Source organism: Meles meles, chromosome 7 (genome assembly GCF_922984935.1).
Source record: "Meles meles chromosome 7, mMelMel3.1 paternal haplotype, whole genome shotgun sequence".
In the NCBI taxonomy this organism is placed as follows: domain Eukaryota; kingdom Metazoa; phylum Chordata; class Mammalia; order Carnivora; family Mustelidae; genus Meles; species Meles meles.
Window position 1 is genome coordinate 101959198 of NC_060072.1, and position 537799 is coordinate 102496996.

General features: G+C 43.7%; 1 protein-coding gene and 2 pseudogenes across 1 annotated transcript; 1 reads left to right on the forward strand and 2 right to left on the reverse strand.

Moving 5' to 3' along the window:
• Positions 1-19106: 19106 nt before the first annotated feature.
• PPM1H (protein phosphatase, Mg2+/Mn2+ dependent 1H) lies at positions 19107-277254 on the reverse strand. Its single transcript, XM_046011468.1, has 10 exons — positions 276527-277254; positions 180858-181023; positions 153888-154232; positions 144210-144322; positions 103364-103448; positions 86406-86524; positions 63580-63643; positions 60083-60190; positions 39756-39907; positions 19107-19492 (listed from the first exon to the last, which is right to left on the reverse strand). Exons 1-10 carry the CDS (start codon positions 276769-276771, stop codon positions 19345-19347), a joined length of 1545 nt encoding a protein of 514 aa, XP_045867424.1. The 5' UTR covers positions 276772-277254; the 3' UTR covers positions 19107-19344.
• An 83199-nt stretch (positions 277255-360453) lies between these two features.
• LOC123946459 lies at positions 360454-361952 on the reverse strand (annotated as a pseudogene).
• Positions 361953-397177: 35225 nt separating this feature from the next.
• LOC123945859 lies at positions 397178-401203 on the forward strand (annotated as a pseudogene).
• Positions 401204-537799: the final 136596 nt, after the last annotated feature.

Below are 537799 nucleotides of genomic sequence, written 5' to 3' on the forward strand. Positions count from 1 at the left end.
CCGGGCCAGGCAGCCGGAGGGGGCGGCGGGGGAGCAGAGCGCGGAGCCCGCGGGGACAAAGGCGCCCGGGAAGGCCGGCGCCTGGGCGAGCGAGAGCCTGGGCGTTCTGACCACCCTGCGAGAGCCCCGTGTCCCTGTGGCTGGACCTCCCCTCGCCGTGTTAGCCCCCTGGCCCTCCGCGCTCTTGGTAAACGTCCAGCAGGAGAAAACAAGAGCGATGCGCTTCGACCTCCATCTGCAACCCTGGGTGAAGATTCCATCTCCTGTCCACCCGCAGCCGAAGCCTCCCCTGCCTTCTCCGCCGGGTGTAGTTCCCACTCCCACCCCATCGGCGGGGGTGGACGCCGGAGGGGGCAAATTGCCAGCTGTTCTTTCCATTGGCAGCACCTAAACCCCAAGCAGACCTGCGTGTGTGCGTGTGAGCGTCTATGTCCTGAAAACACTCCAGCAGCCTCTGCACATCTGGGGCTCCCGCCATGCATATTCATGCCTAGGGCAGTGAGACCCAGCTTGGCGGCCTGGACACAGTCAACTGTGTTCCTGAAGGCTGACCAAGCTCGAGAACTCCTGTAAAATGAAGACTGGGCATCTGGGAGTCCTGTAAAGAGGACTTGAGGGCATTGCAGGGAGGTTGTCCTCCCCCCAACCCCCAAAGGGACAAAAGAAAGGAGGACATTTTGCTGGAGGACAGTTTGCCTAGCCCTTCCCTTTGCTTTGTAGATTGTGATTTGTTGGCCCTGCTATCCAGCCCCCCCTCCCCACCCCCGGCCTTTCCTACTGTCCTCTGCTGCTGAAGGAGTGGATTATCACCTTCCTCCTTTTTTCTGCCTATGGTCCCTCTTGGTTTAACATGCTCTCCCTTCTTCCCCTATCCTCCCATCTGATGACATCACTCTTCCCTCCTCTCTCCCTTTCTTCCCAGAAAAGAGTGGGTTCCTCTTCTGCCCTCCTGACCCTCATTTTTATCACTTTCCACAGAAATGCCCCTTTTCTCTTTCCTGGTGCTCAGGACACAGTCACTCTTTTGGGCTAGGGTAGCACTGGGGAGAGCGAAGGCATCAGAGCAGTAATAATAATTAACCCACCGCACTCCCCCACAGCCCAGCAGCACTGCAGTCCAGCTAGGGATATTATGGGGCTGAATTGTGACTTCCAAAATTTGTTGAAGACCTAATCTATAGTACTTCAGAATGTGACTATGTTTGGAAACAGACCCTTTGAAGAGGTAATGAAGGTTAAAATGAGGTCCTATGGGTGGGGTCCAATCCAGAATGACTGGTGTCCTTATAAGAGGAAATTTGGAAACACCAGGGATGTGAGAACACAGACAAAAGACTGTGAGGACACAGCGAGAAGGCCAAACCAAGCAAACCAAGGAGAAAGGCCCCAGGAGAAACCAAATCTGCCAATACCTTGATCTTGGATTTGTGGCCTCCAGAACTTTGAGAAAGTAAAATTCTGCTGCTGATGTCACCCAGTCTGAGGTGGTTTCTTACGGCAGCCCTCGCAAACCAATCTAGGCACAAAGGAAGCCTGGCTGGAACATTCCTGTGGCCCTCTCTCCTTCTCCACCACTTGGAAACTCTCCCTGCAGATGGCTTTGACCAGGCACAACTTTTCTTTCTGTTATGTTCTAGGAGATCTTGGCTTTTTGAGATAAGAACCTACCAGGTGGCGAACTTGCTGCTAGAAGAGATTTTTGCCCCGTCTAATTTTCAGTTGTGTTCTATGTCGGGTGTCCAGACACAGGCCACCATCTAAATTTGAATTTCAGATAAACAGCAAATAAGGAGATCAGTATAAACGAATTCAGTGCTCAAGGCCACTGCATTGTTGGATTTCGGCTCCCTTAACGCTTCAATTCTCTGGGTTTTGTTCTGTGAGAAAATGTCATTTTATCACTCTTCTTGTTGCTAAGCCCAGAGGCAAAGGTCAAGAAGATCATCGAAAAGTGCCCCGTTAGTATGTGAAACGGTCTTCTTATTTCAGGTCAGCCGAGCCCATAAAGAGAGATGTCAAGAGCTGTAATATTGACACCACTTCGGCAAATGCCTCTCCATCCCGACACCGAAGGTTTTGTAATAAATAGTGCAGCTGGGCCCCCTGGTAAAAGGTTTATCTTTTACCATTACTTTCATTATAGGTCAGTGCTCAAGAGTGTAGGATCTGTTTTAAGCACACTTCCACTCAAGAGGAATTTGAACATAATTTTGTCCTGTTGCTCCAGACGCTGGGGGTCTGTTCTTCTTCAACGGGCAGGTATGGAGAACTTCATGGAAATTTAGGTACCGTGGCTAATAGCGGCGGGGTAGCACGCCCTTCTTTCTGCTCGGGTAAGGGCCTTCTGTTTGAGCCTGGTACTCTCTTTCATCCCGAAAAGAACACTTGCCAAGAGAAACCTTTACAGTGAGTGTGCAGGAGACGCTGGCACAGAGTGCCAGCTGAGTAAGCGTCACAGCCAGAGTGAGAGGGAAATGAAATGCCTGTGACAGAAACACATTCTGTAGAAAATGATGTTGGTGGGTCCGCAGACAACATGGCCTGATGGTTCGGTGCAGAGGTCAGGAATGGAGATTTGATGTAAAAGGGCCTTGTTAAAAATGCCATCTAAATGGGTACATGATGGAGGTTTTGCCACTACTGCTTATCTAATGAGAAGTTCTAGAAACTGTTACAGCGAGAGGTAATGGAGTATAGAATATAAATTTGGGGCACCTGGGTGGCTCAGTGGGTTAAAGCCTCTGCCTTTGACTCAGGTCATGATCTCAGGGTCCTGGGATCGAGCCCTGCATCGGGCTCCCCGCTCAGTGGGGAGCCTGCTTCCTCCTCCTTCTCTCTCTGCCTACTTGTGATCTCTGTCTGTCAAATAAATAAATAAAATCTTAAAAAAAATATATATATAAATTTTGGATTTGAAATCCTGGCTTTGGCGCTCCTTGGCTTTTGTGTCCTTGGACAACTACTTAACCTACCTGAACTTTTCTTTCTTCACCTGCAGAGATGCTTCTGGAATAGGAGGATAAGGACTTTTGAAATTCCACTCTGCCACACAACCACAAGGTACTAAAGAGAACACTGGTAAAAAAAAATGTTAAAAATCATCTTTTTCAAAACTTTGGAAACTAGCTAGAGGATGGCAACAATCCAGGGAGTGTCTTTTCAAGAAAAACAGCTGAATGGCAGGAAGAAGCAGGAGCTTTGTGGCATTTTAAACTTAACCAGTTTCCTTACCAGATACGTGGCAACCCCGACACCAACAACCTCACAACCAAAGCAGCTATGAGACCCAAAAGACTACAAGCCAATGAAGGGGGCAAATGGGTTTGTAGCTCCCCAAAAAGCCGCAGCCCCAGAGCATTGCCACAACGTGACCTGTCTGGCGGTTCCCTAGAAAAACCCCATTCTCAGGGCTTGTCTTAACTTGACCAGTTCTCTGTGAATGGTTCTGTCCCCAGTGCATTAGTTAAAAACAATCAGCAACAGTTGTTTAATACCTTAGCTGTGTAAGGCAGCCATACCAGTGGGGGCTAACAAAAGACTGACCCAAAATTTTAACTAAAAAAGTTAAAACTAGTGAATGAGCTGTCCACAGAGGACACTGAAAAGCTCCAGCTTGTTATCGGAGACCTTAAGTCCTTGCACATATGCAGGTCAGTGCACACGCCCAGGAGATCTCACTAGGCCAGCTCTCTACCTCTGGCTGACCGGAAGGCCCTGCAAAAGCCAGAAGTAAGGGCTAAGGTAGACTTGTCCGTTACTTTCAAGAGCACTGAATGTGTGCTCCAAGTTTGATGAAAAACACCAACCTACATATCCAAGAAGTTCAATGAACTCTAAGTGAGATAAACTCGAAGAGATCACAGGTAGACAACACAGTCAGCTTCTTGAAAGCAGCAAGAGAAAGGTGACTTATCACAAGGGATCGTCAGCAAGTATAATGTCCCAACAGAAACCATGCAGTTCAGGTGGTAGGATGACATGTTTAAAGGGCCAAAAGAAAACAAAGAAAAACAGACAACCCCCCCAAAACCCCATTAGCCAAGAACTTGATAGCCAGCAAAACTGTTCTTCAGAAAATAAAAGAGAAATTAAGGCATTTCCAGATAAACAGAAAATTTGTCACAAACACACCTGCTTTATATGAACTACTAAAGAGAATCCTTTAGATGGAAATAAAAGGATACTAGACAGTAACTTGAATTCACATAAATAAAAAACAAAAATAAAAATAAATATATGTGGGGTGCCTGGGCGGCTCAGTTGGTGAAGCGTCTGCCTTCGGCTCAGGTGATGATCCCTGGGTCTGGGGATCGAGCCCTGCAGTGGGCTCCCTGCTCAGCGGGAAGCCTGCTGCTCCCTCTCCCACTCCCCCTGCTTGTGCTCCCTCTCTCCCTGTGTGTCTCTGTCAAATAAGTAAATAAAATCTTTAAATAAATAAATAAATGAGAATTATAAAAGACAGTATAAATGTCTTTTTATTACACCTCATATATATATATGTATATATATATATGAGGGGTATATATATATACACACATATATATATGCAATGTTTTTGTACACTATTGCAATTAATCTGGTATTAATCTAAACTAAATTGCTTTAAGATGTTAATGGTAGGGCGCCTGGGTGGCTCAGTGGGTTAAGCCGCTGCCTTCGGCTCAGGTCATGATCTCAGGGTCCTGGGATTGAGTCCCACATCGGGCTCTCTGCTTGACAGGGAGCCTGCTTCCCTCTCACTCTCTCTCTCTCTGCCTGCCTCTCTGCCTACCTGTGATCTCTCTCTCTCGCTGTCAAATAAATAAATAAATAAAATCTTAAAAAATAAAAAAAAGATGTTAATGGTAACCTTTAGGAAAACCATTAAGAAAACAACTTTTAAAATATAGTTGAGGGCACACGGGTGGCTCAGTGGGTTAAAGCCTCTGCCTTCGGCTCACGTCATGATCTCAGGGTCCTGGGATCAAGTCCCGCATCGGGCTCTCTACTCAGCAGGGAGCCTGTTTCTCTGTCTCTCTCTGCCTGCCTCTCTGCCTACTGTGATCTCCATCTGTCATATAAATAAATAAAATCTTAAAATATATATATATATATATATATATAGTTGAGAAATAACAAAGGAATTAAAATGGTGTACTCGAAATTACTTAATGCAAAAGAAGGCAATAATGAAAGTAAAGGAATAAAAAAGGGCGTAAGACACATAGAAAACCAATAATGAAATGGTAGACATAAATCCTACCTTATCAGCAATTACATTAAATGTATATGGATTAAACATTCCAATCAAAAGGTAGAGTGTACCACAATGAATTTATAAACATGGTGTAACTGGGACACCTTGGTTGCTCAGTAGGTTAAGCGTCTGCCTTCGGTTCAGGTCATGATCTCGGGGTCCAAGACTGAGCCTTGCACTGGGCTCCCTGCTCAGTGGGAGCCTGCCTGTCCCTCTCCCTTTCTTTCTGCCCCCTCCCTGTTCATGCTCCCTCTGTCCCTCTCTCAAAATAAAACCTCTTTAAAAAATTAAAAAAAAAACAAACATGGTATAAGTACATTTTCTCTGTAAAAGACATTCTTTAAATTCAAAGATACTAAAAGGCTCATAGGGATAGAAAAAGATGTACTATGCAAGAAGTAACCAGATAAGAGAAGAGCTATGCAAATATCAAACAGAATATACTTTAAAATTGTTACCAGAGGGGCGCCTGGGTGGCTCAGTCGGTTAAGCATCTGACTATTGATTTTGGCTCAGGTCATGATCTCAGGGTTGTAAGTTTGAGCCCTACCTGGGTGGGGCTCTGTGCTCAGTGGGGAGTCTGCTGAAGATTCTCTCTCTCCCTTTATCTCTTTCCTCTGCTCATTCACTCTCTCTCAAATAAATAAATACATCTTAAAAAAAAAAAAAAAAAAAACGGTTACCAGAGACAAAGGAGGACATTTTACAATGATAAAAGGGTCAATCCAACAGAAAAAGATAATTATATATGTACCTAACAACAGAACCCCAGAATACACATAGCGAAAACTAATAAAATTAAAGAGGGAAGCAGACAGTTCAACAGTAATAGTTGGAGACTTTAATAGCCCACTTTTAATAATGGCTAGAACAACTAGGCAGAAGATCAACAATGAAACAGAAAACCTGAACAACGGATAGACTAACGAGATTTAGCAGACAGCTAAAGAACACACCCAACAGCAGCCGGACATACATTCTTCTCATGTGTGCCTGGAACATTCTCCAGGAAAGACTACAGGGATCCCCTGCTTTTCCAAAGTTTGTTTTAAGCCATTCCATTTTTATGAAGGACCTCCATTGTGAAAGGCCGCCTATTTTTTGCTAACTGAATGGCATCCAGAGAGGATTTTCCCTTTTACAAAGAAAAGGTGAAAACAGCGTTCAGTACTAGCATTGCAGCAAGAGGGGAAGTGCACGTTCTGAGCTACGAGAGCAGCCCTGCCGAGCTCCTTCTCCTGGAACTACACTCAGCATCTCAGCATCAAGCTGCCAAAGCTTTGAACTGTGCCTGTGAGCATCTGTTCTTCAGCTTGATTTATTTTGTGCATCCATTAGTGAGATGTGTCATAAAGTATCAGAAAAGCCTGAAAGAGGTCTGGGAATGCTCAAATTTTTTTTTGGTATAAATTAATGGTAATTGCTTCTTCACTTTATGCCATTTCAGCTCACAAAAGGTTTCACAGGAACACTCCCATTTTTGGATGGAGGGGATACCAGTTTATATTAGGTCATAAAACCTCAGTAAATTTTAAAGGATTAAAATCACATAGAGTATATTCTCCACCACAAATGGGATGAAATTATTTCCTTGTCTGTAAAATGTGATACTATTTACCTGAGAGGGGCATAAAAGAAATCAGATCTCAAGTACCTAGCATAGGGTCTAATAAATAGTAAGAATATAATACATAGATGTTTTGTTTTTATCTCATGCTAAAGTATGGTACATCATAGGTTAGTTTCCTCCTTTAAAAAAAAAAAAGTCTAACTGCCTTGACTTGGTGGCAGATTTTGTAACTGGTGTCTTAGTACTGAAGAAACACAGTATCACAACCCTGATGCTTCCCACCATCGTGGCTAAAAGCTGAATATAAAACTGTCTTAGCAGTGAACAGCTGGAGCGTTTCTAAATTATCCTGTTTGTAACTAAATAAGATAAATGATTATTGATCTACCTGGTTTTCTTAATGATTGCCCATTAGTGTTCATTCATTTGGGTAACTTTTTCATTCATTTCACACCAGAGAAGATCAGACCGCATTTTCATGAGTTAATTCTTCTGATCAAGACATAAACTTTGAATTTTTACCACTCTAGCCCAGAACCTAGTTGCGTCTGTGGCTACTTTCATACAACAAAGCAGAGTTGAGTAGTTACGACAGAGTCCAAATGGCCCATAAAGTCTAAAATATTTATTATCTGGCCTCTAGAGAAAAAGTTTGGTGAACCCTAACCTAAAAACTAAATAATTCTTGGGTGGGCCTGGTAGATGACATTCTAGGAAAGACCCTGGAAAGGCATGCAATCATCCTTTTATTTCCACGTTTGCATAACTTTCTTCAACATGGGCAATCTTATCTCGTTCTGAGTGCCCATCAACTCCCCCTACTCAATGTCTGAAGCAATTCCCAGATATAACATCATCTATAAATAACTGAGTCTATCTGAATTGTATTTTTTTTTTAAGATTTATTTATTTGACAGACAGAGATCACAAGCAGGCAGAGAGGCAGGCAGAGAAAGAGGAGGAAGCAGGCTCCCTGCTGAGCAGAGAGCCCGATGCGGGGCTCGATCCCAGGACCCTGGGATCATGACCTGAGCTGAAGGCAGAGGCTTTAACCCACTGAGCCACCCAGGCGCCCCTATCTGAATTGTATCTTAAGACACATGACACTAATAATGATAGCAGTTATCTTTTCGAAAGAATGAGCTCAACCACACTGTTCATTTTCAAATTCTACGGTGCATTTAATAGACTGGCCAGATGTCCCTGATTTATATTAGGGCTTCCAGGAGTTGGAACTTTCATTTTTTTACCTAGGACAATGAGAACAGAGATTTCATAGTTCTCCAAAATCTCACCCACAACTTTTGGTCTCACTGACCCAACTCAGTAAGGAAGTAATCTCAAATTCACAATTGCTGAGACTACTCTTTTCAGGTTCCACAATTCCTTTGTTTAAATCAGAGATACCTGGTTACTGACATAAATTAGTAGTGCTTTTTTTTTTTTTTTAAAGATTTATGTGAGAGAGAGTACAAGCAGTGGGAGCAGCAGAGGGAGAGGGAGAAACAGGCTCCTTGTTGAACAAGGAGCCTGATGTGGGACTCCATCCCAGGACCCTGGGATCATGACCTGAGCCAAAGGCAAACACTTAGCTAACTGAGCCACCCAGATGCCCTGCTAGTAGTGCTAAAGGGTGTGAAATGGCTTGGTTTGGGGCATTCTGCTACCATGAATTCACCTTTCTCTCATCCTCATGTCAGACATTCCCCCACCCCACTCCCACCTCACAACAGTGCCTTCTGAATGAGCTCATCTACATTTACCTTTTTGGTGACTATATTTGTAAATTAAAATTTTTTAAAATGGTAAAAGATAAAGTGTAGATTTATATTCCCTTTTTAGAGAAGTGCTACCCTTCAGGGCTGCATTCAGACCTTCCAAAGCTCTGTCCCTGTCCCCTTGGACCAGCAAATGATCCGATCTGGTGCCTGGAAAGCAATCAAAGAGCACCCTGCCCCCACCTCGTGCTCATTCACACCCTGAGTCTCTTGCAGGCAGCTTAAGTGGAATCAATAAAGCAAAAGAGGTTAGCTGGCTGGAAAAAATCTCTTCAGAAGTGAAAGACAAGACACTAAAAATGTAGAGATGTACTGAGAGCAGCAGTCTTTTCAGGGCTCTAATGATAGAAAAAGCAATTAAAAAGGCAGACTAGGCAAGGATATATAACACACTCTTCGGCCTGACATTTAATTGAAGGGAAAAACTGGGATGGCAACAACTTTGAAGTATTTTGTACATGGGGCTTTTTAAATGATGAGAATTTATTATTTTTTTAATTTATTTGACAGACGGAGATCACAAGTAGTCAGAGAGAGAGGGGAGGAGGCAGGCTCCTGGCTGAGCAGAGAGCCCGATGCGGGGCTCGATCCCAGGACCCTGGGATCATGACCTGAGCTGAAGGCAGAGGCTTTAACCCGCTGAGCCACTCAGGCACCCCTAAATGATGAGAATTTTTAAAAAAATACACATGCATATAAAATTTAAAACTGTCTTGTGTTTTCCCTCTGTTATAATTTATCACTCTCAAGCAACAGTCTGGGGAGCAAAAGAAGCACCTGACTCTTCCAAAGGTCATGAATGGTGTGTCATGGGATGGACCTATCATTGAGTGAGGGGGTAAGACCTTCCTTTCCCCCTTGTAGGGGGAAGCCATCCTCATTTTCCTGGCTTAGTAATGATCATTGTAAGCTGCATGAAGAAGCAGAAACATAGATGTGGAGAAGAACTCTTGCTGAGATCCCAGGACAGCCATCAGAGTCTCCACATTATTGCTGGAAGTTGGTTTCCCTCATTTCAGTCACTCTACCAGGTTCCATGTATAGGATTATTCCCTAAGTTATGAATTTATTTTTCTCAATGCCCTTTTCCTCTCTGTTTAATTTACCCCGAAATCCTCACACCCAGGTTCTCTACACTTTGTTTCAGTTATCTGCTGCTGTGTATTAAGTATCCAAATCTTAAGTGGCTTAAAATAAAACCATTTTATTTGCTCATGTTTCTGTGGGCCAGGAATTCAGGCAGGGCTCAGTGTGGATGGCTTCTCTCTGCTCTGTGATGTCTGTAGCCTCAACTGGAATGACCTGAGCAGCTGAGAGCTGCCTGGGCCTCTCTCTTCTTATGGCATCACCTGGAAGGACTCAAGAGGGATTTGGGGATGAAAGATGGCCTCACTTACAATGTCTGGGCATTTTGGTTATCTCCCTGGTGGCCTCTCATCACTCAGTAATGTAGTCTGACATTTGCAGTGTGGCTGGCTTCCAAGAGTGAAAGCAGGTGCTATAAGGCCTCTAGAGACCTAAATTTGGAATTCTCAGAATGTCACTTCTGCATTCTATTAATCAAAGCAAGTCACCAGCCAGACCACATTCAAGGGGTAGGGAAACAAATGCCACCTCATGATGGGAAAAGGAGCACTTGTGAACAGATGTAGGAGGCAATGTTGGCAGCCATCTTTGGAGACAACCTACCCCAGCTTTCAAGAACTAATCTGATTAAGCTAAACACTGCTCTTGAGAGAATGCTAGAAGACTCTTCCATCTTCCACAGAGAAGAAATGTCCTAACCTTCAGGAATCTAAGCTTGGGACTCTTAATGACTTTCTACTATTAAGTGAGGAGGAGGAGGCATAATATGCATTAGGGTGCAAGGCGGAGGAGGTTTTATAACACTGTTATTTTCTAGATTACTTTTTAACTTCCTGGACTCTAGAACTAAGCAGAATTAGCATTCTTCACTGTCTTGTCCCATCTGTTAACTTCTCTCTATAAGATGGAACATTTTACTAACACTTTGTAAGTACTTAAAAATGCTTAAGTGACTAAGGAGAGTCTTGGCTTTTACAGTCTTTAGCAAGTATATAATCACTAGCCCTCTTAAAAACACCTCTTGGGATGAAAAGATCAGTCAAAAAGAGGATGTAACACTTGTAAATATCTATACATTCAACATAGGACCACCTAAATAAAGCAAATACTGAGAGACTGAACAGGAGAAATAGACAGCAATATAATAATACTAAAGGACTTTAATACTCCACTTAACACCAATGGGTAGATCATCCAGAAGGAAAACCAATGAGGAAACATTAGCCTTAAGTGACAGGTTAGATCAGATGGACTTGAAGAGATATTTATATAGAACATTCCAATCAAAAGCAACAGAATATACAGTTCAAGAGCACATGGAACATTCTCCAGGATACATCATATGTTAGGCCACAAAACAAGTCTTAAATTTAAGACTGAAATCATGTCAACCATATTTTCTGACTCCAATGGTATGAAACTAGAAATTGGTTATAAAAAGAAAACTGGAAAATTCACAAATATTTAGAGATTAAACAATATGCTACTGAACAATCTATGGGTCAGTGAAGAAACCAAAGAGAAAATTTAAAAAAAACAAACAAACCTTAAGACAAAAGAAAATGGAAATACAACATACCAAAACCTATCAGATACAGCAAAAGCAGTTTAAGAGGGAGGTTCTTAGCAATAAATGCGTACTTCAAGAAACAAGAAAAATCTCAACATAATTATACAACTCAAGGAATGAGAAACTGAACAAAGTTCAAAGTTAGTAGAAGGAAGGAAATAACAAAGATTAAAGAGAAATAAGTAAAATAGGGGCCAAAAAGACAATATGAAAGATCAATGAAACCAAGAGCTAGTTCTTTGAAAAGATAAACAAAATTGACAAACCAGTAGTAGATTCACCAAGAAATAATGACCAGGACTCATAAAAATACAACTAGAAACAAGAGACATTACAACTGATACTACAGAAATGCAAAGGGTCATAAGAGACTACTACAAACAATTATATACCAAAAAACTGGACAACCTAGAAGAAATGGATGAGTTTTAGAAACATACATCCTTCTGAGACTGAATCATGAAGAAATAGGGAATCTGAATAGACTGATTACTAGTAAGGAGATTGAATCAATAATCAAAAATCTCCCAACAAAAGTTCAGGGCCAGATGGCTTCATGGGTGAATTCTGCCCAAGATTCAAATAAGAATTAATATCAAGCCTTCTCAAACTCTTCCACAAACAGAAGAGGACAGAATGCTTCCAAACCTATTTTATGAGGCTAGCATTACCTGATACCAAAACCAGATAAAGATATGACAGGAAAAGAAAATTACAAGCCAATATCCTTGATAAACATAGATGTAAAAAATCCTCAAAAAAATTAGTGAACCTAATTCAACAATACATTAAAAGGATCTTCATGTAGGATTTATTCCAGGGGTACAAGGATGGTTTAATTTCTGCAGTCAAACAATGTGATACATCATTTAAACAAAATAAAGGATAAACATATGGTCATCTCCGCAGATGCAGAAAAAGCATTTGGCAAAATTCAACATCCATTTATGATTAAAAACTCTCAACAAAGAGGTTATAAAGGGAGTGTACCTTAACACAATAAAGGCCATATATGACAAGCCCACAGATAATATCACACTGAGTGGTAAAAAGCTGGAATCTTTCCTTCTGAGAGCAGGAATAAGAAAATGATGCATACTCTTGTCATTTTTATTCAGCATAATATTGGAAGACCTAGCCAGAGCAATTAGGCAGTAAAAGAAGTCAAAGACATTCAAATCATAAAGGAAAAGGTGAAACGGTTATTATTTGCAGATAACATGATAAGATAATATAGAAAATCCCCCCCAAAACTGCTACAGCTAATAAATGAATTCCATAACATCGCAGGATACAAATATATAGAAATCTCTTGCATTTCTACACACTAATAACAAACTATCAGAAAGAGAAATTAAGAAAACTATCCCATTTATAATAAGATAAAAAAAAAATAAGATTCCTAGCAATAAATTTAACCAGGGAGGTAAAAGACTATACACTGAAAATTATAAGACACTGATGAAAGAAAGTGAGTATGACACAAAGAAATGGAAAGGTATACTATATTCATGGATTGGAAGAACCAGTATTGTTAAAATATCCACACTATCTAAAGCACTTGACAGATCCAGTGCAATTCCTATCAAAATTCTAATGGCATTTTTCATAGAAATAGAACAAATAATCGTAAAATTCATATGGAACTACAAAAGACCCCAAACATCCAAAGTGATGTTGACAAAGAAGAACAAAGCTGGAGGCATCATGCGCCCTGATTTCAAACTACATTACAAAGCTACAGTAATCAAAACAATATGGTATTTATATACAGATAGAAACGTAGATTAATGGGACAGAATATAGAGCCGAGAAACAAACCCATACATATATGGCCAATTAATTCATGACAGAGGAGCAAAGACATACAGTGGGGAAAGAACAATCTCTTCAATCAATGGTATTGGGAAAACTGGACAGCATATGCAAAAGAACGAAACTGAACATCTATTTACACCATACATAAATATTAACTCGAAATGGATTAAAGACTTGAATGTAATCTGAAACCATAAATCCCCTAAAAGAAAACATTGGCAGTAAGATCCTTGACATGGGTCTTGGCAGTGATTTTTTTTTTTTTTTTTGACACCAAAAGCAAAAGCATCAACAGGCAGCAAAAATAAACAAGTGTGATTACATCAAACTAAAAAGCTTCTGTACAGCAAAGGAAACCATCAACAAAATGAAAAAGCAACCTACTGAATGGGAGAAAATATTTCAAATCATGTATCTGGAAAAGAGGTTAATATCCAAAATATATAAAGAACTCATACAATTCAATAATTTAAAAAAAAAAAACAACCCAAAGCAACCCAATTTAAAAAATGGGCAGAAGATCTGAATAGTCATTTTTCCAAAGACGACTTACAAATGGCAAACAGGACTCATGAAAAGGTATCCAACATCACTAATCACCAGGGAAATGTAAATCAAAACCATAAGGTATCACTTCGCACTTGTTAGAATGGTTCTTATAAAATAGGGAAGAAATGACAAGTCTTGGCAAGGATGTGGTGAAAAGGAGACCCTGTGCACTGCTGGTGGGACTGTAAATTGTCAAAGCCACTATGGAAAACACTACGGAGATTCATCAAAAAGTTAAAAATAGAACTACCATATGAATCAGCCATCCCACTTCTGGGTATTTATCCAAAGAAAACGAAAACACTAACTCGAAAAGACATATGCACCCCCATGATGACTGCAACATTATTTACCATATCCAAGATATGGAAAAACCCAAGTTTCCATAAATGAATGAATGGAAAAGGAAAATACACACAGAGAGAATATTATTCAGTCATCAAAAATAATGAAATCTTGCCATTTGTGACCATGTGGATGGACCTTAAGGACATTATGATAAGTGAAATAAGATAAATACCATACAATCTCACTTATATGTGGAATCTGAAAAATAAAAACAAAAAACATTCATAGGCACAGAGAACAGACTGGTGGTTAGGAGAGGCAGGAGTGAGGGGTGGGAGAAATGGGTGCCTGAGGGTCAAAAGATACAAACTTGCAGTTATAAAATGAGTCATGTGGATGTAATATACAGTATAGTGACTATAACTAATAATACTGTATTGCATATTTGAAAGTTTCTAAGTGAGTGTTACTACAAGAAAAAAATACTTTTGTTAATAGGAAGGTGATGGATATTAACCAGAATTTCTGTGATGATCATTCTGCAGCACAGTCACATGATCAAATCACTACATTGTACACTGGAAGCTTAGGTAATATTGTGTATCAATTATACCTCAATAAAAAGAGAAAAAAGAATACCTTTTGGGAGCAATGCTTGATAGTAATATCCAAGATGTTTCTTCTAGATGCACTGCTGAAACAGATAGCCTTTACTGCTACTCTTGTGAAGGTTTATAGAGTCGGCATCCCTTCCCCTTTGATTGTCTTTCGAATCTGTTCACAGTTTGTAATTCCCCGTGAGGCCATGACACTCCCGTCATTCCATTACCTGATATGAAGAAACTTCAGAGCGAATTAAAAGAAACAACACAAACGTTTTTCTAAAGATGTCCTATATACATATATATAATATTTTATTTTAAAATGTCACTGAGCATATACATTTCTTTAGCTTTTTCCAGGGAACATCGCACCTAAATTTCGAAACACACAAAATAGATCCCCTTTACTAAACAGTTTTCATTTTGGGGGGTTACAAAAGTCAAGGTTTCACAATCACAAAGCATAAAGGTACATGGTCCTGATAACCATTTTCAGGCAGATTCCTGTCATTCCCTGTATATCTGGTACTTTTGGAAACCCAGACCGTGATGCACTCCTTACGAATGATCTCCACTGTGGGCCTCCCTGGGTCTCCAGAAGAAACAGAGAAATGGAAGTGAACAGAAACAAGAGAATAACCTCAGGACTCCCCAACACAAAATACTATGGACGATTGGGGGGAGGGGGCACAAGGTTCTCCTTCAAGTACGTCGCGGTAGAAAACACCATGTTTATAGCCTCATTTGGTCACTGTCTACCTGGTTGCTAGTGAACAAGACTTCATCTAAGACACGGAGGAAAGATGAAAGCTATTTACATGTAACATCATGGACTGGAAGAGCAGTCATGCCCAGACCCATGACCAGATCGGGCAAGGATCTGGCAAGGATCGGACAAGGATCTTAGGCGCCCACGGTGGGTGCCTAAGAGGCCAGGAGGCTGCTCGCTGGTGTCCTCTGAAGAATCCCGGTGTACTCATTGGCCGCGTCAGCCGCACCCACCCAGAGCCAGCTCCGCATGGTGGACCGTGCACGGTGTGCAGACTCATGCTTCTCTGCAAATAGTCCTCACGACTCCAAGTTTCTCATGGTAGATCCTGTCCTGGGGCCAGATACTATTTTCCTCTTTTCTTAGATCTGGTAAATTTTAGGGTCAGCCTGATTGTTCTCTGCATAGACAATGACTCTTCACTGCTTTCTCCAAGTGTCCCAGAAGCGGTAATTTGCTGAAAATAGAATCTCATAAAAGTTTAACACATTCCCTCTGAGAACAAGTGGTGCTGCTGGGCCACTTAAGGAAAGGTCAGAGCCGAAAACTGTGGTGGAAAACCACTCTTGGCCATGTTGGAAAAAAAAAAAAAAAGGACTGGCAGACGAGGAAGGAGGTGCAGTCTAGAGGAGAAGCAGAATTCTAAAGATGTGGGACTCTTTTTCCACATTTCCATGCTCATGCTCTCGGTAAACCAAAAATCCTGCCCGAATGGCCAAGATCTGAGGCCCGATCTGGGTCCCAAGACTCTCTGCTCTGCCCGCCAATATCCACCTACAGCTGTAGCTGTTCTCAAGAAGTCAGTGAATACTTGGGAGTAAGAAAAAGGTGAGAACAGCTGACTCTGCACAGCCCCACAGAGGTAAGCTGCTAGGAATGAAAAGATCAAGCACCCTAAATTCCCCCAAGTTGCAGAAAGGGACTAAAGTTGCCACTTTTTTGTGGTTTTATCCTAGTCCATAGCCAAGTACGTGGCCTAGCCTGATTTTCACTTCTCCCTTCCCATGCCAAGAATGGCAGTTAGGGAAGCAGAACCACCACAGAACAGACCCTCCATCCCTGCCGGCTGGCGCGTTCTCACTGCAGGTGTCATGAAACAAAGGTTTGGTTGTCACCTGGCGAAGTGCTGCAGGGTGTGGACAGAGCGTGCCTTTGCCCTCTTTAAGGAAAAGACGGTCCCAGGTATTGCGAAGAGCAGGGTCCAGCCCAACAAAGAGATTTAGAACTGAAAGAACCTTTCATTAGAGGAAGTGGCCACACACACGCCCCAAGACAACCATAAAGACTGGACTAGGAAATCGAAAGCTTTTTATTAAACAAGACTTCCTCTGAGGCCATTAGGACAGAGATTTGGCTCTAAGTCAGACACACAAGATTTCCGAACCACATATAAATATGTTCTTCAGAATTTTGAGTGTGTTGTCTTGCCTCTTGACCTCTCCAGGAATGCTCCTAGGGCCAACCCCATTAAGTAGACACAGTTACTGCTCTGGGATGGGAAGGCACGGGGCCTGGGTGAAAAATAAAGCCAAACAGAGTGAGCTCAATTCACAGAGCAATATCAGTGTTGGGTAGATCTGCTATGGGCATTAACAAATAAATCACTTTTTCCACATATGATTTATCCATCTCATTTGTAATTTTCCTCTCATCCCCCCAATAGAAATAGGGCTTCAGGTTTTTACTAAGATCTTTCCAGCAAGGAGGCTTATGAAAAGAATTCCTGGATACCTTTCTAACTAAAACCAGCAGAACAAAATGCTCAAGACTTTAGGATAAACTGGAAAAGGGGGTTCCAGAATTTTTCCTGAGACATTTCTTGGCAGTACATGAATTGGTGAATTGAGTAGAAGACTCTCATGACATCTACGCCCAAAGTCAGACTCCAGCAGCTCAAATAAAAGTAGAAAAGCTCAAGGCAGGACCAACACGGAAGCCTGGGAGAGAAAACAGAAAGGCAATGGGAACATGGGAAAGAGGTGACTGCTGATGAGGACAGCTTCCCAAAGAAGGGAGGTCAGAGTCCTCCACAAAAAACTTCCTTGGTTTCCATTTGCATGTGACTTTGAGCCAGGGCAGGAACAGAAGGGGGACCACACTGCTGGGAGATGCCTGCGTGTTGTCCCAGAGCATCTTATTCTGCCAGAGAAGCAAATGGTTTACCATGGACTTGTCCCCGCAGAGCCTTCTGGGGTTGCTCAGATCTCCTGGAGGAGGAGGGAAGCTGTCAGATGAAGATGACCCCTGACGAGGCGGTAGTCCAATTCTTCCCAGGCAACATTTTGGCTAACAGCTGCTCAGTAAATTCCCATAGTACTTTACCTACCAGACAGGGCATCATTTCCACACTGTGGAATGAATTCATTCCTGAGTAGAGAGGCTCCAGGCAGACCTTTCCTAATAAAATATCTACAACTCCAGGAAGGTGAAGAACTATCCTGGAGGAAAGGTTCCTTTCCTCTCCTCTGGGGAAGGGACTCAACAAACATGGGAGCTGGGATTGGCTCTCCAGCAGTTTTGGGAATCACATCAATGACATTTTTCTTCATTGGGTGGGAAGAACATTTAAATTACACAAAACTGTCAAGATGGCGATGAAGCCGCAGGAGGTGTTCAGGAAGCAGCTTCAGTAACTGGACATCACTCTACAGATACCTCCAGTGCAGAACAGTAGTTGGCTTCAGAGAAGTAATTTCTAAAACATCTATTTTGTGATTCCTCGTGGGAGAGAAGCAGCAGGTAGACTTGGTGTCCACTGCTTCTGCAGCTCTTGTGAGGAACACTCGGAAGTGGAGCAGCGTTGGGAAGTGCGGCTTCAGCTGTTGGGTGGCTGGGACGGGAGTCCAAGGAGAAGGAACGGGGCTCACAGCATCAGAATGACCAGTCAACCCAATTCAGATTCACTTTTCTCAAACGGCTATTCAGAGTGGGCCTTGCCCGAAGACGAGGGGGAAAGCAGGACTGCTGCTCCTTGACAGAACATGGATACTTACTGACGTGGAGTGGCCTTGGGCACAGTCACAGCCCATGGAACCTGGATCCAAAATGGAGGAATGGTCTTCACATGAGGTATGGTGACCTGACTGATATATGGAGCTTCCTGTTCTGATCTCTTAAACACTGCTTTACATATGTCCCCATGGCACAGCAGGTGGGGAGGGCCAACTGTTCCAGAAATGATAACCTAGATTCTCAGAGAAATCTCAAGCCACAAAAAGGGAGACCCTTCAAAACAACAGAGGAACTGTTGGTCCAAAAAAACACCCATATTTTCAAGAAAACACACTGATTTGGTGAGAAAAATGCAATTCAGGAACAAACTGTTACACAACAAAGACAGGACTCTGTCGGCCTGGGCACTGCTCCAGAAGGCTGCCTGGGTGATGTAGGATACCGGGTTTGGGGACAGCCTGGGCTGGACTTTGACACACAAATTCCTCGGTAGGGAGCTGGAAAGTCCCAGGCCTGTTTTATGGAAGGGAAACAATTAACATTCAAGGAATATCGAAAAGAAAAGAAATCCCTGCTTCACCCCACCATAGCCATGAAAGAAGGAAGAGAGAGAGACACACACACATACACATACACACACACAGATGGTGTTCCCTGAAATCAGTGTCAGGCTTACTAGAAGGTGGGTGCTTACACTTTCTGAGGCATGATCCCCAGCTCTCCAATGCCGTACTTCTAACCCGTAGAGAAGCTGGCAGCTTGACCAGTCTTCTGCCAGTTACACCTGAAAATGGCTGCCCAGCTACTCCAAATAAATACAACATGTGTACCCCGAATAGGCAAGGGCCGCCTAGGAGGCCTATTAAAGGAACCAAAAGAAACACAACACTCAGTAGCAGCCTTTATATTTTGCTCTGTTGAGTATCCAGACCTGTTACTGAAGAGGAAACTGAAAGCTAAGGGTCCCCCAGAAGTACAGCCAGAGGACTTTTGGCAGCAAACCCCCGACCTGGGATGGGAAGAGGTTGTATCTCCTGGAGCTCTGCTGGGGCACTTCCCAGTCCCACCCTGCTAAGAGGTATCCCAGCTTTCTCCCCTGCTGTCCTCCCAATGCCCTGAGCCGTTCTCAGGAAAGTTTGTTCCCATGTATTAAAGGAATGACATATACAGAAATGTCGTCTCCTGAGCCCAGTCGGTCATTAGATATCCGCCATCCTCTGTCCTTCAGGACACCGCGGGCACGCATCACCAGGTCCTGAGCTGCCAGTGTGTACCTGTGTAGGGAGAAGCAGGAATGAGACCAGCAGTAAGGTATCAGGTGGAATCTAGAGTCAGGGGAGGCTGAGAAGGAGGCATCACTACAGCTTTGTAAACAGTTTTCAAATACCCCTGAAGTCTCAAAAAGTCTAGGCTGGGGCGCCTGTGTGGCTCAGATGGTTAAGCATCTGCCTTCAGCTCAGGTCATAATCTCTGGGTCCTGGGGTCAAGCCCCATTTCGGGCTCCCAGCTCAGTGGGGAGTCTGCTTATCCCTCTCCCTCTGCCCCTCTCTCACTGCTAATGCTCTCTCTCTCTCTCTCTCTGTATATCTGTCTCAAATGAATAAATAAAATCTTTAAAAAAAAAAAAAAGTCTAGGTCATCTTTTCCCAAACTGTGGGATGCCTAACGTGAGATTATTCTTTTAGACGGTAGATGGACAAGGCACCACATGCATTAAATAACCTCCTAAATTAGTCTGCTGTTGAGTCTGTTGAGGTTTTTGGTGATGTCAAGGAGAAAGTCTTTGTTTAGTGTGATTCTGCCTTTAATATGGATCTGCTCAGGCTCACAGCTTTGCTGGGCAAACCATGCCTAGCTGAAAAAGTACTTGGGAAACATAAGAGCTTTTGTTTTCAGTGCTTATTTTTGGGGCCACATTCCTTTTTAAGGACAAAGGATAGTCATTTTTCCATGTATGGTCAATCTTTTAAAATAAAATCATTTTTATTTTTTTATTTTTTAAAGATTTTATTCATTTATTTGAAAGAGAGACAGAGCAGGAGAAGGGGAAGGGTCAGAGGGAGAAGCAGACTCCCCGCTGAGCAGGGAGCCCGATGCGCGACTCGATCCCAGGACTCCAGGATCACAACTCGAGCCAAAGGCAGTTGCTCACCCAACTGAGCCACCCAAGTGCCCAATAAAATTATTTTTAAAAAGTGAGTTGATTTAAATAAAAACATTAATAGTACATGTAGCATAGGAATACAGTAAAATTGTAAAGGTGTTTGGGAACGGACCTTGGTGTGGATGGGCTATCTACCCACTCCTATCAATGCCACACTCCCTTCTTGCTCAACGTAGGTTTAGTGGGGGTGGTCCTCCAAGAATTTGAAAAAAAGATTGCTCACAGAGGTTTAAACTTAAGGAAAAAGAAGGACTACATCATTAGCCAGAGGGAAATATTAATAACTATTTAAAAACCAGTTTGAGAGGGGATTGTGGTGGGTGTGGGCCTGGTTTGGCCTTGAGGCATAAAAAAATGAGACAAAACACTGGCAGGTGTCTATCCAAATACTAATCAGAGAGAGTCTTCGCTGACAGACCTCAAAGAGATTTAGTTCTGCTGGTAGGACCATATTTAGTGTGGATGAATGACTCTCTCATCCTATGCCATTAAACGTGATTCACCGTTAATTCTGATTTCACGTTCACCAAATAACCCGATTCTGATCGGGCTCCTTGTGTAGGCCTGCCTACAGGGAAGGAATGAGCCAGTCATTGTACTCCAAGAGTATCAGTCACTTATATTCTCCATATAAATGTCAACTGGCATCTCGGTTTCCAGATCAATTTTGTAAGCTTGGTTAGGGTGAGCCCAGCTCTGACAATGAATCTGTTCTTTGTATGTTGATTAAACCCGTTTCTGAACCCGAAAAGCTAAAAGCTAGACTCGGATAAATCACCAAGATAATAAATGTCACCCTGTAAAGAAGGCTTCTTGGAAGGCTTTCACGACAGACCTTTAACAACAGACCACCCTGACGTTACCAGTGGCTTTTCCCTACTTGGGAATGTCTCTGCCTTGCCCTCAGAACTGTGATTTTTATGGAATTCAGAACACCAGAAGGCTCTTCTATTTCTTCTGTTAAGACCCTTTATGGATTTACTGAGTCTCCTATTAAAAGAGACTGGCAAAAATAAAATAAAAATAAAAATAAAATAATAAATAAATAAAAATAAGCAACTGGCATCCAGCCCATCGTTACAATATTTAAGACTAAAGTCTGCGGCAGATGATCTCAGGATTAAGATTCCAGGACATAAAGTCCTTGAGATGCAAGTCTTCTTGCAGCCCAGGCAGAAGGGAGGAGTGCAGGACACACTACAGGTGGCAGAGGAGAGGCTGTTTAATACCAAATAAATGCTCTTCCTCCCGGAGGGTAGCTGGTGGGTGGGGAGGAGAGACACCTTCTTTTTCTATCTGAATGGAGAGAATTACCAGCTTTGCGGCGGAAATGTCTTCAGTTGCACTTGAGAGAAGATGCAGCCGGTTAGCCCTTTTGGAGGGTTCCCCTGCTGAGATCAGGAAATAAACAGAAAGGAGTCCAGAGAGGTGTCTGGCTAAAGAGCCAAATAGATGCCCCCAAATCCACACACTGCAGCTTATACTATATTCAGAGTCTCTCAAATGCTCACCCCAGAGGACTCTTGGGTTTATATTAAATTGTGTCTGTGAGATAGAACCACGTCGGGAAAGGCTGCTGACGATCTCAGTGGTTGATTATCCTGGTGATTGACTGCAGTGGTCCAGACTTTAGCCTTTCAAGTGAAGAAACCTGGCTGAGTCAACACCAAGTAGATTCATCTGTCTGGGCTGAACACTCCCTCCCTCACCCAGCTCAAGAGCATGCCGGACAGAGAAAATGATGGCAAGTTACGGTAAAAGATGGCTGACAGTAAAAGAAAGATGCTCCAAGATGTCAAAAAAAACAGAGTAAAGACTCAGGCCAGCTCTCTGTGGCTAGCCTAGGAGAGGCCCTAGGAGGGCCTCTACGGGTCTGCCGCTGTGGGGCAGCGACGGAGAGAGATCAAAACAAGGTGAGACGAAGAAGTCACAAAGGAGGGTCACCCTTAGTTCAAGGCAAGAGACCACCCCGATATTGCCACTGCTGGTGATGCGGAGTATTTAAAAAATGGTCAAAATTAGCAGTGGTATTTTAAAAAGCAGCATTAGGTCACCTAGAAAAGATGGTTACCCAGGAAACTCATTTCCCCGAGGGCTCTAGATAATTAAGATTTTATTCTTAAAAGTGGTTATTGGCTATTCCAAGGTAACTTCCCTTGAGCCTGAATTTTTCTTTACCATCCATTCTGTCTTCCCTTAGGTGCTGAACTTCTTGAGACAGAAATCCATTTTTGCTTCTTCAATTTCTTCCCTTTTCCTCCTTAATCTCTTACCAGTGGGGCCACTACATCTCACTCATCTGGCCTCTTACACCTTGACCTAAAAGCTTCTTCTCTGTATTTGTTCAGCTCAACCTTGCTCCAGCAGATAACACTGACCATCTTCTTTGCCTCTGATGTCTCCTGTCTTTCTGATTCTTTTCAGGGCGGGGTGGGAGAGGGAGTCGGGGATAAACAGCTTCCACTCTGTTCCACACACTCTAGTTCTCCTGCACCTGAGCTTTCATGACACATGACACAAGCTCTTCTCTCTGATGCCTCTTAAGTTCCTTGGGAGGCCCCAGTTAAGACTTAAGAAGTCGTCAATAAACACTTATTTTCACTTCTAAAGTGGGACTTGCCCCTCTATCATCCTAAGTTTATGCGATCTTGGGCAAGAAAAGATGGTCATTTTTTGATGATAAAAATCCACAAGACTGAGTAGGACTTCTAAACTTTGTATTTTAAAGTGTATTTCATTAGTGGTACATGGCTAATTAAAATAAAATCTAATCTCATAGTTATTAAGATGTAAGCTATATTTATTATAAAAACTGATATATCTAAACTTATTTCTGCCATCACTAATACATATAAATATACATAGCTTCCTGTGTGTTTTCCAATTATGTTTTTCTTCATTCTTGCTTTCTGTCAGGTTGATTGCTTTAATACCTTGCCCTCCCTCTACTGGTTTAGAGGTGATAGTTAATTTCTATCATTCTAGCACTTATGCTTAAGTTTTTAATACGTAGGTTAATCAGTATTATGTCCTCCAGAAAATAAAGGGATCTTAGAATGCCTTCTATCATCATCCATGTTACTGCCAGATAGTGGAATTTCATGCTTTTTAAGCCTCTATTAGTCATTATTATCATTTACAACCCATAACTATGCAAATAATTAACATACTAACTTCTGTGCTTTTTGAAATCCATTCCTTCCTTCTGGATTTGTTTTTTTTTTTTTTTTCTGTTGGAGTCCATTTTTAGAAATTCTTTCAACAATGGTCTGAGAAGGATTAAACTCACCCCAGTCTTTGGACCACAAAAATCTTTTGGTTTTGTTTTTAATCTTGCATGATAGCTTTATTGGGTATAGAATTCTGTATTGACCATTATTTTCCCTCAGCATTTTAGAGATAATATTTCATTTATTGTGATTTCTCTTACTGAAAAGACATTTCTTTATAAGGAAATATCTTGGGGTGCCTGGGTGCCGCAGTTGTTAAGCATCTGCCTTCAACTCAGGTCGTCATCCTAGAGTCCTGGGGTGGAGCCCCATGTCGGGCTCCCGCTCAGTGGTAAGCCTGCTTCTCCCTCTCCCACTCTCCCTGCATGTGTTCCCTCTCTTCTGTCTCTGTCATGTTTTAGGAAAAAAAAAAAAAAAGGAAGAAAGAAAATATCTTCTCATTGGTAACTTTTAAAGTTTTTACTGTTGTTATCGATTGTATGAAGTTACAGCAAGACATAACAATGAGGATTCCTTTTTATCTAGGTTGAAAATCTGTTTTACTCCTTCAAATAAGAGGATATTTCTTTGGTTATGGAAAGTTTTTCAATTGTGAACTTTTTGAATATTGCTTGCACTCTATTTTTTTTTTTTAATATTTTCTCCTATTAGACCTTCCCCATTTTGCCTTCCAGATTTTCACTTCTTTTGTGTCTTCTTTTTTCTCTTTTGATTTCTATAAATTCACTAATTCCTGTTTTAGCAGTTTACTCTTCAATCCATTCAGTAAACTCTTCAACAGCATGGAGGTTAAGGGACACCAATCACCAATCACAGTCAAAAATCCAAGTATAACTTCTGGGTCTCCAAAAACTTAACTCCTAATAGCCTTTGTTGCTCAGACACTTTACTCATGACATAAACAGTCAGTTAATATATATTTGGTATGTTATACTTATTACACATACTATATTCTTACAATAAAGTAAGCTGTAGAAAACATTATTGAAACACATTTAAAGTACTGTGTCCAAAAAAATCCATATATAAGTGGACTAATGCAGTTGAAGCCCATGTTATTCAAGGGTGAACTATGGTAACTTTATTTTAGTGATATACTTTGCCCCATTGTGAATTTCCATTTGGTTGTTTTCCAAACTCTGCTCTTCGTGCCTTGTGGTTCTATCTGTACATGTTTAAAGTTTCAACCTGTTCTACTGGGTTTTCTTTGGAGAGGTAGAGAGAAGGCTCCATTGTATCTAGTTATTCTTTCTCACAGTGGGTTTGAAGATGTTTCTCTTTGGTAGGATTGCTTACTCTGTGCTCTAGATTACAGAGAGATTTTTAAATTTGCTTTTACTAGGAAACACTATAGGTTTTCCAACTGTAGAACATGTAATTTCTTGGTTTAGGATTTTCATAACACAGGAGTGCTGTGAGGTTTAACTTCCCACTTCCTGTGTGGTGAGTCTACCCAACCATATCCCCTTCTCAAAGAACTTCAGTTTCATCAGGTTCTTGCCGGCATCCATGTATCTATGTGCCTCAGGGAAGGAGGGCCCCGACCTGAGTGGGAGGCTTAGGGATAATGCCTAGGATCACTTCTTCCAACACTGTTGCCAGGAGCTCAGATTCCTCCATGTGATTTCTCTTTGCCAGACTTCTCTGATGAGTGTGGTAACCCCTCTGTAAAAGCAGCCTGTGTGGATAACTGAAGGGAACTGAGTAGATGCTGTATTCAGTGACTTAACAGTACAGCTGAACTCTTTAAGACCAATTCCCTGACATTTCCTTCAAGCTATAGGAGATCCAGTCCTGAAATGAAGTCGGAAACAACATTCAGGTAAAATGAGGGCACTTGTAGGAGCTTTCCTCATAAATGATCCAACTCCACGGAACCCCAGAAGCCAGTTCTTGGGAGACGGTATATGTCTCAACTCCAGTATTCAGCCAGGCTGGTGGTCATTTCAAAACCCACTGGCATCCATATTCAAGAGCCAACTTGCCCCAGGCATGAAACCATTTGTAAGGTTGCTTTATATCAAAACTGGTACAAGAGGAAATAACTTTCTCTGGACAAAAAGAACTCAGTATCCCCACTTCCATTTGGTTTTCTTCCAATTTCTACCTGACAAAGTCTGCCTGGTTTGGTGACTATGAAAGAAATTGCTAAATGTGGCAGTAAAACGGGAGAGCTCTACAGATTTTGGTACTGAGACTCAGCACAAGGGCAGACATGTGCCACAGACGGAGTTAAAACTTGAAATGTGAGTACAAAAATATACAGGAGAGGAGCAAAGAAGAATATGGCACAGCTGAAGACAGTGACAGGGAAGCGGATTCCATTGCACTCGGGCTGAGGGTGTGAGGCGGCGGAAGAGCCCGGCCCTTCTGGAAGCTGGATGTGGAGCAGACGCAGGAAGGGCCATTCCTGGATGCTTTATTCAGAATGCTTGGTCAGAATGCATGAGAGAACTGCTGGAGCAGTTTGAAGGACTCGCTCTCTTCTAAGAAAGACTCTCCCTGGGAGACAAGTTTTGTATTTTGAGAACATTTCTCTTCTCTGGCCGCAACTTTCAATATTGATCAGCAAAGCTCTGCTGAAAGAAATGGCTGCCAGGGAGGGAGCTAACTTGGCACAAGGCACAGGGCTTGGCTCAGAGGCTTCCTCGGGCTCTGAGCGGGAGGGAGCAGAGAAAGGACAGCAGGGGAGGGAGGAAAACAAAGAGAGGAAGAGGGCTGAAGGACTATGGGAAGGCCAGAAGCTCTTTCACAGCGGCACTAACAGAGTGGAAGGAGACCCATAAATCCTCAATTGTCTCTGTTGTCCCCGCCGTTTCTGTGGCAGTTCTTACTTCTTTCGCCTCCTCAGCAGAGCACACAAAGGGGCTCAGGGTGTGGGTGTGGGTTGCCTAGGGTCCAATTGTGGTTTTACCACGGCCCACTTGGGCACTCTGGAAAAATTCCAGAGCCTCTTGGAGCCCTTCTTTTCTTACTTATAAATCTGGAATGATGACAGGGCAGACCTCAAAGGCTCCTCCAAAGAATGAACGAGATCCTTCCACAGAGCACCCAGCACTGTCTTGGCGCTTGGTGGGAGGTCAGTACATGTCAGCTATCATTTTCCTCATTAATCGTAAAATGTCTTTTTCTTCCCCAAGGGATTTGCCTTCAGTCATCCACCTCTTAGAGAGCATGTTTCTCACAGAGACCGCATCTGAATCAGCACTGGTGTCAAAGCTACATCCATTTCAGGCCTCGGGCTATCACCATGCCTTAAAGGCTTTAATAGTTCCAGTTGGGTGGGAACTGCTATTTGCCATTTAGATGGTACAGATCAGGGTCTCACAAGCGGGAGGTAGGTGGCAGGAACGGGGGAATTAATGGGTTCCAAATATTTGCATATAAAAGGCTGCCTCCATCTGCTGATGCCCAGCAGTAATAGAGTGTGATGGGAACAGGAGGAGGAATCTTCTTTGCATTCTGAGTAGGCCTCTGAAATTTAAGAGGTAGAAAAGCTCTCCCAAGCTTTGGAACGCAGGCAGGGCTCTACGGTGACCAGGTGGGTCGGGGCTGAGGGGCGGTTTGGAGAGGGCTTTCTTACTGTATTTGGACTCGGGCAACTCATCCCAGGAGGAGGCATCTCTCAGGCTCACTGCTGGGAGCTCAACCACACTAGTCCCTTGTCTGCCTCTAAACTCACTGAAGCCACTCGTGACAGCTTCTGTCCCCGGCCCGGGGTGCAGGGATTCCACTCAGGTGGGAGTTCCTGAGACACTAGAATAATGACAGCTCTGTGACACGGCCACTGTGTACACGAGGGGTTAATGTGCCAGCAGGTACAAGGCCACAGACCCGGGAGAGCTGCCCATGCTCACAGGAGAGAGCGAGAACACCTGCCGGGCCTCCTCCAGTCCTCTGCCTCTGGCACCAGCCCCCCCGCCCCCTGCCCCCACCCCAGTTACTTACTTGGTGTGTGTTTATTTTCATTTGTTCCCCAAATAGCAAAATTTCAATGTGAGAGGCAGCAAAAGCACATTTCCTTCACAATCTCCCCTGGCAAGCCCTTTAAAGTGCCCTGATATTCCAACTAAGCGCCACACAGCTCCACTCCGCCGGCCACAGAAACAGCCGTGAGGAAGGGCAGAGGGGCCTGGTGGCATGCTTTTCAGAGGGCATTAAGGGCAGGTCACAGACTGACTTCTCAGTTCCCATGGTTCTAAATATGCTAAACACTGCAAAAAAAAAAAAAAAAAAAACCCAAATGCAGATTTTATCTGGTCTTCAAATAGCAGATCAAGCACTCACAAATTTGTTCTTCAAACATGTAATTGATATTGGGGGGGGGGCAGGGGAACACCCTTCCTTTTTGCATTTGAGGCATAGTTTTTCAAAACCATGCAGTGGTGGTAGAAATTAGTTCAGCTAATTCACGGAAAGATTTCATAAAAAGAACTTTTGTCTTATGCCAAAATAAATTTCACATTATCAAGGAAATATCAACTACCACTTAATAGCTGCCCGCGTGGGCTGCTGTCCGTGTCAATGGCGGTTTTGCGAGTTGACTTCCCACGGAGGAATCTCTTCGTCATCGATGCACACAGCTCTGAGTCTCAGAGAGCATGGATGTGAAGAACACCATCTGAAGTGTGACCACCAACGAGGGTTCTCTCTCTCTTTTTTGAAGATTTATTTGGCAGAGAGAAAGTGCGTGTGTGCTCTCTCCACAAACAGGGGGAGCAGCAGAGGGAGAGGGAGAAGCAGACTCCCTGCTGAGGGGGAGCCCAATTGAGGCTCGGGGCTCAATCCCAGGACTTGGGATCATGAGCTGAGCCAAAGGCAGATGCTTAACCGACTGAGCCACTTGGGCGCCCCAAGACGACTTCTCTTGTTAGGGAAACGCTCTGTGGAATTTATGGTATATTTGTACCTACAGATTTTATAGCTCATAAAAAGCCCCTTGCGTGTCATGGCAGGGGGACTGAGGGTCAGTAGGTCCATGGTACAAAGAGGAGGTTTCCACAGACAGGTTTCGGCCAAAATTTTTGGGCAAAATTGCCACGGCATTTGGAAAGTGACTGCACACTGTGCTCTCATGTTTGGTGAACTGTTCTTCAGCCCTAGTTCCCTCCGGTTTTGCCCCTGCCCTTCCCCCTCAGTCATATCAACAATTTATTACTTTCTGAGAATATTAAGCATCCTCTTTGAATGTTTACACACTTGCCTCTATTTTAAATATTCACCACAGGAGATCTACCACTGAATTTTCTACCACTAAATTTGACAGAGGGGATAAGTCAATCCCTCGCTGGCCTCAGAAAACCCCTTCCAGCCCTTTCCCCAGAAGCCTTTCCAAATTGTGCAGGATGTTTAGGCCTCAGAAGAGAATCTTCCTGGTATTACAGAGAACTACAAGTTGTATAGCCCAAACTCCACGAGTTCCAACCACCCAACTCAAGTGCTAGCTTGGTATACTTCCTATGAACAGTTCCATGCATGACCCCACCATGGACGCACAGAAGTACCAGCTCTGCTCTACTTCCGGGAATACTCCAAGCAAAAGAAAAGAAAAAAAGAAAGAAAGGAGGAAGGAAAGAAAGGAAATGAGGAAAGAAAGAAAGAGGAAGGAAGAAAGGGAGGAAGAGAAAGAGAAAGAAAAGCAAGCAAGCAAGCCAGCCAACCAGCCAGGCCCCACCTTCCAACATGATTAAATAGATAAACCTTTGGTCCTGGGCCACACGTGGGTAGAAGTGAACCTTCTGGCCAAGGAAGAGCCCACAGAGCCTCTGTGATTATAAAGTGGGTCCTTCCTCCTCACGGACATTACAACTTTGACTAGAATTCATTAGGATGACTTTCCCTCGTATTTCAATAGCACAGGAAGATCGAAACAGCTCCCAGTTGGAACAACCCCCTACCACGGCATTCGGGCCCAAGCTCTCCATGGGCCACACAAAGAGACACACTCCTCCAGGGCACAAGTGTGGGGCTCGCCTCCCAAATCACACATAGAATATGTACAAATACGTCGCCCGTGAAAGAGAAAAGTTTATATCACTTCTAAGCCATAAGTGTGCAATAAATTCAGTTTTTCTGATTTCCTAGCATAGTTTAATTACAAAGGAGCAAATGGGGTAGAGAAATAACCCACATTTCGTGCTTTCACCATCAGATTGCACAGGCGATTTGCTGATTATAGATTATGGAATAAATGAATTACATACACTTCCTGTCATTATTACAGACTTCCTTTCCTAAACTAATTTCCGTACTCATTAATCTGGTGAGTTCCTGGGGCACCTGGGTGGCTCAGTTGGTTAAGCGTCTGCCTTCGGCTGAGATCATGATCCCAGGGTCCTGGGGACTGACCCCACATTGGGCTCCCTGCTCAGTGGGAGGCCTGCTTCTCCTTCCTCCTCTGCCCCTTTCCCTGTTTGTGATCTCTTGCTCGCTCTCTGCCAAAGAAATAAATTCTTAAAAAAAAAAAAATTCTTGTGAGTTCCTAGGGCCGGCCACACATAGCCCATTTGCCTCTCACACCTCGTGGGTGGCTAGCACCCTACGCTCAGCCCAGTCAGCCACCCTGACCACCTGCTTCCTCGACTGCACCCTGTCCTCCCTCCCCAGCCGCACCTTGCCCTTCCACTGCCCAGCTCTCCCTCCTCCTCATTTGCTCTCCAGGTCTAAGGTTAGACATCCCTTCCTGTGGGAGGCTTTCTTGGCTATCGCTTGCTCTGGGTTCAGCTGCCTTTAATCACTTCTATTGTAACTTCCTTAAGTGCCTCTAGACTCTAAACTCCCAGAGGGCAGGAGCCAGGTCTGTTTGCTTCCCAGGTTTCTTCTCCAATTCCCAGCAGACCATGGCTCATAAAACATGTCCTGAGTAATATTTCCCAAATGAATGAATCTGAATGGGAGTTATGTGGCAAAGGAGAAACCTCTGCCTATAAGGTCTTACTTGCTTAAGGTCTCAAGAGCCAACCAGAATTTTTTCTGATCTCCAGCCCAGTGTTCTCCTTCTTACCAATAAAATGGTGCTTATCTTGCAATCTTCCCTTTCACTCATTCATCTACTAGATACAGAAGTCTTTCTTAGGCTTTGGTTTGCCATCTTCCCTGAAAGGCAGACACAAAACCTTTTTCTTTACTGCCCTGTTCATTCCGCGGAAAGCCCTCTAAGGCCCGCCTCTGAAGGCAGCAGTTCTGTGGAACCCTGGAGCCCGCTTTCACCGGGTGTGCACCTGCCCAGCGACAACACTGCCCGTAGGTTATACCACTCCCTGGAGGGCAGATTTGTTGCCATGGAGAGAGATGGGCTGGTAAGCAAAACCAAGCCAGCCTGGAGAGATTAAAAAAAAAAAAAAAAAGTGTTTGGTGCCTTCGCACTTGTACCTGTCAGCTGGCTTTGCAAAGCTTTATAAAAATAATCACAGTAGAGAAAACCAGCCAGAATGTTGCTAACAAGCAGGATATAAAACACAGATTAAAACTAAAAGCTCAACAGGAGAAAGATTAATTTAAGTTCAAATAAAAGAATCCAGGGGAGCCTCGGTGGCTCAGTCGTTAAGCCTCTGCTTTCGACTCAGGTCATGATCCCAGGGTCCTGGGATCGAGTTCCTCATTGAGCTCCTTGCTTGGGAGTGGGAAGCCTGCTTCTCCCTCTCCCATTTCCCCAGCTTGTGTTCCCCCTTTCACTGTGTCTCTGTCAAATAAATAAATAAAATCTTCTTTAAAAAAAGGAGAGAATGCAAACAATTGGATACCAAACAAGTCAAGGAAGAGAGAGACTGCCTCACTTCACTTTTTTCCTGAAGGAGTATTTTTTGTTGGGAAATATATGAAACATAGAAAAACAGCATCAAACACAGAATAGCAACAATAAATACCCATTACTGCTTAGTGATTAGTAGGCACTTCACTTTATGGAGATGTATAAAGTCAGTACTGTTGGAACCCCCATTTCACAGAGGAGGAAGCTGAGGCACTGCTCTGCGGTTAAGAAACACAAGTCGAGAAAGGGGCAGAACCAGGATTTGAATGCAGGCAGCCTGACTCAGTTCCATGCTAGTAAGCACCGGGACTATGCTGCCTCTCATAGTTCCTATGCCTCTCTGCACAGGAACAAATGCAAAACAAATATGTAGTTTCAAAACAGTGTGCATAATCACGCACCTGCCATCTAGCTAAAGGAATAAGCACCAGGAAGTACCTTAGAAGCTCACTGTGGCCTTTTCTCAAGCACATACATACCCTTCCCTTCCCTGTCACCCCTTCTACCAACATAACTATTATCCTCAATTTTGACTTAACTGTCATGCTTTTTGTTACAGTTTTAGTATTTATATACCTAAATGATACATTGTTAGTTTTCTACTTCATGTAAATAGAATCATAATACGTGCATTTTTTTAAAAAAGGTTTTACTTATTTATTTGAGAGAGTGCGAGAGAGGGGAGAATTTTGGAGTCACAGGATATGCAAAGGCCCAACTTCTACAGATTCGCAAAGCCATCTGGGCTACTCCGTTTTCTTAATTTGTGCCTCTCTGCTTACAGCAGTTGAGTGTTTTTAAAATACATTTACTGGCTATTAATGTTCTTGTGTGTCATGAGTGTTTGGTTTTTGCTCATTTTTCTACTGGGTTGTTTGTGTTTCCTTTATCGACCTGTGAGAGTTCACTATATTTTCTGGCTATGAATCCCTCTTCACTAACACAAGTTGCAAAAATCTTTCCCCAGCTCATGCTTGTCATTTTACTCTCTTTATGTTGTCTTTTCAAGAATGAAAGTTGCTAGTTTTAATGCAGTTAAGGTTATCAATCTTTTATTGTCTGTGCTTTCTGGGTCTTCTTTAAGAAATCCTTCTCTAGGGGCACCTGAGTGGCTCAGTGGGTTAAAGCCTCTGCCTTTGGCTCAGGTCATGATCCCAGGGTCCTGGGATGGAGCCCTGCATTGGGTTCTCTGCTCAGCAGGGAGCCTGCTTCCTCCTCTCTATCTGCCTGCCTCTCTGCCTACTTGTGATCTCTGTCAATAAATAAATAAAATCTTAAAAAAAAAAAAGAAATCCTTCTCTAAGATCATAAAGACAGTCTCTCCCAAAGTATTTTCTATAAGTTTTTTTTTTTAATGTGAACCTTTTACTTTGACAAAACAAACTTTTACAAATTACACACTCTATAAACTACCAAAGTTTCACTCATTTAAAAAACAAGAGACGAGGCATCCTGGACTCCCAAGATTTCAGTCATGAATAAAATAAAATAGATTTTCAAGTTATATAAACTAGCCGCATTTTACACACCATGAAAGTGAAGAGAATTGTGACTAAACATTCACTAGTTTCAACTGTACCTATAAAAAACACATGGACATACTTGGGTTGTCTATATCACATAGTTTCATATCAAAAAACATCAAGTAATTGACATACATATTTCCATTAATGGCAGACAATTCCATAAAATCATAAAATTATTTTGCCTTTCACATTTAAATCTAAATTTTCATGGACTTGATTTTAGTCTATGGTGTGAGGAAAGGATTCAATTTTTAATTTTTTCTAGGCTGTTTTAATTGTTCTGATTTTGTCTTACTGTCTAGAAGGGTAGGACCCATACGGAAATGCCACAAACGTTCGTGGCATTTTGTTCTTCCACATACATCTGAGAATAAGGTTATAAAGTGGTATGAAAACCTCACTGGAATTCTGGTTTTAACTGTACTGCCTCTAAAGATCAGTAAGAGCGAATTAATATCTTTACAATGTACCTATGAAAGAATACATGTAGCTTCACAATATCCTCACATTCACTTTGTGAATCTACGAATCTGACTACTCGAAGTACCTCATATAAATTGAATCATATGTCCATCAACAGATGAATGGATAAAGAAGATGTGGTATATATACACAATGGAATACTATGCAGCCATCAAAAGAAATGAAATCTTGCCATTTGCGACGACGTGGATGGAACTAGAGCGTATCATGCTTAGTGAAATAAGTCAATCGGAGAAAGACTACTATCATATGATCTCCCTGATATGAGGACATGGAGAAGCAACATGGGGGCTTAGGGGGATAGGAGAAGAATAAATGAAACAAGATGGGATTGGGAGGGAGACAAACCATAAATGACTCTTAATCTCACAAAACAAACTGGGGGTTGCTGGGGAGAGGTGGGATTGGGAGAGGGGGAGGGGGCTATGGACATTGGGGAGGGGAGGCGAACCATAAGAGACTATGGACTCTGAAAAACAACCTGAGGGTTTTGAAGGGTCAGGGGTGGGAGGTTGGGGGAACAGGTGGTGGGTAATAGGGAGGGCACGTTTTGCATGGAGCACTGGGTGTTGTGCAAAAACAATGAATACTGTTATGCTGAAAAAAATAAATAAAATGGGAAAAAAAATAAATTGAATCATATACAGTATTTGTTTTGTGACTGGGTATTTCACTTGGTATAATGTCAATACCCACCACCCATTTTGTAGCGTCTGTGAGAATTTTGTTCTTTTATAAGGCTGATTAATATTCTATTCCATTGTATTATATGCCACATTTCCCTTACCCATTCATTCACTGGTGGACATATGACTTTTTTTTGGACATAATGAGTTTGTTGCCTGTATTTATGAGTCTGTTTCTGTTTGACCCTTTGTTTTGTTTTTTAGATTCCACATTAAAGTGAATTTATATGGTATCTGTCTTTCTTGGATTTAGTTCACTTAGCGTAATACCCTCTAGGTATGTTGTTAAGAACGGCAAGATGCCCCCCCTTTTTTATGGCCGAGTAATATCTCATTGTGTATATACACCACATGTTCTTTGTCCATTCATCAGTGGACACCGAGGCAGCTTCCATAACTTGGCTGCAGCAGTAAAACCAATCAACAGAGGGATGAGTATATCTTTTTGATTGAGTGTTTCCATTTTCTTCGGGTAAATGCCAAAAGTGGATTACTGGGTCATACAGTGTTTGTTTTTAATTTTTTGAGGAACCATGCATACTGTTTTCCATAGTGGTTCTACCGATTCACAGTCCTACAATTAGTACAGGCAGGTTTCCTATTCTCCACATCCTTGCCAAACTTGTTATTTATCTTTTTGATAAATAATGATAAATAATAAGTAATTCTGTTGTTAGGTGCTGTCTCATGCTGGTTTTGATTTGCATGTCCCTGATGGTTAGTGATATTGAGCATCTTTTCATGTGTCTTTTGGCCATCTGTAAGTCTTCTTTGGAAAAATGTCTAGTCAGGTCCTCTGCCCATTTTTATTTTTTTATTCCCCTGGAGTGTTGAGTTACAGGAGTTCTTTAGATATTTTGGGTATTAACCCTTTAGTAGATATATCAACAACTATAAAAATCTTCTCCCACTCAATAGGTTGCCTTCTCGTTTTGTTGATGGTTTCCTTTGCAGTGCAACAGATTTTTAGTTTGATGCTGTCCCAATTGTTTATTTTTGCTTTCGTTTCCCTTGCCTGGGAAACAAATCCAGAAAAACATTGCTAAGGCCAAGAGTTTATGGCCTATGTTTTCTTTTAGGAATTTTATGGTTTTAGATCTTTAATCTATTTTGAATTTATAAGATATGAATAAGTATAAATATGGTATAGGAAAGTGGCCCAGTTTCATTCTTTCACATGTAGCTGTCCAGTTTTCCCAACACCGTATGTTGAAAAGACAGTCTTCCCCACTGTACATTCTTGCCTCTGTAGATTGAGTATTAAAATGTGGACTTATCATCAGGGAAATACAAATCAAAACCACAATGAGATATCACCTCACACCTGTCAGAATGGCTAAAATTAACAAGTCAGGAAATGACAGATGCTGGCGAGGATGCAGAGAAAGGGGAACCCTCCTACACTGTTGGTGGGAATGCAAGCTGGTACAGTCACTCTGGAAAATAGCATGGAGGCTCCTCAAAATGTTGAAAATAGAAATATCCTATGACCCAGCATTTGCACTACTGGGTATTTACCCTAAAGATACAAACGTAGTGATCTGAAGGGGCATGTGCACCCAAATGTTTATAGAAGCAATGTCTGCAATAGCCAAACTATGGAAAGAACCTAGATGTCCATCAACAGATGAATGGATAAAGAAGATGTGGTATATATACACAATGGAATACTATGCAGCCATCAAAAGAAATGAAATCTTGCCATTTGTGACGACGTGGATGGAACTAGAGGGTATCATGCTTAGTGAAATAAGTCAACTGGAGAAAGACAACTATCATATGATCTCCCTGATATGAGGACATGGAGATGCAACATGGGGGGCTAGGGGGATAGGAGAAGAATAAATGAAACAAGATGGGATTGGGAGGGAGACAAACCATAAGTGACTCTTAATCTCACAAAACAAACTGAGGGTTGCTTGGGGGGGGGTTGGGAGAGGGGTAGTGGGGTTATGGACATTGGGGAGGGTATGTGCTATGGTGAGTGCTGTGAAGTGTGTAAACCTGGCAATTCACAGACCTGTACCCCTGGGGATAAAAATACATTATATGTTTATAAAAAAAAATAAATAAAAATTTTTTTAAAAATGTGGCCTTATTTCTGGACTCTCTATTCTGTTCCCTATGTATTTATTTTTGTGTCAGTACCATACTGTTTTAATGACTACAGCTTCATAGTATATCTTGAAATTTGGGATTGTGATATCTCCAGATTTGTTCTTTCTTCTCAACATTGCTTTGACAATTCTTCTGTGGTTCCATACAAATTTTAGGATTATATGTTCTAGTTCTGTGAAAAATACTTTTGGTATTTTGATAGAGATTGCACTGAATCTGTAGATTGCTTTGAGTGGTACAGACATTTTAATAATATTTGTTCTTCTAATCCATGAGCATGGAATGCTTTTCCATTTCTTTTTGTCTTCTTCCATTTCTTTCATCCATGTCTTACAGTTTTCAGAGTATAGGTCTTTACCTCCTTGGTTAAATTTATTCCTAGGTATTTTATTCTTTTGATGCAACTGTAAATGGAACTGTTTTCTTACATTCTCTTTCTGCTAGTTTGTTATTAGTGTAGAGAAACTCAACAGATTCCAGAATACTGATTTTGTATTCTGCAACTTTACTAAATTCATTTATCATTTATTTTTATTGAATATTTGTTCTCTATTTTATTATCTATAATGTTTTCCATTACTTTTGTGTTTATTCTATTTCAGTTCTTAAATTAGATGCTATTATAAAAAATAAGGGAAGCAGACCTAATATTTAAAATTAGGACAGGTGTTTACTAATAGCCTGCACTCAGAAACAAAACACATGGTCCACAAGTAGATAGCTCCACTCCTTTGACTCCTGGAATCTAGAAGTTATAAGAAGCCTTAGGTACATGTTTATATGGTAGTATAGGCAGAACTAGCCCCATAACACAATTCAGTCCCTGAGGTCCGAGTCTGAGAAAATCTTTCTCTATGCTAAGGAGTCTAGAGCTTGTGGCCAGGGTCTTCTTGGGATATAGTGGGGAGTTCCAGAAAGAGTTATCTTATAACATGGAGGGGAATATAGGTATTTCTGGCAGGTCAGGGGTGAGTGGAGTCTTTATCTATGCATAGCTCATTCAGTTACACCAAAAATTAAAAATAAAAGGCTTGAAGTTCAGCCTTTTAAGTTCTGATATGTAGTATCTTCCCATTATTCAAACCCAAGTAATCTTTTATTTCTTTAAGATTTATTTCTTTGAGAGAGAGACAGAGTGCGCATGAGAACAAGCATGCGCATGAGAGAGAGAGAGAGAGAGAGAACCTCAAGCCGACTCCGTGCTGAGTGCAGAGCCTGACATGGGGCCCCATCGCGTGACCCTGAGATCATAACCTGAGCCAACCAAGTGTTGGACACCCAACCGACTTTACCACCCAGGTAGCCCCAAACCCAAGTAATTTCAAATTTTTTGATTTACAAATTATGTAGCAGTTTGGTTTCTGATTCCATGTAGGTTTCACCTCCCTTGCTTAGTTGAAAGTTACATATTGTTTGTTTTCTATAGTTTTCTTAGCTACTTAAAGACATTTAGAGTCTAAAGTTAAACTTTTTTTTTTTTTTAAAGATTTTATTTATTTATTTGACAGAGATCACAAGTAGGCAGAGAGGCATGGATGGCCAGTAGGCTGGCCAGGATGGGGGTGGGTGGGAAGAAGGCTCCCCACTGAGAAGAGAGCCTGACGCGGGGCTTGATCCCAGGACCCTGGGATCATGACCTGAGCTGAAGGCAGAGGCCCCAACCCACTGAGCCACCCAGGTGCCCCTAAACTCTTTTAAGAGAACCTCTTTTCCAACAGAATCACAGCACACTATAAACTGATTTGCCAATCTCCCTTGCCAATTTATTGTGTTTTTATTTAGTATTTTAATTCTACCATTTTTAGTACCACACATTAGACATTGTTTCTGTTTTGTATCGCCAATGTATCTATAAATTTTATACTAAGATTCTAGCTTAATAATCCATTTTACTTCTCAGATCTTCCATCTGGGACCATTTCTTTTTTTTAATTGGAGTGCATCCTTTAGAATTTTCTTCAGAGCACTTTGGTTGGTATTAAAATTCCTCAGGTTGTATTTTGCCTGAAAATGTCTTTAATTTATCCTCTTTAATAATATTTTTACTACATATGAAAAATTCTTCCATATTATGTTAAAAAAAACTTTCATGTTAATAAAATATTCTTAGACAACTGAAGATATAACTCCACTGTCTTTTGGATCCTATTGTTGTTTCTAAAAAGTCAGCTTTTGGTCTAGTTATTTATATAGATCTGTTTTGCCTTTCTTTCTCGCTGCTTTCATTATTTTGTTTGTTTAAAGTTCTTCAGTTTCATTATGAAATATCTACGTATAATTTCCATTTCTTTTACTTGAAATCTTTTGGCCTTTCTGGATCTTCAGTTTACTATGTTTACTACCCCTAGACTCATAATCTCATTTTTACATTTTTCCCTCCTCTTTGTCTCTCTGAGCTATATTCTGGACTATTCAGATCAATTTTCTAGCTCCCCAGTGTTTTCTTCAGCTATCTCTCATCTGTTTAATGCACTGAATTTTTAATTCTCACTTTTATATCTGTCATCTCCCGAAATTCCATTTCCTTATTTTTAAAATCTGTGCAATTTATAATCTCTTGTCTTTGTTCCTATTTTCAACACTTTTTTTTAAAAAGATTTTATTTATTTATTTGACAGAGAGAGACAGAGAGATTAAGAGAGGGAACACAAGCAGGGGGGAGGGAGAAACAGGGTTCCCGCAGAGCAGGGAGCCTGATACGGTGCTCAATCCCAGGACCCTGGGATCATGACCTGAACCGAAGACAGATGCTTAATGACTGAACCACCCAGGTGCCCTCTATTTTCAACACTTTTTTTTTTTTATGTAAGTATTTTATTTATTTATTTGACAGAGAGAGAGGTCACAAGTAGGCAGAGAGGCAGGTGGAGAGAAAGGGAGAAACAGGCTCCCCACTGAGCGGAGAGCCCGATGCGGGGCTCAATCCCAGGACCCTGAGATCAACACTTTTAAAAACATTTCTGAAAACAAAACAACCATTTCTGAAAAGTTAAAATATTTCCATTTTTGGCTGACAAATTCAAGAATGAAGTACTTCTAGGTTACACTCCACTGTCTGCTGCTATTACTGGCTTTTACTCATGGTGACTTGTTTCCTTGTGTTCTAAGTGAATGCTGCTTTTCTCCAGAGGGGACTTTTGTTTATTTCTGAGACTCACCTAGAGTTGTGTGGGATACTTACACTGCCATTATGCTACAAATGAAAACCTCCTCTAATTTTTCTCTCCTTTCCCTACATTTCTCAAAAGAAATCATTTCCCAATGGATAAAAAATCAATGCCGGCAGCATTTGGTATTACTCTCCTCAAAAGGATCACAAATTGGATTATTCTCACTTTGGAATTATGAAGAAAGAATGTGAGAAACAGGCTGCTGAAGTATCCTACAAATCACATTCTCTACCGCTTGCATCTAGGTTCAACTTAAGGAGGATTTTTATTTGGCTGTGAAAGTACGTCTGGTAAGAAACGTACCTTTTGCAGTTCCTAATCCATCCATATCCGCTCCCAGCATTATTATTTCAGTCCCATGGTGAGAACTAGCTCGAGGATCAACCTTACCATCATCGAAGTGCACAAACCTGTGAGGGTCATCTGGGTCACAGTTAGGAAGAAACTGAGTGACGGCTTCTGCCACTTCTTCATTTGATAAAACATCCCAGAGTCCATCAGTGGCCAAGATCAGCACATCATCTGCTCCATGCTCATATCTGGAGAGATCGTAGACTCTTACCTGAAAAGAATGGGAACATTCTTACTTCAGAGGTAGGGACTGCATTATTTCGCACCACAAATGAGCTTCTGAATTCCCTTCTCGTTTCCCCTCTAGCCTAGGGGTTTTTAGGGATGCACTCTAAGGCGCTTGGTTGTGCAGGCAGCTCTGGGGCCAGGGGTAGCTTCCTTCGGAGACTTACTGTAGAGACATATGGGGCTCACCAGATGGGCTTCATAGTTGACAAGGAAGAATGGATTGGAAATGCAATGCCGGAGACAAAGCTAGAACAATACCTATGATAAATACTGTGCTAGCCAGAAGAGCACTTGGAGGCTTGCCCCCTTCTTTCCTTTGCACATCCATTCCACAAATACTTAACTAAGGGCCCGCTCTGGGCCAGATGCTCTAAGTATAAGGACAGATAGCAGAGTTCCTTGCTTCTAGGCTCTGTCTGCAGGGGAGAGAAGGCCAGCCTTGGATCTTCAGTACTTCCTCTGCGTGTATTTGTCTAGGACTGAGGAGACGCACTTATTTAATTGGCTCACAGGAATCACTTTTTGGTTGACTTGTTTGAGGCCCTGGGGGCAGGACTCCTCTCATGTAAGGATGGGGCTCGGAACTTTACTGAGATTTGAGGGGCCTCAGTCTAGCCTCAGTTAGAAAGAACGCATGCTAAGTCCGAGGCTCCAAACCGTATCTTGGCAAACGTGATGTCTTTCCTCATCCCTAGTACCTGGAATGACCCGGATATTTCAATATCCACCCATTCTTTGAGGAGAATGGTATAACCTTGACAAAACTAGAAAGAATAAAAATGAAGCAGTATTTGGGTTAGGTCACAACTCTATTTTCACCCAACTCTGGCAGCAAAAGAGCTTGGGGTTTCATTGCTATTTCCTCCTAATTTGGCAGAACCAGCCCTGTGTACACCACCCCATGAGCTAAGGACAAACGCAGGTCAGTGTCATCAATCTTCTAGTTCCTTCATCCCCTCCATTTCTTTCTCCTATCTTCTAAAAGCAAGTCCGAGTGAAAGCTGTAGGCCAGAGGAGGGGCAGGGAGAAGAAGGAGGTTTGGAGTTTAAGCAGCCGTGTGCCCTGTAACACACAGTCGGTGTTAGGTCATCGCAAACTTACAGAGAATTCAATTCTAAGAGGCTTACCGACTGCTCAAACCTACATATTTGAAAGCCAAGCCTCCTATAGTTTAGAAAGGTTTGCTCAGGCCTGTTGACACCCCAACATAGGGCGGTCCTGTGGACTAACAGCCTACACGCAACAGCTGAAAACAACAAATACTACACACCTACCCACAGAGCCCTTGGAAAATGAGCTCAGATGAAAAGCAGCCTCCAGGTACCACACCTCTGTGGCCTGCTAACCGGGTGATAACAATTAGCTAATGGCCCAGTGCGTGGCCCACACTCAGGGGAAGAGAACTCGCGGGTATCCTGGACTGGCTTTTAACATTGCCTCAAAAGGGATGTCCACTTAAAGGGTAAGTTTGCCTCCTAGAGAAGGCACTGTGCCTTATGAAGCCAAATTGAAGAAAACAACAAGGGGAATCTTTAGTTTACAGCAGACTGGAAAATCCTGAATGCCAGAATTCTATCTTCGGGCCACTGAACTCATGTGGTCCAGTTTTCACTCCATGGAAGCCACCAAATCCCCTTTGGTGTATTTTCTTGTGATTCCTGGGTGTCACAAATGTTACAGCAGTGCTTCTCAAATGCTAACGGGCCTAGGAGTCCGGTGGGGATCCTGCTAAAATGGGGACTTGAGTTCAGCTCTGGGTATGGCTAGAAAGGCTGCATTTCTAGCTTACTCCCGTGTGATGTCGATGCCTCGGGTCCCGGGACCACACTCTGGTGAGGCTGAAGGGGATTCCTACCGGCCCAGGCTTGCAAGCAAGGGAATCCGGGGCTTGGTGGCCTCCGTGATGCCTCCAGCCTGTCCTCTGAGGCAGGCTTTAGAGAGGACAGCAAATGTTGGCTCCGGGCTCCCCAGTCCTGGCTCACTGTTATTTCCAGGATGGAATGATTCTGCTAGCTTCCCACTGGGGTATATCGACAATACATTTCTGTGATAATCTGAACTCCGTGAGTAACAAAGGTTATGGGAGGTAGGGTGCTGAGGTCAGCCATCCCAGTTCCAGTCTCATGCCTGTTGCTAAGTAGGGTATTCTACCTGTCTTCTAGCTCCTTCTAAAAGAAAGATTTCTAGGTCTGAAGATAACATCCATTTAATTTCAGGACAACCCTGAGTTTAGGATGCCAGAATCCCTTCAGGTGCTTTCCTGCTGGCCAAAAATATGTAGAGATTCGAGTTGTGTAATCTTAAGTCATCCTGCCCACTACTCAAATGGAAGTCTAGCCAGCAGAATGGGTGTGGATTGGTGCACAGAAACACATTAGAAAATGCTCTCTTCAATACCATCAATAAATTGAATCCTTCCCCAATTCCACTGTTCACATTTCCACACGCAGCTCTGTAATGCAGTTTCATTAGCCAACATGAAAATCCTTTCAAAACCATTCTCAAGTATTTTTAATGTAAATAATAAAAAGCTGGTCTCAACCCTGTTCCCCAAGGCACTCCCCAATTAACATCCTTTTAGGTTTTTATTGCTACCCTTTATTTCCTGCCCTTTAGCCAATTTCCAAAGGACTCTGCCAACTTTCCACTTACAACTCGTGTCTTATACATCAACCCGTGATGCAGAACATTTTGTGAAAAAGCTCTCAGAAAAACTGGGCTGCAGCGCAGGACAGCCTGCTGCACGCCTATCCTCCCGGCGGCAAGGGCTCCAGAGGATTCTGCCAGGCTCTGGACTCCTGACCTCCTCTCCCTGAAGTTGCCGTTGGCCTTCCTCTATCAGACTACACTCACCTCTCAAAGTTCCCTCTTCCATTCTGTAAATAGCTTCTTGATATTCCAGGAAGCCGCACATTTCACTAATGGCTCTGAGGCTCCCCAGGACCCAGACACAGGAAGAGCGTCTCTGCAGGGCCCAGGAGGGGAGACGTGTACTATGCAAATGCCTCTGTCTGAAGGAGAGCTGGGGAACAAGGTCAGGGCTTCTTGTGGCTCGTTCCAATGTTCCTGGCTGCCAAGAAGGGAGAGAAAGGCCACAGGAATCGTTGAGATTCTTGCAGTCTTTGAGAGCAATGTAATTCGAGCAGCTGAGAGACGGAGCCAGTGTGGATCCGTCTGCCCACCTAGAAGCACAGTTATGTGTTTACTGAGCACTTACTATGAGCCAACTACTTTTCTAGGCCCTGCAGATACAGCTGTGAAGTCTCTCACAGCTTCTTTGGAGGGTGGGAAGGGGAGAGGAAGAGGGAGAGAAACAATCTTTAGCAGGCTCTACACCCTGGGAGCTGGATGTGGGGATCGATCTCATGACCTTAAGATCGTGTCCCAAGCCAAAATCAAGAGTCAGAGGCTTAACCGACTGAGCCATGCAGGCGCCCGCACAATTTCTACACTAGTAGATTAGACAGACATACAAACTCCAACATCAGAAGAGGATAGGTGCTCTCAGGGAAAGTCGGAGTAAGAAGAACGACAAGATGGGGTCACTGAGTGACAGACATTCAGGAAGGCACGTGATATAATGAGCACTGGGTGTTACATAAGACTGAGGAGTGACTGAACTCTACCTTTGAAAACAATAATACCTTGTATGTTCATTAATTGAATTTAAATTAAAAAAAATAAGAAAAATGATAAGAGAGTCCTTTTAGAAGACCTGGCTATAGCAGGCCTCTCTGGGAAGGTACTGTTTGAACAAAGATCTCAATAAGGGAGGTGACTTCCCACAGGTCCCTTCCTGTGCCTCCCGTTCCTTCCTCTGGACACGGTGTTAGACTGGGGGTGCAGTGCCCCCCTTTGCTACCATCCTGAAGGAAACCAACAAGCAGGGTCCATTCCTCTTCCCCAGTCTTTGTAGTCACAAGCCCGCACACCCCCCCGTCACAGCTCTTCCCTAGCTGTACCTGTTTGGGTCCCCTTGTTCGTCTCTGCCACAAGATCATGCTCAAACTCCCCTAACCCTAAGAATCACCTGGGGTTGGGGCGCCTGGGTGGCTCAGTCGGTTAAGCACCTGCCTTCGGTTTAGGTCATGATCCCAGGGTCCTGGGATCAAGCCCCACATCGGGCTCTCTGCTCAGCGAGAGGCCTGCTTCTCCCTCTCCCTCTGCCATTCCCTCTGCTTGTATACTTTCTCTGTCAAATAAATAAATAAAATCTTAAAAAGAAGAAGAAGAAGAAGAAGAAGAATCACCAGGGGTGCTCACCCAACAACTTGAGACTCAAGGGCCCACCTTTAGCATTCTGATTGTGTCGATCTGGACCCAGGCATCAGCTTTAGACAAAGGACAGGTAACTCCAATGCAAGTGGGTGGGGGAGCCTTGCCTTGGAAACATGGTCAGAGGCAGTAGGCTCCTCAAGGGGCAAGGTCTGAGCTGCCCTCTCTGTTTCTATCCCCAGAACACAGAACACGGAGTTAGCATTTGGGAAGCGTTCAATAAGCAGCCAAGAGAAGCACCTGCCTCACTGCACATTGACCCTGATCTGCTCACCGCGAACAGGCAGTGACCTGGGCCTCTTCTCTCCCCTCCCCAAACTCACCCTCTGGCCAGAGATCCCACTTTGCATTTCTTCTCGCGCTCCCAGTATTTTTCATAGTAAGTAACAATAGATCTTCGGGACATACTTGCTGAGACAAAGAAGAAATGCGAGGAAGGGAGGAAGAAAAATAATTCCGCGTCAGAGATCTATTCAGAGTCTGCTCTAATCTGGTGACCGGGCGGATTTGGCTTGTTACCTCTGCCACGCAGTCACCCAAATGCAGTGTGCTGAAACTTAATGGAAGTTGCAGACTCTCTCCTTTTCCTTCCCTGTCCTCACTGGATCTGCTGACAAAAAACTCAGTGTACAGGAGGGAGCAGGAGGGAGTCTGGGGGCACAGAAGAGCCTTGGCTAATGTGCCCCTGAATGAGCCGAGTGCTGACTGCTGTCCCCAGGCCCCTGGTGGCAGAGCACTTACAGATATCCTCAGTGTCATCACTGGGCACCTGCGGACACAGGCGCTTGCGACAAACAAGCTTCATCCAGCCCCACCACTCAGGGCTTGGCCACAGGCTGCTGCTTCAGCGTTTGTGGAAAACGTGTGTTCGTCTCTTTGCTCTATTGCAGAGGAACCTTCGGTGGCATGTTAAGATAGTTCACACGGGTGTAAGCTGATGCAGGCTTCTCGAAGCCACTTCTAAAAAAGAGCCCATCAGGGCACCTGGGTGGCTCAGTGGATTAAGCCGCTGCCTTCGGCTCAGGTCATGATCTCAGGGTCCTGGGGTCGAGCCCCGCATTGGGCTCTCTGTTCCGCAGGGAGCCTGCTTCCTCCTCTCTCTCTGCCTACTTGTGATCTCTGCCTGTTAAATAAATAAAATCTTAAAAAAAAATTAAAAAAAAAAAAAAGAGCCCATCAATTCTTCCATTTGTCAGATCTGGGCTGCTTCTCTAGGATGCCCTTGTGGCTTTTACAGCTTATCAACTCAGCAAATTCGCCAACCTTTTTTCCCTCTGAAGCACTCAGCGGAGGCCCATGAGCTTGCACAGCTCAGGCCTGGCTTTTTGGGAGGAACAAGAGCCCTGCCTTTGAGATCAAAAGCCCCGACTTCAGGTCTCTGCTTCTAACCACCTTTGGGACTTGAGAAAAGCCATTTATCTTCTTTTTCAAGATTTTATTTATTTATTTGACAGAGAGAGATCGCAAGTAGGCAGAGGGGAGGAAGAAGCAGGCTCCCTGCTGAGCAGAGCCCGATGCTGGGCTTGATCCCAGGACCTTGAGATCATGACCTGAGTTGAAGGCAGACGCTTAACCCATTGAGCCACCCAGGCGCCCCACCATTTATTTTCTTTTGTTCTCAATCTTCTCATCTCTGAAACAATTGTTTAAAAATAAAAAAAAAATATATATGATAGCATCTGCTTCACTTCTCTCACAAAGCTCTTAGAAAGATCAAATGAGCTGACATGGAAGGAAACCAAAAATTCTAACGTACCACATGTTATTATCTTAGGACACTGATCTCTGGGCAGTCCACCTGAAAGTGAGCTAGTTTGTGGAAGGAGAGGGTTCAGAGTGGGCTAAAGGGCCTTGGAGTTCAAGTACAAGTCTCTTTTAAAATAACAGTGATTGGGACTCTCACTAGTGTTCTTGGCAGGAAAGCCAGATGGTTCCCAAGACAAGGATGCTGACAGGTGGTAGAAAATAAGGAGAGGACAAAGTCTTATCCTCTATACCCCATGTAGCCAACTCAAAAGCTCAACCTAGAGAACTTTGAATATGGCATGTGTACCAAAAAACCCCTAAAACTCCACCATATTTCCTGTGGTCCAGTCCTATGAACCAAGCAGATTATTTCAATGCTGGCATTCTGGCAAGCCACCAAGACAGCAAGCAGAGTCTCTCTTTTTCTTTTTTTTTAATTTATTTATTTTTTTTGTTTATTTACAGCATAACAGTGTTCATTGTTTTGGCATCACACCCAGTGCGCCATGTAGTACGTGCCCTCCCTATTACCCACCACCTGGTTCCTCAACCTCCCACCCCCCCCGCCCCTTCAAAACCCTCTGGTTGTTTTTCAGAGTCCATAGTCTCTCATGGTTCATCTCCCCTTCCAGTTTCCCTCAACTCCCTCTCCTCTCCATCTCCCCATGTCCTCCATGTTATTTGTTATGCTCCACAAATAAGTGAGACCATATGATACTTGACTCTCTCTGCTTGACTTATTTTGCTCAGCATAATCTCTTCCAGTCCCGTCCAGGTTGCTACAAAAGTTGGGTATTCATCCTTACTGATGGAGGCATAATACTCCATTGTGTATATGGACCACATCTTCCTTATCCATTCATCCGTTGAAGGGCATCTTGGTTCTTTCCACAGTTTGGCGACCGTAGCCATTGCTGCAATAAACATTGGGGTACAGATGGCCCTTCTTTTCACTACATCTGTATCTTTGGGGTAAATACCCAGCAGTGCCATTGCAGGGTCATAGGGAAGCTCTATTCTTAATTTCTTCAGGAATCTCCACACTGTTCTCCAAAGTGGCTGCACTAACTTGCATTCCCACCAACAGTGGAAGAGGGTTCCCCTTTCTCCACATCCTCTCCAACACATGTTTCCTGTCTTGCTAATTTTGGCCATTCTAACTGGTGTCAGGTGGTATCTCAATGTTGTTTTAATTTGAATCTCCCTGATGGGTAGTGATGATGAACATTTTTTCATGTGTCTGATAGCCATTTGTATGTCTTCGTTGGAGAAGTGTCTGTTCATATCTTCTGCCCATTTTTTGATATGATTATCTGTTTTGTGTGTGTTGAGTTTGAGAAGTTCTTTATAGATTCTGGATATCAACCTTTTGTCTGTACTGTCATTTGCAAATATCTTCTCCCATTCCGTGGGTTGCCTCTTTGTTTTGTTGACTGTTTCCTTTGCTGTGCAGAAGCTTTTGATCTTGATGAAGTCCCAAAAGTTCATTTGTGCTTTTGTTTCCTTTGCCTTTGGAGACATATCTTGAAAGAAGTTGCTGTGGCTGATATTGAAGAGGTTACTGCCTATGTTCTCCTCTAGGATTCTGATAGATTCCTGTCTCACTTTGAGGTCTTTTATCCATTTCGAGTTTATCTATGTGTACAGTGTAAGAGAATGGTTGAGTTTCATTCTTCTACATATCGCTGTCCAGTTTTCCCAGCACCATTTATTGAAGAGACTGTCTTTTTTCCATTGAATATTTTTTCCCGGAGTCTCTTGTGACACTATCTACACAGTGTCATGAAACACACATTGAATTTGGTGGCAAAAGACTTGGGTTTGAAACCCACTTCTGCTCCTTAAAATTTAGGCAAAACCACTTGGTCGTTCACATTTTCAAAGTCTACTGACAACCTGCAGGGAATGTGGAAGGCAGCAGTGACTCATCACATGGCACGTGAGGAGGAAGGAGCTGGATCACATGTCTGACACACAGCGGGAGCTGCAGGGGCCAAAGCCTGGGGAGGGGAGAGAGAGCTGGTGTGCTTGGGCGGCTTTATACCATCTTGTTTGGCCACAGCACTGGATTTTCACTGAGGAATGGTGAGGGAGAAGATACGACTTTTCAAAACTTCAGTGTCTCTGTAGTGAAATGAAGGGTTGGGATGCGGTGGTCGCTGGGGATGCTTACGGCGTTAATGTTCTCTGACTCATCACAGGAGGACTTGGGGCTGCATTCGACGGGCCCCATGACCTCGGAGCCTCTGACTTTAAACGCATCAAGGGACATTTAAATATTACAAATACGCTGGCTACCCACACTCCCCAAAAGGAGCCGGCTGTTTGGGCTGTGGGCATAATTTTATATTTGAAATATACCGCAGATATTCTTGTGGGTTTGCTTTTTCTTTTGCAGTCTGCAAAGTAAACATGTGACTTTTGAGGGTGGATACAACTTAATAGCTGAAATGTCTCTATACCAGTGGAAGTATTAAGTAAGGAGCCTGAAGCTGAACCCAGTGCTACCGGCTGGCCACTCTAGCGGGAGGATTCTGTTTTCTCCTCATGAGACCAGTGCTTTGCAGCTCAGTGAGATAATAAGCTATAGGAAGGAATTTCCTTTACATGCTGGGCTACTCCCATGATCCACTCCTTTCTTTGGGCTTCCACTGGCTTGTGCACGACGAAGTAAAGGCTTATTGAATGAATCAGTGAATGAATGGCTTGAATCTAGCTTATCGATCATCTGAGGAATAAGTCTGTATTCATTAAAATGCCCATTTACAAGCGAAAGGTCAGAAGAAACCTCAGCCTGTGAGTGAAGGCATGTGGGTGCAGTGTACGTGGACTGAGTCGTGTCAACTCCAGTGAGGACACACACAGAGTGACCTGTGTCCCAGTGTGCATGAGAAAGTTTTGGTTTGTGCTGTTTTCCCAGCAAAATTATTTTTTTTTAAATATTTTATTTATTTATTTGACAGAGAGGGGGTCACAAGTAGGCAGAGAGAGAGGGAGAAACAGGCTCCCTACTGAGCATAGAGCCCGATGTGGGGCTCGATCCCAGGACCCCGAGATCATGACCTGAGCCGAAGGCAGAGGCCTAAACCGCTGAGCCACCCAGGCGCCCCCCCCCCAGCAAAATTATTAAAGATGTCCTCACTGACTCTCAAAAATGTCCTGGTTGAGAGGGTAAGTCATATCACCACCGGGCGAAGAAATTATGAAAGGACTGCTACTTCCGGTCATTGGGACCTAACAAAACCACATAACCAGACTGTGTTATTGCTGCACAGGACTTTTTGCACGTGGCAGGATTTCAGAGATCTCCAGTGAGCAGGAGAGCAAGTTACTATGTATCTCACCTCAGGAGAGAAGACACAATGTGTCTGACCACACATGGTCCAAGAACACTCAAATAATAAAACAAACAAATATAAACAGATGTTAAAGACTGGTCTTCACGGGCGCCTGGGCAGCTCAGTCATTTAAGCGTCCCACTCTTGATTTCAGGCCAGGGCATGATCTCAGGGTTGTGAGACTGAGCCCCACATTGAGCTCTATGCTTGGTGTGGAGCCTGCTTAAGATTCTCTCTCCCTCTCCTCTGCCCCCCTCCCACTTCTCTCTTCCACTCTCACCAAAAAAAAAAAAAAAAATGTCTTCAAACATCACAGCCAATGATGCCATGCTTGCCTATGATCTGCTGAATGGTCTGGTGGCCACTGAGGTATGGATGTCATTTTATGTCAGTGAGATCACAGGCATGCATCTTCTTTATACATGATTAAATCTGTTTTTCTTTTTTATTCTTTTTTTTACATTAAACCATATACCAACATGGAGCTTGAACTCGGGACCCCAAGATCAAGAGTCTCATGCTCTACCGACTGAGCCAGCCAGGCACCCTGGGATTTGCATTTTTAAACAAACTTCTCAAACTACTCTTCTGTGTGTAATGCAATAAATAAATGCACACACACACACACAAAAAGATACTACATGTTTAACCGAAACATTCAAGTGAAATTGTTATTTTTTAGAAGGGGATCAGAGCGAAATAATCTCCAATGAGAAAAAACATTTGACACAATAGAGAGGTTGGCTCCCTTGTGTGACCATAAATTTTATGAGTTGCCAAGCCACAATTTTTGGTGTCAAAGTAAATGTCAAATTCTGGTTTTATTCAAATAGCTAGTTACTTCCCAAGTCATTTCCCAATGGAAACAAGCCAGGAAAATGTCACATGCACACATACGAGTGATTTTTACAGCTAGACCAGAGAGTTAGAGATGCAGATGGAGGACAAGTGAAGTCACAGAATCTTTCCTAGATGTAGGGTCTAACGTCATCTTAGTCAAATAAAACCAGCTTCTCTATACTCTTAACGTGATTCCCCGCCCCATCCCCCATCCCACACACATTTTCAAAGTGGGGGTGATGGTGGTGGTGGAAGGGGAGCAGACAGCCTCCAAGAGTACAGCACCCCAACTGAAAAGATGCATGAGATGTCGGCTGAAGGGCACAGACCTCCAGTTATAAGACTAGGGATCCCAAGTCCAGCCTGGGAACTGTAGTTACACATAACCTATAGATGCTGTGTAATATATATATACATATATGGATATACATTTTATGTATATATGTATATGCATAAAATATACACATCTATATATATTACTATATTATATACTTAAAGGTGCTAAGAGAGTAAAGCTTTAATATTCTCAGCACAAGAGAAGCAGTAATGATCTGATGTGACAGAGCTATAGTGCTAATTATTTTGTAATATACATACACAAGTGCATCAAATCAACACACTGTATACTTCTTTTTTTAAATATTTTATGTATTTGACAGAGAGAAATCACAACTAGGCAGAGAAGCAGGCAGAGAGAGAGGAGGAAGCAGGCTCCCTGCGGAGCAGAGAGCCTGATGTGGGGCTCGATCCCAGGACGCTGGGATCATGACCTGAACCGAAGGCAGAGGTTTTAACCCACTGAGCCACCCAGGTGCCCCAACACATTGTATACTTTAAGCTTATACAATGTTACACATCAATTGTATCTCAATAAAACTAGAAAAAGAAAACTGCCAAACACAATTGTTCTAGACTAGCAAAGCATCCCTAGATAGAACTCACCATTTTTCTTTTGTAGGAGTAGCCATGGTTTGTGAGGCCTGAAATTTATACAATTTTAGCAGCTCTCTTCACAAAAAGGGATACAGAAGCAATTATGAATAAAAACACAGGTATTAATGCGTTTATTTAAAGTGAGAACAGCACCTGAAGGGCTCAGTGGGTTGAGTGTCCAGCTCTTGGTTTCAGCTCAGGTCATGATCTCAGGGTGGCAGGACTGAGCCCCATATCAGGCTCTGCACTCAGTGGGGAGTCTGCTTGGGATTCTCTCTCTCTCTCCCCGCCCCCCCGCCCTTCCCTCCTGCATGCACACATGCACTCTCTAAAAAAAAATAAATCTTTTAAAAAATAAATAAATAAAATAAAAATAATAAGAGAAGAAGGGGCACCTGGGTGGCTCAGTCATTTAAGTGCCGGTCTCTTGGTTTTAGCTTCTGTTATGATCTCATGGGTCATGCAATCGAGCCCAGGTCAGGGGCATGCTCAGCAGGGAGTCTGCTTGTAAGTTCTTTCCCTTTGTCCCTCACCCCACTCTTCTCTCTCAAGTAGATAAAACTTCTTTTTTTAAATATTTTATTTATTTGACAGAGAGAAATCACAACTAGGCAGAGAGGCAGGCAGGGAGAGAGGAGGAAGCAGGCTCCCTGCGGAGCAGAGAACCCGATGCGGGGCTCGATCCCAGGACCCTGAGATCATGACCCGAGCCGAAGGCAGAGGCTTTAACCCACTGAGCCACCCAGGCGCCCCAACTTTTTTTTTTTTTCTTAATGAAGGAAGAAACTGTAACAAGTTCCTAAACTGTGGAAAATGAGGTCCCTTTCTTTTGAGAAATGTTTACAAAGAAATGATTCCTGACTGTAACCTTGCCTCTCCTCTCCACCTAGAACATTCTACATTTCCTAGCAATAACCAGAACTCAGTAAGGGCTGGTCCAAGTGAAGAACCCTGATAACTCATGTTTAATTAGCTTCTTTGTAAATCTGCCTCCATACTGATAACTAGATTACCTCCGTTAACTAGCTAAACAGCTAACTCATCAATTTATATTAGTTTGCACTGGAAAGATAGATGATTATTACTCTAATCTTCAAGATTTCACAGCAGGAAAGACACTTCTACAGAGCTTCCAAGACGGCCTCTATCAATTCCTGCCCTCCCTGTACATGCACGCTGTTTCACCCATGAAACGATGGATTCCAACTTCCCTCTCCCCAAATATGGACCAGCCTTAGTGATATCCCTGACTACTAGTATGTGGCAGAGATGATGGTTCTAGGCCTTCTGAGGCTAGGGTTTTTGGTTTGTTCGTTTGTTTTTTAAGATTTATTAATTTATTTTATGGATGGAAGGGCAGGGAAGGGGACAGAAGGAGAGGGAGAGAATCTCAAGAGGACTCACCACTGAACACAGAGCCTGACGTGGGGCTCAATCTCTTCACCCTGAGATCCTGTCCTGAGCTGAAATCAAGAGTCAGGTGCTTAACTGACTGAGCCACCCAGATGCCACTGAAGTTAGGTGTTGTGTGTGTGTGTTTTTTTTTAAGATTTTATTTATTTGACAGAGAGACACACAGTGAGAGAGGAACACAAGTAGGGGCAGTGGGAGAGGGAGAAGCAGGCTTCCCACCGAGCAGGGGGCCTGATGCGGGACATGATCCCAAAACCCTGGTATCATGACCTGAGCCAAGGCAGACACTTAATGACTAAGCCACCCAGGCGTCCCGGGGCTAGGTCTTAAAAAGCCTTATAACTTCTGCTTGGCAGTCTTGAACCACTCACTCTTGAGCTGTTTTTTCTCAGAATCCAACTGCCATGCTATGAAAAGCCGAGAGCCCATGAAGAGGCCATGTGTAGCTGCCTCAGCCGAACTTCCAGCTGATAGCCAATGTCCACTGCCAGCTACGTGAGTGAGCCATTTTGGACTTCCAGCCCATCTAGTCTTCAGATGACTCTAGCCCCAGCTGGTATCCAACTGTGACACGAGACTCCCAGACAGAACCACCTAGCTGAGCCCAGCCAACCCACAGATATATGAAAGGTAAGAACATATAAATACAGATAATACACTGTTCTGTCAAGACTCAAGGTTCTGGGGGGTTCAGCAGTCCATAGAGGCACAAGGTACTGTAGTGAGAGAGATCACTTCTAGGCCCTCTCCCCCTATGGGGCTGGGGAGATGGGATGGGACACTGGGCTCCCATGGACTTTTCTCCTTGGTTTCTAGCTGTCTATAAGCATCACTTGTTCCCTTTGCTCCTGTCCTCCAACAGGCAAGTATTAGGAACAACACTTTCTGTGGGGTGAGGAGAAGAGAGCCACAGCTATCGAGTGGGTAAATTTAATCTGGGTAGAGTAGAAGAACAAGAACAACATTTTGGTCTGAAATCCTGAAATCCAAATTATAGTTTCTAGTCTAACTTTATACTGGTTATAAAGTTATTTTCATCCCAGGCACTGGTGGCTATGTTTTTAATTGTTCAGAAAACTCAAAGAGAAAAAGTATAAAATTAGGTTTCTTCTTCAGTCCCCAATAAGCAACACCTTTCCCTTTCCCAGGCTAGAAAGCAGTGAATTTTTAATTTTTAGAAAATTTCACTCTGCCTCATCCTCTAAAACGGCCATGTTTTTGTTACATTTTTCTGTTGCAACGTCTCTCAGATGACCCTTGTTTTCATTTTCACAGTCCCTGTCCTAGCTTCCGTCCTCCTGCCAAAGTTTCAGTCTCCTGTCTGCCTCTCCTCACCCCTCCACCACCCCGTGCCCCCATCTATAGGCTGTGAGAGGCTTCCACCCAACATTTATTATGCTACCCCCTTGCTTAAAGACCTTACCTACTGCCTTGGGTCCAGCTCAAGGCCCTCCACAATAATTAGTTTATTATATAGCTCATAGCCCATTGAGCTAATCTTCCATCTTCAGACCTCATAAGGCAAATTTTACTTCACACCAGACTCACTCCTGCCTCTTTTCTTGTTCTACTTATCTTGTCCTTCTTTACAGTATATGAGTCCCTCTCCCTTTTTGGAATTCCCCTAGTCTCTTAGGAAGCAGAAATCGCAGGGTTTATATTGATGATTCCTTCACTGGTCTCACATTCCAACTTGCCCCCAAATTCTAATTCTTTTGAGGACACGTTCCCTAGTTTTTGGCTCAGTAAACGTGATTGGACTCATGATCTCTATGTAAAGAGCCAGTGAAATCTTGTGATCTTGATGGAATCAGAGAAAGACCAAGGAACTAATACTTATCGTGCCTGGTTCTGGCTAAGTACTTTATATATGTCGTTAATTCGTTCCATTAAGTTTCTGGGTATAAGAGTGCTACTGTCCTCTTTTTATTGAAGAGGAAGCTGAGATTTAGGTAAAGTAACTTTCTCAAGGTCACCCAGCTAGTAAGTGAAGAGACAGAGCTTGAAGTCAAGACACTGACCAGTCTGAGCTTCTAAGTACTATATGAAACCACCTCCTAACGTATTTTTGAGGGGGCTAGGGAATTTTTTAAACAAGTTTTTTCTCCTCTACTACCCAAAGATATTTACCGATATCATTTTATTAAATTTTCTTCATGTGCATATTTGTGTACACACGCACATACCTTTTTACTAACTTAACGATCACGCTCTTTGTATATACAACCATATTCTGTTTCACTTAACACAGTACAGCTTTTCCCCATGCCATTATGCATCAATATTGTTTTTTACAGACTTGCAGAAATTATACAATACAATAAAACTTGCCCCTTCCCAAAGTGCGACTTTGGCTTGGGATATGAAAAGCTATCAAGAGGACTTTAAACGTTAAGATGGTAACAATGAGATCTGAAATAATGTTCACGTTTTCATGGAAGACAACAGGAGAAGCCCAAAGAAAAGGGTCGTTCTCTCTTACTATGGATGACTGGGAATCCCTAAGTAGAAAGCCTTCCAGAACCTGATGGGGAAGGAAGACTAGCATTTCCTGACCATCTCCGGCCAGATAGTTCCACAGATGTTTTTCCTTGCTTTTTCTAGCACCTTGTGAATACAGGCATTTTCACCTCACCTGAGGGAAGGGAAAGGCAGGCTAACAGAGAGCAGGCCACATGGGCATTGAGATACTGGAGTCTAAGGTCTTCCTTCTCTTAGAGAGGGCGGTTTCAGATGAAAGAAAAAACAGATGAAGAACAGCAAGAATGAGCTGAACGAGTTAGCTGACGTTACAAAAAAACAGCTAACAGGAATTTTGAACACCAAGGAAAGGAACAATGAAGCCAAGAGAAAACGGGGCTCCGTGCTCGCTTCGGCAGCACATATACTAAAATTAGAAAACGGGGCTCCTTGTGGTTCAGTCTGGCAGCGGCGGGAGGAGGGGATGCAGAGTTGAGGGAGGGGTTGGTTGGCTTTGCAAAGTAGTCCCCACAAAGAAAAAGACCCCATTCTTCCAAGAGCCCGAAAGGGGGCTAACGGCAGGTTTGGAGTGCAGGTCGGAAAGCAAGTAACACGAAGAGGAATCCTAGCTCTAGCGAGGGCCCGTTACAGCTCAAAGAGGGGCGCGGAGCAGAGAACATCTGGAGGTTTAGGCTGCAGACCTGTGCCAAGGTGCCTGAGTAACACAGCAGGAATTGTGCTGGATTGCGGCGGGGAGAAGAAATGCTGGAAGAGAAGAGGTGGAGAATCTGGGCTCAGGGCCTGACTCTCCTGATCCTTTCTTTCTCCTCTTGAACTCTTTCGGGACAGTTGAAGAAAGGGGACTGCTGAGGAGCTTCACTGCGAAAGGATGTGGGAGACCTGGGTGAGGCTTTCTCTTCGGTGGGGAGAGGCTGCTCTTCCACCGTGACACGGGGAACCACGGTGCTGTGGACCAGACGAGAGTCAGAACGCCTCCACATTTGATGGTCAGGCCAACGCTAGGTTGGCGGGGGCCCCTTGTGGAATTCATTTCTTGGCCGGAAATCCCTGCCTCAGACCTTGGAAGACAGGAGGGAGGCTCAGCAAGCCTGGCGGCTGCTCTTTGGGTTTGGCAAACTCGAGATTTTTCCAGCGCCTTGTGTTCAGCGAAACCGAAAATGTGTTTGGCTAGAAACCCTTCTCTAATTTTTAAACCCCTGAGCATTTTTTACATAAATTTGATACACATGTTTTTGTCTTATTTTTATTTAGCTCATCAAATCGAATTAGGAGCTACAATGATGAAGGGAACAATGCTGATTTCCAAGAAGATTTTGGAGCCTTTTTTTCCTTAGAACTAAATCACATTTTCTCCTCAACTGTTAAAATTACCAGACTGAGCTGGATTTGAAATTTAGAACCCAAATGTGAAATGAAGATCCATGCTTGGCAAAGATGAAGCATAGCAGGGGAATGTTTTTAGGAAGTCACAGTTAGAAAGCCAGGGTAGGCGTGGGGTGCGGGGTGAGGGGACGCAGGCAGGAAAGGAGGCCGTTCTTCATTAGACGGTTTAGCTCAATTTACCTGGCTTTCCAAGCTCCCCCAAAGAGGCCCATTCGCCATGTCTCCAGTGTTGGACTTTATCACTAGCACCCAAGGAAGAGGAGTTGGACAGGGGATGAGGGGTCTCTGGTACCCCTCCAGAGTAGCCAATGCCAGCTGCTCCTCCTCTTCTAACCTCCCTCCCTCTTTCCCTGTTCTGGCTAAGCCCTCTCCATCTGGAAGCACTTAGCATGTACAACAATTTTAATCTTGTGCAAAGGAATCTTTGGGTCTACACTACATACCCATTAAGCTAAATTATACGTGCACAATCTTATTTTGCACAATTCTGTCTGGCTGAGATTGGCACACACCAAAGGCTATTACTGTCTCTCCCAATTACTTTTTCTAGTACGCCATCATTTTCTACAACCTTAGTCTGAGGCCAGCAGTATTTCTCTGAGAAACCTGAGCCACTGAGGTCCCAGGACAAAGATTCTCTTCAGAGCCCCTCGAACCTATACTCAGAGGGTCCCTTAGACATTGTCCAGAGACATTTCTTTGAACTCAGCTTCCCTCCCCTACAGACCCTCATCAAATTAGACAGACCTGGGTACAAGTACCATCTTGTTATTTCATGACTGTACAACTGTGGGACTCATAACTAGGGGAGTTATTTCACTTCTTTACAGCTCAGTTTCCCCATCTGCAAAATGGGTATAATAGGCATATGGATGTCCTAGGGTGGTTGTGAGGATCAAATGAGATACTGTGTACAGAAAACACATTAAGTTGTCTGAGCCAGACTAAGTGGTCAACCTGTTATGTTACTTGTTATTACAAAGACTACATCTTATTGAACTCTACACCTTTTCTAAGGGCACTTAGATTTTTCCAGAGGTGGGAAGTTTCCTTTTAAACACCGTGCCCACCTGTCCAGTCCCTCACCAAGGCTCAACCAACCAACCGAGGTCCCTGCAAATCAGCATCACTCTAGACAGGTGATCAACCGACTGGGCTTTCTCCTCAGTCCCCAGGGAGTCTCCCATGCACTCCCAAGTTTTAAACCCAAAGTCTCTTCTTTGGAGCCATGGCAATAGAATGATCAGAGGTTCTATAATCTAACTGGGCAGAAATCATTCTCCTTCAAACCAAACCACACCTCTTCTCACTTTATATAGAAAGCATAGGTGTGTGTGGAAGGAGATGAGAAGGTTTTCACTCTGCTTTAAGAAGCATAATGGTTAATTAATGCTTTCTGAGGACTCCCCCCCTGCCCTCGCCACCAAGAACATGAGTCACACTTCATCTGTCCCTTTTGCAAAGTAGAAAGATGATGGCACCATTTAATAGATCTGATAAATGCCTCTCTCTCGGGGGGGGGGGGGGGGGACATACATAGAGTCCATGAGTCTAGTATTTATTGCTTTCCTGCAGCCAAGAGTAGTTTTAGCAATAATTTGTGGATCCTGAGGTTGGCCTCAGGTTGTGGATCAGGGATCCACAAGCTTCTGGGGGCATGCTGGACGTTTTATGTTGTATTGTCCTCATTATGCAGAATTGCTGCGAGGCCTAAAACAGAGACATCTATGGGCTCTGATGAATGGTAGTTATTATTCCCACCAGGCTGATCTCATTTGAAATCCTGGGTGATATCAGGAAAGGTGTGTCTTCCAGGCCTTCTACCTACTGGAGACTGTCCCCTCTGTGACTTCCAGAACTCTTCTGGCTACAAGTATTTTAAATGCCAGCAACAAATGTCAGCAACAAAGACTCCAAAAGAACCACACCCCCTGCTCACAGCCCTGCCAAAGGGGTGGGCCTACATGGCTGTTTGTGCCCACCGAAGGCTCTGGGGTAGACAAGCTGGAGGGGCAATTCATGGGCTGGGCAGTCACTTGTGGCCTGGTATAAAAAGGGAGTTGGGCCAGTGAGATTCCTCTCTGGCAATCAGGAATCGGGAGAGTGAGGGACTGGGTTGACTGGCAGCAGAGACAAATGGAACATGACTGGCCATAGTAAGGGCACAACACCCCCATGAAGGTATAGACTCCCACTGCTGAGGCTCTCTGGGGGTGCCTTGATTCTAGAATCCCCCTCCCATAAAGCCTGGCTGGTAAGGTTCTTCCTGTGTTCACCATAAACATCTCTTCTACTATAATTATAATAAACACCTCCTCTTCTGAGTTAGCGTGAGTGGATTTTGGTTTCCTCCAACAAAAAGAGCCTTCAATAAAACAGCATCTATGCTTGGGAAGAACATGCAGATGGAGCTATGTTTAAACATTCTGGGCAATTCCGGGGCAAGGCATTGCTTTAAAAGGTAATTAGACAGAACGCGAACACCATTGGTTCCTGACTCACCTCTCCCTGGCTCCCCTCCACTGTAAAACGGAAAAGCTGGAGCTCTCTCCCTCAACCTTCCTTGCAGCCCGGGGAGGTCATGTGACACAGTTCTGGCCAATGAGATGCAAGTGCACAAGGGAGTCTCTGCTGGGACAGACGGGCTGCCTGTCTCCTCCTTCCTGCCTTGCATGGAAATGCTACGCTTGGAGCAGCTGCCACCATCTTGCAACCCTGAAGTGAAAGGCAGCGAAGCCGGGATGCCAGTCCAGGCACACTGGTGGGTATGCACCCACAGTAGCTGCCACCAATTCCAGCCTGTCTGCTATGGGAAAGAAAAATGGACCCTTAACCTACTACTACTTAGATTTCTCTACAACTTAGAACCAAAACGTTTTCTAAAGATACACCCTGAAACAGAACTTGACATTGTTTCCTCTATCATACGAAACATAAGTTGTTGGCTTTTTCTAACATTAGTTTTAGGTGAGGAAAAAACTTTTTTTATTAACCAAAAAGATGAAAACTTCTTTTCCAATTAACTTCTGTAAACATCAGCTCGGTGATACAAATTCTACAGGCAACTAAAATCGAAGAAGGGATAAGGTATATACATGAACAACGATGCAATCAGGCAGAAAGTGTAAGATGGTGATGGCAAAAGGCAGCTGCTTTACACAGACCTGCGGGACATTACCTCTGGTCAGGGAAGGGAGAAATCAGGGAAGTCTCCACAGGAGGCTTTGGATGTTTGGAGATGGGGAGGAAAGGCATTCTAGTCAGAACAGTCTAAGAAACTCTGGGAAACTGAAAATCGTGCACAGGAAGGACACAGCAAGTTCTTTCTGGCTCATTTGGGGAACAAAGATCAAATTTTTGGTCCAGAAAGTCAGACCAAATTATAACATGCCTCAAATGCCAACCGAAGGAGTCTGGGCTCTATTCTAATAGGCACGGGGTGAATTGAAGGTTTCTGAACAAACAGGAGTCAGAGTAACCTATTTGGGAACACCTGCCTGATGATAAAATGTGGGTTGGACTGAAGAGGCAGGAATGCCACAAGGGGGCTGTGCAATGCTCCGGGCAGGGAATGAGGAGGGTGGGAACCAGGACAGTCAAAGTGCGAATGGAGCGAGGGTAAAAGGAACACAGCACAAGTCTCTGTGACATAAGCCGGCTACTGTCTGCAGGTAGGGCGCGAGTCACGGCAGGAATCACGCAGACCATTGTTTATTGCACAAAACAGAAACAGAAACTTCACACCATACCTCTGGAGCTGAAGACAGGAATGGTTTTATGTAGATGTTGGAGTCATGCACCTTCAGGTCATGGTCCCCAAGTCCCCTGGTCACTCCAATAGTTGCCATTACTCGGGCCTAGGGGTATAAGCAGAGGGTCATCAGAAACACTCCCACAGACAGAGAAAGCATTCCCGTCACAATGTAGCTGCCACAGGTGAAGAGAAGCCATCATTTTCCAATTCCTTCTGTCCCTCTCCATGCCCCCTGATACTAACTTCTGTGGGTAGCTGTTTCCAAGGAAGGGCTCACCAAGATCACTCATGAACTTAAGGAGTGGTTGTCCTACCAATTATCCTAAGTTTAATGGGTTGCTGCTGTCTCTTTTCAGCTTTCTTTTGTAGAGACTGGAAGGAAGGGTATCCGGGAAACTAAATCCAACATGTGTATTGTCTACAGCTACTGAAATCAGTTCCAATCCAATCCAACGTGATCTGTCCATCCATCCGTCAGTCGATAATATACCCACCCTACAAGAACTCACTGAACACACCAGCCATGTCTCCATTTCCTGCTAGGCACTACTGAGAGATGTAAAAAAGTGAGTGGCCGCTCCCACCCTCCCAAAGCTCACATAGTGTACTTCATGGCTAGAGAAAAGAAACTCTTTGCAACTCCCCAACTTGGCCTGCTAACATCCCCAGGAATTCCCTCTGGGTGGAAAGGAGCACAATGTCACTTTGTTATAACTACAGAGGGAGCTCAGGGTTGAGACCTGATCATCTGTGCTTTCTCTAAACAGTTTCTGTTTCCCAAAGCTTTAAGGAAATAATACTATTATACGAATGCCTACACAGTCAGCCTAAATATCTCCCGGGATGCCATAGTTTTGACTTAGCCAAACATTTACTGAGCACTACTATGTGCAGAAGTCATGCTGTGGGGACAAATATCTAAGGACTTGTCTCTAATAAAAAGGAAATTGTGAAGGGAGATAAAATATGTAAAATATGGCCCAGTGCTGAAAGGCACAGCACCATGGGTTTTAGGAGTTTAGAGGAGGCAAACATTCTGCTAACAAAGTTTCCTGGAGGTGGTGGCATGACAATTTTGTGCAGAGGATGGGTAGCATTGAGCCAGGGAAGCAGAGAGGGATGGAGTGAAAGTCATTCTTGACAGAATGGAGCCCAGTGGCCTAACACTGGGACCATCAATAATAAACCCAGGGTAGGGTCATGGTGCCAAGACCTGGGCTTGAATCCTCACTCTACTCTTTGGGTAGTAAGAATAACTTATAAAGGCTAAGAAACAGTACAATCTAAAACATTACCAGCATTTTTATCCTGTTTTCCTGAAAAGGCTACGGATTTTGGAGCTGGTTTCAGATGAGAAGATGGGCAGGTATGCATTAAAGTGGAAATGAAACCATGATATATTTTTTTAAAGACAAGAATCAAAGGGAATAAAATGCAGGCATGTGATACAAAGCCTGGGGACCTCCCGTCAGGCAGGCTGCAGAAACTCTCTGGTCCGCTGGGGAGCTGGACCAGGTCCCTACTGGCTAAGAAGTGTTCAACTCTAAGCGTGAAAATCCGAATCCCCCACGCCCTTCTGCCCTCCCCTCTGCAATGGCAGCTCCTCTGGCTGGAAAAGCACAGGTGGGCGTTTTTGTCTAAAGAAATCTGATGTTTCTGCTAGTTACTGAACTTGTTTACAAAGTATGTAGGTGTTACCCACACAAATCCTTAAAAGCATTGGCAGGAATAAAACGAGAAGTTGTGGTTGTGGCGATCTTCTGAAACTTCTGGGTAGGTGTGTGCAGACAGGGAAGAGAAACCCCCGCAGAGGATCTCGACAGAGCTGACGTGATGCAGCTGTCGAGATTTCGCAAGAAATCATGGATCCCCTGACAGGGGTCTCATGCTGCTTCACGACAGAGCAAGCCCGGAACAGACGGGAGCCACACCGGCTTTTAAATAGGCCATCAGGTACAAGGACAGAACTTGCCAGCTGCCTATCACAGAACTGTCAAGCCCTAATTAACTGAAATGCTTGGGGAACATGATGTCCAGGTGAAATGAACATTTGCTGAACTGGGAAAGCCCCTGGCTCCTTTACTTCTTCTTCGGACCATCTTCAAAGAACACACGCGTCCATCTTCCTCTGGTATGGGGGAAAGGATACCGTACATAATGGAAAAGTGCATTGAATCCTGTCGCCTTTATGGAAGGCCAGCCCTGTGTCGGGTACCAGGCTGGGCAGGTGCTAGGGATACAAAGGGAACAGGAGGTGGTCCTGAGCTCACCGGAACTCACTGGGTACGGGAGGGTCATACTGAGACTCTCAGCCCCACAAAGCACCGCCGCTAGAGGCACAGGTCACAGGGCTGAGAGACGTGCAGCAATGGTACCCATCCTCCTGACGGGCACATGAAACACTGTCCGGAACAGAGTCCCTTCCCATCGTGATTCTCAATCAGGGATGGCTCATTTCCATGAATGGGGAAAGTTCATTCAAAAAACGATCCCTCTGTGAATCAGATGTTTGTGTTTCATGTCCCTCCACGGAATGCCTCCTTGCACTGAAATCACGGCTACACTGAGCCCAAACGTGAACCTGTGTGCTCTCTCACACACACACGCTCAAGTTCTGGCCATAAAGGCACCCTTCAGTTTTATTGAGTCACTTTCTCCTCCAAAAAACTAAAACTAAAATTCAGCTGAAGATTCTTCTTAATGTGAACACATTTTTCACTTCTAACAGGAGCTCTCAGCACAGAGTGTGAAGTGCATTCGTGTTCGGAGGAAGAATGCAATGACTCAGAGCTGTTTGTTCTTACTGGGAAACTGTTTCAAAGCTTCCCCTCATCTCTGGTCCAGGGTGGCCACCTCCTCCAGTCTCAGCTCCCAGACTGAGACAGACAGACAGCCTTCCTGGGCTTCACCACGTGCCTGCCAATCAGGGTGTGGTTCCGATCGGGGCCCTGGGAGCTCATGACCAAGGAGCTTTGCTAGCTCGGCCAGGGCTCCAGTCCATGGGATCCTAGGGCTTCATCACGGTGGAGCATGAGCGTTCTAGAAGCCGGGAAGTGGCCATGGCTCCACATATCCTACCATCCCTGCTAGGCTGGCTGTGGGACTCTGCGGGAGCCGATTTCTCCTCAGAGTCTCAGCGGCTTGTCTGCCAAATGGACCTAACATTGCGGGCTCGGCCTGCCTCATGGCTTGTCAGAAACACAGGGAGATGAACTACGTGCATGCGGTCGTGGTTAAACACTGAGAAATGGAATGTTATTTTCATAAACTGGACTTTTGTCCCTTGTGCTCACCACTCACCTCCCCCCTCCCTAACCCCTACCACTCCTCAGACCCTCATGACGGGAGGCCTGAAGGAGGATGGAAGGCGGTATTCTTTCAAGCTGTCAGGGCTATAAAATGCCAGGCTGCTGAGTAGGGCGCGGGGACCGCCACGGGCAGTGCGGGGACGGAGCCTGGCTCTCTCGGTCCGGGGGGAGTGCACATGCCTACCTTCTTGCCTTCTCCATATATAAGGGGAAACTTCAAGTCATCATCCTCAATGGTTTTGTATGCCCTGTAGGGGGATAAACAACATTTAAAAAAAGAGGTTTGCACTCAATTAGTGACCCGCTGCCCCGACATAGGCGGCTGGGTAGTTCATTTTCCCGGACGCGCCACCACTCACCACGCTGCCAATCTCCCTGCGCACGGAGTTATTTTTCCTCCAGAACTGTGTATGGGGACACATAATTAACCAACCAGAAGCTATCGACTCTGTGTTCGCTTGCAGAGGGAGAAAATAAGGCAGCACTCAGACTTAGCAACAAGAAGGCGGGGGTGAGGTGGGTTTTGTCCTCAGCATCTGTGCCTGCACTCTATGAAACGGCCCGGCAGCAGGGACAAGGGTCCTGTCGTGAGTGCAAAGCTGAGAAACAGCAGAGCTCAGAGACGGATGCAGAGCGGGACTGCCCCCACAAGCTGGTTCTGACCTTCGGGGGTTGTTTACACCAAAGCAGCCCCGTACTGGGATGGCTGGAGAAGGAATATTTAGAGCCGGTTTGACCTCGGTGTGACATTCAAGGTTGGCAGAAAATTCTGTTTCACTATAGCTATTAAATGGCTATTCGACACACGGAAAGAAAATGCAGTTTATGCTTCAGTGGTTTATTCTAGACGTGGCTGTCCAATTGCCGCCGCATATACTGCGAGGCCTGGCCAGGCTACCGGGAGAGGGAAAATGAAGTCTACGTCTTGCCATTTTGCTCATCAGGAGAGAAAAAAACAACAAACTGCAAAGAAAACAGGGCATCTAATTACTAACTAACTGTACCACCTGGGCAAGGAGCTCCACCTTTTCTGGTCTCAGTTTCCTTAGCTGTAAAATGAGGATAATCACATAGGCTGTAACGAGCTTAGCGCAGAGCCTAGAAAGCACTCATTCAGTGTAGCTATTACTACTATTCAACAGATAACGAATACTTGGCCCACCAGCTCCCCTCTCTACAAAATGGGGACAGCCCTGCCTATTCACCACCTTTCAAAGAAGTATCAGGGTCACTAGGTAAAACTTGGGGTGGCTTCTACAAGGTGGGGCGCTAGACACAAGATGCTTCTCTAAAATAAGGTCTGCTGAGGGCAAGAAGAAAACGAATTTGTGATTTGGGCTCCCAGTCTTGGATATATATAGGCAACTTGGGAGTGAAACTGAAATCAAATTTATGAAAGCTCTTGATACACAAAAGAACACAACCCAATTCAAGGAAAGTTCAACCCCAAAGCTAACACAGGGACACCCTTAATTTTTGGGAAATTATTTAGGTAAGTGGTTCCTTCCCAAGGGGTCAATGAAGGTCGGGCACGAGATGTGCTGGGGCTCCCGGTTCAGCCCTGGGCGAGCGGGTGAGCCTCCCCAGGGCTCAGGATCCTCATTAGTCGGAGAGAGGAAAACCAAGACTTACTCTTGGGACTGAGGATTAAGAAGGCCTAAAGAACATGCAGAGCGTTGGAAGTCTTTAGCCCGGTGCCCGGCACAGGCTGAGAGCTTCATAAATGGCAGTTGCTCGTACTGCCATCAAGCGGGCCCAGAGGTACTCTCGGAATTCAATTTAAAAAAAAAAAAAAAAAGAACTGTACTATTTCCTTTCCCCCCATCTACCAAATTAACACGAGGTGGAAATAGCTACTTTGATGTTTTTACAGTCACATGAACTATTTAAAACGCTGTGGTACACAAGTCATTTGGGGAACAAACAGTTATTATTAGAATACACTCGGCTGGGGAAATGAATGAATTTTTAGACCAGAGGATCTCAATCCCGGCTGCACAGGGAATCACCTGGGAGAGCCTTTAAAAATCCAGACACCCAGGTCACAGCTCAGAACAATTAAATCTGAACCTCTGGGGATGACAGCCAGGCACTAGGATTTTTTTAAGCTACCAGGGGATTCCAGTGTGCAGTCAAAATCGAGAACCCCCACTAGAGATGAAGGGTCATTTGCTAATATTGAAAATCAGTTGATCAACCAGCTTGACCCTAAAGATGACAGACCATGTGGCTCAAGGGGCAGGAGGGACATGGCCTGAGAAAAGCTCTGGGGTGGGCATGAGCAGGGCTTGGGGACGGTGGACAGGGATGTGTGGAGAGGAGAGGCCAGACTCAGAGAAGAGGACACAGAGGGGACGGGACCAGGAGGGGGACTGGGGCCTAAAGACTGGCGCACAGGATTCGGGGATTAAATGGGAAGCAGAAGGCAGCAACTCTAGCGCCAGTGACTGGAAATTACTTAGAGCTCAGGAGAAATGGGCTAAGAGCACTCTCAACAGGCTTGAAAGGCAGCCAGAGAGCTGTTCTCAGATCCTCTGAAAGCCCAGGCCATCAAATTCTCTCAGGGCAGAGACCCTCGGGAACATGAAGTCTGTGTGACCGCAGCTCTGAAAGACAAACACTCCCTTTGGGGTTGTCACCTACAGGTTCCAGGGCAAATTCTAATATTTTAGTTGCTATTTTTTCCATCTTCCCAAACAACAAAAATATTAAAAACGAAAGGACAACTCTGGAAAAGGTTTATTCTGTTCCTGCCATCGTTGCTTTCCAATCATGTAAGAGCCCTCTCCCCTGCTGTCACCAACAAATGACAAGGGTGAGTAACTATAAATAAAGAGGCTCGACATGCTCTCCCTCTCAGTCCTTCTGCGTCCTAAGCACAGGTACCAGATAAAGCAGGTGGACTTGCTTTCCCAGTTAAAATCCGGACTAATAAAGAACAAAACACTCTAGAGTAATGTGATTAAGCTGGTAACGTGATTAAAGTCTACATACATGAGCTAAAACCACGACAGCAGCTCTGACTCACTGAACACCCACATGCCACACCATGGGCTTGGGGCTGGCTTACTGTGTCTCAAAAGGTCTCCTAAGTTCTGCAGTGTCCTACCGGACACATGAGGAGACTAAAGCTCCGAGAGGTTAAGTAACTTTCCCAGGACCACACAGCATCTCAGTGGCCTGAAGCTAGATTCAAACCTTCCCAGAAAACACATCGAAGAAAGGGGATATCAGGGCTCAGCTCTCATGATCTCTCATTCTAGCTGAAAACTCTGCAATGAGACCACTGTTGCCTGCCTACCAGTGGGAGAAAGGCAGGCACTGGACGATGAAAAGGTGTCTTTGGCCAAAGAGGAAAGGGAATTTTCTGTGTGAGCAGAAGAACAAAAAGTGACCATGTGGGGACAAGCCAGAGGCTGTGTCACTACACAGTCCACGGGGAAGACGGCAGGAAGTCAGGGAAGCACCCACATGTGTCCACCAGACATTTCACCACGGCCACAGAGCCTGCCAGAGCCCTCTCCCCACAGACAGCGGGCCTCCTGCAAACATGTGTCTGCAGGTTAGGGGGCTACCCCTGTCCATACCCATCTGAAAGCCCTTCTGCTGTTCAAATTGCATTCTAGTCCATGCCCAGGCTGTAGGCTTGACTCTCTCTCCCCTTCCAGCTCAGCCTTGGCTGCCACCTCCTCTGCTAGGGGACACAAGAGAAGGACAACGGTTTGCAGCTGGAGCTCCACGAGAGGGAGTTACTTGATTCATAGAAAATATCTCTGCTGGGGCACCTGGGTGGCTCAGTGGATTAAGCCGCTGCCTTCGGCTCAGGTCATGATCTCGGGGTCCTGGGATCGAGCCCCGCATCGGGCTCTCTGCTCCGCAGGGAGCCTGCTTCCCTTCCTCTCTGCCTACTTGTGATCTCTGTCAAATGAATAAATAAAATCTTTAAAAAAAAAAAAAAAACTCTCTTCCTTCGTATCAGATCCCATGATTTCACAAATCCTGATTCAATTTAAAAACTCCAAGAATCAATTACTCACTAGATTTTACAATAATATAACTGACCAGAGATCATATTTAAATAATTACTTGTTACAAGAAAGCAAAACTGAAAGGCTTAGGAAAGATTTTCAGAATAACTCTTATTTGGGGTCAATCCTTAATGAATATTTATGAGGCCAACTGACAGAAGAATGAGAAGAAAAATCAAGGCTTAAAAAGGACTCAGTTAAAGGGCTTTCCCTAAGTGGAGGCAAATTTCATTAAGCAAAGAAGTTTCCATTAAACATTTTTTAAAAAATGATGGCTTCCCTTACAATGTGAATTTTGCAAAGCTGGAAAGCCAAGAAGGCACCACTGGTCCAGACCTATGGGAAGGAAAAGCTCAGCACTGAGAGAGACTGAGAGGCCACTAAGTCAGCTGTGTCCCAAGCACGGGAGTCCCTCCAATACCAACACGCCTCCTATGAGTCCCTGGCCTCTGTCACGGAATGGACTGCTCTGGAAGTCATTGTCCTGGGAGCTCGGCGGCACACAGTAGCACCTGATTTCGCTGGAGAATAGCCCTGGGAAATTCTTTCTTAAACCCCTCAGTCAGCCACCGGTGTATCTCCAAGTCCTCTAATTCCTGAGGCACGAGGGAGGCCCTGACTGCTCCCATTTCACTCCTCCCTCTAGAATGAAGCTTGCTGCCACCGAGTCAGTCCTTCCACCTGCTCACAAAGGTCCGGATGCTCTCCCATCCTCCCTGATGACTTCGGCCAAGGTTCACAGGTGGCTCCCACTCTTTCCTGTACTGTTATACTCAGTAATTTTAGATGTGTGGATGATGCTTCTGGAATCCCGACTTTCTAACTCCCAACCTACTTACTTCCTGATAACCTTCTTTAGGGCTCCCCAGCACCCTGGTCACGTGGGCTGCACCAAGGGCATCCTCTCCTTGGAGCTTCCTGCTGTGAGCCGTCCCTCCTCTCCCACGGGCTTGCTCCCAGGCCACTTCCGCTCCTCTGTCCCAGCACTCTACCTCCCTCCTGGCCATACATGTTCATCCGCCAGCCTCCATCATTCACGACCGTGCTTTTGCATCCTTCTTGTGCTGGCAGCCTAAACTTCCTCATCCACTTTATCTTCTAGTAAGAGGGAAACACAAAGGGAACTCAGGGTTTTGTCTGCCGCCGTCCTACCGAACACGGTCAGCTCTACCTTCCCAACAGGTCCAGGACCTTTGCCGCCGCCACCGTCTCTGGCCCACACCATGGCGATCGCCTCACTGGGCCTGCCTGCAATTACTGGGGTAAGAGCAGACCGTGCCAGGACCTGCAGTCAAATGCTCTACCACTGAGCTATACTCCCACGCTCGTGCCAGGACCTGGATGAAGCGGTGAAGGTGCTGGAAACTGCTCGGTTTTGTCCTTTATCTCTATTCTCAGAGCAACCAGAGTAATTATTTCAAAATGTCAGAGCGCGTCATTACCCTGTTCAAACCCCCCAATGATTTCCCCATCATACTCTAAATAAAAGCCAAATAATGAAATGACCTTCTTTAACATTGCTCCCCTCCCCCAACTTTCCCCTTCCCCTTTTTGGTTTTATTTTTGTCCTTGTCATCTACCCGCACCTCACACTTAAAGTGTTTTACTTCCATGTGTTTATTTTCTCTATTGCTCCCCTGCAACCCTGGCCCCACAGAAGTTCTGTGAGGACAGAGACTCATTTTGCCCCCTGTGGTATCCCCGGTATTTAAAAGAGGGCCCAGTGTGTAGCAGGTGCCCAAGAAATATCTGACTGTGTGAGCAAATCAGTGAATGCCCATGACCCCAGGCAGTGTCTTTATTCTGCCCTTCTGTATTTTCTCGTCCTACACATATCCACAAAACAAATGCAGAGCGCCTTCCGAGCCTCTCTGCCTGCTCTCTGGGCCTCAGAGGTGCTGCGTGTGAGTGACGCCCACCCATGGGCATGTCCCTTGGCCACCTCCAGTCTTGGCTAGCTCTACGCTGCTCTCTGCAATCTTTTAGACACATTCTCTGGACATCTGAGCTCGAGAGGTCCCTGTACGGCCACATGGATGTCCTTTCCCTCTCTCGATGCGCAGCTATTATAAGACTCTTCCAGGATGAACACATCTCGTCCACCGTCAGTTCCATAATTGTTTTCAGAGAAAGGTTTGCCTGTATTTTTGGTCTGGCCGAGCAGCCTGCTAGCCAATCTCCCACAACCCTTTCTCTCTTTTAATTCACAAGCCTCCCTCTTCAGCTTATAATTCCCCACTGGACAACAAGGCCCTCTGGGATCTGATCTTCACGTGCTGCTCTGACCTCCTTTACCTCCACTGGGCTCTTCCAGGGCCGGCTTGCTCCCTCCACCGTGCCCCAGGGCCGCGTTGTTCCCTCTGCCCGGGCCCTTCTTCCTCTGGGTCCCCCAAACAGCCTCCCACACATCCCTCAGCCTTCTCTGAACCGCTCCCGGCTATTATGCCGAGGCTCTTCCCCGTGTTTCCACAGCGCAATCTCAAGCTATCTGTTTTTTATCTAATCTTGTTTACTTCTTTCTAGCCCCCCAGCCCCAGGACATTCACTCTGTCTTATTCGCTGCTCTGGCCTCCTGTCTACACAGTGGAAGCACACTGCGGATGTGAAGCTGATCTGAGCTACCGCGATGAACAACTGAATGAAGGCGAGCAGTCCTCCTCCACACGCAGGCCCCCTCTAAGGACATCACAGAGTCCCGGCTTCCCCACTCATCTTGCCTTCATGGTAGGCCTTTTTATGGCGGAAATTCAGGGCCAAGTCCAATCAGGGATACCTTGGACTGGTGTATATCTCTTTACATTAGAATTTTAGGTTCACCTTTATTACCAATATATAGCAGCACATAAAGTTATGGAAAAAATAGCACTTATGATCCTCTTGCCTATTATTTCTCCCGATGATTCCTAAGTTCCACCTCCAGAACGACAGGAGTTTTTTGGTCACGTGGTCCCCCAGGGTCTACAGTGTTACCCAGACACATTTCTTCCATACTAGCTTGCTAAAGCAAATTTCCCACTAAGAAAATTCTTCTATGCCTCTGCCAGATTTCTCCATTCCCAGCCAGAGTCCCGACTTGGACATCTGACCCACAGGCCAGGAACCTGAAGTTCATTCACACTTTGGCACAGTCCACATACATCACTTCCCATGATCTTCTTTCTCACCCAGATCAGAACTTTTAATTAGAAAGAGGGACAGAAATACCACTCATTTCCCCAAGTCATGGTTCCCTTAGCAATACTTCAAAATCATTTAAGAAGAACGTGACCCCTCTGGGACTGCCTAATCCTGACAATCCACTTGTATGACTCCAAAGACACACGCCAGTGAGTCACATTCTTCCACTAGCTGACCTCTCATCACGCCCGGGATGCCTGTCCTCCCCTGGGAAGCTGAGTTCCTAGATCCTCCCTTCCTCCTGCTGGGGTCTGGTGGAGAACCAGTCAGGCCTGGAGTCAGGGGTTTTGAAGTCGCAGCTCGGTCTTCAAGTGACCTTGGCAAAAACCCTCAACCTCACTGAACATGCTCCTTCAGCTGGATTCTGCAGGAGAAGCTGCAAGGATTGATGCAAAGATGCCCGAGAAGTCCTCTGTGAAGAAGGTCCTGTTTCATTCAACTGTGGCCCTAGGACCCTTGTTCTTTCTTCACTGCTTATGTATCTCACAGATAACTGGGGAGCATGGCCGGAAGACAGTACATCCCCACGGGAAAACTGCTTCTTGCCGAACACCCAAGACGCCCCAATTCATACTTTTCCTACTGGTGCTAATGATAACAAAGCTCAAAAGACAGCGCCTGCGCAACTTTATTCAGAGAGGTCCACTGTTCTGCTTGAAAGTGATGAATCAGAGATTCAGACACCTCAGAGCTAATGATCTGCAGGGGATGCTTTGGGCTTGGTCTCCAATAGGCATAAAGGGAGCATTTCGCTCCCCCTCAGCGAGAAGCTGAGTGCCCCTTCAGGGAGGAAGGTAAAAGCCACAGGAAGTCTCATTTTGCTCCCAGCAAAAACCAAGTCTTAGACAGGGGCACACCACATAGGGGCTGAGCAGGTCTGGGTGGAGGATGGTGGGCAGAAGCGTCTAGGTCTTTGGTCCCCACTTCTGCTTCCTACAACCAATCTCAACAAGAACTTGAATCCCAGGAGGGTGGGGAGAAAACACCACCTGGGCCTGGCTGGCCAGGGGCAGACACATGCCTGGAGCCCAGATGCCACTCATGGCTTTTAAGAGCTTGGCACAACCCCAATTCAGCAATTCACAGAATCCGCAGAGGCTCTCCCCTGCCTCGCCTTTCTCCACGCCCACCCTGCCCAGACCTTCTTGGAAAAAGCAACACAGAGCTGGCCGTCACCTCATGCTTCCTTTTTCCTGCCAGCCATCTGTATTTCCAAAGGAATCGAACCCAAAGCCACAGAGCAGTAAATGGAGGCTGCTTCCTGCTCCTTGAGGAGGCCCTGCACAGGGCAACCCACTCTCCCTCTTCACCGTAAGAGTATCCATGTGTTTCCTGTAAAGCTACACAAGAATATTTTGTCTTTTATTAGAGCTTACTCTTATTTTTTTAGTATCTTTTTTCAAGAGGCCTTTTGGTCCTGGTTTCAAAGACTTACGGGTAAGAAATCTCCCAGAAATTTCTTAAATTTATCTCTGGGTCAAATCTTAATACGCTGGGAAAATGTCACTAAACTGTCAGGGAGGAGGATCTGAGCCAAGCTTAATGAATTCGGGCTCAAGTCAGAGATCTGGAACAAGGATGCGAGGCAGCCGTTGTGGCCCCCGGGTGAGCTGGAAAAGGCTGAGAAGTATCCCGTATCTACCAGGTGGCTTGAGGGTTCAGAATTCTCCTTTAAGATATTTCTGGACAGAGCCAACATCTCTGCCACAGAAGTGCCATTGCACAGCAGGCCCCAGTTACTTGTAAATCTACATTTGGGGGGACGGCGTCCTATTGTGATGCTTTGAGTTCCTGGATTCTCTGCTAGCAGTTGTCGCCAATTGATATCTTGATTACGTGAGAAAGTTCCTCGTGGGGCTGAGGCTCTACAAACAAATGCTACCTTGTGTTCTCCTTTTATTCCTTGGAGCCTTGTTTAAGTTATTTGAGGCCTGGAGGCCCTGAGCTACATACAAGTTGATGTTCTTGTGCTAATACAGTACAATAGTCTGAATTCAACCTCAAATAATAAACTTGAATTGTAAAAGCGTGATTAATATTTGGTGATCTAATTTGGAGGTATAATGCTGTCTAGCTTGCATATATCTGGCTGTCTCTAACAAGACAAACAAATGAAAGGGAGAATCTTCTGGCTATCTCCCCGGAAAACCTTTTTTCCTTAATGGGGCTCAAGCTCTGTTCCCTGGCATTGTAGTTATCCTTGAGGAAATCCCCCAACTAACAGACCCAGAATCCCTGGGGAAATGCCTATCTCTCTCTCTCTCTCTCTCTCTCTCTACTCCCCATCACCGGCATGTCCGAACCAGATCCTGCCTGGAATTCTGGAAGCAGTAACCATTCTTCTAATTTGGCCTAAAGACTCCTCTTCCTCACACTGGGTCTGTGCAGGATAGCACAAGGCATCAGAGCTTGCTCTCGCTGCACGAGGCCCACGCTCCTGGGGAAAGTCCGCTGGCTTAGAGCAGGTCTTGTTAACGCATTTCAGGAAGCAACATTTACCCTTCCTGTGTTATACACACGGAGACTTCCTTTTCCCCTTACACTACTTAATTTGTTCAAAATGCTTACCTCCATACACTAAACTGCTTTCACAATCCACTAATGGGCCCCTACCCACAGCTGAAAATTTGGGTCAAGGAAAAGGACCCGCTCCTAGTAGCTCCAAATCAGGAGTTCATCTCTGGACGAGATGAGAGGAATGGGCTCTACTAGAATCCTTCATGAATGTTTACTGAGCACCTACCAAGGGCCAGGCACTGGCACAGATGCTGGGAATGTGGAGTTAAAGAATATAAACGAAGTAAAGGTTAACTCAGAGGCCCAAGGTTAGGAATGGAAAAGAGCTCACACAGAAGAAGATGCTTTGAGTCAGTCTTTCAGAAATGTAACTGGTCATGTGTGTTTGCAAAACAGAACAAGTAATATTTCAGGATAAGTCATTCTGGATGACTCTGAGGGAAATTTCAGATTTAGAAATGATTTCTGACTCAGTATCCACTTGGTGTGCATTAGCACTTGGCTAGGAGAGCTTTGTACTCTAATCAATAACATTTAGATTTCCCATAGGTATGACTCACAGATCCTTATTTTATGAGCACACGACATGGAATGATTTCTGCTTTCTCAGGGACCATCTATTCTGAAACGAACATGAATTTTATTGACACTGGCCTTTATATTGCATGAAACCAAGTCAATACATACAAATCAAGAAGTAACCAAAATGAACCCCATCTCCATGAATGGTGGTGAGAAAATAGCAGATAGAGTGTTCCCTGCAAAGAGGGTTTTACTGCAGTCGAGTTTCTCTGGCTCACAAAGCTTCTGTATCTTTGGACATACGGGTATTTGTACATGGGAGCACCAAGTCCTGCAGTGTCCCCATGGGGAAACCACACACACACACACACCAGGACTCTACCCTACACTACATCATTTCAGCACTTCCGTTCGAATGTCTCTGAACTGGCCACATCACCTGGGGCAGAGCTCAGGTATCTCAAAGTAGGCATTAGTTAGTGCTTTTCCAAGTCTTCTCTTTTAGCCCAAAAAACCATGAGAATTTTGCATAATAATCATATATATAACATTTATTTCAACACAGAAAAATATCCTCTCCTACCCCCAAAATCTTCAGTTGAAATCCTCAATCTTCTGGAATCTTCTGTTGACCTTCACAAGACTCGAGCCTCAGGGTAAGAAGCACAGGCCTGGGTAATGGCTGCCGATCTTTACCACTGGAACGAACACCACGCTCTTGGCTCCAACATCAAGTTGGCCCACTGTTTCAGACGATGGGTGGGGAAAGGCAACACCTGACTTAACCACTGTTAAACCTTCTGCTGCCACCTCGGCCTTATTCACATAAGTTCTAACACACCCATCACTTGTTGCATGATCTTCTTTCTTCTGGAGAAATATATACTTTATATCTTCTATCTTTTCAATTTATGTAATTATTTTTTTTTAAGATTTTATTTATTTGAGTGAGAGAATGCACAAGTGTACAAGCAGGGGGAGTTGGCAGAGGGAGAGGGAGAAGCAGGCTCCCCACCGAGCAAGAAGCCTGATGCAGGATGCGATCCCAGCACCCTGGGATCATGACCAGAGTCGAAGGCAGAAGCTTAAACCATCTGAGCCACCCGGGCACCCCAAAACTTATGCAATTCCAAACAAGCTTGTAAGACAGATATTAACATTAACCCAAAGAAGAAAATGGAGGTCACACACGTTGGAAATAGAGGTCAAGTTCACTTCCAGGTCTGCCCCAAAGTGCACTGGGTTCTTTGCCATCCTTGAAGAGCAATGAATATGTGGCAAATGCCATAAAATGTAATGATATCCAACAAAATTGCTTAATTACTAATCCTCATTATCAGGGTAAATCATACAAATTTTTAAAAAGTCAACCCCCCAACCTCCCAGGTTTTTAAAGTGGTAGGTCACACAGAAGGTTACACATACCACACCTCCTTAAGCTTTTTCTTCTCTTGCCAATATGGCAGATGTTCAAGATCACTGTAGAATTAAGTCTAACCTGAGGCTGAGCTTTCAAATTGTTCTGTTGACAGTAAATTGCAGATTTTAGATCTGCACACTTCGGTGCCCAGTTTTTCATAGGGTGATTCAAGGCCATGTAAAAGGATTAGGTAAATCTGGGGAAGGAGTGTCACTTATTCAGGATGAACCGGAGTAAGAAACCAGCAAGTCAGATGCCCTGGGAGCATGGTTTCCTAACTATTCCATGTATTTATAGGCTGCCTGGGGCCTGGACTATATCCAGGTTATGGGCATAAGCATCAAGAAGGAAGAGAGACACTCAACACTGACCCACTGTAGGCACCAACCATCTCCCATCTTCCACTGTCAGTCCAGTCCATGACCCCTCTTGCACAGAGTCCTTGGTCCACACAAGTGGACAAGCAAGTTCCCATGCAACAGTAGGAGGAAAACCAGGGGCCAGAAGTCACAAATCTAATAAAAAGCCCAGACTGGGGGGAAAAACAAAAAACAAAAAAACAAAATGCCCAAGCTGGCCTCATGTTCTTTAACCCACCATTTCTGCTAGCAGTTACTCAGCGCCATGGTAAAATCTCTAAGGCTGCCCAAAGCCAATGTTCAAGGATGTACAAGAATCACCTGAGAACTTTTTTTTTTTTTAAATACAGATTCCAGGACCTCAGGGATTCTAGAATGCTTGTCATAATCACTCCAGTAGAAAGCTTCACTGTGTGTAAATATTCCTCTGCCCCTTTCGGTATGGGCTTGTCCTATACCGCACTGTAAGCACCGTGAGGGTGCGGATTGTGTTCATCTTCCTGTCTCCAGCGCCCAACACAACACCCATGTTACTGAAGGAGAAATGGTTAAAACATCCACTTTACGTGACAAAGATGAAGCCCTGTGCTTTGCCTCTAAGTTCTGAGCACAATGTACTGTATTAGATTGAACCTGGGTGATGGACAAAGCCGGCGCAATCCTAGTGGAATCTGAAGCCAGACTTGGTAGTGTACTACTGCTTTTACCAGCACAACAAGGTGAGGGACAGAAAAAGGAATGTATTGCCATGACTTCCAGTTCTTACAGAAAGAAGCGTGTTCTTCAGCAAGGCACAGACTTAAACCCGACCCTTGCTCTGACTAATTCCTGTCTGAAGCTCAGCGGAACATGGCAGCAGGATGAACTCATTCAGGGTTCAGAGTGGTGCTGGTTTTCCCACTCTGCCATGCGTATTCCTGGGGTAAGTCCAGAACTCAGAGGCTTCCAACTAGCACCTCAGCTGAATCTGACGACGACGTCTCCCAGCCGTGGTGGTTTAGCACCGCATGGGCTTGTCAGCTTGAAACCAGGGACTTTCTGCTCGGAAGCCTTGTGGGGAGGGAAGAGGTGGCAGAGAGAAGAAAAACACTTTATTAACCTCTGACGAGAGTGAAATTTTAGAACTGGAGGAACGCAGGCTGGACACAGGAAAATGTTTCCTTGGCAGGGTGGTTAAGTACCTGGGAATTTGGTGGAGTGTTGTAGATTCACTTCTCTGGAATTTCCTTAAAAATAGGATCTTATAAATAGGCTGAGGATTGGACCATATGTCCTTCTAAATATACTGTAGCTCCATATTTCGGCCGTGCTGTGTGTCATTTTCATACTTTACAGAGGTGCAGAGCTCTTAAGGGTGGGAAAATCAGACATTAGGTCATGCCATCCTAGCACTGCATTCAAAGTTCCCCCTGCGTTGACTTAAATCTACTTCCCTAGATCACTGGGTCCCTTCACTACCCACCCCCGCCCACACCCTCTGGCCTGCGTCTACATGTCACTTACATCTGATGATCACTTGCAATGTTGTCTAGCTGATACACAGCAATACAGGACATTCCTAAGTTTAACACCCTGAAACCCTTCTGTCCTGCTTGGCAAATAATGACTGTCCCAAGCCCCCACCCCCGCCCCCTTGCCCTTTTCTGGTGCTCTGGACCCTCCCCTGGAATCCCTCTAGTGTGGTAAATAAAAGGTTAATGCCTGGCACAGCAGGGGACTTCTGGGACAAAGAGGGGCCCTACTCCTCCACAGGGACTACCTAAACTCTTTCAGGTATTACCTCGGGCTTCCACATCCCCAACTCACATTTTATTTTCATCCCTCTGGGTTTTCACTTGCGCTGTGCCCTCTCTTCCGACTGTCCTTCCCATTGTCCTTCAACCCTCTTAAACCTCTCTTATTTCAGACTCCTGGTTCAAACACAGCTTTCCCCATGAAGTCTTCCCCCAGCCCAATTCCAATCTTAAAAACCACCACCCCCACTGAACGTCCCCATAAGGCCGTTTGTAAATAAGCTCTATATTCTGTCTTTAGTTATTTATGCACAAATTCCAACAGATCTACCTCCCTCGCTCTTGAAAATTTAAGAACAGATTTACAGGTAAGTGGTATTGCTCAGTACTTTTCCAGACAGCTGTTCCCTGGGCCAGCTGGTCATCCCTATGAAGCAAACACAGTCCTATCTGACAAGACCCCTCCTATGCGAGGGCGCGCTTCTGCTTCTGAGCAGCCTGGTATCCCAGCACCCTGGGTATGGCTCAGGAGGGCTATAGGGAACCTTAAGAAGTTCAACACCCAGGACTCAAAAACAGATGTAGAGACGACGTATAGACCAGAAAACCCCGTAAAAACTAACAAAAGGACCTTCAAATAAAACAGAAAACACCCTGCCCATCAGTACCCAGCAGGAGAGAGGTTTCCAGATTGTGCTGAGCATGTCTCTTCCCCCAGACAACAGCCCCACCTTCTCTGTGCTCACCTGCCACAGCGCCCGTGGGACAGGCCTGCCAGGTAAAAGCAGGCAGTACACCTTGACCTTCCATCAGTCTCTTGCTTCTCTAAACTTTTACTTTTTGGTTTCTGGCCTCCCTTTACTTTGAGAAACAAGCAACTCAACCGCTCTTCGGTTGTGGACCTCCTGCGGCAAGGATCAAACCTTGCCGACCACCTCACACCCCAGAGTATCCAATGATTAGATTACTGGGCACCTAGAGCACTTCTGACATGGCAGACTGTGTTGAACACACACGACCATACCAACTCATGACATCCCATTATTAGATACTGTCATGAATCCCACCGACACGTGGGAAAACCAGAGTGACATGATTCGTCCAAGCCACACGTGCGGACTGACCCAGCCAGGAAGTCTAGCTCCACACCCCTGTTCTTAACTACAGCTCAATGTCTAACAGGCAGCAGGCAGAAAATAAAGGTTTGCCACATATACAGACAAGTGCCTGTCCTGGGGGTCCTTGGTTAAAAGGACACTAGCTATTTTCACAGGGATTTATGCAAGCCCTTCCCCAGATGACAGAGAGTGAAGTCACCACCACGCAGGTCCCAAACAAGGGTCATTGGGGAAGGGGGCAGGGAGAAGGGAGTCATATACCCCTCTGCTTAGGGGTATATGAACGGGTACCGACAAATGCTGTGACTGTTCAAAGGGTCTCGGGGGAAAGAAAGGCTTGGCAGTGGTGTGGCCAATTTAGCCTAGTGTTAGAGCAGAGAGAGGTGTGTGCGAGTGGACGGTCCATAGGGAATGAGCCTGGGCATCTCTCTTCTTCCTCCTTCCCACGGGCTGACAATGCCTGTCTATCTTGCCTTCTATCCATTTGTAAATACTTCAGAGCTTCCTCTGGCCTCATGGGCAGAGTGGCAGGGAGGGGGGCAGGGAGAAGGGAGTCATTTATCACTGTCGGGAGATGGGCTGCACCCAGCAGGGCAGACTCTTCCCTGCTGCTCCTGCGGCGAGAGCCACAAAGCCTGAGAAGCTGCAGAACATGCACCTCTCGAATGATCATTCATCATCTTGGCTCTGGAAGCCCGGACAACGGCCCCTCCCCATGTGAGGCTGACCTATTCGGACGTCAGCCCCGGGTTCCACTGGAACTTGGGACATGAGGACTTTCCAGGAGCCTGCTCCCTGTCCCACCCAATGCCCATCCTGGATAATCCACAGGGTTAAAATTCTCTGCAACGACGTCCAGGCCCTTCCCTTCTCTGCAAAGTCAGATTTCCAGATTGCTTTGGGCAATCAGAGTGTGGCCGAGGTGGCCCATAATCATTAAGTTATGAAAATACAAGTTGCTGGGAGGAAATTAATACCAGGTTTAACTAGGGAAAGGCCTGCTTTCTTGTGAAGTAATTATAAAATTAAAATGTGGTATTTCTCCGGTGGGTTTAAAAAGCCTCCCCGTGAGGTCTGTGGCACAACAGTAATGTCAGGATTTGCACCAAGATGGGACCGAGGAATCCTTTGGTGCTCTAACGATGCTTGCTAGTCAAGAGACACATGCAGGTAGGTTTCCAAAGATTGGGTTAAAAGTAATTAAAAACAAAGAGAGGGAAAAGGAGAAGGTTTGAGATTTCCAATTACTCTTTAAAACTCAAGAGTCAAGCCGTTATAGAAAATGCAGGCTTTCCAAGTAAGATTAATAATGCTAAGCTAATTAGACCCACAGGCATGGCCAACATATAAATTCAGGCCCAAAAGAGGGACACTGTCCCTTTAAAAAGTGCCTGGGGATCAGTGGAAAAGCTAATGAGGAGTGTCAGTTGGGGCTGCTTTAATAGGTGGTCCTCCAGAGGATAAAGCCTGGGGTTTCTGTAACAGGGCTTCTGTGCTTGATTCGATAAATCAATTTATATTATATGCGGGTGCAGCTCTGGAGTTGGCTTCATAAAGCATTCTGTGGCATTTCTCAATCTGCTTATCCACTACCATGTCAGCCTGACTGAATGTGTTGTCAGAGGGCACTGAAAAGAGCAGTAAAGAAGAAGATAGAAGCCCCATCTACAATATTTGTAAAACTCGACCCAGCAGCTCTCCAGACCATGCTTGGGGCTGCCTCCAGTGAGTTTCTTTCCAGAAAATGCTTGGATTTTTGGTAAGAAGCCCAGTGCCATGGGGCTGTGGCGCTCATTACCGAGCTGGGTTCCAGGCTGCAGATGGAGAACAGAGTTCACCCCAAACAGAGTGGGAACAGTTGGAAGTGAAGTTGCTTTTTCAATCAGACCCTCAGGGTCTGAAACACTTCCCCCAAAAAGCAGAAGGAAAAGCGAGAGGCACTGAAGTGCCCACGGCCAGGACCAGTCCAGCAGGCAGCTGGCAGAGGATGGCTGAGGGAGGCAGACTCCTGACCGGGCAAGGGAAACGGGTCTTCCTCAGGCTTCAGGCTCGCCAGCAAGCTTGCCCAGGAGTGACCTTGGGAGATGAGCTGTCCCTACACACAGCAGCTAAGGCCTCTGAAGATCTGAAAAGTGGGGTGAAGCCCATTCGCCAGTCACCTCTGAGGCGAGCAGCAGTGGGGCCAGAAGCCACATGTGGCCACGCCGTTCCACTCACGTGCCCTATCTGTACTCAGCTGTCATTTTCTTTTTTAAATCCCTTGCCACTGGGATGTTAACAGACAGCTTCTTGCATGTCCTCCCCACCCCCCAGCGAGACCCATACCCTTACATTATCTAGGTAGCAGGGGCCATCAGCAGGACTGTCTGGGATGATGGCAATGCTCGTTACCTGCACTCCCCCATTCACCAGCCACCAGCCACATCTGGCTACAGAGCGATTGAGATGTGGCTAGTGTGACTTGGGAAAATTTTTTAAATTTTATTTAATTTTCAGTAATATAAATTTAAATGGCCACAGGTGGCTAGCGGCTGCCGTGCTGGAGAGCACTCAGAATAGAAAAAGTATTTCCTTTGCCTTAGTAAAAGTAGTGAGTACTTAGGAGAAAATGGTGGTTGACCCCCGCTCTGCTCCCAGTAGGAAAATCTCTGATTTGCTCACAATTTTAAAGGAAATACATGAGGGGAAAATGACCCTGATGTGTCATCAAGTTAGAATCATAAAGAGTTAAGGCTGCAAGAGATTAGAATGAAAGGTTACCATCACTGGAATCTTTCGAATGGAATTTGTCTTTTCGAGAAGCTCTGAAAAGCAGAGCAAAGCCCATCCCCCACCAGACACAGAGGGTGGCAGCAAGGGGCCAAGGAAGCATTTTACAAATGAGAGACTAGGTGCCCAGGGTTTGCCTAAGGCTCGGAAATCTTGGCAGAGCAAGGGCCAGCACCCATGGAGCCCATCTCCCGAAGCCCTCAACTCTGTACTAACTAAGACAGGCCATCTCTGGGTACGGGTCCAGGCTGTCCTCTGAAATAAGACCATCATAAATGTTAGAAAGGCTTTGCTTATGGAAAGAATTCTGGTGTACTTTACTCATAAGCAGAACCATCTGGAAGCAATCTTGCATTCACACGATGGACTTCTCTTCCTCTTTGGCCCTCGCTCTCTCTACAAATCCCATCAGGCGAGGAACAGCTGCTGGAGAACCTGGCTGGACGCCATGGGTGTAGCCAGAGCCACCCCCCCCCCCCCCGAATGTCCTTCTGGGCCCCGGGCTCACCCGCCACCCTCCCTCCATGGGCCTGGACACAGCACACGACAAACACTGAACCCACATGAGAAAGCTAAATCACCAGCAGGCCCCAGAGCCGGGACCTGGTGCCACAAAGGCAGCTGTGAGAAACTGCTGTTTCAACTCAGTGACAGAGATGCTTGCCAGCAAATTACAGCCCAAGATGGCTCAGAGGGCTGCAGGTCGGGACAGAGCTCACACTGCCAGCTAGCGAGCAGCACGCAACAGCAGCTTGACACAAAGGGCCGGGGAGGAGGGGCGCCGGCTCGCCATGAGGCAAGGCTGGGATTCCAGCACCAGGACGGAGGACACCAGGCACACACCAGGCATGGAAGGTGAGGACTGGGCCACGTCAGGGACTGACCCGGTGCCGGGGGTACTGTGAAGAAAACACCTCTGTAAATCAATCTATTGGGGAATGATCTGAGGTGGGCGAAGGGGAGGTGGGAGAGCCACGGAAGACACCGGTTTCATTATGAAGGTGCCGGTGACAATAGCCTTTTGTCGTCTCCACATTCTGGCCTGCCAAGTTGCTCCACGGTCTCTGAGAAAGCATGAGGGTGGGAGAGAAAAGCTCCCCGTCAGGAGGAAACACACTCATCCTTGATGATGAGACAAGGCCCCCCCACCCTGAGCTGACAGCCTCTCCCTCACCTTCCTTTCTGCTGCAGATGTGCCACAGACAGCTACCACGACGCCCAGAAGGAGAGCAGGCCATTGTCCTCAGCACCAGGGAGACCTGGTTCTCGGGGGCTCTTGCCCAACAAGACCACCCCCAAATCACACACAGACTCTTAGGGACAAGCATGAAGCCTCAAGGTTTAATGTGTCCGGCAATACAGGAGGTCAGACCAGGAACCCGAAAAGTTAGTGCCTCAGCAGCTCCTGAAATGCTTCATTCATCCCCCCCTTCTTTAAAGGACTTTCGGGGAGACACTAATCCTGGTGGATAGGGGTCCCCCTGCTTAACTTCAGGTCACCCCTCCAAACGGAGTAATTAGGTCTAATCTTACCCTGAAGAAAAACGGACTGTTGCCTTGTATCAGAAAGAGCTCTAGGAGTCACGGACCTGGGATCTAGTCCTTGCTCGGACACTTTTGCACTGGTAGAAGCTGAGCAAACCACCTAATCCCTCAGAGTCTCCACCTGCTCAGCTGCAAAATGGGAACAGCCATGGGCAGTCCGGCGCAAGACACGGTGTGCTCCCCCAAGTAACACTGCTGGGGTTCACATCCCAGCTCCTCCCATCCTCCTAGTGACGCAGCCCTGAAACTTAGCCCCTCAGCCTCAGTTTCCGCATCTGTGAAACGTATCTGGTTCACTGTTAACGGATGAGGGATCACCTAAAGCTCCCGTTGCGGTGTCTGGCCCTTAGCCCCTCCCATAACTGTCAGGTAGGCTCACTTCTATCTTGATTCGTGGGGGGCTCATGGGGGAGACAAACATGACCACCACAACTAGGAATTTACTACCAGGATTAAAGGGCTTTGAATTACGTGAACCCTTAATTTGTAGAAGGGCTTCAGAAAAACAAGTTCACGGGCCAAGGCTAATTCTGAAGCCCAAAAACATAGAGGGACATGGCAAGGACCTGTGTCCTCCAGCGTGACACACACCAAACACTCACCTGACCACCTTCAACCAATACCAACCACTTGGTAGTAATTTAAGGCGTTTGTGGGGAAAGAGCCACAGACCTTCATCTCCCTTTCTATAGAATTCAGTTGCCAGCTTTCTTTTTCTATAGACAACTCAGAAATGCAGCGAAATGTGAGCCCATTTTTTTTTCTAAAGTCTACAAGATAACTGCTCGATCTGAGGTTTCTCATGAGAGGTTCAAACAATTAAAAAAGGAATTCATTAAGGTGGAGGGAGGGAGTTTACAAGGGCAATGGTCTAACTTGGTTCTAAACTTCCCCACTTATTTCAAGCTCTCCTTTTTCTTAAGTGTCCATATCAGGTCAAAAGAACAGGTAGGAAATGCACAAAGATATACATCAATCTCCGCTCAGAGCCGGAGCTGGCACCCACAGCCGCGTGGGGAACCATGCTTCAACAAGCCGGCGAACCATGTCGACTGAAGCCATTCTCAGGCTTGGCTCTTCAGTTACTTGGTACCTTCTGTGGAGTTCCATACATTAAATACAGCTTATTTATGGACTGCTTATTTTCCTTAGGATCATGCTAACACAGTGTGTGGGTGTGAGAGAGAGAGAGAGAGACAAAGGGTGTAAGAGACTGAGTGTGCATGTATAAAGTTGGATGTAATCTAGTCCCTGAATTTATCTACATTTTAAGAATTATAAAATAGGGGTAATCTTTAGCCATTTGTCTACCAAGTGTGTTGTGACTGCATAAATCTAATTGGCCTCTGGCATAGAAAGAACTCACAGACAGCCTTGCCTCAAGCTTAACCCATCCCAGATGAAAGTCAGCTCCTTATTCCCACCCTTCCCAGCGGCCATCCACAACAGCCTCACCCCCTCAACTGCCGTCAATCACACCCTTTCCTTCCTTTCCTCCAATTAATAATCCCTGGCCATTCACTGGGTGTCGGGCACCAGGGGAGGCTACCCACTCCTCCTGGGGCCTTACAGGCTAGTTCAAGAGACCTATTTGAACAGGTAATTGGAATTAATGACTTACTGCTAAAATTATCTCTGGACTAAATCATCTAGGTTCTTGTTTGTTTCCCTCTTTCTCCGTTTTCTGCTTCCATCCCTCTCTTCCGCCCCAGAGACTGCAGTCTTTCCCTCTTTCCTTCCTTTTTCTCTCTTGATTTATCTAATTAGGGGCACCTGGGTTGCTGAGTAGGTTAAGCCCCTGCCTTGGGTTCAGGTCATGATCTCATGAGAGTGTGAGCACGCCTGAGTGGGGGGAGGGGCAGAGGAAGAGAAGCAGAATCCCAGCTGAGCAGGGAGCCTCATGTGAGGCTCCATCCCAGGACCCTGAGATCACGATCAGAGCTGAAATCAAGAGTCAGATGCTTAACTGACTGAGCCACCCAGGTGCCCCTTCACGTACATATTTCTATGCTGGTTTTCTTCTGGCTACCTAAGTCTGCTTTCATCATTCTCCTCCAAACTCCTTAGGACTGCCTAACTAGAACATTGCTTTCATCATTCATTCTCCTCAGAAACACACCAGCACAACCCGCAGCCTCCCACAGTAAATGTATTTCTCTGAATGGCTTCCCTTATCCTCGGCGATGTTCCCTTGATACCGACTCAGTCTGATTTCCCACAGATGCTCTCTTTTTGGCCATCTTTCTCACTGTCTTGCAGATCCACTTTTTTTGTTTATGTGTTTGCAATCATGGGGATTCCTAAACTAGGACATCTTTCCTTCCATCATTCTAAACTCCGCAAACCCTAGACCAAACCCCACCATACTTTTCCAACTAGAGTACCCCTCACCTTAAATTTTTCTGTGACAAGTGCTGATTTTGCTGATTCAAAACAAATGAACTTACAAAGACAACCCAGCCGGGTAAGGATAATGATTCTGGGACACCAAAACTCCAGACCCTCAGAGCTGCAAATAGGATGAACCCTTTCTGCAACATCCATTCATGTTTTAGAACGGGGGTAAAGATTTTATGCTTTGTAGGTCATACAGTCTCTGTTCCAACTACTCAACCACCTTGTTGTAGAGTGAGGGCAGCCAAAGATCAAATGTATACAAATGAATATGGTGGGACTAAAAACAATTACGTACAGAAAGGGGCCGTGGATGGAATTTGGCTTTGGGGCCATAGTTTGCTGACCCTGCACTAGAAGAAGACTGGATAGTGGTGAAAATCTTCTTTTAGATGGGAAAGGACAACTGGAAGTGCCTCAGATCAGCCCCTTATCTTCCCTAGGTGTGCACTCCCAGCCTAGGAGTACATTCCCAGCCCAGAAGTCTCCACCACCAGAATTTGGGCTGTGACCATCTGTTAGGACTATTTTGGTCAATGAAGAAGAGGAAATGGAAACTACTTTTGTGCCGAGGCTGGAGATATGCCAAGGGAAGAGTCCACTGTCTCAACCTCTTGCTCTCCTCCAGACCGGAAGGAGGATCAGGGCTCACTACCTTGGGGCTAACAGCAAACCTTCACCCACACTTCCACATCCCAGGCCCTGCACACTCTCATTTAGTCCTTCCAGCAGCCATATGATGCAGATGTACTTTACACCATATCTATTTTTCATACGGAAGAAGCAGAGGCGGTCTGAGTCCGTGTTAGCCACTGACCCACTCCAGAGATGGACATGGTGTTTCCATAGGTGTGCTGTGGCAGGAAGACAACCCTCGGCCAAGACTCTTATCTCGCTGTGAATGTGAAGAAATAATGCAGATGGGTCATTACCTCCGGTCCTGACAACAACCCCTTAAGAGCAAATACTTTCCACTTTATTCTTGGAAAATTAGGCTCCCAGGGGTTAAGCAGTTTATCCAACGTTGCCTATTTAGAAAGATCAGAGTTAGGATTCACATCCATGCTAGTCTGGCTCAATAGGCTCTTAGCCCATTTCTTGGAGCCGCTGACCTAAAAACCAACTTAAATGAGTTTTAAAAGCCTCAAAAATGCTTGCTCATCTGAAGCGAGGAATTATGTCAGCTTCGTGGGGTCTTGTGTCCCCAGGGAGGGCCTCGGAGCAGCACTGAGGCAAACCAGCCCCGTGATCTGAGGACTGGCGTCCAGGCACCAACAGCAGAAGTGGACACAGCCCCTATTCCTTCACCACCAGCCAGGTCTCTGGCTGCACTACCTGCTCCAAACTGTGTAAATGGCTTTTGACAGTGGTGATGCATCCCTCACACATACCGTGGCGGTGCCGAGGCAGAGGGAGGCGTGTTCTTACCAGCCTGTCATATTAAAGTCCCTGTAGAGCATCTTCTTTCCAAGCTCCTTTCTCTGTACTCTCCTTGGAAACTCCAAATGTGTGAACTCATTTCCCAGCAAGTGAGGCTGCATGAATGCCTAATAGCGAAAGAAAGGGGAAAAAAAACCACACACACACATATTTAGAAGAAAAAACAAGATTCGAAAATGATTTTACAAATCAAGACAGTCCATATTTCAAAAACAAAAAAACTGTTCTCTTGTTTTAAAGGAAAGAATTAGATTTACAAAGCTACAGTTATCAGCAAATAAAAATCAACAAATGTAGTTATAAAGGGATGTAACTATTTCACTACATGTGACAAATTAATTGTAATCAGGGACATGGATCACTAAAGTCAAAAGGAAAAGAAACTGAGTTTCTCCAAAAGTTCACTTTTTAATTCAAATCCAAGATTGTTTCACTTTCCTGAGTTTCATGTTGACGCAGCAAGAAAGCTCACCCTGACTCTCCTCCTTGGCTCTCTCTGCTCTCCTACTCACACTCTTGGCGATCATGGCCTTGCCTTTGAAACCTGCAAGTGAATCTCCACGTAACACAATAGCCCAAGAGAGCAGGTTGGGGCTGGATACACCAGACGGGAACTTTCTGTTGGACTCCTTCCATTTTGCTCTGCAGTAATTTGATCATGTAATTGGAAGACTATTGCAGAGCAGATGGCTTCTTCCCCTCCCCCAAATCTCTGTTCACACTACAAAAGTCTTCAGCAAACAGCCACTTAGGGAATTGCTTTGAAACAACAAACAGTCTCATTGTCACGTTCGACATTCAAATCCAGCTCTCCGAGAGATGAAATGCTCAAGTATTAACTTTCCAGCTAGAAGGCCACACACCATAAGCAAACTTGCATTGAAGCTTCCCCACACCACGCTATACGCTTGCTTATTAGCAGTGTAGTGGGATGGATCCTTTCTCTCCCTCCCTCTCTTCTCTCTCTCTCTCTCTCTCTCACACACACACACACACAGGCAAGAGTGGGCAGAGCAAATCATGACCTATGGCACTGTAGGCAAGCAAGGGATCCCTGCCACAGGACAGATGGCCATGTCCTCAGTCTACTGACAACAGGCATCTCCCACAGCCTCTTTCGCAAGACCTGACACAGGCAGCTCCTGCTGATTCTCGTTGGCAGTCTGGAGGTTCAGCTGGATGTTGGTCATCCCAGGCTAAGCCTATCAGGAAGCAAAGGCAACAAGCTGAATTGTCACTGGGTTGGCTAGACTGGGCCAGATAATGGAATTCTGAGCAGGCTTGAAGACATGGCAGGACAGTACTGACAAGAGGAAGGGTCTTTACTGTCTGCTGTGGCCCCCAAAGTTCCGGGGTCTGGCAGGAATTCCACACCATCTCTGAGGGGCTCTACCTCAACCTCTGCTGGGGATGACGGTTGGGCTGCTGATGAATATCAAGAACACTTAAACACTGAGTTTGACAGAGAGGTTCCTTGGGAAGGAAGGGAGGGAGGGAGGGAGGGAGGGGGAAACTAATACTTCACAGGGCGTCAGTGGTGTGGGCTTTGGGGGACACAGACTTGGGTCTGAATCCAAGTTCTGCATTTAATAGTTATTATTATTAGTTGGTGATTAAGCTTCTGGAGCCTCAGTTTCTTACTCTCTCCTAAATTAACTCTGTATTTATCTCACATGTTTAATAATTAAATGAATGCACTTACCACAGTCATCTCTGCTCATAAAAAAAGATGACTATGTCCTTCTTATGGTGCCTGAGCCCTATTACATCCTAACTATGACACGTGCTTTGTGAGCGCTCAGGTCACACTGCCAACAGCCTTTCAGGGGGCACTGGCTACAGAACCTGCGGAGCCCAATGTGAAATGAAAATATGGAGCTTCTGTTCAAGATTAAAGATTTCTAGACAGTGAGGGCAGACCACTAAATCGTGTGCAAGGCCCTGTGCAGACGCACGAGTCACACACCCAGGAAGCCAGCTGTCCGGACCAAAGGAACAGAGGCATAAACCATCAACGAACAGCAGCATCTACTATGCACACTTTGTCGTCCCCTAGAACGGCCGGACCCCGTCAGCACGACACTCTTCTTCCCACCCCACCCCCCCAAGTTGTTCGAACACTGACTTAGGGGCTACCAAATACCAGCCACTCGGTACGCCTGTTACTACATCAACAACCCTACAAATCACGTGCCACAGACTCAAGTTACAGATGGGGAATGAAGACCCAGAGAACTTGAGACACATCGCCCAAGGTGACCAGCCAGGGCTGGGTGGTTTTTAACACCACGTCTATAACACGCATTCCAACCCTTCGACCTGCCCACGCATTTACAAAAAACAAAAAGTGGGGAAAAGCCTGTGGCCCTGTTGCTCCTGGACCACGCAAAGTCTGACTCGTCAGTGGACACCTGTGAGGATCCAGTTAACAAAAAATTACAGATTGCACACAGCTTGGCTGTAAGGACACTCCTGAAGTAGCCAGAAGAAATCCTTTAATAATACGAGCGATGAAATAAATGAGAAAAATCCATACAAAGGAATTCTATGGTATCATTTATTTTGACAATACAGAGAATACAGAACGACATGGGAAGAGTAGACGTATTTGCAAAAAGCAGGTTATCAAACAGTGTATGTCAGTGAGAGTGGGTGTGCGTACCCGAGCTTATGTAAGTGGAATCATATGTACACAGATCCATATAAGACACAGACGTACATACAAATGAATGCGTGTATAGCAATACAGGTAAATGCCACACATGTATATTATTAACAAGCAGGTTAGGATCCAAAGGCCTTTTCTAAATACATTTTTTCACAGACTCAAGTGACCAAAAGGGGTCAGTGTGCAGCATTCCAGGTACTTGGCCCCCTTACCAGGAGGCTGAGTGGCCGTTTGCTGGTGCTGGAACCGGGTACTCTCACACCCTTTCTGCTGGTACACGTTGGCCTGGGCAGTGGTAAGGGAAGACCTGCTGAGGCAGACGCCTGCAAAGCAGCTGGAAGTCCTGAGCAGCCCACTCTCTGCATGGGCCACCTCACCTCTCCCTTTTAGGATGAGCCGGCTCAGAGGGGCCTTAAATCTCGGGTTCCTGTGACATCTGGCACTCCTTCACATGCAGAGGCTTTCAGGGTTTCAAACTGCTTGCTGCCTCCCATTCTAACAACAGGCTACTCTGTTTATCCAATTCTAAGATGCCCTTTATTAGAGGGGCTATTACTTTCTTACCCCTAAGAAAGGGAGAGAAACCGCCAATTACACTACATACAGTACTTCCTTGCCACTTCGAATTTTTATTTTATTCTTTTTGAAAAGGCTCCTTTGGATTTAGATAAATTTTTATTTATCACCCTGGGGAATATTTAAGAAGAATATATTGGTGAAGTACATCGGCTAAGGTTTTCCAAAAACGTTTTCACATTTAGGATCCAACTACTCATCAGTTTTCTTTTCTTTTTTTTTTTAAGATTTTTATTTATTTGACAGACAGAGAGAGATCACAAGTAGGTAGAGAGGCAGGCAGAGGGAGAGAGGGGAAGCAGGCTTCCTGCTGAGCAGGGAGCCCGATGTGGGGCTCGATCCCAGGACCCTGGGATCATGACCTGAGCTAAAGGCAGAGGCTTTAACCCACTGAGCCACCCAGGCACCCCCTCATCAGTTTTCAACGCTGAGTCACTAACGTTCATGATTTTCCACACACCACTGGCCTGTGTTTCCTCGGAGCACTGGCGAAGCAACATTTCTTAAATAATCCACCAAAGAACCAAAAGCCTCAGAACCAGGGGTGCAAAGTTCTTAAGTCGGCTCGGCAATTATCTTGAGCCAGCTTACTTCTAACTCCCACGTCGGGAATGTGGCTTGACAAGTTAGATTCACACCTCCAAGCCCCTCTGCACAACCAGGTGAATCCAAGGAGGCTCACGAGGGCTTCCTTTCTGTCTGCAGGGTTTTCTTCTAAGCTGCTGGACACCCACACTGCAAGTCTGGGGCTGCGCTCTGTTGTCTGCACGCGCCGGGAAGAGGACATCCTCGCAGCGCCTGCCACTTGGCGGATGACACCCATCGGTTGTAAAATATCCCAATTTCAGAGAGGTCAAAAGGCAAAAAAAAAAAAAAAAGTGCCTTGGCTCTGAAATAATACTGTAATATTCCTCCTTCACCAATCCTGAGATTTCTCTACCTTCTTCTCTAATGGCCACAGGACATTTCGCGTAATGCAGGACGTATTTTCTGTCACAGTTACGCCCACCATAGAATTCACCTGTATTCCGTGTGTACCTAGGACATGTATTTACTATTTTTAAAATTCACCATCCATATCCTAATCGTGGGCTCCCTTCTTACCAGCAATTTCAGTACTCACTATGGTTGGTATTTGTCAGACCCGACGGGAGTTACAGGTGTTAAGGAAAAAAACAACTCAAGAAGTAAGTACAGTAGAGCAAATAGGTGGTTGATTCATGAGAAATGAGATGCTATAGTACAATGGGGCACATACCTGTAGGTTTTCAGAGGAAAACATACATCTGCGCCTTTGGATGTATCTTTTTCTGCGGTGCTCATGGGAGTTTTTGTACTTCGTCTTAGGTGGGCTGTTATGTCGAAATACCACAAACTGGGTGTTTGAACACTCTGTCTCCCAGCTCTGGAGGCTGGGAAGTCTAAGATCAAGGTACCAGCAGATTCGCTGCGAGGCTGGCAGACCCACCTCACTGTGCCTCCTGCCAGCTTTCCTCTGTCTCTCTCGGGAGAGACACCGAGATCCCTAGAGTCTCTTCTCAGGACTTTTATCCTATCTGATGAAGGTCCTACTCTTGCAATCTCATTTCATCTCAATTCCGTCTGTAAAGGTCCTATCTCCAAATTTAGCACTCCGGGGGATACGGCTTCAACATAAATTTTTGGGGGACAGCAGCTTAAACAGTCCTTCACATGGTCCTCTATGAACACATCTGGTAAGTACATAATTTCAATCATCTAAATGTAAAATGTTATCTGACAGCTTTCTTTTTAACTTACCTGTATTAAACATGATTATTAAAGAAAACCCTAAAAATCATTATTTTTTATTTTCACTTATTTTTAATAAAGTTTTTGTTTTAATCCCAGTATTGTTAACTTACAGTGTTAATTAGTTTCAGGTGCACGATACAATGATCCAAAAGTTCCACACATTACCAAGGACTCATGATAAGTGCACTTTTTTTTTAAGATTTTATTTATTTGACAGAGATCACAGGTAGGCAGGGAGGCAGGCAGAGAGAGAGGAAGGGAAGCAGGTTCCCCGCTGAGCAGAGAGCCCAATGTGGGGCTTGATCCCAGGACCCTGAGATCATGACCTGAGCCGAAGGCAGAGGCTTTAACCCACTGAGCCACCCAGGTGCCCTGAGAAGTGCACTTCTTAACCCTCTACCCACTTCCCCTCTGGTAACAATCAGTTTATTCTCTCTAGTGAGGTGTCTGTTTCTTAGTTTGTTTCTCTTTTTCCTTTGCTCATTTGTTTAAATTCTTAGCATAATACTTTCTAAGTATTCATCCATGTCACTGAAAATGGCAAGATTTCATTCTTTTTTTATGGCTCAATAATATTCATTTGTGTATGTGTATCACATTTTCTTTATCCATTTATCTATTGATGGACACTTGGGCTGCTTCCATAACTTGGCTGTTATAAATAATGCTGCTACAAATAGAGGCACATGTATTCCTCTAAATTAGTGTTCTTGGGGGCGCCTGGGTGGCTCAGTGGATTAAAGCCTCTGCTTTCAGCTCAGGTCATGATCCCAGGGTTCTGGGATCGAGCCCTGCATCGGGCTCTCTGCTCTGCGGACAGCCTGCTTCCTCCTCTCTCTCTCTGTCTGCCTCTCTGCCTACTTGTGATCTCTGTCTGTCAAATAAATGGATAAAATCTTAAAAATAAATAAATAAATAAATAAATTAGTGTTCTTGTATCCTTTGGATAAATACCCAGTAGTGAAATTACTGAATCATAGGGTATTTCTCTTTTTAACTATTTGAGGAACCTCCATATTATTTTCCATAGTAGCTACCCAGTACTATTTTCCATAGTAGCTTCCACCAACAGTGGAAGAGGGTTGTTTTTACTCTACATCCTCACCAACACTTGTTGTTCCTTGTGTTGTTGATTTTAGCCATTCTGACAGGTGTAGGATGACATCTCATTGTAGTTTTGACTTGCACTTCCCTGATGATGAGTGATATTGAGCATCTTTTCATTTGTCTGTTGGTGATCTGTACGTCTTCTTTGGAGAAAATGTATATTTACGTCTTCTGCCTACTTTAAAATTAGATTATTTGTTTTTTGGGTGCTGAGTTGTGGAAGTTCTTTATATAGTTTGAATACTAATCCTTTATTGGATATGCCATTTGCAAATATCTTCTCCCTTTCTGTACTGTGCCTTTTTATTGACTGTTTCCTTCACTGTGCAGCTTTTTATTTTGATGTAATCCCAATACGAGAACCCAGTTTTTAAAGTAAGTTTTAGAAAATCATTGAGAGGAGCTTCACTGCCCCTTGTTATTCCAATAATTTGAGGGAAAGTTAACGTCACTGGGAATGACCTACCAGGCTCAAATTCAGGGGACGCCAAAGCCCACCGCTTCCCAACAGCCCAGCACAGAGACATTCTATTCTCAGAAGCAGAGTGGACCACAACTAGGGAACTCAAACAACTTCTCAGAGGCTACGCAGCATTCAAGCAACACGACTCGTTAGTGTTACTTGGCTAGAGCTGGCCTGTCCCACCAGAAGCATCATTCATGTCAGCGTTCTGGAATCTTGAGCCTCAAAAGTGATTTTACTTTGAATTCAATATAAGCAACATACCCAAAGTCTAAAGACTGTAAAATGTGGGTGTAAGAACTTTTAGGTTCCTCTCAGCAATAGAGTCCAATGGTATCTTGACTCCAAACTTGTAAGACTTTTGGATGATTTTGGAATGTTTTGCTCGACTGCTCATATCCGGGCAGTTCATAAACAGGTATATAAGACTACTGTCCTTTCCCAAGGTTCATAGGGATGCTGGCCTATGAAAAATGTAGGCCTTAATGGGATAAAAATCCAAGACCGGGGAGCACGAACACATTAAGATCCCTACAAAATAAAAATTCTGGACACTCTCCTAAATGGTCCTTATTTTTCTCACATGCTGGATGTATTTTAGCTCGTTCTCGATAATGACAATATTTGGGCATATGTATGTTAGAACATCTGCACTGTGATGAAAATAATACCAGCTACACTTAAGTATGCTCATTATTTTTAAATCTTAGCTACAGGCCAGGGCCTAGCATAGCCCCTAACACAGTAAAGACTCCAAGTAAGCATTTGCTGGAAGAACAAACACTTTACACAATTACACTTGGTAATTAAACTTTGTAAAATAATACAGTATAGCTTTCAATTTTTTGAAAAATTAAAACTCAGGTCCATGGCACATAAAAACAATCCTGGACACATATTACCGTATTCTGGACTTAGCTAACTTTTTACAATTTGATAGATACCTTCCTACAAAAGCACGTGTGTGTGGGTGCAGTTATACCATTTAAAACCTCATGGTATTTCACATTCCTAAGAATATCCAAACAATGTCATATCTCTTCTCTACTTAATAAGCTTGCTGACTAGATACCCAGAGACGTATTTTATACTAAAATCCAGTTTAATGTGTGCTGGCCTGTTTCATGTTTAAAAAAAAAAAAAAAGGATCACCTTTTGTACCTCCATTTTTATCCTAAACTTTGAGACTCTCCCACAAGGAAGCATAACAGAATGTTCCTAACTGAGGGGTGGGAGTGGAGGTACACTGAAGGTCGTGTGTTGCCACAAATGACCCCTGGAAAGAAAGCTTGGTAACCACTGCCCCTACCAAACCAAAGACAGGCTGCCAGGAGACCTTTAGGGAGTCTGGAGAGTGCAGGTTTGCTAGAAAGAGGGTAGGACCTATCCTTGCCACTTAGTGTCTATACAGCTGATGATAATAAACTTCCAGACATGGTTATGTTTGTCCAGGGACAAGACGGTCAGCTCATCTAGGGAAACGATGCTAGAGTAACCTGCTGTGCCGAGAGGCAGCAGGACACCAGAGATGAGGAAGGAGGATCAGAAGCCTCCTGGCTGCTTTGCTCTCTTGTCCTGGGCAGAAACTAGCTACAAGGGGACGGAAGTAGCACTTACTGTGAACAAATGCAAGCACCGCATCCCAGTGAGAATCTGAGTCACAGAGGGATTCAGGAGGGGACAAGCCTGAAAAAGAGATGCCTTTCCAGAACCTTCTAGGAAGCCTCTCATTAGAGCAAAGTGGATGAGAAACCTGAACCCAGGTCTGTCCCACTCTGGAACACATGGATCTGAGCTCCACCTTCCCAGACTGCTGGAGAGCTTTGCACACCTTGGCAAGGCAGGGTGAACATAGGGAGGAGAAGCGGGACCCAGAACTAGAGAGTGATATGTATGGAATGGTGACAGGAGGAGACAGAGCACCAGGCTTCCTGCAGACACTTCCTGCAGACCCACTGAGGTAGGTCCTGAGGCTACTCAAAATTGCGTGCTGCAAAACACAAAAGGCTTACTCCTTTTAATAAAAGTTCCTTCTGCTGTTTTGTGGTCATCTTGCCAATGAGAAGTGCCAGCTAGCGAGAGGATTACCCCAGGTTTGGTGGTAGCCGGCCGAAGGAATGCATGCGACTGACACATGAACTCCCCCATGTCCCAGGTATCGGGGGTAGGGATTCAAAGAATAAAAAAAAAGAGGTCCCTTTATTCAGAGCTCTCACATGAGTTGGGGAGACTGAAGAAGGCTTATGGGTGGAATGGAGATACCCCCAGGGGCTAAGGGATAAAGAGTGGGGCACTCACTGGATGGGTTAGAAAGAATCTGAAAAGCATCTGAAAAGCTGGTCACCGAAGGTGTCTGGGGCCAGAGTAGCAAGAGGAGAGGTGAGGAAGTGCGAAGCAGCATGGTGAGTGGAGGGGCTTTTGAAACTGCTTTTAGGAAAGAACAGAGACGAGACAGAAGGGTGCCTTTCTTGGGGACCCATCTAGCTGCTTCTCCATGGGCTCCTGCAGATCCCTGAAGAAGGCCCCTCCCACAAAGAGTAATAACCAGTTCAATAAAGTGGAAGTATTTTTTGTAAAAAAAACTTTTCGAGCAGGAATAATATATACACAGTAAAGTTACTATATCGTATGTGTATGGGCCCACGTATTTTCACAAATTGGCCATGGTCATGTAATTGGCATCTAGATCAAGAAACAACATGTTAGCAGCACCTGGGGTCAGGACCCCATCCAACCACTGCTCTCCCGAGCACCATCTCAACCTGTGGGTTGGTTCTGCTTCTTTGTTCACTTACTATGGAATCCTATAAGCTGCCCCCAGTGCTGGGTGTTAAGTCTGTGTGATTCATCCACACTGTTGCATGTAATTAAAACGTGTTCATTCTCAGTACTGCATGGCATTCTAGGCCATGACTCTGGCTGACAAGTGTCTTATGCCATTCTGCTTTCCAGGGACATGTGGATAGTTTCCAGTCTGTTCTACTACACCCCATGCTGCTGTGCACATTCTAGTTTGGTGAACATTTGTGTACCCTCTGGTTAGGTGCCTACCTGGGAGTAGAACGGCTGAGCCAAACCGTTTTTCAAAGTAGTTGTTCCAATTTCCACTCGCATTGGCAAGATACGGAAGGTAAAAACACTCATGTGTTCAATGAGAGGGCAGATTCCATAGCAGGAAATAGTTGGCGAAGTCCTCTTACTAGAAAACTTTTATAGGAGCTAATTTGTTAAACATTCGGACCGCTCAGTATTTGAAAGGATGTTGCCAAAATGAGGATTTTCAGTGTTTAACACAAATCTTAAGACAAAAAAAATCCCCCAAAAAACAAAAAAAACAAAAAACCAGAAGAAACAAAACCAACCCGAGTAATCTCTCCTCTTTCTTGCCCATAGAAAGGGAAAAACCTTGTCAGATTTTATGACGGGAAGACTGGAAGCCTTACATTTCAGGGTGATTTACCATGATGAAAAGTCTAAGGTCACAAATGCAATGAAATTAATAACCATCAGCCAAGCCACTGATGGTCACACTACTGGTCAAATGAGAGGGCTATCCCAGAACCAAGGCTGGCTGCCTGATTTACAGTGCAGAGATAGAATATTTTGGTTTGGGTTAAACAAAAATGAAGGGAAAATGTTAATGGCTGAAATCTAAATATGTATGCGTTGGAGTCTTTCATAAAGAAATCTCTGTCTTAATTTATCCTTAAAAATCCCAAAGTAACAAGAACCCAGCTTATGTATATATGCCATTATGAAACTGAATATTGATAAAATTCTGTCTGGCTACATGGATGTCAAGAAAGATTCACATTTAAATTTCTACATGGGACTGTACTGATCAACCAGAGAAAAGCGTGCCCCTAAAATAACTCTAAAATTGTAAAATTTATAGCTTACGCTAAAGGAGCCACATGGAAACTGGTATGCAAATGGATATATTAAACAAAATTGCCTAGATTTGTCAACTCTGCAACAGTTTAATGTATAGAATAAGGGGTAAAAAGTATTCATTTACATAAAACATATAAAGTTTCCATATTCATATGCTTAATGCTTTTTTCCTCCCAAGTAAAAATCTGGGAAAAGAATTCATTGGAAGACAGAACAACTCATGTCAGCAAAAAGAATGTGCCTGCATATCTTCAATCCCTCTGCATATGCAAATGGAATTTATAAATTTTATAAAAGGCCACAGAAGTAGTCTCGAAGGCAGGACGGCCATACAAAAGTTCTTCATATACAGTTAGACGTGAAACGAAGAGATTTTATTTTGTCTCTGATCTAGGCACTGTTGTAAACACACTATAAATATTAACTCATTAGTCATCATCCCGTCTTGGGAGGAGTCCATAATTACCAGATTTCCCAGATGAAGCAACTGGAGAAGAGAAAACTCTGTATACACAGCTAACGTTTGTCCTGGTAAACCTCCGTGAATGCTGTCTACCTCTTTCAGAGTGTATTTAACTTTAACATTTTTAAAGGATGCACTACATGACCTTGCTTCTTTACACTCAGATCAATGTTTAAGGGACCTATGAACAGATGGCTCTGGTTTTATGTGCCCCACTTTTTCTTCACAATGGTGCAAGGGACAGGGGTTTCAGAGAGTCTAAAGATTCTATGAGTGTAGCAACTGTGGAGAAAGACTGAGCTTTTTTAAAGAATAAAAGTAAGTTAGGGATACATTCTCGTGGTTACTTTGTTTAGCTGTGCGGAATTCATTTTCTTAGGTCTGGTCAGGGTGTTTAGAATACCTCAACACCAAGCCTCTGACTCCTCCTGACCTGGAATAAACAAAACATCCATTTATATTCATCTTCAAAATCAAGGCTCTGGGGGTGCCTGGGTGGCTCAGTCGGTTGGGCATCTGCCTTCGGCTCAGGTCATGATCCTGGGGTCCTGGGACTGAGCCCCGCATCGGGCTCCCTGCTCAGCAGTGAGTCTGCTTCCTTCTGCCCCTTCCCCTGCTTCTGTTCTCTCTCTCTCTCTCTCTCGAATAAATAAATAAAATCTTAAGCAAACAAACAAACAAACAAAGCCAAGTCTCTGGAAGTGGTGAGGTTCACTTACAGGGACTAATGTCTTTCAGAGTCTTCCATGAAGCCAAGCAGCACTCCCAGGCCGCCAGAAAGAAGCTCTGTCTTGAAAACTCGGGGCGGTGCCATTTCTGCGCTCTAAAACTCTCCTGGCTTCTCTGTGCACCTGTGTGATCAGTCAAACCTATAGTACATATGAAAAATGGGGTGTGGGGTGCCTGGGTGGCTCAGTGGGTTAAGCCGCTGCCTTCGGCTCAGGTCATGATCTCGGGGTCCTGGGATCGAGCCCCGCATCGGGCTCTCTGCTCAGCGGGGAGCCTGCTTCCTTCTCTCTCTGCCTGCCTCTCTGCCTACTTGTGATCTCTCTCTCTCTCTCTCTGTCAAATAAATAAACAAAATCTTAAAAAAAAAAGAAAGAAAAAGGCCAGCCGTTTTTTAACTGCTGTATTTCAATTAGAAATTCTGAAACTCACAGGCAGTTTTGCGAGAAAGGTTTAAAGGGGGGAAAAAAGAGACAGGATTGGAGCAGATTTTTCCATGACTCAGTCATCAAGCGAAGCACAGTGAGAAGTTGCCGCCCTATGACTAACGGCCTCCCGGGCTCAACGTGCTCTCGAGACTAAATGGTATGGTGGGGGCTCAGTCACTTTTATACACTAGCACACTTGACCCTCCCCCACATTACAGTATCCTGTTTTAAAAAGCAGGTTAAAGAATATACTTTTGGGAGATCACTCTTGAGCATGAAAAATCCCAAAAGGCCAAGAGGAGCAACACTGTCCACCTTGAAAGCTTTCCAAATCCAACACCAGGGAAACGGCACGCAGACAGAATCGGACTCGGCGGAGAAAGCTGGGGGTAGTTCCAAGGACACCGCAAGAAATCACCTCGGATAATGTTGCACTTGTACGTATCAAATGTGTATTTGAAACCCACTTTCATCTCTTCTGTACATTACCCTTGATGAAAAACAGCTGCAGACTTGATTATCTACAAGGACAGAAGTGCATTATTTGAAGGTTTGATGATACCAGCACATCTTCATGTAATCAAATCAGAGTTTATAAATATGTCTAGGCAGAATGGAGGGGAAGCCATCACTCTCACACCTTGGGGCTCCAGAGGTCCCCCTGAGAGATCCATCTCTGGCTGTCACCTGAAGCAGAGGTGGGGGTGGTTTTCTGCAGGCCGCAACATCAAAGCAGTAAATTCTGCCGAGACACAACCATGACCAGATTGCCTTTCCTCCCGTCTGTGCCCTGACTCCATCCAAACATTCCATTTAGCTTGGTGGACTTCCTTAAATATTTTACTTCAATCATCCTAGAATCATTAAAAAAAAAAAAAAAAAAAAAGGCACCGTGACGGAAGAGCAAGGCTTACTCATGACTGTAGAACAGCAGCTTTCCCTGGCCGCTGGGGCAGAAGTTCACAGCCCCTGCCCCTTCGTCACACACCTGCCACATTCCATGTGAACACGTCAAACCCTCCAGCCTGCCTGATTAATCACCCTGCCCAAGAATCTATGGAACAAAGTTCACATTACGGGAGAGCGGCACGAAGGGTCCTCCCGAGGTCAGGACGAAAGACCAAACAAAACTAACATGCCTACCACATCCATCATCTTGTAATCTGCTTCCAGTTCTGGAATCCCCAAACGTCCAGACTGTGCATACCAAGAACATTCCTCTTCGATGTGGATCAAAATGGCTCACGTACAATGAGCTCTGAATCTTCGCTGCCTCCAAGAAAACCATTAACCTTTTCTACACATCGAACTGCAGACACATGCTCAAGTCAAGTCTCTAGGGACCCAGAAGCTTTAATGATTTTATCATAAATATTTCCTCACACATCATAAAAGGAAAATTTAATTTGACCTAAGAATAGAGTACATTGTTAACTTCCCAGGGATGTACTAACTCGTTTAGATCACGTAAAGGATACTACAATCCCCATTACACTAAAGTGTTTCATAATTAGTTCAAAGGAACTGATCTTCCAAGAAAAAAAATGAACTGGTAGGATTAGATGCACTTAAAATGATTACGATATATACCGTGCTGTATATTACCATGGGATTACTTTTCATTTTGATTTCAGAACCTACAGTGACTATTTCAAGGGAGGTGTCCTTCAGAGACATCGTGTGATCTCATAGCCGTGCCTGGGCTGGGCTGAGAGAAGTTATCACACTACTGTTTTCCTCTCATAACTGATCCTATTTTTATTTTTTTTAAAGATTTTATTTATTTATTTGACAGAGAGAGACAGGGGAGAGGGAACACAAGCTGGGGAGTGGGAGAGGGAGAAGCAGGCTTCACATAGAACAGGGAGCCTGACGCAGGGCTTGACCCCAGGACCCTGGGATTATGACCCGTGCCGAAGAATGAGCCACCCAGGTACCCCTTGATATTATTTTTAACACTTTATACTATAAACCCCCCTAATTCTCTCAAAACTTCACTCAAAAACAAAAACAAAAGATTTGCATCACAGATCATGTGACTGCAGTTACTGGGTTTGTTCAATTTGAAGCATACATTTCTAGACTCCTGACAGAATGGGAAGTTGGACAACCAGGATATTTTATGTTCTGGTCAATCACCGTTCTGTTGTTTGGGGAGAATAGTTATAAACCAAAGAAACGTGTATGATTTAGAAGTAAGGATGAAAAAGAACGGGGATGGCTTTCTTACCTTTTAGAAATTCAGCAATTAGGCTCAGTTCTGTGGGCTAAGAGTGTACACACTGATTGTCTGAGTAACACAAAAATACACATTCATCTTTAGGAACATAAGAAGTGATTCTTAAACTAAAAAATAAGGGAAAGAATCATTGTGGTTTGCAGGCCAGTAGGATTTGAAGTGGCAAGACTGATTCATCAAATGATAATCAAATGAGGACTCTGTGCACAAAAGAATTCTACATGTAGTTTTCACTTAATCTTTAAACCTGTCTTCTAAAGCTTTCTACGTCCGTTACTGGTGATGAAGCTGTGGATCAGGGAAGGGCCTTGTTGAAAGCAGACACAGTCACATGACAAAGCTGAGATCGGAAGAAACACACATCTCATTGTAACCATCAAAAAATGTACCACCAATATTAGGAATCTGATAAATGTCAGCATTCCCATCCCTCCTTAAAAGTTAACATTTTGAACTCTCTGTACCATTCTTGTAACAAGAAGACGTGAAATCATTGCAAAACAAAAAAAAGTCAACCTGCTGTTTCCCATTGGCTTCATCAGGAAAACAGGACAGTTTTCACAAAAGGGCAAGGAGGTGATGAAGACAGTGTAGTTGAGGCATGGCCAGGCAAAGGGCTGTGACAGGTTTCAGGGGAAGGAGGAGGGGAGAGTACTGTGTGGTAATGATCCAGAAGTCAATACAGATATTGGTTCTCTCTTCCCTTTAGTCAACGAATCCCAGTTCAGTATCTCTTCCGTGCGGGGTACAACATGAAGTGACAAAGGCAAGGAGCCTGCCCTCCAGGACTCAGTCGGGAAGGGGAAAGAGGGATGGCAACCAGCAATATAATAGCATGGGGCTTCTGTGGGGTACTTCCAGGATACAAGCACAGGAGACTGACACCCACCCCTAGGAGAGGGAGGGGAAGCTTCCTAGAGGACGTGACATTTATGCTGGGGTCTCAAAGCATGAAGAGCAGTTTCCCTGGTAGTGGACAGGGGAAGGCTATCCAGGAAGGGCATTATGTCCAAAGGCATGCAAGTTGGGGAGATCAAGGTGTGGCCAAGAAATGGAAGGTGGTTCTGAGACACGTGGTGGCGTTGGTAGGGGCAGCAGAGAAATGATGGAGGAGAGGTGGATGGAGACCATGATTCTGGGTCTACCGAGTGTGGCCCACATTCTGTACACTACGAGGAGCCAAAAGGATTTTAGGCAGGGGAGTGACACAGTTCATGATCAGCTCACTGGGGTGGCTTTGTGGAAAATGGACTGGGGAAAGCCAGACAGGTGACAAGGAGGGCAGCTGTTATGAATTCTACTTGGAAGGATCTTGCAGCCTGAAGATCCCTGGTGACCCCCTAGTCTAGCTTCCCACTGTGTAAGTGACAAACCCAGGTCTGGAAAGGTTCAGAGACTTGCACAAAGTTACCCAGCTCGCAAGTCAGCGAGTTGGCACAGGAAGGAGGATATTTTGCGGCTGCCGCAGGGTCCCTTCCCCCACCCAGACTGCCAAAGAGAATGAGCGTTCTGAAGCCTCGGCTTCCCTGGAGTGACTACAAGTTTATTCGTTTCAAAAAAAACAACAGAAAGGTTAGAGAACAGTAGTTGGTAAAAGAGTGAAACAAATGTTTTTATATTGGGTTTGGATTCCCGCTGTCATTATGTACCAGACCAACACAGCTTAGATATTGAGTAAAACAAACTAGACAAGGGAGCTAAGGGAACATGCATGGCCCTTTCTAAACTGGCCAAAGTGATCAAACCCGGACTGTTCACACACGCCGAAATGCAAAGACATGAGCAAAGTCCTTCTTGAGTAGCTGGAATCAATTCTTTCCTAAGAGCAGAGGATCACTACCTTAGCCGTGCTGTCTAAAAAGAAAGCCAGTTGGCAAGAAAAATGATGTAATCCATAGGACTAATCACGCTGTCAGTCTCCAAAGATCGTAACCTCACACGATTGCCACCGTCACTGAACTGAGATTCAAAGCCAAATGCCCTGACCCTGGAATCTGAGGACAGGGGCCTTCTCTTTTCCAGAAAACTCCAATCTTGAGGTGAAGCAAAAACTCTCAAGATCTGAAAAACCAAATAGCCCTCCTATAGCCTACTTGTAATTTCACTTCAAAGAGGGTGGGGTACATGGAGAACTTATTTTCAGGATAGAAACAGGTTTTCTGACACCTGTCTTTCCCAAAGGGCCCCCAGGACTTCATATCTGTGTGTAAAGTGGTGGGGTGTCAGTGGGATCTTGGGGCTGCCCTCCTCCTCAGGACTGAGCCCCCATCTTAAGTGCAAGGGAGGGGAGAAGAACGGTAACTGTGTTATCCAACACCCCATCTCATATCGTACATACCAAACCATTAAAAGAAACAGAGCACATCGCGTCTTCGACTGGTTACAGATGGGAGAAAAATAGCCACAATAATAAATTCACGGAGGTGGAGTGTGTCGTCACACACGGAGCTAGGATGTGTGATCCAGAAGGTGTGTGTGGGGGAGTTAAGACCATATGTCGTTTGACTGCTGTGGGCCTGCTCCCATGTCAATAGCGACACGTTCCTCCGAAACAGCTCCGACACCAACCCCAACGCCGCAGCGCTCCACCAATCCGACACGACTCTTACCAGGTACTGAAGTCGCTGGCGCTCAGTCTCGGGGGTAAATTCTGAAGACATGGGGATGATTTCTCCATTTCTGATGATTATGGCCCTGAAAAGGTAAAAAAAAAAAAAATGTACTGTCAGTAGCCGACCTCCTAAGGACCTCAATTCTGTGCTAAGTGCACAGCTTGGTTCAGAGCACACATGAGCGGCGCCTGTGGGGCTCAGTCAGTTCAGGGTCTGACTCTTGATCTCGGCTCAGGTTGTAACACCGAGCCCCACGTCAGGCTCTGTGGGAGTCAGCTCGAGATTCTCCCGTTCCCCCAACTCACACGCATTTGCACACTCTCTCAACCTCTCAATAAATAAATAAAATCTTTAAAAAAAAGAATACAAGGGGCGCCTGGGTGGCTCAGTGGGTTAAGCCTCTGCCTTTGGCTCAGGTCATGATCTCAGGGTCCTGGGGTCAAGCCCCATGTCGGACTCTCTGCTCAGCAGGGCGCCTGCTGCCCTCTCTTTCTCTCTCTCTGCCCGCCTCTCTGCCTACTTGTGTTCTCTGTCAAATAAATAAAGAAAATCTTAAAAAAAAAAAAAACAACAAAAAAACACACACATGAAATGCCCTAGTGATGCCTTTTCCTCTAACCTGCTTGGCAACATTCAGTGTTACCAACTATGGATCCCTCACCATATTATAGGTATCTTCACTTTAAGAAGATTTACATTTGGGGTGGCTGCCGTTCACTTTTTCTGTTAGCTGGAACCATCTCTTAATGGCCAGGACCAACCATCCTCCTTGGTACATAATAGATGTTCAGTGAACAAATGGATGAAAAAGTAAATGAGGGAAACTGAGGCTTACTGTAAACTAATGTTCTCCAACAGAACTTTCTGTGATAATGGAAATATATTAATCTGTGTAATCTAATATGGCAGCCAACAGCCACATGTGGGTAATGAGCATCTAAATTATGGTTAGTGCAGCTGAGAGAGTGAATTTTTTATATTTACTTAATTTTAATTCATTTATCTTTAAGTTTAAGCAGTCACAATGGCTAGCGCTTAATGTAGTAGACAGTACAGCTTCAGATCCTCATTATTCCACGTGTCCATGGGCCAGGAGCACTGGCTTCACCTGGGATCATATCAGAAATGCAGACTCTCAGGTTCTACCCCAGACTTACTGTATTGGAATCTTCACTATTATATGATCCCCAGGTGATCCAATCTGAGAATGCCTGACTGAAGCTCCTGAGTTCAGGGGTAGTATTCTGGGTCTGGGAAAAAACATTTTCATCTCATCCCGAAGCTTAGGGAAAATCACACACTTCCACAAATATGCCCCAAAGCTACTGCTGACTCAAGCATTTGCGAGAACAGAGCTCCCCAGAGGAGCTACCTAAGGGATAGGCCACAGCATTGCTGACGCTGGAGGAACGTTTCCTAGGCCTCGTCCAGATGGAGCCTCCTGTTCCTGGATCTTCTTGTTCTGAAGTGGTTCCTAGCAGCCATCTTCCCCCTACCAGTCAGTCAAGTGGCTTGCGAACTGCATTCTATAGGAACCCAACAGCTCCCAGGTACCAGGAAGCAGGAATCCCACAAACTTCTCTGCGAAGAGCCCCAAGGAGGGGAAATGCCTGCAACACTGACTCTAGGGTCAGCTGCATTCTTTGTGCCAAGAGTCCCCAGCCACCCCTTCCTCCCTCAACAGAGGTGGTCCCCAACTCAGAAGCAATCCCTATAAATGACTGCAGCTGTCCCAACCTCTCCCCTGCCCTCCCCCCACCCCGCCCACACCACCTATGCCCAGTTGCTGCTGTCATAGAAACTGGGAGGAGGGCAGGTAAGGGAGGGACTGATACCAAACAACACACAGGGCTTTAGAGAATTAGTGGGTCTACAAGAAAACCAGTGGAAGCTATAAGAAAATGGAAAGTTTTAGGGGAACTGACTGGGAAGAAGATGTAATATTCATATGGCTTCTTTTATAATGATGCCAAAAATAGGACAAATCCAATTTCCTTCTTATAAATCCAGAGTCACTTGTAAAATGCAGTCCCCCCACCCAGGCAAGAAAGGTGATATGCACCATTCACAAATCAGTGTGTTCACTCAAATGGATTCTATCCTAATTCATCAGCGAAGGCTAACTCTTGAATAAGGGAGTAGGGGTTTTGACAGAGGATGGAGAGATCTGGAGAGCCTGAAGGAAGGTCTAGGTTAGAGCCTTATCTCAAAGTAGCATGAAGGGCCGTGAGAACCAGGGGGATGAGATCAAAAGTCATTAGGCAATAAATTCCAAGGGCAACCTTCTATTTCAAAGTTTTGCTTACAACTAGTTTTCACTTTTCTTCCCCTTTTCTACATGGTCCCTGAATTTCAGATTCCAGGCTCCAACTAGGACAGGTGGCTATCTGGGAAGGAAGGAAAAGATAATGAGTCGATGGATAAAGGCAGAGAAGACGGAAGACACTGTCAGAGACTGCGGAGAAGGGTGGGGGGGGGAAGGAGCCAACCCTGCGCCATCAGGCCACAGAAGCTCCTCTTGTAGGACCTACAGGTGAGCTCAGCGGCCTTGTTTGCTCTTAGATTCCAAATGCTCGCCCGTCACACAGCAGGAGCCCTGTAACTATTTGTTTGAATATGAGAGCAAATGAGAGAACTCAGGAGACGTGTTTCCCTTGAATTTGAGGCAGGAAGACAGAGGCAGCAGACGCTCCCATGCACAAGTAGAACTGACTTCCAGGCCAAGTGGGGTCTTCACCTAGAAATGCACCTGCTCTGCTATCCTGTCCTCTTCTCTTCCTGACCAGGGTGTGTCCATCCATTACTTCCCATGTAGGCCTTCCCTACATGAGTTATTCCCTCTCTGTACCTACGGCTCTCTGCCCATAGGCCCATAGTTCAAACCTGTGCTCAAAACACTTTTAGCTTACAATCAAACAAAATGTAACAAAAACTGATACTCTCCTAATCCACAACCCACCTTTCAGGGCCTGTTGTCTTTTCTCTCCGACTAAGATACTAACCTACATTTAGGGGTTGTACTTCCCCACCTTCCACTGATCCCTTAGTAAATACATTCTTGGTAACAGAGGTAAATTCATTCTTGGCCCTCTCTCTATCCAACTGCTCTCAAAAGCATCCAACGGCCTCTTTTATTGCTCTATCCACTCGACATGACCTCATTCCTAATTTGCTTGGTAGCACTGGACAGTCTCTTCTCATCTGGCTTCTGGGACACCCCTTCTCCTGGATTCCCTATGTCCCTGAAGGCTCCCTTCTCAGACTTCTCTATACCTCCTCTGATGTTATGGGCTACCATTTTGTCTCTCTCCTCCGCTTCCTGGGTAATCTCATTTCCTAACTCTCTCACCCCCAAGGTTAGGTTTAATCACCTCTCCCACGTGGTCCCTGAGCCTGCTACTTCTAATACAGAGCACATCACGTTTCGTTATTGATGACTTAACATGCAGGCCTGTGAGCACCTAAGGCAAGAACCATGGATGTCTTACTCAACACCGTAGGCTCACTACTGTAACAGGGCCAAGCCACAATAAGCAGGACTGGGTAGCTAATAGCCAGGGTCCAGTGCAAGATAAAAATGCAGGGCCTCTTGATTAAAAATTAATGAGTATTTTAAGATGGTGACAACAGTGAACCAAACCCAATGTGGGCCCCCCCCTAGAGTGAGGCCTGTGTGACCCACAGTCGCACATCCATGAAGCTGGCCTGACTTACTCCCTTAAAATTTACTGAACGAGTAAAAGGCTTCGACAACCACATACTCCAAGGACTCCCAACTATCCTTTCCAGCACCTCCGGCCTGGAAGAGCCAACCGCCAACAGATATCTCGACTTGAATACTCAGCATCATCTCAGATTCAGCATGTTTCAGACTTAATTAATGATCCTACTCCATCCCGACGCAGCTCTCCCAGCATTTCCATCTTAGGGAAAAACAGGCCTTCCCAGCTAGTCGCCTCCCCAACACCAGGGAGCCCTCTCAGACCGTTCCCGTCCCTCATCCTACCATCCCAACAGGTACTGAATCCGGCAAATTTCACTTCCCCAACAGCATGTGAATCTGTTCCTTTCCTTGACTCCCACCATTAGCACCTTGGTTCCAGGCCCTATCAGAGCTAGTCCACGTGACTCAGGAGCTCTCTGCTGCTCCCACTTCTGCCCTCTTCTGACCCCGTGCGTGGTCATCATGGTGATTTTAAAGCATGATGCTCGCCAACTCATATTCCCGCCTGAACTCCCTCAGGCCCCCCCAGCATTTCCAAAATCCATCATTATCTGCATTTTTGCCTCTGTTTCTGGCTTTAAGCCTACTCTCATTATTCTTACACATCTACCTCGCCCTTCTTCTGGACAAGCTATTGCTCTCGAGAGTCCGCCCAGGAGAATGCCTTCTCTTGCCCTCCTGCTTTACCTCCGAGGCTCCTTCTCTGTGGTACCATATGGTGTGTATGTCACAGCCGTCACCAATCCTCACCACGGCGGCTGCTCCCATGGCTTCTCTACCTACCTGTGCACATTTTCTGGCCGGCGCCTGTGGCCTTGTCTCTGATCTCAGCACACAATGCCTGGCCTATGACAGACACACAGTGACCAACGATGGATAGATGATTATGTGGATAAAGAGTGAGTGAGCTACACTTGGGAGGATCCACAGATGTATCCAGAGCGACGGCCTCGAATAAAACTTTTCCCAGTAACAACATTATTGTCTCTAATTGACTGTGTACAGTCCGGACCTTTAAATATCCATGCCAACGAAAATATGCCTTTTCATTGGTTTTACAAAAGACAATGAAGGTAAAAGGATGTCATTCTGGTTAGACTACCACTAAAAAGGGGACTCGAGAGACGAAGGCAAATGAGGCAGAACCCTTGACCTTCAGCCACCACTCTGGTCTGTTTTTTAAATCTCAAATTCACACACAGAGAGGTATCAGCCTTCAATTCCAATATTCGCCGCTGGGCTAACCCTAGCTAATTACTTTCTTAAATGATCTTTATATCAAATCCATCTATGTACAGAACGTTCTTCAGTTCTGTTTGAATTACCAAGTTCTTACTTTACGAGTTGCCCATGGATTAAAGATGACAGCATGTTTGGCAGTCAGACTTTCCAGTCCCTAAATCATGATGCCTCTTCCTCTGTGCTTCCTGGCTTCCTTTTGATCTTTCGCTCTTTCATCCCTCTGATCTCGGGATCAATGTGTCAGAGTGCTGGTCTCCAATCTGGAGCAGGGCAGTGAGAGGGAATGGGTTTCAAAGGGAAGAGTGCGTGTGAAGGCTGACAAATCTTGCACTAAACAACCAATAAACCAGAGAAATGCTTTAAAGCTACATTCTGTCATCATGGGATCCTCGGATACTTTGTATCTTCCACTTCCTTATTTTATGGGCTGTTTTTCCTAAGGAAATCTATCTAAAACAAAACCAAAAAAAGCTGTGGCCGTACTAAGAATCAAGGAAAATTAGGCAGATGCCCTGGCCTTTCTTCTTAGCCACCAGATCTGGACCTAGAGATAGGACTACGGTTAGATTTTGGGTGACATTCCATTTCCTCACTCAGAGACTGGCCGAAGATTAAGTGAGGGGCATCCTAGGGTTGAGGTGATTTAATCCACGGGCAACCACTTCCTACCTGGCATCTCTTACCACAGAGTGTGGTTCCTAAGCATAATCCCCAAAGTTAAGTCTAGCCTTTCATTCACAGAGACTGAAACTGATATTCACATGCTTTCATTTCCCGTCCAGCAAGATAGATGGAGCCTCATTTGTAATGTGGTGAAGGGTAAGTTCTAACGTGTTCTTTGGAGTCAATGGCAAGGATGGGAGAAGAGAATGTAAGGCAAAGACGGTTTTTAAAATGTTCTCTCACCCTCTTCAAACATTAGCCACATGGATAAAAGCAATTTATTGCTGATTGATGGGAATTTTGAGTTCAGAGAACAATTTCTTGAAAACCTGGCTATTTCTATCCTCTAAGGTCACAAGTTGGAGTCAAAAAGACTGGCATTTTGTTCCCCAAGTTAGTCAAATCATTAACTGGTCAAAAGAAAAATAAGGGGTTAAATGAAATGCTTGTTTCAAATATTCACTCGATTTTACAACTTCTGTTAAGGGGATCACACCAACTCCTATGAAATCCCACCTCAGAGTAGCAATGATACTCTTCAAGAGGCATCTGACAAACAAGCAAAGGGGAAAAAAAAAACGGGTAAAAGATATGATTAGGCAACTGACAGAAGGGAAAATGCAAATGTTCAATAAACACTAGAAAAGATGCTCAATCTCACTAGTCCAGGAAAATGCAAATTAAAGTAAAAATAACATATAACTTTTGCTCATCAGATTGGCAAACATTTGTTGAAAAAATTAACGACGGGTAGTAGTTCTTATAGGGTGAGAGGAAAAAGCCATTCTCATAATTACTGAGAATGTAAACGGTAAGACGTTTTTAATCTATTATAATGATGCAGTCGATGGTTCAGTCATCCTACTTTAGGGACTATATCCTAAAAAAACCCAGACAACTCAGTACATAGGATATACAGACAAGAATTCATACCTGACGTTATTTGTTGCGGCAAAGACTGGAAATGGTCTCAATGTCTATCAAAAGGGGAAATACTGAATGGATTGGTTTGTAATCTGTAAGATATTATATGGCCATTAAGAAAGCAAAATAAACCAAAAAACTCCAAAAACAACAACAACAACAACAAAAAGAAGAGTTAAGTATGTTGAAGTAAGAGGTATCCATAATGTACGGTTATGTGAGAAAAGCAAGTTTCAGAGTAATACATGGCATAATCCCATTTTTGTAAAAACAGAAACTAAACACAGATACTCCATATATGGCCTGATGCCAGGCCAAAACCTGGTGTGCTCCTTCAGGAGCCACCCTCCACAGGTACAAAGGTGGTACCAGGCAGCCTCCCCTCCCCCGGAAGCTGCCCTCCCCCACCAGATGAGGGCCCAGCCAGTGCACTTCAGTCTCGGGAGGGAGACACCGCAGCCTCCCCCACCAGCCACATTTATGCACCAATCTGCCTTCCCAGCCCTGGGAACTCCATGGGAATTCTGGCTCCGGCACTTTTCTCCATTCTCACTCAGTACTTTTCCACTTCGAATCCTTCTCCTTCTTACCCCCTCCCCCCACCGTCCCCAGGTTTTAAATGCAGGGGCAGAAGCAAAGGCTCCTTAGCAGCGAGAAGATTCCCTGGGTCTGTGCCGCATGCCAACGGAGCCTCGCCTGCCCCGGAATGGATCACTGGGGAGCTGGCACATCTCTGTTTCTTTGCCTCTTGCCCTCAGGATAACAGGAAGTGAATAAAGGTTGACTGCTACCTTCAGTTTGGGGCAGTGTCCTCATTGGACCACCACACCACCTGGCAGCTTGACAGGATTAAAAAAATAAAAATTTGACTGAGCAGGGCAAAGGTATGGAAGTGTGAGAGTTAATTTTGCCTCATGTATCTTTTTGTTATTTGACTGCTACCAGGAATGTATGTTCCTTTTGTTTGCCCAGATTGGGCCAGATGCTCATAGAAGACCTCAAGTCCTGCTAAGTGCAGACTCATCTTTGTTCCATTACCAACCTTTGCAAACCCTGTATGCCCCAAGCACAGGTCCACAGAACTCTACCCAGCGCCCAATCACATGTCTCAGAGGTCATTGGTCAGGGGTCATCAGTCAGGGCCTAGGCAAGACGACAGAGGATCCCCCAGCTGTGTCAGGAGCCGCTGAGAAACAGTGGCTGGATTTTGTTATAAAAATACAAACTGGTTAAGTCCCAAAATGTCTTTGTTGTAAGATATTTTTAAATGTCATTTAAAAATGACATTTTAAAAAAGATTATTTATTTATTTATTTGACAGACAGAGATCACAAGTAGGCAGAGAGAGAGAGAGAGGAAGCAGGCTCCCCGCAGAGCAGAGAGCCCGATGTGGGGCTCGATCCCAGGACCCTGGGATCACGACCTGAGCCGAAGGCAGAGGCTTTAACCCACTGAGCCACCCAGGTGCCCCCAAAATGACATTGTTTTAAGAAGATGACGACATTTGGAGAATCACAGGGCAAATGCTAGAAAACTTTTGTCAGTGCTCCCTTCCTGTGACCCTCAGCAGGCCCAGAAGTGCATGTTCCGCCAGGCACAGGCCTGGACAGATGGCCTCTCAGCCCTTCTGCCTCCACAAAGTAAACCCTTTGGGCTCAAAACCAAACAAAATCTCCAAGTTCACAGTTACGTGACTTTGCAAATAGAGGCCATATAGGCACGGTAAGGGGACAACTAAAAAATATATTATTGTCAGCCTCAATAGAACGCTTTCTCCAAGTGGCACAAAGAGTGGGGAGAAATGGGTATACCATACAGATTTAGATTTATAAATACAGACTTTATATTTATGTACCCACATGTACGTACACATACATGTACACACACACATACACACACACACCCCTCCAAGTTTAACGCTGGTACCCTCTCTGCAGAGCAGAAATGGAAAAGAAATGCCAGGCTGCTGCACTTAAAAAGCAGGTAATGGTCCAGCAGTCCAGTTTCCACGGAATAAGAGGTACGAAAAGTCTTCCAAGCAAAACAAAAGTGAGGGATCAAGCTCACTCCTGAAGCCAGAACTGAAAGTAAGTTGCTTTCTCTTGCCATCCCTTGATTTCTTCTTCTCTCTGAGGCATGGGAACAGCCAGCCAGCAAAGAAAGTGCTTTGAGGTTCACCTTTGAAAGAGTCCCAACAGCACAGAACTTCATTCCAATCTCTCACTGTTTAGAGGTCAGCCAGCCCGGCGGCATGGAACCCACCACGTGTGTCATTAAGCAGATGTACATGGATGACATGCAAATGTGCAGGAGGAAGGTTCTGCACTATTTCCATCCTCTCTGGGTGGTGGTAAGTTCAGACACTTTACCCAGGAGGTGATGCTGTGAAAGCCAAAGCACTAACTGACAAGTCCTGAGGGGCGATGGCTCATTGCTGAACCCTCTCCCAGCTCCGAAAGCCCGCGGCATGGGAGGGAGGGAGGCACGCATGTGTGCATTACCCGCGGTACTGAGGCCACACAGGATGGCAGAGATGGACCTGGCCTGGGAATCAGAATCTGTGGGTGCCAGCCCTACCTCATGCCCGTCTTTGGCTTTGGACCTTGACGTCCTTGCCTAGAAAAAGGATAGATAGGACCAGATCATTTCTCAGGCATCTTTCAAGCCTAAATTTATTTTATTTTTTTTTTTAAGCCTAAATTTAAACGATTCAGAAAATAAGCCTCAGGTATGTGGGGTAGAGAAACAGGGGTGAACTGGTACAGTGACTGCTTTTCTTCTTAGGTGGCAATCGCCACAATTTAGATTCGTTCGATAATACGTACAAACCAATACTGAAGCGTGAGGATGGGAGAAGTCACCCTTGGTGCATCTCTTAAATCAAGGAGTCCATTATGAAGCAAGCCCCCCAGTGTAATTTCACTGTTGTCATCAGTCCCCTTGGAACGCACAGCTGCAAACAAAAGGCATCTTCCACACTGTTAAGAGTATTCATGGGATGCCCTGATTCCATTACATACTTTTTCAGTTGAAAGTGATTCGAAACGCAACATTAAACCTTACATTTCCAGAATGGAGGAGAAAATCTGATACAAGGTGACAAAGAGAAACCATTCAGAAAACCCTTTTTGACAGTGTATATCAATTCCAAAGTACTGGGAGGAGGCATCCATTTTGTCAAAAAGCATCAGACCTTGTGAGTCCTGTTCAGATGCAGCAGAAGCATCTGTCTCCTTCAGAGGTATTAAAATGTGTCGACAGAAAAGAAAGCAGGGCAGCTGATGGAACAAGCAGGGGTTACCACCGTCAGAGGACAGCCAGGCTGTCGAGGCTAATTAGAGATGCCAGAAAATAGCTGAAGGGAAAAAATAATCCCACGAGCCTGGAATTAGTTTGGGTGTGTGTCTAGTCATTCCATTTTCAGAATGGATACTAAAGAAAAAGTTTGCAAATACGATGATTCATTTAACAGAACCTTAAGCACCAGTTAAAGTTTCCCAGCAAAAATATTCACCAAAGAACGGTCAGAAGAAAAAAATTACCAGTCTTTGAACAGTAGCACAAGTAAGTAACCATTTGTAGAGCCATAACTGAATCAGATATTCTTGTTTTTCTCACAACCAGCCCAGGCTGTATTCATAGCCCCCCAAATAATATCTCGATGTCATACTTCTGCCACTTTCTACAAGCATCTTGCTTTACCAGCAACATTCATGAAACCAAATGCACCAGCACGACATTTCCCAAAGTAATAAAAGCTTCAGTCATTAAAGAAAACTTTCTGAGGTGATTATTACTTAAAATAATAATAATAATAATAACAAGGGATCCATCTACAAATGAACAGTGGGGCTATGTGTTCTACCTTAAAAAAAAAAAAAACCTATAAACCACATTTCATAAAGTTCATCTAATTAAAAGTGTGCAATTCAGTATTTTTGAGTAAATTCACGAGGTTGTCACTACTATATAATTCCAGAACATTTTCATCCCATCAGAAAGAACCACTCACCCTACCGGTACCCATCAGCAGTCACTTCCCGTTCCCCCACCCTCCCTCAGCCCCTGGCAACCACGGATCTACTTTGTGTCTATGGATTTGCCTATTCTGGATATATTGTATAAATGAGATCATATCATATACAGCCTTCCGTGCCTAGTGTCTTTCATTTAACATAACGTTTACAAGGTTGATCCTTGTCGTAGCATGCATCACTACTTTTTTCCTTTTTACAGCTAAATGAATATTCCACTATGTAGATATTATATATAGATACACCATATTTTATGCATCCACTCATCACTTGATGGACATTTGGTTTGCCCCCATTCTGGCGACTGTGACTAACACTGCTATGAACGTTCATTTACAAGTTTTGGTGTGATTATGCTTTTAATTCTATTGGCTATATGCCTAGGAGTGGGACTGCTGAGTCACATGGTAACTGTTTAATTTTTTGAGGAACTGCCAATTGGTTTTCCAAAGTGGCTGCACCATTTTCCACTGCCAACGGCGGGTTTTAAAATTTTCTCTTCAAGTACCACAGAGTTCAAACTAAATTTATTTCAGAAAATCCCACAGTCATTTCTCATTTTACACAGTTTTAAAAGAACTTTGCTGGAAAGTTCTGCCTGTGTGTTTAGATTTTAGTACACACACTGACCACTTAAAGGTTCATTTTCCATTTGCTTCAGCCAGTATATATCTGGTTCTTCTCAAGTGCAGGGTCAATACCTATATTCCACAGCAAGACACTGCTCCCCCAGCACAAATGGACACACACTTCTCAAGCCCCCAAGTGAGCACATTTTTCTCCCCATAGCAAGTAGCTAGACTGGGTGAGGCCACCAAAGAATGCGTAATGTATTAGAAGGTCTTGCAACCTACACTGTGAAAGTAAACAGGGCATCCTTATTGCCATAGCCCCTGTTCAACAGCTGAAGGACTTCACCTTTTTTTTTAAATTTTTTTTCTCTACTGTAGTCATTTGGGAGTAGGATGGATCTCCCTTCCTTTCTAAAAATACACGATGACTACAATAGCTCAGTGTTCGTGTGCCAAGGCAGGTAGGACACGCAGTATCTGGGAAGCAATCTCTTCTTTACTAACGCTCTGCATCAGGCACATGCAGGTTAGAGCTGGGTCCAGTTGTGACGTCCTCACTTTAAAAAGGTAATGCGATGGAACAAATGAACAGAATCTCAAGAAGAGAAATAATAATAATAACAAAAAAACTCAAGGGGGTAGAAAATAGATGCTCTGAAGGAAATTAAAACAACTGTGGTATTTCAGCCTGAAGGAAAGAATGAGGAATGACTTGATCACACTCTCCTTCATGCAATTTGAAATGGTTTTACTCAAAGAATAGCGGGTGACCAGTTCTTCATGCTCAGAACAAAACAAACAAGAGGAAATTCTATTTAAATCAAATCAGTAAGATTCTATGGTTGGAAACAGGAAAAGAGTTTTCAGATCTTCACATTATGCATTGATCGAAAACCATGAGTCCCCACCCCTGGAATTCAAAAGGACATGGGGGAGCTTTGTCTATATTCGCCTGCCAAGTCTTGAGGCGTCCTTCACTGTTTCTCTTTATGGTGCTATAAATCAAGAACTACATCTGCTCTGTAATGGCAAAGTCAGATCCATGAACAATTCATTCTAGAATGTGTAATGTATTAGAAGGTCTTGCAACCTACACTGTGAAAGTAAACAGGGCATCCTTGTTGCCATAGCCCCTGTTCAAAACTAAGCTGCAGGACTTCACCTCGCAGGGCAGGTGGGCTCGCTTGTGGCCTGTGGTTAGGACAGAGGCTAGATGCCTTCTCTGTAAGCCCTCTTTGGTTCTACCTGCTCATAGTTACCCCGCCAATTCCTTATACAATCCCATGCCAGTTCCTTACACGACAAAGGCTTGGGAAGCCCATCTCTCATTCACTGAACATAACCATCAGTTAGTTTTTGTGGCCAGTGGAAGTGGAGTGGAAAGTAACTAGGGCCTGGAGTTCAAAGCCTAGGTCAAGCTATGAACTAGCTATGCTGGGAATAGCTCTGTGACTAGCCACTCTGTGACTTGATTTTCCCCATTTGAAAAACAGGGCAATACTAGTTTCTTCAGATTAGATGAGTTTATGCGCAAGAGACTTCACATATAGCTTGGGGTTTTGTCTTTTTTTTTTTTTTGTAGTTTTTTTTTTCCCACTAGTTTATTAACGATGCTGACTGAATCATTAAAGGAAATTCACATATCCCAAGTCAAACTAAAACAGTTACTTGGAATGGTGTTGTTTTGTACAGTAACTGTCCATAGTTGTTGTGACCCTAAGGAACTGCATAAATGAAAAAATAAATTGTACTTAGGTGGCCTCCCATAGGTTTTAATGATAAAATGGTATGCTGATTTCCCATGGTCATTTCCGGACATGTGTTCAGATCCCTCCAGAATTCCACAGAAAACAAGGCAGATTGATAGAGTAGTACTGGAACATTCCTGCTTCTCTTGATCACCAGCTTTAAAACCCTACCCTATTCATTAATATTAATGTCACAATTGCCTTAACATTTTTCTAAGCATATCTGTAATTTAAGATTTTATCTTGACAAAGATTTATAAAAGGGTCTCATGCCAAATTCCCTTTACTTACAAGAATCCTGCTTACCCCACAATTTACCTAAGGCTATTGCAATTGTCCAAATGAAAAATGAGAGTCTGGACTATGTCTATGGGAATAGATAGAAGTCTCAGAGATAAAATACATTAAAATTTTTTTTATTCTATCTGTATTTATCATATGCACATAATTTTTAAATATATCCTCCCGGGTAAAGGAAACGAAATGTCTGGGAATCCAGTGAGGTTCCCAACTTTGTCCCTGGAGGGCGATGATATCACTAACGACAGGGAGACCCAAAAGAAGCCAATCTGGTGAAGAGGATACTGCCTCTTGCCTTTGCATGCTGAATTCAGGGCATGTGAATGACGCTCAGGCAGAGGGACTAGTAAGTACTCAGCTGGAAATGCCGGTGTGATGCTCAAGAATGAGGTCAGCGTTAGAAAAAGAGACTTGGGAATAGTTATATTTACACGGTAGTCAAAAGTACGTAATTGAAACAAATGCTTCAGGGAATGTAGATAGAAAAGGAGTGTGTAAATATTAAGTGAGAACATAGAAAGATGGGTCCATTCCCTCATTTACCTGGTGAACTCTTCACCAAGTAAGTCAATGAACTGAAGTTGGACTCCATGGAACACTCTTATGAGTGATAAATAGTAGGAAGCCACCAAAAAAAAAAAATTCATGCTCAGAGAGTCTGGGAAATACCTTTTTTTGTCACACGAATTTCCTGATCTTTTACATAATAATATGGGTTGTTGTTCCCCAAGAGTAGATAATTGCACAATAATTCTCAAATGGGACTAGGGAAGGAAAAGCTCTTAACATCTCCTCACTTTTCTACTAAGGGTGGGTTAGATTCAGGGATAAGAGGCACCTGACTGAGCCTGAGGACACAACAGGCTTCACTCTTGGTAGTCTCCTGCCCTGCTCCCAAAAACCTTGTCAAGGTAAAATTTGGGGCTGCTCTCTCTTGGCAAAAAGCCACACCAAGCATCTCTCTCTGACTCCATTCTCTTTTCGAAATGCTCTCATTCACAACGCTGCTGCAGTAAATGGGGTAGACACTGCAGTGGAAGCTGCCTCGAAGAAAGCTAATCTCCTTTTCCCTCCCCACTCTTTGCCTATCTCCATTCTGGCTCTCCTCTACATAGTTGCTGGGTAAGAGTACGCAGGGTGTGTTCCTGCTACTCTGACTTCAACTGGTTCTGACTGGACACTTGAAGGTTATCTTGTTCTGGCTCTCATTTGATTTCTGTGCTGCCTCTCCAGAATGACTTTCCCTCATCACCAGGATTAGGGGGAAAGAGAAAGATAGACTGTACTGGTCCTAAGCCCTGCACCCAACTCCAGCTTCAACAAAAGACCATGACATGTGTCAGCATGGCTCATGAAGGCCATGCGGTCGAGGCCAACAACTGTTCTTTTTGTGTTCCCCTGTCTTATTCTCTGTCCGTAGATTTCTCTTTTTACCTTTTTGGGATTGGTAGGCAGGGTCCAGAACAGGACTTGCAAAATAAGTTTCCAGGTCTTGGCCAGGCAGCTTCTTATTCCTTCCTGGACATCCCCCAAATCAGGCAGAGTTTTAACTCACCTCTGCAGAATGCTGTTGTCCCTCTGTAGCTTCCCTAATGGCTCTCGTTGCACAAACAGGAAATCTCTCTGACATTTACGGGTGAAGAAACCTATTTTGGACTTTATGTTTTTGCCATTTTGCAAATACTCAGACCAACAGTATGGAGTTAAGATCCCATTACTTCTGATGGGAAGGCTAAGGGTGGACAGTACCATCAACCTATCAAAAGTGTTCACATAGCTGAAGCCCAAAATAGATTTATGCTCACAGAACATGGTGAAGACAATGGAACTGGCCTGCCTTAGTTATATTTGAAAAATGGAGGCAACGGAGGAAGAGACCAATTGGCTGTTTGACAGCAAAGGTGTGATGCTGACAGACGACAAGGCAGAAGTACTATGTTATTGCTATTTTTTTTAAAAGATTTTATTTTATTTATTTGACAGAGAGAGATCACAAGTAGATAGAGAGGCAGGCAGAGAGAGAGAGAGAGGGAGGCGGGCTCCCTGCTGAGCAGAGAGCCCGATGCGGGACTCGATCCCAGGACCCCGAGATCATGACCTGAGCAGAAGGCAGCGGCATAACCCACTGAGCTACCCAGGCGACCCCTATGTTATTGCTATTTTACCTGTCAGATTGAGGAGGGGAAAACAGCCTTGAGAAAAACAACAACAACAACAAAAAAACAAAAAGCCCAAGATAGATGAAATCATTTCAGAAGAGAGCTCTGCCACAATAAATGGGGTCAAGTCCTCTGGCTTCAACAGATTACATCCTGGGGCCCTACAGTCCTTAAAAACGAGGCAGCCATAGTTCTGTCAGGGATCTGGGAGCAAGTACAGTGAAGAAATGTGCCCAAAGATTGGAAATGGGCAAATCAGGTCCGATTTTCAATGGACGATGGGCTCAGTCAACAGAGGAGTGTTGCTCGGTATCAATCTGGAGTAAGATTCTAGAGCGTGCCCATAAAGAATGGCTTGTGAGGGCTAATCAAGGAAAGCCCAGATCACTGGTCATCTACCTGGATCCTCTAAGCGAGGACATCATGTCATCCACAACCTGCCCCCATCCCTCTTTTGGTCCAAGTGAAAGAAACACTGCAGGCAGAATACCGATTTGGACTTCAGAAACCAACACAATCTTTTCATGATCTTTTGGTGGACAATGAAGAAGAGAAACTAGTGTCAGTTAAAATACACGGATTAAAAATGGTTGGAATGTCCACAAAATTTAAAGAGTTTCAGTCCATTAGACAATTCCTGTGGTACAGCTCTGTGGGAGAAGGTCAGAGTGGGCGTAAGGATGCTCTCTTCATAGGGGAAAAGCCAACACCTATGGAGTGCCCGGGTCAGCTCCGTTCTGAGTGGTGCCATGTGTGAATAGGGAAATACCACACAAACCGGGCCAGGGCTGGAGACCCGGGTGATGAGGGGCTCAAACCAGCTCTCTGGAGATTGTGTGCAGGAGACCAGGGATGTTTATTCTGAACAAGATTTGTGGAGGATTACAACAGGTGCCTTTTAATACCTGAAGGAGCAACAAGTGGAAGTCCAAGTGATCCCACCTGGGTGGTAGGAATATGCCTTTCTTTCCCTAGTCTTTTAAAAACTACACAAGTAACCGACACTGCTTATGTGATAGTAGAAAGTTTTGTTTTGGTTTTTGTTTTTAGAAAAGTTTCATGAGGTAAACATGCATGGACATATACAAAATAAATGCCTAAAGGAGAAGGCTATCAGGACAAAGGGGAAGTGCAGGCCAGGGAGTGCAGACATACTGTTGAGAGCGCCACACTGAAGAGTATTTCCTGAGAAACAGAAGGAAAAAGTAGGGGGAGATGAGAGGAGGGTGGGCAATTGAATTTCACAGAAGCTGACTGACAGAGCTAGGGAAGAGATGATGGCACTTGGAAGGCTAAAAACCTGGGAACAGTCTCTTTCAGGAACAGCAGCAGCGAGAGGGAGAGACAAACCAGGACTTCTAACCATGAGCCAGTTGGATCTACCTAAGTTAACTGATGAGGTGCCTGGGATATCAGAAAAGATTTAACCAAAACCAAAGAGTATCTTCAAGGGGTCAAAGAAGAAAAATCTCCTCTTCAAGGAACACTGGACACTGTGATTGGTCTAGTTGGAAAATAAAGTCAGGGAGATCAGAAAAAGAAACCCCAGTAGGAGGGCTCAGGAAAAAGACCCATGGCCAAATGGAGGCTGACAGACACTGTTGGGTTCTTTCATGTATGCTGGCAACTGAGTCATTCCAACCATGTGAGGTGTCTCAGCCACAAGGGCTGAGACTTCAGTTGTCAGTCTGAATTCTCTGAGTTTGGATGGGAGGGTAAAGGAAAAGAGGAAGAACATCACAAACAAAATAAGGAGCATGATTTCCAATAGATAAGCCACTTCTGCTTTCCTTGGGATCAGTAGTGTCCAAAGTAGAAGCTTAGCTAGCTACTTAGCTTCCAAGAAAGAGTGGGAACATCATTCCCATTTTTGACACAAGAATGTACAGGGAAGGGGCGCCCGGGTGGCTCAGTTAGTTAAGTTGTTCCCTTCTGCTCAGGTCATGATCCCAGGGTCCTGAGATCCAGCCCAGCATTGGACTTCCTGCTTAGCAGGAAGCCTGCTTCTCCCTCTCCCACTCTCCTGCTTGTGTTCCCTCTCTCGCTATGTCTATCAAATAAATAAATATACAAAATCTTTAAAAAAAAAAAAAAGAATATACAGGAAAGGGGACGCCTGGGTGGCTCAGTTGGTTAAGTGTCTGCCTTCAGCTCAGGTCGTGATCCCAGGGTCCTGGGATCGAGCCTCGCATCGGGCTCCCAGCTCAGCAGGAAACCTGCTTCTCCCCCTCCTTCTGCCTGCTGCTCCCCCTGCTTGTGCTCACTGTCAAATAAATAAAATCTAAAAAAAAAAAAAAAAAAAGAATGTACAGGAAATATTTATACTATGGGCTAGTATGTATGAAAGAATAAGAAATCTTCAGGTGAACAAAAAAATTTTTAGTTTATACAAACCAGTTAGAGTTTAACGTTCCTCCTCAAACTCTAAGAGAAAAATATACCAGTTTAGCCTCCTATATCTCACGGAAATGAAGAAGGAAAAAAAAACAAAACAAAACAAAGAAAGAGGTAAATTCTCTGGAAGAAAAACCCACTGGAGTAAATCCACCAGAAATGTGTCATCATGGATACACTGTTTTCAAATGTTCTTTTAGGGGCAAGGTTGAAGCTGTAAGCTTGTTCTTATAATAACCCTGTTGGAGAGGCATTTCCTACCACAGCACCGCTCTACAAAAACACTCAGGAGAAACACAATCCATCAAATCCCATGTTTCCGTGTCCCAATTTCTATGGACCTATTCAGATTTGCATTTTGAATGTTTGGCGTCGGTCAGCAAGTCCCACATGCCACAGAACAAGAGGCTCTCAGAGCACAATCACCCCGGTCCCACTGGCTGCTCCCATTCACAACTCCCTCTCAAAGGAGAAACCCAGATGGAAGCTTTCCACAAGCAAACCTTTATAGCCTCAGCTTGGTGCAATTTAAGAGTGAGGTTCAGAAGCAATTAGAGAGAGCATTAATAGAGCCATTTGTTATAATTCGAAACATGAGCTTGCTGTTCAAAAGGCTAACTGCAGGGCTTGAAGCTAAGTGCTTAAAACTGCCCCGGAATCCTCAAGTAATAAATCCTAATTCCAATCACATTCCTTCAATCACAGATGAAAAAGTTCACACTTTCTCATGTTTGGCTGGGATCACTTAGAGCCATTCGTTGTAGCTGTGAGATCCCTTTCATGAGAATCAACATCTTCATTTGGTTTCCACATGAACAACTGTTGGAGGCTATAAAGTCTTTGAAGAGCATCTATTTTTGCCTTGAGGTCTGGTGGCGTCAGAGTTCACATGAACCCCACAGATGAAAACTATCTGAGTGTGATTTCATCGGTGCCCACAGCCCTCTCGCCAAGGGGAGGTCCCTGCATGTGCAGGGCTTCTCGATCTCCACGGCTTACGTGTTTGTCCTTAAACCTGTTTTCACTGGTTTCCGAGGAGGACGGAATTTAAAGATGATCCACGAGGCACGTTCACCAGAGAACGTGGGACAACTCCCTTGGACAGTTAACCCCAAAACATAGCTCCCTGGTTGCATCCACGTGTGTTCTCCTTCAGCGGTGGGACATAAACTTCGCCAAAGCTCCACACGTCTTCTCTTTCTGCGTACACAACTGCGATCTTTGTTCCCTCGCTGGCCACACTTTCTCGATACCTTTACACGGCGGAGAAGAGAAAGGGGTATCTGACGCAAGAAAGAAAGAGGGTTTCTCTTTCCCTCGAAAGGTTGTGCAGCCAGACCACTTCCCAGAGTGACTCAAAAAATTGTCTTATAAAAAGGGGATAACATGGCCGAATGACCTGGGGTGGTTCTGAGGGGGACCCACCGAGTCTCAGGTTGAAGATGATGCTCTGACACGGCGGTCGGACGTGGCTATCCAGAAGCCTTAAGCACGGCCACATGGTGTACTCGGCCACGGATACATGAGCACCTGCCAGGACCAGAGCGCTGAATCCACGCGGAGGGAGTGCTCCCGCGGGGACCACGCTTCAGACCACCTGCCGAGCGGTGGCTGCTCTTCAGCTGTGAGCCTAGTTGTTCAGTACTTGACAGAGCAGGCGGAAGTACGACAGAAACTGCTACAACCTCTTGTGGGTCCCCAGCTAGCTGCTTCCTTGGTGGCTCTCTTGGGGGATAATGAGAGCACACTTGTCAAATACAGAAAGTTGAAATCACTGATGTGATGCTAAAACTTATCGTAGATTATTAAACATTTACTAGAGGTGTGTAAGGCAGAGAGGTGGGAAATGACATTTCTTCACAGAAATTTTTGAGCTTAGAAATCCTATCAGTTTGGTTGTTTCATTTTAGGGATGAAGAGACCAAGATCTGGGGAGATTAGGGGTTTGCCAAGACTGAAACCCATCTTCCCTGTCACCTCCGTGTTCCTTCCTCCATATGCTACGCTTCCCCCTTCCTCCTAGTGGACCATTACTTCCCACTTAAACTCCTGGTTGTTTTTGAACATTTAGGGACACTCACCAATGCGTTCTGCTACCCTCTAAGAAAGGCCAGGATTCTTCCCAGTCCTGACTTCCTGCCTTCATCCAGCAACCACTTTTTTGTTTGTTTGTTTGTTTTTTGCCACCTGTACTGGGTTTCTGCCCCATGCCAGTGATGACCACCCTCCCTCTTCTCTCCTTTGTCACATCCAGTAATATAAAAAATGTTGAACTCTGGTGAATTTCCCTCCAGAAAATTACCAGGGACAAAAATAGTGAAATGAGAACAAGTGGGAGTGACCCAGAAGAGGAGAGAGAGTGTGCACCCAGAGAGATCACTTACTCTGGAGCTAGGATGTGGAGAGGTACCGTCTGGGGAGAGCCGAGTCCCCCGGCTTATGTCCTACATTGCAGAGAGGGGAAACCATGTGCTGAAAATCTAGGTATGCCCTCGATTAGTAAGAGGAGACCACGGCTGCAAATGACTCGACAGAGCTGAGCCACCAATCTGAGGCAAATCTGTCACAACTTTGGGTGATAGCTGTGCTGAACAAAAACCTCCCAAACACAGGGAGGAGGGCTCAGCCTCTAAAGAAGCTGGAATTTTTCAGCCATAAACCATCAACTGAAATTAAACCCATGTGACCTCGAGCATAATGGGAGCCCCAGTAAAACCATACTTTTACTGATCAAATTAGAACTTCTAAGACCTTGCTTCCTCTCCCTTGTTTTCTTTCCCCGAGTACTTCCCCTGTGCCAGGCACAGACAGCAGGGTACCTGAGAGAACCGTCTGCCGCACGGAGCTTACAGCCTTGGGAGGGGCTGCGGTCTGTGCAGGAAGGTGGCGGGGCATGCCAGAGTAGGAAGCGAGGAGCGGGCACTGAGGCCGGAAGGACTTGCCGTGGGGAGCCACGTGCAAAGCCGGGGGTAGGCAGTGGGAGGACAGTGCAGGCAGAAATGACTGTGTGCGCCAAGCCTCCGGGGTGGGAGTGCACTGGGCACGGGTGATGAGTGGGACCAAGGGGCATGAAGAAGACCAGATGGGGTTGGGGGTGCTGGAGAAGTGGGCAGGGCCAGTCGGAAGGCCTGGCAGGGCATCAGATGAGTTCATGTAAGATCAGAGACGCGCCCTGAGGGGGTTGGAGCAGAGGACGGATCTTCTACAAAGCAGACCACGCTTGTTGTGTGCAGAAAGTGGACCTCTGCAGGGCAGAGCTGAACGAGGGAAATAGCAACCTATCGCGGGGGTTCAAGTGAGAGATGTGCCAGTCCTCACTGAGGACTAAGCAACAGAGGTCACAAGAACGGATGCATTCACAATGTAATCCAGAATCAGGCTGGATGGGAAGCCAGGGCGATGGGGCTGAAGCCATGTTTATGCGGTGCCTCCATGTGCCAGGGGCAGTTTCCCCAAAAGTAACCATCTCCTTTGTATTCCCGGTCCCTGTGCACCCACCAATGTAGTGTCGTCCCAGACCAGGTGCACCTACTCACATAGGCTCCTTTAAAGAATATTATCAAGCCCACCATGATTTCAATGCTATCATGGTCTTTTCCAGCAACAATGTTATTTATAAGCAATTTTTGGGAGAGCCTAAGCAGACTCGAGCCTTCATCTGGAAGAGCTTTGAGGGGATACAAAGCTACGATTTGATTCCTGCCACAAATGAGCTCTGGCTTGTTAGGAGAGGGAGGGAGAAACACTCAATTATGTTGCAGTATGAAAAGTGAAGCAATGGCACAGAGAAGGGCACCAGGAAATGGCTCTGCCTGCGAAAGGACAGGAAACATAGGAAAGACATCAAGGAAGCAGTGATCCTGACGTTGAATCTTCTAGAAGACATGCCAGGGTTGCTGGACAGACAAGGAAGGAGGAAAATTTAGTTCTGGGGGACCTAAGGACACGGCCTGGTATTGCCAGGGCTGTGGTATGAGGAAAGAGAGTGACAGGAGGCAAAGGTAAAGGCAGGCTGACAAAGAAGACTAGAGTCTGGCCTTGATCCTGCGGATGAGAAGTTGCTGAAGGGCTTTCTACAGGGAAGCAGCACCGCCTCCAGAGTTTCAGCCGTCTAGGGGCCATCCAGAGCCCTTGTGAGGCTCTACCACAGCCGCTGCTGGCCACCGAGAGGAGCTGCTAACACACAGGGAGGGAAAAGAGAAAGACTTTGCACCATATCCAAGTGTTCCAGGTTAAGTAATGGGTGCTTCAGTGGTGCCTCAAAACAAAACTGGAAACACAGAGAAAGACATCGTTTGGGAAAATTCCTTTAATTTTGGCCATTTTAAGTGTGAACACGTTTGCAGGGCATCTTATTTATTTAGACCTTACTTTGTTCCAGAAAGGATTTAAAGAGAGATTACACAAATAGACACCAGGTAAAACAGAAAATAAATCTTTGTGGAAAATAAAACTAGGGAAGATCAGAGGAGGCTAGGAACTAAGTTAATACAAAAAACACCTGCTGTAAGGTTCTTAACACTCCTAGAAGCAGTCACAAATGCTTCCTAACAGCAGAACCAAAAAAACCAGCATCAGTTTACTCATCTCAGGGTCCAAAACACAAAAACCGTCCCACTCCTCGTAACCCCCAGCCTTTCTCTAAAATGCACAGAATAGAAAAGGTCTCCATGGTACTGAGGAGAGAGGAATCTGGGAAACAAACAGGTTCTTCAGCTGCATCCCTTCAGTAAATACAAACAAATCCATTTCCTAGAGCTGTTTCTCGAAACCTTCTCCAACGAGGGCTCCTGGCATCAAGACAGCAGTTCAGACAGAAAACCACTGAAAGGAGTTACAAGTGTGGGGGTCCACCCTCATCCAGCGACAGACCTGGGAATTTCTAGAGGGATGTCAGAACTAGAAATCCTCCAGGTACTGTTTCTCACAACAGAATCTCAAAACAGGGACGGCAACACATTCCTGGTTACGCTGTCCAATACGTACCCAGAGAGCATCACTCCATGTGCCAGGCCTCAGGCCTGGAAAACAGGTTAGACTCGGGGATATGAGGGAAGAGGAACCATGGAGTCTGAGGAAAGTCAGAAGGCAGACCCTGCCACGTGACCACAGAGAGGTGGGAAGCTGAGGTGACCAGAGGGAGGCAGTCCTGAGATGTGGGAGAGCTGTCTGGCCTGGGCAGCGTCAGGATGGAAGGGGTCGATGAAGGTACACATGGCGGCTGGCTGAGGGTGGGATGTGGGGAGGCTTGCTGAAGAGGAACCCCTCAGTGGGCTGCATGTTAGGGGCAGGAGAGAGAGGGGAACGGAGAGAGTGAAATCCTGGAAGGCACCAAAGAGATGGTTTCCAGAAGGCGAAGAGCCAGTGTGTTCATGTGCTCATGGCAGCTGCTTTCAGTCCCTTCTGTAAGGTGTTTTAGCTAAGGTATTCCCAGCGGCTGTAACAGATAAACCCTACAAATCCCAGGGGCTCAGCGCAATACAGGTTTACGTCACATATGAACCATAAAGTCACTCAGCAAATCCAGAGGTTGGGGGAGGGCGTCCTCGGGAATGAGGTGGCCAAGCATTCCGCCTGCTTCAGCACACATTTCCCAGGCCAACCTTGCAGGTCAACCTCTCACTGGCAGAAAAGGCAGAAAGGGAGGACGGCATGCATAGCAGTTTCCTAGGGCTGGCATAAATTACCACAGAGTTAGTGGCCTAAAATAACAGACGTCTACCCTCTTACCATTTTAGAGGCTGAAAGCCTGAAATCAAGTGCCAGCGGGGTCCTGCTCCCTCTGGAGGTTCTAGGGGAGGCTCTAGGGGAGAATCCTTCATTGCCTCTTCTAGCTTCTGGTGAGTCCTGGCAGTCCCTGGCAGTCCCTGACTTGGGTCACTTAATCCACTCTTGGCCTCTACCTTCATGGGTCATCTCCCCAGTTGTCTCTGCCTTCACATGGCCTTCTAAGAAAACCAGTCGTTGGACTTAGGACCTGCCCCAATCCACTATGACCTCATCCTAACTTCCATCTTAATCCTACCTACAAAGACCCTATTTTCAAATAAGGTCACATTCACAGATTTGAGGGTTAGGACGTGGACCTACCTTTTTGGGGGACACGATCAAATCATTACAACATACAGAGGTTTTTATGGGTCAGGTCTGAGAAGTGGCACACATCACTTCTGCTCACAACTCCCTCTCCCCACCCCCACTAACACTTCACCATGCAGCCACACCTAACGGCACAGAAGGCTGGCAAGGTAGTGCCCCATGCCGGGGGGTGGGGGGGATGGGGGGAGAGGACAGGTGTTTAGGGAGCAGTTAGCCAGTTCCAGAAGTAGGGTGAGTGAGGTGGGGGAGTAAACTGTATTCCAAGGAAGGGGCAAGGACAGAGTCAAGGCCGTGGGGAGGGGAGAAGTTGAGCCTTGGGTCTGGCCGGGAGAGATGGGACCAAGAACACCAGTGGGAGCTACCAGTATATTCCTGAAGCTGGACGCCACAGGCAAACTTCTATGAAATGGCAAATGCTGAAAGAAAAGAGAGCTGGGGTTTGTCTGGCTCTCTAAGCCCACTGTCTGGTTTCTTTGAGGCCTGTCCTGGGACATACTTACTTGGCACAGCTCATCACATGTTCTCATGTGCCCACACTGCGTATGTTATGCAGATACGTTGGGAAATTCATGAGTGCTCCCTCTCCTTCAAGCAGCACTGGACATTCCCAGCATCATAGTCCTGAGAGTTCTTACAGAAATGCTGGGTGGGGGGCACCTGGGTGGCTCAGTTGGTTAAGCAACTGCCTTCGGCTCAGGTCATGATCCTGGAGTCATGGGATCGAGTCCCACATGAGGCTCCCTGCTCAGAGGGAAGTCTGCTTCTCCCTCTGACCTCTCCCCTCTCATGCTGTCTCTCTCAAGTAAATAAAGAAAATCTTAAAAAAAAAAGAAAGAAATGCTGGGTCGGGACCCCTGGGTGGTACAGTGGGGTAAGCCTCTGACACTTGGTTTTGGCTCAGGTCAGGAGATCGAGTCCCACGTCAGGTTCTGAGCTCAGCATGGAGTCTGCTTGAGACACTCTCTCCCTGCCATGCACCCCTGCCCCACTCTCCCGCGAGTGCACTCTCTAATAAATATATTTAAAAAAAAGAGAAAGACAGACATGTTGGGGCAACCAGACGACTGCCTGATGGCAACGCAGTGAAACAGTGATTAATGCCTCGGCATGCCGTAATTAAGTATTTGCTACAGAAAGCACAGCGGCCTGCAATAGGATAGTGTCAAGCTCGTTCTGATGTGGCCTCATCACCCCCAAAAAGTTCTGACCTTCAAACCTATACTGTTTGGGAACAAGGAGGTTTTCTACAAGAGCCCGAGGTCAGGAAAAGCTAAATGCATGTGCGTGGCTGTTCTTACGTGCGAATACCACTGGAGCCTTTGGAGCGGCTGAACTGCAGCGGCCGCAGCGGGCAGACACGGCCCCACACTGATCCGGGTGAGCCAGCACTCATTCCTCACGCAGAGGGCAAAGGGTACAGCTGTGCGGTCACCACAAAACCAGTCGCAGGGCCTGGACAGACTTATTTGAGAGACTGCTCATCATTGGAATCACTAAGCACCCCTCTAGAACATGACACGAAGACTGGCTTGCTAGGCCCTGTTCTCATTTATTCAATGCCTTCTGTAGGCACAAGCACGATGTGAGAATACAGCGCGGAAAGCCCAGCACCATACAGTGGTTTTTAAGAAGCTCATAGAACACCTTAAGGGACTGAGATGGAGGTTAACTACCATTATTATCATTACAGTGATAAAAACATTGATTGAACAATTACTACAGGCCAGGAACTGCATTAGCATTTTGCATGCTTGTAATCCTTCCACCAACCTTATTACAGATAAGATTCTCACTCTCCCCATTTCACTGATAAAGGAATAAAGGCACAGAGGGGCTGCACACTTTTTAAGGTCACACAGCATTCTAGGCGGTGCAGCCAGGACCAGAGAACCCAGTGAAGTTTTCTCCAGAATCTGGGTTATTCACAACTCTGTAACCTGCCCTACCACAAGTATTCTCATCTGTTTTCTATATTGAGACTTGGCTATATAATTTCACTTAAATGAAGGGTCTAAAAAGTGAACACAGTCTAGCTATTTTTTAAAAGACCAATTAACATTAAGAACTGGGCGGCCTGTTTGGAATAGCGACCCTCTGTCCTCGGAATACTGGTGCTATTACGGTTATAACCTGACAGCTCAGATTTACAAAGAGCATGACCAAGGGTGTGTGTGGGGGAAATTATACATAAACTTTGACACAAAAAAGAACCAAGTTGTGGTGGGGTGGGGGTAGGTAGAGGGGGTGGGAGTGGTGGTAAGTAGAGAGAAGTCAGTGTGAAAATCAAGTGCATGAATCCAGTTTTGGCAGGCAGGTCTGATGGCACATGGCAGGGAACAAGTCCCCACTCTGCAGCTGGGAAAGGCTATACCGCCTGGCCTGCCACTGGAAGAGAAAAGCAGGGACCCAAAAGCTGGGTGGTCAAGCACAGCCCAACGCAAAGGGTCAGGCGGGCTCTGGGCCCAGCAGCATGACTGAGGGCTTCGTGCGCTGCTTAGCTCCCTGGGAAGCATGACCTTGACTTCACAGCTAAGTCTTGCAAGGGAAAAAAAAAATGACTTGTTTGTTTGCTGAATGCCTAAGAGCCTGGAGGCTTTTTAAAGGGCTTTGCTGAAAAAAAGAACTTTTCTATGTTACTTGGAGACAACCACTGCTTGCCAAAAACACTAGGTTAAAAAAGAATCACAAAGCTTGAGAGCTGGAAAGACGATGAGAGGCTGCCTAGTGTGCCTCCAATGCACCGAAAGTATGATTGTAAACAATATGGAGACACCCTCCCACCCCCGCAGATGTCTTAGAGAGTGTGCTGACTTGAATTCGGCATGTAGCTCAGATCCAGTCTGGTAAGAATATGGTTTTAGAGTCCAGAGCTAACATCTGGCAGCAGTACTGGGTCAGAGGAGTTGGACTCCACACTACAGTCCCCAAACAGCTCAGGAATGTGATCTAAAAAGTTCATAGCACATGCTTTTACTTCAGTCCCAGAAATAATGTACCCTTTCATACACAAGTTATCTGTACCGTAATGCAAAATTTATTTTACCTGGCATCCTATTTTTAAAAAAAGATTTTTTTTATTTATTTATTTGAGAAAGAGAGAGACAGTGAGAGAGAGCATGAGAGAGGAGAAGGTTAGAGAGAGAAGCAGACTCCCCGCGGAGCTGGGAGCCCCATGCGGGCCTGGATCCCGGTACTCGGAATCAAGACCCAAGCTGAAGGCAGTTGCTAAACCAAATGAGCTACCCAGGCACCCCTTTGCATCATATTTCTATGATAATCTAAGACATACTGAAGTGACAAACTCTATTTACAGTGTTAGTAGTAATAGCAGTAATCATATTAATTGATAATATTAATAACATTTATTAAATGCTTTCCATATGGCAGAAAGAATTTGAATTCTTCAAATGCATTCAACCAGCAGGTAAGAATGGTTTTGCATGCAATCTATGTGTTACTTCTTGATTCTCCTGACGGCCAGTTTCCCCGCACTGAAATGCAAACTCCAAGAGGACAGGGTTGGTTTTTTTTTTTCCATTATTAACTAAGTGTCTAGTTCTCACAACAGTGGCTGGCACATAGCAGATATTTGCTGAATTGCATTAACTCATTTAACCTTCACAGTGACTCTATGATACAGGGACTGTTAAGGTTCCCACTTTACAGATGAAGGAAGCAGATATAGAACCGGGGACTAGCTTGTTCAAGGTCACACGGTCAATGAGGAGCTGGAATTCAAACCCAGACCTCCTGGCTTGAAACTCTGCACTTTTAACAACTAATACTGAGCACTTCCGACTCTAAATTTTAACACAGATTAATAGCTAACATGTACTCAATGCTTTCTATTTGCCAGCCATGGAAGATAAATGCCTAATGTGTGTGTATGCTCTCATTTAATACCCACCTGGGGGATTTTTTTTTTTAAATTAAAATCTGGGGCGCCTGGGTGGCTCAGTGGGTTAAAGCCTCTGCCTTCAGCTCGGGTCATGATCCCAGAGTCCTGGGACTGAGCCCCGCATCGGGCTCTCAGCTCAGCAGGGAGCCTGCTTCCCTCTCTCTATCTCTGCCTGCCTCTCTATCTACTTGTGATCTCTCGCTGTCAAATAAATAAATAAAATCTTAAAAAAATAATAAATAAAAATAAAAAATTAAAAAATTAAAAACTGTCGGGCTTCTCTTAAGCTTACTAAATCAGCATTGTTGGAAGTGGGGGTGGAAGTCTCCACTCTGAAAGCACTCCGGGTGATTCTCATGAAACCACTCTGGGAACCACTGAAGAGCCCATATTCCCTTTTTTACTGATAGGGAAATTGAAGCCCAGAGTAATTGGCTTTCCCGGGGTAGAGCCAAAACTAGAACCCAGGATCCCTTCCTTTTCTTCCCTTTCCAAGATTCTGCCGGGCACACACTCAGTAGCACCAGCTGTCTCGAGCACGGAGTAATCTTTCCTCCCTACTATCCCCGACCACCACTAACAGTTTGCTGAGCCACCTCCTGCCGTAGGGCATTATGAAGACTATTTCATCTTCTCCTTGGTTGAAATTTTTGTAACATTACTGAGAGACAAGAGCCTAAGTACAGAATCCGGAAGCACTGAAGAAACAAAGGTTCCGGAGTGCACATATAGGACGTTGCCCTTGGCCGGCTCAAGGAGGCAGCAGCAGAAGGCACACTGGGCTGGGGGCCTAGAGACCCGGAGGTAAACTCCAAACCTGTCCCGAACTGTGAGAGGGTCCAAAATTCACATCCCCCATGGAGCCTCAGTTCCCTGCTTTGCAAACAAGCAGAGTTAAAAGGATCTTATTAATGCATCTCAGAGACATCGTCCACAGCTCTGAAATTCGGTGACCACTCCATAACACCCAGCCAGAGGCTGATCTGGCCTGCTCAGCTCCCTGCACTCCTGAGACCCTGCTCCATTTTCCTTATTGGCTTAGTTGCCAAGAGACGGACAAGATGCCTCGAGAAGCTTTTCAGCTGCCACCTCTATCAGCTCTGGGGAGGCTCAGCCCCCTGACAACCTGTACCACATGGGTTACCCCAGATCTGAGCCTCCTGGGAAGCCGTGAACTAGGCTCTTCCCAACTGTCCAGTGCTAGCCTTCCTGCCCTTAGAGGCCCGGATTTACTGACTCCAGCATTATGTCTACCACTGAATGTTAAGGCTGAGCACATCTCAAAGCTTAACTCCTTTCTTATTCTGAACTAGCAGCTCCCAGGTTAGCAGCCGCCTGGGCACTGGGCACCACCTTTCCCTTAGTATTACATACTGCTCTCCAGCTGAGGAGTGGGCTCTCTTTTATCTTCTTGTCTGAAATACCGTCCCCTGCCTCGATGTCCACTAATGTGACTATAATCACTACCATTGTGGGTAGGACACCTGCCGCGGTCATTGCTGCCACCACCCGCACACCACCCGCACGCTGGCCACTGCCTGCCTCCAGGCTGTTGGAGCCGGTGAAACTGCCTGGGGCAGGTTTCATGTGTCTATCCTCCACCCTCTCCACACCTCCAGGTTCCCTTGGACTCATCCCTCTGGTACCTTCCCAAGGAAGAGCGGTTTCCCAGACCCCTTCACAGAGGGTTCCAGTGCATCAGAGAGCTACAAGAGCAGCTGGCCTCACTTCCTCCTGGGGGAGGAGAAGAGTTTCTTCTTAGGTCATGACTTGATATGGTTTTGATTCATGTCAGCTTCATCCCTCAGGTGGGGGGCCCTGATGTTGGACTCAGCATTCATGTGTCTTAACAACCAAAGACTTATTAAGATTATTTAAAAAAAAAAAAAAAAAAAAAAAAAAAAAAAAGAACGTGAAATAAAAAATTAGGGGGTGCCCGGGTGGCTCAGTGGGTTAAAGCCTCTGCCTTCCGCTCAGGTCATGATCCCAGGGTCCTGGGATTGAGCCCCTCATCGGGTTCTCTGCTCAGCAGGGAGCCTGCTTCCTCCTCTCTCTCTCTGCCTGCCTCTCTGCCTACTTGAAATCTCTGTCTGTCAAATAAATAAATAAAATCTTAAAAAAAATAATTAGATATAAATCTCAGATAACATTTTCAGACAGTGGCTAAGGGAGACCTACAGCTGACGTGCAGGTGCAGCTACCCAAGGGGAGGATAATTCGGGACTCAGGACGGCGTAGTGGTTAAGCGCATGTGCTTGGGACGCACGGGCCAGAGTTTGAGTCTAGCTGCACAGTACACAGCACGACTCTGGGCAAGGTACAGGAGCTCTCTAAGACGTGGTTTGCTCATCTACATGAGAGTTAATGAGTAATGGCCTCCTTGGTGGAACTGCTGACCTGAATCGATATGCCATTTAAAAATCTCTCCAATGTAACTATGAGAATTTAAAACTCATCTCAAAAGAACATGTTTGACTAAAACATCAGGACAGTCATACCCCACCCTGGTTAGTGTCACCTTTCTTCCTTAGCATGAAATGAGTATCTCTTTCTGTGATGAACTTTCTAAAGACAAATATATTCAGTATGCTATTTATTTGCAGGCTTATTCATTATTCAAATACGTTCTCAAAGATGAAAGTGGATCACAGTGAGACAGCTAGTTCTTTGCTATCTGACAATTTAAGCTGAACTTACTGCATCTCTTCTAAAACTAACAGTGACAAAATTAAAGTAACAAAAGGGATCACTGTTGTTTGTGCTTTAAAGATAATGACATCTAAGTTGTAGCTTCCTCAGCTCAATGGGGGAAATGTATCAAAAACAAAGACACCATCACTAATTGCATTTAACATGAATTCCCTTCTCAATGCCCAGTGCTGGCTGAAATTGCCAAACGTTCATCAAAGTAGATTCCCTTGATTCTGGGGAAACAACTTAGACTACATGTCCCAGAAGCCTTTTTTCTTGGATGGCCATACACCTGACTTGTAGCAGCCAGTAGAAACCATGCAAATATGACAGATGCCTCTTCTGAGCCAGGGCCATAAAAATTCCCTTCCACTCTCTTGACCCTTTCCAGCTGACTGGATGTTGATGCACCCTCAGAGACGAAGTGTTAAAGATGACAGAACCTCCTTCGTCCCAGGTCCCTGGATGCCTGCAAGAGACAAAGTCACTGCTTCTCTAGACTAGTGAATTTGTGGGTCTACTGCTTCCACACTTAGCCTACCCAAAGGACAGCAAGAAACCTCTGTACCTTTCCTCATACAAATCATGAAATCATTAATCTCTTATAAGAAGGAAAATTGAGGGGCACCTGGGTGGCTCAGTTGGTTAGGCATTGGACTCTTGATTTTGGCTCAGATCATGATCTCAGGGTTGTGAGATCAAGCTCTGCATCGCGGTCTGCACTGGGTCCAGTGGAGCCTGCTTAAGATTCTCTCTCTCGGGCGCCTGAGCCTGGGTGGCTCAGTTGCTGAGCTTCTGCCTTTGGCTCAGGTCATGATCCCAGGGTCCTGGGTTTGAGCCCTGCTTCGGGCTCCCTGCGCAGTGGGAAGCCTGCTTCTCCCTCTCCCACTCCCCCTGCTTGCGTTCCCTCTGTCACTGTGTCTCTCTCTGCCAAATAAAAATAAAAATAAAAAATAAATAAAAGAAAGATTCTCTCCGTTTTCCTCTACCCCTCTCTCTTTCTCTAAAACAGAAAAAAGGAAAATGGAAACCTCACAATATTATAAAGATTCCCCTAAAGCCATTGAAACATAATGGGGACCCTGAAAAAACCAAATTACTAGTACCACCTTCTTACTAGGTGATTACACAGTTGATGCACAAATATTTTCCTTAAGAGCAAACCCAGTCTTCCCCACGGCAGCCCCCCACATCGGTATAAGCTCTCCCTGAGTCTGAGTCTGCACCCAGTACAATGGCGATAAAGCAGCTGACCACTGCTGGGCAGTTACGTGGACCTGACTCCACGCTGAGAGCCCGTGCACATCTGCTCATCTAATCCTCCCTGGAAAGGGAAAGCCACCCTCCTCTCCATTCATAGGCAGCAAAACCGAGGCACCGGAAGCCTGAGATCGGCCCAAGGTCACATACAAGTAAAAGTGGCAGAGCCAAGATTCAACTCAGCCAGTCCGAGCCCCTGTTCCTAACCACGGCCCTATCCTCCTGTGGTTGTCGCCTCTGTCCCCAGTTCACGGAGAACAACCCTTACCAGTCTCCCCCATATCTCACAAACACCCAAAGATCTCTTGCACCAACACAAATGATCTTTCCATGTAACGAAAAAACTCTGGTTTGTCTCAGTTTTTCTCCTCCTTTCAAACATGGCTTAGAAGCCCTTCACCATTCTGGCCTCTCGGTGGCATGTTCCTGTTCATTCAGGCACATGTTGAATTGTGTCACCTAGAGAGGGACTTCAGGTGTAAAATAAGATAAACAATAGTTCTTTCCCCAAAGAGCTGGTGTGAGGATTACTCAATTATTCATGTAAAGCCCTAGAAACTAGAAAGAGTGCTTGAGACAAAATAAGCCAACAAAAACCACTAGGCATTTTTTGCCTTATACCCCAATGCTTCACCCAAAGATTATATCAGGTTCTGGTGTCTACATCACACCGCTGACCAGACTGAATTTACTGTTCACTTAAATCCATTTTTTAAAAATATGAGTCACTGATAAGTTTCTGCTAGTTTTTTTCCTCTTTCAATAAGTATGATACTCTACCTTCACTATTGTTAAACTTTACCTTATTAGGATTAGCCCACTTTCCCAGGTACTAAAGGTCTTTTTGTACCTTGCTAGCTTATCTTACCTGATTTCACATGATCAGCAAATTAGATGACTGGACCCTAAAAACCTTGGTGATGGCTTAAGTGGTCCAAAGATAGAGCCTTGGGATTCTCACTTAGAAGCTCCCTCATGACCCCGACCCACTGTTTCACCTTCAGCAGCCGGGGATGAAGTTACTACTTTGACCACAACCATTTCATGCCACTGTTTCTAAGAGCAAATATTCCTTTACTACAAATACCACGAGACTTCCCAGCCCAGCCCCTTCTTGGGCTGGGAGTACAGGAAAGTTGCTCAAAGCAGGACTTGAGTGGGATGATGGAATCACAGCCAGAAGGACACTTTTCCGGGCACCCAACCATGAGAGACCAGAAGTCCACACAGGGGCAGGCGTGACCCGTCTCAGAGATGGGAATCCTAGTCTGGTACAGGATGGGACGGGGGCTTCACAACTACCCAACAGCAGTGGGAGATTCTGAGATAAGGAACTGGATCATGCAAGAAATCCTTCCGCTAACTGGCACTTCTCCAGGAAAAGGACCTATACTCCAGAGTGGCAGGCTGGCACAGGACCTGGCAGCCAGCTGACAGAGGAGCAGCATCAGGGACAACAGGGGCAACATCACCATAGACAAGCCCCTGTGCGTGGTATCTGGCTGCAGCGGGGATGGTAGGTGGGATGCCAGGGGCCTTTGCAGTTTGGCACTTTAGCCTTAGGCCAGGAAGAGCTGGAAGGGTTAAACCCTGGGAACACAGAGGCTCCTTCCCGGCTCTCTCACATGCCCAGGGGTAGACTTCAGAGCAGGGATTCTGAAATATTGCAGAATCACCTGGAGGGCTCGCTAAAACAGTTTGCTGGGCCCATCCAGTGGGGCCCGGATTTAGTACGCCTGGGGCAGAACCCTAGGATTTACTTTTCTGATAAGTGGGCACCGACTCTGCTGGTTTTGTCACACTTTGAGAACCACTGAGTTAGGGCAAGGGGTGTCAGAGACAGGTTCAAAAATATCCAAGGGGAGGGGCACCTGGGTGGCTCAGTGGGTTAAAGCCTCTGCTTTCGGCTCAGGTCATGATCCCAGGGTCCTGGGATCGGACTCTGCTCAGCAGAGAGTCTGCTTCCCCCCAACCCCCTGCCTCTCTGCCTACTTGTGATCCCTCTGTCAAATAAATAAATAAAATCTTTAAAAAAAAAAAAAATCCAAGGGGAGGAGACACGAAGGAAATCCAGAGAGAGAAGGGTCTCATAGGTGCCCTCTGTGCAGGCAGTGAGTGGCTTGATAGGAAAAGTAAAGACTGTTTGAGTCATCAGAGTCTCTGTACTTGTAAATACTTCATAGTAGTATTTTCTTTCTGCTATTCCCTACTACAGGTTATGGGTAGAGCTAAGGGATTATGTAAATATATGCACAAAGATGGGGACGATGCAGGAAAAAGACAGATGCGGCAATTCACCTTTCATAGTACAGAAGGGTGGTTTGTGTTCATTTCTCTCTATACTGTTTCTCAGATACCTGTGAACGGTGAGAGGCGTGGGGAAGTTGCTAATGGAAATGTTGTTAATGGAAGAAGATCAAATCTATTTCTGAACGCAGAGGAACGCCACTGTCAAAGTAGCAGCCCAGTAGTAGGTATGGACAGATGAACCACTTATTAATAAGCAGTTTCAGGAAGGTTCCGTACTGGGCATTCATGTCCATGAAGATAAAAAGGAGTGAATAGTTCTTTACCCTCCCTTGGAATGGAGGAAGTTACATCATGTTTCACTGTCTTACCACCAGTAAAGGGTAGAAGGCTGAGAAACGAAGCACCACAGAGGTTATGACTGGTTTTAAATTTAGAAATATAAGTCTGGTTTAATAGCCAACTCCCATCCCCAAGAAAATTCAGACTTGCCAGAAGAATTAACCTCTGAATGGATATGAAAGCTGTAAGTTCCATGGCGGGTAATTCTGGACATTGGAAAATGAGGGAAAGAGAAAGGAAAGAAAACCACCCTGGCTGGACTTAACTGGCTTCATTTTAAGGACAGTTGATGGAATGCTTACTTAATTCTGCAGACAAAGCTACACCATGAACACATGTGACCTTCCTGATCTTTTCCTAGGAGGACCTTCAACATGAGAAATGAGGGTCTGAATTCATGGCAGTTGTCTCTTATAAGGTAGAGTCGGCCAGGCAATCCAGAAAATGCTTATTTTCAATAGAGGATCATCAAAATGAAAACCCAAAATTTACAGCAATCTCATAGAACTTTAGGGCCCTTGGAAGCGGGTAGCAGCCCACTTTTTGAGAAAATATTCCTTGTATCATGAATAAACGAATTGGACCACCCAAAGCTTATCTGCCTCACTACGGCAATGCATGTAAAACAGCTTTTAAGTAACAATGAATACTGTTACGCTGAAAATAAATTAAAAAAATAAATTAATTAAGAAAAAAACAGCTTTTAAGTACAGTCATCCCCACAATGACACCCCATAAATCATTTTAGGTGAAATCAAAGATGCCGCGGATTATAAGGTATGTCATCATTTCACATATGAACAGCAAAGAGAAAATATTAATTAGAAACTCGATTTTAGAGATGTTAAAATGTAACGGTGACAAAAAACCTTGTGGGTCTTAGCATGGATGGGAAACCCCAGGGCAGAGGACATTAATGAGAATGTGGTGCTCTGACTTCCAGGCTTGGGCTGGATGGCAGCCGGGCTCCTTGGGAGCTGTGGGACTGTGGGCAGATCACCTCACCTCGCTGTGCTTCCGTATCCTTATCTGATATTGACAGGCCTACTTCTCTCTAAATAGATGAGAGAAATAGGGCTGTCTGTGACGTTACAGTATTCGACTTATTAGGTGTCTGATTGCTTCTGTTACTACAAATCGGGCAGGTCGAGTCATCAAGTTAACAAATCTTTTTTTTTTTTTTTTTAAAGATTTTATTTATTTATTTATTTATTTGACAGCGAGAGAGAGATCACAGGTAGGCAGAGAGGCAGGCAGAGAGAGAGAGAGAGGGAAGCAGGCTCCCTGCCGAGCAGAGAGCCCGATGTGGGACTCGATCCCAGGACCCTGAGATCATGACCTGAGCCGATGGCAGCGGCTTAACCCACTGAGCCACCCAGGCGCCCCCAAGTTAACAAATCTTAAATGATTTTCTTTAATCTGAATGAGTTCACCTAGTCTCAGCAGCCAAACTTTCAGACCCTGTTTGAAATAAGTGGAAATGGCTTTGCTCTCTTAGTGCCTTAGCTCTCTAGAAATACAATGAAATCATCCTCTAAAATGGAGTCAAAGTGTCTTCTCCAACCGAAGAATCACTCAGAGCACCCTAAGGAGTCAATGACTCAAAGACAATGGGTGACAGTTTGCATATTGCTTTGCATGACATTTGCATGCTACCAGTTCTTTCTTTGCTTGAGGTGAAAACCCGCCCACCATCTGCTTCTTTCCTAGTCCCTTACGATCCCCTACGCGTTCAGTTGGCCACCTTTGCCTAAGAAAAATAAAGCAACTGTCATGCATCAGGTAGTTCCTGTGTGTTCTTCTCTGGCTGGTTAGCTCAGCAGAGGAGCGAAGGGCAAGTCTGTCCCAGACAGTGCCCTGGTCACCTGACATCCCTGTGGAGCGCCCCACACCGAGGGCGATCACTGACTCAGAAACCACTAAGCCACCAACAACATGAGGCAGCCCTTCCTGAATACAACCCCACCCCACATGTGCCCGACGGTGAATCAGAGCATTCACAGATCCCTCCAGAGCTCAGCAAATAGTTCCTGACCACCAGCAGCTTCTGAATCAAACCAGAGAGAACCTTCTCTTGAGTGTGAATAATTATGGGGTAGTGAACCTACGATGAAGATTTGCTTTCACTCTCAAAGCTGTCAAGATTTAAAGTAAACATACAGCAGCCAATATCTGGCAATAAAGAAGAAAAAAACAGCACCTAATTAATCAGGGACCTGTTGCTAGAAACTTCTGTCAGATTTCTGCAACGAAGACATCCAGATGGCCAACAGACACATGAAAAAGTGCTCCACATCACTCAGCATCAGGGAAATACAAATCAAAACCACAGTTAGATACCACCTCATACCAGTCAGAATGGCTAAAATTAACAAGTCAGGAAATGACAGACGTAGGCGAGGATGTGGAGAAAGGGGAACCCTCCTACACTGTGGGTGGGAATGCAAACTGGTGCAGCCACTCTGGAAAACAGCATGGAGGTTCCTCAAAATGTTGAAAATAGAGCTAACCTACGATCCAGCAATTGCATTCCTGGGTATTTACCCCAAGATACAAAAGTACTGATCTGAAGGGGCACATGTACCTGAATGTTTATAGCAGCAATGCCTACAATAGCCAAACCATGGAAAGAACCTAGATGTCCATCAACAGATGAATGGATAAAGAAGAGATGGTATATAGGTATACACACACACACACACACACACACACACACAGTGGAATACTATGCAGACATCAAAAGACATGAAATCTTGCCATTTGTGACAACGTGGATGGAACTAGAGGGTATTATGCTGAGTGAAATAAGTCAATCAGAGAAAGACAATTATCCATATGCTCTCTCTGATATGAGGAGTTTGAGAGGCAAGGCAGGGGGCTTGGGGGGTAGGGAGGGAAAAAATGAAACAAGATAGGATTGGGAGAGACATAAGCCAAGAGACTTTTTTTTTTTTAAGATTTTTTTTAAATTTATTTGACAGATAGAGGTCACAAGTAAGCAGAGAGACAGGCAGAGAGAGAAAGGGAAGCAGGCTCCCCACTGAGCAGAGAGCCCGATGCGGGGCTCGATCCCAGGACCCTGGGATCATGACCTGAGTGGAAGGCAGAGGCTTTAAACCCACTGAGCCACCCAGGCGCCCCAAGCCAAGAGACTCTTAATCTCACAAATGAACTGAGGGTTGTGGGGGGTGGGGGGAAGGGAGACGGTGGCTGGATGATGGACATTGGGGAGGGTATGTGCTATGGTGAGTGCTGTGAAATGTGTAAGCCTGATGATACACAGATCCGTACCCCTAGGGCAAATAATACATTATGTTAATAAAAATAATTAAAAAAAGAAAGAAACTTCTGTCAGCTCTAATCATCTGTTTAAATTCAGCCCTCAGATTCGTGACTACTTTCCCATAAGGGAAAATGGGCTTATATTTAGGTAAGTCTCACCAGAGTTCACTTAGTTGCTGTTTCTTGGGAATAACTGAATATTTTTATAAACTCGAATACTTAAAATATTAGTACATAAACTAGGCAGTGATCCTGCTTAAGATGAAACTGAGTATCTGTGGCTTACACAAGAGTTGGAGACAGCACCCTAATGAGTAAGTGTCCTGTAAGTCATCCTGTAGACTGTGCATGCAAATAACAACTCCAACTGCTCTTAGGTTTCTATATGACATAAGACCCACACACGATCACCCATAAAACCCCAACTTCATATCTGGATACTGGAGCTGGAACACTACACATGTAATTAACTTATTGGGTTTTTAAAGATACTATTTTATCATAGGATAATTTGTGTGTGTGTGTGTGCACTTTATAGCTTTAATAAGGATAAAAGTACCTATTAGGCATTTCAAATTATTGTGAACTTGTAAAATACCCTACTTTTATAAACATTTAGGAACACGGGAACCTGTGTTATACTAATAGTTCAAAAACAACTCTAAGAAGGATAAAAATTATCCCCCTAAATCCACAAGTATAGCATGACTTTACTTTCTCAAAATATCACTCCTCATGGGATAACCTATAGGATGCCAGAAACTTTAGGAATTATCTCGTCTACCACCACTATTTTTATAGATGAGGAGGGTTCAAGATCCGGTCTGGAAACTGGCACTTCAAAAACAAAAGTGGGGGGGAGGGACGGGGGGAGAAGAGGGGCCCAGAAGATGGGTCCTTGAAACTGGCAGGTCCTGGACAGGGCACTGGAACTTTTGGGAAGTGGGACTGAGGCTGCGGCTAGGAAGTGGCTCTGTTAAGAGCTTAGAGCTTGGAGCTTGGAAGAAAACTATGTTCAAAATGAAGGTAATCCAACATGGAGATACTCTGGGCCCAGAAGCTGGGTTACTGTCTGAGTTGGAGACCATCTGGTGAGAGAGGCTTCCCTGGAATGAGACGTGGGCCTGTCCACGGGGAGCAAGGCATTCGATCACCTCCCTCCTCACTGGGAGGACTAGAAAGGCAGTCATTTCCAAGGGCGTGGAGCTAAGCGTGAAGACAAAGGACTATGAGCATCACCGGCTCAGTCACTGATTCAGTCCCCTCCACACAGAAGGGCGGCCCCTCCTGATCTACTCATCCATCCAAACGAACACAAGATCTGGAACACAACAGGCTCAGAGGCCAGCTCCTCAGTGCCTGTCTTAAGAGTCCCCGGAAGACTGAGGCTTGCTATTTTTTTTTTTTTTAAGATTTTATTTATTTATTTGACAGAGAGATCACAAGTAGGCAGAGAGGCAGACTGAGAGAGAGAGGGAGAAGCAGGCTCCCCGCGGAGCAGAGAGCCCGATGCAGGGCTCGATCCCAGGACCCTGGGATCATGACCTGAGCCGAAGGCAGAGGCTTTAACCCACTGAGCCACGCAGGCGCCCTGAGGCTTGCTATTTTTGAGAAGCTCAAACCCTAGGATGGAGAAGGAAAGGAGAAGCAGCAGCCGTGCTGACCACCCTCCACTTGCCCCTACCCCAGAGAGGCCGTCTTGGTCAGTGTGCATGCCCTGCTGGGCTGACCTTGAGGCCCACTTCTCTCTGGCCTACTTGTCACCTGGCTCCCAGCTGGGCTCGCCTATTGGAAAGCCCTGGAAAGAGATGGGGGTTGGTAATGGAAAGAGAAAGAAGTCCAAGTGTTTCTTCCATTTTCCCCTGTAGCTCCTGCCCAGGGAACTCTCTCTCCTCCCCCACTCTCCTGGGTTCTGCTGTAGTAAATCCTCCCTGGGCCCGGCAGGCCTCAGGTGGTAAATGTCTTCCGAGTGGGTTTCCTTTCACTCCTTCACTCAGCTGACCCACCTGAGCAGGAGTCTGTCTTCTGCCAGGGATGTGTCATGACACCAAGGAGTAGAAGCCATGGGATACACCTGGTATCCTACCAACACTTCCATTTACCCAGCACAACATTATGTTGAAATGGAGACACAGAGTTTAATGGAAATCACAGTAAAAATAAACAGACCTTCAAAACCCATCAATTATCAAACCCCAAATACTGCTGCCTTAGAAGTTCGCTCTCCCTGACTCTCTTCAGTGGGACGAGCAAGAAAGGATGTTTAAGTAGAGGGAATAAAAACTCCCACAGGCTTTGTAAATGGGAGTAAAAGCAAGGTAAATTCCTCTGCGGTCTGAGGGAGTCCCTCTTCAGCCATGACCTGATGCGAACAGGGAAGCGAGGGGAGAGGGGTCGGACCTGGGGCAGGCCCAGGGCAAGCAGGGATGCTGGAAGAGGCATGTGTCCTGAAGGGAGGGGATGGAGGAAGGAGGGCATCCTAGGACCACAGACTGTGCAGGGACATCACTGGTCCCCTAAGGACATCCTGCAGAGTCCAGTACTCCGATTGCTTTCCAAAGAGTCGGTCTTTAGCAAGAAGCCAACATATGCTGTGACTAAAGGGGCAGAGAAGTATGTCATACATATCACAACACTTTTCACAAAGTCTATGATTTTAAAATTCCCTGCACCTAAAGTGAGGACACATCAGTTATTTAAAATAAAAGCCAAGTTTATCTTATTCCTGGTAATGCTGGATTGAGCAGGGGTTAACCATAAACTCGTTGCCAAAATTCCTTTCAGTTGAGCCCGGAAAAGAAGAATACAGCCTCTTAGGGCTTGTGCATAAAAGGAGAAACTCGTGGGCTTCTGGAAGGGGACAGAGCAAAGTCACTGAGCAGAAGCAGAACCAGCTGTGGAGTTCCCCCGGGTCCCTTCCAAACACCCCCTTCCTTCAAATCCCTCTCCTCACTCCTCTCACTCTCATGTTTTATGCTTCTGCTAAGCTTTTATTGCAAATCAGGTTCTGAAGTCAAAAGTCATTTGGATACAACCAGTTTAAACTGGCCACAGGTATACATGCAAACCGCCCTGGTGGGCAAGCAGAAGACAGCCTTCACCTTCTCAGACCTGCGCGAAGACTCATCTTAAAGGCGCTTTATTCAGATGCAGAGGATCCTCTTTCTCAATATCTAATTGCCCATCATTTAATTCTTTTAAAAAAGGATAGAAATTATCGAAGGCACTGGAAATCAGTAAGAGCCAGACAGAGAAGCTGCTTACCTGCTGTCGCCAGCATTTGCCACATACAGCTTCCCCAAAAGGCAAACCACGATGAGCGCCGTGCAGCCCCCAGATATATTATATGAACTCCTCTCTCGTTCTATCTGAAGGTCCTGGAGAAAGAAAACAAAATCAGTGTTAGAATGGACAGGCACTCGTATCAAAGGCTTTCCGAACCGCACTCCCGCGACCCAGCTCTTTGAGTCTGAATGCGCTTCAAAGATGGGACAAGAAAATCGTTCGCACTCTTCTACTGCTGAAGAGCATTTCTCACTGAGGACACCGACGTGAAACCATGGTCTACGAGACCGTCTGCAGACCAGAGACAGGAAACAAGGGATGGCAAACAGATCTAATCTGAACAAAAGCGAGAAAAAGAAAACCAACCGTATTCAATAAATGTAACTTGTGGAAAATGTAGTCTTTGTATGGACTGCCTGAGCTGCCACGTGAGAAATATTGATAAGGTCAAGTACTTGAACCCGAGCAATGTTTTTAACCCCGAAGTCTCCAATAGTTGCTTTTACAGCTAGGTAAGAGAAGTGACTTGAAGGACGGTGTCCTCTACTCAAAGGAGGCAGGAGTCAACCCCCTGTCTTATTAATCAAAGACAGAAGCTCCCAACTCTGATCTGACTTCACCCTCCCCCAGCCGCTGGTTCACAGCAGGGACACACATTCACAGCAACAGCCAGTATTTCCCGAGCCCAGCTTCTGTTGTCAGGCCAGGTGCGAAGCCCCGTACATAGAGAATCTCGGCGGACCCTCACAACTGTATTATTTTTTTAAAAGATTTTATTTATTTATTTGACAGACAGAGATCACAAGTAGTCAGAGAGACAGGCAGAGAGAGAGAGGGGGAAGCAGACCCCCCACTGAGCAGAGAACCCAGGACCTTGAGATCATGACCTGAGCTGAAAGCAGAGGCTTAACCCACTGGGCCATCCAGGTGCCCCTTCAAAACCGTATTATTAACCTCAATGTTCGGATGCAGAAGGGGGGTAACCTGCCCATATTTACCTGGTGGGAGTTTGGACTTCAATCCTGTTCTTCTCCTCCAAAGCTTATTATTACCTGCCACCTAACGAGGACTCCCCAAGACAATGAAAAATTGACAAAGACTTCCATGGACAGAGAGACATCTTCCAGGACAGAGGTGTCTGAGAAATCCTGCCTCACTGATAGAAGCACAGATCCGTGACCTGAGAAAAATGTGAGCTGAGCTAGGAAAACAAAATGAATGTTGGCTAAAATAATGCCAGACATTCCCATGGTAGTTGAAGGTTGGGGCAGAGGGAGGGAGGAGGAAACAGATAAGGAAGTCGTGCTCTGGCTGATTCTAGGATGTCCCTGGTAGACAAAGGGCCAGGGCACTTCTCTGGTTCTTCGAAACCCACAGAGTTGCAACTCTGCTGCTTTGACCAGCGTCCTCATAGAGAAGGGAGGAGACAATCCAGTAAGCCAACGTTGATCAGCAAATGCTTGGCGCCGGGGGCCAGCGGTGGTAATACACGGTCAGATAAATTACCCGTGGGAAATTGGAAACAGGAGAAGAGCCAGAGCCAAGGAGACAGATGAAGACCAGCACACCGTTAAAAAAGAGATAAAAAGTACAAAAACAGGATCTGGGAGAAACTAACTTACTGGGGATCAGCTGGGTAAAGGGGGGGGGAGGCTGAGGAACTGTGGGGGTGGGGGGTGAGAATGTGTGTATGTGGGATGTAGTAGTTTAGAAGTGAAGAAAAACTCCAGTATGGGAGTGAGCAGACAACATTGAAAGCTGTAGAGTCAAGCATGAGGACCACTCTTGAAGACTGTGCCAGATGTAAAAAATGTACTCAAACTCTGTATCCATTAGTTTCTTAGAGGAGGACTACTGGATTAAATTGGATGCTATGTGTGATGGGCTGAGCTGGCCATTTAGATCCTTCCCGGGGCCAGAAGCTTCATGACTGAGAGCAGAGACCTCTATTGCTTGCTGCTAGACCCTTAACACCTATATCAGGACAGGTAAAAAAAAAAAAAAAAAAGGTAATTCTTAATCTGTTAAATGGACAAATGAAGAAATACTTTTGGACATGCCCAGGTTTCTAAATTATGTCCTCATCACCTGACCCCTGTTCGTAATTCACAAAGGAAAAGCTTACAGTGCAAGCAAATGCTCACTGAGATGATGATTAAGTTGGAACCCACGCCTCACTTCAGATGCAGCCCACTGACGAGAATGAATGGTTACCAGGTCCTGCACGGGGATGGCAGGTGCCTGGAGAGCGAGGAGAAGGAGGGGCAAGGACAGCAGCCAAGAAGACCATCAACCAGGAAGTGAAAGGGAAAGAAAATGTCAAGGTGTCCGCAGTTCTGTCTAGCCTCCAAACAATGCATAAGAACAGAACCAACAACCCAGTTCACAAAGCAGTTGTGGGCGTATATATTCCCTTTCTTTTGCATTTAAATAAGTACTATAAAGTTGATGGTCTGATAGACACATATTTCATCCAATTAATATATAAACTTGTATATCAAGTTCATACTTAATACTAGTACTCCATAACTGTTCTTAATACACTGGAAGGAATTGCTGAAGGTAACAGAAAGTGTCCTGTCATATCCAGAATCAATGTCTGTTTGAATACCTAATGCCTGAATGAAAGACTATTTTCATTAAAAAAAACAAAACAAAACAAAACAAAACCACAACAAACCCCCTGAGCACCCAACTGCTTGCATGCTCTACGTGGGCTGGAGTGTGAACAAGCCTCAAAAGACCGACACCCCTGGTGCAATCCGAAAGAAAATGCTATGGTACACAGAGTCCGAGTAAATCGCCGTCCATGGCAAAAATCTCCACTGGGACACAGACAAGTTCATTCTGCATCACACATGCATTATTTATCATGGTTAACATTACATGAAAACCTGATTATAGTATTATTTAATCCTTAAGAAAAAAAATCAAGGCAAGAATGTACATACGACACTGTGATTTTCTGCTACAGCGGAGTTCCTATCTGCCTTCAATCTGGGGGGAAATGCTCCAGTTAGCTTGCCCAATTACTCCCTTGCTATTACATTAATAGTGTGATTCAATATATTTTTCTAATTGATTCCATCATTTCTTTCATCTTTTCCTATATTTCAACTACATTCCCTCTGTAGTTTCTCCAGCATAAGGAGCGCTAAATTTGGCAGCACCATCCCTTAAACAGTGCATTAATGTCTAGCTACTTTGTATCCAGGAAACTTTGCTAATATGTTCATGCTTTCATCACCCCCACCATTTGAGTGGTGAAACGCGTGTGTGTGAAGATGCACATGTGTGCGCACAGGCTTTAATTACATGTCTGCTCTCTGGGATTTGAAAGATTCCGGACTTGGTGACTAGGATTTGAAAGATGTGTTTCCATAGACTTTATCCCCCTGAAGGATTCACTGACATTAAAATACACTCTTCTGTTTCTTCTAAAACTGGGTGTAACTAGAACATATTCTAAAAATAATTGCTTCCCCTCCCCTCCCTAGAAGCCAAAATAGCACATTTATTTTTTCCTACACCACCTACTCCTCTTTAAAAGATGTTTCACAAAATCTTAGTACTGAAAGGAACATTAAAGGACCATCTGCATGGTTCTTTTACTACCAGATCAAACACGATAAATGAAGTCAATAAAGATATTTACTGCTAAATTAGCTACCCATTTTCTTTAAACCCTCAACTTTTCCAAATAGCTTAAGCTACTCACACTTCACATAAAAAATACACACACACACACATATATATAAATGCATAGTTATTATTATATTTTATAATGCCTCAGGTTTGGGTATATTTTCCAAAAAAATCAATGAAATCATGGGAAAAACTGTGCACTGCTTTGTGCTAAACATGGACCAATTTGGAATATTTCCCCATTTTAGCTGTAAACAAACCCGAAGACATAAGTCTAGCATAACTTACCAGCAAAACACACGCATGTACTATCTTTCCTTTTTAAGTATGATCTAAAAGCACCAACTTACACACTCATAATATTCAATTAACAAGATTGTTTTATCTGCTCAGTCAAGAGTCCTACAGACCTCTCAGAGCCACCTCCTATTTAAGCAGGACTGATTTATCCTGTGTTGCATCTGTCTAAATACTACATTTAAGCCAGGACTATCTCTAAATCTTAAGAAAGGTTCCAATTTCTAAAGACTTGGGATTTTATTTTGCTCCCTTTTGTTTCAAAGAAGGCAATGAAAGAAAATAAGATGTGTGAAATGAGACTAATTCTGCAGGAAAGAACTGCAAGAGAGAAAATATATTGCTCGGGATGGTTGTAATTTGGTTTGAAAGTCCCAGAGATGACGCAACTCCAGGATCATTCTTTGTTTCCTACCAATTTCAGGTTCCAAAAGGACAGCAATATCAAACAACGGAAGGGAATGAGTGCTGGGTAGTTTCAACAGGACTTGGCAGCTCCCCACAGATGGGTTAAAACATGGTTCTGAGCACATTGCTAATAGTGTCAGTCACAAATAATAAGATTCTGCATGGTTTCAGTATCTGAGTCTGATTTTGGTTTATTCTGAGAACAAGCCAATCTGTCAGCCAGGCAACGAACGGGAAGGAAAAAAAAAAAAAAACAAACAACCCAGCATTGCCTCATGTTGCCACCTGCTGGCTGTTGGTAGAATCACATGCTCATTCCTTCTTGGAGGAATTTCCTGTTCTACCAAAAAACAAAGACAAAACAAAACTAGCTTAATTAAACACAGACAGACATGCAGGTCCATAACTTACCATGAGTATGGTAATTCTGGAAAACACTAGGATTTATAAACTATAAATAAGCTTTGCATTTATCCTCTCTTTTACCGCAGTGTCACCATATGGTTTTTTTTGTTTTTGTTTTTGGACCAATAAATCCAAGCTCAGTGCTATTTCCAGTCATTAGCTCAGTAACAGGAAGATGTGTGGTAGTTTTACAAGGGAACATACTGCCATTTTCTTCCTTTGTAACAACCAAACTTCTAAAATATTCTTCACTCTGGTGATGAACCCATACCCACACTGAAAAAGGAAATAGGACGGAATTGTGAAATTCCTCCTGCCTGTGTCCAGAACTCAAATCCCATGGGTGGCAGGCTACAAGGCTCATCTGTGCTGACTGTGCTGTGATTCCTAGGAAAGCCGGGATCTCCTGCAAAGGCCCATAGTGGAAGCGACCTCCCTCATGAGTGTGAAATGCTGATGCTGAGACCATGTTTGGGGAGGGTGGGGGCAAGCAAGGAAAAGACTGACATCAGGATGGAGAAGACAGTTATCATCCGGGGCCCAGCAATAGCCTAACACCACGGGTGACAAAACGCAGCCGCCGAAGGAGGCACCATGACCAAGTATGACAAAGCAAAACAGAGGTCAGTTCAGAAGTTCCTGAGATTCTGGTCCTGTGGGAAGCTGTGGTTCGATTTCCACAGTGGACACAGGAAGAACGGACGACGCAGCCTTCTCAGTATGAAGGAAGATCCAAGATGAGATGTAATAAAGGGGGCCCAAGGGCAACCGTGCCTCCTCCGGAAAGCACAGGAAGGATGAGAGGCCAGGGGTCAGAGGTCACATTCACCACAAGCCACACGCTGTGGGCAGGCAACTGGAGGATCAAAGAGGAAAGGAAAAGCAGTGACCTCAAAGCAGCTCACAGTATTTGATGAGACTGCTCTCATTTCCACTGGTTCAAAGCGTTTTCTCCACTGCTGGTAGTCTATATTTTGCGACAAGTACCTACTTTTTCCTGGAAATCAATGTTCCTTATTCTGGCGTGGTGTTTCTAAGTCTTTTTAACCAGTCCTTCCTTTCAGATAGGTATATGCATTTCGCCACCTCACTTCACGTCACTTAGAATATCAAAATAAATGAGATATCGTATCTCTATATGCATAAAATGTGTGACTCCAAATGCCCCCGGACATAAAATCTAACCTTTTATTTCCAGACCCCATGGTATCTAGGAGAATGCTAGCTATAAAACAGAGCCTCAATAAATACTAGTGATTGAGGACACTGCAGAGAGACAGACCAAAGACCTTTGACTCTACATTGCTAAGCTGCTGTTCATAAAGCAATAACCCAAGTGAAGGGCAAGCTTTGCCTTTAAAGAGACTGTAAGTGACTTCTGAATCTCAGAAAGGGTAGCTGCGAAGATGTCATCAGTGAGGCACACTGGAGGCTTAGGAGCTGGGCTTGGGGAATTTTCAGGGATGAAAAGTGCAAGAGAAAGTAAGAAAGCCACAAAACCGAAAATAATGGCATCTTATTTAATACTGAGTTTCTTCTACTACAGAGGATCAGAACAGCACAGAACCTGCAATATGTAAAGAACACCTAGAAAGAGGAAAGCTAGAAAGTGGCTGGCTCCTGTGAGGAAAAAATTTAGAAATGCCCAAGAAATTCCAAACGTGCCCCACTCTGAAAGGGCCAAGGAGAAACCAGCAAGACCAGGCCAGCAAGGTAAGGAAATCAACTGCATGTTGGGCATTTCAAAAAACCAAAGTTTGCCTTCAAACACTGACTCTCAAAAATGTCATCCTGCAAAGGGGAGTAAAGAAAGAGTATCTTCTATGAGCCGGCAATGGCCTTTCAGGCCATTAAAATGAAGGTACGCTGTGTAATTTCTGCGTTATGGGTTGTAACACTCACCGCCAGTAACTTAATGTTTAAGTCAGGTACATTTCTGTGACACTGAGTAGATATTTCCTGAAGTCCCCCATGAAGCAAAGGAAAAACAAGAGCCTCTCTCTGTAATAAGACATCATCCAAACAGGGACACTTTTGAGAATAAAAGGGGACAGTATATTAATAATTGTTCTGGGCCAAAAGGCACTGACCGGCTCAGTCCCTAGGAGGACAGACAGTAGGGCTACCCTAGCAAGCACCATGCAAACCAATGACAAATATTTTCATTTAATAAGGCCAAGCACATGGCACAATACCCAGATAGGCCTCTGGCACGCTGGTGGCTAGAGGGACAATCTGGGAAAAACGTGAGTGTGAAGAAGCAGCTGCAGGCTGGGATGAACTGGACATGAGCTATGGCTTAAAGCCAAAAAGTCATAATACAGCACACCAGGTCCTTCCAGACTACCTCTCCAACTCACCTTCCATCCATCATTCCTACCTTTGACATCGGCTTGTTGCCCTAGGCCCATCTGGGTTCTCTGATGTGGTTGTCCATGTAAATGGCCTCCTGTGTTTTGTCTGCTTCCTTTTTAACTCAATTTTTATTTTTAGTACCTCATTTTTACCTGGATTAAATACTTAGCATTCTGAACGTCAGTGTCAAGAAACACTTATTCCCATTAGAGCTTCTATGACCGCTGGGGAATGAGATTTTATACAAAGCCTGAGTAGTAGTCAATTTTACTACCTTGATGCTTTTTTTCCTAAATAATCTCCCCCACCCTCCACGCAGCATCACTTTCCCAAGGGAACCCTTCCCTTCATGTCTTTACTGGACTCCTACTTCACCCTGCATTTCTTCACTCAACATCCCTTCCACTTATATTTTGCTTGTTAATACTCGTTTTTGCCTGGTTTGTTCAATGCTCTTTTTCCAGTTAGGTCTGGCACAGTTAATTCTGATCAAATATTTATTGGCTGAATGAATTACATGGGCAAGTGAAATGATCTTTCTGCTGGCTAAGTCTCTAAGGTAAAAATTCCAGGTCATGAACCGACTGGTTAAAAGCCAGGAAAATTTTAAAAAGACAAGAATAAGGCCCTTTACTAAGTATTTTTTCTGAATAAGCCTCTCATTTCAAGTATAGTGGTTGCTAGTAACCCTTAGCCATTAATGGGCAGAAACAGCCAGAGACCACTGTAGACGCCTGCCTCAAGGTGACATTGGCCTCTAGTGGATAGATCTGAGAATACAGCAGGTTCAAGTAAAAATGTCTCAGGGCATAAGCAATTACAGAAGGAAATGAGAAACCCAAAGTTTCTTTTGTTTTTCACTTCTGTCACGTCAGCTGATTTTTTTTCTCCCATTAAGAGAACAGCCTACTGTCACATTTTTACCTCAATTAAATATTTAGCATTCTGAACATCAGTGTCAAGGAACACTTATTCCCATCAGAGCTTCTGTGACAGCTGGGGAATGAGATTTTATATGAAGCCTGAGTAGGAATCAACTTTACTACCTCGATTCCTTTTCTCCTAAAGAATCTTCTCCAGCTTTCTGGTGATCTTCTTGGGATTGAAGGCTACCAGACACACCTGAGAGATAGGTGCATTTTAAGTCACCTGATAATCAAAGGGTAAATATTTATATGACAAGGAAACACGGTGACCCAAGAGGGGATGCATAAAAGTGAGGATAGGATGCAAATACAAGGTGTGAACCTGTGAACTATTTTGCCTTAGAAACAAATCAGATGGCGAGGTGCTGTGCAACATTATTTTTTTCTCCTTAGCACACAGCCTAATCCTGGAATGTGTTCTCTGTGTACACTCCATTCTGGGGAGGTGCTCCTAGCTGTTCGTGCTTCATTTAACAACAGTTTGTCATCACTTCTGAATGCCCAGGGTTTTGTTGTTGTTCCTGTTAAGATTTTATTTATTTACTTGAGAGAGAGAGAAAGATCACAAGCAGCAGTGGGAGGGGTAGAGGAAGAAGCAGACTCCCTGTTGATCAGGGAGTCAGAATGAGGCTCGGTCCCAGGACCCTGGGATCAGGACCCCAGCAAAGGCAGACACTTCACTGACTGAGCCCCCCAAGTACCGAGTCTCAAGGTTTTAAGAACAATACAGCACACTCACTTTTCTCCTATCATTATGACATCTTTAAATATTTCTTCTCTATCACCTGCATACAGGCTGTTGCTCAGGAAAGAAATATCTCTGGAACCAAAATAACGGCATCAGTAGAAAGTGAGCTCAGAGAGGGAAGGAGGGGTTCCATTGGGTGGTCCCTCTCCAGGCGGAGGGGCAGGGGACACCATGAGAGCAGCTGCACTCTCTCCCTTTGTGTGTTCTCAGGACTGAGCCTGAGAGGGAAGGAGGCTGAATTCTGATAAGACACATCCACATTTAAACACACAAATAAATCCATGTTCCCCAGTAAAGCTGGTGATCTCGGTTATTAGCCCCTTGATTCTCCTCCAGCAGGTACGTTTTTGTTGGTTTTGTTGTTGTTGTTGTTGTTGTTGTTGTTTTTTAAGCACTGAGAAGCACATGGCCAATCATGGTTACAATAGCTGTTCTCGGATCAGTTTTGTATGGGAAAGGTACTTCTGAGCACTTAACTAAAGCACTGTTTCCCCCAAACACCTGGAATTCATACACGTGTCAGACAGATGGCAAGGACGCTCGCGTTTCAGTTAAGTGGAATTGTACCAGCTGGCATCAATGAGTCTGCAGAAAGAGAGGCAATGATGCTTACCTTTAAAAAAAAGCCTGTTACGTCATACACCATCCCTCCCTTTCATCTTCTTAATTTTTGCCAGCATGCCATGCCAGGAACTCTTTCTGCCACCCTCTCCTGAGAGTGGAGGCCTGTTATCACAGGGAGACCCATGCGGAGCCACACATCTAGAGGACAAGTCAGAGACGCGCCCTTCCAGGGAACCTTCTAGAAGAAGCAGGGATTTGGCTTAACCGAGGGCCTCCACCCAGACCCCTGGGCCCTTCCGCGACACCTACCATTTCCTTGAACGCACTTTCCAGAGCCCCGATGACCAGGCACTCGTGCGGGATCTTCTTCTCGGTGAAGAAGCGCGTGGGCGGGGTGCTGGGGGAGCCGGGCGCCCCCACGCCTCCGCGGAGCGAGGCCGCGCGGGTCAGAGTCCGGCTGTGCGCGGGCGTGTTCTCCGGCTCCTCGCCCAGGCAGGTGGGCGGCAGGACGGCAGAGTTCTTGAGAATCTCCACGATGTCCTGCAGCTGCTCCGTGACATGGTGCTGCAGCAGGCGGGAGGCCACCACGGCGGCCCCGGACCCTGCGTGACCGTCAAACAGCGACCAGTAGTGGCAGGAAACGCCTTCTGATTCCTGGGGGAGGGAGGCGACAGGGAGTGAGAACCTCGGTGGTCAGGGCCCCAGGGTCACACTGACGCAGCGAGGCGGGGCGCTCAGCGCATCCACTTCTGATCTGTCTTTGGTTGGCAAAAAGGCTCAGGGATTTGTCACTGCTGTGATCACCACCCAGGGGATGGAGCGGGCCTTGCGTCTCTCCCTGCGGACGAGCCCAAATTACCAAGCAAGCGTAGCAACTACTTTGTGGCAAGATCCACCTTGATTTGATGTACGGATGTTTGATGTTGAACTCCATGCCAGCAGGCAAGTCTTTAGGAGTCCAGCTTTAACCCCTAAGTCCTCACTGCCCTCTGCAACCCCAGAGCAGGCTTGGCCTGGAGTCTTTGGAGGAAGTCAAGCTCTTTTTTGCAGATTCTTAAGAGGAAATCAGTAGACCCATTTTTTTCCCCCTTTAGAGCCTTTTCACTCTCAGATACCTGCCCCTTCCTCTTTCATCTACATCCTGTATTTTTAGAACATGTTCTCCCCTTAGACACCCAGTCTAAGATGCGGCCAATTCTAATCTCCTTCTCCTATTTCCTGCCTCCCTCAGTTTCCCAGCTGGTACCCAACATCTTTGTTTCTTCCTCTTCCTACCCTAAAGCTACACATTCCCACGTTTCCTCACTTACCATGGATTTCGTCTCGGAGTTATTTCTAGACTATTTCAAATGAATGTTTTTAAAAACCATGTCTGAATTACACATGCCTAAGATCTTAGCTATAGGGGAAAAAAGCTTAAATTAAATGCATTAATTACTTTATTGAATAGGTAAGATGCATTGGTAATTAAACAGGTAGGGTGTATATAACATCTACTTCTAACTACTAGCGTATATACCCCCACAGCAATAAATATTGAATCCTTTTCTAGCTAAAGCCATTAAATAAAGTTCTTTTGGTCTGTCTTAGAATGACGCCGGAAGATACCATGTAGTTATGGTGACATATGCCACTGCGCCATTTGTGCCCTTTAAATTTCACTTTTAATTCTGTGCCATGTGCTGAGAAAAAAATGGATTTTTAGTCAACAAATACTGTGCACTCCCTACGTGACAGGTGCAAAGTGGACAGGGGATAAAAAACTGGCTGGAAGCCATATCAGATATGGTTTGATCTTAATAATCCAGTGGGGAAGACACATACTGATCAACGAATCACACAAACATAAGATCACAATTCTAGTGAGGGCTACAAGGAGAGGTTCTTGGTTCCTCCCGGAGACCAGCTTGCAGAGGGGGAATTGGAGGAGATTTTCAGGGAACATGCAGGCTAGCCTAGGAGCTGTTTAAAAGTTCACATGACAATGATGGGGAAGGAGAGACTACCAGGCAGTAGAAACAGCAGGTGCCAAGGCCTTGTGGTAGGAAGGTGCATGAGTGAAAGGAGATGGAACCATACAGTGTGACTGAATAGAGGAGTGAAACAGGAAGGGCATGGGGGGAGAAATGAGGCTGTAGAGGGACGTGGCAGCCAGACCACTCAGTCCTCCCAGGACACATGCAGGATCTTGGCTTTAGACTAAGAGTAATAAAAAGCCATTGGCTGAGGTGGGTGGGAGGGTAACAAACTTAATTCATGTTTTTAAACAATCACTCAGGCTACTCTGTGAGGATTAGGAAAGGGTGAAAGTGAGGATGCCAGCTAGGAGGTGAATAACACCCTAAAAAGACATTCAAATTCAGGCAGGAACAAACACTTATGAGTGAGTAAAAGCACTCAAACTCAGAGGACAGTAGAAAGAGCAAGGACTTCAGAATTAGAAGATGTGAGCTCTAATGGCATCGTCAATACCAATCAGTGGGCGTGGCAGGCAGACCAAGGTGAGGAAGGCAGTACAGGCGTCCGACCCTGGCTGGGTCACTCCAGCGCCCGACATCCCTGGTGCTCAACTGGACCATGTCTGCCTAGTAGGTAAGCAGCAGGCGTTAGCTCGCTCACAGGGAGTGGGTATTTAGCAAGGGTGAATGGTGATTTATGCCTGCAGAGTAGCTAAGTAGTCTCTCTCCCTTGTGTGTGACTGCTGTCACTACCACTGCAGTACGATTTCGCCTCAGTCACTTTCTGACCTTTAGTTCTTCACCAATGTGAGAAGCTACCGTAGAAGAGTCCCATGCCTCTGCTAAACTCTGAAAGTTCAATAATCAAGAAGTATCCATCCGTGTCACGGGGGGAGGTGGGGGGAAGCTGGGCCCTGAAGACGAGATAAGAAGAACTGGGACAGAGTGAGAGCTGATAGAGCAGCGGGTTGAGGAAAATACCAGGAGGCTTGGGCTGTGTGGCTGACTGTGGTACTTGCTTACCTAGTATCTACTCTTTTGGGTGGAACTTCCAGGAAAGCTGTTCTTTTCCTGATAAAAGGGACAGCTCAAGTGCCCTGGCCTTTGCCCTTTACCGGTCTCTGCTTCCTTCTTGCCTGGGTCACAGAAGCAACACCTGGAGGTAGACGAACCCTCTTGCAAAACCGGCTGAAACCTGTTGTTCGAAGTAGTGGGACAGGAAATCCGAAGGAGCCAGGGCCCTTGGTGTCTTGCTTGGGATGCCACATGGGCCTTCAACAGCCTGCCTTCTGGGCTCCCTGTCTGCGGGCTTCATGACATTTTGATAAGCCGCTGTTGCCAGCTTCTGTAACCAGAGCTGGGGACAAGGAGATGAAAGGAGGTCATGTTTATCTAGTACTCTGGGACTTGGGGCATGCATGGCAGGAAGGAGGAGTGAGAGATAAGGAATGTAAGAGCATACAAAATAAGAATGAAAAGTAGGTAGAAGTGGCTATCAACCAGGAATAAAACTGAAGCCCCTGGAAAAAGTTCTTAATGTAGGGCATCTGTGGATAGAATTCAGTGAAACTATATTTTCACCAACCTCTGAAATTTAGCATTTCCTCTTATTATGAATGCGAGGCAATGAAGCATCATGGGATTAGCAATTCCTATGACCTGGTCACCAAGAGAAACAACGACTGTCATTCTACACAGCCCGAATTATTGTTTATGCTCAGTATTACTTTGCAGTGGTTGGAGTTATTACACTCAGCACGAGCCCTTGTTACTTGCTGCATTAGTAAAGTACATATTGCCATATTACACCCTCACAATTAGGGAAAAGCGGCAAAAGAAAGGGATTTTTTGCTTGTCACATCTAATTCCCCAAAAGTCCCAAGTGCGTTGGTGGTATAGTGGTGAGCATAGCTGCCTTCCCAAAAGTCCCAAGGCTGCCTGAGTAAAAACTGCCCACACAGTCCTTCTGTACCCAATTTGAATGAAAACCCAGTAAACACTGTTAAGGAAGCTGTGGGCAGGGCCAGTGAGGGACGAGATAGGACCAGCTATGTCCATGACTCAGATTCTGTTACACCTAAAGTATCATGTTTCTAGAATCATGATTTGATTCAAAGAAGATCAGACCCCATGAAATAAGGAGGCACACGGCAATGCAATGCTACTATATTTTTTAAAAAGCAATTCTGACATTTTTCTGATGAGGATTCCAACCATTTCCTTCAACAGGCAAAGCATTCTGAAGGCACTGCAGCAACAACCCGCTGTCGAACTTTTTTAAGCAGTCAAGAGAAAAACCCAACTGGGGGACTTCTGAAGCAGGGCTGAGAAGGGCAACACCCTGCTTCGGAGAATACCTTAGCACAGCAGGGCTACAAACGCTGGCATAGCTAACCTTTAAAATGCAATTAATCATTTTCACAGCAAAAACTTGTAAGACATGGTTTTTCGACAAAGAAAGTTTGTTTCTGACTAGAGACTGGATAAATCCAGCACTGTTGGAGGCACGGTTCACTCTCAGCCCAATTCAGTCAGTTTCTCTGAAGGCGGGGCCCTACCACTGATGGTTTATTTAAGCTCCCCAGGGGATTCGAAAGTGCTCCTCAAATTGAGAACCCCCGCACTAACAGAAGGGGGTTCAAGCAGTTCCGGAACCAAGGTGGAGACCCTCATCCAGGTCTCAAACCTGCCATTCTCTGTGTGACCTTGGAGGAGTCATTCACATCGCCCTGAACTGACCAGAACAGCGGGGTCCAAACTGTGTTTCATGTTTCCAAACTGTACCACTTAGGAAAGAGGAAATGGGCGTTTAAAGGATAAATCCCAATGACGGTTATTTCAACCGGAGCAACACAGATGCATTGGTTACAAACATCAGGGGTTTGTAGAAGACTTTGGACAAAAGGAATCAACTGCCGAGGACAATTTTTGAAAGCTTTTGGACTAGGTAAAACCAAATTCATCAAGAGACTTCAAAACCTTCAGTGTCCTTCTGCGGCACAGAACTTCAAGTGAGAGATCTATAATAGGGAAACTACAGCCACCAAGTGGGCCCTCCCCCACATGCTCTAGCTGCCAACTTAGCTCTTAATGCCTAAGAGACCATCAGGTCACAGAAACAGCGAGTTATGGGGCCACAGCACCCTTCCTGTCATGTAATAAACCTTACACAGCAGGCAGTGTTCTAAATGCTTTATCAACATTAGCACATTCAGTCCTACCACAATCCATCCTGGGAGTAACCACCCTCTGATGTGTGGTAATTATTCCCATTTGATGGAGGAGGAAAAGGAGAGACCGAGAGTCTGACTGTTCAAGATGACCACCTAGTAAGGGATGCAGCTGGGAGCAGGCTCCACGCTCTGAGCCATCAGCCCCTTGCCTAGCTGAACACCCTCACACACACTCCGCCTGCTCCCGGAGGGAATGCTTGCTCTCCTGTACATGTGCCACTTGGATCTGCTTCTCCTCTCTGCATCCTGAGTTGTAACTAGAGTGATTTTTTTCCTAAAACCCCAAATCTGACCATATTTCTTTGGCCAGCCTAACCTCCTTCATAGGCTGGTTCCAGTCTTTGAGCCAGTTTGCAGTCTCTGATGGTCTCCCCACATTCTGTCACTTCAAATCTCACCCACCAAATATGGCACTTGTATCTCATCACAAACCCACCCCCATCCTTTGCCTGAGTGTCCCCCCCTCGCCCTCACCTGTCTCTTAGTACACATCTTAAATTTCACCTCCTCCTGGAAGCTCCCACTGCATCCTGAGCCCACCCTTATAGCAAGCACTCATCAAATTGTGCATGTCTGTCTGGTCACCTGCTTGGGCGATGATCAACTGAAAGACTATTCTGGAAAAAGGGAGCAACTAAAGGGTAGTGCAGGTGTAAAGGGAACTTTAAATGGCCTATGTGGACAGTGGCCTCATTAAGACCAGCCTTGAGGGCTAAGGCTGGAGGGAGATTCTGGGGTCAAGGCAGACCTAGGAGCTTCAATGTGAAATGCCTCTATGTGGAAGAACAAGGTGACAGCAGGCTTAAGGGGTGCCAATCCCATGGCATTCTGCGATGCGCTGCAAGAAGGAAGCACTAGAATTTAGGAGGCTCACAGAGAACTGTCCTGAGGCAAAGACAGCCTAGGCTGGGATCGATGGGCCTAGAGAGGAGACTAAAGAATTCACAAAACACTTCAAAGAGCAGTATAAGACTGGAATGGGCTGCATGGTGTTTGAAATGGAACCAGTATTGTAACAAAGAATACAAATCTACTTTTGAAAGTGGCATGATCAAACAGGATGTGCCATACATCTTATTTTGAAAAAGATACAAGGACCCCCTTCTCCCGCACCCCCTTCTCTATTCAAAACAATGCCATCAAATGTCATCAGGTAGGAACGTATGGTTTGATGTATAAAGTCTGATCTGAGAACCTTGAGGAAAGAACAATTCCTAAACGTCACACCAGCATCAAGGGCCCTGATCAATGTCAGGGGTGAATCTACAAGAGAGGTCTGAAAGATCATAAGTAGTATGGACATGATGCTTTCAAGTGTCTCAAATGTTCAACTTAATTACAAACACACATCTATGTCATCATTGTACAGACTAGAACCTTCAGTGACTCCCTACTGCCCTGGGTCTCCTACATGCTCGCATGGCTTATGGGTCCTGCATGATCTAGTTGCTACTCCTTCCCCAGGGCCCTCTCTTCCTCTTTGTCAGTGGTCCTGATCAAGGCAGCCTAGATGTAGGGCCCCGGGAATCTCATAGGTGCTCCAACGAAACCATAGGGACAAGACGCTGCCTTCTCTTCCTGTACCTGACTTGCTGAGTCTTATGGGCCTATAGGACCAGTTTAAAACATACACACTATTCCCTTCTAAGCTATGGACACTTTTCCCCGCCCCCCCAAGGAAGATTACAAAAAAAGCAAAACATGCACCATATCCATCTCTCTGGAATATACGCTGAAAACCACACCCTTTCTTTAGCTCCCATACACTGCTGAAATGCATGTACAATCCAGCACTGCTATATCCTTTGAACCACTGGCTAAAAGGCTAGGCATGCACGTGGGAACAGGGAGAGCTGTGTTCACCACCTGCTTGGCTCAAGCAAAGGCACCAAAGAGGGAAGTGAAGGCTAGGGCTCCTTTCAACATCCTCTGCGCACCCACCACACACACCCACCTCCCACCCGTCATACGGTTAGTCTCTTTAGAAGGCTTACCTCCTCAGTTTGGTATTAGCTCAGGGAACACCGTTCTGGGTTTATATGGTAAATACACAGGGTTTCATGTTTTACATATTCTAACAGTACAAGGCTAACTTCATCACCAGTGACAATATACCAACACACCAGTGATTTTAAAAGTTGGGTCATTTACATAATGCACTTTCAGATGAGTTAATACAAATCCTATCTGTTGTGATATGTCTTAGCGCAGAAAGAGCACAGGCTTTAAACCAAGACCACCCTGGGTTTGGGAATTTACTGTGATCTTGGGCACATTTCTTAACTCCTCTCACCTATTTCCTTATTTAAAGAACAAGATGAAACTAGGACACAGACAGTATGGATTCATCCATTTAATGTGTGTCTCAGAGTCTCTTATGCGCCAGGCTTATGCTGGGCACTGGGGAGGTAGGAGAGAGGAAGGAAAAAACCATGTTCCCAAACTCCTGAGGCTAACAGTCTAAAACGTGAATAGGTAACTACAAGTGTGCTAGACAGGGGAAGTGTGGGGTGCCAGAGGAGTGGATAATACGTATTAAATGTTCACACAATTGTGGGTTACGGAAGGGGGAAAGAGTAGGACCATAAAGAGAGAACACGAGGAAGTGATTTACAGTGATGGGAATGTTGTATCCTGATTGATGATGATTATATGAGTCTACATATATGTTGAGAACATAAAACTGCACACCAGAAGGTTAATTGTACATATTTTTTAAAGATTTTATTTATTTATTTGACAGAGAGAGATCACAAGCAGGCAGAGAGGCAGGCAGAGAGCGAGAGGAAGGGAAGCAGGCTCCCTGCTAAGCAGAGAGCCCGACGCAGGGCTCGATCCCAGAACCCCGGGACCACGACCCGAGCTGAAGGCAGAAGTGTCCAGCGTCTGAAAGAAGAACAACAACAACAAAAACAAAACCCTACAACAGTAATTACTTATACTCACTATTAAATGGCCTGGGGAACAATGAGCAGGCAGGGCGCAGTAAGAGCTCCTGTAACCAGGGAGACCAAGCCACACTTTAACTCCTTACTTTCGACTCTGCCAGCTGGATGCTCATGTCTCTCCACCATACAGCCTTTTTTTTTTTTTTTTAAGGATTTTATTTATTTATTTATTTCACACACACAGACAGAGAGAGAGAGAGAGAGAGAGAGACAGTGAGAGAGGGAATACAAGCAGGGGGAGTGGGAGAGGGAGAAGCAGGCCTCCCGCTGAGTGGGACACTTAATGACTGAGCCACCCAGATGCCCCTGTACAGCTTCTGTTATTTCTTTTCTTAAATTACTTCCCCTCTGAGAAGTCTGAATTCTAAGGATGCCTGATGATTACCTACCGTGTTTAATCCCCCCCCCCACGCCACCATAAAATGGGCATCATTATCCCACTTCACCAGGGATTTAACCAGGGCACCGTTAAGTGACTCCTGTGATGGGGTGATGCCAGGATTTGAACCCAGTCCTTCAGATTCCAAGTTAGGGAGGGGATCTTTCCAATTTCCCCAGTACATACAACTTTGTGTCATTATCTCCCTGGCTTCTGTCCCTCTGTAGCCTTTAGCACCTCGGCACCATTTTCCCTTGCAGCTAATTAGAAATTGCATACACATCCTGGACCATCAGCTGAATACCAAAACTTCGGACAGTGGCCCTGCATTCATCTCTGGTAGTATCAGAAAACGTCGCTAGAGCACCAGCCCCGGATGCAAAGTTCTACGCCTGAAAAGTCAACCCTCTCAAATTTAGAGTAACATGCTCTTGACATAATGAATTTCAAAATTAGTATTATGTTTTAACAAGTGTTTACCTTGTTCATGCTCCCAATGAACAGGAGTTAAACAGGTACTCCACTTCAAGAAAAGCAGTATCAGACCTTTTCCTGACTGACCACACACTTACATATTGCAGCCATCGCTTAATGTCTTACAAAAGAGCGACTCTGCAGCGGTTTTCTTATTGCATTCTGATTCACTGCTCCCTCCCCCCCAAAAAAAGTCTTGTATGTAACTGAGAACACACACTCCCACCCCTTTTCAGGAATACAGCTGCAGCCAGATGAAGGAAGATTTCAGAAGGTTGACAAGCTGGGAGCTTCAAGTACACTGTCTCTCTTTCAGGATTTCTCCGAAGCAGGCCTGACCTTACATCCTTCTTTTTCAGAAGTTGCAGAAACTGACCTTTAAAAATATTTGCTTATTCCCTTGTCCCCATTTTCACGATCATCTATAATGCCAGAACTTAGATTAATGAGTTTGGGCTGGGAAGGGGCCCTTGGACCTTTCAACAAACTAAGCCTGCGCCCAACAGAAACGCACCCAGCCACCCGGCTACTGACAAAATTTCAGACGCAAGGGGCTCGCACCCATTCAGCTTCTGGGACACTGACAGCACAGCGAATCCAGGGGGTCAGAAATCAGTAGCCTAAACTGCAGCTCTGTCAAAAAAGGAGCCACAGGATGTGCACCTCAGCTCTGGGAAACCCACAGGCTCAAGAGCCTTGGTGAGCCCACCTGGGGGCAGCGAGGAAGCCCCTCCTGTGGTGTGCGGACAAAAAAAGGAGAGATGCTAGACAAAACCTCAGACATTTCCTGTGGAGCCTGACAGAAGTGCTGAGAGGTGAGGCAGGAAACACAAAGAAAACCGAGGAATGAGGCTTGACACATTTGTTCCGGGGTCAGGAGGCCAGGGCGCCCGGTTGCCTCGCTCTGGAGCTCTCCCCGCGTGCGAGCCCCCCTCCAGCGCCCCGCCCGCCGCCAGAGAGCACGCAAAGCTGAGGGGGACCTAAAAGCGACCCGCCAGTGTCTCGGCAAGATAATCAAGTCTTTCATGTTTTTTCTCCTCAAGCCGGAGAAGAAATGAAGCTTTGCTGTTTTCCTCACAGAAACTGACAGCGGCGCCCTCCCGTGGTGTGAAGTCAGCAGGCTCTGCCGCGGGCCTGCCGCGGGCCTTCTGATGCACCCCCGGCTTGGGCACATCGCGCCTCACTGCCCCGTCCGTGTGTCCCCAGCCCCGCTGAGCGGGCCTGTGCGACCTGTTACTAAGTTTTTAACTAAATCGTCCCTCCCAACGTGGGCAACAGGTTTTTTTAAAAATCCCTGCACAGAAACTGCTAGGAGAAAACACGAGCAAATGAGAACATCTTACTCCAAGTACTGACAATCTAGTCATATCTGACTCTAATCCAAAGTCTCTGAAATGCTCAAAGAGACCGCTGAAATATAGAATTATACTTGTTATTGTTAATGATGAATTCTGCCTTGAGATATTAGCTAATGGGAACATGAAGTCTTTGCTCTTAGTAAGACAGACCAGTTACTGTGGGAAAAATACTTAGAACAATGCCTGGCAGATGATAAAAATCATATAACTGTTAGCGGTTATTTTAAAACATTGACTTTTCATCTTTACTGTCTTTATTTTTTAAATATTAATATATTTTTATAATTACTCCATGTACATTACATGATATGTACCAATATAGTTATATAGCATTAAATGAGCAAATATGTTGGGGGTACATACTCATACACATGGTATGGAGACTGCTACTCTAGAAATAGTTTTCTATGGAAATAAGTGGTTCTCCTCTTAGCTATCTACCCTGAAGATACAACTAACTCAGCTCATTTGACACTCATCTTCCCTTCCCTACATTGTATGGCTCTGGAATTTATAAATCGAAAAAGAGGCCATATCAATAACATGAAAATAACATGAATAACATGAAAATCAGTAACATGAAAAGAGTACTACAAAGAGTTCCACTCGAAGTGGAAATCCCACTTTGAGTTAAATCCCATGGTTGTTTTTACAGGATTCATATGTTGCCTGCCTCCTTTCTCACTGCCAAAGGAAAAGAATTACTATTTCCCATTGGGCAATCAGAAAGTTGTCCTTCTAATTGCCCACTCTCAGCTACTATATGGCTTGACTGCATAGTTTCTGGCCAGTTTTCAAGGCATCACAATGAAGATGTCAAAATCTAGAGGATCTGTTTTAGGCATTTTATCCACAGCGCTTCCTTGAACTCTCCAGTTCTGATCCTCAGGGTGACACAGCAAAGGGAGAAAAGTAAGCCAATGACCAAGCAGATGCAAGAAATTTGAGTAACTTCATGCAAACCATCCCTAGGGCCCACCCTCTCTTGCTGTGCACTTGGCATCATGCCCTTGTAGCATACTCTGTTTTTTACCATACCTCTTTTTGGCTGAATTATTAAGATGTTTTGTTCCCCAGTAGGAAAGAATGCTTAATTTCAGAGTCCAGAGTGCTAACCATCACACCATGGAACCTGTTCCTGAATGCTTAATTTCGTAGACTTAAAAATGAGGACTGCTTCCTCAGGATCTGACGATATGAAATGCAGATTTCTTTGTTTCAATCCTTCCACTTTATGAAACAGTAAGGTGCAGGACACATCTAGTAGTTTGGTTTTTGTTATTAAATGGCAATTTAGTCCCTTTGTTAAATTTGTATTTTTAAAAAGTTTTTAAAGAATTTATTCATGTATAATTAACATACAGTGTATTCATTTCAGGTGCACAATATGGTGATTCAACGATTTTCTACATCACTTGGTGCTCATCACGACAAGGGTACTCTTGATCCCCTTTGTCTCTTTTACCCATCCCCCCACTCTCCTCCCTTCTGGCAACCACCTGTTTGCTCTCTGTACTTAAGAGTCTTTTCATCTTTTTTGTTTGTTCATTTGTTTGGGTTCTTAAATTACATATGAGTGAAATAATAGAATAGTTGTCTTGCTCTAACTTATTTCACTTAACATTATACCCTCCAGATTCATCTATGTTGTTGTAAATGGCAAGATCTCATTCTTTTTTATGGCTGAGTAATATTCACTTGTGTATATACACACATACATACTACATTAAAGGATTTTATTTATTTATTTGACAGGGAGAGAGATCACAAGTAGGCAGAGAGGCAGGCAGAGGGCGGGGGTTGGGGGGGAGGGGGGGAGGGGGAGTAGGGATCCTGATGCAGGGCTTGATCCCAGGACTCGAGATCATGACCTGAGCCGGAGGCAGGGGCTTAACCCACTGAGCCACCCAGGTGCCCCCTTTATCCATTCATCTTATCGATGCTTCCATATCTTGGCTATTGTAAATAACACTGCAATAAACATAAGGATGCATACATCTTTTCAAATTCAGGATTTCATTTTCTTTGAGTAAATACCCAGGAGAATTATTGGATATGGTAATTCTATTTTTAAATTTTTTGAGGAACCTGTACTGTTTTCCACAGTGACTGCACCAATTTTCATTCCCACCGACAATGCACAAGGTTCTTTTTTTTTCCACATCCTCACCAACAATTGCTTTTTCTTTTTAAATTTTAGTCATTATGTCCCATCTTATTTTTTTTCATTCTGTCCCACTATAAAAACATTATTAAATAAATATTAATTTCTGAGAGATAGGAATATAATGTTTGTGACAGTTTTGGCTAAGTTGTGTTGTGGTTTATTTTAGCTCAAAAATTACCTCAAATGTTCCCAAACTATTATTTTACACATCAAAAACTCCCCCTAAACCAGGTTAGAGTAAGGGGTGCCAGGGTAGCTTAGTCGGTTGAGCATCTGACTCTTAATTTCAGCTCAGGTCATGGTCTCAGGGTCGTGACGTCGGGCTCTGCACTGGTAAGAGATTCTATCTCTCTCCCTCTGACCCTTCCCCCCTCAAAAAAAAGACAGGTTATGGTGAAAACATAAGTAATGTGAAGTAATACTGAAATGCAGCTACAAACTCTGCTATTAGAACAACAACAGATAACATTAATTAAACATATACTATAGGTGAGGTAGTATTCTAAGCACTTTTCATATTTTTAACTCATTTAGTTCAAACAACCCTATGAGGTAGGAGCTATTATCCAGAACGTAACAGATGAGGAAACTGAGGCACTGGGAGGGCAACTCATTTGCACAAGGTAACTAACATCTAGTAATTGGCAGCACAAGGATTCAAACTTAGACACACATTATTATCCAATCAGAAGACTTCTTCTTCTTGCCACGGTTTCATGCAAACAACAGTTTTTCTATAAGTTATCAAGGAAAAAATGGACTATAAGGACAATAAGGGGATAAGCAATTTCATTTCCGTTCTGTTCTTAACCTGAGTCAGTAAGAGTTGTTACCCAGTTTCTGAACTGAAAGGAGAAATTGCTCAATAAGTCCTAAATCAGGGGCACCTGGGTGGGTCAGCTGTTAAGAGTCTGCCTTCGACTGAGATCATGATCCCACAGTCCTCAGATCAAGCCCCACACAGGGTTCCCTGCTCAATGGGGAGGCCTGCTTCTCCCTTTCCCACTGCCCCTCCTCCCCACCTCTCTCTCAAATAAATAAAATCTTTAAAAAACAATTAACTCCTAAATCAAAAGAGAAATCATAATAGAAATGAGAAAATATTTAGCATCAAACTATACTGAAATTACACACATCATTAGGAGTTATTCCTTTATTGCAGCCTTTTCCAAGAAGATTCTCTGCCACATTTCCCAGCAGTTAATGGATAAGGAGGCAGCATGTCACCAGAAACCAGACTGCCCCAGGTGACTCCAAGCTGCACACATTACAGCTCTGTTGTGTCTACTTCCTCATCAGTAAAATAAAGATAATGATAGTGCATACTTCTGAACATATTATCAGGCTAAATGAACCAATATTGGGGAAAGGACTGAGATCAGTATCGTGTCTGGCACAGGAATGTGGAGTATTACATTAAAGGAAAAGGAAGAAGAAAAATTCTCAAGAGGTTATCACTCTTGCCAATGTTCTTCCCATCTAAAGCTGTGGGGAAATCAAATTATAGTGAAACGAGGAAAAGTTTCCATCTTAGCATCATCTATTTTCCTTTAGCCTTAAGGTGTGCTGTAGTGGGAAAAAGTCTACTGTGGAATCAAATTCAAGTCCAACTACTATGGACATCTTGGTCAAATCCGGTCTTCAGAGAAAACCAACACCCACTGAGGAGGGAACTCTGACATCAGCCTGGTTCTAAAGTCACCCTTCTTCATCACTGGCAAGAGTTTGAGTCCCTAGAACCAGGAGAGAAAAGTTTTGAGAGAAACTACTGTCCTGCTTCAGAAAATCCAAGGGGATAAATAAAAAGGTTGTGTTTTCTTGACTTGCACAAAACAAAGTCCTTAACTAGAAGGAAAACTCAGAGTAATACATACAATGAGAAAGAGAAAAGGCTCCTCCCGTTGTTTTTTATAGCTGACATCATTGCAGGAAACAGACTGCCAAATGAGGGCCAAATATTTCCAGAAGGGCTGGAACCATCAGCAACCTTCATTAATGCTCTTGGGGGTGGGGGCGGTGAATGAGTCCTTCTTATAGAAAACAAAGGAAAAAAATGGCAAATCTTCTATTTAAAGAGTTGAAATAGCCCCTTCTCATTTCCCTTTTACCTCTCCCCACCCCAGTTTGATCCTACTTGCCTTGAATTCCCATAGTACTGTCCTATCCTCCACGGAGAAAGATAATCAGCTTTCCTCTCCCCTGCTGATGATCTTGGCCACAATGTGGACACAGCCATCTCCTGTTATTGTAATTAGAGACTGAACTAACAGATACTGAAACCCCATACTCTGATGTGTTTTGACTAGATTAAAAAACATAAGGGTGCTCCTAAGGAAAGAGCCTTGGAATGCATGAATCCACTGTCCGGTCTTAAGCCAGAAACAATCTGTTCCAAATAGGCAGTCAGGTGGGGGGGATGGGGAGGAAGTCCTGGTTATTGCCACAATGTCCTATCTCCCACCTACACAACTTAGAGTACAAGAGTTTCTTTTCTTAATACTAAGGCTCTACGATGCCCTTAGGAGTGAACTTCTTCTCCCTCCTCAGAGAAATCAGCTAGTATTTCCGTCTTTTTACCTCATTGCTAAAATGACCAGATACTTGAGAAATGAAAAAGCAAAAGCATTTAGGAAAGTTATGTTTTCCCTCGCATTGGGTCCCTCAGTTTGGCAGATAAAGACTGCTTCAAATCTCCCAACGCAGAGAAAACATAGTCGTGATTAGTTCCTACAAATCTTGATCTGGTTAGTTAAAATGCCTTCAGTGGGAAGCAGGTAGGAGGTTACTGGTTAAGGTGTTGCCCTCAACAAGCTTACAGCATCTTTCCTAAGAGAAAATTCTGAGAGTCCTTCAGAAATGCTAGCATTTTTATATTCCCTCTTTCCTAGCCACCCACCCCATGTCCCCAAATCATCAGAGGCACAGGAATGTGAGCAGTCTTGCACACTGCCACAGAGTACCTATTTCCTGCCAGCCTGCCTGAGGGATTATGGCTCCTTGAACATAAACCACCCAAAGGGATGCAGGCACAGGAAAATTCCACCCTGAACTTGTCATAGAAAATACCCTTCTCTACTTTACAGCCTCTTCATCAGAGACCTCAAGATTTCTCTTCCTTATGCCTCAAAAAAGAAATATTTTCTTCATTTCACTATTTCGCTAATTCTAAAATTTTTAAAAAAACTATTAATATTTTTGTAAGGGAGAACACAGTAATTCAACTATATCCCTTGCATTCTCTATGCTAAAATACTACAGTGCAGAACACATTGAACTTTCTATTTGTATCTCTTTTAAGCTTTAGGGCTTCTTTCGAACATTGCTTCTTTAGCTCCCAATGTATTGTTTTTATATGTAGAGGGAAACTGAAATTAACTTGTGATTTCTTGGAAGGTGCTGCTGTCAAGAACTCATCAAGTACTGTAGGAAACAATACTCCTTCAGTGAATGCCTCATGGAAGGGAGGCAGAACATAGTTCATACTATTTCCTCCACCAATTTTAAGATTTATTTTAACAAGAGGATTAACTATTGACTCCTTTGACTAAAAAGATTACTTGTCCTAATAGGATAAAATAATTCTCTGAGTTGGCATGAGGGATGAATTAAAGTAGTCTTAAAATCTTTGTACCAATTAATAATTATCCATAGGAAGAAAAAAAAAATCACCTTATTGCTACCCAGCTGCCCAACTGCCACTCAATTTAAGAAATGTCATCATATATAAAATTCCAGACATTTTAGGTCTTCTTTCTAAGATGAAGGTGATATTATACATGAAAGACACCTTCTGGAAATATTTGACCTTACTAAGTTGACTGGCGATGAGACGTCAAGAAAGGAGGGAGAAATTTTTTTTAAAGCATTTATTTGGTGGCTCAGTGGGTTAAGCCTCTGCCTTCAGCTCAGGTCATGATCTCAGGGTCCTGGGATTGAGCCCCGCATTGGGGAGCCTGCTTCCCTCTCTCTCTCTGCCTGCCTCTCTGCCTACTTGTGGTCTCTCGCTCTCTCTGTCAAATAAATAAAATGTTTTAAAAAAATATTTGAAAAATTATTTATTTGAGAGAAAGAGGAAGTGTGCGCATGACCAAGGGAAGGAGCTGAGGAAGAGGGACAAGCAGACTCCGTGCTGAATAAGGAGTCCAATGTGGGACTGAACTCATGATCCTGAGAGCAACACCTGAGCTGAGATCCAGAGTCGGATGCCTAACCAACAGAGTCACCCAGGGGCCCTCCCCTCCCAATTCACTTTTTTTAAATGACAGCTCAGATGTCACTTTCTCCAGGAGCCATTCTCTAATCTGATCCATTCCCTTTCCTCTGTTGTTCCCCAAACCATCAGTAACCCATCTGAGTTAGGTTACCCAGGAACCTGGATTTTTTAAATTTAAAACTTTAAATTTTAAAATTTAAATTTAAAAATGTTTAAAATCTTTCTCCTGAAACTCACTCCACTGTAGTGCCGCTGACTTGTTGACTCTCACGCCCTCCTCAATTCAGCGCTAGGAGGACGACTGGAACTGTATTGAGCTCATCTTGCCCCCAAGACAGCCTCAATGCTCAACACCTGTTTGGTAGGTGAAGGAACAGACACACAGAGGGGGAAGGGGCAGAGCCACCTTACTTGTCCCCTGCAGAGGATTTGTGCTGTGCCTTATACTGTCACTACCCTTTCTAAGCACCACTGTATTTGAGGTAAGGGACGTCTTCTAAATGGGAAAAGTCACTAGCTTCTTTTAAGCAGTATATCCAGCATGCCCTGCTAGCAAATTGTTCATTCAGAGTAGAAGCCCAAGTCCTGACAACAGCTGTCCAGGTCCTGCCAGATGGCCTCACCCCACTCTCATTGCCTTTCTGACAACATCTCCTGCAATCCTGACTTCACTCTCTCTGCTCCAGCCATGTGCACCTCCTTGCTGATCCCGGAGAACACCAGACCTGTTCCTGCCTCAGGGTCCTTGCAGTTGTCTAAAACGTCAGAAAGCTCTCCATCCAAACAGCTGCACTTTCCAGCCTGTGCTCAAACAGCCTTCTTAGTGGCACCTTCTTTAACCACCCATACCTCCACTTCCTGTACACGTGGGTGTCTGCTTTGTTCTTCTCCATAGACTTAGTATCTGCTGTGGGATACATTTTAATTGTTTGTTTCCCTCAAGGGATGTAAGTTCCCTGTAGGTAAGGACTGTTGTCAGTTTTATTCCCTGCTGAATTCTCAGCATCTAGCTTCTGATACACAGCAAGTGCTCAGGGGTTTACCTGGCACAGCAAACCACAGTTTTCGAGCTTTTAAAAAGTAGTGCAAACAACATGATGGATCACCTAACTTAGAAATGGGCAAAGGAGGAGCCCTTTCAGACCCCGTGTTGAGGAGGCAAGTCTTTGTGCAGCACCGGAACCAGCCTCCTGGGTGGAGAAGAGCACAGGAAACTTGCTCAAGGTTCCTTATTTAGTGAAGGAGCAGAGCTAAGATTTGAACTCAGTCCAACTCCAGAACTGATGTGATCATTTTGTCTCATTACCTCCCAGTCCCCAACCCCTTACTCCCCATTCCCACAGGAACCCCCTTCCCACCTTTCCTTGTTCAGAAACACAGGATTTGTATCTTACAGAAAGTTTCCACGTGGGTCTCTTCTGATTTGGTTAAAGCACATTTTCCTGGGGTCATTGCCACCCTTTTAGTATTTTATTTGTTGATTCATATGTTCTTATCTGGACAAAATGACAAGGCGGAAAAACTCACCACAAAAAAAAAAAGAAAAAGAAAAAGAAAAAAAAAGAACAAGAGGCAGTACCAAAGGCTAGGGACCTAAACAATACAAACTTTGGCAATATGTCAGATCTAGAGTTCAGAATGATGATTCTCAAGGTTCTAGCCGGGCTCGAAAAAGGCATGGAAGATGTCAAAGAAACCCTCTCTGGAGAAATAAGAGCTCTTTCTGGAGAAATAAAAGAACAAAAATCTAACCAAGTTGAAATTAAAAAAGCTATTAATGAGGTTCAATAAAAAATGGAGGCTCTCACTGCTAGGAGAAATGAGGCAGAAGAAAGAATTAGTGATTTAGAAGATCAAATGACAGAGAATAAAGAAGCTGAGCAAAAGAGAGGCAAACAAATACTGGACCACGAGGGGAGAATTCGAGAGATAAGTGACACCATAAGACAAAACAACATTAGAATAATTGGGATTCCAGAAGAAGAAGAAAGAGAGAGGGGAGCAGAAGATATATTGGAGAGAATTATTGGAGAGAATTTCCCTAATATGGCAAAGGGAACAAGCATCAAAATCCAGGAGGTGCAGAGAACCCCCCTCAAAATCAATAAGAATAGGTCAACACCCCCTCACCTAATAGTAAAATTTGCAAGTCTTAGTGACAAAGAGAAAATCCTGAAAGCAGCCCAGGAAAAGAAGTTTGTAACATACAATGGTAAAAGTATTAGATTGGCAGCAGACTTATCCACAGACACCTGGCAGGCCAGAAAGAGCTGGCATGATATATTCAGAGCACTAAACGAGAAAAACATGCAGCCAAGAATACTATATCCAGCTAGGCTATCACTGAAAATAGAAGGAGAGATAAAAAGTTTTCAGGACAAACAAAAACTGAAAGAATTTGCAAACACCAAACCAGCTCTACAGGAAATATTGAAAGGGGTCCTCTAAGAAAAGAGAGACTTTAAAAGTAGTAGATCAGAAAGGAACAGAGACAATACAGTAACAGTCACCTTACAGGCAATACAATGGCACTAAATTCATATCTCTCAATAGTTACCCTGAATGTAAGTGGGCTCAATGCCCCAATCAAAAGATACAGGGTACCAGATTGGATAAAAAAACAAAACCCATCTATATGTTGCCTACAAGAAACTCATTTTAGACCCGAAGACACCTCCAGATTTAAAGTGAGGGGGTGGAAAACAATTTACCATGCTAATGGGCATCAGAAGAAAGCTGGGGTGGCAATCCTTACATCAGATCAATTAGATTTTAAGCCAAAGACTGTAATAAGAGATGAGGAAGGACACTATATCCTACTCAAAGGGTCTGTCCAACAAGAAGATCTCACAATTTTAAATATCTATGCCCCTAACATGGGAGCAGCCAACTATATAAACCAATTAATAACAAAATCAAAGAAACACATTGACGATAATACAATAATAGTAGGGGACTTTATCACTCCCCTCACTGAAATGGACAGATCATCCAAGCAAAAGATCAACAAGGAAATAAAGATCTTAAATGACACACTGGACCAGATGGACATCACACATATATTCAGAACATTCCATCCCAAAGCAACAGAATACACATTATTCTCTAGTGCACATGGAACATTCTCCAGAATAGATCACATCCTGGGTCCTAAATCAGGTCTCAACCGGTATCAAAAGATTATGATCATTCCCTGCATATTTTCAGACCACAATGCTCCGAAGCTAGAACTCAATCACAAGAGGAAAGCTGGAAAGAACCCAAATACATGGAGACTAAACAGCATCCTTCTAAAGAAGGAATGGGTCAACCAGGAAATTAAAGAAGAATTGAAAAAATGAATGGAAACAAATGATAATGAAAACATAACGGTTCAAAATCTGTGGGACGCAACAAAGGCAGTCCTGAGAGGAAAATATATAGCAGTACAAGCCTTTCTCAAGAAACAAGAAAGGTCTCAAGTACACAACCTAACCCTACACCTAAAGGAGCTGGAGAAAGAACAAGAAAAAAACCCTAAACCCAGCAGGAGAAGAGAAATCATAAAGATCAAAGCAGAAATAAATGAAACAGAAACCCAAAAAACAGAGAACAAATCAACGAAACTAGGAGCTGGTTCTTGAAATAATTAATAAGATTGATAAACCCCTGGCCAGACTTATCAAAAAGAAAAGAAAAAGGTCCCAAATAAATAAAATCATGAATGAAAGAGAGAGATCACAACTAACACCAAAGAAATACAGACAATTATAAGAACATACTATGAGCAACTCTACGCCAACAAATTTGACAATATGGAAGAAATGGATGCATTCCTAGAGACATATAAACCACCACAACTGAACCAGGAAGAAATAGAAAACCTGAACAGACCCATAACTAGTAAGGAGATTGAAACAGTCATCAAAAATCTCCAAAGAAACAAAAGCCCAGGGCCAGACGGCTTCCCAGGGGAATTCTACCAAACATTTAAAGAAGAACTAATTCCTATTCTCCTGAAACTGTTCCAAAAAAATAGAAATGGAAGGAAAACTTCCAAACTCATTTTATGAGGCCAGCATCACCTTGATCCCAAAACCAGACAAGGATCCCACCAAAAAAGAGAACTACAACCAATATCCTTGATGAACACAGATGCAAAAATTCTCACCAAAATACTAGCCAATAGGATTCAACAGTACATTAAAAGGATTATTCACCACAACCAAGTGGGATTTATTCCAGGGCTACAAGGTTGGTTAAACATGTGCAAATCAATCAATGTGACACAATACATTACTAAAAGAAAGAACAAGAACCATATGATATTCTCAATAGATGCTGAAAAAGCATTTGACAAAGTACAGCATCCCTTCCTGATCAAAACCCTTCAAAGTGTAGGGATAGAGGGCACATACCTCAATATTATCAAAGCCATCTATGAAAAACCCACCACAAATATCATTCTCAACGGAGAAAAACTGAAAGCTTTTCTGCTAAGGTCAGGAACACAGCAGGGATGTCCATTATCACCACTGCTATTCAACATAGTACTAGAAATCCTAGCCTCAGCAATCAGAAAACAAAAAGAAATTAAAGGCATCCAAATCAGCAAAGAAGAAGTCAAACTACCACTCTTTGCAGATGATATGATACTATATGTGGAAAACCCAAAAGACTCCACTCCAAAACTGCTAGAACATGTACATGAATTCATTAAAGTGTCAGGATACAAAATCAATGCACAGAAATCAGTTGCATTTCTTTACACCAACAACAAGACAGAAAAAAGAGAAATTAGGGAGTCAATCCCATTTACAATTGCACCCAAAACCATAAGATACCTAGGAATAAACCTAACCAAAGAGGCAAAGGATCTATACTCAGAAAACTATAAAGTACTCATGAAAGAAATTGAGGAAGACACAAAGAAATGGAAAAACATTCCATGCTCCTGGATTGGAAGAAAAAATATTGTGAAAATGTCTATGCTACCTAAAGCAATCTACACATTTAATGCAATCCCTATCAAAATCCCATCCATTATTTTCAGAGAAATGGAACAAATAATCCTAAAATTTATATGGAACCAGAAAAGACCTCGAATAGCCAGAGGAATACTGAAAAAGAAAGCCAAAGTTGGTGGCATCACAATTCCAGACTTCAAGCTCTATCACAAAGCTGTCATCATCAAGACAGTATGGTCCTGGCACAAAAACAGACACATAGATCAATGGAACCAAATAGAGAGTCCAGAAATAGACCCTCAACTCCATGGTCAACCAATTTTCAACAAAGCAGGAAAGAATGCCAAGTGGGAAAGAGACAGCTTCTTCAACAAATGGTGTTGGGAAAATCGGACAGCCACATGCAGAAAAATGAAACTGGACCATTTCCTTACACCACACACGAAAATAGACTCAAAATGAAGGACCTCAATGTGAGAAAGGAATCCATCAAAATCCTTGAGGAGAACACAGGCAGCAACCTCTTCGACCTCAGCCACAGCAACGTCTTCCTAGGAACATTGGCAAAGGCAAGGGAAGCAAGGGAAAAAATGAACTATTGGGACTTCATCAAGATCAAAAGCTTTTGCACAGCAAAGGAAACAGTTAACAAACCCAGACAATGGACAGAATGGGAGAAGATATTTGCAAAAGACATATCAGATAAGGGCTAGTTTCCAAAATGTATAAAAAGCTTAGCAAACTCAACACCCAAAAACGAATAATCCAATGAAGAAATGGGCAGAGGACATGAACAGACATTTCAGCAAAGAAGACAGCCAGATGGCCAACAGACACATGAAAAAATGTTCCACATCACTCGGCATCAGGGAAATACAAATCAAAACCACAATGAGATACCACCTCACACCAGTCAGAATGGCTAAAATTAACAAGTCAGGAAATGACATGCTGGCGAGGATGCAGAGAAAGGGGAACCCTCCTACCCCTGTTGGTAGGAATGCAAGCTGGTGCAACCACTCTGGAAAACAGCATGGAGGTTCCTCAAAAAGTTGAAAATAGAGCTACCCTATGACCCAGCAATTGCACTACCGTGTATTTACTCTGAAGATACAAACGTAGTGATCCAAAGGGGCACATGCACCAGAATGTTTATAGCAGCAATGTCCACAATAGCCAAACTATGGAAAGAACCTAGATGTCCATCAACAGATGAATGGATAAAGAAGAGGTGGTATACATATACAATGCAATACTATGCAGCCATCAAAAGAAATGAAATCTTGCCATTTGCAACAACGTGGATGGAACTAGAGGGTATCATGCTTAGTGAAATAAGTCAATCGGAGAAAGACAACTATCATATGATCTCCCTGATATGAGGAAGTAGAGATGCAACGTGGGGGGGTTGGGGGGTAGGAAAAGAATAAATGAAACAAGATGGGATTGGGCGGGAGACAACCATAAGAGGCTCTTAAAATCACAAGAAACTGAGGGTTGCTGCAGGGAGGGGGACTGGGAGAGGGTGGTAGGGTTATGGACATTGGGGAGGATATGTGCTATGGTGAGTGCTGTGAAGTGTGTAAACCTGGCGATTCACAGACCTGTAGCCCTGGGGCTAATATACATTATATGTTTATAAAAAAATTAAAAATTTTATTATTTTTTTTTTGGTTAAAGATTTTATTTATTTGACAGAGATCACAAGTAGAAGAGAGGCAGACAGAGAGAGAGGAGGAAGAAGGCTTCCTGCTGAGCAGAGAGCCCAATGCGGGGCTCGATCCCAGGACCCTGAGATCATGACCTGAGCTGAAAGCAGAGGCTTTAACCCACTGAGCCAACCAGGTGCCAAAAAAAATTTTTTTTTAAAAGATTTTATTTACTTATTTGACAGAGAGAAATCACAAGAGAGGCAGGCAGAGAGAGAGGAAGGGAAGCAGGCTCTCCACTGAGCAGAGAGCCCGATGTGGACTCGATCCCAGGACCCTGAGATCATGACCTGAGCTGAAGGCAGCGGCTTAACCCACTGAGCCACCCAGGCGCCCCAAAAATTTAAAAATAAAAAAAAAAAATGGGCAAAGGATTCAAAGATAGAAAGATAAATACTGAAAAAGAACACTTGATGTTTCATTTAAGAAGCTATATCTGGGGGCACCTGGGTGCCTCAGTGGGTTAAAGCCTCTGCCTTCTGCTCAGGTCATGATCCTGGATACCTGGGATCAAGCCCCACATGGGGCTCTTTGCTTGGCAGAGAGCCTGGTTTCCTCCTCTCTCTCTGCCTGCCTCTCTGCCTACTTGTAATCTCTGTCTGTTAAATAAATAAATAAATAAAATCTTAAAGAAAAAAAGAAGAAGCCCTATCTGGCCAATAAACACATAAAAAATGCTCAACATCACTAACCATTAGGGAAATACAAAACTAGGAGATACCACTTCACACCCATTAGGATGGGTACTTAAAAACAAAACAAAACAAAAAAAAAACACCAGAAATCAACAAGTGTTGGCAAGAATGGGGAGAAATTGGATTCCTGTGCATTGCTGGTTGTAATGGAAAATGATGCAGCTACTGGAGAAAACAGTATGGCAGCTCCTCAAAAACTTAGAATTACTCTATCATCCAGCAATTCCACTCTGGCCATAAACCCAAAAGAACTGAAAGCAGGGACTGATAGATATCTGTAGACCTATATTTATAGCAATATTATTCACGATAGCCAGAAGATAGAAGCAAGTGTCCCCTGATGGACAAATTGATAAAATGGTATGTATACATAACAATGGAGTATTATTCAGTCTTAACAAAGAATGAAACTTTGACACATTCTACAACACAGATGAATTCTGAATACATTGTAAATGAAATAAACCAGACACAAAATGACAAATATTGTATAATTCCACTTATATGAGGTACCTAGAGTAGTCAAATTTGTAGAGAAAAAAGTAAAATAGTTAACTGCCAGGGGCTGAGGACAGGGAAGAACAGGGGTTAGAGTTTAATGGGTAGAGTTTCAATTTCAGAAGAAGTTCTGGAGATGGAGGTCAGTAATGGGAATAAAGTCTTTGATGCCACTATACTGTACACCTAAAAATTGGCTAAGATGATAAATTTTAGGTTATGTATAATTTCCCATAATTAAAAAACAGCAGCACGGCTCTTGCCTTAAACTCTTAATAAAAAGCCTAATATATAAGGCAGATAGAAGTGAGGTGCCTACAGCTGATGCAGGAAATGGAGGGGCGGAAAGTGTCTACTCTGCTTGGCATCTCCTCGCTGCCTCCTGGAACAAGGACCCCACAGAGCTAAAGAATGATTACAAGCGAGGTTCATAGCTCCATCCTAAAGAACTAAGACACTGGTTTCACTGCTCTTTTTGTTTGTTTGTTTCAAAACAAAACCCACAACATTTATTTATTTATTGACAAGAGGCGGGTAGGCGATGGGACAGAAGGCAAGGGAGAATTTTTTTTTAAGATTTAAAATTTTTATTTATTTAAAGATTTTATTTATTTATTTGATAGAGAGACACAACTAGAGAGGGAACACAAGCAGGAGGAATGGGAGAGAGAGAAGCAGGCTTCCCACTGAGCAGGCAGCCCAATGAGGGACTTGATCCCAGGACCCTGGGATCATGACCTGACCTGAAGACAGATGCTTAATGACTGAGCCACTGAGGCACCCCCAAGATTTTTTTTAAATGTATTTATTTGAGAGAGAACAAGAGAAAGAGAGTGGGGGGTGAGGGGCCGAGGGAGAAGCAGACTCTGCACTGAGCAGGGAGCCCCACACAGGGCTCAATCCCAGGACCCTGGAATCATGACCTGAGTAGACAGAAGACGCTTAACTAACTAAGCCACCCAGGTGCCCTGGAGAGGGAAAGAATCTTAAGCAGGCTCTATGCTCAGTGGAGAGCCCCACTAGGGGTGGGGGGTTCTCGATCTAAGGACCCTGAGATCATGACCTGAGCCGAAACCAAGATTCAGACACTTAAGTGACTGAGACACCCAGGTGTTCCTGGTTTCACTGTTCTTAAGAACCAGGAGTTAAAAAGTTACTCCTGGCTCTATTTCTAGGAGGAACTTAGCAACAAGGAAAAATGACATCATCAACTAGCCTCGGGCCAAATGTCAGTGCTGACTAATTTTTACAGAAATCACCTCATATCCTGGTGGCAGGGGAGAACGATCAGGGGAAAGAGCAACATGAAGTCACTGGCACCCATATCAATTATCATCAATACCTCACAGGCTCTGAGCCCTTTTCCATAATAACTCAATCCTTGAAACAATCCTGTCAAATAGGCATGAAGGAAAATTGTGTGATCGCTCACTACCAAATAGATAAACAGACATAATTCAGTGGACATTATCCACAGAGAATCCCTCAAGTGGAACTGACTTTAGGATAGTAACTGCTCACATTTATCAAGGATTTATTAATTAAGACACTGGCTCAACATTTCCACAGACAACGGATTTCATACTTCCAACCAGTCTTTTCCCACCATACTCGGTAATAGTAACTATTATTACTCCTTTTTCTAGGAAACTAAGGCTCAAAGAAAAAATAACTATGCTAAAATTAAATGGTTTGATAAATGACGGACTATGATGAATTATCCTGAAACCTACTATTCCAGAGCCTGTGCCCTTAACCACTTTCTTCTGTACTGCCCATCTGAGTCCTTGACTCTGGCCCTTTGGGAAAATCCCAGTCAATGCTTCCTTTAGCCTTGAACACAAGTACAATTGATGAGTCTCTATAGGTCACTGAGTTTCTAAGTTGAACTAGTATGAACCAAATAAATCAGGAGTCTCATTCCCTGCATATAAACCCAATGAGATACTATTTCTTACACGGAGAAAAGATTCCTGGGCCCTTTACAATCCTCTAAAAATGAATATACAAAAATATCTGCAAGATTACTAGAATAAAAAGTCACATTCGGATCATCTCAAAGTTTCTTTTCTGTAAGCTAAATAATCCACGGGTAGACAGAGTACCGATTATTCCCTATACTTTACTGAGTGCTTCTTCAGAACTTTCTGAAGATGTCTGCTTTCTTCTCCGGAAACCGAAGAGAGGAGAAACGTTACGGTTTGTCAACAGGGCATTCAGTCTGCAGGGCTGCCCCCCGGGATACAAGGGCTTTGGGCCAACTGAGACAAGGACTAACTGGGAAGAGCATCAGCCAGAGGCTCCCGCTGGACAACTCTGACAGACAGGCCAGCGCAAGAAGGGGGCAGAGCCGGGGCAGGGCTGTAAGCCAATGGCTAGAGTTCCTTCCATCCCTCAGGAGAGGCTTCCGGAGACCACTTCTTTCACGAAAATCTTTTAAGTGGCTCTTTTACAACCACCAAACAATATACATATTGTATCTCAACAAAACCTATCTACGATGTGGGTGTTTTTACTCTAAGTGTTAAGAACTGAATAAGCACCAGCTCTTCACACACGTGTCACCTCCAGCTGGGACTGTATGCTGGGGACACTGCCTTTCTCTCTCCCACTGCAGATGGGATTCAGCTCTAGCTCCTCACAGCGGGGCCGGGTGCCCATGTGCCTCTCACCTGAGAACTGGGGGTGAAGAGGATCTTACCGAGTTCTCCTTCAGTTGCAGCCCCTCCCCATTGGGAAGGGAGGACCGTCTCTTAGCCGAGTTCCTGTTCGGGGTTGAGGTAATGGCCCCTGCTTTCTTCTTCACAGTGAGGACCTCACAGCTGGCTTGGTCTTCATTATGTGTGCTCTTCCCGGCATTGATAACCCTGCAGAAGAAACCAGAAGAGTGGTCAGACGGTGATTTCAGGAAAGTTCAGAGCCCAGTCTCAAGGGTCAGCCTTGGCAGGCTCCAAAACTAAAGCCCTACCTAGAGCACAGGACCCTGTGATCTTGTTACTTTATGTTCCCAAGTAAACTAATTTTGCTAAAATGGAATTATATTAGCACACATTAAAACATTTCCTAAAGCACTATTTCCAGCCCAGCTCACCTTCCCAGGTGTCTGACAGCTGTGAGCAATCCCACCAATCCATTTTGGTCAAAACACAGGAGATACTCTTTTGACAATTACCATAGAGATGGATGGGCAGGCTGGGGGGAATTCTGTTGCATTTCTCCAAGTGATAAAGAGCAAAACCCACCATTAATCTTATCAAAGAACAAGACAGTGCAGTAATTTACAGCACACTGTAAAATCCAGGAGAACAGAGAACCACATTTCACTACCGCTGTGCCCACTTTTACTTTATTCACAGAGAAGAGAGGTCATCAAAGGTGTATTTTAAAAATTATCTTTAATCCTTCATTTTTTTCTCCTATAGAATAATATTCATCACATTGTACCATTACATTAGGCTATAGGGGACTCTGATTTGGACATGTGACCATATGATATTATAGCATGTTGATAATGCTTTGGCCTAATTAGTAAGAGTTTTAAGCATAGGAATGTTTTAGAAGAACATGCTACATCATTCATCTACCTTTCCGTATCAGGTGACTGCAGGTGAACTTTTGGGTTTCAGCATCATTTTCTTATTAAGTAATTAATTAGCAGCCAAAATAGATTTCCCAAAAGAGAGAGCTCTCTTTGCCATTGGCTGTGTTTTCTTTTCAAAACTTCAACAGTGTCACAGTAGGTGACCGAATGAATGTGGAGGGGTGGGGAACAGAACTCAGTAGCAAGGAAAAGAAAAGATGCTTTTTTTATTTTTTAAGGTGAGATAGTAGGAAATCTAGAAATCCATTCTGTAAGTGTGATGTGTACACCACTCTATCAAGCTGGTTGTATTCCCTCGTAAGTAGAAGATAATCCTTTTCAAATAACTTTTTAAAATTTTGAATCCTGAAATAATTATAGACTCAGAGTAAATTGCTAAAACAATGCAGTTTCAGGCACCTTTCCCCCACCTGTATTATCTGACACCCCTACAGTAGAATAGCACAATAGGCAGCTAACACTGATGAAATACTGTTAATCAGACTGCAGACCTTACCCAAATTTATCCATTTTTTTAATATCAAATGGTTCTCAGTATTAAAAACTGTGTAGGGGCGCCTGAGTGGCTCAGTGGGTTAAAGCCTCTGCCTTCAGCTCAGGTCATGAACCCAGGGTCCTGGGATCGAGGCCCGCATTGGGCTCTCTGCTCGGCAGGCAGCCTGCTTCCCTCTCTCTCTGCCTGCCTCTCTGCCTACTTGTGATCTCTGTCTGTCAAATAAATAAATAAAATCTTAAATGAAAAATAAAAAAATAAAAACTGCGTAGATTTCCATAATCCAATGCACACTCACCACAACCAAACAGGAAACAGAGAGGAAATGGGGATCTGAGTGCCCCAAGATCTAAGAGTGTGTTTCAAGCATCCTTCTACCAAATGTTGGGAGTGTATGGACATGTTTCAGATGTTTTAACATTTACTTCATTTAAAAAAAAATTATTTATTCATTTGAGACAGAGGAGGGGCAATGCCAATCCCAGGACCTGGAGACCATGAACTGAGCCTCAGCCAAAGGCAGAAAGACACTTAACCAACCCAGCCACCCAGGTGCCCCTTAATATTTACTTTAAATTTATTTTTTAAATGTACAGCATTTTGGGAAAAAATGCAGTAATTTAGAAGTTCATTCCCATCTGTTATACGTGAACATAGAAATGTCCATGGTCTACATATTCAGGCAGCTTTGGCATAATATGCCTATCTTTTCTCTTTAATTGACTTACCACTTGACTGGGAGGAGAAATTAAAAAAAATATATCACTTGCAATTGCTTATCTATATGTTATATGAAAAAGACCACACCTGTCATCTATTATTGCCCTTATCTCAAATTTTTGGGTTAATCAAAACTGTTCCATAATCCTTACGGGGTTTATTATAAATTTCAATGTAAGCATATGTTTATACACAAAAGCCTACTTTTACTCACTTTATGTATTACACTTCTGTGTAAGATTTTTAAAAAGTACATCGCTGCTTACAGAGTCTGAAACTCACTGTCTAGGGGCCTGTGCAGGGAGGTGGGGATCCTTGTGACCTCTGAGGTCAAATCTGTCTCTTGTGTTTATGACACACCCTTGCTGATGGAGGGATGGGGCTGGGAGAGATCAAGGCCTAGTTTTCTGCCCCATCTTCACTCTCCCTCCTTCAGGAGGAGAGACTTTCATATGGTTTAAGTTAAAATGTAATTTCCTGGGACGCCTGAGTGGCTCAGTTAGTTAAGCGGCTGCCTTCGGCTCAGGTCATGATCCCAGCGTCCTGGGATCAAGTCCCATATCGGGCTCCTTGCTCGGCAGGGAGCCTACCTCTCCCTCTGCCTCTGTCTACCTCTCTGCCTACTTGTGATCTTTCTCTCCCTGACAAATAAATAAATAAAATCTTTTAAAAAAAATGTAATTTCCTATGGTTTAAGTCACCGTGTGCTTGAAGACTATTAATACTACCACACTCACCACCTCAGCTAAATCAATTAGTCCAGGTAGGTTTTGCAGCCAGGAAGTGGTGTCGCTAGGATGCAGAACGAACCCCCCCCAACCCCATCTCTTCCTATTACACATGGGGGCTTGCACGGTCTGTGGTAGGCCAGGCTGAACCGTGTGGGGAGGCACAGGAGCAGCAGATTAGAATCAGGGAGCTCACTATCAGGCGTGACAGAAATGGGAATAAGCTGCCTCTTCTGTAACTAGTGGAGAACGGACCCAGAGGGAGGATGAGGGATACCTCATCTCTTCCTGTCTTGAGATGAGTCCACGTTTGGTCCCGCAGTTTGCAGCTGGCAGAGCACATGCGTTTGTCCGGAGTCTCCTTCTCGCATCTACCTTTGGAGAACCAAACCGGGCAGAGGAAGGCGGTTTGAAATACCACCTGCCTCTTCTCAGTCATGGCTAGCGACTTGTCAACCAACCCGTGAGGGGTGGGCTGCTGGCTGGCTGGCTGGGGACGATACCCTCCCCATTCCTCTCCCACGAACGGCTTCCCCACGGAAAGCGGAAGTGGAGGTTTGGCTGGGAAAACCAATTCGTGACAACTGTCCCCTCCATATCATCCTCTGTACAACATCCCGGCTGCTATTTCTGGAACTTGGTATCACCCCTACCACTGGCATCTAAACTTGGGCTGCAGTCAAGTCTTTCTGTAAGAAAAAAAGCATCACTGGTCTCCAATAGCGACAGGCCAGGCTGACTCATCCGCCACTGCTGTTTTCCACCAGTCAACAAAGCTACTATAATTACATACATCCTGAACCGTGGGCACCTGAAAGGGCTTTACCTCCTCTTGCTCTCAGTGGATATTAAACTCCAAAGTTGACCTAACTTGAGCAAGAAACCTTAGAAACTTTCTTTTGTGCACGAGCAGCCTGGGGCTCTGGAGGGCTCCGCTGTGTACAAAGTCATGCAGCTAAATACGGCAGAGCCATGAACATACTTGTGAGCTCCCAGCAATTTCTGCTTCGGCTCTCAGTTGTTTTATTTTCCTATTGTGTATCTATTCTTACCCGCACTTGGTTCAGAATGCTGTACTGCAATGACTCATCAAAGCCAGAGAACTGTGATAGACCACTAGTGGCCTTACTTTGCCATTTCAGGTTGAATACAGCTTGTGAATGACACTAATGAAATATCAAACAGTCAGAAATGTTGCCCTGATGGGAAGACAGCAGCCCCAACCTGGGAAGCCTGTTTGGTCAGATATCCGGTGATTATTCAGATATTAAAGTCAGATTAATTTAAAACCATTGCCTTCAACAACAATAACAACAACAAAAAAAACCCCACAATTCTTGTCCCATATTTCATATCATTTCAAATCCCTTACTCCATCTTTGCTAGAAAAACATGGTTCTTCTTCTTCTTCTTCTTTTTTTTTAGGATTTTACTTATTTATTTGACAGAGAGAGACGGAACACAAGCAGAGGGAGTGAGAGTGGGAGAAGCAGGCTTCCCGCTGAGCAGGGAGCCGGATTGAGGGCTTGATCATGACCTGAGCTGAAGGCGGACTTAATGACTGAGCCACCCAGGTCCACCATGACCTGGTTCTCCTTAAAGCACTCTGGTTTTAAAAAGCCTGGCCTCTATCAATTTAAATATTTTATTTTGTTCTCTGTTTATAAAACGTACATGAAATCTTCAATTCCTCTAAAAGTAAACTGAGAAACACTTTGTTTCCCCAAGCAAAGGAACATCACGCTATTAATAGATTCAATAATTTTATTTAATCTAAGCAGCTGTACCCATAGCTACACTCCCTACTTATCTTCTGCTCCGGCATAAAGTCAGCACTATCTTGAGATCGAGAGGAATGACTTTAGAATGACTTTAAGATGTGCATTTTTTATCTTAGCCTGATGCTTAGTTTAAAGACTTAAAAGCAAAATGCTGGTGGACCAGGAACTGTCCTATCTTTAGGGACATTATTTTCCAATTGCCTACAAAGAGGGAAGCTATCTTCCTTGGAATTGAACTGGAGGCAATGAGCATAGCAATGAAGAACGCGGGCTCTCTCCCCAGAACAAGCACACAGCAGGTGCTCAACAAATGTTTGCTAAATGAGTGAACGAAAACCAGGAATCAACTCTGCTACTTGCGAGATGTGGAGGAATAACACTCTCTCACATTTGTTGAGAATGAACTATGTGCCAGGCACTGTCATTAGCTTTACAGCTAATGAGCTTAACTCACTTAAGCCTCCTGTCAGATCTGTGAGTTAGCCACCACTATTGTTCTTGTTAAAGGTTAAATCACCGCCAAGTGGACGGGCAAAGTGTTCAGCCAACCTACTTAACTTCTGTAAACTTCAGTTCTTGAGCAGTGCTTTGTGGATTAAATTCTAGGAGTGGCTAAGTTACCTGTGTGCTGACGAGGGGGGATTTCTGGTCATCAGTCAAGAACTGGAAAAATCTGAAGTTAGGATTAAAACGCGGGGGGGAGGGAGAACTGTTGGAGGATGAACAGGAAGAATGCCTCTGTCTCCTCAACATGAAGAGCTTACATTCAGTTCTTCCATCTCTGAGAAGACCACGGCACATCTGCCCTGGTAGAGAGATGTGTGATAAAGTTAAATCTGTTTTAGGGCTTTGTCTACCTTCAACTGTACCCAAACACCTAGATTCTCCGCCTTGTAAGAACAGGCACACACAGAGTTTGAAAGACTTGGAAGTCAGAAGTCCTATGTGTGTATTAGACACAACGTGAAGCTATGATCTGAGTACCAGCATGAAGGTGACCTTGAGGCCAAAGCGGTAGCAAAACCTATTTCAAAGGAGCGAACGATTGATTCCGTGTCACTGTCATATATATCTGTGTAAGAAACTTCTTTTCCTTCTGTTTGTGAAATACTCTAGTCACAAATTTTTAAAAACTCAACAATCTCAGCAGTAAATTCCTGGTTTTAATTGTGGTTGTTAAATTATCAAGTTATCTGCCTTATCATCTGCTCAAAATCTTGGCTACAAGGACACTTCCCTGATACTATGACACAGACAACAGGTAGCTATTACTAAATTCAGACAAGTAAGTACCCTCAAGTATACTCAAGCCATGAGCCCTGTCACAAAAGACACAGGCCCAGAGAATAGGCAATGGAACCATTCTCAAAAGGGTTTACAAAGACAATCAAGATAGGAGAGTCCCAGCTGACATTTTCTTTGAAGGATTCCAAGCATCACTTACTGTGCTAGTACGTGACGGCTGTCCCCTCCTTCCTCACCAACCTCCACCCCGACCATATGCACCTGAGACATCACAACAGGAACAATGGTTGGAGAGACCTAGTCCAGACCTGGTCTCCGCTAAATACTAGTCTAGCTGTGTGTTCCTGGGCAAGTTACTTTCTCTCTTTAAAATGGGGATAGTAGTCCTCTTCAATCACACAAAGCATGAGAATTAAATGCCCCAGCATGGGAAGTATTTAAGAGTGTCTGGTACCCAGTGAGCACTCAGGATATATTATTTATTAATATTATATCCAATACAAAGCTAGCTCTTCCTTCTGTTGGGTCCAAGGGACTTTATGCAGTTGTGAAAATCTCCCCTCTGTCTGCCTCCAGGACACATGGCCACCTTCATGAACCCAGAGCCTTCAAGCAGCATCACATGACACTTGCCAGAACAGGGACTGTTCTTGAGCAAGGACATCTGCTCCTCTGAGTCCTCTACTCAAAATTATTACAACAATGAAGCCGCATGCGACAGCGTTCAGTACGTAGGAAAGCACTCACAGGGTCATGACTGCGTTGTTTCTAGATGTCCATCCAGACCTGCCCACAGATGCCATTTCTGGACCCCTAGGCTCCTGGATTCAAAAGCTCAGGTCTCAGATCCGACAGAAGATGACCAAATACAGAATCTGGCTTGGTTGTTTTGGTCGTTATTATTATATTGCTTTCTTTTTTTTGTTTTGTTTTTGTTTTTTATTTATCTATCTGACAGAGAGACCACAAGCAGGCAGAGAGGCAGGCAGAGAGAGAAGGGGGAAGCAGGCTCCCCACTGAGCAGAGAGCCCGATGCGGGGCTTGATCCCAAGACCCCAGGACCCGGGCAGAGGCCCAACCCACTGAGCCACCGAGGCGCCCCTATATTGCTTTGTTTTCAAAAGAAATAAAGGCCTGAACAGTTCAGGCTATAAAGTTTACACTAGTGTTACTACTGCTAAGCAGGCAGTAATTACACTGGCTAAGAAGGAGAAAGTAATTGACAAAGGCTATCAGGTGAAGTGAGAGATTGCTGATTCATATATAATTGAGAAGCAGACAGCAAAAGGCTGTAGGGGGAGGGAATGGAAATGAATCATTTATGGAAGACCAAATAGAACTACTGATTATTAAAATTGTCTTTTCTGTTTTTTTTAATATTTATTTATTTTTTCAGCGTAACAGTATTCATTGTTTTTACACAACACCCAGTGCTCCATGCAATACATGCCCTCCCTATTACCCACCACCTGGTTCCCCCAACCTCCAACCCCCGCCCCTTCAAAACCCTCAGGTTGTCTTTCAGAGTCCATGGTCTCTTATAGTTCTCCTCCCCTTCCAATTTCCCTCAACTTCCTTCTCCTCTCCATCTCCCAATATCCTCCATGTCATTAGAAAATTGTCTTTTCTAAGTAACCTCCTAGGTAATGTTTCATGTGACTCTCTGAAGGGGCTACTGACCACCCAAATAAGCTGGAATATATGGACAACTTAATCCCTACCTCCAAGGGAGTTAGTAACCTCTCATTCTTGGTATACTAGAAAACCATGCCTCTGCCAGGAAGCTAAGCCTTTGATAACAGCCATCAGCAAAAACAACCAGAACATTCAGGGAGAATAAGAGCTTCTCCCTGACAGTTTTGGCCACCTCAGGGGAGGTCATCCCAGCCCATGAGTTAACGGTCAGTCAGGTGTGACAAGGTAGGGGGGAAAAAGGATGTCAGGAACTGGAATTTTCTGGGGTGTGAGGCTCTCCCCCTTTTGGCAGGTAGCTACGTCCCAACACGTGCAGGAGGCAGGTGGTCGGGAAGGAAGGTAAACCATGGGTGGAAAAAGAACACATACAGGCACGTCTTCTCCAGCTGGCAACCTCACACCTCTGGTTCCCAGGCCCTGTCATGAAGGGATGTGACCAATCAAGGGACTAACTGGGATCTCAAGAGCCATATTCAGCCCCCAGAGAGGTTACTATTTTAAAGTTTTTGCCCACAAAATGTTTTTTTAAAAAGTGAACTAGCAGGGAACGCCTGGGTGGCTCAGTCCATCAAGCGTCTGCTTTCTGCTCAGGTCCTGATCCCGGAGTGCTGGGACAGGACTGAGCCCCGAGTTGGGCTCCCTGGTCAGCAGGAAGCCCGCTTCTCCCTCTCCGTCTGCCCCTCCCCCTGCTCATGCTAGCTCTCTCTTTCTTGCTCTCTCTCTCTCTCAAATAAATTCTTAATTGGGGAAAAAAAAGGGAACTAGTTGCCAATGTTGAAAAAATTGGGATATTTACATTAAAGTCTTCATTTTCCCATTTCTCTTGAAAAACAGTACATCAGGTTACTCAAGTGTCTCAGTCTCCTGTGACGGCAATCAGAGGTAGGACATATCTTCCCTAGCTCACCCCAGACCTCACTCTGGCAGCTTATACCACCGAGGTAACCAGCCTGGACCCAAGGCGTTTGGTTCTACAACCCTGCATCCTGATCTGTGGGACTTCATAAGTAAACCAAAGGCACTTATCAGATACATAATATACTGACTGAAAAGTTTATTTTAAATATATTTACTGTGGAACCACATGGGGATGCACCAAGAAGACTAGGATGTGGTTTCCACTCCCAAGAAGCCCACAGTCATCTGTTGTTGGGAGACCTCCTGACAATAAGTACAGTTTGCCCAGACTGATGCCATGCTCCAGTTGTGTGTCACAAGGGATCGGGGCACACAGAAGAGGAGACAACTCTGCAACCAGAGAGTCAGGTAAAGTATCATAGAGGAGTGGCATCCAAGTTCAGCCTGACGGAATGAAGGAGAAAATCAACAATCAGAGAAAAGACAAGGAAAGGCTCTCCAGGCAGAGGAACGGCCCGTGAAAGCAGAGAGTGACATAAACTTCATAAAGAGGGTTTAGGTGTGGTCTGAGTATAGGTTTGCTGAGGGAGCTACCTCAGAACGAGACCCTGAAAGTCTATGGAACTTTATCCTACAGAGCTTATGACACACAAAGGATTCATACGACCAAAACTGTTTAGGAAAATAACATGGCTGAATGGAGGATGGTTTATAGAGGATAAATGACAAAGGTGAAGTGATCAGCCAGGGTCTCTTACTATAGTCTAGGTGACCAAGGGGTCATGACTCAAGCACCGGCACTGGGTAGAAGTGAGGGTTTCAGAGGAGGTGAAAGAACTGAGAATTCCCAGGAAGACCGGTTGGACATGGGTCACAGGGGAGAAAGGAACAAGACTTGGGGGTGGGGAGTGCTGGAGGAGGAGATAATGAAATTGCTCTAAGGTCAGTGAACAGAAAATTCTTGGTACCAGAAATTATAAAGGCAGTGGCAGCCCACGTTGACTTCACCAGGGGTCCACAAACTATGGCTCGTGGCCTAAATCTGGGCCACTGCTTGTTTTGTATGGACCCCAAAAATAGTTTTTGCATTTTTATGTATGTGGGGGGGGGGGGATAAAGAATATTTTGCAACCTGTGAAAGTTATATGAAGTCTAAATTTCAGCGTCAGTAATTTTACTGTTTTAGTGGGATACATCCATGTTTACTCACTTACATATTTTTAGTTGTGGCTTTCCAGGTACAACGGCCGTTCATAGTTTTGAACTTTGCACACACTGCCTGCAAAGCCTTTATATATTATTTACTGTCTATACCTTCACAGAAAATGCGTGCTGACTCCTGAACTTAATTAACTATTCCACCGAATGGTCTAAAATTGTTGTAGGTCAAAAACAGTCGAATACTGACAACTTTGTATTATTACATGTAATACAGAAGTGAAGCAGAGAAAAGAGCTACCAATTTGGACAGAATTTAATGTGCACCTTGGTGTTATTAGTAACTTTAGCTTTGGATATACTTTGCTGCTAGCATTTGGGGGGGTCATCATCAGCTTCTCACCAATATAATTAAATAACTGAAGATTAAAGAACAAATACCCAAGGTCAAAAGAAGCTATGATATTGTCATATCAATCTCCCCACATAAAAAACAATGTTTTCTTCTTCATATTGGCTGTTTTGAAATGAGCTTTCAACAAAGCAAAGGTAAAAACCAGAAAGCTGTTGCTGGGCATTTCCTTTCAATTATTCACCAGATCTTTTTGGCAAAACCATTAATATCACCAAAGTCCAGCTTCCACATTTAAATAAGGAAGTCTGTGCCCTGTCAGATGCTGGAGTCATTCCCATTCAAAGCCACAGCGCTGCTCTGTTGGGGGCAAGCAGAAAGAAAATAAAACCTACCCAAAACGGATGTCAGGTTTGGAGATTTTGCATTAAATAAAGCAACTTTAGAACAATATTACTTGCAGAAGTTTTTGTTGGCAATTAAAGAAAAAAAAAAGCAATGTGCTCAAAGCTACTATTTCTAAAGATAAGGTTTCCTTTCTTAATTTACCGGATATATCAGAACTATCACCAATGTCAGAGAAATGCATTTTTTTCCAAAACAAAATGAAACTCCATCTCAAATTTAAAACTGTGAATTTCAAAAAGGCTGAAACTGACAAAATGAAACCAAAAGATAAAAATACTCTAATCTCAACAGACATCAAAAAAAAAAATACACAACTTTTTAATCAGCAGTTTCCTCAAAAAGTCATACAATCTTGACTTCTCCCTTTCTCTGGGATGAACAAGGTTCTGGACAATCCAGACCTCCCCTACATTCCTTTTGAACATCAAGGCAACACAAGAACAATAATTTTATACAGAAGAGGGTTGTTTGGTGGTAAAAAGGACGAAACTCTAACTTGAGAATTCTGAGTCCTGGTTTTAGGAAAGACCTTTAAAACATGAGTTCTTTTATGGGAGGGGAAGGCCACTCGTCCACCTGAAATGCACGGACTTAGCTGCCTCCACACACAACAGAGCAGGAAACGCCCAGAGGGGCAGGCAACATGTACCTATCTGCTAGAAATGTGGGAGGCAGTTAAGAACAGAGAGGCTCTGGAACCAGACTCCCCAGGTCTGAATGCCTCATCAGCCAGCACATGTGTGACTTTCACTTTATCTTCCTGGGCCTCCACTTCTTATCAGTAAGATGGGGGCAATGACCACTACTTTCCGCTCAGGGTGATTGTGTGAGTGTCAGAAACGAGCTTTACATTTAACAACTTAGTTAATACTCCTAACCCTACACACAAGAAAGGTGGTCTCATTGTCCTCATTATTGGCTCCATCAATAATACCCTATGCAAAATGATTCATTTAAACATCCTAGACAAGCTGTTCTGGCATTTTCTCCTAGCAACTGAGGTTTTAAATGATGTACTGTGTTCACACAAACAAAGCTCTTGTAATTAGTTGCACAACAGCCTATAAATAGAACACAGGTACCGCAAGAAGGAATTGTGACACGTGCCATGGCTTCAGCACGCCAACATATCTTTGGCAAGCACAGAATTCCTGCAAATGTACATTAACAGCAATAATAAATTTCCCACTCATTACTTAAGTCATTGTTTAAAAAAAGACATACGGGCACCTGGGTGGCTCAGTGGGTTAAAAGCCTCTGCCTTCCGCTCAGGTGTGGATCCCAGGTCCTGCTCAGCAGGGAGCCTGCTTCCTCCTTTCTATGGGTCTGCCTCTCTGTCTACTTGTGATCTCTGTCTGTCAAATAAATAAATAAAATCTTAAAAAAAAAAAAGACACAAAACACTTTATTTTCATTGAAAATAATCTGCTTTGAAAAATCTTCAGTCTCATTTGTAGAGAAAGTCTGTTGTCGTCCCCCCACCCCCCACCCCCCAGGTTAAAGCCTGAATAAAGAGTAGCCCTTTGAAAGCTGGTTGTTGTCTGGTCAAACATTTTTATCTTTGTGCCTAGGCCCAGGGCAAGTCCATTAACATTTCAATCCTCCCTAATTCACAAGGGAAAAAAAAACATTGAAAGCTCCAGGCCCCAGAAGGGCCAAACAGGGGTTTCATTTTAGGTAAAATGATCTCTACACCCTCAAAAAGCTCTCTATAAAGTACCATGAGACTTTGTTATGGCCTTGAAGGAGATAAATGCACTGACAAGGATATAAACTATTAAACTGGATGCCCAGTATCATCCTTAAATAAAAAGGACAAGGTGGGCCACCAACATAGTTCAACTAGTCCAAGAGAGAGGTAAGCTCGGCAATGCCCTGTGTTGATTTTAGTTGTTTTCCCCCATCTCAAGTCACACAGCAGGGAGTGGGCTCTCACTAGCTGTTAGCTGAATGAATGAACACATGAACTTATTTTCTCCATAACATCCCATCCACTAGAATAATAAGTGAATTCTAAGCCTATTTGTTTCATAAAGCTTAAAATAGTTTTATGGGGGCTTCCCATCAACTGGCTTCAAGGAAAATAACTCTGTTTCAAATGAAAAAATTTATTTAATTATAAGTTCTAATGAACTCGGGAGCAGGACACATAGAGGGAGCCCCAAACAGCTGCCACCAAGTGGCTGATAGAAAAGAACCTCACGCATGTCCAGTGGAATCTTAACCCCAGTGCTGGTCTCTGGTCTTTAACCAAGTACCTGCCAAGAGCAATGCTCTGTACCAGTGCGGCCTGGTGCACTGGTCCAAGCAGGCCGGGCCGGCACTCTCTCAACACTGAGACTGCTGTGCAGGAGGGAGACTCCAGGGGTCAAAGAAGAACTTGGAAGTAGCACAAAAACAATTCAGAAGTCATCAGTGCAAAGCTGCACAGCAACACGGTGAGTTATGGCAGAAAGCAGAAATCCCCTTCACTGGAAATGTCCAAAAGCTGGCTGACCACCATTCTGGGGGCACTCTGAGATGTCTGCACTGAAAGAGAACATTTTGTTGTTGTTGTTGTTGTTGTTGTTGTTGTTTTAGAAATTTATTTATCTGACAGAGAGACACAGCAAGAGAGGGAACACAAGCAAGAGGAGTGGGAGAGGGAGAAGCAGGCTTCCCGCCTAGCAAGGAGCCTGATGCGGGGACTCCATCCCAGGACCCTGGGATCATGACCTGAGCCAAAGGCAGACGCTTAACAACTAAGCCACCCAGGTGCCCCAAAAGAGAACGTTCCAAGGCTTCTTTTCCATCTGTTGAGTCTCTATCTGTCCCCACCCCCAACTCCAGTTAATGTAAAATCTCACCTGCTTTCAGAGCTAAAATTAATTATGGAACACAGCTTTAGAGTGGTCCTTGTCTAAGACAATCCTGTGATACCTGGTAAGCCGTATTTGGCATACGGCTACTCTTTAGCCACATGGCCAGCAGAAATTTGATTAACTCAAACTTCCTATTCCCAACTAGTCTGTTAACGTGGGAGTGCGCAAATGAGCCTCAATGTTGCCATTCCCTGGGGCTCCCGTTTGGCTTGTTTTTCTTCCTACCGGACCTTCCCTGGGAGAGCAGTTCTATTCCCAAGGCTTCATTTAAGACCCAAACACTAAGCACTGCCGTACTCATATCTACCACACAGAGCTCTGGCGGGTCTGACCTGTATTTCTGGATGCGTTTTGGGATCTCTGCATTTACATACCGCACACATGCAGGCTACCCCAAACCTTCACTCGTTTCGCCTTCCTTCTGCTGTCCACCACCGTCTCAAAGGCGATCCTCCTCCTGTTGTTCCTGCCTTAGTAAACCAAGAATTCCAAGGAACAGCCTTGTCCTCCTAACTTCTGAGTATACTCTCACCCACATCTAGTCCCTCACTCAGCCTGAATGTCGCAACTAGTACTTAGTTTAGGCCAAGTTCAATTACAAAAACCTCCTAACTGGTTGTCCCCCCCACCCCACACCAGTAAATCCTGCACAACATGGCCACACTGGCCTTTCTCAGCCACAAATACGGCCATGTCTCCCCATGTTCCAATTCCTTCAAATGGACTCTTAAGATTTTAGGGGGAAATGTAAACTCCACAGCTTGCCACATGTGGGCCTTCATGATTTGGCCCTTATCCTCATCCTCCTCTCTCATCGGCTCTCCCCTCACACCTCCTTATTCTCTGCCATAAAACAACAACAAACCTGCCACTGGTTTACAGAAAGCAGTGCTACTGCACACAATTCCCAGACATATGCCTCCCCCGCCTAAAATGATCTTAACCTCCTCTTGTCTGACAAATGCCACCTTCAACACTCATTGTAACCACATCATTCGAAGGGTACTTGACAAGCACTTCTTTACTACAGTTCTTAAACACTACAATGTCACCACTAAGTAGTACAGTTGGTACACTCATGGAAATTATCAGAAATCTGGACTGCTTTCCTGGCTCTGCCATTTACTAGCTGTGCAACTTGGGTAAGTTAATTGACCTTTCTAAAACTCAGTTTCTTTAGCTATAACACTGGGCTGCTGAGTGAATTAAGAATACGAATGAATGTAAAATGCTTCACACAGACCTGGCAGAGACTGACCCTCTTTCCTCTGGACATTGTCTTTCCCTCCTACCCTCCTCTAATCCACTCACACAGTTGTTCTTGCCCACAATTGATTGGTCCAGGGCTAACCACGTGAGGCTAGTTGAGTCAATAAGGAATCTTCCATGGAAAATGAAAGAGGAAAAGGTGGGGGAGAGAGCAATAAGAGAGACGAAAGAGAAATGAAATCGATCATGTAAGCATACAGATTACAGGGCACCTGGATGGCTCAGTCAGTTGAGCATCCCTCTGTTTCCACTCCGGACATGGTTCTGGGATTCAGGGCCACCACCACCCGCCTCAGGCTGTGTGCTCAGCAGAGAGTCTGCTTGAGATTCCCTCCCTCCTCTGGGCTCTTAGGTTCTCTCTCATGCTCATTCTCTCTCTCTCTCTCTAATAAATAAATAATCTAAGAATACAGATTATATAGAGAGAATCTCAGTGGAGTTTGAGTCCCTAGTTCCAGCTGTTCCTGAGACCCCAATTATCCTTAGAATATCTCAGTAGCCCCAATATGCTACAATACATTCCCATTAGGTGGCTGTCAATTAAAAGTTAAGTCTAACAAAACCCAAGTCTCATACAAACTCTCCAGTACTATTACTGTAGTAATGGGTACCATGAAGGTAGAAGTAGAATCTTACCTGATTTTGTGTTCTCGGAGACTAGCACAGTGTCTGATATAAAGCAGGCAAATATCTACTGAATGAAAGAAAGGTCAGTTGACTTCAGGAGAGAAATAGTAGCTTGAGATTAAAAGTCTAATCACAGCTCAAGAATCTCCAGGTACCTGTCCTAAGAAGTAAAAGACAAACTGTTTTTAAGGTCATTGTAAGGGCCTACTTAGCCAGAGTGAGCCATTTTGTTGTTTATGCAGTAAACTTAGATTGACTCTGTCCCCCACCAGAGGAACTTACTTAGAAAGTCTGGGAAACCAGTAAAATATGGCCCACCAGCCCCTGATAACAGAGCCCATATACCAGGACGTGTCAGGTCAAGGGGAGGTAACAGAGCCCAGAATACAAGGATGAGTCAAGCCAGGTGGAGACATCCCTGAATCAGGAAAGCACCTCCCTAACCACCCAAGAATGTGGGCCCTGCCTTCTGGGTGCCAATTCTGACCAGAGTGACAGGCTAGTTCAAATAGCTACCATAGGGTGAACTGCAATTCAACTGGCCACCTGTGTGTGGCCAGGCTCAACCACATGGCCTTTACTCTATAAAAGTTAGTCTGTGAGGCTGGGAGGGGTCACCTCTGTAAGAGGCAGCCCTGGCCAGTCGATTTGGTTCTCGATGCTTGGCGCGAAATAAAGCTTTGCTTGACCTTCGCTTTGTATCAGTCTCGTTCCTTTGACCATGGACCCAACAGTCATAATATTTTGACAGTTTTGACCAAAAATAGGCACTGAGATATACACTTTGAGAGCCATTGGTTATTCAGTACCTGAATATTCTAAACTTGTTATGAATTGAGTCAATCCAAATTGTTGGGAAGATTTTTAAAAATTTTTAAAAAGATTTTATTTATTTATTTGGGAGACAGAGATCACAAATAGGCAGTGAGGCAGGCGGGGGGGGGGGGGGTAGTGTGGAGGAAGCAGGCTCCCTGCTAAGCAAAGAGCCCAATGCGGAGCTCAATCCCAGAACCCCGGGATCATGACCTGAGCCGAAGGCAGAGGCTTTAATCCATTGAGCCACCCAGGCGCCCCAAGATTTTTTTTTTAAACTGTATACTATGAATAAATGCTAAACTAATGTAGAGAACTATTCTGAAGCTTATCATCAGGAGACAGTGGAATATTCCATTATTAGAAATTTAGCAACTGAAAGCTAATCACTACACCCAACCATGAGCCTGAAATACAGAGGGACTTATTTAAGTCTCAAATTGTTGGAAATTCCACAGATTCAAAATGAGGTTAACTGATGACCTTCTCTACTGCATTTCAGTCTAGAGATTAAAATAGATCTCATTGTTCCAGAATCCTGGCTATAGCAAGAAATAGGCTCTAAATGGCTAGAATGAATTTTAATAGCAAAATCAGGAGCAAGGAAATCAGGAGGAAGAATTTTTCTTCATAAAAATGTCCATAAGGGTAATTTCCATTTCATTGTGTTTCGAAATTACCTATGTTTGTAAGCTGGTTGTAACATATCCTTTTTGCTCTGACACAAAGCATGAATTAATCAGTAAATTAAAGTAGTAAAGAAAAATTCTTACATCCTACATTTTCAAAACACTTTATAACTTACTAATGCATTCCTAAAGGGTTGTAGTACAAAAGTCTGTGAATAAGATGACTCATCAACTTAACCCACATTTTGACCAAAACATGAGATCCATTCATAGGCTTACCTGGAAATTTTACTAAACTATAACCTAGTAAATCACAAGACTGAATGACTACAAATGTAATTTATGACCCTTTTTCTATGGAAAAGTGCATTTAGAATTCCAACTTCTGTTATTAATAATGGTTCTCATACTTTTGTGTGCATATGGGTCACCTGGAGACCATGGATTTCTGAGTCCCACTCCCAGAGATTCTGACTTCGTAGAAGGAAGGTAAAACCTAAGAAAAGCTCCCAAGTGGTAGTGACACTTTGGTTTACTGATGACACTAAGTAGCACTGGCCTAGACAAATCACGGTCACTTAGACTCACCCAGGACTAGAATTCCCTTGGATGAGGGAACGAGGCACCCTCATGCCAGTGAGCTCAAGAAGAGTATGGGATATCCCTAGTTGACAAACCACTGGGTAGTCCTGCTAGAGTCAGAAGTTCAAGAGGCTTCTAGAAATGGAAAGGAGAATCCCAGTGAAGCATGGAGACATGGATGCAGGAACATGACTTGAGGGGGCTTGTGGTCAGTCTCTGTGAGTGGCAGGAGCTTGACTGGGACAGGGGGCGGAGTTGAGAATGAGAATCCTGGCAGGTCTCTATGGGGGAATTCAGTTCACCAGCTGAGGGGAAGGAAGTTTGAGGAATGGTGGTTGTGTCTACCACACCTGAAACTCATGTTAGGGGTGATGGGCAATAAAAGAGAATGGGTTACAAGGAGGTTGGGGTGGGAAAGGCAGTCCACAGGAGGCATGTTCCCAGTGGTGAGAGTGGCTGCAGTACAAAGTGGAGAAGAGAATTCTGACTGTTAAACACATCGAAGGTACGTTATCATCTGGAGCAACTATTCTCACGTCAAAAGTGATTGTACATTATTTATATTCCAAATTATTAACTACAAGATACTTTTTATTAAGAAAAAGACTAAGGTAACACTAACTAGTACTTTATAATTTAATTGTATTATTTCATTTGAACCTCCCAGTGATAAGGTAGATAGGAGAGGTATCATGTGTCCCATTTGATAAAAATTGAATCCTGAGGGCTGACTAGCCCAGGTTCAAACACAGTTCCCAAGTGGTAAAGCCACACTCAGATCTCCATCCAATTCCAAGGTCTAACTCCACCATACCCACACAGTAGAGAAAGGCAGCCAAAAGGCTGGCAGATTCCGAAGGGAAACATGGGCTCTGCTAGTATCAGCGAAGCCAAGGAAGTGAGGATTTAAGAACGAAAAGTGTCGCGGGGCGCCTGGGTGGCTCAGTGGGTTAAAGCCTCTGCCTTCGGCTCAGGTCATGATCCCAGGGTCCTGGGATCGAGCCCCGCATCGGGCTCTCTGCTTAGAGGGGAGCCTGCTTCTCCTTCTCTCTCTCTGCCTACTTGTGATCTCTGTCTGTCAAATAAACAAATAAAATCTTTAAAAAAAAAAAAAAAGAAGGAAAAGTGTCAGAAGCCAGGAATCGTTCAAGTGTCTGCTCAATATGGTAATTAAGAGGTTATGAGTGGCCACTGGTAAGGATCCAAAGTCCTAAAATACTTTTCCCTTCCAGAGAAACTTTTAAGATGATAAAATGCACGGAGATTGAATGTACTAGTTTCCAGAGAAGTATTCCACTTGTCTGCTTGTTTTTATGAATAATCAAGGAAAAAAACCTTATGATAGCACCCACCTCTCCATAAACAGACTTTCGCTCTAATCCAAAGGTGATGCTGGTAAGCAGTTGCTCTAAAGCCCCCACAAATTCCTATAAAATCATGTAGCAATGTAGAGGGTCACTGAACCATAACTGGCACTGTTCTAATCAGCTCCAAACTCTAGAGGTGTAGACACTGCAAAAATCTAATGTGCTTTTGTAGTCAATGGTTTACTGATAATTTAGTTTTAAACCTTTATAGTATTCTTTTAAAACTCAGAAAATTTCCGGTAAGCAGAGATTTTAATCAACATTTCACAAACAGAAGTTTTTGCTCTTTTAAAAAATATCTGTATCATTACTGTGATCTCCAGGGTATAGTGAATGGAAGAAAGCAATATTACACCACCTTTTTTGTAAGAGAAAACAAGAACACACACACAAATAAAAACACTGGAAGAATAAACTAATAAGAACCGATACCTATAGGGGTTATGTGTGGGAGGAAGGGGTGAAGAAAGGAATGGAACTGAGACTTTTCTAAATGTGTGCACATACCTTTTTAAAAGAAAAACACTTTAGACTTTTGAAAATTAAATCAAAAATGAAAAAATCTACACCCTATAGTTGAAAACAAACTCTGACAGTTTATTAAATTGGTCTTGTAATCACACAGGTTCTTTCAAGTGACTTATGAACAATTGTGGGATATAATGTAAGAAGAAATATACTCCAGAAAAATCTTAAAATTTGCTCGGAAATATTGTATTAAAATTTTGAAACTATGTTACACGTGTTATTAGGATATGGAAGCATCAATGTTATTAAGTCCTCAGATTTGTAATATAAGGCTATAAATATAAGGAAAACCTTATAATATTAAATTGAAATTGGAATTGTCAATAGGAATTCAGTTGTTGAAACACATGCATTTTGAGATTTTTTAAAAATTTACTTATTTGTCAGAGAGAGAGAGAGAGCACAAGCAGGCAGAGTGGCAGGCTGAGGCAGTGGGAGAAGCAGGGTCCCTGCTGAGCAAGGAGCCTGATGTGGGACTCGATCCCAGTACTCTGGGATCATGACCCGAGCTGAAGGCAGATGCTTAACTGACTGAGCCACCCAGGCATCCTGAAACACATGTATTTTATGACTCTGTCCACTGAAAGGGCCCAGAAGCAACAGCACCACGGAGGTGTGGGTACTCAGAGCACCATTCCCCAGTAAAAGATTCCCCAGTGAAAGATAAAAGATTGGGAAAGTGGCTGGCTCCCAATAAGACACATTGAAAGTACTAGGTTGAATCAGAAAGCAGAGAAGCATGAAAAGATAATAGGCATTTCAGGAGGACACACGAGCATATTTGAAGGGGCTATCCCTGGCTAAATCTGAGGCAGTTGGAGCATCACAAATAAACAGATTTTTACAGTAGAGGAAAACAAATCCCTAAATCCATAGTGATAGCTAAAGGAATAAAAACACTCACTCACTACCACTGGGAGTGACTGTCATGCTAGCTACTTATTCTAAAAACTGATAATTAAAGGGAATAAATTAAATGATGAGTTTGTATGTTTGTGTGTGCGTGTGTGTGTGTACACATGGAGGAACACTAGTTCACCTCCAGCTATTAAAAAAAAAAGTCCTGTCTACAGACAAAAGCTATATGGTACATAGAAGAAGTGCTAATTAGAAAATAGCCATTTGACAATCCCCAGTGATATATTTGGTTTGGGCAAAGATCATAAACACTTTGGGGAAAGATAATTAGCAAAAGGATATTCACATGGTGCCCAAGTATCATTTCACATACATGATACTCTTGTATCATCCAGAGGTGAAGATTACTAGTACAGCAGGGAAACTACAGCTGGTTCAGATGGAAATCTCTATTCCCTATTCTCTTCTCCTTCCTAGGGGGAAGGCTCACTGGTTAAGGGAACACCTTTACCTTCTCTCCCACAATAACTGCAGGGGAAAGGGAGGCTATTCCTTCTACTGTCTGTCCATCTCTAACCTAAAGAGGTGTTCCAAAATCAAGTGCACTGAGAACACTAGTTGGTGACGTAGAAGGTAGGTAGGAAGAATAAGAACAAAGTTCACAGAGTATTTATAGACATGGACAGGCCACATGCTATTCAAATTAAGTTTGGTAATGATCATTTGGCCTTAGAAGACTTTTAATAAGCTGAGCAGCAAGCAAAAAAAATGAATTAGCCAACAAAAAAATTTAATTTGCTTGTTGCTCATATATAGAGGTGAAACTGATTTTTTTTTTTTAGTTTGAAGTAGAGTTTAATGATTCATCAGTTGCATATAACACCCATTGCTCATTCCATCATGTGCCCTCCTTAATGCCCATCCGCAGTTATCCCATCCCCCCACCCACCCCCTCCAGCAACCCTCAGATTTTTCCCTAGAGTTAAGAGTCTCTTATGGTTTGTCTTCATCTCTGATTTCATCTTATTTTCCCCTCCCTTCCTCTGTGTTCATCTGTTTTGTTTCTTAAATTCTTTAAGAGTGAAATCATATAATTGTCTCTGATTGACTTATTTCGCTTGGCATAATACCCTCTAGTTCCATCCATGTCATTGCAAATGGCAAGATTTCATTTTTTGATGGCTGAGTAATATTCCTGTGTGTGTGTGTGTGTATCACCTCTTCTTTCATCTGGTGATGAATGTAGTCTTTGTAGCCTTTTTGGGCTCTGTGTCTATTACTCAATTGAAAGGAAAAGTGAAATGCTGTTAATCTGAATCTTCTAAGGTCTTAAACAAAAAAGGGGATAAAGGTATAAACATTACACTTCAATGCTGTGGACAGTTTTATCACCTAGCAATAACACCTCTATAATTTAAGTGCTTTTTAAGTCAAAGCTTTGAGAAGAGCTTTAAATATCCCTTGCCCTCTGCCAGATAGAGAAGATGAGCAGGAAGGGAATACCAAAAAAATTTTTAAAATAGCACTTTGAGGAGAATATAACCTAAAAGCCAGCTTAAAGATGTCATGTCTTCATTACCTCTATTCTTCACACAGAGTATCATTTGTTATTTATCCTCAAATTACATACAAACACAAATTATTTAAAATTATATAAAACCCAAAGCTAAGTTTGTAGCAACACATTGATAATTTTCATAGTGGGAAATATAACCCTGGAAAAGATACTAGAGGTTTCTCTTAAGGAAGTGACTGAAGTAGGAAACAAGCCTCCCCAAAGCATGTGACCTTCCATTCCAGTTCCTCATTAAGGATCATCTAGAAAACACGGAGGGGGGGGGGCGTGGTATACAAAAAGCAAGGTCAGATCTCCAAACATATATAGGTCACAGTATAACTATGAAATCAGTCATTTGTTCAAATTTCTGTCCTCCTCCCTTCTCCAGAGGTAGACCAAGACACTCACACTTCTCTGTAAAATGAACCCCGCAGTGACTTGCATTTTAAACAGCGTGGTACATTATCTTTAATAACAGCACTGGCCGCATTTTGGAGGAAGTTAACTGTCTCCTTGAGTGACAGAAAATGATTCTTTCACAACTGTAGCCAGCAATCAGAACACTGAATAGCTGCTCATTCACATCAGTTAGCCAAGTAATGGCCTCATTCCTCTTCCAGATTCCTACTGCTCATTGTCTCGTGGAACAATCCCAGATGAAAAGCCTTCAACAGCTTGCATTCAAAAATCTGAAGTTTGGAAGTGGATCACCTGAAGGAAGGCAAACAAAGCTATCGCCCAACACACAGGCTGGGCACCAGGCCCTTCAAATCCCAAAAAACTCTGTTGTTACTGCGGGGGGGGGAGGGGGGGCTCTAACTGCGAGATTTCCTCTGTAAGGTTCTCTTTCACTTCCCAAATGACATTAAAAAAAAATCAGAAGCATGGGGTGCCCGGGGGGCTCAGTCCAGTTAAAATATCTGCCTTCCTTCTGCTGAAGGGGAGCCTGCTTCTCCCTCTCCATGCCGCTTGTGGGCTCTCTTTCTCTCAAATAAAATCTTTAAAAAATTAATTAAAAATATCAGAAGCACAGATTTTTAAAGGAATAAAGCATGTGAGATCTTTATCAACACAAAGAGGCTGGAGGAGAAAACATGTAAGTATGTGTTGGTCCTCTGGGGATGTGGGGCAGGAGCGTTAGAAGGAACCAACAATTGAAACCTTTGAAAGTATTCCTTACAAGGCTAAAATCCTGGATCAATATTCATTATTTAAAAAAAAAAAGTAACAAGAAACAAAACAGGCATATAGTTCAATGTCACTTAAATTGATGATTGTGGGAAATCAGAGCTGGGACTTTGGAAATGATTTGGATGAACACTTTCAACTTCCTGATGAAGAAACTGAAGCACAAAAAATTGTCCTCGCGGTTCAAGGTCACATGGCAATGACCCTGATTATGAAGTCCTGCATCCTTATCTAATGCTGTTCCTCCAGCTCACCACAGACCCACAGGCCTCTCGCTCCTCCTTCTAAATGTCCAGGTTATATATAACCAAGCGACAACCTCTGCCTTCCAGAGGGCCAGGTTCCGCTATCCCTGTGCCTGACCCACAGCAGTATGAACTGTGGCTATTAGCTCTCCGCTGTGACGCCGGCAGGTGGGGACACGGGGTCGGGAGAATGGGGCTACACGGCCTCCTCCTGCTTAGTGTTCCGTCCTTTACCAGCATGTCCACATCTGTCATCTCATGCACACGCCCAGCAAACCTGTGAGGTGGGAGAAGCTACGCCTCCATCCCTCCCGACAGGAGAACTGCCTCTCGGACCTGCCTCACATAACAATGTACACTATGAATAAAGTGATGCTAGAAACTTACCAATAAGTTTGCAGCAACAGCGTCAATTCAAAAATCAAACCACACTGGGTTACAGTCCCACCTTGTCCCCTTACTAGCAAAATGAAGCTAGGAGCCTCTGTTCTCTCCTCTGTGCATGGGGGCTCCACTAACCACCTTCCTTGCAACCGTCAAAGAGGATGGGGAGGGAGAGAGACTTTTGCACAGTGCCTGGGACAGTAACAGTCTCTCACTCAAGAGCCACAATCATCATGAAGCACTGAAATAAAACACTCCAACAAATTACAAGTTCCAAGTCATGGAAACTCTAACTAGACAGTCTCACTCGCCTTTTAAATGACAAAACCTTCAGACAGGGACTTGACAACAGCTGATTAGCTACCACTGACCTTTTGTTGCTTCCCCTTCTCTATTTGTTAAATTGTTTCTTGCTGTATTGACTAATGACTACTTTTTTCTGCAAGTTATTTTCTCCTGCTCCGCAGCACAAACAGTATACACTTTGTGCATTCAAACACCTATCTTCTTACTCTCCATTTCACTCCCAGTAGTAGATTCTTTAATTCCAGAAGACAAACCGTATGCAGATGAGGAAGTGAACCTCAGTGCTAAGACTTCCTGGAAGGAAGGTCTTAGTGTCCATAGAAGCAGGGCCTGGACCCAAATGCTTCCTGGGCAACAATGTTACATCTGGGGTACTGGTGCCTACAGCAAAGGGAAGAGGATAAGCCCTTCTAAAGGTTTTGACATTTATTTGACAGACAGAGATCACAGGTAGGCAGAGAGGCAGGTGGGGGGTGTGGGGGAGCAGAGACCCTGCTGGGCAGAGAGCCTGATGCGGGGCTCGATCCCAGGACTCTGAGACCATGACCTGAGCCAAAGGCAGAGGCCTTAACCCACTGAGCCATCCAGGCACCCCAGGATAAGCCCTTTTAAAGGGGCACCAAATGAACCCAGCTCCAGCTGATTATGGGAGCTTTGTACTGTACTGTCAAGTCTCCTGGCATTTTAATAGAAGCCAAGAATCTGTATTATGGAAAATTTCTACATTTGAAAACACTGTGTGGGCCAAATAAAATTCACTGCTGCGAAAGTCTGGTTCATGGGTCACCTATGTTTTCAACCATTGCTTTAAAGCTTTCTGCCTAAAAGCTATGTCATATTAAACTCTGCTCTGGAGTTTTCTACCTGGTAAGGCAGTCGGAACAGAGATCATGAAAGGCCTAGCAAGGGTGCTACTAGCTATGAAGGATGAAATCTTAGTCTACTGGAAATCAGGCAGATCAAGAGCTCAGGCGTTAGAAGATGCCTGCAGTCAAACACAGTGCTCCCAGGAGAGTCTGGGACTCCTGTGCTGAGAAGACAGTAAGATCTTCCAGAGACGGTGCTGTGCAGAAGCACGGATATACGGGCTTCTAACTACATATTAATGCTCTCATCTACATAGGCCTGAATGTCTGACAGTGGCAAATCGATGTGAATACTTCTGAACCCTCTAAAGAAGACTTCGAGGCTTTCAGACACATGAATGATGTATGATGTTCAGGGCTCTTTCAAAGACTGCTTTTGATGCAACAGCTCGTGCCTTTTAAAACATCATTTCTATACGGGCAAAAGTGAAAAGAACTTACAATAAAAAGAAACATAAAAAACCTTAGCAAGCTTGACGTACAGACAGCTAGCTACCTTCTCTGATGAAATCAGCCTAGCGGTAGTAAAGAAAGTCAGCCGCTTCAGTATTTTCTTTAGAAACATATGACTCATGGAAGTCAACTTCAAAAAGTCTGCAAAGAAAATCCATTAGTCAGGGATTTCAATTTCTCCTATATAAAAGGCAGAAATACAGTAAAGCACCAATTCACCCCTTTTATTGTTTAACACACATTTCAATCTTTTCAACGTGTTCTAGTGACAATTCAATCGTTTTCTTAATGAAGAGAATTTGTTCTCCCTGGCACAAGAGTATCATAAAACCCTAAGCATTACTCAAAGGCTTCAATCCACTGGAATTCCATTATATGAAATGGATTCTACCTACAGAGCTGTCTAAATGAAAATACTTACAACTCCACCCACCCTGGTACTCACATACGCGGACTTCGGAACCCAAATATTCCTCTTCAGATACTCATCTAAAGTGGGTGGTTGGCAGGGGCGGGGGATGGGGGGATGTTCTGGCTCTATGGCTAAGTTGCTGATTCTATTCATTCCTTTTCTCAGAGATGAAGTCTCAATGGACTCACTTTCATACTTAAGGAAAGGCGTCTGCTATGTTGACAGTCTCCAGAAGAAAACAAACATGTGGAAATGCTACTGCCATTTTCTATAAGCCTATTCGGAAATTTGGGGATTTGCTAAGTAAAAAATATGGTGCTAGAGGATCACCGCTGCTACTACTGTTGCTTTAAGCGACAGTTTTCATCACAGTGAATGAAAAGGAAGAGCTGATTTTGACCTTGAACTAACTTTACGGTTTTCCAAGGGGCGCCCAAGGGGCTCCCAGGACATCTCAGACTTGTTCTCTCTTAGGCTTACCTGGTACCTTAAATTTAATGGGAAGCACTATCAAATAACTGATGCTAAATAGTCTTAGATTATATTTGTGTGGCTCTATCTTATTAATATAAGCATTCCTGATCTTGTATGAAATGCCTAGAAATTTGTTATGTCCTGGTATAATGTTCTCATCATAATTCTAGTTATCTTAAAATGTACGTCACAGAAATAAACAGATTTCCTTGTCAATTGCATTTTTTAAAAAAAAGGAAGAGCTGAGAACTGAGATATGGGGAAAGAAAAAGGATTAATTTTAAAGCTGGAAAAAGGTTTAGGGATACTCTCTCATTTGACAGAGACAGGAAACAGAGTCCCAGAAGACGACGCAAGTCATTGCCAAATTAGCAGAATTCAGGTATCCTAAACTCATTTCCAAAGTTTTCTCTCTTATTGAGGCACCTAATAAAAATGGACAGAACAGGGGCACCTGGCTGGGTCAGTCAGTAGAGCACGGGACTCTTGATCCTGGGGTATAGAGATTACTTAAATAAATAAAACCTTTTTTTAATTGACAAAACAATACACCTGATTTTGGAACACAATGATCTTTTCTCGCTCCATGTTGTACGCATCAGTGTTCTAATCATATTTTCCTCTCTGCTTCCATTCCCCTGCCAGCACTTAGTTTGGAGCAGTTCTATTGTAGGAGACCTGTGGCCATGCCTAGAGACATTCTGGTTATAGCAATCAAACGAGGGAGATTCTCCTAACATCTAAAGGGTAAAGGTCTGGGATGCTACTGAACATCCTACAGTGCACAGGGCAGCTCTCTAGAAAACAAAGAATTATCCCACCCAAAATGCTCATAGTGCCCAGGCTGAGAAGCTGGCCCAGAGGCAATAAAAGAAGGCAGGTATTTCTTCTACAGCCCAAGTTTGCATCAAGAAAGTTGGATATGGCATTATTGTTCAAACATGGTACCTGATTTGTAAGATATGCATCAACGTCGGTAAGAAAGTTAAAATCCATGTACACACATACACATACATAAATAAAACAGATTGTATACTTGAAGAAATAAGAAAATGCAAACCCGGAGTGACCGCCTGCTTAACTAACATTCTCACACACACAGCTAGGATTTGCCGTAGACATGGCTGGTTTTGTCTGGTTGTACAGGCGACTCGGGACTTGTTCAATGACATTTAGAATTCTTCTTGTCAGTTTAGACTAGCCAACTTATTATTTGGCAATAACAAGATAGACTTCAAATTATACGAAAAAAATTCTCACGGAAATTTAGGTAGGGAAGTTAAATTTGTAAATTTAAACCTCTCTCTAAGCCCTGAGCTCTCTTCCTATCCTACTGAGAAAAAAAAAATTTTTTTTGAGAAAAAAATTTCTTATAGTAACCTTTCTTAAGACCAGAATTACCATATAACAGTGGGATAGATTTACTTACACTCCTGCAACATGGGTAAAATAATTCTGTGTTGTACTACAAAGCATGCTTTGAATGTGCAACTCAAGGAAGTTAACACTACAAGAAAAGGCAAATTGGAGTAGACTGCCCTCCTCACATGACCTTTAAAAATAATTTCTAGGGGTGCCTGGGTGGCTCAGTGGGTTAAAGCCTCTGCCTTCGGCTCAGGTCATGATCCCAGGGTCCTGGGATCGAGCCCCGCATCGGGCTCTCTGCTCCGCGGGGAGCCTGCTTCCCTTCCTCTCTCTCTGCCTGCCTCTCTGCCTACTTCTGATCTCTGTCTGTCAAATAAATAAATAAAATCTTTTAAAAAATAATAATAATAATTTCTAAATCTAAAAAGCCTCAAAAGAATATTTTAGGTTTATTTTAAAGGCTACCCATTAAGATGATAATTTGAATACCCATAATGGGAAATGATAAGCTACCGGTAATATCCAAAGCATCTGGCAATGGGGAGTTCCTGTTTCAGAAAAAGGACGAGTCATCATCAGTGTCCAATAAGCAGTCTTTTTCAGCAGAGGGGAAGAATGCCCAGCTGATAGGCCAAATCTTGTGGATGACTACTTTTCCTTTTGTTCCTTTTCTCTAGTTAGGATGACCTGTCACTAGGCGGGTGTGTAAAGAAGCCCCTCCTCAGATGCTCGGTCCATCTTCTCAGTTTATTTAGAAGGCTGACAAGTGTCTATTCCAAGCTCTTCCAAAGGACTCCATCCAGTCTAATTGGCTTCCCTGAATGACTGCTCTGCCAAGCCGGTGGGTCTCCAACCATCCCACAAGTGCCAACCTGAGACAGGTTAATTCACAAAGCTCCTCTCCCTTCCCCAACCCATCTCCCGTGCCCTCCCCTCCTCTGCTGCTCCAGTCAGATCTGCACACCCTTTAGGTTTTAGCTTCAAGTTTTGATCTCTCTGCTCCTGTGGCTTCCCTCATGGATCTCACCATCTTTTGAATTCTTACTGCATCCCTCTGGATGACTTATTTGGGGCCTTTTCTTACTTGTTCCCTCTCTTCCCGAGTATTAAAGGCCTCACTTCTAATAGACTTCTGTCTCTAGTTAGAGATAAATATCAAAAAGTATCTTTGCAGACCCCCTATAAGTCCATCAGAACACTCAAATTGTTCTTGACCAGGAGTGACTGTTTCACATGAGGAACAGAACGGGATTTGGGATTCGGTAGAGGAGTTACTGCAGTGACTGTTGGGCCCCAGCTTATTTTACGAATCTCCTAAACCTTTACTTCTGCACAAGTGCTTATTTCAGCGTGCGCTTGTATAAGCCAAATCCATGGTGAATTCCGAGGTCCCCTTCCAAAGAGTGAGATGGGAGAAAGGGTGTCACAGGAATACGGAACTGCTTCGCAGAAAAGTCACAAGAGACTCGTGTAACACTTTCTCTCTACTTTCTTCTTCCTGTGTCTCTTGATCTCAGCAAGGCTCCCTGCCCCTGTCCAGCTCCTTGCCCCTGTCTGTCTGGTCCTCCTACCCCACTGGGATGTTAATGGCCTGCCTCCTCCCTCCAGCATGCTAGTCTGCAGATGTATTCTGGTGCTTCCTGACGTCCACACTCAACACCTCTGAGGATTTTTAAATTTGTTCACGAATCCCGCAACACCCTTACCTCCAAAAAGTGGAGACTAATTCCTCCCTTCTGAGTGTGGGCAAGACTTAATGACTTTCTTCTAACATATAGAACGTGGTAGAAATAATGGTCTATGAAAAAGTAATAAAAAACATTAAGGCTGGGGCGCCTGGCTGGCTCAGTCGGTAGGACATGCAACTCTTGATGTCAGGGTCATGAGTTCAAGCCCCTTAGTGGGCACAGAGCTTACTTTAAAAAGACACAAAAGCCTCCTCCTTCTTTCTTTTGGACCATTTGGTCTGGAGAAGGCAGCTGCTGTGTGTTGAGGACATGCGGCAAAGAATGGAGGTTTCCTTCTAATGACTAGCACAAATTTGCCAACGGTATGAATGAGCTATCTTCAATATTTTTTTTTAAAGATTTTATTTATTTATTTGACAGAGATCACAAGTAGGCAGAGAGGCAGGCAGAGAGAGAGAGAGAGAAGCAGGCTCCCTGCTGAGCAGAGAGCCCGATGCGGGACTCGATCCCAGGATCCCGAGATCATGACCTGAGCCGAAGGCAGCGGCCTAACCCACTGAGCCACCCAGGCGCCCCTGAATGAGCTATCTTCAAAATGGATCCTCCAGTCCCAGTCAAACCTCCAGATAACTTTGATCACAGCTAATATCAACAAGGCAAACTCATGAGACTCAGCCAGAACCCCCCAGATCAGCTGCCCCCGATTCCTGACCTAGAGAAAACATGTTCGATTATAGATAATAGATGTTTGCTCTAAGCCACTAAGATCAGTGATCTTTTGCATAGCAATAAACATGGCACTTTTTTTCCCTGTACCATGCCCTAGAATTGAGTCCAGGGCACTCATCCCTATGGAACAAGCTCCCCTGAGCCCAGTCTTAGGCAGGATTACTCTGCTCTGCTCCCCCCATCCCACCCACCCCACCCCTGCCCCCGCCTTGGGGTTGCACAGACCATGGGCATTCCACAAATGCTTATTCGAGAAATACCTCCTATTCCAGCCTTGCCTGTGGCTCATTCACAGCCCAGAAAAATGCACCAAAAAAAAGCCGAGTTGATCCTCAACTGTTGACAGAATCTAACACAGGGCATGGTCATTTGTACTCTGCCACCTGATTATGAAGGGCTGATTATTAATACAGGCTCTGAATGCTTTGGAGCATTCAGTTTGGCTTACACTCTTAATCTGTCTGTGCTCATTTAATGCAGAGTCCTAACTCTGATGCCTTTATCGCCACGGTGCTCACATCAGATTATCAGTCACTTACTACACATTAGCAGTGGTGAAAATTCTATTTTACACCAGATCAAGGACCCTTCAAACTTTTTATCCTCAACTTTCCCCTCAGATTGTTTGGCTCTCTTCTCTGTCTTGCTCCTGAATTTACCTTCCTGCCTCCACCCACAGACATTATAGCACTAAATATAACTCGGGGAAACAAAACATTCTATGACATCATCATAGCTGATACAATTACTTTAAACCAGCTTCCCCTTCCAGAAAGGTCTTATGAGGAAAATTCACCCAGTAACGGAAGCAAACATTCTCCTGGGATTTGGTTACGCAGTCCAAAGGGCAGTGTTAGACAGAAAACTTATGATTTCTCCCAGGGCTCCAACGTGCTCCTATAATTTGCCCATACCACCTTCCAGAGTCATTCCAAAGGCTTGGTTCTGTTTCTATTTTGCCACTATGGTTTTGGTTTCTCACTGCTTCTATGGAGTGAAAGAACTAAATAACCGAATAACCACTCCTACCCTCCCCTCCCCACCCCTCGCCAAAAAAAAAAAAAAAAAAAAAAATCAAAAAGCAAATCCATTGAATGGATAAGGAAGATGTGGTCCATATACACGATGGAGTATTATGCCTCCATCAGAAAGGATGAATACCCAACTTTTGTAGCAACATGGATGGGACTGGAAGAAATTATGCTGAGCGAAATAAGTCAAGCAGAGAGAGTCAAGTATCATATGGTCTCACTTATTTGTGGAGCATAACAAATAACATGGAGGACATGGGGAGATGGAGAGGAGAGGGAGTTGAGGGAAACTGGAAGGGGAGATGAACCATGAGAGACTATGGACTCTGAAAAACAACCAGAGGGTTTTGAAGGGGCGGGGTGGGGTGGGAGGTTGAGGAACCAGGTGGTGGGTAATAGGGAGGGCACATACTGCATGGAGCACTGGGTGTGATGCCAAAACAATGAACACTGTTATGCTATAAATAAACAACAAAGAAAAGCAAATCCATGGCTGAATTTTAAAAACTGGGCTGACATCCACCAGACTGTCTTATTAATTTTTTTTAAAGATTTTATTTATTTGACAGACAGAGATCACAAGTAGGCAGGGGGGTGGGGAAGCAGGCTCCCCGCTGAGCAGAGAACCCTGGGATCATGACCTGAGCGGAAGATAGAGGCTTTAACCCACTGAGCCACCCAGGCGCCCCCACCCGACTGTCTTGTTAACCACTTGTCAAACATTTACTGTTTCTGTAGTAACCAATCTCATCAGATGAGCTTAAATTTTTAACTTTTAAACACTATTCACACTTCCACTAGAGACCTTATCATACACGGTGCATGTATTACCAGAAGATGTACACTAGGGGCTGTGAAAATGGGGAAAATGGGGAAATTACAAATGGGGGAAAAATCACTCCAGAAATGATGAAAAGTAACAGCAGCAGCCATGTCCATACACATGAGTGCCCACACGGGGCAACACTGGGCTAAGAGCTCTGTGTGCATTTTCACAGAATGCCCTCCTGTCCAATGAGTTCCTGGCGACACCCCATTTCTCACCTACACAGCTAAAGCAGGACCAATTCTGGATGTCCTGAATGCCAGATCATTAGATTACAATGTAGTAAGCACAACAGCTGACAGGAAAAGGTATCATAAAAAAAGTAGAGGTGTTCTGGAAAGACTTTCCAAAGGAGGTGACTAAAAGGGTTTTACGATCTCATCATGTCCAAAAACTTACACTTCTGCTCAACTGCTACATCCTCTTTATGCTTGATCTTGGAGTAAGTTCACGTAATTACCATTGTCCCTTTCTCCCACTACTTTCCCCCAAATTTCTATTAATGTATAATTTACATACAGTAACCCTCTCCCTTTGAATGTTTTTGCAATTGTTAACAAACACATATAATCATCATGCAACCACAGTCAAGCCACAAAACAGTTCTGTCACCCCCCAAAACCATCCCATGCCCCTTTCCAGTAAGCCCTCTCCCTCAACCAGCACAGGGCCTGGCTCATCATGGGTGCTCAGGGAACAAGCAATGCCTGGGTGGCTCAGTCAGTGAAGCGTCCACCTTTAGCTCAGGTCATGATCCCAGGGTTCTGGGATGGAACCCTACTAGTGGCCTCCCTGCTCTGCAGGGAGCCTGGCTCTGCCTCTGCCTGCTGCTCCCCTTGCTTGTGCTCATTCTCTCTCTGACAGATAAATAAATAAAGTCTTTGAAAAAAATTGTGTTGAACAAGTATTTCAAGGTTACTTTACCCCAGAAACTATAAAAGTATTGAGAGGGTTGCTGGAGTAGAAGGGGGTGGGAGGGAGGGTTGGCTGGGTGATGGACAATGGGGAGGGCATGAGCTATGGTGAGCACTGTAAGGCTGATCAATGACGAATCACAGACTGTAGCCCTGAAACAAGTAATACAGTCTATGCTAATAAATAAATAAATAACTTAGATAAAAAAGGAAATAAAAATTTTGACTCATCTCATTAATAAATAAATAAATAAAAGCATCAAGAGAGAGGGAAAAGCAAACAAAGCAAATCCCCAGAACAAGAACCCACAATGATTACATGACGCTGTGAAATAAATGTTATGACAGAAATACAGGCAAGGTCTTATGGAGGGAGGTGGAAGGGAAACAAAACCAAGACTGGAGATACCTTGAGTCACAGAGGGCATTCAAAGACAAAATCAGCCTTAAAGTATACTGAATAAATTCTGGACAGTGAAAGGGAAGGAGCCAAGGCCTCCCAGGTAACCTTCACGAGTCCAGCCATTGGCCTATAGGACTTAGGGAAGCCTGGAAGAATTTTCAGTGATCAGATCTGTCACAGGCTGTAGCTAAGGAGACCAGTGGGGAGGTCATTTCAGTTTTGGGTTGGGAGGCTGAGGCAAGATGCTAACAGCCTCTGTGGAGGAAAGGAAGAGTCTACAGAGCGGACTAACAGATGACACACGCCGAATGGGTGAGAAGAGCAGATTTCCAAGTTCCTGGCTTCGGCAGCCGGACGGTGTGGTTCTGTGACAGGAAGGAATATGGGAGGCTGACAGGTTGCTTCTCAGGCCAAGGAACACTTGGGTCCTTAATGTCCATGGTAGGGTCTTAACATGGCGTGGGGGGAGGCGGGGAGTACATACGGGAAAAGGATTTGAACAGACCTTCCTCTAAAGTGCACAAATGGCCAATAAGCACACGAAAAGGTACCCAACATTTAGTCATTAGGGAAATGCAAATCAAACCCACAATGAGACAGCACTTCACACTCACTAAGACAGTTATTACCAAAAAAATAACAAGTGTTGGCAAGAATGTGGAAAAACACACATTGGTGGGGGGAATGTAAAAATGGTTCAGTCACGCTGGAAAACAGTTTGGCAGTTCCCAAAAAAGTTTAAAATAGAGTTACCATAAGATTCAGCAGGTCTCCTCCTGAGTATATAATCAAGAAAACCAAAAACAGACGTTCATGCCAAAACTTATATACAGATGTTCATAACGGCATTATTCATAATAGCCAAAAAGTAGAAACAACCCAAATATGCACCAACTGATGAACCAAAAAAACATGGCATATGCATACCACAGAACATCACTTGGCCAGTGATGCCTGGGTAGTCCAGTCAGTTAAGTGTCTGACTCCTGGTTTCACCTCAGGTCATGATCTCGAGGTCATAGGATCGAGCCCCCGACCAGGCTCCACACCACTTAGCACAGAGTCAGCTTGAGATTCCCTCTCCCTCTGCTCCTCCCACTCGTGCTCTAAAATAAATCAATCTTTAAAAAAAAAAAAAAGAAAGAAAGAAAAGAGAAAGAATACTACTTGGCCATAAAAAGAAAGGAAGTTCTGATACATACCACAACATGGGCAAAACTTGAAAACCTTATGCTGAGGGAAAGAAGGGGATACAAAAGACCATAATATTGTAAGATTCCATTTACAGCAAATGACCAGAACAGACAAATCCAGAGAGACAGCAAGTAGATCAGTGATTGCCAGGGACTGGGGGATCTAGGATAGAGAGTCACTGTTAATAGCATAAGGTTTCTTTTGGGGGCGATAAGAAGTTACCAAAATTAAACAATAGTGATATTTGTTCAACCTCACAAATATACTGAAAACCACTGAATTGTACATTTTAAATGATGAATTTATGGTTCGTGAATTATATCTCAATTTTTTTTTAAAGATTTTATTTATTTATTTGACAGATAGAGATCACAAGTAGAGAGAGAGGCAGGCAGAGAGAGAGAGAGAGGAGGAAGCAGGCTCCCTGCCGAGCAGAGAGCCCGATGCGGGGCTCGATCCCAGGACCCTGGGATCATGACCCGAGCGAAAGGCAGAGGCTTTAACCCACTGAGCCACCCAGGCGCCCCTATATCTCAATTTAAAAAGCAAGAAGACTGGGGCGCCTGGGTGGCTCAGTGGGTTAAGCCTCTGCCTTCAGCTCAGGTCATGATCTCAGGGTCCTGGGATCAAGCCCTGCATCAGGGTCTCTGCTCAGCAGGGAGTCTGCTTTGTCCTCTCTCTCTCTCTCTCTCTGCCTACTCGTGATCTCTCTCTGTCAAATAAATAAATAAAATCTTAAAAAAAATAAAATAAATAAAATAAAATAAAAAGCAAGAAGACTTACGGTTCACAAAGGCAAACCTGTGACATCTATAACTTTCACTGTGGGGCACAGAACTTAATAACTTCCAAATTTGCAAAATCATACTAGAAGCTCTTAGGAAGGTTTTAAAACTTAGATCTATGGAAATAAATGCAGCATTTAGCTTCCTGCCAAATGTTTCTTCATAAACTGACGTGCAGCTTTTGCAATCTCATGAGAATTTCTGAGATGAAGTATAAACATGTTAATTGGAAGAACACAACCTCAGCGCTTTCCTGCTCTAGCCTAAGAACTCGCACATCTAAGGAAGCCATTTCAATTCCTAACAAGAGACAGAAGGATGACAATGTCAACAGCAGTTAAGGCATGGTACCGTCAACACAGGTGTGCTAAGAGAAGTGCCCATGGTTCCAGATGCTGCATAAGAGCCTGCTCCTACCTCCCAAGTCACTAAGATACAACATCAGCCAGAGGGGCACAAGATGAGGCAGCTTCTTGATTCTAAGATCTGATTTTAGTATTTTAATTATTCTGAAATCAAGAAGTTTACAAATGACTTAAGATTAAGTATGATGGTATCTTTTCACTGAAATGCTGCCACTAAATTTCTAGTACAATTTAAAATTATTTGCTATCAACGGGTAGACTACTCGAATGGTATTAGCTGCAGGCACATTTCCCAGCTTAGTCTCTCGAACAGGTATTTTAGGCCCCACATACATGATTATATTTGCATACATTTTAGTGGTCACCATGCAAAAATAGTTGAGAGGTGCTCTCTCGCTAGCAAATGCTGATCAAAATATACTACCCTTAGACCAAATCAGAAGAGATGGAAATTCTTTTCCCAAAGGGGTCTACAAATCCACATAATAGTTACTGCATTCATAAGCACTCTAACTACGAGTGAAATTATTCACCTAAAACATATTACCAAGAAATTTACGTATAAAGTATGGGAAAGGAAGCACTTTAGGCAGTTATTAAATTATTTCACAATTTTGAATTTAAACACTACTTTCTGCCTGTCATACCCAATACGTTTCCAAAGAGTATTTACATCATTTCATTTGATCTTTTCTGATACCAATCCTCTCAGAAATAAAAATAGTTAATACTTTTCTTGCCAATCTATTTTATAGCAAAGAAACAATGAAATACAGGTTATGATACGTTTCCGAAACAACAGACCTGGTCAGTGTCAGGGTTAGGACTCCATTTCAAGATGTCTCTCTCGGAATCAAGGGTCTTTCCACTATGGCACATGGCCTCTCCATGGAAATGGTGGAAATCATTAAGATTAAGCATTTGTACCCTTCTCATACCCTGTATGTGCTCTGCCACAGGAGGCCTTAACAGAGGCTCCTGGCTGGATGATACCATGCAGCTCTGCCCATCCTCAACTACACACACTTCCTGTGCCTGGCATCTGCTCTGTCCCCAAGCTTTTTCACAGGCCTGGCTCCAGGTCCTTCAGTTCCCTCCAGGTCCTTCAGTTCCCGTTATCCCCTGCTAGTCATTAACAAGGCAATGACATTAAGAACAAAGCTGCTCTACCATGCAATAGAGTAGAACTTCAGCTACAAATGACTCATTTGATCTTTACAACATCTCCCCAGTGTAGACAGGACAAGATCATTATTCCCAACTTAAACAAAAGGCAACTGGAACACAGGGACTCATGAGATTAGACTTAGACAAAGCTGACAATTGACAGAACAAGGTCTAGAATCCACATCTTCTTATTGGTTCAATGCTAGAGCACTTTCTATTTTAACACATAAATGGTAAGATAGTATGTTGACATAGCACTATTTTATTCATCTATGTATTTATTCAAAAATATTTAAGTACACCGTATGCATCAGGATGTGTAAAAGGTTGTGGGAGCTGGAGTAGAAAATAAAAAACATATTTTCTAGCCCCATAAACTTGAGTTTGCGAGGACACAGATTAAGTAATACAAATAACTACAAAGTGTAATAATTGCTAGGAAGGAAAATAAGAACTATGAGAGAATGTAACAAGGAGCCCTAACTTAGGTAAGAATTTTAGAGAAAACATCTCTGAGGAAGTTACATTTGAACTGAGGCATGAAGTCAGCCAGGTGAGGAGGGAGGGAGAAGAGTGGTTCTTGCACAGGGAAGCAGGCAGAGGGAAACTTTGCAAAGGCCCTGAGGCCAAAAATGTCTTGGAAGATGGACTATGTACGGGGAGATTATTCCAGAGGCAAATCATATCCTCACCGGAGATTGTAAAGAATTTTAGCTTGGGCGCCTGGGTGGCTCAGTCGGTTAAACAGCTGCCTTCAGCTCAGGTCATGATCTCGGGGTCCTGGGATCGAGCCCCACTCAGCAAGCAGCTTGCTTCTCCCTCTCCCTCTGCCTGCTGTTCCTCTGCTTGTGCGCGCACTCTATCAAATAAATAAATAAAATCTCTAAAAAACAAAAAAAGAATTTTGGCTTTTATCTAAAATGTAAGAGGCACTCACTAGAGGTCTATAAGCAAGGGGATGCTGTGACTTTTTAAATATTATTTTGGCAGCTGTCCAGTCTAAAAAATGAATTGGAGGGGCACAAGGATAGTGGGGAGACCACTTAGATAATGGCAAGATGGTGGCTGGTACAGGGTGATGGCAACATGGATGCAGAGGAGGGACCATGAAATGAGAATGAGATTGGTCAGGCAAACTTAAAGAACCAGGGAACTGGATCTCTGAGAGTCCAAGGGGACACCTTTAACATCTTAACCTCAAGTAAATTTTAAAAGTAAGTCTTGACTCGCAAGTGATTGAAGAGAAGATCAAGTTGTCTAACTGGCTGTGGCAGCTGGCCATCTTTAATACAGGCATCTGTCTCCATCTTACTCTGAGCCAGATATGGAAAACATTTCTCAAACACCACTGCAATCACCTTTCTAAACTACTCCTAAGAGTGGGGACCTAGCTAACTCCAGACTGCTGAGAGGCCAAGAACCATTTTCTAAGGTCAGACTATTCCCTATTTAGGAAAGTCCAAGACCAAAACTGATAAAAATCTCATGCACATAGGCAGGCTTTCAAATGCCCTTTTCTTTCCAAGAAAATTAAGACGGTATTATCTTAAGAATAGCACAAACATATTTATGTAGCTTCTGTGCTTTATGTTAATTTAAGAATGAAAAATAAACTGCCTTGCCATTTTCAGTCCCAATATTGAATTGTGTAACACTTGAACATTCACCCTTGGATTTCTACATGATGAGAGCTGAGATGAGAATGTGTAGGAGTAGGGGAGAATCATGAAAGCTCACAGTCAAATCTCAACTGTTCTGATATCTGTCTTCTGCATAAAACAGTTACAAGTCTTACCGACCACAGCCACGTTTCCATCAGCACTGTCCTCAGGACAGGTCGTGGTCATTCAGCACCCAGGCACTGGTGAGACCCTCTTTTTTTTTAAGTCCATACACAAGATTTAAGCCTGGAAGATAATTTATTATTTCTTGCTTAGAGGCAACTATTTGGGGTCATATACCTACTAAGTGGCAAAGACAAGGTTGGAAGTTCTTAGACAACACAGATATGACTCTAGGAAATGAAATTCTAAAACAGAAGACTGTTCATGACATCTAGAAGCTATGAATAGACAATCCCCAAAAAAATGCTAATGAGAAGACAAGTGAGTGCTTTTATAGAAACCAACAAGGCTGCTTATGCTCAGGCAAATACCCTGAAGGATAAGCATTTAAGGGGACTATAAGGTATGGACAGAAATGCTTAGTCAGGAATCTAAAGGCCAAAGTGAACTGGGCAGTATAGAAATTTTATACACAAGAAAACTGGTTTTTTTAGGGCAGGCTCTTTTGATAAAATATCATGAATATTTTTATATAGCAAATTAAGGAAGGGCTATTTCTGGTGCTTGGGGTTAACAGAACTTATATTTGGCTTTTTAAAGGAAATTTTCTTCAAGACAGAAAAGAAATGAATATTTAAAAAGGAGAATGAAAGTCCAAGGTTGTTAAAAAAAAAAAAAAAAAAAGTAAAGGAACAGTTAGCTGGTTCAAAATGGGTTTAAGTCACCTGGCATGGTTTTATCCTTTATTTCAACATTTGGAAATTTCATTGCTACTCCACTGTTCATGAAATTTTAAGGAAGAAATCAGGGAAACTGGGCTTTACCACGGCCTCTGAAAAGGTACTCATGATATTCTTTCTAGCTCAACTGCAAATCAAGGCAGAACAATTTGAGGAATGAATAATAAGCATGTCCAAAGCATGCTGCTGAGTGCCCAGCTTGGGGTGGGGCGAGGGCTGTCGCATCTCCTGCCAGAGACCTCCTCCTGAGCCTGACAGATGTCCTCTCTGACTTGAATAGCAACACAGAGGCTAGTTTATCACATGTGTGGCTGGGAGAAAGCAGAGGAGAGTGTCCAGTTTCCTGTCCCACTGAATCAGCAATTAGTGATCTTTACAAACTGGAGAAAGAAAACAGGGATCAATGAAAGGTCTGAACTTGGGTTACTAAAAACAAAGAGTACCAATAGAGGAAGGAGAGTAGAAACTTAGAAGTTGCTAGTTAATCAAAAAACAACAAACAAACATGCAAACAAAAATACCTCTGCAGGTTTTAGCAGACAAGCAACCTGAATATGCCTACACTTTGGGCTCCACTGATGGAAGGAAATGCAGTTTAGAAAGACGAAGGTGGGGTCCACAGTCTCGCCTTATTCAAGGCAAACGAGGCCATTTGTTGAATGATGCATCCAGTGTTTTCTGTCATTGTGACAGACTATGTATGTGTTCCCTCCAAATTTGTACACTGAAATCCTAATCCCCAGTGTGATGGCACTTTGGAAGTAGGGCCTTTGGGAGGTGATGAGGCCATTAAGTTGGAGCCCTCATGAATGGGTTTAGTGCCCTTACAAGAGATCCCTTCCTCCTGGCAAAGACAGAGGGAAGAGAGTACTCTAAGAACCAGGAAGTGGGACCTCACCAAACACCCAGTCTATGGAGTCTTGATCTTGGACTTCCCAGCCTCCTGAGCTATGATGAATACATTTGGTTCTTTAAGCCATCCAGTTTATGGTATTTTTGTTATAGCAGCCTGAACTACAAGAATGAAAGGACTAGGAAAAAATAAATGGAGATAAGTAATCAAGAGGGTAAAAAGAGGGGTGCCTGGGTGGCTCAGTGGGTTAAAGCCTCTGCCTTCGGCTCAGGTCACGATCCCAGGGTCCTGGGATTAAGCCCCGCATTGGCTCTCTGCTCGGCAAGGAGCCTGCTTCCTCCTCTCTCTCTGCCTGCCTCTCTGCCTGCTTGTGATCTCTGTCTGTCAAATAAATAAATAAAATCTTTAAAAAAAAAAAAAAAAGGAGGGTAAAAAGACTTAAAGCTACATTCCACGATGATCCACTCAGGAAAAAGGCAACACAAGTAGGTGAGACCACTGTCTGGGAAGGATGTGCTGGGACGGCTGCGGGGAGGACTTCACCTGTATGTCTTCACAAGGTACAACTAGTCCCCAGAGAAGAGAAGCCAGCTCTCCAAGGTGAAACGGGAACACAGCCCCCTAATCTCTCAGTTCACCATCGTGGATGGTTCACATGGCGGGGGTGGGTGCCGTTTGACAGGAATCGCATTGAAAAGCCTGGTCAGATTTGGACACATTTAATGACATCCCTCAAAAGCCCGACACTGTGTTGTAACACGGTTCAGCACTAGTTCCTAAGCGGTGCCCAGTTGCCTCCAGGCATCAATTCCAGAGATGTAACCGTCAGCCACCATTTCTTCCGCACCCGCTGTGGCTGCCTCAAGCACGGGATCCGGACAAGCCTGCGTCAGCCCTCATGCCCATCTTGAGGAAAAGTTTCAGTTCTTTTAGCTCCTACAAACATGCTGTTGCCCAGTTCCTTTCTTGCAGTCTCTTAGAAACGGGCGTGTGGCGTTCCCTGACCTAGACTATGTATATTTTGCTCTGGTTAGAAATAAAGTCTAAGCTCAGTCTAAGATAATCATTCTGGAGGTGTCTTCTTGGCCAAATCTCTTTAAATCCTGGCAGTGCCTTCCTCCCCGGACTTAGCACACTGTGTGAGCAGCCTGCTATTATGGGCTGTTCTTATGGCTGTTGCGTCCCCGGATGCAGTCGGCTTCCTGGATTGAACACAGACCTGACCATACTCTGAGCACATCCTCACGCAGTGAGGACGGAGCATTCTCCAGAGGACGGCTGCCCTCCCCTAGGGAGCAGCCGGTGCTGTCGGCAGAGCTCTCCGCTCATTTCTGTGACGGCCCAAGCTACTTCTCCAACCTCATCCTTCACACTACTGTATCTGTTCTTAGATGTTCCTTTCAGGAACTCTGACCGCTCATCACCCTTGGACCTCTCTGACGGTCTGAAATGCCTTCCCTGTCCCTTTCCCAGCACCCTGCTGAGGGGCTCACGTCACGAACTAGCTCCCCCATGCTAATGCACCCTACCTGCTCCCACTCTCCCTGTGCATCTATGCCAGCAGAACCAAGGCTCTTTTGGCAATGCTCCTTTCATTCCGTCTCAAGTGTTTCCAGTTCCTCAACAAGAACTTGGACTAGAGAAGACTATCAATAAACACTGCATGAATGAATAATTTCCAACTGTTCAGCTCCCCCCCCCCCCCAATTTAAGCTCCTGGGGAAAGCATTCTGTTCCAAGGTACTGTATAATAACAGTAACCACTATCACTTGAGCTAACCATGAGCCAGACGCTCTGCTGAAGTCTACATGGACAGTCTCCCTTCATCTTTGCCAATCACCCACGAGCTACATATGATTATTCCCATTTTGAGAAGCAAGTGTCTTCAGGAGGGATCTGCTCAAGGTCACTTTGATAATAAGCAGCCCAGTAGAGGTCCAGTCCCAGACCCTAGACCACCTACAATCTTAAAACCCTGTGTCTGCTCCTGTACAGCTACGGCGCCATGGTAGGGGGGCAGGACAGGGAAGGAAAAATTCACACCCACATCTCTGCAGGGTAAAACTGCAAAGATACACAAGAGTGGTTTATAGTCTATTAGGTCTTAAATTCCCAGTTAAGGCCATATGTGTATTACTATTATTTTCGTCTTTGCAGGGACAATAGCTCAGACATTTCAAATAGCGAGGAAGGAAGGGATAAGTCTAATAGACTTAGTTTCAGTGTCGAAAACTAAATCTTATTTCCTTCCCACTACCTATTTCTTTTTTTTAAATGTTATTTCTGCTGAAAGGAGGAAAATGTTCTTCACCCTCTCTGCCCCCATCAGGGTGTCACATGCTGTGGAGATGGAAAGATCCTCTACTCATGGCTCTTTCAGAGGGGAAACCTCAGGAGGAAATAATAGACCACGGTTTGATTGCTCGTTATGGAACAGCTGGTTTCAACTTAATGCTATTTTTGCTTCATTTAGCTTGTACTCAAGATAGAAGTAGCTGTAACACTTGGTGCTTTGGTTTTTAAACTGTATTTTGAGGAGCCTGAGTGTTCCTAAGGGTCTCGGGGAAGAGGGTGGCTGGAGGGTGTACTTTGAAGAAAGATTTGGTTTGAAATAATGGTTCAGCTGTTTAAAATAAACTGGAAACCTTTAAAGGTTAATGAATTATTTTCCCTTATTCCTGTCACCTGTGATGGCAAGTGGGTTCTGCTCTGATGAAAGCAGACCTTGAGTACGCAAGTCAGATTTCAATATCTAGATTGGATCCAGTCCACTTGTACCGACCTTTTGCCCTCTTGCAGGGACAGGGAAGGAAAATGGGCTATTCTAATGAGTCACTACTTAGGAAGTAACTTCTTTTACTGTTTTCCTTCCCCATCTTCCTCCAGAGGCTGTGAAGGGTCCTCTCTCTCTCTACTTAAAATACATATAAATGCTATGATTAAACTGGGGGTTCAATCCTGGTTGTACACTACCATATTCTGTGGTCCTTAAAAATGGTATTAATGGCTGGGCTTCTGCAGACCAATTAAACTAGACTCTTTGGGGAGTGTGGCCCCATCTTGGGGCTTTCTCAGCAACATCTCAAAGGACAATGATGGGCAGCCAGAGTGGGGAGCCTGGATTAGCTGTCTGAAGTCATCTGTGTTAGAGGACCAATATCCAAATGTGCTTGGTGGTCTGTAAAATCCCTATTACTGCAGGTCTTTAGTATGCAAAACTTATGTTAAAAACAGACCTTTAGAGGGTGTTCCTGGGTGGCTCAGTTCTTGGGCATCTGCCTTCAGCTCAGGTCACGATCCCAGGGTCCTGGCATGAAGCCCCACTGCTGCTCAGAGGAGAGCTGGCTTCTCCCTCTGCCACTCTACCCTGCTCATGCTCTCTCCCCCTCTCTCTCAAGTAAATAAATCTTTAAAAATAAAACAAAAAGACCTTTATAGAGTAAAATGAATCTTACTCTAATTTAAGCATTCTCAATAAAAGGAGACAAAAAGTGATATAAATGGAACAATTTTATACACACAAAACTATACACATATACATATACACATATCTAATAGAATGTAGAAGACTAAGAAGAAAAGAGACATTTTCCCAGTAGGGAGCGACCAGGTGGTGACACACTTTTTTTTTTTTAAAGATTTTATTTATTTGACAGACAGAGATCACAAGTAGGCAGAGAGAGGGGAAGAAGCAGGCTCCCCGCCGAGCAGAGAGCCCGATGCAGGGCTCGATCCCAGGACCCTGGGATCATGACCTGAGCCGAAGGCAGAGGATTTAACCCACTGAGCCACCCAGGCGCCCCGGTGACGCACTATTCTAAATAATTTTTTTTTTTAATATCTGATATGACCAGGATTACTGGGGAGGTAAGATATTAGGTCCTCTTTTCATTTGGCTAATTCTTACCCATCCAGGAGATCTCAGCTTCTGTTCTCTCTTCTGTGAAGCCTTCCCTGAGCCCTATGGCTAGATTAGGGGCTTCTCCTCCCTGCCGGAGCCCGGAGGGCGTGTGAGTTTGCATCTCTCACCTGGAGAGACATGCCTAGTGACTGGAGGGGACCCACTCCTTGACTAGCCCTCCCAATTCCATTCCCACCACGTCCTCCTCGGATCATGGATCAGCGGTAAAGTCAGCTTCATCTGCTTCTCCACCCGGGGAGGGAAGAGAACACTGTGCCCCTCTGCAGGCGTCTGCTGCCATGGCCCTTTCACTCGTCCTCCCGCAGCTCCACACTGGGACGTTTCTAGCTCAGCTTCCGTCTTGGCCCCACATCCCTCCTCAGCCCTGTAGGTGCAGACATTCCCCGCTGCAGGCGCTCTTCCTGCTGTCTCCAGAGAAGCACCTTAGGCCCTTGAGTCTAACTACCGTACGTGTGCTGAGGATCCACCTCAGACCGTTCTGGAATTCCTGGACCCAGATTTATGAGAACAGATGGTCCGCAGGCACTTTACAACCCCAGCAAGCCACAGCTGAATTCATCGGCTATCCTCCTCCACCTCCAATGCTCCTCTTATGACCTGATCTTAATCTACCGCAAGTATTCGCACAGTTGCCCTAGTCAGAAAACGGGGTAAGCCATACTCCCTAGAATTTCCTTTCTAGCGTGTTCCTGGTTCAGATGGGCTACAAGGCAGAGTCTCTCATGAGCGCAGGACTGGTGGGGGGGAACGACACAGCCAGCTTCTCTAGCACACACATACCCTCCCAATGATTCCAACACTAACTTTTTTGAAGATTTGAGAGAGAACACGTGGGTGTGCATGCCAGGCATGCGCATGAGTGGGGGGAGGGGCACCGGGAGAGGGAGAGGGAGAGGGACACTCCCTGCTGAGCGCAGAGCCTGATGTGGGCCTTGATCTCACAACCCTGAGAACATGACCTGAGCCGAAATCAAGAGTCCAAATCAAGAGTCGGATGTTCAAACCAACTAAGTCACCCAGGCGCCCCTCCTGATGCTAATTTATGTGCTGCTGTGAAGGGATTTTGCAGATCGAATTAAAGTCCCTAAGGAGCTGAATTTAAAGGAGGTTATCCTGGGTGAGCCGACTTAATCAGTGAAAGGTATAGAGAGGGCACGAGGGAGGGAAGGAGAAAAAGAGAGGGAAAAGGAAAATGAGAGGAAGGAAAGTTAAGGAAGAAAGGAGAGGGAAGGAGGGAAAGAGAAGAGGAGGAGGAAGAGGGAGGGAGAGGAGATGGAGGGCAGGGAGAGTGCAGGATGCAGAAGAGGGGGGAGAAAAAGTGGGGAAAGAGGAGGCAGGAAGGAGGATATTGAGGGAGAAAGGAAGGAGGATGGTTGCCTACAGGGACCCAGCTTGCCTAGCCAGCCCTCAACAGCAGAAGCAATCCCTTGCAGACATCCCTTCCCGAGGGGGCGCCCGGGTGGCTCAGTGGGTTAAGCCTCTGCCTTCCATTCAGGTCATGATCTCGGGTCCTGGGATCGAGCCCCACATCAAGCCCCACATCGAGCAGCATAGAACCTAGAGCCTGGCATCGGGCTCACTGCTCAGCAGGGAGCCTGCTTCCCCGTCCTCCTCTACCTGCCTCTCTGCCTACTTGCGATCTTTCTCTCTCTCTCTCTGTCAAATAAACAATAAAAAAAGGAGAAGAAATCCCTTCCCTTCGTGCGTATGTAGATGGCCACCTACTACCTATCTGCTTTTTCTGCTTGTCCCCTCAAACTCTGATGATCAACATTTCCTCCCCACCCACCCCCACCCTAAATCAAGTTGATGCTAACTCCTCAGCGTTTTCGGATTTAGTCCTCCCTTCTCAGACACTGTCATCCCCTGCTTCAAACTGTCATCTCTTGCTTGGCATAATGCAAAGACCATGTAACTGGTCTACCTGCCTCCAGTTTCTCTCCCTACCAATCCACCCTCTAGAGCATTTCTGGCCAAGAGAAACTGGAGAAGACAGAGATAGTCTAGTCTTGCACTGTCCAATATAAGAGCCACTAGTAACCTAGGGCTATAAGCCCCCAAAATATAGCCAGTGAGACTGAGGAACTGGCATTTGAGTTTATGTGTGTTACTTTTTGTTATTTTAAGTTTTTATCTAAATTCCAGATAACATACAGTGTAATATTAGTTTCAAGTGCACATGATAGCGATTCAACACTTCTATGCATCACCCTGGGCTCAACACAAGTGCCCTCCTTAATCCCCATCGTCGATTTCATCCATCCCCCCCACCGCCCTCCCATCTGGTAACCATCAGTTTGTTCTCTGTAGTTAAGAGTCTGTTTCTTGGTTTGCGTCTTTTCTTCTTCACTTTGCTGGTTTGTTTCTTAAATTCCAGATAGGTGTAAAATCATATGACTAATTTTAGTTAATTTATGTTTAAATATAAATAGCTACATATGACTAGTAGTCACTGTATTTAATAGCACTGTTTTTGATGACCATTTTGCATTTCTATTGTTCTAAAAATGCAAATAAACAGGACACTCCAGGAGATAATATTGGACAAATAAGATTTCTCAAAAAAAAAAGGGGTCAAATACTAGAAAGTGTTTTTAATATGCAAAAATGAGGGAAGCTATCTCTAACGGTTATCTCTGTGTCTTGAAACTCTACATTTCATTCAAGACCTACTGGGTGCCAGGTGCCCTGCTATAATTTGGAGTAAATTGGGCAGTGCCGCTTCTTGCCACCTCAGGAGGGCTTTATGTCTAAACTAATTAACAGTGCAAGCGGTGCCTGTCTTTTGTGTGGTGAGAGGCAGAACAGGAAGCAGAAGTGGTGAGGCAACCAGGGCCTTGCCCCAGGGCACTGCAGGGAATCCCAGACAACAGGACAAGCAAACCCAAACCTAAGGCAAATATTTCCTTTTTATAGTTTTTTTTTTATGGTTTCAGATATTTTTATAATAAAAAAAAAGTCGGACTTCAGAAATGCAAGTCTGATGTCAATTCTATTTAAAAATTCTTGCAGAAATGGGGGCACCCGGCTAGATCAGTCGGAAGAGTGTGCAACTCTTGATCTCGGGATTGTGAGTTCAAGCCCCGTGTTGGGTGTAGAGATTAAATAAACTTTAAAACAAAAAAGTTATTCGGAAGTACTGGACAATTTCCTGAACTCTCTCTCAGACATACCCCCAATGCAGTTCCACATCTCAGTGCCTTTGCACCTGAGGCTTCTACAGCTTGACAAGGCCAGCTTCTACCCCTCCCCTGCCACTCACCAGCTCTATCTGCTTGGTAAACATCTACTTACCCTCTGAAACAGCCTGAATATCTCTTCTGTGGGACTCTTCATTTAATCCCTCAGAAAGAATCTCTGTAATATATTTATTTCTGTGAGTGACCTTCACTAAAATTTACTCACCTTGAGGTCAGGAATAGTTTTTAACATCCATCACCTAGCCCTCAGCCTGGCTGCTTATAAGGACGGACCTTGTACCATCACCCCTCTGTGTATCAAGTTCACTTCTGCCTACCTCCAACTCCCCTCCCAGAGTTGGCAAGGGAGGAGGAGACCCTGCTAATGTGTCCCCTCTGAACACATGACAATGACAGGCCACCATTACCAGTCACAGGATCAGTGGGTCCTATGAAGCAGGAACACATGCCTCCCAACTGAACCAGTGTTGTCCCCAGCCCAAGATCTCTGCTTCCCTGTGGCTGGGTAAATGGACAATGGGTCCCTTTGAGCACTCTGTCCCCTCTCTCCCACAGTCATCTCTACCTGAGCCAGTCCCAACTTTTGAACTGGAGGGAGCAAGCTTTATTCTGACTCAGCACTGGGGTGCTGGGTGCTTGCGAAGCTTCCAAAAAGTGGCACTCTGATCCCAGCGGTAGAAAGGCTCCCCAGAGCCTTACAGTGACGTATGGGGGGTTGGCAGGGCACAATCTGGGCATTTCTTGGATAAATTCCATCAGAACAACACCTAAATTCCACCCTTCTGTGATATGAGCAAGACAACAGGTCGGATTTGAAAAGACTAGCCTGCTGACAGGGAGAATATACAAGGAAAAAGAAGGCCTAGATTCCAATAGAGGCAACAGCAAAACCCCTTGGACCCCTCTGATCTAACAGTGTGAACCCTGTCACCTGTGAAATGAAATGTCCAGAGCATAGGGTCATGGTCATGATTACATGGCAGTCCGAGCAATGGAAAATATCTCATCAGGCCTCAAATCAACAACTCAAAGCTCAAGAGTTAGGCGGCAGAGGAGGTGTTTCTTCACCTCAGCATACCCTTCTCAGACAGCTGCATCTCGGGCAGGGAGAAGTGGGAAAAGGACAACAAGCTTGTGGCCCATTCCATTGACTCCCAGCACCCTGCTGCAGCTCTACGCGGGTGTGACATCCCACCCAGGTACGCCCCTCAGACAGAGATGGGACCTCACAGACAAACTAACAAACTAACACCCTGAAATGGCTCATGCCACGTGCAGTGTTCACATGACAAACTAGGACTCAAACATGCAGAGGATACCCCCACCTCAAATCGGGAATCCCTTATAGACATCTGATTTGACCAGCTGATTGCTCATCACAAACTAGCAGGTAGAACTTCACGCTGACTGGTTGGGAACGGAAGCATTCGAGTATTACGTGTCGTGGTTGGATCCTGGGACAGAAAAGGACATCAACAGAAAACAGGCGAAAGCTAAACGAGGCCTGTACTTAACAGTGCTCTGCTCTATTTGTTTTCTGTTCCTCCGTAACAAACGGATGACCACAAAACAACACCCTGTTACCAACAATTTAAAGCAAGACACATTTATTATCTTAGATTTTGGTAGATCAGAAGTCTGGGTTCAGTGTAGCTGGAGCTCACCAGGCTGAAATCAAGGTTGGGCACGCCCAGGATTTCCGTTGGAGATCAGGGTCCTTATCCAAGCTCATTATGGGAAGAATGTAATTTCTTACAGCGGTAGGACTGAGGTCCCTGTTTTCTTGTTGGCTGTTGGCCTTAGGATGGTTTCAGCTCCTAGAGGTCACCCTCAGTTTCTATCCACACGGCCCCAGACATGCGCAGTTCACAACAGGACTGTTTGCTTTCTTCTAGGCCAGCAAGAGTATGTCTGCCATTGCTTCTTAAGTCTGTTAAGGCCTTAAAGGATTGGGTCACGCCAGCCCAGGATAATCTCTACCTGGTAACTGATTACTCAATTGATTAGGAACCTAGGTTACACCCGCAAAACCCCTCCTGCCATGTAAGATACCATGATTATACTGTGCTCTCCCATCATACTCACAAGCCCTGCCCACACTGAAGAGAAGGGAATGATGCAGGGCACTGGGGTTTGGGAGGAAACTTGGGACCATCTTGGAATTCTGCTTACCACAGGTACCAGTGTTAGTCTCTTAGCTTTGACAACTGTATTATGATTATGTAAGATGTTAACAATAAGGGAAACAGGACATCTCCGAAACAAGTCTATTGGTACCTTAAAAAGAAAAACTTAAAAACGTGGAATAAAAATCATGCACTTTGGAATAACCTGATAGTGTGTCAAGGCAATGTAAAAAGTCAATTGAACATCTACAGTCAATATTTATTTCAACTCTAGAAGCTCTCATTAATGAACTGCCTTTGGCTAGATTGGTTTATGTTTACCACTATTATCCTTGGGCCTTTATATCGTGTATGGCTCCTGATATTTTAATCACCATTATTGTCTTTAGTGAGCAAGTCTTATGTTATACACACTTACACATATATAATTTCTCCCTGTATTAACTTTTAAGTGCCAAATCTGTTAACTGCTGATAATAACTCCTGTGTCTAACTTACAAAACCATGTGTACTATGCTATCAAAAAACAATGTGTTAATAATACAATTATTTTGGATATACCCAGTTTCATATAACTGGGTAGTCTGATTCAAGTTCTATGGTTGGGAAAATGCCATATATATATATGTATATGTATGTATGTGTATATATATATATATATATTTTTTTTTAATCTCTACACCCAATGTGGGGCTCAACCTTACAACCTCAAGATCAAGAGTTGCATGCTTTTCTGACTGAGCTAGCCTGATGTCCCAGAAGTACAGTATTTTTTAACAACAAGTAACAAAACTGAACACTATCACTAAAAGAATATAGTCACTCTGGGGGAAGTGTCTATACTCCATCACAGGGGTACTTACCAAAGTATAAAGCCTCATTTTCTAAACTTGCTGGTTAAAATATGTCAATATTTTAACTGTCAATCAAACAGAAAAACAACTAAGCAGATTTCTGAATGTTTACCCCCAAGTATTTTATTGTCAGAAGTGACATATTAAGGAAAGCAAATCTCATCACAAATGTTTCAATCTAGAAATGTTTTAAAATAGCTGTCACATACAGAGTACTTGGGATTTTCTTATCTTCAAATGAGGAAGGTGCCATATCGAGCCAAAGTCCTTATATTCAGCCTTTGAACTGAGTCCCTCAATCTCAGGCCAGTTCAGCGTTTCCCTCCCTGCTCCCCTGTAGAGTCCATCTTCCTTGTTTCTGGTTCGGCTTGTCACTTTCAGGCAGTCACACTGCTCTTCCTGTCCCTTTCACCTCCAACCTACTAACGGGATGACCTTCCCCTTTCTAAATGGCAACCACAACAGACCCCTTCAGCAGTTCCTGACCTTGCTGCTGGTGATCCTATCCCGTTCTGCACATCACATACTTCTCCCTGATTTTCAATGCTTCAGTTTCTCCAGAACAAACTCAGTCCCACGCTACTATATCAGGCTCCCTGGCCCTAGGATTCTGTTTCCCCGTCTCTAGTTAACCCCAAACCTGGGGAATCTTGTGTCGAGGTTCCACACAAAGAAAGGGACATAATGCGAGGGTAACTAGAATAAAACCACCTCTGTGGTCTGCAAACCCCTACATTTTACTGGCCTCCATGGCTGTTAACCTTTCTAGTCCTGAGCCACAAACTCAAACAGGAATTAGGACATTCGTGTCAAAATCAGCTCCCTCTGGCAGACACCCTACCTCCCTGGTTAGGAGTCAGTACAAATGAGACTGATCAGGAACCTCTCCTTAACTCTTGAAAATACTGCAGAATCTGTGCTACAGCAGTAATTGTCCAACAAAAATCTTTAGACTCTTTGGCCAAGGCTGTTCTTGATAGCGGAATGGCCCCTGAGTATATTCTAGCTGAACACAGAGGGAGAACCCCGCTTGCGGCCTCTGGATTAACACTTCTGCAGAAGCTGAGACTCAACTACCTAGGATCACTGAACAAGCCACTTGGCTTAAGAAAGGGACTCCTGAGGTGCCTGCTGACTCAGATGGTTGAGCATCCATCTCTTGGTTTGGGCTCAGGTCAAGATCTCATGGGATCAAGCCCCTCGTGGGCCTCTGCAGTCAGCAGGGAGTCTGCTTGAGATCTCTCTTTCTCTGTGTCCATCCCACTGTTATTCTCTCAAATAAATAAACCAATCTAAAAAAAAAAAAAAAAAAGAGGAAGGAAGGAAGAAAGAGACTTCTTCAATAGGGTTTTTGTCTGGCTTAAATGATTTTGATTGGTTGTATCTTGGGGACCATGACTCTAAAGTGCTTGCCAGACAACGGAAATTATCCTGCTTGTAACAGTCACAGTAGTCTCCCCTGCACACATCCTCTCTCAGAGGCTTTAAATGCTTGTTCACAGCCACTATCTACCAAGTAAATGATCTCCCTAAGACTGGAAGGTCAGAAAAGGAACAAAGAGAACAACCAAAGAGAACCTGAAGTCGTGACCTGTGAATACCGCAAGGAGGATCAGCAAAAACCTTGAGAGCCTCAGAATGCTAGCTGGGAGTGGTGCCAATGCGTGCAATTTTTATCACATCTTTCAGCAAAGCTGAGCGTCTGATCAAAAGTGGGGAATTGTTAAAAATAAAGTCACTTGTGCTATGTGCATGCCACCAAACTGAATACTAGTTTCAACCTCTCCCAGCAGTGGAATCTTAAACCGGTCAGTCTTGAATTACTTGGTCAGCACCAGTGAGGTCATCTGCCTGACGGGACCCCTGCCATCCCACTAAAGGAAGGTGACCTTGCCCAAAACAATCCACTATTTGCTAGTAACTTCCCTGTCTGGCTCCCTTCTGCCCATAAGTCTTTCATTTTGTACAGCTCTTCAGAGCTCCTCTCTGCCAAATGGGATGCTGCCCAATTCATGAATCATGGAATAAATCCAAAAAGATCTTTAAAATGTAATCAGTTGAATTCTGTTTTTTAACATAGGCCAAGGTGAGGACAGTGTTCCAGGCTTGAGGGATTGCCAACTACAGAAGCCTGAAGTAGAGGTAGGTTTAGTACAGTTAAGGAATAGAAAGGAGGTATGGGGACAGGCAAGCCTAACATGGGCCACTTTGGTATATTGATTATTTTAAATAAAAGTTAATTAAAAGACAGCTTATACAAGTAGAGCACTCAGACCTTCCTCCTCTGTCTCCCCAGAAAGCAGGAAATAACTTTCCCATCTGAAATTTATCTATTTTATATAAATTTAATTCTTAGTCTAGGGGAAGATCTGAGGGTAGAGAAGAATTAATTTTTCCCTCCTTTCAGAGACCAGTGTGACTGGAGCCCATCAGCCTCAAGGGGGTCAGGAAGCCACTGATGGGATTTCAAGCCATAGTGACCCAATATAATTAACGTCTGTAATGATCATTCCGGGAACTGAATGAAGAAAAGGTGGTCTGAGTGGGTGCAGGGAAACAAGTTAGGAAGTTCTGGTAGGAGTCTAGAAGAGGGATATCGAGCACAATGAAGGAGAGAATGGGGTCAGGACAAGATTTAGAGCCAAAAGAATGTGCTGGTGGTGGGACAGTGGTGAGGTAACGAGCAGTGCACAAAGCCTGAGTATTTGACTCGATCATCCAGGTCGCTGGCGGTTCCATTTACTGAAATTTATAAAAATGGAAGGAGGGGCACGATTCAGGGAAAAGGGAACAAAGACACTGAAACCAAGAGTTCTACCCATGATGAGGAAGCCAATAGGAGTCAAGAGGTTGTTTCTGTGAGGATCTGGGCTCAGCCCTGCAGACAGTTGGCAGCATTAGCATAGGAACGGTATCTAAAGACAATGGAGTAGAAAGACTAGAACCTGGATCTGGCCAATCAGACAAGAGCAAGAGCAAGCAAAGGAAATTTGGGAAGTAACATCCCAGTGAGGGAGAAGAAAATCAGGAGGGTACTACCCGAGAAGCCAATATGAGAACAGAATATTTCAAGGAGGGAGTAAGCCACGGAGCCACATACTGTTAAATAAGTCATGTGGGGACTGCTGTTTTTGCAATGTGGAAGTCACTGGTGAGGTTATGGAAAGCAGTTTCAAAGGCAGGTTAGAGGGAATCCAAAGAAGGGTAGGGAGAGGAGAGAATAAAATATAAGTAGAATCAGGATTTACAAACAACTTTTGAGGCATTTACTTATTTCATTTAATTCCCATAATTAATATCACTTCACAACTAAAACATTACTTGCCTAAAATCTTGTAAGTGATGCAAGGGGATGCAGCCAAGATTAGAAACCCACAATGAGATTCCAGAGCCCACATTCTTAAATGTTACTGTGGAATTTCAGGAAGGTGAATATGATATGAAAGAGGGTTTGTAGTCACCTATGCCCATGGTTTTTAAACTAAACTGCCCAGAAGCTCCAGCAACACCTCTCTAGAATGATGGCCCAAACTGTTGACAGGGTTTGGTTGCCTGGCCACATGCAGCCTGAACCTACATCCATTCTAGAGCTAGAATGTCAAAATTTCAAAATCTCAACGTTCTCAGTATTGAAGACTCATCATTGTCAAGATATAAGTTCTTCCTGACTTGATCTATAGATTCAATGCAATCCCAATCCAAATCCCAGCAAGTTATTTTATCAGTATCAACAAAGTGATTCTAAAGTTCATCTGGAAATAGATGCAAAAAATGCAGAGTAGCCCACATAATATTGCAGTAAAAGAACAAAATTGAAAGACTGACACTATGCAACTTTAAGAGCTACTAAAAAAACTACAGCAGTCAAGATAATATGGTACTGGAGAAAGAACAAAAAGTAGATCAGCTGAGTAGGGAGTAGGGAAACCAGATACCGACCCACATAATCAACTGATTTTTGACAAAGGAACAAAGGTAATACAGTGGAGCAAAAACGGTCTTTTCAATAAATGGTGCTGGAACAACTTCACATCCCCCTGCAAACATCAATCCAGAATCAGAGCTTACATCCCTTACAAAAACTAACTCAAAATGGATCACAGATCTACATGTAAAATACAAGACTATAAAACTCCTAGATGTAACAAAGGAGAAAACATAGATAACCTTGGGTTTGGTGATGACTTTTTAGATATAACACCAAAGGCATGATCCATGAAAGAAAGAATCAGTAAGTTGGACTTCATTAAAATGTAAAATCTCTGCTCTGCAAAAGGCATGGTCAAGACAATGAGAAGTCAAACCACAGACTGGCCAAAAATACCTGCAAGAAAGATATCTATAGAGGAAAATCACCCAACATATACAAAGAACACTTAAAACTCAATAACGAAGATATTAAATATATATTAAAAACAACCAAATTTTAAAAATGGGCCAAAGACCTTACCAGACACCTCACCAAAGAAAAACAGATGATAAATAAATATATGAAAAAGTGTTCCACGTCATATGTCATCATGGAAATGCAAATTAAAACAAGATACCACTAAGCACTTATCAGAACGGCCAAATTCTAGAACACTTAATGCTGGTGATGATGGGGAGCAACAGGAACTCTTAATTCATTGCTGGTGGAAACGCAAAATGGTACAATTACTTCTGTAGATAGTTGGGTAGTTTCTTACAAAACTAAGCGTAGTCTTATCATATTATCTGTAATCATAATCCCTGGTACCCACGTAGTTGACGACTTAGGCCCAAACAGAAACCTGCACCTGAGGCTTCCAGTGGCTTTATTCCTAACTGCCAAACCGTGGAAGCAACTGAGATGTTCTTGTGTAGTGAGTAGATAAACAGTAGCACATACATAATAATGGAATATTATTCAGTGCTAAAAAGAAATGAGCAATCAAACTGTGAAAAGATATGGAGGAAATTTAAATGCTTATTATTAAGTAAAAGAAGCCAATCTGAATATATTTGTCTCAGTCCAACTATATGACATTCTAGAAAAGGTAAAACTATGAAGACAAGATCAATGGTTGCCACTAGTTGGGAGGAGGGATGAATCAGTGGAGCTCAGAGGATTTTTAGGGCAGTGAAACTATTCTGTATGATACTGTAGTGGTGAACACATGTCATTATACATTTGTCAAAACTCACAGAATGTACAACACCAAGAGTGAACTCTAATATAAACTATGAACTTCCGGTGACAGTGTTGTGTTTAAGTTTGTCAACTGTAACAAATGTCCCTCTCTGGTGGGTGCGGTTGAGAATGGGGAAGGCTATGCATGCTTGGGGGCAGAGAGTTCATGGGAAATCTCTACCTTCGTCTCAATTTTGCTGTGAACTGCAAACTGCTCTCAAAAAATAAAGTGTGCTTTTTTAAAAAATCAAGTTTTTTGGACATTTACCTCCTACAGGCATTGTTGTGAAAACAAGGAGGATGAATTTCAAGCAGTCCCTGAAAGGTAAATAGCCATTAACAACTGAAGGCTCCACCTTACCTTGAAATATCTTGAAATACCTTATCTTTCATTAGTTATTCATGGAAACTATACAATACACTCAGCACACACTGATTAGCTGGGGACACATAAGAAATAAGCCTAATACGTAATTCCTCTAAGACTTGGCTGTTTGGAATTTGGAGCTTATTGGCTTATAAAAGGGATGTAAGTGCTTAATTATCTGTTCTTATTCACGCTTTCTGTGAGAATGCATTTTGAAATGCACGTTGAAACACCTAGATTGAAAACTCCATGAAATCAGCAACTTTAGGCTCAATGCCCCAAACGTATTTACTTGGTCTAAGATGCAGTCAATTGTAAAATGAGCCATCCATTTGCACATTAAAAAAAAAAAAAATGCCACCAAATGCAATCATAGAATGCTTTCTTGTTACTTAGAATTATTTCATAATTATTGCCAAAGCTTTTAGGTAATTAGATTTGTCTTCTCTCTTGTATATCTATATAAAAATATATACTTTTAATATTTTTTATAAAAAAATTTTATATTTTTATAAAAATATAAAATTTTTTATAAAAATATACAAATATATAAAAATATTTTATATAAACAATTTATATATATTTCTATATAATATAAACGATTTATATATAATATATTATATATGTGTGTGTGTGTATACACACACACACACATATATATATATAGGTAAAACTATTCCCCAATACATCTTCACAGGCCAAGTTTGACTCTTTTGAATCACTTTAACTCAGTTGCTGATGTCCGTGTTTTTTCCACCTGATACTCCACTGTTGTCTCTAAGACATTCTTCCAGTTGCCAGATACTCAATACACCCAGTTTAAGGCTGGTACTGTCTTGTTTTCACCAGGTGTCAGAACCGAAGGCCCTAATGTCTCTGGAGTACTCTCTTGGGAATTGTTTCACAGCTTAACATTAATTTATAGTTGTAACTTCTAGTCACCAGCAATTGTGGGAAATATCACAGCAATAACTGCTTTCCGTAGCCCATGCTCATGACCCTGATCTCTTCGGCACCTTTAACATTACAGAAAAATTTCAGAGCTTTTCCCGGAATGCCAGAGTTCTATCATCATTTCCTATCTGTCTAAAGTCAATTCTCCTTCAAATCACAAATCACCAGGAAATAAGCAGCTACAGTTCTAAGTTGGCAGAAGGTTTGATAAATTGACGTCCTATGCCTCAATAACAGTCCTGTACAACTTATGAATTGGACACGGCAGGCACTTGGGCTTTGAAATGCCTTTCACCTGTTTGAAGGGATTACTGATTTCTCCTACGCTTGAGGTGCATAACATATCACCTGGAAGGCAGTACTTCGCTCTAACTCTGAAACACAGCTTCGGCTCCCTATATCCTGTCCCAAGGCCCCCCTGAAGCTCTTGATTATTTGCAAAACAATGGTAACTGTGCTTATTCCTCCAACAAAAATTTGCTTCACTAGTACCAAATTTACATCTTGTTGCTGTTTCTATGACTTTTTATGTGCAAAATACTTTTTATTTGAGCATTGAATTGTAATTTTTTTTTTAAGATTGTATTCATTTCTTTGAGAGAGAGAGAGAGGGAGAGCACGCATGTGCGGGGGGGGGGGGGGGGGGGAAGAGTCCAAACAGACTTGACGCTGAGCACGGTGCCCAAGATTGTGACTAGAGCCAAAACCAAGAGTGGGACACACAACCCATGAAGCCGGCCAGGCCACCCCATGAATGGTGAATATTTTCGATTGTTTTTTTTATGAAATTAACTTGGACATGTGTATTACCAACAATATATATGAACACAATCGTTATGTCCACACCTGCACAATCACAGGTAATGACAACAATACATCACACTTTCTAGCCGATGGTGATAACATGCTAGCACAGTAAGAAACGTCCTAATTTCCAAGAGAGTAAAACATGAGAGAAAAATACACGTCTGAATCAATGGAACACGGTGTCTGGGGCATCAATGAACACTCCTTTATGCAAAAAACCATTTCCAAAGATGAACACCAGAAATCCCTTTCTTCCTTGTGTGTGCGTGCCATCCTCCAATCAAGAGACAATTCACTTCCCCACCACCCGCTTCAATCTGGGTTGACCTTGTGACTTGCTGTCACTAGCAGAACGTGGCAGAGCAGCCAGGGTCTCTGCCGATTGATTGCCCAGCCCAGCTAAAAGCCTCACTCCCCTTCTGCCTCTACCCACTGTGCCTCACAAGCAAATGAGCTACACTACGTAGCACACAATTAGCCTTAAATGGGAACAGTAGGTCACTTCTGCATTTCCTTACCTTTGGATTCATCAAGGACACAAGATGCCCAAGGTTAATCAAATGAAATATTATAGATATCTGAAATGGAAGTGAACTCTGTTTTCTCTTTAAAACTGATCTATCTTCTCATCAAAGCAATGTTTTCTAAGTTAATTAAGTTTGGAGCAGCAAGTCCTCCATGAGGACACTTTTGATTAATCTTAATTATGAATGCCCACGTATGTCCTCCAAGTGGGCAAAAATGTACGGTGTGAGGAGATAAAGAAAAAAAGGCACAGAGGACTTAAAAACACACCACTTCTGTTTCTGTTACTTTTAAAATTTATCAAATGTTATAAAATGGCTTAAAAAATATCTACTTTTAGGGTGGTTTTCAAAACAGCGAGAACATACACAAATCACAGCACACTTATCATTTAATTTGATCCTCTTTATCCTTACGTGTTGCTAAGAGACTGTCTTTTTCAAGGCTCAAATACACAGATTTTTCCAAATTTAGAAAATGGGAGAACTTACAAGAAAGCTTCAAAAATGCAGCCAGTCAGAAGTAAAAATGTATTTGGTAATGATCAACCCACATTTTTCCAAACAACTTCCCGAAATGTATTACTGAATGCCTGAGTAATTCACACAAACTTAACAATTTATCATCTCAGGTTAGGTATCTTTCTTAAGTTTACACACATTAACATATAGGAGACCCCTTTACTTCTTACTAAAGGGGAAAGGACAACTGAGAGACAAACAGCCGCAAGAGTAGGAAGACAGTTTTGAAGACGCTGAAAGGCTGTGTGTCCATCAGGATTTCTGATGAGTGTTCAGGGCATGTTGATCACGATTAGGGATAAACTCTAACCAAACCATCAGTATGCAGAGCAGGGAAAAAGAACCCCTATTAACAGCAATGCATGCTATAACTAATATTCTTCTAAGAGTGTATTTATTTATTTGAGAGAGAGACAGTGAAAGAGAGCACGAGAGGGGAGAAGGTCAGAGGGAAAAGCAGACTCCCTGTGGAGCTGGGAGCCCGATGCAGGACTCAATCCCAGGACTCCAGGATCATGACCTGAGCCTAAGGCAGTTTGCTCCAAACAACTGAGCCACCCACCTGCCCTATAACTAATATTCTTGTTCCTTGTTTTAGAAATCAGGGCATACAGTACGTCATATTGTTAAACATATACATTATAGGATCATGGTATTACGAGAGACTTTATTATTTTCCTTAAAACTCCCTCAGTGTGCTTATGTATTTGTTTATGGTTTATTAACCTCCTGACATGTAGCCTGGGAAAATAAAAGGTAATAGGTGTCCCTGACCACTGATGGTCAAAAGATCCCAGCACAACTGATAACAGAATGTAAATCGATGGGGAAATGGCTAAATTTACAAGAAGGAGATAGACAAGCCTTGGAGGCACACCCCTCCTTTTAAAAAGGCTATATTTTCAAGACATTTTAAAATATCGAAGTACTAGAAGAGTTTCTATAGGGGTACCTACCACTAACCCCAGGGAACCTCAGGGGCAGGCCAACTTTGCTGAGAGAAAAATCAATAGCCTTTATTTGTATAAAGCCACCCAACGAGATGCACCCAGCAAGACCACGGAGCTCAGAACCCTGAAACCCAGCCAGCCTGGCGCCATCTGCAAAGCATGCACAACCATCCGGAGGGTCCGCAAGATGTAGCAGGACTAAGAAGAGCCAAGTGGCCCTGAGTCTGCCACTCAGGTAACTCGTTCAATTTCTCTGACTACCCATATCCTCATCTGGGTAGGAAAGCAGTGTGCGGAGGGCATGAGGGGTGGACAGGGAGCTAGTGCCTTCTGAGCATCTCCTACATGGCCAAGTCCATACACTGTACCCTCTAGGCTGCCTACCAGTTCTCAACCTGACAAAGAGGGAAGCAAGGCCATGGGAGGTAGTACGGATGGGAAAGTTTACCTCACTGATTCTGTCTCCAGAGATGGAAGCCAACTGGCGATGCCCGTCTCAGTGCTCCCATATATTTCTATCTCCAGAAGCCGTGACATTGCTTCCAAGACCCTTCTCAGTCCCGCGTTCTCCGGCACCATTTCTGGCTTGCCCCCCCCCCAACCACGCCCCGACCAGTACCTGGACCCAGACAGCCTCCTCAGCTTTCTCAAGGCCAGTGAAAATCCCACGTCTAGAGAACATGAAGAAGTTGGGAGGCTACAAAATGTCAAGGCTCATCCACCTCTCTGTCCACACGGCCGGGTATATTTTTGCGACAGGTGCTTTGCTTAGAATGGAGCAGAGGGGAGACTCCTGTCCCGCAAGCAAGGTGCCCTCTCAGCGCAGCGGAGAGCTCTCTGCTGAAAGCGAACATTCACACTCCCCAATACCATATGTCCCCAGAGGCACTGGCCAAGTCTCCAAAGCCACGTTCTCAAAACCCTTAGGAGGTAAGCTTAACATTTATCATGAGAAAGTGATCACAATCAGCAACCAAATTCAAACAGTTCTATTTCTATTTTTAAAGCTACCTGAATTAGAAGACAAAACTGAGGAACATAAATAATGGGACCCACGGTCTAGTTTCATAAAAATCTTGCCACGTCACAGATAAAATCCGAAGCCCGCCAAAGAGAAACTGTGACAGTTTATGCCCTCAGGCAACACAGGCCTTCTGGGTAAAATTATGTTTTAGCACTGACAGGAGCTGCCAGTGGTTCTTGCTCTAAAACTATATACGTCTTTATGCAAGTTGCCTCAACGGAAGTGCAACCATATTAGTACACATACACTGAATGTTAAGGTGATCAAGCTGAATTTAAAAAGCTGTTCTCCACATTCCTAGCAGATAAAGGAAACCCTGGCTATGTGTACTCTCCATTTAAAGACTATTAACATGCTGTAAGGTGCCATGGGAGCAAGTCCCAGACAGGTGGGTTTGAGAAGACAGATCTATTCCAGGCATCCTAGGGGCTCCTGAATGCCACTCACCCTCAAAGCTGATGGGGTGAGTACAAAAGGTTTGGTTCCAAATTAAGGCAAGCAAGGGGAAGTTCTAGAAGCTCTAAATTCTAACACATTTTTCTAAGAGTCGCATAAAATGGGATAATAAAAAGAAAACAAACGAGAAATAATATAACTGTACCACAGCTTGTTGACTTTAGAAGGGCCCTCTCAAACCAATTCAGAAGGATGAATAATCAATACATAGGGGCACCTGGCTGGCTCCGTCAGTAGAACAGGCAACTCTTAATATGGTGCTTGTGAGTTCAAGACCCACCTTGGCCATGAAGCATACTTAAATTTTTAAAAAGGAAAAGGAAAGAAAACCAATACATAATTTTTTTTTTTTTTACAAAAGTTTAAGACTTTCTAAAATGCACAAAGCAGAGATATTCTGGCACTGTTTTTTAATTGCCCAACACTAGAACATTTTCCAGCAAAGTGGACAACCTCTTTCCAGCCCTCTTTGGCACAGCCAAATGAGGATCAAAGCTAATGGGGTGCCCCCATCCTAACCCTGGTAGCATTCTACCTTCCCCTTGTTGGCTGAGGCCTTGCAGAAGTAATTTAACTTCTAAGAATCAATTCTTCATCCACACAGTAACATTACTAGCATGATAAAGTGACCTGAGGATGAATTAGGATAATACACATACAGCCCTTCGCTAAGTACCTGACACACAGAAAGGACTCCATACTAGCCAAGGCCCTCATGACTGCAATAATTATTGTTAAGGCTAACAATGACAGAATGAGTGGAAATAGCATCTCCGAAGGTCCACTCTAGGTGATGGACCCACTGATGATTAGAAACGTTTAGCCAGTTTAAACACAACCATACAGGCCTATTTCCTATGACCACGGAAGTATATTCCCAACAAGTGGACTGAACTCATCCTATTAGACTAAATATTGGACTCTGCTTTTTACAGAATACTTAGGTAGCAACCAAAATGGTAGATTTGGGAGGGACAACCACGCTACCCATACCCATCATGGGTATTTCACTTTGTAGGGGACACAACCACACTACCCATGATGGATATTTCACTTTGTAAAGCAACTCTAAAGGCTATTGCCCACCCTTTTCCTGAGTAGCACACGGACAAAATGACCATACACCGTCAGGAGTCCAGTTTACGGCTACTTCATTTCGGACATCATCAGTTTCCCAGTTCTTCCATTTTCAGTTGACTAGTAAGATTCATTTCTTTAAAGACGCCTCCATCAACCTCAAGTTTGAAAACCTCTTCAGTGCTTTAAGACTGAGATAAAAACAGCTGGTGAAGGGGTGGAAGCATGTCAGTGGCAAATACTCTAAAAGGAGAACACAGAGCTTGGCTAAAGACAAAGGAACAGGAAGTCAAGCACACGTTTGGTCCAGAAATACCCCGAAGAATTATTTTAAGACTTCCATCCTTGATGCAATCTCATCCTCCATATACCAGAGCTTTTCTGACTTCGAAGAAAGCGGTAAGAGAATAACAATGGTGGATAAAATGGATTCTGGTTAAGTAACAAGCCTGGGAGTCAGGTGTTACTGACTTCGAAGAAAGCGGTAAGAGAATAACAATGGTGGATAAAATGGATTCTGGTTAAGTAACAAGCCTGGGAGTCAGGTGTTACAGGGAGCCAAGGACAGGGACTCTGTCCATGCTCTTAGATCCAGTAAGAGAGGAAATGGATAGAGCTCACCCATCCACCTCAACCCCTCCAATGGCAGAAGAAAATACTAACAATCAACTTCACTTTGGATTTTCAAACTTGAGAAGTACCAAATAACCCAGCACAGTGCCCAGTTGTCATTGCGGGGGCGGGGAGCTGGAAGGAAAGGAGAGGAGTGCAGAGTCAAAAGAATTGAACACTTTCCATTATTACTTAGAAACTAGGTTTTATATATTTATTCAAATCAAATTTGTAAGAGACTAAGAGTTTCCAGAAGAGAACGGAGATATTTAAAGGCAACTCAAAAATTTGATATTGGCAGACATGTTCATATTCAACCTAATTACTGGGTAATCTATTTCTGAAAGTCTTTCTTCTGGAGTAACCCTATAATAGAAAGTCTTCATGGCTGATGAAGCCTTATAGCACAAGAAGAACAGGATACAGAAACAAGAGACAAACCTAAATTGATTAAAACTGCTCCTATCACCACCACTTCAACTACATTTCATGCACTATTGGTACTTCTCCTGTACCGAGATACCAGTGAAAAGGCCTGCTTTAAAAAGACTATATTCCATTCAGCACTGACACAAAAAGTGGCAGTGTGCACACAAAGGCCCACAAACAGAGCTGTGCAGTATCAAGTTGAGTATTAGTAAAGCATGTTGTGCCATATTTTCTTAGAATGCTATAACCCACTGCTTCGTGGAACCTCAGAAAGGAAGAAACTCATCAGTAGACAAAGCTATGAACACGTTCTCATGATAAATGGGCAAAAGGATTGTTGGGACACACCAAGCAACAAAAAGGAGGCAGAAGAAACTGCCTCCTTTGGAACAGAGGAAGAAAATTTCAAAGCCACAGAGGTTGGTTTGATCTAGTCAGGAGTCACCTGGGGCCATCGGCATGATCATTGTGTTACAGTTAAGTTTTCAGTGGGATTTTTCTCCCACTAGGTTCCAGAAGAATGGCGTACCTAAAATCAATGACATTTTAGTACACAAAGTGTTAATTTCTTGGGGGAAAAAAAAAATCAAAGCAAACCTATAAACTTCAAAAGAAAAGTGTTCTCCAGCTCTGACCCAGGCATAACCCAACGGCTGCAGCAGCCTTTGGCCCTGCTAACAGCACTCGTGGGCACCCCACGCACCCAAGCAGCAGAGGCCACTCCAGAGCCAGACGCCCTGGGTTCAAATTCTGACTCAGCGACTTACTAGTTCGATAAGACCCTGGGCAAGTGACTTATCCATTCTGAGCTTTAGTTTCCTCATTTACGAAATGGGGATGATAGTGTCCATATTCACAGGATTGTTACCATAAATAAATGAGACAATATTTGTAAAGTGCTCAGAATAATCCTGAGCACAGAGTGAACCTCACAGAAGGACTTGTTAGATGAAACCAGCACCCCAATTTTGGTTTCAAACTACTCTCCAAAGAAAGAAACCAGGGATTCTTGGAGAGTAAATGATGCTATATCTTGGGGCAAGTAAAATTAAGGATGGTCAAGGCCCAACTTGTGACTGCCAGAAAGGTAGAAGGCATTCAAGGTGGTCTTGGGTAGGACTGAAAAGACAAATCACGGGCCAAGATGGGACCAGGTGGGAATCAAAGGTAGTAAAGCAATCCAAATGTGAAAGGCAGGATTCAGTAATGATACCCAAACAAGGAAACGCAGTCAAAAGCACTCAGGGAGACATTATCAGGCAAAATAAGAGAGAAGACTATCAGTAGTTTTCTGTTAATTTTAATAAATAGAAGAGAGCTAGGTGTTTTGTTTCATCCAGGAAATATTTTTTAAGTAGAGAAGAGTGAATACATAGTCATACTAGTCCTAGCCAAGGTAGGTTATACCAGTAATAAGAAGTAATAAGAAGGTCTTAGGGGGAAAGAAAACTGAATAGTGTGTCAAGATGATGAATTAGCTAAATGCTCTAAGAGGTGCACGCACGGCAGACTTCCTCCCTCATATTCTAGGAGAGGATACTCTTCAGTGGTCCTGCTAACTGGAGCACAACAGTAATAAAACACAAGCTTCCAGTGATGCAAAGGGACCAGGCAAATATCCAGGTGACAGGGCACGGTCTATGAAACACTACCCAAGCAAAATTTGGAGAATTAAACAATCTGGGGGAAGCACCACGCTGCAAAAAACCAGGACCTATACGGAAAGCACAGCTCTATAATCCTACTGATACAACAAATGGAAGACGAATATAAAACGGGGCCTAGCCAGAGGACCAGCAGCTTGGATTCGATGAATGCAGAGATGACCAAAAATCAATTGGCTGATAACTAGATCCTGGCTTCTTGGCTGCTCAGACTATTTGTCTGGCTCTGTAATCGTGGGAACGTACTACTATATTATTGTATCCCTAGGGAAGAATAAAAATACGTATTGCTGTAACACTAGAAGTTATCAAAAAAAAATCTTGGCACAAACCTCGGAAAGTAAACAAACAAGTTTAAGAACAACAAATTAACCTATTCCACGTTAGAGTGGGTTATAGGTTTCTTTCTTTAAAAATTAAAAAAAATTATTTATTTATTTATTTGACAGAGAGAGCATAAGTAGGCAGAGAGGCAGGCAGAGGGAGAGGGAGAAGCAGCCTCGCCACCGAGCAGGGAGCCCAACATGGGGCATGATCCCAGGACCCTGGGATCACCACCTGAGCCGAAGGCAGAGTCTTTAACCCACTGAGCCACTCAGGCGCCCCAGGGTTATGATTTCTTAATCAACAGACATTTGTGTGCTATTTATAGTGTTTGTAGTATTCAAAAGAATCCTTGTAGTTTAAAATGGTAAAAGAAATCTAAGTCTATAATCACGTTTAAATGCTAGAACTGTTTAAGAAATTTTCAGTTTAAAGGCCAGAACACTAAAGCACACCTAACAGAAGGAGCTTCTCCCCAGAACAAAAACCCTTGGACAGTAAACACGGAAAGTGGGTCACCAACAGAATGTCCCGAGGGTGTCAACTGTATTTCTCCACATGAAAGACTACTGAGAAATACAGTAGTTCCCTTCTTCCATCACAATGACCCCAAGGGAAACCAAAGATAAAGGCAACAACAGAAAAAGACAGGAGTTGATAAGTGCTCCTCTTCCATAGTTTGTCTATTAAAAGTAGGACATGGGAATAATCGGAAATTCACCACAGTGGACTCCAGCGTCAGTCTGTTGCATAAATGTAACCAGACACATATAGCATAACAACAAATTCTCTTTCTGCTTTGAAATAAATGAATCTGAAAGGACTAGGAATGCTAACGTGTCTAGAGTCATTAAAAACAACAGTGAAGTTCTAGATGTGGAAGAGGGTGAATGGAGGGAGAAAACCTCCTAAGATTTCACTGGCCCATTTCTCCCTGAAGAAAGGGTGAAACGAAAACAGATCTCTTCCAAACCCTTGGGTCTCTGTTCATCCTTGGCAACTACTCTCCTTTGTCCTTAGAAAGGCTGGATATCATTGCTTCTGCAACACTATATCCTGACACCCGCGCACCTGAGACAGGCAATGTGAATGCCAGGGACAAAGACAAGAACGAGAAGGACATTTGCTGAACACCAACATCTGCCAAGCACTAGGTGGGAAAATTTCCATTATCATCTCATTTTATTACCATGACTCTTGGCAGCTGGATATCATCACCTTACTTTTATACATGGAGAAACTGGAGTTCTGAGGAAATGAGCGAATTGCCCAAGGTCGTCAGAACAATGGTGTGTCCAAAGCCTGCATGCACCCCCACTGTTCGGTGTCCTGTGTCCTTTGGGTTCTCTGTCCCACTCTTTATACTGGGACTGCCACTCAGCAATTCTGTCTCTGAAGAATTGCCAGATCAAAAACCTTGACTCTAAAACCCCAAAAAAGCATTGTCAATACATCTCTGGTCTAATTCTCCTCTGTTTATCCGATGAATATTTCTTACATAAGGGGCTGTAGCACCCCCATTCAGGACAGCTCCTTGTGTAACCTGGAAAATCTGAATGCACACCTGTTTTCTTTTCTTTCTTTCTTTTTTTTTTAAAGATTATTTATTTATTTATTTATTTGATAGAGATCACAAGTAGGCAGAGAGGCAGGAAGAGAGAGAGGGAAGCAGGCTCCCTGCTGAGCAGAGAGCCTGATATGGGGCTGGATCCCAGGACCCTGGGACCATGACCTGAGCCGAAGGCAGAGGCTTTAACCCACTGAGCTACCCAGGCACCCCTGCACACCTGTTTTCAACAAGGGGCACAAATGCCCATTCTCTCAGTTTTCTATCAGCCAGCCAGGGTGATAAGCTCTCCATACCATCCCGCCCTTCAGTTTCAGGTCTGGAAAAGAGCGCTGACAACACCCAGTTCCCAGCAACAGACAGAGGAAGTACTCCCTCTCCGTGATGGTCCTCACCATGTGCTCTCTACATTCAATCTGGACAGAGTGTCACAACTTGAAAACCAGCCTTTAAGGCTATTAGTGCAACATTAATTGAGATCATTTTTAAAAGCTTGAGGCAGAAATTAACATTCCATTTATTTCAAAATATAGTGCACACGGGAAAAATAAGTATTGAGGACAAGTAGAGGACAATCTGCTTATTGATTTGCTTCCAGTCATAATCATGCATATATAACAATAGCTCATCAGGAAATGAGTCTTGCTAATTTTTATTTTAAAAAGCCTATCTGGAAAAAAAAAAAAAAAGCCTATCAGAAAAGGCAAGAAAGGCATATTTCTATTAGCCAAAAGTCATTTACTAAAATGCAAGCAGACGACAACCACCAAGAATGCCACATAAGGTTGGGTAGGATGTCACTGCACAATAACATTGGCTGGGGGTCAAGGTGGGCATCACAGAGTGGCTGTATCCATCGGTAGGTAAGGATTCTTATTACAGTTCATACATGGGGACCACAGAGCCGGGAATGGTTATATTATTCCTAAGACCTAGTGCAAAATGAAAACATGGAGTCCCCTGTTCAAAATTTACATAAGTTTCACGACGGCAATGACAGTCTTTAACCACTCAGGACTATTCTACATGCACACGTCACTCACTCATGCAGCCAGGCTTGCACCTGGGCTAGCGACAGCCCCAAGCCCCAACCACAAGGATAATTACAAACAAAACTTTGAGAAATATCCTGTTTTACTCCCACACTTCCCCAAAAAGTAAACTTGATGAAACCAAAGCCAATTTGAAAAAAATATATTTGATTCTTGTTTTTAGGCAAAAAATGTACAGCTTCTATGACACAGGAACAAGAAAGAACAAAAAGTTTAATGCAATTACTGAAATTACAAGTTTCATTTTCAGAAGGAAATACCACGAAAAACTAAATTAGTACCCCAGGGGATAACCTTGAAAAACCATCCCAGAAGACCAAAAAGATGAACAAAAAGCAAAGATAAAGCCTCACACACAAATGAAAGAGGAGAATCCTAACGATCTACCCATGGAATACAGGCTTCCTCATTAAATGATAGTTGTTATTAAAATGTCACATTTTGCAAGGGCACATAAATGTATTTTAACCACAGAGAAGAAGGCAGAGCAGCAACAGAACAAAACTGATGAGAAAAAGTACAACTTAAGAAAAAAATCTCAAAGATTTAGTCAATAAGATTGAAAACTGAGAGTCCTAATGGAAATCAAGGCAAAAATTAATGCCAAACCTGTAAACTGCCTAAATTCAATGAATATTGTAAACATCCCAGCCCAAACAAAAACTCAAACCCAAAATATCTTGCCTTTTTTTTTCTGCTGCTAAAATGAACACCTCAAGATCATGACCTACTGATTTTACATAATCCTAAATCCAATGACAAGTATCTTTCTTAGGGTGAGACAGAGAGAGATTTGACCCAGACAGAAGAGGAGACACGTGACACAGAGGCAGAGATTAGAGTGATGCAATCTTGAGCCACGGAAGACCTGCAGCCCTCTGGAGAAGCTGAGAGAGGCAAAGAATCAGTCCTGCCCCTAGAGCCCTTACAAGGAGTACAGACCTGCTAACACCTTGATCTCAGACTCCCAGCCTCCAGAACGGTGGTGAAATTAACTTCTATTGTCCTAAGTCTAGTTTGTGATACATTTTTACAGCAGCCCTAGGCATTACCCAACAAAGACTTAGCTTTATTAAGTACGGTTCAAGACACTACTTCTCTGGCCTAGAAATCCCAGCCAGGCAGAGGACACAGAACTGACCCACCTGATAATACAACTGGAGTGGACAACCACCAAGCCAGAGTGGTGGCCAGGAGGGAGGGGATCTGCAGCCAGACGTAGGCACCCCCCCCCCCCCAGCGGCTTCCCAGTGCAGCCCTATCTACTTCTTGGCCCCCTGATTTTAGACAAGTCAATTTCTTTGGAACAGAAGGGAGGCAGAGTATGCTACCCCAAAATACACCTCTTTGGTATAAAGATTATCTTCAGCTGGTTATTTTTAAGTAACAGCAAGCACAAGAGAAGCTCTGAAAACCTGGAAGGTTCCTTTTAATAAAAGTCATTTACATTTATAAGAAAAATCTCCACATGTAGGGATGTCTCCCCCTCTGCACCAAGGATGACTAAATCTCTGGAAACGCTTATCAATGGAAAAGGCCAGGATTTAAATCTGTGTAACAACCATACAGCACAGTGTTTTGGCAGGTAACCTCCCATAACTGGCCCCTCCCCTAAAACTGTCTTTTGTGTTTAGCTGAAAATGGTACTTAAGGTGATAGTTTTGGCCCAGTCAGGGAGTTACTCCATATTCCTGGGCACCTCCCATGTATGTGAGAGGTGTATGTATTATTAAAGGTCTCTTTTCTCCTGTTAATCTGTCTTTTATAACAGGGGTGGGTCTCAGCCAAGAACCTAGAAGGGTGGAGGGAAAATTAGTTTTCCCCCCTACAGGACCCCCTTACTTCCTTATTTTGAGATTTGCTGCATTTATGTGCCAGGCCTATACAGGGCAGGGAATAAAGCAGTAAGGAAAACAGATGCAGATCCTGACCTGAAGGAGCTTCCAGGAAAAGTGGAGTATATACACTAAACAAGTACTTTCAAGTAATTATTTAGCATGTTTTCTTTTTCCTCACATTTGTTTAATCATCACAGACACCCTAGGAGTTAAGACTATTCCCTGGCTCACAGATGTGGAAACTGCCATAAGTGTCAGCTAAAAGGAGCAGATTTAGGGGCGCCTGGGTGGCTCAGTGGGTTAAAGCCTCTGCCTTCGGCTCAGGTCATGATCCCAGAGTCCTGGGATCGAGCCCCGCATCGGGCTCTCTGCTGCGCAGGGAGCCTGCTTCCTCCTCTCTCTCTGCCTAGTTGTGATTTCTCTCTGTCAAATAAATAAAATATTTAAAAAAAAAAAAATAAAAAATAAAAGGAGCAGATTTGGATTAGAACTTGGGCCAAGGGGCTCTGGAGCCCATTTCTTTTAACACTACACCAGTCCCTCTGCTGGACCCTGCTTACTCCTGGAAAATGGAGCCACCATTTATTCACCCAGTTTCTCAGGCCAAAAGCTCTAGCATAGTCCTTGACTTCTCTCTCCTGGAAAATGGAGCCACCATTTATTCACCCAGTTTCTCAGGCCAAAAGCTCTAGCATAGTCCTTGACTTCTCTCCCCCTGCCTTCACCACACACCTCCCCCCTGACAATATTACAAGCTGTAAAACTACACTAGTTTGCCAAACTTTTAAACCCTATGTAGTAGTTCTTAGTCTCCCAAAGACATATTTAAGTTAACAAGATTTTTTAATGAAATGTAGCATTCAAAATCTGTCCAGTTTGGGGATGTTTTCTGTTTGGTTTTGTTTGTTTTTTTTAATAACATAATTCCAGGAAATGTGTTTGTATCTTCATCAATTCACTTACGACTCTACTTACCTAAGTTTGGCATTCAGCATTACTTAAGAGGTATGTTTGGAGTTACTGTGTGCAAAGCCATTCATCCTCTGGACCTCAGTATTTACTTACTTTCACATATTTGCACATAGGTTTCCACTTTCAGGGAATGCACTGGCTAATTCCCATTAATCATCACTCCTCCCCCAGTCTCAGCTCTGACTACAAGCTCTTCAAGGGCAGCAACCATGGCTTCATTGTGTCCCCAACACCCATCACACCACTTGGTGAGGAGGAAGCATTTAACAAATCTGCAGGACGAATGAACAAAGGTCACCTGCCCAGGAAAACTTCCCAACACCACAACTTATGGTTAGGCAATCCCTCCTTAACATCCTTAACACCCTAAGCCTCCCCCTATAATAGCATGTATCGCCTGATACTTTAATTGTTTATCTCCTCTGCTAAATTAAATTCTAGAAGGCCCATGTTTTATCTTAGTTACTGTTTAATCCCAAAGTCTTCCATAGCACCTGGTAACATCTGTTGGTTACCCTTATTAAATCTTTGAAAATCAGTCAACCTTTTTTTCAGTAAAAAAAGGATGACCGCTATTTCATAATACTCAACCAAACTTGTAATGCTACAAAATGGTGATTCTATTAGAGGACTCTAATTAGAACTTCAGACAACATAGTAAAACCAACTTAGTGAGCTAGAGAGCTCAGTCATTTACTCAGAATATTATTTCTTACAGTCCCTATTTGCCTGAGATATTAACAAAATTTAGAACCACTTCCACAGTCCAGGCAAACCAGTAATTAGCTTTCCAAATACTGCAAAATTTTCAAAGTGGATTAGCAAGAATGTGCTAGATTACCGGGCAGTAATGAAGTTTTATTTCTCACACACCACACATGTCCATCTCATAATGGCTTTGTGTCTTCTTAACAGGGAAGACAGAGCCTCCACAATCTAGAGGCCCAGAGGATAAGAAAGGGAAGATGGTGAACAGCCGTGTGCCCAGGAGGAGAACTGGAAATAAGTGGTGAATGGCATTAGTGATCACCACAGGAGGTCTGGCAGAAATGTAAACATTCTACCAATGGCATCACAGTAAGTAACACTAAATCAACATAGAGACTCAATTTCTTGCTTTAACAAAGATAATAAGACAAACACAGGTTATTCCTCATAATATGGCAACTCGTTAAAAAAAAAATCCACCGTAATGTAATTGGACAAGAATACACCCATGTTCCCAGAAAAACAACGTAACAGAATTTTATTAACAGACCAATGTAGCTCTAGAAACTAAAAGCAGATTTGTTCCCCAGCTGTTCATAGGTATTGGGCACAGTAAGGTCTCAACATTATCCAACTGCTTCCACCTGGCACTGTCAAAAACCATCAGCTCGTGAATGATACATGGGCATGGAATATCTACCACGTCCTTTACAATGCCCGTAATTTACACTCACATTTCAAACAAATACAAATTCAGATTCATGCAAAGCATATGAAACAGGCAGGTACAGTGAAGGGACGACCACAGGAGAGGGGAACATGCAAAAAGATTAGGAGAGAGGTAAGGCTGAAGAGAAATCTAAATTCCAAAGAAAAAAGGTATAGATAAACTGCTGAGTGAAAAGAAGTGCGGGGAGGAGGGCTGGAAAGCTTGGGAACACCACCACTATTTAAGGAAGATTACTGAGAAATGGGAGCATGCATGGCTAGAAAAACAACCAGAGGGAAGGGTTCTCTAGAAGTTAAGAGATACAAGAAGAGGGGCGCCTCGGTGGCTCAGTGGGTTAAAGCCTCTGCCTTCGGCTTGGGTCATGATCTCAGGGTCCTGGGATCAAGCCCCGCATCGGGCTCTCTGCTCAGCAGGGAGCCTGCTTCCTCCTCTCTCTCTGCCTGCCTCTCTGCCTACTTGTGATCTCTCTCTGCCAAAGTAAAAAAAGAGAGAGAGAGAGAGATACAAGAAGAGTTCATGGACTAGAGTGAACACAACAGTTACTGCCCCAGGGATGATGTAGAGGGTAAATGAATTTCTAAAGTGACCATTTGAACCTAAAAAGTCACTGGTGACCTCCACGGACCAACTGCCCAAGCAGTGATGCAGCCGAAGCCTGCGTGGAGATGACCCCCAGTTTCTAAAGTACATCCTCCTCTCACTTTCTAGGTACTCACACTTGCTTTCTTCAGCCCCTCCACCGGCTGGCTGACTTATTGAAGGTTCAGTTCTAGCTCTGTCTCCTGTGGGAAGCCTTCTCTCCGACATCCCCAGCCTAGCTAGCTGTGTGTTCCTGCTTCGCACCCTGTGACGCCCTGTGCTCGTACTCCTGTCAGGACACCCAGCACAACCCACTGCTGTGGCTTATTCAACTGGGTGGGTCACCCGGTTGGAAGAGGCTTTTCGTATCTGTTTTTGTGTCGCTGGTGCTCAGAAGAGTTCTTGGCACAGGGTAGGCATTCCGTGTATGTTTCCGTAAGAAAGGAAATAAAGAGGTTACAGAAAAGAGAGCAGTAGTATGCCCAGTAACCTGAATGGGTGATGAAGGCTGGAAAAACGAATATGTTCCTTGACCCAAATGAATATGTATGACTTACATCTACAGACAAAGGGTAGGCAATGGAAAGAAAACAAGTAACAAATGGAAGAAATGGAAGACAAGGTATGAAGGTATGTGATGGGGGATGGTGGGTGTTAACATTTTGGGCAGAATATTTCTCCATCCGAGACAGCAGGGAATAAAAAGTGATGACCTGAAAGACATCCCAAGGTGGGCTGGAAAAGGAGCTTGTGCTGAAGAGAGATTCCGTAAGGAGAGAAGGTAAGGCCCTCTTGCCAACACAAAGGGGTTCAGGCATAGGATTGATAATTTAAGGAAAGGAACGAAGATCTGGAAAGGCATTGTGGAGACTGGTAAGAAATCAATTGGAGGGGCGCCTGGGTGGCTCAGTGGTTTAAGCCTCTGCCTTCGGCTCAGGTCATGATCTCAGGGTCCTGGGATCGAGCCCCGCATCGGGCTCTCTGCTCAGCAGGGAGCCTGCTTCCCTCTCTCTCTGTCTGCCTGCCTCTCTGCCTACTTGTGATCTCTCTCTGTCAAAAAAAATAAATAAAATCTTTAAAAAAAAGGAAATCAACTGGAAATGAGTGGGCGTAACTGAAACAATATAACCCCCTTACTCTTTCTCTAAATATCCAGTCAGTCCACTTCTGTCCATCTTTCCTTCAAATATTCCCTCAAATCCTTCCTCTCCAGTCAAGGATTCTTCCTGGTTTATACAATTAGTTCACATCTAGACCATGTCAATTGTGTAATCTGCTGTTTCCTTAACTGTGTTCTTCAAATTGTTATTAAGTGCCCTTACCAAAAAGGAGAGAGAAGTGAGTGAGTCTGTAGTCAGGGTAGGCTTGGGAAGCAATTCATCATCTCCCTCAGGGGGGAGCTTCAAAATTCCTGTCAGTGGGTTAACAGCGCCAAGAAAGCTTGCACAGAAACTGCTTAACTCCAACCCAGCATGGCTGCAGGGCGTTTTCCTCTGGTGGCACCTATTAAATATGGAATGGAACCCACTTTCCCACTACAGCTTCCGTCCACAAATGCATGCTACTAAGTACCACCACATATCAGGACAGGTAGGATATGTTGCGGTAACAAACCTTCTCCAAATTGTAGTGGCTTTATACAACACATGGTGATTGACGAAGACATGAACAATTCTACAGGCTACCCCAAACCACTGCCCAGCCCCAAAAGGGACTCTACTGACTGAGGGCCCCCACCCCCAACCTCCGGCTGAACCACCTGAGACACACAGACTTCTCATTACTGTACAAGAGGAAGATAATGCTGGAAGGTGTTCCAGGGACAATGAAGTGCTTCAGCCTGGAAGTGACACTTCACTTCTGCTCACAACAATCGGTCGGAACTAGTCTTCTGGGCTCACTCAGCTGAAAAGAGAGCAGAAAACTGTAAGCTTCCCATGTGGCCAGACAAGAGACTGAGAGAAGAGGAAGCACTCCAGGTCTTCACCACATCCCTACTCCTCAGCCCCCATCAGTCCCCACAACCTGCCAGCTTGACATCTGGAAGCCCTCCAGCTGTCCCCTCTTCTTTCCTCTCAATAGCACACCTCACCTTCACCTGTTTCTCTCCATGCCTGCCAATTATTTTTCCCAAATACTAATCTCATGTCATCCCCAACACCTACTAAAAAATAATCCCTTGTTGACTGCTCACTGGACACATACAAAGTTCCTGATCACGATATACAAGGGTCTTCACCATCTCCATCCCTATCTACCTTTTCAGCCCCGTCTACAGCCTCTCTGCACATCTTTGGTTTTTTTGTTTTGTTTTGTTTTTCTAAAGCCTGACACTAAAAAGAAAAAAAAGTCCAGCACTTCCTGGAATAAGTTTGACTTTGATTTTAGTTGCCATGAGTCAGAAATCCCAGGACAAAAGAAAAATTAGCTTCGCGTTGGGGTGTTTTGTCAAAGGCAGGCCCCATCAGCAGTGTCTGCAAACCTGTACCTGAAGGCAACGCCAGCAGGAGAGCCCTACCCGCCTGCTTTCCAGAACTAGCTCTACTTCCTGGGTGATTCAATTACAAGGTGGTACTGGCACGGACGGCACAGAGCTTCTGCAGAACACATCCAGGAGATCCAACCAGCAAATACGGGAACACAGCCCTCCTCATTATATGCTTTCCTGCAGCAAAAGTTGTGGTCCATAGTGAATTCACCTTAGACCTCCATTCATTCTACCAGGTCTTCTGTGAGAAGCAATGCTCCTCTCATTTTCCCTCCACGCCTCAGTACAAAATATAGAGCATCCCAAGAGCAGCTCAACAGGACTCCTAGGTAGAAAGGCATCAGATAGCTTCCTTTTAGCATAATGAAGGAAAGCACAAATCTTACAGGGAGGTACCAGAGGCCAAGCCTGGCAGGTCTAAAGAGCATCAAAATTTGATCTGTACCCACTCTTTCATAAGAAGGGAGACTCAGGGGCACCTGGATGGCTCAGCGGGTTAAGCCTCTGTCTTTAGCTCAGGTCATGATCTCAGGGTCTTGGGATGGAGTCCTGCATAGGGCTCTCTGCTCAGCAGGGAGCTGCTTCCTCCTCTCTCTCCTCCTGCCTCTCTGCCTACTTGTGATCTCTCTCTCTCTCTCTGTCAAATAAATAAGATCTTTAAAAAGAAAAAAAAAGAAGGGAAATCATTATTTGTCGAATGCCAGGTGGTCCAGGCCCCAGGTAAGGAATTTCTCTGAGGAGCCTCTACAATGAATTCCTACAAATAGTCATAAAAGATTATTTAAATTCTGAGAAGTAGTCATTTTCATACAACCATTTTTTTTTTAAAGACTTTATTTAGTTGACAGAGAGAGATACAGTGAGACAGGCAACACAAGCAGGGGGGAGTGGAAGAGGGAGAAGCAGACTTCCCACTGAGCCAGGAGCCCCATGTGGGGCTTGATCCCAGGGCCCCCAGATCAGAACCCAAGTGGAAGGCAGATGTTTAAGGACTGAGCCACCCAGGTGCCCCCATACAACCATTTTCATGTATTTACTCAGGGTGTTGTCTCTCTAGTATGCCTCCTCCACCTAGCACTGCAAGGTTCCATCAATATCAGCTCTGCTAACCCCCTTCCCCTGAGTTCCCCCGCCCCAACTGCTTGCTGGGCTCCCACTGCATTTCATCCCTTCTTTTATCACAGCAGATCCCTCCATTATAGTTATGCACATAAAACCTCCCCTGCTAACCTGTGAAATTCCTGAAAACAGGGAATGCATTTTTTTAACCTTGAAAGACTTATATTCAGGGGCACCTGGGTGGCTCAGCTGGTCAAGCGGCTGCCTTCAGCTCAGGGCAGGGTCCCAGGGTTCTGGGATGGAGTCGGGCTCCCTGCTCAACAGGGAACCTGCTTCTCTCTCTCTCCCCCTGCCTGCCCCTCTGCCTGCTTGTGTTCTGTCAAATAAACAGAATCTTTAAAAAAAAAAAAGGAAAGAAAAAGGCTTATATATTCAGTGGAAATTTAATAAATGTTAGCTGGCTGAAAATGGAAATTAATCTATTGTTTTTACCTAGTTAGCTGAAAGTCTGCTTTACTTGCACCCAGCATGACTTATTAAAAATGGGCATTGTTGATGAGATTTTCCTTTTTTTTAAAGATTTATTTAAGAGAGAGAGAGTGCACTCACAAGTGCAAATAGTGGGGAGGGGCAAAGGGAGAGAGAGAGAATCTCAAGCACACTCCCCACTGAGCATGGAGCCTGCTGCCCTTAATGTGGGGCTCGGTCTCATGACCCTGAGATTGTGAGCTGAACCAAAATCAAGAGTCGGATGCTCAACTGGCTGAGCCATGCAGGGACCCGGAGATTTCCCTCAGTAAATGTAATTTTAACAAACTATTTACTAACATAACACAACCTAAACATCTTCTGTTTTGCTTTTGGTGTCTGTCTTCTACCATACCCCAAGAAGCTTGAATGCCACATGGACTTGAAGATGGCTCTCCCTTCAATTTATAAGCACCTGACCAATTATATTTATGGAAGAAAAGAGCTAGTTTCTTATAAAACTGCTCAATTAACTTTACAGGTGAGGTAAATCACAGCTTGGAGAGATGGTAAAAATAAATCCATCTTAGCAAAGGATATGCAATTTAAGTTCAAACACTGAGAGCATACATTTTTTGTGAGGAAAAAATTAGTGGAGCGCACAGTTTTGAAGAGTTCTTATTTTAATTCTAACTAAGTAGAAATGGAAGCTCAAACCGTTCTGGTATGAACAAAGATGTGAAAAGAGAAATAAATGGATCCTAGAAGGGTATCAAAAAGAACTTTAGGGAGGAAGCCGAGTGAATTCCAAACACTCGCCCTTAGCCACTTATCCCTGGTAACCTTCAAGAAGCTACTGATGCTCGCTAGCTACTGGTTAATGTTTGAAAGGCACATACCAATTGTTATCTTCCATTTGGAAAAATGTAGCAAAGTTCAACTCACCAAGAACCAAGACTGATTAACAGAACTATTCTCAACATGGAGACACTATTCCCCTCCAGTGATATATTTCAAGTAGCAAGCTTCCCAGTGCTTTTAAAATATAATAAAACCAAATTTCAAGCAAGACACTGTGTCCCTTACTCTTAGGTCAGAGATGCTGAATAGAATAGAGTGATACAGTAGCTACAGGGCCACATAGAAGTACAAAGTATTGATTAAAATTACATCAAGTACAGCTGCTTTCCACAGCAATTTAACTGCCAAAGCAAAGGACATCAGCTCTGCACCAGCAACAGCACAATTCTGAGAACTTCAGAGATGTCCTCAGGGACCTGAGGCAACATGGGGCTAACAGAGGACTAAACTAAAAACTGGTTGTGATTTTCATTCCTCTTTTTCTGGAAGGATCCAGAGATTTCAACCAATTTCACATTAAAAAAAAAAAAACATAACTTTTTATAGACACTACTCAGACGTCTACATACTTCACAAATTATAGTTTGGCTAACCGAATCACGTCCCAAAAAGGACTGAGTGGAGGCAATGGGAACCAATTATGGTGGAATCCTCACCACCACAATTTTACCTGCTTCACTGATAAAATTTTGAAACATGTCTCCCTGCAAATACTTTAAATCATAACTTTTCTGGACAGATACAGTAACTGCCTCATTATTCTAAAAGAATGAGGGAAAATTCCTTAAAATTTTAGTCCCTTTTAGTCCATGATAGGCTGTTTATTTATTTATTTTTTTGAAACAATGTTATAATCTGTGCTTAGCACTCTTTTTTTCAGGGTTGCACCAGGTGGGGAGGGCAGGCAAATCTCCAGACAGAGGCTTACTTACCATTATGTCATTCTTGGTTTTACCATTGTGTTAGATTTAGAAGTTTGTTTCATGAAGTCAAATGTAATTGCATTTTCAGTTCCCTTCCACCTTTTGCTAAAATGCATATTCAGCCAACAGATCCTTCAGAGATTTAAGACAGAGCAAATAAGCAAACGAAAAGCCATTCCTTTTAATGAACTGTATACAAGTATCCTACATAAAAGTCACTCAAAATGAACTGATCAGCGCACACATCTTCTTTTATGCTACTACTTACTCCCCGCACCTCAGAGCCAGAAAGGACTGAGGCAATGACCTAACTTTATAAATAAGCCAACCGAATGCTAAAAAAGTGAACCAGCCTGCTGAAGCCACAAGCTGGTTAGGAGAAGAGCCAAGACGACCTCAAGCTGCCTCTTCAAGATACTAATCTCCCAGCACATGCTACTCCTCTGTCAGAGACTATGCTTAGATTTTCATCTTTTCATGAATTTATCTTCCCAACAAGAGTGTAAGTAAGCCCCTTAAGGCTAAACCCTCTTTGTCTTTTGCTCCTTTGCCCACATGAAGTATACAGTAAATGCATGGCAATGATACAAAAAAAAAAAAAAAAAAAAAAAAAACAAACAAAAACAAATGAAGGGGAAAAAAAAAAAAAACAACCAGTGCCGTGCTAACACTAAATCATCCCAGAATTGCTGTCAATCTGAGATTTGCATTTTACTGAAGATTTATGTTTTATAGCACATTCTGGCCCCTACAGTTTTTATTCTGTTAAACATGAGTAACACTCAACCTTCAATAGTCCATCAGTCTTAAACAGCCCAAACATACACAACACACAGGCCCTCTGGAGAAAACAAAGTACTCTGCACGTCTGGAAGAAATACCATACAGTGTGGAAAAGTGGACTCCAGAACCAGTACAAACATTGATGTCAGAAGTGGATGAACTATAGTCCAGCCCTAACTTTTAAAAAGTGGGCTAAGTTTCTCCATTTGTAAAATCGGTTCAAAAAATAACAAGCCAGTTATGCTGACCATACCTCTTCTCCCCAAAAGCTCTCAGGGACGACTGGAGTTGCCGAGGCCCTCTAAGGGATACATGAGGTCAAAACGATTTTCACCATAATGCTATAGTGCTCCTTTCCTTTTCACTCCCCTTCTCTCGCTGGGTGCAAGTGAGTGTGATGGTACAGAGATGAAATGCAGAAGCAGGTCTGAATCCAACTGTCTTCTATTAAGCCAGATACTACAGAGATTTGCAAGTGTAGAAGGATACTGCTCTTCTAACTTGGTTTTTGTTTTGGAAAACAGGATTATTTTTCACCAAAAATGAACTGAAATTACAGATATCTTTACATCCTCTCAGTTTTAATTTCCAGCACAGTAAATATCATTTTTATACACAGCTGACAAAAACAAAAGCTCCTCAGGCTCAGCTGAACAACGAACAGCAATGTAGGAATAGAAATTAATGAAATTAAAATTTAAGACAGAATGTCTTTATTCTAACTAGTCCATATCGATGTGTATGTGACTTTAAATAGAAGTTATGGGCTTGGAGTTAGAGATGGAAATGGGCCAATTATCTTGGGTGACTTTGAGTTTTTAATTCAAAAGGAAACTGCAAATTTTAGCATAAATTATCCAATCCAGAGACGAACTAAATTTGACTGTGCCTAATTCAATAATGCCTTAGCTTGTGCACAGAGGAAGGATTAATGGGCAGTCGCCTTATGAATCCACCAAAAATACTCCACAGTAAAGAAAATAAGGTAGAGGAAAAAAAGCTGAGTAGATGAGGGAAGAGAAAGCACTGATAATGTATTCAGAAACTTCAGTGGGTTTCTGAACACAGCATCCAGACAGACTTGCCATTACAGGCCACTCACTCATCTCTACCAAGAAATCTACTTTTTCCAGCAGGCTCAGTTCTTACTACTTACTTCCAGCTACAAGTCCAAAAGCTAGATGTTTTTCCTTTCTTTTCCCTCGGGAAGTCCAAGTTCAGAGAATACCATATAACACCTCTAACGAACTTCTGAGCAGATGAAATTTTCAAATATTGTGTTAGCTGTTGTGTTCCCAGGAGTTGAGCAGATAATTTGAAATTAGCCTACAGAACGAAGGCGATCTTCCCTTCATCTGAAATAAGAGGAACTATGCCGATTATGTCCACCTACTTCAGGTCAATGTAATATTTGAGAACTGGTGTATATGGACCCTACATTATGTACTAGAGAAATTAAAATGTATAGGATAATGTGTACCCCAAGATTATTCATTAAAATTTGAAGCAATTTAGTTAACCAAGATATGTCACCAATTATCTCTCAAAGGTATGATAGTTGATGAGTACTTTTAACTCTGAAGACAGAATCATCGTGCAATTCTTCAGAGTACTGTCTTAAACTAGTCCTTAAGGGTCATTTTTCTAAAAATCAATCCTAAATGTGAAAAAGCAGCAATATTATTTCTTAAATCAGTAAGCCTGGCTTACCAAAACCTACTCTGATAAAGGATTTTAAAATAAAGTATACAACATTTCTCAAATATAATTTTCAACTGAAACACTGATCTTTTCAAACTATTAAATAATGTCACTAGAAATAGTTGAAAGTCCATTTTGAACATTTTTTCCCAGAAAAATATCACCTTTCAAATTATGGCTTAACAAAGATTTATCTAAAAGGAAAATCATCCCAGGTCTCCTAATAATAGTGGAGCGGGGGGGGGGGGGGGGGAAATACCACCAAGAAAAAAAAAATCTGTGACAGAGTATGATATTTATTTAAGTGGACAGTAACTTTATTTGCAGTGAAAGAACTACTAATCTGTATGTAGAATCATCCTGTTCTATAAATACAAATGTACTTAAGAGATATACACAAATTATCAATTGAAGTTAATTACGAGTGACAGAATTTATGGATAATTTTTATATTCTTCATAGTGCTTATGAGAATTTGAAAGTGCTACAATGAATGCATATCAATTCTGCAGTGAGAAAAACAAAAGTGTCTTTTAAAAAAATTAATTCTGTGTTTCTGACTAATCAATGCCTTTTTCCATCTTGGCAGGTTAATAGAAAGGTAAAGATGTTTTTAAACTCTTCTCACTCATCAGTGGATGATAAAAATTTTTTGCAAGATAAATTTTTGCCCAAGGGTCAAAACTCTGCTAGACAAAAAGGATAATATTCTCAGCACGAGTTTAATTAAACTTGCAGCTGACAAGTATCAGGCCTCTCAGGCAACTTGCAGCCAAGAAAACTATTAAAACATAGTTTTCAACAAGGGAAGGACATCAGGGACTTTGAAACGACATGCTCAAGGAATGTGTGTCACATCTGAATCCCAGCGAAAAGGATCTTGATATGAATCTGAGCAACCTGGTGGAAAACCCAGGGCTGGTGCAGAAGCCAAGCCTGGTGGGAGGGTTTCAGCTTGCGGTCCAGGCTCCTAAAGGATCTGGGAAGGCAGCAAGAGGAAACCTAAACGATTTTAAGCATTAGAGGAAAAAAGAAGCTAATGAAAAATAGACTGAGGGCAATAAGGAGTCACACATGAACTCAAACCCTCTGCTTTGACCAAAATGTTACCAGTTGAATGCCATCATCATCACACCCACCCTTCTTGCTGATTAGAAGACATGATGTGTCTGGTTAAAATCCTTCACAAAGGGATACGTTCAAGAAAAATAAATCAAAGGGTCCATGATAGTGAGAAGATGGGGAGCCAGAACTGGAGGGAATCCACAGCTCTTCCAGAGCTCGGTGACACGCCGTGGTGCCTCTGAGGGTGGCAAAGCACCAGGCAGGGCTCCAGGTAGTGTACGAGGCAGGGAAGGGCCAAGTGGCCTCTGCCAGCACTGACCAGATAACCTGGAGAACGAGGACGGGAGGAGAGGCAGGCTTCAACTATGGACCCATGTAATTCCCATCTGACACCTGGATGTTTTAAAAATTAAACACCAGCTGCTGTCGTGAGAGTTGCCAACTCTCTCCTCCCCATTTACGGCTGTGCTGAATCACCAGCTCAGCTCTGGACACCTGGTTCTAACAGGGCGGCATGGCCCCATTAGCACTAATCACAGGGAAGGGCGCCAAGAGGCCGGGTAATCTGGCTCCTTGGCTCTACTTTACAGGGTGAACGTCATCCTAAAGGGCTGATAGAATTGCCCTTTGTTTTTCCCAAACACTTATTTTTGCGTTCATCTTCATAGGCTATTTATTTGCAACAAAATATTGTAGTCATTTCCTCTTTTATATTAAAAAAAATCCTCTTAATACAGTTTTTCTATATCGATACCAGTTTGGTTCCCTCCCACCCCTCACATCCTCTTATGGGCTATTCATATTCACTGTGCCTTAAAATTTGCTTCCTACTCAACCTGGATGTTCTTTTCTTTTTGCTAGCTGTGTATTCTAATTTTCCAACATTCAAGAAAGGCACAGAATAGCGACTACCACACCACAGCGGGCCACTTAAGTACAGTCCTTCCATAATCCACAGCATTTTTATTTAAAACAAAACAAAACAACAACCAAAAAAAACTGCATCACTAAAGATTTTTTTTTCTTCCTACACTCATATGAAAAAGGTCATATGGTAAAGAGGCAGCTTTTTAAAAGAGCTTAAAGGTCTGTTTGTCAACTTACTGAAAGGACAAGAGAGCACACAAACCACTTGATCTCTGCCCGCCCCGCGGCCCTGTGATGATTGATGACATTCCCCTACACCTGACTCTAGTCGCTGATGGGTGCACGCCACAGGACAGCACCCTGCATGAGCCCCCCGGGCTGAGGCCCAGCAAAGAAATGCTACACCTGTGCTGGTGGCCTTGTTGACTCCCAAAGTCCACACTAACTTGCAACATTCACACTAAAACTTGATTCTGCTTCAGTAAAGAGCTTGGCTAACAGGACTCCCAAGGTAAACTTTAAGAGGGTATCCCTTACAGAACCCGACTCATGATTTGTGCCTCATCATTCAGAATTCCTCAGTATGTTACCCACTTCTAAGTAGCTATTTATAGTACAACACAGGATTTATTAACTGTAGAAAATGCCACCACCCAAAATGTACAGACTGGTTTTAAGACTCAAGGTTTCCAAAAACGTTAAAATATGAAAAAGGCACTTTAGAGTGAAGATGGTAATTTGGCAAGATTTGGGCTGTTGTTCTCAGGACACATGCTTGTACTAAGAAAGTCTATTATACTGAAGAGAACTACTTTTTCTAAAAGACTTTATTTATTTGACAGAGAGAGATCACAAGTAGGCAGGGAGCGGGGGAAGCAGGCTCCCCACGGAGCAGAGAGCCCGATGCGGGACTTGATCCCACGACCCTGAGATCAGGACCTGAGCCCAAGGCAGAGGCATAACCCACTGAGCCACCCAGGTGCTCCGAGAACTATTTTTTAAAGCTTGGAAAAGCATTCTTTCATGTAAAACTTGATGTGCTAACATACCCTTATCTAATTTAAAGTCACCTGATGATTAAGGCTTACTAATTTCCTTTATGTAATAAAATATCTTACACCCTTCTGTGACATTTTGTTCACAGGAATACGATGTCTTTTTATTAACAAAGAACTGCACAGGGAAGGATCAGGTTCAGGGATTCCATGATAGTCACCGGGGTCATGGGGCTGCATGAGATTCTGAAGGAATGTGTGTTCTCTCTGAGCCTCATTTTCCTCTTTTATTACACATGGAGAACTGCTGCAGACATTTCAGCATACTGGCAGGGGCTTAACAGCCATCCAGAGCTGTACAGATGTACCTGGTGGCATCATTATTCTCTCTCATAAATACGGAAGCATGAAGTCCACACAGAGAGAAAATACAGGTAGGTAAGCACTTAAAGTTTACAGCGAATTAGAGAAAACTAAGTCAGAAACAGTATAACGAAGAAAGCACTATGGATTCACATTCCAGAAGACCCAAGTGATCCGACCACACCAGGAAAAAGGCAATTAGGCAGGTACTCTGATCTGCCTAAGCCTCCTAGTGACAGTACCTACCTCAGAAGGAAGGGAATCGGCACAATGGAGTCTTTATTCACCAGCAGCAATTTTCAGGCAACATGTTTGTCTTTACAAAACAGACTGCTCCTCCCCGTACTCACCTTCCTGCTTACCGGCTGCCAGAAGGAACGATGAGTTTTAAACAAATTTCCTACTGCTTTAATTAAACAGGAGCACAGCAAAGAGGCCGCTCATCTATTTCTCATTTTCGGTTCAACCCCATCTAGAGCTCTCAGGTATGTGAATGCCAAGTGACGACAAGCATGAGGACTGAGGGGTTACTCGCAGGGTGCCAATGGAATAAAAGTTAAATCTGGGTTGGCTCCTCCCACTTGGATGACAAGCCGATTGTTTGGTGGTTTTCTCACCAGAGCCCATCATAGCTACTAATCCTCCTTTCTGATTTACTGTGGAAAATACCTCAATAGCATAAATCAGAGCCACTGGACTAAAGGGAACATACACTTAAAAATATCAGTAACAGGGGTGCCTAGGTGGCTCAGTAGGTTAAAGCCTCTGCCTGGGGCTCGGGTCATGATCTCAGGGTCCTGGGATCGAGCCCCGCATCGGGCTCTTGGCTTGGCGGGGAGCCTGCCTGCCCCCCTCTCTCTGCCTGCATCTCTGCCTACTTGTGATCTCTGTCAAATAAATAAATAAAACCTTAAAAAAAAATAACAATAATAGACTGATGGCCAGGTAAGTGATGAAGCAAATACAGTAAGATGTACAGAGTAGAATCTGGAGAGTGGCCATATGGGTGCTAAGAGTATAATGGTTTCAACTTTTCTGCATGTTTGAAAATTTTCATAATAAAGTGCTGGGGAAAAACAATTCAAAACTGTAATCACAAGAAGACAGTAGGCCCCACTGGAAAGACCTCAGCAGAGAAGGAACGGCTGAAAGACAGAAAGAAGGGAAGTTCTTAGACTAAGCCCAGGAACTCTCAAAGTTTAAAACTAGAAAGTGTCTTAGGAATCCTCTAGGGCAGGACAAATATGCAGTTTTATGGGTCTGTGAAAAATTAGAAAAATAGCAATATCATAGCATTTTCAAAAAAGCTAAAAACTGCTCCTTTGCTGAGATTAGTTGACTCTACACTTCTGGGCTTTATCCTTTATTTAATGCAATGCTGGCAATAGATACACTGTCTCATAGATTTGGCTCCTTGGGTCACCACTTGGCAGTCAAATCTGATCACCTTTCATATCCTCGTCTCCTACCTTGAAGTCTAAGCCCTTGACCTGCCTTCAGCAAGAATCTCCCTACCCATAATGTCTCCTCTTAGTAATTTTCTACCCACTATGTTCTCACTCTGCTCATTGGCTATAAATCCCCAGCTGTCTTAGCTGTATTTGGAGTAAAATCTAATTTCTTTCCCCTACTAAAATGCTCCTACTGCAATAGTTTCGAATAAAGTCTTCCTTACCATTTTAACAAGTGTTAGAATAACTTTTTCTTCACTCGTGCCTTTATACAGGTATGTATAAAGGTCTTGAGACCTTCAGGTACAGAGAACTAGACTGGAAAGTATAGTTTCCTTCTGCTGTTTTACTTAAAGGCTCCAAATGCTGACATTTAAAATTGCCCAGAAGCATTAAGGCTTTAAAAGTAAAACAAACACCCTTCCTGCCCTCCTTTCCCCAATGCTGGCCCCTTTCAGCCTAATTACTCCATGATTTCACTTTAATTTCAAAGGATGACACTAAAAGGGGAAAGACTATTGACATAAAATTTTCTTGAGGACAATGACTATGTCTTATTATATGGGCTCAAGAATAGGACCAATACCGGACACATAGTAGGAATGCAATGATTTCATTGATTGAATGAAGGAATGGAAGAGGATGGACAGGATTTGTTTCCTGAAAAAGGAAAAGTAATTTGAAAATAAATTCAAGGGTTTGGGAGAGGAAGCAATCCTCTCTTCAAATCAGACAAATCAGGGAAAACTGTAAAGACAACTATAACAACCAAACATCTAGAATTAAAATATATCTTCCTTTAAAAATAATTTGACCTGGGGCGCCTGGGTGGCTCAGCAGGTTAAAGCCTCTGCCTTCGGCTCGGGTCGTGATCCCAGGGTCCTGGGATTGAGCCCCGCATCAGGCTCTCTGCTCAGCAGGGAGCCTGCTTCCTCCTCTTTCTCTGCCTGCCTCTCTGCCTGCTTGTGATCTCTGTCAAATAAATAAATGGGCGGCGGGGGTGGGGGGGGTGGGGGGGGTGTGGGAGGTTGAGGAACCAGGTGGTGGGTAATAGGGAGGGCACGTACTGCATGGAGCACTGGGTGTGATGCCAAAACAATGAACACTGTTATGCTGTAAATAAAAAAATAAAAATAAATAAATTTAAAAAAAATTAAATTAAAAAAAAAATAAATAAATAAAATAAAAATAATAATTTGTCCTTCCTTCTCAAATTTCCAAATGACAGAAGAGGGAATGCTTCCAAATACATTTTACAAAGCCAGCGTTACCTTGATACCAAAACCAGATAATGGCACGAGAAAGTTACAGGCCAATATTTCTGATGAACACAGATGCTCAACAAAATATTAGCTAACTGAATTCAAGAACACATTAAAAGGATCACACACCATGATCGAATGGGCTTTATTCCAGGGTTGAAAAGATGGTTTAATACATACAAATCGATTAATGTGATACACAGTAAAAAATAAAAGATAAAAATCATGATCTCAATAGATGCATTAAAAAAAAGCATTTGACAATATTCAACATCCATTTATGATAAAAAAAAAACTCACAACGAAGTAAGTAGAGAGCAAATGTAACTCAACGTCATAAAGGCCACATATGACGAGTACACAGCTAACAACAGTATGCTAACCGGTGCTAACCTGAAAGTTCTTCCTCTAAGACCAGGAACAAGACAAGAATATCCACTCTCACCACTTTTATTCAACATAGCACTGGAAGTCCTAGTTAGAACAATCAGGCAGGGAGATAAAGAAGGAAAAGAAAAAGCCATCCCAATCAGAAGACATAAAACTGCCACTACTTGCCGATAACATGGTATCAACAGAACTAAAGACTCCACTAAAAAACTGTTAGACTAGACACATGCAGTAAAGTTACAAGATACAACATCAATATATAAAAATCAGTTGTGTTTCTATCCACTAATAATGAACTGTCAGAGAACTTTAGAAAACAATTCCATTTCCAACTATACCAAAAAGAGTAAAATACCTAAAAATAAATTAAACCAAAGAGGTGAAAAGCCTGTCAATGAAAACTATAAAACACTGGTGAAAGAAAGTGAAGGAAGTACAAATGGAAAATATATATCGTGCTCATGGACTGGAAAAATACTGTTAAAGTGTCCAAAGCAATCTACAGATTCATGTAATCCATATTATCAAAATTCCAATAGCATTTTTCACAGAAATAGAACAATCCTAAAATATGTATGAGCCACAAAAGACCCCAAATGGCCAAACAAATCTTGAGAAAGAAGAACAAAACTGGAGGCATCATGTTTCCTGATTTCAGATTATATTATAAAGCTATGGTAATGAAAACAGCATGGTACTGACATAAAAACAGACACATAGATAAATGAACAGAGAGCCCAGAAATAATCCCATATATTTATGGCCAGTTAATTTATGATGAAGGAGCCAAGAATAAACAATTGGGAAGTCAGTCTGTTCAATAAGTGGTATGGGAAAAACTGGTATGGGAAAAGCCATATTCAAAAGAATGAAAATGGACCAATATCTTACACCAACCACAAACATTAACTCAAAATGGATTAAAGACTTGAATGCTAGCTGAAACCATAAAATTCCAAGAAGAAAATATAGGTGGTACATTCTTTAACATAGGTCTTGGCAACAATTTTTTGGTATGACACCAAAAGTTAAGGCAACAAAAGCAAAAAAAACAAACAAGCAAGTGAGACTATCCAAACTAAAAAGCTTCTGCACAGCAAAGGAAACCATCAATACAATAAAATGAAAAGGCAACCTGCTGAATGGAAGAAAATATCTGCAAACCATATACCTGATAAGGTGTTAATATCCAAAATACATTTTAAAAAAAACGTATTTTGGATATCCAACTCAATAACCAAAAAAGTCTGATTTTTTAAATGGGAAGAGAACCTGAATAGACATTTTTTCCAAAGACAACAAACAGATGGCTAACAGGAACATGAAAAGGTACCCAACATCCCTAATCCTCAGGGATATGCAAACTAAAACCGTGATGCAATATCGACTTACACCTGTTAGAATGGCTATTATCACAAGGACAAGAAATAACAAGCATTAGTTAGGATGGGGGGGGAGGGGGAACTCTTGTGCACTGTGGGTGAGAATGTAAATTGGTGTGCTATGGGAAACAGTACGAGCTTCCTCAAAAAATTAAAATATAACTAATCTAGGATCCACCAATTCCACTTCTAGGTATTTACCCAAAGGAAATGAAAACACTAACTCAAAAAGATACCTGCGACCTCATGTTCACTGCAGCATTATTTATAAGAGTTAAGACACGGAAACAGGGGCGCCTGGGTGGCTCAGTGGGTTAAAGCTCATGTCATGATCCCAGGGTCCTGGGATCCAGCCCTGCATCGGGCTCTCTGCTCAGCAGGAAGCCTGCTTCCCTTCCTCTTCCTCTCTCTCTGCCTGCCTCTCTGCCTACTTGTGATCTCTGTCTGTCAAATAAATAAATAATATCTTAAAAAAAAAAAGACATGGAAACCTCAGTGCCCAATGATAGATGAATGGATAAAGAAAATTGTGTGTGTATCTACATATATCACATACATACCTTATATTCTTATATATCATATAAATATATAGATAAGACATATGTGATATATTATATATACATATACACACAATGGAATATTATTTGCTCATAAAAATAGGAAATCCTGCCATTTGTGACAGCATGGATGGATCCTGAGGACATATGTTATGCGAAATAAAGACAAATGCTATATGATCTCACTTCTGTGTGTAAGTCTTTTTTTTTTTTCTTTTTTTTTTTTTTAAGATTTATTTACTTGAGAGAGAGATAAAGTGAGGGAGAGCATGAGAGGGAAAAAGGTCAGAAGGAGAAGCTGACTCCCCGTGGAGCCAGAAGCCCAATGCAGGACTCGATCCTAGGACTCCAGGATCATGACCCGAGCCAAAGGCAGTTGCTTAACCAACTGAGCTACCCAGGCACCCCTGTGTGTGTAAATCTTAAAATGAAAACCAAATTCATAAAGATAACAGATTGGTGAATGGTTGCGTGTGTGTGTGTGCACACAAAATGGGTTAAAGTAGTCAAAAGGTATAAGCTTTCAGTTATAAAATACGTCCTGCAGATGTAATGTACAGCATGGTGACTATAGTTAATAATATTGTATTGTATATCTGAAAGTTGCCAAAACTAAATCTTAAAAGCTCTCATCTCTCTCTCTCACACACACACATCTTAACTCTGTGTGGTGATTGATGTTAACCAGACTGATTATGATTATTTCACAATATATACATATATGGAATCATTTTACGACACAGCTGAAACTAATACTATGTCAATCATATCTCAATGAAAAATCGTCCTCAATAATATATTTTTAGGAGTGCCTGGGTGGCTCAGTTAAGCATCTGCCTTCGGCTCAGGTCACGATCTCAGGGTCCTGGGATCGGGCCCCACACAGGGCTCCCTGCTTGGAGGCGTCTCCAAGGGAGATGGCGTCTCCCTTTCCTTTCCACTTGTTCTCTCTCTCAAATAAATAAATAAAAATCTTTAAAAATTTTTAAAAAGTGATATATTTTTAGAAAACAATTCTAGTATGCCAAAGGTTTTATCAGTTGGTATTGCTGTGTCAGGAAGTACTGTGTGGTGGGACAGTATCAGAGACTTGTATCTAACTGGGGATGCAACACAGGATAAACACAACCTCAGAATGGTTAAATCTTCTGTCAGAAGCATCACTAGTCTTTGAAGGAAGTTGATCCAGTTTCCTAAGAGATAGCCCAGAAGCTCCATGCCTGAGGGGAAGACTTCATTATAATGTTAAATCTGAAAAAGGTGGGTGAGGGTGGAGTGGGGGGATGTGGTCACTGGGTGAGAGCATTAAGGAGGGCACGTGATGTAATGAGCACTAGGCATTACATGCAACTGATAAATTACTGAACTTGACATCTGAAACTATTGATATGCTATATATTAACTATTGAATTTAAATTAAAAAGTTAAAATAAAACTTTTATTTTATAAAAGTTATAAAAAGGGGAGGAGAGCTTAATTGCCTGCTTTAAAATAAGAAATTAATACCTTCTGCAGGCTACCAGAATGGTAGCAGAATGGGAGGTGAAATGTTTTAGGTTACTCTGAACTTTTAACTATTCTGCAAACAAGTGCTATGGAGAGTTTTGTGAAATAAGACACACCCTTCCACAGTCCATTTCTTTTTATCTTTATGCAAGAAGTGGAGAACCTTCAAGATTTTTCCATTGCCCAGTTAAACAAGAAGCTCCAAGGCAGGAGCTCTGTTAAGAGGTGTAAGAGAGATGGGTGTGCTAGAGGAGGTTGGAAGGGAAAAAGAAAGGCCAGGGGATTTCTGAGCTTTGGGTCAAGAGAGAAAGAGTGGTTTCTCTGTCATCACAGCTGCACAGCCAACCAACGTGATTTACTGGTAATTATTCATTAATGCCGATAACTAGGGAGACAGAACAGCCTACAGATTCCAAAACAAAGCTAAATACTTATGGGCTATTTGCTGGATTTAAACAACATTATTTCATCATAATTTTGAACTTTGTGTGACACGCAGAACTTAAAAGTAGTTTTTTTGTTGTTGTTGTTGCCCAGGTCTGGGTCACTTTTGTAAGAAAAGTACTAGGAAAAGAATAGTATCACATAGTTATAGCTATAACCTAAGTAAAATTCTGCTGTAATTATTCCTTTCTGCACAAGTAAAAATTTGTCATTGACAAAATGTGAATAGAATGCTTTCATACAGACTATTCCATGTTCTCTGGTATTTCCCACTGCCAAAGTTTCAGGCACAAACCCAATATCTGCTTGTATCTCTCAGTCCAGCCGATCACTGGTGAGAGAAAGATTGGACAAACTGGACAGGAGAAAGTCAAATGGGCTCCCAACCCATTAAAAACTGAACCAAGTTCTAGGTCCCAGAAGCACTGGGACCACTTGGGGGGTATTTAAAGTTGCAGAGAGAGAAAGGAAGTAGCTGCCCTGTGGGGTCTCTGGGTCAGATGTTGTTTTCCATAGCCTCTCTCCAAGCAGTTCTAACAGTCTCAATCCATAATTTCAAAACCAAACTAAAAAATAAAACTTGCTAATGCAGGTTTGTTTTAAGATTTTAGCTCTGTGGATGTTATCTGTTAACTGTAATGATTTACAGAGGCTTACAACAGAGCATATAGCCCTTAAACTCTTTAGCCACAATAGAAAGTTTTTGAAGGGCCAGGAAATTCCACTCAGCCCAATGCCAATAAATACTCAATGAATAAGTAAGGGTCTTCAGTCTCTGGATCCTTGAGTCTTATAAGGACTGCTTAAGCAAATTCTCTAGGTACATAACCTACACAAAATCTCTTCTTGAAAAGGATTAGCAGTAAGTGGCTAAAAAATAGATTATCTCTCAACGTTTCTGCCCACCAAAAGGTCAGCACTAGAGTTCAACTCTCCTCTAATGCCTCATTCACCAACTGATGCCAATTCTTCCTCTGGGGAAGGCATAAAAAGCAGCTCCCTCTCTGGAAATGTAAGCAAACCCCTTGTCCCCATTCTCTGAGCAATCTTCCAACCAATTCCATCCCTCTCAGGTACCTTCTAAAACAAAGGGAATTCCTCCTTCCAGGAGATACTGCACAAAGGGCAGTATTACTCCTAGCAGCCTAGACCCTACAGGTCTCTCTTTCCCCTTCCCTATTTCAGCCATTTTGCCCATTCAGGATGTGTTTTTGCAGGAAGAATAAGTATAGTTCAAGGTTTGAGGAAGCGGTACAGTACTTCTGACAGAGGGCTGTGGCAAGATAACACCAGTGGTTAATCTTGGGTACAGATGAATGCATCATAGTTTATTACACTGTAAGGAGGCAGTTCGGTGGTGTGGGCTCTGGAATCATGCTTGGGTTCAAATACAGGCTCTGCTAAGGTCATAGGACTCTGGGAAAGTTGCATAACCATTCAGTGCCTCTGCATTCTTATATATATGTGTATATATATATTCTATTTTATAGAAAAAATATATATTTATATTTTATAGAAAATATATATATTTTACTTTATAGAAAAATACATATTTCTATTTTATAGAATTTTTTCACTCTGAAAAGTCATTTACTTACATGACAGTAATAATATTTATAAGTAATATAAAATCAAAATACGATTTAAATGAATACTGGAGAATAAAATGCTATTTTAAAACAAAATGAATAACAGATTACCATATATTGCATTAACTTTATGTTAAAACTTATTATAGTTTTCTCACTATTACGATTTATGTCATGTCCATTCTTGGAAAATACTGTAGGAAGCCTATTAACTTTTTAAAAAATGTTTAATTTATATGTAATCAAGCGTCATCAAATTAAGTTCACTGCATTGCTATTAATTTTAGTTTTTTTTTTCATTTAAGAGAATCTTATGGATATTCAGATTTGCCATCAGTTGTCACCAAATTTGCCTTTTTTCAGTTTAAAAAATTATATTCATGTTTTAATCTTTATTTTATAGAATATTTCTATAAAATATTCTATTTTATAGAAAAAATATTTCTATTCTATTTTATAGAAAATACAAATGTTACTGCCTACTTTATAGGGTTGTTGTGAGAATCAAATGACAGGATACATCTGGAGAGAGTGAAATCGCTAGACAGTAAGCACCAACTTTGTTAGCTATTAATAGCACCATGTATATATTTTAAAAGAATGAGGTAATTCTCTATGTACTGGCTTGGAATAAAGTCCATGACAGTGTTTTTCTGAAAATGCTACAGAATAACATACTTAGTAGGAGTCTATCTTGGAAAGAAAAAAAGAAACACATGATACATATTGACGAGTGCATCCAAATAAGTCTAGAAAGGCACACTCACCACTCAAACACTAAATCACAGTCATAACCCCTGGTTATGGGGGGGAGTGTGTGTGTGTGTGTGTGTTGGGTGGGGGGGGGAGGAGGTTTCCTACATTTGTATATGTACAGATCTTTGCTTGAATTCACAAGTACGTACTGATGTAGGTAACACTGGGGTCCAGAGCTGATGGCCAAAAGAGAATTCTTGAGACATCTTCAGTGCAAAATGGTGGTTTTATTAAAGCACAGGGACAGGACCCATGGGCAGAAAGGGCTGCACTGGGGTTGTGAGGGTTGGCGATTATGTCCTTTCAAGTTGGGAGGGGGTTAGGGATAGTGTAAATCTCTAAGGAATTTTGGAAACAAGTTTCCAGGAGGGGCTAGCTATGGTTAGAGAAAGGTCATTTATTACTGTCTAATAAAACCTTGGTCATGAGACCCTTCAGATGTGTATCAGTGGGCCATATGCTGGGGGGATGACTGCTAACATGTATCTTGGGGAATAGAGATAAAGAAATTCCCAAAGGAATTTTTATCTGTTAAAGTAGACTTACAGGATCCTGGGTAGTTGGACTAAGATCGCCTCTTGCCCTTAGTTAAGTGTCGACATCGAGGCAGTTGAGTTTTCTAGAGGAAGGTCACTCTGCCTGTTTCAAGGACTTGTCAATAAATGGTAAGCAGCAAGGAAATGTAACTTTTTCTTTTGCCTTTGTTTCCCACATCATGTACTACGTTTATAACCAATTTTTAAAATTAAACATTTTACAGTGGGCTTTCTAACCTTCAATTTGAGCATTTCTCACTTCCAGGTCTAGGAAAAGGTGAACTTCTTGGAGATAAGGAAGTGGGGGCCCACCTAGGAGGAGGGAGAGTCCTGAAGTCCCATCTATCCCATCTACACGTCTCATTTCAGATTCCCTTACAGTCTCTAAAGTCCTTGGCACATTATACGCCTGCTATAGGATCCAAACATTCTGAATCCGGTTGTTTTATTCCCCTTTCCTTTTCTTCCTGTTTGAGGCCTTCCTTCTATTGCGACCAAGTAGCTATAACAGGTGTTTTAACATCTTCCTTCCTCTCAGAACTTTCTCACCATTTGCTTGTCATTTTGTCCCTCAGACAGGTGCCCCTGCCTTGGGAAACCCACCAGAGTGACAACTAGCCAGTAGTTCGGTGTTTGGGCCGGCACACAATAGTAGGATGAGTGGAGTATGCCTCCAAGCTATTTTGCTTTCAACGCTTCTAAATGGGCTTTTAAGCAATTTTTTTTTTTTTAATTTCATTCAAGAAACGGTGTTTGGTATGTTTGGGCACTTTTTCCTTACACAGGCGCTCATTTTTGCTTTGGCTTTCTCCTGGAAGTTACAATGCTATCTCGTACCTCCCCCCACACGACGTTCTCTACCATACTTGTCCTTTATTATGAGTTAATTTTTGTTTTAGCACCCAGCGTGCTCACTAGTCTTCTCACCATTTTTCACATTCCCGTCGCCTATCCCTATTCACGTTTTCTATTAAAATCCAGGGAGAAAAGATCATATGAGAAGGAAAAGGGAAGGGAAAAAAGGAATTCCAGATTCTAGTTAGGGCGTCTTCCCTGCCGTCTTTCGCACCGGAACCCGGCGCTTCGGGAACCATGCCTGCCCGGGGGTATCCGGGCCACCAGAAAAGGGTCAGCATCAAAGCGCCCAGGCGTCGGGAGAGCGGATTGGTTCCCGGGCGCACCAACCAGCGAGCGATGCTGTTCGCGCATCGGGGAGGGCCAAGATTATAGAGCGGATAGAGTTAAAGGAAAAGGGCCAGGTGTGCCAGGCACCCGCGTTCTGCGTGCACTTGTGCACCCACCGGGTCATTGTTAAGCCCGGATCTCTGGTCTCCTAAATGCCACCCTCCGAATTTCCCATTTCGTAACGCTGAGTAGGGTGAAAAACATCACGTATCCTACCATTCATAAGAGGGTCATTAATAATCAATGGCGGAGAAGCTGGGGGTCGGGGTTGGGGGGGTGGCCATTAAAACCCTCCTCCTTTCCCAGTTCCTCTCGAGGTCGACAACCTAACTGAATCAGTTCTTGAAATAGTAAATCACTCAAACGTTCGCTTAATCGCCAAAGCTGATTACCAAAATGCTATCGTTAGACACCCGAAATAAGTTCCCCCTCCCCGAGGGTTGGGGGAAACAGTACTGGCATTTACCGAACGCTCAGGCTTTTACTACCTGCTAAAGGAGAAGGGAGGGAGCTCTTACGCTAAGTCAGAGAAACTGAGCCCTTCTGAAATCTGCAACCTCGCACACGAACGCCCCCCGCCCCCCAGCGCAGCGACAGCTCCTCGCGACTCTACCTCACAAACTTCATGCGGAGGCGCAAAGATTTGGGGGAGGGTGGGCGCTGATACCAGATTTGCCTGCTGTGCTTCAAACTTCACCAGAGCTGTTCTACGCACTTTCTTCCAAGTGTCACAGCCCCCGGACTCACGGACTGGTTCGATCTTAGCTTTCCCACGGTCCTGCGCTGCCACCCACCATCCACCACCATACCCCGGCTGGAGACGCTGCGTCCTTGGGGATGGGGGAAGGGGGAGTTGGGGAAGAGAGGAAGGGCCAAGTGTAAAGTAAAGAGGTCCCCGCTGAGGCCTGGACGCCGGCAGTCCCTGGAGGGCCCTAGGACCGAGGAAGAAGGAGAGAGGAGGGCTGGAACCGCGCGGGGAAGGGCCGCGAGGAGGGCAGGGGCGCCGCCGGTGTCGCTACACTCACTCTGCGTAGCCAGTGGCCCAGGGCAGCCGCCGGGTCTCCTTGAGGATGAGGATGGGGCGGGCGATGTGGTCGGCGCTGCACTCCACCTCGTCCTGAGACAGCCCCAGGAACTCCGGCCGCCCATAGGGGAAGCGCAGGGGCAGGTCCGAGCCTCCACAGCCGCCGCCGCTGTGCTCGGAGCCTGAGCTGCCAGCCATGATGCCGCCCATGAAATTGGCCACGGCAGATTTCACTCGAGTGAGCATATTACTCCGGCGTCCTGCAGCAGCGGTGCGAGCAGGAGGCGGCGGCGGGGGCCCGACGAGGCGCAGCGCGGGGCATGCAGGCTGCGGCGGGCGCCGGGCGCACGGGCAGCCGGGCCGCTGGGGCGCGCCGCGCGGCTCCCGGAGCCTAGTGCTGCAGGGGGCCGGGCCCCGGCCTCCCGCGCTCCGTGCCGCCGCCGCCGCCTCCCCCAGCTACACTTCCGCAACGGAGCGGCATGGAGCGGGCCGGCCGGGCCCGGAGAGACGCCGCGTGCTCCGGGAGCGGCTGGGCGACCGCAGCGGCAGCAGGTCCCTTCCCCGCCCTCTGCGCTCGGCTCCTGCGTGAGCGGAACTGAGCCCACCCGGCGAGCCAGCAGAGCCGGCGCGGCTGCTGCCACGGCTACCGCCGCCGTCGAGTCATGTGATAATCAGGCTGCAAGGGCTCGAGCAGCTGCCTTGGCCGAAGCTCGGCCCCTCCCCTGCCGGCCCGAGCGCTGCTCGCACGGGGATCGTGACCTCCTGGGGGAGGGGGAGCCGGGCTGGGTCCGTACCTGGCTGAGGGGATAGGGGCGCTGTGAGCGGAAGGCCGCGTACAGGTGTTAGGGGCGGTCACGTGGAGCCGGGCAAAGCCAGTTGAGGAATCCACTCGCTGAGGAGTCCTTGCCTACGCCTTCGGGGAAAGGAAACTTCGGGAGCCCAAGGGGAAAGGGGAGACAAGTGGAATCTTGGTGGGGCGAGTCCACGGTGCGACGGCAGTGGAAATGAGAAACACCTGGTGTAAAAGACTTCTCAGAGCTGAAACAAAAAAACTCAAGGTTTGCACAAGAATTATTGAAAGTTTTCCGGGCGCCTGGGTGGCTCAGTGGGTTAAAGCCTCTGCCTTCGGCTCAGGTCATGATCCCAGGATCCTGGAATCGAGCCCCACATCGGGTTCTCTGCTCAGCAGGGAGCCTGCTTCCTCCTCTCTCTCTCTCTCTCTGCCTGCCTCTCTGCCTACTTGAAATCTCTGTCTGTCAAATAAATAAATAAAATTTAAAAAAAAAAAGAATTATTGAAAGTTTTCTCCTAGGCATTTCTAGAATTACTTAAAAAAAATTTTTTATTACTACCACACGCATAATTATCTGCAGACAAGCTCTGTTTTGAACCCAGAATAAGCTAATGGAAAGAAAACAAAAGGGCTCTAAGTTAGATACATGCCCTGTTTTACCTAGTACTTAACTGTTAAATAAATTATACAAGCATGTTCCTCCAACATAACAAAAATATTTTTTGAAGCTTATTCTGTTTACTATTGAGACACTTAATGTAGACTATTTTCTTAAACAGAAAAATGTCTGAAAAGCCAACTAATGGATGTGTTTTTATCAGAGGTGACATTTGTTAAATATTGGCTTAATTTTTTTTTTTTTTGCAAGAAAGCTATATCCTGTTCATGTTTACTTATTCTGTATCCTGTTCCCATGTTTACCTACCATTTAATTTGCCAAGATTCTGTGTTACTGGTGGAGTTATACATTCTGAACAGCTCACTTAGAGTTCAGGAGGGAATACAGACCTTCATTCTTCCATATGAGTGGGAAGGTGGGGAGAGAGGCCCAGGTGTTGGAGGGAAAGTAATCCTTCCAAGAAGAACTGGAATTTTTGCTCTTAGATGAGGCCTGAGTAAACCTCACTGACACCCCTTCTATCATATCTATAATATTTTTATTTTTTTAAAGATTTTATTTATTTATTTGACAGAGAGAGATCACAAGTAGGCAGAGAGGCAGGCAGAGAGAGAGGAGGAAGCAGGCTCCCCACGGAGCAGAGAGCCTGATGCGGGGCTCGATCCCAGGACCCTGAGATCATGACCTGAGCCAAAGGCAGCGGCTTAATCCACTGAGCCACCCAGGCGCCCCTTTATCTATAATATTTTTAAAGTCACTTTTCCCTTTGGCTTTTTCACAAATAGGTACTCCAGTTTATAGCAAATAATTATGTAAAAAAAAAAAAAAACTTGCAAATGTTCAGTGAAGTACCATTCCTGTCAATGAGTTTTTATTACTTTTCGCAGAACAGAAAAATAATTTTAGCTTGGACCCCTTTCTCTAATTTTAAAATTTGGGGCAGGATTCTAAATAATGTAAAATCTAAATGAACAACAATAACAAAAAAGTCTTCTCAACCTTTGTCTGCTAAACTATAAGCTTCTACATGGAAAAGTCTATGTAGTGGCTAAACATCTAACCAACCACATGCTCTGGCATCCACTGAGTCCCACATAAACTTAGAATTCCTTTATCGAGCTTTTGTGATAGAATAATGACCCTTTACCAATGTCCTTTGGAAACTTGGGTGGCTAACCTCTATTGAGATTAATTTATTGTGTTCTGACCTTCATTTCACATAAAACAAGGCTTTAATATTTCCTAAAAATAGGATTTCTAAAGATTTCCTGTCTAATTTATTTTCAGCTTAAAGTAGTACCTGATCATGGTCAATAAGTAAATAAAATCTGATAGTACAGAACCATAAACAAAAAAGCAAAAGACTCCAAAAATTTCCCCAGGAGATCACTACTGTTAATATTTTCCCTCGGCTTCCAAAACTTAGCTCAAATAGGGTATTTGGTATAATTGAATTTGGTAGTATTAGCCAGATTTGTGAACCAAAATTTTGTAGGCAGTTCTTCTGTTTCTCTGTCACCTGAGTATTACCCTTCATGGGAAAGTGTTGATATATCTTTAGCTTTGCAAGGCTAGTTTGTTCTGCAAAAACAGGCAAATAGACTTTCGTTCCTGTTCTCCTTTGAACATTTCTTTTATTTTTCCTTTGAAGATTTCTATAGTATGAGTGTTCACCACTAATTAATAAATCTACTACTATCTTTATACCTACCTCAAAGACTAGTGTTGCGTCACAGGATTTTCCTGAGAAATATTTTTCATATAATTTACTCCTCAATTATGTCCTTCTTGAAGATCAGCTGGGAAGTAAATTCTGATTAAAATGGGGTGGTCATGGGATGCCTGGGTGACTCAGTCAGTTGGGCATCTGCCTTTGGCTCAGGTCATGATCCCAGGGTCCTAGGATCAAGTCCTGCACTGGGCTCCCTGCTCTCTCTCTCTCTCTCCCTCTCTCTCTCTCTCAAATACATAAAATCTTTAAAAAATAAAATGGGGTGGTCATCTGTTTTAGGAGAGCCCCAGGGAAAAAATGCCTTTCCATATATATTACAAATGCAAATTCGGGAGTATATGTGCTTCCAGCTTTAGTATTAGTGATTGCCTGAATTCAAGTGGTGTGAAAATGAGAAATTGAGAGACCCTCAATGTTACCCACTCTATGTATGTCCCAGTCATCAATAGATATGCTTCATTGTCTCTTTTGTAGTTTCTTTCCCCTTAGAAAATGAGAGTTTGAAGACTTTAACAGAACATTCGTTTATAGTATAGCTGCATGGACCTTTTACTTGGTTGCTCTTTATATAACTATACTCTCATTTCCAGGCCTCTAATACCATGGCTTTGACTACACAATGGTTGTGTCATCAGTAAGACTATTTTCAGGAAAGAAATAAAAGGTCTGGGTAATTTCTTCAATGAAAACATCACAGGTTCCCCTAAATATTTAATTACAAAGAAAAACCAGATTCAAATCAAAACCACATTGAGATACCACCTTACATTTGTTAGAATGGCCAAAATTAACAATACCATAAACAATGAGAGTTGGAGAGGCTGTGGAGAAAGGGGAACCCTCTTACATTGTTGGGAATGCATATTGGTGTAGCCACTTTGGAAAATGTTAGGTCCGTTATTAAACAAAATGAGACTGAGACAAAGTGAAAGTTATTTAAAGCTCTATTTTATGACAAGTATTAGAAGTCAGACTGATTGGCCAGGGGAATGAGACTGAAACAAAGTTAAAGCTATGCAAAGCTTTATTCTATGCCAAGCATTAGAAGTCAGACTGATCAGCCAGGGCCGTCTCCAAAGAGAGCGACCACCCCCAGTTTATAGGCTCAAGAATCAACTGACTGGTCAGGGCCACCTCCGAAGAGAGCGACCACCCCCAGCTTACAGGCTAACTTTTATAGAGCAAAAGCCTGGCCACACATAGGTGGCCAATGAGATTGTAACATTGCATAGTCATGTTAGGCCACACGCAGGTGGCCAATTGAATTACAGTTTACCTTCTAGTAGCTGTTTGAACTAACCTATTACTCTGATCCGAATTGGCGCTCAAGTTTGGCGCCCAAAAGGCGGGGTTTACATTCTTTGGTGGTTAGGAAGACAGTATGTGTGCTTTACTGATTGGATGTCTCCACCTGGCCTGACTCGTCCTTGTATTCTGGGCTCTGTTATTAGGAACTAGCCGACCATATTTTACTGGTTTCCCAGACTTGCTTCTAAGTAAGTTTCTCGGGGCGGGGGGAGTCAGTTTAAGTTTTACTGCACAAACAGCAAAATGTCTTTTAACCAAGATGGAGTCGCTCTGGCTAAATAGGCCCTTACAGAAAACAGTGTGGAGATTCCTTAAGAAATTAAAATTAGAGCTACCCTATGAGCCTGCAATTGCACTACTGGGTATTTACCCCAAAGATACAGATGTAGTGAGAAGAAGGGACATATGTACCCCAATATTCATGGCAGCAATGGCCACAATGGCCAAACTGTGGAAAGAGCCAAGATGCCCTTCAACACATAAATGGATAAAGAAGATGTGGTCCATATATACAACGGGATATTATGTCTGCATCAGAAAGGATAAATACCCAACATTTCTATCAACGTGGACGGGACTGGAGGAGATTATGCTGAGTGAAATAGTCAAGCAGAGAGAATCAATTATCATATGGTCTCACTTACTTGTGGAGGATAAGGAATAACATGGAGGACATTGGGAGAAGGAGAGGAGAGGTGAGTTGGAGGAAATCGGAGGGGAAGACGAACCATGAGAGACTGTGGACTCTGAAAAACAAACTAAGGGTTTTGGAGGGGAGGGAGATGGGGGGTTGGGTGAGCCTGGTGGTGGGTATTAAGGAGGGCACGTATTGCGTGGAACACTGAGTGTGGTGCATAAACAATGAATCTTGGAACACTGAAAAAAATTTAAAAAATAATTTAAAATTAAATAAATAAATAATTTAAATTTTTAAAAAAGGAAAACCAATACCTTATGGAGGAATAACATGGCAGACATCACATAAAACAAGTGATCAAGTTAAATCACCAGTAGCGAACCTATTAAAGCCCTATGCATGCTGACGTCATGCAGTGAAAAGGGCACATCGCTGATGTGGTCTGCCTCCCCAAATCCTCGACCTCACTATAACCATGAGAAAATGTGCGTCAACCCCAACAGAGGATAGTCTACAAAATACTTGACTCTTCAAAAGTGGCAAGGTCTTAAAAAACAGGAGGGACTGAGAAACTGTCAGATTTCAGACAAGGGAGACACACCACTATAATACTGTCACAGCGTGAATTTCTTAGTTTTGATGTCAGCATTAGGGGAAGCTGGGTGAGGGGTGTGTAGGAACAAAAATTTTTTTCAAAAAAAAAAACAAAAAACAGGGGCATTTTGATTCCAGTTGAAAGCAAACACTTGTTTGGAAGTCAGGCCAGGAGAAGGATGAATAATGCCCTTCCAGGGCTCTCTCTCACAGCTGTTAGGTTCATGCCTCCTTCATGGTGCTAATCTCCTTGTTTCATAACTAGTAGCTTACTGATGTCTTCCCATGAGGCAGTGAAGTCCTACAGAGGAAGAACATTCTTATTATCTTTGTGTTTCCAGCACCAAGCCTAATGCCTAACAAGTAATAGGGTTCCGTTGGTAAATTTTTCTTTGAAAAAATTATATCCAGCAAACAATATGACTTGTTTGAATGACCAAATCTATGATATTTATAACCTCTGTTTTCTTGAAGATTTTTCTCACTTTATCCCTATGTAAGCAGAACTTCTTTACAATCTAATAAGAGAAGGCTTAGCTCTCTTCAGACAATATCTGGATTGTTACTAAATGTGTATCAAGTCATGGGGATCTCTGCTTCATACTGACCTGGTAACCTGTTACAGCTCTGAACAAAAATATGACATTAAATATTTAACATTAACTTATTTTTGCTTCCAAAATAGTTTAGATTCTGGTTTCATGTGTAGTAACGTACTGTCTGAAAACCCCTGACATTGAAAGGAATATATTTTTCTTTACATGAAACCATTTATTTATAGATAATAATTTTCTTGTGAACCAAGAAATTTATAGCTAATTTTTGAGCAGAATTATAGTGCATTTGCAATTTTTACCTCCATCAAATCCAGATATTCCCTAGATTACAAACGTCTGATTTCAAAACCTCTGGTACATTCAACCAATGGATTATACCTGACTTTTCTTACTACTTTCCCATTGGCCACCTTCTATAGACTATTCTGTCCCTTGCTCCTATCATCCTAGACTGAAACCGCTTTGTAAATGATACAAGAATTATATCAAACTGTATCTCTTCCACATGATTCCTGGTCCCCTGTTACCTACTTTAGATTAGACTCTGAAATGAGAAAACATATAAAATGGAAAAATAGTCATTCCAATCTCATGAGGCAGCTGCAAAGACCAAGGAGATAATAGTTGTAAATATGAAACAGTTAATCCCAAGGTTATCACCCTCTTCTAGTTAAGTGTATTTTTTCCGTTAGGTACTAAGGGAAATTTTAATATTAAGATTTTTAAATCATTTCCTTTTTCTATTTTCCACTTACAAGGATGAAAATAATTATACCTGCCTCCTAGGATTATTTTGATGAATAATAGAATAACAAGAAAATTGCTAGTACTCTTCCTGAAACAGAATGGGTGGTTAGTAAAAGCATAATAAATGTTATGATACAGTAGTTCCCTTTATCTGCAGCTTTGCCTTCTGCAGATTTAATTACCCCACAGTCAACCCTGGTCTGGAAGCAGATGATCCTCCTTCTGAGGAATCTTAAGGTCAAAAGCAGCCTAACGCAATGTCAATCAGAAACATTCACCTCAATTCATCTTATCACATGGGCATTTTATTATTATCTCACACCATAACAAGAAGAGTGACTATAGTACGATCAGTATATTGAGTTTGGTTTTTTGAAAAGATTTTATTTATTTATTTGAGAGAGAAAAAGAGTGAGAATGAGCAGGGCGCGGGGGAGGGGGCCGGTGAGGAGAGGGAAAGACAGAAGCACACTCCCCACCAAGTAGGGGGCCTGATTCGGGGTTCGATTCCAGGGCTCTGAGATCATGACCTGAGCCAAAGGCAGACACTTAACGAATTGAGTCACCCAAGTGTCCCTACTGTTATAAAATATATAACATATAAATATAATGTTATAATATATAATAGGTGCCCCTATTGTTATAATTATTCTATTTTATTAGTAGTTCTCTCACTCTGCCTAATTCATAAATTAAAATTTACCATGTGTACGTATGTATAGGGAAACATAATACATATAGGGTTAGGTACTATTCACAGTTCCAGGCATCCACTGGGGATCTTGGGACATATCCTGCTTGGATACCAGGGAACTACTAACCTGACAACACCCTGCACTGTGAAGGAGGAGGATTTGACACACATTGTTTCCAATGCTCTTAGCCAACATTATAAGTTAAACATTGTTTCTAATGTTCTTAATCAACACTACCAGTTTACTATTGAGAAAACTGAGGTTGGGAAAAGATAAATGACTTACCCAAGACCACACAGCTAGGAATGAAGCAACACCCGGTTACGCCAAGTACTTTCTTTAACATTCCATCAGATTGTTTACTTTATAAACTTTTTTTCTAACTTTTCCATGCAAAGATGTGGTATTTCAGTTATCTTGAGGATTTTGTAAATTTTCTTTGGATTTGGAAATAAAACAACTCCTTGCAACCTTAAGTAGAATGTTGTAAGTACAATAATGTCATTTGGAAGTTGTTCCAACTTTTTAACACATGAGTTTCCAGAGAGGTTTTTATATTTTTTAAGCTTTTATTTTAATTCCAATTAGTTAACACACAGTGTTATATTAATTGCAGGTGTACTATATAGTAATTTAACACTTCTAGACAGAACTTGTTTCTAAGTTGGGAATTGCCTGGGTCATGCTGAAGTCATATAAAAATTCTAGATTCTATTCAACAGAAAATATCTTTTTAAAAAGTTTATAATATTACCAATTTGTTTCCAAGCCTTCCATGTTAACTTCTCTTTTCAACTATAATTTATTCCCCACTCTCCTGCCATTTTAAAATTCCTGCTACCAGGGCGCCTGTGTGGTTCAGTGGGTTAAGCCTCTGCCTTCGGCTCAGGTCATGATCTCAGGGTCCTGGGATTGAGCCCTGCATTGGACTCTCTTCTCAGTGGGGAGCTTGCTTCCCCCATCTCTCTCTGCCTGCCTCTCTGCCCACTTGTGATCTCTGTCAAATAAATAAATAAAGTCTTTTTAAAAAATCCTGTTATCATGATTATTTTTCCAAGGTAATAGTGGCCAAAGTAGCCAATGAAGATTGTTTATCGAATGGGAAAATCATTGTTTGCTCAAAGAAGGGCATGTAGTTTGCAAAAATTCAGAAATCAAGCAACTAAAGACCGCTTCTTTTTTTTTTTTCAAAAATTTTATTTATTTATTTATTTCACAGAGAGAGATTGACGGCAAGAGAGGGAATACAAGTTGGGGGAGTGGGAGAGGGAGAAGCAGGGAGAAGCAGGGAACCTGACGCGGGGCTGGACTCAGGGTTCAATCCCAGGACACTGGGATCATGACCTGAACCGAAGGTAGCTGCCTAACTGACTGAGCCACCCAAGCGCCCCCTCAAGACAGCTTCATAACTAAGAACTATAAACTCGAGTTACTTTTATTCTCCCAAAGGATAAGTCTTATTCTATGCAAGTACATAGGAAAGCTATCTACAATGTCTGCAAATGCAAAATTAGTTGCTTTGTCCTTTTTATCATCAACTGCATTTTGAATCAAAGTAGAGAGACTTTTTATGTTTGCCTATAAAGATTTTATGGTCAGCTTTCCTAAACTAAAATAACGTGGAATGTCTTAACAAATAATCTCACATTTTATTCAAAAGCAAGACCCCATCCCCACCCCAGTTACCCTGATGATCCTTTCATCATGAACACACCCTACTTTGGGCAAGTTCTTCCTTTTGTCTATTTTAGTGAATTTTAAAAATTAATTTATTGCCTGAGTTCTCCTCTAATTGCATTAACTGTGAAAAAAAATGGCTTATTAGATTGCACTCCCTGGACAGCAGCAAGCTCACCTGTAAACTTGTTAGAAAAGTAAATCCTTTGGCCCCATCCCAGGTCTAGTGGTTCAGAACCCCTGAGATGGGACCCAACAATCTAGCCAAATAAGAGCCCTCCCGGGGTTTCTCATAAAAACCATTTGAATGGCACCTGGGTGGCTCAGTCGGTTGAGCCTCTGGCTCTTGGTTTCAGCTCAGGTCATGATCTCAGGGTCAGGGGATGGAATCCTGCTTCAGGCTCTCCACTCAGTGGAGAGTCTGCTTGAGATTGCCTCTGTCTCTGCCCCTTCCCCTGCTCCAGCATGCTCTCTCTCTCTCTCCTTTTCTCTAAAATAAATAAGTAAAATCTTCAAACAGGAAAATAAAGCGTGGCCCAAGAGCTCTCACTCCAAATGGATACAGAATAAGAACAGCTGTGAATGAGACTTGTAAACTGGATCTCTTCAGATGACTGTCCTTTTCTGTGTGATTTCTATAGGCTTATGTTAGTGTGAAACCCTAAGTGCATTTGCTGTGGGCAGATATATGACTTCTTCAGCACCTGGGAAACTGCAGAAAAAGTAGGATTGACCCCCATCACTTTCCAGGTTGGAGCACCCAATAGGCAGTCTGTTTATGCACATGTCTCTGTCATGTGTCAAGCAGGGGCAGGAAAAAAAAGTGATCTATAAATATATTTATATAAGTAAGTACATTTATAAAAATACACATTTTAGAGAAATAAACATATAGAACATATTTTTAAATCTATATTTTGGTAATGTTTTTTGAAAAGTCATTATTAGAGAAAAAAATTTTTGTCCTTCCTTGTATTTGTCACATGGCTTCATATTGTTCCTGGTTTAACTGCTGGGACTAGGGCATGAGATACAATCTCTCAATGCCTGAGGACTCACAGGATTTTAATCTGGCTTAGAATTCTCCACTTGTATATCTCCCAGGCATCTCAAATATCTAACAAATAAAACTCATTGTCTTCCCATGATTCTGCTTCTCTTTCTTCTGAGACCACAGGGTCAGTTCACGACATCAGCATCCACCTACCCACTCTAGACATCGTGGGGGTGGGGTATCCTCTATTCCTTCCCTCTCATCTTCCCCTATCAGATGTCTGTCAATCAGTTTGTCAATTCTGTCTTTCAAATACCTCCTAAGACTGTCTCTCCCTGACTATTCCAGAGCAACAACTAATTTTGCTCCGATCTTTACGATTTCATACCTGGACTTCCACAGCAGAGTCTTGTTGTGGTGCTATCTCCCACACGAGAGCCAAAGAGAGCTTTAGAAACAAAGGACCTGCTGATGTAACTTCCCAGGTTTAAACTTTTCAGTTGGCCATAGGTTTAGAATCCTCACCATGAGCCTACATGATCTGATCCTGATTAACCTTCCATTCACGGGTCAGCCTTGTCTGCATTCTGAGAACCCTGTACTTTAGCCTCACTCACCATTTCTAGAATCTCATGTCCTTCCTCCCCACCCTTCTGTCTGAACAGGTTGTGTTCTTTGCCCTGAGATGCTGCAAGCCCTTCTTCCTGCCCTGCCCCCAACACCCAGTGGTTAACTCTTATTTTTTCATGTCCCCATATCCTTTTAGTAGTTAAGAGCTTCCTTCTCTATATTCCCAAAGCGCCTGTACATAACTCCATTCCTGGTTATAGAACCTCACACTGAGTTAAAATTATCTGATTCCTGGGGTGTCTGGATGGCTCAGTTGATGAAGCCTCTGACTGTTGATTTTGGCTCAGGTCATGATCTCAAGGTTGTGGGATCCAGGCTTGTGTTGGGCTCTGCCCTCAGAGGGGAGACTGCTCAAGGATTCTCTTCCTTTCCCCCTGTCCTTCCCCCACCGTATGCCTTCTCTCTCTCTCTCTCTCTCTCTCTCTCTCTTAAATAAATAAATAAATCTTTAAAAAATTATCTGATTCCTGCAATGTAAGATAATTGAAAAAAGGGGGGCTGTCTTTTTCTTCTCTGCATCTACAATATTTACCATACGTTATATATATATTAAATAAAGGTTGAATACACGAATGTGTAAATAAGTAACTATGGCAAAGAGCGAATGGTAACAAGAAGTATCTCCTTTAAAGGCCAAATCAGGGGAATTTTAGTAGTACTTTCTAGAATGAAAGAAGATAGAGCTGAAAGGTTCTTAAACCCAGGCAAGTGTCCATAGCATCCTAATTTTGGTGTCCAGAAGTTACCAGATTTAATATAAATGTCCTCATTTATATAAGTCAGGTGATTCATATGTTGACAAGCATTCTATTTAATACCTCTGGAAAACAAAACTCTGTCCTAAATTTGAATGTAGAAGTATTTCAAATGCCCCTATACTTCATGTCTTTGACCTTTCTGTTAAAGCATTAATAAATATGTAGGAAATGTCTGTTACTAAATTGTTGCAATTTGAAATTCAGGATCAGTTTTCATAACTACAGTTGTTTTTCATGGATACCACCCATCAATGTTTTCTATCTGAAAATAACTATCTTATCCACCAATCTGTTCTTTCCCAGTTAACGTTTATTTCCATTGTTTTGCTATTGTTCTTGAAAATAATCAATAGAAAAATATTTTTAGAAGTTACCAAAGGTGGCAAAGCATGACAGTTAAAAATCAACTTAGCTTTTCAAAAAACTAACTTGGGGGGGCACCTGGGTGGCTCAGTTGGTTAAGCATCTACCTTAAGCTCATGTCATGATCTCGGGGTCCTGGGATCGAGCCCCACGTCAGGCTCCTTGCTCATTAGGGGAGTCTGTTTCTCCCTCTCCCTCTGCCCCTACACTTGGCTCATGCTCTCTCTCTCTCTCTTTCTCTCTCTCTCAAATGAATAAATAAAATCTTTAAAAAAAAACAAAGAACTGGTGTTGTTCTCTGATGTAGGAGGATGGGAAGTCTGAAGAAGCTTACTAGTGATTAGTGCTTGTATGTGTCGAGCGCGTACAATACCATGAATGTTTGACAATGGGCCTCATCAGTATTAGGTACTGGAACTTTGTAGACTAATTCAGAACTTTTTCTAAATTTCTGAGCTATTCTAGAATGACATGTTTAAAGTGCCTACGGTGTACCTGGCACATAGTAGGTAACTATCATTTACTAAGAGCTTCATGTGTGAAAGTCAATTAAGACCTTATTTCTAGCCTCTAAATATTTCATGAACAACAAAAAGAGTAGAGAAAACAAATCCCAATTATGCAGTCATAAATAATACTCATTTTTCATTCTTTCTGCTGAAAAGAGTTTACAATAAGCTTTTCACAAAAATACAAAAATATGACTTCTTTTTCCCCCCCAGAGAAAGGACAGGTAACTTTTAAATCCTCTGCTGATATTCTCACTACATTTCTTGTTTTTTATTCTGAATATATGCTGCCTCATAGCAGGCAGTGGACATTAAAAATTTGAAAGCCAAGATGATCATTTACTATGTCCCTGTTCCACATTTCAATCCAGTAACATGTACTACCTTTTCTTTTTGCCCTTGTCTCAGCTATCCAGAAAAGCTTTTTAAACAAAGCAGTTAATTCCTGCCATCTTTCTTCTTCATCTCACTCCACAAAAGGTATTTTCTAGAAAGGGAGCTCAGAGAGAGATGCAGGCTTGCTGGGCTGAGTTAAGTCTGAAGCAATGAATGAAATGGACCAGGATTCTTTCTTGAGGCTTCAGGATTATTCCACTTGTTTAATTAAAAGATTCTAATTCCATACTTGAACTAGATTCATAGAAAAGTAAAAAATTCATATATAAGTAATTTGGGGTTGTACATATCTATAGATCTCTGATATTCATCTCTTAGTAGAGAGTACATTTAATTGGGAATCAAAACATTTGTTGTTGGCCTTTCTTTTTCTTTTTTGAATATTCTCATCGTTAGTATAAGATCAGTACCTGACAAATATAAAAGCATATTATTCACCAAAAGAATTCTCTGCCTGGGAAAAATTAAAGCAAATGTTAACTCAAAGACTTGAGTTATTATTTTTAAAAGTCATTATCCTCATTACATGTGGTATGAAAGATGAAGGGCTTTAAAAAAAAAAACAAATGGATTTTTTGGCCACAATTTACTGATTTTTCAGATAAACAAACACTTGAGTACTGAATTTTGAAAGGGCTCCTCTAGGGGTGCCCGGGGTGGCTCAGCCAGTGAAGCATCTGCCTTTGGCTCAGGTCATGATCCTAAGTCTGCCTTTGGCTCAGGTCATGATCCTAGGGTTCTGGGATCAAGCCCCAAAGTAGGCTCTGTGAGTCTATGTCTACCTCTCCCTCTGCCCCTCCCCCATTGCTTGTGCTCTCTCTTTTTCAAATAAATTAATTAAAATCTTTTTAAAAAAAGACCTCCTTTAGCTGTAATTCGAAGAAATTCTTCTGTCAAGTCTAGAGTAGTGTCAGGCTCATTGTTTTTCCTTTTACAAATTCTTTTAAATTTTCCATTTATAAAGCAAGACTGTTTCCCCATGATTTTAGTAAAAAAAAAAAATGAAGTTTTTTTTTTTTTTTAAGTTGTGTTATGAATATCTTCTGTGTTAGAAAAGATCACCATTCTAAGATTGTATCTCCTATTCCAATCCTTCCTGGAGTGATTTTGTTCATTCTTTGTCTTGTGGGAGAGTGTTGGGTTTTCCTTCCTGTTTTCTGTAAATCCCATCACTGTCCTATTACTTTCTCAGCAGAAGCATCTTTCTTTCGAAACGCGTATCTGCTTCTTTATTTTAGCCTGGGGGTCCATGAGGAAGACCCCACTGTTTGTCCGCTGCGGATACCCAAGGCCAGGTTACCAGACGGATTACCAGATTACCAGATTACCAGATTACCTCGGCCGAGAGTGGCCAAGCACACAGGCAGCAGTCAACTCTTCAGGGCTCGTTCAAGGAAAAGAGCATGAACTTGTTCAAGGAAACAGCATGAACCATGAGATCCTGGCAAAAACTCTGTATTGTAGACCCATTTTTCTACAGAAACAAAACAAAGGCAATTCTGGTTCCATTATGGCGCTTGGTTTGTTAGAATTTAAAAAGTCCCATGTGTGACCAAGGGAGATAGTATCACCCTCTTAAAACAACCATGGTGTTCTTTTGAATTGGGTCAACAAATGTTCGCATGATGTCAGAACGCTCTAGAGAGAGAACACTAGAGGAGTCACTGGTATGTGTCATCTGTCGATAACTAGGAACAAAAATGTAATTCTGAATTGTTGTAAAACATTTAGCTACCTTAAATTGCAAAGAACAATGATGACAGCACAATGATTTATTTCATTAAAGTTTACTGTCAATAACTAGGTTAAACTAAATATGTATTAATGTTTTGGTCAAACAGTGTGACTATTTTTTTTTTTAGGGAAAGATTTTTAGGTCACATAGAAAATCATAATAAAAAAAAAAAAGAAAATCATAATAAAACCTTAATGTCGAACACAGCTGAAAACAAACAAGTCCTGAGCACCTGGGTGGCTCAATATGTTAAGCCTCTGCCTTTGGCTCAGGTCATGATCTCGGGATCATGGGATCGTGCTCCACGTTGGGCTCTCTGCTCAGCGGGGAGTCTGCTTCTCCCTCTCTCTGCCTGCCTCTCTGTCTACTTGTGATCTCTCTCTGTCAAAGGAATGAAGTCTTGAAAAAAACAAACAAAAAAAACAAACAAATCCTATCTTTGCTTTGGAGAATGCCAGAAACAAATGTGTGATAAGCCAAGTTATCATATATGGTCTTGCCCAATAGGCCTATCTGGAGTGGACTGCACTGCTTTGCAGAAAGAAATGAGGTGGACCCCCTTGTTGTCCAGGGGCTGATAAAGAATCAGCCTTCCCCCTAATTGTACCCATTTCTGTCCCCCGGGACCATCCCTAAACACTGCATCTCAAGACCAGTCTTTCCCCATGCTTTTGCCTATTCATGCTTCCCTGAGTATTCAGAACTTTGTCTCAACTCTTCTTTCCTCTTCTTGGAGCCCAGCCATCTGAACCTTATACCCTGGTGACAAACCGGATCGCCAAACCTCTGCTATTCCGATCAGGACAAAATGTTATGAGCCATGTTCTCAGGACTGAAAATATGTATCTCATTTGTGGAACAACCGTATCCCCCAGATTGTGATCAACATACGATCTTATTGTTGCCTCCCACAGCCCTTTAAAACTGATTGGTGGGGGGCACCTGGGTGGCTCAGTGGGTTAAGCCTCTGCTTTCGGCTCAGGTCATGATCTCAGGGTCCTGGGATCGAGCCCCGAGTCAGGATCTCTGCTCAGCGGGGAGCCTGCTTCCACCTCTCTATCTGCCTGCCTCTCTGCCTATTTGTGATCTCTGTCTGTCAAATAAATAAATAAAATCTTTAAAAAAAAACTGATTGGGGATCGAGGGGGGCTAATTTCCTCCAACCCTTATGAAGACAAATTATTAAAAACTTGGAACTAAGGCAAGAGGATGGTAATCTCTTCTTTCTGCATCAGACCCAAGTGTTGTCACAGACCCACCCAAGGATTACTTGATTTTCTGGGGGGAATAGGCCATTGTTTACTACCATTAATTAGGGTCCATACTTTGTGATAATGCATGTTCACTTTTAGACTTTTGCTCAGTAGTGATACAATTGATTTCTGTCTGATAGAAAAAAAAAAAAAACAGATTGAAAGGTTATGATTTTATTGCCCTGTAGGAGTTTAGTCATTTTAGTTTTTAATCTCTCAATTTTCCAATGTCCTATCCTCACTCACTTCCTATATTCAGTTTCCCAAATGCTCATTAACCTAGAATTAATATCCTTCTAACTTTCTCACCCAAGAGTTAAATAAATCATGAGACATGTTTATTCTGTGCTTATATGAGAGACATGTTTTTATCTTTTGACAATTATACTTTGCCTTCCTCAGTGAAGACTTGGCTGGCATATTTTTTCTGGCCAGAATCAGAAAATAAAGTCCTCTGGTTACTTTTGGAAAAACAATTTCAATCCAGCAACTAGAATGTCCAGTGTTTTATTTTTTGGTTTTTTTTTAGTTATCAAAACTGTGGACTCCTCTCCTCTAGCCTGGGTGAGCCTCAGGTTGGAATACTCCAGGAGGAAAAGGGAGTGTGGTCCTTGTACTCTGCTCTCTTTACACTCACCAGATGAGTTAGTTTTGGACCCCACCAGAGTTGAAGGTAAGTGGGGTGCATGGAGAGAAGTAAGGCGAACGGCCAAAGCTTGCTGGGCTCGGTGGCTTCATACTCTCAACCCAGGCCAACAGTCCATGCTGACAACATCTCTGTCAGCCTCTTCTCTCATGCAGATGCCTTGATGCGGGCAAGTGGAAATTGCTTGGATTCCTTTATCAGCCCCTGGACAACAAGGGGGTCCACCTCCTTTCTTTCTGCAAAACAGAGCTGTCCACTCCAGATAGCCCTAGTGGGCGAGACCCAATATAACCCAAGCCAATGCGCATCCTCTGCCCCACAAAACTCTGAGAATGTAGAGTTGTACAAGAGCAGCCCTCTCCTTCCTCCTTCAGTAAATGGTTAGCCCTTTCTCTCACTGTCTAGATTTCCTGAGTGGGGATCAGGGCCCTTTCAGAACCACCATAAGCTCTCTCATGTGCAAGTCAGGTGGTGGTACTCTGTCTCCAGATTTAGGGAATGCAGTTCTCTGAGTGGTCATCTTTAAGCTCATGGCTAGACACTTGCACCTCCTACCCAAGTAATCTCTTCACCAGTCCACCTCCTGCCCACTGTCTAAAGTCCTTCTGTGCTTTTCAATTGCCTATGGGGATCAGGCGCTGTGGAAAATTTCTCAGGTCCATTTCTTTTGTAAACCTGCTCATGGTAGTGGTAGTGTGGGGGACCGTCACATTTTTGCTTCGGTACTCTATTGCCTCATCCAAAACTGAGTTACAAAAACAATCTCATTCTAGTTTCCTGTTACATTTACATTTAAATTTACTGGAAATAACAAATATAGTGGTGGGTAGTTTAGACTTTGCAGGAAGGGAGTCTCTACCATGTCAGAAGAAACCTCGGAATTGAAACATATCCAACAGGAAATTATTTATTCAGTCCATGAGTAAAGTTGACTTTGAAATAAAGGCAGAAGCTTTATGAATGTGGCCATTATTGAGCAGTCATTGTTCACATTTTTCCTTCATACACGTATGGTAGATGTATGAGTGCATTAAAAATCTGTGTTTGTCATAGGTTTGGGATGATACATGCAACTCTACCTCCAGCTCCTCAAATCTCCTTTGGTATTTCTTTATTAATTCAACATCAGGCATTGTGCTGGGTGCTGGAATGTACAGTGGTGAACTAAACAAACATACTCCAACTCTCCAGAAGCTACAGGAAACTGTCAGATTTCATCACATCCTCATTTCTCTCTCCTTCTCCCTCACTTTTCACTTAAAGAGCTCTTATGTGACTAAATGGGTTTTCACTAGCTTCTGACTTTTTCCTCAATATACCCTTGCCTCTCGTACTATCTATTTTTTTGGGGAGTTGTGACTCTCACCCAGTGGACTAACCAAGGAAGGGATTAAATCTTTATATTCCTACCTTCACATCTTTGGGATTTTTTTTTAAAGATTTTATTTATTTATTTGACAGAGAGAGAGAGAGAGATAGATCACAAGTAGGCAGAGAGGCAGGCAGAGAGAGAGGGGGAAGCAGGCTCCCTGCTGAGCAGAGAGCCCGATGTGGGGCTTGATCCCAGGACCCTGAGATCATCACCTGAGCTGAAGGCAGAGGCTTAACCCACTGAGCCACCCAGGAGCCCCTCTTTGGGATTTTTTTTAAAAAAGATTTTATTTGGGGGGTGCCTGGGTGGCTCAGTGGTTTGGGCCGCTGCCTTCGGCTCAGGTCATGGTCTCGGGGTCCTGGGATCGAGCCCCGCATCGGGCTCTCTGCTCGGCGGGGAGCCTGCTTCCCTCTCACTCTCTCTGCCTGCCTCTCTGCCTGCTTGTGATCTCTCTCTGTCAAATAAATAAATAAAATCTCTAAAAAAAATAAATAAAAATAAAAAAAAAGATTTTATTTGTTTATTTGACAGACAGAGATCACAAGTATGCAGAGAGGCAGGGAGAGAGAAAGAGGGAGAAACAGGCTCCCTGTTGAGCAGAGAGCCCCATGCGGGGCTCCATCCCAGGACCCCGGGATCATGACCTGAGCCGAAGGCAGAGGCTTTAAGCCACTGAGCCACCCAGGCACCCCATCGTTGGGATTGTATTGGAGAAGTATTCTTTTTGGAAAACCTCGGTTTGAAGACCACCTCTTCTATATATTATTACCTTTATGATTTGGGCAATTTAATCTCTTTGAAACTTGGTTTCTTTATCCACATTTAGGACTAATACTGCCCAGTTTAAGTTATTATATTTACTGAGATGATGTCTTCACTGTGCTGACAGGAAATGGAAGTAGATATTCCTTAACTGGACTCCCTTAAGACCTTACTCTCTCTTCATGCTGTTTTTGAGGCAGCTCTCCCAATTTGGGCACAGGACTGAGGTTTATTATCAAAACGGTTTTGTCTTTGATGTTCTTAAAACTTAAAAAATACAAAAGTCATTCTTTGTTTTTACCATTCAGAGTCCATGATTACCCACCCTGGGGCTTCACATACTGAAATGAAGTCTACACTTTTTACTCACATTCTCAATGACTGCTTGAATAACTGTGCCACCGTACAGAAATGAACCAGACTACTGTGCTTTCTCTTCCATTCTCTCACTGTACCTCTTTCCTAATTATTGTTCAGAATGCTTGTGAAGATTCGCAAGTCTTTAGAGATCATTAAGTTGTTTCTTAGAATGGAACAAACAATATAGTTAGCTATTAATCACAAAGTTAGCCCATGATTTCTTCAATAAATACCATAGTTTTGACAATTTGTGACCAATCATTGACTAAGTGGTGTTTCTGTACGGGAAATAGAAAGTACTATGATATTCACGAAGCATTGTTTTATGGGCATGACACTTGATTGCCTCAAGACTTCCCAGTTTCAACCCCAAAGCATCATCAGACTCATAGATGTTAACTTCTACTGCACCCCTAGATTAGCATCAGATTGGTCCAGTTTTCAGCTTAGCTCTCATTTCTTCTTCTCTACCCAGTTCATCAAGAGTCACTGAGCCCTTTGTATGGGGAGCATTTGGACTCATGTACTCACCACAGGACTAATAAGAGATCAATGCCCTTGGGTACTGCTCTCTACAATTATAACTACAATTGAAACTACAATTATAACTGCTCTCACTGGTCTTTGGTGGAAACCAGATCCCTTATAAAAAGATAAATAGACAACTGTCAAAGGTATTAAGAGATCATCTAGGGTCAGCCTGATGTTTAATTTTTCTGATTTTTTTTAAATTATTGAAAGCTTTAAAAAATGAATGTGTAAGAATCATCTTTTAAAAAAAACACTAAAGATGGCTAGTCTAGTTAAAGCCAAGGTAAAGGATATAGAGGTCTACCCTGTCAGCCCTTCTTCATCTGAATTATTTCTGAAGACTCCATGTGCTGTGCAGGTCACCGTCTAAAAAGCGCTCATCTAGGTCAGCCCCTGGATTTTGCAGCAGAGGAAACAGGGGGCCAGATATGAAAAAACTTACCTAAGATCCCACAGTTATTAGTGGCAGATTTTCTGGGTTTTTTTGTTTTGTTTTGTTTTTAAAAGGTTTTATTTAGTTACTTGAGAGAGAGAGAGAGAGAATGAGAAAGAGCATGAGAGGAGAGAGGTCAGTGGGAGAAGCAGACTCCCTGCTGAGCAAGGAACCAGATGTGGGACTCGATTCTGGGACTCCACGATCATGACCTGAGTTGAAGGCAGTTGCTTAACCAACTGAGGCACCCAGGCACCCGATTTTCTGTTTTTGTTTTCTTATTGTTGTTTACACCATTCTGCCACTTTATATGATGACTAAATAGTACTAGGGAGCCAGCACAAAGATGAGGCAGTAAGGTGCCTAAGGTGTAAAATTTAAGGAGACACTCCCCCTCAGGTCTGTGCAAGAGCTGAGTCTGAACTTGCAATGGCTTGAGAACGACTGTTTCCTTAAATTTTGTGCCCTAGTTGCTTATTTGCCTTCCTAATCCCAATCCTGCCTCTGCTTATATTTAATATAGTAAACATAAGTAGTTACTTATATTTACAAACATGTCATATGCACCCTCAACCTCTTGTTGTTTCTTGCTCTCTTTGTCTTCCTCGTTAGACTGTGAATCTTAGAGAACAAGGGTGTTGTCTTTCATCCTTATAGTCCCAGTTCAGTTGAGTATATGGGAGAAAATGAGTAATTAATAATGTCTATGGAATGGACAGATGGGTGTTTAAATTTTGTCTTTTATGAGTCTTTTATTTATTTATTTATTTGACAGAGAGAGAGAGAGAGATCACACATAGGTGGAGAGGCAGGCAGAGAGAGGGCGGGGAGCAGGCTCCCTACTGAGCAGAGAGCCCTATGCGGGGCTCTCTGACCCGAGCTGAAGTCAGAGGCTTAACCCTCTGAGCCACCCAGGCGCCCCTTTATGAACCTTTCTTGACACCTTAAATTCACCCTGACTTCTCCACCCTCTGAATTCCTAACACGTTACCTGAATAACTTAATTCACATGGAATCATGTATGCTGACATAACTTTTTTATGTAACTCTTGTGTTTAATTTTCTAAATTTATAGCCAATTAGAGCTCAGGTAGTTAGAAGCAAAAGCCCGTTCATATTCTTTTTTTTTTTTTTAAAGACTTATTTATTTATTTCTTTATTTTTTCTTATTTATTTATTTATTTTACAGAGAGAGAGAGTGCGGAGAGGGGCAGAGGGAGGGGGAGAATCTGGGAGAATCTTAAGCAATCTCTGTGCTGAGCACAGAGCCCGACTCAGGGCTCAATCTCGCAAGCCTGAGATCATGACCTGAGCTGAAACCAAGAGTTAGAGGCTTAATTGAACTAGCCACCCAGGAACCCCAAGCCAATTAATAATCTTTTTTAATTTTCTCAGCAGCTAGCAGAGTATTCTGCACATTTGAGGCTTGTAGCAAATGGTTCTTCAATGTACGAATGAAGAATAAGTGAATTCATGAATAAATGAGTGAGTTGATCAATACTTTTTTCAGCATTTTCTCAGCTGAAAACAGGGTATATAAAATTTGGTAACTCTTTTGAAGTCCTAACTTGCCTACTAATCAATTAAGTGACCTTGCACAAATCATCTCACCATTTTGGCCTCAATGTCTTCAGATGCAAATGAGGAGGTGGCTTGTGTGATTCTGAAAATATCTCCAGCTCTAGAATCCTATGAATCTATGATTTTTAGAAATCTGCCATGCAAGATTAGGAGGCCAGGTATGAATTTTGCTACTGTGAATCCATGTGTCATCCTGACAGTGATTACCTGAATGTAGTTGATGGCCCAATTTTTCACTGCTTAGATAGTCCTGAAATTACGAACAGATTGTGTGTCAAACATTGATTTGTAATATACTGTGTCTTATGCTTCGACTACCTTTTGCGTTTTAGCTTGGAAACTAAAAATCCAATATATAGAACTAATACTACTTGAAGTACACATATTTGTATAGAGCATTATTTCTATAGGAAAATGCATTGTAATCTAATCTAGAACTTTAAGGACAAATCTCCAAAGGTTAGTGGATGGAGAAGGAAGAGAATCGAAAGGGACGAAGTGTTCCCAGGACTTTCACCATAGTACTCGAATAACGATCAAACATTGTACCTTCAAATTTCTATCTTGATTCAGAAAGTCATTAGCTTAGAAAAAGATCTTAGAAAAAGAAAAAATAAGTATTTTATTATTTTAAGAAGGTAAATAAATCTTTTAAAATAGTCAGTTATATCTGTATGTTCTCCTTAGTTATTTTTTCTTCTGTAAAATAAATGCAAGACTAAAAATGTCTTATTAGAAATTCTTTAGAATGGGGCATCTGGGTGGCTCAGTGGGTTGAGCATCTGACTCTTGATTTCTGCTCAGGTTATGATCTCAGGGTCATGAGATTGAGTCCTGTGTCTGGCTCTGCATGGGGTGTGGAGCCTGCCTAAGATTCTTCCTCCTCTCCCTCTGCCCACCACTCATACATGCGCTTTCATGCTCTCTTTCTCTAAAAAAAAAAAAAATCCTTAGAGAAATTCTTTTCTCACCTGCTTTTCCCATGATGGATTTAATTCAAGTTCCCTGTTAAAAAGCCACAGAGATTTCCTATGTAAATTTTGACCATATTTGATGACTAAATTAACCATGGGATGCAACTGTTATTTTCTTTTCGAAACTGTTTTTTCTTAAGAAAAAATATAGTTTCTTGAGGAAGTTTTTGGTGGTTAATTATAGACCCCATGACATCCTGGAATTCATTGTACACAATTATGGTTTAGGCATTTCAGTTCACAGCAATGGGCCAACCTTGAGCATACATTGCCATTTCTCTCTATATCCACATTTATCCAGGCCCTGGTTCACTTAATGAATTATCAGAGTGTAAAAAAGAGTGGAAGACTCTGTGGTAGGTCTGCCTGCTTTACTATTTTACTAGTCTCTTAGATACTGGTTCTTTCCAACTAGTTCCTATGGATTATGGTTGGCAGGTTAATATTTCTTTGAAAACAATTTCATCTTCATTATTCTTTAGTTTTATCCACTGTCTTTAGATCAAATCTGAGGATTTCAGTCATTATTTCAAGTCCTCTCTACCTCCATCATCAGGCTTTTCCATGTCTATTCAACATCATTTATCCTACCTTGCTGTCCCTTGGCCACAATCCACAGTAGCTAGTTCCCTGTCTTTGTGCTAGAACTTTGTGAGAGATAGGTGAGGCACTGGGCCTCGTTCTCCAGGGCCTGGCCTCCTTTTCCCTTTTGCTCAACATCTAGATTGACTGACCACTTCTCTGAGGTCACAGGACAATAATAATAGATGTAATAATGATGTCATTTATGAGGGAGTACTTACTACGTCAGGCACTAAATTATTTGATATGCCTCATCTCTGCTAAAACAATTAGGTAGATATGGGTATTATTATCTCCATTTTACAGACAAGAAAATCAAGGCTCCAAGAATGAAGACTTTTACACAGTCATACAGCTAACAGATGCCAGACCCAGGTGTTGGAAGAGGTCATTGAGAGGACATGGAATAGAGGTTCTGCCCACCATCGCCTGAGCCAGTTCAAAAACGCAGCCTGAGAAAGCAATGTGTTGTTGAGACTGTCTGGACTGTCTACGAGACTGAACCCACTTTAGGCAAAGATCTAAAAGTTCCAGTGTCTGTGCCACAAAGTTGACTCTTTAGTTTGGTAGATCAGAGACACACAAATCCTTCTCCTAAGAGGCATTGTGTGAGAAGTACTGGAAAAATCTGCCTAAGATGGAGTAGTTGTGCAAAGGTGCAGGAAGGCTTCTCGAAGCCATGATCAGTTTTCTTTGAGAGATACAGAGCCTTTTAATGTGTATCTGAACCTTTCAAATTTATGCGTAATTTTATTCTGACTTGCATCGTTTAGTTTATTTTTATTGGTCTTACTGTCAATTAGAGAAGTTTTTTAAAGAAAGGTTCATGTCTTCCACATCTGTATTTCCCAATATCACTTGGTGCAGTGTTACGTACACAGTAAATGATAAACACTTTGTGACGAATCATCTAAAAATAAGATTATTCATGAAAACTATCAGGGCAGGCTTCCTCACAGTTCATTTTACTTAACACCATTCTCTCTTAAATGTTCTTAGAGCAGCCTGTATTTTACCTTCATTGCGTTCATCAATTTTCAAATGTTCATTTCATGTGTGCCTTCTGTACTAGACTGTAAATCCCATGTAAATTCAAGGACTCTGTGTTTCCTGTATACCACTGAATCCCGGATACTTGCAAACTGTGCACATAGTAGGTGTTCAATAACTTTTGGTTGAATGAATGGAAAAGGCATCTCAAGGGACTCTTTCCAAGACCCTTCTTTGGCCTAGTGAGTTCAGGAAATTTGCAGATTATGCCTTCCACTTGGATATTCACAGTTACACATCAGCAAATGCAATCACCAAAAATCTTGCAGTAAAGAAATCTGTTTAAGATTGGTTGTGTAATTTCTTAAATTAAATTGACTGAAGATCCACTTCTCCCCCTTTTCCCTGAGAAACATCTGTTAATATTCTATGAAATCAGTATTGAGCAGACACTCTGAGGAAAGCCTTTCTTTTTTTTAATCTGGAAGGCAGCATCTGTCATACAATGTTGTTACAACTACAGATTCCAAGAAATGTACTCTCTTCTTGATCCTTTCCCAGCCAGACGGACTGCGAATTCTAAAATGTGGAAACCAGGATGATACTAACCTAAGGTAGCTTCCTTATCTAACAAAAGGGGGTGTTCTGTGCTATTATTCCTCAGCGTGAGACAACTGAGTGTTTTTATTCAAAATAGCCTGCCTGACTGAGAAGGATTATTTTACCTGTCTGTCTCCAACATTGAGCCGCAAGTTTCACATTTATTTAAAAGGACTGTGGGAGAACTAACTTCACAAGGTTCCCAGAGTAATAATAATAAGAATAAAAGTTGAAAACTAGGTCTTTGAAGACAGTTAAATGAATTGAAATTATTTTATATTTAAACATAATCAGTAGTTAAATTATTGACTATATAGGAAGGTGACAAGTATTATGAAAAGTACAGAGAAGGGAAAGTAGAAAGAATGTATGTCTATAAAGAGAGGTAGGGTGTAATCTTAAATAGATTGGTCGTGATGGACCTCACTGAGAAGGTGATCCCTGAGCAGGGATTTGAAGGCCTTGAGAGAGTTAACCATGTGGACATCTGGGAGAAGAACATTTTGGCCAGAAGGAATAATTAAAGTCTCTACATCAAGAATGTGTTTGTTGAGGAAAGAGGTTAGTGTGGCTGGGCACTGGGGCTTGGGGCACTGATCCTATAGGGACTTTGACCATGATAAAGACTTTGGCTTTCACTTGGAATGAGATTGGGAGCCACCGGAGGATTTCGAGCAAAGGGCTATTATGTCTGACTGATGTTTTAAAAGGATCACTCTGGTTAGGAGGATGAGAATGGCAGCAGGCTAATGAGTTAGGGGGTGATCGCTACTATATATGATGCAGGAGAACTAAGATCAGGGCTCATCTCAAATAGTAACAATGGAGTCAATGACAATGGATTAGATCTGGGTACTTCTTCTGAACACAGAGCACCAGGGTTATCAGGAAGTGTGTAAGAGGGAAGTCAAGGATGACTCTAAGACCTATCAACCTCAATTAGTCTTTATACCAGGTAGGTTATGTTATCCACTCTATTTTTAAGGTTGAGGACATTGAAGCCTACGGAGATATTTATGTGATTTAGCTAGTAAATAGCAGAACTGGGATTGGAACCCAGGGTTGTCTGAGTCCAAAGGCTGGGCTTCTTTACCACAATGCTGTATAGCCCCTGTAGGAATTGAGCTATTACCCTGAACTCTGGCCTTAGAGCTCCAAGAAACTGATTCCAGGTATGCATTCTTGGTCCTATTTTGAATGGTAGTTTCCATTAACATGTTTCCATGCCTTAAACCCTAGTTCATTAGTGACTCTATTCCCGCCGCCCAGCACCTTCTTTTCTTTTCTTTTTTTTTTTTTTTAGATTTTATTTGTTTATTTGAGAAGGAGTGGAAGCAGAGAGATCACAGAGGAAGAGGGAGAAGCGGCTCCTTGCTGAGCAGAGGGCACAATGTGGGGTTCCATCCCAGGACTCTGAGATCATGACCTGAGCCAAAGGCAGAAGCTTAATTGACAGACCACACAGGTGCCTCAGATCCTTTTCTTAGAGCCTCCTGCTTCTGAAGCCTGTTGCACAACTTTCTTAATCTCCCTGACCACCAAAACATCCATAATTGTCTTGATTTTTCCCCAGGCCTTGGACTGAGTTTGGACTTTCGCCCAAAGCTTTCCTTTTCCCATTAGCCAACCCTCACATTCCAGAGCTTTTTTCTAATGTTTGTCATCTTAGATTCACCTTAGAGTAACTGACTTGACCACTTTAAAGTTAAAACCATATGATTGGCCATGAGGAGCGGGGGGAGCATGTTATAGGGACAGCTGTACTGACAATGACATTCACGAGGTCTCCATATTTTTCCCAGTCATGGGAGGAGAGAAAGGCGTAATAACAGCAATCAGCATGAAGGCCTCCAGGCAGGACAGATTCTGATCTATTTGCCAGGGACACCTGGCCTCAAGGAAGTCTTCTCAGGTTTTACCTTCTCCAACCCAAGCTACTTAGTATCTTCTTAATATCCCTTTGCAGCTTCAAGCAAACTTGTAAGGATCTATCTAATTGTATTACCTCAGCAAACAACATTGAAATTCCTCCTAAAGAGGAAACTCCATATTAGGAACATCTTTTGATATGTGGTTGGGGCAGAAGATGAGTTCCCCAAGGGCTGAGCTGTCAACTGGCACCAGGTCTCAGAGAAAGTTGAGGCTGCCTAGCACAATGGAGAAAAAAAGAATCTGATGGTTCAGTGCAGAGGAGAAGAAAGGGCACAGCAGAGATGAGTAGAGGTGGAAAAAAGAAGACAAAGCCATCGAATGCAGGAGGGCTCAGTGTGATCCTTTTCATACAATACCACCACAGTCTATAATCACCACCAAAATCTCACCCTCAGAACCCTAGATGTGAGTGAGGTTTGCTGTGGGTCTAAAGAGAGGGTTAATTAGTTTTGGGTTAGGGTGCTCCTAGTGTAGGATAAAAGCACTCTGTCAAGGAGATAGAACCCAAGGGACACAGAAGGCAGGAGAGAGCTTTGGGCACCTTGTTCATAATAGCCCACAAGTGAATCCAATTTAAATGTTACCAACAGGGTGAATTAATAAACAAACTATGGTGTGTCTATTCATACAATAGAATACTACTCAGCAATAAAAAGTGAACTCCTGAGTTACTGATACATGAAACAACATGAATGAATCTGAAAATGTTTATGCGAATGAAATAAGCCTGGGGAAAAAGAATGCACTTTTGTACCACTCCTATTACATAAAATTTCAAGACATGAAAGCCCATCTATAGTGACAGAAAACACGTCAATGGTTGCTGAGAACCAGGGAAACTACAGAGGAATTACAAAGGTATGGGACAAAAAATTCTTGGTGATATAGCACATGGTCATTGTCTTGATTTTGAAGATGGTTTCATAGGTGTAATACCTGTGTCAGAACTTATCAAATTGTACGCTTTAAATATGTTCACTTTGTTGCATGACAATTATACCTCAAAAAGGCGGTTAAAAGAATTTTGAATCCCTTGAAGACTTAAACCATGACTCTTCTTTAATAGCTCTCTGAAATGCCTGGTAAAATGCCACATACTCTCTGGGGACTAAATATTTATTGCTAAATTTTTGGACTCAATAATAATTCAGCAATTTCCCTATGACCATAAGAATTAAGCATTTCCCTGATGATTAGAGTGGTTCAATTAAAATTGATTAACATTTATTAAGCTTCTCTTATTGAACCAAGAAAATATGAGGTGTGTTTTTTAAAGTTTTTATTTAAATTCCAGTTAGCATACAGTGTAATATTAGTTTCAGGTGTACAATTTAGTGATTCAATACTTCCATACATCACCTAGTGCTCATCACAATGCCCTCCTTCATCCCCATCACCTGTTGCACCCCCACCCCCACTTCCCCGCCAGTAACCATCAGTTTGTTCTCTATAGTTAAGGGTCTGTTTCTTGGTTTGCCTCTCTCTCTCTCTTTTTTTTTAAAGATTTATTTATTTATTTATTTGACAGACAAAGATCACAAGTAGGCAGAGAGACAGGCAGAGAGAGAAGAGGGAGCAGGCTCCCTGCCAAGCAGAGAGCCCGATGCGGGGTTCGATCCCAGGACTCTGGGATCATGACCTGAGCCGAAGGCCAAGGCTTTAACCCACTGAGCCACCCAGGTGCCCCTCTCTCTCTTTTTTAAACTTTGCTTGTTTGTTTTGTTCTTAAATTGCACATATGAATGGGGGCGCCTGGGTGGCTCAGTGGGTTAAGCCGCTGCCTTCGGCTCAGGTCATGGTCTCAGGGTCCTGGGATCGAGTCCCGCATCGGACTCTCTGCTCCACAGGGAGCCTGCTTCCCCCTCTCTCTCTGTCTGCTGCTCTACTTGTGATCTCTCTCTCTCTCTGTGTCAAATAAATAAAAAAAATATTTTAAAAAATTGCACATATGAATGAAATCATATGGCATTTGTCTTTTTCTGACTGACGTATTTTGATTAGCATAATACTCTCTAGCTCCGGCCATATTATTGTAAATGGCAATATTTCAATCTTTTTTATGGCTGAATAATATTCTGGTGTGTGTGTGTGTGTGTGTGTGTGTGTGTGTACACCACATCTATCCGTTCATCAATCAATGGACACTTGGACTGTTTCCAAAAATGGCTATTGTAGATAATGCTGCTATTAAATATCAGGGTGTCTATATTCCTTCAAATCAATATATTTGTATCCTTTGGGTAAATTCCCAGTATCCAGTACAATTGCTGGATCATAGGGTAGTTCTATTTTTAATGTTTTGAGGAATCTCCATACTGTTTTCCAGGTGGCTGCACCAGTTTGCATTCCCACCAAAAGTGCAAAAGGTTTCCCCTTTCTCCACACCCTCACCAACACCCCTTGTTTCTTGTGTTGTTGATTTTAGCCATTCTGACAGGTGTGAGGTGATGAGATGTGCTTTTGATGAGTTTATAATCAGGCTGATTTTAACATATCCATGGATACAGGTTCTTCCTATTTAACAACAAAACTCAGTAAACTCTATTAAAATTAAGAAATTTAGGGGAAAAAATGTAGTCAGACCAGTTTCGCACATCACACAAGTTAAACATTTGATTTTTATTTTCCCGGAAATTGTAATATTGTGTAATATTCAGGAAAGATTACCATCTGTTTCTTGTTGCTAATAACAAAAGTATTTACCATTTATTAAGCACAGGTAATACTTAATGCACCAAGCACTTTATAGAACCTTATTTAATCCTACAACAGCATTGCGGGAAATAGCTAATTAAGCATTCCTTTTAAATAGATGAGAAGCTAAGACTCAGAAATTAAGAAATTAATGATTATACCAAAGTCATACAAGCAAAGTTGTGGAAAGGAGATTTGAATATAAACCTGATTTCAAAGCACAGATTTTTATCTTTGTAGCCCCCAGTCTCTAGGATTGTCCTTGAAGGAATGTCCTGGGCTTGATAAGAATACTGCTAATTATTGTTAAACCAAAATGCAAATTCTGCAAAGACGATTAAACACAATACTGTGTTTCTTCATGATAAAGCTAGAAGCTACTGGAACTAGATACACACACACAGCCCTATAATTAAAACTTTTAGCATTAAGTAACACTTCTGTCCTTTGAAGTATTTTCTTATAAAAGCATATATTCTTAACTCTCTTCAATATACAGTTTATATCCAGGTTACTAAATAAAGTACCTTATATCACTGGAGATTTTTCTGGTTCTTATCTAAGGTTCCAATAGGTTTGGTTATTTTCAGTGTGACCTAGAAATTTCCCTACAGGCAAATGTGAGGCATCTGGTCTAATTATATGGGAAGTTCCTCTAATGTGACATTTCTCAAATATTTGCATTTCATGACTTTTTTTTTAAAGATTTTATTTATTTATTTGACAGAGAGAAATCACAAGAGAGGCAGGCAGAGAGAGAGGAAGGGAAGCAGGCTCCCCGCTGAGCAGAGAGCCCGATGCGGGACTCGATCCTAGGACCCTGAGATCATGACCTGAGCCGAAGGCAGTGGCTTAACCCACTGAGCCACCCAGGCACCCCACATTTCATGACTTCTGTCCACTCTTTCTCTTCTACTTTAAATGTTCTACATAGTGACAAACTTTCAATTTCTTAACCACGTGAAAAACAAACAAAACCTAGTTGCTTTAGGGAGGAACCGTACAAGTAGCTGCCCAGAGCACATAATAACAGTTTCCCATGTAATTACAGCACATCTTAAAGACCGAGAGAAAGTGAAGGGCAAAAAAGAGGTGGGAGACTAGCAGCCCCAGCCCTAAAATGTTAATGTGTTGATATATTTGTCTCCAATCTTTTAATTTTAAAATCCACTAATTATACTGTAGTTAAATGTTGTAACTACATCTGTACCCTTACTGATGCAATCCACCACTTTGCTTTACAAAAGTAACAAACGTGCTTACACTGATGATTCCTCTTTCCATCCATGTTTTCCCCATTCACCACACCTGTATGTTGTGATATATACGGTAGTGATTTGGATGGTTTTAGTGTTCATCATAACAGAAGGCATACTGTGTAACTCGCTTTTCCCCTGACTCAATATTGTTTTAAAGATTTATCTACACATATTCATGTGGCTATCTTAATTTTACCTACTCAATAGCTTGCCATTACATGCATATACCTTAGATTTTTAATGAGTCTTCTGTTTATAGGCAGTAAGGTTAATTCAACATTTTAATGTTAAAAAGAAAGCTTCCTTGTACACATTCCCTTATGCCTATATGTTAGATTCCCTCCAGCTTATAGAGAAGAATCAATCTAGAGATTGAAATTATGGTTTGTAAAATGGGTGTTTTTTTTAAATTTTTATTTTATTTTATTTTATTTATTTGACAGAGAGAAATCACAACTGGGCAGAGAGGCAGGTAGAGAGAGAGGAGGAAGCAGGCTCCCTGCAGAGCAGAGAGCCCGATGTGGGGCTCGATCCCAGGACCCTGGGATCATGACCTGAGCCGAAGGCAGAGGCTTTAACCCACTGAGCCACCCAGGCGCCCCAAAATGTGTGTTTTTATTTAAACCATTTCCCCCCAGCTTTACTGAGATACAATTAACATAGAATATCCTGTAAGTTTCAGGTGAACAACGGTTGGTTGGAGGCACTTGTATATCACAAAACGATTTCTACCGTGCTAGAGGAGATCATCTGGAGGACGTGACCTCTACTTGATCCTGGAGTTGGGCCCCGGCAATAGGTGGATCCTCAGCCCACCCCTGTCCTTGGAGCGCATGTTCCACCCACCACAGCCGGAGCTGTTTTCAAAGAGGAAGACTGGAGAGCAATGTGTTGTTGGGACTATCTGGACGTATACATGACTGGACGCTGTGAAGGCGTCTGTATAAACTTTTAAGATACTGGCGAGAAGGTGGAGAGATCTACTCGTCTTGCTGCCGTACAAGAGAAGTCTCAATATGTAAGTTCCCTTGCTTGTTAGACCTGCCACCCTCCAGTCTGAAGCAGTCAGCCTCTTTCTCCGCTCTCTGCTCTCTCCTTGCCCTCTGTGTTTGGGGCCAGTTTCAGATCTTACCCAGGAAGCTCCCCAGGTTTCAGTCCAATACACTGAGCTGTTAGCTAACACTTCCTTCACATCTCATAATGAACATTTCTTTTTGTGATAAGAGCATTTAAGATCTATTTCCTTAACAACTCTTGAATGAGTGGAAAAAAGAGGATGTAGAATTCATATATAGTGGAATATTATTCAGCCATGAGAAAAAAGGAAATCCAGTCACTTGTAACAACATGGATGGATCTTGAGGGAGTTACGCTAAGCGAAATGTCAGAGAAAGACAAACACTGCATGATATCACTTATCTGTGGAATCTAGAAAAGTCAAACTCACAGAAACAGAGTTGAACGATGATTACCAGTGACCAAGGAAGGGGGACATGGAGAGATGTTGGTCAAAAGGTACAGACTTCTAGTCAGAAGATGAGTAAGTTCTAGGGATCTGATGCACAGCATTGTGATATAGTTAATAACAATTATATACTTGAAAGTTGTTAAGTGAGTAGATCTCAAATGTCCACTCTTTGCCTGCTGGGGGTGCTCATCTCTGGACCAACTCCATTGGATTGCCATCCATACTTCTGGATGGATTTCCTTCCGGAAAGGCATGCTATAACTGGTGAGAGTTTGTCCTCTCCCTAGCTTTAGGTGGGAAAAGCTTGTCTTCTGGGCTGAGTGCTTCTAGAAGTTCCTTATTACCATGTGTCATATTAAATATTTATTCATTTATTTATTTTTGTCTCATTACTTAGAAGCCCTTTCCTTACAGCTATTTCTTGGCTCTCACTGTCTAAGATCCCAGGATACCTGAGGTTTTAAGTTGCACGCTTGGGACAAAATGCTGCCTTGTGAGGATTTAAAAAAATTTTTTTCAACTGCTTCATGTCTTTGAGGGGAATTAAAGCTTGAAATGTCCAGAACACTATCCTATTCAATAATTTGCAGACAATTATCTTATTTGGCTCTCCCAGCCTCCTGTGTCCCCAAGGCATGCCGGTTTAATGCCAGGGAGAGGGCACAGAAAGGGAGAAAACTGGCAGAGAGTGGAGTGTTTGTTTGGGGGTAATTAATGTCGCAATCAACTCAGGTTTCTGATGTGGCTTCTAGTCTGAAAGTGTAATTTGGAAAATGTCTGGCATGAGAGTACTTGACTTCTAAAATTATACCTAATGTAGACTAAACACCAATAAACCTATCAGAGGGGATTTAGCTTCCTAATGTAGGCACAACCTTGAATAAACAAACTTGATTGTGATTCTTTCAGTACTGTACTCAACTCACTTCTAGAGTCCCCTAGTTCCATTATAATTAATTATTTATTGAAACCCATCTGAAGAGCCATAAATGAAATCTTAGGTCTTCCTCAGGGGCCTCCCAAGCTAAATTCTGCTGGTTAATGTCCTGGTATTATTGGACAATGGATTGGTCTACAGTTCAAAAAAAACTCTGAAGTTTAGATGAATCATGAAAACCTTGAAAAGTGATTATCGTTTGTGTTAGCTCTAAGCCAAACCAAAGTTAGAATCATTTGTTTCTTAAGTATCTAATATTTTCCATGGTCCAGCTCTTAGGTTATATACTTCAGAGTATTAATATATGGATAAACTCTTGGTTTATTGATTAACGATTAGATTAATGATTAAATTGAAGGTTGCTTGCCTTCACAAAGGACCGACCCCCATTACTGGCTCTCTCTATACTTTCAGTGCCTGCCATAAACTACGCCACAGTGGAAGTTTTCATCAGCAGATGACTATCAAGCAATTCAGACTTCAAATTTTGCTCATTTTTGTCTTGGCATCTTACACGCTGCAAGCCACCGCAGAGCACTCTGGGACCTTGCTCCTGAAGGTCTGGTCTGGTTGAACAGCATCTCTGGCATCCCCTAAGAGCTTGTGCAGGCTACCGCCTGACTGCTGGATCAGAATCTGTATTTGAAACAAGATCTCTAGGTGATCTGAATGCACTTTCGAGTCTGAGACATATTGTGTCCATTGGCGAGTTGTGAAGGCTGTGAGAGCGCGGAGGTCTCTCTCCCTCCCCAGGTAGAAAACAAGGCCCAGGGGCTTATGACATTTACACAGTCACTAAGAAGCATGTAGCTGGTGCTGGTCCTGTCCTGTGTGTTGCTGACATCTTTTTTAGTTGTCTGTTCAGCAGATCATTCCCGTTCCTCTGTACGAGTCTCAGCCTTGCCTTCTTTGGGGGAGATACCATCTGCACTGCTAGTCAAATGAGGTTTCATCTCCCCTTGCACCCTGCCCCCAGCCCCAGGGATGTGACTAAGGTGGGTCAATCAGCTTCTGTCACTAGAGCGTGCAGTCTCCACTCGAGGCACACAGGGATATGTGGGGCTTGGTGTGGAAGCATCTTGTGGCCCCACTGCTGAGAAAGAGCTAGGAGCACCCTCCTGGTGCTCCAGCCCAGGAGATGAGCTGGTTCTCCTCATGGTAGAATTGTTTAGCACTTCCTTCCATTCCCTTCCTTAGACTTAAGCAATGTCCATTCTATTTTTTTTTTTTTTTTTTTTTTGGTAAAAAAGTATATACTCTTTCCAGAATTTCCAGGCACAAACCATTGTATGTTCTTTTTAACTTATGCAAATTGTATCATCCCACGGACACTAGTCAGCATCTTGTTCGTTCACTTAGTATAGGGTTATATTCTTTGTTGAGGGCCTTTGGGTCCAGCTGAATTTAAGAGTTCAGAATTTTTTGGATTTTATTTCATTTTAAATGTTTTTTCTTTTTTTTAAGATTTAATTTCTTTATTTGAGACAAAGCATGAACTGGGGAAGCAGCAGAAAGAGGGAGAAGGAGAAACAGACTCTTCGCTGAGCAAGGAGCCTCACTCAGGCCGATCCCAGGATCCTGGGATCATGACCTGAGACAAAGGCAGACGCTTAACCCACTGAGTCACTCCAGCGCCCCTCTTTTGGATTTTGGAGTCGTGATATAGTACGTACACTAAAAATCAAATGATGTAGCTGGTGTGGTTTGAGGCAGTACCTTGTAATTAAACACAGTAAATTGTTTTTGCGCTGGAAGGTGTGACTATTCTAGTCACACCCTATGAGGTCAGTTAAGTCTTACATGTTTTCATGTCAGGACAGATAAATATTTGCTATCAAGTGAGTTTAGGATTGGTCAGGTTTTGCCATTGAAGTTTTAAAAAGGACTTTTAGTTTCTAGAGTGTTTTAGATTTTGGAATTGTGGGTGAGAAATTGTAGAACCTAAAATATTATTGTGGAGCTATGATTTCCAAGTCAGTACTTATGTATAGATCTTTGTCACCTCTGTAGAAGTATTCTGTTGTATGGATGACACGGAATTTATTTAACCAGTCTTTCATATCTTTTAAAAAGATTTTATTTATTTATTTGAGAGTGAGAGTGTGCACACATGCACACATGAGTGGAAATAGGGGCAGAGGGGGAGGAAGAGGGAGCCTGGGCCCCATTTGGGGCTTGGATCTCATGACCCTGAGATCAAGACCCAAGCCAAAACCAAGAGTCCGAGGCTTACCTGACTGAGCCACCCAAGTGCCCCACCAGTCTTCTGTTGAAGGACATTTGGGATTTTCTGATTTCTGCTCTTACATGTAAGGTTGTAGTGATTATCCCTTGTGTTATTTTAATGTAATCCTATAGATTTGAAACACCAATTTAAATGACTGAACAGAGCCAATGCGAGGGAAAATGTTGCCCATTTTCTAGCCGTAACTGACTTCTCCCATTGCTGAAATACATTTATGTTGAAATTCTAAATCGAATGGTGGAAAATATCCCGGTACAATGGAAGGAGGGAAATAGCTCTGGGAGTTGGGACTCACATTCTAGTTCAGACCTCACCATTTAACATGGAAAGTCCGGAGTTTTTGGTACACAAGTCTCTCAGTCTTATGAAATAGAGAACTAAAACAAATGGCTTTTACCAATGCTGAGTTCCTCTGTGTGTAGGCCCTGCTCTCAGTACCTGAGAAATAGCAGAAATCCAAAACAGACAATCCCTGCTGGGATAGAGTTTCCATTTTAATGAGGAAGACCAACAATAAACATGATAATAAAGTATAATATTTGGTGTGTTAGATAGTGATACATGGTAAAGAGAAAGCTAATCAAGCAGGAAAAGCGGGGTTCCTGGGTGGCTCAGTTTTTAAGTGTCTGCCTTTGGCTCAGTTCATGATTCCAGGGTCCTGGGATCAAGCCCACATCGGGGGCTGTTCAGTGGGAAGGCTGCTTCTCCCCCTGCCTGCCTCTCACCATGCTTGCGTTCCCTCTCTCGCTGTCTCTCTCTCTCTTTCTGTCAAATAAATAAATAAATAAATAAAATCTTTTAAAAAGTAAAGCAGGAAAGGCTAATAGTATCTTATTTCATTATATGTGTATATTATTCCTTTGGAGGTTCTGTTCTCATGCTTCCAAATGGGAAGTTAGGTCATTAGTGTGAGTGAAGCAGACCTTGTAGGGACGGTATGAGGTGGGGGGACTGCCGTGTATCATTATAGTCCTTGTTTTACTTCTTGAGACTTAAAATGATGTCCACATATTAATTTGATAAAACATAACTATTTTTGTAAAGAAATAGGGGGAAATGTCTAATTTAGTCCTATAAGAAAATGTTTGCGATAAGGAGCGCCTGGGTGGCTCAGTTGTTTAGCATCTGCCTTGGGCTTGGGCCCTGATCCCAGGGTCCTTCTCAGTGGAAAGCCTGCTTCTCCCTCTCCCACTCCCCCTGCTTGTGTTCCCTCTCTGATTGTGACTCTCTGTCAAATAAATACACAAAATCTTTACCAAAAATATGTTTGAGATGAGTGAAGGGACAGAGCAACCACAGAGAGGAGGAAAGACCAGATTCGTGGTTGTGGTTCTAGAAGATGCCAAACATCAGAACAATCTATTGGGGATATGAATCATTTTCTGAGGCTCTTAAAATATGAGGAATATGAAAAGTGTGAAGCAACACTGTTGCATTTCAATAGGACTCTTATGAGGAAGGATTCATTTTTCTTAAAATTCTGAGTAGATTTTAGTGGTCCAGCAATGTTAATCACTGATATTTCTGCCTCTGAAATAGTCTCAGATAAATGGTTACTGACCTCTTTGGATGGAGGTTTTGAGGGGAAAATATCTTGAAGAGGAGTTCTTAGTGTCCGTCATAACTTGAAGGCTAGGACTGGAGCATCTCTCTTCCTCTCTTTCTCTCCCCTTCATCCTGTAGCAAGATGTGGGCTTCCATACCTCCCATTCTCAGTGAGGATCTTCTTTATTTTCCTGGGAATCTGTTCCCTTCTTCCTTCTTCTTCAATCATACTTACTTTTCTAAAATTCAGATCAAATTCCATTTTCTTGCTGAAACTTCCTTTGACCAATCCAATTGTTAATTATCTTCTCCTTTTCTTTAGTTCTTTCTATACCTGGAGAGATAAAAGACCCTGGTCTATTGCTGGGGATAGTGAAAAGGTTGGGATGTGCAGAATTGGGGAGAATTTATATGTGGAAAGCCCCTTACTGAAAAATTAAAAATTAAAAATTTGCATTTTAGTCACGACTCTGCCACTAACTGTACGGTATGATCAAGTTATAGAACTTGTCTGGCCCTTAGTTGGTTGGTCTTTGAAATTAGTGAGTCGAACTGGATGATCCACCCAGACACAGTGGATAAAATGAAAACATTCAGCTGTGTTTGGAAGGTAGGAAGAATATTGTTTGGGGAGCAGATATATTACACTGGTGGGTGGTGTGTGATTATGGATTGGCTCTGACTTGATGTTCCTTAGACACTATCCATTGTTGGAATCATTCCTTTCCTTTTTTTTTTTTTAAAGATTTTTATTTATTTATTTATTTGAGAGAGAGAGAGACAGAGATAGTGGACAGAGATAGCACAAGAAGGAGCAGAGGGAGAAACAGGCTCCCTGCTGAGCAGGGTTCTGGGTTCATGGCTCAATCCGGAGACCCTGAGATCATTACTGGGGCTGAAGGTGCCACCCAGGCACCCCATTCACCTTACTTTAGAGCAACCATCAACTTGCCTGGCCCGCTACTCAGCCCCAGATAAGAGGCCACTGTGCTAATTTTTGCTAGCCATGATCTTTGTCTTGGCCCATTCTTTATCCATATATATCATGACCTGCTTCCTCTCAGCTTTAAACCTACTTGTTCTTTCTTATTTTTCTATCTCTAACTCTCTCTTTAGCCTTCTCTCTCAGTATTATATTCCTGCCTATGAGTCGCTCTACACCTTGATGATAATTCAGATATTTTCAGATAATTCAGATATCGGCCCTGGATCTGATTCTATCTTGAGTATACCTTTCTCCTTGCTCTGGTGAAGAATACCATCAGACCTAAACTTTTTCTGAAACTCCGATCCAAGGAAATTACTCTCATTTTTTAGGTCCAGGTAATAACTTTGCTGCCGGTGTTGTCTTGATGGTAGCTCCTCCCTGTAAGGATTAGTGCTTTTTTCCTGTTGATTCTCCCAACAATCTTGTATAAGTCTGAGCTCTTATTAGATGCTTGTTTATTTCATACATTCCTGCTTCTCGGATCCTCATCTAGCTTAGTTTTTGTTGGAAGATCTTATGAAAACAAAAGGGTAAGGAGTAGACATTGATGAAGAAAAAAACTTTAAAGTGAAGAGCTGACTTGTTTCTTCTTTTATTTTTTCTTTGTTTTTCATTTTCTCCTCTTATTATGTTTAACATATTAATAGTTGTGTGACTACCCATATATTTGAATTTAATGGAAAATATTCTAGGTAATCACTCTGCTTTTTCTTTGATGGAATCGTATTATATCATTTTATTAATATTTATTAATTTTATATAATGTATTCACTAATTTCATATTAAATAATTTCATAATGGACAACAAGCCCTATTGTTTGGCTGACTAAAGCAAGGATCAGGTTTTGTTGTTAAGATAGAAACTCGTATGAACTAGTTTAGGTCAGAAACAAAAAAGTAAATCAGGGAATGAATGAATAAATAAACATAGAGGAAGTTATTGAACATTACTGAGGGTAATAATTATAGAGAGATGTCATCAGACACTAGACCTAGGAACCGAAAACTTCAAATCCAAAGTTATTTGCTCTGCCTTTCCTAGGATATTTGATCCCTTGGCTCTCCTTCTTTTGGCACATTTATACTATTTTCCCTTGATCTTATTATAGATTATTTTAGTATGCTGTGGCCTGCACCTGTTCACCCCAGCTTCTGTTTTGCCTGATTTCCTAGCTCTAGTGCTCATCAGAAACCTAGTGAAGTCCAGCTTCTAAACTGCAATTCTAAATTCCAAGAAGAGATTCTGATTGGCGTAGCTTCAGTCACATGTGAAGTCCTGTCCAATCAGCAGTGGCAAAGGAAGGACTGTACAGAGTACCACAAACATGGCTACAAATATGAGCACGGGCAGAGGCACAGGGGTGCAGTCATCCCAAAGGGCCCAAAAATGTTGGTACAGAGCAGGACTCAACACGTACTTATATTAATGTCAGGCTCTCAAGTAAAGTTTATACAAAACATACCTTTCCAACCTCTTTGATTTCTTTCTTGAATTATTGTAATTGCTAAAGCTAAAGATAGAATGTGGCTGATGTCTAAATATAGAAATAAACAGAATATCTGAAGGGCTCTTTGGAGATTTAGCCTGAAGGGCAATCACTTTCTAACTTAATAAGTATTTTAGATCTTGATTTAGCTGTCTCTCTTTGGGTGAAAATTTGTTTGATCCTGTCTTACCATTAGAAAAGTCTCAGCATGCAAATTTTATGCGTTCTGGTAAAGTTCAAATGCATTAGCTTTTGTTGACAGGTACTAATTTATAGGAGGAAGGCAAAGGAAAAATGGATTCAAACAATTGCTGTAAGTTCAGAAGTAATGCTAATTAATGGATTTTCTAATTGGTTTTCTTTTTTAACTTTTCCCCAAAGTCTGCTGATTAGTTATGATTGCTTTATTATAAGACTCTGGAGGGCATCTGAAAACATAATCACCTGGGGAAGTCTGGATTTGGGGGTTGATTTTATAAGATGTTAAAGCTGCTCTGCCCAATAGAAATGTAATGTGAGCTACACATGAAACTTCACATTTTCTAGTAGTTACATTAAAAAAAGTAAAAAGAAATCAACAAGATTAATTTTAATAATTTTATTTAAACTGATTCGCTAAAATATTTTTATTTCAACATGCAATCAACATAAAAATTAATAAGGTATTTTATACTTTTTTTGTTCTAAGTCTTTGAAATCCAATGTTTTATGCTTAGCGTAAATTTCAGCTAGATACTAATTTTTCAATAATTAATGACCAATAAAAACAAAATTATAACAATAATTGTTTAATAACAATAAAACAATTGTTTAATAACAATAACAATAAAACTGTGTTTAATGGAGAAATGTTTTATGCTTCTTCAGTTTTTAAATGTAAACTTAAATGAATTAAAAACAACTGAAAAAAATTCCATTTCTCAGTCTGCAGTCGCTCCACCAAAAGGACTCAATAGCTACCTGTGGCTGCTGGACATTGTATCAAACAGCACAGCTTTGGAGGGTGAGATTCATGAGGACTGAGAGCAGAGTTTTTCTTCTGCTAGTGGAGATTAGCCCAGGAGGGAAGTGTTAGGAACAGTCCCTCTCTGTCACTTCTCGAGTGTCCTTCAGAACACTGCTCCTAGGGGTGCCTGGGTGGCTCAGAGGGTTAAAGCCTCTGCCTTCAGCTCAGGTGGTGATCTCAGGGTACTGGGTCTCTGCTCAGCAGGGAGCCTGCTTCCTTCTCTCTCTCTCTCTCTGCCTGCCTCTCTCCCTGCCTCTCTGCCTGCTTGTGATCTCTGCCTGTCAAGTAAATAAATAAAATCTTAAAAAAAAAAAAAAAAGAGCACTGCTCCTAAGCCCTCACTCTTGACAGAAGTTCAAGTTGTCTCACCCTTACCCCTGCCACTGGCTCTTGTCAACCTGCTGCTTGCTGCCCCCTCCAAGACCAGCCTTATAGGGGTGGTCCTGCCCCGGGTCCTTACAGCACTGACACTGAAACCACATTCTGCGGTTTGTTCCTCAGAGCAAGAGTCCCTTGCCATCCCCATGATCTTACATGAACTTGACAAATGTCGTCAACTTGAAGATGAGCAGATTAAACACTCTGAGAACTGTTACAGTCAAGGGATCTGCTCTGCTTTGCTTAACCCAGTGTTTTCCAAACTTAGTTCACCCTAAGTCTTCTTTTGAAGAATAACATCCTAATTTACTGCTCTTCTGTGTGCGTTCTGCAGCATATGCCTTCCGAAATGCTCATCTGGTTGGTTGGATAGTGTCTGACTCCAACATCCTGTTCCTTTGACCATGCTTGGCTTTGGCATGTTTTTGGATGTCCCATTCTGATACCTACATCTGTTTTTGTTTTTGTTTTCCCCTGAACAACATCTGTTCCTTTTATTCTAGTATCAAAATCTTTTTTTTCCATGGGAGAATTCATTATACATGGGTCAGTTGTGACCTCTTCTTCATCTTCCTAGCCACAGTTGGGCCTTTGTAAAGACTGTGATTGCACATTCTCACCTTCTTCCTGGGCACATAGCTAGGCTGCATTTCCCTGCCTCTCTTGCCTTTAGGAGGGCCACACGACTAAAGTTGTACCAGTGGATTGTGAACAAAAATGAGGCATACACATTCTGAGCCAAGGCCTGAAGACAAGAGCATGCTTCTTCCATGCTCTCATTCCCTTTCCCAGAAGCTGGAACATGTGCTTGTCATCCAAGTTTGACCATACACACTCTAGGGGCTGGTGGAGAAACAAAATGCAAGAAAAGTAGATTCCTGAATGACGTTATGGAGCAGAGCCCTACTGGTGTGGCCTATCAGCTCTGGCTGAAACCTGGGAGTGAAGTATACCTCTATATTTTTGAAGGCACTGAATTATTTCTGAATCTTTTTGCTATGGAAATGTAGCACTCTAGCAAATATCATGCATGACTCAGGGTTAGCCAAAAAAAGCACCCCACTTTTACTGGCCAGGATGAGTGTTTTAGCAACTTGCATGAGATACGACCCAGATCATCCAAAGTCATTCTTTGAAAGTTTATGTCAAAGCTAGCTGGATTCTTTCTTTATATAATAGCAGTTAATTTAAAGGATATGTATCTATAAACATCTTTTTCAGCACCAGGAGAATGCCTGCTTGAGAGTGAAGCCAATTCTCAAGAAACAATATCAAGAAATGATGAGAGGGATGCCTGGGTGGCTTAGTTTGTTAAGCTCCCAACTCCTGATTTCAGCTCAGGTCATGATCTCAGGGTCATGAGATGCAGTGTCCTGTGGGGTTCTGTGCTGTGTGTGGAGACTGCTTAAGGCTCTCTATCTCCCTCTCCCTCTGCAAACTCCCTCCCCTACTGCTCTTAAAAAAAAAAAAAAAGAAAGAAATGTTGAGAAACAGAACCCCCAGATCCATGTAGGCTTCAAATAGGATCACCACTGAATTTTCCAATCATATGAAAAATAAGTTACCATTTTTGTTTAACTTAGTTTGAATTGGGCCAGTTAGTGTTACTTGTAATGAGTCCCAACAAGTAAATTACTAATTTCCTTCTCATTCTAACAGTCTGCCTTGCCATTAGACCATTTCTCTTATTTAAACTTTATGTGCCCATGCTTGCCTGCTGGAGAAGATCAAGGCAGATTTTGCTTAACCTGCAGAGGCAATTCAGGACACCAGCTGATCTTTGGAAAGGCAAGGGTGAAATAAAGTTAGAACATTCTATCATGAGAGTTCTATGTGTGCTAGAGGATGAGTCAGAGAATATCTACCTCATCGACTTGGAAAATTCAGATTCTTTTCAGCCATCTGCATTTTCCTTCCTCCCTGTGGAGGGATGCTGAAGCAGACCAGGGGGCTTCCTGGGTCAAAGGAGACATGGCTAGTTCCTAGATGAGCAAGGGCCCATTCAGATTAGAAAGACGTTTACTAGTCATGGGATGAGAGATGAGTTCTAGGATTTAGAACCTACATACTTGAGGAAGTTGAGGAAGCAAAGGTCTAGAAGGAGGAGCTGGAAATCAGCAGAAGAGCCATTAATCAGTCTTCTTGGTTCACGTGGCCCAATGGTTGGACTGCAGGTCTCCTGCCGCAGCGACCCCAGAACAGCAGAGCAGGGTACCAGCTGGCAGACTGAGTGGAGCCAAAACTATAATCAAAAGGAGGGTTTATGCTTCCTGAAAAATGTCAACGAAAAGTATCACCAGCAACAGTCATAGCTGTTAGGTCAGGCTCCAAAGGAAAGAGTGGAGAGATTCAACCAGTTAGCATGGAAGTTGGAGGTAAGGTCCTTCTCCCGGAATGTGGAGGTACCAAGGTAGTTCTAGATGACAAGGATTATTATTTAGAGACAGGGACATGCTGGGAAAGTATGCAGACTGAAATAAATCACTATTGAAATGGCATCAAGTGAAGCTGCCCATTCCAGCGAAGTTGTGTAATCTTTCATCATGTAAATAATTTTCATCTTTTTTTTTTAAAGATTTTTGTTTCTTTTTTGATAGAGAAAGAGGGACAGTGAGAGAGGGAACACAAGCAGGGAGGAGTGGAAGAGGGAGAAGTAGGCTTCCCACTGCACAGGGAGCCCAATGAGAGGCTCGATCCCAGGACCCTGGGATCATGACCTGAGCCGAAGGCAGAAGCTTTAACCCACTGAGCCACCCAGGCGCCCCCAAAGAGGGGGTTTTAAGTGGATCCTCCAATTCCCCAGCACACAGTGCTTTCTGACCCTGCCTATCATCCTGTTTCTTCCTTGCCATTGGGTTGGTAAAGACTTAGCATCTGGTTGCCTCTTCTTCTTCCCACCAGATTGTTCAGCAGTGATACTTCCCAAGCCCTAATTCACTCCTGTTGTTTCTCACTATTTCCTCTGGACCTAGACTTATTTAGGCTGCCCCAGACTCTTGGCAGGCCTGGTTCCCTGCTAAGCCCCAGCCCTTCCTATAGCCACAAGGGGCTCTCTCACCTCACCTGGGGAGGACAGTCTTCTTTCATGCTTACCGAAGGAGTACCCAACTGCTCCACATTGAAACCCTGGTTTTGTTAGTGACTTTCTTCCTGCAGGTAGCAGACTGCCTCTCAACTCAATGAGGGGATTTTCTGTGCTTGAGTATGAACTGAGTAGATCGATATCCTCACAGATAGCAGAGGAAAGCATATGCATTTGGTGCCAACAGACTAGCTTTTGTGTCTGTATTGTAGTAGTTAGGTAAAAAACACAAATAAACAAAATGCTTTGAATGATACTGGATCCGCCCCTAGACCTGGGTCATGATCCTGGAGTCCCAGGATTGAGTCCCTCCTTGGGTTCCCTGCTCAGCAGAGAGTCTGCTTCTCCCTCTGACCCTCCCTTGCTCTCATGCTCTCTCTCTCTCTCTCTTTCAAATAAATAAATAAAATCTTAAAAAAAAAAAAAAGATTAGAATATGAAAGAGAATTCAGGGGTGGGATTAGCCTTCCAAAGGCAGAGGTTCAACTGGGAAGGCAAAGAGTGGCATTTTGCTATCCTGGCAAATAATTTGAAACTTCTCCACATACATTTTATTTAAGCTAGACTAAAGACTGGATTTGAATCATAATTCTAGCGTTTATTAGCACTGTGGTTTTGAATACATCATTTCACCTCTCTAAATTGAATTTTCTTCATCTAGAAAATGGTAGGAATCATCCCTGCCTTTCAGGGTTGTTGTAAACATTCAGTGTTAGAACTAACACCTCTAAAGTGTCAGGCACACAGGAGCTTGTGATTAATAAATTGAAGCCTTTATTCCACTATTAAATTCTAGAGCCTCACTCTTGGCTCAGCAACTACTGAAACTTCATTATGACATTTAAGCAGACTTCAAAGAATTACAGAAGAGGAAGCTGACAACTATCAGTTCCAGAAGGTCTCTTGATATTACAAGCTTGGTTTTTGTTGAATGTGCAGAGTTTGGACTAGAATAGACTGCCCTAATGGAACAAATGCGGGGGGATGGGGGCGCAAAGCCCCATTTTGTAATGAACAGTCAGGACCTCACCTGAGCTAATAAGCTAAAGTCTAAGGATTGAAGATGGTTGAATCTTGGATCTGGGGTTCTGTCATCGATGCCTCTCAAGCATAATCATAGCGATTTCTTTCTCCACTTAGGACAATTAAGCAGATAAGTCCCTGAGGACTTCATGACCCTCTAGTATCTGCCCTGGAGGGCTACCTCTGGACTCCTTGCCAGGAAATAGTTTAAGCCACTGTTTTCTGAACCTTTATTACTAGCAAATCCCACATATAAGATGCATAGCTCTGGGATTCCCCCCCCCTTTTTTTCTGGATCTTATTCTTTTTTTTTTCTAATATTTTATTTATTTGACAGAGAGAAATCACAACTAGGCAGAGAGGCAGGCAGAGAGAGAGGAGGAAGCAGGCTCCCCGCGGAGCAGAGAGCCCGATGTGGGGCTCGATCCCAGGACCCCGAGATCATGACCTGAGCCGAAGGCAGAGGCTTTAACCCACTGAGCCACCCAGGCGCCCCTCTGGATCTTATTCTTAATTCTCAGTGTTCTAGAGACGAATTCCCCCATGTGGAAGAAATGCAACTGAGGCAACATCTGGATCCTAAAGACTGAAAAGGAACCAGGGGCTCTGTCACAGTCTCCCATGTCTATGTGGAACTCAGCAACTTTACACTGATGCAAATTCACCCAGTGTCAGATGAGCTGACCTCTGCCTTCAGAACCAAAGAGCCTGTAGCACAGATAAAAACGAAACTCTGAATTCAGCTAGCTTATTTGGGCATCATCTAACACGTGCAGACATTTGACAGTTTCCACAAAGCTTGGTAGCAGTATGGCTTTTGCTCATGTCTTTTATTACATCTTGATTTCATTGTCATTGAATCATAATGTTAATTTTCCTGACTCCTATTCAGTGAATCTTTATTGCTACGGACGTGGTGCTTTCACGTTTCCTTTATGTATTCTGTGATAATCCTGGGAGGTGTAGGTCATAATTATTTTAGTAGCATGCATATATGTGTATATATATATATATATATATATATATATATATACACACACACACACACATTTTGTGCCAGGCACACAGTTCTAAGCATTTTATTAACTCATTTGATTATATACCAGTCCTTTGGGGTAGTTCTTAGTAATATCATCATCCACTTTCTACAGGAGAGGAAATTCACATCTGGAGTTAGATTATCCAAGGTCACAACCAATAAGTGGTCGCACTTGGATTCAGATCCAAGCTGTCTGGCTGCACAGTTCACACCCTAACCACTATTCTATATTGTGGGCAATTTTAAAATAAAGCCAAAACTCAGTAAGTAAGTGAATTGGCCAAGGACCCACAGCTGTTAGCGAGTGGAACCACTATTCTAACTCAGGTTTTTGGATTCTAAGGTTCATATCCTATCTATTCCATGCTGCCTCCATCAACGATAAGGTGCGTGATTTTAAGCAAGTCCCTTGATTTTGTCAAGCCTCATTTTCCACCTGAAAAATGGGGAAAATAATTTCACAAAGGAGTTCTGGTATTAAGTACAATTAATTATATAAAATGTTTCACTCACTCCCTGGGACATAAATAAATGCTTAATAAATGTTAACTTGCCAGCTAACAGTTGGAATCCCAAGAAAGACTCTTTATTCTCAATGCTTGATAAGTAATAGGAACATGTTAACTCTGAGTATGTTAAGAACATGTTAACTCTGGAAAGGACAATATGTATAAAAAATTGATGGTTTTACATAATTTCTGTTCTCTAAACCCTGATAATTGCTTTTAGATTTGCTTTAGAACTTGTTTTGTCATGGAAATATGTCTAGTCAAGGGCAAAGAGATTATAGTGTAAGCCCTTAAAAACCCACTCCAGTTAAGGCTCTTTAAAAATATCTAGATCTTTGTGATCTGTGTCTATATACTGTCTTAAAATAGCATTCTTTTATTTCCAAATCAAAATTTTAAGGTGAGCTAAGGCTGGAACACACACAAAAAAACAATGTCTGTTGTCCTAACTTACTCTGTTTTCTCATTGTCTGTTGAAGCTTCTGTTGACAGAATCAATGAAAATTATCAGGTTAAGTATTAAGGCTCTTTTCTTTGTTCCTCTAAACAAAATTATGGTGTACTTGTCAGATTTCAAGGCTATGAGGGAACATAGTTTTAAAGTGCCCTAGATAATTGTACTACAGAAAGTAAAAGGTCTTACACAATAAAAAGTAAGCATCAAGAATATTTTGAACTCAAAATAGATAGGAATATTTTTATAATGTAGCTGGAAACAGATCAATAGAACAAGAATATTAATGGTTTTGGGATGATGATGTCCATTTCAATGCATATTTGGGGTTATATGTAATATTTTTTGCATTTACATGTCCATTCCTCTCCAAGTCTACTGCCATCATTCCAGCCCACCAACTCTTACCTACATGATGGCATTAACCTTTCGATCCTTAGCATTTACGTCACATTATACACCAACTGAACATATTGATTACCCACTGCCCTTAAGATGAAACCCAAACTGCTTACACTGCCATCAAGTGTACCATTATTGTGAGCATCATGCAAGATAATATAAATTGATTTGTAAATTCATTCATTCAATGTAAGTTGGCGATTTGCCAACTTACATTTTAGGCATGCAGATGGAGACCATGTTCCTTGCCCTCAAGGCAAAGTGTTCTCATCTTATAGAGGCGAGGACAGACAAGTAAAGCATCATTCATCGTGCAGTGTGGTAGTGGTGTAATAGAAGCAAAACAAGGATACTGAAGAACAGAGGAGAGGTACCAGTGTTTCCCACTTACCCCTATATTTCTTTATTCAAACCATTCGCTACATTGCTCTATTTGCAATTCTCCTACATAGGACGCACATTTCCATCTCTCTGACTTTGATGATATTGTGGGTTTTTTCATGCTCAGTCCCTTCGTTTTCTGTTTATCCATTCAACCAACATGGATTGAAAGTGTACGGCATGTTAGAGGTGTGCTACACACCACGGATCAGTGAATGAGAGCCTTGGCAGTGTCGCTTTTCCTACCCCTCCTGCTCCCTCAAAACCCCCTCTTTTCCTCGACCACTCAGGCCATGGTGATTGCCTTCTTGAGCTCTAGTAAACTTATTGGTGGTCACATGTCAAATCTTGTATCGTTATCTGGGTATCAGTCAGTATTTACTGGCTAATTTTTCCACAGTAATAAGAAATACAAATATCATGGGGAGACAAAAATTTTAGATTATTTTCTTTAAAATTTACATTGTTTTAATTTAATTTAATTTTATTTTAAAGATTTTATTTATTTATTTGATAGAGATCACAAGTAGGCAGAGAGGCAGGCATGGGCGGGGCAGGCTCCCTGCTGAGCAGAGAGCCCGATGGGGTCTCGATCCCAGGACCCTGAGATCATGACCTGGGCCGAAGGCAGAGGCTTTAACCCACTGAGCCATCCAGGCGCCCCATAAAATTTACATTGCCTGGAGTGTGGAGTGAGAATGATACGACTGACCTCCAAAATCTCCCAATATATTTGTTGTACAGTTGACTAAAAGAAGTTTTCTCTTTTTTTAAAGATTTTATTTATTTATTATAGAGAGAAAGAGAGAATCTCCAGCAGACTCTGTGCTGAGCTTAGAGCCTGACTTGGGGCTTGACCCCATGACCCTGAGATCATGACCTGAGCTGAAATCGAGTGGGATGCTTAACTGACTGAGCCACCCAGGCACCCAAAGTAAGGGAAGTTTTAAAAAAAGAGACCATGAATCTCTCTATGTATATGTTTTAAATAAAATTCAATGTTGAAGTCTCCCAAAATAAATCTGTCATAAGGTTCTCATATATTTCTGACATTATAGTCAAAGGATCATAAGCTAACTCCATTTTTTCCTTAGACACATTGTTTAGGTCAGGTCTACTCAGTGATTCACTTTATTTCAGCAATTTTTTTTAAACTGAGCATCTGCTATATGCTAGGCAGGGGGTTTGGAATGCAGATTCTACTTGCAAGGTGTTTACAGTAATTGGGGGTAACTATTATTAGTCATAAAATCTTGTATGTTATATTTTATGTGACAGGCATATCTACATTTATTTCAAATTCCTTCACACTTATATGTATGTACATGTATGTATATATATAGTATTATATATATAATACATATATATAGAGAATATATATAGTATATATGCAATATTATATATATAATACATATATAGAGAGAACCTCTCTTTTTAAATTTTTTTTTATTAACATATAATGTATTATTTGCCCCAGGGGTACAGGTCTGTGAATTGTCAGGCTTACACACTTTGCAGCACTCACCATAGCACATACCCTCCCCAGTGTCCATAACCCAATCACCTTTTCCATAACCCCCTCCCCCCTGGCAACCCTCAGTTTGTTTTGTGAGATTAAGAGTCTCTCATGGTTTGTCTCCCTCCCTATCCCATCTTGTTTCATTTTTTCCTTCCCTACTCCCCACAGCCCCCAACCCTGCCTCTCAAATTCCTCATATCAGAGATATCATATGATAATTGTCTTTATCTGATTGACTTATTTTGCTGAGCATAATACCCTGTAGTTCCATCCATGTCATTGCAAATGGCAAGATTTCATTTCTTTTGATGGCTGCATAGTATTCCACTGTGTGTGTGTGTGTGTGTGTGTGTGTGTGTGTGTGTGTGTGTGTATACACACACCACCTCTTCTTTATCCATTCATCTGTTGATGGACATCTAGGCTCTCTTCATAAGTTTGGCTATTGCAGACATTGCTGCTATAAACATTCAGGTGCACATGGCCCTTCTGATCAGTACTTTTGTATCTTTGGGGTAAATACCCAGTAGTGCAATTGCTGGGTCATAAGGTAACTCTATTTTCAACTTTTTGAGGAGCCTCCATGCTGTTTTCCAGAGTGGTTGCACCAGCTTACATTCCCATCAACAGTGCAGGAGCGTTCCCCTTTGAGAGAACCTCTCTTAAAAGTGCCTAGATCTGGGGCGCCTGGGTGGCTCAGTGGGTTAAAGCCTCTGCCTTCGGCTCAGGTCATGATCCTGGGGTTCTGGGATCGAGCCACGCATTGGACTCTCTGCTCGGTGGGGAGCCTGCTTCCTTCTCTCTCTCTGCCTGCCTCTCTGCCTACTTGTGATCTCTGTCTGTCAAATAAATAAAATCTTAAAAAAAAAAAAAGTGCCTAGATCTCTCTCTCTCTGCCTGCCTCTCTGCCTACTTGTGGTCTCTCTCTGTCAAATAAATAAATAAAATCTTAAAAAAAAAAAAAAGAAAGTGCCTAGAGATGTGAAATTTTAGAAGGTTAGTAAACTCCTTGAAGTCTGTCTTTGTATCCTGGGTTGAGAACCTCAGACATAGGCAAAAGCAGACTATGGCTTAGAAAATTTTGAATGTGCAGGATATTGTCCTGTCCAAGAGGTGGATGCCAGCTTTTTAAAATTAAAATGCCCTACAAATCCTTATTAAAATACAAATGGAGGGGCGCCTGGGTGGCTCAGTGGGTTAAGCCGCTGCCTTCGGCTCAGGTCATGATCTCAGGATCCTGGGATCGAGTCCACATCGGGCTCTCTGCTCAGCGGAGAGCCTGCTTCCCTTCCTCTCTCTCTGCCTGCCTCTCTGCCTACTTGTGATCTCTCTCTGTCAAATAAGTAAATAAAATCTTAAAAAAAAACAAACAAATGGAGCACCTAAGCTCTCTGTAGAGAATTCAACTGAATGTAAACAACTCAATGAATTAATCATTCATAAATATCCTGTTATAATACTTTATAAATCAGTACATAGAAATCATTTTTTTCCTGCAGCAAATCAGTGAGCAGTCATTGATAGACTCTTACAGTGTTGATGGAAAGCTCTCTCTCTTTAGGGCAGAGGTAACATCACCTGATAGGACTTTGAGAACTTGATTTATGGTTGGCTGTTTCACTCGCCCCTTTTGCATCAATTTCTCTGTATCAGATCTCAGCTGTGAATATCACATTGTTAGTTTTTTGTTTTTAATACCAGTGACCTCTTTCTAGAACTCTCCTTTCAGTACCAGCAGCTTGGTCTTGTTCTCTGATGTTATGCAAAACACATCTGCCTTTTAACTTGCCCAATGGAAACCTCATTTGCCACGTGCATTTGCCACCCTTTGATCCCTCTCTGCAGTGTTCTTTATCGGTATCAAAAAGCTGCAGCTGGCAGCTGGGCAAATTCTAAGGTGCCCAGCGCTGCTTTTGGCCCTGGACCCATAAAATTAAGTCAGTCACACAGCTGGTGGGTTTTTCTCGAACTGGACTGGTTTCCCCTTTCCTTCCTGAGTCATGTAAAGGACTGAATGAGAGCTTTATCTTTAAAATCATGAGTAACTTCCCCCAACTCCTAGCACACAGCAATTTAATCATCTATATGAGTTCCTTTTCAAATGTTATTGTTCAACTTTCCTTTTTGACAATTACCACAGTTTGAATCGTACGTTATATCCACGTGATGAATGAACACCTGTCTTCAGTGCTGCATCATGAGCATCACGTGTCAAGACGCAGGTGTAGATGGCTCAGTTCTAGTCCTAGCATCTAGCGTGGTGCCTGGCATAGGCTGGTAAGTGATAGTTCAAATGTCTTGAATGAATGGAACCATGCCCAGACTCTCTGGAGTTTCTTCTCTGGAACTGTCTTCAGAGCAGTTGACCTGCAGTAAGAGAATGGTTTCTGGATTTTGTTGAGGAACGTCAGAGCATCTGGGTCTGCCTGTGTTTTCCTTTCTCTTCTCTTACTGTACTCAGCTCCCCTCAGCTGGCCTCCTTTCTCTCTCCTGTCGGTGCAATTGAAGCCCCTATGGGAGGCTGTACCACATGACTTCAGGGACCCTGGGACAGGCTGAGGGATGGAAGCAAAACAAAGCCTTGACCGAAATACTCATCACACTGGCTGAATTCCTCTGGGTGCTGTTTACCTGCTGTCACTGCCGTGAAAACCTTGAATGGGTGCAACTATCCAATTACTGGAAGTGTGCATTGCTGAAAGTCTGGGCTCATTATAACCGAGGTGGTTTAAACAGAGTCAATGGTGTTAATAGTGATTAGTGGTGATGTAGGGAGGGGCTGAATTTATGCAGGACTGTAACTGTCTTCTTGTAGATTTCTGTAATGTTTTAATGTTTTATTGTAATATTTTATTTTTACACTGAGGTTATGTTTACTTTAGTAATTAAAAGAAAAGACATACAATGAAGTTATTTTATTTTTTAAAAGATTTTATTTATTTATTTGATAGATCATGTGGGAGAAGCAGGCTCCCCACTGAACAGGGAGCCCAACACAGGGCTTAATACCAGAATCCCAGGATCATGACCTGAGCCAAAGTCAGATGCTTAACAGACTGAACCACCTAGGCACCCCTACAATGAATATTTCTAAGTGTCCTAGGAAAATGATGCCCTTGTGAAGTCATGAAAATGATATCATTCTCAGGAATTTACCAATTTAAAAAGCTTCAAAAGCACAATGTAAAGTGAAATACATTTATAATAAAGTATAATATACAGAGAAAGTTATTCAACTGATAATAAAATCACCTAGAACTAATTTATTTTGATATCCATACCTAAAGTCACATGCTGTACTGGCCCAGAGAGGACTCAGAGCCAGGGAGCTCCAGATGCCCCTGTAAGACTTGCAGCTTAGCAAACTTGACGTGCCTCAGTCTTCTCATCTGTAAAACCAGGGCAGTCCTGGTTCTTCTAGAGTCTGAAGCCTGCCCATGAGGCTTAGCGCACAGTCAGGCTGGGTCACTGTTATTGCTGCTCTTGTTCTGTCTTTCAAAGAATCTACGTATACACTGTGAGCGATCTCAACATGTGAACACCCTGCTTATCTCGTGGAGCTTATTGTTCATATACGCAATTTATAGTTAAGAAAAATAATTATAATCTGCTTGATATCTAGGAAGTTTCTCCTCCCATGTTATATTCCCCCATTATTAATGAGTACTTGAATATAATTAAGTGTGGAGTCTACAGACACCTGGGCAAAGGAATAATACAGAGGGTGGTCATGGGCCCAGAGAAAATGTGGTGGTCTGGTCTGATGGCAGTGATGACGGTAGAGGTTACATACTCGCTCTGCTGCATGGGTACTAGCTGTGTGATCTTGGACAGATCACTCAACCTCTCTGAGCCCCTTTACTCACATCTGAGGTAAAGATACTATCTACTTCACTCGCTGGTTGTGGAATAATGTATGTACAATGCTTTGTGAACATTTTAGGGTTAAATTTAGTGTGCTAGTTCCCCCTTAGGAACCATGTACCACGTGTGTTTCCCTGTGTTCCTCATCCCCATGTTTCCTTCCACATCCTCTCTGAAACTTTCCCTCCTTGTCCGTATTCCCTTTGACGTATCTATTTCAGCTCCTACACAGGGCGGGCTGTCATTTGTTGGTATAATTTGTCCCCAGATTTCTTTCTCACTAGTCCTGCCACTCGTTTGAGGCACTGAAAGCCAGGGAGGGAAAATGGTTTAAATATACTGAAACACAGGGGGCACCTGAGTGGCTCAGTGGGTTAAGCCTCTGCTTTCGGCTCAGGTCATGATCTCAGAGTCCTGGGATCAAGCCCCGCATCGGGCTCTCTGCTCAGCAGGTAGATGCTTCCCCCTGCCCCTGCCTGCCTCTCTGTCTACTTGTGATCTCTATCTGTCAAATAAATAAAAAAAAATCTTAAAAAAAAAAATAGACTGAAACACAGCTTAAAGCCAGCTGACTATAGCTGGGAAATAATTGTGGCGCACGACTACTTCTCCATGAGCTAGAAGCAATTGCATCCTTTTTAAGAGAAAGCAACATGCAGAAATGGGTTCCGAAGAATCACAGAAATCCACAGGTTTTGCAGTACTGGCTTTAGTTTCAGCATTCAGGAAAAATTTGCTCAACAGTTGTAATGCCAGGTAGAAGGATCAGAAAAAGAAAACCATGAGTCATCTGTGCCTCTCAGGATCTTATCTTCAGGTGTAATACTTAGAGACACAAATCCACATTTGTAGGAAGAGCTGATAGTAGCGTATCCATACATGTACACACACACACACACACACACACACACACACACACACACTGTCTGAAAACAAGGCAATGCAATCACTTTGAGCTATCTTTGAGGGCTACAAGCATTGTTTAACTTCTTAACCCTGTGGTTTACTTAGTAGGCAGATAATACAAGTAGTATTCGAAGCTAAAATGCAAAAGAATATTTAAAAATAGAAAACACTTTGAAATCTTATACAGCTTTTTCTTTAAAAAAAAGGATTTTATTTGTTTTAGAGAGAGAGAGAGCATAAGCTGGGGAAGGTTCATATGTTTTTCTCTGTATCTCCTTTATTAGCCCTAGAGAGGGAAATGACCTGGGGCCTTCAAAGGCCCGGGATGCATGCCACTTGTGACTTGTCCCGTGGTTTGTGAGTTCCCCTTAATGATCTTCCTCTTTTCAGGAGATATTTAGAAATCTGTCACTTGTAAATTGAAAATCCTTGTGGGAATAAGTACAGTAGCGATCAGAATCCAGGCTAAAAAAAGATAAGCATGTCTGGCCAGGAAAACGAGCTATGTGAGAGGTAAAGATTGTATTAGTGAAAGGAAGGAATGATGGAAGACTTCTCTCAGCGATAATGGAAATGGGTCAAGTACCACAGTATTGGCTTAATTCACTGCTTGGCTGGAGCTATAGACAGCTGGTTAAAGGTTGAGCCCATCACAACTGCTGGAAAAATAGCTCTGTTGGATTATTTTCTGCTCACCTGGGTTAGTATTGCAAAAAATAACCATTAATGTGAGGTATAATTTCCAAGAAACGCTTCAGAAGTCCTGGGGCGGGGTTGGGGGGATAAGGGGTAGGGAGCAAAATATACAGAGTCCTAATGCTCCAGGGATCAAAATGGAAAGCAAAGACTAAGAGCAGTTGCTCCCTAAAATGCTATTATCATCCAGGGTCATTTTTTCTTTTCTTGGTTAGTGAGCTGGTCCGTTATGACACATTGTTGCTCCCAGTGTGTTCGCGTTGATTTGAGTCTGGGTGTCTAGAGTTCATACTCTCTGCTTCTTGCCACTTAGTTACTTTTTGCCTGTGACAATAGAGGGGAAAGTCAAAATCAGCAATTTTTTTTTTCTTGTTAGCAAGCAACACTTGTAAATGTTTGAGAGGAGGAGGGGCTAACTGACAATTACGGTTTTTCTAATTATATCTTGAGTATCCCTGTCAATATATTTCCCAGTTACCGTGGATCATTGCAAACTAGTGGATCATTATTAAGCGATGCTTTTAGTTTTCAAGTTTGGATGTCTTCAGCAGAAACCTCCGTGCTACCTGCTTCTGTAGACATTCGCTGTGGAGGTCCTGCCAAGAGCAACTTGACGGTGGGAGGAGGTTGAGATGCCAAACTATGACTGCGTACGAGGCAACGTTTGGTCAGCGTGTTGGGCTGGGTGTCCCCGACTATTCTCCCAGAAGGGCTTCTTTATAAGAGTCCTGGGTGTGTCCCGGCCACTGCTCCGTGACATCTGAGACTACTTCCTAGTACTTCAGAGGATTACACAATCCTGAGAATAGTCTCAAAACAAAACTTATATTAACCTTATTTTTGCGGGCAGGCCCCCCTGTCTTGTAGTACCCCCTCCCCCCACCCTTTGACATAGGGAGAAATGAAAGGTGACTGTCACCACGTGAAAAGTCAATTTTATTTTTCCTTCTATACCATAGAAACCATAGGTCAGAGACCTACAATGTGTCTGCTACTGTATGCATGGGAGGGACACAGTAAACCTATTCAAGGAGTATATGAATGAAGTAACTGAAGCTATGAAAAATCCAGATTATATGGCCCAGGTCATATTAATCTAGTTTCTAGACCAAAAGTCTTTATTCTTTCCCATACACTATCCTTGTTCTCTAGCTCCTTAATTTCATCTTGACGAATTTTTGTATATCCCACGGTGTAGTAGGAGAAACCCAGGGTCAAAGACGCAAATTTTAACAATTGCTGGGGGTAAACCGCATGACTGCTCTGGGTCTCGTATACTTTATTTATGGCTAGAGTGTAGTAGTTAATATTTATGGCCTACTTACTCTATGGCAGACCTTGTTAGGCTCACCCTCTTGACAGTCTATACCTGTGTCATAGGTCTAATTACACCTTTCATACAGAGGAGGAATAAGACAGGGAGATTAATAGTTTGTGCAAATTCACAGAGCTAAAATTCTGGGATCATGGTACAAATGTAGGCTGTCTGACACTAGTCTGAAACATGGACCCTTAACCACTGTCCTAAACAGTTTTTATAAGACAAATTCATGGCTGCTTCCAGCTCTCCAGTCTATGGCTGTATAGCTGCAGACATTCTTATCTTGATGACTTCTTTTGATTCCCTAACCCTTCATTTTAAAAGACTTTTCCCTGTAGGGGCGCCTGGGTGACTCAGCCGGTTAAGCGTCTGCCTTCAGGTCAAGTCATCATCTCAGGGTCCTGGGTTTAAGTCCCATGTCGGGCTCCCTGCTGGATGGGGTGTCTGCTTCTCCCTCTGCCTCTCCCCCATTTATTCTTCTTTCTTGCTTGCTCACTCTCTCTCATATAAATAAATAAAATATTTTTTAAAAAAAACTTTTGCTTGCAATTATTAATAAACTGGGTAATCCTCTACAATTAGAATAATTCTCTACTGATTAATACTGGTATTCCTCTTACATGTTTGTTCTATTATCCCATAGTCCTTGTCTAGCATAATTTACCATCTTTTCCAAAAGACTTACTCAAGTCAAGTATTATGTGTACTGTCATTCTCCATTTGCAGTACCCCTTGTAAAAAAGATAATGCTCCCACCTTTTAAAAAATACTGTAGCCCAAAATGTAGTTTTGTGTCATACCAGGAGGCTCCATCAGAAGTCTTTTCACAATAACAAGTTCTGATGCTGCAACATTGGATTATGTTGTAAATGGGAGCAGGAAACACCGGGAACAGGTGATCCTTTAAAAAACAGCAATTCCGTGTCTGCTCCGTCTGTGTTAAAGCCATAAGAACAAAAGCAAACAAAAACTAAAAGTCTATCCAAACCAAATATTTATTCCTTCCCCTTGGTGAATGTAAATATGCTAATTAACATTTTAAATATTGAGGGTTCTGGGCAAAATAATAATTTATATTAAATTACCATAGACATCTGGCCTTTATGTCCAGAATAAGTAAAATTGTCTAATTAGGACAGAAATACAGATAAATACTAGAAGAAGAAAATGGTATAACACATAAATAGATACTGGAAATTTTTATCTTTGTCCAACTAGATGTTCAGTATCATTTATTGAAATTCCTTTGTGCTCTTTATTAAACATTTGAACATGGTTTCTTATAGTTAGGGTGTTTATTTTAATGACTCAAAAATGATGGAAATGTATATAACTACGTCCACAAATACACTATAATCTTTCTTCTGATTTTTTATAAATACTTTATTTTTAAATAATCTCTACACCCAGTGTGGAGCTTGAACTCACAACTCCAAGATCAAGAGATGCACGCTCTAGCGATGAAGCCGACCATTGTCCCAATTCCTTTTCGTTATTGTTCATTTTGCTAAAATGCTGCCCCTTTCTAGAAGCATATATTAAGTCAATGAATTTATGAAGATAAAGTAAAAATGCTAGAGCATTTACATTTTATAAAAAAGCTTTAGAAAATAAATAATATTTTTCATATTCAGTATTTGTCCTCATTCACTATTTATCACCTAAAAAATTATGAGAAACTGGCAAGCTTACCTAATTAGTTTCCAAATATTTAATACTGTTTAAAACTGGTCTCTCTCTCTTTTTTTTTTCCTGAAGCATCTGATAACGTAGTATAAGGAAAACATTGGAGAAAATTGTTTTAAAAGACTTTTAAAAGACCCTGAGCTATTGGAATAAAAGAAGAGCTTATCTGAGACTTAACTTCATATTTTCTGAAAGACTTTAATCCATACCTAGAATGATTCTTTTAGTAGGAGTGATGTTTACCAGCTTCAGGAGTTGAAGAGGAGAGCTGAGCGATGCTCCTCAAATACTGGCCAAGTTGAAGAGAACAATTTGAAAGATCCAAGATTCAAAGGGTCAAAATGTTTTAAAAGAAAATCTGTATTGAAGTGAATATATTTCCCTACATAATTTTCCTGCTTCTGTGTTTTCTGACATTGCTTACCTGCCTCACTCTTGGTATTTCTGAATTCTTTCCAGTCATTGCTTCACTGGGAAGAAATCCCTCTTCTTGTAGGCTACTCTATTGAAGTTTTGTTGAAAACAAACAAGAAGAGAATGAAGAAATGAAAAACAGACTGATCATCGTCAGAACTGTTGGCTCTAATACATGACATGACGTGGTTTTCAGGTTGGGCTGGGGTGGGGTTGAGGTGGGATTCAGATACTTCCTTACGGCCCTGTAAGTAGAATGTCCCTAGTACGATGATTTCCTGCTTGTTGGAAGGCGGCCCCTAGGCCTGTTCAGAAAAGAAGGATCCTACATTCCTGAAGGCTGTGATCACATGTTCCCCTCCCTTGATGTGTTCGTCTTAGATTTAGATGGCTCAGACTGGTTGTTCATAGGCCGGTACCTACAGCCCTGAATTCTGAAGTCTTACTTTTACTTGTCTGCTCCGTAATAGCCGAATCATGAATCATGTACATCCTGCTAGTCCAGTAGTGTGTGTGTGTGTGTGTGTGTGTGTGTGTGTGTGTGTGTGTGTGTGTGAGGGGGGACATAAGCATACTAGCACAATGTAAGGGCTCTGTAGGGAGTGGTGATCAAGACAGATGAGCACTCTGCTCATAGGGACCTTATGCTCTGTGACAAGGTTGAGGTGAAAATAAAGAAATGAATAAAGAAGGGAGAGAAGGAAAGGAAAGAAGGAGGGAAGGAAAAGAAAGAAAGGAAAATACAGGATATGATAAGTGGCAGGGGGATGGGCTGGAAAGGTATTAGTGAGCCAGACTATTGTAGATCTAATGGTCAGGAAAGGTCTCCTGCAGGAGGCAGAACTCAAGTAAATGATAAGAAATATGCAGGGATGCAAAGAACAATCAGAAGATATTTCAAGCAGAGGGAAAAACTAATGCAAAGGCCCCCTAGACTGGAAGAATCTCAGTGTGTTTGAGGAATATTTCTTTTCTATTTTTTTTTAAGATTTTATTTATTTATTTGACAGAGAGAGATCACAAGTAGACAGAGAGGCAGGCAGAGAGAGAGAGAGGGAAGCAGGCTCCCTACTGAGCAGAGAGCCCGATGCGGGACTCGATCCCAGGACCCCGAGATCATGACCTGAGCCGAAGGCAGCGGCTTAACCCACTGAGCCACCCAGGCGCCCCAGAATATTTCTTTTTTTAGAGTTTTAAAAAAATATGTATTTTATTTATTTATTTATTTACTTACTTACTTACTTATTTATTATTATGTTCAGTTAGCCAACAATGAGGAATATTTCTGTGGCTGGAATGGAGTGGGTGAGGGAAGAGTAGTCAGAGATGAGAGGGGACAAATCATGGAGTGTTTGGCCAACAAACGCTAGGAGTTCAGTTTTTATTCTAAATGTGATAGAAAGTCATCCAGGGCTTTTCAGTTAGGATAGAGGATAACTTGATTTAATATGCATTTTTAAAAGATCACACACTGATGTACATTTTAAAAATTTTATTTCTTTGACAGAGAGAGAGACAGTGAGAGAGGGAACACAAGCAGGGGGAGGGGTGGAGGGAGAAGCAGGCTTCCCATTGAGCAGACTCAATCCTAGAACCCAGGGATCATGACCTGAGCTGAAGGTAGACACTTAATGACTGAGGCACCCAGTTGCCCTGATGTACCTTTTAAAAGATCACACATTCTTTTTTTTTTTTTTAAGATTTTACTTATTTGACAGAGAGAGAAAGAGAGAGAGATCACAAGTAGGCAGAGAGGCAGGCAGAGAGAGAGGTGGAGGAAGCAGGCTCCCTGCTGAGCAGAAAGCCCACTGAGGGGCTTGATCCCAGGACCCTGAGATCGTGACCTGAGCCGAAAGCAGAGTCTTAACCCACTGAGCCGCCGAGATGCCCAAAGAACACATTCTTGAAAGAAAGCATTATGGAGAATATTCTGTAGGCGAGCAAGGTATACAATGGAGGAAGGAGGCGATTCAAGAAACCATAGCTGTACGTCCAGTTAAGAAGTGCTGGTGACTGACCCTGAGGATGTGGTTTAGGAGAGAAGCAGGGACGTAGATGGTTCTGGATAGGATTTCACGAGAGAGAGGACAGGACTGCCCCATAGACGTGGATGTACAAGGTGAAGGAGAGAAAGGCCTCAAATGTAAGTTGTAGATTTTCGCTGGAGACACTAGATGGTTGGAGGTGCCTTTTGGAAAAGCCGGAAGAAAATCAGATTGGGGAAGGGTTGTTGAGCTGTTTTGGCTAGTTATTTCTGAGACATCTAAGTGAAGATTCAAGTAGACCATTGGATATATAAGTCCAGGGATTTACATTTCGTGACCAAGACAAACCTAGAGACTTGATTTGGCTTTCACCATCTTATAGATGTAATTTGAATCATGAGGCTGGATGAAATCTTACAGTGGATTTTTTTTTTTAAAGTTTATTTATTTATTTATTTGACAGAGAGAGAGATCACAAGTAGGCAGAGAGGCAGGCAGAGAGAGAGGAGGAAACAGGCTCCCTGTGGAGCAGAGAGCCCGATGCGGGGCTCGATCCCAGGACCCTGAGATCATGACCTGAGCCGAAGGCAGCGGCTTAATCCACTGAGCCACCCAGGTGCCCCGAGGCTGGATGAAATCTAATTGGATGTAGCCCTCACCCACTCTAATGTTTAGAGGATGGGAAGAAGAGGACTGGTGAGCAGAGGTGTCTGAGAAGTAGCAGCTCCTTCAGAGAAAAGTAGGAAGGGGATGTCATGGAAGCCAAGAAAAGGAGATATTCAAGAAGGGTAAAATGGGCAACTGTTTTGATTGCTTGATTGTTGATGGAAAAGGACCAGGTAGAAGTATCTAGAGTGATCACAGTAGAATAGTTTTTGTGGGTGGAACAGGCTGTAGCATATTGGAGTAGATGAGGATTGTGGAGACCGTGACTGGAAGCTACTCTTCCAAGAAGTTTAAAGTCAAGGGAGTTGTTTGTTTTAAAATTAGATTAGGAGTACATTTGTAAACACAGTGGTGTGAAGTAGAATTCAGTACTTGGGAAATACAGCTTCTATAGACATGCTTAGAAATTTAAAATACCACTTGATATCTCTCAGTGGATTCAAAGGGTGTTTTTTGTTGTTTTTGTGGAAAGAATTTGTTCTTTTTCAAATTTGGAGAGTTTATTAGTTCTCAAGCAGGTTGAAGCCAAAGAATTCCTTGTGAGAGTCATACTTTCAGGGGTAAGGCTTGGCAGTTCACAGTATAGAGCGTTTTTTTTTTCCCCCCCACAGAAAGCAGAAAGAATAAAAGGTTATTTCAAAGGTTAATGCAGAACTGTAGACACTGAGAAATGAAAGAAAACACTTTCACAAGAGATGTATAGAGAGGTATCCAATTCAAACCCTGGGAAATGATACCAGGTAATCCAACCTATTTACTTTTTTTCTTTTTTAAAATTTAAATTTAAGTAGCCAACATATAGTACATCATTAGTTTCAGATGTAGAGTTCAGTAATTTATCAGTTGCATATTAACACCCAGTGCTGATCACATCACATGCCCTCCTTAATGCCCATCACCCAATTACCCTTCCCCCACCCCCTCCCTTCCAGTGACCCTCAGTTTGTTTCCTGCAGTTAAGAGTCTTTCATGGGGGCGCCTGGGTGGCTCAGTGGGTTAAAGCCTCTGCCTTGGGCTCAGGTCATGATCTCAAGGTCCTGGGATCGAGCCCCACATCGGGCTCTCTGCTCAGCAGGGAGCCTGCTTCCCCCCTCTCTTCGCCTGCCTCTCTACCTACTTGTGACCTCTGTCTGTCAAATAAATAAATAAAATCTTTAAAAAAAAAAGAGTCTTTCATGTTTTGTCTCCTTCAACCTATTTATCTTTAAAAATGAACATGTATCTGACGTCTTCTTGACAGAATAGGGAAGGCGAAAGTGAGGCACTGCAGAAATAGAGACTACAGGTAGGTGCAGAGAGTTAATAGCAATTTTGTGGAGAACCTGGGGAGCAGTGAATGGGGGAAGTTCACACAGTCAGGATGATCAGGGACAGGCAGCCATGAGTAGTAGTTAGTGGGACAGTGGGGACTCACTCAAGGCTGATTGCTGCATTGAAACTGGTGGGAAGTAAGCACATTAAGATGTCGGAAGTTTTTAACAGAGGAAGAGTGTTTTTTAATGATATCAAGGTATTCCTTTTTGATATTAAAGTATCCATTCTGACTTCGACTTTCTCTTAGAGTTTCATACTATAAGCTTTTGAGGTGGTCAAGCCAACAAGCGTTTTGGAGAATATGAAAAGCGGAATAATGCATCTGTTTTGAGGATTATGACATGGCAGACATTTCATCATTTCAACAGCAAACGTTTCACTCTTCCTCCAGGTGTCCCTCCATGCTTAAACTACTAAGACCCTCACCTGCCTTCCATCTGAACTTAATATAATGATCAGGAAAATGCTTTAAGAGCCTGAGGATCTCATTGAGAGGAAAAGTCAGAAACCTATGGAAATTAGAAAACAGGTCAAAGAGGGGCATGCATGCATGCTTTCATTCATTCTTCATTGAACATCAGATGAGCCAGACAGACCAGCTTCACAGACACGTGACCACTGTAGTCATAGAGGGTCCCATAATCAAAATGACTCTGTGCTTGGGTTTAATACTCCGTTGTTATTGTCTTGAAGTTCTTAATAATTTTATGGTTGAACATGTGATTTTTTAAGTGAAGTCTGGTGGGATAATGGAACACGAGCAAAGGAGATATACACAACATGTCTGTCTTATTCTCAGTATGTGTACCTTATTCTTTGCTGTCCCATTCCCACATAGCATATGTGATGGCCTTGATGAGTATAGAATTCCAGGGACCCATGATGGGTGGGAGTTCAGTGAGACTCAAACCAGCAGAAGAAAATTGTGTTACACTGAGGACTAAGTACACAAGTGTCCTGACAACCTCCAAAGGCGACACTTCCCATTCAAACCAGAACTTGCTTCAAACAGACAAAGAAGACCAATATTGATGTTCTAAGAAATGGACCATCAAGGAACCTTATTCTTTCTTAGCTTTGTTTCATTGAAAATGATGATACAGAAAGGGAAAGACAACTCCTTCTCCTTTCGGCTGTCCGTACTCATTAGTAAGCTGAGGGTAGACGGTGTTGGTAGAATGTGCATATATAAAGCAGTGAACTCAAATAGTTGACTTAGTTGTGTGCGGTATTTCTACTGATGGTAAAAATACCATATGCATGTACAAGCTATGAAATACAAACTGTAATTTTGATGATTCCACATACAAATTAATGCAAGTGTATTTCCATTTGCACTGGCAACATACAATGTCAAGATGAGGGGTACAAATCATGCTAATAAATTAAAGTTAACATTTTGAGCAATCTTAAGTAGCAAACAAGAGCACCATGACCAGCTGAGAGAGAGAAAACAGAAGAATACTTGATATTTTAATACTTATTACTTTAAGAATATAATAGTACTTTTCTCCTACTTTTTAACAAGGACACCTGCTTATCACTCTTCAGGGACCCCACAAATTATGTAGCTGAACCTGGGGACATATATTATGCTAGGAAACAGGAATATAATGATAGATAAGTAAGACAGACTCTTACCCTCATGGAGTTTGTTTCAGAGGGGGAATTCCAGAATAACAATTGCTATAAGAGATACAAAGAAAAGGTGTGAGTGTTATGAAAATGGAGAAATGGAGAAGCTGTTGTGATGGACATTGTTGATTACCTATTCAATAGTCCTTCTCCTTTGCCAACAAAATTTTTCTACTTTAGAAGTGAAAACTGCCAGACCCCCAGACCTCCCACCATACAGAGTCTCTGAATTCTATTCTAATTAATAAATTCTAATGCTGTCTGAATGGAACGTTTGCTGGCATAGGTGCGTTGATGCCAAAACAATGAACACTGTTATGCTGTAAATAAACAAATAAAAAAAAAAAGAGAATATTTTCCTACCTGATAAAGACAGAAGCATCTGAGAAGAACCCCCCCCCCCCCCCCGGCCCCTTCTTTCTTACTTTAGACATTGCTGTATAAGGACGTGATGCTTGGAGCTGTGGTAGGCATCTTGTTACTAGGAGGGGAAAGTCAAGAAACTGGCAGAAATCTCACCCAGCACTTGAATGTAACTTTGAACTCCTGAGTCAGTCCAGAGCTAAATGCCTGGAAATTTCCCGTCAGGTGAGGAAACGTGAATTCTCGATGCTAAAGATATTTTCCCTTGGGTGTTCTGTTGCTGGCAGTCAGCACGACCCAGCTCATAGATGGGTCGACTCCGGATGATCAGGGAGACTTCCCCCAACAAAGTGGTATTTCATATACCCCAAAGGAGGATCAGGAATTAAGTTTCCCAAGATTTGAGAGAATAGCATTCCAGGTAGCCAGAATAAATGTGCTGGACGACCCTAAATCAGGAAGGAGTGTGGCACATCTGAGACGAGAAGAGCCCAAGTGTATGAGCTGGAGACCGGAGCGGGTATTCAGCATCCTGGACAGCGGATTTGGGCACAGACCAGCAGATAGACGACTCCACAATTTTCCTTCTGGAGGATGGTGACACACTTCTTGCTGTTACTCTCTCAGTCATCCAGGAAATGTCAGGATCCAGCACTCAGTGCATGGGCTTTCCCACAGCTGGCTGGGAGCACACGTTTTCTTTGCATTTGCGTTGACGGTTCCCCTAGCGGGAGGCGGAAGCCCTGCCTGCGTGTTGTTACTGTGAACAGTGACACAGAAGTTATCAGAGCTTTTAGCAAACTGTAAACCTTTTGGCACACCACCCTCCTTGTTTTGATAACTAAGCAAAAATTATGTGGCGGTGGCAGAGAGGAGAGAGAAAAATCTGTGGGGGCGTGTGCCTCAGCAGAGATACGTCAAATATTTCTGTTAAAGACTTGGAAGATTCCCCGAATGATAAAAATAATGAGAAGAGCAAAGTCAAGTCATCAGGAGTATTTGCATAATTGCGGTTTTAATGTTTGGAATCCAATCAGCCTCCGCAGTGTGGCCTGGGTGCCCGATGAGTCCTGCAGTGACGCCTGCAGAAAGAAGGCTGTCAGAGCCATAGTCATCACCGCGTTTGTCAACAGAGCGCCTCAGTCCTGGGACTCAGTGCCCGGAGAGCGGAGAGCTGGGCTCTTCAAAACAAGACACGTACCTCAGAGGCCCATTTAAACTGCAGTTTGCACCACACAATGGCGGTGACTTTCTGCAATTTGTGGGGGGAAGGAGATGAAATCCCGGGCCCTGGGCTCGACGCAAGAAGAAAAGCAAGGAGGGGCGCCTGGGTGGCTCAGTGGGTTAAAGCCTCTGCCTTCAGCTCAGGTCATGATCCCAGAGTCCTGGGATCGAGCCCCACATCGGGCTCTCTGCTCAGCAGAGAGCCTGCTTCCTCCTCCTCTCTCTCTCTCTCTCTCTCTGCCTACTTGTGATCTCTGTCAAATAAATAAATAAAATCTTTAAAAAAAAAACACGAATAGGTTGCTCATTTATTAAAAAAAAAAGGAAGAAAAGCAAGGAGAGGAGATGGAAATAACATTTTAATTATGTTTTTCATAAATTCACATGGCACCCATCAGCATTACAGAAGTATGATGTCACTAATTCTTCTGATTGCCATGTTAGTCCCCTGGAGAAGAAGAGATTGAAGCGATCCAGTGTCTAAGGGGCTTGTCCACAGCGTGTATGCACCAGAGACCCCATGGAAGCAAAACCAGCGCTGTCGATCAAATGAGGGGCTCTCTCTCACCTTTTCTTCTGGTTTTTGATCCTTGGCCCAGATTGGATAGGAAATCAAAGAATCCCCAGGGCAAAAAGTTGCTATTGGTCTTTTGGTATTCAAATGGAATTCAAATCATGACCAGCACAATTTGGTTACCTAATAATCTTCTAAAAAGGAAGGTCTCTGAATCTCTACTGGGGGTTTTGGTGGATTTTTGAGAAAAATCCAACAGGGGTGTCTAACTGGAGGTGGAGTGGGCGTTTGCGGTCTTCCCTGTGTTCATGTTCTCTCATTCTCTCTCTCTCTCAGTCTTTTGACAAATATTAGTCGAGTGCCTGTTATGTGGGGCACACTGCTAGGTCCTAGTAGAGTATTAATGATGGGAGAGAGTACCAGAGAGTGGCGCCTGCTACAGGAAATAGGACAAGGAAAAGCGAGAGAATCTGGATAAGGCAACCAGGGAAAGAATCTTTAAAACACGAAATATGAGTGAAGCCCTGTGGGAAAACCGGGGACGCATTCCTGGTAAAGAAGTCTGCAAATACAAAGGCCCTGAGACAGGAGAAAGAACAGAAAGAAGAAACCAGTGTGACTGGATTTAAGGAGAGAGAGGATGGGGGTAGGAGATGCAGTTGGAAAGCTATTCCCTCATGACTGCTCATGACCTCTGTGCTAGGTGCTGCTTCAGAGGAAAGTTCTATGTCCTCCTTCTTCTGTTGATTCCATTTTTTAAAATACTTTATTTATTTACTTATTTGACAGAGAGAGATCACAAGTAGGCAGAGAGGCAGGCAGAGAGAGAGAGAGAGAGAGAGAGGAGGAAGCAGGCTCCCCGCTGAACAGAGAGCCTGATGCGGGGCTCGATCCCAGGACCCTGGGATCATGACCTGAGCTGAAGGCAGAGGCTTTAACCCACTGAGCCACCCAGGTGCCCCTGTTGATTCCATTTTTTTTTAAAAAAAGATTTTATTTATTTGAGAGAGAGAGAGAGAACAAGGGGGAGGGAGAAGCAGGGCAGGAAGCCCCAGGTGGCGCTTGATGCCACGAGTCTGGGATCAGGACCTGATCCAAAGGCAGACGCTTACCTGACTGAGCCACCAGGTACCCCCTTTCGTTGGTTCTTTTGCAAGATTCTTCAGAATCCCAAAGTTGAAGACTGAGAATGCCCTGCCCAGGAAGCCTCACTGTCCTCTTTCTCTCCTGCCTGTTCTGCAGGGAGGCACTCAATGACCTTATTTTGCCATAGAAAAAACACCTGGTGGGTATCATGGAGGGCACGTATTGCAGGGAGCACTAGGCATGGTGCATAAACAATGAATTCTGGAACACTGAAAAAAAAATTAATTAAAAACAAACAAACAAACAAAAAACCCTAAGATGTTTTCTATGCTGTTTTTAAGGTAGTTTCTGAACTAGGAATAAACAGTAACACAGTCAGTTCCTGGGAGTCTCTAGAACCAAATGCTCCCCGACTTGGCACCTGCGAGCTTCCACAAAGGGATGCTAATGGAGAGGATTTTTGCAAAACCAGCAATTAGTATTCAGACACACCCTTTGTCAGGAGGATTGGCTTCAATGTATAAAGTAGTGTGAAAAGTGGTTCTGGAAACAGTCTCTCACCAGTCTCTGTGTGGACCCTGACAGATGACACGGCTTCCCCATGCAAAGGAGATCAGCACGGCTTTGTGCGTTCATGGATTTATTTTCTGTGTGTAAATCCAAATCACTTAACGTAAATCCTGGCTCAAAGAATCTATACGACTTCTTTTTTCCTGCTGTGGCCAAAGCCGTGATCAGGTACTCAACCTCTGAAATCTCAAAAAGCCTTACAAATCAAATGTTATTTGCTTCTTGCCTTGACTCCCTTTTGGTTTAGATTTTAGGGTCACTTGAGCCTATGCAGGTAAGGCCAGGTCCACCTATGCTCTCTTAGCCTAATTGAGTGAAAAGATTTAGTAGGAGGAACTGAAGAGATTTGATGATGAAGGATGACCTCCATCCCTTACTACTGTGATGTCTTGAGTCGATTGAGGCCATATCTTCGCTGTTGTTTTCTACTGCATCTAGTATACTGCCTGGCATATAGGAGATGCTCATTAAGCATTTGCTGAATGAATGAAATATTAGCGAAAATAGGAACTACAGTGAATGAATTATAATTAAGACCATTTTCTCTCTGTGTAAGATAAGCCAATTTTAAAAATTCCAATATACTCTCCTGTAGTATTTCATTTACTTTTTATTGTTAAAAATGGCTTTCTATATAACTACTAATGTTACAAATGTTTAAATGTGATGATATTATAACATCGTTTTCCTCGTTCATTTTTTTCCCCTCCCTCTGCCTTCCAGCGCTCCAGACCTCTGCTCCCACCTAGTAATGTGTGTGATTAAGAGCCTGAATTAAAAGATTTTAAAAATTTATTTATTGGAGAGAGAGAGTGAGAGCCTGGGGTGTGGGATCAGAGGGAGGGGAAGAAGCGGTCTCCCTGCTAAGCAGGGAGCCCGATATGGGGCTTGATTCCAGGACCCTGAGATCATGACTTGAGCCGAAGGCAGACACTTAACCAATTGAGCCACCCAGATGTCCCAAGAGCCTGAGTTTAAGGGGCACTATCCTTTATTCTCATCCCAGCACCATCACCCTGTGGTATGACCCTAGGAAAGTTTAATAAATATCCTGTGACCTAGTTTTCTTATCTATAAAATGATCATGAAACCTACCTCAAAGATGAGAATTAAATGAACTAATACATGTAAAGTGAGTAAAGAAGAATGTCTGTATCCTGATCCTATCCATATATATGGACTGGCTGTGGGCAGAAGGCTTCAGTTCCTCACCAGATGGGCCCTTTTATAGGGCCGCTCACAATGAGGCAGCTAACTTCCTCCAGACTGAGTGATCTGGACAAGGAGGAGGAAGTTGCTGTGCCTTTTATGACCCAGTCTCCAATCCTTGTAACATTACAGTTTAAATATACTTACATTAATTTTTAAATGGCTACATTTAAAATAGCTTCAGAGTTTCCAGTCTTGGTTCAAAGGTAACCATTTGTTTGCATATGTATCCACCGAGTTCTTACAAAATTTATTTTATTTATTTATTTTATTTATTATTTGTAAAGACCTTATTTATTTGTTTGAGAGAGAGAAAGAAAAAGAATAAGCAGTGGGGAGGGGCAGAAGGAGAGGGAGAAGCAGGCTTCCCACTGAGCAGAGAGCCTGACTCAGGGCTCAATCCCAGGACTCTGGGATCATGACCTGAGCCCAAGGCAGACGCTTAACCCACTGATCCACCCAGGCACTCCTTTTTGTCTTTTTTATTATAGCCATAGTGGGTATGAAATGACATCTCTTCATAGTTTTAATTTGCATTTCCCTAGGTACGAATGATATTGATCATGTTTTTATTGCTTATTTATCATTTGTATATCTTCTTAGGCAGAGTGGCTAACTTATATTCTTTGTCCATTTCTAAAATGGGTTATTTGCTTTTTATTGCTGTATTGTAAGTGTGCTGTATACATTTTAGATACTAGACCCCCATCAGATGATTTGCAAATATTTTCATCTTATTCTATGAATTGTCTTTTCAGTTTCCTGATAATGCCTTTGAAACAGAAGTCTTACATTTTTGTGAAGTTCCATTTATCTATTTTTTTTCTTTTTGGTTTATTCTATTAGTGTCATATTTAAGAGGCCATTGCCTACTAGAATGTCATGGCAATTTACACAATTTTCTTCTAAGGCTTTTTTTTTTAGTCTTCAATCCATTTTAAAACAGTGTTTTATTATGGTGTGAGATAAGGATCCAAATACATTTTTTTTCTTTTTGCATGTAGATATCAAGTTTTCCCAGTACTATTTGTTACAAAGGCTATTCTTTCCCCAGTTGAATTTTCTTGGCATTATTGTAAAAAATCAGTTGCCCATGGGTGCCTGGGTGGCTCAGTTGGTTAAGTGTCTGCCTTCAGCTCAGGTCATGATCCCAGAGTTCTGGGATCAAGTCCTGCATTAGGCTACCTGCTCAGTGGAGAGTTTGCTTCTCCCTCTTCCTACACCCCCCCCTCCGCCCCGGGCTCATGCTCGCTCAGGTGCCCACGGGTGTGCGTGTGTGCGCGTGGGTTCGCTCTCTCTCACACGCACACTCTGTCTCAAATAAATAAATAAAACCTTTTTAAAAAATCAATTGCCCACAAATATATGTGTTGGTTTCTTTTTTCCTGGACTCTCAGTTCTATTCCACTGATCTACATGCCTGTGCTTTTTCCAGGGCCACATAGTTTTATGTATTTTAGCTTTGCAGTAAATTTTGAAACCATGATATGCAAGTCCTCTAATTTTGTTTTTCTTTTCTGAGATTGCGCTATTCTAGATTCCTGCATTTCCGTATAAGTCCCATGTGAATTTCATTTTTGCGTTGCTCACTGTTAATGTACAAAAACACAACTGTTTTTATACATTGATCTTGTAAACTGCAACCTTGCTAAGCTAATTTATTAGTTGTAATCGTTTCTTGAGGATTTACTATATAGAACATTATATCATTTGCAGATGGAGATAGTTTTACTGCTTCCTTTCCAATCTAAATGCTTTTTATTTCTTAATCTTGCCTAATGGCCCTGTTTAGAACCTCTGTTACAAAGCCAAATATAAGTGGTACATCTGGACACTCTTGTTTTGTTCATGATCCTAGGCAGAACGCTCTCAGTCTTTCCCCATTTTAGCTATGGGTGTTTTTAGATGCCTTTACCAGGTTGAAAAACCTCTCCACCCTCCCACTGTCCACTCCCCAAACTCTTTAGGAACCAGAAAGCAGCCAGCACTAAGAGGAAGTAGAAACAACTGATGCAAAGACTACTACTATACCTTTCCCAGGTATAGAAGTTCCTGCCTGGAGAAAAGGAAGTGTTAAGAACTGTGAATGGTTTGAGAGTTTACCCTACTGGGAAGTTAGCCTGCAACAACTTTGTGGATGCTAGTAGAGGATAAGACTTCTGGTCCAGAGACAAAGAATGGTTTATTACTGATAGCAATGGTGCTTTTATGCTGGTTCCCTGAGCCTCGGTTCCCATAGGGTGATGCAAAGGGAGCCAAGTTATGCCTGCATTTGTAGTGGATTATGCTAGGAAAATAACTCTAAATTTAGAGAACCCAGATTTTTTTTTAATTAATTAATTTATTTTTTCAGCGTAACAGTATTCATTGTTTTTGCACAACACCTAGTGCTCCATGCAATACGTGCCCTCCCTATTACCCACCACCTGAGAACCCAGATGTTTAAAAAATTTTTAAAATTCAATTTAATTAGCCTATAGTGTATTATTAGTTTCAGAGCTAGAATTTAGTAATTCATCAATTGTTTATAACACCCAGTGCTCATTCCATCTAGTGCCCTCCTTAATGCCCATCACTCAGTTATCCCATCCCCCCACCTACCTCCCCTCCAGCAACCCTCAGTTTTTTTCCCTAGAGTTAAGAGTCTCTTATGAGGGTGCCTGGGTGGCTCAGTGGGTTAAAGCCTCTGCCTTCAGCTCAGGTTGTGATCTCAGGGTTTGGGGATTGAGCCCTGCATGGGCTCTCTGCTCAGCAGGGAGCCTACTCCCCCCCCCCCCCCCCCGTCTCTGTCTGTCAAATGAATAAATAAAATCTTAAAAAAAAAAGTCTCTTATGGTTTGTCTTCTTCTCTGATTCCCTCTTATTTTATTTTTCCTTTCTTTCCTCTATGTTCATCTGTTTTGTTTCTTAAATTCCATTTATCAGTGAGATTATGTGATAATTGTCTTTCTATGATTGACTTATTTCACTTAGCATAATACCCCCAAGTTCCACCCATGTTGCACATGGCAAGATTTCATTCTTTTTGATGGCTGAACAATACTCCATTATATATATATACATAGATATCTATATATCTATATCTATATCTATACCACATCTTCTTTGTGGAATTTGCTGCTATGAACATTGGGCCCACATTTTTTTTTTTTAAATAGTAAACGTGCCTGCCCTTTTCTCCAGAGGGAGACATAATTTTTATTATACTGGACAGCAAGCAGTCTGCTCTTCTGCTCTTTCCTCCTGAGGGAGACTCTCTCTCTGTCTTCAATGGCAGTTCACTATACAAAGATCCTGGAAAAAGAACATTGGAAAGTCAGTGCCTCTCTATCCAGATATGCAGAAACATAGGAGAATTATTTCTTACCACAGGAAGTTATGTTAGCCATAAGTTTGAGTGAAGTTGGAAATTTTGTCTCTAACATGGAACGGGACCTTCTAAGTAAGATTTGAAAGTTTTCTTTATCATTTAAATTGACCATAGAATGTTATGTTACATGAAAATGATCAGAGAAGAGATATCAAGAGGGCAGGGAAAGAACTCTCTTACCCCAAGTAAAATATAAGGAGATAGCAGGAGAAAACAATTTAAGTTGTTTTATTATTAATTCATAATGATTGATTAGTACACCCATTTTATAAGAATTTGATGAATAATCCTAAAGCCATCTATGACCTGGAAATCTGGAAATAAAGTATAGCCAAACCTTCTGCAAACTGGAAAAGAGAATTGCAAAGTCAGGATTAGAAAAATCTTAGCTTCTCTCTTCTTTCTGTTTCTTCTCTGTTTGGTCTCTCATCTGTGCTTCTTCTATTTGTTTGTTCTAACTTACTTTCTGTGGATCACCTTCCTTTGCTTACTCATTTTTTGCAGTGTGCGAGAGGCTCTGATTTGCCATTGTCCCCACCTCTGATCTTGCCTCTGCATGAACTTTTTTTTTTTTTAAAGATTTTATTTATTTATTTGAGAGAGAGAGAGATGTAGTAAGAGAGCATGAGAGGGGAGGTCAGAGAGAGAAGCAGACTCCCCATGGAGCTGGGAGACTGATGTGGGACTCCATTCCAGGACTCTGGGATCATGACCCGAGCTGAAGGCAGTCACCCAACCAACTGAGCCACCTAGGCGCCCCTGTGCATGAACTTTTAACACTAGATCCCAGACTATCTGGCAATAGTCATTTTGCCTTTTGGTTCAAATTCTCCACTGAGAACTCATATGGTTATGTTCAGCCAGTGAATTAACCTCCCTCAGTCAAGTGTTAATTTGATCCAGTATTCTGGAGGTGGAGCTGTGATTAGGGTCTAATGAAGTCATGAGGCAATAATAAGGCCACAGCCCCTATAAACATGGTTATGTTCTGTAAAATGGTAGCTGAGGAAGAGGCAAGTGCCCCAAAGTACATTTTTAAATCCTGACTTGAATGTGATCTGAATTCAGAAGAACTTCCATGTGTGAGACATACAGTATGACTTGAAATAAAAAAAATCTGACTTGTTATGTGAAAATTAAAAATGGGAAACCTTACTAAAATGGAGTTTCAGAGCTTTTGGGAGGGATAGCTCTCATGCACAACCACACTGTCAGTTACAGACCCAGTAGGAAGAGATGGACTTGACCTTACTTGGACTTGACCTTGCACATGGATACTACTCTCCATCTGGAGGAAGAGATGCTTTTCTTATCCACCCGGGCAACAGCTCCGCCTGTGAGAAGCCACTGCAATTCAAGTTCCCAGTTTCCTCCAACAGGCTTTTGTTTAGTTGGTAATAGCTTTCCCAACTGACCCCCTTTCTCCTTAAAAAAAGCGTGCCTCTCCTTGGTTCCCTGGTCTTGCCTATGGTTTTGCCACATCTTGTTTGTCTTGGATTGCAATTCTCTTTCATTCTCCAATAAGCCCAACTATTGCTGGTAAAATAACTGATAGTTTTACTTCTAATCTTAACAATTGGTAATGTCTACAAAATTTCAAGGAATTGTAATTGAATTCTATAAATGCCTGATATTGGCCATGACAGCTTGGTGCTCTGTGGAGCAGGGTCAGGCCTAACCATGCCACTCACAGATCACTCCAAGCCTCCTGCTCCACTAAAGGGAGTTGGAGCACCCCGAGCAAATAACCTGAAACAAGGGAGGGAGAAAATTAGCTACTGTCCCTAAAATGCACACAAAGGACATTTTTCAAAGTTTTCCTATTGTGCAGAAATCTAATGCAATTGTGCTATTAATGTTATCTCTATAATGATTTAAATGACTCTTTAAAAGATACCCAACAAGAAAAGTCAGGCATCTTTTTGCTCCTGGTTGAGAACTGCACACTTGGGGTAATCCTAAATCCTCTTAGTAGCAAAAGTAATTTTTTTTTTAGTAGCAAAAGTAATTTTTATTAGTATATATGACTTCTAGCTTAGGAAAGACCATGGCTTTTTAAAATGATCTGAAGTGATGATCGTCTGTAACAGAACTAAGGTAGAGACCAGGCTAAAAGTGACGTAAGGGAATGAGACAGGGTGGCAATTTTGCTAATTCTTTTTAAAACATTGTTTTCCTTCTGTGTTATTCCTAACCAGTTCTTTATTTTATGGTGTAACAAATCAGCTTTACAGATTGATTTAGAAGAAAGCTTTTGGGATGCCTGAGTGGCTCAGTGGGTTGGGCCTCTGCCTCTGGCTCGGGTCATGGTCCTGGGGTCCTGGGATGGAGTCCCTCATTGGGCTCTCTGCTTGGCGGGGAGCCTGCTCTCCCCCACCCCCACCGCCTCTCTGCCTACTTGTGATCTCTGTCAAATAAATAAAATCTTCAAAAAAAAAAAAAAAAGAAAGCTTTCAAAAACTCTTATAAATTTGCAGATACTTACTTGTTGCTCCCTGTTTTACCTTCCCCTCCCACCCCACCCCCCAGAGAAAAGACTTCTTATAAAGGGCTATGGTTGAAATCACTATATTTATTATCATTGTATAAAGAAAGAGGCATTTCTTAAAACATACGGAATCCATTCTTTGATTAATGCTTTTTGAGGAATGCTTGTCAGTTCAATATTCTTTTTCATGTCTCCCTGGTTTTTCGGGGGACTGACAATAAGTTATGCAGGCATTTTCTAAAATGGTGAAATGTGTATTTAGCGGTGTTTTCTCCGGAGGGAGAATTCCTCTGTTGTTTTGTTTGCTCTGCCCTCAGAAAAGATAGCTCCTTCTCCAGTATCATTTTAAGGGTCACTTAAGCCCAAACTGCTTTAGGCCATCTTCCATTTTCATGTAGATTTGTTGGCTCTTTTGTTTGTTTGTCCAGAAGGACATTTCGTTCTTTGTCCTTGGGCTGACTTTGAAAAGGAAGCTAATCATATAAGCGAAAAACAGTCAATTATGCTGTTTGGCTAAATTTAATATATTGTTGTTTTCCCCCACTGCTCAGCCTGGCTCTAAGACCACCAGACAAGGGCAGAGATACTCAAGAGATTTTGTGTCCGTGCAAGCCTGTGTGTGAGAAAGAGAGAGAGAGAGAGAGAGAGACACTGAGAAGCAGATTCTCAGAAAAATTGCAGAATGCAGAGCAACCTTCAAATGCAGAATCTGGTTTATAAACAAACAAGGACTATTAAAGCATGGGTCACTGCAATTAAAATATACTGAATTATAAGTCAGTTCAGTAATGCAAAATGGTACAGCCACTTAGAAGAGTTAAGCAGTTTCTTAAAAAGTTAAATATATACCTGCTGTCTAATCCAGCTAGTGCAATCCTAAGAGAAGCAAAAATTTATGTCTGTACATCCTCTGGGATGGGACCCTTCAGAAGCACTATTAGTCAGACTCGTCCTGCCCTGGTAACACCTGAATGCCCATCAACTGATAAATGGATCAATAAAACGTAGGTATCCCTATTCGGTGGCATTCTGTATTCATCAGTGAAAAGCAGCCAACTACTCATCTAAGCAACAACATACAGGCACAATCTCAAAACCAGCATGCTCAAAGAAACGGATCACATACCAAAGACTGCTTACAACATGCTTTAGTCTGTTTGGGCTGCTATAACAAAACACCAGAGATTGATTTATAAAGAACAGAAATTTATTTCTCACAGTTCTGGAGGCTGGGAAGCCCAAGATCAGGCTGCTAGCAAGGTCAGGGTCTGGGGAAGGTCCTCTTCTGAGATGCAGGCTGCTGACTCCTCCTGTCTTCTCATGCTGGAAGGGTTGAGGGCTCTCTCTTGAGCCTCTGATTTTTTAAAGATCTTATTTATTTATTTGATGGAGAGAGACACAGCGAGAGAGGGAACACAAGCAGGGGGAGTAGGAGAGGGAGAAGCAAGCTTCCTACCAAGCAGGGACCCCGACGCAAGATTCGATCCCCCCAGGACTCTGGGATCGTGACCTGAGCCGAAGGCAGATGCCTGACCTAATGACTGAGCCACCCTGTTGCCCCTCTTAACTCTCTTTTATGAGAGCACTAATCCCAGTCATGAGGGGGAAGCTGATGAGGTTCAGAAGCTAAGTGAGGTCCAGAGCCTACCACCAAGAAAGAATTCTTGAGACGTCTTTGGTGCAAAATGGTGGTTTGTTAAAGCACGGGGACAGGACCCGTGGGCAGAGAGAGCTGCTGTCCCGGGGGGTTGTGAGGGGTGGCTGATTATACACTATGGTTTTGGGGGAGGGAAGGAAAAGGGAGGGTTTGAAAGAACTTCCAGGTATTAAAGAACACACACAGGATACCAGAGGCTTTCCTATCTGTCAGGTTAAGGTGGTTTTCCCTTTTACTAAGGCATTAACAGTAGATACTTGAGAGCTTCCTGGAGGAACATCACACTCCTGCTACCACACGTCCTTGTCTATGAGCTTTAGGTTTAGAAGAAATTCACCTTTTTTTACATTTCCCTCTGCCTCAGCCTTCCTCAATATTATGGAGGGGAGGATGATGTTAGGGCTTCAGGAACTGAGTTATGGGTCTCTGGAAGATCGGCTGTTGATAAGAAAGCTTCTTTCTTGAGATACCTCGGTGGCTCAGTCTGTTAAGCAGCTGCCTTCAGCTCAGGTCATGACCCCAGAGTCCTGGGATTGAGTCCTGCATCGGGCTCCCTGCTCAACAGGAAGTGTACATCTCCCTCTCCCACTCCCCCTGCTTGTGTTCCCTTTCTCCTTATGTCAAGTAAATAAATTAAATCTTAAAAAAATAAAAAAAGAGAAAAAAAGCCTTTCTTATAAATCACTGAGAAAGTTGTAAACTGAGGGAGACTCAGGTCTTGCAGGATTGTGGTCTCTACAGGGCAGTTATTTGTTTTTCCTTTAGGGCAGCCAGGAGTGCCTGAGGAATGTCACATATATCCCATTGCGGGGGGGAGGGGGGGTGCTTCTGCTGTGCCCTCAGCTTGCCCTCTGTTCCCTCATCAAAGCCTCATAACTCAAGCAGTCATTGGATTTGTTTGCTTGCTAGTTTGTTGATTTATTTTTTATTTTTCTTGGCTCCTTCACCAGCACTGAAATCAATTTGCAGTAAGGCTAGCATCTTATATGTTCCGTTTTTCAGAATGCATGGAAAGGAATGCTGGGAAATGACACTTTACTGATGTCAAGAATAGGAAAAGCTTATTTGTTCATTTATTCATATATATATATTTTTGCCACTAAATTATTCATTCTTACTCTGAATGTTTGTGCTTAAAAACGGAACTGTTCCACGTGGTTTCTTTTTCCACTATAGGGTGTGTCACCTTGGGCTTTCTGATGTTTCCAGTGTCCTAACGTTCGCTTTCTGATGTCTACCCGTCTGTATTTGCAGATAGATCTGTATTTCATTTGGGGAGTTAAAATAAAACATAACCCACTAACAGTGAGGTATTTCTTTTGGCCGTATCACCCTCACTGGAAGTTAAGGTGACAGCCTTATCTGAAATTATAGATTATTTATGGGAAAGGAAATTGAAGTTCAGAAAAGGCAATGGACTAGCTCAATACCCCTGCTGTTGGCTGGGCTAGGGCTCTATCCTTTCGGGAACTGTCCATGTGCCCTTTTCACTCTACCTTGTAAGGCATTATGTTTCCAACTACCTCCAGTTGAATGGATCACTCATTCTTGGAAAGGATGCACTTATTCTTTTTTTTTTTTTTTTTTTTAATTTTCAGCGTAACAGTATTCATTGTTTTTGCACAACACCCAGTGCTCCATGTAATACGTGCCCTCTCTATCACCCTCCATGCAATACGTGCCCTCTCTATCACCCACCACCACGTTCCCCAACCTCCCACCGCCCGCCCCTTCAAAACCCTCAGGTTGTTTTTCAGAGTCCATAGTCTCTCATGGTTCATCTCCCCTTCCAATTTCCCTCAACTCCCTTCTCCTCTCCATCTCCCCATGTCCTCCATGTTATTTGTTATGCTCCACAAATAAGTGAAACCATATGATACTTGACTCTCTCTGCTTGACTTATTTCGCTCAGCATAATCACTTCTAGTCCCGTCCATGTTGCTACAAAAGTTGGGTATTCAGGGGCACCTGGGTGGCTCAGTGGGTTAAAGCCTCTGCCTTCGGCTCAGGTCATGATCTCAGGGTCTTGGGATCAAGCCCCGCATGGGGCTCTCTGCTCAGCAGGGAGCCTGCTTCCTCCTCTTTCTCTGCCTGCCTCTCTGCTGACTTGTGATCTCTGTCTGTCAAATAAATTAAAAAAAAAAAAAGTTGGGTATTCATCCTTTCTGATGGAGGCATAATACTCCATCGTGTATATGGATCACATCTTCCTTATCCATTCGTCCGTTGAAGGGCATCTTGGTTCTTTCCAGTTTGGCGACCGTAGCCATTGCTGCAATAAACATTGGGGTACAGATGGCTCTTCTTTTCACTACATCTGTATCTTTGGGGTAAATACCCAGCAGGATGCACTTATTCTTATATGTATGTATTGTTTTGACCCCAAATCACAGATCAAACCTACACACAGAAATTTATTTTAATGAACTGAATTCTTTGGAACGTTCAGGGAGCAGGATGGTTCTCCATGCACTTCACTGTTATTAGTGAGAAAGAGTATTCAACAGCTCTGCGCCAGAAGCAGGGCCAGGTTCTGGGACTAAAGGCAGGGCTAGAGCTAGGGTGTGGAGAGGGGAAGGGGTTAAGGAGTGTTACATTGTGACTTTGTACAGGCTGGGCTAATGGTCTACCACTGGCGTTTCTGCTGTGGCTTGAACTGAGCTACCTTTGCTCTCATACTGCTTCTCTAATGCTTCCGTACCTTTGCCTGTGGTGTTCTTCCCACCTTCTCTTTGTCTCCTCCCTTCAACCTCTTCCTCCGCCCCTCCCCCAACTTGTGCTCTAAATAAATAAATGAATAAATAAATAAATAAAATCTTCAAAAAGAACACAAACTGATATATCTCAGAAAAGTTTTAAGCTACAGGAGTCACAACAGAAATAATTTTTTCCGGGGCACCTGGGTGGCTCAGTGGGTTAATGCCTCTGTCTTCGGCTCAGGTCATGATCCCAGGGTCCTGGGATCGAGCCCCATATCGGGCTTTCTGCTCAGCAGGGAGCCTGCTTCCCTTCCTTTCTCTCTGCCTGCCTATCTGCCTACTTGTGATCTCTGTCTGTCAAATAAATAAATAAAATCTTTAAAAAAAATAATTTTTTCCAGATAATAAGAAAATTTAATTCATCATATTATGGTCACTAGAGGTCCTCTCCCCCCCAATTATTATATAAAATGCACAGATTTTACAAATCACACTTTCAGTAATGAGTAAGGGTATGATTTTAGAGTCAGAAGATACTATTAACAGAGAGAAATCCAAATAGAGGAAAAACACTCACCAAGCGTCTCAAAGCATCTGTAGTAAACTGAAAAAGAAATAAAACCAGAATTCTTTTTGTGGTTTTTTTCAGATGATTAATTATAACTGCTAATATATATCAAGTGCCTATATTTGGCAGACATCGTGTTAGGCCACATACATGGAAGATCTTGTTTAATTTTTATTCTCAAACCTTATGCATTAAGGGCACCCTTAAAACTGTGTGTTAAGGGCAACCCATTTTACAGATGGGAAAACTGAACTTACTAGTGGAATCTCACCTAATGTCATGCATTGGTATGTAGTTATCTACTCTCTCAGTCAAAAGTTTACTATAGGAATTTACTGGCAAAAGAATCAACTAATACCATATTATTTATCCTTCAAATTAGACAGTTTTTCTACAATGAGAATTTGTTACTAACACTATAGCACCAGAATGCATGATTAAGATGAAATAAAAATGTCTTTGTTTAATGAACTGTTGTTTCCATCTGCCTTTTTTTTCCAATTGAAATTGGAGGACTGGTGCATTCTGTACATAAATGGAAGCTGGCCAAGAGGCATTGGTTTTTGAGTAAAAAGACAGGTCAGACATTCACTGTTCAGTAATTAAAAGAAGGATACTTCAACTAGAAACTTTCAAAGAAAGCAGAATACCTCAATCATTTCCATATAAAAGATACCAGGGTTGGAATTCAATAGCTCTGTTTCTTCTTTGGAGAAAGAGAATGTAGCTTTTGTCAGCTGATAAAAGTTTGATCAGTGGAAGAGGGGCCCCTGTAGATATTCTAGGTGGAAAATAGTTCTGTGACTGTTACCTTGTGCTCGAGATCTCCCCATGTCATGGCACATGTCTAGAAGATGATGTCTTTGGCCTTCAAAAAAAAAAGCAAATAAGGGTACCGCAGAGGTGTATGGGCTGGCCAGGTCATCTGTGTCTTCTAAATTCGTATTACTGAGCCGTAGGCCAAGTTCTCAGTTTGTTACTCATTTCGCTGGATGAATAGGGATGGGTTGACATGAAGTTTGGAAGTTTCCAGGTTACAAAGCAAAACATTGAGGCAAGAAACCATATAACACAGGCCTTAAGTGTGTGAGTTCAAGAACTTGACTTCCTGGGTTTGTATCCCAGCTCCCACTCTTTGAGGATGGTGATGTTGAAAGTGTTTCTTAAATGAAGGTTGGATGCATTCTGTCTATAAAGCAATCAGAATAGCATACAACTCATTTTAGCTTAACACACACACACACACACACACACACACACACACACACACACACACAAACACACATGCACTACAGGCCAGTCCAATTCAGAGTTGCTGGTGGTCTTCTATATTTTCATAAAAAAGAGCACATCTTTAAGATAGACCCTGTGTATGGGCTTCATGTGCCCTGACCTTCAACTCTGATGCTAGCTGTGGCTCCCCAGGGCTCCTCATTCTTTGTCAGCACGAATAACACCAAACATGTGTATTTTTCTACCTGAGAGTTTTTGTTTCATTTTGTGTTTTTGTTTGTTTGTTTTTAGGAATCTTGGTTTGGTAGCTTTTTCTCTCTGGGTACATTCGTTTCTTAGAAGTGTCATTTCTTAAGCACTTGCTATATGCTAGACACCCAGTACTCGAAATGAATTTATGATAATGCGGGTAGTACGATGTCTACTTTATTTACAGATACTAAGCCTAGGCTGAGTAAACACCTATCAAGGGTTGCAGAGCTATGAAAGAGTAGGGTAAGCCTCATTTTGTCAGGGAAAGTAGCTCTTCTTCCAGCAGGATTCAGCAGGAGGCAGGGGCCCTGAATGCGTGTCCTCTTGCCTCAGGCTGCCCTGGAAAGCCGTCGGTTCCGGGGGTGCTATAGCAGGGGTCTGCCATAGATCCAGTGCAGCTAAGCATTTTGAATCTGGGACGCCCAGGCGAAAAGGACTCACCCATCTTTTAAAGTATAGAACTAAAAACTATCTTATTCTTTCATCTCCAGATCTCACTTGTGCTTAAATTCAAATTATTGTGCTATCAGATTGCATCAGACAACTTTGCAAGAAAGGCTTAAGCAGTTAAGCTCATTTGGAGAATAGTCTGGTGACAAAGGTAAAACAAACATCATAACAAAATGTGTGTGTGTGTGTGTGTTTAATTGAGCTTAAACCCTAATAAAAAATTTTCCCAGCAAGTAGGAATCCTTACTAACACTGAACCCCTTTGGGGGATGTTACCCACTTCATTTGGATATGAAGTAGGGCCATTCATACTGTTACATATATTTTATTGGAGCTAATGGACTCAGATACTGGCAAACTGATTATGCAGTGGTAGGATATAGTGAGTACATTGAAAATATTTGTAGCAAGTAAGAACTTAAAAATAAAGTCTCAGCTATAAAAAATATAGCTTTATTTCCCTCTAATTCTGTTTCCATTATGTAGAAACAAGTCCATTTGTGGTTATCTTCCTCTTGGGATCAAATCTAATTCCAGGGGCTTACGTATAAGGTCCAAGGCCTTGAAAGGAGAGAAAGGAGAAGAAGGGAGAAGAAACGAAGTCTCCATATCGTGCAGACATCATGGAATCATCCATTGTTCCATCAGTCTTTGCACTGATGGGTGCTGGCATGGCCTTCCTTAGAAGAGTTGAGGGCCTGGAGTAACTCAACTGGTGTAGAAACAGACAAGCACAAGATACAGACCATTTTCAACTTACAATGGGATAATGTCCCAGGAAACCTGTTGCAAATGGAAAATAATCACTTTTAATACACCTAACTTAATAAACACCATAGCTTGGCCTCACCTACCGTAAATGTGCCCAGCACATTTACGTTAACCTACAGTTAGGTGAAATCATCTAACAGAAAGCCTATTTTGTAATACATGTTGAATATCACATATAATTTATTGAACACTACGGTGAAAGTGGAAAACAAAATGGCTGTACGGGGACAGAGGGTTGCAGCTGTTTCAGTCCTTTACACTCGTGACTGGGGGACTGACTGGGAGCTGTGGCTTGCTGCCGTGGCCCAGCATCACGAGAGTATCATGTCGCCTATTACCAGCCTGGGAAGAGATCAAAATTCAAAACCCAAATTACAGTTTCTTCTAAATGCCCATTGCTTTTTTACTTTTGCAAAGTTGAAAAACCATGAAGCCCGACCATTGTTAAGTTGGACCATTAAAAGTTGGGGACCCTCTGTAATTGGAATGAAAGTCCATGGCTGGCACATTTCTTCTAAGATCTTTGGGATATTATTAGAAATTTTAAAGTTAAAATTTTAAAAATTATAAAAAACTTTAAACATACATGAAAATAGAGAGCAGTGAACCCCCAAGTTTTCCTCTCCCCGCTGTAACGATCATAATTTTCTTGTTTCACCTGTATCCTCACTACACTTGATTATTTTGAAGCAAATCCCAGATGATACACAGTAGTACTGAATTGTGATGATGCTCAGAAAACAAGGGTAAGGTATCCTGTCCATGACTGCCTTCTACCACAAGGCCGTGGGCAGTTTTCCTACTGGCCCAACCCAAGACATGGGACTGGTTGTGTGTTGGTCATCCCCTCCTTCTCTGACTCCTCCATGACCACACCTCTCTCCTTTTAGTGCTGCAGTCTGGGTTTTCATTACCCTCTGGGGCACAGTGATGTTTCTGAAATCCTCTGTGATCCATGACTATGTAGGCATCAAAGTCATTCACCCCAGGCCCAACCTGGGAAGTGGACGTAGGTCCCCCTCTTATGGATACCCACCTAGGTCACAGCTCTCCCTGCTTCTTGCCTGACATACCTTCTTCCTCTCTTCCCTTTATAAAGAAGGACTGAGTGGAGTATGGGGGCGCTGACAGAGGGAAGGGCCTTTGTCATGAAGCCTGTGGCAACCGTCTTATCTATCCTGCAGCTCTCAGAAATCACAGTTGGGAAGAGCCAGGAAGAGCTATGTTCTACTTTTGGATTGATTATATCTCTCTCTGGTGGCAAGGAGCTTAGAATCTAGTATCTCTGCAAATGTGATGGGAAATACTGGGAGAAAGTAAAAAAATTTTTGAAAAATATTTTTCCTGCCAAATATTGGTTAAAAATTCTCTTCCACAAAGTAAGGAAAGGCAGCATAGCATTCTTTCTGGTCTTTCAAGATAGGAGAGGCAGTGTAAGTTTGTGCGCTCTGGGACAGACAGACCCGGACTGTAATCCCTTTTATAATTCAAGGCGGTTTGTGTCTGTTACTCAGTTTCCTCATCTGTATAATGGGGATGATAACACCTACTTCATTATAATTAAGAGGTGAAATAATATGTTAATCTTAGAGCTAGTTACAATTTAAACACCTCATAAAATTAAGTATTATTAATGTTATTATAGTTGTTATGAGAGTGAGAATGACTTCTCACTGAGGTCATATGGGAAGATTTCTTAGGGAAGATGGATGCAAATTGGGTCTTGAGGAGTATGTATGTCTTCTGTAGACAAGTAAGTGGGGTATGGGCAGAGAGAGTATTCTAGATAAAGAAAACACATTTACTAGGGACAATGACCAGAACCCCTCTTTATTGTCACACAAAGTTATTAGCCACTAAAAATAATAGTTAAAAAAATAATATTAACTGAAGATGAAATGAGCTTTCTTTTTTTTCCATAATTAGGTCCCCCCTTTATTATAAGCAAAATACATTTATAGAAAATATTTAGAAAATATAGAAAACAAAGAAAAACAACCCTTAATATCTTTAGGATATACATTTTTTTTTAACAATCACATAAGGAAGCATTTATTTGAGGTTTAACATGAAATTATACAAATAAAATTTGTATAAACACAAATCCACACTGAGTCATAACACAGCAAAAGGCAGTAAAAACAAAGAAAACTAATTGGCAGCTATATACAGTTGGACACAGTTGTGTCTTGTACACTAGAAAGTCTTTTACAAAATAATCATCTTAGATCAACAGAAGACCAATCTTCAATGTCGTCCTGCAAGAGGGGTTAACTTTAGCAATTTCCTCCAAAGTCCTCCTTTAGTATGGCTGGTAATTGTTTTGGTGATTGCCACCCCCTCGAGATGCCTTGCCGTACGTGCTCTGTTGGCCACCGTAGTCTGCATATCCCTGTCCATATCCATAGTTCCCATAGTTATACCCAGTATGGTCATAGCCGCCATAGCCCCTATAGTTTTGATCACCACCATAGGCACTATTGTAATTTCCATATCCTTGATCATAATAGTTATTAAATCCTTGGTTCCAGTTTTGGCCCTGACCTCGTCCACGACCCCTAGTGCCGCCTCGTCCACCAGCAGCGCCTCTTCCTCCTTTCTGCTGCGGCTGTTGCTGCCTGTATACCTGTTTGGGTTGTGCAACTTTGATCTCACACTTCCCAGAACCGATTTGATGCTGTCTGCTTTCTAACAATTTCTTCACTGGCTCTTCATCTGTATACGTAATAAAACAAAATACTCTTCTTTCGTTTGTTTTTGTATCCATGGGAAGTTCAATATTTTCAATCTCTCCAAAGGCTCCAAAATATTCTTTAATTTGTTCTTCAGAAGTATCTGGGCTCAATCCACCCACGGAAACCTTTTTGGGCGGTTCTTTTCCTTTTAAAGCTTTGGCCCTTTTGGGGTCTATCGATTTGCCATCCAGTTTGTGTTCTTTCAGTTCCAAAACCTTGTCAACACTAGCGGCGTCTTTGAAAAGCACAAATCCAAATCCTTTCGATCTTCCGGTCACCGGGTCTGTCTTAATCGTACAGTCCACCACTTCCCCAAACCGGGACAAGTACTCCGGTCTTTCTTGCTCGTATCCCAGCGCAAGCCTCCAATAAACGTTTTACCGTCATCCTGCTGGTGCTTGCTCGCGCTGATCTTGGATCTCTCTGCCAACTCCTCTATGCTGCTGTACTCGTTCGTGTCCTCCATGGCGTCCTCCATGGCGGCGGTGCTGGCGGCGGGGGTGCTGGCGCGCCGTGCGGGTGGCGGCGGCGGCGGAGCGTGGTACGGCGCTGGATTTAAAATGGCGGCGGAAGAGAGTAGTACGTACATTTTTAATTGTGGTAAAATATACATAATATTAAATTTACCATCTTAATCAGCTAAATAGTATTAAGTACCTCCACACTGTTGTGAAACCAATCTCCAGAAAATTTTTCATCTTTCCTAACTGAAACTTCATACCCGTTAAACACCCACTCCCCCTCGAGTACTCCCTGCCCCTGTAAACATCATCCTACTTTCTGTCTCTGTGAACTCGACTATTTGTCTTTTGGGGACTGGATTATTTTACTTATAATTGATATTTTAGTATAGTTTTATTACCTGTTTTTGTAGGGAAATATTTTGATCTACCGTTGTTTATTTAAGTATTCCTCTGTAGTGGGATAGTTAGGAGCTTACAATAAAATAAATAATTATAAATGACACTGCAGTTATTATCCTTATAGTTAATTCTTTAGACATATTCATTATTCTTTAGAATAAATTTCAAAAGTCTCCTTGCTGGGTTATAGAGTACACACACATTAGGCTTTGGATAAATATTGCCACCTGCCCTTTAGAACTATGGTAACAGGGGCGCCTGAGTGGCTCAGTGGGTTAGAAATACGGTAACAAATTCCATTCCTATTACTGGTGTGAGTACTGGTACCTTTGTTTCCCCCCCCCCCTTTTTTTTTTTTACAGTTTAAATTACAACCATTTTTTTATATTACATATAATGTATTGTTAGCCTCAGGGGTACAGGTCTGTGAATTGTCAGGCTTACACATTTCACAGCACTTACCATAGCACATACCCTCCCCAATGTCCATAACCCAACCACCCTCTCCCTACCCCACTCCCCCCCCCCCCCCCCCCCCCCCCCCCCCCGCAACCCTCAGTTTGTTTTGTGAGATTAAGAGTCTCTTATGGTTTATCTCCCTCCTGATCCCATCTTGTTTCATATTTTCCTTCCCTACTCCTCACACCCCTCACTTTGCCTCTCAAATTCCTCATATCAGGGAGATCATATAATAATTGTCTTTCTCTGATTGACTTACTTTGCTCAGCATAATACCCTCTAGTTCCATCCATGTTGTTGCAAATGGCAAGATTTCATTTCATTTCATTTGATAGCTGCATTGTATTCCATTGTATATATATACCACATCTTCTTTATCCATGATGGAATTTAGGTTCTTTCCATAGTTTGGCTATTGTAGACATTGTTGCTATAAACATTCGGGTGCACGTGCCCCTTCGGATCACTACGTTTGTATCTTTAGGGTAAATGCCCAGTAGTGTCATTGCTGGGTCATAGGGTAGCTCTATTTTCAACTTTTTGAGGAACCTCTATGCTGTTTTCCAGAGTGGTTGCACCAGCTTGCATTCCCACCAACAGTGGAGGAGGGTTCCCCTTTCTCCACATCCTCGCCAGCATCTGTTGTTTCCTGAATTCTTAATTTTAGCCATTCTGACTAGTGTGAGGTGGTATCTCATTGTGGTTTTGATTTGTATCTCCCTGATGCCAAGTGATGTGGAGCACTTTTTCATGTGTCTGTTGGCCATCTGGATATCATCTTTGTAGAAATGTCTGTTCATGTCCTCTGCCCATTTCTTGATTAGATTATTTGTTCTTTGGGTGTTGAGTTTGATAAGTTCTTTATACATTTTGGATACTAGCCCTTTATCTGATGTGTCATTTGCAAACATCTCCCATTCTGTCAGTTGTCTTTTGGTTTTGTTGACTGTTTCCTTTGCTGTGCAAAAGCTTTTCATCTTGATGAAATCCCAATAGTTCATTTTTGCCCTTCCTTCCCTTGCCTTTGGCAATGTTTCTAGAAAGAAGTTACTGTGGCTGAGGTCGAAGAGGTTGCTGCCTGTGTTCTCCTCAAGGATTTTGATGGATTCCTTTTTCACATTGAGGTCCTTCATCCATTTTGAGTCTATTTTCGTGTGTGGTGTAAGGAAATGGTCCAGTTTCATTTTTCTGCATGTGGCTGTCCGATTTTCCCAACACCATTTGTTGAAGAGGCTGTTCCATTGGACATTTTTTCCTGCTTTGTCAAAGATTAGTTGACCATAGAGTTGAGGGTCTATTTCTGGGCTCTCTATTCGGTTCCATTGATCTATGTGTCTGTTTTTGTGCAGGGACCATACTGTCTTGATGATGACAGCTTTGTAATAGAGCTTGAAGTCTGGAATCGTGATGCCACCAACTTTGACTTTCTTTTTCAGTATTCCTCTGGCTATTTGAGGTCTTTTCTGGTTCCATATAAATTTTAGGATTATTTGTTCCATTTCTTTGAAAAAAATGGATGGGATTTTGATTGGGATTGCATTAAATGTATAGATTGCTTTAGGTAGCATAGACATTTTCACAATATTTGTTCTTCGAATCCATGAGCATGAAACATTTTTCCATTTCTTTGTGTCTTCCTCAATTTCTTTCATGAGTACTTTATAGTTTTCTGCATATAGATTCTTTGCCTCTTTGGTTAGGTTTATTACTACATATCCTATGGTTTTGGGGGAAATTATAAATGGGATTGATTCCTTAATTTCTCTTTCTTCTGTCTTGTAAAATTACAACAATTTTGATCCTGTATCAGGCATTACTTAAAGCCCAGAGAAGCATAGATTTCACAATGGATATACCAAACACCTCACTTACCCTAGGCCAAAGAGCTAGGCAATCAACTGAGAACTTCATGCTTCAAGAAATTCAGGGTAGTTAGTTCCTGTTTAGTTAGTTCTAGTTAGTGAAGTTCCTGATTAACCAGGAGATCCCAACCTCCTGGGTTTTCAGGAGGTTTTAGGATTTTTCAGTCTTTGGACGTACAGAGAATCATGTTATTTAGTGGTTTAAGGATATAATTCACATCAACTGGATCTACATTTGTCATTGTTCTTTAAATTTAATTCCCAGCAATATTTGTTGGGAAAATTCAGGAAAGAATTTAATTTGGGTTAAAATGCCAGAAAAAGAGAAAATAATGTCTAACTCAACAGATGATCATACCTATCAAAAGAAACAAGTCTACAAATAATTTCCTTGAAATTTGATCTGGGAAGGTGCTTTAATTACTTCATTAAGAAAATCAGAGTATTAGCACACTAATTACCTATGGTTATATATATATATATTTTAAAATTCTGTCATGGTATAATTATATTTTCAAATGTATACATATAGGTACATTGATTAAATGTCAAGTGCAAATTTAGCACATCCTTGGAGGTTTTTCTCATTATGTCATTTTCTAACAAATCAGTTAAAACAATCAGTTTTAGAGATTTAGTAAGGTAATAAAAAATTAATAAGCTTGCAGATCAACAAAAACATTGCTTCTGGAAATTAGATTGACTGAAGAATATTACTGAGTGAACTTAACAAAATAAAAGATACTAGGTTTCTAAATACTCATCAGGAGGAAATACCAACTAATACCTAAATTATGCTTAATTGCTTCATAATGCACACACATAAGCACACACACACATGCACACCACACTCAAGGGAAGAAAGATCAGGAAAATGTGGATCAGTGTTGGTTTGAAAGCCATTTCCTTTGCTATCCATACCTTCAGTTTCCTTAAGGGGAGGTATGGATTTTGTTTTGGGTTCTGATAATTCTGGACAGTGACTCGTCTTTACTCATAACTGGTGATTTTCCCCCTTTGGCTTGTCCTTGTCCGTTAAGACCTTATTTATGAAATTCCACTTGACTTTTTGTCCTACCTTCCTGTTTTTATTGTTTGTCATGTGAAGACAGATTCACTGGTGTCAGCAGCCCCTGACTTATGATTAAAGTTGATACAGGCAAATCCTGGTCGGATTCTGGGCTGTGGTGGGGATGGCAGAGGTGGCCGGGGATGGGAGAAGAAACTTCTGTAAGAACTTTAGGTATGTACTTCCAATGAGGGTGATCTCGTCCCTAATGGGCTGAAACTCAGATGGTGAACTTGAGGCCAAAAAATACCTTACTATTTGTATGTATAAAGCACGGATATATAGGATATACTTTCCTAAGCATGAGGAATAGGGAAAAAAGTATTTTGAAAATCCTTGGCAGAGAGGGATGAAAGTGAAAAAAAGAGAGAAATAATGACTTAGAGGAATGAGTAAGGATAAGAACCTGTGTTCTTTAAAAGGGAAATATTTACCTTTATAACATACATCCAGTGATCATACTTTGGGCTGGGGGATATAGACTAAGTGTTTCTCAATTTCTTTCCTACTCTTATTTTTCAAGAATTGCCAATGCTGAGAACAGCACAGGATGAAGATGTATATCATACTGATTAATAAATATCTGAAACGTGAAAAAATGAAATGCTAGCCTGCCTGTATTTATGAAAACTTGAATTGCTTCAAAATGATGACCAAAAGGACTGAGAAGGGAGAGCATGTTCACTGACCTTGTCTTACCAGGCATTGATTGACAGGAACTCTGGAAGATTGTTGGCAAATATGGCTACAATTATTCCCACAGCTGTACCCTGTGCAATGTCACTTTGTAGCAGCTCAAGAGGCACCCCTGCTTCTTCAGCCTTTACAAGTGGAGGCCTCAAGAGGCCCTTGCATGCTTTTCTCTTTTTAGGGACCCTTGGCTCCTGTATGTGAACAAGCCTGAGTTAGTCTCATTGAGGAGGAGTGACCACACGCAGCAGAGATGGGCCATCCCAGCTGAGGTCATCCTAGATCAACAAGCACTCAAATGAGCTACCACCTGACCACAGATGCGTGAACAAATCCACCCAAGGCAGGACCTGTCCCAATCAAGCCCAGACTAATGTACTGACTCACAGAACTATGAATTAAATAAGTGGTTGATGCTCTCACCCACGGAGTTTTGGGGATGGTCTGTTTATGTGGCAACAACTAACTGTAGAATAATTCAAACACTGCATTTGGGCCAGGACCTAAACCAAAACCCAACCAAAAACCTAGCATGCACAGGGAAATATTTAAAAACACAAAAACCTACAAAAGAAAGCAAACAGACAAACCAAAAACCCAGATGTCATCTCTCTTCACATGGTAAATTGATGGTTAATTTTACCTGTCAACTTGGCCAGGTTATGGTACCCCATTGTTTGATTAGGATACTTTTAACTTCTTTTGCTTGTCTAATTGCTGTGGCTATGATTTTCAGTACTCTGTGAATGAAAGTGGTGAGAGTGGGCATCTTTGACTTGTTCTTGATCTTAGTGGAAAAGATTTCAGCTTTTCACCATTGAGAATGATGTTAGTTGTGGGCTAGTGATATGTGGTCTTTATTATGTTGAGATTTTGGGGGTACATTCTATCCATACCTAATTTTTTAAAAGGATTTTATTTTTTTATTTGAGAGGGAGAGAATGAGAGAGAGAAAGAGAGCGAGCACGAGAAGGAGAAGGGCAGAGGGAGAAGCTGGCTCCCTGCCAAGCAGGGAGCCTGATGCAGGACTCAGTCCTTGGGACTCTAGGATCATGACCCGAGCTGAAGGCAGTAGCCCAATCAACTGGGCCACTCAGGCACCCCTCCATACCTAGTTTTTTAAAAGATTTTATTTATTTATTTGGCAGAGAGAGAGAGAGCGAGCGAGCGCACAAGCAGGCAGGGAACAGAGAGAGTGGGAGAAGCAGGCTCTCTACTGAGCAAGGAGCCTGATTCAGGGCCTGATCCTGGGACCCTGAGATTATGACCTAAGACAAAGGCAGATGCTTAACCAACTGAACCACCCAGGCACCCCTCTATACCTAATTTTTTGAGTTTTATTTCAAAACCATGTTGAAATTAGTCAAATGCTTTTTCTGAATCTATTGAGATGACTACATGATTTCTATCCTTTATCCTGTTAATGGGATCTATCACACTGATCGATTTACAGATACCAAGTCATTCTTGCATCCCTGAAATAAACCTCACTTGATCATGGTGTATGATCCTTTTAATGTATGGTAGAATTCAGTTTGCTATTTTGTTGAAGATTTTTATATTTATGCTAATCAGGAATATTGTCCTATAATTTTCTTTTCTTTTCTTTTTGGTAAGATTTTATTTATTAGAGGGGGAGAGAGAGTTTGTGTGTGCACTAGTAGGGGGAGAAGCACAAGGGGAGGGAGAGGAGAGAATCTCCAGCAGACTCCACACAGGGCATGGAACCTGACGTAGGGCTGGATCTCAAGACACTGAGCCAAAATTAAGAGTTGGATACTCAACTGACCCGAGCACCCCTCTCATTTTCTTTTCTTTTCTTTCCTGATCTGGGTTTGGTATCAGGGCAATATTGGCCTCATAAAGTGGCTTTGGAATGATTACCTCCTCTTCTTTTTTTGGAAGAATTTGAGAAGGGTTGGTATTAATTCTTCTTTGGATGTTTGGTAGAATTCACCACTGAAGCCATCTGGTCCTATCCTTTTTTTATTGTTGTTCAGAGATTTTTTGATCACTGATTCAATCTCCTTGCTACTAGCTGGTCTGTTCAATTATATATTTTTTATGATTCAGTTCTGGCAGATTGTTAGTTTATAGGAGTTTATCCATTTGTTCTAGGTTATTTTTTGTTGTTTTTAAAAGCACATTGAATAAAACGGGTTCTCCTGGATCATATGAGCGAAGAAATAGACTGAATCTGATTCCAGAGCTTAGGTCTATCTGCCTCCAAGGTCAGTGCTCTGTTTTGGATACAAAACATTCCTCCAAACAAAACCAGAAACAAAGTCTCCCTCCCTCCTCAACCCAAACAAAAACAAAATGCTTCCCCAAATAAAACAAAAACAACTCTCTCAACTGAAGCAAGAAAAACCATGGGGTGCCAGGGTGGCTCAGTTGATTAAGCCGTTAAGTGTCTGCCTTTGGCTCAGCTCATGATCCTGGAGTCCTGGGGTCAAGCCTCATGTTGGGCTCCCTGGTCAACGGGGAGTCTGCTTCATTGTCTCCTCTGCCCCTCTCCACCCCACCACCCTCCCGCTTGCATGCCTGTTCCCTCTCAATTAAATAACTAAATTCTTAAAAAAAAAAAAAAAAAAAGGCAAGAAAAAACCAAACCAAAACAAAACCTGATATACTGCAGTAGCTTCCTTGTAGACTATGACATATTTTTTATTTGTAAATTATGTTTCATCTTATTTCACTTTGACTTTATATATTTGCAGATGACCGTGCGATTGATTATATCCAGTGAGTTGTGATTTTTTTTTTTTAACATCAGGAGTTTCAGTAATTTATAAACTGCTGATGTAGTTATACCTGTTTCTTTTTGTCTGATGGATAGTGGGCTTCTTCTTCTTATATATAGACTTGTAGATCTTTAAAACTTAAATGGGCCTAAATCTGTAAATGAGAAAGTTAAAACTTAGTGAATTAAGTGACTTGCCTAAAGTTACACAGTTTAGCAACAGAATTGGGGGAAACCCAGAAAGTGTGAGGTTATGTAGAAGACATTTTACTGTGCAGAGAGAAGCATCTGAGCAAAAACTTGGGACACTTAAGATGTATTTAGAAGATGAACTTGGGGCACCTGGGTGGCTCAGTGGGTTAAAGCCTCTGCCTTCGGCTCAGGTCATGATCTCAGGGTCCTGGGATCGAGCCCCACATAGGGCTCTCCGCTCCGTGGAGAGCCTGCTTCCTCCTCTCTGCCTGCCTCTCTGCCTAGTTGTGATTTCTCTCTGTCAAATAAATAAAATATTAAAAAAAAAAAAGAAGAAGAAGATGACTGAAACTCAACATTCATGGTTTGGTTTCTGTTTACCACTAGAGATGGATATTTACTGTCCAACCTTTATGTACAAAAATCAATATCTGCTTGGGCCTCTGACTTGGATTAAAATCATAGCTCCATCCTGTTCTCTGTACTCACAAACAAGTTAATTAATTTTCTATTTGCTTCTCATAATTTTCATTCCATAGGATTATAATGAGAACATAGTAATATATTGTGTGAATGTTTTTCCCATTATGAGTGGCACATAGTATGTGTTTACCAAGTGAGTTTTCTTCCTCTGGCCTTGTCTGTACATAGGAAGATTGTATGGAAATATACTCAATCCTATACCATTATTATAGTAAAAATAACTGATCCGAAGAAGGTAATCAGAAATGTTGGGTCAGAGAATAGATGAATAAGAAGAGAGTATCTTCACCTTAATGAAAGTGAAGTGCTCTGTGATGTTTCATGGCTAGTCTTTGAAGTAGTTCACTTTGTTTAATTAGAGTAGGTTTCCAATAAAAGAAAGAGGTTACACAAAGGAATAGGAAAATAATGAATCTTTTTGATCATCAGGGTATTATATAATACAAAGAAGTAAAAGAAACATTATTCCAACTATTTTTTAGAAGATTTTATTTATTTATTTGACAGAGAGAGACACAGTAAGAGACGGAGCACAAGCAGAGGGAGTGGGAGAGGGAGAAGCAGCCTTCCCACTGAGCAGGGAGCCTGATGCGGGGCTCGATCCCAGGACTCTGGCATCATGACCTGAGCTGAAGGCAGATGTGCAATGACTGAGCCCCAAAAGCAACATTATTTTTAATTGGAAGGAGGAGTGTTAATAGAAACAGGAGATTTATTTAAATATATCAGTATAACAACCCAAACATAATAACATAAAATAGTGGTGGTTAAGATCCAGACCTTGGAATCAGGCAGATGGGGGTTCACATCTTAGCCTTTCACATGCTGTGTAATGTGGGCAGGTAGTTGACCTCTAAAACTTAGTATTCATGTAATACTGGTAATATTTATGAGGTTAAATCACATGAAATTGCCATTTTTGTAGGTCAAAACCCATCAACTACTGGATATTTTATATGACTCAACCTAGTTATTTGAATAAAAAATTATATGAATGTTCAGGACTTCTGGTTTCCAGTTCAGTATGTAGCAAGCTCAGAAGTTGGTACTCCTTCCTAACAGCAAGTAAAAATTGAAAATCTGAAAATGAATAATTTTTCTTAGATCCATAAGAAAAGTAAGGTCACAGGGCAAACCACTGCTTCCAAAATTGGAGAGATAGGTGAATACAGAGAATCACAACTTACCAGAGCAGAAATCCACAAGCAGAAAACTCTGAGGAAACCAGCACCAGGCTGGGAAAACCAGAAATGCAACTGATGAATTTCTGGAGTTTTTGTGGAAAACTCTGACCGTTTCAAAAAGCTCCAGGGAGACCCACTTATAGGGGGATCTTACACTTTTGTGAGTTTTATTTCCAGGGGTTGGACCTGATTCTCACAGCGAATCTCTAAGAAACATCCCCTCGTGCTTCTGACGGGGGGAGGGGGAAAAGAAACAATTTTTGAAATGTAGAGCATTCTGCTCTTCCTAACAAGGCCTGCTTTCAGTTATTCAAGGCTGGTTCAGTATTTGAAAATAAATTAATGTAATTCATCATATCAATAAGCTGAAGAAGAAAAAAAAACACTATCATGTCAGTAGATACAGAAAAAGCATTTGATAAAATCTAACACCATTCATGATAAACACACTCAGTAAAATAGGAATAGAGGGAAATTTCCTCAATGTGATGAAGAGTAACCCACAAAAATCCTCTGGCTAACATCGTACTTAATGATGAGAGATCTTAGCTCTTCTACTAAGGCCAGGAATAAGGCAAAGATGTCCTTTCCCACCAACGCTTTTCATCATTGTACTGGAAGTCCAAAGTAATTCAGTAGGACAAGAAAAAGAAATAAAATGTGTCTAGACTGGGAAGGAAGAAATAAAACTTTCTTTGTTCATAGATGGTATGATCTTCTATGTAGAAAATCCAAAATAATTGATCAAAAAAACTCATGGAACTAATAAGCAATTATATCAAGGTTGTAAGATACAAGGTTAATATATAAAAATCAATTTCTTTCCTACATACTAGCAATGAGCAAGTGGGATTTGAAATTAAAAATAATACCAGTTTACATTAGTACCCCCCCAAAATAATAATACTTAGGTATAAATCTAACAAAATATCTTCAAGATCTATGTGAGGAAAATTACAGACCTCTCATGACCAAGATCAAAGAAGAACTAAATAAATGGAGAGATATTTCTTGTTCATAGATAGGAAAACCCAATATTGTCAAGGTCTCAGTTCTTCTCAACTTGATCCACAGAGATTCAATCTCAATCAAAACCTCAGAAAATGATTTTGTGGATATAATCAAATTGATTCTAAAGTTCATGTGGAGAAGAAAAAGACCCTGAAGAGCCAACACAAAATTGAAGGCAACAAAGTTGGAGGATTGACACTACCCAACTTCAAGACTTACTATAAAGCTACAGTAATCAAGATGGTATAGTCCTGGTGAAAGAACAGGCAAATAGATTAATGGAACAGAACAGAAAGTCCAGAAAGATACCCGCATAAATACAGTCAACCAACTGTTGACAAAGGAATAATGGTAATACAGTGGAGCAAAGATAGTTTTTTCATATATCGCTCCTATAAATTATATAAAAAAGATAAGATACTAAGTTCAGAGGTGGCAGGTTGTGGACTTTTTCTAGTCATTATTAATTAAAAGTCAGCAGCTATGTGATGAGATCCACCAAAAAAAAAAAAAAAAAAAAAAAGTCTTTCAGCAAATAGAGATAAAATGGTGCTAGACACCCACATGCAAAAAAATGAATCCAGACCCTTCACAAAAATTAATTCAAAATGGATCATTGACCTAAATGTAAAATGTAAAATTATAAAACTCCTAGAAGATAGCATAGGAGAAAACTTAAAGGACCTTGGATGTGTCATGCTTTTTAGACAAAATATCAAAGGCACAATCAGTAAAAGAAATAATTGTGAAGCTTACCTTCATTAAAATGAGAAACTTTTGCTCTATGAAAGACAATGTCCAGAGAATGAGAAGACAAGCCACAGACCAAGAAAAAAACTTTTCAAAAGACACAATGGATAAAGGACTGCTATTCAAAATATGCGAAGAACCTTTAAAACTTACTAATAAGGAACCTAACAACCTGATTTAAAAAGGCACCAAAGACTTTAGCAGACACCTCACCAAAGAAGATCTACAGATGACAAATAAGCCAATGAAAAACTGTTCCACATCATATGTTAGGAAAATGTAAATTAAAACAATGAGATACTAGTGCATTTAGGAATGCACTATTAGAATGGTTAAATTCTGGACCACTGACAACACCAAATGTTGACAAAGAAGTGGAGCAACAGGAACCCTTACTGATTGCTAATAGGAATGCAAAATGGTGCAGTCACTTTGGAAGACACTGGGTGGTTTCTAACAAAACTAAACCTACTCCTACCATGTGATCCAACAATTCTGTTCCTTGATATTTACCGAAAGGAGCTGGAAGCAAATGGCCACGTGAAAATGGGCACATGGCTATTTATAGTAGCTTATTCATAATTGCCCAAACTTGGAAGTAACCAAGATATCTTCAGTAAGTGAATGTATAAACTGTGGTACATGCAGACAATGGAATACTATTCAGTGCTAAAAAGAAGCGAACGATCAAGTCATGAAAAGATGCAGAGGAAACAGAAATGTATATTATTAAGTGAAAGAAGCCAATCTAAAAAGGCTATATACCATATGACTCCAAATATAAGACAAAAATAAAACTACAGACACAGCAAAAAGATAGCGATTGCCAGGGATTAGAGGGAGGGAAAGCTGAGTAAGTGGAGCACAGAGGACTTTTAAGGCAGTGAAACTACCCTCTGTGAAATTATAACGGTAGGCACATGTCATTATATTTTTATTTATTTATATATTATTTATATTATTTAAGCCCGTAAAATATATACCACCAAGAATGAACACTAATATAAACTCTGGACTTTGGGTGCCTGAGTGGCTCAGTTGGTTAAGCGACTGCCTTCAGCTCAGGTCATGATCCCGGAGTCCCAGGATCGAGTCCTGCATCACACTCCCTGCTCAGTGGGGAGTCTGCTTCTCCCTCTGACCTTCTCCCCTCTCATGCTCTCTCTCACTCTCTCTCTCCCTCAAATAAATAAATAGAATCTTAAAGAAAAAAAGACAACTATGGACTTTGATTGACTATGATGTATCAATGTGTGTTCATCAGCTGTAACACATACACAGCTCTGGGGCTGGCTTTTGCTAGTTGGGGAGGCTATTCATACACAGCAACAGGGGATATATGAGAAATCTCTCTCTACCTTCCTCTCAGTTCTTCAGTGAACCTAAAACTGCTATAAAATAAGATCTATTAAAAAGAAAAAAACTTAGATAAAATCTTGCCATAACTACAGCCACGGTCTAATTGTGGTGAACCTAAAACTGCTGTAAAATAAAATCTATTAGGGGACCTTGGTGGCTTAGTTGGTTAAGTGTCTGCTTTAGCTCAGGTCATGATCCCAGGGTCCTGGGATGGAGCCCCGCATTAGGGCTCCCTGCTCTGCAGGTGGCCTGTTTCTCCTTCTCCCTTTGCCATCCCCCCACCCCTGCTCTTATGCTCTCTGACTCAATCTCTCTGTCAAACAAACAAATAAAATCTTTAATAAAATAAAATCTATTAAAAAGAAAAAATTCAGATAAAATCTTGCCCTAATTACAACCATAATCTAATTGTTCAATAAATGGTAGTTCTTATTACGTTATGCATCTAACAATAAGAAAGTATTACATAATGGTTCTTCTATACAAAGAAATAAGATAAAAATCATTAAAAATAATGATTATGAAGAATAGTTAAAGAAATGAAACAGTATTCATAACATGTTAAAACAATGAGGATTTAAAATTGTATGCACAACTTTGTCTCAATTTTGAAACATGCAAGTGTATTTGTTAATTTGTATGGAAGAAATACTGTAAGAAAATATATAAAAATATTAAATATGATTGCCTCTGGATAAATAATATTGTCTTCTTTACATGGTTTCTTTCCATTTAAAGTAAGCTCAGACTACTTTATCAGATTCCCCACAAAGACAAAAAATAGCAATGGGAGTTCTCGCCATATATGGGAATATTATCCTATTGATAAATGTTATTTTGTTATCCAATTAAAAATTTTAAAAATAAGCACCTTGGGTATTGATTAAAAACTTTTTTTAGTACTATATTTCCTTTTGGACAGTGTTTTTGTTGTGTAGGGAAGGATAGGATTGACAAAAAAAGGGGGCAATAAGGCAGAGTTAGCGAAAAAAATTGGGACCAATAAAACCTGGGACAAAGGTATAGAACTTGAGAACTTGGAACAAAGGAACAGAACTTGAGACAAGGTATAGAACTTGGTGATTATTTAGACATGGACAAGTAACAAAAAGACATTTTGACTCTTTATTTCCATTCCCAGTTTTGTGTACCCTTTCTATGATTATGACTTTGGGGTAACTTCTAAGTGAAACTAAATACCTCTTCTGAAGAACACAGTTTCAGTTAACTCCTTTGGATGGCTTCTAATGGCTGTTCTTACACTTAGGTCTGCTAAGGCGTGGTATCGCAAGTAGATCATGAGAGTGATAGATCATATTTCTACAGTGCTTATGTTTGTAAAGTATTTTGACAATTCTTATGAGCCTGAGAGATAAACAGGGCAGGGATTATCTTATTCCTCTTGTAGAATAGACAAAGAGGAGGAGAATATTAAATCAATTCTTGTATACCACAACTGGAGCGTAGTAAGGAGTAGAGCTTAAACTCCTTGGTCCCATATCCAGGTTTATTCACCTCAACTGTGCAGAGGATTTTAAAGGTGATTGGAGCAAGAGCACAGGGAAAAGAGAGTAAAAAATGAAAAAAAAACCACAAAAAACAAAAAACCACAACCCAGTAAGGATGAATGAAAATTGGAATGCTTGATTATGTTTTTATATTACTTCCTGTCTCGGAGAACACATTTGTTTGAGGTTGTAAAGAAAGTAAAAATATTTCTTTAAGAGTACAAATATTCAAGTCTTGATCAATTCCTCACATGTAGATGGGTAATACGTGGTTTTTAAAACCACGGGAGGAAAAAGTACATAACGGGAAGAGCGTTGTGTTTAGTCATAGCCGTGCCTCCTGCAACAATACTGCTATAGTCAGAGGTCTGGCAGCTTTTCTTCTTAGTTCTTATAGAAATACAGACCTAAGCACAGAACTGATTTTTAGACAGGAACTTTTGCCAATATTACAAAAATGCTACACTTGCAAAGTAAGTATTTCCAGCATTAACCCTTTCCAACTAAACTTCACCTTTCTAGAGGAACTCAAATAGTAGAACACTGGTCAGGAAGGTAAGTACTTGGTCACTAGCATCCAGGAGACCCTGGTCAAATGATGTAAATTCACTGGCCTGAGTCTCTTTTTCTGTAAAGTGAGGCTAGTGGTTGTGGACTCTGGGTACATGGCACAGAACACAGCTTCTTACAAATGCTGGTGTTGGACCAAACCTCCAGAGATTCGACTTCAGCAATCTGGGTGAATCTCTGTAGGTCGTACTGATACCAGGAAGGTTTAAACCACTGGGTCCAGTGACCTCCCAGATTCTCAGATCTCAGGTCCCAGCAATCAGATTCTAGGATAATGTGGTTCTATTCTTCTTTCCATAGCAAACCAGGAGGTGGGATATTATTCTGTGTATCACTCTCCCCCACTTTTAGAGTAACTTTCTGGCTTGTTCTTAGAGCAGTACTTTTCAAACTTCAGGGGTGAGTAGTAGTAAATAGCTGGTTAAAAATGCAGATTCCTAGGACCCACCCCATGAAATTCTGAGGAAGCTGACCTAGGGCATTGCCAAGAAATCTGTATTTTTAATCAGCATGTAGGTGATTCTGAGACCATTGGTGGAGAACCACGCTTTAAGAAATAAATACTGTCAAGAGTATAATTTGTAACTTCAAGAATGGGAGGTCTTTGGAACTTTATTTTGGTCCGAATACAACTTGCAGCTCAGTAATGAAACTGAGGTACCCTGTACCTCAAAGCTCTGAACCTTCCTCTTCACTTGAGCTCCAGCCTTGCAGCTGGGAATCCTGACTTCCATCCAAACCTTCTCTGAATAGGTAAGAGAAAGAGGATTAGAATTCACAACAGACAAATAATTTCTATAAATAAATAGAAACATAAAAAATTACAATGCAGAAATGGACAAAAGATATGAAAGGGAAACTCACAGAAGAACAAACCCAACAGTAAGCACCCATAATATCAGAGAAGTAAGAATTAATAAAAGAGCGAGACATCATTTTCCACCAGTCAGACTGACACACACTTAACACGTTTGATAGTATCAAGTGACTGAGAGGGAAACTAGTGCTGTCAGGCATTCCTGGGGGAATAGAGACTGGATGAACCAGTTTAGAGAACAAGTTGATAGTATCTGTTAAATACCTTATATCCTACAATGCTAAAACTGTAATTTCACTCCTCAGTGTTCCTGTTCTGTGTTTTCTTGCCATTGCTCCAGTAAGAGACGGAGGATCGTCCTGCCCTCCTCTTGAATTTGAGCTGATGTTAATGACTTCCTTGATCAATGGAATGTGGCAGAAATGATTCTGGGACTTCTGAGGTTAGGTTATAAGAAGCTTTACAGCTTCCTCTTGGGTCTCGTGGAATGAGTTATTGCAACTCTTACTCTGGAGGGAAGTCCTCTGTCGTGTAAGAACTGCAGTTGTCCTGGAGCACCTGGGTGGCTCAGTCAGTTAAGTGTCTGCCTTAGGCTCTGGTCATGATCCCAGGGTCCTGGGATCTGGCTCTGTGCTCAGCGGGAAGCCTGCTTCTCCCTCTCCCCCTGCGTGTGTTCCCTCTCTTCTGTGTCTCTCTCTATTAAATAAATAAATAAACTCTTAAAAAAACCAAACAAACACAAAAACGTGCAATTGTCCTGAGAATGGTGTGCATGGAGAGGGGAAGATGTCAGCCAGCCCTGGCTGTTTCCACCATTCCAGCCAAGCCAGCTGAGAAAACAGATATGTGAGTAAAGCTGCTGTCTTGGATATTACCATCCCAGCAGATGCCATATAGAGAAGAACCAAAGTCCCAGACATATGGCCCAGTCAAACCATCCCAGCTATCCCGAGCCTTTTAAGTCACCCTGGCTGAGACCCCAGACATGTGGAACAGAGATGAGTCATTTCTGTTGTGACCTGCCCTAATTTCTGACTCGCAGAATTGTGAGCATAAAAAATGTTGGTTATTTTACATCATTAAGTTTTTGTGTGTTACACAGCAATAGATGACCAGAAGACTCACAATAACTCTGTGCATTAGAAAAAAATACTACCCAGTACCAGATATTTTTGGTGTGTGTGTGTAGGGGGTGGTATATGTCTAAAAGGGCAAACCCTAAAATGATGACAATACTTATGAGTGGGTGGGATGCCTGGGTGGCTCAGTCGGTTAAGCATCTGCCTTTGGCTCAGGTCATGATCCCAGGGTCCTGGGATTGAGCCCCGCATTGGCTCCCTGCTCAGTGGAGAGCCTGCTTTTCCCTCTCCCTCTGCCTGGTGCTTTGCCTACTTGTGCTCTCTCTCTCTCTGTTAAATAAATACATAAAATCTTAAAAAAATATATTTATGAGTGGGTTAGAGAAGTGGAACAAGATTCTACATGGGGATCCTTAAAAGGAACTTTATGCAGATTTGGGGTCCAGTCAGGAAAACAGAAATTACTGTTTAGATTCAAGTAGGAGGTATTGAATTCAGGGGTGCCTGATTGGCTCAGGTGCTTAAACATCCAACTCTTGATTTTGGCTCAGGTCATGATCTCAAGGTCATGAGATCAAGCCTTAGGTCAGACTCCATGCTCGGCATGGAGCTTGCTTGGGATTCTCTCTCTTCCTCTCCCTCTACTACTTCTAACCCCACTTGTGATCTCTTGCTCTCTCTCTCAGAAAAAAAGAAAGAAAGAAAAAGAAAGAAAGGAAGAAAGAAAAGATAAAGAAAAAAATTACAGGAAGGCATTTAAGCGTTTGGAATAGTCATGTATAGAATGACATTCAGTTCAATTCACATGTCATAGGGCCACAAATTGTGAGGGTAGAAAGGATACTTTAAAAGCAGAATGGGGGTCATGGAAAGAGGTGAGCAGTGGCTGTCTTCCTCTCTTCACTTTTAGTGCTTTTTGACAAAGGACAGTGCAAGATAATTAGGTGTTAGTTTATCTAGTTTATGGAGGGTAACACTCCCCAATCTACCAGTGGCTTCAAGATTCTTACAAAGAACGTAAGAAATGGTAAGATAATAGTGCAAGCAAAAGTGATCTACAAGAAAATGTTGGTGCTGACATTTTTTATTGGTGTGAAGTTCTTTTCACATTATGAGATTAAAAACTGACAATATAATCTCACATAATAAAATGCAAATTTATTAAATATTATTTGAAATGTGGATGGATATAAATATTATGACATGTTTTTGTGGGGTTACTTTTCTAGCTTCTAGAGCCATTAAAAACAAGCATCTGGATAAACTCAAACCTCTGAACTGTAGTAAGCTGAGGAAAAAAAAATGATGTGAGAACAAAAAGGTGTTTTTGTAGCTTTAAAAAGAAGATAGAATAATTGAAAATATTTTATTGCATCTTTTACTCATTTAAAAATTCTATTCTTGGGGCGCCTGGGTGGCTCAGTGGGTTAAAGCCTCTGCCTTCAGCTCAGGTCATGGTCCCAGAGTCCTGGGATGGAGGCCTGCATCAGGCTCTCTGCTCAGCAGGGAGCCTGTTTCCCTTCCTCTCTCTCTGCCTGCCTCTCTGCCTTCTTGTGATCTGTGCCTGTCAAATAAATAAATAAAATCTTTAAAAAAAAATTCTATTCTTGTGTATGTGTTTTGAAATGTTTGAAATATTTATAATTTATAAATACAAACAAGGTGATAAAATATAATATTTAGGGAGATCAACAATATTTTTGTGTCATTATAAAGGAAATGGGATATATAATTTCCTAAACATATTTTATTTTACCATATTTATTTTTGTTTTGAGTATGTTTTGAAATGTAGATAAACACTAGTAGATATGCATATTTATAATTTATAAATAAATATCTGTACATTAGAGATGTGTACTTATATATTTTTGCTTCTGAGATACAAAATCAGTTTGTCTGAAGATCTGCTCTAGAGTATGAAAATACCTGGTTGTGTCTAGAATTGAGTAGGTGGGTTTCTCTGATGTTATTCAGACTTGTAATGCAACCAAGAATTTCTCCATGTTGAAGCTGATGCCTGCCATGTGTGTGTATGTGTCCTACAGAGTTTATGGGAAGACAAGGAGACCAGGAAAATTAAATTTAGTTATTTGGGTAGCAAATTCAATTTCTTGGTTAACTATTTTCAAGTCATTAACTACATTCAGGTCACAGAATGGACAGGATCCCTGCCCCCAAAAGAGCTTACAATGTCCTTGTTATTGGAGAAAAATACATAAATAAGTGCATGTGTGGTATAATAAAGATATAAGGTATCCCTGAGGGAGTTTAGAGAAAGTAAATATGTCCAGGGCTATGGATTAAGAATTAGACTTTGGACCTCAGGCTAATTACATCTGCTTACATGCATAACAGCTGTTATATATTGGGTTGTTTTCCTTGTCTGTAAAACTCAGATAACAATACCTCAAAGATCGTTGTGAAGTTAAAATAATTAAAAGTTGGGAAATGCCTGGGGTGCCTGGGTTACTCAGTCAGTTAAGCATCCTTCTTCAGCTCAGGTCCTGATCTCAGGGTCCTGGGATCTGGCTCTGTGCTCAGCGGGGAGTCTGCTTCTCCCTCTCCTTCTGCCCCCACCCCCCATGCATGTGCACACACACACACTCTCTCTCTCAGATAAATAAAAATTTTTGTAAAAAGTTGGGAACTTACTGTAATGTATATTAATAATAGAAATTATATTTTAGTTTAGAAATCTACATTCTTTTGAAAGCTTTAGTTTGAATTATTCTTTTTCTTCTTCTCCCTGCAAATGGAAATGATGATGTTGGATCTTTGTTTTAAATCCTGGTTTACTCTATTAGAATTTATGCAGAACCTTTAATTTTAAGCTATATATAAGATGAAGGGTCTAAGTGCGGAAAGAATTTTCTGCCCATGGATCAAGGATTCTTCAGGCTTCTTTGGAGAACTATTATTTCTTTTCCTTCTTTAAAGATTGAGAAAAACTTCCATGCTGCATGTAAGTCAATTATAACTCTCCTTGTTCTAAAAACAAGATTTCAAATGGAAAATATTGAATAAACAGGCATTTACTGCCCTCTGATGGCCAGACTTAAAACTGCTATGTTTACGATGATGCACATAAGGACAATATAAAGTTCTCTCTGGAGACTGCCCAAATGTTTATTGGAAGGCGGTAAAAATGCCTGAGAAGAAGGAGACCACAGGTGTCAACTACTCAACCATCCTTTTCCCAAGCTGGCCTTTGTCTAAGTTAGCGTAGGCTGAGGCTCTGTTAAATCAATGGTAATTCATTTAAAAATGCTTCAGTGTGTAAGTCAGAGTAATGTCAAAGTGTGCCAGTTTAATCTCCACCCTAGGAGTGATTAGAGAATTCGAGGTATTCTAATCAGAATCCACACTTGTGAATGGTTAATTAGCATTTGAAAGACTCTTCAGGAATCCATACTAGAGAAATGACTGACTGCAGCATTTCAAATATTGCTATCTACATCTGCAGTAGAGTTTGTTAATTAGCACAAGAGGTATCTGGAACAATGTTTCTCTGAGAGTTAATTGTGTTTGAGATATGCGGTTAGCTGGAAATATTGTACAGATATCTTAGCTCTTGTGTGAACAGCATATAAGGATCTGATAATAAATGTTTGGGTGCAGAGCAGAATTCAGGACCAGTTTTCCTTCCTTCACAATGTATCAGGTAGCAAGGTCATGAGGCAGGCGATCTATGATTCTGCTTCAATCTTTGGAGGCATCAAGATGAGTCATCAAAGAGAAGCTGACAATTACAGACTGGCTAAGTTGGCTTAGGTCAAGTTTTTGTCCAACCACAGCCTCCTGGTTTCTCCCGCAAGTAACTGATATCCTGATTTTTTCACAGTAATTACATTCTTCTGTTTCTTCAGAGTTTTAATTCTCAAGGGTGCTTCCCTAATGTTTTAGATGAGTCTTGCCCATATTTTTGGTTTGTTTTTCATTTGCAATATTACAGATTATATATATCTATATATTTACCTTTCATTCCTTTCTTTTTCTTATAACTTCTTCTCTGAAGAACTCAGGTTGTTTTACCCATAGAGTTGCCTACATTCCGAATTTTGCTGACTCTACACTCAGTTTAGTTTAGGGCTCCGTCGAGGATAGTTTTCAATCAACCAAACCCACAGTTTCTTTTTACCATGTCTACTGTGTAACCAGGAGCATCCATTGGAATCCAGTCAAGGCAATCACACAGGAACATTTGGCCTGATCTAAAGGCCTTCTTCTACCAGCCTTATATTCATTTCCACACATAATACCATGATTTCTGCAAATATTTACTAGCACTATATTGTAATTAGTTTGGCCTTACCTCCCAGCATCTGACGCTATACTTCTCCTTTGAAGGCTTGCTGGAATCTGACTTTATTTATAGGTCTAGGGTCATTAGTGTGTTAGTAAATCAGCTCGCTGAAAAACCTGATTCATAGCATTTGCTGGTGATGTAAGCACTCACCCTGGCCGTTTTCAAACACCAACCCAAAGTCTCTATACTTGGACTTTGGAAGAGATGAACACAATCCCACGATCTATTCTCAGGAGCTGGTAGAAATTCCTGCCATTGTCTGGGCAAGTAAGGGGGGCATAAGGAGATATGCCTGAGAGGAATAGTTGCCCCTGGAAAGCTAACTTGCTACGATGTCACATGAGCTTCTTACAAAGTCTTCAAGGAAGGCAGAAGTAATTGCAGCCAAAAGAAGAGAGGGTTGCATTACTATGGTAGATAGCCTTAAGAGAGGCCCTGGTGTTTTCTCCCTCTTGGTATTCATACCCTCTGTAATCTTTTCTCCTTGTGTGGGAGTGGATATAGTAGGAGTTTACAATAAAATAGGGGAAAAGTAATGGAATGTCACTTGTCTCTTTTGAGATTAGGATACAAAGAGATTATAACTTCACTAGATCTGAAGGAAGCCTGCAGCCCAGCTGTGAGCTGCTGTTGGAAAGGCTCGCATGACATGAAGTGTCTCTGGCCAACAGCCAGGGAGAACCTGTGGCTTTCCAACAGTTGTGTGAGGGGGCTTGGAAGTGGATCCTTTACCAGTGAGGACTTGAGATGACTAGAGCCCTAGCTACAAGTGGATAGCAGCCTGAGGGAGACCCACAGCTCGGCTGGGTCCACATTCCTGACCCTCAAAAGCTATGAGATAACCAACATTAGTTATTTTAAGTCACTGGGTTTGGGGATGATTTGTATGCCGCCATTGACAATAAATGCAGCTGCTAAAGGAGACTTAGTAGGTTGGGGGAGTTCAGAGTTATCTAAATCCTTCCAGTGATCCTATTCTAGTTCTTAAGCCTCAGTCCTTTCAATTAACATCCTGTCTTTCACTTAAAGAGCCTGATGAGCCCCTGAATTACACTACAGTTGTAATTCTCTACTCCTCAGGATCATATTCTAATCGATTTTCAGGTATGCAACACTTAAGGTTTAAAGACAGAAGAGATTTGTTTAGATCAGGCAGAGGCAATTCCTGTTTCTCTGACCATGTTTTAAAAATGAAAATTAAGAAAAATTTTAAAAATTCAATGAAAATTAAAAATCTATTTCTGAGCCCTTCATGGGTTGTCATACTCCCTTTATCTGTCAAGCAATCTGGTAAAACTATGCCTGCCTTCGGCACTTCATTCTAAGAAACCACAGGTGATGACTTAAGCAATCATTTTGCTATGGCATGAACTATAAATGTCCCATTTTTTTATAGTCTCCAGATAATCCTGATTTCAGTGCAGTCAGATCAGATCGTCAATTACACATTTCTGCCCCAGAGGCTCTATTCCCTGCAGTGGCTTGGGTATCTGCGCCAGGCCCAGCTTAGTGCAGGCATTTTAAATTCCAATCTAGGTGTTTTAAGCAGAAAGAGATAGAACACGGGGAATAAACTTCTCAGAAGGGCTGATGTAATAGAAGTCAGGAGGCGCTAATGGAACAATTATTTCAAAATTACAATAGCACATTGCCCTCTCTGCCTCTAGGTTCCGGTAATGACCCCAATGCCCTTCAGGCCTAGAGAGGCAACTGTCACTGTCGCTAGGTATAGATACAGTTTATGCCTTTTTAATAGTGTCTTTATTAAAACCTTGCTCAGGTTTTCCCAGTTTGAGTGTGTGAGCTATTTCCTACTGGTTTGAAATGTAATCTTTTTGTTATTGTAGTATGCCAACTTTTCTTCAATATTATAAATGCTTTATTTTTTTTTTAAAGATTTTTATTTATTTATTTGACAGACAGAGATTACAAGTAGGCAGAGAGGCAGGAAGAGAGAGAGGGGAGGAAGCAGGCTCCCTGATGAGCAGAGAGCCCAATGGGGGGCTCGATCCCAGGACCCTGGGATCATGACCTGAGCCGAAGGCAGAGGCTTTAACCCACTGAGCCACCCAGGCGCCCCTAAATGCTTTATTTTTTTAAAAAGACTTTATTTGTTTATTTCACCGAAGGAGAGAGAGAGAGAGAGAACAAGCAGGGGGAATGGCAGGCAGAGAGAGAAGGAGGCTCCCTGCTGATCAGGGAGCCCTAGGACCCTGGGATTATGACCTGAGCCACCCAGGCGCTCCATTATAAATGCTTTAAAAAGTAACTGTAAAATCAAAACCGTTGCTTACAAATATTTAGTCTAGGACCTAACACAAAAGCATGACTCTTCTTTCTGGAGGTGAAATACATTTACTCGGGAACACCGGCTGCATGCATCGTTCCCTGAACAACTCTGGGGGCCGCATTCATGTCAACCACCATCTCCAAGGTAGACCCTAGAGTTGGGCAGTGAGCATCCAGCACGACTGCATCTGGAGACCCTGTCCCTGTCAGGGAAATGTCTTTACCATTCCAACAATATGGACGTGATCCTCTCAGGCAGATTCAGGTTAAAAAAAAAAAAAAAAAAATCCCAGCTCACTGAGGCTGCTGATTGGCCAGAGAATTTTGGACTTGGTCTCAGGTTTGATTCTCTCCTTGCCACTAACCAGTAAGAGATTTTTATCTTTTTAGTTCCATGTCTTCCAGGTAGTCTGTCCTCATAATACACATGTCCTGGATTCACATCAAACATCATCTTAATTCTGTCTGATTTGATTGAATTAAACTAATAGATTCACTGCCTGCTTCTTCTCAGTCTCTCTGTCCGGCAGGCCACAGCCTGAAAGCTATCTAGGCGTCCTTGGGTTGAATCCCAGATCTTTCTCTGTCTGTGGTGACACAAAAAGAGGTGGGCAGAGGTCTGCCATAGAGAAATGAGACTTTGAAAGGAGTGTGTGTGTGTTTCCACAAGGAAAGCTATATTTTACTTTTTTCAGTTTTATTTAAGAGTAATTGATAAATAACATTATATGATATTTAAAGTGTACATCATGGTAATTTGATATGTATCATGAAAGGATCCTCCCATCTACTTAATTAACACATCCATCACCTCACATATTTTATTTTTTTAGTGACAAAATTTCTATTCTCTTCTTAACGATTTATATAACACCGTGTTATCCACTATAATCCCCATGTTATACATAAGCTCCTTGGAACTTACCCTTTTATCAGCCTCTCACTATCATCCCATTTCCCAGTTCCTGGCACAACTTTTCTGCTCTCTGCCTCTAAGAGTTCTACTTTTCTTTTTAAAACATTTTTAGGATTTATTTTTTGTTTATTTGAGAGAGAGAGAGTGTGCACACAAGTGGGGGAGGGGCAGAGGGGGAGGGAGAGCGAGAATTCCAGGTGGACTCCCCGCTGAGCATAGGGCTGGAGGCGGGGCTCCATCTCTCGACCCTGAGATCACAACCTGAGCTGAAACCAAGAGTTGGACACAACCGATCCCTTGAGCCACCCAGGTGCCCTACTTTTTTCTTTTTAATTCCATGTATAAGTAATCCATGTGGTATTTGTCTTTCTCTGTCTGGCTTAGTTTACTTAACTAATGATATTACCTCAAGACCCATTCATGTTGTCACAAACAGCAGGATTTCCTTCCTCATGGCTGAATAATATTCCGTTGTGTGTATGTATACACACCATATCGTTATCCATTCGTCCATTGATAGGCACTTATGTTGTTTCCATATGTTGGCCATTGTAAATAATGCCACCATGGACATGAGAGCACGGAGAGCTCTTCAGAATTCTATTTTCATTTCCTTGGGATAAATACCCAGAAGTGAGATTGCTGGATCACATGGTAGTTCTATTTTTAATTTTTTGAGGAACATCCCTTCTGTTTTCTACCAATTTACATACCCACCAACAGTGCAGAAGGATTCCCTTTTCTTCATATCCTTACCAAAAGATTTTTAAAGAGGAGGCAGTCTTTTAAAAATATCTCTCTAGCTGAGTTACAAAAATCAGTTGGAGAGGTCATGTGGGAATGCCTGGAGAGGAGTTAAAAGCCTATTTGCCAGGTCCATATGGAGATGGAATGGCTTGGATTAGTGACAGTGGGACACAGGGACAAGTAGACGGATTGGAGAAGGATTTTGGAAATAAAGTTTATGGGATTTGGTAGTGGCTGGATGTAGGGAGTAAGGAAAAGGTAGATTCCAAAAAGGATCCTGGAGATAGTTGGTGCCTTGTGGTGATGTTTACGGAGACACAGGGCACATTGGTAGTGGGGATGGTAAGGCATAGCGTCAGAGACTAGGGAGCATGGAAAGACAAGTGCAGTTTTCTGTGTCTGTAAGAAAATCCCCTTCAAGGGCTGATGTTGAACAAACATTAGATATGTGGTTTGAGAGGCTGCTAATGGTCACTGGAGCAGATGTGAAGTTCTTAATTTTTTTTAACGCAGTTTTTAGTGAATGAGGGAAGTAGAAGAAGAGAAGGTAAAACAAAGGTAGAAAAATCATTTGTCTATCCATGTTATAGTCGTTAAAAGCATATTTACTCAGGCTTTGCTTGCATCAGATATTCTACGTGCCGAATAAAGTGGTGGACCAGGCCCAATCCCTGCACTCAAGTTTCTGCTCTCAGTGGAAATAAATTCAGGATGTTGAGATTAAATGGCCAATGTCACCTTCAGAGAGAAATAAACAGATCAAATTTAGTTTTATTTTATCTTTTAAGATATGCCACGTTTATTTTGCTTCTTCTGTTATTTTGTTGAACTTTTTCTAAGTGCTCTATTGGCTAAAAGTTCTGAAGTTTGTTAGTTAATTTCCATAAGATATTTATATTTGTATATCCAGAAATGCTGATTGATAGAATATTTTCCTTTTACATATTCTTTCTTGAGCTTTTTTAGCATCAAAAGATCACAAGGAGAAGTTTTTGGTATGTGTGTAAAATAACTTTATAACCCCAAATAGGCTACTGAAATATACTTCATAGAGCAGTTTATAGATGTAATTTAAAAATATTCAATAAAACTCTCTCCCCAAATTTGGATACATAAAGTTAAATTCTAGGGAAAAATATGCCTTCCTTAAAAATCTATTTAGGTTAAAAACCTATCCAGCTTTAGTTGAAGCAAAATAAATGAATCCATGATCCCATCTGTATATCTCAGGCCAACTTTGAGTCTTTCAATGTGATGACGCTATGTTGTTGACTGTTGCAGATAATATTAAAGAGTTTATTTATTTATTTTTTTTATTTATTTGACAGAGAGATCACAAGTAGGCAGAGAGGCAGGCAGAGAGAGAGGGTGAAGGAGGCTCCCTGCTGAGCAGACAGCCCAATGCAGGGCTCGACCCCAGGACCCTGAGATCATGACCTGAGCCGAAGGCAGAGGCTTAACCCACTGAGCCACCCAGGCGCCCCTGTTGCAGATAATATTAATTGTTGGCTATTAAATTGTTAATAACAGTTGGGTGGGGAGGGATTCATCCTGCCCAGGCAAATCAAAATGCTAAGTAAATATGTATTGAGTGCTCAGGTGTACTAGGCCTTGGGATAAGGACTCAGGCTACAAAGATAAAAAGGCTTAGAAGCTCTTAACTCAGAGAGAATTTCTTTCCTTGGTATCTGTTCAGCAAACATACATAGGTTCTCCCGTGTTATCTGGTGCACACGGCTGGGAACACCAGTATCTACCCATTCCTACTTGGTTTGGAAACATTGCTTACCTTCTCATGTCTGCACAGTTCTGAGAAGTGAAGTGTCAAATTGACAAACTTCCTAATATTTTGGATAACAGATGTTTCATCATTGTATCAGTTTTCGCTCAAGAAAATGGAAGTTGTTCTTTGTATTTTAATGTAGAGAGTTTGAGGGTTCACACCTGTCAGATGGGAGAGGGAAGGGCCGGCCGAGAGGCCAGCTACCAGTGACCTCAGCCAACAACACTGAAGTGGGTGGTCCTCAAGAGCAGGAAGGACAGTGCTGTGGGCCTCCCATCTGCCATCTGCCCAGCATGTACCTACAACTTCCCCTAGGGAGCAGCGGCCTCTCCTCCCCTCTGAAATCTCGTAAGTGCCCCGTCCCAGTTCTCCTGGCCCCATTCTTTCAGGCTTGACAAAGTCCACTGTGAATTCAACTTTCAGTGTTACCCAGCCAATGATAGGTTCACATTTTGGGTTTGGTTTTCAGATATTTCAACCCTGCAGCTACTAGAAATAAAAGGTTCTTTCAGGACAGTCTTAAAGACTTTCTGGTTTTCTGACTATAAGATGAGAATTTTGAAGACTTTCCTTCTGTAAGCTGCAGTGTTATGTATCCAGTCAGCTCCATGGTCTTTGCCATCAAACTTTCTACTAGAACATTCTATTGCAGCAGTCATATTTTTTTTTATTATTTATTTTATTTTAGTACTTAGCTTCCTGTTGGCACATAATTCTGGGCAACTAGAGGTGGAAATTTAAGGAATTATTTTGCCACTGTGTGCTGTCCACCAAAAAGTCTCACTTGCTACTAGCAGTGAGGTTATTCCTTCCTTTACCTTCATTCACATCATAGAACAGAGCCTGAATTTTGTTCTTTGAGGTTCTGTTTTCATACTGCTGCTATATGAAATGTTCTCAGAGCCAGAGTTTGGTCATTAAAGCAGAAGTCACTCTGTATATTTCAAGCTTGAAGGGTTTTAATGAGGGCATTAAGGACTTGCAAACCATGGGAAAGGATAGGGGATCCGAATCAGAGAAGCCATTTCTGAGAGTCTCGGCCTGAAACCGTGGAGTGGGTGGAGCTCACTACGAAGCCAGTGTGCATCCTATCAGCTAACTTTCCATGGGAGAGGTTGCCAAACTATGGCCCTTGGGGAAAATCTGGCTTGCTGCCTGTTTTTGTACAGTGTGTGAACCAAGAATGGATTTATACTTTCAAATGGTTGACAGAAACACAAGCAGCATAGTATTTTATGATATGATTACATGGAATTCAAATTTCAGTATCCACAAATGAAAGTTTATTGGAACATAGCTATACTCACTGGCTTATATATTGCTTATAGCTGTCTTACATTACAGTGGCAGACTTTGCAGCTGTGACAGAGACTGTCTGACCTGCAGAATGTTTGCTCTCTTGCCCGCCACAGAAAGATTTTGTGGATCCTTGGTTTGTGTACCTGACTGTAACTACTTCGGTCAAATAATGGCTCCTCTTTCTTCCCTGCCTCCCAAGTCTCACTGGCAAATCCTCAAAATACAAGGAAAGTAATTTTGGGAAGTGGCATCTTAGGTTCTCTTCTGTATCGCAGAGAAGCAACAGTTCGGGGTTGACAACAAACAACTTCTCTGAGCCCAGTTTTCCCCCACAGATTCTTAGTAGGATTATAGTAAGGATTACGTGAGAATTTGCAAAAAATGCTTAAGTCAGACCAGTGGTCAAACGTGATAGGTATAAAAAAATTATTTTTCATTTATTCAGTAAGTTCATTCAAAGCCTATTATAATTATACTGATGTAAGTGGAAGAAAAATTTGCTATTCTATTAGCAATACACTAATATACCAGGGAAATACACCATCACCAGGGAAAAAATTTTTTTTCTTTTAAGATTTTATTTATTTATTTGACAGACAGAGATCACAAGCAGGCAGAGAGGCAGGCAGAGAGAGAGAGAGAGGAGGAAGCAGGCTCTCCACTGAGCAGAGAGCCCGATGCAGGGCTTGATCCCAGAACCCTGGGATCATGACCTGAGCCGAAGGCAGAGGCTTTAACCCACTGAGCCACCCAGGCACCCCGGGAAAAATTTTTATCAAGAAGAGTTGTTACTTTGTTTTGGAAGATGCCCTGAAGGCCCCTTTGATAGTGAAGTTAGACTATCCAAGGTGTATTCTGCAAAGAAATTGAATAACTGTGGGGCTTCTGGGTTGCTGACTCTTGGTTTCAACTCGTCATGATCTCAGGATCCTGGGATTTGAGCCCTGAGAGGGCTCTGTGCTCAGCAGGGAATCTCCTCAACATGCTTTCTTCCTCTCCCTTCCTCCCCTTCTCATGGTCTCTGTCTCTCAAATAAATAAATAAAATCTTAAAAAAAAAAAAAGAAATCGATTAGTTACTCTGCAGAGTAATGGAATTTTTTCATTTGAAAGATGGCTCCAAGATCATGGCGATCTGTAGCGGCAAGGAGTAAGAGTTAAGTGGCTGAAAAAGATGAAATAGGAAATCTGTAGAAAAGCAAGTTAGAAAAGAGGAAAAACTGTTTCATTTTTTCAAAAGGCAACAAGAGGGGAGAGGAAAAGGGAAGAGGGCTGGAACTAAGGGTAAAAATGAAAAGTCGGAAATACTTCTTGAGAAGCTAGCTGGTGCCAGATTGTTAAAAGCCTTCAATTGCACATAAATGAATTGCCTGAGGTAGAGTGAGTCAACAGCACAGTGGGAACCAGACATCTTTCTAGAAAACCACATTGCCTCTATAAAAACAGAGTTTTTATCCCAACCACTTTCACTATGAAATGATACTTTGTGATATTAAACAGAGTGTACAACTCTTTTGCTAGCATCTGTAATTCTCGTTAAGCTGTCTACCCAATACCTGGGGTAATGTGTGTTTTATTATATTTTATTTTTTTTCATTTATTTGTTTATTTACAGCATAACAGTGTTCATTGTTTTGGCATCACACCCAGTGCTCCATGCAGTACGTGCTCTCCCTATTACCCACCACCTGGTTCCTCAACCTCCCACCCCCCCCCTTCAAAACCCTCTGGTTGTTTTTCAGAGTCCATAGTCTCTCATGGTTCATCTCCCTTTCCAGTTTCCCTCAACTCCCTCTCCTCTCCATCTCCCCATGTCCTCCATGTTATTTGTTATGTTCCACAAATAAGTGAGACCATATGATACTTGACTCTCTCTGCTTGACTTATTTTGCTCAGCATAATCTCTTCCAGTCCCATCCATGTTGCTACAAAAGTTGGGTATTCATCCTTTCTGATGGAGGCATAATACTCCATTGTGTATATGGACCACATCTTCCTTATCCATTCATCCGTTGAAGGGCATCTTGGTTCTTTCCACAGTTTGGCAACCGTAGCCATTGCTGCAATAAACTTTGGGGTACAGATGGCCCTTCTTTTCACTACATCTGTATCTTTGGGGTAAATACCCAGCAGTGCAATTGCAGGGTCATAGGGAAGCTCTATTCTTAATTTCTTCAGGAGTCTCCACACTGTTCTCCAAAGTGGCTGCACTAACTTGTATTCCCACCAACAGTGTAAGAGGGTTCCCCTTTCTCCACATCCTCTCCAACACACGTTGTTTCCTGTCTTGCTAATTTTGGCCATTCTAACTGGTGTCAGGTGGTATCTCAATGTTGTTTTAATTTGAATCTCCCTGATGGCTAGTGATGATGAACATTTTTTCATGTGTCTGATAGCCATTTGTATGTCTTCGTTGGAGAAGTGTCTGTTCATATCTTCTGCCCATTTTTTGATATGATTATCTGTTTTGTGTGTGTTGAGTTTGAGAAGTTCTTTATAGATCCTGGATATCAACCTTTTGTCTGTACTGTCATTGTATATTATTGTGTATCTTAGTGTTTAAAAGCTACAAGCTGACATTTATGAATTATATAGAAGATGTAAGGAATAAGGAAAAGAAACCCGTACACATCCCAACCTTTCTAAGAAATGTGGTATCATCCACATCTTTGGAGTCATCTGTACATCCCTCCCCGTCCATCAGTCCTGTTCGCTATTCTCTGTGTTTTCTTTATATTGTACCAAAGTAAATGCATCACTAAATCTTAATTGATTTTGTATAGTATTGAAACTAGAACAAATGCAACCATCCTGCACAATTTTTCTGCAAGTCACTTTTATTTCTTCCTCGGTAGCATGTCTACATAATTTACACTTACAATGTTTCACTGTAGTTCACTGTAACTTGAGCACGACACTGCAGAGCACATACCTTCCACTTGATGGGACTGGGTTGGTCCCTGTTTTTTATTACTACAAAACGGCGGGTTTTCTCTAGCTCTGGCAGTAGAGTTACTCTTTCAAAAGGCCTGCTCTCTTCAGCCCGGACCAGGTCATGGTGAAGCATTTTCCAAAGCGATGGCTCTAACTCACAGCCCCACCACAGTCAGAGCCCATGGGCACAGGCATGACATCATCACACGGGCAGCTTTCCATGATGTCAGCAAAACACTCCATACCCAAGACATTCGCAGAACTGAAGCTACTTTCTAGATACCAATGTGAATGTTGAGAAACCTGGGCTCTCGGGTAGCAGTTCGCTGCAAGCCTGGGAGAAATGTGGACTCATTTGGAAGTTCTTACCTACTTAAAGGAGTGTTCTCAGAAAGAAAGGAGAAATGGAAAGGAAGACAGAATGTTTGTAGAAATAATGGCTGAAATCTTATAAAATTTGATGGAAACCCTTATAGAGTCAATATTTACCCGCAGTAAAATAAAAACAAGCAGATCTGCTCTTAGATACATCACAGTCACACCATGGAAAAATAAGGGAGAAATTTTGAAATTGCACGACAAAAATGTCCCCTCATATACAGAGAACCACATTAGATTAACCACTGACTTCCAATCAGAACCAGTGGGGGAAAGGCCCTGAAATGACACTAGTAAAAAAGCTGAAAGAGAAAAACTTGTCCAGGTGCCTGGGTGGCTCATTCTGTTGGGCATCTGACTCTTCATTTCAGCTCAGGTCATGATCTCAGGGTCCTGGGATCAAGCCCTTGTCAGGTGCCCTGCTAAGTGGGGGGTCTCCTTTCCTATCCCTCTGCTCCTCCCCCTGCTCGTGCACACACACACACTCTCTCTCTCTCTCAAATAAATAAATCTTAAAAAAAATCGTCAACCCAGAATTCTATACCTAGCAAATCTTTCAAAAGTGAAGGCAAAATAAAGATATTCCCAGATACACAAACTTACAAGAATTACTAAAGGAAATCTTTGAACCAAAAAAAAGCAAAAACAAGAAATGAAAACTCGATTCCAAGATTTGAAAATGCTGGATTTGTTAAGGAATGTGCATGAGCATGTGCATGTGTGCCTATACAGAATGCCGTGAAAGTGTTGCTGCAGTTTACTCTCTGCTCATCTCAGAAGGAAAACCACTACAAAGGACTGAGAACTGTACCTGGGAGGTTTGATTTCATTTTGTTTTGTACTTCCTCAGCTTTGTAAATTTTGAATAATCATTAATTTTCTAAGTCCCTCTAGTTCTCTAGTTGATGTTAGTGAAGATTAATTGAAATAAAACATCTTAAGATGTTTTCAAAATGCACATGGCTAAAGTCGCACAAAAGAAATTTGAGTTTCTTTTGTACTAGGGTGATGCAAGGCAAGAACATACAACGTGGGGAGACTGGAGCTGCAGACAGAGGACAAAAGCTCCTGGGAATTAACCAAAATTCCAAGGACAACTCCAAAGTTTTAAAAGCTATGAAACTGATGGAGCGCAACTGGAGATCCTAAGGGGAACAGGTATTCTTTGAGCTCCACGCAGGATGAAAGGCAAATTGACAAAGGTCTGTGTCTAGCAGGGTGAGTGGGTAGGGGTGTCAGGCCTGGGAGGGTGGAGGGATGATGGAGCAATAGGGCTGGTGGTGGAGAGGGGATGTGGTCCAGCTACTTGTGTCCCTCACCTGCCCTCAAGGGCCCTTTGTGACCAGACCACAGCTCTGTGACATGGGCATGGGGCTTGTGTCTGCACCTGCACACCCAGGGCTCAGTTGCCCAAGGGCTGCAGTGCGATCAGACACTAAGGCTTTTCAGAGGAAAGAGATGGAGAATTATCTCTTTCCTCAGAAATTCTTTACTGGTGGTTGGCTGAGTGCCAGTCCCACTTCCTGGACAGTTAATACATCCTTGTCTTCATATGTGGACTGGGGCACTTCTTCCTATTACTTTCCTATTTGCAGCCTGATGCGTCCTTACCACCACGCAAGAAATACAGGAAGAGCAGGAAGGTAAGGAACCCTTGGCCCAGACCCAGCAGAGTGTGATTCTCTCTTCTTTTCTATTATTCTTTCCACTTTTCTGAGTCAATGGAGGGACTCCTGAGATGGGAGAGAATAGAATGTGTATTCTCAGGAGTGAGTAGACCACCATCTATCCAGGACAAGCCAGACCAGGCAGGGGTTAGAGGGACATGAGCATTTCTCCCCGAAGATCTTGGGCCAGAGTCCAGGTGTGGTGGAGGGATCCAGGACAGCATCCCAAACCAGTGACCAGTGGCCGAGGACCCGAGGTTAAGAGCTGCCTCTCTAGTGGAGGTCAGGCCCCTGAGCACTGGGTCACCTGCTATTGGGGCGGGGGGCCCATCCTCCCCGTGTTCTCCTCTCTCAGTACCAAGGAGAGCCACAGAAAAGGATCAAGAGATACCAGAAAAACCAGACTCTGAAAGGTGAGTGTCCGCCACTCACCCCTGTGTGCCCCAGTTACACTGTACCCCTGCTCTGAGGGCCCAGACCCACTGTCTCCAGCACACCAGGACCTGAGCCCATCCCTCAGGAAACAGAGCACTGGGTGGGGGGTTCGGGGCTCCCGGGAGGGAGAGTGGAACCCGGAGGCTTCCACAATTCTGGGCCGGAACAAAGCCCCGAGGGTCTGCAAATGGGTGTCACCCATCAGGGCCCCACCCAGGTCCTGGACTGGGGCGGGACCTCCAGGTCCAACAGTGGATAAGCTGTTCAACTCTGCTCAGATTCCTCTTTCCTCTGAGGAATCTGAGGAAGCACTTTGGAAAAGACAAAGCAATCCCCATCATGAATCCTGTAATCACCATGAGGGTATGGGGCCTTGGACAATGCTGTTTGGGGCTCCCGAGTCCAATCCCCTAAAGGTCTCCCCTAAAGGGACATTGTACCTAGCCTACTGTAAGACCCATGGGCCCCGCCTTCCACTGTGACCCAGTCTCCTGTTTCCGGTTTTCAGAGATTTCCTGCAAGATCTGGTAGAGGATCAGGACCTATCCTCCCTTCTGCAAAGGTAAAGAATCAGCCCTCTTTTCCCCTGGGTTGGGCTTCCTGAGTCTATGGTGTGACCCCGGGCTGAAGGAAAAAGCCGCGGGGCTGTTCACGGGAGGGGGGGGGGGGGGCTGGGAGGAACCATGACCAAAGCCCCTGACTGAGGGACAGCAGGAGCATTGTGACATGGGTTTGGGGCATGGAGGGCCATAGGGACCGCTCCCGGCCACAGCTGCTGCAGTGGCAGCTCATGGCTCTTGTCGCCTGCAGTCGCCTGGGGAACTGACAAAGCTCTGTCAGCACTGTGAGCAGGTAGGAGTGGCAGGCCTGGGAGGGTGGGGGATGTGGTCCAGCTACTTGTGTCCCTTACCTGCCCTCAAGGGCCCTTTGTGACCAGACCACAGCTCTGTGACATGGGCATGGGGCTTGTGTCTGCACCTGCACACCCAGGGCTCAGTTGCCCAAGGGCTGCAGTGCGATCAGACACTAAGGCTTTTCAGAGGAAAGAGATGGAGAATTATCTCTTTCCTCAGAAATTCTTTACTGGTGGTTGGCTGAGTGCCAGTCCCACTTCCTGGACAGTTAATACATCCTTGTCTTCATATGTGGACTGGGGCACTTCTTCCTATTACTTTCCATTTGCAGCCTGATACGTCCTTACCACCACGCAAGAAATACAGGAAGAGCAGGAAGGTAAGGAACCCTTGGCCCAGACCCAGCAGAGTGTGATTCTCTCTTCTTTTCTATTATTCTTTCCACTTTTCTGAGTCAATGGAGGGACTCCTGAGATGGGAGAGAATAGAATGTGTATTCTCAGGAGTGAGTAGACCACCATCTATCCAGGACAAGCCAGACCGGGCAGGGGTTAGAGGGACATGAGCATTTCTCCCCGAAGATCTTGGGCCAGAGTCCAGGTGTGGTGGAGGGATCCAGGACAGCATCCCAAACCAGTGACCAGTGGCCGAGGACCCAAGGTTAAGAGCTGCCTCTCTAGTGGAGGTCAGGCCCCTGAGCACTGGGTCACCTGCTATTGGGGCGGGGGGCCCATCCTCCCCGTGTTCTCCTCTCTCAGTACCAAGGAGAGCCACAGAAAAGGATCAAGAGATACCAGAAAAACCAGACTCTGAAAGGTGAGTGTCCGCCACTCACCCCTGTGTGCCCCAGTTACACTGTACCCCTGCTCTGAGGGCCCAGACCCACTGTCTCCAGCACACCAGGACCTGAGCCCATCCCTCAGGAAACAGAGCACTTGGGTGGGGGGTTCGGGGCTCCCGGGAGGGAGAGTGGAACCCGGAGGCTTCCCAGATTCTGGGCCAGAACAAAGCCCAGAGGGTCTGGTAATGGGTGTTGCCTGCAGTGGCCCCAGGGCCTGGACTGGGGGCGGGACCTCCCACTCCCACTGTGGATAAGCTGTTCAACTCTGCTCAGATTCCTCTGTGAGGCCACACTGTCCTTCCTTGCCCAGCAAGGTCATGAACGAGGAAGTACTTTGGAAAAGACAAAGCGATCCCCATCATGAATCCTATAATCACCGTGAGGGCACGTGGTCTTGGACAATGCTGTTTGGGGCTCCTGAGTCCAATCCCCTAAAGGTCTCCCCTAAAGGGACATTGTACCTAGCCTACTGTAAAACCCCTGGGTCCCGCCTTCCGCTGTTTCCAGGTTAGAGATAATTTCCTGCAAGATCTGGTAGAGGATCAGGACCTATTCTTCCTTCTGCCAAGGTAAAGAATCTGCCCCTTCTTCCCTGGGTGGGCCTCCCCCAGTCTATGGTGTGACTCCTGGGCTGCAAGGAATGGCTTCTGGGGCTGTTCGGGGGGGGGGGGGGGGCTGGGAGGAGCCATGGGGACAGACTGTGACCAAAGCCCCTGGCTGAGGGAGAGCAGGAGCATTGTGACGTGGGTGGGGCATGGAGGACTGTGGGGACCGCTCCGGGCCCCCGGCTGCTGCAGTAGCAGCTCACGCTTCCTCTCTCCTGCAGCCACCCGGTGAGGCTGACTGGAGGGGCTTTCACCAGTTCTTAGGCAAGCAGCCCCTGGACAGGTGCACTGAGGACTGCCAGTTGGAGCCTGTCAGCCATGCAGGGAGCCTGTGGAAGATGCTGCTCCCACCGTGGCCCCTTCACCTGCCCACGCTCCACCGACGGCCCCCTCGGCCTCCTGCCTCCACCCTGCCAGCAGGACCAATGAATTCCTCAGTTTCTGTTGGTTCACACTCCTCCCTGAGTGCTTCCTGGCTAGCAGAGCCTTTCCTCCACCCGGATGGCTTTTCGCACCAGCCACTTGCTCTTCCCCCTTCCCTGCCATGTCTCCATCCTTCGGAGGCCTCCCCTCGGCCTCTGACAGCCTCCTTGGCCCCAGAGCGGCTGAACTCTCCTTTGACTCTCCCTCAGTGTGACTCAAGGGCACCCCATCTTGCCCTATCCCACAGAGCTCTGCTCTACACACACCTTGGTCAGCTGACAGGACAGCTTCTCCTGTCCCAGCCACCTCGGGCCTGGGCTGCTCACGCGGCCCCATTTTAGCCCTGTCCTGGTGACAGGCAGCTGCCAAAGCCTGGAACCTGTCCACCTCAACACGCTTGGAGTGCCACCAAGCGCCTCTGTCCCATGGCCCACCAGAGACCTTGTTCTGGGGAAACCCCACACACAGACAGGGAGAGACTAGGTCCCTCCCTCATCAACCCAGACGTCCAGAAGCTTCTGGAGATACTCATCGCCAAGAGAACAGAACTGAAGTTTTGGAAGGAGAAGGAAAAGAAGGAAAGTTCATACTACCAGCTGACCTCTTTCGGGAGAATGTTCAAGTCCCCAGGTGATGGGCAGGACACCATGGGCTGCCGGCCCTTCTAGAGCATGAGGGGCAAAGCAAAACAGCTGCTCGGTCCTGAGAAGCCCCCACATCCCAAGATTCCAGGGGACAATTTGGAGCAGAAATGCAGCCAGCTCTTCTGGGGTCTCCCCTTTCTGCACAGCGAGTCCCTGGTGGCCACTGTCAGGGTGACCGATCCCCCACTGGAGTTCCCATCCATCATATTCAATGAGCTCTCTCATGCCTTGCTGCTCCAGATTCAGGCCAACGTGGCTCCCCGCCTCTCACTGACCCAGGACTTAAATATTTGACACTTCAGACCCGCCCCAACCCTTGACTCTGAACTTGTCCCCACCTCAGCCCCTGCCTCTGACTAGGCCCCAGCCCCTGCCCCTCCCTCTGACTCAGTCCCAGCCTGTCTCTCTGGACCAGGCCCACCTCCGGCCTCTAGCTCAGCCCCAGACCCAGTTCTGCCTTGCACCCTCTGTCCCAGCGGGACTGCCTTCTCTGCCACCGGAGATGGGGACCTGTGAGGTGTCTTGCCCTGTAGCCCAGAAGACACAGTCTTACATGTCAACTTCCATTCAAAACCTGCAATGTCACTTTGTGAAGAAGCACCTAGAAAGCAGCAAGGTACCCGCTGTGGTGAAAAAAATCTCAGGAAGTCTTTAGCCCAGGTCCTCCAGACCTTCCGAAGGGTGGCCATGCCCCCAAAGTCCAAGGTTCAGTCTCTGTCCTTCCTGGGGACTTGATGGACTCTGCACTCTGGGAGCAACTGGAGTGGCACCTTTGGAAGAGGTTCATGAAGCAAGAAAGTGGCCCGCCCCGCAGGATCCAGCTATCACTGAAGACAGCTTCATCACAAGTTCCAGAAGGTGCCCCAGTCACACGGCTGGCACAGTCCCACAGATGGAAGCTGCCAGGCCACATAGAAGACTGGGTCCAAGTAGCCAGGAAGGACCATGCCAGGAAAAAGCCGGGGCAAGGATTCAAGGTCCAGTGTAGGGAGGATCCAGAAAGATCTACACAGGGGCGCAACGAGCTCTCCAGGGAAGGCTCCAGGAATAAATCCTGAGGAGTCAGACACAGACTTGAAGCCCTCCACAAGGAGCGAAGATGAAAAGCGCCCAGAAAAGGATCTGAGAACCCATTTCAGGAAGCTGGGGCAGTTCAGATAGGGTCAGATCCCTTTGGATGTTCATCCTTCCCGGCTGCTGTCCACCACACCTCAGACCTTCCTGGAAAGCCAAGCCATCACGGGAAACCTGGAAAGCCAGCACTTTCCAAGGGTTGGGAACCCTGCATGACCACCTCCCATGATTTTTCCATCCTCAGTCCATACACTCAGCAGTTGTTAGAAGCACATATCATAAGGCTTGGGGTGAAGCACCTGTGGGGGCTCCCCATCAAGGTTCTCAAGCCTATAAGCCTCTTCAAGTTGAAGAAGAGCTTCCTCCTCTCCCAGTCCTCCCCTCCCCGCTTAGCCACCTGCGTATCCAAGGCCGGCTCGGGGCCCAAGTTCGTGGGAAATCCTCCTCAGCCCTATCAAGGAGAGGTGATGAAAGAGTCTTATCCCACCTGGTGAGGGGTCCCCTTGGTGCTCCCCAGCCTACATGTGAGGAAATCCATCAGGCTCTGGCAGGGACCTCACCTGGTGGTGGCCCTCCAGCTGGACAGGGGGCCAGGCCACCTTCTCGGACCTTCACATACAGCTTTGTGGGCAGAATCTGGCAAAGTGAGACTGCCTCAAGGACTCTTATAAACAGCACCTTGGAGTCAAGTCCAAGTCCAGCAACAGCCACGAAGGAGCCAAGGAGGGTGAATAGGGGTCGGGTCTCATGGGACGTGACAGTGTTAGAGCTCAAGTTAAGAGTCCCAGCAGAGTGCCAAAGAGCCCAGGGAGGCTGGGGAGGTCAAGGAGGCCTCTGCCTGGGGAGTCACCTTAGAACCCCGTGTGCTGGCCAACAATCAAGGTCTCCATGTTGAGCTGAGATCAGGGTCTTCAGGGGAAAGCGACAGCCCATGACGCCACCCTCACCGTGCTCCTTCAAGATTGTGCCACTGAGAGTCTCCTTCAAGACTGTTAGTCCAACGTGTTCCTTGCTGCCGATGTCTTGGCTTCTCAGGGATCTCTGTCTGGCTTCCAGAGCAGGTCCAGTGAAGACACATCGGCTTCCTGGGTGCTGCATGGCCAAAGATTCCATGGCCAGAGCCTCCACAGGTGCCAGGACCCCTGGGACTGTGGCACCAATGTAAGAGCCTGAGCAGGTCATGTGTCCCCCCCAAGGAGAAAGAGAGCTCCAGGAGGTCCCCCTCAAGAAAGCCTGCCAAAGAATTGTCAGAACTGAAGGTCCTCCAGATCAGTGAGGTGAGACGTCCCGTCCAGAGCAAGGAGTCAGCAGAGGTCTCAGGAAGCAAGGTCTGTGAGATTTTGCTGAAGAAGGAGGAGGCTCCTTCTCTATTTCAGGAGAAGGATGAAACATTTGATACAGTGATTCTTTCCCAGTAGAGGCAAATGACTGGAACATTCCCTTCAAAAGGGCAAGTCTTCATCATCCCAGGACCGGGGACAAGTCATGGGCATGTTGGCCATGGACAGCGCTTCTGCCAAGTCTCAGGTGATCGTGACCACTGTGGGGTGGATCCTAGAGGAGAAAATGGTGCCTCACTAGGGTCTCAGGGCCTCGGTGTTCAGCTGGTGCAAAAACGATCTCCAGGCTTTGGCAGACCCCAATGTCTGCTACCACAGGGTCCTCTCCTACCAAGAGAAGAGAGTGATAAGGGAGACAGCCAGTCCACAGGGCACCCCAGGGGCAACAGCTATTCCAACAAGACCGAGTGGATCGGGTGGCCCTTCCCCAACAGTGTGCCAGGGTTCCCAGGCAGACCCTGCTAGTACAGGTCCCTGGTGCCAGGCCCTTCAGACCGCACCCAGCAGCCCCACTGCCCCAGGCACTGCCTCCTTCAAAAATACCTCTCACCTGGCCAGCCACTGTGTGCTTCTCATGCCTTTCCTGGGAGGACAACTTTCCTCCAAGGTAAAATGCAAACGGCGCAGAAAAAAACTTTTTTCTCACATTAGCACATCCTCTATGAGCTAATGGCTTCTCTGTGCCACAATTATTTTACTTCCTCAAAATATATGTTTTTTTTCCCCCTCATGAGTGGTGCTGGCCTCTGTGTGTGCTCTGCTGTGGTGGGAGGGAAGGATCAGGGTCCGCTCTCCCCGAGGGCCTGCTTTGGCTTCCAGAACAAATAGGGCCTTGGAGGATGGGTGACCTTAGGGGTCTGCCCCTGCCCCCTTCCTCGCTCTCCTTTGCTTTCCACGACAAGGTGAACAAGACCCAGACCAGGACTTCGCTCTGTCCATCCTCTCCCGCTTTCCCTCCACCTGGAACTTGTGTGGCTGTAGAGAGGGTCTGCCGAGGCAGAAATCCGGTCAGTCTCCAGGAAGATGGAGACCTAGGTCAGAGTGGGGCCCGCAGTTGGGAGGCACTAGGCTGGCCCTGAGGGAGAGGTGAGAAATCCTGTCCCTATCCCCCCAGTCTCCTGCGAGAAGTAGAGGACGGCTACCCCAGGAGCCTTCTCGCCCCAGGAAATCCCACCTAAGCTCCATGCAGCCCCTCTTCTCACACTTGGAGCAGCAAGGGATGTGCTCACACCTGGCTCTGAGGGTGTGTATGGGGTTCCGCAGAGACCCCCAGAGACCAGCCTGCCCACCCCAGGGCACTAAAGGGGCCTGCTCACTAGCACCCCTTCCTCTTCTGGGGGATGGAGTGTGTGGCTTTGGGCGGGGGGACCCTGCGCTTAGGGTGGGAGTCCAGGAAAGAGGCCAAGTGACAGGGTGTGCCCATGCCTGGTGTGATGACTGAGGACCCTTGGTGTCCCACTGCCACCCAAGGGCCCAGAGGGGAGAAGTTAAGAGGCCCTAGGGCTGTCCCACAGGGTCTCAGCCCCACTCCAGCTGCCAAGCCCAGGGGTGGGGGGTGGAGAGATTGGGGTGGAGGTTGTACAGAAGCTACCTGAGCTCCCACATGGACCGCCAGGTGCCCAGAGGCAGCAAGGCCTTCAGGCAGAGAAGTTAACTTCTGCACAATTTGATAAACTTGTAGGACTGTGGGCTGGGGACGGACTTGTGGTCTGTGCCCTTTACCTAAACGTGTGGCCCAAGGATGGCTTCCAGGGGACTGGTGGGGACTCAGAGGCAAAGGGACTGGCCTGGCTCCCGGTTTTGGTTATCTCAGAGTCCGGAGGGGCAGGAGACCTCAGATGGGGCTTGTCCCACCCTCGGCTGGAAGGGACATGTCCAGAAAGGAGGGTGGCGTCTAGGAGGGCTGCCCCCCACTGTGTGCCCCACTCCCGGCCCAACATTGTCCTCTGGGGCCCCCTACACATTGCTCTGATGGAGACCCACACAGAGACCCCACACAGCAACCTCTGACAGAGACCGCGTGCAGAGACATCTGATAGAGACCCACACAGAGATGGTGCAGAGACCTCTGACAGAGCTGCACACAGAGACTCCACACAGAGACCCTTCAGCATGACCCTACACAGAGATCTCCACCAGAGACTCACAGGGGCAGGGGCTAAGTTTCTGCTTATCATGTTACCATTACTTATTATCATCCACTTTGTAGACAGCAAGGCTTTCTCAGAAACACTCGGAGACCAAGCCCATCCTGTACTGAGAGACACCGGGCAGCTGTTGCTGTTGGGCTGTGACAAAGACCATGACAGGGGCCATGAATGCCCCAGTGCGAAAGGGGAGTGGGGAGAGTGCCCTGAGGGCAGGCATCCTGCACTACTGATTCCTATGAGGAGGATCTCCTCCAGAAGCTTGTGTGCACACCACTATGGACCACGCTTCCCCCTCTGATGGAGGAGCTTTGCTACGCATCCTCGCAATCCTTTTCTGATGGTGTTTGGCCACTTATGTAACTGAAGACCATTGGTTTCTAAAATACCGTGAAATTTTCGTTAAATAAAATTTTGTTTCTTAGACTCTACCTATTGAGGGTGATGGGCAGAGGGGGAGAAGCAAAGGAGGATGGGAGAAGGACAAGCAGACTCCCCACTGAGTGGTTAGCCCAGGCTGCCAGATCTCAGGACCTGAGATCGTGACCTGAATTGAAACTGAGAGGACTGAGCCAGCCGGGAGCCCCTGACATTTTTTAACTAACTTTCCAAGTACGAAAGAGAGGAGAAAATGCATTACCAAAGTATTCACAAAATGGTAATGACAGGCATATTCTGTGTTTGTGGAAGGTTTCCTCTGCATGAAGCCCTGAGTCAGGACCTTAGAGCACCTTGCTCACAACCCTAACCCCCTCCCCTAACCTCTCCCCTACACCCTCCTATAACCACCCCCAATAACTGCTCCCCTGACCCCTCCTCTAACCCCTTCTCTAACCACTCCCCTAACTGCTCCCACCTTCGCAGGAATCAATCCATGTAAGTAATGAAGAGCAGGAAAGTTCGTTGCTGCTGTTTGCTTTGTAAAAAGGTTGCTTGTTGCCACTTCTCTTCTGGATTATTTCACAGATATTAGACAAAGCTTTAGAAGAAAGTTCTCCCTTATCTAGGAGATTGGATCCTCCCACATTTTACCACAAACCTTTCCTACAAACATTTCAGAAATGCCAATACAATACATAATATTTTCTACAAATGAGTAAAAGCAAAGATTTATCTCATTCATGTAAATGCTAAGAAAGCAAGATAGCAAAATAGTGACTGAAGCCTCACACCTCAGGCTTAAGCAGACCAGCAGAGACCTGCATCAGATCAACTATAGAGAAGGACGATACACATGAACGACGATGAATTCCACTGTCTTTCAAGACATCCCTCCTATTCTTTCCCACAGAGTCCCTCCCAGGGGCCGGCGAGGCCTCAAACTTTTGATTTACCATGAGTCGTAAAAGCTTTTCAATCTGGAGAAGTCCCTTTCTGAAATGGAACTACCTTTTTGTGGCATTCTTTTAAGTCACTTTCTCTCCTTCATTTATTCATTCAAATGTATTTGTCGAATAGCCAGGGTTGTCATGGAGCCTGGAAGAGGACCCCCCATCAGCCTCTCGGCTGGCTTGAACCAGACAGACATCTGAAGAAAAGGAACTCATCTGTGCTGAAATCTGTTTCCAGGACACTAAACATGATTTTTTTCATAAGCAGGATCTCAACAAATCCATGCCATTGACCCTGTGTGTTAAGGTTAATCAGGCTGTTTTTTATGGAAAGAAAGAAAAACAGAGGTTGAGGTCAGGAAAGTTTCTTCGCCAAGGGGTCATCCCCTGAGAGGCCTGGCCCCTAAGACTGAGCATGGGAGGTTTCTGGAATAACGTCCCCCATACTAGGGCACACGCTGGGAGGAATCCACTTACTGATGGGAGGTTTTATCTACACATACTCCTCGGTTTTCCTACCAAATAGGACTGCTGAGTGATGGAAACACTAAGTAGGAATTCTCAGGGGAAATGCCAAGAAAGAAACATTGAGACTAGGGTGCTGAGTGACTGTCTTTAGTCATTCCTTTATCTGTCTCATGCCTTCAACTACCCCGTCAGCACTCAGAGGGTTCAGCTGGATGGGCTCAAAGCCCTACAAACTCTGACTAAAAGAAAGACCCCATGACAAGATTTCACCAATGCCTAGGAGTTTAAAGGACAGCAGAGAGAGCCAAGATTCCCCATCAGAAGCAGCCAGGGACATCTGGAGGCGAAAGGTACAGCTTAGCCCATCACAGGCCTGCTTTGCATGGAAAGAAAGGCAGAAAGTTATGGCACTCTTTCCTGTAAGCATGGAAAGACCATCCTTCATTCATTCAAAACTTGCCACCCGAAAAACAAACAAACAAAAACAAACCAACCATGAGGAAAGGCTAAGCCAGGGGAAGTGGTTTCTACCCCACTACTCCTAAGTTAGTATAATGGTCTTACAATACCTCACTTTTATTGTTTAACTGTCTCTGCTCTGAGTACACTTCAGAGAAAATTCTTTTTTTTTTTTTTAAAGATTTTATTTATTTACTTGACAGAGATCACAAGTAGGCAGAGAGGCAGGCAGAGAGAGAGAGAGGGAAGCAGGCCTCCTGCTGAGCAGAGAGCCCGATGTGGGACTGGATCCCAGGACCCTGAGATCATGACCTGAGCCGAAGGCAGCGGCTTAACCCACTGAGCCACCCAGGCGCCCTCAGAGAAAATTCTTAAGTGAGCATTCAAGTGAAGCCATAAAAATGTTCTGTACTGTAATCAAGTGTGCATTTTAGCGATTTATAATTCTGCTTCTAACATAGGAATGTTCCATGCCTTCCAAGCTAAGCTTGTTAGGGGTCAGACAGATTCATGAATGTGTGCAGTCTCTATTATATTTCCGTCCTGGGCTAATTTTCTTCTAAATGTTTACAGCTGCTTAAGCAGTGATTTAACTTTGACTACATTTTTTCACTCTAGAAACCCACTTTAAATATTATGGAAATATTAAAAGATATAATTTTCCCATTCCGTTCTCATGCCTCAAAGCCTTTTAGTTTGTATTTTTGAGAATGCTGTGCATTGAAAGTGACCTAAGTGTGCTGGGTGTCAATGCCTGTTTCTTGAAGGTTCATTTCAGCCCAGAAGAGCCACTGACATGTTCTACAGCTTTTGTGTGGGCTCTGCCTGTCCCATCACTGGGCTTACTGCCCTGCTCTGTGCGGCCAACAGTTTACGGGACTACTGGGGATCTGTGTCCTGGGATCCTAGCTTCTCAGTTGGACCCACTGGGAGAGCCCTGGAGAACACATGATCTGCCCACAGAGCACTACCACGGCCTAGGGTAGTAACAGGGAAGATCAAGTGCAGTGAGAATGCATAGCACTGCTTCCCGTGGGCTCCCTGTTCCCCTCACTGGGGGCAGCACCCCACCTCAGTTCCTGGCTACCCACTCCCAGGACGCAGTGGTGGCTGCTGCAAATGAGGGTTATAAGAGCCTTCTGCCCACATGGACATACATGTACTCTTAGTGAGGCAGTGATGGACCAGGTAAGAAAACAGTATCTGTTAAGTAGCTCTAATGCAGAGTTCCTGACTGTCCTGCAGCGTCCGTGCGTAAATCTTTGACTCTTCATGGACTTCCACTCTTTCCATGCAAAATCGAGGGGACAGTGACGCCCTGGCTAGCCTCCACCATGGAGAAGGGAAGGGGGTGCTTGTGATTTATAGACTGAGAGAAAGCACAGGAATCCCATGGCCGACAATTTGTGGACCAGGCCAGGTAGGAAAGAAGTAAAAGAAGGAATGAAAACAGAAAGGTGCAATGTCCTTTTCCTTCAGACAGTAACATATGTACCGAGGAGTTTGAAAGGTGGCCAGGAGCTGGGGTCCAGCTGATGACCCCTGAGCCTCATCAGAATGCACAAATCTCAGTTCCACGTCACCATCAGTGAACAGAAATGTTTCCTCTCTTTCAGTTTCAGGTGATGAAAGACTGTTTATACATTCTGGAACTGTCCCAGGCAGTACCAGAGTCTTGGTTCTCTTACCTGAGAAGGAAAATAAGGTTGAAAATGAGAATAAAGGGTGAAGACTGATCGTAAATTGTTTGCACTTCCTCTCTCCCTGATGAGTCAACATCGCCAGGCAGAGGCTGTAAGTCCCCTCCTGGGCCCACCAGGGTGGTCAGGCTGGCTCCTGTCACAAGTCCCCATCTCGCCCTCCCCTGTCTGTGACCCAGGGACTCCAAACATAACAGTGAAATCCCCTCAAGGCTTTGTGGCCATCCCAACCTGGAATACAGGGACCTGCCCAGGGGTTCTCAGTGGTTCAGGTCTGTACCTGCTGGATACAGTCACCTCCTGGGCCCGTCTGGTGTGCAGACACCAGCAAGGAGTGCCGGTGTGCCTCCCACCCTAGCACCAGTGAGCATAACAAATCCGGTCATTTCTTAGCTTTCCTGCATGTGACTTCCACAATCAATCTGGAATGTTCCTTAGAAACCCCACAAGGGGGACTAACCTCCCCCACTCACAACACAGTGGTATTGGCAGAAAACAGAATCTTCATTACAAATACATGTGGTCCGGGAAAGCTAAGTGACTTACTAAACCAGACTTCTAGAAGGTGTCCTGCATCCTAGATGCCTGATGAACTCAGAGAGCCCATTTCCTGCACAGTGGATCACAACAGCTCAGTTCCTCTCCGTCCCAAATCCTTGCTTCTCTGCTCATGACTGACCCTGTTCTCATGACCATCAGCTGTGGCTTATGACTAGTCGATTCCAATTGTGTAAAATACACTAGAAGGAGGACCTTGCATGACAAATGATTGAGACGGAAGAAGCCATACTTCTGCCTCAGTCTCTTCAAACACTACGAAACTTCTTAAAACATGAATCAGAAGATGTCAGGACATCTAGCACAGGAGGCTATGCAGCTCCATCTGAGCGGGCCAGTCCCTCAGATCACTCACCATCTACAACTGATTTTAAAAAGACAGTGTGTGCTAAGTAAACATAATTTAACTTATATAATTTTAGGATGCTTTACAAAAAGGACAATCACAGTTCCTGGTATTATCTTTTTATGATTACGAAAAGAGTTAGTCTGACCTTTGCTAAGTATTTATTCAAGTGTGATTTTTAAGCCTCATTTTACTAAATGAGATGAGCCATAAAGCTATGGGATATTGTAGTATGAGCAATTCAGAAGGCCTGAATGCAGCTGAAAGGCTAACCCGTGCAAAGAGGATCTAAGGGCAGGGGACCCAGAACAATATGCTTGTGGATGTTGTCACCATAGGCTTACATCATACATGACTTTTCAGTCTTACAATGAATGGGTTTTGTCAATTCAAAATTATTCTGCAGAAGCATCATAGCTGTCCTTGCCCTTTGTCATCACTCTGGTGATTGGGCACTAGAAATCCTGTAAAGTATTTTACATCAGCCCTGCCCACCCACCAGTGACAGAACTACAATATGCTCTATATACAAAGAATCATGTAAAAAGATTATTTTCTATGATATGACAGCTGCTTTCACCTAAAAATGCAGTAAATACTTTCCTTACAAGATTACAATGACTGACGGGTGAGAAAACACACTGGACACTGAATGCTAGGGGCCGGAGATGGGCTCTCAGGGCTGCACAGGCTGGGACTGCAGGCCAGAAACCAGCACCACCAGATCGGGAGCCCCAGAGCCCGTGGTCCGTGGCAAAATGCCGTAGGTGCATTCATCAGAAGTCAGGGAGTGCTCCCTGGAGGAGGAGGAGGAGGCAGTGAATGCGGGGTTTTCACAGCACGGAGTTTGGATGGAGGCCACCAGAGCAGGGACTAATGGGGCAAGGCACACCTGCAGGGAAGAAACCGAGCTGGAAGGAGGCCATGGGGGGCTGGCAGGCTGCCCCCCGGGACACTGGAGGACGTTTGGGACACGGGTTGGCCAGGGGACGAGCCTGCAAACCAGGTCAGGACACCGCACTGTGAGGAGTCCTGAGTGTCCGAGCCAGGAAGGGTGATGGGGTCCCCAGGCAAGGGGCACCCAGGGAGGCTTTGGGGTGCAGACCCGCACCTGCTCTAGTGGGACAACCCTGCAGGGCCTGGAGTGGGGGAGGGGAGTGGGGCTGCTGCGAACCTGGGCTGGGAATCTATCTTTACAGACTGTATCTGAAATGGAGCTAATTAGTGATCAGGACTGAGTAAAATGGAGTGAGACCAGTTTTTGGAAGGTTGCAAGGTGGTTTGCCTCCTGGTACCCAGCCTGGCTTTTGTTGTTGTTGGTTTTCCTTTCTTTTCCAACCATCAGCCATGAAGTCAGCATCTGGCAGAGTTCCAGTGACTAGCTGGGCATGGGTGGGGGCCGCAGGAAGCAGGGTCCCTAACTTCTCGTGTGGATGCGGCTCACTGAGGGCTCCCCGGGGGGGAGGGCAGGTGCCCTGAGTGACTCATGTTGATCCCAAGTCCTCGACCCTCTGCAGCCTGAGGTCAGAGAGAGGACTGTCCCTCCTTCCTCTGGAGGGGGTGCCCTGGAGAGGGCCTGTCCCTTCTTTGCCAGCAGCCTCCCTGCTGTGCTTGTTGGGGTCCCTGGGCTGTGAGGATGTGCCCCCACAGAAGTGGTCATTTAGTGAGTCCCGGAGATGGCACTGCTTCCCCGCTGGGTGACCGTCACATCCAGCTGGCCCTCAGAAGACATCTGATAGGAAACGGGAAGTGCGGATGCCTGAAAATGGGCTGGAGGAGGGAAGGGTGGAGGGGCTTTGCAGAGCCAGCAACAGAGGCACACAGGACATGGCCGGAGGTCGGCAGGGACAGGAGAGGAGCCTGTCTGAGTGCTGCGTCCCCGGTGGGGTTCCAGCTCTCCATCAGTGTCACACGCTGCCCATAAACCTCCCCTGAGGAGGGAAGGGTGCTTTGGTCGCCGGCGTGTTATTACAGTAACTGTCATGGCCTGAGCACCAGTGGGACGGTCCCTGGTAATCACTCACACTGTGTTTTCATTTTAAAAATATGCAAACTGGGAGACGAAAATAACAGAACACGAACATCTATGCACCAGCACATTTTGAAATAGACTAGATATTTTAAAAACTTACCTAAAAATTCAGGAGAGTGATGTCAGCAAAATGACACACAAGAAAACTCCAGGCCTATTCCCTCCACAGAAACACCAAATACACAACTAGAGATTGACTAAAATAACACATGGGAACTGTGGGAACAGTGAAAGAGCGATAGCAACCAAGTGAGTGCCCGGTCAAGAATGAGCCACATGTGGCAGGGCAGGAAATTCTGTGACCGTGCTGTGCAGAACAGTTTGAGCAGAGTAGTCACCACAAGCTAGTCCCTGCTGCAAATCAGAGAGAGTAGAGTGGACTAATCTGCGACCCTTTGATTTCTCACCTGTCTAGGGGATACCTGAGGGACTGGTCTTGGGACACCCAAGACAGAGTTCAGACAATCAAAAGTGGCTCACAGCTCAGAAGGGAGGAAATCACTGGAAGCAGCAGGTACGACATGTGAAAACCATCCTAAAGGTAAATACAGACACAGACATCTGGGGCAAGTGATTACTGATTGAGGAATACAATAAAACAGCTAACATCCCTAAAATGAGCAAGGGTGTGAGCCTTACAGAGAGGAAGACATTAAAAGCAGCCATACCAATGGGAGACCTGGGAAGAGAGCACGTGCACAGATGTAGGGACAACACAAGCATGAGAAAAGTGTATGCCAGGCTGATTAGCAAGGGTCTTCCCTGCAAGAAGCCAGCATGCAAAGCTTGGGAGAGGGAGTTGTTTTTAAAAATATCCAGTTTTCAATAAAATATCACAAGCTATACAAGCAAGAAGGAACAAAATACATCTCCAGAAACCATCCCTAAAGAAACATTGGCTTTGAACCTACTAGAGAAAGCCTTTAAAACAATTGCCTTAAATATGCTCTAAAGGCTAAAGGAAAACATGGACAAAAGAAATAAAGGAAATCAAGAAAATAAATGAGCAAAATTAGAATATCTACAAAGAATTTGGAATTATTAGAAACAATCAATTGGAGGGGCACCTGGGTGGCTCCGTGGGTTAATGCCTCTGCCTTCGGCTCAGGTTATAATCCCAGAGTCCTGGGATCAAGACCTGCATCAGGCTCTCTGCTCAGCAGGGAGCCTGCTTCCCCACCCACTCTCTCTGTCTGTCTCTCTGCCTACTTGTGATCTCGGTCTGTCAAATAAATAAATGAAATCTTTAAAAAAGAAGAAACAATCAAATGGAAAATTTAGAGATGAAAAATACAAAACTGAATTGAAAAAAAAAATCATTTGAGGGGTTCCATAGCAGAGGCAAACAGAAAGGCTCAGCGAACTTGAATACAGGTCCTTGGAAACTATTGAAACTGAAGAGTAAAATTAGAAAAAAGGAAGAACAGTGAATAGAGCCTGAGAGACTTATGATGGGAGAATATCAAGCTGACCAATATAGACATTATGGGACATGCAGGGGAGAAATGACAGAGAAAAAGGCAGAAAAGTTACTGTGAGAAATAAGGGCCATGCATTGCACAAGTCTGAGGAGTGTCATGGATATAGCAATATAAGCTTAACAAATGCCAAGTAGGATAAAATCCAACAGACCCACACCAAAAGAAGAGTGACTCATCACATACAGGGCAGCCTCTGTAAAACTATCAGTGGGTTCCTCAGGCACAAAGGCAGGTCAGGGAGAATTCAAATATTAGGCAAATGTCCTGCAAAAATGAGAGAGAAAGAAAGATATTCCCAGATCAACAACAGAAAGTGAGAATGTCCATTACCACTAGACCTGCCACTCAAGAAATGCTAAAGAGAGTCTATCAAGTTGGAATTGAAGATGCTAGATGGCAACTCAAAGCCATATGAAAATATCAAATTCTCCAGGAGAGACAAGTACATGGACAAATATAAAAAATTAGCAAAGTATTATTGTAATTTTTAATTGTTACTCCTTTCCACTTTTATTGAGAAATTACTGACATACATAACTCCACTTTTTATTCTTCTAAAAGATTAAGAACAAATAGCCATAAATATATAAGTATATATAAATACTTATAAATCTGTGTTACTAAATACAAAATATATAAAAATATAATATGTGACACCAATAAGGTAAAGTATGGGTGAATACATACATACATACATACATACATACATACATAAGGTGTGGGTAGAAGAGCTAAAAGGGTTTTTGTATGCAATAAAATTAAATATCAGGTAAAAACAGGTTATTATAACTTTAAGATATTACATGCAATCCTCATAGAAATCACCAAGAAAATATTTATAGAATTTACAGAAAAGGAAATGAAAATTAAATTAAACGTATAAAACAAAAGGAGTAAAAAAATTAAATACAAAAGATGACAATACAGGAGGAACAAAACATTTAAAACATAAAGACAACAAATAACAAAATGCCAACAGTAGGTCACCCTACCAGTAACCACTTTAAATGTAAGTGAATTAAGTTCCCCAATCAAAAGACCTGTATTGGCAGAATGACACCAAAAAACTAAAATGAAAAAACAAAACAACATACTCATTTTAGATGTAAGGACACAAACATAGATTTGGAAGTAAAAAGGATAAAAAAAGATATTCCATGTCATTAGTAACCAGAAGACCAGGGTTGGGTATACTAATATCAGACAAAACAGACTATGGCAAGAAGAGTTTCAAGCAAGGAAGAACATTATAAAATGAAAAGAGCTCAATTCACCAAGAGGATATAAGAATTACAAATAAATGTGCAACCAACATCAGAGCACCTACATATCAAACTGACAGAACTGAAGGGAGAAATAGATTGATCTAGAATAAAAGAAGGAGACTTCAATACCACATTTTCAATAACAAACAGAATAATCAGACAGAAGATCAGTAAAAATTAGGAGACATGAACAAGACTATAAGCCAATTGGTCACAACAGAGATTTATAAAATACTCCATCCAACAACAGTAGAATACACATCTTTCTCGAAAATACATGGAACATTCTCCAGTAGAGACCAGATGTTAGCCCATAAAATAAGTCTTTAAAAAATTTAGAAAGATGGGGATCAGGAAAAATATCTTTTCTGATCAAAATGAAATGAAACCAGAAGATGGTGGGGAAGTAGGAGGAGGCACCGTTTCAACCTGTACCCTAAAGAGAGCTGATTACCTACCAAAGAACTCGATCACCCATGAAATCAACCTGAGATCAGAATTATACACGTCTGGATATCTACAGGAGCAGAAGACGCCAGTGGGCTTTTGTAAAGCGGAGTTGGAACGTAGGACTGATATCAGAAGATAAACAAAAGGGGGAGGGAGCCACCAGAGGCGACCGATTGGAAAGTAGTACCCCAATGCGAGAGTGCTCTGCGTCTGGGGACCAGCATTAACTTGGAGTCTGGTTGAAAGCACTCAAAAAAGAGCAAAGGATCATGGGGGGAAATTGTGGGAATCGGGGCAGTTACGGACAGGGGCTTAAGTCCCCGGACCCAGGACAGCTTCCCTTGGAGCTGAGCCAGAGAGAGTGCAGTGGAGAAACCAGGTCTTGGTCCCTGAGCCCCCAGCGTGCCCGAGAACGCATGGGGTCTGGCTCCTGTGAGGGGCTGGGAGCCTCGCCAGAGGGCATTCCTGAGACGCATGCCCCACACCCTCCCTGAGAGAGGTGCAGGCAGGCATTAGCCTGGCGCTCTTAGACCCCCACCAAGGGATCAGAGCCTGACATGTGCACACCCCACACCCTCCCCTGGGAGAGGTGCTCACAGGCACTAGCCGGGAGGTCTGGGACCCGGAAAAACGAGGCACTCCCAGCCTGGGCCAGCGGGAAAATCTCAGTGTGCCATCGCTGCCTGGAACCTCTCTGGCGGTCTGGAGCTGCCCAGACAGCCGCCGATGTCGTGGTTTTGGGTACAAGGAGCTCCTGCATCCCCAGGGAACATGACTCGGAACCTACTCTGCCAGCAGCTCTGCAGAGCATTCTGAGGCTTCTCTCTGGGAGGGAGGTCAGGGTGCAGTTTGCTCTCCTCTAAACCTCCAAAAACCATCAAAAGCTGTCAAGACGAGAGAAAACGGATGAACAAACAGAAAAACCTCCAGAGAACAAAAGCCTGAAAATATCACTAATGAATATGGATGCAAAGATTCTCAACAAGATCCTAGCAAACAGGATCCAGCAGCACATTAAAAAGTTTATCCACCATGACCAGGTGGGATTCATCCCTGGGTTGCAAGGTTGGTTCAACATTCGCAAATCAATCAATGTGACAGAACAAATCAATAAGAGAAGAGAGAAGAACCACATGGTCCTCTCAATTGATGCAGAAAAAGCATTCGACAAAATCCAGCATCCGTTCCTGATGAAAACGCTTCAAAGTATAGGGATAGAGGGAACATTCCTGAACTTCATAAAATCTATCTATGAAAGACCCACAGCAAATATCATCCTCAATGGGAAAAAGCCTGCAGCCTTCCCGTTGAGATCAGGAACACGACAAGGATGCCCACTCTCACCACTCTTGCTCAACATAGTATTAGAAGTCCTAGCAATGGGAATCAGAAAACAAAGAGAAATAAAAGATATCCAAATTGGCAATGAAGAAGTCAAACTGTCTTCGCAGATGACATCATTCTCTATACAGAAAACCCCAAAGACTCCATCCCCAAACTACTAGAACTCAGACAGCAATTCAGTAACGTGGCAGGATACAAAGTCAATGTACAGAAATCAGTGGCTTTCTTATACACTAACAATGAAAATACAGTAAGGGAAATCAGAGCATCGATTCCATTTACTATAGCACCAAGAACCATAAGATACCTGGGAATAAACCTAACCAAAGAGGTAAAGGACCTGTACTCGAGGAACTACAGAACACTCATGAAAGAAACTGAAGAAGACACAAAAAGATGGAAGACTGTTCCATGCTCTTGGATTGGAAGAATAAACATTGTTAAAATGCCTATACTGCCTAGAGCAATCTATACTTTTAATGCCATTCTGATCAAAATTCCACCGGTATTTTTCAAAGAGCTGGAGCAAATAATCCTAAAATTTGTATGGAATCCAAAGAGACCCCGAATTGCTAAGGAAATGCTGAAAAACAAAAACAAAACTGGCGGCATCACGTTACCCGATTTCAAGCTTTACTACAAAGCTGTGATCACCAAGACAGCATGGTACTGGCATAAAAACAGACACATAGACCAGTGGAACAGAGTGGAGAGACCAGATATGGACCCAACTCTATGGTCAAATAATCTTTGACAAAACAGGAAAAAATATACAATGGAACAAAGAGTCTCTTCAATAAATGGTGCTGGGAAAACTGGGCAGCTATATGTAGAAGAATGAAACTCGACCATTCTCTTACACCGTACACAAAGATAAAATCGAAAGGGATAAAAGACCTCAACGTGAGACAGGAATCCATCAGAATCCTAGAGGAGAAATAGGCAGTAACCTCTTCGATATCAGCCACAGCAACTTCTTTCAAGATATGTCTCCAAAGGCCAAGGAAACAAAAGCGCAAATGAACTTTTGGGACTTCATCAAGATCAAAAGCTTCTGCACAGCAAAGGAAACAGTCAACAAAACAAAAAGGCAACCCACGGAATGGGAGAAGATATTTTCAAATGACAGCACAGACAAAAGGTTGATATCCAGGATCTATAAAGAACTTCTCAAACTCAACACACACAAAGCAGATAATCATATAAAAAAATGGGTAGAAGATATGAACAGACACTTCTCCAATGAGGACATACAAATGGCTATCAGACACATGAAAAAATGCTCGTCATCACTAGCCATCAGGGAGATTCAAATTAAAACCACATTGAGGTATCACCTTACACCAGTTAGAATGGCCAAAATTAGCAAGACAGGAAACAACATGTGTTGGAAAGGTTGTGGAGAAAGGGGAACCCTCTTACACTGTTGGTGGGAATGCAAGTTGGTGAAGCCACTTTGGAGAACAGTGTGGAGATTCCTCAAGAAATTAAAAATAGAGCTTCCCTATCACCCTGCAATTGTACTGCTGGGTATTTACCCCAAAGATACAGATGGAGTGAAAAAAAGAGCCATCTGTACCCCAATGTTTATAGCAGCAATGGCCATGGTCGCCAAACTGTGGAAAGAACCAAGATGCCCTTCAACGGACGAATGGATAAGGAAGATGTGGTCCATATACACGATGGAGTATTATGCCTCCATCAGAAAGGATGAATACCCAACTTTTGTAGCAACATGGACGGGACTGGAAGAGATTATGCTGAGTGAAATAAGCAGAGAGAGTCAAGTATCATATGGTTTCATTTATTTGTGGAGCATAACAGATAACATGGAGGACATGGGGAGATGGAGAGGAGAAGGAAGTTGAGGGAAATTGGAAGGGGATGTGAACCATGAGAGACTATGGACTCTGAAAAACAACCTGAGGGTTTTGAAGGAGGGGGTGGGAGGTTGGGGAACTAGGTGGAGAGTAATAGAGAGGGCACATATTGCATGGAGCACTGGGTGTGGTGTAAAAACAATGAATACTGTTACGCTGAAAAGAAATAAAAAAAAAGTGAAAAAAAAAAAAAAAAGAAATGAAACCAGAAAGGTTTCAGAAGGATAACCGGAAAGTCTACAAATATGTGGATATTGAACAACATTACCTTAAACAACAAATGAGTCAAGGAATAAATCACAAAGGATATATTAAAATTTATTGAGACATATGGGAATTAAACCACAACCTAGCAAAACTTATGGGATGTGGCAAAAGAAGTGCACTAATAGAGAAATTTATAACTATCAATGCTTACATTGAAAAAGAAGAAATATCTCAAAAGTCAGCAACCTAACTTTACACCATAAGGAACTAGAAAAATAAGAACAAATATAATCAAAAGCTAGCAAAAGAAAAAAAAAGGTTAGCAAAATAGAGAATAAAAATAAGTAAAACAAGATAAGCAAAATAGAGAATAAAATAGAGAAAATCCACAAAACCAAGAACTGAGTCTTCAAAAATAAAAAATTGACAAGCCATTAGCAACTCTGACTAATTAAAAAAAGAGAGAATATACAAACAGCTAAAGTCAACAACGAAGGTTGGTGATTACGATAGATTTTATAGATAGGGAAGGGTTATAAGAGAATACTGTGAACACTGCATACTAACAAATTGAATAACTGAGATGAAATGGATTAATTCCTAGAAATATGAAACTTCACCAAGACTAACCCAAAAAGAAATAGAAAATATGAACAGATCCATAACAAGTAAGGCTACAGAATCAGTCATCAGGTCTCCTTACAAAGAAAAACATCGGACTTGATGGCCTCACTGGTGATTTCTACGAAATATTTAAAGAAGAACCAACACCAATCTTCTTAAATATTTCCAGAAATGTTTAAGAGGAGAGAGAACTCCCTGACTCATTCAATGAGGCCAGCATTACCCCATAATCCAGAGATACTACAAGAAAAGACAACTACCAACCAACATCCATGATTAAGGCCAGTGCAAGAATTATCAACAAAATACTAGCAAACTGAATTTGGTAGCATATGAAAAGGATTATGCACCATTACCAAGTGGGATTAATTCCTGGAATGCAAGAATGAATCAATATACAAGAAAAAGTCAGTTTCATAAGTCACATTATGAAAGGAAGTGTAAGTCACATGATTATCTCGACTGATGCAGAAAAAGCACTTGACCACATTCAGCACGTTTTCATGATAAAAGCACTCAACAGACTAGGAATAGAAGAAACTATGTCAACATAATAAAAGCCATGTATGAGAAACCCATAGTGAGCATCATATCCCACAGGGAAAGGTTACATGCTTTTCCTCTAAGATCAGGAACAATTCTGGGATGCCAGATTTTGTCACTTCTACTAAACATAATGCTGGAAGTACAAACCAGAACCATTAGGCATGAAAGAGAATTCAAATTGGAAAGAAGTAAGTAAAATTATCTCTGTTTATAGATGGCATGACCCTAAAGATTCCAGGAAAACAACAACACTTTTAGAACTAGTCAATGATAGTTGATCAAAATCAACATACAAAAATCTGCTGCAATTCAATACCCCAACAATGAATAATTTAAAAAGCAAACTAAGAAAACAATTTCATTGATAACAGCATCATAAAGAATAAAATACATTGGAATAATCTTAGCCAAGAGGTAGTAGGGTTGTATACTGGAAACTATGAAATGCTGCTGAAAGAAATGAAAAGAGTACACTTATAACTGAAAGGATACACCATGTGTATCCTTGATATTTTTAAGATGTTAATGCTTTGCAAAGTGGTCTACAAATAATTTTCAACATGGATGCCAGGATTACTCAACAGGGAAAGCACAGTTTTCCAACAACTGAGGCTCAGAAAATTGGGTAACAGTATGCAAAGGAATAAAAATGGACCTTCACCTTATACCATATACAAAAATTAACTCAAAATGAATCAAAGTCCTCAGCATAAGACCTAGGGCTATAAAAACGCTTAGGGAAGAAAAACAGGATAAAAGCTTTATCACGTTAAGTTTGGTGATGATTTCTTGGATAGGACACTAAAAGCACAGACAACATAAGGTAAAATAGATAAATTCAAATACATCAAAATTTAAAACTTTTGTGCGTCAAAGAATGCCATCAGCTCAGTGAAATAGCAACCCATGAATGACAGAAAATATCTGCAAATCGTCTATCTGATTAGGGGTTCATCTCCGGAATACATAAAGAACTTTGTACATCCCAACAACAACAAAAATCAAACACCTTGATTTTAAAATGCACAAAGTACTTCAATAGACATTTATCCAAAGAAAATATACAAATGCCCAATGAGCACAGGAAAATGCTCAGCATCAGAAGTCATTAGGGAAATGCAAATCAAAACTACAGTGAGACACCACTTCACACCCTTTGACTATTTTTTTAATGGGAAATAAGATGTGTTGATGAGGATGAGTTGGAGCCGAGGTACGCTGGTGGGAATATAATGCAGGAAAGCAGACAGCTCCTCAAAAACTTAAAAATAGAATTACCACAGAATCCAAGAGTTGCACTTGTTGGTATACACCCCAGAGAACTGAAAGCAAAGTCTCAAAGAGATATTTGTTCACCCAAATTCACTTTATTCACTATAGCCAAAAGATGGAAAAGTCCACGGATCCCTCAGGAGATGAGCTGAACTGGCATACACATGCCGTAGAACATTCTTCAGAATTTGACACATGCCCCAGCATGGATGGACCTGGAGGACATTATGCTACGTGAGATCCGCCCATCACAGAAGGACAAAAATGGTATGACGCCACGTAGATGAGGTACCCGGATGAGTCAAATTCATGGAGACAGAAAGTGGAACGGCGGTTGCTGGGGTCTGGAAAAAGGCAGGGATGGGGAATTAGTATCTACTGGAAAGATCATAATGTGAATATGGTAATGCCATTGACCTATCTACTTAAAAATAGTTACAAAGTTAACTTCTATGTTATGTCTGTTTTACCACAATAAGAAATATTTAAACAAAAAGTGTGCTTTCATTAACGTAAATAAGACCCAGCCTGATTTGTGATCCAGTGAGAAACCCAATTCCTGCACATACACTCCCTGGGGTGATGGGGAACCCCACCCACCCCCGCCCCCAGTGAAAATCTCCTGTTCACCCTGTGCATCAGCCACCATGCCCACCCAAAACATCATTGCAGTGACATGGGACCCACCTGCCATCAAGCCTCTTTTGGAGTCACAGAGTGGCAGAATGCTTGGCACAATTTCTCATCTGTCCTCACACAGTGGGAATATACCCACCACCAACTTCACAGACTGAGGGCCTCAAAATGCCTATTCTGGTGTTTCTTTCTTTCTTTTTAAAGATTTTATTCATTTACTTGAGAGAGAATGCATGTGCATACACTGAGAGAGAGCACATGAGCCGGGACAGGAAAGAGTGAGAAGCAGCTGCCCCACTGAGCAGGGAGACTGAGATGGGGCTCGATCCCAGGACCCCAGGATCATGACCTGAGCTGAAGGCAGATGCTTCACCACCTGAGCCCCCCAGGCACTCAGAATGCCCAGTTTCTTAACCTAGATGTAGTCGCCACCAACACCTTTTATCTTCAGGGTAATGAACTTTGACTCATTAACCCACATAGCGCAGTGAAACCCAGGAAGTTACGATCCATGACTCCATCTGGATAAAAGCAGAGGCTCATCCTCCCAGCCCCTTATGATTTACACAGGGGCAGAGCGTACAGCTGAGCATCCAGGTCTGACTGAAACTGCCCCCTGCCCAAAGAAACGGGTAGCAGCCTCTCCCAGAAGGTTGTCTGTGAGCCTGTCCCCACTGGGCTTCTTGGGGACTGCAAAGCAGGAGCAGGATCATTTCCAGAGGCTGCCCAATAGGCTAAGCAGGACCGAGGTAACAAAATCTGCCTTCAGCAAACAACATAAAATGCCTAATTAAAAAAAAAAATATAACTTGGAAGTCACAATGCTAAAGTCAGGAGTAAGAGGCAGAAAGCAAAACTGAAGCACATTCAGCTGCAGTGTGAAGGAGAAACTTAAAATGAGAGTTGAAAATGACACGGAATTGCTGACAGAGCCTTGGCTCTGGGATGCTGTCCAGTCCCTTGCATGGGGAGCTGCAGGGAGACTGGCAGTCAAGTGGCAGGCATCTGAGGCTCTGCACGTGGTGATAGAGCCGGGAACGTCCAGCCTCTCCCCTGAGTCCCCTATCCTAATCTCTTGATTCTTCTGATTCATTCTTGGCACACAGTGGTTCCTCAGGATCAGGCTCCAGGACTGCAGTGATCCAGAGAACAAGAGATACAAAGGCTGGAGAGGAGGATCTCCTGTAACAGTGGCTTCAAAGAGAAGGGATATGAAAGCCAGAAAGGCAGAGAGAACTGAGCTCAGAGACACTGTGTACAGACAAGGGCCACAGTAAACCAGAGGCAAGTCTAGGTTGGCCATCTTCACTGCCTTGTATTTATCTGAACCAAGGTGCCCCAAGATGCTGAGCAAGTCCCCAGCCCGGAATGAGGCAGGCGATGCATTTTCCCAACGCTGAGCAGCTCTCTTTGCTGGCACCCAAACCTGGAGGAAACCACCGTGCCTGCTCTGCATCTCACTCTCACCAGAGAGAAACCATCAGCAGAGGCAACATAGGGGAATTCTGAACAAGATGGCAGAGCTCTAGGAACAAGCCCAGGCGGGGCTGGAATAGCAGCCAAACCACATCATTCTGGAATGCCATGGAAGAACCCGAGGGCAGCAAGTGCCCAGACATCTCCTGACCACGGTCCTTAGGTGCACCTTCACCTGCAAAACCCACGACTTGGGCGACGCAGATCTGCCTCAACTCACCAAGGGCACGGCCATCCTCTCGTGCCTCCTCCCCGTTCTGTCAGGCTTTCTTCTGCATGTGCTGGGAAGTGATCTCAAAGCAGGTAACGAGAACAAGGACGAAAAGGAAAATAAAGGACTATGTTGATCATATTTAACACTATTCCAGGGTAGCACTGAAACTGACCATTGTGTAATTCGGAGTTTCAGTTTCTCATTCTGCAATATGAAGACACCTGCTGAACAAGATGAAATGACACAAAGCACCTGGAATGCTTGAAACCACACCCGGCTCATAGTAAAGGCTCACTAAATGTTGGACGCCAGCCCCCAGGCATCAGCTCGGCTCACACACCCACTTCCCTCTCTGGGTCCCACTGCACGTTGCCCTTGGGGTGCTGTTTGCTTATGTTCCCTGTTCTTCAAAAGCATTTTTCTTTAATTCCCTATCAATTCCAGATGATTGTTCTTCCTCCCTTATTAAAAATGGTCACAACAGACAAAATGAGAGTCTCTCTCCTCCTGTCCTGTAACTATCATTTGCCTACAGTCGTCTTTGTCCTTCCTGGCCATTGTCATGTTGGGATGTGTTGGAATCCCAGCTCTGGGACCTGTGAATGTGACCTTGTGTTATCTGGTCTTTGCAATAGTCAAGGTCACCGGGATGGGCTCTAATCCAGTACGACTGGGCAGTTTATGAGAACACAGACGAGAGCAGAGGGGAGACAACAAGAAGACACACGGAAGATGCCTTGTGATGACAGACGCAGACATCACAATGATCCATCTACAAGCCAGGGGCCCCAAGAATCACCAACAGCATCAAACTATTAGAAGGACATGGAAGGTTCTCCCCTAAGATCCTCTGGGTGGAGTATGACCCTGACAACAGATTAAGTTTGTACTTCTAGCCTCCAGAGTCATGCAAGAATATATTTCTGTTGTGTTGAGCTCGAGGTACTTAGTAACAGTACCTAGGAATATCTTACAGGGATAGACTTAATTCCTTCCCACCTCAAGGTGCCCAGGAAGTGTCTGAGAGGCAGGTTTTCCAAGAGAGCCAGGAGATCACTGTGTGCCTCCTTAATAATCAATTAACAGATTTATTTAATTTAAGGGTAGAAAATCTTTGACAAGTTGATGAATGCATTGAGCATTTCACTTGTTATTATTTGGGGACATACAGAAAAAAGCACCACAGTAACTTCGTCTTTCTTTTCGAGACACTTTTCTGCTAACCCTCAAGTTTTCTCCCAGGAAATAGGAGCTTGTGCTGGGTCTGAATCTTCCCTCAGTGGGAACTTCCAATAATAAAGCTCTTGCTGTATAATGTGCCCAGCTCCTGGGGTGGCGGTGGGGGGGGGGGGGGTCTCTTTCCGTGGTCCTGAAAAATTTATCTTCTTCTTTTAAAAAAGAAGTCTATTGAATCATTATAGTAATCAAAGCTCTGAAAGGAAGATAAGCCACTTGGGTTTGAATGATTAAGACCATTAAAAAATACACAATAGAAATGGGATCAAATCCAAAATAAAGTGCCTTTGCCTAATGCACATCAAATGGGGAGGATTTTAAACTTCTCTCTTCGTCACAGACGTGACTCGAGACAAAGTTCGGGGACATCCACTGCCTGCCCTTCTCCTTCCTTTCTTGCTCACTGCTCCTCCTGGAAAAGGGGTCTGACCTTGGACTCTTTTTCAAAACTGGGCTCTTTTGATAGTTTTAACTGATTTCTCCTCAAGGGCATAAGGAAAAAGATTATGCCAATAAGAAAGAAAAAAGAGTTCTGAGCACAGCACAGCATCACAGGGACTATGACTGGCAGGAGATCTGATATCTCGGGTGTGGAGCTCAGCTGGTGGACAGGGACAGGACAGACAGACATGCTCATCTCCATACACACAGGCTTCTATACCATAATTCCAGAGGTAGCTTGCCCTTTCATATGCAAGATGAAAGTCACCTAAAGAATTTTTCCTTAAATTGGAATAGTATTATTATCTGTATCATCAAAAAGCCTGTATTAGGAATATAGTCACAGTGGAGATGACTTAAGATTCTATTTACATGAAGGACACTCAAGCCTAAATCCTCATTTCAGCTGACAATCTCAAATAAATAGCGAGCATATATTTTTTTTTTTTGGTGTAATAAAAACAGCATGAATGACATGCCTTGTAGCCATTAGCCTGTAGATCTTAGAATCAACACAATTTATGTCAAGGGTGTAATCTGGGGAGAAAGGCCAACACAGAGCACCATGAAAAAGAGAAGTCAGTAACTGGAAGTTTCCAAATGCCATCAGGGAGAGACTGGCATCATGGAAGTCATGGTCATCCAGGAAAATAACCAGGAATGACACCATTTTGGAAGCCGTTCACCCGACAGAGAAGATGTGGCTTCATGAATATGGGGTCAGCTCATCATGCCTTCTTGAGAACCACAGAGATGCAAAGGGTCCTACTGCTTTAGAGGACAAGAGCACAGAGCTTGGGGGGGATCCACGTAGAGTGAGCAGAAGCAAACCTGGACTGGGTCTGGGGGAGGCAGCCCCTCAGCTCTCAGGGTTGCTATTCTGATATACCCTGAGAATGGCTTCCATTAACCACTGCCAGGGTCTTGCGCTCCTGGCATACCCAGGAAGGACCTGTGGGGCCGCTCAGGGTCCATGGGGATTACCTGTCCTTACAAAGCTCAAGGGTAAGAGAACCACAGAAACACACTGTGTAAATGAGAAACTAGAACCCCCTATGTGCTGTTGGTGGGAATGCAAAATGATGAAAAGAGTTTGGAGCTTCCTCAAAAACTTAAAATAGAATCACCATATCCAGCAATTACACTTCCAGGGATATGTCCAAAAAACTTCAAAGCAGGATCTCTAAGAGACAGGTGCACACTCATGTTCAATGCAGTGTTATTCACATTAGCCAAGAGGTAGAAACTACTCAAGGGGCCATTGATGGATGAAGGGATATCTCAGTCCCTTCAGGCTGGTAGAACAAAACACCATAGACGGGGTGCCTTCTAACAACAGAAAATTACCACTCACAGTTCCGGAGGCTGGAAGTCTGGGGTGGTGTGCCAACATGACCAGTGAGGACCCTCTTCTGGGCCACACACTTTCACTGTGTCCTCAGAGGGTAGAAGGGGGGTAGGCATGTGTCTGAGCCTCTTTGATAAGGCACTGTCCTTTTCTAGGATTCCACTCCCATGACCCAAGCACCTCCCAAAGGTCCCACCTGCTAATACAATCATCACCATTGGGGGTTTGGCTTAGAGTGGTGGGACACAAACATTCAGATCATTGCAACAGATAAAGAAAAGATGGTGTACCAAGACAATGCAAAATTATGCAGCCGTTACAAGGAAAAAGGTCCTGTCCCATGTTGCAACATGGATGAACCTCAAAGATCTTATGCTGAATGAAGTAAGGCAGCCACAGCTGGACTCATGCTATAGGATTCCACTTACACCAAGCACCTGAAGCATTCAAAGTCCTAGACACAATCAATAAAATGTGGTTTCTGAGGGCTGGGGAGAGGAGGAAGGGGAAGTTCGTGTTCAGTGTGTTCAGACCTCATTCCATTTTACAAGATGAGAAACTTCTAGAGGTGTGTTGCTTGACAACATCAATCTACTTAATATGTCAATATCATTATCTTCAGTAATTATACTTAACTAAACACCTAAAACCTGTTAAAATAGTAAATTTAATGTTATGTCCTTTTTACCACAATAAAAATTAACCATTTTGTATTTTCTTTGTTTTTTAAATCCTTTCAAACCCAGTTATTTAATCGAACTGCAATATATACATGTAGTTTAAAAATAAAAATTATTGTGTATTTTTAGCCCCCAGCCCCTTCTGCAGAGTGAGAAAGGCTATTACTAATTTGTTGTGTGTCTTTCCAGAATTACTGCATGAGTGTACATGCACGCGTATGTGCACGTTCACCTCAAGGACTTCGGATGGGGACACAGTGTGCGTACTGCTTTTCCTCGCTTTAAAATAGCGTTTCCTGGGGCACCTGGGTGGCTCAGTGGGTTAAAGCCTCTGCTTTCGGCTCAGGTCATGATCCCAGGGTCCTGGGATCGAGCCCCTCATCTGGCTCTCTGCTCAGTGGGGAGCCTGCTTCCCTTCCTCTCTCTCTGGCTGCCTCTCTGCCTAGCTGTGATCTCTGTCTGTCAAGTAAATAAATAAAATCCTTAAAAAAAATTTAAAATAGCGTTTCCTAAAGCTCGTTATCAATAAATAGATTCACCTCCCTCTTTTCAAAGGAAGGCATTCTACGCAACACTACACTGTAGCATGCTTTATCTCTGAGCTCACCAGCAGCGGAGAACCAGACCATGACTGTGAGGAAGTGACAATGTCCTCACAGGCGTATTCCGTGCAGCTCATGTATCCCTGTGGGATTCATTCCCAGGAGTGGTGTTTCTACTCGGTGTAGACGGCGCACTGAGGGGACTTTAGGTGATTCTCCTTCTGGACTGTTATCTTCAGAGCTACAGGGCAGGTGTTTGGGACCCCTTTTACTTAATTTTATGGAAATTGCCCTCCAAGGGTTTGTGAGAGTGAACAACTTTTCATGCATTTATAAAACTTTTTCATTTTGTTTACAGCCTATTTCTATCTTTACCCAACTTCTTTCAAGATTATTTATTTATTTGTCAGAGAGAGCCGAAGAACAGAGAGCAACAGGCAGAAGAGGCAAAGGGAGATGCAGGCATAAATAAAATATTTTTTTTTTTTAAGATTTGATTTATTTATTTGACACACAGAGATCACAAGTAGGCAGAGAGACAGGCAGAGAGAGAGGAGGAAGCAGGCTCTCTGCCGAGCAGAGAGCCTGATGCGGTGCTCGATCCCAGGACCCTGGGATCATGACCTGAGCTGAAGGCAGAGGCTTTAACCCACTGAGCCACCCAGGCGCCCCCAAATAAATAAAATCTTAAAAAAAAATATTCTTTTTACCAACTGCTGTGGCTACTTCTGCATGCAAGTATTTAAAAATGAAAGTGAGAAAGACCTCATTTTAGGGGCATCTGGGTGGCTTATTCATTAAGTGTCTGCCTTTAGCTCATGTTATGATCCCAGGGTCCTGGGATCGAGGCCTGCATCAGGTTCCCTGCTTGGCGGGAAGCCTGCTTCTCCCTCTCCCACTCCCCCAGCTTGCATTCACTCTCTCACTTCTCTCTCTCTGTCAAATAAATAAAATAGAAAGAAAGAAAGGAATGAAGGAAGTAAGAAAGAGAGAGAGAGAGAGAGAAAGCCTTCATTTTATTTTATTTCAGGTTTAGTTAAGGATGAGCATACGTCATACATCATTACACTATCAACTCCTGACACCCAATGACAAGGATTAATCCCATTTTTCTTTGATGCCCTTAATGGTGTTTTAAGTAATTTTTGGAGCATTTCTTGTCAATTTTATTGTTTGTGATTCTTTATAAATGAAGTCCATGGTTCCTTTATCATTTAACTAATTACTTATAGATACAAAGAGAGATTAATTAATTTTGGAAATTATTTTCATAAGGAGATATATTGCTGAGTTATTTTATTTTTTTGAATTATTTCCCAGGAAATTTTCTATGGTTCTCCAAGAATATACAATGATAATTTATCTTCATTTCTAATTTTTATGCCTCTTGAATTATTTCCCTCTCTATCTGAATGTACTTCATAACTTGAGAATGTAAGGTTAGAGGCTTAGAAAAGAGGGCTTAACATGTTCACCTTTTAAGGTCATGTGGGATAAGTGCTTTTAAAAAGCCCTCCAAATTCTCAAAAGTAAAGGATATCCCAGATTGATTATCTCTGACACAAGTTCTGAAATAAGGCAGAAGTGGAAGTTTAAAACTTAATCCGGAGAAGAACAAACAATAAGGGGAAAGACTACTTTTTACCTAAGTAAGATGACCCATTATGAAAACGAATCTCCCATAAGACCTCATGACAGAAACGTGAAAAACACTGGTCTCCTTCAGATTGCCGAGCAGGTGTCTGAGCAGGTGTCTGTTTTATATCCGTGTTAATCCTGTTCCCTGCATAACACTGCTCAGTAAGTGATACTGTAGCAACTAGGCAACCATCTGGAAAAATTCATGAGCACGGATCCCTACTTCATAGCTTAGACAGATACAAAATGGACTAAACCAGGGATCAAGCAACCTGTAGCCCAAAGCCAAATGCAGTCGGTGTATGTTTTTGTTAATAAGGTTTTATTGGAACACAGTCACACTCATTCACTTACACAATGCCTGTGGCTGCTTTCACACAAGGGAGGAGCTACAACAGAGACTGTATGGCCTACAACACTGAAAACATTTGTTATCTGCCCCTTTACAGAACAAGCTAGCAGACCACGGGAACACACGAGCAGTCCTCTGAGTGTGAGAAATCTGAACATATTTAGAGGACCTCCAGCTTCTCAACTGATGCCCCAACAGTACTGGCTGGAAATTTGAGGATTGCTAATCAGAAATTCTCACCATCTTAGAGTTTTAAGACCAGCTACATTAACATTTTTTTAAAAATACTGAAAACCTGTCGTCCTCTTCTGCAAAATACTATTATTTCATTGCCTCTTTTATCTATACAAATTTACAAAATGTGCTCTGCATCAACGGTGGAAAATTGTTCTAACTGCAGGTGGGCACAATTTCTGCAACTTGCAGAGATACTGTATGTATACAGAATGCATAAGTACACAACACACTTACGCATTCTGTATATTTACGGTATCTGCAAGTTGTAGAAAGTGTAGAGTTGACGGTCACTCCATCTGAGACCAACTCTTGGTACAACATCCTCTGACGCTCAGCTGCCCGAGTTGCAAGGGGCTAGAAAGAATCTCCAGGAGACTCTGCTAGAGATTCCCTGAACTTCCCTGCCTTCTGCCTCCTTGCTACTCAGCTCAATGACATTTCCTTTCAATGACTGTGCTGCTACAGAAACTTTTCTGTAAGAATTTAATTTATCCATTGTTCACTTTTCCTGCTTAACACAAAAAGGATTTATTTTTATTTTTATGCTCTTTTAAGGAATTAAAAAAAAATCCTACTTTTAATGAAGTAGGTACAAAGGATAGACAGAGAAATAAGCCAGAGAGCCTGACTCCAGAGCCAATGTGAAATAGTCATGAGATGAATGAGTGGAGTGAAAGAGAATAGTGAGAGATGTGAGTAGTGAGCAAGACAGGAGAGAGTAGTATGTGAGACATGAGAGAGTAGTGTGCGAGAGATGAGAGAGTAGTGAGCGAGACATGAGAGAGTAGTGAGCGAGACATGAGAGAGTAGTGAGTGAGACATGAGAGAGTAGTGTGCAAGACATGAGAGTGTAGTATGCGAGATGACAGAGTAGTGAGTGAGGTGAGAGAGTAAAAGAAAAAGAAGTAAAAGGTATTCAAATTGGCAAAGAAGTCAAACTTTCTTTCTTCGCAGACGACATGATACTTTATATGGAAAACCCAAAAGACTCCACCCCCAAAGTACTAGAACTCATTCAGCAATTCAGTAATGTGGCAGGATACAAAGTCAATGTACAGAAATCAGTTTCTTTCTTATACACTAACAATGAAAATACAGAAAGGTTAATTAGAGAATCGAGTACATTTACTGTAGCACCAAGAGTCATAAGATACCTGAGAATCAACCTAACCAAAGAGGTGAAGGATCTGTACTCAAGGAACTACAGAAAAAGCGAGAGAAATCGAAGAAGACACAAAAAGACAGAAGACCATTCCATGCTCAAGGATCAGAAGAATAAACATTAAAATGTCTATACTGCCCAGAGCCATCTATACTTTCAATGTCATCCGGATCAAAATTCCACTGGCATTTTTTAAAGAGCTGAAGTAAACAATCCTAAAATTTGTATGGAATCGGAAGAGACCCCATATTGCTAAGGAAATGTTGCAAAGGAAAAACAAAACTGGGGGCATCCCGTTGCCTGATTTCAAGCTTTATTACAAAGCTGTGAGCACCAAGACAGCATGGTACTGGTGTTCTATTTTTATTACACTATCACATTTGGGTATTATTTCTCCTTAAACAGTAAACTATCAAGAATTTATTTTAAAAAAGTAAAACAATTTATATTTACCAACATACTTATCATTTTTGGCAGTCTTCATTTTTAATGGTTTTTAATGATTTGTTCTGACTGGTAAAAGACACTGTTTTTTAAGAGATAAGAGCTGTTGTTTGCAAAATCACTCACTTAGTGAATTTATTTTATTTTTATTCTTCTTATTCCTTCATTGAATATTCTCAAATTGGGATTATCTATCAAGTATCTATTATACATAGGCAAAACGAACAGCATTTGCAAATACGAATACCAGTTGTTCTCACCTGAAGACTATTTTCCAGGGAACATTTGCTAAAATCCCAAGGTTTGTGGGGTTTTTTTGGTTGTTGTGAAAACTAGGTGGGATGGATGCGGTACTGGCATCAGTGGGCAGAGAACACGCAGGCTGCCAAACATCCTGCAGAGCACAGGTCAGTCCCCTACAACGAAGAATCTGGCCCAAGATGTAAATAGTATGGCAGGTGAGAGACACTGATGCTGGTGCGTGAAGCACCACGGCTCGTTCGCAAGAGAGAGGCCAGCCCAGGATCCTGGGGGCCAGGAGTCAGACGGACCAGGGTCCCACGTGCACTGCGGCAGGGTCTGGAGCTCGCCGCGCGGGACAGAAAGCGCTGGGCGCTTTAACTGAGGACTGTCACTAACAACACAGTGTTAAAAGGCTGCCTGGTGGTCCCAGAGCAATGGGGCAGCGGCCGCAGTTGAGATAAGAAACGCACGGGCTTTAAGGGAGACCAATGACTTAACGACCGTCTGGACGGGGGAGATGAGCCCAGGTTTCGGCCTTGACAGCCGGGGGAGGCCGCCGCTCGGTGAGGTCCCGAGCGTGGGCAAGGGGCTGAGTCTGGGACCCCCAGGAGCCTGCAAGGGCAGTGTCCAGGAGGCGGCGGCCAGGCGCTCATGAGGGCTGGGCCTCAAGGCGCTGGAGCATCAGGTGCCTCAAGTTGGGGCTACTGGGACGCCAGGGAGGTGGGACGACAAGAGTGCCCGATACGGGGAAGGAACCAGGCACCCTCGTGGGGCCGGACACCAGGAGGTCCGGCACTAGCACCGTCCAACGCTGGCCCAGGACGTCCGCGCTCACAAGGGAGCAGGCCCGATCCCCACCGCCAAGCAGCCGGGCTGCACGTGCTCCGCCCCCACAGCTCCTACCCGCAGCTTGCCCCCGCTGCCCGTAGCTTACCGCCCCTCACGGTCCGACGATCCTGGCTCTCGGCCCTGTCGGCTGGCGGAGAGGCTCCCAGAGGGCAGCTTGGGCCGGGGCTGGTGCCCCACGCGGGACAGGTGGAGGCCAACTGCCACCCACGCTCGTGGGCACCCGCGGGGACACACGCCGCGCCTCCCACGTGTCCTCTCTGCTGCCGCGTCGAGCGAGGCCACGCGGAGCCTCATGGGAGCTCAGCGCAAAGCATTCTGGGATAGCCCCGGTGGAGCCCTGTGCGCAGGCGCAGCCCCGCCCCGGAAGCTGTGTCCGGCGGTGAGGGCGGGGCGGCGGAAGCTGGCTGGGCGGGCATTGCGTGGTGCGGTGGGAGTGGGAACCTTCTGCCGGGGCGGCGAAGCCGGGGTTGCGGGGGTGCAGGGAGGCCACTGTGAGCCCTGGGGCTGCGGGCGACTGCTGGCCGCCAAGGAGGGGTGGGAGGCAGGGGCGCGTCTGTGGGCGGTGCGGCCGGGGCGGCCGCTGGTTCGGAGCATAGCGGAGGGCACTGCCTGCGGGGGGTGAGCCGGACGCGGGGCGACCCGCGGGCACGTGCAGGCATCGGTGCGGAGAAGACGCTTCGTTCTTTCCCGGCTGTCTGCAGGCCGGCTGTCGCAGTCTCCGGCGCTGTGGCGTGCTGCGGAGTGCAGAGCCGGCGCAGGTCCTGGAGGGCGGCTCTGGGGCCTGACCTGTCTCCGGGCCGGACACTGCAGTGCGGCCGCCGCTGGAACCCCCGCGGGACACTGGGCGGGACATACGAGCAGATGCCCCAGGAGCCAGGCGGGCCGGAGAGAACGCCGGCCCCCGGGCACCATCGGGGACGTGTGGTCAGAGCGCGAGTCAGGGCCGCACTGGCTGCAGCCTGACCACGGGGAACGCTGCTGGGGACTCCGCAGGAGGTGAGGAACCGGGAGCGTCGGGTCTGATGCTGCGCCCCATGTCGATGGCGCCGTTGTCATCGTTGCTCACGACAGCCAGAACGGGACAGCTCGGTGCACGCCCGCGGGCGCTTGTGGGAGGAAATGTGACACACGCACGGAGACACTGACATATCAGCGGGTGGTACAAAAGAGGGAATGCAAGCCGTGCGTGACCGCATGTGTAACCACATGCGTGACCACGCGGATGGTTCCCGCCGCCATGACCCTGAGTGACCGCAGTGTGACAGGGACAGACGCGGATGCCGTCAGAGTGGACTGCCGCGCGCTCCAAGCTCGCCCCGACCACCAGTACTGCCGCACCTGAAAACCGCTCTGGAGCGGGGAACGGTTGGGGTGCGGGTGGGCCTCCAAGCAGGAGTGGGGGGGGCACGGCTGGGGGGGGGGACAAGAGAAATGGGCGAACTGCCTTGTTGGTTTTGTGTAGTTATGTTTACATAAAGCCGGGGCCGAAGTCAGTGTTCTTGCTGGGATCCAGGAGGTCAAACATGACCCGACTGAAGCCCTCCTTCTGGCCCCACTCAGCCCTCAGCCTCGGGCCAACTTCCTGCTCCGGGAACCCTCCCAGAGTTCGTCTCTGTCCTGACCTCTGCGGCACATCCTTTCCCCAGAAAACCACCTCGCCCCTACCTTCCCTGCTTAGGATCGTTGCCCACATGTTGACAGCAGCTCTAGCTGCAAACTTTTCATTACCCTTTGCTGCTCCTTCTGACTCCCAGTGCTCACGCCATACTCACAGGCGCTGCCCCCAGCCCAGCTTTGTTTTCTATGTAGAAGTTGTAGGGGCCTGATTAGGCAGAGGAACTGTAAACCCCGGATATAGGGGTGGGCCAGGCCAGATAGCCGTATCCAATCAGTGGGGTACGCATATATTAACTGTGGTGAGTTGAAATCTCATTGGCCACCTGTCTGTGGGCAGGGCTCAACCACCTCTATAAAGGTTAGTCTGTGAGGCTGGGTTGGGGGAAGAAGTAGGAGGTGTTAGAATAGCCGTTGGAGAAGTGGGAGGAGTTAGAATGGCAGTTAGAATAGCAGTTAGAATAGCCATTAGAGTAGCTGTTAAAGTAGCCTTTGGCAGCCATTAGAGTAGCCGTTAGGGTAGCCTTTGGGAGCCATTAGGGTAGTCATAGGAGTGATAGCGTCGGGGTCATCAGGAGCAGTGCCGCCCCAAGCTGCGGCCCCGCGGCCGGTGGCCTCGCTGCCCCCAGCTGCAGCCCCGCCGCCAGGGGCCTTGCCGCCCTGAGCCGCAGCCCCACCGCGACCAGCCTCGCCGCCTCCAGCAGCCTCACTGCCCCAAGCCACAGCCCCGCCGCCAGGGGCCTTGCCGCCCTGAGCCGCAGCCCCACCGCGACCAGCCTCGCTGCCTCCAGCAGCCTCGCTGCCCCAAGCCACAGCCCCGCCGCCAGCGGCCTCACTGCTCTGAGCCGTGACCTTACTGGGAGTGGCCTGGTCCGGAGCGGCCTCGCCAGAGCGGCGTCATTCCGGGGAGTGGCCTCGTTGGCATGCGGCTTGGTCCAGAGCAGCCTCGCCAGAGCGGCGTCATTCCGGGGAGTGGCCTCGTTGGCATGTGGCCCCGTCCTTGAGCGGCCTCGTCTAGAGCGGCCTCTTCATTGTCTGAAGCGGCCTCATCCAGTGTGTGGCCTCGTCCGGGGAGTGGCCTTGATGGAGTGGCATCATGGGGAGCAGAGTCTGTGTCTTCAGGGTTGTTGTCCTTGTCATCCTCGCCTCTTTGTCATCGGGAGTGGCATCCTTGTCGTTGTCGCCTCTGTGTAAGAGATGGCCCCGACCGGTCGGTTTGATTCTCGAGCGGCATCGCCCTGTGCACTAACCAGGGCAGCAACGGCAGCGGCGCCACCGTGAGCAGCACCGCCGCCCAGAGCAGCAGGGGCAGCGGCGCCACCACTAGCGGCACCACCCCGTGCACCAGAGCAGCAGCGGCAGCGGCGCCATGCGAGTGGCACCACCCAGAGCAGCAGCAGGCAGCGGCACCACCACAAGCAGCACCGCCCAGAGCAGCAGCGGCAGCAGCGCTGCCGCGAGCGATGCCACCCTGAGCCAGAGTATCAGCAGCAGCGCCGCCACAAGCAGCCACACCGCCTCGGGCAGTGCCACCATCAGGAGCAGACTCTCAGGAGCCAACGGTGCAGCCACGCCGGGAGTGGGTCTGTGGTACAGTGAGGGTGAGGCAGGGAGCCTCCAGGAGGGACCCCAGCGACTGGGAGGCGGTGGTCCCCAGCAAGACTCAGGCACCTACTTGTCAGTTTGGTTTTTGATGCAGTTTGGTTTCTAATGCAGTTTGGTTTCTGATGCAGTTTGGTTTCTGATGCAGTTTGGTTTCTGATGCATGGCGCGAAATAAAACTTTGCTTGATTTTCGCTTTGTGTCAGTCTCGTTCCTTTGATCACGGACCCTAACAGAAGTGACCGCTGACATGCCCTTTGCTCTACTGATGCATTGGCTTCCCTGTCTCTGTGCTGGAGAGGATTTTGAGTTCGACTTCCCTGTGTTGTTTGGGCACAGAGTCTCTCTTTGCTCTCTTTCCAGCTCCACTCGTGCTCAAAAGATTGTTTTCTGGGGCACCGGGGTGGCTCAGTCAGTGAAGCATCTGCCTTTGGCTGGAGTCATGTTCTTGGGGTCCTGAGATTGAGCTCCACTCAGCAGGGAACCTGCTTCTCCTTCTCCCTTTGCCTCTCTTCCCCCAGGTGGTTGTTGCTGTAGCTGTCTATCAAATAAGTAAATAAAACCTTTTAAAAAAAGAGAAAAGATTGCTATTCATGTGCTCTCCAGCACAATAATGTGTTTGTCTGGTCTGCCCTGTGGCTGGACCCTGAGATTCCTCAACCTGAAATCATTTTTGCAGCCAGTGTGGACTTGAGGGGGACCAGGTGCACTGCCTCTGATGGTAGGTCTCCAGTTGAGCAGGTAGTACTTGTAAACAGGCTTTTTGAAACGCTACGGTGTATGAAGAATGCGGGCAGCCCCTGCCTTTGAAGACACAGGAGACAGTGAGGATTGTAGGTCTAATAACATCATCTCCGACATAATATTTTAGCTTTTTAAGATCTCCTTTTAGCTATTGTTTTCTTGTCACCCAAATATGTTTTTATTTCTTGTACTTAAAGGAATAGCGGCAGTGCCTGCTTTGGCTCTCTTTAGATTGGCGGGACACAACCACACCTCAGGAATATGAAACAGGACAGCCTGAGCAGGCAGGAATTCACTGTGTATTCAGCAAAGTCACATATTCAGCAAAGTCACCTTTGGAATGGCTAGAGATGTACACAGTATACACCATGCTTCATGGCAGGTGAGACACCCAAATGGTAGAAGATCATAAATCACTGGTTGAAATTACTTTGCACAGATAAATCAGCTTACATTTCTTTTCCCTTTTGCTTTGTTATATGTTAGTGGTTAAGAGCTATTTGATCCTTTTCTGTGTAACCTAGTTAACACTCTTAAAAACCTGTCAGAATTTAACCTCAGGAAAAGAAACATTTTAGCCTGTTCAGGAATGTAAAGATTCTCACATCACAAAATGTTAAAATGTGTTTTATGTGTGCTACACATGTAAATATCCTAGTTCTGTGTCTTTGCTTATGAATTACATGTATTTCTTTAATGGTTGTTACAATTGATAACCTTTTTTTAAGTAGCCTTCACAGAGCTCAAACTCATAACCCTGGGATCAAGACCTGAGCTGAGATCAAGAGTCAGACACTTAACCTACCGAACCACTCAGGCAATGCAGGTTGTGAATGATTTTTTTTTAAAAAACCTCTATCTTTTTTTTTTTTAATTTTTAATTTATTTATTTTCAGCGTAACAGTACTCACTGTTTTTGCACCACACCCAGTGCTCCATGCAATACGTGCCCTCTCTATTACCCTCCACCTGGTTCCCCAACCTCCCACCCCCACCTTCAAAACCCTCAGGTTGTTTTTCAGAGTCCATAGTCTCTCATGGTTCACATCCCCTTCCAATTTCCCACAACTCCCTTCTCCTCTCCATGTCCCCGTGTCCTCCGTATTATTTCTTATGCTCCACAAATAAGTGAGACCATATGATACTTGACTCTTCTCTGCTTGACTTACTTTGCTCAGCATACTCTCTTCCAGTCCTGTCCATGTTGCTACAAAAGTTGGGTATTCATCCTTTCTGATGGAGACATAATACTCCATCGTGTATATGGACCACATCTTCCTTATCCATTCGTCCGTTGAAGGGCATCTTGGTTCTTTCCACAGATTGGCGACTGTGGCCATTGCTGCTATAAACATTGGGGTACAGATGGCTCTTTTTTTCACTCCATCTGTATCTTTGGGGTAAATACCCAGCAGTGCAATTGCAGGGTGATAGGGAAGCTCTATTTTTAATTTCTTCAGGAATCTCCACACTGTTCTCCAAAGTGGCTGCACCAACTTGCATTCCCACCAACAGTGTAAGAGGGTTCCCCTTTCTCCACAACCTCTCCAACACACGTTGTTTCCTGTCTTGCTAATTTTGGCCATTCTAACTGGTGTAAGGTGATACCTCAATGTGGTTTTAATTTGAATCTCCCTGATGGCTAGTGATGATGAGCATTTTTTCATGTGTCTGATAGCCATTTGTATGTCCTCATTGGAGAAGTGTCTGTTCATATCTTCTACCCATTTTTTTATATGATTATCTGCTTTGTGTGTGTTGAGTTTGAGGAGTTCTTTATAGATCCTAGAGCAATCTATACTTTTAATGCCATTCCGATCAAAATTCCACCGGTGTTTTTCAAAGAGCTGGAACAAATAATCCTAAAATTTGTATGGAATCAGAAGAGACCCTGAATTGCTAAGGAAATGTTGAAAAACAAAAACAAAACTGGCGGCATCACGTTACCTGATTTCAAGCTTTACTACAAAGCTGTGATCAGGGGTGCCTGGGTGGCTCAGTGGGTTAAAGCCTCTGCCTTCAGCTCAGGTCATGGTCCCAGGATCCTGGGATCGAGTCCCGCATCGGGCTCTCTGCTCAGCGGGGAGACTGCTTCTTCCTCTGTCTATCTCTCTCTGCCTGCCTCTCTTTCTGCTTGTGATCTCTGTCAAATAGATAAATAAAATCTTTAAAAAAAAAAAAAAGCTGTGATCACCAAGACAGCGTGGTACTGGCATAAAAATAGACACATAGACCAGTGGAACAGAGTGGAGAGCCCAGATATGGACCCTCAACTCTATGGTCAAATAATCTTCGACAAAACAAGAAAAAATTATACAGTGGAAAAAAGACAGTCTCTTCGATAAATGGTGCTGGGAAAACTGGGCAGCTATATGTAGAAGAATGAAACTCGACCATTCTCTTACACCGTACACAAAGATAAACTCGAAATGGATAAAAGACCTCAACGTGAGACAGGAATCTATCAGAATCCTAGAGGAGAACATAGGCAGTAACCTCTTCGATATCAGCCACAGCAACTTCTTTCAAGATATGTCTCCACAGGCCAAGGAAACAAAAGTGAAAATGAACTTTTGGGACTTCATCAAGATCAAAAGCTTCTGCACAGCAAAGGAAATAGTCAACAAAACAAAAAGGCAACCCACGGAATGGGAGAAGATATTTTCAAATGACAGCACAGACAAAAGGTTGATATCCAGGATCTATAAAAAACCCTCTATCTTTAAGGTGGTGAAGTTCATTTTGGACTGCTATGTAATGAAGCCACGTGGCCACTAGGTGGAGGTGTTGTACAGCGCGGAGCACACTGCCCTTCTGCAGAGACTTTTCATTATTCTTTTTAAAAGATTTTATTTTTTTCAGTAAACTCTGCACACAATATGAAGCTTGAACTCAGAGCCCTGAGATCTAAGAGTTGCACGCTCATCTGATTCAGCCAGCCGGGCACCCAGAGACTTTTACTGTTTAATACAAAAAATCAAATGGAGAAGTTCTGTGGAAGTGGACTTTTTTGAATATATGTCCATATTAAAGTTTCAAAGCACTAAATAGGATCAAAACGTTCAGGACAAAAATTGTAAAGATAAATTATTCTGCTAGTGTTATTCTTCATTTTCCTCTTTTTGAGGGTTTATTCATTTTTCTTTAACATGTTTTCAGTTTCAAATTCCATGTACAGTATTTAAAAGGAAATGCAGCACTATCTAAAAGAGCACACATACATACGCCTAGACACATAAATACATAGTTTTTACTGTGGTATTTACAAGGGGAAAACAGTGACCTCTTTTGTTATGAAAGAACGTTTGATCTTTCCATATATATTTCTTTCTCATCAATTAGAAAATTAGCAACAAAGTTTAAATTTCTTTTTTTATATTTAGACAACGGATGCTTACAAAATCAATAACTTAGACTGTCAGGAAACATAACTTACATGTCAGAATGGCTTTTGAAGGTTCTGGCGTGTTTATATTGCTCTGCTGTGATATAGAATTCAAAAGGCCTTTGCTCTGAATGGATTTTATTTGTCACCATTTACTCGTTACCTTTGTTTTAAGACAACCGAAAGTCAAACACAATTTTTGGTCTGTCTAAGCATTGTCGTCTGTGATACGCCTGTGGGAATTCAGTGTCTTTGTTTTACTTATATATTGAAGTTGTCAACTAGCATCAGGTTCTCAGGTGCTCATTCTCAGGGAATGAATTTTGGGGACTACTAGCATCATTGTTATGAGACGTGTCTGGGGCCAGTTCAGTTCATGCGGGGAAAAGTCAAGTCCTGGGGAGCTCCTAGTGGAGGTGTTCTGAATGGTCCTGCAGATGTCAGTGCCCCTTCTTTTTGTGGTCCTAATCTTTAAAATCTGGTGTGTGTGATTTACATGGACAGAGCCTCTAAATGGTCAATAGAAGGTAGGGTTGTTTTGACCAGTGAAAATTGTTCTGGGAGGTGCTTGAGGAAGACAGTTTCTCCTTGCACTATCCTGGCTCCTCTTTTGTGATTTCGGCATTTTCTGTGGAATCATCTGGTCCTCTTTTGGCTTTGATAGAGGTTAAGTATAATCCTTCCTGACAGATATGTGAAACTGGCGGGACCGGTCACTAGATGTTCAAAGCATTGGCTCCTAAGGATCGTTGGCGGTGAGGAAACATTCCTTTCTCTTCATTACCATATTCAAATGAAGGCACAGATCTGTTGATGGTTCTGTCATGATTTTGCTCATCTTTGAGCAGAACTGTAGAGTGTTTGCTGAAGGTCATACTAGAAAATTATAATTAATTTCTTTCTTCTGGGAATCTTTACCTACGATTTTATTCCTTTTAAATCCCTGTGGTTTTTTTTTTGGTTTTTTTTTTTTTTTAATTTTTATTTGTTTATTTACAGCATAACAGTGTTCATTGTTTTGGCATCACACCCAGTGCTCCATGCAGTACGTGCCCTCCTCATTACCCACCACCTGGTCCCTCAACCTCCCAACCCCCCCACTCCCCCGCCGCCCCTTCATAACCCTCTAGTTGTTTTTCAGAGTCCATAGTCTCTCATGGTTCATCTCCCCTTCCAGTTTCCCTCAACTCCCTCTCCTCTCCATCTCCCCATGTCCTCCATGTTATTTGTTATGCTCCACAAATAAGTGAGACCATATGATACTTGACTCTCTCTGCTTGACTTATTTGGCTCAGCATAATTTCTTCCAGTCCCGTCCATGTTGCTACAAAAGTTGGGTATTCGTCCTTTCTGATGGAGGCATAATACTCCATTGTGTATATGGACCACATCTTCCTTATCCATTCATCCGTTGAAGGGCATCTTGGTTCTTTCCACAGTTTGGTGACCGTAGCCATTGCTGCAATAAACATTGGGGTACAAATGGCCCTTCTTTTCACTACATCTGTATCTTTGGGGTAAATACCCAGCAGTGCAATTGCAGGGTCATAGGGAAGCTCTATTTTTAATTTCTTCAGGAATCTCCACACTGTTCTCCAAAGTGGCTGCACTAACTTGCATTCCCACCAACAGTGTAAGAGGGTTCCTCTTTCTCCACATCCTCTCCAACACACGTTTCCTGTCTTGCTAATTTTGGCCATTCTAACTGGTGTCAGGTGGTATCTCAATGTGGTTTTAATTTGAATCTCCCTGATGGCTAGTGATGATGAACATTTTTTCATGTGTCTGATAGCCATTTGTATGTCTTCGTTGGAGAAGTGTCTGTTCATATCTTCTGCCCATTTTTTGATATGATTATCTGTTTTGTGTGTGTTGAGTTTGAGAAGTTCTTTATAGATCCTGGATATCAACCTTTTGTCTGTACTGTCATTTGCAAATATCTTCCAAATCCCTGTGGTTTTAAGAGCAGTACGTTCTGGCCAAGCGAGTTTGGGTAATAAGTGAGTGGCCTGGAAAGCACTCATTTCCTCATGCGGGAGTGGGTCTGAGTTCCCCTCTGGTTCCTTTAAAAAGAGATTTACCATGTGACAGCTTTTGAAATCGCACTTTCTGTCATTAAGGAGGAACGTGGGAAGACCGATTGACATGGTGTCATAACAGACACCGTTCAGAGGGTTCTCTTTGAAAAGCTCCAACACCTTGTGATTAATGCCTGTTTGTCTTCAAGAGGAGGAGGAGAGAACAGGATACATAATCTCACTTCCTGAGGATGCATTAGTAACTCCTTCAGGAGAGTCGTTCAGTCAGTCAACAAGCATTTAGGAAAGAATCTGGGTCAGCTAGGATGGGCCCGTCGTGCAAGGTTCAGAGGTGGATGGAGCTCCTGTCTGGATGCCTCCGGACTTCTCTCCTCTGGCGGGTGGGCTTGACTCACGAATGAAAACCCTCCAGATCGCCTTAAGCTTTACGTGCTGTTCTCAGGAAGCCGTGTTCCTGCTAGGCGTTTCATCTTACAAAATTCAAAACGAAAAACACAAACTTGTTGGGATAGCGATGGTCCCACCAGCGACATGGCGGACTTTTACCAAAGGGGATTAAAGACTCGCCACACATTTATTGGAGAAAAAGGAGCTGGGTAGGCTGAGCGGGTATTAAGTGATGTTGGACTTCATTGTCATTATTCTGCGGCTTTCTACCCACTTTCCATGCTGTGCGAGCTGCCCCTTGGAATCCCACCTTGTGGAAAAGAGTTTTAAAAAAGGCTCTTCTTTAACTGTCTTTGTGGGAGTTTGGGATGCATGGCTTGAAAGGGCACAGCAAAGAGATGAATATGTCTCTGGTTGGGAAGTGTTTCCATGGCCACTTTTGCCCTTTCCCTTACGTTGAAGGAGGTGAAGGCAGATTATCTTAGCCCTGAGGTATGCATCCATCCCAGTCCCTGGGCGGTTAGAAGTAGGAGCACGGGTTGGGAACATTCCCTTGTGTTCACACTCCGATGGATCACCTCGAGCCTGGCCCCCCTGCCGATTATCTCCCGCAGGCAGCAGAAACTCTCTGTCCCCCCTCTTAGGAAACAAAGCTGTCCTCATTTTACCTTTATAAGCTGTCTTAGTGCCCGGCTGCTGCTGTAACACATCACAAACTCAGGGACTTGCAACAAACCCAGTTTCTTCTCTTACAGGCTGGAGGTCAGGACTTCCAAACTCCTGGGAAGGCTTCAGGCTAATCTGTTTCTTGGCCATTTGCAGCTCCTAGAGCCTGCCTGGACTGTGGTCCCCTTCTCTGTCTTCTGAGACAGCACCATAGCACCTTCAAGCCATTTCCTCTGTCCATCTGTCTCTGGCTGTGGTCAGCTCCCCCCATCTCCCTCTTACAAGGACCCTAGTGTCTACACCGGGCCCAACAAGCTACAGCAGGATAACCTCCCCACAAGGTCGCTAACTGACTCACATCTTACAACATCTTTTTGGCTCCCTAAGGCAGCAAATTCCCAGGTTCTAGGGTTAGGGACATCTTTGGGGTCAGTATTCAGCCATACAAAGTCCCAGAGCCTGTGTACTCTGACAGACTTGGGTCTCACCATGGCCTGATATGGTCATGTCCCGAGCCTCCCTGCTCCCAGCAGGGAAAGTAGTTTGGGCCTTGTGGACACGTGTGGACACATGTAAGGACAGGCCCTTTCCTGTCTGTCTGCCTCCTTGGCTTCTACCTAGAGGGAAAACATGGGTATGGGGGCTTCATGTTTTGGGCTGAAGCTTAACAGCAAGCTTGTAATTAGAAACATTAGTTTAAAATGTTTTTATTGTCTTGTAATGGAAAACTCTGTGAGCCTCTGTGGAGAACAGGATGCTGGTGAAGGAATCATCTACACCAGACACGGAGCGTCCTGCTTCATGGAGTTTGCCTCTTTGAGATGTAAGCAGTCACTTCCAAGCGCATCAAAATGAGGATTGCCGTGAACTGGTAACACTTGCTTGTGCTGGATTTCTGTGTCCGTGTAACGTAACCTACTGCCAGCTTCATCTTCCTCTGCGAGAGCTGAACAGTAGGTTGTCCAGAAGAGGGGGCCAAAGTCTTTCAAAAATGCCAGGAGCCCCTTACTGATTCCAGGCCACAACAGGGAGAGTCCCGTGCCCGCGAATCGAGCATGTGACTTCCTAGTTCTTCTGGGTGCCTGCTGCTGTCATGCTGGGCCCTCAGCTCAGCTCCACGTGCCTCCCTGGGGACCAACCATGCAAGACCTGGGAGGCCTGGGACCTCACACCTCCCCATGTAAGGACCCCCAGACCTACCAGGAAAGACTAAATTATGAATACCCGCTTTGTTTTCTGCTTTGTTTTTGGTTTTGGTTAATTGTAAAAGGAATCCCATACACTTGGAAAATCCACCACAGAAATTAACGGGGTCCAAAGCTAAAACTCCCCTTCTCTCCCCACAGACATAAACACTAGTACCGGTTTGCTTCATAGACTTCTAAACATGACTATCTTTACTCCTTGCTTGCATGACACCATTCTCCACTAGTTTGAATGCACGCCGGGTGCCGATGAGGGCTTTGGCTGTGAGTATGTGGAATACTGGGAAGGAGACATGGGTCCAGACACCGAGGGGAAAGAGAAGAAAAGAAATGAGCCCCAGTTGGGTAGAGGGTTGGCAAAACCCTCTGTCCTTCTTCAAGGCCACACTTGACCTCCCACTGTCTCTCTAGCGCAAAGGGGGGCTATCAGCGGTGATATCAGGCAACAGTGACCCTGTTGGTGAGTTGCATGTGCAGTCGTCTCCGAGGGGGCTGGGTTGGAAAATCAACAAACTACCACCACAGCTCATGCACCTGTTAGGGGCTGAGTTGTGTGCCCTTCCCCAGAATTCATACGTTCAGTTCCAGCCCCTGGTATGTATCATGCATTTGATGTGGGGATGACATTAAAATAAGGTCGCAGAGGGGGCCCTAACCCCATCTGACCGGTGTCAGTATAAGAGGAAGAGATCAGGATACAGATGTGCATGCAGAGAACCCTGCGAAGGCCCAGCGAGAACGCAGCCACCTACACGCCGAGGAGAGAGGCCTCGGGAAACCAGTCCTGCCAACACCTTGATCTCGGACTTCCAGCCTCTGGACTTCGGTCCGGTGCTGAAGCTGCAGGGTCTGTGGGGTTTTGTGCTGGCTGCCCTAGCCAACCAGAATGGCACCTGTTTCCAGGAGCCCAGTCCCTGCTCTGAAGGACGTGTCCGTGTGACTGTGTAAAGGGCCCACACGCCCCAGCCAAGGATGCTAGTGGCTTCTCTGGACAGGTGAGCCCCAGCAGCCTCCGGATCTCACTTGCTCTGGGAGGTTGGCGTGGAGGGCGGTGTTGGGATGCCCCAGGCCCTGGTCTAGCATCTCCGCCTCCAGCTCAAGGCCAGGGAAGGGTCTGGTTTCTGGATCCCAAGGCGTTGGGAGCCAGGTGTGTCGGGGTCCCTTCTCCCAGCCAAAGAGCAAAAAGACCTTGCATCTGTGACCCAAGAAACACAGGCCACCTCTCAGTTTCTATGGGAGTTAATCGCCTCCTGTCCCATGTCACGTGTCTCATGTCAGACGGCAGAGATTCCCAGATGATGGAGCATGTCTCCCGTAGTCAGAACCTCGGTGGGTGCATCTCGACCGCCCCTTGCGTCTCTCTGCAGCTTCCAGCAGGCGGGGCTCCCACAGCTCTGTGCGTGGCCCCACAGAGCCTCGACCCCTGGCCAAGCAGGGTGCCACAGAAGGTGGACAGGGCTTCCAGCAGACAGGTGCAGAGAAGTCCATCCTGGCTTCATCTCCTGCTGGCTCTGGCCACCAGCTGAGTGTCGTTTGGTCCTGAGTGTCAGGCTGTGCTCTGAGCTCTGTCCATATTCAGCATGGTGGTCATAACAGAGGAGAAGCTTGACAGTCAGGGTTTCTGCTGGGGCCCCAGCACCGGGAGGAGAGGGAGCCTCGGGGGCGGGGGAGCTCTGCCGAGATCCCTCCCCTTCTGCCCCTCTAGGAGTCAGCTTCCATGTAAACAAAGGTCTGTTGTTAACTTGTTATGCTTCTAATCGGATCGCAGCTTGCTCCCCTGGTACTCCCTGGCTTTTAGGTTAATATAAACAACACATTTTGAGTCATTTTAATTAAAAAATGGGTACTGACTCAGTGTTCATCATGAAACCACCATGAGAGTGTTCTGTTCTGGACACTGCTTGTAGCAACTCGGACCAGCCTCGGACACTATTGTTTGCACATCACAATGGGTCCTTTTCAGCAACCCTGTCCTTCTGACAAACTCCTGCTCATGCTTTGTGTCTCTGCACAAATGCCACCTCCCCTGGGAAGCCCTCCCTGCTTCCACCCAGGCTTGACTTGATGGCACGTCCTTGACATCATTTCTGTAATACTTTCCCCATCTCTGCAAGATTTTCTCCACAATCTTCATAAACTTTAAGGGTTGGCCAATTCCTTAGAAATTGCTATCTTACGGTTCTGCATTCACACTCAGGTATTTGTCTAAGACATGCAAAATCACGCGTCTGCAGAAAGCTTTGCGCATGATGCTTATAGAAGCTTTAATCATCCTTGTCAAACCAAGAAGCAGGGCAGCTGTCCATCAGCCGGTGAGTGGGTGCAGAACATGGTCTGTCCACACAGTGCAAGGCCACCCAGCAACAGAAGAGATGAATCAATGTGTGCAGAAGCACGGGGAATTCTCAGACACGTTTGATGAGCCAAAGAAGCCAGACACAAGCATGTATACTGTGTGGTTCTGTTTACAGAAAATTCTAGAAAAGATCAATCTAAGTTACAGCCTGGAAAGCAGAGCAGTGGTTGACTAGGGCTGCGGGGCAGGCCAGGGTAGCTACTGGGAGGGGGTGGGGATCAGTGATGGGACGTCCTGGCCTCAGAAGTGGTTCCCAAGAGGGCAATCTTGTGTCCAAATCAATGTCCATGGGGAGTGGGCAGGATAGGATGTTGGTTGGTTTTGCAATCCAAGAGGCTGCTTTGCAGGGAATAGGACTTCTGAGCAGTGGAGAGACAGCTAGGCAGCTGGAAAATGGGATGGGGGAGGGTCACGGGACAGGGTCCTCTGAGATGGTGGCTGGGGTTAAAGGCATGGGGGTGAAAGTGGGCTAGTTAGTTACTGGGACAGAAGCCAAGTGAATCCAGGAGGGTGAAGGGAATCAATTCCTCAAACAGAAGTTGTAGACAGACCAGGGATCCCAAACATGAGGCCTCTCCTACAGCTGAAACCAGCCTGGCCCCCGTGGAAGGCAGAAAAAGGCTGGCCCAGATGGGGCTCGCAGGCAGGGCGCTAGTGGGGCTCATGCATGTGTCCCGGCTCATCCGGGACACAAGCAGTTGTCACCTGCTTGTCATTCAGACCCGGCTCAGGACCTGGGTGGGGCCACGCCATATTGGCCTTCTGGACTCACCCCGGAGCCTGGTGGGGCAGGATGGCACCGTTCCATTGGTGGTCCCCTACAGATTCCCACATCCTCCGTCCAGACCAGGAGGCAGGAGAACGGGCTTATATTCTCCATCCTTTTTCCTTACCACTAGGTAGGCAGTGATGTTAATTATCTCAGAAATGACTCAGAGGCAGAAAAGCAAGATCAAAGTGAAAATCGAGACAGGGCATGAGGGACTCAGTGAGAGGGTGCTCTTAAGTGGGAATGTCACCAACGCGTGAGAGGCCACCCCATGTGGGAGCAGCTGGTCACCAGGACGCTGCAGGTCTCCCAGAGTCATTTGCATACATCTAACAGAGCCCGCTTGACTTGAGAAACTTAGGAGACGTGGTAAGACTCTACGCAGTGACCAAAGTGGGAAGCATTCACTGACGATCCGACAAGCCACGAGTCCTCCCTGTGACAACAGGATTTCAGACACTGGAACCGGCTGCCATCGGGATCTCCCTGCCTTTCGTGGGCCAGCGGTGACTCGACTCAGACACAGGAGGAAGGCTTACAGTAAACGAGTGCTGATTTATTTTTCACATCTGCCCTCCTACTGACAACTCACCGGGCCTCAGACTCAAAACAAACCAGAGCACAAAGGTGACAACTGCTTATGACAAACGGCTCCTTCCGGGATCAGTTTTAAGTGTTCAGTTTGTTTAGCCCAAAACACTGCTGTTTGAGTTTGTGGAACAATCAAGCCTATCTCCTATTTCTTCCAGCCTTTTCCCAGGTGGCTTCCCCCCTCTTTCACGTGAAAGACGTCCTACCAAAACCTGCTCATGAGACAGACGTTACCCCCAAAGGATCAGGTCATGGTCAGACAAGTGGGGCTGTGCATGGGGACGGGAACTTTCCCAGGTGTTGACGTGATGACCTGGGAGCCAGTTCTTAATCTGGAGAGACACCCTGCTTCAACCCACGTTGCCAGTGTGTGCCTTTCCCCTCCTGGAGCCAAGGCACTGTGAGACCTAACAGTGGAATCTCTATAACATGCAGCCTTGACACGGGGGTAAAGTGGGAGGGGCCCAGATGGCCTAGCCACATGCTTCTCCCACTTTGCCCCCCCAGGCAAGGTCTCCCGGCCCAGCAGGTCTGCTGATCCTGGGCCCGGGTGCGCCCTGCCTCCCCCAGAGGTCAGTGTATGTGATTGAGAAATTGCTGTGAGTCTCATCTGTCCTGTGTTGGGGGCTGTGTGTTGGGCCCTCCCTGGAAGGCGAGGGATGCACGGAGGGGCCGTTGAAGAGTCACGGAAGAAGCATATGTCTGTGAGATTTCTTGTCCCTTTGGGCATGGCGAGTGTCAGCAGGGAGACACCAGCTCTGGGGCAGTGAGCCTGCAGTGTTTATGGGGCAGCTGTCCCATAAGTCCTTGCCTCTCGGTCCTCTCTCCCCAGAACCCCTCTTCGCAGGGCTGCCCCTGCCCCTCCTTCTCCACTCTGGCCTGAGGAGCACCTCTTTGCTTTCCTCCTTCGGTTCCATGCCCTCTCTCCAGAGCTGCCCCAGGGGAGAGCAGTGAGCACCATTGTCCTTCCCCCACCCTGAACCCCTCCCAACAGATGGGATGACCTCCTTGCTTCCCTTCCCGGGAGCCCACCTGCTCCTGTTGTGGTTTCCAGCTCAGGAAAGGTGGTTTATAGAGCAAATTCAAGAGGCCACGTGTATCAGACTCCAGCAGGCCATGGTGTGACCACCTCTGGGGCGAATCAGAGCTCTTCCTCATTGCAAGGCTTCAGAATGACTAGGATGGGGGCAGAAGTGAGCGTGGGAGCCTCACCTTCTCTGCTGCTCTAGGAGCAGTGTGAAGTCATGGGAAGGTGTTTGGGTCAGTCCAGTCAAAACAGAGGGTGCTTCTTTTCAATTTCTCTCCAAGTGGCTGCCATCTGGGGCTCCTGAAGGCCAGACTCGGTTGTCATCAGGGTCAGCCTTTCGGACTCACGCTGTTGTGCATGCCCTAAGTGTAGGGGAGGGGCACACAGCAGCCACTGCAGCTTTCTGGGCCCCTGGGCCCTGGGGCGGCTTGTTGAGGGGCTCCAGACTCAAACGCTGACCCTAGTTCTGACATGTGGCACCACCCACGCCACCAAGCAAGTAACTCCATTCTGACAGCATCTACCTGGAGACGGCATCAGATCCTCCAAGTTGTGGATACAGTCCCACAAAACTGGTCCTCACCCCGCATCAGACGTCAGTCGTGAGTCCAGGCTGTGCCCTGTGCTCCGGGCCTGGCTCTAGGTTGGGTCTTACGATCCACTCTCCCAGACCCACCCTGGTTTTGATAAATTTGCTAAAATGGCTGCAGAACTCAGAGACGTTTTACTTACTGGAGTATAGGTTTATTATAAAAGGATAAAACTCAGGAACAGAAGAATGGAGAGATGCACAGAGCCCGGCACAGGGAAGGACACAGAACTTCCATGCTCCCTCCAGGGACTGCCTCTCCAAACCCCGCATCCCACTCCTTCACCCTTTGGGGGATTGTGCTTTTATTATTATTATTATTTTTTTCTGTCACTTCCGTTCCCTGAAATAACACTCTACTTAAAGTAACTTGCAAAAAACTCTCATAACCGTCATAAATAGACATGTTTTTAATACTTACCTTGATGCATCACGGAATGTCAAATGCATCTCTTTGCATAAAAATATACCGTTTACTTCCTACTAAGTGGGGAGTACTTTTTAAATATTGTTATTCCAAGTGTTTATAAACACTTTTCCAAATGCATCACAGATGATCTGTCACATCCATTCCCTTGGAAACACTCTTCTGGGTTTTTATGGAGGCTTCATTTTGTAGATGCAACTGATCAAATCACTGGCAGTGATTAGTCAACCTCCAGCCCCTCTCCCCTCCCCAAGGCTGAAAGTCCCAACCCTCCAACCACAGGGCTGCCCACACCTGCAACCAGCACCCACCCTTCTGTGCTTCCTAAAAGTCACCATATTAACACAAACTCAGGGATGGCTGAAAGGGATTTGATATGGATATCAAGACACTTTTACTGCTCTTACCATTTAGAAAATTCCAAGGGCTTTAGGAGCTCTGTGCCTGGAATGGGGACAAAGACCAAATCTTATTATAATCACAATATCACACAGGTTCTTCTTGCTGGGGTAACTTGTGAAGCTTTTCCTCCAGAGATGGAATTTCACCTTGCTAGCTCTCTGGTAAGACCTTCTTTATCAGAAAGCATGCTGCCCTCAGAGGTCTCATGCAATAGGGTCCTTACCACCGACCCCCTTTCAGACCTGCATCTCTTGGCCCCACCTCTGGTCCTGTGAGTCTCCTTGGCCGGGGTGATCTTCCCACCTTCCAGCCCAGGTCGTAAGGTCTCCTTGACAGTTCTTCCTGGAAGTCTCCAGTTCATGAGCTCACATCAGTCTCTCTCTCCTCTGCATTCTTTACCCAGTGACTCACTCAACCACTGCCATGGCCTCCAGCAAGGTCATAGCTACTTACATTCTAAGGCTATAAAAGGTTTTCTGCACAGTTTTAACATGCAGCAAACAACTTCCTGACATCATTAAGTTGACTAGAGACTTTTCAGTTTGTGCCTTTCTTTCGCCATTGGGCATCAGCCATCCTGTCGGGGAAGAGAGGGCACGTCTGCCTCCATCTTAGCTAGGATTTCAGCAGTAGGTGTCCCAGCTTGCCTTTCTTCTGCATTTTGTTCCTGTGACCATGTTTCTCAGACCCAGGTCCCTTTCTGAAGTGATTCCCACGTTCTGGCGCAAAGGCGTTCCCTGTCAGCTCACAGAGCGGCTCTTGTTCCTTTCCTAAAACCCCACTCCTGGACCAGGCACCACTGGTCATCGCGAAACTAGAACAAAAGGTCCTGGCTGAGCATCTGTCACCTCGTATCTTTCAAAAACGAATGAAGAGAAACCAAACTGTGTGGTGAGATAAGTCAGGTCTCCTCCTGAACAAAGTGGCAGTCGCTTAATAAATGACTTGGGCTTGAACGAGGAGCATGAGAGAAATGCACCAGGGTTTTCATTTTTTTTCCTGTATGGTAGGGTCTTGATTTTTGAGACTATGTTCATTTTGGTTCGCAACCAAATAATTTATGGTAACTTTATAATATATGTATTTTTTAAATGGCAAACTATCTTTTTCTCCAAGTGGCTTTTGAAACAGGAGTCTGTGCGACCAGGACCTGTACACACAGACGGAGAGCCTCGAGAGCTGAAGGTAAAATTTGCCGCCCTATTTCAAGCTTTACTACAAAGCTGTGATCACCAAGACAGCGTGGTACTGGCATAAAAACAGACACATAGACCAGTGGAACAGAGTGGAGAGCCCAGATATGGACCCTCAACTCTATGGTCAAATAATCTTCGACAAAACAGGAAAAAATATTCAATGGAAAAAAGACAGTCTCTTCAATAAATGCTGGGAAAACTGGACAGTGATATGTAGAAGAATGAAACTCGACCATTCTCTTACACCATACACAAAGATAAACTGGAAATGGATAAAAGACCTCAACGTGAGACAGGAATCTATCAGAATCCTAGAGGAGAACATAGGCAGTAACCTCTTCGATATCAGCCACAGCAACTTCTTTCAAGATATGTCTCCAAAGGCCAAGGAAACAAAAGCGAAAATGAACTTTTGGGACTTCATCAAGATCAAAAGCTTCTGCACAGCAAAGGAAACAGTCAACAAAACAAAAAGGCAACCCACGGAATGGGAGACGATATTTGCAAATGACAGTACAGACAAAAGGTTGATATCCAGGATCTATAAAGAACTTCTCAAACTCAACACACACAAAACACATAATCATATCAAAAAATGGGCAGAAGATATGAACAGACACTTCTTCAACGAAGACATACAAATGGCTATCAGACACATGAAAAAATGTTCATCATCACTAGCCATCAGGGAGATTCAAATTAAAACAACATTGAGATACCACCTAACACCAGTTAGAATGGCCAAAATTAGCAAGACAGGAAACAACGTGTGTTGGAGAGGATGTGGAGAAAGGGGAACCCTCTTCCACTGTTGGTGGGAATGCAAGTTAGTGCAGCCACTTTGGAGAACAGTGTGGAGATTCCTGAAGAAATTAAAAATAGAGCTTCCCTATGACCCTGTAATTGCACTGCTGGGTATTTACCCCAAAGATACAGATGTAGTGAAAAGAAGGGCCATTTGTACCCCAATGTTTATTGCAGCAATGGCTACGGTCGCCAAACTGTGGAAAGAACCAAGATGCCCTTCAACGGATGAATGGATAAGGAAGATGTGGTCCATATACACAATGGAGTATTATGCCTCCATCAGAAAGGATGAATACACAACTTTTGTAGCAACATGGACGGGACTGGAAGAAATTATGCTGAGCGAAATAAGTCAAGCAGAGAGAGTCAAGAATCATATGGTCTCACTTATTTGTGGAGCATAACAAATAACATGGAGGACATGGGGAGATGGAGAGGAGAGGGAGTTGAGGGAAACTGGAAGGGGAGATGAACCATGAGAGACTATGGACTCTGAAAAACAACCAGAGGGTTATGAAGGGGCGGCGGGGTGGGGTGGGGTGGGGTGGTGTGGGAGGTTGAGGAACCAGGTGGTGGGTAATAGGGAGGGCACGTACTGCATGGAGCACTGGGTGGGATGCCAAAACAATGAACACTGTTATGCTGTAAATAAACAAATAAAAATAAATAAATAAAATTAAAAAAAAATTTGCCGCCCTGACTCCATTCAAACACAGCCATCTACTTCTTTTCAGGCCGCCTTAGCCAAAGGCATTCCTGTGCCCGTTCTATGGTTCCATCTTCATCTGTTTCCCACTGGCCCAGGAACATGTAAGGCTCAGTGATTTCTAAGGCTGGCTCAACTCTCTGGAAAAGGTAGACTCAAAACGAGTTTTAGAATAGGAAGAAAACCACTGTGTGCTTTCTCTTAGATTTCTAGATGGCACGGTGGACTCGATTCTGTGCATAAACAAGTTTTTCACATTTTGGGGGAATATTACAACTCAGTTCGGCTGGGCCCATACTCATTGGTTGAGTTGGTGAACTTGGGGGAAGGTGGAGAGGACTGAGCTGAGTCAGGCTTCAGAGCCCAACTGCTGGGCCCAGTGTGGGCTCTTGGCCTCACACTCAGCCTCGTGAACACCACACACGCGTGGAAAGCGAGGTGAGAATGCCTCCTCTGTTGCGGTCTACGAGGAGGTTAAAAAGCAACCAGAAGCTGTGTCGTCTCCGCCAGCCCAAGCTCCTGCCTCCACAGGGACTCAGGTCAGCTTGTTAGCCCTCTTCAAGGGGGAACTCAGACCCTGGGCGTCAGGCGAGGATGCTGATAGCTCAGTTTCTTTCTAGTTCTGAGGCTGTGGCTCTAAATGATGTGACCTAGTCACGATGCACCTCATTTTCCTCTTTCCCTGGAGAGCAGGATGCCAGCCCACACCAGCACACTCTGTTCAATGAGGGCCTAACTAAGGAGCACAAACAACTCAGCTTTCAAACAGAGGGACTTCAGGGGGCCCGGCTGCCTCTGTCAGTAGAGGGTGTCCACTGTTGATGTCGGGGTCGTGGGTTGGAACCCCACGTTGAGAGTAGAGTTTACTCAAAAAAAAAAAAAAGAAGAAGTAAAACAGAGGAAGTTTAAGTTATTGGGGAAGATGGTAGTATTGTGCATGATTCCTAAAATAAAACAACCCAACGTACGGTGTGACATCCATAAGATAAATTTTACCAGCATGCCAAGGCAATTAAGCAGTGGCTTCCACGCAGGGATAGGGTTTACATGGGTAACACAGGTGCTGACGAGCCAGATGGTAAACTGAGGCCACCTAGAGATGAGACCCTGGGGTTGGCCCCCTTCTGATCATAGGGCCCAGTCAGGAGTGGGGCTCCCAGCTTCCAGGAAGCAGCGACTGTAACCCAGAGCTTGTGCCAAGAGTGGACTTGTTCCCCAGGACTGAAGAGCAGAGGACCAGTTTCTCCTTTCCTTCTGCTTCCCAGTTTCCCACCAGTGTGTCCACTGGTAGAACCATCGAGAAACCAACCCTGGGTGCCTAGGAAATGCGGCTGTCAGGAGCTATCCCTGCAATACCGGGAAGAGAAGGGAGAGATCCGGGGGCAGCCTGGTCAAGGACGGTACAGTTTATGGAGTTGACCCACGGTGTATGAATTCCAGACGACAAGGTGATCCCACAGATGTTCTCCTGGGCTCATTTCCTTCTTATTTCCAAAGCCGAGATCGTGCTTGCTTTATAATTTTGTTCTTTCTTTTTAACATTCTGTCCTGATAATTTCTCCCATCCCTGAAACACGATGCAAACACTCAGAGTCTTTAATATTCCGTTTTATTAGCAGGCCACACGTTCCATGATACGCTTCTATCTTGCATGGTAGGATCGTTTCCAGTGTTTCACACACGTAACTCTGTGAGGCACATTTTCATGCATTATTGAGTTCAGGCTCCTCCTCTATCACTGGTTATGGAATTATTGGTCCAAGTATCCAAACGTTCCGAGGACTCTTAAAGTCTGCGCTCTAATTCCTTTCCAGTACTTGTATTTTTCAGCCTCTTCCTTTTTACTTCAATGGTCACCAGTGTTTGTCAGCTGTGCTGAGCCCTGTGGGTGTCCTCTGTCTTTCACTGCTCCTTATGAAAGAAAAAAAATTACTCTCCATAGTTCTAATCATATTTACCTTTTAGAGACTTAGTATTTTTAATATACATTTATTTGTCTTTAATATACAATATTAAATACAATAAGTAAATAAACACAGTACTAAATACAATAAATAAACACACTATCCCCTTGCACATTATATTGTATTTAATATACAATATAATTTTTAACATACATTTGCCATTTTTATTGCAAATTTTATAGTGTGTCCTTTTTTTCTGTTCATTTATGTATTGGGATTATTATAATGTTTGTGGATTGGAATGGACTTCTTATGTAATAATCTTGATTCCTTTCTTTCCTCTACTTTCAGAAAAATCCTGGGTGTTTGTTGGTTTCTGTTCCTTTTTGCAAAAGCATCCCTGTGGCTGATGCAGCTTCCCGCTGGAGCTCCAACTGCTAAATGACACATTTGCTCTGGGGCAGGTCCTGTCCCTCATACCTTGGGGACCGTGATGTCCACATTCTGGAACAGTGTTTCTCCAGGCCGTTGGTTCTCTTTCCCTTCAGAGCGACAGCCCACTGCCTGGCACAGCTAGGCCCGGGCTGGGGCACCTACATGACTATATTTGGAGCCATTTTCCCGAGGGCCACCTGCGCATGGCCTGGGCCTCCGTGTTACCACCAAGCCCACGGTGGTGCAGCCACAAGCAGGGGCACCTGTGACGGTTGTCCAAGGAGCAGATGCGTGAGCCTTCTTACAGTCGTACCTCCTCTCCTCCCTCCCAGACCCAGCATGCCCGAAACTGAGCCCTCCCACGCCCCTGCGATAACTGGTCACGTCACTGTTTGGCTGCTTGATTTAAACTTGCTTGTCAACATTGTTCACATATTATTTTGAAAAGATCAGAAACAGCTTGTGCCTGTATGGAACATGTGTCCCTGGGCCCTGGTATCTTGTGATTCTCCCATGGAGAGAAGTACCAGCGAGTCACTGGGGAAAAGCAATTTTTCTGTCTTTGCCTCTGCCCTTGTCCTACCTAAAATCAAGCTCCTTTTCTCCCCTAAAATGTGTTAGATTGCATGTTCTCTGTTTACATGTCATCTCTTCTCATTGTGGGATTCACTACCCTGTACCGGTGTCACTCTCCCGGGGCTTAGGAAGGACGGACTCACAAGACGGGGCAATGGGACACGTGGCAAATGAGCTAGGTTGTCAGCGGGGAGACATGTTAACTTTGGTGCATTTGCAAAACTGGGGCATGAAGCTGTGATTTCAGGGTGTGCGTGTAGATGCTGGCTTCCCGGGCACACCTTGACAAGCAGTCCCGACTCAGGCTAGCTGTGGGCACAGCTCTGGCTAACAGGCAGCCTCCCCTTGCACACTGTTCCCTCCTGGCAAATGCCTTGGAAAAAGTGCGGTCGGAATTCTCCACCACTCTCCCCCCATCTCAAATGGACCAACCAATACATTGACATCTCCTGTGCGTTAGTCTGATTTATGACCTAAGAGTTTTCAAAAAGTAATTTTCATGTGGCTTTATTTTCTTCTCACTCTTAAGTAACAAAGACTGGTTTTCCTCTCCCCCTCCAGCTCCGGTGAGGCTGTGCATTGCCCAGAGGTTAGCAAGGCGGCCCCCGGCCTTGGGGCGGGGGGGTTGCATATTGAAGATAACAATGTGTGGCAGACACTAGAGTGGGGACATGCACTTCTGGGAAGGCTCCGTGCTCAGAGCTAGAATCAGTGTGGAAAGTCAGCACGTGAGGACAGTGTCCATGGAACCCGATGTGGCCGAAAGGTTGGGACGGTTTGTTGTAGGCGTGGAATTATGTGAGAAAAATCCTTCTTTGGCATGTGGTCCAGACTGGCTTGGAGGAAGGTCAGAGCATGGAAAGAGCTCAGGTCACCTGGCCATCTAAGATGAAAAGACTCAAGTGTTTGGATCTCCTCTGAACACACGTTGCTACGGAAGGCCCTAGAGCTTGTGAACTTATCCCTCCACAGGTTTAGATGGGCAGGTGCTGTGGACTGAATGTTGGGTCCCCAGCCCCCCGGTTCATATGCAGAAGCCGATGACGGTCAGTTATTAAGTCCTTGGGAGATGAACAGCCAGCTTCCAGTGACTTACCCAGACTACCCCTCCAATTCAACACCCCTTTTCAAAAATCAGTGAGCAATGCCTCTCTACTAAAATGTAAAGTGTAATACTTGGTGGTCTTGCGAACAGTGAGTTTTCTTTTTCTGCATGGCGTCCACATGGCCGTGCTGCCACAAGGAGGGATAGACACCTGCTCTGGGACAGGTTCCCTGAGAATTGAGTGCTCGATCCTCAGGGAACATGTCCCAGAGCAGGTGCCTATCCCTCCTCTTGGCAGGTTATGTTCCTACTTAAAAACAACTCTGCCAACCCCCACAAACCCAGCTGTGAGGGGCACCAGAGAAAAGGAGCATGAAACAAAAGTAAAACTCAGTGAGATGCATCTCATGATACCACAGCAGGACTGAGGCTGATTTTCCAAATAACTAGTCAATGAATGCCACTGACCGCGTGTGGGCTGGGCTCTCCTCATACTTTCCCATCAGTACCTTTAAGGACAGCAACCTTGGAGTCACTTAAGACAACCTGAAGAAAACAACTTTCGTTATAACAACAACCCTTCATCGTTCTAACTCCTTCCAAATTCCTCGCTGAACCTCATGGCATGATCTAAGACAGACATGTTTTTAAGGATCCATCAATGGACATTGGTGAACACAAAGGAATTGTGGGAGGGCACGATACCCAGTCCCTGGAGTCGTAAAGGTTTACAGTTTCTGGGAAGTTCACCACATGACAGTAAATCATACCTTCTCCCTCACATGGGTTTCTTGATCACGCAGTAAACTCAGGATTAGACATGTGATAGATGCCAACACACTCTGCCTAGTCACAGAATGTGTCCCGGGAGGAGCCTCCAGGGGAAGCCGAGACATCCTCCCAGTCTGTCCTGAGAAATCGCATTAGATGGAGCCATCCCATGACAGAAAGAAAAAATATCTACTTATTTCAGAAATTGGTTTGGATGTTTCTGGTGAAAATTATTTAAATAACTACACAGATTTCACCACAAGAAAATTGGCTGCATTTTCCAAGTTTGGAGAGCACCCTCTCCTACCACGCTGTGGTATTTAAACTCAAAATGTAATGGACACTGTCTCAGCCAGCACGGCAGATCAACCAGGAACGTGAGGGTAAGAGGATGGTGAAAGAAAAAGACTTGAGAGACAAAGAGATGGGGGCAGGAGGAGCACTGAGGAGGATGTCCAACAATGCCGACTTTATTCAGGGCAGCGAGGCATTATATAACCAACAGTAACTTTTCAGCTGTTACAAAAGACTTTGCTACGTGCACAAAAACCCTCCAGACCAGGCCTGTTTTGCCCACTTCAGATCAACACCTGTAGGCAATGGCCGTACAATTGTCCCGTATTGATACAAGAAGTAACAACAAAGCTGAAAGTGATTATGAGCTGTGCTGGAACAGCAAGGACCAGTTAAGTGTTTATGACTCCAACCAATTTGCTCTCATCTCACTAGTAAACGTGTGAGAAGTCACGTTGGCGAGCGCACAACACATAGCACAGACCCTTTCTCAGTGCTACTCAACTTTTTCGTCGTAAGCCTTTTGTTAGGCTATTCAGACTTTAAAGGAAACACAAGTCAGGGCCTGGTTTGGTCCTCGTCTCAAGCCTTATCACAGCCTCCCACGGGACACAAATATTTCCAATGAATTTTAAGATTGCTTGTGAACAAAGAAAACAAAAATAAAATGTGCCAAAAGCTTGTAAACATCCTGAATTATTAATTCTCCACTAGAAGCCAGACCTTTTCTTTTTCTTGCTTTTTTTCCTGCTTTCAGCAATCCCCAGGCCTGCAGGAACCCACTCCTGGCCCAGCACCGTCCACTCAGAACCCGGGTGTTGGCAGGTGGAGGATTCCCTGGGGACTCCTTGGTGGTCGGGTACTCAGATGTCTACCCACAGGCACACCTATGCTCACAGAGTTCTCCCACGCAACATTTTCCTCCACTCGCTTACTTATGTTTGTTTGCTTGTAAGGGTCTCAAAGGAGCCGGGAGTGTTAGGGGCCCTTGTAGTATTTTTGAATGCTTTCTGGAATATTCAATAATCCTGCAAATAGTGGTAATCATGAGGTTATACCCGACCACAGGAAGCCATTTACAAAAATTATACTTTTTCTGTTTTTTTGTCTTCAGTGGACTTCCCAGACTTTCAGAAGTCTGCTCAGAAACTAGCTTCTCATGAGAATGCGTGAGCCTAAATTGGAAGTAAGCATGATTTCAGAAGGAAAGACATCTTAGTAGCAAGAAAAAACCATAAGAGACTATGGACTCTGAAAAACAACCTGAGGGTTTTGAAGGGTCAGGGGTGGGAGGTTGGGGGAACAGGTGGTGGGTAATAGGGAGGGCACGTTTTGCATGGAGCACTGGGTGTTGTGCAAAAACAATGAATACTGTTATGCTGAAAAAAATAAATAAAATATTTTTCAAAAAAAAAAGGGGGGGCGGATAAAGGTCTAGTATAGAACAAGGTTACACTGAGAAGATTGGCTTCTTGTAACTTGTATTTCACAAGAGACAGTGGGTATTTCTAGGATGACACTACACGGTGAGCTGCCTAGAAACAAAGTTACAGAGTCGTTAAAACACAGAAGAAAGTGTGAGACTACTATGTGTCAAGGAAGAAAGTTAGATTCGATTTTGAAAACTAAAATTTATCAGGGGCAAATGTCATCATAGTATTTCTTGCCTTTTAATCCCTGAATCAGTCAAAAAGTGAGGTGATGCATTTTCTATTATTATATTTACATGAAAGATCTTTTCTCCATGTGCAGGATTTATGCTCTAGGTGAAAACTTACACCTGCATTTTCCAAGCTTCCCTTCAATGCTGGCATTCTGTGCTTCTGATGTGGGTCTGGGAAAGGTCCCCCGGTTCCACACGAAGGCCCAGAATCTTGGGCCCATAACCCACTGTGGTCATGCCGTATGGCACAAAGAACAGGGAGATTTCCCGGCAGCGCCTGATCCAATGACATGAGCCCTTAAAGCCAAGAACTTTCTCTGGCTGGTGGCAGAAGACAGAAGCAAAAGGAGAAGTCAGAGTCCACATAGTGCAAGGATTTGACCCACCATCGCTGGCCTCAAACGTGAAGGATGCCAGGTGGGAGGGTGTATGGGTCGCCTCCAGGTAGCAGAGCATGATCCCACCAGGTGACAACCAGCAAGAAAGTGTACCGGCATCCTCAGGCCTGCGACCTTGGGGAACAGGATTCTGCCCATGATCCAAATAAGCCACATGAGACCCAGAGCTGAGCCCAGTCCAGCTCTCCTGAACGCCTGACTTACAAAACCAAGATAGTAAATGGATGCTGTTTGAGCCCCTACGGCTCTGTCTGGTACTTGCCGGGAGAAAACTAAGACAGCTGGCCTGTGGGATTTATCGAATTCCTAAGTGATCTAATGGCGTTGGAGTCAATGGTCAGCTCCTGAACGGGCTACCTACCCGCCGCGTGTGTTCTTCCGCATATGACTTACACATTCTGTGTTGGCGCCTTCTTTTCATCTGAACACAAATGCATATACAGCTGTTTTTACAGCGGTAAGACCAGGCCATCATGTTGACTGGGTTTTTTCCCTCTAACTTGTTCAGAATCTGGGGGTCTATTATTTCATCACTAGTGAAATCCAACAGACACAGGTAATGTACAATCCTCTGAGGCTGACTGGTTCTCTCTGGAGAGATGGGGACTGTTGTTTCATGTATCAAGTGTGAGCGCATTCAAACCTGCTGGAATCAGATTTTATTTCACAAAATTCACCTTTGTTTCATTGTGGACATTTGGGGTTGGGGTGGTGTATCGAGTTTCCCATGCCCCCAGCTCACTGACTCTCCATGTGTTCACGCCACACATGAGGGGAGTCCGTCGTGCACACATCGTTCTAAAGAAAGTCAAACTCATTCTAAGGTTTAGATCTCTTTTAAAAAAGTAGTTTCTAGAGTGTTCGTGCAAAGTTCCAGCTCAGGTTGGGCGTTAAAGGATGACTCTCGGGACCATCAGAGCGCAAATCAGAGCCAGCGCCAGGTGCGCCAACCAGTGGACAAGCTCTTTGTGATGGCAGGAGACACAGAAGGAGGTATTTGGCGTGAGCACAAGTATGCAATCTTGGGAGCAATCCACAATATCATGTGCATCAATTCCTTCCTTTTCCTCCCATTGGATGATCAATGTCCTTATTTTCCTCTTGATTTGGTTCTCTTGGAAACATCCAGCAAAACTAATTCAAGCCAGGGCTTAGAAGCCCAGGAGAGGGCAATGCCAAGAAGCCAAGAACAGAGACAGGACATAAAAGTTAGAAAAATGTGGGGAGTGGGGAACTAGGCAGATACAATGGTTGAGAAATAATTCTCACCTGCACAGATGGTGTTCGTAGCCACAGCTCTCTAGCAGGTGGTGTGGACCCAGCTCCCAGGGCACATACTTTATGCTGGGAGCGGCAGAGACCTATGAGCCATTGCTTCTTCCTTCAGGGACACCCTCTGGTGACCTGTCCCCATGACAGCAGCGATGCCAGGCTATTGAGCTCAAATTCTACCTCCACTATGAACACTGTCTTTTCACCCCAGGGGCATCTGTTGCTGCTTCAAACTTCTGGAGTACGTCCTGGCTATTCTGCTTTTCTGTAAACAACATGATTTAGTTGTTTATGCTACAAATGATTTCTTAGCCCGGGGAAGATAAACTCTATCTCCTATTCCATGTTTCTCCTATGTCTCTCTATTACTGCCAAGGGCAAACATAAGAAAGGAATGGGTTTGGTTAAAGTAGAAAAGTATAGCAGGGTGAGTTCATAGAGACAAAAAAATGTAATTTAACGATTCTGGGACACAGACGCATTAGGGGGAATCTGAGGCGGAGGTGAGTAGGTCAGGTGCTACTGCGTTGCTGGGATGCATTCCTGATTGGTCACACACACAAAAAAGCTCTGCCCTTCTTCAGTGTCTTCTCCCTCATAATTCTGGTTTTCTGGAACAACCTCCTGACCTGTGCACGGTCTTTGGTTGCGTGGATTTACGGTGCCCTATTCTCACCAAGGAACCTGGCTAATTTTCCCTCCCAAGCAACGCTTCCCACTCGACAATTATTTGGGAGACAATGGAACCAATTACTTCACTTCAAATCTGTTTAAAATAATCAGTAGGGGCACGTGGGTGGCTCAGTGGGTTAAGCCTCTGCCTTTGGCTCAGGTCATGATCTCAGGGTCCTGGGATCCAGCATCGGGCTCTCTGCTCAGTGGAGAGCCTGTTTCTCCCTCTCTCTCTGCCTGCCTCTCTGCCTACTTGTGACCTCTCTCTCTGTCAAATAAATAAATAAAAAAAAATAAAATAATCAGTAATTTTAGACAGCAAATTAGACACCATTTTCTCCAAGTAAGAATTTGTGATTGAACTCTCAACTTTTCATTTCACTGGTAAAATCCATTATATTAGGGTTTTTTTTTGTTGTTGTTCTTTTGAAAGTATACCGCAGATTTAAACATTCTGAAAATGAGAGACGCTCAAAAAGAAACCATTTGCTTCCTTCATGGGGTCAGTCCACGGCCCTGGATTTTGTGCAGGGATAGAAACACTGCCTTCATCCCATTTACAAAATCTGATGGATTGATTGGGGTTGCCTGGAGCCTCAACTCCACTTGGAGGAGAAGAACGTGGTGATTGGTTAGTCACGTCTGCCAGGAATGGCAGGCAGGGGCTGGTGTGGAGTGTATAAGAACTCTGGACAGTCGGTCTTTATTACCAGGGCCTGAAAATGTGCCTGCAATCTGTTTATTTTATGACCAACAGTGCTGACAGATTGAGTAGAATATCCTAATACCTAGTGGAAAAAAAGAAAAGAATTGACATGAATTCAAATCTCAATTTTTTAAATGGAGATGTCTTATATAATGACATTTGGCTAAATGTAAAAACAGCAACAGTCGCTAATATGTATCGAGTGACCAGGACATGCCAGAAATCGTTCTAGATGAGTCCCTGTGTCTTGCCATTATGTTATATGTAATCAAAGGTATTGATTGTCTCGAGTATTTTTCTAAAACACTAGAGTCAGAAAAGGTTCAAGGGAGGTTCTTGCAAAATAAAAAAGAGAGAAGCCCTTTTATATCATTATACAAAGTATTGCTTTTATACTCAAAACAACTCACTGAGAATCTCTAAGGAAGGTAATATCTGTGATCATATATTTTTTAGAAAATTTAAAGGGAATTCCAATAAAAATGAATCAGTAGATTGACACACAGATGAACCCTCAATGCTGCAAATGTGCAGTTCTGACGGACAAAGTATGTAAAGGAAAGTGAAGATGAATAGGTGTGCTCTTAAACCAAATCCACCATGCCATGGGCAGGAGGGGGCAAAGCAGAGAGTGACGTCAAAGTCATGGGGCCAGTGCTCCCAGGCTGTCCACAGGTTCCCCCATGCAGGGAGCAGGGACCGTATGTTTTACAAGACTTGACACCAGGGCTGAAGGTGAGACTGTTCACCCCTGAAACGAGGCAGAGGGGCTGTTTTCAATGACATCTGAGCCTCTGACTCGTGTGGAACAAGAGACATTGGCAGCAGGGATGCAAAGATCAGGCTCATGACGAGAGCTGAACGAAGCCCATGCTGGTCTGCAGTCCCCAGCCTCACGAGGGGGCAGCAGCTCTGGACCACTGCAAATCCTGGTCCTGACTGATGGGGCTTGGAGCCTGGGGGTAACAACCCCCCACAAAACCCCAGCACATGTATGCATATGTGTGCACACACACACACACCATATTATCATACCACACATATCATAGCACACACATACACACACATCATATCCCACACACACGCACGTAAACATACACACATGCATATGCCATATTGTCACACCACACACACACACCACACACACAGGCCACACACATCTCTCTCACACATGCACACAGCTTATTACCACACACACACAGGCACATGCCCGCACACCACACATCACACACACACACACACACACACACACGCACCCTGTATCACCACTTCACACCACATAGCACACACTCAGTTTACAGGTTGAAGATGTTTCTGCTCACAGGAGCCTACAAGTTAAATTTACCAAACTCATAAAGAAATCTCATGTTAAAAATAACAGCAAAATTAATACCAGAGAATTACCTGAGGGTGTAGAAGTTGAAATTAGAGAAGCTTTTGGCAAAGAGTTTAACATTAACATTAGAATGTATAGGAAGCTCAAAGAGATAAATAAAACAAAACTATCCATTAAAATAAAAAAAATGCAACACATGAACAGCAGATGTGAAAAGAGAACAAGCTAACTTAGAAATGCCATAAATGACTCTTAATCTCACAAAACAAACTGGGGGTTGCTGGGGGGAGGTGGGATTGGGAGAGGGGGAGCGGGCTATGGACATTGGGGAGGGGAGGCGAACCATAAGAGACTATGTACTCTGAAAAACAACCTGAGGGTTTTGAAGGGTCAGGGGTGGGAGGTTGGGGGAACAGGTGGTGGGTAATGGGGAGGGCACGTTTTGCATGGAGCACTGGCTGTTGTGCAAAAAGAATGAATACTGTTACGCTGAAAAAATAAATAAAATGAAAAAAAAAAAAAAAAAGAAATGCCTATTAGGGAGTGGGCACCCTGCCGGAGAGACTGGAAGAAGGCAACCCTTTTACAAAGGGACTTTTTAAAACAATAAAAAGTCTAAAGGGACTTTTTAAAACAATAAAAAGTCTGTTGCCAGATAACAACTGGATGTATGCATTTAAACTTGTGCCCTTAGCCCACGGACCAGGAGCCCACTGTGTGCCCAGTATGCAATGCTGTGGAGGACAAACCTCTCCAGGGCTCTGCATGAGTTTTAATGTTTTCAGTTGTAAGAGAGAGAAAACCCAGTTAGAAATATCTTTAAACCACAGGAAAAGTTAGCGCATATAACAAGAAGGCCAGAGTAGGGCAGCTCCAGAGTTGATGCCTTCGGGGGCTCAGCAATGTCATCAAGGATCGGGTTGCTTCCACCTTTCTGCTCTACCATCCTCAGCGTGTCCTGCCCAGAGTAACCCCCACCTTGTGACCCCAGCATAGCTGCCATTGCTCCGGGCATTCACAGGTTGGCGTCAACAAGCATACTGGACACCGGAAGGAGACAAGGGACCATTTCTTCACTAGACTATTTCTTAACTAGACTATTTGTGGTTTACCCTGTGGAGCTCGGCATGGGACGCGGCCCCCTCTGAAGACATGGAAGGTGAGCATCAGGAAGTAAGACACAGCAGCAAATATTTGCACAGGGATGCTGGCTAGCAATTCCTTCATCATCTCAGATGCCACAGGTCCTCATGGCAAGATCCTAGTAACAAAGGCATTGTGGACTGATGTCTCCTCATACCCTCACCACAGTAGCCAGAAGATGTCAGGCAGCTGGAATATTCTGGCAAGAGTCTCAGGTATGCGGTTTCTTCAGAGGCCCTATAAAGGAACCATTGGGGACACTCCACATCCTCAAATCTAGCAGCCCATCTCCTGGGTGATGGTTGCCTTTATGAAATGCTCCTCTGTATCTTGTGACAGGGTTTTATCCTGAATATAAATGTACTTTGTTTTATTTTTGTTATTGTTTTATTTCTGTTGTCTTTCTGTTTCCTATTTGTCTCCATTTCCTCTCCACTAGTTATACCAGTTCCCGTCCTCTTGTCCTTGACCTCCTTCGACTCACAAAGTCTCTGGAGTTGCACTCAGACATGGTTGGGTGTTGCTTTGGGATCTCTTGGGAAGAGCTTTTCTTGTAAGAGACAGATTTGTCCTGTTTTCATCTACTAGTATATTTATTCATATTCCCGTGATCTGTTCAAAGTCTTCCTTTGTTTCCTGTATATTTCCATATTTTCTTCTCTTTTCTGCTTTTGGAATTTACTCTGATAATGTTACGGTTCAGTAAGCATATGTTTGATTACACTGGAGGTTAACTTTTATAACGGTAAATAAAGTATATACATTTTTAAGAGTATATGGTAGAGTATGGACATAAAACTCTATTTCCCAATTCTTAAAATCTCTTCCTTTTGGTTCAAAACCCAAAAATGGCATTAATGATGTGGTCTTTGACTGAAGACTATGGAAACTAACAGACTGTAAAAAGTACATTGTCTTGGAGGCAGACAGACCTCTCTGGCAAGGCTGGTGGCAGACGGCCATCTTTTTGTGGGTCTATTCTGTGCAGTGAAGCTAATTTTTACAGTTACCTTTTGAAAAATGCATCATTTGATGTTCTTGATAATTTTTATTTCTACAGAATAGACTTGAAATTAGATGAATTAAACTTTAAAAAAAATTAGTAGAAGCTTTTAAAAAGCTCAGTAAAGACCTGCTAGCCTAAAGGAAAACACCTCAGATGAATGAAAAAATTTTCTATGCCTCTTGTGAGAGATTACTCTTTGATTCTAAGTTAGAAAAGGGAAAAGGCCTGTTTGATTTTAGAAGCCACTAGGGTGCCATTTAATTGAACAGCAATTGTGCATGAAAGACCATAAACACGAGTGTTCCAGAAAACAAAAGTGCAGTGAAACAGCATCACAAGCATCTCTAGAGACAAGGCAGGGAGGGTATTGAAGGGGACAACTTCTCAGGGCGCCTGGGTGCTTCACTTGCTTGAACGTCCAACACTTGATTTCAGCTCAGGTCATGATCTCAAGGTCGTGAGATCTAGCCCTATGTCAGACTCCACACTTGATGTGAAATCTGCCTGAGATTCTCTCTCTCCCTCTCCCTCCACCCTTCCCTCCCATCCCATCCTCTTTGAAAAAAAAAAAGTATCTTATCATAGATGCTTACCTACTGTCCATATGTAGTTATAGAAATATAAAATAGTTAAAAATTCATGCACAACCATGTACATGAGTGTAAGCTTTAGTATCTGACACTTGATTATAACTTAGATTCAGCCAAATACACATGAAAAACTGATCAAAAAGGAGGGAAATATTTAGATGATGAAGAGCTATTGAATGGGCCCAAGAAATTGTGCCCAATCAAATAGAGAGAGGGAAACTTCTTGAATTTTGAAAGAATATCATTTCCAAATTCTGTGAGGAAGTAGTCCTTTTTCTTATTTTCCACTATGTAAATCACATTCTGTAGGGCACAGAGCAACCGTTGCATAGAGAGTGCATGGTTTTCTATAAACAGAAAAAACGCATTCCATGTTCCTCATATTTTAATTGAGAGGATGAATCTACAAAATGATGATTTGCTTTTGTCCTGCAATTTCACTCCTGGGAAGACCACTACACTGCAAGTGCTTCGGGTTTTGATGGCATAGGTTAAAAATTGCAGCTAATGAAGAAGCACTGCTGACATGGGCCTTTGGGTCAGTGGACCCATCAAACAGGTCTTGCATGTACTCACGATTCTCTAGCTTCCCCCAGACTGCTTTTCCCTTGGCCACAAGCTTCTCTGTCTTCTGGGCATGTTCTTTTCATTCTTCATGCTTTGCCATGAGCACAAATATAAGTAATTTTTGTCCTTATCCTACAGAAATTTGTAGAATGAATAAAATGTGCACAAAAATAATTGTAATAGTAGGAGGGATTTCCTATGAGCCACGAGAGTGCTATTACAAGAGTGATGGCAAACAGCAGCCCCCCCAAAGATATTCACATTCTGATCCTAGGAACCCTGAGCATCTGTTACCATAGGTGGCAATGGGATTGCAGCTTCAATTAAGAATTTTTAGAGGAGCTGATTATACCGGATTGTTTGGGTGGGTCCAATGTAGTCACAAGGGTCATTAAGAGTGAAAAGGAGAGGAATGGTCAGGCGTCAGAGTCAGGGAGATACTATGCTGTGTCTTTGGAGGTGGACGAAGGGGCCACAAGACAAGAAATTCCAATAGATCTACCAGTTGTAAAAGGCAAAGAAACAGATTTTCCTCTAGAGCCTCCACAAGGAACATGGGCATGCTAACATATTAACTGTTGTTTAGGAAGAACTGTGTGCACCACTGACTAAAGAGAATGAATCACTGTGAATTGTTTTAATCCATTGTTTGCGATAACTTGTTATGGCAGCAGATAGGAAACACACACGCAAAGGAAGTGCGAAGAAGGGATCACGTTTTCAGCTGGAGCAATAGAGAAGATTTTACTATTGGAGTATATAAGGAAGAAGCATTTGTTGACCTTGAATGGGATTGTGACCTTCAAGCGAGGTAGTGCCATGAACCAATGGGCAGAGCAGTGGCCGAGAAGCATGTGTTGAGGTTCTTGTGAATTGTTGCATTGGCCAACTTGGGAATGTGGGAAGAGGAGCTTGGTGGCAGGACTGGGCAGGGATGGCAGGACCTGGAATTGGGAAGCCGGGCTCGAGGTGGAGTTACCCTGAAAGAGTCCAAGCTCAAGAGTGACCTAGTGTATTCTGGGAAATGCATCTGCCATAGTGTCTAGTGGGAGAAGGGGAGGAGGAGAGCATTTAAGAGGAGGAAGAGACGTGGCCATGGGCACCGAAAAGTGGGGTGGATGAAAAACTGGAGGCCTGATAATGTGTAAGTGTTCATTTACTCATTACAGAGAAATCTGTATCAAGTGTTTTCTGATAGCATCTCTCTGACTCTGATACCTGGCCATCCCTCCTCCCCTTTTCACTTATGATGACCCTTGTCTAGATTCGGATCTGGGCACCTATCAGAAGCTGACACATTATAGCATGGGGAGAGGGAGACATACCAGCTAAATATCCCCACACATCCAGGTAAAGTCACCATAATAAGAGATGCCAGAAAGGGGGGAGTGTGTCTCATGCTGTACATGATAACTGTGACAAGGTGAGCTCACCCTACCTGAGATCTTAAATCACTGGCGAGTGATTGAAAAAAAAAAAACAAACTATAGATCAAGGCCCGAATGATGCCATCTTGAGAATTTGGATTTGTCCTTATTAAAATGTCTTTGGGGAGCTTCCAAATGCTCCCATCCCCTCTTTCCGGGGACCAGGAGCCATATTGCAGAACTGTGGCTCTCTGCCTGGTGACCCACTCTGAGAGCTGGGGTGAGGCGGACGGTCTTCCTGCCTTGGGACCCGGGTGGGGAGTGTGAAACCCTCCTTTCTTCATTTGAACCTTCCTTAATGAAGCATCTAAGGAATGCTCCTTCCAGAAAGGCTCAGAAACAACTAGAAGTAAACCACATGGGCCCCGGTCCTGCCCATCCTCCCTTAAAGCCCATACCTTGAGTTCCCTCCTCCCAGGCGGACAGGTAAGTGCAATTGATTAATCACCCCCCGGGTAAAGAAAAATGCGTAAATGTCAAGGAGACAGTAAGAAGCACATCCTGTAAGAATGCTTCCATGATTTTCAGGAATTTGCTCTTCAAGTCATTGTCTATTATGCTACTCATTTTCTACAGTTGCATTCTATACAGATCCTTCCTTCAAATTTAAGACAAAGAAAGCCCTTATCTTAGTTAATGTATTTTTTGGTGGTTTTTCATTTCTAAGACAATTACTTCTAATTTTTTTCTTTGTATACTTTACATTGTTAAGGAGGATGAAGGATGCAGGATTTTGTGATAAAGTGTAGTTCCGCTTTTAGGCACATTTTCTTCTGTGTGTGAGAAGACCCGAATCTCCACTGTGTGCATGTCCTGTTCTGGCTTCTCACATTGGTTGTCATTGGGATGACTGTCTCTGGAAAGAATCAGTTTGGAAAGAGTTCTTTTGGAGATGGCCTCCACAGCTGAAAACAATTAGGGAAATCTACTTTTCAGTGTGAACGAAGAGAAGTTCAGAATGGAGACAAGTGCCTCAACTCCAGGGAACAGGGTATTTTGTGGGAAACCCCCAGAAAATGGTAAAGCTTATAGAGGAGTTTCGGTCAGTGTGAACAGATGAGACTTCTGGGGTTACGGGATTTGTCGGAGCTTGCAAACTTAAAAGCACTGAGCCGTCACATGGAACGAAGAACGACACCATGTGTCAGCAGAGACGTTTATGGAACAGCAGCAAAAAGGCTTCCTAAAAGCCACCCATTTGAGAGAAGACAAAGTCGCATCTGGAAATCAAGGCTCTTGGGATGAGGTTGGTGACGCTTGGGCATAATAGCTCTCACAGACACAGAGCTCTGTCATGGGTTCTGGGGCTTTCAGAGAAGTCCAGGCACCCATCAGCTGTGTGATTCATCTGTTCCCTGGGCTTCAGGTATGTGGTCTGTAAAATTAGGTTGTCAGATGACCTTTGACTAAAGTTTCCTCCAGCCATGCTCCTTCTCTCCTCCTGCATCTCCATCTACCTTCTCCTGCATTAGAGGAGTCTGTACCCAGTGTTTCCCCAGCAGCTGCCCCGACCTGCAGAGAGGGACTCATGGGAGCATGGATGCATTAAATCCCACTCTTTGTGAGTCCCAGCTCTCTCTATTCTGGACCAGTGTCTCTGAGCAACGTTTGTTTCTTTCCCATAAGACACCCAGGTTTTCTCCTTCCCCTTGATCACCCCAATTGCCTCCTCTAGTCCCGAGGATGTGGATTTCAGACTCCACTCTCTCCTGTTTCTTTTCCTCTGGAGCGACACAGGGCCATCAATGTCCTTTTAGAAATACAGAGTCGGTGCCACGTCGGACTTTGCTGCTGGCAGATTGGGCGCTCAGCGGTGCTAAGTGGAAAGATGTGTTGCTGAGCCCATATATACTCTCTCCCAGCACAGCCCTTTCTTCATGAACCCTTTGAGCAATGGCAGTGGTGACTGGGATCCACAGAACAAGTCATCCTATGTACTCACTGACTAAACGGCTCCTGTGCTGAGCATTCTCACGAGACATAAATGTCTCCACAATTTTTAGCCATCCAAAGAATTCCATCCATAGACCTTTTCCCAGTTTCCCTTGCCACCAATTTGCCAATCATGCTCAAGTCCTTGACCATCTAGCCAAAGTGTGGGCAGCAGCCCCTGAACTGGTATAGAATTGCCCGTCTTGCCACTTTCCCTTTCAGGAAAGGGAATTCCTAGGTGCACTGCTTAAAGTTCTGTGCCCTGGGAGTATTTTCTTTCGTGGAAGTCCCGGACAGGGGTTGCAGGGAGGCGACCATTCACTTCCCGGTGGTGCCTGAGTACATGCCAGGAGCATCTCTGACCCAGGTATGATTTTTCTCTTCTTCTGTCACCTGACCGCAGGTAACTCTCCATGAGGAGGCCATAGGCACATAATGGGAAGGAAGGCAGAAGGTCCGGAATGGGGAACCACGCACCCTTGGACAGCTTCTTTGTGTAATTTACATGCCCAGGACTGTCTGGGCCCAGCCGTGGGTATAGCAGTCCCGCTGCACGATGGAACACTGCTTGAAATGTTGTACTTTGTGGTGTGGTGGGTCAGGTGACACCCGCCTGATGGCTGAGCGTCACAGTGCGTCATGTTCAGGTCACGTGGGTAGCCCAAGGTTAAGTAACGCTCCTAAGGCCCTCTAATAGCTCTTGAACAATTATCCAAAGAGGATGGTGGGGCTTGGTCCCCAACCCCTGAGGTCCTGCACTGCAGATCACCTATGAGAACGGGCCAAAGCTCCAAATAGCAATCCTATCTGCCCTCGGAGCTGCAGGGTCACGTGGACCGAGAGGCCGAGCAGCTCGCACAGCAGCCTGGACCTGATGCAGAGCCTTCTGTCGTTCTGGTCTCACTCAAAATGAGCAGCTTTTTGGGTCACTCAATAAATGAACTGGAGTCCCACATCTAAATGAGGACTGTTTTGCCTCCAAAAGTCAAAAGAGGTCATGGGCATCATGCCTCATTCATGGCTGTTGGAGGGGTCAGATACAACAAGTGACAAGTTAGAAGGGACATCTCATAGTGCTCCACAGGGCAGGACCCTAGAAATTTCACCGAGGTCAAAGGCCTCTGAATTTGTCTGATGTACTTCCCACCCTCTGATGGACTAACGTCTTCCCAGTAACTCTACAGTGGTTGCGGCTTCTTGTTCATGAGGTCCAGTCATCAATGTCATGGACTCGTGTGAGCATGGTCTTTTGTGCAGAAGGGAAAGGCAGTCAAGTCCCTGGGAACTAAACCATGACACAGGGCTGGAGAACTGATATGCCTCTGTAGGACAGGAGAGGGTATTGCTGGCCTGGCCAGCTGAAAGGAAACTGCTTCTGGTGGTTTTTACCAACAGGTTGGAGGAGAGAGTGTTTTTCAGGCTAATAGCTGTAGACTCGATCGCAGTGGACGTGTTAATTTGTCCAAGCAATGAAGCTCCATCTGGTGCAGGAGCGCAGAGTCACCATCTGGGTTACTAGTTACGAGAACCCATAGTTATTATTCAGGATCCATCTGTTTTCTGCGCAGACTTAATAGGCAAGCCGGAGGGGGAGGGGTTGGCCATCACCACCCTGCACTGTTCAAGTCCTTGGTGGTGGCATTCATCTCTGCAGTCCCTCTAGATATGTGCCATAACTTACGGTTCCACTAGAGACAGTTCTAGTGGCTTCCACTTGGCTTTCTCACTATAATACTACTTATTCATAGGCCACGGAATCAACACAGGGATGCTGCTGGCTGCCGGGAAGGTCTTCCCAACTATGCAGTCCAGACCTGTGAAATAATCACAGGATAAATCTAAGGATCCACTGGGCCAACTCTGAGATCAGCCTTCGACTGTCTGATTTCCATAAGCTTCTACTCTGAGTGCTGGACAACAGGGATGTTTTGGGTCTCCTGAAATTCCTGTCAATTCAGAGTTCATCATGTTCATAGTCTCTGAAAAGTCTGATTAGTTTCTTTTTTGCAATGCACAGTAACCCTGCAGAGGGCCGGAGGTTCCTTTGGGGAAGTCTGGGTGAAGGATTAACAGTAAAATGTTTTGGCATTGTAGCGTAGTCACCCCTCTTGGCCTTCCATCCACTCAAGGCGTTTTGGGTCTGCAAACTGGCTCAAGACGAGGAGCCATCATTCTCTTTTTCCAGGACTCAAGTTAAGGTCTGCACACTTGACTAGCATTGCTCACACAGGTTGAATATTGGACTTCCCATTTCTTTCCTTTCTAGAACACAGGGATCAAGTGCTGATTACTGCGTTGGCTCTGCTGTCCACAATGGCCACAGGTCCACACAGCTTTGGTTGTGGGGTGCTACCCCTGGCCCATGCCACCCCCGATCCAACCAGTTCTATTTTGTGCCGGAAATTCTATTTCCACAGTTCCTGCTGGAGGGTCCGGCTCACGGTGCAGAGCAATCACAGAACCCTTCAAGGATGCGGCCTCCACTCACTAATGATTTCTCACAGTCCTGGTGGAAGGTCCGGGTTCTGGTCCTTCCCAGGGTGGGTCAGAATGTCTTCATGACAACTACACTCTGACATCCCCAGCCTGCCGCAACAGATGAAATCTTTCTGTCCGCTGAAATCCCTATGCCAAAATTCCAGTCCCTGGTGTGATGGTCTTGGGAGGAGGTCCTTGGGGAGACAATGAAATCAGGAGGGGGGCAACCATCATGAATGGGATTAGGGTCCTTTGGAAAAACACTCCAGAAAACGAGGGAGAAAACTGGCAGAATGTGACCCGGGCCCTTGCCAGAAGCTGACCACACTGGTGTCCTGACCTCAGACCTCCAGACCCCGTGACTGTGAGAAATAAATACGCCTCTTGTGATTATGGCCCCCAGCCATGCTGCTTTGTCCACCAGCCCAAACTGCCAAAGAAACTCCCTGAGCTTTGAATCCTTGCCTTTGTAGGACACCAAGGCTGGCCGGGTGCTTTAGCTTTACCGAGCAGAAGCCACCTTTTGGGTTATGCTTCTGCAAACCAACTGATTGGACAAACCAACCCAAAGCCGTCACATTAGATGCAGACTCTTTGCTGAGCAGGTCCATCTCAGCAAATGTGTCTTGATCTGCCTTCCTGTTCCTTCTGTCCTCAACCTCCAGCTCCAAGGCATTTGGGATTGCCTCCTTCAGGCTCAAACTTTTGGAAGAAAGTTGGCTTTCTGTCATGTTACTTTTTATTGGGACTTAACGTAGGAGGCGATCTGTGGATTCAGCCGGGTTCAGAGGAATCTGGCTGTTTGCTAGTGAGATCAGTACTCAGTGAGATTAGTACATCGCTAATTAGCATATGCCAAATGCCTTGAGTAGGTTGGGTGACATTCAAATGCAGCTTTGAGTTTGGACAAAATGTTAATACTAGTTGCCCATTAACTCAAATATTGGTGTCAGGCTTTAAATTCCCCTAAGCTCAAAAATCTTCCCCTAAATCGGTAACCAGAAATGGATGCTGGTTTCACTTTAAACCCAATAAACCATCTGCTCAATGCCTCTGGCTTTGCTTATCCCCTAGGAGCAGAATACCTCTCCCAGACATGGCCTCTCCTCAGGAGCATGGATTACTTGTCAGCCCTGCCAGGAACCGTCAGACACACCTCAATCCCACCCCTTTCGAAACGCAGCCAGGGTCTCACTCCTGGCATTCCTGTCTGATCGTGAAGCCAGCCAGAAGCCCAGCAGAATCCCTGACGTCTTTGTCTCCCGAGATCCAGTCATTCTGGTCTTCTCCTAAGGGTGGTTCAAATCCAGCCACGGAAGTCTTTCTCCCCTACGTCAGCCAGATCCAAGTTGCCTGTTTCCCTGAACCCCACAGGAGACTCCTCCCTGACCCACCTGCCCCCACGTTAGACCAATGCTATCTATTCTCCACATGGAGCGAGAATAGTCTTTGCAAAATGTTTATCAAATTTATCTATTCTTGTCTTAATACATTTGTAAAAGATTTTATATATTTGTTTTTGTGAGAGAGACAGAGACAGCATGAAAGGGGTAGGTCAGGGGGAGAAGCAGACTCCCCACTGAGCAGGGAGCCCGACTCAGGGCTCGATCCTGGAACTCCAGGACCATGACCTGAGCAGAAGGCAGACACTAAACCAGTGACCCACCCCAGCGCCCTTCTTAAAACATTTTAATGGCTATCCATTAAACTGTTCCTGAGCTAAGGAGAAAGACCCTTAATGAAACTTCAGTAAGTCTTCAGGGTGAGATACCGAACTCCACTTCTGGCAACATTCCCTAAAATATTCAAGTGGTGCACATCTCTCTCTACACCCCCTCCCAAACACAGAACTAGAATACACATGTTATAGGATGTATAATGCATATAACTGTCTACATCAGGTAAGCTTATATACACTCACATGGGTAATACATGATTACATAAATATACAATATTATTGTAATTTAATGATATGTATAATATACGTTTAATGCAGAAATATATTATGCATAATAACCACATATACCTATACCACAAAGAAATATTAAACATTGTTAATTATTAATTAATCTATTATTTGCTTCCTGGCTAAACTATGGATTATGAAGACTTGAGATATACTCTGGTTCTTCTGCTCCAAACAATCAGTCTGAGAGGTACGCTTGCCTCAGTTTTCGGGACTGAGACTAATTATTTAGTAAACTGGGATTTATGACAAGGCTGTGTCCCTTCAGAGAGAAGTCATTTGCTCTTCTCTGTGGTAACCATGAAGATCACACTTTCATTGAAGTAGAGTTCAGATAACATATAATTTACTATTTTAAAGTCTACAATTTACTGGGATTTAGTTCAGTCACAGTCTTGTGCAACAGTTGCCTTTGTGTGGACCAAAATAATTTTGCTGCCCCCAAAGGAGATCCCAAACTGTTAGGCAGTTACTCCCTTTTCCCTCTCCCCCATCTCCCCCGGCAAACATGGACCTGCTTCCTGTCTCTGTGGATTCACCAATTTTAACTATTTCCTATAAATAGAAACATATAATGTGTGGCCCTTTGCGTCCGCCTTCTTGTGCTGGTCATGCCATGTTTGTGAGCCATCCACACTGGAGCACGTATTTTACTGTTTTCTTTTTACGGCCAAAGAGAGTTCTGTTGTGTGGATAGATCACATTTTTGTTTATCCGTGTCCTGAACATAGTAACTGTGGGAGCTCTTATTTTTACCTTATTCTGCTTATGCACCAGTCTCTCCTGGGCCACAGGGCATGTCCAAATTATTGCTTCTTAATTAAAAAAAAAATCCGTTACTTGGAGTAAGTTAGTCACCTTCCTCTGTTCAGAGGTTAATAGAACCAGGGGTCCACAAACACTGTCCTCACAGTATTCCCCACCCTTATCCCCACATTTCTGTTGCCTTCTCCACGAAACACTCCTCTTAGTATGTTTGTGTGTGTCCCTAAAGATGCTGCAGCCAGGTACAACGTGGAGGCACTGAGCATATGTTTTCCTCCATGCGAACAGTTCTGCGCTGGAAATCTCGTTCTCTGCCTTCTCCTTTCCCTGTGTGCTCTGGGGCTACTTATGTTGCTGTCGGTCCTTTACCTCACCTGGGGCTTTACCCCTGCCGCAGGTTCCGTAGCAAGCACCAACTGCATCTGTCTCATCAGTTCACCAACAATAGAAAGTAAATTGTTTCTAATTCCCTGCCACAACACACTGAATTCTGTGTCTCCCTATGGATGAATTTAAGAGTCTCCCTATGGACGAATTTAAGAGTATCTCTCAGATAGAGGCCCAGGAATGAGAAAACTGGTCATGGGACACACACTTTGTGTCACTGAATGCTCCCTGGACTCCATTCCAGAATGTTCTGTAATTTACACTCCCACAGAAGGGCTCGAAATGCTGTTTTCTCCCACCTTGGCTAACACATGTTATTATGACCCCCTTATTAGTCACTTTGATGGATGTGAAGTGTATCTCATTATTTTGGCATACATTTCCTGGCTTACTCGTGGATTGAACATCTTTTCACTGAATGGATTTTTAGTGTTCTTCTCTGGAAATTGCCCATCTGTGTCTTTTGTGGATTTTTAAAAATTAGGACCCCTTAGCTTTGTTGTTGCTGTCATCCTCATAGCTCATTTGTAAGAATTTTTGGATATAGGATACCTGGGGGGCTCAGTCAGTGAAGCGCCTGCCTTCAGCTCAGGTCATGATCCCAGAGTCCTGGGTCCAAGCCCCACATTGGAGTCTTGGTCAGTGGGGAGCCTGCTTCTCCCTCTTCTTCTGACCCTTCCCCTGCTTGTGCTCAAGCTCTCTCTTTCTCTCTGTCAGATAAATAAATAAAATCTTTAAAAAAAGAATTTTGGGATATGGTAGACTTTGATTTATTGTATCTTAGATATGTCTCAAAATATATAGAGTCTTGTGTCCAGGGTGCTCTGGACATGTAGAGATATGTCTCAAAAATATAGAGTCTGTTTTATGTATGTGGTACCCTGTGTGTTGAAGTCTCTCTTACTCTGTGGGTGTTTATTGTTGATTAGAAATGCTTAATTGGGGGTGCCTGGGTGGCTCAGTGTGTTAAGTCCTCTGCCTTTGGCTCAGGTCATGATCTCAGGGTCCTGGGGTCGAGCCCCGCATCGGGCTCTCTGCTCAGTGGGGAGCCTGCTTCCCTTCCTCTCTCTCTCTCTGTCTGCCTCTCTGCCTACTTGTGATCTCTGTCAAATAAATAAAATCTTTTTTTAAAAAAAAAAGAAATGCTTAATTGTCTTGAATGTTTTTTTCTGTGTTTCTGATGTTTTTCCTATCCCTAGGTTAGTTTTATATTCTCTTCTTTCTTCTTTTGATCTTTCGTCTATTTGCAGTCCAACTCTCTATCCAACAGCTGAATTAATAAATAAACATGGAAGAAGGAGAAAATCACCCTTACAGAAAAATTCCAACTAATGAATGCAGACAAAATGACGGGAATGGAAAATCACCATTAGTGCATCACAGTGATATTGCTGCCGGCAATATCCATGGACAAATGCCAAATATTGATTAATTACTATGTTGGTTTTAAGATATGGCCACAAATTATTTGATATTCCTCTTTCCAGGAGGTGAAGCTTGATTTCCCTTCTGCTGAGTGGGGGGTAGAATTAATGACTCATTTCTAATAAATAGTGAACAGAAAGGGAAAAATAGTAACTCTAGTGAAGAAACAGGTGGGCGCCAAAGTGTTGAAGGTTCATGTCACCAGTAATAAGTCATGTGACCGAGCTAATGGAAGGACTCAGGCTCATCAACCCTGTGGTATCCTTCCAAAAATCTATGCCTTCCCAGATCTTCCCAGAAACCCCATCTGATCATGGGAGGACCCTGGACACACCCAAACCCCAGGGCACTTTATGGAAAACTTGACCTTGGCTCTTCAAAACATTGGGACCAGCAAGGACAGATTGAGTCGCTGTCTCTTCGGAGAAGACCTGAGGAAACACAGCGACTACATACCATGTGGAATTGTGGGACACCAGGAGAAAAAGCAGTTAAATTCCAGTCAAGTCTTCAGCTTGGATGATAATAATGTGTCAATGTTAATTTCTTAGAATTGGTAAATGTACAATGATTTTGTTAGGTGACATTACAGGGAAACTGGGTGAAGGCTCTATGGGAACTCCGTGCTCTTTGCAACTTTTCTGCCAAACTAAATAAAAAGTACAATTCATTTCAAAATAAAAATTTAAAAAAACCCACAAACACTTTACAGATGATATAATAAACTGGAGGGAATAATTTTTCTTAGCAATATGGTGTGGGATGTATATTTATGACTGACAAATTTGACTACATAATAATCTTTCAATAAAAACAAGGCAAAAAATACTCTAATTAAAACTAACAGTTGAAGAACAAAGTGGAGGTCCTACAAGACCACATATCGAAATGGATCTTGGATGCAGAGCACCCTGAACACAAGGCAAACCCACAGGGAAAGAGGCACTTCCTGTGACCTTGAAATAGTTTTACTTCAAAGAAGCTGTAAGTGTATCTCTGCTTTACGCTGTCCCTGGGCACTGCACGGGACAGTGAGACACCCTGGGTGTCTCTAGATGCTGCACGGGATGTCCCTGGGCGCTGCATGGGGTGTCCCTGGGCACTGCGCGGGATGTATATCTCTGATGTGCATCTGAGGACGTTCTTTGGGTGACATCCGGTCACGACACCTGTGTGCTGTTTCCTCACTAATCCATTCCTTTAAAATCCGAGTGAAATCCATTTCTTCAGTGTTCAGGCAGCCTCTGCCCACATTCTTCGATTCAAAGCCTCCTGTGGTAACTTATTCACTCATGTCCTTATTGTCAGTCTCTTCAGTCCATCTAAAGCATTGCTTGACAAGTAAACAAATAACCTTTTGCCCTGTAACATGGCTTGATCAACTTCCTGCCCTGGTCCAAGCCTTTGAGCACTCCCTGCTGCAGACAAGGCCACTCCAATGCCAGCCTCTGGGGTCCAGCCTGGTTTGCAAGGTCACCTAAGGGACCCACAGTGGGGAGGAAAGGGACCCACTTATCTTAGACTTGTATGCAATTGTTAAATACTCTCGATCTCTGCTTTTTAATTCCTAAACAAAAAGGGTTTTGAAGGGTCAGGGGTGGGAGGTTGGGGGAACAGGTGGTGGGTAATAGGGAGGGCACGTTTTGCATGGAGCACTGGGTGTTGTGCAAAAACAATGAATACTGTTACGCTGAAAAAATAAATAAAATGGAAAAAAAAACCAACCAAACAAAAAAAAGTTCAAAAGGATTTTCTAAGGAGACCAGGTCCAAAGGATTTAAGACTCCCCTGGCTGAGTCCACTCATTACTCCCATTAAAACTGGTTTGTTAAGTAGGACTTCAGACAGTTACAAGTGTGGGTGCCTGAGGGCAAGTGAGGGTCCCAGCAGAAGCCTGTGAACTGCGGCATGAACGTGAGCTTGAGGAACAGACGAGCACAGGAGGGCATCCTAGGAACCCGGTGTCAGCGGATGCATGAAGTCAGAACGGCTAGCAAAGACCTGGAACATGGAAGTTCTTCTACATGACGCCCAATATTGTAGACCTTCCCGGTGCGCTGGGAGTGTTAGACAAGGAGAGTCACCAAAATAGGGACAGGGCAAAAAGTGCAGTGAAATGCAGGGAATCCTGTGACCCCGTTTACGTAGGGAGTGACATAACTGCTTATGCATATCAACGGCCACCGCCGTGACCACGCACAGAACGGGTTCTCCCACCTTCTTCCTCCATCCCCTCTTGCTTCTCCACATTTCCCCTCAGTCAGTGATTTTCAGATTGACTCCCACAGACACTGTGGTTTTCCTCGGGGGTGGGCTGGCATGGAGGTGATAGATGAAGGCTCGAGCAGAACCCTGACATTTCACGAGTGATTCCATCAGAGAAATGCCCCGTTCATCTCTTGCTGTCTTGAGCTTTGTGAAGGGCTGCTTCCCAAAAGCAGAGACGGAATCTCCTGGCCAGGCTGGTTCCATTTCCGTTCTCTCATTACACAGACATGTGCTGATCCCGAGGGTGAAAACTACATATCCCACTATAGAGAAAGTTTCCCGATTCTTCTCTGGAACGGACGTCATTTAGGGACGAGACCAAGGTGCAAACCTGGAAGCAGGAGGTGAATGGAATGATTCCAGGGGGTCTTCCCCGAATTTATGAGCGGGCAGCTTAGTGCTGGCTTCGTGCTGAGGTGCTTTCTTCCTGCACAAGTGGAATTTGTGGAGGGATGGAATTCTCCAGAATGGAAGGTAAGGACCTCATTCTCCCAAGGAGCTGGAGCAATTATGTTATTCATTTAGGAGAGAGCTCAGGTCCTTGGCCAAAACTGGTGGTTTGACACACCTCTTGGCTGATTTCCCCCGTTAACAGGTATCCGTGAAGAGTGAGCTTTAGTTAATGGCACCCGTCATGGTGTGCATTCCGTGGGTTTTGACCAAGGTGCACAGTCACATACCCACCAGCAAAGCCATGTCCTTCATCGCAAAACTCCCATCGTGCTTTGCTCCTGTCACGGAACCCTCTGGGTGCCGGCAAGCCCTGACGGTAACGGATCTGTTCTCCATCCCTTCTGCTTCCCCTTTCCAGGATGTTACAGATGGAATCAGAGACTGGAGAGCGTTTCGGGCTGGGCTTCTTCATGGTGAGATGCATTGCCAAGTCATCCACATTTTTGCCTGGGTCAGGTAATCCTGCTGTTAATGGGTCGTGTTCCCTTGTATGGATGTAGCACGGTTTGTGAACACACTCCCCTGCTAAAGGACTTCTGGACGGCGTTCACTGTTTCAGGACCAGGACTGAAGCCAGATTTACAACCCTGGATGCTGGTAACCTTTATTAACTCACAAAATGAGACCAGCAAAGGAGTTTATGTATCTCCATGCACTTTCCCAACTGGCCTTCCTGGTCACCAGTGGTCTTTGAAGGAAGGAAGATATAGGGAAATGTGACTTGACCCTACTTACTTTCTAACCCCCAAGGAAAAACCAAATAGTTCTGGAAAGCCTGAGGGAAAGAGAGAAGGGGGGGGGGCAGGGAGAGAGAGAGAGAGAGATGGCAAAATCACTAACTGCTCATGCAGTGGGAGCCATAGCAAAATGGGAAGGTTGAATTCTCCTTCGTGAAGGGAAGAAAAGTGCTCAGAGCATAGAGACACAGAAAACTCAGACCTAGAGGTGATCGAATCAGTTGGGCTCTGCCATGCTTCTCCCTTCTGGAACACCTGCCATTAAAAAAAAAATGTTCCTCGACTCCTCAGGTTGTCTCAAGCTGTCCCACAAGTTAGCTCTGGTTAGATTTTCTTGAGTCAAGTGTAGATACAGGGTAATGAGATATGCAATGTTGAAGAAGTGACATGGGTAAAAAAGCAATAACGTAAGACAACAGAGGATGATTGCATATAGGACCTTGAACTGGGAAAACGATCTAGGTTCTCAACTCATTTATTCTGGTGTAATGTAATGAAGACATGAGAAGTCTTCAGATGGAACGTTCTAGTGAGTCGAGATACTGCAAATTAAATATGAAGTGGAAATGCTAGCACGCTTCTCCACAGGATACTCTACACTAAATGAGTAAATCCTAAGACTGGATGTTTGATTTTGAAAATGAAAAAGACTGTTTCTTGTCTAAACTAGACACTCGGTCTGGTTCCACATCCTGGGTGTGGCATCCATTCCCTGGAATCTGTGACTCAAATGACATCTCTTCCTCCTCCAGCACTCCTGGTTGAGGCTGCTGGCCCAGCCTCCTTGTTCCCTGCATTTGATCCCCAGGCCACTTTGCCCTCTCTCCTCTAGTGGTCCTGCCTTTCGTCTCTTACGCACATCCCACTGCACCTCGGTCCTTACCAAACTGCACCAGGAGATGTGTGAGCCACGGTTCTGCCACGTCTCCTTTCAATCTGAAAGCCACCCCTGGCTCCCTGTTACCTAGATGATGAAGTCGAACGTCCCTTGACCCTTGGCCATACAGACAACACAGTGACTGGCTCACTGAAATTGTTCTGTAATACCAGATTTCTTCCTGATAATCTCAAGCAAGAGCACGTTCTGCATTCCAGGCTCAGCTGCCTTGTCCTCGCCTGTCCCCCTGGTGGCTGGATCTCCTCTTCCTGCGTGTCCTCATTCTCCACAAGGACCCCTTATCACTCTCAGCACACATGCCTCATCGCCGCCTGGACGGGAGGGCTCATAAGATCTGGAAGAGCACAAGACCATCAACGTGTTTGAAATAAAGCACGGACTGAGCGGTGTTCAGAGACCAGGTGTCCCAGCAGCTAGCGGGCTGCCATCCTCCCCTCCCCCATCCCGATCAGATGACCGGGCCACTGTGGACAGGCTGCACAGCTGCAATGCTCCATCTGGAATGCAACCGCCCAGGCGATCCCTTCCCAGTTGTTGACCATCTTCCCCAAGCTGTTTTCACTAACAACACCTTGGACACCAAAGGTCATGGACGTTTTGTACACCAGGGGCCCAGGCTCTGACACTAACTGGGTGTGGAAAAATTCAGATCCATTCTGGTGAACTAACCCGGAGCTGGGGCAGACCTCCCCAGTCCCACAAGACTGTCCCCCACTTCAGAAACAAGTAGCAAGTCCTGGGCCCCTTGCACTTCTGCTGGGCCAGCTCTAGCCAGGGCATTCCAGGACCTGCTCCTCGGATTTAAGAATTTACTAGAATGGCTGGCAGAACTCAGGAAAAGCCTCTGCTCACTACTGTCGGTTTATTATAAAGGCTCCAACTCCAGGACAGCCAGATGGACGAGAGGCACGGGGTGAGCCATGAGGAGAGGGACAGGGCACTGCCACGCTCTCTTGGGGGGCACCAACCTCCAGCACCTCCATGCCTTCACCAACCCAGAAGGTCTTTTCAGAATTTTCAGGGAGGTTTCATTACATAGGCACGGTTGATTAATTCATTGGTCATAGGTGATTGACTCAACCTCTAGCCCCTCTCCTCTCCCAGAGAGTCAGGAAGGGGGGCAGAAAATTCCAGCCCTCTAACCACATGGGTGGTCTCCTGGCCATCATCCCCCATCCTGAAGCCACCAGCCATGTCACTGGAAAGCAAAAGCTACTCTCATTACTCTGATGATTCCAAGGGTCTTCTGAGCTCTGTGCCAGGACACAAGGACAAAGGCCTAATACATGTTCCCCATGTTGTCACAGTTCCTCGGCTCAAACCCTCCCATGGTGCCCCATCCACTTGGAGTAAAGGCCAGAGTTGTCCAGTGGCCTGCAAGGTCCAGCATGACCTAGCCCCGCTCAGATCTCATCTCCCGCCATCTTCCCCAGTCTCACTCTTCAGCCACCGCCAGCTGCTGCTCCTCACACATAGCTGACATGCGCTGCCTTTGGGCCTTTGAACCTGCTCTCCCTTTGCCTGGAGCAGGCTTCCCAGATGTGTGAGCGGATGCCTCCCTCACCACCCAGGACCTCAGCTCGAGAATCCCCTTGTCAAGGGGGCTTCCTTGGCAGGAGATAGCAGCCTTCTCCTGAGCACTATCTCCCCCCACTCCCTTATGTTTCTCCCCACTGCTCACCATTTCTGACACTCTGAGTCCCCGTGCTATCCATAGCCTGTCTCGTCTCTGCTCCTAACACTGGAAGTCCGGAGAAGCCCCCTCTTCTGGACTCTGGGTCTCCCATGCTCTTGCATGTAGTGGTTCTTTCCCCTTCTGTTGGCTGGAGAGGGCACCCCCCCGCCCCGCGTTGTCTGGGTGGGTGCCTGTGAGCATCTGTGCTGCAAAGAAGGCAGGGAGGGAAGGAGTGAGGATGCCTGGGCTCAGCCCACCATGACCAAGTGTAAGTCAGCTGATACTCAGAGATGTGGGGTGGGCCTGAGAGAGGAACCCCAGGTCTTCTGACTCCCAGTCCCACTCAGCAGATTCCACCGTGGCCAAGGTACCAGCGTTGGCCACCTGCAGGACTGAAACTTGGACCCCATCTTCGGATTCCAGATCCCACCTGGTAGGTTTTCCTGAGTCAATATTCATGTCCTGACCTGAGTACGTCTTATTTGTCAGTGGGGAGAGACTGCCGGTGGTGGGACCGCCCCGTCACCCACCCCGTGCATGGACCAGGCCTGCAAGCGGTTCTGGTCCAGGAACAGCGGATGGTGGGGGTGCTGGTGTCACACAGAAGCATAGAGGGTAAGGGACCGAGTCCGTGGGGACACAGCCGCCTCCTGCGCGCTGGCTGCGGTGGAAACTCGACTCGGTTCACTCGCGCCCTGCGGCTGGCTTGCTGGTTCCAACTGGGAACCATTCCAGCAGCTTGCAGGCAGCCACCCACATGCCGCAGGTTCAAGTAATGAACACGAGAGACTTCGTGCTCCCCTTTGCTCAAGGTTTACCATCTTTCTTGCAGTAAGTACAAAGAATCCTGATTTTTTAATACCCCAAAGCATAAGAATAGCTCATTATAGAATAGACAGCAAGATATGGTATAATTGATCCCAATTTCTGTTATTTATAATGCTTGCTTTTCAGTCGAACAGTGGTTTACCAACTGACGGCTACGATCCATGAAGCACATGAACTATTTCTGGCCCTATGATTTTTGCCATCACGTTAATAGAGATGGTCAGAGTGGTAAGCATCTCATATTTTTCTGTTAACACCCTGCCGTCTCCCCCTCAAATAATCTGATTTTTAATTGTCCATCACTTTATAAAGAGAATGTCTGTCATCTTTCAAATCTATCTACAAGTGGCTATTAATCACTTTCTCCACCAAATAGGATTCTGAACAGCCCCTGGTCAGTGGTCCTTGGAGTGATTACTCTAAGAGTGATCAATATTGACATATCAGTGGACAAATCAATCAATAAAAGAATTCAAAAGGGCACAGGTTCACCCAAAATTGACTTCTGACTTACGCACCATGTATTATTTTCTTTTTACTTCAGTGCATGTGTGTGACTTGGAATATGTTCTTCATTTACTCTGCCCGTATGATTCTAACTCATTAATCAAATATTAAACTTTCTAAGCCATTATATGCCATGCACTGAATACACATTCCCTGTAAATTAAGAATGCAAACGTAACCAGCCAGATAAATTAAGGAGTTATCACTCACATAAAATCATTTATCTCTTTTGCTACAAAAGAAAGCAATCCTGCTTTGGGGCCTGGGAGGCTCAGTGGGTTAAGTGTCTGACTCTGGTTTCGGCTCAGGTCATGATCTCAGGGTGGTGAGATTGAGCCCCGTGTTGGGCTCTGTGCTCAGCGTGGCGTCTGCTTGAGATTCTCTCTCTCCCTCTGCCCCATCCCACTTGCTCACTCTCCCTCTATCTCAAATAAATAAATAAGATTGAAATAAAAAAACAATTTTGCTTTCTTCATACCTCATCAGAAAATACTAGTAACTTAATAATTTATAACCAGTAACATCTCAGACCGAAAAGCTGGGATGAAGCCAATGTGGGCAGACTAGTGAAATGATGTCTCTGTGCCTGGGATGGAGGTTCTGTCATTTGAGAAAAAATGTCAGAGGTCAAGAAAGAGAAACAGGGGCGCCTGGGTGGCTCAGTGGGTTAAAGCCTCTGCCTTCGGCTCAGGTCATGATCCCAGGGTCCTGGGATCGAGCCCCACTTCGGGCTCTCCACTCAGCGAGGAGCCTGCTTCCTCCTCTCTCTCTCTGCCTGCCTCTCTGCCTACCTGTGATCTCTGTCTGTCAAATAAATAAATAAAATCTTAAAAAAAAAAGAAAGAGAAACAAAACAGAAAAGCAAGTGGGCTTTTAAAATTAAAAAAAGGGAGGACTTAGGGGTAATTTGTGCTTTTGAAGAATTGGTTGCTACAAACTGTGGAGAAATGTGAATACCCTTACTTATCTATTTATTTTAATAAGAGCACAGGGTCAGGGTTTTGTCCCAGAAGCAAAGTCTCAGAGAGTGGTCTGTGGGGAAGCTTCTGCCCTCCTGCCCATCCCCGTAGGCACAGAACCGTCCCTCTTACAACAAAGGCACGCACCGCAGAATTTGTATTGGGAATGGCACTGGGGGGTCATGGGAGCCACAAAGGTCGGCTGAAATGCCATTCCTAACAGGGGATGGCCATTCCAGGCACCCCAAGAGCCAGCTGTTTTCCCCCTCCTGGGCATGTCTGCCAACTCTGGGCACTGGCTGAGGAACAGGGGTTGGACAAGGCCAACAACTCCCTCTGGAGACAAGAAAAACCAGCAGAGCTCTGGCATTCATCCAGAGTCAGACCACAGGAGCCTTCCAGAATGTGAGACATGGGTGGTTTTCCTCAGAAGACATCTCTGAATTTTGTGTGGAAGGAGCCGGCAATGCCAAAGCTTCTGAAAAGCAGAGTAAGATCTCCTGTAGCCTCAGGGTCTTCAGGAAAGAAAGACCTGTGGCAGTACGTGCCTGAGATGAGAACTCTACAGGGAGGAGCCAGTAGACACTGAGAGTCTACACTTGCCCTGGCCTGAGGGTTTCTGCTGCATTTGGTGGGAGACCTCTGCTAGGGACGTTTGCATGAGATTAGAGTAACAAATTTAGAGATGTGGGTGGGGGTGCCTGAAGCACACAGTGGTTTCTTCACTGAAGACATTTGTGAGATTTTGAAGCTGTTGTCTGTTTGGCTCAAAGGAAGCTGAAAAAAGGAAGTTGATCCCTCAACCCAACCAGATCCACCATGGATTCTCAACTGAAAGGACTAGAGGGGAACTGAAGGTACACTGAATCTCACTAAAATTTACCCAAACTGCCACCCAGTTCTGATCAAGTGTAACTCTGACTGGTGTAAGGCTAAATATCCATCTGAAGAAAAAAAAAAAAAAAAGGAAATGTAAGATGTTCCCTGGTGCATAAGGGAAGGATAACTCTGTCCTCCTAATGTCTCTGTATCATTTTGTTTAGGAAATTTGAAGTTGTAAGTGCTCCATCTGCCTCTACGAGATGTGCAAAAGCTAAATCAGACTCTTGGCGTCCCAAGAATGTCTTTCTCGAAGATCGTGGAGGTATCTCTTCAAAATACAAACACCAAGGAATATGACACCCTATCTTTCTGTTTCAGGGAGTTCAATTTTCGATCCTCAGCTCCAAGTGGTAACTTCCTGTTTGTGAAAAAGACACCACAAGTTCTAATTTTCCTTTTGATAGTTAGGACAATGTACAAGGATGCAATGGACTGAGTGTCCCTGGCTGTGGGAAAGGGTGGGATTCTGCTCTGCCTTTGCAGCATCTTTAGCGGATTGTCTAATGGTTGTGCAATGTTAGTTTAATGCGTATTCAATAACAAAACTGTTTCTCTTGCTTTAAAAAAAATTTGTGAAAATGTTTTCTGGGTTGGCAGTAGACTTTATTTTTATTTTTTATTTTATTTTCCCCAAAACTCGATGTGGGGAATCAGCCCCCACACATCCTCTGACATAGAAGAACCCCTCCAATAGTGGGGAACATCACTGGGTCCTCTAAGGATGTACCTGGCACACTCTCAGAGTGCAGCCATGCAAAGACGCAAGATGACAGAGCTGGTAACCAAGAGAGACAAGGGATGATAGGAACAGAATCACAGATGACCTAGCTATTAGCAGTGGCAGACAAGGGCTTTTAAATAACTGATTGATGTATTCAAGAGACAGATGGAGAAGATGGAAAATGGAGGGTTTTATCAGAGGACTGGAATGTATGAAAATCAAATAAGCATTCTAGAACTGAAACAATACAGTATCTTAAATTATGGTATCAGTAGGTGAATGTAAGAGCAGATTGGACAAGACTATTGCACCTGAGGACAAATCAATAGAAAATATCCAAAATAAGTAAGAAAGAAAATAAGCATGGGGGAAAATAAAATCATAAGAGACATGTAGAACATGCTCAAAATTTCTATAGGATGTGTAACTGGAGTCTCAACAGGAGAGAAGAAACAGAATAAAGCAGAAGCAAAACTCATAGTATTTAAAGAAATACAGGCCAAGGACTTTCCAGAACTGGTGAAAAAATTTTAACTCAGAGGTATTTGGCGAGCCAAAACCAAAACAACAAAACAAGACAAAACACCAGACCTTGGTCTTTTTTTGTAAAACTGTTAAAAATCAATGACAAAGTGAGGCACCTGGCTGGCTCAGTCAGAAGAACGTGCAACTCTTGATTTCAGAGTTGCAAGTTCAAGCCCTACTCTGGATATAGAGTTTACTCAACAAATAAACTTAAAAAAAAAAAAAACAGTGAAAAAAAAGAAATCTTTAAGGCAGCTAAAAAAGAGCCAGAACACTGAAATATTCCTTTCCTTCCTAACTACCTCATCAAACCATTTAAAATATAAATACAAACAGAACCACCACACTGAAGAACTCTTACTCAGAGGTTATAAATCCGTGCTTATAGAAGACTGTTCCTGATGAGTAAGGTTTGTTATTAAATCTGTGAGTGTATTTTACTCCTATGAATATGGTTCTGAAGGGAGGACCTTTGGATGAGAAGGCAAAATCATAAAGCAAAGAGGCTGTCAGCTGGAAAGTCATAGACATCAACCTCCAAGGGAAAAAGCTGAGAAGAGAAATAAGTCCAGTACAGAGGAGACACAGAAGAAGAAGCTGGGAGTGCAGACACATGAGAGCACTGGAACTAAAAATGGTCACGTTTGTAAATACACCGACAAAGGAACGTGTAAGGCAAGAAGAATGTAGCATGTTGGCCTGTCATCTGGATTGATGCAAGTACAAGTATCCTGAAGTTCATTGATTCATCTCTTTTCTATGTTACCCAGATTAAACAACACGACAACATTTCACCACCTTTTTAGTCCTTTTGTAATTCGGCATCAATATTTCAAGATATGTCTCCAAAGGCCAAGGAAACAAAAGCAAAAATGAACTTTTGGGACTTCATCAAGATCAAAAGCTTCTGCACAGCAAAGGAAACAGTCAACAAAACCAAGAGGCAACCCACGGAATGGGAGAAGATATTTGCAAATGACAGTACAGACAAAAGGTTGATATCCAGGATCTATAAAGAACTTCTCAAACTCAACACACACAAAACAGATAATCATATCAAAAAATGGGCAGAAGATATGAACAGACAATTCTCCAACGAAGACATACAAATGGCTATCAGACACATGAAAAAATGTTCATCATCACTAGCCATCAGGGAGATTCAAATTAAAACAACATTGAGATACCACCTAACACCAGTTAGAATGGCCAAAATTAGCAAGACAGGAAACAACGTGTGCTGGAGAGGATGTGGAGAAAGAGGAACCCTCTTACACTGTTGGTGGGAATGCAAGTTAGTGCAGCCACTTTGGAGAACAGTGTGGAGATTCCTGAAGAAATTAAAAATAGAGCTTCCCTATGACCCTGCAATTGCACTGCTGGGTATTTACCCCAAAGATACAGATGTAGTGAAAAGAAGGGCCATTTGTACCCCAATGTTAATTGCAGCAATGGCTACGGTCGCCAAACTGTGGAAAGAACCAAGATGCCCTTCAATGGATGAATGGATAAGGAAGATGTGGTCCATATACACAATGGAGTATTATGCCTCCATCAGAAAGGACGAATACCCAACTTTTGTAGCAACATGGACGGGACTGGAAGAAATTATGCTGAGCGAAATAAGTCAAGCAGAGAGAGTCAAGTATCATATGGTCTCACTTATTTGTGGAGCATAACAAATAACATGGAGGACATGGGGAGATGGAGAGGAGAGGGAGTTGAGGGAAACTGGAAGGGGAGATGAACCATGAGAGACTATGGACTCTGAAAAACAACCAGAGGGTTATGAAGGGGTGGCGGGGGGGTGGGGTGGGAGGTTGAGGAACCAGGTGGTGGGTAATAGGGAGGGCACGTACTGCATGGAGCACTGGGTGTGATGCCAAAACAATGAACACTGTTATGCTGTAAATAAACAAATAAAAATAAATAAATAAATAAAATTAAAAAAAAAAAAAAGCTCCACTGCCCTAAAATTGTTTCAGAAAAAAAAAAAAGGGATTTGCTATGAATCAACTAAAGTCACTTTTTTGAGTCATGTTTATCCTCACTAAGTCAGTCTGCTATACATTTTTAAAAATCAATAGAGTCTACCAATTTAGCTAAAACAATGTGAGAACTCCAGTCTTTGTGGTTAACTTCTGACCTTCCTGATAAACGCTGACCAAAAGGAATGAATACCCCAAGCTATTTCTCTTCTATCACAGGAGGTGGGGAACCTTGTAACTTTCCCGAGTCTTGCCTACTTTCCCTGAAAACTTTGTAATTTCTTTCTGTAAGAAGCTCATTTTTGGTACACTTATCATGATGGGGGGGGAAAGCTCATTTTTTTCCCCTGATGTTGGCCAGTGGGAGAGGTGGCTATGTGGGAATTGGTGAGAATAACCCTGCGTGCAAACTGAGTGAAAGATTTGGATTCTGCCCCATGAGCCGGCAGTTTACAGATTGTGAAAGAGAAACACTGATTTTATTTTATTTTTTTATTTATTTGACAGAAAGAGATCACAGGTAGGCAGAGAGGCAGGCAGAGAGAGAGGAGGAAGCAGGCTCCCTGCCGAGCAGAGAGCCTGATGCGGGACTTGATCCCAGGACCCTGAGATCATGACCTGAGCCGAAGGCAGAGGCTTAACCCACTGAGCCACCCAGGTGCCCGAGAAACACTGATTTTAAAAGCAACACACAGAATCAAAAATATCTGTAATTGATGCAAATAGTAAATCTTTTTTTTTAAAGATTTTATTTATTTATTTGACAGAGAGAGATCACAAGTAGATAGAGAGGCAGGCAGAGAGAGAGAGAGGGAAGCAGGCTTCCTACTGAGCAGAGAGCCCGATGCGGGACTCGATCCCAGGACCCTGAGATCATGACCTGAGCCGAAGGCAGTGGCTTAACCCACTGAGCCACCCAGGCGCCCCGCAAATAGTAAATCTTTTATAGGTGATCTTTGAACAGTAATTGTAACAATCATTTCATTTGACCATGAAGATGTTATTGTTATGTCCATGGTAACCTGGTATGGTGGGAAGAAAATAGAATCAAATGGGGATTCAAAATGCAGTCCACCTCTTCCTGGGTACGCTGTCTTTGGGAAGATGTTCAAGTCATTCATTTCTTGGTAAGTAAAATTAAATGAGTAATAGTTCCATCAGATAGGTGCTCTGAGAATTGAGAGAGGAAAAATAAGAAAGCGTTGAGTACAGCACCTGACGCAAATGTCAGTCCCTGGTTCCCCCATTCTTCTTCAATCATACAGATAGATACACATAGAAAGGGTATTGAGTCACCCACTGGAGAAAGGGAGCATTAAGTAAATAGCCATATTTATGCTGCTAATTGGCTAAGGGATCTGAGCAGTGTGGAGGTAAAACTCCCCCTCAGCATGTGTTTTAGTCCTAAATCTTGTCATCTTGTCAGAAAACCTACTTGGATGTAGGGCACAGGAAAAAAGAAAAATAACTAGAAAAATTAAATTAAATGCAGGGTTGGACTCTCACATCCAGATTTAGGCTTTTCTCAAAAAAAAAAAAAAGGAAAGAAAGAAAGAAAGAAAAGAAAAGAAGAGGAAAGAAAGTGAAGTCATGAATGGCTACCGTCTACTGACTATTAAGTATGTCCCAGTAACCGTGATCTTAACTGTGTACTCGCCGGCTCACTCAATCGCCATGCAATTCTGAGAAAGGGGTTTTGTTCATTTTACTTTACAGGTGAAGAAACTGAAGCCGGGTGTGAGTAGACAAGTGTGTCAAAGTCAGGTACCCAGGTGGCACATTCGGTTCAGTTGGTTAAGTGTCTGGCCCTTGCTTTGTGCTCAGGTCATGATCTCAGGGTCATGGGATTGAGCACATTGGGATCTGTGCTCATCAGGGAGCCAGCTGAGATGCCCCCTCTCCCTCTGCCCCTCCTTCCACTCTCATGCATTTGGAGGTGCATGCTCTCTCTCTCTCAAAGTAAATGAATAAAATCTTTTTAAAAAAAAGTCAGGAACCTATTCAATGATAGAACTAGCATTTAACCCCAGCCTTTTGAATTACAAAGCTTTTATCCTTTATTTGTTATAATGCCTCTCTCACAGTCTACACAAATATACCAATATTTGTTCATTGGTTTCATAGTGAGAATACATAGTCAAGGGGACACTTAAGGAAAGAAAGAAAACAAAGAAGGAAGGAAGGAAGGTAAAAAGGAGGGAGGGAAGAAGTTTGGTCAGTATGCTCTCTAGGGCTTGGAATATTTTTTGTTTCTGATTTAATCATCTCTGAGTTATAGACATTTCTTAGAGTCTCAAAAATATATCACAAGTACTTCTACTAAATCCAAGACAAAATCAATATTATACTTACTTAACTGAACAGTTTTTTTTTTTTTGACCCTGAGATCATGACCTGGGCTGAAGGCCCATCTAAGCCATCCAGTTTGATGATAAATTTTTTGGATAATATTTTAAATGGCAATAATAAATATGGAAATTTTTACAATTGATAGAAATGATTGGCCTGAAATAATACTGACAAGAAATTAAACTGCACATAGAAGAGTTTACTGGGCAAAAACAGACAAATCTGAACCTTCAGGACTTTGGATAATTGTTAACCAATTGAGGAGAGGAATGACCTCATGTCAAACAAGTCACTGTGACAAAAACTAGACTCAGGAACATAGTATATGATATAGCACAGGGCAGGATTGATAAATCTGTAATTTCTGTAAAATTAAGACAGAAAAGAACTGAAATTAGTGGGCTACAAATAATGATGTGAAAATTTTAAAGTATTTTCCCTGCACTGCAAAGCCTTTGATCAAAGAATTAGTGGCTATAGACAATAGTTTTAATGGAAAAGAATCAACTGAGATCATTACAGTTGCACATTTTATGTACAGTGTCCTGAGGGTGGAAATGACAAGGTCAAAGCCTGAATCGCTTGAAACTGGCAGGACAAGACAGAAAACTAGACGCTTCTTAACAGCAGGTTTCCTACTCTTGGCCTTACATTTTAGAGGTTTTCATAGTTCACAGGATAAAGTAAACATGCTTCAAAGGGACCAGAGCCTTGACTTTTCTGTGAGGATGTGGAGATCGCCTTTGCTCCCACCAAACCCAGCACACTTTACAATTTCTTCTCTCTTTAGATGAGTTTCCAATTCTGGCATCTTCTTAAGGACTTTTACTTTTTTTTCCATGTTCAGCTTGCGACTGCAAATTTTGGCTTCCATTCCCAACTCCTATGTCGCAAAAATGTTTGCAGAAACCTAGACATATACTGTTGCATTTTTTAATGGCAGCAGTGAGTCAGACTTGGCTGAGTATCTGGCTACACAACCTACTTACTATGCGACTTTAAGAAACTACTTACATTTCTCAAACCTCCATTTCTAAATGTCTAATAAGGAGATAACAGCCCTCGATTTGTATGTTGGGTGAGGGTTAATAAGACCGGTCTTACGAAGGGCTTTCTGGGACTCATATTCCATAAAGGGAGCATTTGTCTGCCTTCCCAGCAGATGGACTGTGAACCAGATCTTGTTTATTCTTTCTTTAAACACACCTTCATCATCTCTGCACTCGGAAGGGTTTACTACACATGTTCAGCTTTCTCTCCTTCAACTCACGCATCCCATTGTCAGATTCAGGACTCGTGTATGTACATAACCATCGGGATTGTGAGAACTCTCATTATTTCAGTGGGTGTTTGGTGTGGAGACATGTATGTGTCTTCACAGTGAGGCCAACAGATCAGAAGATGACTTTCACAGCAAAGAGAGTTTATTATACTCCAAGGTCCTCACAGGAGGGGGTCTGCACCACCGAGGGCCACATGGGAGTCAGGAGACTAAGGTGGAGAGGCAGAAGGGATGAAGGGAAAATGTGGACAAGGACCTTTCTTGGGATTTCCATGGGACGGACCAGGTGAGGCAAGGTAGGCTGGCTTAGGATTGGCTAGTTTGAACCATGTCAGTAGGCTGTAGGGCAGAGCGGCTGTCCCGAGCTGCCTGGCCCCTGGCCTGGGGCTAGAGCATGAGAGCCCAGTAACCAAGGGGAATGGCTGGGTATGGAACTAACCAGATGCTCAAGAAGAGTCACTGATGGACCTCTAGTTGGAACCTCAGAACTGGGTCAAGACAAGCTAGAGAAGGGTGTACCCGGCATGAGGATGAGGAAGTACGGACTCTCCTGCTGTGGGGAGTGCAGCTCATGCCCTTGGAGGCTGGTTCTTAAATCAGGGAACTCAGGAAACCCAATGTAGCTGGAGGCCTAGGGCCATCTCATCATAGTTCCTTAGCTGGGAGAGTGCGTCCCTGTAGACAGCCACGACATCATATAATAAACTGGCAGACCCCCAGCTCATGCCATGGGCCAGCGAGGAAGTCAGCAATTTGGAGAAGGTAAAATTTCATTTCAGAGGAAGATTTAATTTCCTCCTGGGTCTTGGCATAAGCCAGAATGTGTAGAAGAGCATGGGAGGTGGGAAATGGATTAGCACACCTCTCCGGAAGAGTGTTTTCTGGTGAGAAAAGACCTGTGTGGGTGTGAGGACTGTCTTCCCTGGGTGAGAGGATGCTGGATCTTGTCTAAGGACAGCCTCAATGACAGCAGGCATCAGCCAAAACGCCACGTCACCAGCTGAACTCTTCACCAAGTTGAAGAAAGCCATTGGTGGTAGTCCATTTCAAAGCAGCTCGCAAGGAACTGCACAGTTCCATCTGAAATTCCAAGCCAGACCTAGGAAATCAAGTGTGAAGAGGAAGGAAATGGAAGTCCAACGCTCAAGTCGCATTTTTAGCCTTTTCATCTGGGACCTACTTATCCATGAGGTACAGCTGACAAAAAGGCTGGACTTGGATTTCTTTTAAAATTATGAGGAAAAAAGTGAATATAAATAATAACGACTACATTAAACAACTAGATTTTTATACTAATACAGTCATATAATGGAACTTTTAATACTTTCTAATGGAGGAAATAGTCCATGGCGCAAATATGCTCACTCAGGCAGTGAGAATAACGGCCCCAGCGTTGCCCCCAACCTCCTCCCCAGATCCTGTGTCCATGTCACTCCATGTGGACAAAAAGAACTTTGCATATTAAGGGTCTGGGGATGATCCTGGAGTACCCAGTGTGATCTCCAGTGTCCTCTGAGGACAGAGCAGGCGTGAGAGAAAGAGGGAGGAGATATGATCAGAGAAGCTTTGAACGCGGAGAATGTGGCCACAAGCCAAGCTAGGCGGGCATCCTCCAGAAGCTGGAAGAGGAAGATGGTCACTTCTCCCCTGCAGTCTCTTGAAGGGATGCGGCCCTACCGACGCCTGGTTTCACATCAGAGATCTGACCTCCAAAACCGCAGGACCACCAATTTCAGCTGCTTGAAGGTGCTGGGTTTATGAACTTGTCAACTGCTTCCATCATAAACTACCACACCCATGAAAGTCGCAAAGTGGTCCCCTCACCTTCGGCAAATCTCTGACATAGTCGGGCTTTAAGTTCTTCCTCTGTCACGGAAGGAGATTGAAGCAAGTCTCATTTGCACACTCAGATGATTTCAAGGCCAGACAGACCTGGTGACTCTAGGCCCTGGTTAGGAGCAGGAAGGCGGCCTGTGGCATACTGGTGCTGGCCTAGCCAAACAAAATACACTCAAAGACATGGATGGGAAGGAGTTGTGTCAAGTCCCTCTCAAATTCCTTACGGAATTTTTGTCTTTTAAAGATTTTATTTATTTACATGACAGAGAGAGAGAAAGAACGTGTGCAGTACAGAAGCAGGGGCAGGGGCAGGCAGAGGAAGAGGAAGGCGTCCCATCCTTATAGACTTTCATAAGAGACAGGTCAAACTCTCGAAACTAAATAAACTTGGAAAAGTGTCACATTATATTAACTAGTAACATATACCAGCTCAAGATTTTACAGTTTTGGGGCACCTGGGTGGCTCATTTGGTTAAACGTCTGTCTTCTGCTCAGGTCATGATCTTGGGGTCCTGGGATTGAGACCCATGTCTGGCTCCCTGCTCAGGGGTGGGGCGCTGCTGCTCCCTCTCCTCCTTGCCTGTACTCTCTCTTGCTCTCTCTGTCACTAGATGAGCGGTGGGCACTGCAGACACACGTCACTGCTGCATTTCCCATCCGAGGGAGGACAGTCTAATGAGGAATTGCAATGTCTCTTCAATACCAGTAAAACCAGTAAAAGGCATCGTTGTTGCCTATGAAAAGAACAATCCCTAAGGTCAAAATAATTCTGAAACTGTGGTCTTCAGCATCGTGGAAAAAAATTAATAAATTTTTGCTTTAAGGATTTTCCCTCTTTCTTTAGGAAAAGAAATAAGTGGGGTCCAGAGCTAGAAGAGCTGGTCCAAGTGGTTTACTCGGTATTTGCAAAGTTATTTTCCCGCTAATTAAATTGTGTCATACCTAAGGTTACATCCATAGTCTCCTAACCTATTTGCAGTTAAATTTTAGTAATAGGAATAATAGATATTTTAAACCAATGTGATTTCTCAGATGCCTACAAAAAGCCAGTTATTAGTATAGATTCCCAGCCAAAATTAAATACAGTGATAAGAAGATATTTTGTTCAGAGCAATAACATAATCAACTCAGAAAATACCTTCTTAAATTTTAAAATTTCAATGATAAGTTTGTTTTTCATTGATTTGGAAGATTTTAAAGTTTTTATTTTAAATCCTGGTAGTTAACATACGATGTTCTATTAGTTTTGGGTGTACAATCTAGTGATTCAAGATCTGGAGGTTTTGTTTTTTTTTTTAAAGATTTTATTTATTTATTTGACAGACAGAGATCACAAGTAGGCAGAGAGGCAGGCAGAGAGAGAGAGGAGGAAGCAGGCTGTCCACAGAGTAGAGAGCCTGATGCGGGGCTCGATCCCAGAACCCCGGGATCATGACCTGAGCCGAAGGCAGAGGCTTTAACCCACTGAGCCACCCAGGCGCCCAGATCTGGAGGTTTTTTTAATGAAGACTTTCAGAACTGTGACTTTTTTTTTTTCGGAATCAGAAAAAAATGGAAAAATGTATTATTAGTGTTTAATATCAAAATATCTTCGGGAAACATATAGTTCTGCCTCTAGCAAATTTATTTCCATGGCATTTAAAATTCTGTAACCGATGAGTGGGAAACCTGAAGGCTCTGACATGTGAAGCTGGACTGTCATTTCAATATCACTACTGAACGCAGACCTAGGGCACCGGTTTGCAGAAAGTGAATAATAAACGTATAACAAGCATTCCTGTGGACAGCTAATACGTTGATATCACAAATGAGACAGTTGAAGGCTTACACCGTGGTGATAGTTGAGAGATGCAGACTTCTAATCTGTGATCAAGCCAAAGATCCCCATCAGACAGACATTAACCAAGTGTTCTGTCAACAAAGACACAAGGAGTCCAGTGCCAAACAAGAACTTAGAGTTTCTATTCAGGCTGGGTATTTACCCCAAAGATACAGATGTAGTGAAAAGAAGGGCCATTTGTACCCCAATGTTTATTGCAGCAATGGCTACGGTCGCCAAACTGTGGAAAGAACCAAGATGCCCTTCAATGGATGAATGGATAAGGAAGATGTGGTCCATATACACGATGGAGTATTATGCTTCCATCAGAAAGGACGAATACCCAACTTTTGTAGCAATATGGACAGGACTGGAAGAAATTATGCTGAGCGAAATAAGTCAAGCAGAGAGAGTCAAGTATCATATGGTCTCACTTATTTGTGGAGCATAACAAATAACATGGAGGACATGGGGAGATGGAGAGGAGAGGGAGTTGAGGGAAACTGGAAGGGGAGATGAACCATGAGAGACTATGGACTCTGAAAAACAACCAGAGGGTTATGAAGGGGCGGCGGGAGGGGGTGGGGTGGGGTGGGAGGTTGAGGAACCAGGTGGTGGGTAATAGGGAGGGCACGTACTGCATGGAGCACTGGGTGTGATGCCAAAACAATGAACACTGTTATGCTGTAAATAAGCAAATAAAAATAAATTAATTTAAAAAAAAAAAAAGAACTTAGAGTTTCTGTCCCCATGTGACTATCAACCGCTGGGTAGGACAGCTTAGGAAAGCACATTAAAAACAAAAAACAAACCCATGAAATACACAAACTGGTTATTTTAAACCACAAAACGATTTGAACATAAGACACAGCATTTGAGAGAAAATTAGAGGATCACATTTGCATAAGAAAAGGCAATATTGGGGCTCAGTGCTGGATGCCAGTTGGAGGTAGTCAAGTCTGGTGGAGGGAGCACATTGTAGATAGAAGGAATAAAAACTGGTGCAAAGAGCCAGGCTTGTTCTAGAAACCGGACAGACCCCACCATGAATGTGGCAGAGTTAGGACGGGGATGGAAAGTGGCAGAGGGGAGTGGAAACTAGGTCTGTAAATTTAGGAGCACAGACCAGCATACTCCTGTAAGAACATTTCCCAAGGCAGAGTAAAGAACCACCTCCAAGCATCAGAAGGGGGTCACCTGGGTGGCCCAGTCCATTGAGCATCTGACTCTTGGTTTTGACTCGGGTCATGATCAAAGGGTCCTGAGATGGAGTCCTGCTAGGGTTCCAAACTCAGTGAGGAGTCTTCTTGGAATTCTCTCTCCCTCTCCCTCTCCCCCTGTTCATGTACTCTCTCTCTCAAGCTAAAAAATATATGTCTCTGGGCGCCTGGGTGGCTCAGTGGGTTAAGCTGCTGCCTTCAGCTCAGGTCATGATCCCAGAGTCCTGGGACTGAGTCCCGCATCTGGCTCTCTGCTCAGCAGGGAGCCTGCTTCTCTCCTCTCTCTGCCTGCCTCTCTGCTTACTTGTGATTTCTGTCTGTCAAATAAATAAATAAAATCTTTAAATATATATACATACATACATACACACACATATACATATGTATGTATGTATGTATGTGTGTGTGTATATATATATATGTGTGTGTATATATATATATATATATATACACATATATATGTATATATATATATATCTCCCTGGGACTGACACAGGGCAGAGAAAAATGCCTGGTCTCTCCAGCCAGCATGAGAAAACTTCAATACATGAGTACTCAGAATAGTTCTCAGTTCTGAAAAGTGGGGAATGCAGCAATATAAACTACACATTGTCAGACCTCCACCTAAAAAACCTTGAAAGAAAGACCCAAAAGGATAAAATTATTTTCAAGTAATTTAACTACATCCCAGAACCAAATTCAAGGACATTTATGGAAATACTAAAATATTCAGCTCCAAAAAAGTGAAAATTACAATGACTGACATCCATTAGACATTATTGGGCATGCCAAGAAGCAGGACAATTGAACTGCAATGAGAAGGAAAAATAACCATCCATTAACACTGATCCAGAAATGGAGAGATTAAAGCATTTTTAAACAAGGAAATTAAAACAGACATTATAACTATAGCCCATATTTTCGAGAAGCTATAGGAAGGAACCTGTGAATTAGAGGCAGGGAAGGTATATAAAAGATGCAAATCAATTTTCTAGAGATTAAAATGAAAAAAAAAAGCTCAGATAAAAAGTACACAGGATGAGATTAACTGCAGATTAGATGTTGCAGAAAAAAAAATCAGTGAACTTGAACAAAAAGCAAGGGATCTTATCCCAAAGAAACTCACAAATAAAAATTTTAGAGACTTAGAAAAGAAATGAATACCAAGAGAATGAGAAGACAGACCAAAGAGAGGGAGAAAATAATTTGTAGAGCACATCTTATAAAAGACTCATATAAAAATATGCAAGGAACTCTTGAGGATCAACGCTAAAAAAAAAAAAAAATCGAACAACCTGATTTAAAAATGGGCAAAAAAGCTTAGTAGACACAGCAACAATGAAGATAAAAGTACACCAGGTAAGCATATACAAAGATGCTCAATGTCATACATGGTTAGGGAATTATAACTTCAAACAACAATAAAATACCATAATGATTCCTGGTAAAATGCCCCAAATCCAGAACAGTGATGACATCAAATGTTGGTGAGATAGGGAACCCCAGGAACTCTAGTTACTGCTGGAGGGAACACAAAATAGTATAGCCACTTCAGAAGACAGTTTGGCAGTTTCTCAAAAAAACTAAATAGACACTTGACATGCAATCTGTCAATCAAACTTTGTGTATATACTCCAATGAGTTGAAAACCTATATACACACAAATGCTTACACATGAATGCGTGTAGAACTTTTTTCCATAATTTCCCACAAATTGGAAGCAATCAACATGTCCTTCCTAAGTGGGTGGGCAAAGGAACCATGCTAATACTCCTATAATGGAATATTATTTAGTGATAAAAAGCAATGTCCTGTCCAGCCAAGGGAAAAGACATGCAAGAACCTTAAATGCATATTCCCAAGTGAAAGAAGACAATCTAAAAGGGCTACATGCTGTGTGATTCCAACTCTGTGACACTTTGGAAGACAACACTAGAGATACAGTAAAAAGATCAGTGGCTGTCCGAGGTTTGGGAGGAGAGGGGGATGAGTGGGTAGAACACAGGGGATTTTGGAGCAGAAACTATGCTGTATGATTATGATGGTGGTTACATGTCATATTAGTCAGGGTTCTCCAAAGAAGAAGAACTTGCATGGTGCGTGTGTGTGTGCACATGCATGCATGTAAGGGGGAATTGACTCACACCATAAGTGTGTTTGTCTGTGTGCACACGTGCATGCATGTAACGGGGAATTGACTCACACCACAATGGAGGCTAAGGAGTCCCACAATCTGCTGCCTGCAAGTTAGAGACCCAAGAAAGCTGGGGTGACTCAGTCCCACACCGAGGGCTTGGGGACCAGGAGAACCAGTTATGTAGACTCTAGTCCGAGGATCAGGAGATGAGATGAGGTATCCCGACTCAGTGGTGAAAAGCCAGGGCAAATTCTTCCTTCCTCTGCCTCTTATTCTATTCATGCCCTCAACAGATTAGGTGATGCCCACCCACACTGGGGAGAGCAATCTATTTTCCTGAGTCCATCAATTTTAATACTAATTACATCTGGAACACACTCACAGATACACCCAGAAATAATGTTTAATCTGGGCACTGTGTGGCCAATCAGATGGGCACATAAAATTAGCCATCACAAATAACAAACCCCAGGTCTACATGACACATGAATCTCCTTAAACCATATTTAACCTCCAATATAGACAATAAGAAGGTCATAATTCTACCTGACTCTAACATGATATAACGATCTGACACCCAACAGAAAATGCACCAACCCCATCCTCAGAAAAGGAGGTAAAGTCCTTGAGTAATATAACTTAATGTAAAATCAATAATGCTTATGTACTTGGACATAAAATCAATACATCTTAATGTTATGTGATAATAAAAGAGTAAAAAAAAGCCCACACCCACACCCACATACACACACACACACACACATTCATAACAAAAAAAGAGTAAATACCCCAGACAATTTTAGTCCTCATTTCTGTACGTGGTCACATGATTGTAGCTGGTATTGGTGCCTTCTTCCCCTACCCGTTCTATATTCCCTTTACCTTGAGCAGGCACCTCAGCCGGTTTTGGTTCTTCATCTGATGGGGTGACCCGCAGCTTCATTCCTGAATGATCTGGGTCACTGGCAGTCCTGCCTGGATTGGGTTGTTGTAAGTTTTCTACTGAACCTAATCCCAGAGCATTAGGCTTTGCAAGTGCTGCCTTAAGGGACCCCCTGTATTCTAGATACACACCCCCTCACCTCTAACGTGGAACTTGTAGTCTGCAAATAGTCCCCTTGTTGGTCAGAGCGAATAAAACTGACTTCCCTGACTCTTGATTCAGAGGCAAGAGGAGCCCACAGTGGCTGAATGGCGGTGTTAACACATGTTTAGATGGAATTGTTGTGTCTCGTAGTGGAAGCATTCATCTCTTTGGAGCTAAGACCAGCAGGGCATAAGGTTATGGGAATCCTAAAGGCTCGCGGGGGTCACAATGGTCCTACTTCCATTTCGACCCCTTGATTCCTACACCTATAAGCCTTGGCTGTGGAGGAAGCAGCACCACATATCAAATACTGACTCAGGTCACATATAGCGCCCTGGAGAACCCTGGCCCAGGACGAGCTTTGCCTGCAAGTTATAGCTGCCAGGCAGCAGTGTAACTGAGTTTTCAAATTTCGTTGTTCTACTAAGCCAACTGCTTCAGGTTGGTGGGGAACATGGGAAGATCATGACTCCACCACTGTGGGCCCATTGCCACACTTGGTGTGCTGTGATATGGGTTTCTTGATCAGGAGCAGTGCTGTGTGGAATACAATGCCAATGGATAAGGCATTCTGTAAGTCCAGAGATAATAGTTTTGGCGGAAGTGTTCATGTGGGGAAGACAAATCTGTATCCTGAGCAAGTGTCTATTTCAGTAAGCACACAGTGCTGCTCCTCCATATGGAAGCTATCCAGTGTTATCAATGCTACGGACCAGCTGGCTTATCGCCGGGGGGAGTGGGCCATGTTGGAGATGTGCTGGACTCCGCTGCTGGAAGATTAAGCACTCCGTTGTGAGCATGGCCAGGTTGGCCTTGGTGAATGGAAGTTCACACTGCCGAGCACAGGCATAATCTCCGTCGTGCCGCTGTGGTCACTCTGTCAATAAGCTCCTTGGGCAATGACGAGGGTGGCTGGGGAGACAGGCTGACTCGTATCCACAGAACGGATCATCTCATGTACTTGAGTATCAAAGTCCTCATTTGCAAAGGTTACCCTTTGCTGAGAATTCACATGAACACAAATACCTTCACATTTCTGACCCATTCAGAGAAGCCTATCTGTATTCCTCTTCCCCATATTTCCTTACGGCCGATTTTCCAATCCTGTGCCTTTCAGGTCCTCGACCATCCAGCTAAACCATTGGCCACAGCCCCCGATCCAGTATAAAACCACATGTCTGGCTATTTCCCCTTCTAGGAATTTATCTTTCAACCAGGTGAACTGCCTGAAGTTCTGCCCATGGGGAGGATTCTCTTCACTACAGTCCCACAGGGATGTCCCAGAGAGGGTCTGTTGTGCTGTGGCAGCCCACTGTTGGGTCTGTAGAGTAAGCAGAACCATCTGTAAACCAGGACTGCATCTTCCCTTCCTTTGTCAATGAATCATAGGGAATTCCTCGAGAGGCCTTATGTGCACAGAAAGAGAAAGCAGTGTAGCAGGAGTGGGGACCATTGGTATTTGGGTCACGTCTCCATGTCACTTATGTGTGCCTCCAGGACCTGCTCTGTACTGATCATTTATATATGCTACTCCCCTTGGATGATGGGGTGCTGTTGCACAAGCCCCACTTCATGGCTTCATAAGGTAGTGCTCAGTTCATGGTGGACAGGTGAGGTCACCTGGTAACTTAGTGGTCATGGTTAAGTGTTTAGTCTCTTGGCCCAGAAGCTGGCAAAGAGCTGTTTCTCAGAAGGAGAGTAGTTATCTAGTGGATGACAGAAGGGCCTTGCTCCAAAATCCTTAAGTCTTATTCTTTGATGCACCTAGAAGGGCCTTCATAAGGCTCTGAACAGCAACCCTATCTGCCACTGGCTCTTCAAGCACCATACAGCCCAAATGGAGCATCACAGGCCCAAGCAGCCGACCAGCTTAGACAGCAGCTTGGATCTCCTGCAGACCCTTCTCTTGTTCTGGGTCTTACTCCAAACTAGCAGCTTTTTGTGTGGCTTAGCAACAAGGCACGAGTTACATATTCAAATGAGGAACACGTAGCCTCCAAAATCCAAAGAAGGCCCCAAGGTATCACACCTCTTTCATGGTTGTGGGAGGAGTCAGATATAATAACAACTTGCCTTCATCTGAGAAGGGATCTCTTATCACGCCCCACACCACTGGACCTCTAGAAATCTCACCGAGGTAAAAGGCCTCTGCATTTTGTCCCATTTATTTCCCACTTCTGACACACAGTCTCTCGTGAATGTAGAGTAGTAAGTTACTACTTGTTTCTCACGAGATTCAGTAAACGTAATGTCATCAGCATAATGAGCTAGTGTGATGTCCTGTGGAAGGTAGAGGCCATCAAGGTCCCTGAGAACTAAATGAGGTTGGAGAGTTGATACGCCCCAAGCTAGGACAGTGAAGATGCATCGTTGGCCTTGCCAGCTGAGAAAGCTGCCCCTGGTGTGGGCCTGATGGACAGGTATGGAGATAGAGACAATGGCTGGATCAATGGCTGCCTACTGGGTACTAGAGGATGCAGGAAACCACTCAAGCAATGAAGCCACATCTGCCACGGCAGCTGCCTTATGGAATCACTGTCTGGTTAAGGACATAATAATTCACTGCCATTCTCCAAGCCACATAGAATGTCCTTGATGGGTGCGCAGACCCCTCCAGTCCCTCCAGGAATGTAGTGGTTCTCTTGCTTTTCTACTTTTCTAGGTAGATGCAGCGGTTCTAATGGCTCCCACTTGGCCTCTCCTATAGCCATAGAGTCACTCCCCAGGTCAGGGGACAAAGGTAAGGATTCTGCTAGCTGCGAAGTTATGTCAATTCCAAATATGTCTTCCAGAAGTGGGGGAATAACCAGGGATAGTCGCAAAATAAAACCAAAGCAAGCAGAAGGAAGGGAATAAAAAAAGCAGAAGTGAATAAGATAGAAAAAAAGAAAAATAGAGAAAAGCAAAGGAAATAAGCTGATTCTTTGAAAAGATCAGTAAAATTGACAAACTTCTAGTAACTGGTGAAAAGACAGAAAGAGAGAGAGAACTCTCAAATTATCCATATCTGGAATTTGGGGCATCACTACAGACCCTGAAGATATGACAATGGTAGTAAGAAAATTCTGTGAACGATTCCACCCACATACATTTGATAATTTAGAGAAAATAGACCAATTCTCAATAAACCCCCAACATAAATGAGAAATTCGCACAACTCATCCAATATAGGACACAACATTCAAATAGCCCAAAATCTATTAAAGATATTTAATCCATAATTGAAAAAACTTCCAAAACCAAAATCTCCTGGCCCAGATGTTTTCACTGGAGAATTCTACCAATATTTATAGAAGAATTAGCACCAATCTACAAAATCCCTTCCAGAAAATTGAAGAGGGAACAGTTCCCAATTCATCTTATAAAGCTCATATTATCTTGATGTGAGAACCAGACTCTTCACTCTGGGGAAGACACGGATGGTCACTGGAGGGGAGAGGTTGGGGCGTGTGGGTGAAGCAGGAGTGGGGATGAAGGCGTGCACTGTGATGAGCACCAGGTGTTGTATGGGAATGTCGAATCACTGCACTGTACACTTGAAACTAATATAACACTGCATGTTAACTAAATGAAATTTAAATATGATTAAAAATAAACCCAGACTGTACAAACAAGGAAAACTGTAGATCCATGCACTCGTAAACATAGATGTACAAATCCTTAACAAAACCTTAGCAAGTAAAATTTGACAATATAGCAAAAGAATTGTACACTGCGTCCAAGCAGGGTTTGTGCCAGGGATTGCATGCCTAGGCATCTGTCCAAGTGAAATTACAACTTAAATCCCTGCACCCATTGGCACGTCATTGTTTATGGCAGCTTTATTTGTAATAGCTATAAACTGGAATCAACCAAATTTTTAAGAAACTTTTTAGAATAAGCAAATGGTTAAGCAAAGCGTAGCATATCGATACTGTGGACCACTATTCCACAGTCAAATGCATGGACAGTTGCTACATGCAGGTACTCTGATGGATCTCAAAGACACGATGCTGAATGAAAAAAGCTCATCTTCGAGTTGGCTTTTGAAGGGCACGTAGTGTATGAGTATGTTTATGTAGCATTCTTGAAATTAAAAAAATGACAAAAAAAAAAAAAAGGAGACGGGTAAGTGATTGTCAGTTTGTAGGCCTGGTGAATGGGGTGGGCTGAAGAGGACGTGTGTGTGTGACTGGGAAATGGAGGCAGGGGGAAGATCTTTGTGGTGATGGATCAAGTGTGTATCCAGATTTCAGTGAAAGCTACACACGTCATCAGTGTGTTGTACCAATGTCAGTCTCCTGGTTCTGACAGTGTTCTATTGTTAGTAAAATGTAACCAGTTGGGAAAACTGAATGAAGATTACATCGAGGCTTTTTGCTCTACTTTTGCAACTTTCTGGTGATCTCTAATTATTTCAAAACAAAACATTGTAAAAAGTAACGTGCTAAAATAGGAAAAAGTCTGTATAGAAGTGTTGGGGTTTTTTTTTTTTTTGAGAATGCTCACTTGTTCAAGACATTTCAACTTTAGGGCAGTCATTTTATCATTGGTAACATAATAAGAGAAGCATGATTTTTATAAGGAGACTACATTTCAGGGAGAATTTAATGTAACTTTTGACAAACTGCATTAGAAATATTACTCAGCTGAATAATATCAGCTCACTTTGGAGACAGGTTAATCATGTGCACATAAATCTAGTAATCGATGAGTAATGTTAGGACAGAAAAGCAGTCTCTTAAGATACACCATATCATGCTATATGGAATTTTTCATTAATTTAGGCAATTTTACAGAGCTCTGATGTCAAGATAACTGACAAGTCCAATGCTCCTGAGATTTAATGAAGAATATAAAAAGTTTACAGAGCAAACTGAGGTAAATGGGTTCAGTGCTGGAAACAGTGGCAGACCTGGTGGAGAATCGAGCCTGCATGGTGAGACATTTTCTGAGAGATTCTGAAGAGATCTGGTGACATTTCCAAGTTCTCCCCGGACTGGGGACTGTGCGTCAAGTCCAAGACTACTCAGTCCCTGACCCGTGATCTTCCCTGAGAGCCACCCTCTGTTCCTCCCCCTACGTCCTCCTGTGTCCTCTCACACTGGCTTCATGCCTGTGTGCTCTCTGCCTGATTTGGGGCTGCGGACAGCGTCCCCCACACACATGCCTCCTGGCAGACTGGGTCTGTCTCTCTCCCAAGAATCAGCCCTCAATGAGTCCCATTACAGCTAACAAGCTTCTCTGCAGCTTAAAATACTTGAGTGAGAAGAAAGAAAAATATTTTAGAAGTCTCTAATTGGAGCAATCTCAATCACATATTTTTCATCACCAGCCTTTGTATTCCAAGCTTTTGTAAGCCCAGTTATTCTGAGACACATTTTTATGGAGAAAGGGGAGGGTCGTTTTTTTGTTCCTACTTAAGTGTAACCCTTCGGTCCTCATAGTTGTTATTACTGAGTGCTCAAGACCAAAAACATTCACATGTTCATATTTACATTCGGGAATATTTACTTTAAAAGTGCCCTTTTAGGGACACCTGGGGGCTCAGTCAGTTAAAACACCTGCCTTCGGCTCAGATCATGATCTTGGGGTCCTGGGATCGAGTCCCACATTGGGCTCCCTGCCCAGTGGGAAGCCTACTTCTCCTTCTCCCCATTCATGCTTTCCTTTCTCAAATAAATAAATAAATAAAATCTTTGTTTTAAAAAATGCTGTTTTAATGCATTCCCACTAATAGTCATGATAATACCTTCCGTAACAGGGCAGCATAGGGGACTTTTATGTCTCCATAACTTATAATGTGATTCTGGGCAAGCGGTGGGTGTTGGATCAGTGTGGGCCTGAGACAGTGCCTGGAAACCAGGTCTGGGACAAGCCCACCGGGCAGCTGGCCTCCGAGGCTGTGTCATGACCAGCTGGGCCCAGAGCCCGTTCAGCTCACATACGCTATGATTCTGTCCCACTACAGCTTAGGGGGATCAAAATGACTTAAAAAGTATTTTAGGAAGAAAACTATGCTTGACCTAATATGGGGGAGGATTACTCTTTCCTATTTTGAGTACTTTCCCTAAAATACCTACCCGCAGTTGTCTGGCTGTCCAAGCATTTTCATGAGCTCAGGGGGAGACGCAGGGAGCTGTTTCCATGTGCTTTTTCTCTGCCAGCTGTCATAAAAGAAAACCCTGTAATGATTCTGCTTTTGCAACATGACCTGAATAACCAGCTTGTGTGGTGTTCACATGTTCTCAGGGTGTGATCTTAATTCCAGCTCTGCTGGGAACGAACCACGTGAACCCCTTGGAGTCTGTCTCATCGGTACTAAGAAGAAAATTGAGAGCACATGGCCGGAGGGAATCAGGAATGAACTTGCCCACTGCATGACCGACTGTTATATTCTGGAGTCATGACTTCATGCTGGTAATGGATGAGGGGAAGATCCTACCTTGTTGGTGCTCCTGATGGCCAGCTAGGAGGCACAAGCCTTGAACTCAGCAGACGCGATCGCCCAACCCAAGACACAATCAGGAACATGCAGGGCAAAAGTAAAGGAGCAGCGGCATTTTGTTTTGGTGATGGTAGACTTCTCCAGTGGCTACTGGAGCGTGTGGGGACAGTGGCCTTGCTGGCTGGATGGGGGAGAGGGGCATGTCCGGGGCAGCTGAGTTGGACTCTCAGTGCCCCGGCCTGCGTCCTGGCTGATCCCTTGGCATACTATTTTATAGGACCTGGTTACAACTTGAACTAGCAACTGCTGTTGCTTTCACTTATGAACCGTGTGATCACCTGCTTCACGAATGCTTTCCTCAACTGAGTTGAGGACCCTGGATTTGCACACTGTCAGACCCACAGGAAGTCTGCTTCCATCAGCAGGCACAACAGTGACCCCACTGCATGGAGGCTGAGACTGCTTTCTGATATCCCAGTCTCTGCAAATCCCTGGGCAAGTTGGAGGAAAAAGGGTCATGGGATGGGCAGAATGCACCCATTCCAGTTATCAGGGGGCCCTAGGTCTTGACCTCCTTACACTCTATATCTTATCAAAATTAATGAGGCAGCAGCAATACTGCACTGGCCGGACCATGAAGGTCTCAATGTCCCCAGAAATGGAGGTCTGGTTTTGGGTCACCAGGTAAAGAAGGGGATGAGTAAAGTGCTACCTGGGAGCAAAGTGAGCAAGAGGCAGGGAGCGGCTGAAGGGCATCATGTTACAATGCCAGGACTGTTGCAGAAGCACACACTGACTCACATTTCCTTTCTTGCTCCAGAACTAACTTCCCTTGTTCTCCCCTTGCTTTGTGAAACCACTTATGTAAGCACTTCCTCAGGGACGATTAAACTCACTGTTACTCTGCGGGTTTCAGAAGATGGAGATGTGCCTGCGACCATCTTGGAGGAGAGAATTGGGTGGTGCCCAGTGATGCAAGGACTGGGGCAGGACACAGAGGTGTTGCAGTCTTTACTGTTTGAAAGATAACTATACCGTGTCAATCACAAACACTTATAATTCTGGAATTCTAAGTGTGTATAAGAATGTGTGTGAATTTGGGGAAGTCATGCTTGTTATTTTTTTGACTGTCCAGCCCCCATCCGCCTCCTGGCTTGGAGGAAATTCCCCAGATGTGATCTCCTATTGAGAATCAACGTGCTGCCTGCCATTATGAATGTCACTTCACTCCCCATCCAGGTGTGTGTGTGTGTGGGGGGGTGGGTGGCTCACATTCCGTCCTGGGGGGGCTTTTTTATTTTGCTTTTTTCCCTCTCACCATCTTTACTTTTTATTCTTATTTTGTGATAAGAGCACTGGGTGTTACACACAACTAATGAATCATTGAACACTACATCAAAAAGTAATGATGTACTCTATGTTGGCTAACCGAACATAATACAAAAATTAAAAAATAGAATTAGGAAAAAGAGAACACTTGACATAAGATCGAGCCCTTAGCAAATTTTTGAATGCACCATATTTTTAATCGTAGGCACGACGCAGTACAGCAGATCTCTAGACTTAAGTCAACCGGCAGCCCTGAACCTTGTACCTTTAACTAAATCCTCTTCGTCTTCCCTCCCCCAGCCTCTGGCCTCTATCATCCCACCCTCTGCTTCTCTCAGTCTGACTGTTCGAGATTCCTCATGCAAGCGAGATCGTGCCATTTTTTGTTCGCCTGGGTGTGGCTTAGTTCACTTAGCAGGCTGTCCCTCATGTTCCCCCAGGTTGTTGCAAACGGCAGAACTTCCTTCTTGTAAAGGCCGAATGGCATCCGGTGATAGACACACCTCGCATCTCCATCCATCCCTTCCTTCGGGGGTCCTTTATGCTGTTTCCATGTCTTCCCAGTGGTGAATAGTGCAGGAGTGCAGACATCTTTTTTTTTTTTTTAAGATTTTATTTATTTATTCGACAGAGAGAGATCACAAGTAGATAGAGAGGCAGGCAGAGAGAGAGAGAGGGAAGCAGGCTCCCCACTGAGCAGAGAGCCCGATGCGGGACTCGATCCCAGGACCCTGAGATCATGACCTGAGCCGAAGGCAGCAGCTTAACCCACTGAGCCACCCAGGCGCCCCGAGTGCAGACATCTTTACGAGACCCTGATGCCAATTCCTTTGGCTGTGCACTCCGAGGTGGGGAACACTCCTCAAAAACGTAAAAATAGCTCCGGGTTGGAACTAACTGAGCAAAGATAAGGGGAGTGGCAGACTCTTCCCAAGAGGTTACTATGGCCCTTCTGCCCCTGTACCCCACCAACCCTGACTCAGGGTGTTTAGTCTCTACTCATCTCCCAAGCAAAGCCCTTCAGTTCCCCGCTGGTTCTGCGAGCTCACTGTATCCTTTATTATGTTGTTTGCAGCTAAGAACCCTTCTTGCCACAAGGAAGTGCAGCTTCTATAGTCTGGGGCTTACCAGGGTTGCGATTTGGGGCCAGCCTCGCAGTTTCATGACTGAGGAAATCACAGGGTATGTCCCTCAAGATCTGTAAGTTAAAACAGAAGTTGAGTGGGACAATGATGGGAACGAAGAGGAGTTCTGCGGCTCCGGGGTTTTGATGAACACCTCAGGAACCTGAAGGACATCACAGGGCTTCAGAGAATTTCAGTCATGTCCCAAGGGCGTTTTCATACACACCTTCCCCATCTTCAGTCGGGAAATCTGTAATGCCACTGAATTATTTATTTTCAGGAAATTTCTGAGCCTGAAACTCTATCTCCAGGGAACGCCAGCCTCTCCCTGGAACAAAAATCCTTCTCATCAAAGGCTGTGTGGGTGGGGCCCCGGGATCCGGCTCTCCCAGGTGCCTCTGTGGGATCTGATTTTTGCCATCTGTCCCTCATCACTGGAGTAGGCTCTGGAACGAAACTTTGCTGTTGAGTATGACGCTGGAATGCCCATGACTTGAGTCAGGTGAGGATTTGGAGCGAAGATGAGTCTTTACACTCTTCCCAGCAGGGAGAGAAGAAACTCAAAGCCTGTTTCAAGTGAGATGGGGGCTACTTAGAGGAGTCGACAGGGTCACTGCTGAGGGCAGGAACATTGACAAGGGCGGATCGCAGGAGGCACTTGCTGTGGCCGGATGTCCTGAGAACTTCACCGCTTGAATCCTCTCAGCCTCCCTCTGAGTTCCATGCATTATCACCCCATTTTACAGATGGGGATCCTACGGAGAGGTTAAATGACTTGTCCAAGGTCGCACACCAGCTGTGAAAAGTTGATGGTGAGAGTAGCCATTTTAGTGCCATTTGACTTTTTAAACTATGTGCCTGTATTACTTTTGTGACTAAAATTTTTTTCAGTGTATTTATTTATCAAAGCATCAAGTGATTTCAAAATCTTCCTAAAATTCAAGATTTTGACATTTTTAAAACTTTTATTTATTTTTTAAAATTTCTTTTCAGTGTTGTGACTAAAAGTTTTTAAAAATCCCAGTTGAATAGAGGTTTATTTGCTTCCTTTATATTTTGTTGGGCCTAAAAGTTGCAGTATTATGCTTGCAAAATTCGATCCAAAGATATCTATCATGCAGTATTTTGAATTGGCGTTATAGGACTGGACACAAGCTATTAGAAGTGACCTTTTTGTTAGCCAGGACTTCTTGAATTTAATTCTATTCAGGAATCTCAGCTATTTTCTTAATACATCTTTATTTTTTTTTATTTTAGGATTTTTAAAATTAATTAATTAATTTTTTTCAGCGTAACAGTATTCATTGTTTTTGCACAACACCCAGTGCTCCATGCATTACGTGCCCTCCCTATTACCCACCACCTGGTTCCCCCAACCTCCCACCACCCCGCCCCTTCAAAACCCTCAGGTTCTTTTTCAGAGTCCGTAGTCTCTCATGGTTCACCTTCCCTTCCAATTTCCCTCAACTTCCTTCTCTTCTCTATCTCCCAATGTCCTCTATGTCATTTGTTATGCTCCAAACATTTGTGCTCAAGCTCATGTGGGGGCACATTTTCGTAGCTCTCGCATATGTAGCTCGTAGTCGCACTGTTACAGTCATTCCACATTTAACCACTGGAAGAACCCCCAGTCTGTCCCAAAGCAGCTGTGCCAGGTTACATTCCCGCCAGGGGTGGGCAAGGACTCCTACTTTACTTCTTCACTAATGTTTGTTATTCCCTGTCCTTCTACTACTATTATTATTATTATGGCGAGTCTCAGTATTCTTAAATTCAATATAGTTTGGAGCACGCTTTATTGTCAAAATAAGTTTCAAATACACATTTATCAAAAATGGTAACATTTCATCGCCAGTGATTACAACAATATAAATTACATTTATGAGCATCATTTCCTTAAAGCACATTAAGCCTTTTAGCCAAGAAGGAAAGGGGGGGGGCACCTGGGTGGCTCAGTGGATTAAAGCCTCTGCCTTTGGCCCAGGTCATGATCCCAGGGTCCTGGGATCGATCCCCGCATCAGGGCTCTCTGCTCAGTGGGGATCCTGCTTCCTCCTCTCTCTCTGCCTGCTTCTCTGCCTACTTGTGATCTCTGTCTGTCAAATAAATAAATAAAATCTTAAAAAAAAAGGATGATGGAATTAATACAATTTCTTAGCTGAGTATTAACCTAAAAGAGAAAAAAAAATGCAACAATGTTCATGCTTCCTGACTTTCTGAAAAGCAAACTTTATGATTCTTGACAGCAGGATACAAAACATGGTATAGAGGCCTTATAAGGGTGTTCTGGTAGATGGCCCATTGAGACCAGAGCCAATTTCATTCTCAACCAAATTTAGAAAGTGTGTTTTATACCTGGAATTGGATGCTCAAGATGTTATTATTACTTGTCTTACCCTGTAATAAAACCAAGACTTCACACTGCCCACATCTTCTTTTCTCTTCTTTCATTTTTTTACATTAAAAAAATATTTTATTTGTTTATTTGGGAGGGAGAGAGAGAGAATGAGAGGCCAAGAGAGGGGGAAGATCAGAGGGAAAAGCAGACATCCTGCTGAGCAGGAAGCCTGGTGTGGGACTCGATCCTGGGACTCGATCCTGACCTGAGCTGAAGGCTCAATGGACTGCCTTTTTAAACTTTTTTTTTTTTTTTTTTTTTTTTTTTACATTTTCTTAACTTGTTTGTGGGGACCATGATTTAAAGATTAAGTATGTGCTTCTGAAAAGGAGTTTCTTAGCTTTTCACCATTAAGCCTAACAATTTCAACAGCTAAACTCATAAAAATGTTTAACTCCCTTTTGGGTTCTACTCAAACTCTCCTCAAACTGCCGTATATTAATTGGCATTTGTTTTTGCCCTAAAAGCTCATTTAGCAAATGAAGCTCTCAACCCAAATGGATTTATTTATTTATTTTCGCTTTCCATATTGAAAGAGGTACAATTTAGAGTTTGGATGTATAAAATTGTATTTCGAAATCATGCCCTTCCAGTAGGAGGACTTTAAAAATTCTTATCTCAAGCTCAGATGTTGATTTTAATCTTAAGTGGGGGGGAAAAAACTTTTTAGATACATCCCATGCTGCCTCCTTCCTCCTGGTCCCAAAGAAGTGAGGAAGAAAAATCAGAGGTACCTTTCATGCCTTCCATAGAATTAGAAATCTGGTTGCAAAGGTACAAATAGATCTCTGTAATTTTTTTTTTAAGATTTTATTTATTTATTTGACAGAGAGAGATCACAAGTAGACAGAGAGGTAGGCAGAGAAAGGGAGAGGGAAGCAGGCTACCTGCTGAGCAGAGAGCCCGATGCGGGACTCGATCCCAGGACCCTGAGATCATGACCTGAGCTGAAGGCAGCGGCTTAACCCACTGAGCCACCCAGGCGCCCCTGTAATTTTTTTTAAAAAGAAGAAGAGAACTATGGAAACTCATGTCGTTGATTCCATGACTGTATCTGCTGGTGGGTTGTGATTCGAGGAAATCCTAGCATCTGCCTTCTTTCCCCAAGGGTGTGCCTTGGTCTTTGCCATCCCTCGGCATGTGAAGGATCGGTGTTGGGGAAGGTAGTGCTTGAACTGGAGGGAGTGCTGGCCACCTGACTGGGCGCCATGTTAATTTTAAGCTTCTTTGATTCCATCCAAGCCAGAATATCAGGGAAACTGTGTGTGATGATCTGGGAGTAATCATGTGGAATGTTTTCTCACACACTTTGGGGAATACCATGCAGTATTGTTTTTATACTCCAAGTTCTTGGTGGGGACTTATTTTAGGTTGTCTTAGACACCAGTGGTCATCACAAAAGGTCCTACTGGGTTGAAGCAGACTGAATTTGTAAGAAGTATGAGGTTGACTATTCTTGTAGCTGAGATTTATGTAATCATATGCACAACCCTTTGGCTGTCAAAACCCTGGCTTTCCAAGGACTAATTACAGGGAACACAGCTCATCAGGGAGAACCTGGAAAGATGCTGTGCAGTTTGTCCTATATCACACGTGGGACATTTATTCTCCCTGGAGTCTGTCTCTCGATAATTGTTCTTCAGGATTTGTTGCTCAGGGGCTTATGGGAAAAATTACTCCTAACAGAAACACTATTATATTTTATTCACAGTATTCTAACTTTCAGAGGATTTAATGACAAATCTGTTCCCACTATGAGGGTAAAGTTAAATGTATTTCTAGACTTAAATAAAATATGCAGAAATAAGAATTTATAGGGAAGAAATTGCTGAATGAAGAGGGGAATTAATGGCATCATGTTTCAGTCTATGGACAGCCTTCAGAAGAATCTTCACTGTGGTAGGCAAGTTGGTTGTCCTCTGCTCAGAGACGGAGGGGACCCAGGTGTGCAGGGAGGACAGAGGACATTGGCAGGAAATGCTAGGGGCTCGGTTTCCCTTGGAGTATTTCCGTAGACAGCCCGTGTGCAGTGACATACACGGGCGTCTACAACCCTCCGAACGTGAGCAGTCATTTGTCTCCTGTTGTGACTCATGCTGAGATTAAGTTCTCTTTTGTGATTGGTACAAATTCTTTTTTTTTTTTTTTTTTTTTGTGATTATTTCTTTTTTTTTTTTTTTTTGCATTTTTTTTTCCATTTTATTTATTTTTTCAGCGTAACAGTATTCATTCTTTTTGCACAACACCCAGTGCTCCATGCAAAACGTGCCCTCCCCATTACCCACCACCTGTTCCCCCAACCTCCCACCCCTGACCCTTCAAAACCCTCAGGTTGTTTTTCAGAGTCCATAGTCTCTTATGGTTCGCCTCCCCTCCCCAATGTCCATAGCCCGCTCCCCCTCTCCCAATCCCACCGCCGCCGTGCCCGCGCACAATCCAAGGGTCTGAATCATCAGCTCTAGCAATGTGCCAGATCCCACCTCCACATTTTTTTTTTTTCATCTTTCCTACTTAAACTTAAAATAGCAAAGAGCTACGGAGAAAGGTCAGGGAATGGAGTGCGTTAGCTCCTGGTTGTTGGCGGTCCCCGGGCTGGTGCGCCCTCTCCTCCCAGTCCAGAGCTCCCAGCAACATGCCCACCCGATCCAGTGCCCTCCAGACAGGCACAGGATGTTAAGTGTCAACACACATTTTCTCCTTTCGTGCTTGGAGCTGTCCTCCGTGGAGACGACCTTATGGAACAGACCAGGGGGCTGAGTCTCCCAGGTGTTGAGAGCAGCTGGCAGGGGCTCAAGGCTGTTGCCGGCTCACAAGGCATCTCTGCAGCTGGTCCACGCTGTGGGCTCCAGACTTCATCGAGGGCTTCAAACCTGCAATTCCCTAATGGCTCTAAGTCAGGTTGTGGTTCCCATGACACAAACCAAACAGCCGAAAAGCAAGCCATTCAGTCTCCTCCTAGCCGGAGAGGGATGAATGGACACACCACACGGGTCACTTACTCGCAGGGCTCTGATTTGAGCACTGCTCACCATGGCTGCCCTTGTCCTGGGAGGTCATGCCGTGACCCCAGTGCAGATGTCCAGTCTGGCATTCTTTTTTTTTTTTTTAAGATTTTATTTATTTATTTGACAGATAGAGAGAGAGAGCACAAGCAGAGGGAGTGGCAGAAGGAGAGGGAGAAGCAGACTCTCTGCTGAGCAGGGAGCCCCATTTGGGACCCAATCCTAGGACTCTGGGATCATGACCTGAGACCAACGCAGACACTTAACCAACTGAGCTACCCAGGTGCCTTGGTCCAGCACCTCAACTGGTGCTTTTAAAAAGAAAGCCACAACCCCCAAATGGAGTCATTTATGCTAGACCAAGCCATCAAACCGGGGCTTAGTACCTAACCTAATCAAAGTTTCAACCTCCCCCGGAAATATAGTCTTAACTGATCAGTCTGGGCTTCTCTGGTCAGCATCAACAACGTATAAAGGTAATCTGTCACATGGGTCCTCTCCAACCCCCAAAGCAAGATGAAGTAATCCACCTAATAAGACCCCTTTTCCCTGAAGGAAGATGATCCTACCCCAAATAATCCCCCCCCTTTTTTTTCTTTTTCTGCGTATGACTCCCTAGTCCTTAAAAAAACCTTTCCTGTTCTCGAGCCCGTTGGAATTCCCCTCTGTTTGCTAGATGGGATGTTGCTGGATTCCTGAATCAATTAATAAAGTCAAATAGACTTTAAAATTTACTCAGTTGAATTTTTGTTAACAGCTCAATGCTGTGCTCTGCAGGGGAAGGCCACCCAGCCAGGGGCCTCACTCCCTCCTGTTGCTGGGTCTGATCTGACTTGTAAAAACCCATCCTAATCCTTGCTCAAGTGATTTACCATCACTGTCATTTCTGGCTTTATTGGTATCAATTACTGAGGTGCTTACCAAGGCATTCTAAATGGGTTTCCTGTGTACCACTGAGTACAGTGTTTTTTTTTTTTAAATTTAATTTTATATTTTCAGTGTTCCAAATGAGTATAGTTTTCACAGGGTGACAACTTCTCCATTGCGGAGACACTGTCTCTGTGAGAAGGTGTTCTCAGAGTTCAGTGAACCTGGCTTCCAATCCCAGCTTGCTGTGTGACTCTGGACACACACCTTACCCTCTCTGAGATCCAGCCTATCTGTTAACAGGGCTTAGTATTTACTTCAGAGGAATGTTGTGACCATTTATTTAGGCTAAGAATACACACACCTACAGTGCTTGGTTTATAGGTCGCTTAAAAAATGTATTAGACCCTTAATATAAATCATTAATTTATATTTGTTTTACAAAATTAGAAATAAAATGTTCCAGTCCCGGGACTCCTGGCAGGCCCGGGGGAAGTGTCTGATGAATGAATGAAGGTCATTGCAATGCCTGTGGCTTTTTTGCAAGGCTCCAAACACACCTTCTGAACAGGTTTTGTTGTCATTGCCTGTTGCTGGGGTTGGGGGAGGGGAGAGTGTTCTTGATTCCCAGGGGCCCAAGTGAGGGTGGAGAGAGACATAAAGTTGAGATCAGAATCTCTGTATTTGGTCTAATTCTCAGTCCTTCCAGCTGTTAATACTATGACTTTGGCAAAGCTATTTAAATTTTCCATTTCTGGTTTTGTCCTCCCCACCTTCCAGGCAAAATAACCTTCAAAACACCTTTTCTGCTTGCTGTGCTCTCAGAGCACGTGGGCGTGTGCTAAAGGTTAAAGTTCCTTTGGTATTCCGGTCACTTTGGACAACACAAGGATGCCTGGAGCCTGTTTCCCCATCTCAGCACATTTGACACGAGTCTGATCAGTTTTAGGGCTGTATTGATCTGTGATGTCGAGCTCCTAACTCCTGGATTTATACCTGCAAGGGGGTCCTTTCCGGGAGGAGACAGGCCACTAAGCGGCCAACTGAGTTCCAGGTCACAGGTCTGGAAACGCTTCTCCCTCCATGGGCTTCTGGTTTTTATCTTTATGCTGTGAAGCCCCTGCCCCCTTTGATAGGCTTTTCCTTTAATACGCCATCATTAAAAAATATGTTCTTTGGGGAACTGTCATGAGAGAATCTGAGTGGAAAGCAACGCACATACAGTAGGCACGAGTTGTTTCAAAAGCTTTCATTCTTCAATTAAATCTATTCAGTGCACCTACTCGGTATAAGGTCAGCTCGGCATGGCATTTGGAACAACATTCCTTCTGCCAAGGTGCAGTTTGTGGTTTTATCTGTCCATCGGTGTTAGCCCTCAAATCTGCAAGCAGGGCTGTCGGTAGTAAAATGCTGACCCCATAGCTCAAGTGGGGGAGGGTTTAAAATTATATATATGTGTATATATGTGTGTGTGTGTGTGTGTGTGTGTATTTATTTATTTCCTCCCCTCCGCCCCCGGCCTTATTGAGCTATAAGTGGACACAGATCACCGCCAAAGCTTACAATGTCCATCACGGTCTGCTGCCTGCCTACAGAGATCACGAGGTGTTTTTGCCTGAATCATTAAATGAGTTCAGAAGGCAAGAAGTCTTCTTTACAACAGTTTCCATACACGTAAAGGTCGTCTTCCAACCCGATTAGCTCTTTCTCTACCCGCTTCACCTTTCCCACTACAGACACCCACACTCGCGCACACACACACGCGCACCTACCCCCAAGCCGCAGGAGACCCTTCCCTGGCGCCGCGGCGGACGCTCCTCGGCTGGCCGGGCCGCGCGGTCGCGGGGGAGCCCAGCGCAGGAGCGAGCCGGGCTGGAGGCGGCTGCCCGGGAGTCACCAGCGTGACGGCGCTGGGCGGCCAGCGGTGGGTGTGGCCGCAGGTGGGGCTGCGGGAAGGCGGGGCTGCGGGAAGGCAGAGCGCGGAGCGGGCGGTGCCACCCCCGCCGGGAGCTTGCGGGTAGGCCCGCGCGGAGCCGCCGGACGCCTCGGGCGCAGGGGCGCGGGGCCTTGGAGCCGGGCGCAGCGACCTTCCTCCGGATGCTCTTTGGGCGGCGCGGCCCTGGAGTCCGGCGGCGGCGGGGGAAGCTCGTGAGTACGCCCGTCCTCCGGGAACTTGCCCGGCTCTTGGGATTCGTGCTCTCCTGCGCGCGCGGGTTTGCAGAGGCGCCGCTGCGAGGTGCGGGGAAGGAGCGTCCCGAGGCAGCGCGCCGCCTCCCAGCGTCCGCAGGGGGGCTCGCCGGTCTTTTCCCTCCCGCTAAGTCGCAAGCACAGCTAACCGGGTGTTTGCAGTGTTCCTGCCAGGAGCGGAGTCTTTCGGGGACAGCCCAAGTTCGGGTGGAGCCCAGAGTCCGCTGGAGAACAATCGGGGAGGCTGGCGCCCGAGGGGGGCCAGGCCGGCGGGGCCGTGTCCCTGGGGCACCGGAGGTGCGGGCTGCAGGAGCCGGGTCCGCGCGGCGGGTCCTGCTTTAGCGCGTCTACAGTGCGAGCCCTGCGGAGTCTGCGCCCGGGAACCCGCAGCCCGCCCCAGACCGGCCCCCCCAGTTCCGGGAGGCCGGACCCCTGGCACCGCCCAGGAGCGCAGCCTGCCCTCTGCCTCGCCTCAGGTCCTGCTCCGCGCTGCGGTGGGTGCAGGGCTCGTCGAGGCCAGAGCCTGCCGGCGCCGGGCGAGCTCGGGCTGACCCTGTCCAAAGATGCCGCTGCACGTCCAAAGGCTGGGCCCTCTGGGGATTTCACTCTGAACATTAGGAAAAGTTTGAAGACTATTGTTCACACTGAACTCGCCATCCGAGGCTTTTCTTCCCTTAAGGGGTTTTAAGAAAGTCCTTCTTGTCTTCTCTCCTGGTCCCTATTCCCTTCAAGAAAAAAATAAAAAATAAAAAAAATAAAAACAGATCAGATGTAGGGCTCAGGTCAAGCTGGTGTGTTTCAAGAAAGGGCTAGCAGGCTCATTCAGAAGCTGACTTTGCTGAGTGTGTCCGGATTCAGCCCTTGCAAGGCGGCTGGACTCTCCCCTCACCAGGAAGTTGGCTAAAGTGAAAAAGCTTTGCACCTGAAGTCACTGTCCCACTCCTTCATCCGTGGATGCTGAAGGGTCGTGATGATTTTGTGGTATCATCATCTAGTATTAGCTCATTTAATGCCATATCGGGTATGAGTCACTCCTCAAAATGAGCCTTGATCTCCTTTCAGCAAATACAGCCCTGTGTTTCAGACACAATTTTAATTTAGCTTGGTACGCCCACTGCTGTGAATTAATTAAAATGGGGGCATTTAGGTAAAATCAAATCCTCAGATCCTGCAATAGAGCTCTTGTTATTTTGCTAAGAAATTAAAAACGGCCACTGCTAACGATTCGTTGATATTAGTAAATTGTGGAATGATTCACATCCTATTCTGAGGTACATTAAAAAGTCACTGGAGGTCACTCCTACTTAAAGAAAAGGGGGCTTCAAAAATCCTTCCTGTGAGGCAGAGCAGAGTGCCGTGTTGACTTTCTTGTCTCCGTCGTGCTGATTACAGCGTACTGGCAAGATCGGTTGTTGTGGTATTTATTTTCACTTAATGTTTTCCTCCCTGAAAGCCACAGAGGTATCAGGCTCCTTCACACTGAACATCCTTCTTCGGAATCCTATGCTCTGGGATGTTCTGTGTCTGAATATCCGTGCAGATACTCAGGTCAGAGACAGGCTGGGTCTCCAGGCTCAGCCCCTCTGGGGTGTCTAAGATGTCAGTCTCCAGCTGACTCTCCAGGTGCTGATGCTAGTCTTCGCTTGCAGCCTGCGTGTTTAGGTATATTTAGTACTCTTATGAAAAGTTCAAGAGCGCATGTACATTTGCAATGGAAGGATGTCATAGACACTCAGGTTAAAGTCCTTGATCAGATCACCACAGAGATGACACCTTCAAGCATCGAGTATATGTTTAAATGACTTTGCAGATTTAAAGATTCATAGAGACCACGCAGATGGCCTTTGATAATTTCTCAGTAATCTCATCTGGGCACATCATCTGTAGCAGTAGAAGTAAGTGGTCAATGAATCTCATGTCTAGATTAGCTAGTTTGACCAAATCGGTGTTTCTTTAACTCCTGCATATTTGGGGCGTGTATGTTGTAATGTGTGTACAAGCAAAATACATCAGCACGTATTTGCAATCCGTTATTACTAAGTCAAGGTAGAGGGGCCTTTTTTGTTCTGCCCCAACATTTGAGAAATTCTTGAGGAGTTTGCCAGCAGCGTGGGATTTAAGGCACAAACAAGAAATCATGAACATGAATATTGCTGAAGTCTTTTGTTGGCTATCCTATCCACCCTGCCCCATTTTAGTGTTTTCAAAACTCCAATAATCCTTTCAGATAGAACTTTAATAGAACAAACATGAAATATTCTTGAGCACTAACTAGAAATTAACGAGAGTTGTATATGAGTAAAAAAAAAGACAAAGGTCTTCACCCACATGGACCCAAAGACAGAGTTACTCTCTTTAGAGCAAGTTGTCAGTAGTAAAGCAGCCAGCCAGGGGTCAGCCTCGGCAAGGTTCCAGCCGAACAGATCCTCTCAAGAACAGGACTTGTTTGAAAGATTTGACATCTCAGAGATTACACATGTGCGGTACAAATATTTCTAATCAGTGGGAAATTTTATATCAGGAAGATGATACACACGAGGGAAACTATTTCTAAATAACCATGACCGTGGGCTGGTTTTGTTGCTCTGTATTCTCTGTCTTTTTGAAGATAAAACAAGCTGCGTTCTGCAAAACAGGGCTTAGGACCTGATTTTTTAAAAATGTGAACATCTCCCTGGTCTGCCTTCTAGAACTCTCTGTCCTGAGTCAAAATGAGAGTGTTCTAATATGGATCTGTCCTCTTCAATAACTCAAGAGGGAAGTTAGGATATAGATTCCAAGTTAGAGCCCTGCTTTCTGGAAGTTGCTATGTAGGCTGTTGTTGGCTTCTTTACTTCTTACCAAGAGCCACAAATGGAAGAAGGTGGTAGCTCGTTGCTTTAGAATTATTCCTGTGAGCCCACAATTCCTTTATGAATTCCAAGACCCTTTGGCAGGGAGAAGAAATATAATCTGAGTATGAAAATGTCAACATTTTGGTTGTTGTTAACCAGTTTCCCAGATTGTGCATCGCTCTGCAGGGTCATGTGTACCCCCTCCCCACTTGGGAACAACCCAACTGGAAGGTAATTCACAGCTGAATTATTTTCCCCATGTAAGTAAAGTATAAGCTAGAGCTGAGAGCTGCTGCCCCCTTTCCATCTCCACCAGAAAAGGACCCAAACGTATGTGACAAATTTCAGTCGTTGATGGTGATTATTTGACACAAATGATGATGTTTTTATAGATCCAGGATTCTGTTTAGTGAGTATGACTGACTTGTTTTCACTTTGTTAAACTCAGTGCTTGTAATTTTCTCTAGAAGCTTCCTTGTGAATCATTCCTTTCCAAAGTGCCCTTCTTGTTGGAAAAAAGAAAGATATATTTCTGGTCCGCTACAGGTGGGGTCCACACTTCTGTTCTAGGAGTGATCATCTGAATTTGTTTTCATATACTGACACCTGTCCTCTTCCCCAGTAAATCCCTACATACATAGGAGAGATGTCTGACCATGACTGGGGTTGTGGACCAAGCCCATTTAAACGGCAGCCATGGGATGGGAAACCAAACCATGGTCTTCATGGGCCTCGTAGTGCTATCACCTCAGCTGGAAGATTTGTACCAGAGTCGAACCCCTCCTTCGTCGGAGCCTCGCCTTCTTTATGTGCGAAGGCCGTACTGTATCTTCTCTGATGAAGGTGCATGAATATAATCTTGTAATAGAAATTATCACACAGTATTATCCCTTTAAAATATAAATAACATGCACAGTTCGGTATAATAATGAGGCCCTTGTAGTCTTCGAATTACCCTAACCTGGTGACACAATGCACCTTAGTAATCTGGAATAAAAAATATGCCTGCGGAACCTGGTAACTGGACATAATTCTGTAATTATTAAGAGGTATAAAATCACAAGGATGTATTTATTTTTTAGAGAGAGTGAGCAGGCACACATGTGGGAGGGGCAGAGAGAGAACAAAGAATCCCACTCAGGCCCCCCACTCAACACAGAGCCCCACGTGGGGCTCGATCCCATGGCCCTGAGATCATGACCTGAGCTAAAATCAAGAGTTGGTCGCTCGATTGACTGCGCCACCTGGGCGCCCCATGAGCATTCATTTAAGTGAACGTATTTGTCATGTATCTCTTCTCGAGGGTTTTTGTTTCTCAGGAGCCTTCTTCTTTCAGCCAATGTGGATTCTTGTAATTATTTGCTAAGTGTCGTCGAAATTCTTTGTTACTGTCTGAGTGTACACGATCTCCAGGCAGGCCATGAGGGTAAGAGGCTCAGTATGGTCTGTCAAGGCATTTCGTCTTGACCAGTGTGGCTAAACTCCTTCCAGGCTTTTCTCTGGTTCCAGCTTCTCTTTGCCTCAGTAGCCTGCTCTGTGTTTGTCTGGAGGGAGCCCAGTCTTCCGAGTTCATCAGCTGGGGCAGGAAGGGAGCCAGTCAGAGGGGTGCCCCTGGAGTGGTGAATGGGGGGTCTGCTCCTGCAGCAGTAAAGGGTGTTGGGCAATATGAGCACGGGATAGATGGGTACATGTAGCGAGCAGTGGAGGTCAGACAGTCCGGAGAGAGTCTTTGACAAACCAGTAAACAGACCCGTATTTATAGCGTTTGAATGCACTTCCCAGAAATACTGAGGTGGTGAGGATGCTTTTGGGAACACGGAGAAAACAAACCAAAAACTCACACAGTCTGTGGTGATCCTCAACACAGAGTGGTGGGCAAGAACAGAGCCAGCTCTTCCAATTCTGGGAGACCCTTTACACAGAACAGACAGAATGACCGGAAGATACGTCATCAGGGACCCTCCCAGGCCTGGAAGGAGGTTTTTGGGGAGAGGATGGGAGGTCATGAAAATCTGCTTTTTTGAGTTGATTTGGGGGAAAAAAACCCCCAAATCATTCAAAAGTACTTCATAAAGGACCTATTCACTAACAGAAACCTCTCAACGAACTGAGCAAATTTCAAGTTGAATTTTCCCCCTTAAGTCAAAGTTAGTCTTTGACTCTTAAAGTATAAAATAGCTCCAACAATTTGGAAGTAACAGATCCAAGGGCCTCTCCCCACTAACTTTCTAGAGCCTTGAAAGGCTTGGCTTCAACATACAAAATGCTTCAGACTGACTTCTGCAGGATCCCACTCCCCCGGCCACCCGTGGCCGCCGTCGTGCTGCTGCTTTCGGCACGGGCTGGTTTGTGTTGAATAACTTTTAAAGACTGAATTATTTATGTCAGCCTATTTCTGAGAGGCATTAGACCATCCAAACAAACATACTTGTTATTCCTCATTTGAATTCCACGGCGTAGGATGACATGCTTTAAAGATGTCTTTTATCACGTGTTGAGAAGAATTATACACAACTTGTAAATACTGTGGAAAGAGAGGATGACAGCATGACCTTTGTACCACCCCTCTGAGCATTGTTCCATAGGCCCACACAATTGTCTAATTCTTCTGAATAAGGCAGCATGGCCGACTTGGTCATTTCCCGTTTGATCAGAGCTTAGACACTAAGAGGGTACATGTTACATTGATTTATTTTCAGGTACAAGTGGTAACTACGAAGGTTTATTGCCCTGTCGTACTGCTGTAGGAGAGAAATGGTGTCGTGTACCTCATCTGGGTGGGGTCTTTTACTACTGTTGAATACCCTGGGTTAGACAGTCGTGGGGTGGGGGGTGTTAGGTAGCTGACTCATGCAGAGAAATGTGGAGAAGTCTGCTTCCTGAACTGGAGAATAAATTACTTTGGCACGTGTTAATTTCAGGGACTATGACAAGGTGTAACTTTTTGGCTTCTGAGTAGGATTGAGATGTGGCTTTCGCAGAATCTGTGGTTTGGGGTTCTGTCCCCGATTTAGTGGTTGTTGCCAGGGAGGAGGAATTTCCAGGCCATGCATTCACTGGGCCACTGGGGGGCCGGGGCTGGCAGCCCTCGTGTGGGGCTGGGGGCTTGGTGACCCCCCCCCCCCCCCCCCCCCCCCCCCCCCCGCTTGGTCACTGCCTTGCCCTTGTTCCCTGGCTTGGGCTTCTCAGATGCCGCGGGAGCTTTCTCTGGGGCTTGTGAGCCCGCAGGGAAAGTGCCAGCTCGGATGACGGCAGGCATGAACCTGCTCCCTGGGGACATTAAATCAGGCCCTGCCTGCAGGACTCAGGGCTCCAGTTAGTTCCTATTTTAACGTCTGCGAATCCCCGGGCAAGTGGAGAGCTTGACCCGGGAAGCTAAGCGCGCGCCGTGGGAGTGCTGCCCGACCCGGCGGGGGCGGTGTGTGCGTGTCCATGCTTGTGCGTGTCCACGGGCGTGCATGTCTGCGGGTGTGCATGTCAGCGCGTGTGGGTGTCCGCGCGTGTGCGTATTGGTGCGTGTGCGTGTCTGCGCGTGTGTGTCCCCACGTGTGCATGTCGGTGCTTGTCTGTGTCTGCGCATGTGCGAGTCGGCGTGTGCGTGGCCCTCCAGAGGGTGCGGGTGAACACGGAGCACTTCGCAGCCGTCATCCGCAGAGCCTCCGCGAGCCTCATCCTCTCCCCTTATCTGCGTGGACAGTGAGGCCGAGTGACCTCCTGGGCTGATGTGCGGCCTTGGGTGGCCCAGAGGCGTCCCTCCTTCCTGCTGCTGGGGTCAGGACTGAGTGTGAGGGGGCAGTGTGACTGTGCGCTGGGACACTTGTCAGGACTTGGTGCTTGCTGGACTTTGTGTGTAGACCAGTGAGAAACGCAGCTGTCAGGACCACGGTCCTGGCAAGCATCTTTCAGTTCCAAGTGGCAGAAAACCTCATCACATGGACTTAGCCCAGGAGGGGAACTGTGGGTGCCCATCGCTTCATTTCAGACAGGGCCGGGGCCAGCGGGTGAGGCCGTGCTGGAAGGCTTGGTGTCTCCTCCTCCAGGTCTGTCCTGGTGCTCTGTCTGGCAGATCCATGGCCAAGGTCGGGCTGCCCAGCCACACCGCTGGGGACAATGCTCCCCCTAGCTGGACTCTGGCCCTCATCACTTTGGAGCGGTGCATGCTTACTTACTTGTCCCTTGTTCCGAGCTCCAGAAAAGCAGGGACTTCTTGACGGGACAGGGGGTAGTTCTGAGAGTGGGCTGTTGAGTACATACACAGGCCAATGATTCACTTTCCTGAAACTTCCAGCCAAATCCCGAGATCTGACTCTCTATGTTGTCTCTGCTGGGCTGTGCGGCCGTTCCTACCAGGGGACTGTGACACGGAGGGGATGGCCTTCTGACACACTCGGTGGAGCCAGGAAGGGATTTGGATTTGGTCCCTGACCAGGTGCTTTGCCTGCATCATCCTGACAAGGAAGTGAAATGCACCATCCATTTAGGTAATTAGTTTAACATCTATTATGAAAGCATTGGCTTTCAGGCTCTTATCTGCTTCATATAGCAGATGGTCGCTTACGTGTATGCCTCCTTCATTAGATTTTAAAGTTCCTGAAAACAGAATCACATGTATTTGTCCCTACATCTTGGCTGATGGTGCTCACTAAGTATTTACCAAGAAAAGAAGAAATTAATATATTGAAAATATGCTATTTTGAAAGTATACAGAAGGCATGCAACATCCTCACATGTGTTCTATAATCATTCTGCGGGTAGCCTAGTAAAAAGTTAATTTTTACACAAGCATCCCTGAGCTCATCATTTGTCCACAGAAAGATCCCACTCACTGATTTTGAATGTTTCCTTTTCTTTCGGTTGAAAAATGCATGACATAATTTCTGGCCTGAGGCCAGGTGCATGGTGCATGTTCTAAAAGCTGCTGGGACCCTAAGGGGGCACTGAAAAGGCCAGGTGTCAGGGACACTACCCAAGACCAATGTGTGGGAACAAGGAGGCCTCTGGGCAGGGGCCCTTGGACGAGATGTCTGTTTCTAGGGAGATCCTACATCAAGCCTGAGCTGGGCTCCATACTCGGGGTGTGAAATAGAGGTGCTTGGGAGCAGTATGTCACTGGAGGTCCCCAGAAGCCTGGTTCACCCACTAGATGCTTGAAGCCATATGTCAGCCCAGTGGGAAAGGCTCTCTGTACAACATAGCAGAGGTGAGGGAGGCTGACAGATGGCCACTGCACCTCAGTGGGGCTATCCACTGCCATCTGGGCAGCCAGAAGGCTGCATTCATTTGAGCCACAGCTGTCTCTGGCATGGCAGCCATGGACTTGTGGCTAGGAACCTGGCATGCCCAGAGCAAGCTCCTGTGGGGTCTCAGGCTTGACTCCCCTGGTCTGGGCTGGGGGGTCTTCCCAGTCAACAAAACCTGTTACTATTATTGAAAATGTTTATGACTCATGGACTCGAGGACTTGATGGTGCCTAGAGAATATCTCAACTTTCAAATGAAGATTGCTTCTGACCTTTTTTTCAGAATGACATAGTGGGGGCACCACTTCCATGGTGCTGACTCCAGCAGTGTCCTTTTAAGTAGCACAGAACTAAAACTCAACAAGGGTACTCAAGGCACTGATCATACTTTGGGGGGGGGGTGGTTAACTGAAGTGTGATCAGTACCCGTGTACAGCATGTGACTGGATAGTGACTGGATAGCTCTCTCCTTCATGTTGTGCTTACAGGGAGGGTGGCTGCCATCTTTCACCAGACAACCCAACTTCAACGCCACTGACTACTCCCAGGCTGTACCCTTCATCCCATGACTTATTCTGGAACTGGAAGCCTCTACCTCCCCCTACCCTGTTCCCATTTTTGCCCATCTCCTCTGGCCACCACCAATCTGTTTTTTGTATTCATGGGTCTCTTTCTGCCTTTGTTCATTTTGTTTTTTAGATTCCACCTAGAAAATGAAATAATATTGCATTTGTCTTTTCTGTCTGGCTTATTTCACTTAGCATAATATCTTCTAGGTTCATCCGTGCTGTTGCAAATGGCATGATCTCATTCTTTTTTATGGTTGAGTGATATTCTGTTACACTTATATACATTACACACGTGTATCACCTCTTCTTTATCCATTCATCTATTGATGGACAGGAAGGTTGCTTCCACGTTTTGGCTTTTGTAAAATAATTCTGGAATAAACTTGGGGGTACATATATCTTTTTAAATTAATGTTTTGATTTTCTTTAAGTAAATATCTAGTAATAAGATTACTGGATCATATGATATTTCTATTTTTAATTTTTAAAAAAGATTCATTTATTTATTTTAGAGAGAGAAAGAATGAGAACCCAAATAGGGGGAAAGGCAGAGGGAGAGGATCTGCAAGCAGTTTCCCTGGTGAGTGTGAAGCCTGACGTGGGGCTCCATCTCCAGGAGATCAAAACGTGAGCTGAAACCATGAGTCAGATGTTTAAACAACTGAGCCACTCAGACACCTCTATTTTTTAATTTTTTTGTGGAGGAACTTTGTACTGTTTCCATAGTGGATGCATCAATTTACATTCCCACCAACAATGCATGAGGGTTCCTTTTTCTCTACATCCTCACAAACACTTGCTGTTTCTTGTCTTTTTGAGTTTAACCGTTCTGACAGGTGTGAGGTGATATTTCACCGTGGTTTTGATTTGTGTTTCCCTGATGCCAAGTGACCTTGAGCATCTTTCATGTGTCTTTGGCCATCTGGGTGCCTTCTTTAGAAAAATGTCTATTCAAGTCTTCTGCCCATTTTGAATCACATTATTTATCTATTTATTTGGTGTTGGTTTGTATAATCCAACTGACGCTACTTTTTATCTGGCTATTTTTTTCAGAAGTCTTCTAGGATACATAGTATCTGGCCATCAATACAGATGGTTCGGCCTTTGTGATTGTTAAATGAGTGTTAGTCTCCAAGCCAGATGTATCTGTATGTACTTTAGGATGCAGTTGCTGTTAAAATGGGTATGAAAACACCGGTGTGGACCCCTAGAGAGGGAGCATTCCAGCTTGATTTTGAAAGTAGGGTTAGCGCTCTCTCTTCAATTTGTTCCTGTTCCCTTCTCTTTAATTATTCCATTACTCACTTGATCAAACCTTCTATATCTCTGGAACTGATGTGCAATAGTTGTCTCCATGGTTTCCCTGTTGCCAGCTTACCTCCTCCTAATCCAGTTTATTCTACTGCCAGAGTAATCTTTCTAAAGATGGCCTTACTTTCCCTGGTAGAACTTTCATGTATTTTCTCATATCACACACACACTCCTTGAAAGGTGCCTTCTCTTCACTCACTGCTTTCATCTCCTCCTTTAACTGACCCTGAACTACAGACACCTCACTGCACTGACATTCTCACCAGGATTTTCACACACACACACACACACACACACACACACACACACCTGTTTCCATTTCTGTCTCCTCATGTCTTGTCTTCCTGTTGAATGTGTTTTGCTTCTGCAATCATCTAGGCTCATGGATCCATGTCCAGGAAACACATACCACAATAAAAATAAAAACAAAACACATAGAAGAAACAAAGTACCATGAGGGAGAATCAGAAGAAATTAGAAACTGTGCAGATAGAAATAAATGTAAATACTGAGATCAATTTAGAATGTATAATTTGTTGTATAGGTGTAAGGAAATAAAAGATGGGGGGATGGAGAGAATAATGGTGATCAAAATGATTGAGCAGAATTGAGAAAGAACAGCGTTGAAATGAAATTCTTTATCATTGGTGTAAGGAATTCAGTGGCAGCTGAGATGGCAGATTAGACACAGGTGGAGAGAGACTTAGCAAATTAGAAGACAGTCATGGACTAAGGAACCAGCATGTTCCATAGGGAGACAGAGAGGCAGGAAATATGAAAACCAGGCCAAGGGGCAAGGAGAAGAACACAAGATCTCTGTGTCAGATAGGAGTTCTGGAAGGAGGAGATGTGGAAAGAAGAAACACTTAAGAGGTGTTTCTATAGAAAGGTAATCTATAGAGGTCATCTATAGAAATTGCCCAGAATTGAAAAGTCACCAATCTTTAGATTCAGGAAGACCTTCAAATCCCTAGTAATACAAAAATAAAGAAATTACCACGCACAGCTACACTTTATATTGGAACTGTTGAACAACAGAATAGAGAGAAGCTGGTAAGAGTGGTCTGAGAGACGAATGACAAACAAGAAAAGCAGGGACATGAACTCTTAAGTTTGTGAGAGGGAATAATTGCCAACCAGGAATTGTAGACTTGTTGCTTTATGGTTCAAGAATGAAGGTGAGATAAAGTCATGCATAGAAAAAATAAAATCCAAAAGTGTGAAAGACCAAAAAAGCTTCACTAAAGAAATGTTGATGGGTAAGTTTAGCAAGAAAGGACATGATTACAGAGGGCAGTATGATATGTAAGAATCTAGTAGCTAATGTGCAAATCCGATCATACATTTGAGCAACAATAAAGCTGTATGTACAACATCAACGTGCAGTTGGTGCAATGAAAAGAAAGAAGACAAGTCTACATGAGCAATGGAGAGTCAACACGGAAAGGAGTGATTAGACATAAGGCATTTTATGATCCTTGCATTATTTTGTGGAGGGAATTAAAATCTGTTTGATTGTAGGCTTTGTTAAATTGTAAACCAGAGTGTAGTATAAGATTTTTTTTAATTTTTTTTTATTCGTTTATTTACAGCATAACAGTGTTCATTGTTTTGGCATCACACCCAGTGCTCCATGCAGTACGTGCCCTCCCTATTACCCACCACCTGGTTCCTCAACCTCCCCCCCCCCCCGCCCCTTCAAAACCCTCTGGTTGTTTTTCAGAGTCCATAGTCTCTCATGGTTCATCTCCCCTTCCAGTTTCCCTCAACTCCCTCTCCTCTCCACTCCCCATGTCCTCCATGTTATTTGTTATGCTCCACAAATAAGTGAGACCATATGATACTTGACTCTCTCTGCTTGACTTATTTCGCTCAGCATAATCTCTTCCAGTCCCGTCCATGTTGCTACAAAAGTTGGGTATTCATCCTTTCTGATGGAGGCATAATACTCCATTGTGTATATGGACCACATCTTCCTTATCCATTCATCCATTGAAGGGCATCTTGGTTCTTTCCACAGTTTGGCGACCGTAGCCATTGCTGCAATAAACATTGGGGTACAGATGGCCCTTCTTTTCACTACATCTGTATCTTTGGGGTAAATACCCAGCAATGCAATTGCAGGGTCATAGGGAAGCTCTATTCTTAATTTCTTCAGGAATCTCCACACTGTTCTCCAAAGTGGCTGCACTAACTTGCATTCCCACCAACAGTGTAAGAGGGTTCCCCTTTCTCCACATCCTCTCCAACACACGTTGTTTCCTGTCTTGCTAATTTTGGCCATTCTAACTGGTGTCAGATGGTATCTCAATGTAGTTTTAATTTGAATCTCCCTGATGGGTAGTGATGATGAACACTTTTTCATGTGTCTGATAGCCATTTGTATGTCTTCGTTGGAGAAGTGTCTGTTCATATCTTCTGCCCATTTTTTGATGATTATCTGTTTTGTGTGTGTGGAGTTTGAGAAGTTCTTTATAGATCCTGGATATCAATCTTTTGTCTGTACTGTCATTTGCAAATATATTCTCCCAAGATTTTAAGGAGGCCCACAAGAAGAATAGTAATAGGAAGTATATCTTCCAAACCAATAGAATAAAAAAAAAAATGGACTGGGTGGGGGACAGATTTTGGACTACTCAAAAGAAAGCAAGAAGAGAGGGAAAGAAAAAAAAAAGAAAGCTTTGTATAAAATAGGCAAACAAGTACATAAATTAAACTGCAATGAAGTGATAAGAACATAGAGATTTGAAGAAATTATTTCCAGCTTTTATATTTGGGGTATAGAATATATTGGACAATATTATTCAGGCTTTCAATTATATATAGAACATTTACATTTTGGGGCACCTGGGTGGCTCAGTGGGTTAAAGCCTCTGCCTTCAGCTCAGGTCGTGATCTTGGGGTCCTGGGATTGAGCCCTACATTGGGCTCTCTGCTCAGCAGGGAGCCTGCTTCCCCACCTCTCTCTGCCTGCCTCTCTGCTTACTTGTGACCTGTCAAATAAATAAATAAAATATTTAAAAAATAGAGAATATTACATTTTACTTGACAAAAAAAAAAAACCCCAAAATCAAACCCAGTTTCAATAAATTTGAAAGAATTTTCAATTAAAAGTAGAAGAAAATTTCCTAAAACTGAAAAGGAATAATGTGTTTCGATTACAGAAGCTCTTGTTGTGCCGAGTTAAATAAATGGAACACAATAATGGGAATTGTTGAATGAAGATAGTGGAAGTGGGAAAAACAGGGAAACATGGTCCCAGTTTTGGTCACCCAAGATAATGGTGTAAGCTGATTTGCTATAATGAAATGAGAGCTGGTTTGACTTATTTGGAGCAGAAAGATCAGAAGCAAAAGGAAAAACTGAAATAAATACAAGTTATGAGGGAAAATAAGTTTTTCATTGGAAATTTACAGTCATGAGTGGGGAGGATGACAAGGGAGAGTAAACTTTTGCTAATGGTCTTTGGGAAATAAATAAAATTTTGCTTGAAGCATTGTTCAAAAATTGAGAGTAAGCACTGTGTTAAAAATAGGATAATCAGCGAAAAATGAATTAAATGGGATATTTTGCATGCTGTTCAACATCGAGAATTTTTTCCTCTTTAGGAAAAAATGTTTTCTGTTTCATATTTTAATATGATTGCATGTTTATTCATTCATTTGTCTCTTATCTGATATTGAGAGTATTCTTGATTAAACAAAGAAAATGTGTTTATGCTTGAAAGCAGGTGAATGGGATCATTTAAATGTGTGGGTTTTCATCTGATCTCCTTTTCTTATGGACTGCTGTTAGGGTTACAGCGATAATCCTAAGTGTGGCTGTTGGTACTGTGGGTGGATTTGGGTGGCACAATTAAATTCGTGCTCGTAGCACTTTACTCGTACACTTGCGACGTTATTAAGTTTCAACAATAATTGCTGATAAATTATGGAGGCATTTTTCTACAGTGTTGAAATCTCGAGCTATTTCTCATATTTTAAAACAGAACAAAACATTGGATTTTATCACGCATTTTGCTGTGTGCGTGTTACTGTGTGGACATAAGCTTTCAACTCCTTTGGGTAAATACCAAGGAGTGCAGTGGTTGGAATGCATGGAGGGAGTATACTTAGTTTACTAAGAACCTGCCAAATTGTCTTCCAAGAAGACCATACCGTTTTGCACTTCCACCAGCAATGGATGAGGGTTCCTGCTGCCCTCTGTCTGTGCTGGCATTTTATGTCATCCCATTTCCAGGTGTTGGCCATGCTGATGGGTGTGTGGTGGTATCCCATTGTTTTAATTTCCATTTCCCTGATGACAGGTGATGTCCGGTCTCTTGTCATCTGCTTATTTGACATCTGCATATCTTCTCTGTTGAGGTGCCAGGAAGTCTTTGGACTGGTGTTTAAATGGATTTTTTTTCTTTTTAATTATTGGGTTAAGAGTTCTTTTTATATTTTGAGAGCAGTTCTTTGCAGATGTATGTTTTGCAAATATTTTCTCCCAGTCTGTGACTTGTCTTTTCATTTTCTTGAGAGTGCCTTTCACAGAGAAGAAAATTCTTTCATCAACACCAGCGTGTCCATCCTTTCTTTCATAGATCAAGCCTTTGGTCTTGTGTCTAGAAAGTCATTTGCAAACACAGGTCATCTCCATTTTCTCCTGCACCATCTTTTGGGAATTTTATTGTTTTGTACTTTACAGTTAGATCTGTGATCTGAGTCAATTTTTGTGAAAGGTGAAAGGTCTGTGTCTAGACTCTTGACTTCGCAAGTGGATGCCCAGTTGTCCCCATGCCATTTGTCAAACAGCCTGTCTTTGATCCATTGGATGCCTTTGCTCCTTTGTCAAAGATCGGTCGGCTCTATTGTGTGGGCCCGCTTCTGCACTTTATTCTGTTCCATCGACCCATTTGTCCGTTCTTTTTCCAATACCGCATTGTCTTCACTGCCACAGCTCTGTAGTAGGTCTTGAGCTAGCTTGTGTCAGTCCTCCAAATTTAATATTCTGTTGGCTGTTCTGGGTAGTTTTTCTCTCCATGTAAACTTTAGAATTGGTTTGTTGATATCCACAAAATAACTTGCTGGTATTTTTATGGATTTGCTTTGAATTATAGACCAAATTGGAAGATCTAACATCTTGACAGCATTGAATATTCCTGTCCTTGAACGTGGACTATCTCTCCACTTACGCAGTTCTTTGATTTTATGCATCAGTGTTTTGTAGCTCTCCTCATTCACATTGTGTCCATTTTTTGTTAGAAGTATGCCCAAGTATTTCATCCCATTTCCAGGTGTTGGCCATGCTGATGGGTGTGTGGTGGTATCCCATTGTTTTAATTTCCATTTCCCTGAGCATATGGATGCTCATGTAAATGGTGTTGTTTTGTTTTGTTTTAAAGATTTTATTTTTATTTATTTGACAGACAGAGATCACAAGTAGGTAGAGAGGCAGGCGGGGGTGGGGGGAAGCAGGCTCCTTGCTGAGCAGAGAGCCCAATGTGGGGCCTGATCCTAGGACCCTGAGATCATGACCTGAGCCGAAGGCAGAGGCTTTAACCCACTGAGCCACCCAGATGCCCCATGGTGTTGTGTTTTTAATTTCAAATTCAACCTGTTCATTGCTGATATATAAGAAAGGGTCAACTTTTTATATTAACCTTATATCCTGTGCGCTGCTATAATCGCTTGTTAGTTCCAGGTTTTTGGTCAGTTCTTTTGGATTTTCTACATAGATGATCATGTCATTTGTGAACAAAGATTTCTTCCTTCCCAATCTGTATCCCTTTTATTTCCTCTTCCTCTCTAATTGCATTAATTAAGACGTCTAGTTGGATATTGAAAAGGAAGGGGGAGAGGGAACAACCTTGTCTTGCTCCCGATCTCAGTGGGAATGTTTCAAGTTTCTTACCTGTAGGTATGATTTAACTTTAGGTTTTTGGTAGATATTCTTTTTCAAGATGAGAAAGTTCCCCTCTGTTCCTTGTTTAAGAATGTTTACAACAAACAGGTGTTGCATTTTGTCAAATACTTTCTTGTGCATCTCTTTATATGATTGTGTGGTTTTCTTATTTAGCTTGTGATGTGGGTGATTACATTAATTGCTTTTTGAATGTTGAAGCAGCCTTGCATACCTGGGATGAATTACAACTGCTCTCTTTGTTCATTGTTGGATTCAATTTACTAATACTTTGTTGAGGACTTTGCTTCTATGTGTATGACAGATGTTGGTCTATGGGTTTCTTGTAATATCTATGACTGCTTTTAGTATTAGGGTAATTTAGTTGTCATAAAATGAATTAGAAAGTATTCCCTCTGCTTCTAGCTTCTGAAAGTATTTGTAGGGAATTGGTAATATTTGTTCCTTAAATATTTGGTAGAATTTTTCACTGAAGCCATCTGGACATGGTGCTTTCTGTTTTGGAAAGTTATTAATTATAGATTCAGATTCTTTAATAGATGTAGGCCTATACAGATTGTCTTCCTTCTTGTGTGAATTTGGCAGATTGTTTCTTTTAGGGATTAGTCCATGTTTGATAATTAGATCATCAAGTTTGTAGGTGTAGAGTTGTCCATATTATTTCTTTATTACCAATTTAATGTCTGTGGGATCTGTAGTGATGTTCGTTCTTTGATTTCTATTATTAGTAATTTGTGCTCTCTCTCTTTTTAAGCTAGCCTGTCCAGAAATTTTTACTGACCTTTTTGAAAGTCGGTAAATGATTTTGATTTGATTGATTTCCTGTTTTCAATTTTATTGATTGGTACTCTAACAAGAAGACTTCTTCAAAAGTGATTTTGTGCTTTTGAGTTGCAGATTTTCTGGAAGATCAAAGCCAGATCATTAGTCAGGAAGTTCTTTGTATTAACAAATATTTGCCCAGTTACATCTTCTTTACCATTTGGATTCAGCACTTGAAATATATTATTTTGTAACTTTGAATTTTATAAAAAATATGTAAGACATTTTACAAATGCTTTGATCTAAAAAAGGAAACACTACCAGTATGGGTTCACTCAGCTGGAGGGAACATGAGGTATTATTTAATTATAAGAACAATAATTATTTCAAATTCATACTTCATATTAGTTGCAATTAATGAGTATTACTTTGCTATATCACCCCACTAAAATTAATGGTAAATTGTTTTTGTAGTATTACCGTTTGACTTAAAAAAAGTGAATCCTTCCGAGGAATAATTTTACAAGCAACTTCTGGCTCTAGAGCTTTTCATTAAATAGCTCTCATTTAATGCAGTGAACATAGACCCAACCTTTGAAATAATTCACAACATAGTTTACGATAGGAAAGCAAGCCTAGAAGTAAAAACAAGAGTGCTTAACTTCAGACTGTGCTAATGGGTAGGCAAGCACTCTCCGCATGAGTGAGATAAATAAATTAGCCAGGAACTTGGTGTAATTTGCCCTTTCTGACTTGGTTCTCACAGAGATATGACTGTATTCTATTATTGGCATGCACAACTTATTGGAACAGACAAGAAATCTGAAATCACCTCTCCTTTCCTTCAGCTGGGCTCCTAACAGGCTGGGCTTTGAGGGTCATGAAACTAAGCAACTCAGACTTGAAGTTGTTCAAACTCATGGGATGCCCAGTTGGTGCCAAGTATAGTCCCTCATGGGGTAATGGCTGGTCTGAGCACACAGCAGCACACATTTTCAGGGGCAAGTGAGGGTGGAGGTGGCTGAGATGGGCTTGAAGAATTAGGCATGGGTCCCTAGAGCATCCTGTATGCCATGCTCACAGAATGTCCTGTCGCTTCTAGGGGGGCATTACCATCACACACACATGCACGGGTGTGTGTACCTGAGGGTTGGAGACTGGCCAGTGCCCCTGAACCCTGGCCAAGGTCAGTACCGCCCTCCAAAGTGCTGACAGCATGGATCAGAAAATGTACAGATTGGGACTCTGTAAGCACACACTAATATCCCATAGCTTTATGCTTCATCTGATTTAGTAAAATGAGGCTTAAAAATCACACTTGAATAAATACTGAGCAAAGGTCAAACTAACTCTTTCCGTAATCATAAAAAGATAATATCAGGAACTGTGATTGTCCTTTTTGTAGAGCGTCCTAAAATTATATAAGTTAAATTATGTTTACTTAGCACACACTGTCTTTAAAATCAGTTGTAGATGGTGAGTGATCTGAGGGACCAGCCTGCTCAGACAGAGCTCCATAGCCTCCTGTGCTAGATGTCCTGACATCTTCTGATTCATGTTTTAAGAAGTTTCATAGTGTTTGAAGAGACTGAGGCAGAAGTATGGCTTCTTCTGTCTCAATCATTTGTCATGCAAGGTCCTCCTTCTAGTGTATTTTACACAATCGGAATCGACTAGTCATAAGCCACGGCTGATGGTCATGAGAACAGGGTCAGTCATGAGCAGAGAAGCAAGGATTTGGGATGGAGAGGAACTGAGCTGTTGTGATCCACTGTGCAGGAAATGGGCTCTCTGAGTTCATCAGGCATCTAGGATGCAGGACACCTTCTAGAAGTCTGGTTTAGTAAGTCACTTAGCTTTCCCGGACCACATGTATTTGTAATGAAGATTCTGTTTTCTGCCAATACCACTGTGTTGTGAGTGGGGGAGGTTAGTCCCCCTTGTGGGGTCTTTAAGGAACATTCCAGTGTGGTTGTGGAAGTCACGTGCAGGAAAGCTAAGAAATGACCGGATTTGTTATGCTCACTGGTGCTAGGGCGGGAGGCACAACTGGCACTCCTTGCCGGTGGCAGCATAGCAAGTGGGCCCAGGAGGTGACCGTATCCAGAAAGTGCAGACCTGAACCACTGAGAACCCCTGGGCAGGTCCCTGTATTCCAGGTTGGGATGGCCACAAAGCCTTAAGGGGATTTCACTGTTATGTTTGGAGTCCCTGGGTCACAGACAGGGGAGGGCGAGATGGGGACCTTGTGACAGGAGCCAGCCTGACCACCCTGGTGGGCCCAGGAGGGGACTTACAGCCTCTGCCTGGCGATGTTGACTCATCAGGGAGAGAGGAAGTGCAAACAATTTACGATCAGTCTTCACCCTTTATTCTCATTTTCAACCTTATTTTCCTTCTCAGGTAAGAGAACCAAGACTCTGGTACTGCCTGGGACAGTTCCAGAATGTATAAACAGTCTTTCATCACCTGAAACTGAAAGAGAGGAAATATTTCTCTTCATTAATGGTGAGGTGGAACTGAGATTTTTGCATTCTGATGAGGCTCAGGGGTCCGTGGTGTCCACAGGGCCCTGCACCCCAGCTCCTGGCCACCTTTCAAACTCCTTGGTGCATCTGTTACTGTCTGAAAGAAAAGGACACTGCACTATTCTGTTTTTGTTCCTTCTTTTATTCTTTCTTCCTACCTGGCCTGGTTCTACAAATCATCAGCCATGGGATTCTCTCATGTGCTTTCTCTCAGTCTATAAATCACAAGCGCCCCTTCCCTCCTCCATGGTGGGGGCTAGCCAGGGCATCACTGTCCTCTCAATTTTGCATGGGAAGAGTGGAAGTCCATGAACAGTCAAATATTTATGCACGGACACTACAGAACAGTGAGGAACTCTGCATTAGAGCTACTTAACAGATACTGTTTTCTTACCTGGTCCATCACTGCCTTACTATTACATGTATGCCACATGTGGGCAGAAGGCTCTTATAACCCTCATTTGCAGCAGCCACCACTGCGTCCTGAGAGTAGGTGGCCAGGAGCTGAGGTGGGGTGCTGCCCCAGCAAGGGGGGCAGGGAGCCCAGGGGAAGCAGTGCTAAGCATTCTCACTGCCCTTGATCTTCCCTATTACTACCCTGGGCTGTGGTAGGACTCTGTGGGCAGATCATGTGGTCTCCAGGGCTCTCCCAGTGGGTCCAGCTGGGAAGCGAGGATCCCAGAAGACAGACCCCCAGTGGTCCCGTAAACCGTTGGCCGCAAAGAGCGGGGCAGGTAAGCCCAGTGATGAGACAGGCAGAGCCTGCACAGAAGCAGCAGAACATGCCAGTGGCTCCTTTGGGCTGAAATGAACCTTCGAGTAACAGGCGTTGAATGGAAAATACCACCCTTGTATCAGGACACCCAGCACACTTAGGTCACTTTCAATGCACAGCATTCTCAAAAACAAACTAAAAGGCTTCGAGGCATGAGAACGTAACGAGAAAATTATATCTTTTAATATTTCCACAATATTTGAACTGGGTTTGTAGAGTGAAAAAAGGTAGTCAAAGTATTTTTTCTAAATCACTGCTTAAGCAGCTGTAAACATTTAGAAGAAAAATAGCCCAGGACGGAAATATAAGAGACTGCACACATTCATGAATCTGTCTGACCCCTAACAAGCTTAGCTTGGGAGGCATGGAGCATTTCCTACGTTAGAAGCGAAATTATAAAATGCTTAAATGCCCACTTGTTCATAGTACAGAACATTTTTATGGCTTCACTTGAATGCTCACTTAAGAATTTTCTCTGAGGGGCAACTGGGTGGCTCAGTGGGTTAAAGCCTCTGCCTTTGGCTCAGGTCATGATCTCAGGATCCTGGGATCAAGCCCCACATTGGGCTCTCTGCTCAGCAGGAAGCCTGCTTCCCCGTCTCTCTCTTTGCCTGCCTACTTGTGATCTCTGCCTGTCGAATAAATAAATAAAATATTAAAAAAATTAAAAGAATTTTCTCTGAAGTGTACTCAGAGCAGAGACAGTTAAACAATAAAAGTGAGGTATTGTAAGACCATAATACTAACTTAGGAATAGCTGGGGTAGAAACCACTTCTCCTGGCTCAGCCTTTCCTCATATTTTGTTTGTTTATTTTTCGGGTGGTAAGTTTTGAATGAAGGAAGGATGGTCTTTCCATGCTTACAGGAAGGAGTGCCAGAATTTTCTGCCTTCCTTCTCATGCAAAGCAGGTCTGTGAGGGGGTAAGCTGTACCTTTCT

What these genes read in the sequence shown, in the direction of transcription:
- PPM1H (XM_046011468.1), bottom strand. Translation starts at nt 276,771, where the DNA reads ATGCTCACTCGAGTGAAATCTGCCGTGGCCAATTTCATGGGCGGCATC. An exon ending in TATATGGAGAAGGCAAGAAG is followed by an intron (nt 60,191 to 63,579) that starts GTAGGCATGTGC and finishes TTATACCCCTAG; the next exon opens with GCCCGAGTAATGGCAACTAT. An exon ending in TCCTGTCTTCAGCTCCAGAG is followed by an intron (nt 39,908 to 60,082) that starts GTATGGTGTGAA and finishes CATTCTTTTCAG; the next exon opens with GTAAGAGTCTACGATCTCTC.